General features: G+C 37.2%; 5 protein-coding genes across 12 annotated transcripts; 2 read left to right on the top strand and 3 right to left on the bottom strand.

Moving 5' to 3' along the window:
- Nucleotides 1-46,291: 46,291 nt before the first annotated feature.
- Nucleotides 46,292-49,838, bottom strand: LOC150078805 (transmembrane protein 107-like). The gene is made up of 2 exons (XM_090382362.1): nt 49,586-49,838; nt 46,292-46,455 (listed from the first exon to the last, which is right to left on the bottom strand). The coding sequence occupies exons 1-2, from the start codon at nt 49,836-49,838 to the stop codon at nt 46,292-46,294; spliced, it is 417 nt and encodes a 138-aa protein (XP_090238488.1).
- Nucleotides 49,839-134,025: 84,187 nt separating this feature from the next.
- LOC150078806 (zinc finger TRAF-type-containing protein 1 homolog) lies at nt 134,026-201,094 on the top strand. Of its 2 annotated transcripts, none has more exons than XM_090383736.1 (5): nt 134,026-134,239; nt 141,981-142,219; nt 149,087-149,298; nt 181,350-181,536; nt 200,404-201,094. In XM_090383736.1, the coding sequence occupies exons 1-5, from the start codon at nt 134,033-134,035 to the stop codon at nt 200,606-200,608; spliced, it is 1,050 nt and encodes a 349-aa protein (XP_090239862.1). In that variant the 5' UTR covers nt 134,026-134,032; the 3' UTR covers nt 200,609-201,094. The 2 variants fall into 2 exon arrangements, with proteins under 2 accessions (XP_090239862.1, XP_090239863.1); XM_090383737.1 differs by having other exon boundaries at nt 200,412-200,558.
- A 19,191-nt stretch (nt 201,095-220,285) lies between these two features.
- LOC150078807 (uncharacterized) lies at nt 220,286-238,460 on the bottom strand. Its single transcript, XM_090382366.1, has 3 exons — nt 238,408-238,460; nt 231,514-231,772; nt 220,286-220,701 (listed from the first exon to the last, which is right to left on the bottom strand). Exons 2-3 carry the CDS (start codon nt 231,716-231,718, stop codon nt 220,286-220,288), a joined length of 621 nt encoding a protein of 206 aa, XP_090238492.1. The 5' UTR covers nt 231,719-231,772; nt 238,408-238,460.
- Nucleotides 238,461-238,784: 324 nt separating this feature from the next.
- On the top strand, nt 238,785-406,230 carry LOC150078808 (poly [ADP-ribose] polymerase 2-like). 6 transcript variants are annotated; one of them, XM_090382479.1, is made up of 13 exons: nt 238,785-238,889; nt 269,888-269,940; nt 286,670-287,900; nt 299,790-300,128; nt 309,982-310,078; nt 314,333-314,410; nt 337,683-337,767; nt 344,768-344,906; nt 368,511-368,574; nt 380,730-380,864; nt 386,243-386,566; nt 398,234-398,358; nt 405,999-406,230. In XM_090382479.1, the coding sequence occupies exons 2-13, from the start codon at nt 269,922-269,924 to the stop codon at nt 406,150-406,152; spliced, it is 2,790 nt and encodes a 929-aa protein (XP_090238605.1). In that variant the 5' UTR covers nt 238,785-238,889; nt 269,888-269,921; the 3' UTR covers nt 406,153-406,230. The 6 variants fall into 6 exon arrangements, with proteins under 6 accessions (XP_090238605.1, XP_090238603.1, XP_090238609.1 ...); XM_090382477.1 differs by lacking the exon at nt 238,785-238,889 and adding an exon at nt 260,808-261,156; XM_090382483.1 differs by lacking the exon at nt 238,785-238,889 and adding an exon at nt 260,808-261,105.
- Nucleotides 406,231-413,616: 7,386 nt separating this feature from the next.
- On the bottom strand, nt 413,617-451,516 carry LOC150078809 (protein C10). Of its 2 annotated transcripts, none has more exons than XM_090382397.1 (3): nt 451,452-451,516; nt 423,816-423,992; nt 413,617-414,312 (listed from the first exon to the last, which is right to left on the bottom strand). In XM_090382397.1, exons 1-3 carry the CDS (start codon nt 451,453-451,455, stop codon nt 414,182-414,184), a joined length of 312 nt encoding a protein of 103 aa, XP_090238523.1. In that variant the 5' UTR covers nt 451,456-451,516; the 3' UTR covers nt 413,617-414,181. The 2 variants fall into 2 exon arrangements, with proteins under 2 accessions (XP_090238523.1, XP_090238522.1); XM_090382396.1 differs by lacking the exon at nt 451,452-451,516 and adding an exon at nt 444,459-444,528.
- Nucleotides 451,517-469,510: the final 17,994 nt, after the last annotated feature.

A 469,510-nucleotide genomic window follows, 5' to 3' on the forward strand; every position in this document is an offset into this window, starting at 1 on the left:
CAAAGTGAAGGAGCTCAAAAATGGTTTTATTTTTATTCAGAGTATCAAAGTATCCACCTAGTTACACTTATTACACTGATCGCAAAATTTCTGAAAAGAGTCAGCGAAGGTGTCCAAAGAGATGATGTTCAGTTCAGTGGTTACATTTTTCTTTATATCCTCAACATCTTGAAATCTCTTTCCTTTGAAAGTGGTGTTCACCTTGGGAAAGTGAAAGAAGTCTGCTGGTGCTATATCAAGTTAGTAAAGTAGATGATTGATCTGTATAATGCCATGTTTCATCAGAAATGTTTTCACAAGTGCAGAATGGGTGGAGGCATTGTCATGCAACAAGAACCAACTATCTTTCTCTCAAAATTGTGAACCTCACCTGGGAAATGCACTTCAGTAGTCTTTGAAGTACCTATATGTAGAATGCAGCATTGGCACGCTCTCTCTCTCTCTCTCTCTCTCTCTCTCTCTCTCTCTCTCTCTCTCTCTCTCTCTCCTTCACAAATTCCTTGTGAATCACACTCTGTCGAAAAACATGATCAGCATTGTCTTAATCTTGGACAAACAAACAGTAAACAAATCTTAGTGATGATTTTGAAGTCCACTGTATGCTCTGATGCTTTGTCTCTGGGTCGTGCAGAAACACCCAACACTCATCTCCAGTGAAAAACACAGTCAAGAAAATTAGGATTGTCTTGACAAGTCTGGATGATGTCTTCTCATGATGACACTCTTTGTTGCTTCTGTTCATCCATGAGGCTGTGTGAAACTAATTTTGCACAGACCTTCCATTTCCCTAAATCTTACTGCAGAACTTCACGAATTGTTTCCTTATTCATGTCCAACTCATCAGTCATTGTGCTAAAGGTCAAAGATGATCTCTTGCCATAATTTCCTGAACTTTTGCAACACTGTCCTTATTTTGAGAGGTTTATGGATGCCAATTCTTTGGACATTGCGAACATATTCATGTTCATCTTTGAACCATTTAAACCTGTTTCATACATTTTAATGTGTGCCATATTAAATAGTTTTTAATGTTTCATACATTTCTGTTGTAGATTTTCCCAGTTTAAAGCAAAATTTGATATTCATTCATTGCTCCATTGCAAAATTGTAACATGGAATGTTAATGCTACTAATGAAACTGGTTGTTACTTTCAACTTGTCAACCTACTGGACAATCTTTGTATCACTATGTTGGAGGAAGTTTGAACTACAATATACCACATCCATTTATTTTCAAACATTACATTGAACATGGCTGCAACAGCACCAATCCAGGAAATTCATTGCTACATCTTGTATAATTTATTGTATGTCTTGTAAAATTTTAATTTCTTTAAAATTCAATCATGGTCATTTCAAAAACATTTCACTGAAGGATCCTACTTTTCTGATGTTTTAACACTTTTGCTGCCAACTTTTCCAATGACCGTTTTGACCCAGGGTTGAAAACCACAGGATTGAGTCAATCTGGATTGAAAAGGGCAGGGACATTTTTGGGCTTTCTTCTCACTATGACGGAATTAATCAGGTGAAATTTGCTTGACAATAATATCTGGTTTTACTACTGTCAAACTGGAAGAAAATGTTCGAAAAGTAGGGTGGCTTTCCTTCCAAGTGAATTAAAAATCTGTAGCCTCATATTTGTGTGAGGAAACAGTGAATGTGTTAAACTGAAGTAGTGTATATGTCCACCATTAGTGTTTGGGTAAGCGATAATAATATTAATAATTAATTTTAATTTTTAGTGGTACATTTAAATGCTACATTCAAATAGCTGCACATAATTCTCTTTTACTATAATTAGTGACACCCAGTGTTTAGACATGATTTACTACCTTTTTTTTTTTTTTTTTAATTGTAATTCCCATTAAAATATGCTTTTCAGTCTATCTGGTCTCACGGCCAACTGAAATACTAAACTGAATGCACATGATCTTGTTCAATCACCAAGCTTAAGTATCATTAGGTCCCATTAGTACGTGGGAATACTGACTGTAGTTGGCTCTTATTTTTATGCCTGACACATCTGAGTGATCGATCAAGTTCAGTGTGTTGTGGCATGCACGTTGACTGTAGTTCAAAGCCACTTGTTACGCTTCAGGATTATATTCATTATCAACATAATTAGTTGTAAACTCTTTTCACCTAGTGATCGTGATGGAGTATATATATATATATATATATATATATATTTTTTTTTTTTTTTTTTTTTTGTCTCCCTTGGTGAAAACAGTCTGTGGTTTTCAGTTTGTACAATTGTCAGATATTCACACTGTTTCTTTGATAATCATTGTAAATGTTTCTGGAATTTAGCAAATTTCAGAAACATGTCGTTCCTTTCCATTCTCCACAAAAAAAATGACATTCATTCATTGTTTTTCGTAATGTAGTAAAATTTTTTCCAGTGACTCAGATGGTCGTTCCACAACTTAACTATTCAGAAATCATTAGGCATATAAATACAGTACTTTGCAATAGATTTTCTTTCCCCCCTATATACCCTCCATTTTAATTATATCTGTTAATCATAAAATTTATGAAGTTGGTATAGTGCCCCTTCTAATTCCCATTTTTTATTTCTCACTGTTAGTCTTTTTAATTTATGATTACCATGTATTACATGGCATTACTGCATACCAAAAGACCAATCTTGATGATACCTTGGAAAGGGCAAGTGTTATTGCAATATCCCCTTACAAACTTTATAGACAGTCCTAAAAACAAGACAAGTTAATTCTTGTGAATTAGTAGTAGTAGACTACCACACAGTATTTTGAATACTATTTATATCATTGGAATAATGCTTCTTGACTGAATGTTAATCTTCTGTAATCTGTTCATAATTGTCAAGCTTAACAGCTGATTTAAAAAATATGTCAGCCAGTTAAAAGAATGTGGTACTTTTAATTTTGCATGCAGTAAATGTTGAATTCAAAATTTGGAACCTCCTCAGTACATTTATTTGTAATCAGGTTGAAGTTCTATTACTTCATGCAGCAAAAATAAATTATTAAAAAAATCTATATATAATTTGTCTTGAAATAGTGTGTATTATAAGAAAGATTTATTTATGGGCATTAATTGTAAAAATACATGATTATTGTGAATTAATAGGTATTTTGGCTCTGTTCATAAATAAAATATTAGCCAATAATATAATTATTTGAAAGGGAAAGCATTTTTCACCATTAATGTATATTTTCAAGAGCATTTGTGCTCAAGTAGCATTCCGCACATTTTAAAGTGTTCATGTAAAAATATTCGCTTGTGTCTGTATATTTTAATCTGTAACATAAAATCGGTTTTCTTTTATCTTATCGAAAGCAATTTTCGCATCATGCATGATATCAAAACTGAACTCTGGATTCTGAATATGAAAAACAGTCTAGTTTGTATACTATTGGTTACAGTTATATGTGTAAAAATTAAATAGTTAAATTTCCTTTTCACCTATAAGAATCTTGAAAATTGGTGATCAAATCATATTGTAAATAATCCAGTTATTTTCAAACTGTGTAATTAAAAAGTGTTTTTATAACATTGGTAGTTTCACATTATTTCTACATCAGTGTATATATCACTGTAGCAATAGCTAAAGTATAAATAAAAATACCATGCTACTTTCAATTAAAAATAAATGTTACTCAGTTATAGATTTTCACTTCAATTTTTCGTTGATATTCTTCCAGCAAATATAGCTAGTTGGTGTGGCATCCACACAACACATAAATGATTGAACCTCTGTGACAGCAGGCAGTACCAGGTGATAACGACTCATCAACCAGTGCAATACCACTACTTAATAGGTAGCTTGCAATAACTATTACCAGTCTGCAAAGCTAAGCTCTGTGCAGTATATTTTGGTTATGGTGGGCAACATGGCAAGATCCAATATTCCTTATTTTTTGAAGGTACAGCGTTGCAGTGGTTTTTGCAGGTACAGGATAGTCAGCTACTGGATAGCCCACTAGATTTGAACCTACTGGTAATGCAGGAGGCATGTAGATTAGCTAGTTTATGACCTTGTTACCTCTGCTCTGCCAGATGTGACTGGAGGGAGTCCAAGTATTGTTTTATTTATGGTACAAGGGGGAGCTAAGCCCTTGTGAAGGAGCTGGAGTATCTTGTGTGCATATTTAAAAATTTCGACAATTCTTATGATTCCCCCCTCCCACATTTAGCTCTTCCATCAACAAATCATCAGTATCGTCTTCCAGTGTACTGTCTTGTATATGCTATTTTTGGATTACCGGTAAATTAGAAACACCTGCCTATTTTTATATATATAATTTACATTACTATTTTTCCTATTTCTGTTGTTTAAAAATCATTTTTGTATTTTCCAGCTAAACTGGAATGTAACACATTTTTTCGTTTCACAGATGTACATTACATATATTTGTGTTATTGGGATTCAGTTATAATATACAAAGTCATTTAATGTGTATTATGTACACACGATACAGATGTTAGTATCGTATGCATTAAGTACAAGAAAAATGAGCCTAAATAGTAGATATGAATATAACCTAAATAATATTAAGGTTCAGTTTGATGGAGTAAATTATTTGGAGAAATGTTTTTGCATAAAATAAGACCCAAAGGATAAATATTCATATCCTTCTATAATGCCTATATACAGTACACACAGTAGTGAAAATGAAATGTTTATTAGCCCTGAGCTTGGTGCACTGGGTCAATGATACCTCAGACAATATTTCAGCAATTCTTCCTCTTCATCTACTCCATCCACAGAGCTGAAACTCCTAATAGCTGTTTTTGAAAATATTTTCTCTGATTCTCCACTGAAAATTCCACAGATCTCTGTTAATTATTGCGCAATTACAAAATTTTCAGGAATTAAGATACCTAATTATGTGCACATGTTGAGTGGATCTGTCACATACAATTATTATTACAAACTGGCTTTATTAATGCATGCTTTCCTCCAGTCAGTAAGCTCTCTGGCTTCATGATATTAAAGTGTTGGCTAGAGTCTAAAGTGGTGTCCAATTGCATGCATTTGTTGGAGAATGCAGGTGTTTCAATTATCATTTTGCTTGGCAACAGGTCTAAAGTTTTAATTTCAAAAATTAATTAAAAATATGTTCTTAATATAAAAAACGAGTTTTTCATAATTGTGTTCAAAAAAGATTGAATATAAAGATGCTATCAAAAAAAAAGTGAACAATTTTGAATTGTTTTTTGCTGATTTTTCAAATGCACATGCATGTGGTCAGAGTGATCCCCAAATGCTCAGAGAAAGTTCAATCCTTTGTGCAACTATTGTACAATCAGGGCCTTGCCTTATTTTGTATATAGCAAATAAAAATGTATAATCATGTTTTATAGTTTGTAACATGAAGTGAAAGCCTTGTGCTACAAAAGTTATACTTTACTTGAGGTAATACAACCATGTAATTTTTTTTTTTAATATTTATAATTCACATAATGATATGCCAATTAATTTTACACAGTTAAATTGTGATGTTTATTTTAAGTAATGAAATTTTTGATTTGTTTTCAGGATTTGTTTTCAGTTTTTTGGATTTTGCTTTATAGATTTCTGTTTAGAATTCAATAAATTCATTTATCGATGTAAAGTAGGGTGTCTACTATAAAATGGCTGTGGAAATGGTCAGAGTTAGACAGATGAAGCCCCAATATATGTAGTGACAGATTTTTATCCCCACGAGGCGGGTCATTACTAACAGATTAGAAAGAATACTTCATGAGAATCAACCTAAAGAGCAAGCTGGCTTTAGGACAGGATTCTCAACTTTGGATCACCTTCATGTAATATCACAGCTGATGGAGAAAGCAAATTAATATAAAACACGCCGTTATGCCTGGCACGTTTGTGGGTTATGAAAAGGCATTTGACTCCATAAAGCATAAGGCAATATTTCAGGTGCTGGAAAGACAAGGCATAGACATCCCATACATTAGGATTTTGAAGAAAATATATGAGAATGTTACCTCCTTTATTAGACTAGATATAGACAGCAGGAAATTTAAAATTGAGAAAGGGGTTTGACAGGGAGACACAATATCTCCGAAGCTGTTTACTGCTGCCCTCGAGGAAGCTTTCGGAAGATTAGACTGGTCGCAGAAAGAAGTCAATGTGAATGAAGAGTACCTAAACCATTTACAATTTGCAGATGACATTGTGATCATAATCCTGAAGAATTAGAGGAAAATCTTAATCATTTATTTCGGGCTAAAGATGAATATGGTTAAAACAAAAGCAATGATGATCAAGTATGTCACAGAAAGGGATATAATCATTGAAGGAGCAGAAATTTAAAAAGTTGATTTGTATACTTACCTTGGACAAGTAGCTGTAATGATGGTAAATGGCTGGAAGTCAAGAGAAAAATAAATTTTGGATGAATAGCATTCAGGAAATATAGTCACGTACTGAGGAAGCAATATCCCAATTTGTCTGAAATGTAAAATAATGAACCAATATATATACTCCCCACTATGACTTATGAAAATGAAACTTGGGCAATGGAACTAATTGTATTAGGAATAAGACTGTTTGATAAAAAGAGAAATATGGATTAGGAAGCAAACTCAAGTAAAGGACATTCTTATCGAAACTAAAGAACTGAAATGTTACACAGTTAAATTGTGTCTTTCAGCTCAAAGACATGACAGATGGACTAAGAAAATAAGAGAATGGTACCAAAGAGCTAAAAGAAAATTTGGAAGACAAGAACGGAGATGGACAGATGAAATTCAAGAGTTCGTGGACATTAAATGGATGGCCATTGCACAAAACAGAAGGAACTTGAAAGTTGCTGGAGAGGCCTTCATCCTGCAATGGATCGAAAATGGATGAGATGATCTCCACAAAAGGAAATGGTTAACCCTCCTCAGATAGGGCCACAACTTATTTGGCTTATGAGTAATCTGGCAATGCCTAGTGGAAAGCTACAACCGTTAACCGTAGTCAGACAACTTCTTTGCTAACAATAACAGGAAATCTTGAATACTCACCTGTATATGATTCATAATAAAAATAAACTAATGGTCGGCCATATTAGTTTAATTTGGTACCATACAAGAATAGGAAATTGTGAAATTTTTCCTTGTGATTTTGCAGTGGAATAACCATATTCAGAATGTCCTGACTATAGCGGTTTTTATTACCTGTTTGAAGAGGTCTAGATTTCAGTTCTGTTGACTAAAAGAATAATTTCTAGTCAACAGAACCAACCACTGACCACCAACGGGTCATGTATTGACTCACTCATAAGTGTTTGCTCTTATTGAATTGCATGGGCATACAATTCAATGGAGCCCACTCATTATCGGGGCACCACAATGGATTGCAAGCTAAAATCAAAGAAATAGCCCCTGATCACAGTTGAAATGGGAAAATTTTATGAACTAGAACAATTGTTAGAATATGTGCAGGCTGTTTAATGCATGTACATGGCATTCAAGTGTAGGGTTGGCTGCAATGGCATGGTCCATTCCAAGCCCTGCTCCCAGTGCTGCATAGACATACTGACTTACCAAGGAGTGTTAACATTAAAAGAACTGAGTTCTTCTTCCATTTGTCTTGCAAGCTGTTATAAAATCAGCTAATTTAATCGTAACCTGGCTGGTGAAATCCACTGTAAACCTTGGGAATCTGGGTATGCTGTTCTGCAGTGAGGCCAGATTTGTTGAATATACAAAGAAAGCCCTGTACTTTTTTTTGAAAGAAAGTCATTACTGTGTAAGTCTATTTTGATTTTCATTAAGTCTGATTAAATGATATTTTGGAGAAGTTAAACATCCCAAATGTATACTGTCCAATCAAAACATTGACCATCACTGTTCTTTTTTAGCTCTCTCCTTGGTAGCAACTTGTCATGGTGAGAAGGGGAAATACAATACTGAAGATTCATGTGTGTAAATACAACACAGAAGATTCTTGTTCAACATAGGAAAGGGATGTATTCTGATACTTTGAAAAGGGATGACTGTCAGGCACTGGTTGAAGGGTGGCAGTATTATGGAAACTGAATCTTGTGGACTGTTTGCAGTGCTATAGTTAAGGTGTTCCAGGAGTGGATGGATAGTGGACAGAGCAACAGTCAATACCATTTTGTTTTTTTTTCTTTGTTTTCTTTCTTTGTTTTTTTTTTTTTTTTTTTTGTTAGTTGTTAGTGCATTGGCTTCTGTGGCCATATTGCTCCTCCCAAGGTTTTTGCATTTTCTACTCTGATCCAAGCTCGAGGCAGGATTTGAACCCGCGACCTTTGGGTTGCCAGGCAGGCAATTTACCCACCAGGCTAGGCTGGTTGGCATCGAGACCAATGGTGAACACCCATGCCTCGTTGATGGGCCTGATGAACATAGGCTTTCCTGCATTTCACAAGACAGTGAAATGGCTGACTGAATTTAACTAGAGGAGGACCAGTGGTGTTTCCAAGACCATGATCCAATCAATCCTCCCTATGGGCCTCAGGAGTAGGTGCCTGGTCAAGGTACTCAATGCTTACACTCACATGCAATTTGCATCTGAATGGTGCCATTGGCAAATAGAAATTTTGCCAGACAAAAAAAGCCACTAATTTCCAGGAGCAAAAAAAAACCATGCAATTCTTGTCTGAGACCAACTAACTCATTCATGTGAAAGAGGCCCATAAAAATTCCTTACATCATTAATGGGATTTGAATTCAGGTCTTTTCCACCTGGTATGGGGAGGACGGTATTCCATATATAAATTTTCTGCTTATACTCCAGTTGGCTACATAGGATCAAAGGAATTTTCAAGATCAAGAACCTTGCCATTTTTCGAAGTCATGCAGCCTTCAACCACCGTCAAACCTTAGAAACCTCAAACTCCTAGAGTGCAATCGAAATACTAAAAACTACCTATCATTGTGGCTGATCAGGTATACCCCCTTCGTGGTGACTCTTCCCAGATGACACAGGTGTAGTCCAGTGAAATAGTGTGGCCTATCCCATTGCCAGTATTGTTTGAGAGTGGTTTGCCAAACATGAAAGGTGGATTCATTTTATTCCCCCTTTTTTTGTTTTATTACAGTAATCTAATTTATGATATCATCCAAACAGCATAGTAGAAATGTGATTCATTGGAAAAGGCAACTTTTTTTTCAGTTTTCAATAGGCCTTTTTTCAACTGACAATGACACCATTAAGATACAATGATTCAGGGATCATTGCTGTTAGCAGTGGTCCCTGAATCGAAGCTATGGGCCCACTTCACAAAATTCATGAACAAATGCCAAACCAACCAGCTGCTCCTGCCCACAGTGATGGACCAGATATGGTAGTTTAGCCATTGTCTCTAGGCATGCATCATTCCATATATAAATTTTCTGCTTATACTCCAGTTGGCTACATAGGATCAAAGGAATTTTCAAGATAATACAAGAACCTTGCCATTTTTCGGAGTCATGCAGCCTTCAACCACCACCAACTTAAATTCATGTGCAAATGTATCCCTTACATTTGACTTCGGTTGTGTGGTAATTTGTTTTTAATCTGTGGCCAGTTTCAATTGATCACTGCATTTTTTTTCTTGAAAAGGTTTTAAATCGTTATAATAGGCAAACCAAGCATAGAATACACAATTTCCAGATATCTGAGACTTAGTCATATTGGCACAAAAATAAAACTTGCACTTTATTGTACACTACTGGACAAAACAGAACAAAAATGCTTTTCGTGAATATTTTATTGTGGACAGTCGTGGGAGGAGAATATTGGATATAATAGGCGTCCTGGCATGCAAATTCTGAGTATTAGTATTAGCAATGGCCAAATGGTGCAAGGAAACCTATGGCTTATGCTGCACCAGCCAAAAAAATAAAGAAATAATAATAATAAAAAAATAAATAAAATAAAATAATAATCAATAAATAAGAGAAAAGGAAATGAACAACCTAAGCATTTCTCTCCTCCCGTAGGTAACTTATTCTAGTAATTTATAACTCACTGGCTAAAATAAAACTTTCTACAATCCAGTCTAAACATCTCCCCCCGTAACTTGAAATTATGGCCCCTAGTTCTAGAATCGACTATACCCGTGAAAATTTCGTCCTCATTCATTTTGCTTATGCCTCTCGGAGCCTTAAACACCTCAATCAAGTCTCCTCTAAGGTGCCTAGTTTCCAAGCTCTGCAACCCACATTCAAATTCCTCATATGGACGCCCTTTTGCCGATCTCACCAGGCGAGTTATCCGTCTCTGGACCCTTTCAAGAAGAACAATGTCTTTCTTTAGGTGCGGTCTCTATACCTGAACACAGTATTCCAAGTGTGGTCTAACAATGGGATTATGATGTCCTTATCTCTACTAGCAATTGTTCGATACATCAATAGGACACCATGGGCCTTGCAACCTACCTACAATGCTCAGAGAACTTAGCTCTGACCGTATCATAACACCCAAGTCACTTTCCTCCAATACCGGCTCTAGTTCAATTCCACCAAGTGTATAAGTTACTTTGGGATTACTGTTCCCCAGATGCAATACCTTACACTTTGTTGGATTAAAGCATAGCTGCCATTTTTCTGACCATCCCTGAAGTCTATCTAGGTCATTCTGAAGAAGCTCTGCTTGGCGGCGATCATTAACTATCCTACCAATCTTTACATCATCTGCAAATTTTGACATCACACCCTCTATCCCTTCATCGATGTCATTTATGAAAAACAACAGTGGTCCTAATACTGACCCTTGGGGAACCCCACTTCTTACATCAACCCAATCTGAGGAATAACCATTTATCACAACCCTCTGCCTCCTGCCCTGAAACCATCCAGCTATCCATCTAAGAATTTTCCCTGTGATTCCAACCTGTTCCAGCTTATAAAGTAACCACTCATGTGGGACTGAGTCAAATGCTTTGCTGAAATCCAAATAATGTCAAAATTATTCCTAAAGTCCAGCTCTTGAGTGACCCTGTCAAAATAGCTAACCAGATTAGTTAAACATGATTTTCCCTTTACAAAACCATACTGAGTATCCTTCAGAATTCCATTTCTATCTAAATGATCCTGAATTCCAACTTTGATTATTGTCTCCATGATTTTCCCTACTACTGAAGTTAGACTAACCGGCCGGTAATTTCCCGCTGCACTCTTAGAACCACCCTTATGTATTGGAGATACATTGGCACTTTTCCAACGGAATCACTCCAAAGTCCAGTGATGCTTGCATAATTAGCCTCAATGGTTCAAAGCACTCACTTGCCACCTCCCTTAAGATTATAGGATATATGCCATCAACTCCAGGAGCCTTACTGACCTGTAGGTGCGAAAGTTTTTTATTAAATAAGTGAAATTTCAACATCATTTAATTAAATTTTTTTCAACTTCACTCCCATAATTTCTCATTGACATAAAGGGTTTTTCTTCTGTAAATATCAATGCAAAGTAACTGTTGGGTTCATCTGCAACTTCAGCTGGGGTATCTAATACTATCCCATATCCATTACATAAGGGTCCAATCTGGTTTGTTCTCTTCTTTGTATTTATATATGTGAAGAATTCCATATTCCCCCTCTTTTCCAGTGATTTCTCATAATCTGCCTTTGCCAGCCTAACCTTTTCTGTGGCACTATTACAGATCAATTTCTAGCTGTTATATGCTTCTGTGCTTTTTATTGCTCTAACTTTTCCATGCTGTCTTTTTCTGCTCAAGTAATCTGGCAACTTCGTTATTCAGCCAACTTGGAATCATCCTCGTGTAGTATTTTTTTTTAATGGTATATGCACATTCAAGGCTTCTGTGATTAATCTTTTAAAAGTATACCATAGTTCAATTGTATTCGCTCTCTGTGAGATATCTATCCAGTTAATAGAAGCCATTGTAATTTCCTTTCCTGAAATTATAACCCATTCCTTTGCCTTTAACTACAGCTACCTCTCATCATCATCCACCATAGAACTCAACGATCACTTCCTGCTACTGGTTCCTGTACTGTCAGCCCTATTATGTCATCTGGTTCATGGGTGATGATGAGGTATAGAGTATTCTTTTCCCCTAGTACTTTCCCTGACATGTTGATACAAATAGCAATCATCTAGTTGATTTAAAAATTTTGTCCCCCAATGTGGAGTTTCCCTCCTGTTTGCTCCAATCAGAGGCAAATTAAAATCGCTCATGACATTCATGCTTACTTTTTTTTTTTTTTTTTTTTATGAGAACCCCAAACACGAGAGGTATTAGAACCTATAGTACTTAGTACCGTGCTGGGGTTGGAGGTTGAGAAGACGAAAGAAGATATTTGTTGATATTGGACTTTAACTTCTGTAGATTGTAATTTTCAGGAAATACGTATGAAGGAAGGTTGTTCCAGAAAACGGCAGTTGAATGAATAAATGAGGAAGATGAAAAGTTGGTTCTGTGGGTTTGACGTTGGACAGTAAATGGATGCTGGCTGGTGGCGGCACGTGTTCTGACTGTTTTGAAAGAGAGAGCGGGAATTATAGGAGCCAATTCAGAACACCAGTGCCCATGGAAGTATCTGTAGAAGAGGCATGCAGCAGAAACAGTACGTCTATGAGAAAGCGAGTGGAGAGACTCTGTTAGAGATGAATCAATAATTAACCTAACTGCCCTCTTCTGAATGGAATCAAGAAGCCTGAGAGAGGTTTTGGGGGCACCACCCCAGATGTGGGAACAATATTCCATGGCAGGGCGGATTTGCAATTTATACAGAGTGAGCAGCTGTTTGGAAGAAAAGTAACGCAGACAGCGAAAGAGAAAACCAAGTTTTTTAGATGCAGAGGAAGCAATATTTGTAATGTGCTTGTGCCAAGAGAGATTAGAAGTCAGGGTAATCCCCAAAAGAGATATATCATTTTGCCTAGAAATCGGAGTGTCACTAAAGATAAGCATAGGAGCAGAAGAATCCTTTTTGCGAGATATAAGACAAGATTGAGTTTTAGAAGGGTTGAAATCAACTAAGTTGTCTTTTCCCCACTGGAGAATTACCTGAAGATCGGCATTTAAGGAATTGGCAGAAGATTTTCGAGAACTTGAAGCTGATTGAGTTGGACAAGGTTTCTCAAAATGGAAAGTTGAATGCAATGTGCTATCATCGGCAAAACTATGGATAGGATTTCCAGTCAATGGAAGAAGGTCATTGATATTCAAGAGGAAAAGAGTGGGGGAAAGAACTGAACCTTGGGGGACACCGGCATTAGTGGAGAAGTTAGAAGACAGAGCCATCTACCATCACCCTCAGTGAGCGATCAGAGAGAAAACTGGATACCCAATTACTAAAAACAGTTGGCAAACCATAAGATGGAAGTTTGTTTAGAAGAAACAAACTTTTTGCCAAACACGATCAAAAGCCTTTGAGATGTCAAGAGCAACTACTTGTGTTTCACCGAACCTTTCCATTGAATTAGTCCATAAATGGGTAACATAAGCCAGAATATCACCAGTGGATCGACACTGATGGAATCCATACTGGCGATCGTTGATCAGACGGAAGGTTTCTAGGTAGTTTAAGAGTTGGCGGTTAATTGATTTCTCCATTACTTTAGAAAGAGTAGAAGTAATTGCAATGGGACGATAATTGGATGGGAGGGATTTGTCACCCTTTTTAGGAACTGGCTGGATATGAGCAAATTTCCAAGCAGAAGGAAAAACACCTTTGGAATAAGAAAGTGAAAAAAGGCGGCAAAGAATAGGAGTAAGTTCAGGAGCACAGGTTTTGAGAACAAGTGGAGAAATACCATCAGGACCTGGAGCTTTCTTAGCATCAAGATTCATCAAAATCCTTCTGATATCCTTTTGACGGAAGACCACAGGAGGCATTGAATGGAGCGTGTTAGGAATGGTGGGAGGTGTTTTACCAAGAACATTAATACATGAGCTCGAAGAAAAATGGGATGCTAGCAGGTCAGCTTTATCCTTGGCTGAAGTGACAACAGAACCATCTGGTTTGGACAGAGGTGGGAACAGAGATGGGCAAAAGTTGCGGCCAATAGCTTTGGCAAGAGACCAGAATGCTCGGCTACCATTAGGGCAAGAAGGAAGTTTTCTACTCTTAGCCTGTTCAAACTCTAGTTTGGACTGATTAATAACTGCTTTACAATTGTTGCGAGCTTTGGTGTAGGCAGAAAATGAAACTGAAGAATTGTAAAAAAGCCAATTACGATATGCAACATTCTTCTCTTGGACAGCCTTAGCACATTTATTGGAAAACCAAGGTTTAGATAAAGGACGAGATTTTAAAGTGGAGTGTGGGATAAAGGATTCCATTCCTGCAAGAATAATTTCACTGACACGATCTGAGCAAACGTTGACATCAGAAGTTTTCAAACAGTAATCCGACCAAGGAAAAGAAGAAAAGAAATCTCGCAGGTCATCCCATTTTGCATTCTTGTAATGCCAAACAATACGAGGTTGGGAATAGCCATGAGATAAAGGTTCCATTGGAGAAGAGACAATCACCAAGTTGTGATCTGAAGTGCCTAAAGGACCTCTCACTTCAACCTTGTACTTAGAAGGGTTGTTTGTGAGAAAAAGATCAAGCGTATTGGCTGTATGATTAGGATTGTCCGGTATTCTTGTAGGTAAATGAACAATCTGTGCTAGGTCATTAGTAATTGCAAAAGCCTCAGCATCTCGACCTGCTGGGTCGGTGTGACTAGAAAACGGAAGCCAGCTGGAGTTGTGAACGTTAAAATCACCAAGGAAAATTACCTCACTGTTAGGAAAGTTGGACTGCAGAAAGTCAAGTTGCAAAGAGAGGAAGTCAAAGAGCTCCAAGTGATTAGTGGAGTTGGGAGAACGGTAGAGACAACACATGAATTTTACACAATGAGGTAGAGAGATTTTAAGCCAGAGAAGATCAAAGAGAGGAGATTCCAAATTGCCAAGTCTCTGACAGGGAATATCAGAACGGACATATGCATAAGTACCACCTTTGAGGCGAAAAGAATCATACAGCAAATAATTTGGACATCTGAGATGAGCAGTAGTTGAATCAACTGATAACTGAGATTCAGTCAGAAAAAGTACATGGGGTTTGGAAGACTGCAAGTGGAAATGGACATCGTTGAGATTGGAATTGAGACCACGTATATTTGTGAAATGAATTAGGAAGTCCTTGGGAGGTTTAGGTCTTTTCGCAGATAAGCTTGCTCTATTATTTTGACAATTCATGGTGTATTCAATAGTAAGAAAAAGTGGGTGGGACATGGTGTATGAAGTAATGAAATTTTTGGATATGGCGTACATGTGGTAAGAATATACCCAGATCCTTGACATAACGTGGCCTCGACAATGCTCCCCGCATACACACTACTCGGACTCCCTCCAGTCACTATCTGGCAGAGTAGAGGTAGCAAGATTATACACTAGCTGATCCGGAAGCCTCCTAGAGAGTTACCAATAGGTTTGGTCCGGTGTACTATCTAGCGGCCGGCCTGCAAACACCGTTTTAGAGCTGTACCCTCGAAATGTAAGGAATATTGGATCTCGCCACGACATTCATCATAACCTCAAAAATCATCAATAATACTGCAAGTGGAGTTGGGAGAACGGTAGAGACAACACATGAATTTTACACAATGAGGTAGAGAGATTTTAAGCCAGAGAAGATCATTAGAGGCTCTTATAATCTTCACAATCACCTGGCCTGTAGATTACTCCCACTCTCATTATACCTTTGCTTCCAACTATCTCACATCATATAGATTCTATGTTAGAATGCGAAACGTCTGAATCTGGGAAGGCTTTCGCAGTGCTTGGGCTGATTTTGATAAGAAGCATGACCCCATCACCCCTTCTATCTTCCCTATCCTTCCTAAATACATTATACATACCATACTGAAACTAGTCATCCCCTATCTCCGGCTGGCACCACGTTTCTGTTATTGTTTTGGTTTTTAGGAGCATTGGCAACTAAGGCCATATTGCTCCGGGGATATGCAGTGGTTATTCCCTGACCTTTCCGCATCCTCCATATTTGGTGGTCACGAGCCCGAACCCGGGTCTAATCAAGAAGCGTGTGCTCCGCACTGCTGCTAATGGCTACGGAGGCGCCCCCACGTTTCCATAAGCCCAATTATGTCAGCATTACTTGTCCTAACGAGCAGTTTGAATTCAGTCATTTTATTGACAACACTTCTGACATTACTGTACAAACAATTAAGACAGTGTTCTTGTATAGTTAACTACCCTGACATACCCCTTAAAGTTATTTAAGCTCACTTTCCTGATATTAGCTGCCCACTCATTTGAAACATTTCTGCCCTCAGAACATCTTGCTAATATGTTCTGTTCTGGTAGCAAACAAGAATTCTTGAGGTATATGCAAACGTTAATTTGACCAATATCATAAACGCGTATCTATATTCCCCTTGTGCCCCCCAAACTAGCAGTTTCCCTGAAACTTTAATGTATCCTCAATAACACTGGCAAAAAACTCTTGCACCACCTTTATTCAAATGTATCCCGTCTCTACAAAACATTCCTTCTACCTACAAGTGCGGGCCAAACTGATAGAAATTTCCCCCCAAAAGCTTTGCAGAGTCCTTCAAGTCTTGAGTTAATCCACAGGGCTTTCAGCATATAATCCCTCCTATCATGCCTGGGCAGAATTAACTCGCGGCATTTCTTCAGCATGGTCCTATATTTGTCTAACAAATCGTCAGATCGTGTATGCTTAATGTCATTATCCCCACATGAATAATATTTTCTTTTCCCCTCGTAAAATCTGACAATCTGTTGGTGACATTAATAGTTGCTCCTGGAAGACATACCCTACTTATGTCTCCCAGGAGGAACTGGAAGACATAAGGATAAGTGGACATACCCTGGTATGTCTACCTATCCTTATTCGAGGCGGATCTTGTAATAACCATTATAAAATTTATTAATAATTAGTAAAGGAAACTTTCAAATAATTATACAGTATTTATAATATTAAAAAATCAAACTATTACAGGAAAAGAAAGAAACTTATTAAAATAAACTTTACAATATACTAAATAACCTCTGAAATCCTGCTCTACCTCTGTAGTATCCAGTAGATCATCCAGAGTATCCAATCGAAATTGCGCTATCACCTTACAGGGCCACACATGCAAACTAATCATGCCTATAAAAATGGGTTGCGACCGCATCACTTCAATCCTGTTTTTTGAATTGCTCAGTGAGAACCACATATCCAGTACTCAGGATGGCAAGTCATCGTTTAGATTGTCTGCCAGGAGGAACTAAGGATAGGTGGACATACAAGAGCTGGCCAAGGCCTCCTGAGGGCAAAGTCAACCAGAACAGACCATTCTCACATGTTGCTAATTTGTTTGCAATCCTGACTGTTCACACCTGATGAGAGGCCAGTTTTGTAAGTTGTGTGGCAACATCCTTTATTAAGAGCAGAACAGAACCCTACAATGTACTGTCATCAACTCTCTCTTTGGGTTGCTGCGGCCACAGGTGAAAACATTTCCAACCACTTAAGACTCGATTCAAGTGGAATCTATGCAAGAAAGCCAGTGGTTGGTATCTATTAACCCCAAACCACTACAGAGCTCATCGAAACGAGTGCCATGAGCATGCAAAGAAGCCCTGAGAAATGGGGTATAATTCTGTTCTCTGATAAGATTCCCATTTTTAGCCTACAAACAGATTCTAAACATTAAACCTGGAGACAAGGAATGTGGTACCATCCCTTCAACATTAGAGAAATGGACACTTACAGGGTAGGCGTTCTCACATGGAGCAGAATAATGACCGGCTGCATCCCAGTCATGTTTTTGACTGGGGTGCATACCATAACGGCACAGAGGTACCAAGAACAGCGACACCTTTTGTGCAACTTTTTAGGAGTCTGTTGGCCCAGATTTTCTTTTCATGCATGACAATGTGACTGCACAAAGCTGAAGTGGTGGAGGAATCTCTTGAAACTGAGGATATCCAATGAATGGGATGATCACCAGACAAATCCATTCGAACGTGTGGGATACCTTTGAGTGTTGCATTGTATGCTGATAGCCAATTCCTAGCTCACTTGGTGAGCTAAGGTATTCTATTTTAGGAACATCACCAACTAAGGCCATATTGCCCTAATTCTGTACTGTGGCATCCCCCTCCCCCCCCCATACTTCTCCTTCAACCCATGCACGGTACTAAGTACTATAGGTTTTGATACCTTTCGTGTTTGGGGTTTTCATAAAAAAAAAAAAAAAAAAAATTTCCGTTTTGCTGGATGAAAAACAACAATTTCAGGGAGAGAAAAAAGATACTACCCTCGCTTCACACCGACAGCCACTTAAAAAAAAACCCATAAAATTCAGTCATCGACGGGACTCGAACTCAGGTCTTTTCCAACCAGTGTGGGGAGGATATCAATTCTACCAACCAGTGGCGGATTCGGGGTAGCGGCACGTGCCCTCCTGTCGTTTTTCGGAAAATATACACAAATCGTTTAAATTCCCTTTAGCTACAAAAAAATTTAATTTTTTCATTGTTAACATATCCATTTTTGCATTGTGTCTCGGCTATTTTCAACTGACTACAGTTGTCAACACTGATGCCAATGTGATCGCCATTCTAGTGCACAAAATAATGCCCCTCCTGTCATTTTTTCCTGGATCCGCCACTGTTACCAACTGTGCTACCATGAAGACATGAGCTGTGCTGATGGTAGAAAGTGATTTGTTTCCACAGGATCTTATAAACATTCTTATATTAAACATAGTTCAACGCTATCAGACCTATTTAGCTGTTGAGATCATACACTGTACTGTTATGTGACAATATCTTTGAGAATCTTGTATCGGCTTCTCTGGCCTTTTTTGGTAATTCTTATACTGTCCCTTATACCAGTACGAAGTATCTTGATGTCTCATTTCGTAATTCTACAGGACACCACACCACATTTTGTCCTGCTTCATCGCAAGCTTCCACAAGTTACACCATGTTTTCTACATGTTCTGTTAATTTTGTCAAGCAGTGTATATCACAACATGTGATACATGTCAAACAGCCATTCTCCCCTGAAGTGCTATTGGCTTGCACAGGTTAATAAGGTTAAACCTAAAGAAAAATTATAATTTGGAATTAGCATTAATGGTGTGCATGATGCAAGAAAGCAAGCGTGTACAGCATCAAAAAAAACATTTCACCTATCCATTCCCTTCAATAGTTTCTTCTTATGCAATAGTTATTCCTTAAATTTATTTAAGCTATCGACTTGCACAGCAGATAGAAGTTTCTTCCAGCAATCAACCACCTTCTGGCTAAGACCAAATTTCTGCACATCTCTGTAACTGTATCTTGCCAATTTCAATTTGTTCCCCTCGTGTGTAGTCTACGCAGTAGTTAAAGGCAAAGGAATGGGTTATAACTTCAGGAAAGGAAATTACAACGGCTAAAGGTGCTACATGGCCTCTATTAACTGGATAGATATCTCACAGAGAGCGAATACAATTGAACTATGGTATACTTTTAAAAGATTAATCACAGAAGCCTTGAATGTGCATATTTCATTAAAAATATATTCCACGAGGATGATTCCAAGTCGGCTGAATAATGAAGTTGCCAGATTGAACAATGAGCTGGCTCAATCCAAAGTCTAAACACCTCAATAATATCATTTTATAGGTGCCTAATCAACAGATGATGCAATTTGCAGCATGGAGCCTTTCTTGGTAAGAGCATTTTGTTCCCCTGAGCGATTTCATTCCATTCTCTGTACTCGTTGCAGCATATTTACATCCTAAAATGAAGCCCCCAGACGGGTATACAATTAGCATTAGCATTAGCATTAGCAGAGGCATATGATGCAAGAAAGCAAGCTTATTCAGCATCAGCCAAAAAAAAAAAAAAAAAAAACCGCTCCCATTTCACCCCTCCGTTCGTTCGAAATACCTGTCCAGTTGAGCTTTAAATTTGTTTAGGCTATCAACTTCAACAACAAGTGATGGAAGTCGGTTCCACCAACCAACCACCCGCTGGCCAAAGGCAAATTTCCGCACATCTATCCGACATCCGTCCTTCCTCAATTTGAATTTATGCCCTCTGAGGTGATTATTCTGAGAAAGATGAAGAATCCCATTGGCATTGAGCATGCTCAAACCATTCAAAGCCTTATACACCTCTATCAGATCACCTCGCCGGTGCCTAGTCTCCAGACTCTGTAATTTGCAAAACTTAAGCCTTTCTTCGTAAGAGCAACCCTTTGTTCCATTTACTAATCTTGTTGCCCTTCTCTGTACCCGTTCAAGCAGCTCTACATCCTTCTTGAAATGAGGCCTCCAGACCTGTATACAGTACTCAAGATGTGGCCTTACCATTGCCTTATACAAGGGAATAATCACCTCCTTATCCCTGCTAGAAAAATTCCTGTATATCATTGACAAGACACCATGAGCTACTCTTGCAGCTCGTCTGCACTGCTCAGAGAACTTCATATCTGCCTGCACAATTACCCCCAGGTCCTTTTCATTCTCCACCACTGTCAGTGTAGTACCGCAGAGTTGATACGTTGCTCTGGGGTTACTGTTTCCCATATGCAGCACTTTACATTTGTCGATGTTAAACCTCATTTGCCACCTCTCAGCCCATGTGTTCAACCTTTCCAGATCCTGTTGCAGCAGCATAGCGTCAGTATTGTCCTTAACGACCCTGCCAACCTTTGTATCATCTGCAAACTTGGACATTAAACTTGATATCCCATCATCAATATCATTCATAAACACCGAAAACAACAACGGACCCAACACTGAACCTTGAGGAACTCCACTAATAACATTAGTCCACGTTGAGCAGTGTCCATTGATTACCACTCTCTGTCCTCTGCCACTCAACCATCCCCTTATCCATAGCAGCAATTTGCCTCCAATGCCACACTGCTCCAATTTGTGCAGCTGTCTTCCATGTGCAACAGTATCAAAAGCCTTTCTAAGATCCAAATATATAATATCAAAGTTATTCCCTGCATCCAGTTCTTTTGTGACTACATCATAGTATCCAATCAAATTGGTCAGGCAAGACCTGCCCTTAACAAAACCATGCTGCGTCTGAGCTATAACTGAATTCTTGTCTAGATGATCCTGCAGTGCTTCTTTAACCAGTGCCTCCATTAATTTACCTGGAACAGAAGTTAAACTAACAGGTCTATAATTACTTGTGTCAGCCTTTGATCCTCCTTTGTGAATTGGGGTTACATTTGCACATCTCCAGTCTATGGGTACCTCCCCTGAGTCCAAAGAAGCTCTTATAATTATGGCTAGGGGTTTGCATACTTCCTTTGCTGCCTCCTTTAATATAACTGGATAGATCCCATCCACCCCAGGTGCCTTTTTTATGTTTATCCTCAACAATCTCTCCTCCACTTTCCTCTCAGTTATTACAAAATCATCCAGCTCACTGACAATGTTTACTTTACCTACATCATTCTCCTTCCTGAATAACTCCTCATGCGTGAATGTAGATGCAAAATATTCGTTTAGATTGTTAGCCACCTGAGCAGGATCCTCAACTGTTGAACCATCAATATCCAGTGGACCAATCTGATTCATCCCTTTCCTTTTCGAGTTCAAGTATGTAAAGAACTCTTTTCTGTTTTTCTTTGCATCCTTTGCCAAGGATTTTTCATAGTCTGCCTTTGCCTGCCTAATCTCCTTTGTGACTTGGTTACAGACCAACTTATATCTATCATAGGCTTCCATGTCACCCATTAATTTGTATGTATCCCATGCATTTTTCTTCTCTGCCACATGTCTCATTAGTTCATCTGACAACCATTTAGGCCTAAACCTTGAACAATATTTCTTAGTTGGTATGTAAAGCCTGGTAGCCTCGAAGATTAGTTCCTTGAATGCTTCCCATTTTGAGTTTGCTGTTGGTAACATCATCAGTTGGTCCCACTGTATAGAATTTAAATACTGTCTCAGACCATCATAGTCGCCTTTACGAAAACAAAAACCCTTCCCTTTACCTCTGATGGTAGTTACCTCCTTGAGTAAATCCCACTTCAACACACTGTGATCACTGCCACCTAGTGGTTCATTTATCTGCAGGTTCTTAATGCATGAAGAATCACTACTGATAATCAGATCAAGAGTATTGCTCCCTCTTGTTGCCTCACGAACATGCTGATGTAGAAAACAATCATCCAATAAATCCACAAAAGCCTTGCTAGTGTGCGAGTGACCAACCCACAAATTCCAGTCAATATCTGGGAAATTATAGTCCCCCATTATAAGACTCTCTGATTTACTGGCCCACTCTATTTCCCTGTACAAAATCTTATTATACTCATCAGAGTCATTAGGCCTATAGCACACTCCTACTCTCAATTTTGATTTCCCTATGCTTATGTCACACCAAACTGACTCGACGCTGCCCTGTCCATCGATGTCGACTGGCTTCACTTCCTTGGACTTTATGTGTTTCTTAATTAATAGCATAACCCCTCCTCCCCTCCTGTCCTGTCTATCCTTTCTATACACATTGTATTCCCCAAATTCCAGTTCCGCATTACTTATATCTGTGTGACACCACGTCTCTGATATCCCAACAATATCTGCCTTTGATGTTTTGAGCAATACCTCAAATTCATCAAATTCATATTGATGAATTTGAGGTATTGCTCAAGATGCATTCAAATACTCAAGATGTGGCCTACATTGCCTTATACAAAGGGATAATCACATCCCTGCTAGCAAAATATTTTTGTATGTCATTTAGAAAAAAAATCCAGCTGTCCTTGCAACCCTGCTCAGAGAACTTTATATATGACTGCACAATTTACCCCAAAGTCTTTATCATTTTCCAGCGTAGCCCAGTGGTCAGGAGTGGGAGTGCAGTAGCGCACGCTCCTTGAGTAGACCGGGGGTTCAAGCCCCTGACTGCTAAATACGATCGATCTGCCAACCCGCACTGGACCAGCGTGGCAGATTATGGTCCATTTCCCTCGAGTTGAATTGTTGAGGAGGCTTCCATCCTGCAGTGGGTTGATAATGGCTGCAGTTCACCTTTATCATTTTCCACTACCCTGAGTGTAGTACCACTTGGTAGGTATGTTTCTCTGCGATTAATGCTACTCATAGTACTTCGCATTTGCTCAGCCCACCATGCTAACTTTTGCAGATCGTCAGAGTAGCATACTGTCATTAACAACCCTGCCAACCTTTGTGTCGTCTGTAACCTTCGATTCGAAGCCTTCATCAATATCGATAAATACAGAAAACAATGGGTTCATTACTGAACAACCCTGGGGCCTTCACTAATAAGTCCACAGAGAGCAGCGTCCATTGATTACCACTCTCTGTATTCTTCCACTCAACCATCCCTTTGTCCATAGCAGCAACTTGCCTTTAATGCCACGCAGCTCAAATTTGTACGGCAGTCTTTTATGTACAAGAGTATTAAACAGGAGCGGATTAAGGTCGGTTGAGGCCCCGGGCGCAGAAGAAAATATTGGGCCCCTTAAAAAAAAAAGAGAGAGACAGGGAAAATAAAAATACATGTTAACCAATTTTTTAAATAAAAAAAAAATATTATGTACTATTAATGTTTTATTTCCAATAAAATTTTAATATAATATATGTATAATATAATTAATAATAGCATAATAATAATTACAAAGTTTTGAACTAATATGTTCAACTAATTTGTTGGGGTTTTGCGTGGGCCCTTCAGAAGTCGGGCCGAGGGCGCGCGCCCGGTGCGCCCGCCGTTAAATCCGCCTCTGGTATTAAATGCTTTCCAGAAATTCAAGTTCCAGAACCACTGGAAATGGATGCAAAATTAATTTTCGCATCCAATTTCTTTGTGACCACATCCCATTATCCAATCAAATTGTTCAGACAAGATTTCCCCCTAATAAGCCCATGCTGTGTCTGATCCTGCATTACTTCTTTAACCAGTGACTATTATTTTAACTGGTCTATAATTACTTGTATCACCTTTGATCTCCTTTGTGAATTGGGGATACATTCTCAAATCTCAAGTAAGCGGGGACCTTCACTGAATCCAAGTATGCTCTTATAATTATGGCGAAAGGTTTACTTACTTCGTTTGCTGCCTCCCTTAACATAATTAGATAGTTTCCAATCACCCCAGGTGCCTTTCTTGTATTTAACTTCAGAGTACATAAGTAAAGAAGTCTTGTTTTTCGTTGCATCTTTTGCCAAAGATTTCTCGTAATCTACCTTTGCTTCCCTAACCTCCTTTGTGATTTGATTACAGACTAGTTTATATCTACCATAGGCTTCTGTCTCCTGGTTCCACTGTATAGAATTTAAAGACTGTCTGATACCACTGTAGTCACCCTTACGAAAGCAAAAACCCTTCTCTTTACCCTTGGTAGTTACATCTTTAAGTAAATCCCAAATCAATACAGTGTATCATTGATACCTAATAGTTCCTTTATCTGCAGATTCTTAATGCATGATAATTAGTATTGGTATCAGCAATGGCCACATGGTGCAAGGAAGCCTATGGCTTATGCTGCACCTACTTAATAAAAGAAAAATAGATAACCTATGCATTTCCCTCCAACCGTAGGCAACTATCCAGCTGACCTTTGAATTTCCCCAAACTGTCAGCCTCTATCACCCATGTAGGGAACTTATTCCAGTAATTTAACTCGCTGGCCAAAATTAAAGGAGATTGCAGCATAAAATTCTTAACTTATAAAAACTATCATAAGTGTTAATCGTTATGAGTGCATATTTTTGTGAAACGGAAATATATGAAAATATCTGTCTTGGGAATACCACTGGTGTGCTTTGTGGACGCTAGTGTGTCCTTCCCTCCCGGGTTGCAAAGTGGTTATATTTACTGTAGGCCCACAGCGGATAGCAAAATATCCGATTTCGAATGTCGTCAATTACTTGAGGCCTTATGGCCTTTTTTCACAATGTAGCATGCCCTCGTAGATAGGATGATTGGTAATATCGCCGCCAACCTACACCGGGCGGAAAACACCTGAGTTCGAGTCCTGTCCATGATGGGAGAAATTTGTATGGTTCTTTTTCACAACGTTACTGGGTTTGAGATGAGGATAACATGGTTTGTTCTCCCAGAAATCATTATAGCCTTAGTTGCTAATGAGCCAATAAAATCCAAATCTCCCAGAAACTCGAGTTTTTCGTCCAGCAAACAGAAAATCGACCTCAGAACACGCAATTTACAGACAATATACACTGAGCAACATGATCTTAGTTGCCGATGCTCCTAAAACTAAACAAGAACAATGTAGCAAGTATAGTATCTTATGTGAGGTGGCTCAAGAACGCTACTCCAACTCTGCAGAATATACTTTGATAACAGACCTATAAAACTGCTGGAAATGTGTATGTGCGTTACTATACTGTTGTTTCTGACCATTTTGCCACCAGGAAGGCGATCACCTGGAAAACTTGCCGAGTGTCGCCTACACCACGAAGTGGGCCACAACTCAGGGTGAGTCGTGTTGGATTCGAACTGTCCTATCTGAATTCCCAAGACGAGTTTGAGATCATTAAAAAAAAAAAAAAAAAACAGCGGACACCAGCTAACTCACACCAAGGGCGTTAAATTCCTGCACCAGCAAGATCCTACTTATAACAAAAGGTTAAAGGCCAGAAAAAAGGGTACGTTGCAGGAAGAAGGAACGGGGGGAGAGAAGAGAATATTCACAATGTGGCAGAGTTAGTTGGTCTTCAGGGAAGATCGCATGGTTTTTATCCTGGAACCCTAGTGATGCATATTATAGACACATACTGACTCCCCACATCCTTAGTTGCTTTGGCGTTTAACACACACCTAACATGACTTAAACCCCAAGAGCTGTTTCTGGGGTCCACGATTGACGGAGTTAACTGACTTCCAGTGCAGACAGATAATGGGGTACTCCATAAGCAATCGGTCTGTATGTGACATTATAACGCCACTGACAATCCCTGGGTTGATGATTGGTGATTTTGTCATCAACTGGAAGATTTGTGCGGAAACATGATGAAAAATCTTAGAAACCCTCTATGCTGACAGAACACTGAAAAGGATCGTCTACTAGGAACACAGGTCCACAGAGAGACGATCGAGATATATCAGCTCCAGTGAAGTGCCCACCATTCTTGTATAATAGACCAATGGAAGCTCTGCTTTGGAGTGACGAGTCACGGTACATGGTCAACCAGCCTTACAATTGTGATGCCAGGACGAAGCTGTCGTACTGTCTCATTTCGACAATGAAGATGGGCTGAGGCAGTGATTACCTGGGCAGGTTTTCATGGTTTTGTCTCGTGCCATTGGTTGTTTTGGACAAAACCACGAATGGTGAGGTCTATTCAGACGTTACCAATATTGTGGCAGAATGTCGGGGCCTTCGCCATGCTGCCACATCATGAGGAAAATGTTCCATGTTATACTGTCATAACTTTCATGACGGACTGGTTTGAGGACATGAATGTCAAAAAGTTGGAATGGTCAGTCCAGAGCTCTGAACTCAATCTTATAGAGAACCTCTGGGATGAGTTCGTCGTCGGTGCATGCGAGGAGAGACCGTCAAAAAACAGAGCTGAACTTGACGTCGCTTTGAACGCTGAAAATATCGGGGCCAAATAGATAAATGAACCACTAGGTGGCAGTGATCACAGTGTGCTGAAGTGGGATTTACTCAAAGAGGTAACTACCATTAGGGGTAAAGGGAAGGGTTATTGCTTCCGTAAAGGCGACTACGATGGACTGAGACAGTATTTAAATTCTATACAGTGGGACCAGCTGATGATGTTACCAACAGCAAATTCAGAATGGGAAGCATTCAAAGAACTTATCTTGGAAGCTACTAGGCTTTACATACCAACTAAGAAATATTGTTCAAGGTTTAGGCCAAAATGGATGTCAGATGAACTAATGAGGCATATGGCAGAGAAGAAAAATGCATGGGATACTTACAAATTAACACATGACACAGAAGCCTATGATAGATATAAGTTGATATGCAACCAAGTTACAAAGGAGGTTAGGCAGGCGAAGGCAGATTACGAGAAATCCTTGGCAAGGGATGCAAAGAAAAACAGCAAAGAGTTCTTTACTTATGTAAACTCTAGAAGGAAGGGGATGAATCAGATTGGTCCACTTGATATTGATGGGTCAACTGTTGATGATCCTGCTCAGGTAGCTAACAAACTAAATGAATATTTTGCATCGACATTCACACATGAGGAGTTATTCAGCAAAGGGAATGCCAGAGGTGTATTCAACTCTAGCAGTAAGCTACAGAATCTTGAAATAACTGGGAGTAAAGTGGAGGAGAAACTGTTGAAGATAAACACAAGAAAGGCACCCGGGGTGGATGGGATCTATCCAGTTATATTAAAGGAGGCAGCAAAGGAAGTAAGCAAACCCTTAGCCATAATTATGAGAGCTTCCTTGGACTCAGGGGAGGTACCCATAGACTGTAAATGTGCAAATGTGACCCCAATTCACAAAGGAGGATCAAAGGATGACACAAGTAATTATAGACCTGTGAGCTTAACGTCTGTTCCAGGAAAATTAATGGAGGCACTGGTTAAAGAAGCACTGCAGGATCATTTAGACAAGACTTCAGTTATAGCTCAGACACAGCATGGTTTTGTTAAGGGGAAGTCTTGCCTGACCAACTTGATTGGATACTATGATGCAGTCACAAAAGAACTGGATGCAGGGAATAACTTTGATATTATATACTTGGATCTTAGAAAGGCTTTTGATACTGTTGCACATGGAAGACTGCTACACAAATTGGAGCAGTGTGACATTGGAGGCAAATTGCTGCTATGGATAAAGGGGTGGTTGAGGGGGAGAAGACAGAGAGTGGTAATCAATGGACACTGCTCATCGTGGACTAATGTTATTAGTGGAGTCCCTCAGGGCTCAGTGTTGGGTCCATTGTTGTTTTCTGTATTTATAAATGATATTGATGATGGTATATCAAGCTTAATGTCCAAGTTTGCAGATGATACAAAGGTTGGCAGGGTTGTCAAGGACACTACTGACACTATGCTGCTGCAACAGGATCTGGAAAGGTTGAGTAGATGGGCTGAGAGGTGGCAAATGAAGTTTAACATTGACAAATGTAAAGTACTACACATGGGAAACAGCAACCCCAGAGCAACATATCAACTCTGTGGTACTACACTGACAGTGATAGAGAATGAAAGGGACTTGGGGGTGATTGTGCAGGCAGATATGAAGTTCTCTGAGCAGTGCAGACGGGCTGCAAGAGTAGCTCATGGAGTATTGTCAATGATATACAGGAATTTTTCCAGCAGGGATAAGGAGGTGATTATTCCATTGTATAAGGCAATGGTCAGGCCACACCTAGAGTACTGTATACAGGTCTGGAGGCCTCATTTCAAGAAGGATGTAGAGCTGCTGGAACGAGTACAGAGAAGGGCAACAAAATTAGTGAATGGAACAAAGGGGTGCTCTTACGAAGAAAGGCTTAAGTTTTGCAAATTACAGTGTCTGGAGACTAGGCACCAGCGAGGTGATCTGATAGAGGTGTATAAAGCCTTGAATGGTTTTAGCATGCTCAATGCTGATGGGATTCTTCCTCTAGCTCAGAATAATCACCTGAGAGGGCATAAATTCAAATTGAGGAAAGACAGATGTAGGATAGACGTGCGGAAATTTGCCTTTAGCCAGCGGGTGGTTGGTTGGTGGAACAGACTGCCATCCCTTGTGGTGGAGGTTGATAGCCTGAATAAGTTTAAGGCTCGGCTGGACAGGTATTTTGAACGAACAGAGGGGTGAAGTGGAAGTGGGTTTTTTTTTTTTTTTTTTTTGGCTGATGCTGCATAAGCTTGCTTTCTTGCATCAAATGCCTCTACTAATGCTAATGCTAAAGTACAAAACACTGGTGAAGAGCGTTCCACTGAAACTAAAGGCTGTCGTAAGGGCTAAAAGTTTGACACACGTTGTTTTCCTGTAAATAAAGGTTAATTGTAGATAAGAAGGGGTTCAGATATTAATGGTAGGGCAGTATACGATGTCCTGCCAAACATCGACACATGTGGTTTAACAACATGTATTCAAAGACATTCCATAATCTGTGCTCACCTCTGGTTGTGACGGCTGCTTCAATCGTAGTGAAAGGTGTTCTATTAATTTCTGGTATAAACATAAAGAATTCGTACTAAACAGGGATTGCTTTGCCTTGACTTAATTGTACATTAGTGGAGTTTATGAATACTTAAAATTAGAGCATGTTTAGTAGTATTGGTGTCAGTGCTTTGCTCTGGTCACCAGAGGTGTATTGCTAAAAAAGAAAAAAATATATATATATATATAGTACCGGAACGTTCTTCGATTAACTACAAATAGTTACCTATGCTTTTTTCATTTGCAAAAATAAATAAGTCAAAGATTAGAATATTTGTTCAGTATTTATTTTGGCAACAGCAGAACAACGAGACCGTAACCAATTTCGGACATAAAAATTTGGATTCCATTCTTCTAATGGTGGACCGTGTAGTTTAATTAACAACAAACTTGCCACATGTTCGACAAGAATACGGGATCTTTTCTCAGTTAATTTTAAATTCATACTGCTGAAGCCACGCTCGCATTCAGAACTGCAAGCCACAATTTTGGAATAAGTTTTTAAAGGTTCCAAAACTGTAAGCACGCTACGATCACCATTAGCTAAATAGTCCCTCTAGGCATTCAAACGTTTTGTGAACAATAAATATTAAAACGTTTACAGAGAGAGATTCTACTTCATTTTCTCCAAATCTAAGATCAATTTCAAATGGCCATTCGCTAGGTTCAAGAATTCGCAAATCTTTTGTCTGAAGTTGAAATTCCTTCAGTAAATTCAGCAGAATCTGTACTAACGCTCAGCCGATGCTTCATATTATTAATAATACTGTTTAGAAATTGTTTCTATGAATTAATGATACTTTGTTATTGCCCGTTAATGTTACAGAAAATAATTGCACTTTTTTCAGTAGCATATGAGGCTTCTAACAACTTTTTTTATTCCAAGTAACGAATTGTACGACGAATCAATTTGTCTGCATATACTATTTTCGTATCCCTTTTTTGCTATGGCCCTGAAAGAATCGATAGCTCAAACAATACATCAGGGCTAAATTTAGAACAAACTGTTTGGATGAAATTCGTTTATATAATCCGTTGAACATGGATTGTTCAGTTTTGTTTCGGTTGTCGAACATCGTTTTCAAAATGATGGCATAAAGAGGCAAAATTTTGCTAAATTACTCATACAGTCCTAAAGGAGCTGTCCACGCACCTCAGGTTAAATACCCGTCTAATTCTTTTAATTTCTTCGCCGATTCTGGTAGCGGATGCTCCTGTTTCTATTTTTTTTTTTTTTTTTTTTTTTTGGAGATTGACTGTACAAAGTGTACAGCTGGTCCATAAATATTTGAAAATGGTTAATTCCATGAACTTCTGATATTGCATCTCGAACTGATAACTCCAGCCGATGGTTTTAACAATGCCATATGATCAAATTTGGATATTTTTTTAACAATTTATTTCCAACTCCAGATTTTCTGCCCAACATAACACTTGTCCCATCCTCGTAAAAGAAATTAAATAGTGTTTTAAATAATTGTCGTAAAATCCGTATTTTTCAAGACATTTTAAGAGACACTCTGTTATTGTGAAAGCTGTTTGATCTGGCAATTCGATTAAATCAAGAATCAAGTAAAGTGGATCTTTCATTTTATTGGTTTCACATTTTAACTGAATAATCAGAGCAGATTTCTTGCTTAAGAGTGGTAGACTCATCAATGAGAATTGAAAAGTTTCCACTTATATCTACAATTTGTTGGCACAATTTTAATTTCATGTGCTTTGCGACATGCACTATTATATTAGTAGAACTTAATCTTGAACGCTAACGGTGAGCAATAACAGTGCCATTCAATTCTTGAAGTTGTAACAACTCAAAATGGTCAGAATATGGTCGATCATGTTTCGCAATATAATATGCAGTTCTAAAAACCTTATAGGTGCTAGAAAGTTCGGAGTCATTCATTTGATCAATTACTGCTTCTAAATGTTGCTCATTTGCAGCTTGCAAGATTTATTCAGCCTGTATATGTGAAGTACTTTTTGAATGTTCATAAATTTTCTTACGCAAAGATGTCAATTGTGCACTTCTATCTTTGCCATAAGATGATACCAGTACCAAATTCCATTCCTTTGAAATACTAACTCCCTGCGTTTTAGGCTGCCCTGATTTTTTTACAGCAGCACAAGTCAAACATCCTAATTTTCCGGCGTCGCATGTAAGCCAAGGATATGCTTTATTCTTCTCAGTCCACTTGTCAGCATTCCAAACGTGGGCCAATTAAATTTTAATGCTGTGTCATTGTTTCTCTCATCTTTAGATCTTGATGGAAAAGAGGTCATGTCGTTATCATTTCCATATGTTTGTACATTTTCTTGCACAGTTTTCAGTTTTTTTTATCAAGAAATCTATTTAATGTTGTTTGCTTGCGTTTTTCGTTCATTTTGTATTTAATGAAAATTTCTTCTTTTAATTTTTACATTCTGAAATTAAGTAAATTTAAATTTATATATTTAATCCCTAAAAATTAATTTTTATCTTAGAAGAAACAGTAATAATTAATTAATCTAAATAGTAGAGAACGGTCATAAACTCACATGTACATATTATAGATATTAGATATATGAATGACAAAAAAACTGAATCAGACTTCACTCACGGTTCATAGAACAACCAGTTCTAGTGTTCAGCTCATGGCGAATCAAAATACAGCGTTCGCTTGCATCACAGTATATCTCATTGGATCTCTTTATCTAACACATTGTACTTTAGTAAGAAACGTTCAAGTTTCATTTCGAAATTTATATTTTTAAAGAAATCTATTAATTTTAAAATTTCTATTAATATATATTTTTAGTAGCAATGGGTAAAATAGATATTATTGCTCCCTCCCCTTTGATTATGCCATTGTTTCATAATATTAGGTGTATAAATTTAATTATTTTCTATTATGACATTTAGAAAAAAGTACCAGAATGTCGTTCCAGCCAGAATACACCACTGCTGGCCACTGCAATATGCCAGTTATTCTCTTCAAACCACACATTTACCATCCGTGCTTTGTGATATGGAAAGTTTATTTCCATAAACTTTCTGGAATGTAGGTTATACAGAATACATAAAATTCATTGTAGAATGTAGCACTCATGGTTACATGACTGCAATCAGTAAAACTACTCCATATTATGAAAAATACCCACCTACCACAGTTTTGCAGGACCAATTTCCACTGCCACAGGTGCAGACAAAAATAAAGACAGCACATTCGAAAGCGTGCTGCCTTTGTCTGCACCTATTCACTTGTTTCTATTAAAATTCAGGACATGTAGTGTAGTTTTCTGTCGCAAAAACGCAGTCAAGTTCGCAGCTCCAAATCAGATTCTCTACTGTGATGGCAAAACGAGTTGAAAGGTGCATCAACCTGCTGTAAAACAATATTTTGAACTGAACTGGTCCATGTTTTGGGGTATTTTGCCTCTTTCATTTATTCAGCACGGTGGCAAAGGTGACTTGGGGGTGTTCAATTTCTTTGTGATAATGGCATGCACAAAACATTCCCCATGACTTCCAACTATCATTTCATCTTAAACTCGCTTAGCTCTTTTGAGTGTTCTTTATTCAGTGTTATGTTTGAAACGAACTTCACTCTAAAATCTGATCATTACAGATAAAAACTTTTTACATTATCTTCGTCATCATACAAATTTTCTACAACTACAGAAGTGTCCTATTACTTTCGACAGGATTGTTGCGTACATTCCATTCTAGAATGATACAATGTTCGCACTGGAGCTATCGTTCAGTATTCGGTTCAGTTAGAACCGAATCTACTAGTAATACTTATATGGTGACTGAAACTGCTTGTAATTTTTTTTATCAACGTGATAACGAAGTTCGGCTCCTTGAAGACCTATTACATGTGAATTTTTTGTGCTGCAAATAACTTCTGTTTGAAAACTGCTTTTATTCTACAGTTTGCTTGGCAGAAAATATGAGCTTCAGGAATAGATATTGAAGTGAAGAGTGAAAAGGACTTGGGGCTTCTCCGAGCAATGCATACTGACAGCTAGGACAGAACATTAGGTTTTGACAATGATATACAGAAATTTTGCCAGTAGGGACAAAGAGGCGATTTTCCCCATTATATAATGCAGTGGGTAACCACATATTAATTACTGCATACAGATCTGGAAGAGCTCATTTTAGGATGTGGATCTGTTGGAACGGGTACAGAGAAGAGCAATGCAATTAGTGAGGGGAACGAAGGGGTGCACTTACCAGACTTCAATCCTAAAAATTGCAGTCTGAAAACTAGGCACCTGAGAGATCTAATTGAGGTGTTCAAAGCTTTGAATGGACTGGGTAACTAAATGACGATCTCATCCTCAGACAACACAAAAGTAGCATAAACATAAATTGAAAGACATCTGCAGGATAGATGTGTGAATAAAGGGAAGGCGAACTTTCGCACATCTATCCTGCAGCCATCCTTCAATTTATATTAATTATTGAAACTTATACGTTGCTATGGAAGATCATTTGAATAAATTCAAGGAACTAGACAAACTATTGGGGGGGGGGAAGAACAAGGGTGTGGGCTTTTTTGGCTGCTGTTGTATAAGCTTGCTTTCTTGAATCATTTGCCACTAATACTAAAATTCTTTGCATGAGATTCAAACCCTGGCCTTTTCCACCTGGAGTACGGAAAACAGCCATATCTAGTGTGCAATCCGGGAAAGGAAAGATGATACTCTGCACTTTCATTTCCTCTGGGGATATTGTTCTCTCCAGACATTAATAAGAGCAAGGCCCAATTTCTATGGAAGCTGCTGTTTAACTAAAAATAGACACTGCCATTACAGCTATGTCGACTACTGCTCTTTTAAATGACAGACATCCTCAATGCCAGAGTTAGTAGTAGTAGTAGTAGCATTTGATGCAAGAAAGCAAGTGTATGAGCTTATGCAGCATCAGCCAAAAAAAAAAAAAAAAAAACACACCATTCCCTCCAAATGCCTGTCCAGTTCCTCCTTAAATTTATTCAACCTATCAACTTCCACAACGACAGATGGAAGTTTGTTCCAGCAATTAACCACCCGCTGGCTAAAGGCAAATTTCCGCACATCTATTCTACATCTGTCTTTTCTTAATTTGAATTTATGCCCCCTTAGGTTCGTAATCTGAACAAGTGGAAGGATCCCATCAGAATTCAGCGTGCTCAACCCATTCAAGGCCTTATACACCTCAATCAGATCACCGCGCAGGTGCCTAGTCTCCAGCCACTGCAATTTGCAGAACTTAAGCCTCTCTTGGTAAGAGGATCCCTTCATTCCCCTCACCAATCTTGTTGCCCTTCTCCGTACACGCTCAAGTAAATCTACATCCTTCCTAAAATGAGGCCTCCAGACCTGTATGCAGTACTCAAGGCGTGGCCTGACCATTGCCTTATACAGAGGGTGATTGTCCCTCTGTATAAGGCGTGGCCTGACCATTGCCTTATACAGAGGGACAATCACCTCCTTCTCCCTGCTAGCAAAATTCCTATATATCATTGACAAAACCCCATGACCTGCCCTGGCAGCCTGTCTGCATTGCTCAGAAAACTTCATATCTGACTGCACAATTACTCCCAGGTCTTTTTCATTTTCTACCACCTTAAGTGTAGAACCACACAGTTGGTACGTTTCTCTGGGGTTACCTCTACCCATATGCAGTACTTTGCATTTGTCAAGGTTAAACTTCAGTTGCCACTTCTTAGCCCATCTTCCTAAATTATCTAGATCCTGTTGCAGTAGCACACCGCCATTACTGTCATTAACAACCCTGCCTACCTTTGTATCATCTGCAAACTTCGACATTAAGCCTGATATACCTTCATCAATATCATTGATAAATATACAAAACAACAGTGGACCTAACACCAAACCCTGTGGGACTCCACTAATAACATTAGTCCAAGAAGAGCAGCACCCATTGATTACCACCCTCTGTCTTCTCCCACTTAACCATCCTTTTATCCATTGTAGCAACTTACCCTTAATACCATTCTGCTCCAATTTGTACAGTAGTCTTCCATGCACAACAGTGTCAAAAGCTTTCCTGAAATCCAAGTATATGATATCAAAATTATTTTTTGCATCCAGTTCCTTTGTAACCACATCATAATATCCTATCAAATTTGTCAGACAAGACTTTCCCTTAACAAACCCATGCTGTGTCTGAATTATTGCTGGTCTTGTCTAGATGATCCTGCAATGCATCTTTAACCAGTGACTCCATTATTTTACCAGGAACAGAAGTTAAACTAACTGGTCTGTAATTACTCGTGTCACCCTTCGATCCCCTTTGTGAATTGGGGATACATTTGCACATCTCCAATCCGTGGGAACCTCTCCTGAGTCCAAGGATGCTCTCATAATTATGGCTAAGGGTTTGCTTAGTTGCTTTGCCGCCTCCTTTAATATAAGTGGATAGATCCCATCCACCCCAGGTGCTTTTCTTATGTTTAACTTCAACAATTTCTCCTCCACTTTGCTTTCAGTTATTACAAAATCATTAAGTATCCTGCTACAATATGATAACCTTCTGCCATTTTCAAACCTTAATAATTCCTCATGTGGAAATGTAGATGCAAAATACTCATTCAGTTTGTTTGCTATCTGAGCAGGATCATCAACAGTCGAACAATCGATGTCAAGTGGACCAATCAGATTCATCCCCTTCCTTTCAGAGTTTATATAAGTAAAGAAATCCTTGCTGTTTTTCTTAGCATCTTTTGCCAAGGATTTCTCGTAATCTGCCTTCGCCTGCCTAACCTCCTTTTGTCACCTGATTACAGACTAGCTTATATCTGCCATAGGCTTCTGAGTCGCTTGATAATTTATATGCATCCCATGCATTTTTCTTCTCTATTACGAGTCTCATTAGTTCAGGTAGACCAAATGAATTAATACAAGTAGATATAGTGACACCTCGTCGCTTGTTGCTTTGCCACTTAATGCAAACCTTTGCATTAAGTAGCAAAGCAAATTATGCCCTCGTGGGTAGCACAGTTGGTAGAATTGCTCCTCCCACATGTGGAAAACACACCCGTTCGATCCCATCATGATGGGAGAAATTTTTATGGGCCTTTTTTCACAATGTGGCTGAGTTAGATGGCCTCGGGCGAGGTTAGCATGGTTTTTCTCCCAGAAACTTGGATTTTTCGTCCAGCAAACAGAAAATCAGGACACACGCAATTTATAGACCATATGCACTGAGCAACATGGCCTTAGTCACTGATGCTCCTAAACCCTACTACAACAGCAGCAGCAAATTACAAAAAGTGCAGGGTTTTATTTTACAATAAAGGGCAAAAATAGCATAACAGATACTCCTCTATATTCTATTTTTCTGTCTGGGAATGCATTCCATCCTTTAATAGAAACAGGCTTGGGCTTATTCTCACTTCAGAAACAACATTGTTATCCACGAGGTCAGTAAGGATGTAGAGCTCCTGGAACAGGCACAGAGAAGGCAAGACTGGTGAGGGGAACAAAGGGGTGCTCTTACCAAGAAAGGCTTCAGTTCTGCAAATTGCAGCATCTGCAGACTAGGCTCCTGCAAGGGGATCCAATTGAGCTGTTTAAAGCTTTGAATGGCTTGAACAAACTCAATGTTCATGGGATCCTTCCTCTTGTTCAGACTATGCACATGGGTAGACATAAATTCAAATTGAGTAAGAATGGTTCCAGAACAGATGTAAGTTTGCTTTTTGTCAGCAAGTGGTTGATTGCTGGAACAAACTTCCATTTGTTGTTGTGAAAGTGGATAGTTTAAATAAATTCAAGGGAGAACTAGACAAACTATTGGAGAGATGGATACGTAAAATGGGAATTTTTTTTTCTTTTGGCTGATGCTGTATAAGCTTGCTTTCTTGCATCACTTGTCATTGCTAATACTAATACTAACCTAAAATTACTAATTTCAATAGCACCATCAAAGGGGGAACATCCACAACTTAAATAAAAAAACTGAGACCATGCCCCTACAGCTGTTTCTAGCCTTAATAGTATCTTGAGTTACCAGATTTGATCTGAACACAAAGAAATCTGAGCAGTGCAGATGGTCTGCAAGAGTAGCTCATTGTGTCTTGTCAATGATATACAGGAATTTTTCTAGCAGGGATAAGGAGGTGATTATCCCCTTGTATAAGGCAATGGTCAGGCCACACCTTGAATACTGTATACAGGTCTGGAGGCCTCATTTTAAGAAGGATGTAGAGCTGTTGGAACAAGTACAGAGAAGGGCAACAAGATTAGTGAATGGAACAAAGGGTTGCTCTTATGAAGAAAGGCTTAAGTTTTGCAAATTACAGTGTCTGGAGACTAGGCACCTGCGAGGTGGTCTGATTGAGGTGTATAAAGCCTTGTATGGTTTGAGCATGCTCAATGCGGATGGGATTCTTCCTCTTGCTCAGAATAACTGCCTGAGAGGGCATAAATTCAAATTGAGGATAGACGGTTGTAGGATAGATGTGCGGAAGTTTGCCTTTAGCCAGCGGGTGGTTGATTGCTGGAACAAACTTCCATCTGTTGTTGTAGAAGTTGATAGCTTAAATAGATTCAAGGCAGAACTTGACAAACATTTGGAGTGAGTGGATGGATAAAATGAGGGTTTTTCTTTTTTTTTTTGGCTGATGCTATATATGATGAGAAAGCTTGCTTTCTCGCATCATGTGCCTTTGCTAATGCTAATGCTAAATTAAAATGAAAACAAAAAAAGTAATAAAAATAAACAATATTAGCACTGCAACATATTTTTTTCTGTGCCCAAACATACTGCAGTGAAAGGTGTCCAAATGTACTGCAGTTGTACAGGTAAAAAAACATTTCCTTGCCCCCATATAAGATTTCAATTATCTTAATCTGTTGGTGATGATATTCAAACTAAAAATTAAATTTGTAAATTTCAATCAACTGGTCGATAATGATGTCATTACTAAAGTGAGCCTAAGCCTTTCCAACAGAGGAAAGAATGGTAATCCGAAAAACATCTTAACCTTCTAAACTGAGACAATGCCCCTACAGCTGTTTCTAGCCTTAATAGTATCTCAAGTTACCAGATTTGATCTAAACACAAAGAAATTAAAATGAAAACAAAAAAAGTAATAAAAATAAAGAATTTTAGCACGGCAACATATACATATACCTGCACGCTCAATTTAACAAAGCTTACATGGCATCTGCGAGACACGCCATTTTGTTCTTATTATAAAAAATTAATTTTTAGCTTTTTTAGTGAATTTAAAATGGTGATCTATTTAATTATTATCTGCTAAACTTGATTAAAAAATATCAAATGAAAATAAATGAGAAAAGCCAATAACAAGTTTTTATATTTTCAGAATTTAAGGTCACATCCTCCTGGATTGAAACATACTGGCATGGCATCTGGTAGACTCAATGTGAACATCTGTATTTTTGTCAGCTGTTCACATTTAGCCAGTAAAACCAGAGCTCTATGGCAAGATTAGACATCTGCGCTGCATCTCACAGATGTCACATGGGAATGAGAGTTGCCTAGAAGAAAGATAAATTTGTTCACCAGGCATTTGTTAAATACCAAGCAAAAATTTAATGTTTTGTAATCCATAGTATGTTGAAATTAAAGCAGAAAATACTACACAAACAGTTAGAGAATTAGTGGGCAAAATTACACAGGAAAATTTGATTTCACTTACAAAAAAAAAAAAAAAAAAAAAAAAGGCATCTGTCAGTGGCCATACTAGCAACAGGTTAAACATGTCTAGGTACCTTCCAGGCCCTCCCTTTCATTTGTAAAGGTTTTTATTTATAGCCACTTATTATTATTGGTGGTTATTTAAATAAATAATTAAAGAAACTCAATTTGGCTTATAAATTAAGAACAAAAAATTTATTTGTTTGGATAATTTTGCAGAAATTATCTTGTTTGGATAAATTTTATTTTTTTATCTTAAAATCTGATTTTACATCCAGTAATATATGAAATATGTTAGAGTTGCAATTTTGTAACTGTTTTATGTAATTAGAATATCTAAACTGAGTACACAAAAGTTTAAAAGTACACTAAATCATAACTATTTTTCTCTATGAAGTGTCCCTCCCTTGTGGCAAGATAAAAGACTGCATTACAATTATTCATTATTAAATACATATGACAAAGAATAGTTACTTATCAAAGGAGTACCATAATGTATAAATGCTAGGGGTGCAATGTAGAAGAGAAAGCAATGGCATTAACCACCCAAAACAGTTCTTCTCTTAATATTGTCAAGTTTGTTCCTTAAATTAAACTAGATTCAAATTGTATGTGCAGATCATGTTACTGTTTGTGTGTGTGTTTTGATGCAACAAAGGACTTTACAAAATAAGCACATATACACAAAGTTCTGATATGCAAATAGGATGGGTATTCAGGGGTGGGCAGAGAGGGCATATGCCCCCTTAATGAAAATTCTGAAATTAAAGAGAAAGGAATGCAGGAGGCAGTCTAAAAAAAAAAACTCAAAAGCCTGGTCACAATTCCGCCACTTATGATGATACCTGGACCTGGTCGCCATGCCTCCCCTTACAATGATACTTGGATGCACCAGTGTGATGGGTGGTGTTAAACAAAGCAGCTTATGCATGGATAACAAGTCTCAATAACTTTTTATGAGCAAATGGCATGGAGACACCATGTGAGTTATTCATTCTGGTGGTGGGCAGTCAACAAGATGTGAAAGTAAGCCAAAAACAAGAAAGACAGCAAGGCTCCTAAATGTCCACCCAAATATAATGTACCACTGTGGAGACAGGAGTAATAATTCAAAGAGCAATGCATAGTCAATTGAGGGCTACAACACCAGATGTTTACTGATACGTGGCTCTAACATCCAAACAAGGAATCATCAACAGCACAAACTCTGCCTTTGCAGCAACCCCAGAACAGAGTATCTCCAATCAAATGGTATCCTGCAGAATGTGGATAAAGTGAGAAATCTGTATACAAAACAACCAATGATATTTGTGTCCCTCTCACTTCATTGCAGAGAAGAGTTGGTGGTTTCAATTTGTGTGATGAACATGTCAAGTGAACCCGTGAATTGGATTCACTTGACATGAACTCTGGGGGGGGGTGAGAACCAATACACAAATATCAAGGAAAGAGTCCATTATGGACAATGTAGCCTGATGGTCAAAAGGGTTGGCCATGTACATATACAGTGGTAGATCTAGAAAGAGGAAGTATAAATATTGCAAGCTGCAGAGACAAAACTGATAAACACCATTTCACTTTTTAGGGATACAAGTAGGGGTCCCAGTTTGATAATGTTCTCCCTCAGAGCATAAATGGTAGACCTTCTTCAGAGTGTAGATATTTTCCAAATATCTGCACATGTATGGGTTACGCTGGGAAAACAAATCCAACCCCAGAGTTTTATAAGTTATGAAATGCTCTCCTGAAAGAGTTGGCTTCAATACTACCCCCGATCCTTGAACACTCTTATTAAGTGGCTAACAGCACACTGTGAGTGTTACCTGTCAGCAGTAATCACATCCTTAAGGTCAGCAACCTCTTCTGTTAAGCTAATTTGCATACAATAAGAATCAGATACTTCACCCATAAGTTCACACATGGTATAGTTTGACTGCTTAAAAATGAACTTGCACAATACAAATCATACACATAAACATGAAGGTGTGAAATTGAAATTTTAGGGGTGTTCTGTAGCAGTGGCAGCAACAGTGAAAATGTCAATTTTCAACAGAAATTTTAATATTTCACAGTTTATATACACACAGACACACAACTATTTATTCATCTCCAGCTGACAACTGCAAGAATGACTTCAGAAAAAATAAGTATACTTGCCACACAAAAGTAATTTTTTTTTTTTTCCCAAATGTAGTTCATTTTTCAATTCTTCCCAGTTGATACTAGTATCAGAATCAGTTGGATGACAATTTGGGGCAATAACAATATCAATGCCCTCATCAAGAAGACCATCAATGTTCCAATATGCTTCCTTTATTTTCTTCATATGATCATGAAACTTTTTCAATTATGCTAAGATATATTGTACAAGCTGCATTTTTACCTGCCATTCAGATAATTACTAGCATTATTTTCAGCCATTATTTTCTGTCTTTTATCATAAACCCACTTTAATACAATAGAATTAAAGTTGGCATGGTATGGTAGAATCTATAAAATGTTATGGACATGGGCTGAAATTATCTTATCTACAGTGGCAGACAAAAAACTGCATCATTGTGAATATTGCAAATAATGTAGTTTGTGCTGCATTGTGGGTTGCAGAAATGTTCGAAATGCATTTGTTAGATGGGATATATATCTCTGTGAATGAAATCCAATAAAAAGACTCCACCTGATATACCTAACTGCCATAAATATCTTCCCAAAGGGTAAAATGCATAATTAATGGAAATATGGGAAATCATGCAAATGATTTCTCATATTTGCAAATGATTTCTAATAAAGATGATCATGATAACCAAACATATATTTTATTGTATTTATGTGTACAAACTGAAATGACAAGTTAACGTAATAGTATTATATACTGTAAATCAGCAAAATAAGTCCTCAATATTTTGTTCTTCCTCCTCGAGCTGCAATTACAGCCTTCCAACGATCTGGCATAGAGTTAATCAACTTCTGGTTATACGATTGCCTAATTTTGTGGTACAACACCCTTACAATGTTCTCCTGCAGCTGAATCTTACTTGCTGGCTTCTGAGCAATTTTAGATATTATGTACCAGCAATTTTTAATAGGGTTCAAATCTGCACTATTGCAAGACCAGTCCAACACTGTAATGCCAGCATTTCTGAGGGTATGACTGCTCAATAAGGGAGAAAAATGAGGGAAAACATTGGTGTAAGTATGTTTTAAGCCTTGTGAGACAAGAAGACAAACTCATCATTAAATCTAAATATGCTGAGTCCTGTTGAAAAATGCAGTTTTTGATGTCTGTGTGGTGATTTCTAATAACAGGTTTCGGGCACTCCTCCAAGATATGTGTAGGTTTCTGCATTCACTGTTCCGTTAATAAACTTAATTCGCCCCACCCCTTTGCTTGTTATGCATCCCTAGACCATCTGGCCGGCAGGGAACTTTAGTCAGTGTCATGCAAGGATGGTATGCCTCTGATTTTTGTCTTCTGACATATCGCTTCCCCTCCAAGCCATGCAGGTTGAATTTCGATTCATCAGAAAAGATGGTGTCCCATTGTTCTTTTGTCCATGAAACATGCATTTTAGCCCAAGCAAGTAATTTCTTCCTCATTTGTTGGGTCAACAAAGGCTTCTTCTTGGTCCGATAGGCATGCAGACCACATTCTGAAAGCTGTCTTTGGATAGTTCATAAAATTGTTTCAACACCAGAGACTATCTCAAAGTCCAGTTTTAGATCAGAAGCACTAGAATGGCAATTACGAAGGGATAGCCATTTAAAATATTGATCTTGGGAAGGTGTAGTCACTCACTTACAGCCTGATCCAGGTCTTCTCTTCACATCACCTGTTTCATGCTTTAATTTCAGCACCCGGAATACTGTTGACTGGTGGCAGCATATTTTATCAGTGATAGCACGCGTAGAAAGCCCTTCCTGGGCCAGAGCAATAGCTACACTTTTTTTTTCTTGGTGTCAACTGAACATATGGAACCATGCTTATACCGCCGCAAAACAGGATACTAAAGAGCGTGTATATCCTTCCAACGCCGTATTTATAGAAACGGCTGATGCAATACCTTGCAATTACTGTCTGATGCAAAAGAAGCATTATCTGACACAATACCTTTGCTTTGCGACAAACAAATGACTGTATTCAAACAATATCTTATATGTTTCACTACAAATGTTACTTTTTTTTAAGGTGATGCAGTTTTTTTGTCCACCACTGTATATTCCGTTTAGGTTTAAATGGCTATAACTTCAGAACAATCAAGTGAATGATGTCGAAGAGCTCTTGTTTTCTGAGGTTCCATTCATGCAACACATTATTTCTGATAATCATTGTACGATATCTTTCTTTTCAGAGAAAGAAACTGTAGTGCTTTTAAGATATATACAGTTCTCCAGCTCACAATTTCCTGCCTTTAAATCAGTGCTACCATTTGGATTTTCCATGAAAGGACCATTTGTTTGAGAAGTATTATATACAGGGTGATTCACTACCAGTGCGGCAAACTTGCAGGAGGTTATTGTTTGTTATTTGGTTTTTAGGAGCATTAGCAACTAAGGCCATATTGCTCCGGGGATATGCGGTGGTCATTCCCTGACCTTTTCGCATCCTCCGTATTTGGTGGTCACGGGATCTAACCCCGGTCTAATCAAGAAGCGTGTGCTACGCACTGCTGCTCCTGCCCACCTGGCTACGGAGGGGCCAGCAGGAGGTGTAGGGGGCACAAAGACGAATCGGAATCAAATAGCACTACAGGGTCCGAAATGCCTTCGTCATGCAGTAGAGGACATTGAACGGGAGGTCGGGTGAACAGCAATCCCGCTGGAAGTCAGCATTTGTGAACCGGTTCCTGAGGCAGTAGCATGGACGAGTATTCAAACGTTGAACTGGCCGACATGCACCTCGCGTATGGAGCTGCGGACTGTAATGGGCACGCCGCTCTGCGCTTGTACCAGGAATGTTTCCCGCACAGGCGTGCTCCTCATCATACGATTTTTGCACGTGTGCACAGAAGGTTACGTGAGCCTGGTCGTTTCACGAGAGGTACCACGAATCGAGAGAGAACGACGAGGACGCCAGACAATGAGGAGAATGTCCTACGTCTTGCAGAAGGCAATCCGAGTACGAGTACTCGAGCGATAGGCCAACGATTGGGTATTTACCAATCCACTGTATGGAGGATACTGTCAACAAACCAAATGAGTTCATACCATCTGCAACGCGTCCAATCATTGGAGCCTGCGGATTATCCACTCCGAGGACTTTTGATACTTGGTTTCTTCAACAGAAACGGGTTCGCAAATGCTGACTTCCAGCGGGATCGCTGTTCACGCGACCTCCCGTTCAACGTCCTCTACCACATGACGAAGGCATTTCGGACCCTGCAATGCTATGTGATTCCGATTCGTCTTTGTGCCCCCTACACCTCCTGAAAGTTTGTCGCACTGGTAGTGAATCACCCTGTATATGCATGTCCAAAATTCATTTGACACTGACTAATTTTCTTCACACCTTAAAATTTGTAAACACAGTTAGGGAACAAGTTCTATTAAAAAAAAAAAAAAAAAAAGATTAAAAAAGTATATGCAAACATAGATCTAGAAATTACAGCAATGTTGCTATTCTTGGTAGTGATTAAGAAAGCATTATTATAAATATTCTGAAGGTGTTCAGTGGCTTGTACACAGCAGCAAGTGTTCAAAATGACCTCCTTGAGCAATGATAGTCATCAATGTGTCTTTGCATTAACTCTTGAACACATTCCGAATTACCAGGAGAATTCTGGATTGCGACAATGTATTCATGAAGTCTTCCTTTTTTTGCTAACTGGAAACGAAGACTAGTATCTTTTAGGCATTCTCACACATAATGGTCTGATTGAATCTATCCAATTATATTAAAAGCAGCAAAAGAGGTAAGCAAAACTTTGGACATAATTACAAGAGCATCCTTAGATTCTGGGGAAATACATATAGACTGGAGATGTGCAAAAGTCTCTCCTATTCACAAAGGGAGAGCAAAGGGTGAAGAGAGCAATTACAGACCTGTAAGCATGAATTAAGTTCCAGGTCAGTGGCTAAAGAAGTACTGTAGGATCATCTGAATAGGACTGCATCACAGCATGAATAAGGGAAGATCTTATCTGACCAATCTGATTAGCTATTACAATGCAGTAACAAAGCAGCTGGATGCAAAAAATAATTTTTGAAATCATAGACTTTCATGTGGAACAGTGTCAAAACCAAGCCTCTGACCACATGAAAGACTGCTGTACAAATTGGAGCAGAGTGGCATTAGGGACAAGTTACTGCTATGGATAACAGAATGGTTGAATGGAAGAAGACAGAAGGTGGTTATTAATGGGCACTGCTCTTCTTGATCTATGTTATTAGTAGCACCCTCAGTGTTCAGTGCTAGGCCCTTACCATTTTCAATATTTATTAAATGATACTGATAAGGCATATCAAGCTCAATACAACAGTCATTAATGACATGAATCAAGGCATTCTACTGCAAAAAAATCTAGAAATACTGAAATGAACGGAGAAACAGTAATTAAAGTTGAACACAAATGCAAGGTAGTGTATAGTGGCAGCAGCAGTAATCCCAGAATAACATCCCAACTGTGTGGTACTACACTCAAGGTAATAGAGAATGAAAAGACATGGCAGCAACTGTACAGTCATACAAGTTCTCTGTGCAATACAGAGAGTGCTAGGAATTCATGGGATTCTGTTAATAATATACTGAAATTCTGCCAGCAGGGACAAGGAGGCAATTATTCTTTTGTATAAGGTAATGGTGAGGCTGCACCTTAAGTAGTGTATACATGTCTCGAAGCCTCATTTTAAGTTGAGAAACTGTTGGAATGGGTGCAGAGAATCGCAACAAGATTAGCCAAGGACACAAAAGGATATTCGAATCATGAAACACAAAAAGATATTCCTACCATGACCTCAGTTTTGCAAACTGCAGCACTTGGAAACCAAGCACCTGCTATGACACCTGACCGAAGTGTTTAAGGCTTTAAATGGATTAAGTAAACTAAATGATAATAGCAACCTTACTCTTTCTGAGAGAACACACATAGGGGGACATGAATTGAAAACTGATGTCTGCAATATAGATGTGCTAAAATTTGCTTCTGACTGGAGGGAGAGTAGCTGTTTGTTGGAATAAACTTCCATCTGGTGTTCTAGAAGTGAATAAATTTAAGAATTAGACGAATTATTAGAAGGTATGGGCAGATGAGGTGGGTAGTTTTTTTTTTTTTTTTTTGCTAATGCTGTGTAAGCTCGCTTCCTTTGATTATTTGCTAACACTAATGAAAATGCACAAGATTCCAATCTGGTCAGCACAGAGGCCATCTGCTGCTTTCACATATACAAGATTTGAAACAATTAAAAAATATGATCTGAAAGAATGTGTATAATGAGATATTTCAATAAAATCAATAAGATAAAGAGGGCATTTGCAATTTAATTTTCTGTTTGTCTGAGTAGTTCATGAATTTTAACACTTTTATTATATTTAGGCACCAATTATCACAGGCTAGAATATATTATAATGTTTTTTTCAGTCCAAGAATTCCTATTAATAAAATAATTTCTGTAAAAGCAGGTAAGGCACTACAGAAACCAAACACCCACCAATACAAGTTGCAATCCCAACTGTCAGCAATGAAAAAAGCTAAAGCAACACATGCACTAGAATGAGCTAAAATAGCTGATATATATGTTAAGGAAAGCAATTCTATATGATTTCTAACAAGCACAATACATTAACTTAATAAAAATTAGCAGGAATTTTGAAAAATAAAAATTATTGAATTTTATTTTTAATGAAAAACATGTTAAAAAATTAACTGTTCACCTTCTCCAACAGATGGGTGTGCCAAATCTTTTTAAAGATTCCCTTTATTCTTTAAAAGGATCCACAAAATATCAACTACCAAGTGCACAGAAATGTGATTTTATGTTTCTGTTAGCCATTTTCTAAATAAAAGTTACCAAAAAGTATACAGAAATATATATACAATCAAGAAATTTTTAAATGAATAATCCAAATATTTCGTATTTCCTAGTAATTTCACAAATGGATCGTTTTTAATGCAGCACTATCCAAAATAGTTATACTGTAGTATAAATTCCACATCAAAGAATATTAAGAATCATCAAATAAAGTTTCCTTTATGTGATGATTCTTAATACATGAAGAATCTCTGCTGATAATCAGATCAAGAATATTGCTTTCTCTTGTTGTTTCTATAACATATTGGTGTAGAAAGCAGACATCCAGCAAAATAAGAAATGTTTTGTTCCTGAGCAAGCTGCCTATCTATGAGTTCTAACTCATAAATCTAGGTTAAAAGAGAACAGTAATTCCAGGATAACATTCAACTGTGCAGTAGTTAGCAGACAATGAAAAAGACCTGGGGATAGTTATGAAGTCAGACATGGTCTCTGTGAAGTGCAGATGGGTTGCTATGGCAGCTCATGCCATTTTGTTAATGATATACAGGAATTTTGCCAGCAGAGATATGGAAGTAATGATAAGGCAGCACATTAAATACTATACACAGATTTGGAAACCTCATTTTAGGAAGGATGTGGATAAGTTGGAGTACAGAGAAGAGCACCAGGATTAGTTAAGGGCATAAAAGGGTAATCATCTGCTAGAGCTGATTAAGGAAATCCCAGAAAAAATTTAAAAAAATATCCAAATTTTCTTTTTTCCCCCCTAAGAACTATACATAACCACTTGATCTAACAAAATTTCAAGGGTCATACTGTACATTAAAAGTTACTATCTATATAATGTTGGTGTAGATACACCATAGATAACTCTTAAGAAACTATGATGGTAGTGTGGGAGGCATCATTTTCTCTGTATCTCATATTGTGCTCTTCCTTCACGAGTTGCCATGATATTGCACTACCTTGAATAAGTAACGCTTCACTAATTATTCTCAGTGAGTACTACCACCCAGACGGCACCATTTCAGAGCTATTGGCCTATCATCGGTGGGTGGGCAGGTACCCTGGTATTGCAGACATAACAACCCAGTTGTGAAGATATGTCTGCAATACCAGGGTATCTACCCACCCACCGATGATAGGCCAATAGCTTTGAAATGGTGCCGTCTGGGTGGTAGTACTCACTGAGAATAAGTAGCAATATTCTTCTCTATCAGTGAAGCATTACTTATTCAGGGTAGTGCAATATCATGGCAACTCGTTGTGAAGGAAGAGCAGATATGAGATACAGAGCAAATGATGCCTCCCAAACTACCATTGTAGTTTCTTAAGAGTTATCTATGGTGTATCTACACCGACATTATACAGATATTAAACTCTTACTCTTAACGTATTATGCCTTGTGCATTTAGTTATTTTTAAATATTAAAGGTTACAGACACAATTCTTCGCTTGAATCAGTCCCAAATTAGTGACATAAACTAACCTAACCTTTTTTTTGACTAACCAAATATGAAAGCCGCAAGGAAGGAAAAAGTATTGAAATTGTTTGCTCTAAAAGAAAATCCAAGTTGAAAAAACATACAAACCATTGTTATTAGTGGGTGAAAAAAAAAAAAAAAAAATGTAAAAACTTAATTCAGAATTTTCTCCAAAATTGGTGGTTGCATACCACAAGAAGCAATTAACACAACCTGGCTAAATTTATTAATAATTGGTTGCAGCTTTCGTCTGGGACACGCATGGTTTAAGAAAATACAAAATCTAGAAAAAGCATATAGCAAAAAAAAATACTACTTTTCATCCTAGTACATTTCAAACAAAGACTTAAATAATTTTACATGCAATAGTATATTTAATTTTTTTCTTAACTATAAATACTGAAGTTAAAACCTAGGGCCTGTTTAGTTTCATTACATAATAAAAGGGTATTTTTTTCTTGTTACCGTTTAAAGCTATGAATGGACTGAGTAAGCCAACTGTTGATAATATCCTTACTCTTTCTCAGAGAACACACATAAGATCGAAAAAATTAAATTGGGGAAAATTTGTTGAAAGATAAACATGAAATGTTTATCTTTTTACTGTATGCAATAAAGAGTTCTTAAAGTTGCTTTCAGCAAGTATGACGTTAATGGATTGTTGTAATAAACTTCCATTTGGTGTTATGGAAGTTGGTAGTGTGAATAAATTTAGGAGAAATTATACTAGGGGGTCTGGACAGGTAACGTGGAAATTGTTTTTTTTTTATTATTTATATATATAATTTTTGGTTGATGCTGTAAGTTTGCTTCCTTGCATCAGTTACTAACACAAAGTAGGGTGTGCATTCTAAGGCAACTAGCATTAGTGCCCAGATACAATCCATTCAATTTTTGTAATGAAATGGAATAGGGTTACCAGCTGTAAGTTTTTGATAAACTGTTGAATGCCAACGAACCCTTACAATTAAATAAAAACTAACCTTGAAAACGTTTCACGTTAAAATTTTGCGTGTATCTGTATTATTTCTTTAAATGCCGCTTCATATCAAACAATTTTTGTGAGTGGTTTCACAAGCAGGTGATAATTTAAAAAAAAAATCAGAGTTTTGTGAAAAATATAAATAGATCGCTATAAATTAGGAAGATTGTTAGTAAGGATCACGTAGCGAGTTAGTTAAAAAATTTGTTTGGCTAAGCCCCCCCCCCCATCTAGGTTTGAAATATTTCTCCGCATTTGCATCAACAGTTCTGGCAACTAAATATGACAATCTGGAGGGAAAAAAAATTTAAATAACCCATTCATATTATTTATGAATCGTCATCAAAAAATAACAAATAAACCATGCAGTGTTCGAAAAAATGAACAACGAAGGAAATAAGCAAGCTAAAGGATACATATAAGGGCTTGTACCGGAAAAAACATTGATAGTCCTGAAAAGAATCCTATCAGTTCAAAAATAATCAGGCACAAACCCAAAGAAAGTCCAACAAGCAATTCTCTATCCTTAGCTTTATAATCGCCATCACTATAAGACCATGGTAGGCATGCCAAAACATTTTCTTCTCTTGACCACAGAATTGTAATTAATATAACAAGGTGGGCTACTGTTGTCAAAAATCTAGCAGGTATAAGTCCTGTGATTTCCATTAATTACATTCCCTTTTGTACATAAATAAACTAAAAAAATATTACAAGCAACATTGAATATATTTCAGATACTGTATTAGAAAACAAATTCAATACACACTCTCGACAACAGTATTTCCCGCCAGCCACAGAGTAGTAAGATATTATACTGCTGTGCTGCCAGTCAAAATAAAAATCACATCATTAGAAAGACACTACTCATGTTACTGTTCTGCAATACAGATTACGTTACATATAAAGCCGCTGAAAAGTTACAGAGCTTTGGAAACAAATAAGGCTCGGAATCAAACGAAGACACCGGAACACAGTCTCGATTTGTCAGAAGCATCGGCAATACTGGATTTAGGTAGTCTGGGGCAGAGAGAAGTAAGATACAGAGTGGACTCTTGCTCAATTCATCCCAGCGCCCTCACTTTCAGAACACGAAACTAACGCGGCGATCTGTGGCCATCAAAACTCACTGAGTAATAGCTCGCATGCCCAACGCTAATAAAGTTGCTTCTGTGTCTCGATTTCTAGTGTTCGTTGAACGTAGAAATTTTGTTACTACTCTGTGGTCTAGGGCACAGAGTAATAACATACAGAGCGGGCACTCCCATAGACGACACTGCGAAGAAATTCGGGAATTTTTTTGGCTGGTGCAGCTTAAGCTTCAGGCTTCCTTGCACCATACGGCTAATAATAATAATATCTTACTTCTCTGTGGTCAGGAGTACATATTTTTAGAGGTCTTAAAAGTAATGACGTTTGGGCCTTACTTGAAGTTCCAGAACAATGCAATCGAAACTGCATTATTCCGGAAACCCCAAAACGCAAGTACGGCAGAGAAATTGCACCATTGAACCTCTATAAATCTGGCCTTGAGCATTGGTAATGTCATATACATGCTTCATTATTAAAAATAAGATATTATGTTAAGGAGCGTTCCGGTTTGTAAAATATTCCATTTTTACCCATGGTACAATAAACACTACCTGCAAAAAGGTATGGGGCACCCGCTTTTCATAGTTAATTGGACCTTCTTACAAAAGATGTGACTCGGGCCGGATTTCCAAATAAGTATTACTGCTGGATATCACACTTCTGGTTTCTCGATACACACAATTGCTGAAAGCCTACTTCGTGGGGTAGCACAGTTGGTAGAACCGCGTCCTCTCCAGACCCAGTGGACAAGTCTTAAAATTCCCTAAAAGGCCGTTTTATGGTTCTTTTTTACAACTAGCTGAGCTAGACGATCTCAGGCGAAGGCATTATTATTATTATTATTACTTTAGGGTTTCCCGTAATTAAATACATTAACCTGTATTTGTGTCTGTAAATTGCGTATGTTCTATGGTCGTTTTGCCTGTTTTGCTGGACGAAAAACCCCAGTTATTGGGTAGAAAAACCTTGCTATCTACGCCTGAGACCGACTAACTCAGCCACGGAGTGAAAAAAGCCCATTAAAGTTCCTCGCGTCATCGACGGGATTCGAACCCACGCCTTTTCCACCTGGTGTAAGGCGAAGGCAGTATGGTTTTTTCTCCCGGAAACTCGGGTTTTTCGTCCGTCGAACAGAAAATCGACCACAGAACACATGCCATTTACAGACAGTAACGCGAAGCAATACTGCCTTAGACGCTGATGCTTCTAAAACTCTACATCATTCAAAGCTGGTCAAGTAATCCATAGGAACACAGAAGAATAGTTCCATATAACCATCGGAAAGGTAGTACGACCTCATCAGACAGTGCAGCACCATCAATGTCCTTGTGAAAATACAGGTGGTGTGCAGAGTCTGACCATACAACAACCTTTCAGGGTGCCTTTGACATAATTTTGTGGCCAAGTGTGCTAATAAGCACCAGGGCTTTTGATCCATCCATGAAGATGTACACTGTAGGAGAGAATTCATGGGATACCTGGTTCCCGGGCAACGGGAACCAGGTATCCCATGAACGTCCACTAGCGAGAGGGATGACACTGTCATCCCTCTCGCTAGTGGACGAACCTACCGCTTGGCAGGTACAGGATCACTTGGATAACTCTAGCGTTTTCTGTTGCCCAAATGCAACAGTTGTGCGTATTCACTTGCCCATAACCCCAGGGGCTCACATCTGGTGAGTATCGGCTTGACACACCCAGGGTCCTGAGCTGGATATCATCATTCTTCTCTTTCTTGGTGATTCCCTTTTGACTCTCTCTCTCTCTCTCTCTCAGGGTAACTCAAGAATTTTTTTTTTTTTTTTGGCTGGTGCAGCATAAGTCTCAGGCTTCCTTGCACCATATAGCTAGTAAAAATATAAATAATAATAAAAGCAGAAGTGGGCTTCATCACTCCAAAGGATGTTCCATGGCCAAGTGATATCCACTGTCATTCGCGTCAGAAACTGAAGTGCGTATGTGAAACGAATATCTGCATCACCATGCTTTAGTTGCTGTAGCATGTGTATCTTGTAAGGACAGTACCGCAACACCTGACGCATTACTAGCCCTACAAATTATTATATTAGGACCATCCGTAATTTCTTACATCTACCCATATATTTATTTGTCTGTAAATTGCGTGTGTTCTCTGGTCGATTTTCCTGTTTTGTGGGCGAAAAACCCGAGTTGCTGGGGGGGGGGGGGAGAGGAATGTTGCTATCTTCGCTTGACATTCAGTAACTCAGCCAAGGAGTGAAAAAAGCCCATTAAAGTTCCTAGCGTCATCAACGGGATTCACCGGGTCTTTTCCACCCGGTGTGGGGAGGACGGTGATGATACCGTGCAGACCAGGGCTGTGGACATTTCCATTTTAAGACACCAAATCCTACCACTACCTGTGCCGCAACACATCCGTGGCTAGGGTCTCAATTTAATGGTATCTGAATCTTAGAGTTTTATAATTTAAAAATTTGAACTAAAAAAAAAATATTCAAACTTTAAGCCACTTAGTCTGCTCTGAGGAGGACAAACTTTATTATGTTAACCGGGTTAACTGCCAGCCATAATCAATGCAGTTTCCATCCATGCTTCGTGGAGACGGGCCTCTACTATCTATTAGACTTTGCCGTCTCTTAAAAACTTTAACAAATTCATTAAAATAAGAAAATTGTATTTTATTAGCAAACAGGACACTCAGCTCAGCTTCATCCAAGCAACCCATACATCTTTCAAGTCTAGATCTTATATATCTGTGTAGAGAACACAATCTAACATAATATGGCTGGAAGTTTCTTCACTTCCACATATGCATCGCCCCGATTCTTGAAGACCCAGCTCAAAATGTCTCAGCCTTAATTCATGCCCGGTTATTAAGAAGGTTGCCATTAACCCAAACTGCAGCCAAGGCTTTTTACTGGTGCCCACTATATTTATATTAGGAAGAAACAAATAAGTTTGTCTTCCTTTATTTGAATTAAGTCCTGCCATTTGTTGTGAATCTCACTTATTATTCTCGTCTTTTCTATACGTATGTCATTTCTGGTATATACATGTTCCTCATTCGGGCATGAACCTATATCAAGAACAACTTTACGTATATTGTTTTTGGTAAAGAATAATAGGACTTTTAGCAATATCTCGAAGTAGGCCGGCATCCTTCCTGCAACCAACTGCAAAGCGTCAGAGGAAACCGTCTGCCATGCCCTGGTGACTCCCAATAATGCAAATCTTTGTGCCTGGGTTAAGTACTTATGGACCATCACAGTTATTACTGTACGTACCCAAGCCCCAGAAGCATAGGTCACGATAGGGACAAATAAGCAGTTATAGGGTGATTCACTACCAGTGCGACAAACTTGCAGGAGATGTAGGGGGCACAAAGACGAATCGGAATCACATAGCATTGCAGGGTCCGAAATGCCTTCGTCATGCAGTAGAGGACGTTGAACGGGAGGTCGCGTGAACAGCGATCCCACTGGAAGTCAGCATTTGCGAACCGTTTCTGTTGAAGAAACCAAGTAGCAAAAGTCCTCCGGAGTGGATAATCAGCAGGCTCCAATGATTGGACGCGTTGCAGATGGTATGAACTCATTTGGTTTGTTGACAGTATCCTCCATACAGTGGATTGGGAAATACCCAATTGTTGCCCTATCGCTCGAGTACTCGTACTCGGATTGCCTTCTGCAAGACGTAGGACATTCTCCTCATTGTCTGGCATCCTCGTCGTTCGCTCTCGATTCGTGGTACCTCTCGTGAAACAACCAGTCTCACGTAACCTTCTGTGCACACGTGCGAAAATCGTATGATGAGGAACACACCTGTGCGGGAAACGTTCCTGGTACAAGCGCAGAGCGGCGCGCCCGTTACAGTCCGCAGTTCCATACGCGAGGTGCATGTCGGCCAGTTCAACGTTTGAATACTCGTTCATCCTACTGCCTCGGGAACCGGTTCACAAATGCCGACTTCCAGCGGGATCGCTGTTCACGCGACCTCCCGTTCAACGTCCTCTACCGCATGACGAAGGCATTTCGGACCCTGCAATGCTATGTGATTCCGATTCGTCTTTGTGCCCCCCTACATCTCCTGCAAGTTTGTTGCACTGGTAGTGAATCACCCTGTATAAAAAATTCAGTGAATGTCCTGTTATGCCCCAATCAGCACTAACTACTCTTCGGACACCGGCATACAAGAGCCTTATCTTAATTTTTAAGTATTTTGTATGTTCTGTAAAAAGTCTTTTTTCCAACTGGCGGCCCAAGTACTTAGTCATCCTGACATATCTAACGAGATCCCCATTCAGCCGCAAGGTGGGTGGTGGGTTCATGTTCAGCCTACCCTTTAAGAGCATTTGAACAGTTTTACCAATCGAAATTTCCAATTTGTTTTGGTAGCTCCAATCACTTAGTAAACTTAGAGTACACCCAGCCCTAGCCTCTATCTGAGAGCGAGATACTCCATGTACTAATATAACTGGTCATCGGCATACGCTATGCATTGTACTCCATCAATCTCTTTCTCTAGGAAGGTATCAAACATTATGTTCCAGACAAAAGGGCCCATCACCGAGCCCTGAGGGCAGCCTCACCACATTTCCTTTTCTAACTGCTCGTACTTATTTCTTACCAATATTTTCCTTTGACTAAAGTAGTCTTTTATAACTTTATACATAATCCTAGTACAACCTGTTCTTCGTATTCTAGACAAGATGCTTTCCCACCAGAGTCTGTGAAATGCACCACAGAAGTCCATGAATATGGCCAGTACATACTTAGTATTACTCTCCTCATGTTCTGGTTAGTCTATATACTGCGTCCTCAGTACTTTTACCATTTTTTATAACCAAACTGGTTTTCTGAGGACAGACTTATTTTCATAATTAATCATCAGCCGGTTTACACACAGCTTTTCATAAACCTTTCCCATCACAGAGAGGGGAGCAATGGGTCGGTATGCGCCAGTCTCATTTAGTAATCTATCTGTACCTTTTATCAACAGCTTCACATGTGCAACCTTCCAGCTCCTAGAAAATGCACCCCCTCTCGGGCACTTATATTATAAAGCCACAAAAATCTGCGGAGTCAGCATAAACGCTTTCTTCAATGCAACTACTTCAATTCTATCAAGGCCCAGAGACTTACCATCCTTTGCCAGGTTCACAGCGGACTCAACTTCCTGCGTGTTAAACCAACGTTCCACTTCTTCCTTTTAAGCACTCATCGTATTCTATTAGACTATTTCCAGTCGGCGTATTCTCCTCTTGGTCTAAGCTTGGAAAAAGATCACCAAGTATCCTGTACTGTTTCTTTCCACCCTAACGTTTGATCGCCCTCAGTTCCTAACGTAGTGGTTACATTGCTTAAATTTACATTTTTCTTGGAATTTAAAATTTTATATATGGTACCCCATAGGTCTCGGAATCCTTGCTCCTCGACATACATCTTCCAGTGATTACTCTTGGAATCATTTATTTCCTCAATATACATTCTCCTTTTTTCTTGATATATATACCTCTATAATTTATCACAATATCTAAATTACCTCTTCCCCGATGCTTTTGACATATCCCCCTTAATTTATTTAACTCCTTTCTCATCTTTGTGAGCTCATTAGTCCACCAAAAGACCGACCACAGGGCTGTGGATAAGTGTAAAGTGTAGTGTTCATTGTCTAACGGCCCCAGGGGTTTCCCCCATCTCCGTGTTGGACTTCACAGTGTTCTGTGTTTGTGAAACACAGAACACTGTGAAGGCCAGAGATTTTAAAAAGTGTGAGGTACATGTTTATGTTGTGTTGTTCCTCTGACCTTTTAGCCGTTGGGTCCCTAGCTGTTGCCCACACTTAGCCCCGAGGTGTCAGGTCAGGCATAGAGGGATCGCATTAGAAGTAAGTACTCTGGTAGGCCCTGCCACCTAATTTCCTAAGATTTCAGTGGCAAGGGCCTAAAAAAAAAATTATAAAAAATAAATAAATAAATAAAAATAAAAATTACAAAAAAATAAAATAAATAAAATAAAAAAGTTAAATAAAAAAAATTAAATAAAAAAATAAAAATAATAAAAATAAAATAAAAAAATTAAAAATAAAAATAAAATAAATAATTTAAAAAAAATTGTAATAATAATAATAAAAATAAATAAATAAAGTAAAAAAGGGGGAAAAAATAAAAATAAAATAAATAATTTAAAAAAAATTGTAATAATAATAATAAAAATAAATAAATAAAGTAAAAAAAGGGGGAAAAAATAATAAAAAATAAAAATAAAAAAAATAAAACACATATTTAGTTGGAGTAGGGGTGAAGAATGAGGAAGGGGAAGACATAGAAATGTGGGGATGATAGGGAAGGCAACCCCAGAAAGGTCAGTGGGGACTGGCCCCACCAGGAGAAAAAGGGGGTGGGAGGGGGAGGGGGAGGAGACAGAAACCCGTCCCCTCCCTCTCCATACCAGGGGAGGGGGAATTAAAGTGAACCAAGTTAGAGTACCCGGTTCGGAAAGCTAGTTGGCCAAGAAAAGCAGTTGACATCTAATGGCATGCCGGTGGCATTGTCAGTCTTTATCTAGGAGATTGTCTTATTTATCACATCCGTGAGAATCAAGTCCAGAAGTATACGAACCTTTTGTCTTTCTTAGATTGTCTTAATTTGTGGGTTGTCTCTATTCAAAGGTCAGCATTACCATAATTGGTGTGAACCAATGATGGTAATGCTGTTCAAGTTTAGCTGCCTTGTTCCAGTACCATCTGGGTCCCTGGGTTCATTTAGTAGAGAGTTATCACGTTGCTGCGATTAGTTGTCTTCTCAAGAAAAGCCGCTGTAGGGCTATGGATAAATCAAATTACTATATTAGGGTTACCCGTAAATGATTACATTAACCCGTATTCGTGTCTGTAAATTGCGTGTGTTCTCTGGTCGATTTGCCTGTTTTGCCGGACGAAAAAACCTCAGTTTTTGAGGGAAAAAAACTTTGCTATCTACGCCTGAGACCGACTAAATCAACCACGGAGTGAAAAAAGCCCACTAAAGTTCCTCGCGTCATCGACGGGATTCGAACCCGGGCCTTTTCCACCCGGTGTGGGGAGGACGGTGACGATACCACTGTGCTACCCACGCAGACTAGGGCTGTGAATATTATTATTATTATTATTATTATTTATTGTAAACGAATTCTCTTGATAAATAAAATTGTATTGTATTGTATTGTATTATTATTATTATTATTATTATTATTATTATTATTATTATTATTATTATGTATAAGGTGGCACCTAGACTTCCGTCTATCTCCACCTGATAAAGTTGACTTTGTGCAGAACCTCTGCAAAATAGACCTGTATGGAAGGTCTCTTCGCCACCAGGGAGAAGCTGTCACCTGCACAGCCGGTCCCCGTTGGCGAATAGACCCTAATGGCCACCCATATTCATTTGGTGCTGGGCCTGGTCTTCTATTTTAAGTGCCTCATGCACAAAAATCCCGCACCCACCGGAAGTAGTGCTATACCGGTGGGTGCCACAGGGCTGTGGATATTCATTTAAAGCGCCTGAGCCCACCACTACCTGTGCAGCTGCACATCCGTGGCTTTCGTCTCATCGTAGACTGGCATCAGAATTAGAAGATTAAATTTAGTTAAATTTTAAACTGAAAGTTAAAACTGAACTCAACAATATATTGGCCATTTAGCCCGCTCTTAGGAACAATATGTTTGTTCTTTTACATATCTTGATGAGAGCGGTTTCCATCCCTGGGAGACAGGCCACTACTATCTAGCAGACTTTTTCTTCTCCGAAAAACTGCGCTTATAAATTCATTAAAGAAATTAAAGTTCCTTCTACAAGAAAACAGAACACTGAGACGATCCCATTCCATCGACTCACCAATTGAGCATTCTAATACATTTCTAAAATCACTATACTGAGCACATTCAAACATTATATGTTCAGAAGTCTCCACACCGCCACAGGTGCAGAGATCAGACTCTCTAAGTCCAAGTTCAAACAGCCTTTTAGCTAAGCCATGACCAGTCATCAAAAACATAGCATTTAAGCCAAATTGGAGCCATGGTTTTGTTTTTAAATTAATAGTGTGAACTGATGGTAAGAACATGTAAGACTGCCTGCCCTTTTCAGAATTTTGCCAATTCTGTTGCCAAAGATTTTCTATCTCAAGAATAATCCTTTTCTTTTCTAGCTTTAGATCATTTCTTGAATATATATAATTTTCTTCTAGGCAGGAAGAAACTCCTAATATCGTTTTTCTTATATTATTCTTGGTGTAGTACATCATTCCAGCTAATAAAACATTATATAAAGCTGGAATTCTGCCCGCAACTACCTGTAAGGCATCAGTCGAGGGATAGATAGAGAAATAGATAGAGAGAGGGCTGTGGATAGAGAAAGGTGGTGGATGAACGTGGCCGTCGACATCTGTCTCGCATTGTTTCAGCCGACCGGAGAGCGACAGTGGAACAAATCACAGCCGACTTCAACGAGGGAGGGAGGTGCCAGAAACGTCTCCACCAAGTCTATCAGGCGATCAATAGCCGTAATAAGTTATGGGAGCCGCCGACCCACCAGAGTCCCATAGCTAACACCACGACACAAGAATCTATGCCTCAACTGGGCGAAAGAACATCGGCACTGGATCTTGGATAATTGCAGACGAGTCCCATGGTCCGATGAGTCCCGTTTCCAGTTATTTCGAGCGGACGGGAGGGTGCGTATCTGGCGGAAATCGCCCGAAACTTTGCACCCATCATGTTAACAAGGAACTGTTCAGGCAGGTGGATGGTCGGTAATGGTCTCGGGCATGTTGGGACCTCTGGTACGTCTAGACGCATCTCTAAATGGTCCAGGTTACATATCCATCCTTGCAGACCATCTCCATCCCTTCATGGTCATTGTGCACCCACAGGGCAATGGACTCTTCCAGAAGGACAATGCACCTCCCCACAGAGCCGTGTTCAAAGAGCATTCAGAGTGCATTCAGGTTCAAAGAGCATTCAGCAGATTTTACCACCATGCAATGGCCTCCCCGTTCACCGAATATGAAACCTGTGGAACATCTTTGGGACGCTGTGGAAAGGTCCATTCGAGCTTTGGATCCTCCACCCAAGAATGCGAAGGAATTATGGACAGCGGTGCAGCAAGCGTGGATGAAAATGTCTGTGGAACGCTTTCGTGAACTAGTAGACTCAATGCCTCGCCGTGTGACTGCCCTTATCCGGCGAAAGGTGGGTCTACCCGTTACTAGGTAGGTATCGCATGATTTCTGTCCATTCAGTATACTGTACATTGTTATTTTGCAAGAGGCAAAAGCTGGTGATGTAAAACAATTATCCTTTAAAGACACAAATGTTAATACTATTGTACATGTTAGTACAAATAATGTTAATGGCAGGTATTCTGAAGCTTTACTTTACAAACTAGCTGATGGTCAGTAAAAAAGTGTGAGCTAGGGCTTAATTTTAAAGTGTCTGGAATTTTGTCAAAAATGATAGGGGGAAGTTTATGATGAGAAACTTGCCTATCCATTTGGCCATGGAGATTGTGCATGGTTCAGGGAAAAGAATTTATAGGAGTGTTTTTAAAGAGATTGGGTACAATTGAATAGAAGAGGGGCGAGGATAATTTCTGATAATACCGATAAAATATAAGGGTGGACTGGAAAACTGCCAATTTTGGGGCAAGGTAGGTATACTGGCTATTAATTTAATTCCAGCCATAAGCAGAGGTGGAATTAATTCTATTTTGACATACAATTGCTTAAAAAGCACACATTTACTTACTTGTACACTAATGGAAGGAGTAAAATCAATAAATTTTATGAGTTTGAAATGGACACGGTCAACTCAGCGACCTTTCCCCGCTCCTCTCTGTTTCAATCTCTAGTAGGCCCCCCCTTCTCTGTGGCCTGCTCTTATTTAACTATATTCTGTCCCAGGGGGCGGTTTCTATCCCCTCCCCCTCCCTGCTTCTCTTTTTTCTCCTGGTGGAGCTTATCCCCACTGACCAGTTTGGGGTTGTCCTCCCTATCATCCCCATGTTTCTACCTGTATCCCCCCCCTAGTTCAGACTCTACTCCTACTCTAACTTGTCGCATTTTTTTTTACTTTATCTATTTTATTTATATTCAATTTTTTAAAATTATTATTTCTTTAATACAGTGGTTCCCAACCTGTGCTCCGCAGCGCCCTAAGGGCTCCGCGTACACTTCAGTCGAGATTATCTACCTTTTACCAGACAGCCAACTTAGACTCTCCAAAGCAGTATGGCTTTAAGCCAGGATGCTCCACTGAAGACGCTATGAACAATCTCCTCAAAACAGCAAAGTCAACCACAGAAAAATATCTACTGGCTATCTCCATTCACTTTTCTGGTGCCTTCGATTCCATCTGGTGGCCCAGCACTGTCATGAGATTACGTCAACTCAATATTCCACTCAACTTCTACCGTCTCCATAACTACCTCTTCAATCACTCTGTAACTGTTCAAACAAATTTTCAGAAAACTTCCCGACCAGTTGTTAGAGGGTGTCCACAGGGCTCAGTTCTTGGCCCCTACTTTTGGAACTCAATACTAGATGAATTTCTTCTTATGGATCTAGGCCCTGTGGACTGCATGGCCTACGGAGATGACCTCATCCTCCTTATCAAAGCTCATTCTAGAACTCAGCTTGAGCAAACTGCCTCCCTTGCCTTAACGATCCTCCAAAATTGGGCAAACAACCACATTCTGGAGAAAAAAACGTAGACTATCCTCCTCGAAGGATCCTTGGACATAAGAAGACTGCCCCAAATTAAAATCTCTGGGCAGACATTGCAACTCAAATATCTAGGAGTAACCTTTGACTCCCAGTTAACGTTCTTACCCCATCTTAATTACCTCTCCAACAAAATAAGTCGTTATATCGCCATGATCGTAAGAATTAGCAGGGCAGACTGGGGTTTGAAGAGGACGCTCATGCTACTTTACAAAACCATATTAACAGCTGTGTGCTATGGTGCAGGCATATGGTTCTCTCGTGCCCTCATTGCATGTGTCAAGCAAAGCTACATACAATTCAACGCAATATCTTACTCACTGTGACCAGAGCTTGCCACACAGTCAGTAATCATGCCCTGCAGGTCTTAGCAGATACTCTTCCTCTGGTTTTGGAGGTTATTCGTCGCGGCTTTGCATACCGCATAAAGAGAGGAATTCCCACCACCATTCTGGATATAACACTCGATCTAGCTAATGATCTAAAAAACGAAATGAATCAGATTTCCTCTAAGTTCTTCCAGCATTGGCAACAATCTTGAGAGCAAACAGCCGAAGGTGAAACAACTAAAAGATTTCTTCCACAAGTTACGATTATTGCACAAAAACCTCCGCCGTGGTACTCACCAGGCCTTCACGTCCCGTTCCTCCTCACTGGTCATGGATCGTTCTGGGCTAAGCTGCTTGCCCTGGGTCTCACTGATTCTCCTCTCTGCCCTTGCAAGTGACAACGAAGACTGGATTCACCTCATGTATAATTGCACTCTTTATGATTTATCCAGAAGTCTCCTAATTACCAGAACTGGAAATATACTCCATGGGCAGGAACATCTCTACATAATTGACGAAACCAACTACAAAGCCTTCACTACTTTTGTCCAGACTGTATTTGAAATGTGTCAAATCCACCTACAGCAAACTATTCAGCATACCCCCATCTTATAATGGACCCAAAACTCAATTCACAGAACATCTCCTGAATGGAATCAAAGAAAACACCAACAGGATATTGATCTTTATCCTGACATAACAGGAATCTCTCGACGTTCAAAAGGAAATTCTCTTACAAACCACCAACCCAAAAGAACTTTCTACAATAGATACAAGAACGCTAAGCAATCCTTGAGCTTCATGAATCTTTGTGTCTCCTCTCATCCCCTAACTTGAGTAGATCATCTAAATCCACTGCCCAGCGTGGGACACTGCTCATTACCTACAAGTTACTCTTGGCCGAAAAAGATTTAACTGGTGATACTGGGCCCTTGCCCAATGTGGGATCCACTCACTTGCTGGCACTTCTTCTCTTCGAGGTGTAGGACAATATCTGATTTTCCTACTTGAGTAGGAATTCGCATAAATACTCCTCCGGGAGTGGGAATGAGACCCCTTCTCCTATTTAAAAAAAAATCTTTTTTTTTGGGGGGCACTCCCTAGGAAGCTCAGGCTAACCCCGGGGTGGACCAGCAAGAGTTCTCTTCCTCCTTACCTGGTGCGGTTCCCACTGCCAGTGATGGTAACCAGCGGCCTGTGGTGCTCCACAGACTCTAGGCTAAGTGGCCAGATGAACAACATAACCCACTACGCAAACATGAACATACACTAACATATGCTATCTGGCCTTGACAGTAGTCTTACTTCACAAGAGATCGAAATGGGGAGTTGTGCGAAAGCACCGGTGCCGCTTGTCAAAAAACACTATGTCACTATGACCTCTCTCATCAACAAGCGATTTTCTTCCACAGGAGTGCCGTTGAGAGGAAGTTTTCTGTTCGGTGCACCATCCTCGATACACCCTTGAAACTGTGGTGCATGAAAAGTTCAGGAGAGCTGCCGTTTCAGAGATGCTTTTTCCAGCACGTCTTGCACCTGTTACCATGCCACGTTCGAAGTCCGTTAGATCACTCCTATTCCCCATTCTTGCTACGGTTTGTACGCTAATTTATACTAGAAAGGTTGTTCTGCTGCATTTATATCTACAACTGTGGTCATGTAACTTGCAACATTGTGGGACAAACCATTTGTTTGCACAGCAGGGGTGTACCTAATAAAGTGGCAGCACAGTGTAGCTCACTTCTCTTTTTACTAAAACCTCTCTCTCTTTTATCAGATGATTAATACGGTTTTTCGACCTGGACTTGTTTAATTCCTTTCTCCGGTTCATTCTGAAAACTCTTAGTACGTTCTTGCTATTTTTTGTTGATTTCTCTATTGCCTTTGATCTCTTATTGTGATGTAGTCTAGTTGAGCGCTTACGTGTTGCTGATTGCCTTCTTTCTCTTTATAATCTTTTTTGAAAAATCATACAGTTTCTATTATTTCTTCATCTCCTGCTAGGGCTGCCCTCAGGACTCTGTCCTTGGACCACTCGTTTGGAACATCATTCTTGACGAAAGGCTCATTAAAACTTCCTTTTACCTCCAAATGGATACGTAGAAGGCTTACGCGGATGATCTCACTCTGCTGATCCATTGCAATTCCCGTGTCTCTCTTGGAAGTGCCAATTTATTCATGTCAGATCTTTCTCAATGGTCACCATAAATATATTAACCAAATCCTCCACAAAAACTAGGATGATGTTGGTTAAGGGTTCGCTTAATATTTCACGGCCACCAGTTGTAAAACTTCAAAACAAATCATTGTTCATGGTTTCCCCTCTAAAATTTCTTGTCCTGATCATTGATAGTACGAGCTAACATCCACTAAACACTTGTCAAAAAAAAAAAAATCAAAGTCAAAAAATTTGCTTTCTCACTTCTCTGTCTATCCAAACAGTCTTGGGGTTTTTAACTCTTGCTCCCTACGGTTGTATTATAAATGTTTGCCAATTTGCTCCTATGGTGCAGCAGCCTGGTTCTGGAATGTTAAGAATATTTCAGTCCAGACTAAGCGTTACAGCAGTCGACGTCAAAAACTTTTGGGAATGTGCAGGGCCTGTAGAACTGTGTCTACCCCTGCCTTGCGGTTTCTTAACGGCTGTCTGCCCCTCGATCTATTCCTTTTGTACCGAGGCTTGTACTTCTACCTCAGGCATGCTGTCCCTGTGACCTTCCTAGGTATTACCATCAATATCATTTCAGATCCCAAGGTGGAGAAACACGACACTCTGTCGAAATCTTTTAATGAAGCGTTGGCAAGACAGATGGTCCGTTACCTCTAAGGGTCTTGTTCCTTTAAAGTTTATCCTTAAAGTCATCTTTGCCATGTTAGAGTCCAATCAGAAATGGTTTCCCCCCCCCGCTGGTCTGTACACTCTCAACTTACTCTCTGGTCATAGATCTCTTAATGCCAAACTTGCTACTTTCAACCTTTGCTGAATCATCACTCTGTTCTCATGGTGCCCCAGAAGACTGGGAACGTATTCTCTACTACTGTCATCAACACCTAGATCTTCAACAGAAGTTTCTTCTCTCCATAGTGTCACTATCTCTGGGCCGGCTTCACATGCCTAGGGACAGGCACCAGGAGGCAGCTGCCCAGGTGTTGGCTGCTCCCTGGTGGCAAAGTGGCCTGTCGCTACGCATGAGCACATATTCCCTGTGTTCATGGAATATACTCGGGTTTCGTCCAGCAAAACAGGCAAAATTGACCACAAAACACAAGCAGCTTACAGACATAAGACACATGGAATGGCAGTTGAATTAATATTCGGTGGCCTAATATAACGTATTTTTTTTTTTTTTATCCCTGAAATGGAACCAGACTTCCTGAGCACCAGAGAAAATTTGCAGTCACAGCAAAAATTTCCCCGCCGTGTCTTTGATTGCTGGAGATGCCTTCTCACTCAACTACCAGATACCTCATTGACTTCTTAGCAGAGTCTGCTACTGACACTGCTGGTATTGGCCTTTGGCCAGTAAGGAATTAGACACACACATATATATATATATAATTTTTTTAGTATACAGTTTTTATTTTTATTTTATTTTATTTATTATTATTTTTACTTAATTTGCTGATAATTTTTCCTTTCGCTTCCTCTGGGTACGGGATTTTTTCTATTTTTATTTTATTTTTTAATTTATAATTTCATTTGTCATTTTTATCTTTATTCATTTTGCTGGTATCCCTTGGTCTATCACCTCCTCCAATGGGTACAGGTTTTTTGTTTTTTTTTTGCTCTGTTTTTAGGGCAGTAATAGCTGTAAAACAGGTTTTCGTGAGCAACCAAAGCACATGCTTAGTTGTGGCCCACCTCCTCATGGTGTAAACGGACACTGGGCAGGTTGTTGTAGTAGTACGGTTTTAGGAACATCAGCGACTAAGCCATATTGCTCCGTGTACACTGTAAATTGCTTGTTCTGTGGTCCAGCAAAGAGAAAAAGCAAACAGAAAATCGTTTCTATTTGCTGGACTAAAAACTTGAGTTTCTGTGAGAAAACCATGCTACACTCAGCCACGTTGTAAAAAAGGCTTACAAAAATTCCTCACTTCATCGACGGGACTCGAACTCGTGTCTTTTCCATCCACTGTGGGGAGTACGGCGATTCTACCAACTATGCTACACGTGAAGGTCAAAGTGTAAAGTGTTCGATTTCTAACAGCCAAGAAGGTCAGTGGGTAGGCTTTCCAGGTGATCGCCTTCTTGGTGACAAAGTGGCCAGAAACAACACCATACACACAGCACAAACATAACGCTACACACATTTCTGGCTTTTTAACAACAGGGATCTGTATTCATCACAGTGTACCAAAGCAGAGTTGAACTGACGTTCGGGTGACGCTCTACATAAGGTACTACTAGTACAATGTCTACATTACCAGTGGCCATAATGTCTCAAAATCGTTTGTCCGGACGTGCACTAATTTCAGTCGAAAGCAGGCATTGCAAAAATTTAGCAATGCCTGCTTTCATTCTCAAAATTATTGAAATCCTACTATTTTTCATTACAGAACGTATACACCCTAATTATTTTGTAAATGTGCTTTTGTTAAAATGAAAATAACTACATTAGTAGGAAATGTTTTTATTTCATGAAATACAAATTTTATATTTTCATTTTTTTTTAAATTTTGAAGTAAAAAAAATGCAAAATTCAACAGAAGGGAGAGGGGAAGCTAAAACATTTTTTGCTTGGGGAGGAAAGAAAACTATAGCAGGCGCTGGTTGCAACCAAAGGATGGTTATTGGCTCGTTATAATGATATCCTATCAAAATATACCTCACAATGAACTCTTAGTGTACAGCATAACTGCTAACACTTTCCAGAATATTACTCGACTCTTCCACAAACAGACCAAGGCACTCCATGCACAGATCACGTTAACAGGCTTGAAGAAGGGAAACGGTGAATTTCCAAAAAGTAGCCATACATAGTTTTAAGTATTTGGTATTAAGGTGGCTCAGTTCCTAAAAATTATATCATTTCGATTGGTAGTGTAAGTTGCAAACGCTTTTCAACCGTTTGTTAGATAAAGAGATCCAATGAGATATACTGTGATGCCTGCGAACGCTGCATTTCGATTCGCCATGAGCTGAACGCTAGAACTCGTTGTTCTATGAACCGCGAGTTTGATTCTGTTACTGTACAGTAACAGAATGTAGTAGTAGTAGTAGTAGTAGTAGCAGCAGTAGCAGTGGCATTTGATGCAAGAAAGCAAGTGTATGAGCTTATGCATCATCAGCCAAAAAAAAAAAAAAAAACAACACCATTCCCTCCAAATGCCTGTCCAGTTCCTCCTTAAATTTATTCAACCTATCAACTTCCACAACGACAGATGGAAGTTTGTTCCAGCAATTAACCACCCGCTGGCTAAAGGCAAATTTCCGCACATCAAATCTACATCTGTCTTTTCTTAATTTGAATTTATGCCCCCTTAGGTTCGTAATCTGAACAAGTGGAAGGATCGCATCAGAATTCAGCGTGCTCAACCCATTCAAGGCCTTATATACCTCAATCAGATCACCGCGCAGGTACCTAGTCTCCAGCCACTGCAATTTGCAGAACTTAAGCCTCTCTTGGTAAGAGGATCCCTTCATACCTCTCACCAATCTTGTTGCCCTTCTCTGTACACGCTCAAGTAAATCTACATCCTTCCTAAAATGAGGCCTCCAGACCTGTACGCAGTACTCAAGGCGTGGCCTGACCATTGACTTATATAGAGGGATAATCACCTCCTTTTCCCTGCTAGCAAAATTCCTATATATCATTGACAAAACCCCATGACCTGCCCTGGCAGCCTGTCTGCATTGCTCAGAAAACTTCATATCTGACTGCAAATTTACTCCCAGGTCTTTTTCATTTTCTACAACCTTAAGTGTAGTACCACACAGTTGGTACGTTTCTCTGGGGTTACTTCTACCCATATGCAGTACTTTTCATTTGTCAAGGTTAAACTTCAGTTGCCACTTCTTAGATCTAGATCCTGTTGCAGTAGCACACTGCCATTACTGTCATTATCAACCCTGCCAACCTTTGTATCATCTGCAAACTTCGACATTAAGCCTGATATACCTTCATCAATATCATTGATAAATATACAAAACAACAGTGGACCTAACACCGAACCCTGTGGTACTCCACTAATAACATTAGTCCAAGAAGAGCAGTACTGATTGATTACCACCCTCTGTCTTCTCCCACTTAACCATCCTTTTATCCATTGTAGCAACTTACCCTTAATACCATTCTGCTCCAATTTGTACAATAGTCTTCCATGCGCAACAGTGTCAAAAGCTTTCCTGAAATCCAAATATATGATATCAAAATTATTTTTTGCATCCAGTTCCTTTGTAACCACATCATAATATCCTATCAAATTTGTCAGACAAGACTTTCCCTTAACAAACCCATGCTGTTTCTGAATTATTGCTGCAGTCTTGTCTAGATGATCCTGCAATGCATCTTTAACCAGTGACTCTATTATTTTACCCGCAACAGAAGTTAAACTCACTGGTCTATAGTTACTCGTGTCACCCTTCGATCCCCCTTTGTGAATTGGGGATACATTTGCACATCTCCAGTCCGTGGGAACCTCTCCTGAGTCCAAGGATGCTCTCATAATTATGGCTAAGGGTTTACTTAGTTGCTTTGCCGCCTCCTTTAATATAACTGGATAGATCCCATCCACCCAAGTGCCTTTCTTATGTTTAACTTCAACAATTTCTCCTCCACTTTGCTTTCAGTTATTACAAAATCATTAAGTATCCTGCTATAATTTGATAACCTTCTGCCATTTCCAAACCTTAATAACTCCTCGTGTGTGAATGTAGATGCAAAATACTCATTCAGTTTGTTTGCTATCTGAGCAGGATCATCAACAGTCGAACAATCGATGTCAAGTGGACCAATCAGATTCTTCCCCTTCCTTTTAGAGTTTATATAAGTAAAGAAATCTTTGCTGTTTTTCTTAGCATCTTTTGCCAAGGATTTCTCGTACTCTGCCTTCGCCGGCCGAACCTCCTTTGTGACCTGATTACAGATTAACTTATATCTGCCATAGGCTTCTGAGTCGCTTGATAATTTATATGCATCCCATGCATTTTTCTTCTCTGTTACGAGTCTCATTAGTTCATTTGACAACCATTTAGGCCTAAACCTTGAACAATATTTCTTAATAGGTATGAAATTTTTAGTAGCTTCCACGATTAATTCCTTGAATGCTTCCCCCTTAGAATTTACTGTTGTTAACATCGTCAGTTGATCCCACTGTACAGAATTTAAAAACTGTCGGATACCACTGTACTCACCTTTACGGAAGCAGAAACCCTTTCCTTTACCCCTGATGGTAATTGAATCTTTAAGTAAATCCCACATCAGTACACTGTGATCACTACCACCTAGTGGTTCCTTTATCTGCAAATTTTTAATACACGAATGATCATACAGTCTTCTGGAGAACCACGTACTGTCGAAAAGCGTTGGCAGCTTCAGGAAAGAAAAATCGTTTTGAATATTTTCGTTAGATTCTTTTTAATATTTTTAATTTCATTAAATTGATTTTAATTGCGTTAAAATGATTTTTAATTGTGTTAAATTGAATTTAATTATTTTTTACTCTAATGTAAGTTTTTCGATTTTTTCGTTTTAATTTCTGGAGAGTATCATACGGAAGTGTTCTACGTACTATATTGAGGTAAACTCCTCTTATTATTTTACAAATATTAATATCAACATAGAACGTATTGAACATTACAGCTCTGATTCATACTATGTAATTTCAGCATGTAAAAATTAAAAAAAGAAAGTTTCATTAAATACAAAATGAGCGATAAACGCAATAGAGAGATAGATTTTGATAATAAACTGAAAACTGTGCAAAAAAATGTACAAACGTGTGGAAATGATAACAACATGACCTCTTATTTTCCATCGAGGTCTAAAGATGAGAGAAACAGTGACACAGCATTAAAATTTAATTGGGCCACTTTTGGTACGCTGACAAGCGGGATTGAGAAGAAAAAAACATATCCTTGGCTTACATGCGACGTTTCTCAAAAATTTCTATCACCTGTTAAGGTTTTTAGAACTGCATATTATATTGTGAAACATGATCGACCATATTCTGACCATTTTGAGTTGTTACAACTTCAAGAATTGAAGGGCACTGTTATTGCTCACCGTTTGCGTTCAAGATTAAGTGCTACTAATATAATAGAGCATGTCGCCCAGGGGCTCACATCTGGTGAGTATGGGCTTGGCAAACCCAGGGTCCTGAGCTGGATATCATCATTCTTCTCTTTCTTGGTGATTCCTTTCTACTTCTGACACACTCTCTCTCTCTCTCTCGGTAAATCGGGGATTTTTTTTTTTTTTTTTTTTTTTTTTGGCTGGTGCAGCATAAGCCTCAGGCTTCCTTGCACCATATGGCTAATAATAATAATAAAAAAATAATAATAATGTGAAACCAATAAAATGAAAGATCCACTTTCTTTGATTCTTGATTTAATCGAATTGCCAGATCAAACAGCTTTCACAATAACAGTGTCTCTTAAAATGTCTTGAAAAATACGGATTTTACGACAATTATTTAAAACACTATTTAATTTCTTTTAATGCCATATGATCAAATTTTGGATATTTTACTGAAAAATATCCAAAATTTGATCATATGGCATTGTTAAAACCATCGGCTTGAGTTATCAGTTGGAGATGCAATAACAGAAGTTCATGGAATTAACCATTTTCAAATATTTATGGACCAGCTGTACACTTTGTACAATCAATCTCCAAAAAAACAGAGAGAAATAGAAACATGCGCTACGAGCATCGGCGAAGAAATTAAAAGAATTAGATGAGTATTTAACTTAAGGTGCGTGGCCAGCTCCTTTAGGACCGTATCAGCATTCGGCAAAATTTTGCATCTTTATGCCATCATTTTGAAAATGCGAGTAAAGATAACAACCGAAACAAAACTGAACAATCCATGTTCAACGGATTATATAAACGAATTTCATCCAAACAGTTTGTTCTAAATTTATTGTTTTATCTATCGAATCTTTCAGGGTCATAGCAAAAAAGGGATACGAAAATAGCATATGCAGTCAAATTGATTCGTCGTACAATTCGTTACTTGGAATATTTAAAAGATTCTCAAAAAGGAAAAAAGTTGTTAGAAGCCTCAGATGCTACTGAAAAAAATGCAATTATTTTCAGTAACATTAACGGACAATAACAAAGTATCATTATTTCATAGAAACAATTTCTAAACAATATTATTAATAATATGAAGCATAGGCTGAGCGTTAGAACAGATTCTACTGAAGAAATTTAAACTTCAGACATTATAAAAGTTGCGAATTCTTGAACCAAGCGGATGGCCAATCTTAGATTTGGAGAAAATGAAGCAGAATCTCTCTGTAAACGTTTTAATTTATCTTTCACAAAATGTTTGAATGCCTACAGGGATTATTTAGCCAATGGTGATCGTAGCGTGCCCACAGATTTGGAACATTTAAAAACTTATTCCAGTATTATTAATTGTTAATTCTTCAGCAGTATGAATTTAATATTAACATAATCATGAGCAATCACGTAGATCCAGGGCAGCTGCAACCCTATGTGCCGCCAGTAAGCGAATAAAATTTTCCGCCCCGAAATATTTAGATTAAAAAATAAAATTAGGGGTAAATAATTATTATTCATTTATTTAAAAATAAAAAAATTAAAACATATCTCACATATAATATAATGAAACAACAAACAAAAATAACAAATTCATTCTAAAATTCTGGAAATAAACTTTAAATTCTAAATCTCAGTATTCGTACTCTATCACAATTATAAAAAAAAGGAAAATATAAAGAAAAATCGTATAATGTTAAAAGAATTTATGTTTTCTTGTGAGAGTTATTCAATAAATATATTTGATATATATTGAAACAATCCCTGTCTGGTAGAATCGTGAGCAGGGCAAAAATCCAAGAAAATATTCGCTTATTTCAACTTTCATAGTGCTTCTGTGTCTAAATACAAATCTAAGTATCACAGTCATCTGTTGAACATGACTTACAATGGACGTTATATCCAAAATATTAGCAAAATATCTAGTCATTTCTGGGATTTTATCTATAATATTTTGTGAAATTATTTCAATTTCATTTTCATAACTGAATCAAATAAGCAATAACTGCCAATAACTGAATCAAATTTAGCAATTGTTTCGGTAAGTTTTAAAAAGTTACCATTGTCATTTTAATATAAATCTTTAGAAGTTCCCCCGGAACGCTATACACTGCCTTGCTAAAAATAGTATCATATATATTATGCTTTCAATTACCGAGTACCAATACCTTTTTTCTATATCATATAATCGCTGTTCTCTAGCGTGGATTGTAATGTTTGTCTTTAGTGACTGATCTAACCATTTTTTATAGTTTTTAATAAGTACTGCACTTGTTTCATGCTTACCTGAAATAGCAGATAATTTTCTCCAATTAGTGAATCCAAATTGATTACTTAGTTGGTTTTTACAATCGCCAAATATCTAGCAACAAAAGCAAAATACTGTACAGAATTTCGATAAAGAATAAAGTAACCTTTAACCTTTTTCTCCATTTTTTCTGAATTTTCATATAATAAACATCTGAAAATTTTCTTTAACTTTAATTGGAAGGATATTCTCTATTCTTAATTTGAGTAGGATAATTTTGAATCAAATAATCGCGTTGTTTCATTGTCAGGTTTTCTGACCAATTATCAGGATCAGTTTATAATGATATATTTGAGTCAATATTTATTAAATATAATTACTAAGGGGAAATTTAAAAATTTCGTTATTATGAAGTTCGTTAAACAGAAGTCCAACTTGTATGTGTCAAAAAAAATTTTGGCGCCCTCCTCGCCTACCCACTTGCGGCGGCCCTGCGTAGATCCACCTCCTCTTTCACGTAATAATAATAATTATCGAATAATATAATTCACAAAGTTTGAGTTTTTATATATTAATCATCTTCATTTTTTAAATATATTTTGTCACTGTTAATTTTTTAAAAATTGAGCGTTGCCTTAAAATATTTTAAAGTAATAATTTCAATGTTGCGTATTAATTAAACGTTACTTCTGAAAAAGGAAAAAATATTAATACACAATAAAAGTATCTGCTGGCACGTAAAACTGCATTTCATTGCAACCATAGGATGGTTACTGGCTCATCAACAGTAACAACAGGCTCATCACAGTGTGCAGTGTGGCATTGGAGGCAAATTGCTGCTATGGATAAAGGGGTTGTTGAGGGGGAGAAGACAGAGAGTGGTAATCAATGGACACTGCTCATCGTGGACTAATGTTATTAGTGGAGTCCCTCAGGGTTCAGTATTGGGTCCATTATTGTTTTCTGTATTTATAAATGATATTGATGATGGTATATCAAGCTTAATGTCCAAGTTTGCAGACGATACGAAGGTTGGCAGGGTTGTCAAGGACACTACTGACACTATGCTACTGCAACAGGATCTGGAAAGGTTGAGCAGATGGGCTGAGAGGTGGCAAATGAAGTTTAACATTGACAAATGTAAAGTACTACATATGGGAAACAGCAACCCCAGAACAAATGGATGTTCCCCAGAAACGGGGAACATCCTTTGTAAAAAGGATAGGTGGAACAGGACCAGGGTATGTCTGCCAGGGGCAAAGGTTGATGACGTTGTAGAGCGGATATCATCTTTCAAGGGCACAAAAGGTGATATAGTTGTACACGTTGGCACTAATGATATTAAGAGTAGGAGACCGGCGGAATTACTCAACAAGTACAGGTCACTGTTGAAAAAAAGCCGTGAAATAGGGTTGAATTTGAAAGTGTCTGCAATTCTGCCCAGGCACGATAGGAGGGAGTACATGATGAGAGCCTTGTCGATCAATTCGGCCCTGGAAAGATTGTGCAAGGCTCAAGGGGTAGAATTTTTTTCAGCCTGGACTGTACTTGTTAACAGGAGAGATTGCTTCTACAGGGATGGGATACACTTAAACAGAAAGGGTGCAAGAATATTTGCTGATGCTATCGAGGCAGTGTTAGGTGGGTCGAAAAACTGCTAGTTTGGGGGGATACAAAGACTAATAGTTTAACAGTAACAGCAGGCAGAGGTGAAGGTGATTCTTGCACAACTCCTATTAGAATAAGAAGCGACCTGGAGCGAGGGGTGTTGGGGTTTCAGGGACGGATGGCAGTCATCATGGAATAGTTGGGTATATGGGATGTGTTAGGGTAACAAGAAATAGGCATAGGAGCATGTATGCTTGCATGTATACCAATGCTAGAAGTATAGTAAATAAATTTGATGAATTTGAAGTGTTGGTCAAGACATCAAAGGCGGATATTGTTGGGATAGCAGAGACGTGGTGTCACAAAGATATAAGGAATGCAGAACTGGAATTTGGGGAGTACAATGTGTACAGAAAGGATAGACAGGACAGAAAGGGTGGGGGTGTTATGCTGTTAATTAAGAAAAACATAAAATCAAAGGAAGTGCACCCAGTTAATATAGGTGAACAGTGCTCTGTTGAGTCAGTTTGGTGTGAGATAAGCACTGCGAAAGGAAAAATAAGAGTAGGAGTGTGTTATAGGCCTAATGACTTGAATGAGTACAATGAACAATTGTACAGAGAAATAGAGTGGGCCAGTAAATCAGAATGTCTTATAATGGGGGATTTTAACTTCCCAGATATTGACTGGAACTTGTGGGTTGGTCACTCACACACTAGTCAGACTTTTGTGGATTTATTGGATGATTGTTTTCTGCAGCAGCATGTTCGAGAGGCAACCAGAGAAAGTAACACTCTTGATCTGGTTATCAGCAGTGATCATTCGTGTATTAAGAATTTGCAGATAAAGGAACCACTAGGTGGCAGTGATCACAGTGTGCTGAAGTGGGATTTACTCAAAGAGGTAACTACCGTCAGGGGTAAAGGAAAGGGTTTTTGCTTCCGTAAAGGGGAGTACAGTGGTCTCAGACAGTTTTTAAATTCTGTACAGTGGGATCAACTGACGATGTTACAAACAGTAAATTCTAAGTGGGAAGCATTCAAGGAATTAATCGTGGAAGCTACTAGACTTTATATACGATTAAGAAATATCGTTCAAGGTTTAGGCCTAAATGGTTATCAAATGAACTAATGAGACTCGTGACAGAGAAGAAAAATGCATGGGATGCATATAAATTATCAGGTGACGCAGAAGCCTGTGGCAGATATAAGTTAATCTGTAATCAGGTCACAAAGGAGGTTCGGCCGGCGAAGGCAGAGTACGAGAAATCCTTGGCAAAAGATGCTAAGAAAAACAGCAAGGATTTCTTTACTTATATAAACTCTAAAAGGAAGGGGATGAATATGATTGGTCCACTTGACATCGATGGTTCGACTGTTGATGATCCTGCTCAGATAGCAAACAAACTGAATGAGTATTTTGCATCTACATTCACACGTGAGGAATTATTACAGTTTGAAAATGGAAGAAGGTTATCAAATTGTAGCAGTGTGCTTAATGATTTTGTAATAACTGAGAGCAAAGTGGAGGAGAAATTGTTGAAGTTAAACATAAGAAAGGCACCTGGGGTGGATGGGATCTATCCAGTTATTTTAAAGGAGGCGGCAAAGCAACTAAGCAAACCCTTAGCCATAATTATGAGAGCATCCTTTGACTCAGGAGAGGTTCCCACGGACTGGAGATGTGCAAATGTGTCCCCAATTCACAAAGGTGGATCGAAGGGTGACAGGAGTAATTACAGACCAGTTAGTTTAACTTCTGTTCCGGGTAAAATAATGGAGTCACTGGTTAAAGATGCATTGCAGGATCATCTAGACAAGACTGCAGCAATAATTCAAACACAGCATGGGTTTGTTAAGGGAAAGTCTTGTCTGACAAATTTGATTGGTTATTATGATGTGGTCACAAAGGAACTGGATGCAAAAAATAATTTTGATATCATATACTTGGATTTCAGGAAAGCTTTTGACACTGTTGCACATGGAAGACTACTGTACAAATTGGAGCAGAATGGTATTAAGGGTAAGTTGCTACAATGGATAAAAGGATGGTTAAGTGGGAGAAGACAGAGGGTGGTAATCAATGGGTGCTGCTCTTCGTGGACTAATGTTATTAGTGGAGTCCCACAGGGTTCGGTGTTGGGTCCACTGTTGTTTTGTGTATTTATCAATGATATTGATGAAGGTATATCAGGCTTAATGTCGAAGTTTGCAGATGACACAAAGGTTGGCAGGGTTGTTAATGACAGTAATGGCAGTGTGCTACTGCAACAGGATCTAGATAATTTGGGCAGATGGGCTAAGAAGTGGCAACTGAAGTTCAACCTTGACAAATGCAAAGTACTGCATATCGGTAGAAGTAACCCCAGAGAAACGTACCAACTGTGTGGTACTACACTTAAGGTGGTAGAAAATGAAAAAGACCTGGGAGTAATTGTGCAGTCAGATATGAAGTTTTCTGAGCAATGCAGATAGGCTGCTAGGGCAGGTCATGGGGTTTTGTCAATGATATATAGGAATTTTGCTAGCAGGGAAAAGGAGGTGATTATCCCTCTGTATAAGGCAATGGTCAGGCCACGGCTTGAGTACTGCGTACAGGTCTGGAGGCCTCATTTTAGGAAGGATGTAGATTTACTTGAGCGTGTACAGAGAAGGGCAACAAACTGGTGAGGGGAATGAAGGGATCCTCTTACCAAGAGAGGCTTAAGTTCTGCAAATTGCAGTGGCTGGAGACTAGGCACCTGCGCGGTGATCTGATTGAGGTATATAAGGCCTTGAATGGGTTGAGCACGCTGAATTCTGATGCGATCCTTCCACTTGTTCAGATTACGAACCTAAGGGGGCATAAATTCAAATTAAGAAAAGACAGATGTAGATTTGATGTGAGGAAATTTGCCTTTAGCCAGCGGGTGGTTAATTGCTGGAACAAACTTCCATCTGTCGTTGTGGAAGTTGATAGGTTAAATAAATTTAAGGAGGAACTGGACAGGCATTTGGAGGGAATGGTGTGATTTTTTTTTTTTTTTTTTTTTGGCTGATGCTGCATAAGCTCCTACACTTGCTTTCTTGCATCATGTACTACTACTACTACTACTACAACGTATCAACTCTGTGGTACTACACTGACAGTGGTAGAGAATGAAAGGGAACTGGGGGTGGTTGTGCAGGCAGATATGAAGTTTTCTGAGCAGTGCAGACGGGCTGCAAGAGTAGCTCATGGTGTATTGTTGAAGATATATAGGAATTTTTCTAGCAGGGATAAGGAGGTGATTATTCCCTTGTATAAGGCAATGGTCAGGCCAAGAGTACTGTATACAGGTCTGGAGGCCTCATTTCAAGAAGGATGTAGAGATGCTGGAACGAGTATAGAGAAGGGCAATAAGATTAGTGAATGGAATAAAGGGGTGCTCTTACGAAGAAAGGCTTAAGTTTTGCAAATTACAGTGTCTGGAGACTAGGCACCAGCGAGGTGATCTAATAGAGGTGTATAAAGCCTTGAATGGTTTGAGAATGCTCAATGCTGATGGGAATCTTCCTCTTGCTCAGAATAATCACCTGAGAGGGCATAAATTCAAATTGAGGAAGGACAGATGTAGATAGACGTGAGGAAATTTGCCTTTAGCCAGCGGGTGGTTGGTTGGTGGAACAGACTTCCATCCAGTGTTGCCATTTTAGCGGTTTTCCCGCTAGATTTAGCGGAATTGCTTCAGGTTTAGCGGATAAAAATATGAAATAGCGGATAGCGGATTTTTTAGCGGGAAGAGTATAAATGTTTAGCATTTTATGTATTTTGGCAATGTAACATTTATATTAAGAAATATTAAATTAATTGTTCAATTAATTATTTAATTAACAATAAAAATAATTCATAATTGAAATAGTAGGGATATCATATTTCATAGTTTTTTTTTTTATAAAGCGAAGAATCGGTTTTATATTATTCTGGATTTCCCTGAGGAGAACCCCAACAATTTTACGTAGTTACGCTCGCGGTCAAACGACCTGATCATTGGGTCATGGCTTTAAATTGTTGAATCAAATCTAAAAATGTGGAAAAAATTCTAATGACGCCTTTTTTTGAAACAGCGAAGGAATGGCATTGGATAATTTTTCTTCGTCGTATTTGTTTGGCTTCCGAGAAATGCGATCCGAATTACCGACATCTCTTTCAACGTTTCTAATAACCACAGAGCAATAAGTAATAAGAGTAATAAGTAATAATTATTTCTAATAACCACAGTGTAATAATATCTTAGTATAGTCAGTCCTCGTATAACACGATAGTTGTATTCCTAGAAACCCTCGTGCAATGCAAAATCGTGCGTTTAGTAAATCCACCAGCCGACAAAATCAATTCAAATATTTATACAGTGCCATAAACGATGGTGCAGATCCGAAAAAGATAGTGCATTCGTGTCAAACAAGGTGGTTATCCATTGAAGTTGCTATAACAAGAATTTTAGAACAGTATATTGAATTAAAAGCCCATTTTGAAATAATTCGTTTGACTGACAAATGTTATACTGCAGAACTTCTTTATTCAATGTTCAAAGATGAAAGTAATTTAGCGTATCTTTTATTTTAAAACCTATCTTATCTGAAGTACAAAGAGTAAACAAATCTTTTGAATCAAATACTGCCGATCCTACATTATTACTACATGATTTAAACATGCTATTGTCGATGATTGCCAATAAAATGTTTTTACCAAATACACATATTGAAAGGATAGAAGAGGACATTAATAATTATTTAGACCCTAAGCCATATTTAGGTTACCAATTTGAAAGAAAAATAAATGAATTAATAATGAATAAACTTATCACAACAACAACAGATGAAATGGCAATAACAGAGAGAGATGCCGTAATTTCTTGATTGATTTGTATCCACAATTAAAACAACGCCTTCCGGGCAACATAAAAGAATTAAAAAAAATGTCTCAGTTAACAATATATTAAAGCAACAAAACGAACCACTGATAAATTTATTACAAAATTTAAAATTGTCTGAAGTAGAAATTGAAAAAATTGAGCAACAGTATATAAACATTACTCTCGTTAAATGGGAAAACATCTACAATACAATGAAGTTTTGGTCAGAAGTTTCGAAATATCGAGATGCAAGCGGTAAAAATCCATTTAAAGAAATTAGCGAATTTGCATTGGGTATTTTAATTTTGCCATTATCCAATGCAGATGTGGAAAGAATATTCAGCAACTTAAATCTAGTAAAAAACAAAACACGCAACAGAATGAGTGTTGGCACGGTTAATGCAATCTTATTAGTACGATACGGGCTCAAAAGAGTTGAAAAGTGTTGTAAAAATTATGTTTTACCTGAAGAAGTGCTTCGCAAAATAGGTACACAAGAAGCATATGATGAGGAGGTATTGAATTTCGAAATTAATTTAGATTTTTAGATATTGATTTTATATTAAAAACAGAAAAATAAATAACTATTTATATATACTATTTGTTTGTTTGTTTTTATTCACTACAAAGTACGAACAAATGAAAATTTAAAAAATTTGGCGGGTCAAGTGCTAAAAATAGCGGATTTTGAGTATGCGGCTAGCGGGAAATATTATTAAGAGTTGGCAACACTGCTTCCATCCCTTGTCGTGGAAGTTGATAGCCTAAATAAGTTTAAGGCTCAGCTGGACAGGTATTTCGAACGAAGAGAGGGGTGAAGTTGTTATTTTTCATTTATGTATTTATTTATTTATTTAATTTTATTTTATTTTTTGGCTGATGCTGCATAAGCTTGCTTTCTTGCATCAAATGCCTCTACTAATGCTAATGACCTGTTGAATCCAAGGGGGGTGACCGAGATGAGTTTCACCCCAGGTTAAAAATAGTAATTTTTATTTTATAAAACACGAATTCAATAAATTTATGTCAAATAAACACAACACGAAAAATCACATCAACTAAGTGTTGTACTCGTTAGGTGGTACACGGCAAAAATAAATCACTAAAATTCACAAGACTTGAAATTTTCAAAATAATTAAATGGGAAATATTTCTGGCTGCTATTAAAATAGGGAAACTTGAAATGGTGTCTGCATTTTCATTTTATGGTTTTCAGGTTCCCTTTATTTTCACACCAACGGTCTACTTGCGACTAAACCTTTGTTTCTATATTTCAAACAAGATCGCAGGTCGCGAATAGCATCTGTCATGAACCTGAATTGATTCCTGACAGATGCTATTGTAATTATAAAGTGCCCCGCGGCTTTCAGAGGAGTCTACTGCAACAACTAATTCAATCGTCGGCAATTTCGCTTTATGGTTTTGTAAAATGCCCACATTTTTCATATTAATTTACAGATATTTCTCATGCATTTCCCTCCCCCCTTTGCTGTGCCCCTTCTTGCTAAAGAGTTATTTTGGCTGTTTCAGCAGAAAATATAAATACTAGTCTAGCATGACTAACCACTATCAGTTTCTTGTCAAATATAGAATGGTTAAATTCGACTTGGTTGCTTTCTCAGTTATAAATTCCCTTTGCCATTATTTTCCTAACTGAAGATAACAGTCGCTACGCAGAAGTAAGTTCACAAGTCCACGAAAATACGAGCTTCGCTCTCCCTGACAAATACTGGTCAGTGTGTCTGATGTTGACCGCGTGAGAAAAGTGCCCCACCCTAGTTCAAGCTCGGTGTGAGGCGAAAGTTCATGCGATAAGGAGCATATACCCTGGTGGACGATGAGACTAGAGGGTTTTTGTGGTGGTTTTTGGTAGAAGCAGTGGGTTAGTTAGTCTGTATGAGAGAAAGTGAGAAAATACAGTAAGTTTTTGGGAAGCGGGATTTACGTTACAGAATGACTGTACAGAGAGAAGCTTGAAGGACAGCGCAAGAAGATACAGAATGAGCGAGCGAAGATAGCAGAACCCGAAGGAAGACTGCGAAAGCACGGAATCCCCTCGCCGAGTTCCGCCCCCCGTAGAATGAGTCATCCTTATTTAGGTAAGTTATCCCACAGCTATACATAAACCTTACTCCTCAATAATATAATTAATTATGTTAGCATTGATAAATTGTAAAATGTCCTAATACCGCTATCTTAAATAGCGCATCACTTAGATTGTCAGTTTCACAAATTAACAATAGGTAAATGATGTATCTTAAGCATGCTATCCTAAATAGTGCAGTATTTTTAGTATTGACCCCATCATGTTTGTACAACCATTATGTCATATGCTAGTCCTTGCCTGAGATGAAGTATCCACACGAAGAACACCTATGTGAAGAACCCATTAATTTCCAAAACATCAATAAATGCTAAGAACTCTTAAATACTTCCATAAAGTCAGTTTATATTATTGTAACCAAATGATTTAGGATTTGCTTGTCACTGCCGCTAGGGCAGTAGTTTTCATACATGTATCAATTCTATAGTGGAGTATATTAAACTATATTTTGTTTTAAACATATGCCTCAGGCCTATCCTCTATTCACACGAATGAGTAAGCAAAGAATTATATAATAGAACTGATACCGCGGGTACTCGAATTTCTACCTATAATTGGAAAGAGTTTGAGTATTTTCACAACGCCTGATCGAAGCTGCAGTTCCTATTCCCTTGAATAGGTTACCGAGGGCCGAGATCATTGTCCTAATATGAAAAACCACTAGACAATCACATGAGTATACTGGGGTTATGATTGAACAAATGATTAAGGAAGGAAAACGTCCCGCCATACAGATGTGTTGTCCAGAGAAGTCCGAACGAAAATAATAATAATAAATAGTAAGAAGTATATAACCCCCCACACCCCAGTATAACACTGGTGCCGTGACCAGGATTAAATATTTTGCGGGATGAAAAACTGTCTACACAGAAGAAGAAGTCACAAAGAGAAATAATCTAAAGGGATTACTGATAAGTAGTAAGATTGTTGATTTCGTGCACTAAGAGAATAGGTAGGAGGCATTACTCCTTTGCAACAACACAGGACATCTACACTAATTAATAAATTATTGCTATTTTTATAATTAGATTTAATAAACAAATGACTACATGCTATAACACACTCTTGTTTTAAATAAGTGATTACTAACATCATAATTTTGTTTCAGCAACAGGTAAGTCACATTATTTTGGAAGACAGGGGCCCAAAATTAGCAATTAAATTTCCCAATTCCTAGTAAATTTAAAAAAAAAAAAATGGAGGATCAAATTCCTCAAACAACAGGAATATCATCCCCCCTACCTCAAACACAACAGCCACCACCCACCCCAGAACCAGACAGACCGCATTCAGCGAATATCACAGGATTTTTAAGTCTTGTGCCATTATTCTTTGGCAAAAATGATGAAGGCCCTTCAGTCCAATTGTTTTTCGAAACTTTGGAGTGTTGGAGAATTAGCACTCTGGGGACACAGAGAACTTTTGGCAGTCTCGAAATCTAAACTTCGCGCTTCGGCAGCCGACTTTTTAGCCCAATCCTTTGAATTACGCGGGGAAAAGAATTACAACATATTTAAGAATGCTTTTTTAGCTCAGTTCGAAAAAACGGAACCAATTATCACTTCCCTCCAGCAGTTCGCCAGTGCTGTGCAAGAACCTTCGGAAACCATTGCGAGTTATAGCGCGCGGGTGAGGAATTTGGCAAGGGCAGCTTTCAAAATTCAGGGAGAGACACCTGAAGTATTAAACATTTTAGACCAGGCAATGCTGGCCCAATTCCTTAGGGGCATATCGGGAAAAATTAGAAAAATGGTGCTCACACACAATCCTTTAACTTTTTCACAGGCAATTGAGATTTCGAAAAGAGAGGAAATTAATGACCAACTTACTCACACAAAAACTATCCCTGTACATGTTATTAATAGTCCTGTAAGGGCCGAGAGTGAACGGGAGCGACAGGAAAATAATCCCAAACACATTCTTGAACCCATTCAAGATCAAATACGCGACTTACAACAATCGTTAAGTTTATTATCAGTAAATCACGCAACAATCAACAATTTAGAGACACAGATAGCCGCCCTGAGTCAGCAGATGCAAACTATGAAGGTGGGCAAATTTTCCCCTCCCCACGGTCAGGCAGCATTAGGCGCTACCTACCTCCACTCGGACAGCGCAGTAGATCCGCTAACCGACGCTAACGTGACCTTCAGATCAGAGGTCATTGACCGCCCGGAAAGACGCATAATCTTGCCATACCACGGCCGGCAGCAGGCAGCCAGAAATATGGTAAACAATCGCGAACGAAGGGAAAGACGCATTTTTGACGGCCGTCCCAGCTTCCATCAACCCACCCAACTGTTCCGCAGCCGCCCGTGCACGAATTACGAAACGGATGTGTACACTGCATCCCCAAAAGTTAGGACGTCCTATGCTAACAATCGATATTGTAATTTTAATGAAAATCGAGATCAAGCCGCCAATAGAATGTATTATGCTGATCATAATAGGAGTAATATAGACTCTTATTCTAGGATAAGGAGAGGAACATATAGGAATGAGCATATTCAGGGGCAAATTCGGCCAAAAACATTTCAGGGCAGACAAAATAATTATACAAATACTGGAAGCTACAGGCGAGATAGAGATAGAAATTTATGACTAAAAAGGGGTTCTAAACTTAATAGGAAGGATTCGCGATGTAATAAAACCCTTTTGCCAACCCCTAACTTTAGTAAAGTTAGTAAGCCAGAAGTCAGAGACATCAGAACACAACATGGCATTTACATTCTGGAGGATAATACTAAACTACCTGTGGTATTGGGTTCTGTACAAAACATTAAAACTAGATTTCTTTTAGACACAGGTGCTGGCGTTTCTTTAATGAGTGCAGATTTATTTAATAAAATTAAAAATGATACATCGTTAGATTTCAGACCTCCAGAATTAACTGTAACCGGAGTTTCGGGAAATATTGTGCCAATACACACTACAGTAACTGCTAATATTAAATTAGATAAGGCAACTTTTAGGGAGAAAATTCTGGTTACTTCAAAAAATTTTAGTGGCAAATATGATATCATCCTCGGCTTGAACATATTAAGGAAGTTTTCATTCAGCCTAGACTTAGGTAAAGGGATCATACGATCAGTTCCATTAGGGATTTGCCTGAGGGAAGAGGATATTCGGCAACAATTGGTGGATTCCACACCCACAGTTGCTAAGCTTACATGTAAACATGTGCTCCCAGCAAGCACAGAACAGGTGGTAACAGTATCTTGTGACCAGCTTGCTGCTCCTCCCAAACAACTAGTATTAGCAGGGCCAAATTCAAACTTAAGCCGGGATGATTTAGCAGTGAAATATTCGGTAGACCAGGTAGACGAAAGTGGGAAAATATCTGTGCTCGTCGCCAATTTAACAGCGGAACCGCTGCATCTTCCAAAAGGCATGGGTATTGCGTGTCTGGAGCACCTGAATCCTCAATCAATTAACCCTAAGAGCCAGGAAAGAGGCAAAAGGGAAGTTTCTCCAGTGACCATAGAGGACTTTAAGCTTGACCACCTGACTGCCGATCAAAGACACCAATTATCAGACCTGTTACGCAAATACTGGGATGTGTTTGCCAAATCACCAGCCCAACTAGGCAACTCAAAAGTTATCCAACACAGAATTAAATTGACAGACAACATTCCTGTTAGACAGAATGCTTACAGAACCCCCGTTTTACTAAAGGATGAGATTCGCAACCAGGTCCAAGAACTCCTAGATTCAAACATCATTGAACCCAGCTGTTCTCCGTATGCCGCGCCCATTGTTCTGGTGAAGAAGCGAGGTGGGGGATACAGGTTATGTATTGACTTCAGGAAACTTAACGCCAAGACGATCTCTGACGCATACCCGATCCCTTCCATGAGTGAGATACTTGAACTTCTGGGAGGCGCGCGCTACTTCAGCTCTTTGGACCTCGAAGCCGGATTCCACCAGATTGAAGTGCACCCTGCGGACCGCCACAAGACAGCTTTTACTACAGGGGAATCGCTGCTACAATACCGGCGCATGCCTTTTGGGTTAAAAAACGCGCCATCTAGTTTTGTGAGAGCAATGGGGCTTGTCTTGGATAATTTACAACGAGATTCCATTTTCGCTTACTTAGACGACATAATCATAGTGTCGAAATCTTGGTCCTCACACCTTTCGAAGCTTGAGAAAGTTTTCCAGCGCCTGAGAAAGTACGATCTGAAGCTGAAACCGAAGAAGTGTGAGTTCCTAAAACAGCAAATAAAATACTTAGGTCATCTCATTGATAAGGACGGTGTCCGTCCCGATCCAGCGAACGTGAAGGCCGTTCGAGAGTGTCGAGAGCCAAAAACAATGAAGCAAGTGCGATCGTTTCTTGGGATGACAGGATTTTACAGAAAGTTTGTCCCAGAGTACGCAGAGATAGTCAGGCCGCTAACCCAACTTACAAAAAAGAACACCCCCTTTTTATGGAACAGTGCCGCCCAAGAGGCATTCGACAAGCTGAAGGTCGCTTTGACCACACCACCCCTATTGATTTACCCTGACTTTTCTAAACCATTTTTTGTGTCCTCTGACGCATCTAATTATGCAATCTCGGCTGTGCTAGAGCAACAAGTTGACGAAAATCAAAGACAGCCAATCGCTTACGCCTCCAGACTACTAAAGAAAGCAGAGACTATGTATAGTACCACAGAAAAGGAAGCTTTGGCAATAGTCTTTGCGGTATCACAGTTCAGACCATTCTTAATAGCCTCCAGTTTCACACTAATAACAGACCACCAACCATTAAGCTATCTTCTTCACTTAAAGAATCCATCCCCCAGATTAGCTCGCTGGAGTATGCTTCTACAAGAATACAATTTCAAAATCATATACAGGCCGGGTCGACTTCACTCAAATGCCGATTTCCTTTCAAGGCCAGTGTTAGAGGAAGAGGAAAGACAAAAGGGGCTTAAGAAATCCAAAACTGCTGAATTAGTTGCTCCTATAGCAGCAAATCCCACCATAGAGTCACTGATCATGCCGCAACAACAAACCAGAACTTTGATTAGGAATCTCCAAAGAGAGGACCCTAATTTGCAGGAGTTAATTGAGCAATTAGAAGGAACACTACAGGCAACAAGCAAAGTCCCAGATTCCTTCTATCTGAGTGAGGACAGGATACTGTATCACTACACTTTACCTGACCATGGAGCTACTCGCTCAGAGCCCTGTGAACAGTTAGTAGTTCCAACCAGCTTGAAAGCAGAAGTGTTGAAGTCCTGTCACGACAGTTTTCTCAGCGGGGGCCACCTGGCCCTACACAAGACGTTAGAGAAGGTTAGAAAACACTTTTTCTGGCTAGGCCTTTTTGGCGACGTCAAGAATTATGTGGAGACTTGTCCATCGTGTTTGGAGCGTAGAGGGTATAACCCTAAGGCAAAAGCAGCCCTGATGAGAGTTCCTAATGAGAACTCACCTTGGGTCCGAGTGTCCTTGGACATTTTGGGACCCCTTCCAATGACTTTGAAAGGGCACAAATATTTACTGATGGCAATAGACAATTTTACCCGTTACGCAGAAGTAAGCCCGCTTTATACCCAGAAGGCTGAGGAAGTGGCCACAGCTTTCATAAACAATGTGATCTCGAGACATGGGATTCCTAAATACATCCTAACAGATCAGGGCACTAACTTCATGTCATCACTGTTACGACAGGTGTGTAAAAAGCTAGATATTCATCAGCTTCATACGAGTTCCTTCCACCCCCAAGCCAATGCAAAGGTCGAACGTCTAAACCGCACCTTGGCAAACATCCTGTCTCATGTAGTGAACGAGTCTCAAACGGACTGGGATGTCATGGCCCCACTAGCAATCGCTGCGTACCACGCGGCAACTCATAGTTCCACACAGGAATCGCCAAACTTTTTAATGTATGGCAGAGATTTGGTGTTGCCATCTGACTTATGGCATTCCAAAGAGAGACATTCATATGCGTCTTTGGAAAACTATGCAGAACTATTGTGTGCACGCCTTCGCAGATCCTATGAAATCGTCTCCCAACACTTGGAAGAGGCAGTGCAGAGGCAAGAGGATCGTAGAGCATCCGTTGCAGTAGACAAAAACATCCGTGTAGGAAGCCTTGTTTATCTTTTTACCCCTAAGATAAAACCGGGCACTACAAAGAAATTGGCTCGTTTGAGCACAGGTCCCTACCGTGTGATCAGTCAGCCATCATTAGTGAATTATGAAATACAGCACCTGTATAACCCAAAAGATAAACAAATTGTGCACGTGGACAGATTGACAAAGGTTATTGACAGGAAAGTGTTTCCCGAACTGAGAGTAGAGGAGTCAGGGGAATCAGAGGATAGCAATTCACCAGACCAAACAAGCACTACATCAGTGCCCAAAGAGACATGGATCTTTGATGAACCTTTAGTGGAGGATTGTGATCTTATCCCACCTATAATTCCCCGTCCAACTATGTCCAGGCTGACCAGCTTACCCGTATCAATCCCGTTGTCATCCCTCCCACCAAGAAATCAGGAGGGCCAACCAAGGACAGATCAGTTAGTAAGACCAGAAGGAGCTGTGCAAGCACCTACTCAGACCCACGGATATAATTTACGTAGTCGCGACCGAGTAACTCATGCCCCACCAAAGGAAATTGTGGTGTCCCAGTCACAAACTGAGGAATTAGTACCAGAGACAGCTTCAGTGGAAAGAGCAGATACAGTGGTTGATACTTCCAGCAATGTAGCTGAAGCAGAAAGAGGTGTCACCCCAGATCAGAGTAACAACACTCAAGCAAACACAAGCCAAAGCGAGCCACCAGATAGGATAGAAAGAGCAGTTAAGTGGATATTGGGTCCACATCTTGCTGAGAGATACCTTCGACCAAGCGATGGCAGTAGTTCTGATCTGGCAGGTATTCTGAGAGATGCCTGGAGAGACTAAAGTGAGGATAGTGATGTGTATCGATTTCAAGGAGAAACAAGCCATAATTACAGTTACTAGCAAAGTGAATGCTTTGGCAAGACAGTTGTGTACACCGAACGACCAGTTTCAGAACCAGTACCAGTAAATTAAAAAAATAATAATAATAATAAGATTGGTGACAGAAAGTGGAAGCGGGAAAAAAGGATTGAGAAGTGTAAATGGCACAGGTGGAAACACAGAAGAGAGAAGATATGAAAAAAAAAGAAAAAAAAAAATCTTTTTAGCATTTTTGTAAGGCATTCAATGTACAAAGGTTCGATTCCGAATCTGTATCAAATAGCTAAATCGGAGAAGGAGGAAAGGTGAAGGGATATACACATGTATACACATCCCCTGCATAATAATGCATGAGATGAAAGGGACAGAGAATACTGAGAACTAGAGGAGCAGATGTGAAGAGCAGGCATAAGTCTTTTTTTTGAGGAAAGAGTGAGGAATTATTGGGAATTTAATTTGCATTTCTGCTTAAACTGTGGTAGGACCATTGAGAAAAGGTTTCCTTTTAATTTACATATCACTTTACCAGTACAAAAAAAATTTATGACATCAGGAGATCAAGATTTTAGATAAGAAGATCATCTTCCTGTACTAATGTGAAAAAAAAAGAGAGAGAGAGGAGATAAGCGAAGTTATGGTAAGAAAAGGATCAAAGAACATGAATGACCACAGAGGTGAAGAAATTGATCAGTTTCGTTGGATTCTGGCAGTATGTTTTATCACCAGCCAGATAAATGGTTGGCTAATCAAGTACAGGTTATGAAATGGCACAAGTAGGACAATAGAATTCATTTTATCTTTATAAATCTCACGCAGAAGCACGAATTACTTTAATGAATCTTGAGGAAAAAAAAACCCAGTGATTTAGTATCAGAATTCTACAATCATTGAGCTAATACCATTAAAGGAAATACTTCTCACACAAATATATCTGGAGTTTATAAAATAATGCAGAGAGGAAGGACGCATTTAGTCTAGGGCATGGCCAGTAAGCCCCTAGCCCCTTTGTGTTTTCTCTCTCTGACTGCATATAAAAATTTAAGTTCAAGCAAATGGATTCAAAAAAAAAAAATCATATTTGGTCTGTTTCTTTTGGGGACAAGGTGAAGCAATTGTCCTGGGAACGGCTGGTTCCACCCAGTTACTAGTTGTTTTTATCATTTTCCAGAAGAGAAAAAAAATGTAAGTGAATAGGAGGTAACTTCTGAACTTCAAGGTCTAGACTTGGGATCCTTCTTCTTGTACTACATATCTATATAAATAATATTTAAAAAAAAAAAAAAAAAAAACTTCACTTTGGAAAGAAATCCTCAAAACAATATTAATCAGAATTCTAATTCCATCAATAATTTCTTTTGAATAAAGTTTACCTACTAATGAGAACTTCATCATGTATGAAAGTAGGGTAGTCAGTGATATTGCATTAATGTAAGAAGGTCAATATAGAACAAACACATAGGTAATACTGACTATTTAAAAAAAAAAAAAAAAAACAGAAACAAGATTGCTGAAGTAGTGTACCCATGTTCGTGCCTTCAAAAATCCAGGCTGCTGATAAATAGAACATTGTGCTAATCAGGAAAATCAGGGGCTATTTTCAAAATAAGAGAATGATTTCTAAAGTTTTTTTTTCTGATGAGGATCTTATTATTTTTCCATGCATGGCATGTTTGATTCTGCAAATGAATTGAGTAATTCGTCTTCGGAGAGGTATGCAAGGAAATCAAGAAAGTGACATTTGAGGTTGTGAGTGAGAGCAGGAAGAATGAATGAAAGGTAAATGTGGAGTATGTATGGTACCAAATACTCCCTCACCCGGGATTCGAAAGTATAAGGAGGAAAAGATGTGTAAGTGGGGCAAATCTTTAGTATGGAAGAGAGGATGGATGGAATGCATAAACAGAAGTATTTTCTTCACTAACTAGTCGTGTTTATCCATCCTTGTTTAGTCGCGATGGTGGAGTTTCACAGGTCTGTACGATGCCTCATCGCTAGAATGCTGACCTTCCTCCTAGCACCTTTACGTTGGATACAGAGGGTGACCACCACAGAAAGGGAGATCCCAGCGCCTAATCAATCCATAAGTCCTTGTCAGGAGTCTTCTGGAGCTGAGCTGATTCTAACCCCGCAGCAGCTTTCCCAGCAAGAGCGGAAACAAAAGGAAGTAAGGCGGTCTCAACCCATGAGGAGGAAACTTAAGGCAGCCCTGGAAATGCGTTTTCCCTGCCACTATGAGAACCATGGCACGAGAAGTTTCCTAAATTGGAAAGGTGAGGTGCAGGTTTCAAAACATAGACTTGGGATGGTGGATCGCTTTGTCCGCCCAACCTGGTGCACACCTGCCCTTCCCCGGTCACCAACGACACACCCCCTTGGATCACTTCCTCCTTTCTCGAAGTGGATCGTCATTGATTTTCTATTTGCCAGTAACCAAGAAAGTGCACCCAAAGTAGAGGAGATTGCCCTAGTAAGTTGGGACCATCAGTATATTGCATCAACCCCAAAGGCAGGAGCGTTTGCATCTCAGCATTTCGGATCATGGTTAAGCATCCTTACGAAGCCATACCAAACGATCATAGCTATAGGAGAAAGAAAGGCACGAAGCCTGGAAAAAGTCCTTCCCTTCCGGACTGTGGTGGATGCTAAAGTCTTCTCCTGTCCCGATCCAGAATTCTTGCCTGATGCAAGAAACAATCCCTTTCATTGTCCCTGGAACCACCCGGCGGACCACTGTGCAGTCCGCACAGTGAACCTTTGCACCCAGTGGCTGGAATTCATCGGTCTAGTGAAGGCAAGAAAAGCTCTTCCTGAGAACTGAATAGTGAAAGTGGTTTACCACAAGGCCATGTGTTAACAGCCAAGAAAGACAAGGCCAAACGTGGAGACAGAAGAGATTGTAATTCCATTCATTTCTGTGTATATTTTATAGACCTAACTTTAATATTTTTATCAGCTTTACATATATGATATTTCTTTTATGTATGTTGCAGTGTTCCATTTTAGTTATTAGTTCATGTCTATGTTATTGTGATGTTTAGTTACATGTATACAATTATAATGTACTTGCTTAATTAACTTCAGATGCTTTGTGTCCATGACCTAAGGACAGTTACTAATTGTATGATTGTTTATGTTTTATGTCATGTCTGTGAGCCAAGTGAGGACTATGAACAGAAGCAGTGCCCAGAACATTCCTTGGAGGGATAAGCTCCCTTAGTGTGTCTCCAGCCTGCCAAAGAAAGACTTCGCCGAATCATGAACTACGGAAGAACTTTTCTTTTACTGCCTGACAACCTCAGCCTGGAAGTCCAGATCTGTTTTCGGTTGTGCTTCAAAATGCTCACTTATTTAAACCAGGAAACTGATAACTGAAGCACAGACTTTAATGGTGTGAAAAAAAAAAAAAAAAAAAAACGATCTCTCAACGGATGAGTGCGGACAATGACCTCCATATGGAGAGTGAACAGCGTTGAGATGGATAAATGTAATGAGATCGTACCATGAACTAAGTGCTATATGCTTTGTTTTGTTTTTGTGTGCCTTGTATTTTATTTTATCTAGATGATATGTTAGGAATTAAGTTTTCTTTTACATACTGTAAGAGGAGGAATGTTTATGTTGTCCCCCCCTGACAAAAGTCAAAGCCCCAGTAGGGACGTCGAGAATTTCAGTCTTAGTTGTGTACCCCGACTGAAATCCTCAGCGGTAGTGGCGAGGAGTGTAAAATGCCCACATTTTTCATATTAATTTACAGATATTTCTCATGCATTTCCCTCCCCCCTTTGCTGTGCCCCTTCTTGCTAAAGAGTTATTTTGGCTGTTTCAGCAGAAAATATAAATACTAGTCTAGCATGACTAACCACTATCAGTTTCTTGTCAAATATAGAATGGTTAAATTCGACTTGGTTGCTTTCTCAGTTATAAATTCCCTTTGCCATTATTTTCCTAACTGAAGATAACAGTCGCTACGCAGAAGTAAGTTCACAAGTCCACGAAAATACGAGCTTCGCTCTCCCTGACAAATACTGGTCAGTGTGTCTGATGTTGACCGCGTGAGAAAAGTGCCCCACCCTAGTTCAAGCTCGGTGTGAGGCGAAAGTTCATGCGATAAGGAGCATATACCCTGGTGGACGATGAGACTAGAGGGTTTTTGTGGTGGTTTTTGGTAGAAGCAGTGGGTTAGTTAGTCTGTATGAGAGAAAGTGAGAAAATACAGTAAGTTTTTGGGAAGCGGGATTTACGTTACAGAATGACTGTACAGAGAGAAGCTTGAAGGACAGCGCAAGAAGATACAGAATGAGCGAGCGAAGATAGCAGAACCCGAAGGAAGACTGCGAAAGCACGGAATCCCCTCGCCGAGTTCCGCCCCCCGTAGAATGAGTCATCCTTATTTAGGTAAGTTATCCCACAGCTATACATAAACCTTACTCCTCAATAATATAATTAATTATGTTAGCATTGATAAATTGTAAAATGTCCTAATACCGCTATCTTAAATAGCGCATCACTTAGATTGTCAGTTTCACAAATTAACAATAGGTAAATGATGTATCTTAAGCATGCTATCCTAAATAGTGCAGTATTTTTAGTATTGACCCCATCATGTTTGTACAACCATTATGTCATATGCTAGTCCTTGCCTGAGATGAAGTATCCACACGAAGAACACCTATGTGAAGAACCCATTAATTTCCAAAACATCAATAAATGCTAAGAACTCTTAAATACTTCCATAAAGTCAGTTTATATTATTGTAACCAAATGATTTAGGATTTGCTTGTCACTGCCGCTAGGGCAGTAGTTTTCATACATGTATCAATTCTATAGTGGAGTATATTAAACTATATTTTGTTTTAAACATATGCCTCAGGCCTATCCTCTATTCACACGAATGAGTAAGCAAAGAATTATATAATAGAACTGATACCGCGGGTACTCGAATTTCTACCTATAATTGGAAAGAGTTTGAGTATTTTCACAACGCCTGATCGAAGCTGCAGTTCCTATTCCCTTGAATAGGTTACCGAGGGCCGAGATCATTGTCCTAATATGAAAAACCACTAGACAATCACATGAGTATACTGGGGTTATGATTGAACAAATGATTAAGGAAGGAAAACGTCCCGCCATACAGATGTGTTGTCCAGAGAAGTCCGAACGAAAATAATAATAATAAATAGTAAGAAGTATATAACCCCCCACACCCCAGTATAACACTGGTGCCGTGACCAGGATTAAATATTTTGCGGGATGAAAAACTGTCTACACAGAAGAAGAAGTCACAAAGAGAAATAATCTAAAGGGATTACTGATAAGTAGTAAGATTGTTGATTTCGTGCACTAAGAGAATAGGTAGGAGGCATTACTCCTTTGCAACAACACAGGACATCTACACTAATTAATAAATTATTGCTATTTTTATAATTAGATTTAATAAACAAATGACTACATGCTATAACACACTCTTGTTTTAAATAAGTGATTACTAACATCATAATTTTGTTTCAGCAACAGGTAAGTCACATTATTTTGGAAGACAGGGGCCCAAAATTAGCAATTAAATTTCCCAATTCCTAGTAAATTTAAAAAAAAAAAAATGGAGGATCAAATTCCTCAAACAACAGGAATATCATCCCCCCTACCTCAAACACAACAGCCACCACCCACCCCAGAACCAGACAGACCGCATTCAGCGAATATCACAGGATTTTTAAGTCTTGTGCCATTATTCTTTGGCAAAAATGATGAAGGCCCTTCAGTCCAATTGTTTTTCGAAACTTTGGAGAGTGTTGGAGAATTAGCACTCTGGGGACACAGAGAACTTTTGGCAGTCTCGAAATCTAAACTTCGCGCTTCGGCAGCCGACTTTTTAGCCCAATCCTTTGAATTACGCGGGGAAAAGAATTACAACATATTTAAGAATGCTTTTTTAGCTCAGTTCGAAAAAACGGAACCAATTATCACTTCCCTCCAGCAGTTCGCCAGTGCTGTGCAAGAACCTTCGGAAACCATTGCGAGTTATAGCGCGCGGGTGAGGAATTTGGCAAGGGCAGCTTTCAAAATTCAGGGAGAGACACCTGAAGTATTAAACATTTTAGACCAGGCAATGCTGGCCCAATTCCTTAGGGGCATATCGGGAAAAATTAGAAAAATGGTGCTCACACACAATCCTTTAACTTTTTCACAGGCAATTGAGATTTCGAAAAGAGAGGAAATTAATGACCAACTTACTCACACAAAAACTATCCCTGTACATGTTATTAATAGTCCTGTAAGGGCCGAGAGTGAACGGGAGCGACAGGAAAATAATCCCAAACACATTCTTGAACCCATTCAAGATCAAATACGCGACTTACAACAATCGTTAAGTTTATTATCAGTAAATCACGCAACAATCAACAATTTAGAGACACAGATAGCCGCCCTGAGTCAGCAGATGCAAACTATGAAGGTGGGCAAATTTTCCCCTCCCCACGGTCAGGCAGCATTAGGCGCTACCTACCTCCACTCGGACAGCGCAGTAGATCCGCTAACCGACGCTAACGTGACCTTCAGATCAGAGGTCATTGACCGCCCGGAAAGACGCATAATCTTGCCATACCACGGCCGGCAGCAGGCAGCCAGAAATATGGTAAACAATCGCGAACGAAGGGAAAGACGCATTTTTGACGGCCGTCCCAGCTTCCATCAACCCACCCAACTGTTCCGCAGCCGCCCGTGCACGAATTACGAAACGGATGTGTACACTGCATCCCCAAAAGTTAGGACGTCCTATGCTAACAATCGATATTGTAATTTTAATGAAAATCGAGATCAAGCCGCCAATAGAATGTATTATGCTGATCATAATAGGAGTAATATAGACTCTTATTCTAGGATAAGGAGAGGAACATATAGGAATGAGCATATTCAGGGGCAAATTCGGCCAAAAACATTTCAGGGCAGACAAAATAATTATACAAATACTGGAAGCTACAGGCGAGATAGAGATAGAAATTTATGACTAAAAAGGGGTTCTAAACTTAATAGGAAGGATTCGCGATGTAATAAAACCCTTTTGCCAACCCCTAACTTTAGTAAAGTTAGTAAGCCAGAAGTCAGAGACATCAGAACACAACATGGCATTTACATTCTGGAGGATAATACTAAACTACCTGTGGTATTGGGTTCTGTACAAAACATTAAAACTAGATTTCTTTTAGACACAGGTGCTGGCGTTTCTTTAATGAGTGCAGATTTATTTAATAAAATTAAAAATGATACATCGTTAGATTTCAGACCTCCAGAATTAACTGTAACCGGAGTTTCGGGAAATATTGTGCCAATACACACTACAGTAACTGCTAATATTAAATTAGATAAGGCAACTTTTAGGGAGAAAATTCTGGTTACTTCAAAAAATTTTAGTGGCAAATATGATATCATCCTCGGCTTGAACATATTAAGGAAGTTTTCATTCAGCCTAGACTTAGGTAAAGGGATCATACGATCAGTTCCATTAGGGATTTGCCTGAGGGAAGAGGATATTCGGCAACAATTGGTGGATTCCACACCCACAGTTGCTAAGCTTACATGTAAACATGTGCTCCCAGCAAGCACAGAACAGGTGGTAACAGTATCTTGTGACCAGCTTGCTGCTCCTCCCAAACAACTAGTATTAGCAGGGCCAAATTCAAACTTAAGCCGGGATGATTTAGCAGTGAAATATTCGGTAGACCAGGTAGACGAAAGTGGGAAAATATCTGTGCTCGTCGCCAATTTAACAGCGGAACCGCTGCATCTTCCAAAAGGCATGGGTATTGCGTGTCTGGAGCACCTGAATCCTCAATCAATTAACCCTAAGAGCCAGGAAAGAGGCAAAAGGGAAGTTTCTCCAGTGACCATAGAGGACTTTAAGCTTGACCACCTGACTGCCGATCAAAGACACCAATTATCAGACCTGTTACGCAAATACTGGGATGTGTTTGCCAAATCACCAGCCCAACTAGGCAACTCAAAAGTTATCCAACACAGAATTAAATTGACAGACAACAATCCTGTTAGACAGAATGCTTACAGAACCCCCGTTTTACTAAAGGATGAGATTCGCAACCAGGTCCAAGAACTCCTAGATTCAAACATCATTGAACCCAGCTGTTCTCCGTATGCCGCGCCCATTGTTCTGGTGAAGAAGCGAGGTGGGGGATACAGGTTATGTATTGACTTCAGGAAACTTAACGCCAAGACGATCTCTGACGCATACCCGATCCCTTCCATGAGTGAGATACTTGAACTTCTGGGAGGCGCGCGCTACTTCAGCTCTTTGGACCTCGAAGCCGGATTCCACCAGATTGAAGTGCACCCTGCGGACCGCCACAAGACAGCTTTTACTACAGGGGAATCGCTGCTACAATACCGGCGCATGCCTTTTGGGTTAAAAAACGCGCCATCTAGTTTTGTGAGAGCAATGGGGCTTGTCTTGGATAATTTACAACGAGATTCCATTTTCGCTTACTTAGACGACATAATCATAGTGTCGAAATCTTGGTCCTCACACCTTTCGAAGCTTGAGAAAGTTTTCCAGCGCCTGAGAAAGTACGATCTGAAGCTGAAACCGAAGAAGTGTGAGTTCCTAAAACAGCAAATAAAATACTTAGGTCATCTCATTGATAAGGACGGTGTCCGTCCCGATCCAGCGAACGTGAAGGCCGTTCGAGAGTGTCGAGAGCCAAAAACAATGAAGCAAGTGCGATCGTTTCTTGGGATGACAGGATTTTACAGAAAGTTTGTCCCAGAGTACGCAGAGATAGTCAGGCCGCTAACCCAACTTACAAAAAAGAACACCCCCTTTTTATGGAACAGTGCCGCCCAAGAGGCATTCGACAAGCTGAAGGTCGCTTTGACCACACCACCCCTATTGATTTACCCTGACTTTTCTAAACCATTTTTTGTGTCCTCTGACGCATCTAATTATGCAATCTCGGCTGTGCTAGAGCAACAAGTTGACGAAAATCAAAGACAGCCAATCGCTTACGCCTCCAGACTACTAAAGAAAGCAGAGACTATGTATAGTACCACAGAAAAGGAAGCTTTGGCAATAGTCTTTGCGGTATCACAGTTCAGACCATTCTTAATAGCCTCCAGTTTCACACTAATAACAGACCACCAACCATTAAGCTATCTTCTTCACTTAAAGAATCCATCCCCCAGATTAGCTCGCTGGAGTATGCTTCTACAAGAATACAATTTCAAAATCATATACAGGCCGGGTCGACTTCACTCAAATGCCGATTTCCTTTCAAGGCCAGTGTTAGAGGAAGAGGAAAGACAAAAGGGGCTTAAGAAATCCAAAACTGCTGAATTAGTTGCTCCTATAGCAGCAAATCCCACCATAGAGTCACTGATCATGCCGCAACAACAAACCAGAACTTTGATTAGGAATCTCCAAAGAGAGGACCCTAATTTGCAGGAGTTAATTGAGCAATTAGAAGGAACACTACAGGCAACAAGCAAAGTCCCAGATTCCTTCTATCTGAGTGAGGACAGGATACTGTATCACTACACTTTACCTGACCATGGAGCTACTCGCTCAGAGCCCTGTGAACAGTTAGTAGTTCCAACCAGCTTGAAAGCAGAAGTGTTGAAGTCCTGTCACGACAGTTTTCTCAGCGGGGGCCACCTGGCCCTACACAAGACGTTAGAGAAGGTTAGAAAACACTTTTTCTGGCTAGGCCTTTTTGGCGACGTCAAGAATTATGTGGAGACTTGTCCATCGTGTTTGGAGCGTAGAGGGTATAACCCTAAGGCAAAAGCAGCCCTGATGAGAGTTCCTAATGAGAACTCACCTTGGGTCCGAGTGTCCTTGGACATTTTGGGACCCCTTCCAATGACTTTGAAAGGGCACAAATATTTACTGATGGCAATAGACAATTTTACCCGTTACGCAGAAGTAAGCCCGCTTTATACCCAGAAGGCTGAGGAAGTGGCCACAGCTTTCATAAACAATGTGATCTCGAGACATGGGATTCCTAAATACATCCTAACAGATCAGGGCACTAACTTCATGTCATCACTGTTACGACAGGTGTGTAAAAAGCTAGATATTCATCAGCTTCATACGAGTTCCTTCCACCCCCAAGCCAATGCAAAGGTCGAACGTCTAAACCGCACCTTGGCAAACATCCTGTCTCATGTAGTGAACGAGTCTCAAACGGACTGGGATGTCATGGCCCCACTAGCAATCGCTGCGTACCACGCGGCAACTCATAGTTCCACACAGGAATCGCCAAACTTTTTAATGTATGGCAGAGATTTGGTGTTGCCATCTGACTTATGGCATTCCAAAGAGAGACATTCATATGCGTCTTTGGAAAACTATGCAGAACTATTGTGTGCACGCCTTCGCAGATCCTATGAAATCGTCTCCCAACACTTGGAAGAGGCAGTGCAGAGGCAAGAGGATCGTAGAGCATCCGTTGCAGTAGACAAAAACATCCGTGTAGGAAGCCTTGTTTATCTTTTTACCCCTAAGATAAAACCGGGCACTACAAAGAAATTGGCTCGTTTGAGCACAGGTCCCTACCGTGTGATCAGTCAGCCATCATTAGTGAATTATGAAATACAGCACCTGTATAACCCAAAAGATAAACAAATTGTGCACGTGGACAGATTGACAAAGGTTATTGACAGGAAAGTGTTTCCCGAACTGAGAGTAGAGGAGTCAGGGGAATCAGAGGATAGCAATTCACCAGACCAAACAAGCACTACATCAGTGCCCAAAGAGACATGGATCTTTGATGAACCTTTAGTGGAGGATTGTGATCTTATCCCACCTATAATTCCCCGTCCAACTATGTCCAGGCTGACCAGCTTACCCGTATCAATCCCGTTGTCATCCCTCCCACCAAGAAATCAGGAGGGCCAACCAAGGACAGATCAGTTAGTAAGACCAGAAGGAGCTGTGCAAGCACCTACTCAGACCCACGGATATAATTTACGTAGTCGCGACCGAGTAACTCATGCCCCACCAAAGGAAATTGTGGTGTCCCAGTCACAAACTGAGGAATTAGTACCAGAGACAGCTTCAGTGGAAAGAGCAGATACAGTGGTTGATACTTCCAGCAATGTAGCTGAAGCAGAAAGAGGTGTCACCCCAGATCAGAGTAACAACACTCAAGCAAACACAAGCCAAAGCGAGCCACCAGATAGGATAGAAAGAGCAGTTAAGTGGATATTGGGTCCACATCTTGCTGAGAGATACCTTCGACCAAGCGATGGCAGTAGTTCTGATCTGGCAGGTATTCTGAGAGATGCCTGGAGAGACTAAAGTGAGGATAGTGATGTGTATCGATTTCAAGGAGAAACAAGCCATAATTACAGTTACTAGCAAAGTGAATGCTTTGGCAAGACAGTTGTGTACACCGAACGACCAGTTTCAGAACCAGTACCAGTAAATTAAAAAAATAATAATAATAATAAGATTGGTGACAGAAAGTGGAAGCGGGAAAAAAGGATTGAGAAGTGTAAATGGCACAGGTGGAAACACAGAAGAGAGAAGATATGAAAAAAAAAGAAAAAAAAAAATCTTTTTAGCATTTTTGTAAGGCATTCAATGTACAAAGGTTCGATTCCGAATCTGTATCAAATAGCTAAATCGGAGAAGGAGGAAAGGTGAAGGGATATACACATGTATACACATCCCCTGCATAATAATGCATGAGATGAAAGGGACAGAGAATACTGAGAACTAGAGGAGCAGATGTGAAGAGCAGGCATAAGTCTTTTTTTTGAGGAAAGAGTGAGGAATTATTGGGAATTTAATTTGCATTTCTGCTTAAACTGTGGTAGGACCATTGAGAAAAGGTTTCCTTTTAATTTACATATCACTTTACCAGTACAAAAAAAATTTATGACATCAGGAGATCAAGATTTTAGATAAGAAGATCATCTTCCTGTACTAATGTGAAAAAAAAAGAGAGAGAGAGGAGATAAGCGAAGTTATGGTAAGAAAAGGATCAAAGAACATGAATGACCACAGAGGTGAAGAAATTGATCAGTTTCGTTGGATTCTGGCAGTATGTTTTATCACCAGCCAGATAAATGGTTGGCTAATCAAGTACAGGTTATGAAATGGCACAAGTAGGACAATAGAATTCATTTTATCTTTATAAATCTCACGCAGAAGCACGAATTACTTTAATGAATCTTGAGGAAAAAAAAACCCAGTGATTTAGTATCAGAATTCTACAATCATTGAGCTAATACCATTAAAGGAAATACTTCTCACACAAATATATCTGGAGTTTATAAAATAATGCAGAGAGGAAGGACGCATTTAGTCTAGGGCATGGCCAGTAAGCCCCTAGCCCCTTTGTGTTTTCTCTCTCTGACTGCATATAAAAATTTAAGTTCAAGCAAATGGATTCAAAAAAAAAAAATCATATTTGGTCTGTTTCTTTTGGGGACAAGGTGAAGCAATTGTCCTGGGAACGGCTGGTTCCACCCAGTTACTAGTTGTTTTTATCATTTTCCAGAAGAGAAAAAAAATGTAAGTGAATAGGAGGTAACTTCTGAACTTCAAGGTCTAGACTTGGGATCCTTCTTCTTGTACTACATATCTATATAAATAATATTTAAAAAAAAAAAAAAAAAAAAACTTCACTTTGGAAAGAAATCCTCAAAACAATATTAATCAGAATTCTAATTCCATCAATAATTTCTTTTGAATAAAGTTTACCTACTAATGAGAACTTCATCATGTATGAAAGTAGGGTAGTCAGTGATATTGCATTAATGTAAGAAGGTCAATATAGAACAAACACATAGGTAATACTGACTATTTAAAAAAAAAAAAAAAAAACAGAAACAAGATTGCTGAAGTAGTGTACCCATGTTCGTGCCTTCAAAAATCCAGGCTGCTGATAAATAGAACATTGTGCTAATCAGGAAAATCAGGGGCTATTTTCAAAATAAGAGAATGATTTCTAAAGTTTTTTTTTCTGATGAGGATCTTATTATTTTTCCATGCATGGCATGTTTGATTCTGCAAATGAATTGAGTAATTCGTCTTCGGAGAGGTATGCAAGGAAATCAAGAAAGTGACATTTGAGGTTGTGAGTGAGAGCAGGAAGAATGAATGAAAGGTAAATGTGGAGTATGTATGGTACCAAATACTCCCTCACCCGGGATTCGAAAGTATAAGGAGGAAAAGATGTGTAAGTGGGGCAAATCTTTAGTATGGAAGAGAGGATGGATGGAATGCATAAACAGAAGTATTTTCTTCACTAACTAGTCGTGTTTATCCATCCTTGTTTAGTCGCGATGGTGGAGTTTCACAGGTCTGTACGATGCCTCATCGCTAGAATGCTGACCTTCCTCCTAGCACCTTTACGTTGGATACAGAGGGTGACCACCACAGAAAGGGAGATCCCAGCGCCTAATCAATCCATAAGTCCTTGTCAGGAGTCTTCTGGAGCTGAGCTGATTCTAACCCCGCAGCAGCTTTCCCAGCAAGAGCGGAAACAAAAGGAAGTAAGGCGGTCTCAACCCATGAGGAGGAAACTTAAGGCAGCCCTGGAAATGCGTTTTCCCTGCCACTATGAGAACCATGGCACGAGAAGTTTCCTAAATTGGAAAGGTGAGGTGCAGGTTTCAAAACATAGACTTGGGATGGTGGATCGCTTTGTCCGCCCAACCTGGTGCACACCTGCCCTTCCCCGGTCACCAACGACACACCCCCTTGGATCACTTCCTCCTTTCTCGAAGTGGATCGTCATTGATTTTCTATTTGCCAGTAACCAAGAAAGTGCACCCAAAGTAGAGGAGATTGCCCTAGTAAGTTGGGACCATCAGTATATTGCATCAACCCCAAAGGCAGGAGCGTTTGCATCTCAGCATTTCGGATCATGGTTAAGCATCCTTACGAAGCCATACCAAACGATCATAGCTATAGGAGAAAGAAAGGCACGAAGCCTGGAAAAAGTCCTTCCCTTCCGGACTGTGGTGGATGCTAAAGTCTTCTCCTGTCCCGATCCAGAATTCTTGCCTGATGCAAGAAACAATCCCTTTCATTGTCCCTGGAACCACCCGGCGGACCACTGTGCAGTCCGCACAGTGAACCTTTGCACCCAGTGGCTGGAATTCATCGGTCTAGTGAAGGCAAGAAAAGCTCTTCCTGAGAACTGAATAGTGAAAGTGGTTTACCACAAGGCCATGTGTTAACAGCCAAGAAAGACAAGGCCAAACGTGGAGACAGAAGAGATTGTAATTCCATTCATTTCTGTGTATATTTTATAGACCTAACTTTAATATTTTTATCAGCTTTACATATATGATATTTCTTTTATGTATGTTGCAGTGTTCCATTTTAGTTATTAGTTCATGTCTATGTTATTGTGATGTTTAGTTACATGTATACAATTATAATGTACTTGCTTAATTAACTTCAGATGCTTTGTGTCCATGACCTAAGGACAGTTACTAATTGTATGATTGTTTATGTTTTATGTCATGTCTGTGAGCCAAGTGAGGACTATGAACAGAAGCAGTGCCCAGAACATTCCTTGGAGGGATAAGCTCCCTTAGTGTGTCTCCAGCCTGCCAAAGAAAGACTTCGCCGAATCATGAACTACGGAAGAACTTTTCTTTTACTGCCTGACAACCTCAGCCTGGAAGTCCAGATCTGTTTTCGGTTGTGCTTCAAAATGCTCACTTATTTAAACCAGGAAACTGATAACTGAAGCACAGACTTTAATGGTGTGAAAAAAAAAAAAAAAAAAAAAACGATCTCTCAACGGATGAGTGCGGACAATGACCTCCATATGGAGAGTGAACAGCGTTGAGATGGATAAATGTAATGAGATCGTACCATGAACTAAGTGCTATATGCTTTGTTTTGTTTTTGTGTGCCTTGTATTTTATTTTATCTAGATGATATGTTAGGAATTAAGTTTTCTTTTACATACTGTAAGAGGAGGAATGTTTATGTTGTCCCCCCCTGACAAAAGTCAAAGCCCCAGTAGGGACGTCGAGAATTTCAGTCTTAGTTGTGTACCCCGACTGAAATCCTCAGCGGTAGTGGCGAGGAGTGTAAAATGCCCACATTTTTCATATTAATTTACAGATATTTCTCATGCATTTCCCTCCCCCCTTTGCTGTGCCCCTTCTTGCTAAAGAGTTATTTTGGCTGTTTCAGCAGAAAATATAAATACTAGTCTAGCATGACTAACCACTATCAGTTTCTTGTCAAATATAGAATGGTTAAATTCGACTTGGTTGCTTTCTCAGTTATAAATTCCCTTTGCCATTATTTTCCTAACTGAAGATAACAGTCGCTACGCAGAAGTAAGTTCACAAGTCCACGAAAATACGAGCTTCGCTCTCCCTGACAAATACTGGTCAGTGTGTCTGATGTTGACCGCGTGAGAAAAGTGCCCCACCCTAGTTCAAGCTCGGTGTGAGGCGAAAGTTCATGCGATAAGGAGCATATACCCTGGTGGACGATGAGACTAGAGGGTTTTTGTGGTGGTTTTTGGTAGAAGCAGTGGGTTAGTTAGTCTGTATGAGAGAAAGTGAGAAAATACAGTAAGTTTTTGGGAAGCGGGATTTACGTTACAGAATGACTGTACAGAGAGAAGCTTGAAGGACAGCGCAAGAAGATACAGAATGAGCGAGCGAAGATAGCAGAACCGGAAGGAAGACTGCGAAAGCACGGAATCCCCTCGCCGAGTTCCGCCCCCCGTAGAATGAGTCATCCTTATTTAGGTAAGTTATCCCACAGCTATACATAAACCTTACTCCTCAATAATATAATTAATTATGTTAGCATTGATAAATTGTAAAATGTCCTAATACCGCTATCTTAAATAGCGCATCACTTAGATTGTCAGTTTCACAAATTAACAATAGGTAAATGATGTATCTTAAGCATGCTATCCTAAATAGTGCAGTATTTTTAGTATTGACCCCATCATGTTTGTACAACCATTATGTCATATGCTAGTCCTTGCCTGAGATGAAGTATCCACACGAAGAACACCTATGTGAAGAACCCATTAATTTCCAAAACATCAATAAATGCTAAGAACTCTTAAATACTTCCATAAAGTCAGTTTATATTATTGTAACCAAATGATTTAGGATTTGCTTGTCACTGCCGCTAGGGCAGTAGTTTTCATACATGTATCAATTCTATAGTGGAGTATATTAAACTATATTTTGTTTTAAACATATGCCTCAGGCCTATCCTCTATTCACACGAATGAGTAAGCAAAGAATTATATAATAGAACTGATACCGCGGGTACTCGAATTTCTACCTATAATTGGAAAGAGTTTGAGTATTTTCACAACGCCTGATCGAAGCTGCAGTTCCTATTCCCTTGAATAGGTTACCGAGGGCCGAGATCATTGTCCTAATATGAAAAACCACTAGACAATCACATGAGTATACTGGGGTTATGATTGAACAAATGATTAAGGAAGGAAAACGTCCCGCCATACAGATGTGTTGTCCAGAGAAGTCCGAACGAAAATAATAATAATAAATAGTAAGAAGTATATAACCCCCCACACCCCAGTATAACAGTTTACACATTCCCTTTGTTTTTTTTCACAGCAAGAGTCCACTTGTGACTAATTCTTCTTTTGTACACCGCAAACAAGACGGTTCGGTCGCAATACAATGGTTACAATACATTTTATAACCATTTTATTATACATATGCATCTGTATTGCAAGACTGCATGAAGATAAGCTCAGAGGGCCCGAATGAGTTATGGGAAAAATTAATAAATGAAGTGATTGATACATATGCAAAGGAAAAGGAAAGACGAATAAGATTATTACAATACAGTACTTGCATGTTCGATTATAATTTGTATATTTTTTTTTTTTGTTTTTGTAAATTGTAATCGGCGATTTTCAAATTATTAAACTGTGATTATTGTAATGTGGTTTTTGTGAACTGACTATTAGTATTTAGATGTTAAATAATAAATATTTCCTTTTGTTTCCTATTTTGTTTTCTCATATTCTCTTCATATAAATATGCATAATCTGTATATTTATATTATGCATATTTTGCATAAATTTATATTTATACATAATAATAATAAAAAGATATTACATGAACCCACCGAAGTTTACATTCTTCCTCCCTCCCGGTGCATGTACCCCTGAAGTTTACATCCCCTCCCTCCGTGCAAACGCTCTGGATTCAACACTGCTCATCACAATGACATCCAATATAACTCACAATGTAACTCAGTGTACAATACATCTGCTAACAACACTCTCCAGAGTACAGGTACAAGTACTTGAGATCAATCGCCTTTTACCTTTAGCCGTTTCATACAGCTGTTGCACAACAAAGAGAGAGAGAACGAACAATAAAATCTGTTTGGTGCCTATTGGCTAACAGGAAATATTCTGTTTAAACGAATGCTTTCAAGATATAATTGTTTCTAAGAAATGTATCCTCGACCAAAAGAGTTGTAGTAAAATTGCCTCAAGGTTTTTGTGCTTTGAGCAATGCTGTGTCGTTGAAGTGACTCGAAGTTTAAAGTTAATTTAAAGCTAAGTAGTTTAAAATTGCATTGCTGAGATAAAACGTCATCTCATGAGAGTAGGTTAGCCGGTTTCATTTGTCTTGAAGATAAAGCTTCTTTGCTCTAACATTCCTATTTCAGAAAATATAAATGTTGCGCATTATCTAACAGCGTTCCATTACTTTATTTGAAATATCTGTACAAAAATTTGTGTACATTATCGTAACAATGATAAATGTATGATAATTATGTACAGGTATTTCAAATAAAGTAATGCTGGAATCATGATTTGAAATATGGTTCCAGACACTTCGTAAATGAATTGGTGAAATTGGTTTTTGAAGGATTTTTACGGATTATTTAATTTTTTTTTCCTTGATAAAACATAAAATGAATTCGATGACAAATGAACAAAAGAAAGATGTAAATATCATTTTAATGGCTCTATTAAAAAAATAATTTGTTTTATAACACACTTCCAGCATGGAACGTGTAATATGTCTACATTTACATTTAAGACTATAGCGACACGATAAGCAAAGGTCTTTGGGATCAAGTGGTTAATTCTGGGACCGCTGCATTTTGTTATAACTATGTATTATAAAATATGGTTATAACAAGATGTTGACACAGATGATGATCCGAACAAACGTTTAGTCCTCACCTGTGGCAAGGCCGCTTTACAAAACTATTTTAAACAGCCATGCTTACCCATTTCACAGGCTAATCCCCACCAAATTTGAAACAAAATTGTTTTTTTTTTTTTAATGCAACAACAAAATATCCTAGAAAATGTGCAGATCGGTTATTTTCCAGCATGCTGTTAATAAAACATGCAATTCATTGGTTGTCTCGATATTTTGGCACATGAAAATGTCAAGACATTTCCAGTGTAATTCTGACACTGAGTGTCTGAAATCGTTTAATGCACACAGTGGTTATAAAGTCCTTTCCCACTTTCAAAATTAATTCCACTTGTTTGTAGGATATTTTAAAATATTAAAAAATTGGTTTGAAATTTGACTACCAAGGGAGCAAGCGATTTATTCACTGCAATTAACAAATTAGCTGTTGTGCCTGTTATAAAAAGGAATGATTCTGGGATTGGAAAAGCATTGTTCTCTTTTGATTTTAAATCATTAACAATCAAGGACATTTTTAGATATACACAATTAATTGCGTTTGGTCAACTACTGCAGACCAAAATTATCCCAGAGATTAATGAATTTGGTTTACATAAAACAATAATTTTTATGTAGAATGGTGCCATGCCCCATATTGACATAAATGTTTTGTTAAGGGGAAGTCTTGCCTGACCAACTTGATTGGATACTATGATGCAGTCACAAAAGAACTGGATGCAGGGAATAACTTTGATATTATATACTTGGATCTTAGAAAGGCTTTTGATACTGTTGCACATGGAAGACTGCTACACAAATTGGAGCAGTGTGACATTGGAGGCAAATTGCTGCTATGGATAAAGGGGTGGTTAAGGGGGAGAAGACAGAGAGTGGTAATCAATGGACATTGCTCATCGTGGACTAATGTTATTAGTGGAGTCCCTCAGGGCTCAGTGTTGGGTCCATTATTGTTTTCTGTATTTATAAATGATATTGATGATGGTATATCGGGCTTAATGTCCAAGTTTGCAGACGATACAAAGGTTGGCAGGGTTGTTAAGGACACTACTGACACTATGCTGCTGCAACAGGATCTGGAAAGGTTGAGCAGATAGGCTGAGAGGTGGCAAATGAAGTTTAACATTGATAAATGTAAAGTACTACACATGGGAAACAGCAACCCCAGAGCAACGTATCAACTCTGGGGTACTACACTGACAGTGGTAGAGAATGAAAGGGACTTGGGGGTGGTTGTGCAGGCAGATATGAAGTTCTCTGAGCAGTGCAGACGGGCTGCAAGAGTAGCTCATGGAGTATTGTCAATGATATACAGGAATTTTTCCAGCAGGGATAAGGAGGTGATTATTCCCTTCTATAAGGCGATGGTCAGGCCACACCTAGAGTACTGTATACAGGTCTGGAGACCTCATTTCAAGAAGGATGTAGAGCTGCTGGAACGAGTACAGAGAAGGGCAACAAGATTAGTGAATGGAACAAAGGGGTGCTCTTACGAAGAAAGGCTTAAGTTTTGCAAATTACAGTGTCTGGAGACTAGGCACCAGCGAGGTGATCTGATAGAGGTGTATAAAGCCTTGAATGGTTTAAGCATGCTCAATGCTGATGGGATTCTTCCTCTAGCTCAGAAAAATCACCTGAGAGGGCATAAATTCAAACTGAGGAAAGACAGATGTAGGATAGACGTGCGGAAATTTGCCTTTAGCCAGCGGGTGGTTGGTTGGTGGAACAGACTTCCATCCCTTGTGGTGGAGGTTGATAGCCTAAATAAGTTTAAGGCTCAGCTGGACAGGTATTTTGAACGAACAGAGGGGTGAAGTGGAAGTGGGTTTTTTTTTTTTTTTTTTTTTGGCTGATGCTGCATAAGCTTGCTTTCTTGCATCAAATGCCTCTACTAATGCTAATGCTAATGCTAATGCTAATGTCAAACAACGCTTCAGAGAAACGTTCATGGAAGAGTAAATTATCAGTCACCATTTTACACATCTCTAGCCTGTAACATCGCCCAACTCATTGCAGCAGACTTTTGGTTGTGTGGATGACAACTATGTTTACAGAGATTTCCCTTCAACTCAGGCGGAGAGAGTGGATTCCCCGTCAGTGATTCTGGGTTTTTCAGCTCTCACAGTATACAAATTGGCCTGTGAACACACATTTCCACGTTATGTCCAGCTATCCTTTTCAGTAATAGCTAGGGCCGCCAGTTGGGAATCTAAAACGTTGATTGAGTTGATATATAAAATGTGAGTCAAATTTTAGCAAAGTCCAGTCGTTCTGCAACAACCAGATACTTACACCTTTACGAAGGTGGGATTGTTAGTAACTCCCATGTGCAAGTTCAGTTCATATACACAACACCTAATATATTAAAGGTGACCACCAGGTGTGAAACAATGTAAGCAGGGTTGAGGTGTGGAGTCCCACCAGACGCAGCACTGGTCAACCCTCTGTCACCAGGCAATAATGGGTGGTAGATGACTCTCATCACTCGGTGTAATACAACCACTTTGCTTATTGTAGACTTGGAGTGGTGAAACTCATGTTAGTTCCCATTGCGCGTCTACCAACATCTGTCCTTCTTTTCTATTATGCAGTGTGAATCATACCTTCTGAGACGATGTGGGCATCACAGCGAGATCCAGTATTCTTTACATTTATAGGGAACAGCTTTAAAAACAGTTGCAGAAGGCTGGCCGCTGGATAGTCCACTGGGCCAAACTTATTATTGGTAGCTCTCGGATTAGGCTCTCTTGTGGGTAGCACAGAATAATTCCTCCTCCCCGCACTGGTTGGAAAAGACCTAGAGATATGCTGTCTGAGATTTTAAAATTTATAAATGCACACCAGGGTGCCTAGTTACATTGTGAAAGGTTAGCAATAATTTTTTTTTCAGATTGCTGTGATATAATACCATACAATCCCACTCAGTTAACTAGAATTCAATGAAAAGTCTATAGAGAAATCCTCTAAAAGGTGAATGTCCTCCTGAATCTTCTTAATAATCGTGTTGCATCGCCTTTTTTTTTTTTTTTAAGTAAAGTTACCTAATCTCGGACCAACATGCTTTACCCAATATTTCTTTCCCAGCTGGGAATGCCGATCAAATCTGCCTTAGCACACACGTAATTTTTAACCAACTCAACTATAAAGCCTTCATGGCTGAACTGCTATAACACTAATCTAAAACGAAATTCAACATCGCCTTATAAGAGGACAGAAATTTATTTAATTTTTTTTCAGTTTTTTTAAGCAGTCAGTTTATTTCATCTAACCAGTTATAGAATAACAAATCTAATGCAGTCAACGACACGAAGGCTAAATAATAAAAAATAATAATAGGTATCATTTTATCACATAGCATTCTCAACCAATGGTTTCAACACAGCGTTCTAAACTTAAGCAATAACATATAAACAAAAAGACCAAAAAAGCCAGGGTGATTGAACAAGGAGTGTGATTACAGAGAACGGTCAACCAAGTTCAAGGGATCATCGATTGAAGTTCAAGTTTCTAAGAACATCGAGTTTTTAATGCTAAAATCTCATTTCAACAAATACATTTGTATTGATTTGTTTGAATACAAAATTTGTACACATAAAACCCTCTTTTATTACAAATAAATGAGGTAAATTGTTATTCATGTTTGTACAACCATTGTTCAGGGCCGGAGGAACGCGGTAAGCAGGGTAGAAGGGCATTGGGGCGCCGAAATTCAGAATTTTTATTATTATATTTAATAAAAGTATCTGAAGGACACCAAATACATTTCTGCCGAGGGGCACCAAAAACCCTAGCGCCGCACCTGCCATTGTTAGGAATAGAGGATTAATATAATGATTAATATATACTACCTACTAAAAGTAATGGGATACTTATGAACAACCCGTATTTATTCAAAGAAATTAGTATTAGTAATGATGATGATGATGCAAGGAAACAAGTTTGTACATCAGTAAAAAGTAATTAAAATTACCCACTTCAGACACACTGGATGAAGTTTGTTCCACGGAGTATAAACAGAAAATTTATTCATTTAAATTACAGTACCAGCGTGTTGCCTCACCTTTGATCGTAATGACTGTGTGTCACGAAAGACTTTCACTGATTTCTAGAGAAAGCTGATGGTATATTGCTCCACTCTCTTTTATAGCTCATTAGTACCCTCTTTTATAGCATTCAAGTTATGAAAATGTTTGTTTGCTCATCAGCAGCAGCTCATATACTCAGATTATTTTGTTCTTAAATTGCATGCGTTCTCTAATCGGTTGCCAAAACAGGCAACCCTGTTTACAGCTGGACGGAAAAACACAAGTTTCCAGGGGGAGGAGAACCTTGCTACCCTGGCCAGAAACTAACTCATCTATGGCGCAAAAAAAACCCGTAAAAGTTCCTTGCGCCATTGGCGGAATTAGTATCCAGGCCATTTCCACACAATGCGAGAGGGCGGTGAACGACGATGACCGTCTGTTAACGATGAGACCTGTCTCTTTGTTAACAGATTTTGTCTGCGCGTAGTATCGCCACCGTCCTCCCCACACCGGATGGAAAAGGCCCGGGTTCGAATCCAGTCGATGACGCGAAGAACTTTAGTGCGCTTTTTTCACTCTGTGGCTGAGTTAGTCGGTCTCAGGCGTAATTTCTCACACGCAATTTACAGTCATAATACATATATGGGTATATGTAAGAGATTACGAGTGGCCCTAATATAATAATTTGAATTTGTTAATAGATCTCTCTTCTCCTTGCTTATTCTACGCTCTATTTCTTTCCAAAGATCTTTAGTTGGGTTGAGGTCGGTGCTCTTACTAACCACTGCAATGTACTGATGTTATTCTTCTGAAAACGTGTTTACAATCTTTGCTTTTTGACATGGATTGTTATTATGTTGGAAGGTGTAAGGTCCTCTTCTATAAAATTGCCATAATACAGAACACACAGAATTATTCAGAACATCGGTGAGACGCAGTATTCTTGGTTCCATGCTTTAACCAGTGAATCTAGCGTACCGTGAGACACAACTCCAGGCCACGAACACCTCCTCTATACTTCGCAGTTCCGCCAACACAAGTATAAAACGTTCTCTAGGTATCATCCATTCCTAACATGTCCATGAGACTGGAAGAATATGTTACGTGACTTTTCGCTCCATACCACAAATTTCGATTCGTCTACGGCAACGGTTCCCAACCTTTTTTGATTCGCGAACCCCTTTCAATATAATGTTTTATCAAGAACCCCTTTCAACGAAAATATTTTTAGTGACCTCCTTTCAACTTAATTTTTTAAGGCGAACCACTAAGCCTATAATATTCTCTGAAATCGTATAATATTTCTGAATTTTTATTACAAAATATTTCTAGTACTACGTTTTTATAAGCAACATAGCGTAATAATAATAATTATTATTAAGTATCATTTATACTTTGTAAAGCAGTTATTAATCGGTCCAAAATAGATTTCGAACAGGCTAAGAGTAGAAACTTGCTTCTTGTCCAATGGTAGCCGACCATTCTGGTCTCTTGCCATAACTATTGGCTGCAATTTTTGCCCATCTCTGTTCCCACTCCTGCCAAAACCAGATGGTTCTGTTGCCACATCAACCGAAGATAAAGCTGACCTGCTGGAATCCTATTTTTTTACAACTCATGTATTGATGATCTTTGTAAATCACCACAAACCATTCTCAGTACACTCCATTCAATGCCTCTTGTGGTCTTCCGTCAAACGGATGTCAGAAGGATTTTGATGAATCTGATGCTAAGAAAGCTCCAGGTCCTGATATTATTTCTCCACTAGTTCTGAAAACCTGTGCTCCAGAACTTACTCCTATTCTTTGCAGTCTTTTTTCACTCTCTTATTCCAAAGGTGTTTTTCCTTCTGCTTGGAAATTTGCTCATATCCAGCCAGTTCCTAAAAAGGGTGACAAATCCCTCCAATCCAATTATCGTCCCATTGCAATTACTTCTACTTTTTCTAAAGTAATGGAGAAATCAATTAACCGCCAACTCTTAAACTATCTAGAAACATTCCGTCTGATCAACAATCGCCAGTATGGATTTCGTCAGTGTCGATCCACTGGTGATATTCTGGCTTATGTTACCCATTTATGGACAAATTCAATGGAAAAGTTGGGTGAAACACAAGCAGTTGCTCTTGACATCTCCAAGGCTTTTGTTCGTGTTTGACATAAAGGTCTTCTAAATAAGCTTCCATTCCATGGTTTGCCAGCTGTTTTTTGTAATTGAGTATCCAGTTTTATCTCTGACCGCTCACTAGTTAATGGTAGACAGTTCTCTGTCTTCTAACTTCTCCACTAATGCTGGTGTTCTCCAAAATTCAGTTCTTTCTCCCACTCTTTTCCTCCTGTATATTAATGACCTTCTTCCATTGACCGGAAATCCTATCCATAGTTTTGCTGACGATAGCACATTGCATTCCACCTTCCAGTTTTAAAAACCTTGCCCTGCTCAAACAGCTTCAACTTCTCGAATATCCGCTACTATTTCCTTAAATGCTGATCTCCAGGTAATTTTCCAGTGGGGCAAAGATAACTTATTTTCAATCCTTCTAAAACTCAGTCCTGTCTTATACCTCGCGAAAAGGATTCTTCTGCTCCTCTGTTTATCTTCGATGACACTCCGATTTCTAGGCAAGATCTTGGGGATTATCCTGACTTCTAATCTCTCCTGGCATAAAGCACATTACATATATTGTTTACTCTGCATCTAAAAAAACTTCGTTGTATCTTTTTCTGTTGGCGTTACGTTTCTTCCAAACTGTTGTTGAGTCTGTAGAATTCGCAAACCCGACCTACTAAGGAATATTGTTCGCACATCTGGGGCGGTGTTCGCAAAACCTCTCTCAGGCTTCTAGATTCCATTCAAAAGAGGACAGTTAGGTTAATTAATGTCTCATCTCTAACAAAAAAAAAAAAAAAAAATATATATATATATATATATATTAGCATTAGCATTAGTAGAGGCATTTGATGCAAGAAAGCAAGCTTATGCAGCATCAGCCAAAAAAAAAAAAAAAAAAAAAACCCACTTCCACTTCATCCCTCTGTTCGTTCAAAATACCTGTCCAGCTGAGCCTTAAACTTATTTAGGCTATCAACCTCCACCACAAGGGATGGCAGTCTGTTCCACCAACCAACCACCCGCTGGCTAAAGGCAAATTTCCGCACGTCTATCCTACATCTGTCTTTCCTCAATTTGAATTTATGCCCTCTCAGGTGATTTTTCTGAGCTAGAGGAAGAATCCCATCAGCATTGAGCATGCTTAAACCATTCAAGGCTTTATACACCTCTATCAGATCACCTCGCTGGTGCCTAGTCTCCAGACACTGTAATTTGCAAAACTTAAGCCTTTCTTCGTAAGAGCACCCCTTTGTTCCATTCACTAATCTTGTTGCCCTTCTCTGTACTCGTTCCAGCAGCTCTACATCCTTCTTGAAATGAGGCCTCCAGACCTGTATACAGTACTCTAGGTGTGGCCTGACCATTGCCTTATACAATGGAATAATCACCTCCTTATCCCTGCTGGAAAAATTCCTGTATATCATTGACAATACTCCATGAGCTACTCTTGCAGCCCGTCTGCACTGCTCAGTGACCCTAATATCATATATGATATTAGGGTCACTTAAAATTCCTCGCTTCATCGAAGAGATTCGAACCCGGGCCTTTTCCACCCGGTGTGGGGAGGACAGTGACAATACCATTGTGCTACCGCTCAACAGTATCATCTCTAAGGTGTCTCTCCACTCTCTGTCTAATAGACCTTTCTACAGATGCTTCCATGGGTACTGTTCTTCTGAATTGACTTCAATAATTCCCGCTCACTCTTTCAAAGCAATCCGAACACGTGCCGCAACCAGTCAACATCGTTTTACTGTCCAAGTTCAAACTCACAGAACCAACTTTTCTTCTTCCTCATTTATTCATTCAATTTTCGTTTTCTGGAACAACTTTATGTATTTCCTGAAAATTACAATCAGCAGAAGGTCAAGTCTAATGTCAACAAGCATCTTCTTTCAACTTTTCAACCCATACACGGTACGTACTAAGTACTATAGGTTTAAAAAAAAAAAAAAAAAAGTACCTTACATAACAATGGTCCTTGAGAATAAAAAAAAAATTAGTATAGAAAGCATTTATTTAACATGATATACTGTAAGATAGCAAACTAATTATAAGGAATTGTGGGAGATGTGGTTTCTTTCTTTAGCAATTCTTTACTTTTTATTTAATTTGATTTTACTTTATTGTTTATTATTAGTTATATTTGTAGTTTACAATAATATACCTATGTAAATCTAAGCAGACATCATTATAGTGTTTTTAATGCGAACCCCCTGGAACCACCGGTTGGGAACCGCTGGTCTACCTTGCCCCATGCTAATAAAATTCATGGTTTTCACTCTGCATATCGTGGAAGCACTTACCCATTTTCCTGGAGTAGTTTTTTTCTTTACTCGTGACTCCCTCAAAATTCCTAAAAAATATATAAAAAAGGGCCCAGAAGAAAGGTTGTACAGGAACTCCCCGACTTACGCAATACTCGACTTACGTAAATTCGACTTTACGTAAGTTTTTGTCGGCCAGTGAAAACCTAAAAAAATCGTGGAAACGTAATTACCATCCCGTAAGAATAAATGGAGGTATCGTGAAAATATCGTAATGTGAACTCAATAACACATTGTTTTTTTTTTTTTTTTTGTAATTCGTTCCAAGTCCTTGGAAGTTGAAAATTTCGCTATATAACTAAAAAGAAATCTTTATTGTACAATAAAGATACAATAAGCTATCTATCTCTCTAAAAGGTCATATTTATATTGGAAATTGCACTACCCTTTCATCGTTATCATATGTTCCCGTTATAACAATCAATATTGAACGCCTTTGTGATATTTTTCTGGAGGTTACGACCAAAAAACAATATGCACTTTGAAGTTTATTGGGCATCTGTTAATGCAATCACTGTTAATGCATCTAATTATAAACGGGTAGTAAGCTCGATCTTGTTGCATTTGCGGTAATAATGTGTTCCCCTTCACTGAAATCATCAATCATATAAAAAACAAAATTCCAACAACTTCTATTCATTCCTATTTACGTATTACAATGGTGAAGGAAAAGCGACCAACGGAAAGTGCAAGTGGTGGTATTGCAAGGACACGAAACAAAATTGATTTAGAAATGAAGATAAAATGATTAAAAAGTACGAAGCAGGACAAAGTTTGTCATCTATTGCAAGGGAATTAGGTCTCGCTGCTTCAGAGTGAATACTATTTTAAAGGACAGTGCGCGTATAAAAGAACATGTCAAAGGATCAATTCACTTAAGATGAACAGTGATCACAAAACAGATTCAGGTGCTATGTCAAAGATGGAACAGCTATTAATAATATGATGGAAAATCAGATTCAGAAGCAAGTGCCCCTGATGACCATTCAAGCAAAAGCAACAAGTATTTTTAAAGACATTAAATATAAGTACGGCGAACCCCAACACAAGTTTGTGGTAAGCAACGGGTGGTTTAATAGGTTTAAGCATCGTGCTGTTTTCCACAACGTTAAAGTATGCGGTGAAGTCGCCAGTGCCGATTCTGCAGCTGCAGAGAAATTTTGTGATGTGTTGGAAAAATTATTGATGAAGGCGACTATTCAACGCAGCAAATTTTTAGCGTTGAAGAGACTGCTCCGTATTGGAAAAAAATGCCGGATCGAACATACATTGCCAAAGAGGAAAATACAATGCCAGGTTTCAAGGCACCAAAAGATAGGGCCACGCTCTTGCTTGGGGCTAATACAGCGGGAGATTACAGCTTGTGTACCATTCTGGAAATCCTCGTGCATTTAAGGGCATCAATAAAGCCACCCTACCCGTGAATTTCCGATCGAACCAGAAAACATGGATAACAATATCTCTCTTTGAGGATTGGTTTAAATGCTGCTTCATTCCCGAGGTCGAAAAATATTGTAAAGACAACAACGTTCCTTTCAAGGTTTTGCTTCTATTAGAGGCCTGACGTAGCCGAGTGGTCAGGAGCGAGAATGCATAGTACGCGTTCCTTGATTGGACCGGGGTTCAAGCCCGTGACTACTAAATACGATAAATATTTGTATTGACTTGGTTGTCGTGCCGGAGTATAAACAGAAAAATTTATTTATTTATAATGCTCCTAGACATCCTACGCATCTAGATGTTTTCAATTCGAACCTGAGAGTCATATTTCTACCGGCAAATACGACTTCACTCATGCAACCTATGGATCAGGGTGTTATTTCGAATTTAAAAGCATACTATTTACGCACAACATTTGCTGAGCATTGTCTGCAGTAGACGATGAATACATTTTTAATTTAAGAGACTTTTGGAAATCTTACAATATTCACCACGCCATCTTAAACATTAATAAAGCCTGGGCGGAAATTACTAGAAGTTGTTTAAGTGGCGCATGGAAGAAAATATGCCCACGGCATCTAAAAGGCTTCAAAGTATTTGATAAAGATGAATCATATGAAGATTCATCTTTTTCTGCTGCACCCATAAGACTTGCGCTTATTCCTATGGGTGCTTGAAATATTACATTTAGTTTAGTACGTGTATAGTCAGGCCCGCCTCCTCGTGGCGTGGACGGGCACTGTGAAGCGGCCTTCCTGGTAGCAAAGCGGCCAGAAACAACTAAACAACACCACACACTACGCAAACATAACACTACACTCATTTCTGGCCATTGTATAGAGTCTTGTATATCATCACAGAGCACCATAGCGTTTAGGGATCGCCTTGCGTAAGACACACACATGTCCACATGAATAATATGGAGGTTACAGTTAAGATTGTAAAGGTTGCAGAGCTACTTCAGTTGGAGGTTGATGCAAAGACTTGGACGAGTTAATAGAGAAAGAAGAGAAGGAATTATCTAACGAATTGACTTGCGGGCAGCGATAGTGAAAGAAGAAAATGCTGAAGAAGCTCAAGATGAAGTAAATGAAAAGCAGGGGCGCTTCATCACCAGAGCGATAGCAATGGCATTTCGTGAAATTGCATCGGCAATGGCGACGTTTGAGTAGATGGATCCTGACAGCGAACGATTCTTAAAAGTTAACAGAGAGGTGAATGATATGCTTACCTACTACAAAGAAATCTACGATGAAAAGAAAAACGCCAACATCCAGTCATCCATAAATATGGTTTTTCGTAAGGTTGAGCTCCACAGACTTCAACCTCCACAGCGACGTACTCATCAGCTGAAGACGTCGATTCTGGCAACGATGATCGAGATTTAAAACTTACTGACGTTATGCCCGTCTCTTCTCTTTTTTTTTTTTGTAATTTTATAATTTTGAAATTAATTTAAGTTGCACGCTTTTGTAATTTTTACTGCGCATGACATAAAAAACTGAATAAATACAATAAATAATTCTATTTACATGTTCTTCGAACATTTATTTTTTGATTCAATCAATTCAGCGAGCACAGTTGCGAGTGCTGCACAAACATGGGAGAAATTCGACTTACGTAGAGCTCCGCGGAACGCAACCCTTACGTAAGTCGAGGAGTTCCTGTATACAGGGTGTTTCAGTTAAACGTTTCAGAACTTCTAAGAGGGGTAGGGTACATCCTGACAACTCGAAATCATATAGCAATGTGGGGTCGGAAATGCTTTCCTGAAGCGGTGTTGTACACAGAAGCACCATAAAGAAAAGAGGAAAAGAGACCGTAAGTGAGAAATCGTTTTAATAATACATGAAAAGAAGCAAAAGGTACATGGATTAAAGTAAGTGTTCGAAGTTTCTTCCACGGGCTACAATGCACGCCTCATATCTCCGACGCATGGACATCCGAACATTCTGGAATACTCCAGGCGAATTTCGAATTTCTTGAACAAGAACGCCAAGTTAGTAGGATGGATGATTACACGAACGCAGAGTTAGCCAATATGCATTTGGCGTACGGGGCTGCAAATTGTAGTGGGCCAGCCGCACAGCGTTTGTATGCGGAACGATATCCGACGAGGCGTATTCCCAGTCATAATTTCTTTGCAAGACTGCACCAGAGGTTAGCTGAGAGAGGTTCATTTGAAAGAGCTGACAGGGACAGGGTAAGAACAGCACGGACTCCAGCCGTCGAACAGAATGTGCTGCAGCATGTACAAGGGAATCCAAGAACGAGTACACGAAGTCTAGCAAATGCAGTCGGGGTTTCCCATTGCAGCGTGTGGAGGATTCTCCGAGAACAAGACATGCATCCGTTTCACGTGCAGCGTGTCCAGACACAGCAACCGGAGGATTATGCACCTCGTATTGCTTTCGCACAGTGGTACCTTGGAAAATGTGCTACAAATCCCCTTTTTCCTGCTGAAGTGTTGTTTTCCGATGAGGCATCCTTCACAAGGGAAGGAATTTTCAACACGCATAACGACCATATCTGGGCGATCGAGAACCCGCATGCAATACGACGTCGTGCAGCACAGATTCGATTTTCGGTCAATGTATGGGCCGGTATTATGGGAGATCACCTCATCGGACCTTACCTGTTACCGTGTCGTCTAACCGGACCTATCTACTTGATCTTTCTGCAGCAAGTATTGCCACAACTTTTGAGAGATGAACAGATTTCTGCATCGACGCAACAGACAATGTGGTTCCAACACGAAGGAGCCCCTGCCCATTATAGCGGAGATGTTCGTAACTACCTGGATGTCACATTTGGTCAACAGTGGATCGGACGTGGTGGTCCCGTGCGTTGGCCTGCTCGGTCACCCGACCTATCATGTCTTGATTTTTATTTCTGGGGTCATATGAAATCGCTAGTTTATGACACCCCTGTTGACAATGCTGAGGAGCTGGTTGCAAGAATCGCAGTAGCTGCCGAAGAAATTCGAAATTCGCCTGGAGTATTCCAGAATGTTCGAATGTCCATGCGTCGGAGATGTGAGGCGTGCATTGTAGCCCGTGGAAGAAACTTCGAACACTTACTTTAATCCATGTACCTTTTGCTTCTTTTCATGTATTATTAAAACGATTTCTCACTTACGGTCTCTTTTCTTTTTATGGTGCTTCTGTGTACAACACCGCTTCAGGAAAGCATTTCCGACCCCACATTGCTATATGATTTCGAGTTGTCAGGATGTACCCTACCCCTCTTAGAAGTTCTGAAACGTTTAACTGAAACACCCTGTATATTATCAGGGGCGTATTCAGGGGTGGGCAAGAGGACATATGCCCTCCTTAACCAAAAATTTAAAATGAAAGAAAAGAAACGCAGGAGGCGTTCAAAAAAAAAAGTTTAAAAGCCTGGTCGCCATACGATGATATCTGGATACACCACTGTATATTATAATTGATCAATTTTCTCCTTTGGGGATGAAAAACAAGTTTCAGAAGTGTTAAGTGGCAAAAAAAATTCTCTTCCCTGCATGATCCATTGATTTTCCTCCAAGTTCTTTTCAATAACCATGCCAAATAATTTATGTGTCCCCGACATTTCGGGCACCGTCGCGGTGGTATGGTAGTTTTTCCACGTTTGGAGAGGGGAGGGAGGAACATGTAAGTGCTGCATTTCTTAACTTCAGCCCATGACAGAGTCGAACTCAGGCTTTTTTCATATTGTGGGGATGAGGACAATCGACGTTGGTCTAAGTTAGTAGTAACCTATAATATTGTACAGTACTTCATAAATACAATTTCAGAATTTTAGTATACGAGGTGTGATCAAACAATTCGGGGACTAACTTGGTATTTTGAAATTTCGGAATTGTAGCTAGTTGCGACTTGCCGCAACGTTCAGCAACTCGTCTAGACGTAGTAACCCACAAATCACCCATTTATCTGCAGTCGGTCTACATCAGGGCGCGTCCAACAGGTGTTTTCTGTGTTTTGTCGCAAATTAAAATGAGCGATTTTAATGAGCTGCGAATGTGCATCAAATTTTCTTTCAAATTAGGGGAAAGTGCAAGGGAACCCTAGATTTGTCAAAAACAGCTTTTAGAGAAGATGTTATGTGTCATTTGTTCAGTGGTTTGTAAAGTTTAAAAGAGGGACACTTGTCGTTCGAAGATGATTCTCGCTTTTGACTGCCCTTCAACTTCAGAACCATTGATTCAGTCAGTCACTGGTGTTCATGATCTGATCAGGACTGATCTATATCTTGCATGTTCGAGATTTCGTCAGTGTGCTGCTGTTGACCCACACTTTGTTCCTTTAATCATTACTAGTGGAGGACAGTGGGTGTGTGGCTATGACCCAGAAAGAAAGCACCAGTTCTCTCAATGGGAGACGTCTTCTCCAAAGCTCAAAAGAGCAATCTCGATTAAATGTAAACTCATGCTATCGCACTTTGACCCACACGGCATTGTTCATAATGAATTTGTCATAACGCCCATGGTGTTAAACAACTATGTAGTTGAGAAAAAAATATATAAAAATAAATAAATAAAAAATAAACATGATATCCTCAATGAAAATAAACATGATACCCTCAATAAAAATGCACATAAAACTTTATGTGCATTTTCACATTGTGGCTGAGTTATTACTGTCCACCCATTGTGGCTGAGTTATTACTGTCCACCCATTGTGGCTGAGCTTATGAGCACTGTGAGGCAGTGTACTAGTGATACTACACAACAGTTCTATGGCAATTGCGCTATGCTGTTCGGATAAAACGGTAGGAAAATTAGGCATCAGGGAATTGGCACTTGCATCACGACAACACTCCTGCATAAGGAGCTTTCCGTCCAAGGATTTCTTGAATTGAAAGCACCGTGTGCGCATGGGCTCTGAAACGCTCCATCACTGTTGTCTCCCAATCAACATAGCTGTCCATAAAAATCGTTTACAGCAGTTGGCAATCCTGGAAAGGAGGACGGGGAGAGTTCAAAAAGATTAGTATGTGCTTCTTGAAAGCGTCCAACCCGCTTGGTTAGATCTGCAAAAGAACACCGGCATGAGACCTCAATATGTGCGCTAAAGAGCTTGGCAACCAAACACCTCAGATGAGACCTGATTTAATATCTCTGAGCAGGAGCGGATTAAGGTCGGTTGAGGCCCTGGGCGCAGAAGAAAATATTGGGCCCCTTAAAAAAAGAGAGAGACAGGGAAAATAAAAATACATGTTAACCATTTTTTTAAATAAATAAAAAATATTATGTACTATTAATGTTTTATTTCCAATAAAATTTGAATATATGTATAATATAATTAATAATAGCAGAATAATAATCACAAAGTTTTGAACTAATATGTTCAACTAATTTGTTGGGGTTTTGCGTGGGCCCTTCAGAAGTCGGGGCCCAGGGCGCGCCCGCCGTTAAATCCGCCCCTGTCTCTGAGAGGGGTTAGTGAAATGAATGAAGGCGAAATTTTCGCTATTATTATTATTAGCCATATGGTGCAAGGAAGCCTGAGGCTTATGCTGTACCTGCCAAAAAAAAAAAAAAAAAAAAAAATTCCCATGTTACCCTGAGAGAGAGGGAGACAGAGCGAGAGTAAGAAGGGAATCACCAAGAAGGCAAGAAAGAGAAGAATTGTGATATCCAGCTATTATAAATGATTCCAGAATTAGGATTATAAATTCAAATTACGGTTTAGTCCTGTAATGTAGGAAGTTTTCTTTCAGCCAGCGAGTTATTAATTACGTCAAATTACTTCTGTGAGTAGTTGAGGCTGACAATTGGGATAATTCAAAGGTCAGCTAGGAGATACCCAACTGAGGAGGAAAATCATGGGGTTTTTTATTATATTTTTAAGTTTTTTGTATATTTATTTATTCATATATATTTCTTATTCATCTTTATATATTTATTTGCTAGTTAAATGGCTTCCCTGCACTACACAAAAGGGAGTGCGATTAAGTTCGGGGAAAACCACAGAAAAGTGGACCTCAGGAAATTTGGCGCTTGCATCAAGACAGCGGACTTTTTCAGCGTCTACCGAATACAGTTCTGTTCAAATTCTGGGACCAAAATGTTTTTGAAAATTTGCGTTTGAAACCAATAGGAAGTAATGCGCGAGAAGAACCAGATGACCAAAATGTTTATTTAGACGATGATTCAGCGTGAACATCTTTTTGTCAAGTTTATTGTTTTGTTAAATGTATAAAATCATCTTTATGTACGAACTCGTGGGTAGCAGAATTGGTATAATTATCTTTCTTCCCACAGAGAGTAGAAAAGATCTGAGTTCGAATTCCGTTAATGATGCAAGGAATTTTCATGGGTCTTATTCCCAACCTGGCTGAATTAGTCGATCTCAAATGAGTGCAGCATGCCCCCCCCCCCGAAAATTGGGTTTTTTGGTATAGGAAACAGCAAATAGATCACAGAACACGCACAATTTACAGATATATGACACAATATAGCGTAAATTGCTGATGCGCCGAAGATCCTACAACAAGCAATCTCTCATATATTTTGTCTGTTTATTAAATTTTTTTCATATACAGTATTTTGTGTCAGTTTATTAAATTTTTGTCACTTTCTTTGATAAAGTGATTTGAGCAAATTCCGAGTATCCAATAGAAATCAATCTACTACTTTACAGAAACGCACATTATGCAAATTATTCATACCCATAAAAACACGGGCTGGTAACAACAATGGCCGACCAGATATGCATTTTGTAACAGGTTGTGTGCTTTTGTTTACCGGACTATACAGAAATTGTTTTGTTTCACAAATTGCGAATATTTGGTTCTATTTTTATTTGTGTTTAAAAATGTATTCAGCTCTGATTTATTCCTTAGATTTTGAAGAGCAGTATACATTACCGTACATTGCTTGGGCACTTATTTTCTAAGTACCTCGTCTTTTTATGAGAATTCTAATTATTTATTTTTTCCGATGTGGTGCAATGGCAGTTACGAAACTAAAATGTCATAATCAACCCCAGCCCCCCTTAAAAATAAAACAAATAATAAAGAAAGGTCAGTACATAACTGGTTTCCAAACGTGCCGTTTTAAGTCTTATGGGATAAACCTACCAGCGGTCCAATGCACTCTGCTTCTCCTTCATTCATTTATGAACCAAAGAACTTTACTTCAAGGACAGTATACGATTTCTTTCTCCAATGTCACTTTTATTATTATTATTCAGAGCTGAATTGCGAAATTTGACACGTTTCATTTACCGATATACGTTACGAGTCTTCGCAGACTGCTGGTTACACCTGCATTAACTGATGATTATGTTGACTCACCGCTAGACGTAAAAAATTGTTTGTAATTTGACATCTGGATAAGAAAGAAAGAAAAAAAAAAAAGAAAGAAAGAAATTAAGGTAGTGATTCAGCAATTGTTTTTTTTTATCAAGTTTTGGTTGCAAATATTCTAAAATAACGAAAACATAATATTTAAAAAAATAATAATAAATAAATAAATAAAAATGAATAATTTAGAAATATTTTAAAGGCGTTGAACAGAAAACTTGAGAAAGCGACGTGCTTCTGGACAGTGCTAGACAAATTCTTTGAAAAGTCAGTTTATCGAATGACAAGTTTTTGATTCTAATTGGCTATATATTCTTCTTCAAGTTCTCTGCCCCCAGGCAAGTTCAGGGCTCCCTTGACACCATGCTTCTCTATCTTGTGCTTTCTTTCTAATTCCTGCATAATTTCCTCTTCCCATCCAATCCATCATTCCAATTCTCCTTCTCCCAACAGCTCTCTTCTCACACATCTTTCCCTCAATCACTTTCCTCAATGTGTATTCTCTTCTCAAACATGCCCTATAAAGTTCTTTTGTCTTCTTCTTAGTTCTTTAACTGGCGTTCTCTACGTTCTCTCTTCTCCTACTTCCCTCAATACTTTCTCGTTACTCACTCTGTCCACCCATTTCACCCTTTCCATTCTCCTCCACACCCACATCTCGAAAGCTTCTAGCCGTCTGATCTCTCTTCCCAGTGTCCATGTCTCTGAGCCATATAGTACAACAGTCCATATTAATGTTTCCACCATTTGCTTTCTTAATTCCTACTTTTAATTTCATCTCAATAGTTCTTTTCTATTACTAAATGCCTCTTTGCCCATTGCAATTCTTGTTTTTATTTCCTCCAGGCTTTTCCCATTTCTGTCATGCTTCCCAAGTATCTGTATCTGTCCACCTGTTCCAATCTTATTCCATCTAATGTTACATTAATTCTTCTTCCTGACCACTTTCAAATAAACGTTATTTCTGTTTTCTTGATGTTAATCTTTGTAGTATTGCGCTCCTTTACTTTGCTGTTCAAGATATTCAAGGAGCTCTGAGATTCCACCTCATTAACCCCAGGGGCTCACATCTGGTGAGTATGGACTTGGCACACCCTGGGTCCTGAGCTGGATATCATCATTCTTCACTTTCTTGGTGATTCCCTTCTACTTTTGACTCTCTCTCTCTTAGGATAACTCCGGAATGTTTTTTTTTTTTTTTTTTTGTTGACTGGTGCAGCATAAGCCTCAGCTTCCTTGCACCATACAGCTAATAATAATAATAATAATAATAATAATTATTATTATTATTAGCAATCAGGTCATAGATTATATCAGGTTTCGCAATAGGTATAGCAACCAGATTATTGATTATATTTCAATAATTTTTATCACTAACTCCCAATTCTTTTACATTCTATAAATTTGACAACATTAATGCCATTGTATAAAATAGAAATTCAGGTAAGTTTTATGGATTTTAACTGTCACATTTTATTAACTATAAAGGGCACTTTGCTGCATCTTTTATTACCGAGAATCACTAAGCCTTAATCAATATTTTACAGTGAAAAAAAAAAAAAAAAAATTGTGTGTGACGAGCACACATAGCGGAAGTTAAGTGAAACTCCTTTAGCCGAACATTTATCACTTGACCGAGGATCCATATGAATGCCGCAGGCGACGAATCTGCAAGAATGGAGCCTCGGACATATGAGACATTCCGTTATCAAATCTAGTTTCGGCAAGTGCTGTGGTAACGGATAGTATTTAAAACCATTTGACTTCGATAGAGCCGGAATTACTTTGTTCTTGAGAGAGCCACGACAGCTGTTACAGGCCGACATTTGATTTACATCCTCATTTGGAAATACTGTTCGAAGAAGAGCGTGATCTCGAGCTGTTAAAATCTTCACATTTCTTGAATCAAACACAAGGAACAGACTGAGCCGAAATCATTATCCGGGAATGTACGTTTAAACTGTGCGTGGATCTTCGGTGTTTCTTAAAATCCCATTGCTGCTCCCGCTGTGTATTAAGTGTTCATTGAACACTTATTACATTGCTGCTCCCGCTGTGTATTAAGTGTTCAATGATTTGATGGAGTACTTCTGGCAGTCGGTTTTGGCTTCTTCGCTTTTGGTTTATGAGTAGGCTTCGAGGACTCCATCGTTTTCATTTGCAGTATCAACTTCCATGACTCCTTCCAAATTCACTTCTAACATTTCTGGGGAGATGTAAGGCTCTGAAGATGTGAATGGATCTTCAGATGGTGTTGTCCCATCATTGTCTTGTGTTTTTTTTTCGTACTCTCTGCTTTCTTTTGACAGTTTTGTACTCTACATCCGGTAGAGTAAATTTTGCTTGCTGTTCAATTTCATCAAAATTAGCCCTAGTGATAGCCCTTTGATACGAACTGCAATAGTGAGCTGTAAATATTTGCACATGTGCTCAATGAAATTTTCGAACTTTAGAGTGCCTTGTTAACTTTATGAAATTGATCTAGCAAATGTGTTCAAAGGTGAAGCATGAAAATGAATTCAAATCCTTCTATTTTCTGCAGAAATTTTTCAGCCTGTCTTCTAGTACCTCTTTTTTCAGTTTCATCACCGTAAATATGACTGAGAGCTTCAACAATGTTAGCATAACTTTCGCTAATAGCTGCAGTAGCTTTGGCGTGAGCCTCCCATCTTGTGTCTGATAAATGTTTAGGAACTTTTGACTCAGGAAGCAAAAATTTTTTTAGCACTGCCCATCTTCTTGTAGAAGCTGAGAAAAAACAATAAAGCTCATTTATTGTGCCAAAAAAATTCACTGCATCCAGGCACGAATCAACTGCGGTTCGTCCAACTAGATTTAGGGAATGTCCAGCGCATGGAATAAACTTTGCAAACTTGTTCCTTTCCAGAAATTTTATGTTGTTATACTTTCCAGCCATATTGGCTGCATTATCATATGATTGTCCTCTACATTTGCTGAAATCTGTTTCAAGTTCACTGAAGTAGGTCAGTATTAGCTCAGCGTACTTTCATTGTTGTGATCTTTCAGTTAAAAAAAAAACTCAGAAAGCGTTCAACTGGCAATCTATCACTAGGAGAAATATATCTAACAATGACAGTAAGTTGATCAACATGGGAAACATCAGGGGTTGAATTGACTGATAAACTAAAATGACCTGCTTGTTTGGTATTTTCTTTGTATTGATGTCGCTCAGTTTATTATTATTGTTGTTTGTTATTTGTTTTTTTTTTTAGGAGCATTAGCAACTAAGGCCATATTGCTCCGGGAATATGCGGTGGTCATTCCCTGACCTTTCCGCATCCTCTGTATTTGGTGGGTACGGGCTCGAATCCCGGTCTAATCAAGAAGCATGTGCTACGCACTGCTGCTCCTGCCCGCCTGGCTATGGAAGCGCCATGTCGTTCAATATTGATTCTCGAACTTTATTAGCCATCAACTGGATAACCTCTTCATATATGGTTTTGGATAAGTACTATGGCTGACTAGAGCCTTCCCCCCCCCATACTGATTTATGTGAGCACACAGGAAGGGATCAAATTTGGCAATCAATTCAAGCAATCCAAGAAAGTTACCATTGTTTGGTGAACCAAATGTTTCATCATCTCCCCTAAATGCCAAGCCACGTTCTGCCAAAAGGGATCACTGCAATAACTCGTTGAAGTACGTGCCTCCAGTAATTCTGCTCTGCTTTGATTTGCTATTCGAGTTTTGATGTGAGCATTTGACTACGCTTTCTTGTTAAGTATGTTAGTATGTTAGCATAAAATTCATATGATTTTTAGAGTTTCCGTGAGTTTGACCAAGATAAGCGTGATGCCAATCATCGAATCCAGTAGAAGCTAAAGCTGTAGTTGAGGTAGTTTGGTTAGAGAAAAGTTTGTACAGAAAACAGCAGACTTCCTTTTGTGGGAGAATACACTAGCCATTCTCGAGGGTTGGTTTCTCCATTTACTTTGGTGGAATGGAATAAATTCTTTGAGCAGAACCGAGCTTGGTTTTTATATGTTCGCTTCGAATTGGTAAAAGGTCCATTCCAGTGCTGACATTCCGATGGACCTTTCTAAATCCAGAATGATATTTCCTCATTATTCAATGTGGTCCATAAACCTACATCATTGTAGTAGCATGAACATTTGGTATTTTTGTGTCTGCAATGCTAGGGTTTTTGCGGAGATCGTTTGCTTTGTTTTCCAAGTCTTTAAGATGGTAATGAGCTTGAACTGCTTCTTTTGGTGTAACTATCTCGTGGCATATTCCTTCAGCGCCTTATGTTAATTCTTTGGCTGTAGGTCCTGTCACTTCATTGTCACTTTCTCCAGAAGTTTCTGTACTTGTAGTGGTAGTTACTGACAACAGTTATCCTTGAAGTTCTTGGGAGGCTGTGTTCTGTATATAAACTAGTTGTTCTTCAGTCTGCTCAGTGTAGTCTACTTGATTTTCTTCTGTTTGTAAACACAAATGTTCTGTATCTGAGGGATTATGTAGGACTGTTTCTGCCTGCTATACAAAGCCATATGATGTGATTGGCTTTAAATGCTTGTGTATTTCCTTCTGTTCTTTTTGTCGCTTTCGTTTGCTAGCACCACTTTCATATCGCTACTCGTTATTTTCACACAAAGTCAAAATTAAATATTATTGTGATTCACAATGATATAAAAGAATCCTCACTTGTTCTCAAAACGCACGCTATGATCAACACTTGTATTGTTTCATAGCTGACTTTATCATTTGATTCTGAGTAGCCTTAAAGCCTCCATGAACTTTACTAAACAGTAAGTACGCACCTGTGTAACTGTTAACGTTACTAAGCAACTGGGCCTAAATAGTAAAATCAAGGATTCAAGGGCGGGTGCGTTCGGCACTCCCATCAATGTGTTCCTGGATTTTGGATTTGTGCTTACACATTATTTTGGCCTAGGTACGCCCCTGATTTTTATCGTTACAAATGAAATAAAATTAATGGTAAATTTTTAAATTTTTTTTGGCAGGAGACTGAGGCCCGCCTAGTTATGAGGCCCTGGACTGCAGTCTGCTCAGCCCATATGTAAATCCGGCACTGCTTAGATCTCTCCTTTGTACTCAATGGAGGTGGTTACATTGCACGTATATGTTCTCTATACGCCTTACAGCGCTCACTTATAAACTTCTCACACCAAACAGTATGCATACAAAAGGCCCAGGTCCAACGAGATACCAGGTATTGCACTAGTTTGCATAAATAACGCTTCTCTGGTAGAGGAGATTACTGTTATTTATTTTCAGTGGGTGGCACCACCACCCAGACGCGTTTCGGAGCTTGTTGGCTCACTCATCGGTGGGCAGGAAGGTACCCTAATAATACAGACATGCCATCACGGTTGTGAAGTTAATTCCGCAATATGAGAGATGCCAAATGGTAAAGATAATGATAATACTTTGAAGACTAAATGTACAAGGCATAATAAGTTATGGGTTGAAATTAACTATATAATATCGGTGTAAATACACCATAGTTTGCCCATAAATTTAACTACATAAATAGTGTAAATGCATCGTTTGATTTTCAACTTCGCAACCGTAATGGCATATCTGCATTATCAGGGTACCTGCCCGACCAACGATGAGTGAGCCAACAAGCTCCGAACGCGTCTGGGTGGTGGTGCCCACTGAGAATAAATAACAGTAGTCTCCACTACTAGAGAAGCGTTATTTATTCGAAGTAGTGCAATACCTGGTAACTCGTTGTGAAGGTAGCCACAATATGAGATAAAATCAAACGATGCCATTACACTACATATGTAGTTAGATTTATGGGCAAACTGGTGTATTTACACCGATATTATATAGATAATGCATTTACGAACTTATGGCAACGGTCGCATTTTCGTTGTGTTTTTTGTCAATTCACGAACTCAAGATACTTCCATCTGAAAACTGCCTGGAGCATGCCTAAAGAAGTTTTATTTCAAAATCCACATTATTTTGATCATAGAGGGGATGGGAATCTATAACCTTTTTAACCCCACCTGGGATAGCTTGTGGTAGCAGCCAATGGAAAGGGCTTCCAAATGACCATGAGGAGCAAAAGTCATTTTGGCAATTTAACAAAGCATTATGACAGGATAAAACCTTTATGACAATCTGCATCTGAGTAAATATTTACAAGTTGAAACTATGTAATGAGAAACTTCTCACACCAAACAATATGCATACAAGAAGCCATTGTAAGTATTATACAAGAAGCCATTGTAAGTATTATACAAGAAGCCATTCCTCCTTCCCACTTCAAGGACGGATTTAATAGGAACCAATTGTGGTAGTAACCCGTGATCTCGAAGACTCATTATCATTATTAGCCATATGGTGCAAGGAAGCCTGAGGCTTTTGCTGCACCAAGCAAAAAAAAAAAAAAAAATTCTGCGCTACCCTAAGAGAGAGAGAGAGAGCGAGAGAGAGAGAGAGAGAGAGAGAGAGAGAGAGAGAGAGAGAGAGAGAGAGAGAGAGAGAGAGAGAGAGAGAGCGAAATCACCAAGAAAGAGAAGAATGGTGATATCCAGCTCAGGACCCTGGGTGCACCAAGCCCATACTCACCAGATGTCAGCCTCTGGGGCTCCAGCGAAATCAAAATGCTCATAAGAATAAATATATATTTTGTAATGCTGCTGTTTCTGTTGTTCATAAGTATTAAAAATGTACGCCACTTCTCCCCTCAGTCTGCGCGGGTAGCACAGTGGTATTGTCACCGTCCTCCACACAACGGGTGGAAAAGACCCGGGTTCAAATCCCGTCGATGACGCGAGGAACGTTAATGGGCTTTTTTCACTCCGTGGCTGAGTTAGTCGGTCTCAAGCGTAGATAGCAAGGTTTTTTTCCCCAGAAGCTAGGATTTTTCGTCCAGCAAACAGACAAATCGACCATAGAACACACGCAATTAACAGACATAATACACAGCACGACAGATGAATTTAATTATTCGGGTGGCCTAAATATAATAGTTTTTCTCCCTCCCTCTGTCCTAAATCTAACATTGGAGTTTTGCTCAATCACTTACAAGAAACAAATGTTCAACACCGTTACCCAGCATTATGTATTACGGCAACATATAATCTTCGTGTAATGATTCTTGTCTCCTGACCATCAGGTACTTCATGCTATTAAGTGGCAAGTAGTACGAGAACCTGGAGAAAATATTTCTATTGCTGTGACAGCTGTTCAGGAGAACACACTTCCTCCTTTCTAAATAACTATGTCATATGAATTCATATCATTGTGCTCTTTTCCAGGCTTTTCGTAAAGATAGGTGTTTTGATAACCATATCATGGTCTTACTCTGTAGTATACATCAATCATGGTCTTACTCTGTAGTGTACATTAATCACGGTCTTACTCTGTAGGGTACATCAATCATGTGGCCATGATTGATATAGACTGCTTATCACACCAATGGGGAAACATGATTACATGGCAAATCACATTGTATAGTGGGATATTAAATATGGGCTGAAATTGTCGCTAACACATTACATGGCCCATACCGCTCCCAGAATGCAATTATTATGTAATTCTAAGCACAGCTCTTCAAGATCTACTGGGTTACACTCTCTTTTTTTGGATCAGGATGCACTATAATATATGATGTTCGAGGATCTGTTCTCGATACCTCTGCGCAGTTATGGAACCCCTATCAAAATCGTGAAGAGGGGGGGGGGTGCAGGTATTGATCATTATTCCGCCCCACACGAGAACACCTCCTCCACCGTTAGTGTCCCTTTCTCTGATGTTGGAGGGATGGTACTGCATTTCTCGTTGTCTCCAGCTGAAATAACGTGTAGAAACTATTTGTAGGCTAAAACGGGACTCATCAGAAAACAGAACTGTATCCCATTTGCCAGGGCTCCAGTCACATGTTCATAGCACCAGTTTCGATGAGCTCTGCGATGGTTTTGGGTTAATGGGACACAAACCACTGGCTTCCTTACGTAGAGCCCACTTGAACTGAGCTTTGTTAGCAAAGTCCGGTTGGAAATGTTTCCACTTGTGGCCGATCTCAAGAGACAATTGATGACAGGACATTGTAAGGTTCCGTCTTGTTGTTAGAGTCAGATAGCGCTCTGTTTTGGTTGACGTAGCCCTCGGGCGATCCTGGCCAGGCTCTTCTTGCAATGGTTCCTGTCTCCTGAAACTGCTTTCATAGTGCCGCCACGATACTGCGTGACACATTAAGCCAACATGCCACCTTCGCCTGCGACTACTCGACTTCAAGTCGTCCTACGGCTCGTAATCCCAAAGAATCATCTAAACGGCGATGAATTGCTATCCTGAATAGTGGAGATGTGGCTATCTCCCTGAACAAGCCAAAAAAAAAAAAAAAAAAAAAAGAAAAAAAAAAGAAAACAGGAATGAAGTGATGTCGTTGCAACACATGTTTTTATATGCATGAATAATTTGCAAAATGTGCGGTTCTGTAAGGTGGTAGATCGAATTCTATTGATACTCGGAATTTACATGCCATAATGCCTATAATATCAAATATTCGCCTTCGGCGACACTGTTCACATTAAAATATTCATGGAAAACAATTGGTTCTTTTAATTTTTCGAGCAATGTAGAATTTGGCGCCTAAGCTATTTCTCAAAGTATCTCCAAATGCAACTCCAAATAACAGTAAAAAAAAAAAAAAAAAAAACAGGTGTTTGGCCTTCCAATCGGTAGAATCGGCCTGCTGCCCATTTTTGTATCATTAACAAGTTTAGACATGAAATCTGAAATTTCTACACCGATATCATTAATCATTATTAAAACAGTGAGGTGTCGATCTTTGACTGCTGTGGTACTCTGCTCCACAATAGTCCATGAAGTGCAGTTGCCATTTATAACTACTCCAGCTCTTCTAACACTTAAGCATCTTTTTATCCACAGTAGTAACTTGCTCCTAATTCCACATTGCTCTAATTATACAATAATCGTTTATGTGGCAGGATTAAAGACTTTACTGCAATCAACATATAGAACATTAAAACGACAGTATTCTTTGCATCCAATTATTTTGTGATGATCTGAAAGTTAATCAGGTTAATCAGACATAGCTTTCCTTCAACAAATCTATGTTATGATTGCCTGTGAAGGTGATCTCGTATTATTTTTCCTATTATAGAGGTCAAACTTACAGGTATACATACCTTTCTCTTTAATTTTTCTGTAGTTACTCACTCGCCCTTTGGACAACCCTTGTGAATAGGAGATTTGTATATCTCAAGTTTCTGGGGACTTCTCCGGTAACCAATAATACGTTCAATATTTTTCTAAGTGTTTCTTTACTTCTTTTTTAGTTTACATAGTATGAACCAGAGCTGTAATGGTCAATACGTATATTGTTGGTTGGTGTAGTATTTTGTATCCTATCCTTAGCTTGGACCCTAATTCGGTTTATTGTAGCAAGGGAATAACCCCTGTTTAAGAATCTGCTGGTTAATATTTTTATTTCTGAGCCCAAAGCAGATTCCGTCATTGAATATTTGTAGGCATTTAGAAATTGATTAAAGATAATCGATCTTTTGTAAGTGAACTGTATTGAGGTAAACTTCTCTTATTATTTACAATTTTTTTTTAGTTTACATAATTAATGATCGATTACGTCAGGTCCAGTTGTTCTGTCCACTTTTAATTTCAGCAATTTCTCTTCCACTTTCTTTTCAGTTATTATACAATCATTTAACTTCTGACTTGGAACGGACCAGAGTGCACCGGTATGTCATTCCAGTTCTCCATGCATCAGTATTATCATGTATATACTTGATTATAAAAACTATATATTTTATTAACGAGCGTTCCATTTCATAAAATTCCTTTTTCGATCCCTGTTTAACTCCCAATCAGTGTTAGATAGATGTCTGCTGTCCTCTTCTCTAAAACATTTTCATGCGTGAATGTAGTCAGAGGCGGATTTAACGGCGGGGGCACCGGGCGCGCGCCCTGGGCCCCGACTTCTGAAAGGCCCACGCAAAACCCCAACTTTATACGCAAAACCCCAACAAATTAGTTGATCTAATATGTTCAACTATTAGTTCAAAACTTTGTGATTATTATTATGCTATTATTAATTATATTATACATATATTATATTCAAATTTTATTGGAAATTTTATTTTAAATAAATATATTTTATTTATTTAAAAAAATGGTTAACATGTATTTTTATTTTCCCTGTCTCTCTCTTTTTTTTAAGGGACCCAATATTTTCTTTTGCGCCCGGGACCTCGACCGACCTTAATCCGCTACTGAATGTAGTGCAAATGTATTGACGCTGAAGGTAATTTTTCTCTTTTCTTTTTTGCTCCTCCCCTTTTAACTGAGAATGCAATTAAAAGATAATGAAAATGTAAATATATTCTACAAATATACGTACGTTATAGCAGGAATGGAATGGAATAGCGTAATATTGCAATTACTTTATTCCTGCTTGAGAGTGGCCGTTAGATGTACTAGTTGCTGAGACCCAGCATCTGAACTAGGAGGAAGCGAATGGGACCATTGCTTCAGGCGCCCAGGTCAAGGGGGCGCTATGATCATAATTTGTTAAAGTAAAATATTTATTTAAAAAAAATTAACGAGAATTATTGAATTAATAGGTAGTAATATTTAATATTCATGAGCAGTGTAGGAATACCGCAAAGAAGCGAATTGCAGTTTCAACTGTGGTTACAACAAATATAACGTGACCTCAAATACTCCTTGTTTTTCTGATTCTCACCTATTTATAATGCTTTTTTTCTTTTCTTATCTAATCTTTTTTTTTTTTAAAAGATACAATGCATTTATTCAGGGGAGTGGTTATATTGTTTGCGCTAGTACGAAAATACTTAGTTCCGACCCGGCAATGCTAACCTGCCCCTGGAACGTGTCGTTTAAGATGATACCATAGATTTTCTGAATATTTCCAGCCTTTAGACATTCTAAAAGCGAATTAAATTATAGTTATGACAATATATTGCAATAATATAATGCATGGATCAATTGATCCTTATATGGCAATTAATTAATTTATCTAACAGTGAATGAACGAAACCGATTTCTAAAATTTCGAATGTTACTTTATAGACAAGTTATTTAACTTTGTGTTCTAAAGTACGTTTTTGAATGAACTACTCTCGCTATTTTTGTGTACTTTTACCAACAGTTTTTGGGGCTGTTTTTATGGACAGCTGGTTGACTTGTAGTAAAGAAAGGCTTAAAAAAAGAGGAATGCTTTGTTGCTGTGAGAGATTGGCTGAATTAGTCACGTGGCATATTACAAGAGGTATTAACATAAGCATGTGCGCAGCGGAAGAAGAAAACAAACAAGATGGCTGAAGAGAACATATCGGGTCCAAGTGTTAGCGTTGAAGGGCTTATTCCTACTGAAGAGGAAGTTGATCCTCTTGAACCAGTCAAGAAAAAATTGAAAACTGATGGAGCAAAAGAAAAGAAAGAGGAAAAGCTAGAACATAGGCTTGGAGGAATTCTGTGTTGCGCAGTATGTCTGGATTTACCGAGGACAGCTATCTACCAGGTTTGGTCTGATCAGCTGATTACGCCATTTCTTTTTTTGTTATATAGTATTTTACTTTTGAGTCACTCCCATTGGTTAAGTGTGTGCTTATTTCATGCTTTGTGTAGTATTAGTTTTGTTTATTTGCAAATATAGACAGAAGTGCCTTAAATGTGTGTGTATATTTATTTGTATTAATGAGATGCTTCTTTTTTTATTTTTTTTTTTCTGTGTTACTATGATAATTCAGTCTCTTTCAGGATCTAGGTTTCACCGCAGTGCAGTATCCAAGAGAGGTTCTCCTTGCTCTAGTAAAAGTATGCAATATAGATAAAACCAGTGCTGGAAATATTTACGCTGCACGAAAGAAGCGCGTGTAATTATACTGAGTTTAGTAGGACCATAAATATTTAATTTGATTCTTTCCCCCCCATAAATGGATTAACTACTCGTCATTGATAGAATTTAAAGGTGATGTGGAGTAAACAAGTACATCGGCTAAGTATTTCAAATTGAACCCTTGAGTGAAGGGGAAGACTTTTTTTTTTTTTTTTTAACCGTAAAATGGTGATAGCTAATTGAATTGTATTTGTAGGCTACTAATACTTTAAATAGATATAGCACAGTATATCTATTTAAAGGAGTGGTATAGGGTACTGGTTAACTGTTAATGAACCCGCTATTATCCATTATTTTATTAGCTGCCTGTCATTTCGAACATGTGCAAATATTTCTTTTATTTGCCTGAACCGAAATTTTATATTCTAGAATTTTAAATCCGTCTTGTTTTGTTGCATAAATTATAAGTATATTAAAACTTAAAGGAATATAAATTTATTTTACCTTAAAATTTTAATTGGATGTTGTATTAGATACAATTCTAATGTGGTAAGTTAACGGTAGTATTAGTAAAACTTAATGCAGAGTCCTTTGATTCCACTGACACACACACAAAAAAAAACCTACCAGAAGCTGTGATCATCTTGAACACACAATTGCAACATATTATTATTTTTTAAATTGCAATAGTATTTGTTATAGAAAGAGCTTTTTTTTTTTTTTTTTTTCAAAATGAGATGCCAAACAACATTTGCTGTTACTTTTTCAAGGATTTTTTGCTTCAGTATATTTTTATTTTAATAATGAGTATCATTAGCACATTTTTTGCAAAATCTAAGAGATTGCTTGTTTCACTTGTGTGTGTGTTTGCACACAAATGCATGCATAATACTTAAGAAGACGAATGATATTGTAGTAATAGTGTAATAATATGATTTTCATGTAGTGAAACAACTGTTTCATTTTTATAAAAAAAAAAAAAAAAATAGAACAATAAACTGATAATGAGAATATAAAGAAATGGGAAAAAAAGGACTATTTTTGCACATGAATATTGGACTCATTTATTATCTGTATCATTAAATTCACTTTGCTTCTTGTTTTATTTAATTTCATGAAGATTTTGTTTACAGTAAAATGGTGTTCAGCACTTATATCTGTAAAGAAAAACATAACTTCAATAAAGCTTGTTTATACAGAGATCTGGTGTCTTGTATTTGTTTGTTTAAAACAAACATCTTGCTAATGGGAATGCAAATTAAATTTTGGCTGAAAGAAGATTAATGAAGTCAGTAGTCATAATTTGAGATGTACCCTAATATATTACACTAACAGACATCCCAAAATATTTCTTGCTGTACTGATGTATAATATATTTTTTATTTTTTTTTATAAAGAATCGCTCTGGATCACTCGTTAGTTTCATTATTTTAAAAATTGGCAAATATTTTTGATTTCTTAATATTTGGTACAAATTTTTAACAGGTTTGAGACCATTAGATTATAATGCATAATTTTTCTATCACCGATATACATAATAAGCCAATTATATATATATATATATATATATATATATATATATATATATATATACTTACCCTGTTTGCTCTAATCGTGACAAACAAATACAGGTCATGGAGTAAAGCCCTTGTTGGTCAGTTGCCAAAATATGCAGTGGTATAGCTGACCAATTAATTTCATTTTATGATGTATAGTTGTTTGTGAGGATTAAAGCTAGAGCAAACAGGTGTAGTTTTGTTGTTTTATGGGTCTCTTTCTTCCAACCAAATTGTTTACTGAAGAGGTCATTTAGTGTCTCCTTAATATAATTGAAATCAGTTTTTATTATACAACTGTGAAGGTCTGTGTGAAAGAGTTTTTTGTAATTACCTTTAATTGTAATTATGAATAAACTCTGTACTACTTTTAAGAAATATTGTCTTATTTTTCATTGGATTTAGCAAGTACCAATTTTTTTTTTATATTTTATTTTATTTTTTTTTATTGATTTTGTCCCTTAGGCTTAAAATGCAGAATAACTGTTCCCAGTACAGTTATTTCATAGGCAAGGTAATAGGAGGGAAAAAAATCCTCTGAAGAAATGTGCCATTCTGTTATGTCTATAATGCACTCAGTTTGCAGTTTCACAATAGCTGACCAATATGTTTAGCTATAATTACAGTTAACCAATAGCATTATTACTTATAGCTTTTGCAGTTTTATAATGAAGTGATCCAAAATTAAATTTAGTAATGATATTATTCCTTTCTGGATACAACATTAGTTGGAATTGAGATGTCCATGAAATATTTTCATATAGCGTGAATTGTGACGTTAGGAACTTTACAATTATATCAGTTCTTTCATATATAATTTTCTGTGGAGATAGGAAGACTACTAATGGATGTCACATTAAATGTCTGTCATTAAATACTTAGATTATATGTATGCTAATAATGTGGAGTACCAGAGCTCAGTGATGGGACTAGCATATTACTGATTTCAACAATTTATGTTGGGGATCACCATGAAAAAAATTAAAACTAAATTTTCATTTCATATAAAGAAAATAACTGTTATAATTAGGTTTGACTTTATAGGGTGCTTAAGGTTGGTAACCCATACCTTCTTTCTAGTTGTTGTGCATAACCCTGTCATCAACTATTTAATTTGCTTCCCAACTGTTTGTGGTTTCTCCAATAAGACCACTTAAGTTTCTCGTTTAAAATATCTCATGTAGTGGTTTATTTTAAAACAGTATGTTTAAATTTCTGTGCTAATTTTATCTTATTTAAATGATATTTATCATTGCCGTTTGAAATTGCAATTTCTGTTGATTATTAAAAAGGCAAGACTTCTGCAGCCAGACCAAAAAAATTGTTTAAAAAAAAAATTTTTTTTAAAATTAGTTATCCTGATGAACAGATAGGGATGACTAAAGATAATTATTCAGAAGAAATTAATACTAAATTATAATACAAAATTATAACAAACCCCTGAAATGCAGAGCCCTCACAGTGATGTGTGGTTGCTTGGAGGTAGGTTTAGAAGTTTGGTGATCACGAGTAGCCTATGAGGTTAAACCTTACTGTAGCAGTTAATGGAATAATCAACGCATGTAATTGGCAGCCCATTCATTGAAATAAATGCAACAAAGAATTCACAGTTTTATGACATATACAAATTGGCATTTTTCATAAATTTATCATTTTAGAGTGGCAGTCAAAAATTAGTGTTGGTTTTGTAACCAGTCAGTTATTTATTTATTTATTATTTTTTTTTTTAATTTTAACCATAGAGATAAAGAAATATGGCATTACATATCCTTTTTCATGGTTTATTTTTAGAACAGGTGGGAAGGGGAAACATTTTTTTTCTCTGTGCTACATACATAATACCAATTTTGCATTGTGGATATATTTATACAGAAAATTCAAGAAAACATGATAATTGTTTCTGATGTATATTTTTATAATGACTTAACTTATTTTATTATTATTTTTTTTTTTCAACAAAACATTTTGCCTTTTTTTTTTTTTTTTACTTCTCCTTGCCTTACAACAACATAGTTGATTGACCATTGTATGAATACTTTGACTTTCAATAAAGACTAAGTAGCTAAATAAATAAACAAGGAATGGTCTTAAAATATCTTTGTGGTAGTTTTTTTTTTTTTTTGTACAGCCACATGTGTGAAGTTGTGCTCTTACTCTGCAAGTTAGAAGGGAGTAAAAATTCTCAGTGCATTTTGCTCCCTAGTATAATTTTTCAGAAATTTTATTTAACAGCACTGAGATGTGCACCTAATTTTTTATGCAGCAAAATCAAATGATTAGTTTTTTTTTTTTTTTTCAAAAATATTTAAATTACAAACAAAAGTTTTAAATATGGTTATTAAGTTAAGGTTGTCTACGTGTGTTTCCTTGTTCTAATATGTGCATGATCAATAAAAAAAAAAACCTTTAAAACTGCAGCAATTTCTTCTAAAAAAAGTGATTGAGAAACTTTACTAATTTACAGTGTTAATTACTATAAATCTTGAGTTGAAGAAAAAATACAGTGATTAGTTTTCATATTGTTTATTATATTTCTGAATATTTGTATATTTCTTTGATGTATCTTCTTAAATTTTTTTTTTTTTTTTTTTTGTACTTAATGAGAGAGGGTTTTCATAGACATTTTTTTTTTTTTTTTATATATATCCTAGTAGACAAATTTGACTTCAAGAACATTTAATATTTGTTTTCTGTTTAATTCAGAAAATTGTATATCTATCCATACTTTCTCCAGTGTCAAAACATAATCATCAGAATACTGTATGTCATAACCTGTATTTGATTTGTGGAAGCATAAAAAATGCTAGTGTGTTTCTTTAATGACAAATTACTGAAAAAATTGCCTGATTGATTGATTAATTAAATAGATGTAGATTCAGCAGTCCATTACAATTTTCTGAATTAAAGATTTCAGTTGAACTTCCGTAAAGAGATTTTTAACTGTAATATATAAATCTAGATTCTGATTTAACCTATTAAATTAAGAACAAAATTTCCATTAAAAACAAAAAAAATTATAATGTTTAATGAAGTACTTTCTTTTGTGTGTGTTATCCAATCAGCATTTGGACCTTTTGTTCACTTTAATCATTCAGGATGTTTACTTGATTTCTGTCCAGCAACTTTAGAAAACTATGTTTTTAAAATTCCCCTGAATGAAAGAAAATTATACATGTGCAAACAAAAGCTGTGCTTTTTTGGTTGTCTTTTCCTTAAAGTTTATAGAGAACTTCACTCAGTCACACAGAATTGCCATTCACAGAGAGAGAAACATTTGGAAATTAAAGATAAAAAAAATCAAAAAAATCCACACAATCATACCGGACTATGTATGGAAAATTTCCAAAATTGAGAATTGCAAGAATGTAGGAAAAAAAGCTGACTACAATTTGAGGAACTTTTATTAGTTATGATATGTGACACCTCAAAAAATATTGCTTTTTCAAGTATTTATAACTGTTGATGGTCTTGGTGATGTTGCTAGTTTGATATTAGATTCAAAAATGCATTTCAGTGGTTTATTTCAGTTGTATCATCCACTTTCTTTTATCATTAAAGAATACTAAATTATCTTTGTCACTGCAAGTATTTCCTGGCATGATTGCTTTTATTTATTTTGACATTTGCTACATCTTTCCATTGAACTGTGGGAATGTTAAGAATTTTTAGGTTACTCCTTTTAAAACATGTTAATGACAGTTATCTAGGAATTTAATTGTGTGTATGTTTCACTATCATATTATATTCCTTACCTAATGGTCTTTCATGAATAAAATTCTTGAAATTTGGGTATACTCGTTTCAAAATTTATAATCAATCAATTGTAATTGGATGTATTCAAGGGATTTTCATCTGACATTTTTCATTTCTGAACAGTTTCGAAGCGATCATATGAATAGAAGGTCCTGTAAATGTACCACTTTCAATGATTATTTAAAACAAAAATAAAAATTAATTAAAATAACATGAATAGTGATGATATTTTTAATCATAATTGTTCATTACTTAAATTCATATGTGGCGATTCTTAAGAAGCAGTGCTCATCACTGATGGTCTAAGTGAAACAGCTTCAGTACAGTTTGATTTCAAATGATTGAGCAGTTTTTGCTTGTCTGAGGAAAGGGATGTTCTTCATTCCCCCAAATGGTATGAAGGTTGGTAATTAGTTAAAAACAATTAAAATATAATTGCAAAAATTTATAATCTTCTGTGCAGTATATCTTATATTTATTTTTCATTAGTTTGAGCATTATGTTTCTTCACTAGTATTTCAGGATAATTTAAAGTTAAATCTTAATTTTAAGATAATTTAATCTCGAGTAATTTGTGTTGTAATATTGGGAAATGTATGTTTTTTATTCAACGTGGAGGATTAATGACACTTCATCTCATCCAGAGATAAGTCATTATTAGTTAAGTCATCATTTCTAATGGTTTAATTTTATATTTTAATTAAGGATAGTGGTTTAATTTTAAATGGGAAAAATTCAAATATAAACAGATTGGCTGTATCATTTAACTAATCTTCAATTTTTTTTGTCCATTTCATTGTCTTATGAAGTTATTCTGGTTAGTTTTGTTTTAATAACTTACCAGTATTATCTAGTGGCTCTTGCACTACTAAACAGATAAGTAGGCAAACAGGTACAGTTAAATGTTTCCTGTGTTTGTTATTATAATTTGATATGTAATTAATTTAATTAAATTATTAATTTAATTTCAAATTTAATTAAGGAACAGGAAAAGAATCATTAACTTGCAGCACATATTATTATTAGCACATAGTAAAAAAAAAACTGTAATATAATAAATATAATGAATGCATTTTTTTAATAAAACATAATTAATGAAATAATTTAAGTCACATTATGTGCATATTCATCTTTGTGTCACCCAGAGCAAAGTTAATGTGATATTTTAATTGCTTATTATGCTTCAGTTTTGCAAACAGAACTCCTTAATTTTAATTTAATATTAGTTCAAGTAAGATATGCTTTTTGCTGTCTCTGTTAAATTTTTAGGAGATCTCTAGGCCTCCAGGTGCAAGGTATTCTCATTGGTTGCTGGTAATGAAATTAAAATTTTTTTAGCATAATGTAGTAGTAGTAAATTATTTTATTTATTTTTTCTAAGTTAATAAAGCTGAGGAATATATTAATTTACAGTTATTACTTTAATTATGAATACTTATTTATCAGAGTTAGGTGGTGAAAGCATTTTTAATAAAATGAGTATTATTTTTGGTTTGTTATGTGTAATTAATACCTTTTTTAGGTGTCATTTTTTTTTTATTAGGAGTACATAGATCTTAGTGTAAATTTAGTGGCAGTACATAGGGTGTATATCATTTATAAAGCATGCAGTTGCACAAACATTTACAAACAACATTTATTTATTAATTTGTCTAAAGAAGATGGACATTTTGACATTCTATTTCTTGATATTTCAGGTGCTAGGAGTATGAAGTCTTCCTGATGTGATCATCTGGTCCATTTCCCCAAAGTCCTGAGGTTTTGGACAAGTTTTTTTTTTTTTATTAGATTTGCTAAATAATTTTGGGGAACTTCAGCTTCCCCAATTTGTGATTTTATCATGATATATTTCTTTTGTATTATAGGGAGGTTGGAAAGTAATTCATATTGATATTTTTTTATTTTAGCAGGTTGGAGGTAAGTTTGATGTGTTAAGTATTGATTGTGGTTTTTTAGCCACCCTCTCCCAAATATTTCATTATGTGTGTCTCAGATAACGATTTGTATGTAAATAGTATATTCAACAATTTTTTTTTCCCTTCCCTTCCCCGTTTTTAGGATGCATGTTTAAATATTTATTCCTAATCTAATATTGTTATTGGCTTGTATTTCAGTGTACCAATGGTCACCTAATGTGTGCAGGATGCTTTACGCATCTTTTGGCCGATGCCCGTCTCAGAGATGAGACGGCAACCTGCCCAAACTGTAGAACTGTAATTAGCAAAGATTCCTGTTCTCGCAATTTGGCCGTAGAAAAAGCAGTCTGCGAGTTGCCATCTGAATGCCAGTATTGTTCTAGGGAACTACCACGTTCTCAGTTAGAACATCATGAAGCTGAACTTTGTGAAGAAAGGTAGTTTTCATTATAAGTAGTTTCTCATTAGTAAAGGTTATGCAAGGTACATTCAGAAAGCTCCTAAAGCCATATCATAATAAGTTTATTGGAAATGGGAGGTTAAGGATTATAGTCATGCTATTAATATGTGTAAGTGGAAATGGTGTGCAAGTTCACACTATTTCCACATAGGAGTCTAGAAGTTATAGGTGACTGGTGATTGTTGATCATGTTTGGCGTATAATGTGACATGTCTCATTGTGGTTTTTGTGCATTGTAATATTAAAATGTAGATCATTTGAACAGCTTTATCAATATTTGCATTTGTGTGCTATTAAGAGTTTCCCCATTTATATTATTTGCATTGTTACAGCAATGGTGTATGAGTTGATAAAATACTGTCAAATGTATGAGTGGCATAAGAGTGAATGGAACAAAGCATAGCAATATTTGAAATTTTTTTTAACCTAAATAAATTTATTTCAACCTAAATTAAAAGGCTGTTTTACAGGCTTCAGCTGTTTGAAGTGAAACCTGCTGTAATAAAAATCGATAGTGGCACAAAATGGCTTCCTGGATTGTTTTTAACTTTTTTTTTATTGCTGAGATTATGCACATTGACCAATTTTGGTCAAAAAACCATTCCAGAAACTTTTTGAATGTACTGTGTATATTGACTAGATCAGTGTTCCTTACCCCCATTTTTATTTATTTTATTTTTTTTTATTAGGGGGGGAGGGAGGGAGGGGGAGAGAGAGAGAGAGAGATCATAATAATTTGTTAAGTTCCACTTACAGACAGAATTCACTGTTTTGGCTTTTCAGTTTTCACAACCTAAATATAATTTAACAAAAAAAAAGTACACATCTGTTATTACATTTTATATTTTTAGTTATTAAATTTTGGTATTAATTATTTATTTTTTTTTATTGGTCATGGATAGTAGAATAACAAGAACACTATTGTTATTCTACTATCAGCATTCACCAGCAGTTGAAATGGATGGTGATTATTTTATTGTTATTCTATGAATTAATAATTTTTTAGTTAATTTGAAAATTTTTATTTTTTAACACTTGGGAAGCAAATCAATACTTGGAGAACTGTAGACTGCTAATTTCATAAAGTGATTATGAAATAATTTTTTCAATCAGAATCATTTCTATTATTTTATAATTAATTCTATTAAATTCTATAATTCCATTTTATGGTTAATCTTTGGGTTGCCAATCTTCCCATATATTATTGGGAAATAAAAAAATCACATTAGTGGAAGTTTTTTTTTCTTGCATCTGGAATCTGCCTAGATTTTTGGAGGGCTTTAGGTAAATCCTTTTGTAACTCCTCCACTACCTATATATTTGATGCTGAGTACTCTTTGGGGGGGGGGGTGCAAGTTGCTTACTGCTTTATAAAATATGAAGGTATTGAAATGCCATTTGAAAAAGCCATGCCCTCAGTCATCAAAAGTGAACATAAAGTTGATTGTATTTTCAATTAATATCAACAGATATTGCATGCACAATTTTTCTTGTAGAGTATATTACTGAAAAACAGCAATTTCTACCAAAAGTATTTTGGCATCTATGTGTATCATCCTGAGTTGTGGATCCCAGGAAAGTGGTTCTTCCTTGCATGAAAATGAAATACTGCATACAGTAGTGGCCATCCAAGAGTTTGGCTGGAAAAAAAAAAAAAAAATCATTGTGTTTTTCCTGTGTATCCAGCATCCTTGCTATGTGGCATTTCTTCCCCTCTCCTTTGCCTGGTGGAGCTTATGTTTCACCGTTAACTAGGGGAGGATGCCTTTATCTACAACCCCCCTCACCCTTACTTTCACCCCCCTTCTTGTGTACACCTTGTACTCCCCACACTAACAATTGTTGTTTTTTCCTGTGTTCCATGTTCATGAGATCTGTTTCTGTGGCGACTCCATAAGCAGTGCACTGTCTTTGCAAAATTAATGTATCAAGTCATTCAAATAGCTGTGACAAAGCTGATAAGTATTCCAGAAAGTGCTTTTGAGAGTTGTTTCAGTGCCTTGGTGTTGAAGTTATGTGTGGCAGGAGGTAAAAAAAAGATTTGAATGAAACAAACCATGTGTTTTTCTAGGCTGCACTTTTCCATTTGCACTTGGGGCATATTGCTGCTACACAGTAAAGCTTGTTTTGTTGAAGCAAATCTCCAATTACTAAAAACAGTTTAGTTTTCTGGACTGTTTTTCATTTCTGGAGTTGGCTGGTATACAGAGTGATTTTTTTTTTTTTTTTTTTTTTTCCTTTTAAAAGATTGGTCGATTGAGTGTTTTTTATTTATTTATTTATTTTTTTTTTGCACTTGAGTTGTTGAAACTAACATATTTTCATAAATGTCTGCTTCAATATGTGTTATTTTACATTATACTGTATAGGTCTGGATTACTTGAGATTTTATTATTGCTGTCTATGTACATTGGTATTCAAAAGTTAAATTATAACCTATATTTTATTTTATAAATTTAATTGCATGAGTTTCACAAAATATAATTTCCTGAATAATTTAATGTGATAAATCTGAATAAGCTGTAAGAATATAATTTTAATCTCCAGAATATGCAAATCAGGTGGACCTATAAAAGTCACACTACATCAACCACTAATTTCTAATTCAGTGTGCTACAGGATCAATTTGATTAGGTTCTTTCTTTTTGTGTAATGCATCATTAAGATTTTGGAAGATTCAGAGCAGTGGATCGCCATTTGCAGCATGATGTCAGACTATTTCAGCTTATAAATGCAACTACAAGTGTCCAGAGTGAAATTATCACTTTTGTCCATCAAAAGTGATAATTTCAGAGCTATGGCAATAACGTAAGGATATGGGAGTGGTGCCTTAAAGTTAGGCTCATGGTTAACAAGAGTTGCAGCCGAAGATAGAAAAAAGTAAAAGGACTTCTTATCCTTTTCGTGTGTGTGTGTGTGTGCGTGCACATGCACGTATGCTAACAGAGTTTAAACTGCTTAGTCAATGCAATGATTTTAATGTTCATAGCAGAACAAACTGTTTCCATGGTGTTGTACTAGTTTCCGAGAAATACAAGATGAACTTCTTGGCTGTGCCATTTCCTTGAAAGACTTGACATATGACAGCCTTTTTGAGGACTTTGTGGTTAATCACTGGATAGCAAAATCTCTAGTCTTAAGACTAGAGTTGGGCATATTTGAATATATTTTTATTTGAACAAAAATTTAAAAAAAAATTCCTTATTTAATTATTCAGTATTCAAGTTAATTGTTATTCATTGGAGATGACGTTATTTGTTCATTATTCTTTAATTTATTTTTACTTCAAATAAATAATTACACATTTTTTATAGCCTACTAACTTAATACTATGGCTTGGAAGTCTTTAGTTAATTGTTTATTCTTGTATTACAGAGAAAATCAGAATATCATTTTCTTTCTTTCTTCATTGACTATTTTGTTTAAATTTCATTATGCCTGGAATTAAGTGATCTTGAAAAATATCAAGAAATAAAAAAAAAAAATGCTTCTGTTAAGTAGAATACACCATTGCCATCTTCTGCTGCCATTGAAAGATTTTTCCTTTGCCACTGACCAGTCTGACTGTCATATAAACTTACTGATGAAATTTTTGAGAAAAGAGTTGTGCTGAATGTTGAATTTACAGCAGATGGATTAAATGCAGCAGCAACATACTTGTTATTTATGTATCAAAAAAGAAAAAATATATATATATTTCTTGCTACATTTGATGGCCAAACTCCATGAGTTTGTTTGTCAGAGTTGTAAACAAATGGTTCTGGCTTACAATGTAAAAAAAAAACAGGCATATCCTCCAATTAGAATTTTTTTTTTTTTTTTTTTTAATTTGAAATTTGTTGTGCCCAGTAACAGTTATTTTGTATAACACTGCAAATGAAAATGTATTCATAAGTTACAAATAAAAAATTTTATTTGATTAACAAATAATAGAATAATTTTATTTTTCTTAACAGAATAAATAATTTATTATTTTGAATAATTTTTTATTTGTGATTAAAATAAGCACTTTTTATCGTTGTTATTTTGAATAAATTTTGGCCTACTCTCCTAGAGACCATCATGTGACCTCTCTGAGCCAAGACCAATGTTCTCATCAGATGAGTTAAGATTCGGTCTTAAAAGTTATTTTTTACATGGAATCATTTTCGAGAAAATGTGAAATGTATATCTAATGGCAGGAACAAAGGAATCGTCATTGTTACATTGATCTTGATGGTGTGGGGACATCAGGATTAATGGCCACTGTTAGTCTTCATATCTTTGAGGGAGACACCTAGAGGTATAACAACAATATCTTTAAGCACTCTGTGAGATTTATCAGAGATTCCACATGCCTTGAATTTGTTTTCAGTTGATAATGTTCTTCCATGCAGAGTGTAAATGGTCAACATTTTCCTTGTAAGTGAGAATGTTCTTCAGAATCAAGTGGCAAGCCAGATTTCCAAATTAGAAAAGCTCTGTCCTAAAGTATGTCCATGTTTTAGGACAGAGCTTTTCTAAGTGGGTGTTATATTATGTCCCAAAGTGTGTTGCCAAATTTTGGTATCATGAATTGTTTTCACTCTGATTTCCTTTTGCTGAATATACTGATGTAATCGATTTGTTGAAATAAAATTATTGAGTAATATGTTAAAAACTTTTATATTTATTTCATCACTTGCTTCATATACCAGGTGGCCATTTGAACTCTGGACATCAGGATGAATGGCCACTTCCTTTTCTTTGAAAGCTAATAACTGATGTAATTGAGTTAGACTACCTTGGTTAAGCTTATGCTTAGTATTGCACAACTTCCCTATCTCTTACTTTTGTTTATTTATTTTTGGCTAAAATGAAGGAAACTGCATATAAATTGTATTTACCATCAACTTGTATGAGGAACCAAAAAAGGTTGGGTGTTTCATAATTAAAAAATTCTGGGTGAAGTGTCAAATTATTTTTGGCATGTATTGTATATAATGCATAGCATTAAAAGTTTGGACAACACTACTTTAGGGAAAATAATTTGGGGCATGTTCAGTTGATTTCCTCCCCCATGTGTTAAGATCTGTTCTTGCAGAGGGTCAGTTTTATCACTATAAGTCCATAACATCTACCTGATAAGTAATATTAGAGTTTGTTGTGAAAGTTGTTTGGCTGTCAGATATATATATCTTGATGAGTTGCATTATAAATGCCTGAATTATGCAGGAATAACCCTTCAGTTTTGGATAGTCATGATATATATATATATATATTTTTTTTTTTCTTCTTCTTAAACTCGACATGATTGAGTCTTATAATAATATTCTTCCACGAATGATTTGAAAGAATTACATAGAGTACATATGAGGTGTGGCAATAGTTCCTTCCTGGACTGATCCTGTTGTGGATCAACAGGATTGTGTGGATTGTCCAGTAGGCTGACAGGGTGCAAGTAACAACCAGTTTTGTTAGTAGTGTTAATGTTCCATGTCATGATTTTGAAATAGAGCAACAAACAGATATATCAAATTTTGCTTTAAATTGGGAAAAACAGAAATATGAGATGTTAAGAACAGTTTATGGTGATGAAACATTTAAGTCACACCAGTATGTGTGAATGGTATGAGCAGTTCAAAGACAGATGTGAAGATGTCTGTGATGGCCCAAGAAACGGATGTCAGTTAACTTCTTGAAATGAAGACAGAAATTCAAAAGTTTAGGAAATTGTGGCAAGAGACATTGTTTGACCCTCAGAATGATGGTTGATGAGTTGCATATAAATAAGGAGATGATTTGTCAAATTTTACATAAAGATTTAAGGTCTGTGCAAAATTTGTATAGCACAGGCTTGTAGATGAGCATAAGCAATAGAGTTTCATCATGTGAAGACTTCATCCAGAGTTGTTAAGACAATCCTAATTTCCTCGACTGTATTGTCATTGGAGGTGAGTATTGAGCGTTTCAGTATGACCCAAAATGAAGTGTCAAAGTATAGCAGTCGACTTAACTCACCAAGGTCCAAAATGTTTCATTTATAGAAGTCAACGAGATCAATACTGATTATGTTTTTTGATAAACAGTGCGATTATTAAGGAATTTGTACCGGGGGGGGGGGGAGAGAAGAGTCATTTCTGTTGATTTCTTGGGTGAGACCACAACTTACAGAGAAAGGCAGCTGGTTCTTGTTGCATGACAGTGCTCCAGCCCATTCCACACGTGTTGTGAAGACATTTATGATGAAGCATGGTTTGTACATATGAACCATCTACCTTACTAGCCCAATCTAGCACCAGCAGACTTCTTCCTCTTTCCCAAGGTGAAAACTGCCTTAAAAAAAAAGATTTGAGGACAAAGAAAAATGTAACACCCGAACTGAATATTATCTCTTTGAACACATTTGCTGACTCTTTTCAGAAACTTTGCAAACAGTGTAATAAGTGATCAGGTGGTGATTTACTTCGAATAAAACCATTTTTTTTAGCTGCTCCATGTTATGTTCGTTTTATTACTCCAGTCCAGGAACTTTATTGCCACTCCTCATATTTTTCTTTATCTTTGATTTTATGGTTGTAATTTAATGATATGCTTGTAATGTTTGGACACAAATGTAGTTTTTAAACCTTGAAAATTTTTTGGAAAGAAGGAAGGCAGTTGTAGAATAGAAGCAAACTGGAATGAGCAAAAAAGATTTAAAAATTGATATTTTACAAATTGGTTTTATCATATTTTTGTGAAGGGTGTGTGTGTGTGTGTGTGTACACACACACACACACACACACTAATTTAATTTTACAGTAATTTTTAATGAAGAAATAAGAACTTTTTATTATAAAACCCATATATGAAGAATTTTTGTTAATCAGATAAGTTTTTTAAGGTTAACACGCTGTCGATATGGCCGAATTGGTTGCCAGTGGCTTGGACCATATCATGAGCACCTTTCTCATCAGGAAGTATGTGTGCATCCACATAAATCAGGTAGTGAGGTGATGGAGGCTTTGGAGTTAATAGACAGGCAAATGCAACAGGAGCAGCAGCTTTATAGCCGTGTCTTTGAGTTATTATCATTCGAAAAAATCACCTTCAATGGTAAATACAAAAGTTTATTTTCTTTGTTATCATTAATGTCCATTTCTCAAGTATTCCAAAATCAGGAAGCTCTCCTGATTTTGTAACATGCATTTAATTAACATTTTTATAGACAAGAAGTGGATACAATGTAATAGATCTTGAAGAAGGTCTGAAAATTTATATGATGGAAATTTTTTCCAGGTTTTTTTTCACTTGGTGCTTTTACACTTAGGAGTGGATGCCTTGAGTTTTCCCCTTTTGAATGATGCTGCCTTTTTTGACCAACCTTAGGTAATGCAAAAAGTTGCAAGCATATATACAGAATGGTAAGTAAAGTTTCTAAGAGAAAATCTGAGGAACATGTGATGCTGCAGGTGCATACATGAAAGGTCTGAGAAATTTGATAAGCTAGATGGCATTGCCCTCTGGGGCACACCTTGGAGTTAGCAGCACTGGCTCACTAACTATGGTAGTTAGTGCAAGGTTGCAGTGTTGTAAAGCACTAATGATTTAATAGAAATCTGCAGGCAACTGTGCTTACAATATTAAAGGGGGTTGCTTTTTTTTTTTTTTTTTTTTTTTAACTTCCTGGAAACTGGTTTTTCATCTTGCTAAACAAAAACTAGTCATAGAATATGTGCAGTTTATAAACACAGTATACTGGCTTTGTGGCCTTAAATTGCTTTGGTGCAAAATCCAAGCACAACTTGAACAGAGCCATATACAGCTGCAGGCACAAGCAAACTGAAATACAGGGAACATCAGATGCAAGAGGCTGGGGGTCCCCTTGTACTTTCTCTGACATGTTTCAGTAAGTAGCAATCATTCAGATGGTTCTAAAGGTTGAATACACTTGATGTATTATTGCTTGGCTTATTTGTGTCAGACAGGATGTAAAAAGTCACCCGTAACGAAGTATTCGCCCTTGCTTGCCCATTCAAGTTACCTAAAGAAATTTTCCTAATTTTCCCCATAGTTATTAGTCTGGGAGTCCCTGTAGCACTCCCAGACTATTAACTTTGTTATCACCAGACAAATTGAACCACCCTTATTCTGCATCCATGTGGACTTGCTAGACCTTAATAGGCTGACTGCTTTTGATAGGGCATAATCATCTTTAAATCAGTGTTCACTTTAGAAGACTTGACCAGAAGCTTAAATTCTTTCATGCTGTTTACAATACTCCAGGCATTGCTACATAATTAGGTTAAATTTTTTACTACTCGTATACATTTATCATAACTGCTTAAGTACGTTTTATTGGTTGATGTGTCTTTTCACATGCATGTGTTATATGGAGATGTCTCTAAAATTCTCTTAAGTAGGGTGTAAGTGTAACCTTAATGCATACTACTAATTAAATTTATTACACTTTCTATTGCATGCCACCAGGTAACCTTTGCACTTCCTTTGTTTAGATGAATATCATCTTTATTAAATAATTCTTTTGCCATTTAGGGTAGGCAAAAGGCAAGAAAGATTTTCCTTTTCCTAAGCCATGCAGAGTTCCTCATACCTAGAGTTAATTGACAAGGTTCTCATCGTAATATCCCTCCTTTCTCATGTTAAGACAGAATTGCAGACACAAGAACATTTTGATCTGACTCATGGCAGTTTTTCTTAGCAAATCCTGGTTTGTTTGTGTTTTAAATCATTTATATCCATATGTATAATTGTATGTTACTCCTAAGAACTAACAATTGGTTTTTAACATCCCCAATCTTTTCACTAGGCAGACATGCTCTTGTTTTATTCCATCTGTCCCTTTTTTTTTTACCCATTAATGTGTTGTTTCCCAACAAAGCTACCTTATTTTGGTGCCTGGTGATCTGTTCTTAGGATTTGACAAATTACAAGACAGTTATGAATCTGATAGCTCTCAGTTTTAACTCTCCAATTGTGTGATCTACTTGCTTTTTCAGAGACTGTCTCATTCATTAATATGTCACCCTGTAGTGGTGACAGCAGCCCTATGAGAGCCATCTCAAAAATTACAGGCCTGCATTGATTGTTGGTTGAAGATTAAAATCAGATTTTCCCTACGTTCCTAAATATAGACAAATATTTACTGGTATTATTATTATTTTTTAATCACTGTTTTCCCAGAACCATTGCAAGCGGCCTGATCAGAGACAGTGCCTCATAACACGAAGTGTAAGAACCTGATTTCTACTGATTCTGCAAAGCTTGGAACTATGTATTTGTTTCTAGTTCAGGTTATTTGTAAAACTCCCATGTAATCTGTATATATTAAGTTTCAATGGTCTTACATGAGGTATTTTTTGAAAGATTTGCTATTATTTGAATAATTAATATGAAAACATGGAAGGTGATATTCATTTGGGATAGAGGGTTAGCAACATGCATAATATTCAAATTGCGCACACTTCATGGTGCACCAGATTAGAAATAAATTTTGACTAATAGTTTGAAAAATTTTTTTCAAACTATTTATACATATAATAAACAGAAATGTATGTGCTTGTTTGAAATTTTGTTCATTTAACTTTTTTTTTAAATGGGGAAAATGAAAGCTGCTCATAGCTACATTTTTATATTTTATGCCTGTAATGTTTTTTGTTAATTTCAACAATTAATAAATTTTTTGTGTTTGAAAATAAAGGCATGAAAAATGGCATTTTATATTAAATTTTTTAAAATTAAAAACTAAAAAAAATTACTTAATAAATATTGCAATCCATTAAGAAAAGATGAAATATCTTTATAACTCAAGCAGAATACAAAAAAATGCATTGATTGTTGGAGAATTTGAGTCACTGCAGGGGTTAAATTTTCTGCACATAAAAATATATTGCCATAATTTACACACACACAAACACACACACACACACACACACACACAGAGAGAGAGAGAGAGAGAGAGAGAGAGAGAGAGAGAGAGAGAGAGAGAGAGAGAGAGAGAGAGAGAGAGAGAGAGAGAGAGAGAGAGAGAGAGAGAGAGAGAGAGAGTGTGTGTGTGTGTGTGCACTCAAATTGGCTAGTAGACCACAGTCATAAGAACCACCAGGCCTATTTTCTGTTGTCAATTTGTTTATATCTTAGTTCTAGTGATAATTGTAAAAGGAAACCCAGCCTGTTCTGGTGACTTAATCAGGTGGCAAATGTAGCTTGTTTCCTAGCCCTGTGAAAGAACTGCTCTTCTAATGGTGACTAACTGCCTACTTTGGCAAGATTTGCCAGTTAATTAATCACTTTGATATGTGATTTTATTTGAAGTTATTCCCAGGACTGTTTGGAATATCATAACCTAATTTGATATCATAAATAAAAAAAACTAGCTGTTTCAACATGTTATTTTTTTATAATAACTAATTTTAGTTAAAAAAAAAAGTAACAATGCATGAGTTTCTGATGTATATTTTTGAAGCATAATTTATAAATTCTGAATGAATTTGGAAATTTTCAATAAAACTGATAAAGTAGATTTTGGATAGATTCAGAGGATAAAATAAAAATAAGCTACTTGCTTCACCAATGAATACATTAAAAAATGTGCTGATTTTCTGTAACAGACCTAGTGTAGACTAAACAATGTCTACAGTTAACTGGTCCATATATATTTTCAGATGGATTTTACATATTCGTATTGAGACTAGGATATATGATTTATCTATATTTAGATTTTACTATACGTCTAAGTATTCATCTAATTTTTCTATAATCCATATATGCTTTCTGACTCTATAAGGCTAGACAGGAACTTGTTCCAGTATCTTAAACTTTTTGACTGATATAATTTTCTCGTGCCACTCACACAGTTGGGGAGATGCCCAGTTTTCAGACTGAGAATGGAGTCATTTTATCATCACTATTATTAGGAATATTCTACTTTACAGCAGTTAAGCTTAACAGTGAGTGATATCTTGATAAGCTGCCATCAGTTGTGTGAAGAAACTTGATATTTAGAACTAACACTGAATGAACCAGTGTCTCATCATATTAAATGCAAGAAAATGTATTCTTTCACTCTTCTCTACTTTCCCAATCTTCTCTCAGATCTAGTCATAGCAGCATTCACACCTTCCTACTATGTGCTTCATGCGTCCCTAGCCAGGTGGGAAGGAGCAGCAGTGTGTAACACACGCTTCTTGATTAGAACGGGGTTCAAGCCCGTCACCACCAAATACGGAGGATGCGGAAAGGTCAGGGAATGACCACCGCATATTCCCGGAGCAATATGGCCTTAGTTGCTAATGCTCCTAAAAACCAAATAACTAACAAACAAACAATGTGCTTCTTGGCCTTTCTTGCTTATTCCTCTCCTTATCTCAGTTCTCAAGCCATGGCAGCATTTGTACCTTCTTTCCATGTATTTCTTGGCTTCCTTGTTTTACCCTTCATGAGAAAACGTATTCTTGAACAATCTTCATCATTCATTCTTCATCATCAATTTGTTATTTGTTTCATATGTCTTAAATGATTCTGTTCTCTTCTGTGTGATTCATAATTGTTTTTTCCACTTCCAAGATTTATCTCTTTTACTGTATTTGTTACCCTTTCTATTCTTGGCTCTTGACTAATCTACACTGCCACCCCACCACCTTGCTGCTGAAATTCTGTGATGCAGTATGTAGGGTGGATTGCATGAAGCACTACATTAGTCAGTTGAGAAAGCTCCACATTGAAATATCAAAATAGGAAGTAACTTGCCCATCAGTGATATATTGTGTCACAGAGAAACATTGGTTACACAATTAATAGTTCCTCATCCTATTCATTATACACAATCATTACAGGTAAGAATTTGCAGAGGCATGTTCCATTTGGTCTGACCCAAGGAGGAGCTTCAGTAGGTCTTTCCTGGGTGGGACCAAAATAGTTTTACACTAAAACTAATTCATTTCACCCCCCCACCTCCTTGATTCGTTGTTTGGACATCAGCCAGTGAAGATATATAGTACATTGCTGCACTTGTTCTAGATTCATAGAAGGTTAATTTTTGGAATAATTTTATTTTTATTTTTTATTTTTTTAAAATCGTTTAATATACTAAACTGTAGTTAATATAATTTGAATTCATATAATCACATAGGTTAGTTTATTTTTGTATTTGGTTAAGTATTTATAAAGCAGCAGCTTAATATTCAGAAGGCCTTGTTATCAATATTTTGGCAGGAACTTCATAACTTCCGTTCGGTAGCTTAAATTTTACTTCACTATTGGTTAAAAATTTTGTTAGTAGTTCTGTAATAGTCTGTTTAAGTTTTCTGAAGTATTTGAAAAGCTGCAGCTTAATATTCAGATAACCTTTGTTATTGATATTTTGGTGGGAATTTTCCTTCGGTAGTTCAAATTTGACTTCTCTAGTGGTTAAAGTTTTGTCAACAGTTTCATTTCTGTAATATTTTGGTAATATAAATTCTGTAATATATTGTAAATTTAAATTTTATAATCTTCCTAAAATTTTAATTGTACCACTAATAATGGTTGTTACAAGATCCACTTACAATACAAAGTCCAAGGATATCATGACCCAGACGGAAATGCCTGCAGGCATTTCTGGTGTGAGTTGTGAGTTCATTTGTATAGTCTGTGGCATATATTCTAAGGTTGGTTTAGGGGACAAACCTAGTTCAACTGAATGTTATTTTCTTTGTACCTGGTGTAAGGAGTGTACTGAGGTCAAAATAGAACATGGAACATTACAAGAAGAATTTGAGTCACTGAAGAAATGAGTGCTTGCCTTAGAAACAAATGTAACTGGGAGCTTGTCAGGGACTCAAGTATCTCCCAACATGTCAAGTGATGCACCCCTATTTGGGTCCCAGATAAGAATAGTTAAGTGCATACCGCTCTGTTTTTTTATTATTATTATTATTAGCCATATGGTGCAAGGAAGCCTGAAGCTTATGCTGCACCAGCCAAAAAAAATTCCCAAGCTACCCTGAGAGAGAGGGGTGGGAATTCCCAAGAAAGAGAAGAATAATGATATCCATCTCAGGACCCTGGGTGTGCCAAGCCCATACTCACCAGATGTGAGTCCCTGGGTTTGAAGGCAATCTAGTTTTATTGGGACTCTATTGTTAGGGAAATTGGTAATATTTTTTTTAATGAAGATAGGTGGACCAGAAACAGCATGTGTGTTTGCTAGGAGCAACACTTGATGATGTTACCAATAGATTGTCAGATTTTAAGGGGGGGGGGATAAAGAGAGCATTATTATTCATGTGGGGACTAAATGAACACAACCCAATCATTTGTTGGATAAATCTAGGATCATGCTGAAAAAATGCCAAGAGTTTGGTCAGAATATGTATGCATCTGCAATTCTGCCCAGACATGATAGGTGGAATTATGTGCTGATTGCCATTTCCCTCAAGTCTTGGGGGAATCGGCAAGATTCTAGAGGCCATATTTTTATCAGCATGTTCTACACTTGTAGGTAAATGGTATTCATTTGAACAAAGGCAGTGCAAGGATTTTTGCCATTATCATTGAGGACACTTTAAGGTTCAGGGAAACTGCTAGTTGGGGGGGAAGAAAGGTTTATAGATCAGTGTTTATCTGATTATATGGCTCAAAGTAATACTTGCACTCACCTCAAGAATTCTTGTTTGTTGCCACAACAGTTGGCAAGATGTTCTGAGGATAGCAATGTTTCAGATGAGAAAGATAGGGAAACAAGCCTAAATAACTTCAAGGGATATGTCAGAGTAGTAAACTGTAGAAGAAATTTAGTCTTAGCTGTTCTACAGTAATGTCAGGAGTGTTGTCAATAAAACAGCTGAATTTGAACTCCATGAATTTGGTCACGACAACTATTGTTGACATAATAGGGCTAACAGAAATGTAGTGCCACCCAGAAATTGGGAATGACAAGTTCCTGAGGTATGTATAATGTATTTAAAAAAAAAAAAAATAGGGAAGATGGAAAGGGTAGTGGTGTCATGGTTTTGCACTCGGGCTGCTTTTGATAAGCAGCCTGATTTTGATAAGCTTTCGATAAGCAGCCTGAGTGTGAAAAGAGCTTTTGCTGAGTGTGAAGTTATGTCTGCCAGAATAGAATCTGTGTGGTGTGAATTAGTTGGAAGCAAAGGTATAATTGAGAGTGGGAGTAATCTACAGACTGGAAGACTGTGAAGAATATGACCAGAGTGTTTGCATGCAGATGGAATGGGCAAACAAGCATGAATGTCTTATTATGGGTGACTTCAATCTGTCCCAGATTGATTGGAATAAGTAGGAGGGAAACTTGCTTTGGGAAAAAAACTATTTTCTAAATAAACTAGATTATTATTTGTACCAACGTGTCAGATTAGCATTAGCATTAGTAGAGGCATTTGATGCAAGAAAGCAAGCTTATGCAACATCAGCCAAAAAAAAAAAAAAAAAAAAAACCCACTTCCACTTCACCCCTCTGTTCGTTCAAAATACCTGTCCAGCTGAGCCTTAAACTTATTTAGGCTATCAACCTCCACCACAAAGGATGGAAGTCTGTTCCACCAACCAACCACCCGCTGGCTAAAGGCAAATTTCTGCACATCTATCCTACATCTGTCTTTCCTCAATTTGAATTTATGCCCTCTCAGGTGATTTTTCTGAGCTAGAGGAAGAATCCCATCAGCATTGAGCATGCTTAAACCATTCAAGGCTTTATACACCTCTATCAGATCACCTCGCTGGTGCCTAGTTTCCAGACACTGTAATTTGCAAAACTTAAGCCTTTCTTCGTAAGAGCACCCCTTTGTTCCATTCACTAATCTTGTTGCCCTTCTCTGTACTCGTTCCAGCAGCTCTACATCCTTCTTGAAATGAGGCCTCCAGACCTGTATACAGTACTCTAGGTGTGGCCTGACCATTGCCTTATACAATGGAATAATCACCTCCTTATCCCTGCTGGAAAAATTCCTGTGTATCATTGACAATACTCCATGAGCTACTCTTGCAGCCCGTCTGCACTGCTCAGAGAACTTCATATCTGCCTGCACAACCACCCCCAAGTCCCTTTCATTCTCTACCACTGTCAGTGTAGTACCACAGAGTTGATACGTTGCTCTGGGCTTGCTGTTTCCCACGTGTAGTACTTTACATTTGTCAATGTTAAACTTTATTTGCCACCTCTCAGCCCATCTGCTCAACCTTTCCAGATCCTGTTGCAGCAGCATAGTGTCAGTAGTGTCCTTGACAACCCTGCCAACCTTTGTATCATCTGCAAACTTGGACATTAAGCTTGATATACCATCATCAATATCATTTATAAATACAGAAAACAATAATGGACCCAACACTGAGCCCTGAGGGACTCCACTAAGAACATTAGTCCACGATGAGCAATGTCCATTGATTACCACTCTGTCTTCTCCCCCTTAACCACCCCTTTATCCATAGCAGCAATTTGCCTCCAATGTCACACTGCTCCAATTTGTGTAGCAGTCTTCCATGTGCAACAGTATCAAAAGCCTTTCTAAGATCCAAGTATATAATATCAAAGTTATTCCCTGCATCCAGTTCTTTTGTGACTGCATCATAGTATCCAATCAAATTGGTCAGGCAAGACTTCCCCTTAACAAAACCATGCTGTGTCTGAGCTATAACTGAAGTCTTGTCTAAATGATCCTGCAGTGCTTCTTTAACCAGTGCCTCCATTAATTTTCCTGGAACAGAAGTTAAGCTCACAGGTCTATAATTACTTGTGTCAGCCTTTGATCCTCCTTTGTGAATTGGGGTCACATTTGCACATTTCCAGTCTGTGGGTACCTCCCCTGAGTCCAAGGAAGCTCTCATAATTATGGCTAAGGGTTTGCTTACTTCCTTTGCTGCCTCCTTTAATATAACTGGATAGATCCCATCCACCCCAGGTGCCTTTCTTGTGTTTATCTTCAACAGTTTCTCCTCCACTTTACTCCCAGTTATTTCAAGATTCTGTAGCTTACTGCTAGAGTTGAATACACCTCTGGCATTCCCCTTGCTGAATAACTCCTCATGTGTGAATGTCGATGCAAAATATTCATTTAGTTTGTTAGCTACCTGAGCAGGATCATCAACAGTTGACCCATCAATATCAAGTGGACCAATCTGATTCATCCCCTTCCTTCTAGAGTTTACATAAGTAAAGAACTCTTTGCTGTTTTTCTTTGCATCCCTTGCCAAGGATTTCTCGTAATCTGCCTTCGCCTGCCTAACCTCATTTGTAACTTGGTTCCATATCAACTTGTATCTATCATAGGCTTCTGTGTCATGTGTTAATTTGTAAGTATCCCATGCATTTTTCTTCTCTGCCATATGCCTCATTAGTTCATCTGATATCCATTTTGGCCTAAACCTTGAACAATATTTCTTGGTTGGTATGTAAAGCCTAGTAGCGTCCAAGATAAGTTCTTTGAATGCTTCCCATTTTGAATTTGCTGTTGGTAACATCATCAGTTGGTCCCACTGTATAGAATTTAAATACTGTCTCAGTCCATCGTAGTCGCCTTTACGGAAGCAATAACCCTTCCCTTTACCCCTAATGGTAGTTACCTCTTTGAGTAAATCCCACTTCAGCACACTGTGATCACTGCCACCTAGTGGTTCATTTATCTGCAGATTCTTAATGCATGAAGAATCACTGCTGATAATCAAATTAAGAGTATTACTCCCTCTAGTTGCCTCCCGAACATGCTGATGTAGAAAACAATCATCCAATAAATCCACAAAGGCCCTGCTAGTGTGTGAGTAACCAGCCCCAAAATTCCAGTCAATATCTGGGAAATTAAAATCTCCCATTATAAGACTCTCTGATTTACTGGCCCACTCTATTTTCCTGTACAGTTCCTTATTATACTCATCAGAGTCATTAGGCCTATAGCACACTCCTACTCTCAATTTTGATCTCCCAATGCTTATGTCACACCAAACTGACTCAACACTGCACTGTCTGGCGATGTCGACTGGCTTCACTTCCTTGGTTTTTGTGTTTCTTAACTAATAGCATAACCCCTCCCCCCTTCCTATCCTGTCTATCCTTTCTGTAGACGTTGTACTCCCCAAATTGCAGTTATGCATCCCTTATATCTGTGTGACACCACGTCTCTGATATCCCAACAATATCTGCCTTTGATATTTTGAGCAATACCTCAAATTCATCAAATTTATTTACTAAACTCCTAGCATTGGTGTACACGCAAGTATACCTGCACCTGTTTCTATTCTTAACTACCCTAACACAACCCATGTGTTTACTTGTACCGCAATGGCTCCCAGCAGTCTCTGAAATACCATGCATCTTGTTTTTCAGGCTTCTGCTCATTCTAATAGAAGCAGTGCAAGAATCTCTTTCACCTCTGCCAGTGGCTACTGTCAATCTATTGGTCTTTATAATACAAGATATAATACAAGGGTGAGAATATTCTTGACTTCATCATTACTCACGAAATAGATGACATCACAGGGCTTAAAATACAGGAACCATTGGCAGGTAGTGATTATGCAGTTGTCAGTTGGAAAATGAAGAAAGATGTTGCAGTAGTTAAAGGCATGGGTTTTAATTTCAGAAGGGACTTTTAAGGCACTATATGGCATCTATTAATTGGGCAGGAGCAGCAATATGTAGCACACACTTCGTATTGATTAGACCGGGGTTCGAGCCCGTGACCGTCAAATACGGAGGATGCGGAAAGGTCAGGGACTGACTGCCGCATATCCCCTTAGCAATATGGCCTTAGTTGCTAATGCTCCTAAAAACCAAATAATAACAACATTAATTGGGCAGAGTGAGGGCAAATACGTTTGAATTCTGGAATACCTTTTTTAAAGCAAAAATCACAGAAGCCATGAATGAATACATACCATTAAGAAAATATTGCAGGAGGAGAATGCTGAAATGGATGAATGCGGAGCTGGCTGGTCAGATAGAGCAGAAAAAGATAGCGTGGGACAGTTACAGATTGATGAAAAGTACTGAAGCCTACAACAGCTACAACTTGATTTGTCATAGAATCATTGATAAGGTTAGAGAGGTCAAGGCTGCATATAAGAAAGCTTTGGTTAAGAGAGCAAAGAATGGGAACAAGGAATTTTTCATGTATGTAAATAGAAGGAAGAAAAAAGCAAATCAGATTGGACCCTTCTGTTACTGGGTGTGGGAAAGTCTTAGACAACCCAGCTGATATTGCAGATGAATTTAACAGGTACTTTGCATCTGTCTTTACTGAAGTAAGACCTTTCATGCTGAGAAAAGCATGGACACTGCTCTTCATGGACTAATGTTATTAGTGGTGTCCCCCCAGCAGTTCATGTTGGGCCTATTGTTGTTTTCTGTTTTTATAAATGATATTGAAGGTATATCAGGCTTAGCGTCCAAGTTTGCAATACAAAGGTTGGTAGGGTTGTTAATGATAGTAAGGACAGTACACCACTGCAACAGGATCTGGAAAAGTTGAACAGATGGGCTGAGAGGTGGCAACTGAAGTTTAACATTGACAGATGCTAAGTGCTGCATATGGGTATCAGTAATCCTAGGGTAACATACTAACTGTGCAGTATTACGCTCAGGATAGTGGAGAATGAAAAAGACCTCGGGGTGATTATGCAGTCAGATATGAAGTTTTCAGAGCAGTGCAAACAGGCTGCAAGATTAGCTCATGGGGTCTTGTCAACGATATATAGGAATTTTGCTAGCAGGGCTAAGGAGTTCATTATCCCCTTGTATAAGGCAATGGTCAGGCCACACCTTGAGTACTGCATACAGGTCTGGAGGCTTCATTTTAGGAAAGATGTAGAACTGCTGGAATGAGTACAGAGAAGGGCAATGAGATTAGTGATTAGAACAAAGGATTATTGTTACCAAGAAAGGCTTAACCTCTGAAAATTGCAGTCTGGAGACTAGGCACCTGTGAGGTGATCTGATTGAGGTGTATAAGGCCTTGAATGGTTTGAGAAAGCTCAAACCATTTGATGGGATTCTTCCTCTTGCTTAGATTACATACCTGAGGGGGCATAAATTCAAATTGAGGAAAGACAGCTGTAGAACAGATGTGTGAAAATTCGCCTTTAATCAGCGGGCGGTTGACTGCTGGAACAAACTTCCATCCATCATTGTGGAAGTTGACAGCTTAAATAAATTCAAGGCTGAACTAGACAAACTTTGGAGTGAATGGATCGGTGAAAGAGGAAGGTTTGTTTTTTTTTTTTTTTTTTTGGCTGATGCCTGCTTTCTTGTATCATATACCTCTACTAATGCTAATGAAAATTTTAAAGAGGCTGTGCAAGTGAGGCTGAGTTATATGAAATTAGTGATTTCGAAATTACAGATGACAATTAGAAAAACTTTCAAGCATAAAGGCTCCTAGAGTTGATGGCATATACCCAACAGTTTTGAGGGAGGCTGCCTGGGAGTGTATTGGATCATTGAAGTTAATTATAAGTACATCAAAGGAATCTCTCCTGAGTCCAAAGAATTGGAGAAGTGCCATCGTGTCACCAATACATAAAGATGATTCTAAGAGCAAAGTTGGTAACTACAGACTGGTTAGTCTGACTTCAGTGGTAGGGAAAACTTTAGAGGCAATGATTAAGAGTGCAAACCAGGCACTTTTAGATAGATATGGCAGTCTGAAGGACAGACAACAAGGTTTCGTTAAGGGAAAATTGTTTCACTAACTTAGTGGGATATTTTGACATAGTTACTCATGACCTGGATGTAGGGAACAATTTGAACATAACTATTTAGATTATAGCAGGGCATTTGACAGTTCCTCCCAAGTTGTTATTGTACAAGCTGGAACATGTTGGGATTACTGAAAAAAATCTATGATGGATTGCTGGGTGGCTGCAGGGCAAAAGTCGGAGGGTTGTGATTAATGGATATTCTTCAGATTGATGCAAAGTCAGAATTGGGGGTCCCCCAAGGATTGTTTCTTGGACCACTGTTTTTTCTGATTTTCATAAATGACATTTGATGATGGGATAGAAGGCTTGATGTCAAAATTTGCAGACAAAGTAGAGATTGGTAGAGTAGTTAATGATCAGCATCAAGCAGCACTCTTCAGGATGACTTGAACAGGCTGCAAGAATTGTCAGAAAAGTGGCAGCTATTGTTTTAATGCAGAAAATGCAAGAGCTTACATTTACAGAATATAAACTACAAAATAAATTATACACTTGGTGGGACTGAATTAAGAACAGTAGAGGAAGAAAGGGATCCGGGAGTTATAAAACAGGCAGATATTAAGTTTTCTGAACAGTGTAAACAGGAAGCGAGGAAAGCCTGTCGTGTCCTATCCACAATTTATCTAACATTATACTGTAGAGATATGGAGGTGATGGTCCCACCGTATAATAAATAGCATATAATTTCATAATGTGTGAAACTCGCCATTATTACAATTTTTCACATTGAAGACTGAACAGCAAAAGACAGAGTAAGCTAAAAACATTTCATTAAAAGAAAGTGTACACCTTTGTCACAATTGAAGCATGTGATGTGATATGATATGATAGAATGAAACTAAATCCTAAGAACTTTGAACTGTGGAAAGATCTCATTATCTAGGTCATGAAAGAAAATGCTTGTATTTTCTTACATCATGCATATTCAGCTTTTAATCTAGCTGAGGATTTTCTGCATAGTTGTAAAAGTGTTATTAAATTTTGTAGTTTTACTGTTTCTTGTAACTTCATTCTATTATAAACCATTCTATCATATCATATATAATGGGATGTTTTAAATTTTTAATCTCATTGTCTCTCACACTTCAGTTTGCAGTATGAAAAATTGTAGTAATGGAGGGGAGTTTTATGAAGATTTATGCTATTTATTAGTTTACTAGGTGAAAATGTTAATAGCTATAAAATATTATACTAGAATTAAAGCTTAATTACAATTTATTATTAGATCAAGTGTGTAATTTTGTAACTGTAAGTAATCCCAGTTATTGGTAATCCCAGTAATCCCAGCCCGTAAATTTTAACATCAAACTTGTAATATTGTCATTAGGGTCATAATTAGCTCATGAGAGTATGTTGTGGAAGAATTTGATAGTATGAACCAGAGCTGTAATGCTCAATACGTTCTATGTTGATATCAATATTTGTAAAAGAATAAGAGAAGTTTACCTCAATATGGTACGTAGAACACTTCTGTATGATACTCTCCAGAAATTAAAACGAAAACAATTAAAAAATCGAAAATCTTACCTTTACAGTAAGAATTAATCAAATGAATGTAATTAAAAATCGATTTTATGCGATTAAAAATTAAGTAAAAAATTAATTTAATGAAAAAATTGCACAACTATTTTCCTTCCTGAGAAGCTGACAATGCTTTTCAACTGTATGTCATGATCACAGGAATGAAAATTTGCAATACTTTTGAAAAGAAATATGGTAACTTTGGGCCAAGTATCTTAGTCTTAATCTAATGTAATTTTGCACCAAGGTGTTCAAAAAATCCCCCATAATTGTGTGTATCGATAGGTTATACCTTAAGATTTTCATCCTTGTGATCACAACATAGTAGAAAAGCATTGTCAGCTTCTCAGGAAGGAAAATCGTTTTGAAATTTTTTCATTAAATTAATTTTTTACTTAATTTTTAATTGTGTAAAATTGATTTTTAATTATTTCTTACTGTAATGTAAGATTTTAGATTTTTTTTTAATTATTTTCGTTTTAATTTCTGGAGAGTATCATACAGAGGTGTTCTACGTATCATATTGAGGTAAATTTCTTTTATTCTTTTACAAATGTTGTGGAGGAATGCATCAACTATCCCCCTTCCTTTTGCACTATTGCTAAAACCATTTTATTCAACCAGCAGTAATTCAAAAAAACAATTGCAAGAAAAGTCCCCCCCTCCCTGTTTCTCTGTTAAAAATTCAAGATGTACTCATTGATTAAAGTAAAAATGATCAGGTGCAGTTAGCTCTTGCTGGCATGCATAGTTAAGAGTTAAATAAAATGGGAAATAACAAGGGTCATAGCCAAGGGTCAGAACCTTAAGGGATCCTGCTTATAACAATAAAACTGGTTGGCATTAATTTCCTCCCTGAAATAATTGAACATATTTCCTAAGAGAATCTGTCAAAAACTCAGATGTGCTTAGAAAGTTCTCATCATCCTCAGTTTTCATAGGTTATTGTAGGTTAATGACTGAAAAATCAAAACCTATAGTTGGTTTAATCATCTTTTCCATCTGTTTTATCTATTTATTTATTTTATTTTTTATTTTTGAAACATTTGGGAGATTTCTAGAACATTTGGGAGCTTTCTATAATGTTCTAGAATATTGTGTGGGAAAGAAAGATCAGAATGTTTCTGGTAGGTTCTAGATCTTTTGACGAAGTTCTCTGGAAACATTGTGAGCTTTCTAGAAACTTCTCTACCAGTATATATACAAGTGGGTTCCACATCAAGCAAACATTTTCATATTTCAAAAAGTGTATTTGTTTCACAGAGCTAGTGGTGAACAAGTATTTTAGTTAATTAGTGTTTGTAAACAAGTGTTGTGTGCATAAGTTTAAATCACGAACTGTGTTTAAATTAGAAATAAAAATCTCCAATTTCTTAACTGCGTTCTTATGTGAGTGTACCTCAGCTGTACATGAAATGTGTTGCATCCTTGCCGAAATAAGCCTGATAGCATTTGCTACGTTTGCTGAGAAGTATTAAAATTGCAGTGGAAGCCACTGTCACAACTTGCGAGATAAGCCTATAAACTCTATTTTAATGTAAGGTTGTAGATCAAGATAAAATATGGGCTCCAAAGATTTCCTGTAGCTCATGTTCAAGGACATTAACATGCTGGCTTAGATATACTCATAAATCGATACCTTTTTGCTGTTCCGGTGATATGGCGGGAACCTTGAGACCACATAAATGATTGTTACTTTTGCATGACCAATATTTCTGGTTTTTCTGGGAAATCGAAAAGTTAAGTAGAGTATTCCAACACACCCTGCTCTAAGGTGGTTCCTCTCAATGATACGATGCCAGTGCTAAAGCCACAGAAACTTATGCACTTGACTCTGATTTAGGATCAGAAAAGGAGTCTCCAGAAGATTCAGAACGGGTGCAGATCCAGACTTCTCAACTCTTGATAATGCAAAGACATCTAATCACTCAGGCAGAATTGAATGATTTGGTCAGAGATTTGGACCTCTCCAAACCCAAGGCTCAATTACTAGGATCACAGTTTCAGCAATGGAATCTTCTTGAAAAAGGTGTCAAGGTGTCTCTTTATAGGAAGAGGCAATCTAACATAATGGCCTATTGCTCCATGAATGGTGCTTTGGTTTATCGTAACAGTGTCCAAGAATTAATGAAAGATTTGCATCTGGAGCATGTACCCGAGCAGTGGAGGTTTTTCATTCATTCATCCAAGGTCAATTTGAAAGCAGTCTTACTCCATAATGGAAATAACTATCCATCTGTACCATTGGCCCATGCAGTTCACATGAAGGAAACATATGAGAACCTACAGGTTCTTTTGCAAAAAATATGCTATCAAGAATACAAATGGAATATATGTGCCAACCTAAAAGTAATAGCTTTGCTGACTGGGTTGCAAGGTGGACACACTAAATACTGTTGTTTTTTTTTTTATGTGAGTGGGACAGCCAAGCAAAGGGTTGCCACTCAGTGTAAAAAAATGGCCAGACGGTTAGCATTAGTAGATGCATATGATGCAAGAAAGCAAGCTTATACAGCATCAGCCAAAAAAAAAAACCTCATTTCACCCATCCATTCACTCCCAAAGTTTGTCCAGTTCTTCATTGAATTTATTTAAGCTATCAACTTCCACAATGACAGATGGAAGTTTGTAAAAGTAATCAACCACCTGCTGGCTAAAGGAAAATTTACACACATCTATTGTACAACTGGCTTTCCTCAGTTTGAATTTATGCCCCTTTAGTTGTGTAATCTGAGCAAGAGGAAGAATCCCATCAGCATTGAGCTTGCTTAAACCATTCGGTCTTATACACCTCAATAAGATCACCTCACAGGTGCCTAGTCTCCAGACGCTGCAATTTGCAGAACTTAAGCTCTTTCTTTCTTGGTAAGAACACCTCTTTGTTCCCCTCACCAATCTTGTTGCCCTTCTCTGTACTTGTTTTAGCAGCTCTACATCCTTCCTAAAATGGGGTCCTCCAGACCTGTATGCAGTACTGAAGGTGTGGCCTGACCATTGCCTTATACAAAGGGATGATCACCTCCTTAATCCTGCTAGCAAAATTCCTGTATATCATTGAAAGACCCCATGAGCTTCTCTGGCAGCCTGTCTGCACTGCTCAGAAAACCTCATATCTGACTGCAAAGTTACCCCCAGGTCTTTTTCATTCTCCACTACCCCGAGTGTAGTACCGCACAGTTGGTACTGTGCTCTGGGTTGCTGCTACCTGTTCGGTACTGTCCAGTGTTATAGATTAGATTAAAGAGTTTTATGATTTGACCGATGTTCTCTTCTTCAATGAGTTTTATGACCTCTACTGGTATTTCGTCTGGCCCTGGAGTTCTGTTTTTTTGCCAACAATATGGCATATAGTACTCTTCCTTGAGAATTTCTGGAATCTTCAAACAGTATTCAAAGCCTTCTGTTGTCACTGAATAGCTCCTGTATGTATAGCTCCCATATCCTTCGAGCTTCTTTATAGGCTTATTTGAGGTGTCGAACAGAGTTATTGCATGCTGTTTCTTTGACTTTCCTGTGTATGTTAACCACATCATGTTTTCTTTCAAGTTCTTCCATCTCCACACATTTCTCTGCCATCCATCATTCTTTGGTTATCTTGATTGCTTTCTTTACCTCCTTTTGTATTATTCTGTACTCTTGAGTATTCCTTTTTCCTTTCTACTTTGTTCCATTAGGTTTAGGATATTATCATTCATCCAATGCTTTTTCTTGGTTTTTCCCCTTGCTTTTAAATGGTTGTACATACTTTATTCAAAGTATCTCTCAAGTTGTTCCATAGTGTTTGTACATAGTGGCATAGTGTTTTGTGGAAGGTGCCACCGGTGGTTTCCCACATCTGCGCCATGGTACTTTGTGAAGAATTTACAGAATCTCTGTAAAAGCCAGAAAAAGTGTGGTGTCTGGTTTGTGACAGAGTTGTGCTGTGGTCTGTTGTTCTGTCTCTGGCTGCTTAGCCGCAAGGCCCCTAAGGGAACCCCACGTTGCCCGCCACCACCACTGGGAGGTGAGCCAGGCTGCCCATTATACTCTGGCTGGCCTCCGCCAGGGTTGCCTGAGCTTCCTGACGGAGCCAAAAAAAAAAAAAAAAAATAAAAAAAAAAATAAAATAAAATAAAAAAAATAAATAAATAAAATAATAAAAAATAAATAAAATAAATAAATAAAATAAATAAAAATAAATAAGTAAATAAAAAAATAAATAAAAAATAAAAATAATAATAAAAAAATAAATAAAAAATTAAATAAAATAAAAAATAAATAAATAAATAAAAAAAAAAAAAAAAGGAGAGAGAGAGAGGAGCATAGAAAAAGAGAGGATTTGAGGGAGAATGAATTTGGGTGGGTTGACAGGGGAGAATAAATCCACCCTAATTTAGGCGAAGTATAGGAAAGAGTGTGGGTTTAAAAGTCACAGGGGACAGGTGCCCCTGTGTAATTGTCAATGGCATAGTGCCTGTAGATCCCGCACTGAGGTCAGTGCCAGCAATCCCGCACCTAGATCGGTGCCAGCAGTATATCCTACCCATTTCGGGTTTGTGATGACTTTTAAATCCCGCACTCCGAGGAGTGCCAGCATCCCGCACCTTGGATGGTGCCTGCAGTGGATCCTACCCTATTTGGGTTTGCATAATTATGTCTGCGTTTTTCCGGGGGAATGGAGAGTTATCCCACGCCGGTCTGGTTTAGTTCTTGGGCTCTGAGTTCTGCAATCTTAGCTCGCCTAAGTGCAAATGTTTCTTGCGCATAGGTGGCTAATGCCTTATAGGTATGTTCCTCGAGTAGCAGAGTGGATTCTTGATTTCGAGGGTTTCTCTGTATTGTGGTGAGGAATTTAAGCCTAATGTTGTCGTAGCTGGGGCACTCATACATGAGGTGCCCCCAGGACTCCTCTTCGCCGCAGTGGCAATGTGGGTCATTCTCGATTCCCATGGCGGTCAGTTTTTGTTGGAAGGATCCATGGCCGGTGATGATAAAGGTCACATGGAGGCCAGGCGAAAACCAGGGTGGGGGTTCTGGGTGAGTTGAACTTATGGATGGAAGGAATCGTTTTGTGATGGCCCCTTTTGTTGTAGTGTCCCAGTCATGTTGCCATATCTCTTGTAGATGTTTGGTTATCCGTTGTCTTTCCTGCCTGGTGCCGTTTGTGGTGTCAAGTTGAAAATTTAGCAGTTGGGTTGGAACTCCCTTCCTTAAGTGATAAAAAAGCCCTCTTTTAACCACTTCTAAGTATAGTGGCTGACATCCAGTTAATACCTGCAGAGCAGGGGTGCTGACGGTGCGGCATGCCCTGCAAATTGAAAGGAGCATGAATCTGTGGATTGAATCCAGCTTACGTTTATTTCTTGCTAGGATGGCTTTTCGGTACCAGATGGAGGCACCATAACACACAATTGGCACGTATGCCGCTTGGTATATCAGAGTAAGAGCTTTGTGCTTCAGCCCCCAGTCTGCCCTGCTGACCCGCCTTATCATAGCACTGTACCTTTGAATTTTGTTGGCTAGATACTTTAGGTGGTGGTGGAAGGTAAGCCCCGAGTCTAAGAAGATACCTAGGAGCTTGACTTCAGCGTGCAGCCGTATGGGCATAAAGTTTAATTTTATTGTAGGTGGTCTTGTGATTTGTAGCCTGCCTTTAAGGAGTATGGACTTTGTTTTCTCTCCTGAAATGGTAAGGTTGTGCAGGGCTGCCCAGTTCTGAAGTTTTACCAGTGCTCCATTTGCCATTTTCTCTAAGTTCGTCCTGGTGTTAGCACATACCAAAAGGACAAGATCATCTGCGAAGGCCAAGGGCTCAACACCTCCCAGGTCCATGCCCAGGAACTCATCCAGGACAATAGACCAGAGGAAAGGGCCAAGCACAGAGCCCTGCGGACAGCCTTGATCGATGTACCTAGTCACTGTCTGGAATCTGTTGGTAACTTGGACTTTTCTACCAGTTAAATATGACCTTAAACTGTTGTATAGGTTGTTGGAAACATTTGATTGCCGAAGCCTCCGAAGAACACTGGGCCACCATAGTCGATCAAAGGCTCCAGCGAAGTCTACCATGATTGCAAGGGAGTACTTAAAGCCTGTGTGAGTTGCTTGAGTGATTAAACTGTTAATGGCATCTTCTGTGCTGCTACCTGCTTTGAATCCAAATTGCTTGTCACTTGGAAGTTTTTGTTCTTCATATCTGGCGGTTAAGCGAAATAGGAGCAGGCGTTCTTGTAGCTTGGCCATTACAGAGAGCAAGGCAATCGGGCGGTAGGAGGTTGGAATTTGTGGTGGCTTGTCGGGATTTTTCAATATAAATTTCAAGGTTGCCGTTTTCCAGGATGTTGGAAATGTGCCTTCTGTCAGGCACCTATTTAGAAGGCTTAGGAGAGTAACAGGATAGCATTCTGCAAATTTTTTAACCACATCCACTTCCAGCAGATCAGCACCAGGTGTTTTTCCTACTTTCATTTTGTTTATTGCCAAGTCCATCTCAATGTTAGTGAAGGGGGATTCCACAGAGGCAGGATGATAGTTGTGATTTTCATCTACTATTTCTTGTTGTTGTTGAGTCATAGCTGCAGCTTCAATGGGATAAATGGTGTCTAGAATATTGTTAATGCTATCCTTCCAGGTGTAAGTAGAGGAGCCATCCATCTTTAATGTCGTATCGAGTACCTCTCCTCGCGGCAGCTTGTTTGTTACGATCTTGAAAACTATGCCCCAGGGGTCCTTATTCCCAGAAGTGGATACCAGGGTTTGCCACGTTTGCTTTTTACTTTTACGAATTAGCTTTGTGTATTCATTTCTGACAATGCGATAAGCCTCCCTGGCGGCATCTACCTCATGGGGAGGTAGCCTTGATCGAGCCTGCTGGAACATTTTTCTTGCATGGTGGACTCTTCTTCTGAGATCCTGTAGTTGGGGATTCCACCAGGGAACTGCATATCGGTAGGGCCTTCTGCGTGGGATGGAGAGATCACATGCAGATCTTATGGCAGTGGTAATAATCTGTACACAATCGTCTGAAGGGAGTGCTTCAGGGAGTGGAGTGTCTTCAGGGAGTCTTCTTGTTAGCTCAGTCCGAAAACGTTGCCAGTCTGCCTTTTTTGAATTGTACCGTATCACATCTCGTGGGATTGGAGGGGTCCGTTCCACAGAGCGAACCAGAGAAAATGATATCGCTCTGTGGTCCGACGTGGTCCAGGCTTCTTGTACAGTCCATTTGGCTAGTTTGTTGGCAATGTCTGGGGTGGCTGCTGTAACATCTATAGTGCTCTCCCAAAGGGGGCCGCTGTAAGTTGGAAGTTGATCTGGTCGGTTTATTACTTGGAGGCCTGTGGCTAGGAAGAATTCTTCTAGTTTTGCACCATTTCTTTGTGCAGATCTGTCAGGGGTGCGACTGTGCCAGAGCAGAGATCTGCAGTTTGCATCCATGGCTATTAGTAGTCGTCCCCCCGGGAGAGTCTCAAGAGCCGTCTGAATAGTTGAGATCGCTGGGGTGATGTCTTCACCAGGGTGAGTATATATTGTTAACAGGAACAAAGACCCTAACTGAGTTATGATTTGTGCACAGGCACTGTTTGCAGTGCAGAGTGGTGTAATCTTTGTTGTGCTGATTTCTGGATTTCTGATGATTATTGCTGCCCATGGGGTTTCGGTTTTACAGTAGACCATTTTATAGGATGCAGGGTATCCTGTGACCACACCTGAGCGAACATATGGTTCCTGTAATAAGGCCACATCAATTTGGTTTTCTTCTATTTTCACTTTTAGTTGGTCAGCTACCAGCCTCGCTCTTTGTGCGTTCAGTTGAACTATTTTTATTTCATGGTGGCAGTTTATAGAGGGGCCTCTATCCATAGTTGATTCTCATTTGGTATTGGCTTTTGGCTTTCAGGTATACCATACAGTTCCCATCCCTGATTGAGTGTTGATGAGGAGCTTTCACTGCTTTGCAGTTTGCACAGACTGGGAGCTGGTCTTTTGCTGGGCAGTCACTGTACTTGTGTCCTTTCTGGGCACAGTGGCCACATGTTGAATCACGCTGGTTGCATGTGTGTGATGTGTGGCCAAAGCGAAGGCACTTGTAACATTTCGTAACTGAAATATGCTCCTTAAACCTATGGCTTCCCCAGCCTATGAAAATGCGACTCTGTGTTTCTAAGATTTGCCATGCTCGCGTGGAGAGCTGGATTACCCAATTGACATTTGAATGTGTTTTAGATTTAGTACTGTATTTTGGGCTAACGTCTTCTTCCACAGTGTCCTCAGGTAGGTGCAGACTTAGATATTTGTGGTAAATTTCCTCTTTGAGTTCTTCTGGGGTTACACCTTGCTGTATGTCAAATAAGACAATTGAGGGTCCTTTTTTCTTGGGAGCCTCTGCCTTTAAACCGTACTTAATCATATTTTCATTACTTAAAATTGTTTGTACCTCTTCTCTGGAGTTGGTTTCAATTACAACACCTGGGTGTCTAGTCTTCCACATACTTTTGATCTGGATTGTCTTCATTTGGTCTTTTAGATTTTTGGTTAAGGTTTCCTTTACAGCATCACTTGTGTCAAGCTGCACATCTTCTGTTGGCTTAATCAGGATTATATGTGATTCTGTCTTTCTTGTTAGTGTTTTGGTTTGGGGTCCATTTGGTTTATGGGATGCTACTTTAGCGCCATTTCGCAACGCCTCCGCAAAGGTAGGGGGGGCCTTGTTGCATTTGTTTTCCCCCTTTCTGAGGGCGAACCTCCCATTTCGCTTGCAGTTTTTCGTATTCGACGTAGAGGTTTAAAATCACCGTCTCCATCTTGCTGAATATGGTAATGAGGTCAGTGCGGATAGCAGCAGTAATTTTCGATGATTTTCCCACATACTCCTCAAGCGTCCCTCTGATAGCCATAATTTGGTCAACTGGGGTTCCAATTAGAGGGGGTAGAGTGGGGTTCGGGTTTGCAGCTGGTTCTGGCACTTCGTTTGTTTCTTTATGTGCATCTTTGTTTACCTCTTTGCTGGTCTCTTCAGTCACGTCCGGATGCGAGCGAGTCAATTGTTGTGAATCCTTGGGTTCACAACTGCTTCTCTTTGCCTTTTCTAGGCAGTAGATTTCGCCTAATTGTAGCTCTTCGACAGATAAGTCCGCAGGAGTGGGAGAGATTTGGTCAGTTGTTGTGCTGTCTCTTTCTGCGTTGTTTTTTCCAGCACTTGAAATGCTGCTTTTGCATTGGCTGCAGTAGTATCTAGATCGAGCCGTGGAACTTATCTTTGGAATCGTAGATCTTCCAGAACAGCACTCCCCCAGTCTTCTTTTGCAGGGGCCATTACAGATCAAAAGGACTTTAATATTTTTCCCGCAGCAATCACAAGTTTGTTGGCTTGCGCGACCAGGCATAATGATTATTAAAAGGAGGGAAAATTGGCAAAGAACAAATATTTAGAGTAGCACTACAGTTGGGGCAGAAGGCTTCTGCAATTTTTATTATTATTATTTTTTTTATTTATTAGAAATATTACTGCAAATTCTATTTAGTTTCTCAAGTTCCTTATTTTTAAAGAGTTCAACTGCTAGGCAATAAAAGCACTTCCTACTATGTGAGGAGTGTTTGTGTTCAGTTATATTTAGCGTTAACACGACTTTCCCTTTTTAAGTGCCCCAGAGGGTAGCCGATGTCCGCTGCAGTGAGACAAAGTATACAGACCACCTGCCGGTTGACCTAATTTAGGCGATCTGTAAAATGCTGGTCAACGTGACCTTGTGCTGGAAAGCATTCCGCTGGCTATAATGCTTGGCTGAACAAAATAAGATATGTATTCAAGTTTTTAAATTGAGAATAAAGTTGTTTACCTGATAATTTAGTGGGTACAACTTGCCTCAGGAAAAAGCACACCAAAAACTGATTCGCTGGATATCAGAAACTCGACAAGATGTTGAGCATAGTCCTTTAAACTATTCATTGAACAGGAGCCTGAAAACATGCAACCGCACAGTGAAAAACCTACGGAGTACCCCCATAGTGTTTGTACATTTGTCTTCTCATCATTGACTAAGATGCTCAGTTCACTGTTAAGATCTTGCTGACCTGTTTCTTTAATAGTGGGGTTCTGCAACAGCGATATGTCAAGTTGTTTGGTAGCTCGATTTCTCTTAAGTGCCTTAAGAGAAATTGACAACAGCTATTAATGGGATGTGATCTGAATTAACCGGCCTCCATAGCCAAGATGATACAAAGGTTGGCAGGGTTGTTAAGGACACTACTGACGCTATGCTGCTGCAACAGGATCTGGAAAGGTTGAACAGATGGGCTGAGAGGTGGCAAATGAAGTTTAACATTGACAAATGTAAAGTACTACATATGGGAAACAGTAACCCCAGAGTAACGTATCAACTCTGCAGTACTACACTGACAGTGGTGGAGAATGAAAAGGACCTGGGGGTAATTGTGCAGGCAGATATGAAGTTCTCTGAGCAGTGCAGACGAGCTGCAAGAGTAGCTCATGGTGTCTTGTCAATGATATACAGGAATTTTTCTAGCAGGGATAAGGAGGTGATTATTCCCTTGTATAAGGCAATGGTTAGGCCACATCTTGAGTACTGTATACAGGTCTGGAGGCCTCATTTCAAGAAGGATGTAGAGCTGCTGGAATGGGTACAGAGAAGGGCAACAAGATTAGTGTATGGAACAAAGGGTTGCTCTTACGAAGAAAGGCTTAAGTTTTGCAAATTACAGAGTCTGGAGACTAGGCACCGGCGAGGTGATCTGATAGAGGTGTATAAGGCTTTGAATGGTTTGAGCATGCTCAATGCCAATGGGATTCTTCATCTTGCTCAGAATAATCACCTCAGAGGGCATAAATTCAAATTGAGGAAGGACGGATGTCGGATAGATGTGCGGAAATTTGCCTTTGGCCAGCGGGTGGTTGGTTGGTGGAACCGACTTCCATCACTTGTTGTTGAAGTTGATAGCCTAAACAAATTTAAAGCTCAACTGGACAGGTATTTCGAACGAACGGAGGGGTGAAATGGGAGTGGTGGTTTTTTTTTTTTTTTTTTTTTGGCTGATGCTGAATAAGCTTGCTTTCTTGCATCATATGCCTCTACTAATGCTAAAGTGGTCAGGAGTGGGAGTGCAGTAGTACATGCTCTTTGAGTAGACTGGTGTTCAAGCCCCTGACTGCTAAATACAGTCTATCTGCCAACCCACACTGGACCAGCGTGGCAGATTAGAGTCCATTTCTCTCAACATGAATCGTTGAGGAGGCTTCCTCAACAAATTGACTACATACTGGTGAAGCGTTTGTTCACCAGTATGTAGTCAATTTGATTTCTTACTGGATTCTCATTATTCGATTCCATGGGAGATATCCAGGTATACAGGCACTATATAGGCAATTTGAACCACGTGCTCGTTATCACTATATTGGTTTCCTGGCAGAATTCAAATAGTCTGTGCCCTCAGTGATTGCTTATGCCTAGTCCATATTTGCTAACCAGGTCCATTCTGCACCCTTGCCCAGTTTTGGCATTGACGTCGCCCATCAACAGTGTTATTTCATCCTTCCCTAATTTACTAAAAACTTTATCCAGCAGATCATAAAAGGCTTCAGCTTTGTCGTATTGTTGGTCAGATGTAGGTGCATATATCTGTAGTATGTTAAAAGGTTATCCTTGCAATTTCAATGATACCATTCTATTTGTGATTGGTGTGTAGTTTATAACGAATTTATTGAATTCTGAGAGAACAAAAATGCCTACACCATTGAAGTGTTTGTAATCTTGAAGTTCACTTCCAGAGTAATATAGGGTACCATGTTCATGGAAGTACATTCCCAAGTCTGGCCAACGAAGCTTGCCGATCCCTAATTCTTTCTTTTTCATTCTTTTAATTTCTTGAATGACATTGTCTAGTTTTCCAGCAACGTAATAAGCTCCTGACATTCCCTGTAGCTATGCGAAGTTTTGACTTTATTATGTGTTGAGCCTTGGGATTCTTCGCACCCCTTGCCCAATTAAGGGCTGCTCGGAACTAGGGGTCATAAGACTTTGTTTTCTCTCCATAGTAGTGTCCTGCGAAAATGAGTCACTGGAGTGATTTTTCGTTGCCTTCCCATATATTAGTTCAGCCACCCCCAAACATGGAGAACTGATGCTGTTTGCTGCAGTACCTGTTGGTCCGTGGGAGTATTTCATTTTACTCCTACCACCTGTATCTGGGAGGCATTCCCAAATCCACCACACCCTTTAGGAGTTACAAGTTCCTTTGGGGGAACCTAATAGTTTCTTTATCTGCAGATTCTTAATATGTTGAAGACTAAATGCACAGGGCATAATATATTATTGGTAGAAATTAACTATATAATATCTGTGCAAATACACCATAGTTTACCCATAAATTTAACTACATAAGTAGTGTAACGGCATTGTTTTATTTTATCTCATATTGTGGCTACCTTCACAATGACAGGTATTGCACTACTTCAAATAAATAACACTTCTCTAGTAGAGGAGACTACTGTTATTTATTCTCAGTGGGCACCACCACCCAGACGTGTTTCGGAGCTTGTTGGCTCACTCATCGGTATGCAGTGACATGCCATTACGGTTGCGAGGTTAATTCCACAATATGAGAGGTACCAAATGGTGAAGATAATGATAATATGTTGAAGACTAAATGCACAAGGCATAATATGTTATGGATAGAAATTAACTATATAATATCGATGCAAATACACCATAGTTTACCCATAAGTTTAACTACATTAAGGGCTGCTTGGAACTAGAAACTGTAGTTAAACTTATGGGTAAACTATGGTGTATTTGCACTGATATTATATAGTTAATTTCTACCCATAACATGTTATGCTTTGTTGCATTTGGTCTTCAAGATATTATCATTATCTTCAGCAGTGCTTTTTTTGTAAAAAAAAAAAAAAAAAAAAATAGGTGCTGGTACTCATTCTTTGCTATCAGGAAAAATTGATAATTAAAAGGACATGAAGAGTACAGTACTATAAAAAATTATTTCCTGATATTGTTACTTAGTAGTAATGCTTTTGGAATCAGAACAACAAATTAAGTATGTTAATACAGTTTATTAATCATAAATTTATTATTCAAGTATATAAGTAATAAGTAAAAATTAGTAAAAAAAATAAGTAAAAATAATTTCATAATAGAGTTTTTATAGAATATTCCAAATTTTTATTGAGTTCTCATCCAACACACTATGCTGACTTCTTACTGTTTGTGTCGTGTTGCTGAATGACGTTTCCGAAGTAGTCACAAATCGACATATTTTGCTGGATCGAAGTGGGTCAGTGGTGGGCCACAATTTTAAGAAATAGTAGTGAAGAAACTGTTTTTGTCATCAACGAAGCTCTGGTTGAGCTGACAATCAGATTCATTTGTGAAAATCCACATTCACTTGAGATGAAATTGGTATCGTACTCAGAGCGTTCATCAAATGCTCTTCAATTTTTCCAAAAACAGTCTTTTCGATTAGGTATTTCCGAAATGGATGAATTGTATCTTTTTCATTTAACTTAAGCCTAATTGACAATTTTCTAAACTCATTCTCGCCAAATTCCAACATTTCATGTTTCAGGTTTAATATCTTCAGGTTTAATATCTTCGTTGTCCTCATTTTCCTTCTCTCATCATCGATATTGTCACTAGTTCTTAAATTTGAATTTTTCTTTTTTTTTTTTTTTTTTTTTGAAACTGTCCAAAATGTTGGTGTCATTCGGATATTCAGCTACCCTGACCATGTAAACATAGACAGGGAAAATTTACTGAAAAATGTGGATAACACTTCCACGAAACAACAGATGATTATTTGTTGGGGTAAAAGAAAATCACTCCCTCCTAATTCTCGAATGGGGTGCTTACAGTTGATTCCCAGCAGTGTCCAACCTATGGCCCACGTAGAAAGTGAATTAAAACAACATTTTAAATTTTGCTAATTATCAAAAAATTCTCATTAAGTGAGCATTTAAAGGCAAAAGTAAGGTATTTTTGTGAAAAACAAAAGAAAGTCATGTTTTTATAATTTTAATAAAATCTAAAAAAAAAATTAGTGACATAGATTTGTTACACATAAAAGTATTGGGAATTTGCATTTTTTATATATAGCCTGAAAATAAAAAATGGTAACACGAAAAGAGAAACTTCCTTTTACATGTAACAAGATATGGAAAAAAAATGTAACACTAATTTTTCTCGAATCACTCAGTGCGGCCCCCAAAAGAATTCTAACTTTGAATATGCCCCTTGTACTAGAAATGGTTGGACACCACTGCAGTAGAAGGTGAACCAGATCTCATTGGGAATACCCCTTGATCTACTCGCTGTTGACCAGCGCGACTTCTCCGTATATGGGACAGATGGTCGGATAGGTTTTACTAAGTTACCAGGTACCACTAAGTTGTAGAATGGTAATCCTTTAGCTCTCTCAATTCTTGCTAAGCAGCAGCACTAATTTCCTAAATTGCCCAAAGGCCAAAAGTGCAAACAGTGTGTATGCAGTTAAGTCTCTCCTAAGCAGTTCGTTATATGAAAATTTTCTTCGCTCAACTGAAACTATTTTAAATGTAATATCCAAGGGGATTAAAAAAAAAAAAAAAATCGCTCTAAAAGGAGTTTGTTAAACAGAGGTTTGATTGAGTAATTTAGAATTCTAAAAATGGTCAAAGTTTTATATAGTAGACATCTTAACAATAGACAGTGAGATGCAAATTTAGTTAAATAACTTTAAGCTTATTTGAAAAGTAGGTAAACATGCGAAAAAATTTACGGAATATTACAAATTTCGAAGTGTACTGCATCCAAATGTCACTGTTAATAAAGGTGCCGGTACGCCGTACCGTTGCATACCGTCTCAAAAAAAAGCACTGATCTTCACCATTTGGCATCTTTCATATTATGGAATTAACTTCGCAACTGTGATGGCATGTCTGCATTATCAGGGTACCTGCCCACAGAGGAGTGAGCCAACAAGCTCCAAAAAGTGTCTGGGTGGTGGCACCCACTGAGAATAAATAATAGTAGTCTCATCTACTAGAGAAGCATTATTTATTCAAAGTAGTTCAATACCTGGTATCTCGTTGTGAAGGTAGCCACAATATGAGATAAAATCAAACAATGCTGTTACACTACTTATGGGTAAACTATGGTGTATTTGCACCAATGTTATATAGCAGATTCTTAATGCATGAATAATCGCTGCTCATGCTGCTGTAGAAAACATCATCCAATAAATCCACAAAAGACTTGCTGGTGTGTGAGTAACCAATCCACAAGTTCCAGTCAATATCTGGGAAGTTAAAATCCCTCATTATAAGACATTCTGATAAAGGCCCACTTCATTTCTCTGTACAGTTGTTGTACTCATCAGAGTCATTAGGCCTATAACAGACTCTTATTATTTTTGCTTTCCCAGTTCTTATGTCCCACAAATGACTCAACATTGCACTGTCCACCCATGTTGACTGGAAGCACTGCCTTAGTTTTTGTTTCTTAACTAACAGCATATCCCCTCCTCCTTTCCAATCCTGTCTTTCCTTCCTGTAAGCATTCTACTTCCCAAATTCCAATTTTGCATTCCTTATATCTGTGACACCATGTGTTTGCACCTGGTGTCCCAAAGATACATGCACCCGTTCTTACTCTTAGTTATCCTAACACAGCCCATATATTTACTTGTTCCATGATGACTCCCAGCAGTTCTTGAAATCCGCAGCACCTTGCTTTACAGGCTGCTGCTCTTTCCAATAGAAGCAGTAAAAGAATCATTTGAGAAACTACACTAGGCCAGAAAAATGTAGCTCATTCTCTAGTCCAGCGAAGCAGGCAAATCGATGGCAGCTCATTTTCCTTTGGTGGATAAGTAAAAAATCTATTTACCTCCATTGCACATCAAGCTAGATTTGATAAAAATATTTGTGAAAGCATGGACAAAAAAGTATTTTCCTATTTGAGACAAAAGTTTCTTTGAATCAGTAAGGCAGATAAAAGAGGGAATTTTTGTTATTCGTCAAATGAAACTGCTATTCCAAGATGAATTCACTAAAGTATTAAATGCTATAGAAATAAAAGCCTGGAAGTCATTCGAAAATATCTGCAGGAACTTTTTAGGCAATGAGAAATCACAAATTTAGAGAGAAATTGTAGATGAGTTAATTTTAGCATACAGTGATGAGTTGGGATGCAATGTGTCATTAAAGCTCCATTTACTACATTCCCATTTAGAATTTTTTCTTGAAAACTTGGGAGCAGTCTTGATGAACACGAAAGGTTTCACCAAGATATTTCTCAAATGGAAAAGAGATATACCAGAGAAAATTGAGTCCAAATATGTCAGCAGACTACTGTTGGAATCTCGTTTGGGAGACAGCGGTGGACAATTATAAAAAGGCAAAAAACAACAAAATAAGTGTTTTGTTATCAGATAAACATTTTTGTAAATAGAATAAGGTTAATGGACCCATTGTTCAATATTTAGTACTGTAGTAACATTTTCTTAAAATATATGAAATTTTTTTACTGGAAACTGTTTTTGACTTTAATCCTTTCTCCTTTAAAATTCGTGGGGTGTTTACAGTAGTATGGCAACCATATTGCTGTAAATTCTTGTAATTTACACGAATCTTCCTGAATTTTAACAGGGAGCAAAAAAAAATTGGTTTTTTTTTTTGCTGACCAGTAATCAGTTTGGAGCACTGCCCATTTACGAACACTCTTCTGTATCCAGTTAAGTTAACCTTCTCTTTTCTATCGTAGGTATTTGCCCCAAATGCCAGTCTTCTCCAACCTTTATGTACTGGCATTTGTTGTAATTATGTAGGAGACCTTAACTAAAATCTAAGAAAATTATGTAAAAGCTACTCCTTGCATCCAGTTCTTTTTTTTTTTTTTTTGTGATTACCTCATAAAACGTGACTAGATTGGTCACATCAGATCATCTCTTAACAAAACCATGTTGCGACCCTCTTATAATATCATATCATTTCTGTTGAGGTAACCACAACAGGAATGATATCATGGTATTGCATCTTTAATACTGGATTTTTTTTTTTTTTTTTGCCACAGAAATTAGAATTACTGGCTTGTAGGTGCCATGATCATGTATGGAACCATCTTGATACAATGGGAGAGATATATGCACATTACCAATCTTCTGTACCATCATGTATCTAGAGATGCTCTCATTATTGTAGTTCTCTGTCCAAACAGAAGTTAGGACTGTATAGTCAGTTTGTCTCTTGTTTGGAAAAATCTAGGTTCAAATCCTGTTAATGAACTAGAGGAATTTTTGAAGGAGTCATTAATTTTAGCGGTAGTTAGTTGGTCTCAGTCAAAGGGAATAGGATTGCCTGTGGGTTATTCTGGGTTTTCACCCAAAATAGCATTAGTCCTCCCAAGTACCACTGTTTCCACACAATTTTATCTGAGTGTAGCATTTACACTGCCAAATTATACACCATTCAAATCACCATAAACTCTGTTTGGATCCAAGTTATCTGGGTTATGTAGTAGTGGCAAATGATGCAAGAAAGGAAGCTTATATAGCATCAGCAAAAAAAAAAAAGAAAAAACCAATTATCTGATTTTTCTGTATCCGTATACATACTATTTGTATTTTAAATTGCATATTTTTGTATGAGTTATAACCTGAAGTAGTATATGGAGGAGGAAGTCCTACACCTCTATCTTAGTCAGGCTAACTATGGTCCAGAGTGAAAAGTCCCTGAAGGATTTCCCCAGTTAGTGATGGGATTTAAACCTGGACCCATCCAAGTTTGATGGAAAGGAGGTTTTAACTATAAAAATATAGAAGCCACTCTTGCTTTTGGTAATCAAATTGCATAAGTTCAATTAAAATTTTTTTTTTTTTTTTTTTTTTTTTTTTTTTTGAAGTTAAAGCCGATTTAAAAAAAAAAAAATCACCATTTTGTATCCTGTTTTTCGTTTCAGATCTACAGTTTAAACCATATAGAACAGATGAATTTATCCACAAGTTATACTATGAGACTTCTCGCTTTACTGCTTTCAACAATCAATGGGTTGTAAAGGCAAATGTTAACGATAACCAACGAGATCCAACTCAGTCGTGTGAAAGAACTTTAAGTTATCAGTTAGTATTAAAAAGCAAAATTCAAAAGTAAGTACCATACATGTACATATCTTGTTTAGTTTAATTTTAGTTAATTGTTCGAATGTTCTTTTCCCAAATATTAATCTGTTAAAAAAATTAGTACTAATGTTTGGCACCTTAATTAACCCTCAAATATCAGTCATCACACAAGTCAGTGTACATTGTATCTCATTTATTTTTTTTTTTTTGGAATAAAGGCTAAAAATAGTTTCAAACTGTGCCCTTTGCATTGCTGCCTCCTTATGATTAGCATATTTGGTGATAGGTAAGGAGGTTTCAAGTTCCAATTCATTTACTGCAATGAAAAGTGCAGTCTTTTGTGAACTGTGGTGGCAAAACTAATTTAGCTGCCCATAATTCAGTGTGTATACAGCCCAAGGAATATATAAATTCTGCTAGTCTTGGCTATCTCTAGAATAAATTAAAGTTATTTATTATTTTATTTTAACAACTTTCATCTGAGTGTAGGGATAAAATTATTTAAAAAAAATCTAGGATCAAAAACCTGGACCTTAGGATATAAACTGTGAACCAAGAACTGGTTAATAGCAGCAATTCGCAGATTGACACAAGATACACTGTAAAGCTATGACTGGTGAATCAAATGCAGCCACCGCCATTGAGTGAATTTCAAACTTTGAATCGCATTGTAAGTGGTGTGTGTTTTTTTTTTTTTTTTTATTTATTAGACATTTAGAATGCTGACAAAACAGGTAATCCACTGTTGGATGTTACCTTCCAAGACTGTTTACAAGGTGGCAGATCTAAAGAGGATAAAGCAAGTAGTGTATTATAGTTAATTAATTTTTTTGTATTAATTTTGATTTTTTTTTTAATTAAAAACCCAAACACGAGAGGTATTAGAACCTATAGTACTTAATGCCATGCTTGGGTTGGAGGTTGAAAAGACGAAAGAAGATATTTGTTGACATTAGACTTGAACTTCTGTAGACTGTAATTTTCATAAATTACTGAAATACATATGAAGGAAGGCTGTTCCAGAAAACCACAATTGAATGAATAAACAAGGAAGATGAAAAGTTGGTTCTGTGAATTTGAAGTTGGACAGTAAATGGATGTTGACTGCTGGCGGCATGTGTTCATACTGTTTTTTGAAAGAGAGTGGGAATTTCAGAAGAACGGTGCCCATGGAAGTATCTGTAGAAAGGACATGCAGCAGAAACAGTACGTCTATGAGATAGCAAGTGGAGAGACTGTTAGAGGAGTCATTAATTAACCTAACTGGCATCTTCTGAATGGAATCTAGAAGCCTGAGAGAGGTTTTGGGGGCAATGCTCCATGTGGGAACAATATTTCATGGTGGGGTGGTTTTTGCGATTTGTACAGAGTGAGTTGTTTGGAAGAAAAGTAATGCCGAGAGCGAAAGAGAAAACCAAGTTTTTTAGATGCAGAGGAAGCAATATTTGTAATGTGCTTGTGCCAAGAGAGATTAGATATCAGGGTAATCCCCAAAAGAGATATCATTTTGCCTAGAAATCGGAGTGTCACCAAATATAAGCATAGGAGATCGGCATTTAAGGAATTGGTAGCAGATATTTGAGAAGTTGAAGCTGATTGAGCAGGGCAAGGTTTCTCAAAATGGAAAGTGGAATGCAATGTGCTATCATCGGCAAAACTATGGATAGGAGTTCCAGTCAATGGAAGAGGGTCATTAATATACAAGAGGAAAAGAGTGGGGGAAAGAACTGAACCTTGGGGGACACCAGCATTAGTGGAGAAGTTAGAAGACAGAGAGCCATCTACCATCACCCTCAGTGAGCGATCAGAGAGAAAACTGGATAACTAATTACTAAAAACAGTTGGTAAACCATAAGATGGAAGCTTGTTTAGAAGACCTTCATGCCAAACACGATCGAAAGCCTTTGAGATGTCAAGAGCAACTGCTTGTGTTTCACCGAACTTTTCCACTGAATTTGTCCACAAATGGGTAACATTAGCCAGAATATCACCAGTGGATGGACACTGACGGAATCCATACTGGCAATCATTGATCAGATGGAAGGTTTCTAGGTAGTTTAAGAGTTGGTGGTTAATTGATTTCTCCATTACTTTAGAAAGAGTAGAAGTAATTGCAATGGGATGATAATTGGGTTGGACGGATTTGTCACCCTTTTTAGGAACTGGCTGGATATGAGAAAATTTCCAAGCAGAAGGAAAAACACCTTTGAAATAAGAAAGTGAAAAAATGTGGCAAAGAACAGGAGCACAGGTTTTGAGAACAAGTGGAGAAATACCATCAGGACCTGGAGCTTTCTTTGCATCAAGATTTGTCAAAATCCTTCTGACATCCTTTTGATAGAAGACCACAGAAGGCATTGAATGGAGCGTGTTAGAATGGTGGGAGGTGTTTTACCAAGATCATTAATACATGAGTTGGAAGAAAAATGGGATACTAGCAGGTCAGCTTTAGTCTTGGCTGAAGTGACAGCACAACCATTTGGTTTTAACAGAGGTGGAAGCAGAGATGGGCAAAAGTTGCGGCCAATAGCTTTGGAAAGAGACCAGAATGCTCGGCTACCACTAGGGCAAGAAGCAAGTTTTCTTCTCTTAGCCTGTTCAAAATCTATGGACTGATTAATAACTGCTTTACAATTGTTGCAAGCTTTGGTAGGCAGAAAATGAAACTGAAGAATTGGAAACAAGCCAATTACGATATGCAATGTTCTTCTCTTGAACAGCCTTAGCAAATTTATTGTAAAACCAAGGTTTAGATAAAGGACGAGATTTTAAAGTGGAATACTCCACTTTAAAATCTAGTCTTTAAAAATTAAAAAATCTTTAAAATCTGTGGAATAAAGGACTTCATTCCTACAAGAATAATTTCACTGACACGATCTGAGCAAACGTTGACGTCGGAAGTTTTGAAACAGTAATCCGAACAAGGAAAAGAAGAAAAGAAATCTCGCAGGTCATCCCATTTTGCATTTTTGTAATTCCAAACAACACGAGGTTGGGAATAGCCATGAGATAAAGGCTCCATTGGAGAAGAGACAATCACACAAAAAACACAAGTTGTGATCTGAGGTGCCTAAAGGACCATTCACTTTGACCGTGTACTCAGAAGTGTTGTTTGTGAGAAAAAGATCAAGCGTGTTGGCTGTATGGTTAGGATTGTTCAGTATTCTGGTAGGTAAATGAACAATTTGTGCAAGGTCATTAGTAATTGCAAAAGCCTCAGCATCTCGACCAGCTGTGTCGGTGTGACTAGAAAACGGAAGCCAGCAGTTGTGAACATTAAAATCACCAAGGAAAATTACCTCACTGTTAGGAAAGTTGAACTGGAGAAATTCAAGTTGCAAAGAGAGGAAGTCAAAGAGCTCCAAGTGATTAGTGGAGTTGGGAGAATGGTAGAGACAACAGATGAATTGGACAGAATGAAGTAGAGAGATTTTAAGCCAGAGAAGGTCGAAAAGAGGAGATTCCAAATTACCAAGTCTCTGACAGGGAATATTGGAATGGACAAATGCACAAGGCTTTGAGGCAAAAGGAACCAAAGAGTGAATAATTTGGGCAACTGAGATAATCAGTAGTTGAATCAACCAATAACTGAGATTCTCTCAGAAAAAGTACATGGGATTTGGCAGACTGCAAGTGGAAATGGGCATCGTTGAGATTAGAATTGAGACCACGTATGTTTGTGAAATGAACTAGGAAGTGTTTGTAAGGTTTAGATCTTTTCGCAGATAAGCTTACTCTATTAGTTTGAAAATTCACGGTGTATTCAATAGTAAGAAAAAGTGGGGGGGGGACATGCTGTATGAAGTAATGAAAATTTTTGGATATGGCGTACACGTGGTAAGAATATACCCAGATCCTTGACATCATAATGTGGTCTCCCTCCAGTCACTACTAGGAGACCACCAGACTCCCTCCAGTTCATTATAACCTCAAAAGTCATCAGTCATACTGCATGATGGAAGAGATGGGTAAGGGTTGACTGGAACTTAGCTCTAGGGACTAAACATGGGTTCCACCACTACGTCTCCAATAAGCAAAGTGGTAGTATTGCACCGGTTGATGAGAGTCATCTACCACCTAGTATTGCTTGATAACACAGAGGGCGGCATTCCTCCATGTGGTGTGGGCGCTACACCTCGACCCCTGCTTATGTTGGTTCACACCTGGGTGGTCACCCAACAGTGTGCTTGTGCATTGAGGTTATACTGGTTGATATCCAGAATTACTAACAGTTCCACTATTGTGAAGGTGCAAGCAGAGACCGTCCAGACTTCGCCTAAATTGGGTACACTTGACTCAAATGTCACCCGAATATCAGTTCCATTAGCGTTTTAGACTCCCAGGTAGCAAGTACAGCTTGTCTGGCATATCTGAGAGAATGTCTGTGACAACCTCAAGGATAATAGCTAAAAAGTGAAACCTCTCATCATAAGTACAATTGCAAAGCCTCAGTACTTTCAGGAAGTAGATATGACTGAACTTCACATTATATATCACAACACAATACATGAGTGAATGTCTATTGAATATGATCATGAAATGGTGGCAAAATTAGTAGTTTTGCTAAAGCTTGACAACCGTACAGCATGCTATTTTCTCTACAGTAATCCTCTGTGGCAACTTAAGTCTGCATGAAATGTTTGCCATTTGCTTTTTGTTTGCATGCATTAGAATATATACTGAGTGGTCACTGAATTATGACCACCTACCTAATATGTTGGACCATCATTTGCATGGATAACATCTGCTATTCGCCGAGGCATTGACTCCACTACGTGTCTGTAGGGATCTGCAGCTATGCTGCCTGCAAGGCTCTCCACAGTGTCCAAATAGATCAGGGATTCTTCCTCATAGAGGCCATGTCTGTGAGTGGATGGCAGGCCACATTCATCTCTATAGCTAATAAATGAAGGTAATAATAATAAAACATAATAAACTATGAGTAATGTTTATTTTATTTAAGTAATATGTCTTAAGGACAAGCAATTAGTGTGAGAGTTGATGCTGTTTGTTGCTCGAAAGTCTCTCTCAACATTAGGCGACAGGCTCAATGAGGCCAGATGCAGGACATCATCTAAATGGGCATCAGTCAGTTGGGTTCTTAACTTACTCTTCGTGCATTTCATTTTTGAAAAGAGTTGCTCGCACATATAAGTACTACTAAACATCATGCCATTTTTTTCATGTGATCTACCAAGTTGGTATATTTCCCAGATTCAAGAAGATATTTCCTGTAGAACTCTAGTAGAGATATGCCCTCTGCATGAAATATGAATCTTAATAGATTACTGCACTGTATTTCAATAAATTCCATTTGAACATTTTCTGGTGGTATGGTATCCACTTCCATGTCAAACGGAGACAAACAGCCTGAAATCGCCTGTGTGCAAAAGAATGTCAGCAAAACGGAAAGAAAACTCAGTTCTCAAGTCATGTATCGCAGCCACAAATATGTTGGCATCTGTTGGTTTAGTCTCCTGGAGTTTAGGGAAATGAGCGTAATTTGATATCTCAAGCTGCATTCGTAATTTTGTTTTGAAGGCAACAATGTATCCATACATCTCGCATATCAGCAGATTTTTCTCTGAAGCTGCAGGTCAGGTTGTTTGAATGGGATGCTAAATTCACCAGAAATGGCAGATGTGAATGGCATTAGGGATTGCGAAATTCTGAGGAATTTACATTTTTACTTTCAAGGAATGTAGCTATTTCTTCCCGTAGAGCGTATACTCTTCCTAACATTGCACCTTGACTGAGTCAGCAAATGTCACATAAGTAGAGCAGGTCCCTGAACTGAGTCTCTGCTTCTAACAAAAGTTGTTGAAACTGATGTTGGTTCAATCCCTGAGTCAAGATCAGGTTTATTGCCCTCATAACTATGTTCATCACATCCTTAAAATTTGAAGGCTTAGCACATAATGCTTCCTGGTGGATCATGCTGTGCATTTTACAGACTTTGTGTTTAATTCAGAGGCCTTCCATGTGTCTTTGAAGTGGAGCCACAACACCTTTCTTTTCTCCAACCATTGTGTGCACTCCATCGGTTGTTACACATAATAGCTTTGTTAGATCCAGCTTCATTTCTGCAGTACACTTCAGCAATGTTTCAAGAATGTCTGCCCCTGTGGTCAGTGCCCTTGATAGATACAAATTTAACAAACTCCTCAATGTCGAAAGTTGAATTTACTCCACATACAAATACTGCAAGCTGAGTGGTGTCTTTGGTATCTCTGGTCTCATCAAGCGCTATTGAGAAGAGCTGGAAATTTTTGCAGTAGTCCTTTAAACAATTTTTCACATCTGCTGACATTTTCTTCTATTCGTCGTGTAACTGTTGTAGAGAGACTGACATTTGGAAATAGTCTTTCTTAGGACATAGAATGTCTACAACTGTCATCAAACACTCTTTCACAAAATCTCTGTCAGTGAAAGGCTCTACTTTGACACTGCATAGCTGGCACATGTATTTCTTTCTGATTCTGGACTTCGTTCCTTGAATACCAAAATTTGTTTTTCTAAGCTCAATTTAAGTTTATGAAATTCATCCTTCCTTGCTTGCCCATTAAATTCACTGAATTTTGGTTGTTTTGTCCCATAGTGCCACTTGATGTTGAACTTCTTATTCACAGCAACACTTGCATGGCAAATTAGGCATATGGGCATGCTGAAGTGCTGTGTAAAAAAAGTATTTTTCTGTCCAAGTGTCTTGGAATACTCAGCACTCAGCAACCACCTTCCTGCATTTTGTTGCCATTGGGGTTCGCTGAAGAAAAAAAAAAAAAAATTCAAACATTAGTATTGCTATAACTATTATAATTGTAAGTGAAGAAGATAATGCCTCGCAGTTTAGCTATAAATTACTCCACCATGCGGCAAGTAGAAAATACAAGAAACACATGGACTGTATGACAGACAAAACTCGCCCAATTCCAAGGAATCAAAATTAAGGCACAAAGTAGCAAGAGCAGCAGCAGATGAGCAGAATGACAGACAAAATTAAAGAGAAGGCCAAAACACAGGTGAGAAAATAGCGAGTGACAGACGTGCTTTTGTGCAAGCTCCTCGCATGCCAAGTGTGGCTGATGCAGCACAAGTCATGGTATCATCAGCCACTGTAGCACAGACAGAAAATGGGAGATCTAGGCCAATCATAAAAAAATGTATGAAAGCAACACTGTTCCCTGGATCTTCTAAAATCAAAAATCTAAATGCTTCTTTTTGAAGTGAAACTTCTTTAGGCATGCTCCTGGTGGTTTTCAGATGGGAGTAACTTGCGTTTGTGGATTGACAAAAAATGCAATGAAAATGCGACTGTTGGCATAAGTAAATGCATTACAGGCATTCTGGACAGCCAGCTATCGTACTAGGTTAAATGGCCTGATTCTCATACAATCACCGAAGTTAAGCAGCATTAGGCCTGGTTAGTAATTGGGAGGGTGTCCACTTTGGAATACTTGGTGTATTTGCTTTTCTTTTTTTTTTTTTTTTTTGTTAACCTGTGGAAAATATTGTTCCAATTTTCATGTATCATTTAATTTTGTTAATTGGTAAGGTAGTAAAGTGTAAATTTGTGCTTTATATCTTTAATTTTATAGCCTGTGGATAATATTCCTCCTATTTTCGCTTATTAGAATCACCATTAATAGAATTAAAATTCAATTCCTAAACGTGATCACAATGACCAGCACCTACTATATTTTGTATAGTGAATGCTATTTTGTTATGGAGTGTCCATCGTAAAGTGATTTGATCATACAGTGAACCAATCGCAAAGCGGGGTTCCACTGCAGTGAGCATTGTAAGGCATACAGTGCACAGACATGTGCAATGCGCCCATGGATTGACAAAAATCGCCAAGAAAATGCAGCATGAAATGATTCGTCCTCCCACCATTGTACCACTTCATACCGGGCACGAGTGATGCAAGACTCAATCAGTACCTCTGTGCCCATGCTATTTCTTCTTTCTCCACCATATTTAATAAAAAATTTCGACAGAAAAAATTTATAATGCAACATGTTGAAGACTAATGGTGAGCGTTGTAAGGCACACAGAGCAGGTATACATGCAATGAGACCACTGAACTACCTCCATTGAGTACAAAGGAGAGATCTAAGCTATTTCAACAGAGGAAGAAATTACAGTGTGCGATGGAGTTGAACAAAGAAGCCGGAGAAGGTCCATCCACATCTTCAGAGCCTTACATCTCCCCAGAAATCTTAGAAATGAATTTGGAAGGAGGAGTCATGGAAGCTGATATTGCAAATGAAAACATTGAAGAGTCCTCGAAGCCTAGTCATAAAGCAAAGAAATCAAAACCCACTGCCAGAAATACTCCATCAAATCGTTCAACACGTAGCAGGTGTAATATATAGCAGGAGCAGCAACAGGGTTTTAAGAAACACCGAGGCATCCATGCACAGTTTTAACATGCATTCCTAGATAATGATTTCGGTTCAGTCTGTTCCGTGTGTTTGGTTCAAGAACGATGTGAAGATTGTAGCAGCTCGAGATCATGCTTTTCTTCAAACAGCATTTCCAAATGAGGATGTAAGTGAAATGGCGACCTGTAACAGCTGTTGTGGCTCTCTCAAAAACAAATTGATTCTGGCTCTATCGAAGTCAAATGGTTTTAAATATCATCCAATGCCACAGCACTTTCTGAAACTAGATTTGGTAACAGAACGGCTCATATTTCCCATTCATGCAGATTTGTTGCCTGTGGCATTCATATGGTCATTATGAGATCCTCCGTGAAGTAAAAAATTTTCACCTAAGATGTTTCACTTAACTTTCACTGTGTGCTTGGCATACATTATTTTGACTTGTAAACATATGTATATTTATATACGGGCTCGTAACACCGTCCAAATCATTACAGTTTATTAAAGTACTGCAGTTCTACATCAGGCCTGAAATAGAATTACAAACTTGAATTATTTTTTAGGATCACCGCAGGACATGTGGATATTATATTTTTAGGGACTATGGGCCGGATGATTTCGGGTGGTGGGCCAGATCTGGCTTGCAGACCGTAGGTTGCCAACCCCTGGAATAAATGATGGTTGTGTGTTCATACCTAACTTCCCATTCCAAAACATCCCACAGGTGGGGTTCAATGCATTTAGGACAGGGGAATTTGGAGGCCAATCAAGATGGGTGATATCTTCACTGTGTTCATCGAACCACTTGTGCATAGTGCATATCTGATGACATGGTGCATTATTATCTGGGAAGATCTCGTTTTTGTCCAGGAAAACATGCAACATGGCAGGGTGCATGTGGTCACCTAAGAGCTGCTGGTAGACCTTGCCAATGAAACGATGGTCTATACCCATCAGGGGTCCTAGTTCTTGTCAGCAAAATATGCCCAATACCAGGCAACCACCTCTACCTGCCTGGATAGTGACATGCATGATGGGTCCACAGATTCTTGTTGCTTTTGCCACACACAAAGGCTTCTGTTGGCATGTTGCACCAGGTATTTGGGCTCAACTGACCAGCACACTTGTTTCCAATCAGTGTCCAACCAGCATGTTATTGACACCACAACCATTTGCTGTTGACTAAGATCAGTGGCGAGGAGAGATTGTCTCCATCGGGTTGTCTGCTGTGGAACCCCATACGTCTGAGTGGGCAGAACATCATCATTTGGAATGTTGTTCTTGTATTCCCTATATTGTGCCTCCATAGCCGAGTGGTCAGGAGTGGGAATGCAGTAGCACATGCTCTTTGAGTAGACTGGGGTTCAAGCCCGACTGCTAAATACGGTCGATCTGCCAACCCGCACTGGACCAGCGTGGCAGATTATGGTCCATTTCCCTCAGCATGAATTGTTGAGGAGGCTTCCATCCTGCAGTGGGTTGATAATGGCTGCAGTTTACCTTTTTGTATTGTGATGTCAACTGCTATTGAGCCGTACAGTGTGCTGCATCCTTCACTCACCATGAACGTCTACCTTGAGTAATCCTTTACGGTTCTATTGGCGGGAGGTGGTTTGATCCATTCGACACCATCCTTTGTACACCTTAACTGATAAGAGATAAGTAACTTAGAGATGTTGTTTCTGATATGGAAGCATCCTGTGCACAAGCTTCCACAGTCATATCCTTTTGAAACTCTGTGATATCTTCACTACTTCTAATAACTGCTTTTTTATCACTTTGATTTGCACAACCAGATGCAAATTACCACTGCTTAATGTACAATGCTGTTTGGTTTTTTATACTGTGAGCTATGTGTCATAGTCCATTACAAATGGGGTGGTCATAATTCAGTGATTACCGAGTGTATATTATAACAGTATGCATTGGAATTCCTGTTCTAAACTATTCTGACATTGTCTCTTTTGATGACAGGGGCAGTGATATGATAATATCACTGCCCTTGTCATCAAAATGGGTAACTTGCCTGGTAAGGTCAGCAAAAGGGCATCCATATGAGGAAAGTCTTCAAATATGTGGGTTACAGAGCTTGGAAACTAAGCACTTTAGAAACTTGATTGAGGTGTTTAAGTCTCTGAGAGGCATAAGTAAAATGAATGAGGATAAAATTGTCATGGTTGTAAATGATTCTAGAACTAGGGGCCATAAATTCAAGTTACGGGGGGGGGGGGGGGATGCTTAGACTGGATTGCAGGAAGTTTTATTTTAGTCAGCGAGTTATAAATTACTGGAATAAGTTATCTACACGGGTGGTAGAGGCTAACAGTTTGGGGAAATAAGGTCAGCTGGATAGCTACCTGTGGGAGGAGGGAAACACATAGGTTGTCTATTTCCTTTTCTTTTATTAATTATTTATTTTTTAAAATTTTCCTCTTATTATTTTATTCTTTTTTTTTTTTTGGTTGGTGCAGCTTAAGACATAGGCTTCCTTGCACCATGTGGGCATTGTTAATACTAATATCATACAAAAATACTAAGAAATCCAGAATTTCACTAGAAGAGAAATTTTCTTCAGAAGAAATTATTAATACAGTTGATTCCTCTCTACTTAACCTTAAGAGATTATTCATTAAGGTCACATTAGTCTGTTAACTTGATTGACTTTAATGTATTTTCAAACATACTTGGAGATATATTAAAGAACAATGTGTTATCTGTGAATTTTTCTAGAATTAAATGTGAATTATATAGGCATTTTCCTAGAGTCACAAGATGATTAAGGAGTAGTTAAATTGGTATTTTGAGAATCTCACACCATTTAAATGTTAATGTTAATTCCATCTCTGATCTTGATGTTTAGATTAGATTGGTTAAATTGTTTGTGTTGTAAAGAAAGTAGCACATCCACCACATAATGAAAAGAAAATTTTTGTTCAACTGACCAGTTTCAATACCTTTTTTGGGTTTTTTTTTTTTTTTTTTTATCTTGAAGTGAAGGTAAAAAAAATTTTTTTAAAAACTTGGATTTTTCCTTTTGATTTGTAAGTCATTATGTATATTTTATCTTCTTACTATAGGTTAAAATGGTTCCCTAACAAAAGCCCACACGATTCCGTACAGAAAAATCTCCACTGTCATAAATGCTCACACAGATAAATGCTCACATTATTTTTAGTTTACAAAAAACAAATTATTTCATATTTCAAAATGCAACAAATTGTTGAATTTATATACAGTCGATTCCGGTTATTTGGGACACATCAGGACTAGTGCATTTTGGCCCGATTAAGCGGCTGCTCCAATTATCCGAAGTTTCACATAAATAGTTAAAAATACAATGGACCCCCACTTTACAATTGGTTCACTGTACAATCAAATCATGTTACGATAGACTCATCATAGTAAAGTACCGTTCACTATACGATGTGTAGTAGGCGCTGGTCATTGTGATCACGTTTGTGAATTGAATTTTAATTCTATTAAACAGTGATTCTAATTAGCGAAAATAGGAGGAATATTATCCACAGGCTATAAAAGTAAAGATATATTAAGCACAAATTTACCCTTTATTACCTTACCAATTAAAAATTAAATGATATGTGAAAATCAGAATAATTAATACATACTGTAATATGTACATACTAACTAGTTGGCATTTCTGTTCACTGATATTTGTGGGTGGGGGTTAAAATTAAAAACAGTAAAAAGATAAGCAATTAATAACAAAGAACACAGCACACAAAAATTGCAAGTAACATGATACGCTCAAGTGAGTATCACTTGAGCGTATTTAAAAATAGCAATGAAGAGAAGATTCTGAAAATAAATTTTTTTTATTTAAAGATTTCATGGAAGTGTAAACACATTTCACCGTAATAACCCACAGAATTCCAGCTTTCGGTATTATCGCAAATTCGATAAGATAGAGTTTACTATCTGTTTATGACTGATGATATTTTAAGGAGTCCTTATGTGCTGTGATGTAATGACTAGATCGTGGATATAGCTTAGCTTAATCTGTTTATGATAGATTGCACTGACAGAAAAGCCCAATAAACAGGTGACTGTTTATTGGGCTTTTACCCTAGGACTGTCTCCGACCGAACCACGTGGTTCGGTCGGAGACAATCCTAGGGTAATCTTCGGTGCTGCAGTCTCCTTCCCCGATTAAACCTCATGTTGTCCCAATTAAGCGAAGTAAACCCTGGCTATTTACCTGATTGGGTTCTGTTTTTTAAGATTTGCCCCAAATAAACGGCTGCCCCGATTAACCAGTGGCCCAAATAACCGGAATCCACTGTATTTTATTTCTACTTCTATATGATATATTTTAATATAACTTTTGATATAAAACAGAATTGGATGTAAATGTTTGTAAGGGAAATTACAGGAAATAAAATGCTCTGGTTTTATTGCAACTAATGATTTATTGTTATAAATTTATTTTACTTATAAAAATTATTTTTTCTTTGTCTTACAAAGTTGAACAGTCAACACTTTTTGGTTTTTTATCAACAAACAACTAATTCGGACATATTTCAGTGATTTATTTATTTGTCAAGGATTTGAATAGAATTTTGATTACTGTAAGTTAGCCAATCTCTGCAAGTATTTCAGTTTGTCTTCTACCTGCTCATATTCCTGCACAAAAGTGGCAACCAAGTCATGCAGTGCATTATATCTTCTCTTTTTCACCTCTAGATGGACCTGCCTGTGCATTAGTCATTGTCAATCTGTGGCAAGCCAGGTCCCTCTTCAGTCCATCAAACAAAAACCACACGCTGGGATGACTGCAGTGGAATAGGGATTTAAGTGCATTGTGAAATTCCTCACAGCAGTTTGTAGTTTTAGGCGACCTTTCAAGAGCTGCATCATAATGATTCTTATTGGAAACTGGGGATCTCTACCAGCTGCACCCTCAATTGTCATTCAGTTAGTAAGACAAAACAAAAGATGGCAGCATAGTACAACAACCAATTGAACATTGTCATGATTCCTGTCCTCAAAAAGCAGAAGCCAACGTTGCCAGAAGCAAAATGAGGCAATATGTGAGAGTAGTTAGTTCTACTTCTCGCAATGTGATGGGAAATGTGTTGTCAGAGTTGAGTAAAGATGTACTGGCCCATATGCCCAAACAATCATCCCTTGTGAGAAATCTTCTCAATCACAGAAAAGACTGTCATTTGCCTAATCCAACAACAATAAATTTTGACATTCCTGAGAAGTACTGTCAACTGATACTTCATGATTCAGGTGTGGATGAACCAGACAGAACTCTGGTTTTAGGTGATAAAGAACTCTTGGTTGAATTGAACAAAAATACAATTTATGGAGATGGTACCTTTTTGATAAAGTTCCAAACATGTTTTACCAACTGTATATGTGACATGAGAAGGTGGGCGCTCATCCACCTATATCCGCCATGTATTTACATTTTGTTACAGAAAAAGAAAACTTGGATATTTATAATAGAATGTTTGAAATCATGAAGCTGTTCCAAATCTGGTTCCTCAAAAGGTTTTAGTGGATTTTGAGAAGGCTTGCATGAATGCAGTGAGGATTGCCTTTCCACACACTGAGGTCAAAGGGTGCTATTTCCATCTGTATCAGAGTCTCATCAGGAAACTCAGCAATGATGTTGGCTTGAAAATGATATAAAACTCAAGCTGAAGTCTCTTGTTGCATTAACCTTTGTCCCAGTCCATGATGTGAAGATGAGCTTGTCGCCACATTTCCAGACATAGATGCTATAATGAGGTGCTCGTGTACTTCTTTTCCACATACATTGAGGGTGCAGCAGGTAGAAATCCCCAGTTTCCAATAAGAATATGGAATCATCACGATTCAGCTCTTGAACGGTTGCCTAAAACTACAAACTGCTGTGAGGGATTTTGCAAAGCAAAATAGTATAACTAATGCAGTGGAATAGGGAATTAATTCCCTATTCCACTGCAGTCATCCCAGTGTGTGGTTTTGTTTTATGGACTGAAGAGGGATCTGGCTTGCCACAGATTGACATTGGCTAATGCACAGGTACAGCCATCTAGAGGTGAAAAAGAGAAGATATGATGCACTGCATGACTTGGTTGCCACTTTTGTGCAGGAATATGAGCAGGTAGAAGACAAACTGAAATACTTGCAGAGATTGGTTAACTTACAGTAATCAAAATTCTATTCAAATCCTTGACAAATAAATAAATCACTGAAATATGTCTGAATTAGTTGGTTGTTGATAAAAAAAAAAAAACTAAAAGTGTTGACTGTTCACTTTGTAAGAGAAAAAATAATTTATTTTTATAAATAAAATAAAAGGCTTTAGTTGCAATAAAACCAGAGCATTTTATTTCCTGTAATTTCCCTTACAAACATTTACATCCAAATATTCTTTTTATATCAAAAGTTATGTTAAAATACATCATATAGAAGTAGAAATAAAATACATCAATGCAACATTTTCTTGCGTTTTGAAATATGAAATAATTTGGTTTTTTGTAAACTAAGAATAATGTGAGCAATTTTCTGTGTGGGTATTTTTCATGTAAGCATTTATGACAGTGGGGTTTTTTCATGTGTGCACTGAAATATGTCTGAATTAGGTGTTAAAATAGTGGTAAAGGTGTTGAAACTTTCAATTCATTTAAGTTTTGTTTTCATTGTTGTAGAAGTGTGACTCTTATGTTATCATGGCCCATGTTTTGCTCTGCAAAATTTTTCATGTGTATTTTATATATGTGACCTGGACTACAAAAAAAAGGTGGTTAACATGCGAAAAGAAATTTTTCGAGTAAACAGCCATTAAAGAAAAAAAGATTCCGTGCAAGGTAGATGTCTCTCATAGGCCTCTGCTCGCTGTGGGCAACAACTTACAGAAACCCCAGTGATATCTGCTTTATTTTATGACATTCTCATAGGTCTCTTGTTCTTGCACCTTCTGCACGCAGTTGCCAAGCAAGCAGCTGTTTTCTTGCCGTTCTTTCTCACTCGCGAAGGCAACAGGTGTTTGAAGGTCAGTGGTTGATGTTTGCAGAGTGTAGAATGAAGATAGAAATGCATTTGAATATTTCCGTAGCCAAATCAAGATAATTGCTAAGTTTTTATATTCTGTGAGGAGCTGCAAATTTTTGTTATTTTCATTTTATCAGTTATCATTGATTCTGCATTTTTGAGAATAGACAGATGTAAAGTGACTACTGTTAACTTTACATCTTTATATTTGAAGTGTATAAGGCCTTGAATGGGTTGAGCACGCTGAATTCTGATGGGATCCTACCACTTGTTCGGATTACAAACCTAAGGAGGCATAAATTCAAATTAAGAAAAGACAGATGTAGAATAGATGTGCGGAAATTTGCCTTTAGCTAGTGAGTGGTTAATTGCTGGAACAAACTTCCATCTGTCATTGTGGAAGTTGATAGGTTAAATAAATTTAAGGAGGAACTGGACAGGCATTTGGAAGGGAATGGGGTGTGTTTTTTTTTTTTTTTTTTTTTTGGCTGATGCTGCATAAGCATACACTTGCTTTCTTGCATCACATTCTACTACTATTTATGTTATTTACTGCAGTTTGTTGAATAACTAATTTTTTGATTCTTATCGAAAAATGCCTTTGGAGGAAGAACTGAAGAGTGTGGATGAATTATACTTTGGTGGAGGTGATTCCTCAGATAAAATTCCTTCTGATGATGATGAGTATAGTTCCGGTAGCCGTTCGTGTCACGCTAGGTCATGTAGTGAAGAGGAAGAAAAAAAAGATCCTGTACCAAGTACTTCGAAAGTAGAAGTTGAGTTATCCTATGTAAAGATTTGAAGAGTTTCAAATTATTTTGAAAAACCTTGTTGCAACTGTCAGTGCAGTTCTGTGATTCCACAGCAGCTGATTGACAAACAATGTACAGGATTTGGTCTTTCTCAGAAAGATTGAAGCAGGAAAAACGTGTAAAGAGTTGGAGGATGCATATTCAAAATTTTCAGGAGGGAAGAAATATGGAAAGAGGAAAGAGACAGCAGTGTCGAAGGGTAATGTAGTTTATATGTTTTATAAGCTTCCCATCTGCCGTCAGCTATTTCTATTTATTTATGACTGTGGAAGAAAACGTTTAGAAAATTTGCTAAAGCACTTCAGTTCTAATGGTTTAATTCCAAGGGTACATGGTTTGGCTAACAAACTATGTACAAAACCAACAACACTGCAACCAGCAGTAATCCAACAAGTTATGCAGTTTATTGAAGCTACAGCTGAATGCCTGGGCATTCCACTACCAGGAAGACTGCCCAATTTTATAGATTATCGTGCTACAAAATTGCCATCTTCAGAGAATAAATCATCCATTTACAGGTCTACATTTCTGCACTTGATGCTAACGAACCAAAATTGAGTAACAGGTCTTTTAGAAGAATTTGGACAAAATACATCCCTTATGTGACAGTCATGAAACCAGCTGCTGATCTCTGTGATGTTTGTAGAAGTAATTCTCTATCTATTTTTCAAGCCATGAAGTGCAAGGATGAAGAGAAAGAACTGAAGCTGAACAATGCATTGGACCACCTCCGGAAAGCCAGAAATCAGAAATCGTATTACCAAACCTGGTGTGGCAACTCAGATGATACAACTAAGGTGATATCTTTCAATTTTGCTCAAACAGTACATTATCCAACAAGTCCTCAGCAACCAGGTTCTGCTTATTTCAAGTGCACACAAAAATGTGCAGTATTTGGTATAACTAATGAAAAAGAAAAAATTCAGTTCAACTACTTGATTGATGAGGAGCAAGATGTAGGAAAAGGTCCAAATTGTGTGGCGAGTTTGCTGCAACACTACCTGGAAACTTCTCAAGAAGCCAAGACCCTTGTCCTAGTTGCAGACAACTGTGTGGGACAGAATAAAAATAATACACTGCTTCAATATCTAATGTGGAGAGTGGCAAAGGGAATGCAGCAGTGTATTCTCCTCAATTTTCTCCTAACTGGTCATACTAAGTTTAGCCCTGATCGGATGTTTGGAATCTTTAAAGCCAAGTATGCTGTCAGTAATATTGATACCCACAGTGACTTGATAAATTGTGTTATTACCTCCTGTCCTGGTGGTCATAATAAAGCTGTCTCTGCTAAACAAGTGACTTCGGTGACTTCGTATGAATGGGACGTATACTTGAAGCAATTTTTCAAACAGTTAGCTGGGATTACTAAATACCATCATCTCATGATTTGCCCTAGTGGAGTAGTAAAGGCAAGGAAATTTGCTGATGGTAAGAACATCGATGAGTTCACTCTTCTATTAAAACCATTGGATGGGAAGATGCCAATGGTAATCAAGCCAGGAGGATTGTCACCTGATTGCCAGTGATACTTGTATAACAACATCAGAAGCCTAGTAACAGATTCTTCCAAAACAAATGAAGTGGCCCCACAACTGAATAAAGAATTGAAGAAGAAGAGGAAGAGGGGGGAACATCTAGTGTGAACGTGTGCTATTTGTTCTTAAACTTGATAAATTTGTATGAGTATTTCTGTATGTCTACTTTTTTTTACAGTAAAATTTGCTCAATTTTTCATTTCTTAAGTTTTCCAATTTTTATTCCCCATCATTAGGTGCAAATTGTGAAGCACTGAATTGAGCTAGAGACCCGGAATTGGTTTCATTGGAAAGAGCATACTTTTTTTCTACAAAAATCACCCAAAACCTCATAATCAATATCTTGACACATTAATCACCTTTTCGTATTCCAGGTCACATATTTATTTTTATATTTATAAATATATAATATTTTTAATGTTTTGATTTGTACTCTATTGCAGGTGGTGATGATTTTTATCTGTTTAATTTTGATAATACAGTAAAACCTTGATTTAAATGGACTATAAGAGTAGTGCCTGTCTACTAAATTTGATTTTCTATTAAACTCGAAAGAAAATGCTCTGAACTACAAAATAAAAAAACATTTAAACATTGTAGTACTGTATTTTACTCACTTGTGTGCAGTAGAAGAACAACATTTTTGTCACGTTGCACTCTGAGGCATACTTGAGTCTGAACTCTTTGTTACCTTTGTCAGTACCTTTGGTAGAAGTTCAGATAATATCCAACTGATATTTAACCCCTTGGTTGCCTGATGAATGGCAATGGTGTGAAAAATCCCAACTTCTTGGTAGGGAAAATATTTTAACTGATGGTAAATATGCCATATTGAGGCAGTTACCAAGTTCCCAATAGAGGAAAAGCCTGATTTGTGGTGGACATTTTCCATTATTTCCAAAATCTCTTAAATTGTAGTCCATTAACACAAGAGTTTATTGTACAAGTATATTTTCAAAAAATTTTAGTTAGCTTACCACCTTTCTTGGTCACAGATGTAGTGAAAAATTGTTTTTCAATTTTGGGTGATGCTTGCTACTAATATTTAGATACTAGTTTTAATATGGAAATATAAATTATTTTGCTTTTAGCTTGATAAATACCAGTAGTATGAATATTTTAAATAATTACAAAGGTTGCTTAAATTAATTTTATTAGTCCTTTAGGTATTCACTACATTATCCTTAAAGGACCATTTGGTGATATGAAAGTCCACCCACGCCTGTACAATCATGAATTTAGTGACAGCAGTAGTGAGGGTCCATATGAGCCATTAGCACTGCATGATTCAGCAGAGTGTAATAAGCTTCTTGCTTCTAAAGCCATAAATTTTCGTCTCATTATGTTCCAGCTTGCCAAGTAAATTTTTAATTTAAAATGTGAGCTCTTAACAGCCAAACATCATTTAAGCTTGCTGTCTGTCAAGCCCCATTTCTTGGTTGGATCTTTGGGTGCTTTGTCTTTCAGCAGCCGTTCGTCTCCATATATTTCACATTGTATAAATAGGGTTGTTGTGTTAGTATACAGTTTCATCATGTCAATTGCATAATTTAATGTATATGAACACTTGTTCATAATTTGAATTTTTAAATGATGGAAAAACTAAACCTTTCCAGTTCACATTGAATTGCTTATTGTAATAAAATGTTAAAGATGATTCTGTTCCGGAAGTATGAAATTGCTTAATCTGCAGAATTTCAGTGCATGTTATGTGTAATTATTGTAGAGAAATGAATCTGTTATAAAATGGATAATGCATGTAACCTGTAAATTTTTATATTTAATTATTAGTTATTTGCATTATCGTTTGCTGAAATTAGCTGTTTTCAGATTAGGGTAATGAAAGTGCATTATTTTAAAAGTTATTGAAATAATGGGATTATAAGTTATTTCTTTTATACACTGTTATGTGTTGTGCGCTGTAAAAATCAATCAAGGTAATTAAAAAAAAATCTTGTTGAAATACCTTATATGTTCATTCTTCTTTCGAAAATGCTATTTCATTTTAACTACACTAAAATTACAACAGTAATAACCAAATACGGAGGATGCAGAAAGGTCAGGGAATGACCACCGCATATCCCGGAGCAATATGGCTTTAGTTGCTAATGCTCCTAAAAACCAAAAAAACAACAACAGTAATAAAATTACTAAAGCCATGGAAATATCATTTTTCTTAAATAATGTAAGCCTGAATTTCTCTTTTTATGGGCTGTTTGAATTATTGCTGTTCTCTTGCATTTACAGGAAAAATCCTGTAAATGTAAAAAGATATCAAGTAAGAGCTGGTTTTGTTAATAGCAGATTGCAGTAAAATCATTTAACATTTTTACAAAAAAAAAATTGCATTCCTCCATGTACGGCATTCTTATTTTTAGTTGATATTCACAGTTTAATTCACAGGAAGATAAATACAACTTAACATTTGGTTTTAGTTATTGTGAAATTTTATAGATTTGTAACAAAAAAGTTTTGTAGATCATTTTCTGGAATTGCATAATTATTTTTAACTCTTCATATTTATTATGGAGATGTCATTTTTTTTGGATCCATCTTCACACTCACCATCCCAGCATATTTTTTCTCCAGTTTTTTTCCACATAAAAAGTAGTACACAAAAAAAAAAAAAAAAAAAAAATTGATCAGTGGCTATGGTGAGCAGCTATATGTAAGAGTATAGCTTTTCTTTTAAATTCTAAATTTTAAAACAATTCTGCCAATATTTTTAATAATCTTTGTTAAATTTTGGGTTAATGAATTGGCCATCAGGTGTGTTAGCCTGTTGTGAAAATTGGCGAAATGTGCAAAATAGATTGCATGTTAAACTCTGTGTTAGATGTAATTTTTATCATATTCTCTTTTTATTTGTGGTGTGCAACTACATTCAATTTAAAATCCTTCAATAAGATCACAAAGAAATATGGTGTAGTGTTTAAGAAGTCATATACAAATAAACAATTTTTTTCCATGTATTAAAAAAACTGGATAAGGTAATGTGTTTTTCTGTATTTTTATGTAGATTGCATTTCCTGTCACTTGAAAAACAATGTAATCAGATATTTACCAACAAATAAGTATGAGAATTATATGCAATGCATAGGAGGAAGTGCTAAAATAAGTGTAGCATTTCAAAGTGACAATGATAGTGCCATACATGCTGAATATTTATTTTCATCATTTATCATCGAGCATAAACTTCCTCTGAGCTGTGCTACTTGTGTAGGTATGCTCAGAAATGTTTCCCAATAGTGAAAAAGCAAAAAAAAAAAAAAAAAAAAAAAGTGGAAGAATGGAAACATTCTTCCACGTTTTTCGACCAAGAGTGAAAGAAGTAACAATGGCTTTAAAAAATGTGCCATTTTCAGTTCATACAGATGGCAGTAATTAAAGTGATTTCAAGCTATATTCCATTGCAATAACCTTTCCTTTAATAAAAAAAAAAAAAAAAAAAAAACCACCTTCAAATTGAAAATAGCTTACTCTCAGTGCTACTCTTGGAAGGAAGGTTATGCTATAAAGTACAATATTGTGCATATTCTTTTGACCAGTATAAAATAAAAGCATGTGGGATTTAGAAAATAGAGTAGTAAGATTGAGTGAGCACTTGAAGGTGCAAAATAGACTGTCCTTGTTATCTGATTAGTGTGCTGAAAGGGGACTGTATGCTCTTTTTGAAAGTGGATGAACATTTACTGCCTTTTTAGAAGTGCAAAAAGGTGAAGACAGATTGAAACTGTTTCAATTAATGAAGCGATTTTGTTTTGAACCCTTTGTGGGCATGTGCCTTTGGTAAATGTTTAACTAGATTGGTGAATAATAGCAATCTCTGATAGGCCTATTTAAAGAAGAAAGGAAAAAAAAAAAAAAAAAATTGACAAGTGCAGAAAAAAACTTGAAATATAACAAGCTATCTAAAGTTGTTAGGCATTTGTATGATGCATAGGTAAACTGTGTTGTTTGAAGATAATGAAGCACTCAAAACATACATCGGTTTATGTTTATTTCTGAATTGTAAATATATATTTAATAAGAGCCACAGATAACATTAACTGCAACAAAGGAATTCGGATCGAAAACAGCCACATGCATATCTTTAAGAATAGTCCTAACCCAAATTAAAAATAAGTTTAAACTTCTTAACCACAACTAACCCTCCAACCAAATAACTCTCTTCCAACTAAGAAGTAGACTATGACCTATATCAAGCCAACCACCCAAGAAACAGAAGATCTTAACTGGTAAAGTTTTGTGAAAATATTATTTGGATTATATGATTTAGTTCATTTATTTAATTTTGTCTTATATTCTATTTTAATTTAAACAATTTTTATTTCTATTTATTTAATTTGTATCAACATTTGGCTTTGTATTAGCAACACTTCCTTATGTAGGAATCGATTGGTCTGGGTCGCTTGTGAAGGCACAGAATTAGGAAAAGCTGATATAAGATTGTAGTTCATGCACGTGGTAGTCAGTTTGTGTGTGTTTGCAAGGAAGAATGAATCAGTATTAAGATTTTTCTGACATCTTGTGGGAGCAAGATATGCAGGTGTCAGTATCTCAACAATGATCAACATAGTTAAGTGCTCTTGTTCTGTGGTATCATGAATGGCTCAACAGCGGTCAAACAACCAGTCAAAGGTCACATGTGGGACAGCCATGTGTGGTTGATGCCTGTGGTGAGCATAGTGTCTCTTGTATAACACAGCACAATGTTCCAACTAACTGCCCAGTACAGTGTAGAAACAGCAAGACCAATATCCACATGGGCTATGTGCCGGGTGTCAGCTTGTATAGGCTATGGCAGTTTGATGGCTGTTATGGATACCCATGCTCACTGTGCCTTGCATGGGCACATCAGCACTAATACAGAGCTTCTTCAGAGTGACTTGGATAGACTTCAGGGATGGTCAGAAAAGTGGAAGCCATGCTTTTTAATCCAGCAAAGTGCAAGATCTTACACCTGGGGAACAGTAACCCCAAAATAACTTATACACTTGCTGGAGTTGAACTAAAGTCAATAGTGGAAGAAAGGGACTTGGGAGTTACAATATGGTCAGACATGAAGTTCTCCAAGCATTGTAGACAGGTTGCAAGGAAGGCCCGTGGTGATCTATCGATGATTTATCTAACATTTGCTAGTAGAGATAAGGATGTCATAATCCCTTTATATAAGGCTATTGTTAGACCACACTTGGAATATTGTGTTTAAGTATGGAGACTGCACCTAAAGAAAGACATCAAGCTTCTTGAAAGGGTCCAAAGATGGGCAACTCACCTGATGAGATCGGCAAAAGGGCATCCATATGAGGAAAGACTTCAGATATGTGGATTGCACTGCTTGGAAACTAGGCACCTTAGAGGAGACTTGATTGAGGTGTTTAAAACTCTGAGAGGCATAAGTAAACTGAATGAGGGTGAAATTTTCATGGGTATAAATAATTCTAGAACTAGGGGCCATAAATTCAAGTTACGGGAGGAGATGTTTAGATGGGATTGCAGGAAGTTTATTTTAGCCAGTGAGTTAAAAATTACTGGAATAAGTTACCTACATGGGTGGTAGAGGCTGACTGTTTGGGGAAATTCAAACATCAGCTAGTTACCTACAGGAGGAGAGAAATGTATAGATTATCTATTTCCTTTTCTCTTATTATTTATTTTTTTATTATTATTATTATTTTTTTTTGGCTGATGCAGCAAAAGCCTTTGGCTTCCTTGCATCATATGGCCATTACTAATACTAACACTGGACAATGACATGGAAACCTGTTGCCTGGTGTGATGAATCACATTTCCAACTCTATCATGCTGATGGGCATTTAGAGAAAGTAACATGAGGCCATGCTACCTGAATGTACTGTTGTGGTTTGGGGACTGTTTTGTGGTATGTCGTGGGTCCTCTGCTCACCATTAATCAATGGCTCAATGGGAACATTTACTTTTCTATCACCAACCAAGTACACCCTTTCATGTTGACAGCATATCCAGACAACTCTGGCAGCTATCAACAAAACAGTGCACCATGCCAAAAGAGCCAGCAAGTTGCTAACTGGTTTCAAGAACATAACAATAAATTTTCTGTGCTCCCATGGCTGCCCAGCTTATCTGATCTGAACCCAATTGAGCAGGTTTGGAACCTATTGGAAAAGGACATTCAATGCAATGACCAACCTAACAATGTGTGGCATAACTTGACACACTGATTGTGCAACTCATGGCTAGTGCTACCGCAGGACACCCCGCAACTCCTTCTTGAGTTCATGTCAAGATATGTATTTTAGGCAAAAGGTTGTTCCATAATATATTAGGTAAGTGTTGCTAATGCAAAGCCAACTCAGTATATATACATTAAACAAATATATTATGGGCGTGCTTCTCTAAGCATGTCACCTATAATGCTTATTGGTGGCAAATTTTTCAAAGTTTGTGTTGAGAGCCTGAACTCTGCAGGTATCATTCAGTAGAAACTAATCTGCTTGCTGGAGCTTTGTTTTCATTGTACCAAGTGATGAGTCAGCTCTAAGGGGAATTTGCCAACTACATTTATCCCACATATTTAGCCCTGCATACCTCTTCACTGTGATAATTAGTCTTGTGTATGGCATATTGCTCTCTCAAGTGTGAATGCAAGTTTCAAAGTGATAGTGGGGTGTGACATCGATGTTTATATGCCATTCACCTATGAATTAAATATTAGCATTAGTAGAGGCATTTAATGCAAGAAAGCAAGCTTACATAGCATCAGCCAAAAAAAAAAAAAAAAAAAACCTTCCCATTTCACCCATCCATTCACTCCAAAAGTTTGTCTAGTTCTGCATTAAATTTATTTAATCTGTCAACTTCCCACAACAACAGATGGAAGTTTGTTCCAGCAATGAACCACCCTCTGGCTAAAGGCAAATTTCTGCACATCTATTCTACAACTGTCTTTCCTCAATTTGAATTTATGCCCCCTCAGGTGTGTAATCTGAGCAAGAGGAAGAATCCCATTAGCATTGAGCTTCTCAAGCCATTCAAGGCTTTATACACCTCAATCAGATCACCTGTAAGGTGCCTAGTCTCCAGATGCTTCAATTTACAGAACTTAAGCCTTTCTTGGTAAGAGCAACCCTTTGTTCCACTCCCCAATCTCATTGCCCTTCTCTGTACTGAATCCAGCAGCTCTACACCCTTCCTAAAATGAGGCCTCCAGACCTGTATGCAGTACTCAAAGTGTGGCACGACCATTGCCTTATACAAGGGAATAATCACCACCTTACCCCTGCTAGCAAAATTCCTGTATATATCAATAAGATCCCATGAGCTACTCTTGCAGCCTGTCTGCACTGTTCAGAAAACTTCGTATCTCACTGCACATTACCCCAGGTCTTTTTCATTCTGTACTACCCTGAGTGTAGTACCACACAGTTGGTACCGTTACTCTGGGGTTACTGCTCCCCACATGCAGTACTGCATTTGTAAATGTTAAACTTCAGTTGCCACCTCTCAGCCCATTGGCTCAACTTTTCTAGATACTGCTGCAGTAGTGTACTGTCATTAACAACCCATCCAACCTTCATGTCTGTGAACTAGGACATTAAGCCTGCTATATATATATCTTTATTGTATACAAAAGTGGTATATACAATACACCCTATGTAGCAGCAATGCCAGGGGTTTTACATTGGCTAGTGGACAATAGCCTTGGTGGACTGGGCCCACATCGAGGTTCAGGCTCATTCCCCTGAGCCAACAACAGAATGTTATTATTATTATTGTGGACACAGAGTGAAATGGAGACAGAATAAATAATAAGTTTAATATTAATTGGAAAACATACATATATTAAATTGTCAGTCAAACTGACAGTTAAGAGTGTGGAACATGAGGACGTGTACTGCCAGTCATGTATATGAACTGTGTGATGTGATGGTTAATTGTTGGATGCTGAAGCCTGTGATGCATGTGAACGTTGCCAACGTTTGTCATTCATCAAAATGGTTGCTTCAATGATAGGGTGGACACGACATCCACCGCTCCTGTTGACTGAGGTATTAGAGCATGTGATGTTCAACGACTCTGACCAGGCACGTCATCAGTAGTGGTCGGACCTATCTACAATCACAACATTGCGGTGTGGGTCAACGTTGTGGTGGGTTGACAATATGTGTTCGGCAATGGCCGAGTGTTCTATGTTCGCTAAGCAGATGGCTCTTTCGTGTTCCAAAAGACGTTTTCTGAGCCATCTCCCAGTTTACCCAATGTAGCAGCTAGTGCAGTCATGGCAAAAGATGCAGTGCAGTAGACTAGACCACTTTGTAGTAAGGTGGGAACTGGTGTTTTCACTTTAGAGATGAGGGATCATAACTTTCTGCTTGGGAGTTGTACACATTTTATCCCATGTAATTTTAAGACCCTAGAAACCTGTTGTGATAGGTTTGAGTAGTATGGGATAAAGGCGCTCGTGGTTGAGTCATTACCTTGGATGTTCCTGGCAAAAGCATAATATTCAAAAGAATATTATGCTTTTGACAGTATTTACAATGTATTAATAAAGATATTCATAAATATATTGATATTAGTTAGCATTAGTAAAGGCACGTGATTCAAGAAAGCAAGCTTATATAGCATCAACCAAAAAAAAAAAAAACTCATTTCACCCATCCACTCACTCCAAGTGTTTATCTAGTTCTGCCTTGAATCTATTTAAGCTTTCACTTCTACAACGACAGATGGAAGTTTGTTTCAGCAATCAACCACCCGCTGGCTAAAGGCAAACTTCTGCACATCTACCCTACAACCGTCTTTCCTCAGTTTGAATTTATGCCCTCTCAGGCGATTATTCTAATCAAGAGGAAGAATCCTAACAGCATTGAGCATGCTCAAACCATTCAAGACATTATACACCTCAATCAGATCACCTCGCAGGTGCCTAGTCTCCACTGATCTGTAATTTGCAAAACTTGAGCCTTTCTTCATAAGAGCAACCCTTTGTTCCATTTATATTCATATCTATATTAATATTTATATTCATAAAGCTATTCATATATTCTTGACTTTATTCGCAACATATTCATAAAGACATTGTACTTTGAACATTATTTACAATATATTGGGCATTATTATGCTGCCCATATCAATGTTCAGTTTGCCTGGCCAAGGTCAGGCTCTTAAGGATCTATCTTTGTTACCTCCGATCCTTTGCAAACCTGCAGAGGTCACCGTCAATTGATTGGATTGTGGGGAGAAAATGGTCACTAAGGGCTAGTCTGTTATAGTGGGAGCTGACCTCAGTTGGAGTAGAGGGATGCGTCAGACACGCACACACACACACAGTTCCCAGTTGCTTGACTTCGAGACCATTCCGGTTGTCATTTTGGCAGTGAAAACAAGGCATTTTTCCAATACAAGATCTGGAGTTGGACAAAATTTAGTGAGATCACCATTGCAATTATCCTTTGCTGGGGTAGAACGATGTTTATCTGTGATCCAACGAAGGGGCCAGTATTTGGTGGAGTACACGTGCTTGATGTTGGTAGGGGCTGCGAACGCCCAAATTTCCGAGGCATATAATAAGATGGAGTATACTGAGGTGTATATGTACCAACAAGCTGCATCCAGATCCCTAATGTGGAGCAGTTGTTTGGTGGTCCAGCACATTTGGCAGAATTTTTCTGAGCTTGTCAATGTGGGGGTTGAAGCTCAGTTTATAATCGAAGATGACTCCCAAGTCCGTATGCATCTTGGCCACTGGAAAGGGAATGTCATTTAGAGAAGCTTGGATTTCAGTGGGTTGGCACTTCAGAGAAAAGACAATTCGGGCTGATTTTGCAGGGTTAATCAGGAGGCCAAATTGATGGAGATAGGATCCTAAATCATGTAACTTTTTATTGATGTTTGAGATATGTTCGCCGGAGTTAATCTAAGTATATATCTTAATATCATCGGCATAGCAGAGTATGTCTTCTCTCTGTTGCACAAATGGAATAATAACTGCAGTGAATAATGCTCCAGAGAGGACTCCACCTTGGGGAACTCCCGCAGTGATCTTTCTCCAGAGTGTGTGTTGATCTGCTTTAAGAAGAATGGTTCTGTCAGAGAGCAGGGTCTTGATAAACCACGTCACCTTTTATGTAGAAGTAATTTTCTAGGAGGTGAACAAGTGAGGGGATACTGATTGAGTCGAAGGCAGCTTCCACGTCAATGTATGTAATGGCAGGCTCTGCTTTAGCTTCTAGTGCACTGAGAATGGTGTTGGTTATGGATGTTAAATTGGTGACTGTGGATCTTTCGGGAATAGCATAGTGAATATGTGGGGGTTTGTGAGGTATGATTTGATTGGTGATGGTTGAAAGTAATGTCTTCTCCATGAGCTTCAAGAGGCTGGAAGAATGAGAGATTGGTCTGAACTGTTTAATGAGGGTTGCAGATTGGCATTTAGGATGTGGCCTCACAGCGTATCTGTTCCAGAGAATGTATAGGTTGCCTATTTACTTTTATCTTATTATTATTTATTAATTATTTATTTAATTTTACTATTATTATTTTTATATATATATATATTATTTTTTATTTTTTTTTGGCTGGTGCAGCATAATCCTTAGCACCATATGGCCATTACTAATACTAATCCTAGCATTGCAAGGTAACACAGAGGAGTGGCAATCATCTGTGTGGTGTGGACACCACACCTATACCCCTGCTTAAGTTGGTTTGCACCTGAGTGGTCACCTCCAGTATATTAGGTACTGTATTTCTTATTTGCAAGTGGGGGTTAATACCAGTCTCACCTCCATGAAGGTGAAGCAAAGGATTTGGTTGTCACAGAATGACTGGACTTCACCAAAATTTAGTCCACATGACATGAGGGTCATGAATATCAGTTCCATCAGCTCCTTTAGACTGCCCAGTGGCAAGCTCAGCTTGACATACGTGAGAGAATGTCTGTGACAGCCTCAAGGATAATCTGACTTATAGTGAATGGAAGCAATGTTATGTCTATTACTTATATGAATGGAAAGGATTAAAATTTCTTACTGAAGGATGAGAAACCCAATTTATAAAAAATTGGTCTAAATACTGTGCACACACAATCTATTAAAACTGTGAATTATTCATAGTATAAATGAAACACATTTAAATCTCACTCAAATGAATAAAAACTTTATTAGAATTTAATAACAAACAGAATAAAAAAAAACCAAATGCTGGTACATTTAATACTTTGAGAGAAGGAATTAAACAAAGAAAACTGAATAAAAATAACATGTCTATGAAAACATCAAAATATAATATATTAAAATTTTTTTTTATGTATATGCATAATAATAAAAAAAAAGCTTAACTAAATATGATAATTATATATATTTTTCCATTTCTTTTCAAGAGTGGCCATATTAAGAAAACTAATTGTAATATTTACATTTGTGTGTAAATATATACACATACTGGTACTTAAAATCAAAGTTTTGTTTTCCCTTGCTTACTGTATGCCTTTTTTCCCTTGTTTGTACAAAATTGTCTAAGTGGTTAGTCAAAGTATTTTTCCTTTATAAATTCATGACCGACTACATTTGGTGTCCAAAAGTTAAATTTGCAGTTACCATTACAGCACATAAATATGTATGATTGATGATGGCCACAGCAAGGAATAAAATTACTTAAACCTATTTATTTCATAAGGCCAATAATGTTATTCAACTCAAAAAAAAGTTTGGTGGTGATGATCCAGTAATTATATGAAATATAATTTAATGAAAAACTGATAATTATACTTTACAGTTAAACTGCACTATTTTAACAAATGTTAATTTTTAGTAACTATTATAAAAAATACCTTTGCTATGACTATGAAGAATAGTTTAATTATGGCTTATAAGTGCAGTCATGATGTACAAAAAATGCAGGAAAAACAAGTGGGAAAACAATCAGCACTGATTTCATGAACATTTTGGAAAAGAAACCCATTCAAATCATATTCTTGAACTCAGAGTTAGAAAGACATGCAATATCAATATATTCATTACATATATACAAGGTTGGACAATTAATTCAGGACTATTTTTTTAAATTTCCTGCTGGTAACACTGTTCCAGCTGTATTTGTGACATAGTAGGAGACTACTCAGCCAAGTTTCAACTCACTATGTTTATTAGTAGGTAAATAGCAGCCTTGTGAAGTTGCATATGCCTAAATTTTTTAACCATTAAAAATGGAAAGAATGATCAAGCAAAATACAAATGTGAAGTGACACAAAAGGTTTCACGAAGAGAGAGAAGCAGTGGAAAACAATGAACATTGTAGTGCACTGGTTTCCAAGTCGACTGTCAGTTAATTGCCATGTTGTCTGCCAAACTCAATATGAATAGGTAAATAATTTGTCAAATTTTACACGAAAAACCAAGCATGAGAAAGTTGGGGCACTTGCTGACACTGAAACAAAAACAACAGCAACTGAACTTGTGCAAAGAATTTTGTGAAAGGATCAAAGAAGATAATTTTTTGACTTGTTATTATGAGGGATGAAAGTTGGTGTTATCAGTATGACCCCATAACAAAACACCAATCGATGTAATGGAGAACATTAAACTCGCACAGGCCAAAAAACCCCTGAAAGTCAAAGTCCAAAACAAAGACAATATTGATTTTTTTTTTTTTGATATTTGAGACTGTTCATTATGAATTGGTGCTGGAGGGATGTATGGTCAATTAGAAATTTTACCTGGAAGTACTAATAGGATGCATGCAGCAGTTGAAAGAAAAGACCACACTTGTGGAGATGGATTATGCACCATGACAATGCTCCAGTGCACTAATCGCTCACTGTTTCTGAAATTTTGGTTCAGAAACAAATTATGGCCATGGATCAATCTTCCTATTTGCCAGATCTGGTGCCGTGCGATTTTTGGCCTTTTCCAAAATTAAAAAATTACCTGAAATGGAAGAATTTTATAGACGTGGAGAAAATCAAAATGAATGTAAAAACATATTTTTAAGGACCTCACAGTTGATGACTTTGGCAACTGTTTTAGTCGGTGGCAGATAGGCTGAACAAAGTGCATTGAATTAGGGAGAGAATACTTCAAAACATTTTTAACTGTTTCATGTTTGTATGATTAAAAATACATTTTTAGAATTTTGGCTTCAAAACTTAATTGTCCTACCTTGTATTTTTCCACAAATAAGCAGTTGCTTACCTTTAAAAACTCAATTTGTTCACTGTCTTTATAAGACAAAAATGGTTCATGGAGTTCACTGGGAGTTGTTTATGGATTTACTTTTACAGAGTTCATGAAACGTAAACTTTGGAGATCGTTAATTTCTTATAGTAAATGCAATTCCACACTGATTCACTGTTTAAAGAGAAACCAATTTGCAATACTGTACTATACAGACAAGAAGGAATGGCTCGGTTATGCAATCAAAGTCTCCTCTGTACTTATATAGCATCCATGAGAGTAATGTCATATTATCACCTATGCAGGCAGGGTTTGGTTTTGCTATCTCCTAGATGAGGTTGTACTGTATATGCTGACCACTTTACTTACAGTTTGCCGACCGGGCTAGCCGAGTGGGTAAAGTACCTGCCCGGCAACCCAAAGGTTGCGGGTTCGATTCCCGCCTCGGGCTTGGATCAAAGTACTGCAAAAACCTTGGGAGGTGCAATATGGCCACAGAAGCCGATGTGCCAACAACTACCAAATCAAAAAAAAAAAAAAAAACTTACAGTTTACTGTGCAGTGTAATAAAATATCACAATGTAAAGTTTCAAAGAAAGGGCAGAAAGAATTAAAAAGTAAACAGTGGTTCTTAATGCAGACTTTACTGTATTACACCACTGCACAATATGCAAAAGATTACTGTAAAAGGAGGGGTTGACTTATACAGCAAACATATGATTAAGCATGAATTTCAGGGCAAAAAATAGAAATCAACTTATAATACACAGGAATATACAGTAAATACAGAGGCATTTTAAAGTTTTTATTAAACAATTTATAGTAGCATGTATAAAATGTATATAGTATATGGCTGATTATAAAATAACTGCCAGCTTTGAGATCATTTCTCTCTAAAGTACTTACTGGAAAAGATGAAATTGTTGAATATTTCTATATTAGGCACATGTTTATAAGATATCCAATGTTACATTTGTGTAATTACATAATTTTAGAGTGTACTACCGGTGGCAGGTGATGACGTAGCCAAGTGGTCAGGAGCGAGAGTGCATAGCACGCGTTCCTTGAGTGGACCGGGGTTCAAGCCCGTGACTACTAATTATGATAAATATTTGTATTGACGATTTATTGTAAACTCTACTGACTTGGTTATCATGCCAGAGTATAAACAGAAAATTTATTTATTTTCAGAACAAAGGAACAAACTGACACAAAAAAAAAAACTAACAAAATGACTCTCAGCAAATTTTATCACTATTACAAACTGCAATGTTCTTTCAAGATGACTTCCATTAATGTCTATATCACACTGCACATGGATATCGCTGCTGAAACAGTTGATGAAAGCATTTTCCTGGGATGTCTATTACCTCTTTAATTAAAGGTGTATTCAGTTTTAGTATTGTTCTAAAGACCTATAAACTCTGGCCTGTAAGTATTCCCCATAATGAGAAATTGCATATTATCAAGAGAATGTAGAGGACACAAACAGGGAATTTTATGCTGTGAAGCAGCTGAAGGTAATTGATATGACTAAGCTGTTGAGCAGAACTGTTTATATGGCTGATTGAAGGTTTATGTAAAATGAAAAAAAAAATTCTGATAACAAAATGTAGCTTATGATAATTTACATATTTACTCACTTATTAATTGATAATATGCATACAAGTCAGCATAAAATTAACGTCAAACATCATAACAGTGAATAACATATGTAAATTACTGACTGAGTGAGGTGGAAGTGAGACAAAGTGATGACAGATCATAAGATCACACATTAAAGTCATTGATTGGCATGGTAGTTTAGATCAATCAATGCACAGTGGGAGAGCCAGTTGCCAGTAGGTTCTTTATCAACCATTGCCAGTTTACCAATGGTGTAGAGGAACTTTGCTAACAGAGACAAAGTTGTTTGTTCCATTGTATGAAGTCTTGATTGGGCAACATCTTGAGTATCATACAGATTTGGAATTGCTACAAAAGGTGCAGTGAAGCTAATAAGGTTACTTATTCAACTAAAAGTCTTGAGTAAAATAAATGATGGGGATATTGTTTTTCTTTTGTAGGTGGCACAAATTAGAGGACATGCACTTAAATTATCGAAATATAGTTGTACACTGAATTCAGAATCTTATTTAGTCAAAGGATTATTAATTGTTGGAATTAATTACTATATAATATTGTAGAACTAGGGAGCTTATGGGAATTCAAGAAATGGTTAGACACAGGAGTGAACTAGAAATTTTTTTCAGGGATCCAGCTTCATAAGTTCTTAGTGAAGGTACAGGCACAGATTAACTGAGGAGATATGCAAGTAGTAAGCGATGCATATGCTCTGTCAGAGAGACTAAAACTTTCATCTGTCATTGTGGAAGTTGATAGCTTAAGTAAATTCAAAGAACTGGACAAACTTTTGGAGCGAATGAATAGGTGAAATGGGAAGTTTTTTTTTTTAGATGATGCCATATAAGCTTGCTTTCTTGCATCATATGCCTCTACAGTCAGTTCTACTATAATATGCATTTTTGCAACACAAATTTGCTCCAAAGTGACTGATATATTCGGGAACAATGAGAGTATAATGTGAATTTTTCATTTGGCTCATACATGATTTTGTCTGCAAGTAGCACCAGGTAAATGCAAAACCTGGCACTAAGCTGAACGTAGCGACATGCACAGCAATACGTAGTTAAGTTTATAAAACGTCAAATGTGTAGCTATATTTCCCATTTACTGTAATTGTGTTGGTCGGAGACAGTGTTGTCATTCGCTGTATTCACAAGGTAACACGTGATATTGTAGGCCGACTCATGTTTTGAGGAGCTCACATTTTTTTGTTTGAACAGAAATTTCGTGAGGCGTGAGCACATTTCGGAGGTCACTACCATAAAACAATAAAAACGATTTGCAGTTTCAGGTTTATTTGGCTTTTCTGTTAGAGCAATGTAATTATAAATGTAAACTCGATCTTACTGCATTTGTGATAATACCGATAGCTGGAATTCTGTGGGTTTTTATGTTATTATAGTGAAATGTGTTTCCCCTTCCATGAAATCTTCAATCATATAAAAAACATAAATAAAATTTCAGAATCTTTTCTTCATTCCTATTTTTTAAGCTTTGTAAATTTGTCTCACTTGTGCAATTTGTGTGTCCTGTGTTTGTCATTATTGATGGCTTATCTTTTTTTACTGTTTTAAATTTTACAATACCCCGGCCCTCCAGGTTGGGGGTTGCTGCAACAGGCTAGCTCCTCGTTCAGTGTAAAAAATACACAAATGCTAAACGACCTACAAGTGTAAATGACAATGGACTGCACTTTCGGAAACAACACAGCAAACAGAAAAGGACTATGATTTTAGGATGCTGGAATATTCAAGGCCTTTCAATTAAAAGAAACTTTCTTTCAGATGAACTGCAAAAATTCAAGTTAGACATCGTCGTGTTATCAGAGACAAAGAAAAAGGGATGTGGAGAGGAAATAATGGGAGAATACTACCATTTTTGGAGTGGAGTTGATAAGAGTGAAAGAGCAGGAGTTTCTATTGCTGTTAAAAAGAAATTGAGACACAACATCAAAAACTGGCAATTTATTAATGAAAGAATGATCTCATTGGAACTGAAAATGTACGGGAGAGAAATATGTATTTTGGGAATATATGCCCCGACTAATGACACCGCCGATACCGTGAAGGATGAATTTTGGGAGGATCTGAGAGAATAGAAAACATTCTTAGAACAAAGAGATATTTCTAATGGGAGATTTCAATGCAAGAGTAGGAACTGAACAAAATAGCAAAGTTATTGGAAGATTTGGAGAGAAAGAGAAGAATGACAACGGAGATAGACTATGCAATCTTTGTGAACAGTTGGACTTGAGAATAAACAACACATTTTTCCAACACAAGGATATCCATAAATATACTTGGTCTCAGGAGACAAGACAAATTAGATCAGTTATAGATTACATTATTTCAAAACATTCAGGGACATATGTATTGAAAGATGTCAGAGTTTATAGAGGAGCTGAATGCGGATCTGACCATTTTCTTGTTAAAACAACATTGAGGTGGAACTGGATTAATAAAATATGTGTGGACAACCAACAATGCAGGGAAGGAGAAATGCTACAAGTGGATCAATTTAACATTGACCTACTCCAACACGACAGCATTAGAAACAACTTCACCCAGAGACTGGATGCTGCCATTAACATAGAGATAAAAGGTAATACTGAAGAAATCTATGAATATTTAAAAAATAGCTCATGAAATCCTAGGCAAAAAGAAGAGCCAAAGGACCAAACAAGACCTAGATTACAGAGAAAGTAAGAGCTGCTGTAGAGGAAAAGAAACTTGCATATCAGAAATGGCTGGGTGATAGGAATGATGCATATAGGAACATTTATGTTGAAAAAAAGAAAATAGCCAATCGGTTGGTAGTAGAAGCGAAAAATGAAGAATGGGAAAGGAAATGCGCAACTATTAATAGCAAATTGGGCTTCAAGCAATCAGCGGAATCATGGAAGGTCCTTAAAGACTTGAGAAAACAGAATAAACACAATGCTGGTTTGCAATTAATACCTTTGAAAGACTGGACGGAGTACTACGAAGGACTTTTAAAAGAAGACCGGGAAGAGTTCAAGACGATGGAGGATTTTGGTGTAGAAGACTCGGGCTTAAAAGTTTCTGTTAGGGAAGTGGAACTCCTGCTAAAGGAAGGAAGGAATGGCAAATCACCTGGACCTAGAGGAGTTTACATGGAACTTCTGAAATATGGAGGAAGAGGAGTAGCTGTTCTGATACAATAACTTAAATAGTATACTGAGAGGAGAAGAAATACCAAAAAAAAAGATAACAGGATATATTACATCAATTTATAAGAAGGGCGATCGGAAAAGCTGTTCAAATTACAGAGGAATATGCATCCTGAACCCGCTGTTAAAGATCCTTGGAAAATGGATCTGGAACCATTTAGAAGCCCGAATCGAGGTATCAGAAGAACAAAGTGGTTTTTCAGCTGGGAGGTCATGTATAGATTATATCTCAACAGTATGACAGATCCTTGAAAAATGCCAATCAAAAGGAAAAAAATCTTTATGATTTTCATTGACCTTGAAAAGGCATATGACAGTGTTCCAAGAAAATTCTTATGGGAAGCACTGAAAGAGGCAAATATTGATGGACAACTGATTAACATTATTAAGGCAATTTACAGGAATAATAGATGCAGAATTAAAGTGGGATCAGCTTTGTCACCTGAATTCCACACTTCAAAAAGCTTATTACAAGGCCAACACTTTTCAAAATTTATATCGACATCTGCCTAAGATCCTGGTCAAAAAAATGTAATAAAATGGGATTGCTGATTAATAAGAACACCTATATTCACAATTTACTTTTTGCAGACAATCAGGTGGTGATAGCACAAGACTTAGAAGATGCAAAGTATGCATGTCGCCAATTGTTTGAGGAATATAAACAATGGGGTCTAAAAATCAATTTTAGCAAGACTGAAATGTCTTCAGGGCCAGGACACGTTCTAAATATTGCAGGTTTTAAAATCAAACAAGTCGATAAATTCAAATATTTGGGATCAATCTTACAAAGTGATGGATCATCCCAAGCAGAGATCGATAAGAGAATTACAGACGGCAGAAAGGCTATCGGCATGTTAAACTCTGTTCTGTGGAGCAAAAATATCCTACATAAAACAAAGAAACTTATATTTCAAACGATTGTACAAAGTCTTCTATTATATGGAGCGGAAACCTAGGCATTGAATAGGCGAGCGGAAAACAAATTGCTCTCCACAGAAATGGATTTTTGGAGACGCTCAGCAGGAACTTCAAGAGGAGACAGAAAACGGAATGAAGACATAAGGGAAAAAAATGGAAGTGAAAAAGACTATTATTGACACCATCAGAGAAAAACGTCTAACATGGTATGGACATGTAAAACAGATGCAAGAAAACAGATATCCAAAGGCTATCCTGGAATGGATACCTCCTGGAAGAAGAAGAGGAAGACCTAGGAGGACATGGATGGATGGAGTACGGGAGTGCATGACAGCCCGAGGTTTAACCGACCAAGACACCTTGAACCGCACTTTACGGCCGGAAAGAATTCCTAACAAGAAATAACTTGTAGGCTGAGGAAACCCTCCTCTTGAAGAAGAAATTTTACAATTAAAAAAAAAAAAATGTCAGTGAACAGAAATATCAATTAAGCAAACTTCATATCTTGTCAAGATGAAGTGCTATATTTACTGTAATATTTATTTTTAATTATTAATATGTTTAAACCTGTGTTAGCAATTTTATTGGGTTTCTAACTTTTTTTAGTGTTTTACTTACCAGACTGAACATTTTTTTTTTAGTGCTCTGCCCCCATCCCTATTTTTCCCAATAAGCCTTGTCGTTTTTAATGTGTGAAATAAAATACCATTATACAGAGATTTTTAGGAACAGATGTACCGCATTATAGCAGAACTGACTGTACTAATGCTAATAAAGGGAAACTCTCCCCCTTGTTTAAATGTGATGATTAGCTAAGATTCTCTTTTTTAACAGAAAATGATATTTTACGCTTGTTTATTCTTTAATTGTGTTTATGATCATTAGTTAAGACCCATATCTAAGTTGATTTTCAACAATTTGGAGGGGCCTCAGGCAAGACATTGGAGTGCAGGATTCACACATTAGAATCCAGGGTGCCCATGCTCCTAGCCAGTTTGTGCTTCGTTGGATAGATATGCAATTGCAATGAGGCTATTCTCTCTCGACCTTTTTAAGGCTAATGCTGTACAAACATCCATCAATTAATCTTTATTAATACTAATGCTAATATTTATTGACATAAATAACAGAGATCATTGTAGGTTTCAAAAATTAACTGCAAAATACCTTGTTTTTTGTAAATTTGTCCTTAAAGGTTGCTTTCAGTCTTGCAATCATCATCACAGTGCAACTAGTAGGGTAATGGATAAGACAGTTTCATGTGTATTTTTATTAAGCCTGATGTAGCAGAGTGGTTAGCATGGGAGTGCACAGTAGCATAGTATTTGGGGTTAGGTGCCATCAGTGGCTTCCCACATCTGCACAGCATGGGAGTGTAATAGCACACTCATTCAAGTTGACTGTGGTTCAAGTAGATGTAATTGCTAAATATGGTACTGATTGTATTACTCTCAAAATGATTAGCTGCAAACTGCTTTGATGTAAGTGGCTGTGTCATAGTATAAACAGAATTACAGTATTTTCCTTCTTTACATATGCACCTTCATTTCATGAGTCACTATTGTGAATACCACTGTAATTATCTCACACAAGTTCTGTTAACTATGCATATGTCCACAATCATGGAGTACTTTTCAAGATACTCCATATTTTAACTCAACAAACATAAAGGAGCCTAATGTTCACAGACTATTTTAATGTAATAGCCTTCCAAATTAGCAACAACCAGCAATTACTATAAGTTGCCTATCAAGAATATCATATATATTTTGATTACACACAGAATTAATACCTCTATAATTTTAATAAGAACTCATTATTCATGGTTCATATATTTAATAATACACAAATGAATAATATATTTGTATATTAAGTATATGAACCAGTTTAAATTCTGTTTAAGAATTTAAACAGAATTTCTTTTTTTTTAACATTTATCATGTCCAAACAATCTGAACTTTTTAGGTGGGTCAACATTGCAATCAGGAGCCTCTTAAAAAAGATTTTAAAAGATTTCACTGTATCTTTTGAAATTTCTGTACAAAATGCTGTTCTGTTTGCAGCCTAATAAAATAATTAACTTTTATAACTGGGTCCTTTACTTGATTCTCTGAACAGTTAACAAGTACAAAACCAACCAGATTAATTATGCATGCATTAAAGCTCTGGACAGTAAAAACACACTGCAACCAAGGGTGTAATGGAATGCATCCACTGCAGGGATTCCTAAAAACAAGCCCTCAGTTCCAATAGTAAGGCCAGCAACTGCTATAAGCTGACCACCAAGAACACCATGCCAATTTTGATTATAGAAGCTTAAAACACAAATAGAAATAACAACTGCAGCTTGCTGTAACCGTTCTAAAATGGCAGCCATATTTTCAGATATAAATTGTGGAGCTATAAGAACTATTAATGCATCAAGGAGGTTCAGCCATCCCAAAAAATTTTTTTTGTACATAAAGTTAAACTGGATTGCTAAGCTAGCCATTCCACCACATCCTGCAAACCATGATGCCAACTGATGAATGTAGATTAATTTTTCTGGCGGATCAACTATACCTAAAAAAAAAAAAACCAAAAAATTTATTTAAAATTTCTATAATGTATAAACATACATTATATTGCCAAAGTATCTGGACACCCCTGGTTTGGGAAAAATTAACTGTGCATGTGGCAGAATAGGTATAAAAACAATTGTGTTCATGCTAAAGCAAGCAGATCAAGGAAATACAGTAGATGGGCCAAGGCATCGAGCTGAGCCACTTCTGGTGGAGGGGGAGAGGGGTCATCATAAGATGCCCTATTAGCAATCAATCTGTTCATGGAATCACAGCAAACTGAAACACTCTAGATCAATAGTAGCTGAGATAATCACCAAATGTAAATATCATGGTGCTACAACAGCTAGGAAACGTTTGGGTAGATTACAGAAATTCACAAAAAAAGACCAAAGGGTGCTCAAAAGAGTGGCATGCAATTCCATCAGTCCTGATTCAACTCTACCAGCAGTTCAAGCCACAGGAACTGATATCAGTACAAGGACAATATATAGGAGCTCTACAGTATCAGATTTTACAGACGAGCCTTTGACACACAAACCAAATATCACAGCATCAACTTGTCTGGTGGTGCCTCCGTAGCCAGGTGGGAAGGAGCAGCAGTGCGTAGCCACGCTTCTTGATTAGACCGCGGTTCAAGCCCGTCACCACCAAATACGGAGGATGCGGAAAGGTCAGGGAATGACCACCGCATATCCCGGAGCAATATGGCCTTAGTTGCTAATGCTCCTAAAAACCAAAACAACAACAACTTGTCTGGTACACAACCTATCATATATAGCTGCTACTAGGAACATTGAAAAGCTAAAGCTATGTTATGGAGTGAAGAATCATGGTACACTGTTTTTCTGATGTGATTGGCACGTTTGGGTCTGGCGGATGCTCAGATACCAAAGCATGTCATCTCAACTATGAAGTTTGGCATCAACCTCAAATAGTGCTGTCACCATTTCAGGTGGTTGTTCCTAGAAATGAATGCTATATGGAACACCGACATTCTGGATAAATCCACTCTTCATACGGTATGACATTGTGGAAAGGGCATTTTTTCTATTTCAGCATGACAATGCACTATGTCATAATGCACATCCCATAGTGACTTGGTTAGAGCCTCGCTGGCTTGCCCAAAGCCTTAACCATAATTTCACAGGGAAGAACCAAAATGTGAACTTCAGGCCAGGCCAATAAACTCCGAATTAGTTGCTGTGTTGAAGAAGGAATGAATGAAAGTACTGCTTTCCTGTTATCAAAAATGAGTTCAGAACTTGCTGACAAGGACACTGTGTGTGTGTAGGCAAACCCAAAGGTTACTAAATTTTGTATCAATCAATAAAAGGTTCATTGAAACATGTAGGTGTCTGGTTACTTTTGGCAATACAGTGTATATATTATTCTTTTAAAAATTTCTTGTTTAGACAGAAGAAAAATTTTAAGTATCTAAATTAATAAAAAAAATGGTGGCATTAATTAAAGCTATTTATGTACCCTTTATCCAAACCCTTCAAATCACATTGTGAGCATAATACAAGCTCAGTAAAATCATCCCCAATTATTATAATTTTTAATAGAGGAACTATATGCATTAAAAATTACATTTATGCATGCATCAATGCTGTATAAAGGACTTAATATGCATTAAAAATGCCAAAGTGTGTTTCAATAACTTATACTTTTGCAAGGATTAAAGTAAAATTTCTTACAAAAATAATTAAAACAAACTCACATGTTGGCATTATAATAACACAATTATTTTTCTAAAATGCCAGAAGTGAAGTTGTTCCTTTCATCAGGGAGAATGTCTGTAAGCAGAGAATGATCTTTCAATATTAACAGATGTGATTAGATAATATTTACCATGGCACTGGAGACAAACCAGAAAGAAGAATTGTACTTGCACTATACAAACATTTCCTTATTGATACCACTTTCTGGAAATGACCTCTTCAAACCAATTTAGTCTTGTATTTGCCTGCTACTGATTACAAGTTGTTATGGCGCCTCCGTAGCCAGGTGGGAAGGAGCAGCAGTGCGTAGCACACGCTTCTTGATTAGACCGGGGTTCGAGCCCGTCACCACCAAATACGGATGATGCGGAAAGGTCAGGAAATGGCCACCGCATATCCCGGAGCAATATGGCCTAAGCTGCTAATGCTCCTAAAAACCAAAACAACAACAAACAACAACAACAAGTTGTTATTAACAGTGTCGATATCAACTAGTGGCAGACTATGACCAGATTTCAGGTTTGCACAACCACCAGTTTTTTTAAAATAAATGAATTGGGTTATTATTAAAAGTTATTTTAATTACTTAGCATAATTTGCTATGAAGCAATAATATTGACTTCTACACATTTACTCCAAAATGTGTAGGATCAATAATGTAATTTTGCAATCTAGGGATCTAATACTGCTAGTGGTGACACTGAGCAAATCAAATGTGGAGACCTATGGTATGGTACTAATAGTTATTTTGTTGTTATTTGGATTTTAGGAGCATTAGCAACTAAGGCCATATTGCTCCGGGAATATGTGGTGGTCATTCCCTGACCTTTCTGCATTCTCCGTATTTGGTGGTCACAGGCTCGAACCCCAGTCTAATCAAGACGCGTGTGCTATGCACTGCTGCTCCTGGCTACGGAGGCGCCAGGTACTAATAGTATTTCCATGTATATACAAGACTTAATACATATAACGTTGCCAGAGTCATACATTGGTCAAGTTGTAGAATGCTTGTTTCTCAATAGGCAAGTGAATGCTTTGCTAGAACATGTTATGTCATGCTGTTGCAAGGACAAGTAAACGATTATGTAATTATAACAGTTTTATGAATATAGTTTAGTTTTAAATTAAAAAATATTATCTATAATAACAATTATAGGTAATGATTTTTGGTGGTAGAAAACTTCAAAAATCAAAATGCAAGACCAACCCTTTCACATTATGTAAAGCACCATATCTCAATAAATTTGATAACAATGACTAATCAGGAAAAATAAGCATAAATAATGACTACATTTGACATATATTTAAAATATGAAACTGCATTTGGAGCATCAATGGTACAAACAGCATCACTCATCAAAAATTATCTCCACAACTTTGAATTGTTGATGATGAAATGAAGATGCTCTAAGCCAAGTAATGTATCTGGACAGAAATGATTACACTAGCAGAGTAACATCAGACAAGAGTTAATATGTTTAAATTATATCTCAAATTGTGAATATGTTCACGAATTTCCATGGTATTGCACTACCTCGAATAAGTAATGCCTGTTGTTGCAATAGTGACAACCCAGTTAAGAAGTATAACTCCACAATACGAATGATGCCTGATGGTGTGCAGGGTTTAATCTAAAATATTTTGGCTAAGGTAAAGAAAGCCAACACGAGAACCACAGGAAACTTCGCTTAACTTACCGGGCAAACTCAAATTTCCCGCTACCGCAGTTTCTCCCTGCATTCTCGGGACACAGATGGTGCATGTTATCGGTAATGGAAACGAACTTCTACTGCCACTACCAATAACACGCACCATCTGTAGAAGTCATTTTCCTATTTTAAAACGGAGGGAAGGGGGTAATAAACACCCTGAAATTGAGGCAGTCTGGAGGGTATACTCGTAAATAAATTTCAGCCATGAAGGCATTACACTCATGAACTCCAATAAGCTGCTTTTAATAATTAAAACTAATCAATACATCATTACTGACTTCTACTGCCACTACCAATAACACGCACCATCTGTTTACCGAAATTCAGGGAGAAACTGGTAGCTTTGTTTGTTTTGTTGTTTGTTTGTTATTTAGTTTTTAAGAGCATTAGCAACTAAGGCTATATTGCTCCGGGATATACGGTAGTCATTCCCTGACCTTTCTGCATCCTCTGTATTTGGTGGTGATGGGCTCGAACCCCGGTCTAATTAAGAAGCGTGTGCTATGCACTGCTTCTCCTTCCCACCTGGCTACGGAGACACCTACTGTGGTAGTGGGAAACGAATTTGCCTGGTAAGTTTTCCTGAAGTTTCCAGTGTTAGCTTTCTTTACCTTCACCAATATTTCTTAGTTAAATGCCTAAGAGTATGAAAGAGTTTAATTATGCATAGGTAATGCACACACATCATTTTTACTACCAGACCAACAGGGTACCTGCCCACACACAAATGAGAAGTAGTGCAATAGCAACCTGAGCTGGATATGATCATTCTTCTCTTTCTTGGTGATTCCTTTCTACTTCTCTCTCTCTCTCTCTCTCTCTCTCTCTCTCTCAGGGTAACTCGGAAAATTTTTTTTGGCCAGTGCAGCATAAGCCTCAGGCTTCCTTGCACCCTGTGGATAATAATAATAACTTATTGTGAAGGTATTCACAATATGAGATATAATTAAAACGATGCATTAAAACTACCTTGGTAGTAGAAATGATGTGTGTGTATTACCCATGCATAATTAAACTCCTTCATATTCTTAGGCATTTAGCAAAGAAATATCTTTTAGATTAAACCACACATATCATCAGGCATCTCTCGTATTGTGGAATTATACTTCGTAACTGGGTTGCCACTATTGCAACACCAGGGTATCTGCCCAACCATCACCGATGAGAAGCTAATAAGTTTCAAAAGGTATGGTACTAATAGTATCATACCACACTGTCTGGGTGGTGGTATCCGCCGAGAATAAGTAATATTAGTCTTCTCCATAGGTGAAGTGTTACTTATTCGAGGTAGTGCAATACCATGGCAACTCATGAAGGTATTCATAATATGCAATATAATTAAAACGATGCATTAAAACTACCTTGGTAGTAGAAATGATGTGTGTGTGCGTGGGCTTGGCACACCCAGGGTCCTGAGCTGGATATCATCATTCTTCTCTTTCTTGGTGATTCTCTTCTACTCTCTCTCTCTCTCTCTCTCTCTCTCTCTCTCTCTCTCTCTCTCTCTCTCTCTCTCTCTCTCTCTCTCTCTCTCAGGGTAACTCAAATCTTTTTTTGGATGGTGCAGCATAAGCCTCAGGCTTCCTTGCACCATATGGCTAATAATAATGATAATTAAACTCCTTCAGCTCATATGTTGCTTCATGTAAAGTAGGGGGGATTTCAGGAAAACTTTTTTTGACACACAAAATTAAATCAAAGAGCAGATTACCTAGTACTTTGTTATGTGCTTTTCAAGATCAACAAATCCTAAATACAGGTTCATAAATATAATCTGCATTAGCACAAATATTGTGCTAATGCAAATGAAAATGAAATTCTGGAATTCCCTGTCTGGCCTAAAAATCTAACTGTTAGTCTCCAAGATAGCTGAATAGATTTTACTTACATTAGTGGTGAAATTCCTCTGTAATTCCATACTTGCTTTATTTCACTTTTTATATATTGAAATAAATATGTCCCACTCCTATCAGAGAGACCTACAACTTCTTCCTTTATCAAATCATCAAAGTATTTATTGCATACTTCTAAAATATCCTCCCTTAGCATGTATCATTTATCATTAAGCATATCCTAAATATGCTATGAAAAATATGTGTCATACATCAGGAGCCCAGGGAATAAAAAGGCCACAAGGTCAAGAGGGAAAATATGCCCGTTCATCTCAAACAAGATTTGCAATATGTTAAAGAAAAGAGACAACCTTCCAAGAATTGTTAAAGCAACAGGAATCGAGGCAGATAAAATTAAATACACAACGTACAGAAACAAAGTACTGACTGCATTCGGTCAGAGAAAAGAAAATACTATAGTTCTCAACTTACAGGTATCACAACAAGCAAGAAAAAATGGACAGCTTTGAACAAACTATTACCGGGAAGGAAACTGAAATCACAGAGCTACATTGGAGATGTAGTTAAAAAACGAGGTACTCATTTCAGATGACGAGCTAAAAGCTACTGCCTTCTGTAACTACTTTATTTCAAGTATGAATAATCTCTTTCAAGACGAACTTGACTTCAAAGACAATGAAATGAGAGAATCTGCCAAGTACTCAATCAGAAACTCTTTTTTTCTCGCTCCTCTCTCTGATCAAGAGATTTTAGAGGCAGGGAATCAACTGAAAGAAAAAGGAGCCTCTGGCTTTGATGAAATATCTCCCTCTCTGCTGAAAATACCAGATTTACTCAATCGGGTAAATTCCCTTCTCAATTCAAAAAAGCAATAATCATCCCTGTTCTAAAGGGAAACCGTTGTAATTCCATCAACCACTTTCACCCAATAGCTCTACTCTCAGTTTTTGCAAAGTTATTTGAAAAAATTCTTCATAGCAGACTCATGGGTTTTCTTGAAGAAAATCAGCTCATCCATCAACAACAGTATGCTTATCGCTCTAAAGATCCACTGATCTTGCAATTGTTGACTTCTGCTCAAGGATCATTGATAGTCTTGAAAAGGGTCACTATGCTATAGCACTGTTTCTTGACTTATCTAAAGCTTTTTATTGCATAAACCATACTATTCTACTTAACAAACTCAATAACCTTGGCTTGAGAGGGAAAATTAACCTTCTCCTTGAAGACTACCTTACCGATCGGCCATTTGTCGTAAGAACAAATAAATCATACTCTGACATCTGTTATTTCTCCTGGGGAGTACCTCAAGGCTCACTTTTTGGACCTATCCTATTTGTTCTTAACATTGATGAATTTCTCTCTCTTCTTCCATCTTCTCACCTAGTAGCGTATGCCGATGATATTTCCATCCTAATCACAGATAAAGAGCCTAATGAGTTTCAACTCAAAATCTCTGCCTTGCTTTCTGTGATGCATAATTGGCTTCAAAAGAATCAGCTTATACTGAATCCAGAAAAATCAAAATATATGTGTCATAATGGAAATATCACTAAATATTGATTTAGACGTAACATACAAAGAAAAACAACTTGAAAGGGTGAATGAAACCAAGTTTCTCGGAATCTGGCTAGATGATAAGCTAAGTTGGGCAAAACAAATGATAACCCTATGAAAGAAAACTTCGTCACTAGCGGGAATACTCGCCAGGGCCTCTGCCTGGGTGTCTCCTTCTCTTCTCAGACAAGTATTCCTTTCTTTAATTCAGCCACACCTCACCCATGGAATCATCTCATGGGGTACCACCAGCCAAGAAAACCCTGCGAGAATCAACTCCATTCTCAATCGATGTGTCCGCTCAATTTTAGGCCTTCCCTGGAACACATCGGTTAGTTCGAGATACAAGGAAGTGAGACTCCTAAGCATCTACCAGCTATTGCAGAAAGCCGAGACGATCCTTGTTTACAATGCTACAAAGACAGCAGACTTTCCCCCTCTCTTCAGATCCTTTTTCATAACCACAGACGATGAAGAAATATCATACAATCTAAGAAATGAAGCCAACCTGAAGATTCCGCTTTTCAGAAAAGCCATAGGTCAGAAAAGTATAAAATACAGAGGTACTAAAACCTGGAACAAACTTCCTGCAAAAATCAAAAATGTCACTTCACTAAATAAATTCAAGAAACTACTAATTGAACACATCACCAGGGATGTCTGATTCAAATTACCTTCCACTCAACTCCTGGATTTTAAAAAAACCAACATGGAAATAATGTACAAATGTTAAAGGAAGCAGTTGGCAAATAGTTTGTAAATTTCTGTGCATGTATCTCATCATTTTTCTTTTCTCTCATCATTTAATTGTAAAAATGTTCACAATGATATTATAAGTAGTGATGCTTTTCAAAGTCTTCTGTACAGAAATGTACAAAAAACTCCAATTTATTTATCTTTCCTGTTGAACATTACCTGTACAATTTCAGAACTGTACATTTTTCAATTGTATATTTGTATATTCATCATTTTTAAGGGAACACCCCCTAAAAAGCCACTGGCTTATGTGTTCTCCCTCCCTTTTTGCTTTTATCTCCCAAAAAAGTGTAACATAAAATAGGGATAAATAAATTATTATTATTATTACTTTAGTTATAGTTTTACTCCCCTGTTCCGAGATTTGTTGACTAAAAAACGTTTCTCTACTTTGTGATGTTTGCTTTCCTTATCGTTACCAAAATATTTCCAATATTTTTCTTTATCCACTTGCATACATATCTTAGCCCTCTAGCATTTTTCTTTATGTTTCAATAAGGATTTATTGTCAACAAATTTTTCATATAGAAACTGGGATTAAAACTTTTTTGAAGGGTACTGTAATTTATGGCCATCTGAACAGTCAATTTAGAATACCAAAGAGCTCAAATAAATGTACAGTGAAAGCCTCATACTAAGCAAGTAGGGCATAGCCACATTTTTGTCCTAAATTTATTTGATTATTGTTATTATTTTTTTTTTTTTATCAGATCCATCATCTTGCATATCACATTGTGGAAATATTTCATCACTGGATTCAGGTGATAAGACTCCAAAAAATAGTTGAAACTGCAGTATGGGTCATGGTTCCCTCTAGTCTGTGCACTTGCGTGGCCCTACTGTGGTTTTGGAAGTGCTGCACACTAAATTTTTGAGCACGCATTACATTCTGATTTTCAGATGAATATGGCCATACCTGGGTTCCATCCTGCTAGGGATTCCTTTTCATGAAGGTTTATCATTTTTCTATTACTGGAATACAAACTATGCAGATATAAAATATATCAGCATAGTTTAAAATATAAAAATATGTAAAGCATAATAAATATAAAACCATCTGCTTAAATATATGTTCCTAACAGATATTTTATATTCATTAGGAACCATATGTACAGGAAAGCTTGGAAGAACCACAGCACAAACAATTCAAAGAAATTATTCTTCAGGGAAAATATATGTTTTAATGCTCACTGATAAGAGATTGCATTGTCTTACTGTCATTAAGGGATGTATGGAGGCATATAAGGATTATTTTCTGATTTTTCACTCTAGTTTATGAAGTATAATTAGAGTTATCAAATTATTTATTTTCCACATAAAAATCATGTAATTATTATTAATGTTATAATCATTAATTAATTTTGTATGCTGACCAGCCATGCAACAGTGAAAGGTAAGCATGCAAAGCAATACTCATTCTGTGCACCGAGGAAAAAAAAATTAGATGGAACGATGGTCATGGTGAACGCTTTAAATAAATAGTACTGTACATCTCCATTGGCACAGTGCTTTACATTTAGAATAGTGCAATATTGAGGTAGCTTGTGGTGAAGTGCCTCCACAACATGAGATTAATGCATTAAGTAGGAAATGTGTTTGTTTATTATCAAATACAAAAATGAGCCTAAGTATCAAATGGCATTATTGTAAAATGACACAATCCAATAACAATGGATATGGTGTCATTTTACTCAATCCATTACAATGGATTAAGTTCTAAAGAAAGTATATCTGGAATGGTATAAATGATGTACGTAAATGTCACTTAACTCTTAACCATAGTTCATTTGACGGTGACACAAGTATATAATTTTTTAATGCTCTCGCTCTCGGTGGCTAGTTTTTGTTTGTTTGTTTATCTGGTTTTTAGGAGCATTAGCAATTAAGGCCATATTACTCTAGGGATATGCGGTGATCATTCCCTGACCTTTCCGCATCCTCCGTATTTGGTGGTCACGGGCTTGAACCCCGGTATAATCAAGAAGCACGTGCTATGCACTGCTGCTCCTTCCCACCTGGCTACGGAGGCACCGGCTAGTTTTTGAGTTAAATTTATCTTAGTACTTTCAAATGATATCAGGCTATATTGTTTCTAATCACTTTTTGCAGAATAATGCAGGTTATATGACTGTCAGCTATAAATCAGTTTGTTTATTCATCTGTGAGATGAGTGACTTGTGTTTAAGTGTTTTGTGCCTTTTTTGAAATCTTAATTTTTATCATATTTTCACTGTGATTGGCAGAGAAATGAATTCTCAAGCAGAATCATTGAACTGGAATACAATGCACCCAGACAATCCCAATTAAAACCAAAAGGTTTTCAGGGAATAGTACTAGTTTCATGAATTTCATGTCAGTTTATGCATTTCATTTTACTAAAAAAATGTAATTTTTAAAAATATAATAATAGAATGCTTCATCACTTTTGGCATTAACATAAGTTGTGGTTCATATTTTGATATTTTCACTGTGTTATTGATGGAGAAACGAATTCTCAACCAGATAATCCCAACTAAAACCAAAATGTTTTCAGGGACAATAGTCCTAGTCCTACTGATAGTCTCCATAGCTGAGTGGTCATGAGAAGAAGTGCAATAGCACACACTCTTTGATTAGATTGGGGTTCAAACTTCTGACTGCTCAATACAGTCGATCTGCCAACCAGCATGGTCCAGTGCTGTCCATTATAGTCCATTCCCTCACCATGACTTGTTGAGGAGGCCTCCATCTTGCAGTGGATTGACAATGGTTGCAGATTTATTTAATTTGATATTTTATTAAATAAAAACTGTATTAAAAAATCAATGATATATTTGGTAAATTTTCTATTCAAAAACAGCATTCTATTCAGCAAGTAGATAGTAAACATAGTCCATTAGGTTAGAGGATCCTTAGAGTCAGGGGTTATCCTGACTCCCCTGACTCTAAGGATGTTCTAACCTAATGGACTCCAAGGATCCTCTAAGATCCTTAGAGAATCCTTACAGGCTACCTTAGAGTTCAGGTAGCCTGTAAGATGAGTTGTCTGTATTAGTATCAAAAATCACTACATGTGTAATTAAGGATTAAAACTCTAAAATAATACGAATAGATATGCAACTCGATGATAAAGAACATTGTCATTTTTCATTTTAAAAATATCAAAACAGTTTAAGTAAAAGACATTGTATTTATATCTTCTGCTATGATACAAATGAAAAATTTGTTTTACCAAATCGAAATACTCCCAGAATGGCAGCCACAGCAATACAAAGGAATCCAAATATTCCAAATAATGGGGTATCCCACACAGGAGTAGATGCTGCTATTATGTGAAGATACCAATTAGAAGAAAACTGATGAAGTTGCCATGCTGCTAGTATTGCACTTACAGCTAAGATGGCATCAGATACTGAAGTTGACCACTGCCGAATCATGGTATTAATTTAAAATACTTCCACGATTTATTACGGTTTCCATACCATCAATATCTAAATAAAAGAAATTAATTATAAATATATAAACGGTATTATTAAAGTGGGGTATTATACAATAAAATAAATGTGGAAAATAATCATTTGATATATATTAAATAAATATATGAAATAATGTGATTAATTAACATAACATCATTTTGTTACATGATTAGTTACATAACAATCATTCCAGTAGACTTTCAGAATAACGGCACCTTCCAGGGATTCAAGGTGCATTATTTCGATTTTTCCGTTATCTAGAACGTTTTATTTTTAATGTATTTAATGCAGAAATAACGAGGCCAAATAAGAAATAGAGAGATTAAGAATGCAATTTTATTACGAAAAATCTTTGGCAAAGGATGCAAGGAAAAACAGCAAAGAGTTTTTTACTTATGTAAACTCTAGAAGGAAGGGGATGAATCAGATTGGTCCACTTGATATTGATGGTTCAACTGTTGATGATCCTGCTCAGGTAGCTAACAAATTAAATGAATATTTTGCATCTACATTCACACATAGGAGTTATTCAGGGAGGAGAGTGCCGAAGGTGTATTCAACTCTGGTAGTAAGCTAGATAATCTTGTAATAACTGAGAGTAAAGTGGAGGAGAAATTGTTGAAGATAAACATAAGAAAGGCAACTGGGGTGGATGGAATCTATCCAGTTATATTAAAGGAGGTGGCAAAGGAAGTAAGCAAACCCTTAGCCATAATTATGAGAGCTTCCCTGGACTCAGGGGAAGTTCTCATGGACTGGAGATGTGCAAATGTATTCCCAATTCACAAAGGATCATAGGGAGACGCACGTAATTACAGACCTGTTAACCAGTGCCTCCATTAATTTCCCTGGAACAGAAGTTCCAGGGAAATTAATGGAGGCACTGGTTAAAGAAGCATTGCAGGATCATCTAGACAAGACTTCAGTTATAGCTCGGACACAGCATGGGTTTTTTAAGGGGAAGTCGTGTCTGACAAATTTGATTGGATACTATGATGTAGTCACAAAGGAACTGGATGCAAAGAATAACTTTGATATCATATATTTGGATCTTAGAAAGGCCTTTGATATTCTTGCACATGGAAGACTGCTGCACAAATTGGAGCAGTGTGGTATTGGAGACAAATTGCTGCTATGGATAAAGGGATGGTAGAGTGGGAGAAGACAGAGAGTGGTAATCAATGGACCCTGCTCTTCGTGGACTAATGTTATTAGTGGAGTCCCTCAGGGTTCAGTATTGGGTCCATTGTTGTTTTCTGTATTTATAAATGATACTGATGATGGTATATCAGGCTTAATGTCCAAGTTTGCAGACCGAAGGTTGGCAGGGTTGTTAATGACAGTACACTGCTGCAACAGGATCTAGAAAAGTTGAGCAGATGGGCTGAGAGGTGGCAAATGAAGTTTAACATTGACAAATGTAAAGTACTGCATATGGGAAGCAGTAATCCCAGAGTAACGTATTAACTCTGTGGTACCACACTGACAATGGTAGAGAATGAAAAGGACCTGGGAGTTATTGTGCAGGCAGATATGAAGTTTTCTGAGCAGTGCAGACAGTTTGCAAGAATAGCTCATGGTGTCCTGTCAATGATATTCAGGAATTTTTCTAGAAGGGATAAGGAGGTGATTATCCCCTTGTATAAAGCAATGGTCAGGCCACACCTTGAGTACTGTATACAGGTCTGGAAGCCTCATTTTAAGAAGGATGTAGAACTGTTGGAACGAATACAAGATTAGTGAATGGAACAAAGGGTTGCTTTTACGAAGAAAGGCTTAAGTTTTACAAAATACAGTGTCTGGAGACTAGGCACCTGCGAGGTGATCTGATTGAAGTGTATAAAGCCTTGAATGGTTTGAGCACGTTCAATGCGGATGGGATTCTTCCTCTTGTTCAGAATAATCGCCTGAGAGGGCATAAATTCAAATTGAGGAAAGACGGTTGTAGGATAGATGTGTGGAAGTTTGCCTTTAGCCAGCGGGTGGTCGATTGCTGGAACAAACTTCCATCTGTCATTGTAGAAATTGATAGCTTAAACAGATTCAAGGCAGAACTTAAACATTTGGAGCATGTGGATGGGTGAAATAAGGTTTTTTTTTTTTTTTTTTTTTTTGGCTGATGCTATATAGGCTTGCTTTCTTGCATCATGTGCCTTTGCTAATGCTAATTAACTGCACATAAAAAAACAAACATGTTTACAGTCCAATGTTATATTCTGCTTATGGCCCCGATCTATTTTTTTTATTATATCAAGTTTAGTCTGCATGAGTAGAAAAGTGGTATTGTCACTGTCCTCCCCACTCTGGGTGGAAAAGACAAGGATCGAATCCATTCAATAATGTAAGGAACATTTATGGGCTTAAATGCTCACTGGTATTTAGTATTACCATTAGTAAAGGCAAATTATTATGCAAAAAAGCAAGCTTATATAGCATCAGCCAAAAAAAAAAAAAAAAACCCCCTTCTCATTTCACCCATCCACTCGCTCGAAATGCTTGTCTAGTTCTGCCTTTGAATCTATTTAAGTTATCAACTTCTACAACAGACGGAAGTTTGTTCCAGCAATCAACCACCCGCTGGTTAAAGGCAAACTTTTGCACATACATCCTACAAGGTGCCTCCATAGTCAGGTGGCAGGAGCAGCAGTGCATAGCACATGCTTCTTGATTAGACTGGGGTTCCAGCCCCTGACCACCAAATGTGGAGGATGCGGAAAGGTCAGGGAATGACCACTGCATATCCCCGGAGCAATATGGCCTTAGTTGCTAATGCTCCTAAAAACCAAATAACAAACTATCCTACAACTGTCTTTCAATTTGAATTTATGCCCTCTCAGGTGATTATTCTGAACAAGAGGAAGATTCCCATCAGTATTGAGTATGCTCAATGCTGATGGAATTCTTCCTGGTGCCTAGCATCGCAGATGCCTAGTCTCCAGATGCTGTAATTTGCAAAACTTAAGCCTTTCTTCATAAGAGCAACCCTTTGTTCCATTCACTAATCTTGTAGCAATTCTCTGTACTCATTCCAACAGCTCTACATCTTTCTTAACATGAGGCCGCAGACCTGTATATATTACTCAAGGTTTGGCCTGACCATTGCCTTACAGAAGAAGTTGATCACCTTATCTCTGCTAGAAAATTCTGGTATATCATTGAAAAGACACCATGAGCTACTCTTTTAGGGGCTATTCACAAATTACATAATGCAAGGAGAAAATCAGGTAAAAGTTACATAATGCATTGTAATCATTCCAGTAAGAGTTACATAATAACTAGCAATCATTCCAGTAAAAGGGTTTTTTTTTAAAACAAGTGTGATTTGAATTGCAGCATTCCATTCCATAAGTGGAATGGGGAATCAAATCTGATGTTATGAAGTTTTATGCAGAAACTTTCAGAACTTAAGCCTTTCTTCATAAGAGCACCCTGAGTGTAGTACCACAGAGTTTGTATGTTTCTCTTGGGTTACTGCTACCCACATGCAGTATTTTGCATTTGTCAATGTCAATGTTCAGTTGCCACTTCTCGGCCCATCTGCCTAACTTTTATAGATCCTGTTGCAGTAGCATACTGTCTTTAGTGTCATTAACAACCCTGCCAACCTTTGTAGCATCTGCAAACTTGGACAATAAGCCTTCACCGATAACACTGATAAATACACAAAACAACAATGGGCCCAGCACCGAACCCCAGGGATTTCACTAATAACATTAGTCCATGTAGAACAGTGTCCATTTATTACCACTCTCTGCCATCTCCCACTCAACCATCCCTTTATCCATTGCAGTAACTTGCCCTTAATGCCATACCACTCCAATTTGTACAGCAGTCTTCCATGTGCAACAGTATCAAAAGTTTTCCTGAAATCCAAGTATATGATATCAAAATTATTTTTAGCATCCAGTTCCTTTGTGACCACATCGTAGTATCCAATCAAATTGGTCAGACAAGACCTCTCCTTAACAAACCCATGCTGTATCTGAACTATTGCTGCTGTCTTGTCTAGGCGATCCTGTATCACCTCTTTAACCAGTGACTCCATTATTTTCCCCAGAACATAATGGATCTGTAATTATTTGTGTCACCCTTTGAACCCCGTTTGTGAATTGGGGATACATTTGCACATCTCCAGTTCATGGGGACCTCCCCTGACTCTAAGGATGCTCTCATAATTATGGCTAAGGGTTTGCTTACTTCTCTTGCTACCTCCTTCATTATAACTGGATAGATTCCATCTGCCCCAGGTGCCTTTTTTATGTTTAAATTCAACAATTTCTCCTCCACTTTGCTCTCAGTTATCACAAAATCACTTAGCTCCCTATTAGAGTTTGATAAACGTCTGGCATTCCCCTCCTTGAATAACTCCTCATGTGTGAATGTAGATGCAAAATACTCATTCAGTTTATCAGCTACTTGAGCAGGATCATCAATAGTCAAACAATCTATGTTAAGTGGACCAATCTGATTCATCCCCTTCATTTTAGAATTTACATTTATAAGTAGAGAACTCTTTGCTGTTTTTCTTTGCATCCTTTGCCAAAGATTTCTTGTAATCTACTTTCGCCTGCCTAATCTCTTTTGTGACTTGATTGCATATCAACTTGTATCTGTCGTAGGCTTGAAAATTTATATGCATCCCATGAAGTTTTCTTCTCTGCCACGAGCTTCATTGATTGATCCGACATCCATTTAGGCTTCAACCTTGAACAGTATTTCTTAGTTGGTATGAAAAGCCTAGTAGCCTCCAAGGTTAAGTCCCTGAAGGCTTCCTATTTAGAATTCACCACTGGTAACATCATCAGTTGATCCCACTCTATAGAATTTAAAAACTGTCTGAGACCTCTGTAGTCACCTTTATGAAAACAAAAACCCTTCCCTTTACCCTTGATCGTAGTTACATCTTTAAGTAAATCCCACATCATCAAGCCTTTCTAAGATCCAAATATATGATATCAAAGTTATTCCCTGCATCCAGTTCCTCTGTGACCACATCATAGTATCCAATCAAATTGGTCAGGCAAGACTTTCCCTTAACAAAACCATGCTGTGTCTGTGCTATAACTGAAGTTATAGCTCGGATACAGCATGGTTAAGTCTTGTCTAGATGATCCTGCAGTGCTTCTTTAACCAGTGCCTCCATTAATTTCCCTGGAACAGAAGTTAAACTAACAGGTCTATAATTACTTGTGTCGTCCTTTGATCCTCCTTTGTGAATTGGGATCACATTTGCACATCTCCAGTCCATGAGTACCTCCCTGAGTCCAAGGAAACTCTCATAATTATGGCTTAGGGTTTGCTCACTTCCTCTGCTGCCTCCTTTAATATAACTGGATAGATCCCATCCACCCTGGGTGCCTCTTTTATGTTTATCTTCAACAATTTCTTCTCCACTTTCCACTCGGTTATTACAAAATCATCTCGCCCACTGACAGAGTTTAATTCACCTCTGGCATTCCCTTCCCTGAATAACTCCTCATGTGTGAATGTAGATGCAAAATACTCATTTAGTTTGTTAGCCACCTGAGCAGGATCATCAACAGTTGAACCATCAATATCCAGTGGACCAATCCGATTCATCCCTTTCCTTCTAGAGTTTACATAGGTAAAGAATTCTTTGCTGTTTTTCTTTGCATCCTTTGCCAAAGATTTCTCATAATCTGCCTTTGCCTGCCTAATCTCCTTTGTGACTTGGTTACAGACAGCTTATATCTATCATAGGCTTCCATGTCGCCCGTTAATTTATATGTATCTCATGCATTTTTCTTCTCTGCCATGTCTCATTAGTTCATCTGACATCCATTTAGGCCTAAACCTTGAACAATATTTCTTAGTTGGTATGTAAAGCCTAGTAGCGTCCAAGATTAATTCTTTGAATGCCTCCCATTTTAAATTTGCTGTTGATAACATCATCAGTTAGTCCCACCGTATGGAATTTAAATACTGTCTCAGACCACTGTAGTCGCCTTTACGAAAGCAAAAACCCTTCCCTTTACCCCCGATGGTAGTTACCTCTTTGAGTAAATCCCACTTCAGCACAGTGTGCTGAAGTGGGATTTACTCAAAGAATAAACACTGCCACCTAGTGGTTCCTTTATCTGCAGATTCTTAATGCATGAAGAATCACTAGTGATAATCAGATCAAGAGTATTACTCCCTCTAGTTGCCTCCCGAACATGCTGATGTAGAAAACAATCATCCAATAAATCCACAAAAGCCTTGCTAGTGTGCGAGTGACCAACCCACAAATTCCAGTCAATATCCGGAAAATTAAAATCCTCCATTATAAGACTCTCTCATAAGAATATGGCTAATAATAATATCAATGAGGGCGGAGTCGTGTTAAACATAGAAAGGACAGAATTTGCACGGGCTCTCACGGGGCGCAAAACAAAATATGGTATTACTATGCACCTCTCATTTGATGTGGGTAGATTTTTTTTTTTTTGGATGAAGGCACGACTTGGTCCTGGTTTCAAGGTCGTGTGAGCTTCCTTGGTTGCGCTAATGCATTCTTCTTATTATTTCAATTGTTTAAATAAAATATGGCTAACAAATTTTGCAGTTTAGAGATGTAATATCAGTTCTCAAATAAACTATCGGTATCATAAACGAGTCAAAAAAAAAAAAAAAGTCAACAGGATACTCACCCAAAGACTGAATATGTTAGCAAAATACGGTGTGCGAAAGTTATTTTGGTCAAAATGCATATAGGGAGTTTAACTTAACCTCAGATGAAGCAATAAGGGATAAAACTGTCATAAACCAGTAACGTAGAAAACTTATTCTCTAAAAGATTATTAATTTTCAAAATACATGATTTTGTAATTCCCCATACATATTTCTTTGTAATTCCGTCAAGTCTTACCAGGATGTAAAATAGATAGTATTCAATTGAGCACCGCTGTTGCCGCAATTTATTTATTTAATTATTTTAATTAAATGTATGACCAGTATTTAATTAAATGATATTTGAAATACCGCACATCTAAAAAGCAGGACATCAAAATAATCTTACCACCAGGATCGCCACCAGTGAATATGGCGGGAAATTAGCAAGTGTGAAGTAAATTCCACAATTTAGTTTTCATTTTACAAAAATCCCGTGGTACGTACTGACTTGTTGGATGAAGTGAGTTGCGATTCTTTCTGCATATTTATTATTAAAAAGTATATAAGAAACGTTTATCGTAAATTATGTTTGACGTATGCTATTTACTTGTCTTCATTTTAAAAATTAATATTAGTATTGTGTCAAACGATGCAAGAAAGCAAGCGTATACAATATCAGTCAAAAAAAAATCTAATTTTACTTATCCATCTCCTCTAATAGTTTGTCTAGTTCTTCCCTGAATTTATTTAAACTATCTACTTCCATAACTAATGATATTTAGTTTGTTTCAGCAATCAACCACACGTTGGCTGAAGCCAACTTTCTTACGTCTGTTATGCAACATCCATCCTCAGTTTGAGTTTATGCCCCCTCATGCGTAGTCTGATCAAGAGGAAATATTGGGAAAAAATTCAAATGTTTTCATTTGTTTTCAGTTAGGACAGGGTTGGGGAGGATGAAGGGCTATCGTTCTCAAAAATGTCGCACTGGATCCTTTAAATGCGGTGCGAAATGGACAACGATCCACTCAAACGCAAGTTTGGGTGGAGGTTCAGTCTTGCTGGACTGCTAAATACGTTTAACGATTGTATTCATTGTTGAAATAATTAATTGCAGACTTCTGACCTAGTGTTCGTGCGGGAGGGGTGGGAGAAGAAGTCAGAAGACTGAGTGGTTAGCAGTAGACATTGCTCTTCATGGACTAATATTATTAAAGTTCGGTGCTAGACCCATTGTTATTTTCTGTATTTATTTATGATATTGATGAATGATGAAAGTATATCAGGCATAAAGTTCGCACCTGATATGATGGTTGGTAGGGTAGTTAATGACAGTATGCTACTGCAACAAGATCTAAAAAAATTAGGCAAAAAAAAAAAAAAAATTAGCCAGAAATGGCAATTTAATATTGGAAGTTTAATATTGATGAATGCAAGGTACTGCATATGGGCAGCAGTAATCTCAGCATAACTTACCAACTGTGTAGTACCACACTAAGGGTAGCAGAAGATGAAAAGGATGTGGGGGTAATTGTGCAATGAGATATGAAGTTCTTTGAGCAGTGCAAACAGGCTGACAGGACAGCTCATGGGGATTTTGCTAGTGATATACAGGAATTTTACTAGCAGGGATAAGGAGGTGATTATCCTATTGTATAAAGCAATGGTCAGGTGACATCTTGAGTACTGCATACAGGTCTGGAGTCATCATTTTAGGAAGGATGTCGGCTGCTGGAACAGGTAAGAAGGGCAACAAGACTGATGAGCTATGGGTGCATAAATGAATAAATCTTACCAAGAAAGGCTTAAGTTCTTCAAATTGCAGTATCTGGAGACTAGACACCTGTGAGATGATCTGATTGAGGTGTTTAAGGCTTTGAATGGATTGAGCAAACTCATTGCTGATGAGATTCTTCCTCTTTATGCACATGAGGCATAAATTCAAATTGGGGAAGGATGGTTGTAGAATAGATGTGCAGAAGTTTGCCTTCAGCCAGTGGTGGTTGATTGTTGGAACGAGCCTCCATCTGTTGTGGAAGTGAATAGTTTGAATAAATTCAAGGAAGAACCAAAAGTATTGGAGGGGATGGGTAGGTGAAATGGAATTTTTTAAATTTTATTATTTATTTATTTTTTTTTGTTGGGCTGTGTAAGCTTGCTTTCTCGTATTTCTTATTTTTCATAGTTTGTCACTGGCAGTGTTATTTGGTACTTTTACTCATTTAATTTCATGGTATGAGACATTGTATTCAATTGTCTCCTACTTCTGCAGAAGTTGATGATGATTAATATTTGCTGGTGGTGGAGCATTGGTGAATGGAGCACTTTCCTCAGGCCATTTCTGCTATGGGTGCATAAAAATGAAATAAATTTTAAAAAGGTGGAGCGGATGCAGAATGTACTGTTTGTTAAGATTTGTTTGTTCTAGAAGCTAAATTAGCTAGGCACAGCTATTGGCTTGGGGACTCTATGGATTCCCCAGGGGCTCAAATTTGGTGAGTCCTGAGCTGGATATCATCATTCTCTTTCTTGGTGATTTTCTTCTACTCCCCTCTCTCAGGGTAACTCAGAATTTTTTTTTGGCTGGTGCAGCATAAACCTTAGGCTTCATTACACCATATGGCTAATAATAATAAAGTTATCACAGAATTCAGGTTCACTGGACCATGACATTGCATGTATATAAAAATCACTTTGTTACCCGACATTTCCTACGTTGGACTGCCATTTGTATTAGTAATTGTGCATTTTTTTTATTTGGTAATAAAGTGATTTCATATATATATATATACAAGGTGTCTTAAAAATATTCGTACAGACGTTTAGGAGAGGTAGGTAACATCTAAAGGAATGTGAATCGCATAAGAACCCATGACTGGAACCTTCACGGGAAAGTAGTAGCAGAGGCAGAAATGACAAGACAGTAATTAGTGGCAAACATTTATTTGACATAATATTAACAATGGAGTATGAGATGGATGCGTTTCATGATGTTACAGCAGATGCTCAAAGGTTCCACCATGAGACGTGATGCATGCGTGTCATGTCCGCCAATCCGATGCAGCATGGATTGGCGGACATGGTCGAACACACCTGGAGTTTCTTTGACAGTAGCAGCAGCGCAGACGAGCCTTGCCATGAGATCCATTTCCGTCTCCACAGGTGATTCATACACGATATATTTGAGGCCCCCCCTCCCACAGAAAGAAATCAAGGCTTGATAAATCAGGTGAGCGTGGGGGCCAGGCAACGGGTCCACCATGGCCAATCCATAGTTGCCCAAAATGCTTGTTCAAATGGTCACGAATACACCTTCCATAATGGGCAGGTGCCCCGTCATGTTAAAACCAAATGTTGTGTCTCACATTTACTGGAACATCGTCAAGTAACCCTGGTAGAACTTGTTCAAGAAAGATCCAATATTTAGCGGAGTTCATGCAGTATGGTAACAGGTATGGGCCGACTAAGCAGTCACCGACCATACCTGCCCACACATTTATTGCGAAGCGATGTTGTGCGGCATGGGGGCGTACACCGTGTGGGTTGTCGTGAGCCCACACGTGAGCATTGTGCTGATTGAATAAGCCTTCCCGAGTGAAATAAGCCTCATCCGTGAACAAAACATAGGTTGGAAAATTCAAGTCTTGAACACTTTCTTGGAGAAACCACTGTGTAAAAGCCATCTGTGCAGGATGATCTTGTGGGGAGCAGTAACTGAACCCTTTGGAGATGAAAGGGGTGTAAGGAATCGTCATGCCAGACACACTGTACACTGCAACGAGACACTCCTAAGGCAGAGGCAACGGCATGTGTGCTGGTAGTGGGATTATTCTGGACAGCATTCAACACACTTTTTTCCATGGCTGGAGTTTGCGTTGAATGTGGTCTGCCCGCACTACTCCTGTTACCTATAAATGACCCATAATCGCACAAATTTTGATGCGCATGCACAAACAAACTGTGGTCCAGTACATGTCTGTCTGGGAAGCTTTCTCCATAAATTCGTTGAGCGGCTCGTCCATTGCCCTCTGCTAATCCATACACTAGGTGCATGTCTGCCAGCTCACAGTTCGTATATCGATGCACGTTCTTTGTGCGGCGACTACTGCGCCGTCTACTGACTTACGGTGACATTTCCGGTTATGGGTTCCTATGCGATTCACATTCCTTTAGATGTTACCTACCTCCCCTAAACGTTTATACCAATATTTATTATTATTATTAGCCATAGAGTGCAAGGAAGCCTGAGGCTTCTTTGCACTCTATGGCTAATAAAAAAAAAAAAAAAAAAAAAAAAAATTTCTGAATTACCCCGAGAGAGAGAGAGAGAGAAATAGAAGGGAATCACCAAGGAAAAGAAGAATGATGATATCCAGCTCAGGACCCTGGGTGTGCCAAGCCCATACTCACTAGATGTGAGCCCCTGGGGTTGTTTTTGAGACACCCTGTATAATATGTCATGGACCCGTGGCCCTGAACTGTAACTTTATTTGTGGCAAGCCCCCAATCCCAGGGCTTGCTTAGCTAATTTAACAATTTTTTTTTGATAAAAATATGAGAGTGAGTGAGAGAGAGTCAGAATTCCATAAATTGGTATCTAGATTTGGTGAATTAAAAACAGCCAAAGCAGCATTGTTGGAAAATTGCATGCACTTTCTCAATCTATTCATTAGTGCACCAAACATGGCATTGCTCATAGATGATTCCTTGGGATGTGCGAGGCTATGAAGACCCAGAAGTCAAGAGTATCATCAGTTCCAAACATCAACTTCGTTAAACACTTGAAATGAAGAAAGCAGCATATATTTCTGGAAGAGATAATTTTTTTCAACAACTCAGTTCTTTTTGGTGAATGGCACACCCTGACCTTAATTGTCAACCTGATTTTACTACCAGTGCCACCTTATTGTTATACCACAGAATAGGACTTCCAAGCCTCACTCATAAAATATGGGTATCAAAAATGACATGGCAAAATTATCAACAGCCTTGTTAATCTGCTGGCATTTGTGGATATCAAGAAGTCATTGTAACATATTCATTGGAGATTTTTAATAGAGAGGGAAAGGAAAAACTTCCCAAAATGTGTTGAGTTACAGCCATGATGTCAACCAAATTGGCATTGGCATATTGAACCACCATGGATTTAACAGCTTAGACTTTAATAAACTGGTCAACTTCCAGTTCAATCAAAATTTTGATATTTATTCAGAGGAGTAACAGTGTAAAAGGAAGGGCTTTTGTTTTTGCAAGGTTATTATAATGGGCTAAGGCATTTTTTAACTTTTTAATGGGACCAGGTGATATTAAAAAAATATAAATGCCAAATGAAAAGTATTCAGAGAGTTGATCATTGAGGCCACTAAGCCTTTTATACCAACTAAGAGATATTGTTCAAGATTTAGACCTGGGGTCCACAGAACCTTTGGGAATCTGTGGATAAATTTCAAGGGGTGGGTCCGTTGAACTTGGATGGGAAAAAAATTTACATATTTATTTTCACTAACCTCTAACTGAAATTTAGCATTACCTTCAATTATGAATGTAGGCAACAAAGCACAGTAACATTACCAGTACCTGTGACTTTGCCACCAATAGAAATCACAGATATTTTCATATCACATTACAGTTGTTGCGGATATTGTTTTCACCCATCACTACTTCGAAATTACGACTGATAACTGAATTACCTCCTAAATATTTCAGTTAATCAGAGAGTTAGGCAGGCAAATGCAGATTATGAGAAATCCTTTGCTAAGAATGCAAAGAAAAGCAGCAGTGAAATTTGTGCATGTTAGCAATAGAAGGAAAGGGATGAAACACATTAATGTACTGGATATAAATGTATAACTGTTGATGACTTTGTACAGATTGCTGATAAACTACATAACTATATAGCAAATACATGCACACATGAAGAAGTTTTTAGAGATAGGGTTAGCAGAAGTCTTTCTAATACTGATTAGCACTTAAATGATTTTATAATAAGAGAAAGTGAGGTATAAGAGAAATTTCTGCAGCTAAAGTGCCTGGGACTGATAGAATCTAACTTTGAATTATATTAAAAGAATCTACAGAAGAGGTAGTTGAACTTTAGCCATTCTGAAGAGGTTGAATCCTGCAGAATGGACATGTGCAAATGCATCTCCTGTTCAAATGGTGAAGTTGGTAACTATAGATCTGGAGGTTTAACCTTCTTGCCAGGAAAATTAATAATTAATTTCCCTGGAAAAATTAATACTCAATAATTAATTTTCCTCTGCTAGCATAATATTTGACAGATGCCACTTATTTATTTTTTAATCTGGAAATAAAATCATATCCTTCCATGTACCTTTCTCCATCAATATTCTCTAACTGGTTATATGGTATTTTCTGTTTTCCTTTCGATATACAATGAATTATAAGACATTAAATTTTTGTTTGGTGTTTAACAGAAGTCAAGTGAGGAAAAACATCTACCTTTCTTGACGTACTGATTAAGTCATCAAAGGCAGACATTGTAGGGATAGTGGAGCCATGGTGTCACTCAGACATAACTCATGCTGAATTTGAATATGGTGAGTAAAATGTATACAGGAAGGGTGGAGGGTTATGCTCTTAGTTAAGAAGCATATTAAATCTAAGGCAGTACATCCAATCAATGTGGATGACCAGTGCAATGTTGAGTCAGTCTGGTGTTGATTTACTGGGAAAACAAAATTGAGAGTAGAAGTGACTTAGTGACTTTGAGTATACCAAACAGCTATACAATGAATTAGAAAAGTAAAAAGGTAAACTGCAGCCATTATCAACCAACTGTAGGATGGAAGCCTCCTCAACGATTCATGTTAAGGGAAATGGACCATAATCTGCCCTGCTGGCTGGTCTACTGCAGGCAGATCAACCATAATTAGCATTCAGGGGTTTGAACCCGAGTCTACTTAAAGAGCATGTGCTACTGCACTAAAGCCCCTTGCAACTCTGCTATGGATGCTGCATAGAATGGGCTAGTAAATTAGAATGTCTTATAATGGAGGATTTTAACTTTCCAGACGTTGACTGTAATTTGTTGGTTGGTCACTCACACACTAGCAAGACTTTTGTAGATTTCTTGGATGACTTTTCTATAGCAGCATGTTAGAGAGACAAGAGGAAGCTGTACTCTTGATTTGGTTATCAGCAGTGATTCTACATGCATTAAGAATCATTGGATGGCAGCAATTACAGTGTATATACTAATGTGTAATTTAAATAAAGTCAGCTATGGTCAGCCATATATATATCATATTTATGGTCAAGGAAAAAGAAAAGGCTTTTGTAAGGGTGACTATTATCTCAGACAGTTTTTAAAAATTCTAAGTGGGAAGCATTCAGGGAAGTAATTGAAGATGTTACTAGCTTTTCATACTAATGAAGAAATGCTGTTCAAGGTTTAGGCCTAAATGGATGTTAGATGAACTGTTGAGGCATGTGGCACAGAAGATAAATGCATGGGATGCATATAAACTATCAGGTGATACAGAAGCCTGTGGTACATATAAATTAGCCTGTAATCAAGTCACAAAGGAGGTTAGGCAAGCTAAGGCAGATTATGAGAAGTCTCTGATGAAGAATAAAATGCCAAGAAAAGCAGCAAAAACTTCTATGCTTATATTAACAGTAGAGGGAAGGGATTGAATCACATTTGGCCACTTTGATGTTAATGGGTTAACTGTTGATGACCCTGCTCAGGTTGCTGACAAATTGAATAGATATTTTGCATCTACATTCACACGTGAGGAATTCTTTATGGGAGGGGATGCCAGAAGTTTATCAAACTTCAATGGGGAGCTAAATGACTGTAATAACTGAAAGGAAAGTGGAAGAGAAATTGTTGAAGCTGAATGTAAAAAAGGCACCTGGGGTGGATGCAATCTATCCAATCATATTAATTAAGGGAGGCAGCAAAGGAGGTGAAGAAACTCAGCCATAATTATGATAGCATCTTTGGATTCAGGGGAGGTCCTCTGGACTGCAGTTGTGCAAATGCATCCCCAATTCATAAAGAGGGGATCAAAAGGTGACATGAGTAATTACAGACCTGTTTGCTTAACATCTGTTCCAGGGAAAATAATGGAGTCACTGCATAACCTGATTTGCATCCACTTGGGAAAGAAATAATGCAGGACCATCTAGACAGGAATACAGTTATACCGCAGTCACAGCATGGGTTTGTTAAGGGTCAGTATTGGCTATCCATCTGATAGGTTACTATGATGCAGTCACCAAGGAACTGGATGCAAAAAAATAATTTTGATATCATATATTTGGATTTCAAGAAGGCCTTTGATACTATTGCACATAAAAGACTGCTGTGTAAATTGGAGAATGTGGCATTAAGGGCAAGTTACTGTTATGGATAAAGGGATAGTTAAGTGAAAGAAGACAGAATGGTTATCAATTGGCACTGCACTTCGTGGACTACGTTATCATTGGAGTTCCTCAGGGTTCAGTGTTGGGCCCACTGTTGTTTTCAGTATTTATTAATGCTATTGATGAAGGCATATCAGGCTTAATATCAAAATTTACAGATGATATAAAGGTTGGCAGGGCTATTAATGACAATAATGATGGGATGTGAAATGGCAGTTGAAGTTTAACATTTACAAATGCAAGGTACTGCATATGAGTAGCAGTAATCTCAGAGTAACTTATCAACTGTGCAGAACTACACTCAGGGTAGTAGGAAATGAAAAAGACTTGGGAGTAATTGCGCAGTCAGATATGAAATTCTCTGAGCAGTGCAGACATGCTTCCAGGAGAGCTTATGGGGTTTTGTCAGTAATATACAGAAATTTTGCTAGTAGGGATAATAGTGCAATAGTCTAGATGTGGCCTTTGTACAAGGCCACATTTAGCCTATTATTTACAGGTCTGGATGCCTCACTTTAGGAATGATGTAGATCTGCTGGAATGGATGCAGAGAATGGCAATCAGATTGGTGAAGGCAACATAGGGTGCTCTTACGTAGAACGGCTTCAGTTCTGCAATTTGCAGCATCTGGAGACTAGACACCTTCAGGGTGATCTGATTGAGATGTGTGGAAGTTGATGGTTTGAATAAATTTAGGACAAACTAGACAAATCCTTGGAGGGTAAGGATGGGTGAAGGTGTGTGTGCATTGTGGCTGATGCTATATAAGCTTGCTTTCTTGCATCATTTGGTACTACTACTACTTCTTTCTTCTAGGCAACTCCCATTTTCACATTGTGTCTGTGAGATACCAGCAACAGGTGTCTAATCTTGCTGTGATACTTTGATTTTGCTGGCTAAACACAAACAGCTGACAGAAATATAGATATTCGCATTGTCTGCAAGATGCCATGTGAGCATTTGAGTTTCAGTCTGTTGCGAGTGGCCGTCAGTGACCTTAAATCCTAAAAAATATATGATTGGTTTCTCATTTTTGTTCAGTATATTTTTTATTTGGGTTTAACAAATTATAATTAATAGATCACCATTTTCAATTCAGTAAAAGAACTAAAAAATAATTTTTTTTATAATTGAAACAAAGCAGGGAGGTTAAATAGATGCTAATTCTTGTTAACTGAGAGTACAAGTGAGTGAAGGTTAAAGTAATTCGAAGTCATGTTGATAAGTGAAGCCATAAATCAATCACAGCATGGATTTGTTGAAGGATGATCATACCTCACTAATCTGATTAGTTACTATAAGGCTGTTAAAAAGGATGCAAAGAATAATTTAGACATATATTTTGATACTTTACTTCATGTACAGTTAAATTAATTGGAGAAATGTGGCACTGGGGCAAGTTACTACTATGGATTAATGGATAATTAAGTGACAGGAGGCAAAGGTTGGTTATAAATAGCCACTGCTCTTTATGGACTAATGTGATGAGTGGGAGGTTCCATAGTGATCAATGTTGGTCCCCGTACTGTTAATATTTATTAATGATATTGATGTAGTTGTTTCGTTTGTCAGTGATACAAAGGTGGGCACAGTGGTTAATGACAATAATCAGGATATGCTACTTCAAGAGTATCTGGATAAACTCAGCAGGTGGTATTGAATGGCAGTTAGGTTTAACAGTGAAAAATGCAAGGTACTGCATTTGGGTAGCAGTAATCCTAAAATAAACACATACCACCTGGGTGGTACCCAACTCAAGTAATGGAATGTGAAAAAGATATTGGTATAATTGTACAGACCAATATGAAATTCTCTGTGTAGTGCAAACAAGCTGTTAGAACAGCTCGTGCAGTTCTGTCAGTGATATATACAGGTATTTTTCAGGGGACAAAGAGGTGATTATCCCATTGTGTAAAGCAATGGTTAGGCCACATCAAGCATACTGCATATAAGTTTGGAAACCTCCTTTTAGGAAGGTCATGATCTGTTAGAAAGTGTGCAGAGAAGAGCAACAAGATTAGTTTCTTTTCTTTCCGGTTTTGCTCTGTGTCACATAGTAATAATATATACAAAATTAGTTTGCGGCACAAAAGGATATGCCAGGTGGGCAGGAGCAGCAGTGCATAGCACACACTTCTTGATTTAGACCAGGGTTCGAGCCCGTGACCACCAAATATGGAGGATGCAGAAAGATCAGGGAATGACCACCGCATATCCCCGGAGCAGTATGGCCTTAGTTGCTAATGCTCCTAAAAACCAAATAAACAACAAACAAACAAAAGGATATTCTCACCAAGAAAAGCAGGGGTTCTGTAAATTGCTGTCCCTAGAAATTAGGGACTGCATGGTGACCCAGTTGAAGTAATATTAGGCTTTATAAAATGGTCAGGTAAACTACATGCTGATGGCATCTTTGTTTTCTGAGGTGAAATACACAAGGGGGCATAAATTTAACTTGGAAATAGTTGTAGAGTAGATGTGTGGAAATTTGTATTCAGCCTAAGAGTAATGAATTGTTGGAATAAACTTCCACCTACGTTGTGAAGATGGGAGGACAAATTATTGGAAGGAATGAGGAAATGGAGGTTTTTTTTTTTTTTTTTTTTGTCTGGTGTATAGCTTTGCTTCTGTGTATCATGTTACCAGTATTAATACCAATGCTAAAATTGCCTCCCCCACAGAGACCGTCCCTCAAAACCCAACAACATACTGTTTTATGCAACAATATTATTTCTCTATACATTAAAAAAGTTTTCCTCCTAGTGATATTTATTTGAGTCAATGGGAGAAGAGAGCGAGGCAATTACATCACTACAAATGCAATTAATTATTGACAACTGCCTCCATAACATTCACTAACCTCGTGCACATGCTTCCCTGTCTAACATTTGATGTTCCATTGTAACGTTTTTTGCATATTAATGCAAAATTGTATATTGTATAAAAATACTGTATATTGTATACAGCATTTATAAATATTTTAAATATTTGTATAGTTTGTTAATATTTCAGTTAAATATTTTAGTTCTCTTTGTGATGCAATAATATTCCTCATGCATTGTAGGAACCCGAAGCAAAATGCCTTTTCCTAAGTGACCTGTATGAATGCAGGTAAATAATTACATAATGATATTTATTCAACCTTCAAAATGCCACGAACTACAAATGCACGAGTAAATAATTACATATTTTATTTCCTGATTAGATGTCGATTACAGTGACATATTGTTTTTTTTTGTCTGGCGGCACCGGGGGTCTCCCCCAACTCTGCATTTTTACTCTTTGTAGAATACAGTACTCTGCATAAGGCCAGGGTGTGTGTTTTGTGAAGTATTAGTGTGGGTTGTGTTGTTCCAGTGGCCACTAACAACCCCAGTTTCCATCACCGTGAGGTGCCTCAGTAGCCAGGTGGGCAGGAGCAGCAGTGCGTAGCACACGCTTCTTGATTAAACCGGGGTTCGAGCCTATGAGCACCAAATACGGAGGATGCAGAAAGGTCAGGGAATGACCATCGCATATCCCCGGGGCAATATGGCCTTAGTTGCTAATGCTCCTAAAAACCAAATAACAACAACATTAATTGGGCAGAGTGAGGGCAAATACGTTTGAATTATGGAATACCTTTTAAAGCAAAAATTACAGAACCATGAATGAATACATACGATTAAGAAAATATTGCAGGAGGGGAATGCTGAAATGGATGTATGCGGAGCTGGCTGGTCAGATAGAGCAGAAAAAGAGCTTGGGACAGTTACAGAGGCTTATGCTGCATCAACCGGTGAAATACCACCACTTTGCTTATTGGAGGCTTGAAGTGGTGAAACCCATGTTTAGTCTCTAGAGCAAAGTTTCTGGCATCCCCCTCTCCCCATACTTCTCCTTCAACCCATGCATGGTACTAAGTACTATAGGTTTTGATACCTTTCGTGTTTGGGGTTTTCATAAAAAAAAAAAAAAAAAAAATTTCAATGATGTACAGTAAACTCTAAATTTTATGGACTAGTGGGGAAAGAGGTGTCTGTTATTGCTGAATGTCCGTTAAGTTTAAAAATGTATATTTTTTGAGACCACTGGTACCCATACATAACTGAAGATTTAAACAGTTACTACGTATATGTATGTATTATAAAAACTGAAGTAAAGTTAAGCAATAAAAAACAAGCTTTTATTTACCTTGATTCTGTTGGTTGATACCTAATTCAAAGTAGAAAATAATTTACTGTGAGCCTATATTGGTACTCTGGTGTCAGCCAAATTTTTTTGTGTTAAATCTGAAGTTTGTTAAATCGGTGTCTGTAAAACTGTGGGTTTACTGTACTGTGTGAATTGCAGTGAGTGCCCTGTATTTTAATTCAGTTATATATGCAGTTATAGTTTGCTTAGACTACTTTGTTACAGTGATACCACAGTATGCAAATAGTGTTTGTATTCTAAGCCATTGAACTAACGTTTCTTAAAGTGGGTTTGGTTTAAAATGACACTGATTTGGAAAGTAACTAAACTGCAAACATGAATTCTCATAGTTGAAGAGGAAGGTTAGCAAATGAGCTTTTTTGAATACAGGTAACCCTCTCCAACTGTGGATTTGAGATAATGTGGTTTTACAGTCATACAACAAAATTTTTTAATCTGTGCTTTTTTTTTTTTTTTTTTTTTACTCTGTTTAAGGAGACTGAACTGAACTACATGTTCAGTCCATTATCCTGATTATTGTTTTCACCATTGTAGATCTCATGGGCAGCTCTTGGAGGGACGGCTCTGGATTTGAGTAGTGTGGTACACATAAGGTTGTGTGGCACTGGTTCAAGGGTTCTCTGTGTTACTGGGGACTTGGGTAACCACAACACTGCATCCTTGATAACTCCACCTATCTAGTATATTGTGCAGTGGGAGCAGATTTCTTTGTTGTACACTCATAATGATGCACCGATCAGTGCCACATAACAGAGTACCAAGTAATTTTCTCCATGTTTCTCCGCTTTACATTTATTAGTAAAAATGTAATGCATCATAGACCAGATACTTTTTTGGCATAAGATTAATAAAACATCAAATAACTATTACGATAACATAGTTATTGCTTTTTATGATAGAACAAAAATAAAGGTGCATTCCGTATAATGTATGTTTGATTTTTTTTTTTTTTAAGTGTTACATGTCAGAAATTAAGGGAACTTACAAAAATACAAAACCAAAATACTTAATTTGTGTGTAAATTATTGATTTAGATTCAGATAACTCACAGTCCGTGAAAAATCAATGGTAGTCCGTTTAGATGTGGTCTGCTAATTGGTGACCCTTGATATATCACCAGGGAGGTGACAGTGTGTTTTGTATAGACACAGTCACCTCCCTGCTGATTTTCCTGTTTCTGAATAACATTTGTTTTTCCAGGATGTATTTTGGACTTATTTGTGTAACATTTTACTATGCTTGTTATAACAGTAATGTAAATTAACGTATATTTTACCCTTTATGTCCTCTAAATCAGTGCTTCTCAAACAATCTGTGGTGAAGGACCAGTTTCTTTTATTTCAAATCCATCGGGAACCGGTACTTTTGTAAAATAAATCTGCGCTCGGGGACCGGTAATGTCCTCAATCAGTTTCCAATTCGTCATAGACTGGTAACAAACAATTTGTAGACTGATGCCAGTATGCAGACCACACTTTGAGTAGTGCTGCTCTAAATTATTATTAGCCATATGGTGCAAGGAAGCCTGAGGCTTATGCTGCACCAGCCAAAAAAAATTTCCAAGTTACCCTGAGAGAGAGAGAGATCATCAAGAAAGAGAAGAATGATGATATCCAGCTCAGGACTCTGGGTGTGCCAAGCCCATACTCACCAGATGTGAGCCCTTGGGGCTAAAATGTTCAATAAGTGCTGAAAGTTAATGTGTGTGTATATATAATATATATCTGATTTCCTCACTTTGTTTTTATCAGTTTTTATTACTGTATTGGTAACTTTATCATCATTTTTATATTGTGTAAATGGAAAATGAAATTTACTCCTTTTTTTCATATATATTTTATTGGCATAATTATTGTTTTCCCCGAACTCCCTGTTTTCATAGCATACATGTAGTGAACCAGTGAAAATGCACCTGGGGTTCAACCAGTGGAAGCTCCTAAATGTCCCTGACATTCTTTATCAAACTGATGAAAGAGCATAGGCAGAATGCACTGTTCCCTTTGTTTAAACACCAAAGAGAGGACCTTAATTTAGAGCTGCAAGCTGTTGTACTGACATTGCTATTCATGTTCTTTATAAATTCTCAGAAATTCATCGTGGCCTTTTCCTAAACTACACAGTTGATAAGATACTTTTTTTCTAGAGGACAACAAATTTTCCTTTATTGGCCTAACAAAGAGGTCATGAATCAGAGGTCCCAGAAATGAATTTTGCGCTGTGGCTCACAAGAGTTTGTTACTGCAAATTACAAATCTGCTTTTGGGACCCATTACATGTGAAGTAAATGGCCATGCATATAAAACATTTGTTAATCCTTTAACTTTTCGGTGTTGTTTGTTTACTGTACTTAAGGTAAACAAATTTATATTTCTATCTTTCTATCACTGTGTCATAATTGCCTATGAGGACAATACATTTATATTCCAGAAGTTTTTCTTTGCGTTTTACTCTAGTTGATACTTGTTACTATTATTAATTTATAATTTTTTAGGCATTTTCAAATTTTTGGCTTTATATAATATAAACAACAAACAGCCAGTAAGTTTATTTGGCCACTTTTACTCAAACCATGTCCGTATTATTATTTCAGTAATACTTTATTAGGCTGAAATTTTAAACTTATGAATAAATTTTCTGTTTATATTCTGAAATGAGACTTTACAAGTTAGTAATTGCAATAATATTGCAGTATTTTGTGGTATCGCTTGGATTGATACTGCACTGTGTGTAACCATACTTGAACATTGACACTGCTCTGGCATGACGTTTTGACTTGATTAGTCAAACAATTATAAAAAATAGTTTGTAACAAATAAAATTTTATTTTAATACAGTAGTAAAATTCACTTTCAAAATTAATATTTTTATTTTTGGAGGTTGCTTAAAAATCTTGCCCTTTTACTGAATTCCAAGGCAGGCAGCAAGACAAGAAGATATATACAGGAACTCCCCGACTTACGGAAATTTGATGCAAACTTAAAAAAATCGGGGAAACGTATTTGCATCCCGTAGGAATAAGTGGCGGTATCGTGAAAATATCGTAATGTGAACCCAATAACACTTTTTTTTTCTTTTTTTTTTAATTCGTTCCAAGTCCTTGGAAGTTGAAAATTTCACTATATTACTAAGCTATTTACCTCTCTAAAAGGTCATATTTATAATGGAAAATGCACTACCCTTTCATCGTTATCATGTGTTCCCGTTAAAGAATCAATTTTTGAATGCCTTTGTGATATTTTTTTAAGGCACGTTTCTGGAAGTCACGACCAGAAAACAATAAAAACAATTTGCATTTTTCGGATTATTAGACTTTTCTGTTAGTTTGTGTTTTGTTATTTTTTTAGCATTAGCAACTAAGGCCATATTGCTCCGGGATATGCGGTGGTCATTCCCTGACCTTTCCGTGTCCTCCGTATTTGGTGGTGAAGCATGTACTACGCACTGCTGCTCCTTCCCACCTGGCTACGGAGGCGCCTCTTTTCTGTTAGTGCATCTAATTATAAACGGGTAGTAAACTTGATCTTATTGCATTTGCGATAATACTGATAGCTACAATTGTGTGGGTTTTTATGCTATTATGGTGCAATGTGTTCCCCTTCACTGAAATCTTCAATCCTATAAAAAAACAAATTTGCAGAATCTTCTCTTCATTCCTATTTACTTATTACAATGGTGAAGGGAAGGGACCAATGGAAAGTGCAAGTGCTGGGAAACCAAAGAAAATTGATTTAGAAATGAAGATGAAAATGAAGTACGAAGCAGGACAAAGTTTGTCATCTATTGCAAGGGAATTAGGTCTCGCTGCTTCAACAGTGAATACTATTTTAAAGGATAGTGCATGTATAAAAGAACATGTCAAAGGATCAATGCACTTAAGATCAACAATGGTCACAAAACAGCGTTCAAGTGCTATATCGAAGATGGAACAGCTATTAATAATATGGATACTCTTGAATCTAATGACCATTCAAGCAAAAGCAAGAAGTATTTATGAAGATATTAAGGATAAGTACGGAAAACCCCAACCCAAGTTTGTGGCAAGCAACGGGTGGTTTAATAGGTTCAAGCATCATGCTGGTTTCCACAACGTTAAAGTATGCGGTGAAGTCGCCAGTGCCTTTCAACTCGAATGTGAGAGTCGTATTTCTACCGCCAAACACTGCTTCACTCATCCAACCTGTGGATCAGGGTGTTGTTTCGAATTTAAAAGCATACTATTTACGTACAACAGTTGCTCAGGCATTGTCTGCAGTAGACGATAAGAAAAATTTTACGTTAATAAAATGGTGCATGGAAGAAAATATGCCCACGGTATGTAAAAGGCTTCGCAAGGTTTGAAAAAGACGAATCATATGAAGAGGTTACAGAGAAGATTGTAAAGTTTGCAGAGCTACTTCAGTTGGAGGTTGATGCCAAAGACGTGGAGGAGTTAATAGAGGAAGAAGAGAAGGAATTATCTAACGAAGAACTTATTGACTTGCAGGCAGCGATAGTAAAAGAAGAAAATGCTGACGAAGCTCAAGATGAACCAAATGAGGAGCTGAGACGCTTCGTCATCAGAGAGAGATGGCAGTGGCATTTCATGAATATTGCATTGCCAATGGCGAGGTTTGAGAAGATGGATCCTGACAGCGAACGATTCTTAAAGGTTAACAGAGGGGTGAATGATAGAGGGGTCTATGATGAAAAGAAAAAAGCCACCATCCAGTCATCCATTAATATGTTCTTTCGTAAGGTTGGGCAGCCGACCCCTTCTAAATCTGCATAGCCTTCATCCTCCACAGTGGCGTCTTATCAACTGAAGACGTCAATTCTGGCAACGATGCTCGAGAAGTAAAACTTACTGACGTTATGCCTGTCTCCTCTCTTTTTTTGTAATTTTATAATTTTGAAAATTTTTAAATTGCACACTTTTGTAATTTTTCCTACACATATGATAAAAAATTGGATAAAAACAATAAATAATTCTATTTACATGTTTGTCAAACATTTATTTTTTGATTCAATTAATTCAGCGAGCACAGTTGTGAGTGCTGCACAAGCATGGGAGAAATTCCAACTTACGTAGCGTTCTGCGGAACACAACTCTTATATAAGTCGGGGAGTTCCTGTATAGTGTTTATCTGTGTTTAAGGAAGGGACTGTGCACTTCTAGGAACATAAAAATGAATTGCTCATAAACCAAAATAGGTACTTTTCCCCCTCATTTTTTTTTTTTTTTAATTGTCAGCCTTTGCAAAGTACATTCAGTTATGTGGCAGATTGTTATACATGCTCTGTAACTCTGTTAAATTTTACATTATCCGTGCTGCAAAGCATAAGCTTGCTTTTGCATAATATGAGTTTTTACATGATGTGAGTTTAGCTATATTTGTTTAGTTAATGATCTGAATTTGTTTGTTTGTTTTCATCTGTTCAGTCGCAGCAGCCTTTCGGAGACTTTATGGGCGAGCTGCCTCCATGCTGTCCGGTCTTCAACAGCTTCTTTCAAGTCCTCCATGTTCATGCCAGCGTCGCTCTTGATGGTGTTGAGCCAGCATGTTCTTTGCTGACCTTTCCTAGCATTATTGATTTTTACAATGAATTGGAGGCATTACATGACTAAAATATGTAAATTGTAGCTTGGTGATCTTGGCTTCCAGTGATGTTTCTGGCTTGATGCGATTCAAAACCTCTGTTTGTAACTTCATGGTATGCGAAGCAGCTGTCTCGTCAAATTATTTTCTGTCTGCCTTTTTCATTGTCCAGCTTTCACACCCGTAAGTCATTATGGGAAACACTATAGCATTAACCATTCTGATTTTCATTGTAAGGCTGACATCTTTTCCATGCTCATCATTGTGCTACGTCCAAGTGAAATTCTTCTTTTAATTTCAGGGCCAGATTCTCTGCCTCAATTGATTTTAGATCTGAGAAAGATGAAATCCCAGACAGATTCAACCTCTTCATTATTAATTTTAACTTCTTGTCCCAGCTGTTGTCATAATTTTTGTTTTCTTGATGTTAAGCTGCTGTCCTGCTTTTTCGCTGTCATCTTTAACCATTAAAATCGGTTGTATTAGATCTTCCTCATTTTCTGCAAGCAGAGTTATCTGCTTGCATCAATAATTTAAGATATCTGCATATCTTAAATTATTGATGTTTCTGCTGCCTATTTTCACTCCAATTTCTGACTCATCTGAATACAATTTTCTCATAACTGATTCAATATACAAATTAAATATAAATAGGGATAAGATACAGCCCTGTCGCACACCATTTCTGATTTCAAACCAGTCTGTATCTCCAAATGATGTTCTGGTTGTTGCTTCTTGATTGGTGTACAGTGATCTTATTAGCTCAAGCAAGTGTGTCAGTACCTCCAATTCGATCAAAGAATTCCATAATTTTTCGTGTTCAACACAATCAAATGCTTTGGTATAGTTTATGAAGCAAGTGATATATATTTTTCTGAAATTCATGGGCTTTTTCCAGGATCTATGGATGTTTGTGATGTGATCAAAACTGCTTCTTCCTTTGTGGAAACTAGCTTGAACATCAGGCAGTTCTGTTTCCATAATTTTGTACAATCGTGCTTGAATGATTTTCAATAGAATTTTGCTTGCGCATGATATCAAGACTATTGTACGGAGTTCGAGCAATTTCAGGTGTCTCCCTTCTTCTGGATTGGAATAAACACTGATCTCTTTCAGTTTTTGGGCTGGCACAAAGCCGTGATAACTGTAATTGGGGTTAGGCGCCTCCGTAGCCAGGTGGGAAGGAGCAGCAGTGCGTAGCACAAGCTTCTTGATTAGACCGGGGGTTCGAGCCTGTCACCACCAAATACGGAGCATGCGGAAAGGTCAGGGAATGACCACTCCACCGGAGCAGTATGGCCTTAGTTGCTAATGCTCCTAAAAACAAAACAAAAAAAAAAAAAACTGTAATTGGCAAAAGTGTTAACAATTCTGATGGAATTGATAGAATAATAACAATTATTCTATCAATTCCAGGGGCTTTTTCTCCTTTGTAGTTGTTGCAGCGCCCATATTACCTCTTCCTCTAAAATATCCGGTTCTAGTTCATCCTGCTCTTTCCTTTCAATCTGTTGATGTTTGTTTTTATTTGCATACAAAATGATCTGAATAAACTGTAGCCATTATCAACCCACTGCAGGATGGAAACCTCCTCAACAATTCACGTTGAGGGAAATGGACCATAATCTGCCACGCTGGTCCAGTGCAGGTTGGCAGATCGACCGTATTTATCAGTCAGGGCCTTGAACCCCGGTCTACTCAAGGAGCATGTGCTACTGCACTCCCACTCCTGACCACTGGGCTACGGAAAAAAGTTTTTCGTTATATTTTTCCATCAAGAACTGACTGAACATTTTTTTAAAATTCATTTTGATTAAAAAAGTTGGAGATAAATGAGTGTTAATTAATTTTTTAAAAATATTTACAAAGAGATAGCTTTGTATTAAGAACACTAACGTAATAATACCTGGTTGTACTACCTTTTAGTGCACAGCATAGCCTAAATACATCGTGGCACAGATCCACAAAGTTTTTCTTATCAAAATGGTTCCTACTTTGGGACCATTTTGATAAGAAAAATTGTATACAATGTAGTGACTCCAGTTATTTTTGTATATGAAAATTCATCTGTTCAATTTGAATGCATTAGTTAGGGCAAAAAAAAGTTAAATCTATGATTTAACTTTTAGTAAATCAGTCTTAAAAAAACCCTTTATGACAGTATATACATTAGCTAAAACAATTTGTAACTCACTATGACACACAATTTCAAATTATAATGTCAGTCCCCAAACTTGTTGATCACACTTTGTATAAGGTGGGATGTTTTGGGATTGCATGTAGTATTCTGGAATGGGAGGTGGTTCCTTGGAATGGATAAAGGTTATGAGTGTAGTGCCTTGTTTAACTGCTAGGTCCACTCTTGTTTCTGATCTTGATTGATGTAAATGTAGGAGTAGATGGTATAATGTTTAAATTTGTAATTTTGAAGGTTCGGTAACACAAGTGCGGCTGAGTTCCTTCAGAATGATTTGGACAGGTTTCGTGAGTGGTTGGAAAATAGCAACTTGAAAATAGCTCTTCTGTGCTGGGAAAAGGGAGGGTTGGAGATGAAGTGTATAAATGAGAGGATAGCTTGGACATTATGATACATACATTATATTACAGTATAAGCACTGGCCAGAAAGCCATGTCATATCTTATCAGTGACCTATTGTACCTTTGTGGAGAAATAAGGTTTTAGTCCCAATATACAAATCAGCGATAAGAATGCATTTGGGATATCATGTTCAGGTCTGAAGCCTTTCTCTAAAGAAAGATGCTGAGCTTTTTATGTCCTAATTGCTTGCAGCATGCCAACAGGGCAGACAGTGTTAGTGGTCAGTGATGTGATCTGACATTCCAAAGGTTTGTTAATTTATAGGAAGGAATGTGGATTTTGGAGTAGAGTACATGGAGAGTAGTAACAAAATAAATTTACAAACCTCTGGAATGTTAAGTCACATCACTGGCCACTAGCACTGTCTCATTGTTACTCTTTCTTCCTTAATGTACTAAACAGACATTGAGATTTTATGAATAAGTGGATGAGTGTTAAAAATTTAGGCTGAGCTATTGAGATTGCATGTAGAATCCTGGGATGGGAGGTGGCCTCTCCTTGGAGTGGGCCAGGTGTAAAATTTAATATTATAGCTTGGAAAAAATTGATTTAGTTATATTAATAAGTTTTAACATTTGTATTAGAATGAAAGTCCAAAAATAAATAAGTACACTTAAACATGAGTTGCTTTAGCCAAAACTTTAAAAAATCCATCCTGCTGAATAAATGAACACTTAGTTGAAGCTGATTTATTATTATTATTAGCCATATGGTGTAAGGAAGCCTGAGGCTTATGCTGCACTAGCCAAAAAAAAAAAAAAATTTCCGAATTACCGAGAGAGAGAGAGAGAGAGAGAGAGAGAGAGAGAGAGAGAGAGAGAAGAATGATGATATCCAGCTCAGGATCCTAGGTGTGCTAAGCCCATACTTTTACGATCATTTTTTTTCAACCTTATTTTAGTTATGAAACACTGGAATAGGTAAGAAATTTTCAGAATACAATATTGGTGGAAAATTAAATCTAGCTCCTGAGCCGTGTCATATCTTATCAGTGACCTATGGATATCATCATCCTCTTTCTTGGTGATTCCCTTCTCTCTCACTCTAAGGGGTAACTCAGGAAATTTTTTTTTTTTTGGCTGGTGCAGCATAAGCCTCAGGCTTCCTTGCACCATATAGCTAACAATAATAATAATAATTATTTCTTTTATTCACTTTCATTACATAAACTTTTTATCTTCATGCCTAGAAACAGAATAAATCAAATTAAAATAGTTCAGTCTGTTTTCAGTATAGATATTTTCATTTTATTTTAAAGTGCGTCGGTTTATCTAATTGTAGATAAGTTAACTTTTGGCAAAACATTTTGTGTAACACTTGAACTGGGCTTCCTTAACCTACTTGAAAAACACTGCCACAAGTATGTTCAACCGGTTCTGTCGAATAATCTAAACAGTATTGTTGATTAATGTATTAAATATTATTTGTATTTAAAATTTTTGTTCAGTATAATATAAAATTATTTCTTAGTTGCTGTAAAATTTGAAAAAAAAAATAAAATAAAATAAATCACTATTACAAAAACACTCGTATGAGTTTTGCACAGGACCCTAGGGCGCACTGATTTTGCGACCGGCTCTGACTATGGGTAATTTAGTTTTGTAAAGTTCATTAGTTGTACCAGGAAACGCCTGCAGTCTCTGTAGGCATCTCGCTAAGCAACGATAAAACTGTATACACTGTATATTGATCTCGACCCCGAAAGATTATCGAGCGGCTCGAATGCGTACTTAAACTATACCAAACCAGTGTCTCCCCCCCCCCCCGCTCACGGTAGTTTCGCCACCGTTGTTTATTCCAATATAGTTCTGCCAGTCTTTCTTAGTCCAGCCTGTGCTAAGAATGGTGATCTTTGCCGCCCATTTTGTAACTCTTGATAATAAATTTTAACCGGTGATGATTAATAGGCCATTTCATATGTTTGTGTAACGGAAGAGATGACGTCATTATTTGTGGGCTAACATGAAATCTCTGTTAGTCTGAATTCTCAAGATTCATTTAGTGTTAGGATTATTAGAATCTGTGTACGTCTTATTTTTTTTTTCATAACTGTTAGCATATAGCAGATTACTACTGAAAATAGTAGATGATTTAGAATATATTGGTAAACATTTAATTAAAACAGTTTACATTTATGGTAGTTATAGGCGTTAATTGCGATTTTTGTAAAATTTGAACAGGTACAACTAAGATTTCAAATGTAATGCCGTTTTATGTTTCGTTTTCCTAGTATTACTTTCCTTTTTTTCTTAGTAGTACTTTCGTTTTCTTAGTACTGACCATAATACAGCTTCTGTTTTAATATTTGTATGTATATGCGTATATAGTTGTGTGGTGGTATGTTATATAAGAAGTGGCCGTAAACATAGTACTGTCATGTTTTGTTAGTGTCTCGTTCTTATTATATTGTCATCATTGGCAGTTACAGAATTTTTGATGTTTATTTTTTTAAAAATCAAATATGTAATTATAATGAGATCTTTCTTTATATGTAATGATAACAAAAGTACATTCACTTGATTTCCAGGTTACTAATGTAATACATTGCATACAGCAAAACGTAAAGTATTAATAAGCACTGAAATAAGATACGTACGAAAGCTGTTTCAGTTATATATTGCGAAGTTAACACAATTATTTAAAATTTTAGAGCTAGAAATTGCTAACGGATGCAATAATTTAGTTACAAAACAGTGGTGGGAGTGGAGTAATCAAAGCGACAGCTTTCAGACTAAATAAATAATTTGGCAATTATCGTGGGAATGGCATTATATCCTTAACAAAGGTATTTCTGTAACATTTATACCTAGTTGTAAAAATTAAATTAGATATAAAGCATTAATTTAATTTAGAGCTATCTAAGTAAATATTGGCTCCTCAAATGGCTAACCTACAAGCATAGGTTACCCCCCCCCCATGTTCATACAATGGAAATGGCCCAGGCCCTGGGAATCCCTAGCTGCCCTCTCTCATTGATGAAAAAAAAACTGGAAATCACAGTAAAAATGTTGACTGCTCTGATCACATCTTCATTCTGGGATCTCTGTTGCTGGAGGATTCCACCTGCCCAGCTTAGAGCCACCCCAACTATTTGCCCACTTCGTTCACACCTCCGCTTATCAGATTGTTTCCTTCCATACCAGATGCTTGGACGAATCCAGGACGTTGATGCCTATTTTCAGAAATTTGCTGTCAACTGACAATATAGATGTAGGATACTTGGCCCCACACACCCAAAGATTTAGCAATTCGTGTAATATAATTTAATTTGCAATGTAATTTGTTTAATGCCAGTTCTCGTCACCTTAATGCAGTGGTTTTCAACCGGGGTGTCGCAACAACATTCCAGGGGTGCCACGTAATTTGGGTTTAAGTTACTTAATCTTTTTTTTTTTTTTTTTTAATTTATATATTTATTTAATTATAAAAAGGTGTACAGTATCTTTTTAATTTTGTGTTGATCTGTAATTGATGTTAAATAAGTACCTCTATAATTTGTATTATGAATTGTAATTTTGTTTATAGCTATATTATTGTAATAACTATCATATATATATATATATAATATCAAATATAGTACCAATGAGTTAAAAACAGTGGAAATTTTTATATTATAACATACATATATATAAACACACGCACACACACAGTATATATATCGAGAGAGAATCGGATCTAACGGGAAGAAAATTGAGTAGGGGTGCCACAAAATAAAATAAATTATTTTTACGGGTGCCCCTTATTAAAAAAAAGGTTGAAAACCACTGCCTTATGTAAATCCCCTATATCATTTAATTTCATCTTGTTTTGTTCTTTAATGTCTTATGTTATTTAATACCTCTTATCTGTAAACCTCTGGCACTTTTGACCATGAAGGGAAAGTGCAACATTATTTAACCTTTTATCAAATTAAAATCAAAGATTGTTGCCATAAAGATTTTCTCTCGCTCTAAAGTTAACCATTTAGTTTCTCCCTGTACTAATAGTTTCTTCTTGATAAGTGCATTGTAAGGAGAATGATATGGTTTGATTTTCAGGATGTAAAATATGACTGGACTGGGAAGACTGGACGTGGATTTAGTAGAATGTTATTTCTTTTGCAAAATAAAAAAAAAAAAAAAAGTTTTTAAAACACTATTAAAAACCCATTTTAAAAGACCATTACTGTTTATTCAACCTTTAAGTAGACATCCCTGCAGATAGACTGGTCTTCAGGTAACCCACAGGCAGAATGCTTAATGGGGAAAAGAAGAAATCTGCAATGTTGTCTAGCTGTGTGTGTGTGTGGTCATTACCAGGGGGAGGGGAGAAAATCAGAGCTAAATGTTCAGAATTACCCACACTTGGTTAACATTTTAATTTAGTGAATTTTCTTATGCCCAAACTACCATTCATGATACAGAATTTCTCTCTGTTGCTGATGGACTAAGGTTCATTTGTTGGGCTATGGGAAAACTTTCACCTTTGAACAGATATTCTGGAGGGATCTTGGGGAAACTCAGGCATTTGATAATTTTTAGTTTACAGGTAATCTAAGCAAACTCACGTTATTTGAACTTATCTTCTTTCTTGTGGCTAGTTTTCTATCTTGTTATTCACTGTATGTAATCTTCAAGCTTCTAAGCCAGTGCTGGATACCCCAAGGTTTTTATTTTTCCTGCTCCATTTTTTTCTTTTTTATCAAGAGCTGTTTATCAGTTGACTTAATCTTATATATTGACAAATCTGTAGATGATGATGGTATACTGTACTCATTTTTCTTGTTTGACAAACCTTGTACTGCACAAATACAATCTAAATATCCACTACCTAAAATGTCCATCTCCATATAAACTTCTCAGATTCCAGATTCTGTTTAAAAGTCAGGTTAATCAGTGACCCATCTCTTACAAGTCTCTCCACTCATCTTATGAAAATTCAGTTTTTGCTGCATGCCTTTTCATAAACTGTTTCTGTTTCCTTATGTATGTATATACTGTTCATTCATAATTTGATCATACATTGCGCATCTTCTCTTTCCTTTTATAAACCTTTCTTTGCACCTACTTTTCCAATATCTTAACATACTTTTTAATTTCATAAGTACATGAAATTAAATCCATCAAATGCTTATATTTCAGACTACAGACATTTTAATGAACTTAGAGTTCTGACAACTCACTTGTATTCTTTTTGCTGGTCTTCAGATTCACCCCCCCCCCCAAATCAAAAATCGAGGCAATTTTCCCTAGATCAAAGCAGCCTCTGTAAATAGCCCTTGCGCATTTTATTACTATTTTCTTATATTGTCTTGATCTACTTTCAGTAGATAAAAAAAAAGAAAAGATGTCAGAAATTCTTCAAAAAAAAAAATGTTCGCAATATTTAATTAAATCGGGAGGAATATAATTAATTGGGGGGGGGTATAGGGAGGCTTCATTGACGTATCCAGGTATCATCGTAAGGGAGGACATGGCGACCAGGCTTGTTTTTTTTTTTTTTTTTTTTTTTTTAGAACGCCTCCTGCGTTCTTTTTCTTTTGATTTCAAATTTTTTGGTTAAGGAAGGGCATATGCCCACCCCCGAATACGCTCCTGTTTTAAACTTTTCTCCGATTAAACCCAGGCTGCCAAATGACGTCACCGGTAATTTGAAATTACCGTACAGTTACCGTAGTATGTTGTTTCCGTCGGCGATGTTCACTCGCTGTATCGTCTCACCGAACAGCGTCTTATGTTCTCTGGCAATATGGTTTCATAATTCGTTCATTTTTTCTTTTCTTTCTTTCTTTCTTTTTTTTTTTAATTCTAGAGTTTGTGTTGAGATTTTCTTACAATGGCTGATAAAAGAAAGAGAGCTAATTTTGAAACTCGCGCGTCAAAAAAGAAGAGAAGAACAATAAACTTACAAGTGAAATTAGAGATAATTAAGCGTTTCGAAGATGGTGAACGCGCTGTCGATATTGCAAGGGCCTTTATGCTTCCAGCAACAACAGTAAGAACTATTGTTAAACATTCTGCTAAAATCAAAAAAATATCAAAAATTGTGGCTGCCTCGCGCCGTACTCAGCTAATTAGAAAGAATAGCGGATTAATGGATAATACAAAAAACTTGACTGTTCGTCAGGAGGGTCAACAGCCGCATCAGATGGCAGTAAGTAAAATCAAAACAATGGAGAAAGCAAAGAGTTTATTTGAGGATTTAAAGAAAGATTCCAGGAAAAGTTTAATGAAGCCTTTAGCGAGGAGCTGTATATGGTTTGAAAATTTCGAGAAATCTGCTGCAATGGAAGATGTAGAGGCAGCTAAAGCATATCTTGATTATTTTAGAGCAAAAATTGAGGAAGGAAATTATTCAGTTCAGCAGGTGTTTAATGTTGATGAAACTGGACTGTATTGGAAAAAAATGCCGGAGAGGACAATTATTTCCGAAGAGGAGAAAAATATGCCTGGTTTTAAACCTTCCAAAGACAGGCTTACCCTCCTGCTTGGAGGTAATGCTGCAGGGGATTTTAAGCTCAAGCCTTTGCTTGTTTATCATACTGAGAATCCAAGAGCTTTGAAAGGATTCTCAATAAATTGTTTGCCAGTTATTTGGAAAGCAAACAAAAAAGCTTGTGTAACTGTTACAGTTTTTGAAGATTGGTTTAAAAATTACTTTTGCCCAGCTGTTCAGCTTTATTGTATTCAGAATAATCTAGCAAATAGAGCATTACTTGTTCTTGATAGTTCTGCAGGACATCCATCAACTCTTGATGACTTGTCAGAGAATGTGAAGGTGATTTTCTTGCCGGCAAACATAAGTTCATTGCTGCAGCCCATGGAACAGGGTATAATAGTAAATTTCAAGGCTTGCTATTTACATAGAATTTTTTCCCAAGCCATCAGGGAAACAGGTGGTGGTAGGCCCATTACATTAAAAGAATTTTGGCATGCATTCACTATCCGCAAGGCCATTGACAACATTGTTGATTCATGGAATGGAATCACCTCCTTCAATATGAATAGTGTGTGGAGAAAGCTTTGGCCATATTGTGTTAATGATTTCCAAAATTTTGAGGAGCCCTTGCAAGAAATCCAGAATGAGATTATTGAAATGAGCAAGAGGATAGGATTAGATGACCTAGAAGCAAACGATATTGAGGATTTGCTTGCTTCCCATGGACAGGAACTATCCAGTGATGACTTGATTGAGTTAGATGTACAGAGGGCTCAAGAAGAAGCAGAAGCCAGTGTTGAAACACCTCTGCCAAAAACTTTAGCAACCAAGATTTTGGCAGAGGCACTTAAATATTTTGAAGTTGGAATGGCCTTGTTGGATGATAGTGATCCCAACAGAGAACGCAGCTCTGCAGTAATAACAAAAGTTAGTAATGATATTAACTGCTACAGAGAAATCTATGATGAAAAGAAGAAGGTGTTAGATCAAATATCACTTCACCAATTCTTGAAAGTCGAGTGTTCAGAGAGTAGTCCCATAGTGTCCTCATCACATGAAGGAACTTTATAACTTTTTCATCTCATTGACTGCAACACCATTCTTATTTAAAAATTCACTCATACAGTAAAAGGATATATGCCAGACAAAGTAAGTTATATGTTAACTTTACAATCTTTATCAACTTCACTAGAAACACCTTTGAAGTTGGGGAATGCATCTATAATAGAACTGCAATATGTAGAATTCTGGTGGGATTTTTAATAAATATAAAATATAGAAATAATATATATACAGTATTAAATAAAATAAAAATAATACATGAATAAAAGCAGTAAAAATACAGTGTATATCATTTTATATTTATAATCTTCATTAAAAATTCTGTCAGCTTTTCTGTATATTGTTTGTTTTATGTGATTAGTTTGGTTTGGTTATGGGATCTTCAGTTGTTTTTTTTTAAATGTCTTCATTTGGAAATGTTATTGTTCATAAAATGCTAATGATCTGCTATTTGGGAATGAATGTGACTCTAGTTGATTACATATGTGGGAAAATGTTTTGATTAATGTTTCATTTCCTAGGAACATATCAACAGTGTTAATCAGGGTCTTCTCTTTATTATAAGCAATCCTTGGTGAAGCTAGTGGAATGAGGAAAATCAAATGTTATTAGCTCTTGGAGCTGAACTAGCTACTCTCAATAAACTGTACTGATAAAGCTTTAAATATTTATAGAATTCACTTGGTGCACATTGTAGTTGTATGTTACTGGAAAAGAAGTTAAAAGCAGTTTAAATGGGAAAGGCCAGTTTGATATAGTAGAAATTGCTGGAGAAGTCATAGTAGGTTAATATTAACTCTGAATGCATCATAGCTCTATTATCAATTAGAAACTCAGGAAAATTATAACATGCCTTTAGGATCATTTTAAATTAAACATGCTGTGTTCTTGGCAAGGATTGATATAGTTGTTGCAAATGAACTGTGACCATAATTGGGTAACAAATTATTCACTGCAAAGTCCCACATTTTATTCCAACCAAATAGCAATGCAGTAAGATAATTATTATTTTTTTTTTTGGATTCGTCTTACAGCTGCTCTTTCTCTCTCAGATGTAAAAATTTGTGTTATTTAAAAATAGCAGTATGAGTCACTAATGATGGGGACTTCATTCTCATAATATATAATTAAAATACAGGTTTTTATGTAATTAATGTCTTTCATAAAATTGCAGCATACAGCAAAATGTAATAAGGCAGTTATACCAAGTTTGTATTTTTAATTTGTGTACTTGGTGAGCATAATAAATTAATTCACGGGTTATTCCTGAAGTCTTTCTCTTTATCAACTCTAACATTATCAAATCTTAATGGTAATGCTTAGTCCAATTTTCATATCAAATTCAAAAATTTCAGCCCAAATATGACAAAAAATGATCCAAAAAACAAATAGCCTGAACCTAAAAATATGTGAAATAGACCTTGATGCCTTTTAATTTAACATCCTGTATGCCTTTTTAATAATTGTTTAGTTTTAATAAATTTAAGATGAATACATGCAGCAAAATGTTTTTATTTTATTTGTTATACATCTGTGGCAAACCTTTAAGGATGAAAAACTTGATTTAATATGAAATTGACTCCACAACTGTTGAACATTCTTAAATGCCTCATTCCCAATAAATTAATCTCCATAAACTCGCAAGGCATTTGGAAACTGTGGCCCATTCAGAAAGAAAATGAAGGTTCCAGCCTCTAGATATAGCTCAGTGTTGTTTGCTGACCTCCTCTTAGAGGAAGTCAGAGCTAGCCTGTATAGTTTGTTGATCAGGCTTATTGTACAACGTTCCAGAGAATGGAGGAGCATCGTGTCAGTTGTGCTCCCTCCATTGTGTGTGTGTGGGGGTATACCCACCATCATTAAATGGTAGAAGCATAGCGTTGAAGAAAAGCATCCTTTTCACCTTAAAGAAGGGTAAGTGCTCCCACAGAAAAATCAACCAATTTAGGAGAGAATATAAAAAATTATACATAATTCAGCTCCCCAGCCACACCAAAACTATAAACAGAGACAGAAGAAAAGTGACATCCATAAATTGGTTATCCCTTTTTAAAGAACATTCTGAGTTCTTGCATTTCTAGGGTTTAGTTGAAATTACTGATAATCAAAATGCTGTCAAGTCAATATACGAAAGTTGACAAAACACTGATTATTCAAAATGGCAACTGGCCAAAAAGCCAGTTACTATTTGGTACTAAAGAACTGATTGAATTGTTATTAACAGTTTGGTCAAATTTGTGAATTTCTGACGTTTATCAATGAGTTTTATGAGGTGATGATTCTAAATTTTAATCATTGAAACTTGGATCCTGTCACCAGTGCACATATCATCGCGTATCATTTAAGTACTTATGTAACTAACAGACATGTAATAAAGATAATATTTAGCTTATTATGCATCGACTGCATTGATTCCTAGTCATGACTTTCTACAGAATCTGGGTTGAAGGGGATTTGTCACAAAATTTTTGAATATGAAATGCATTGATTGAATATGAAATAAATGAAAATGCAATCAGTCAACCAATTACTATACATTTAAAGAAGTTACTATACTTGGATAATCATACTTGTAAATATAAATATACTTGAATTTCAAGGAAATTGAGTGCTGAAGCACATTTTCATTTTAATGGTGATGTTTTTTCATTTTCAAAAATGAAAATGGCCAAGCAGTTTCACTAAATGAAGAATGCTACTGTGACATGATTTGGGATTTCCAATCAGTTCGAAAAAAAAATTGACAATGTGGATGATATATGATAGCATGTTAGTGTAATATTAATTGCATTTTGCAGGTGCAAGTTTAAATCTTTATGCAAAATATTTCCATGTTGGCCTATTTTGCTTTTGCAGTGTGACCTCCATGATTCTGTGGTACCTAACTTCTTGTTATGGGGGGATACCTCAAGAACTTAAGATATGTATTTGTGAAGAAATTGCCATAGAAAAGTAATTAAATGAAGATATGTTCTGTCAAGTTATAACAATTTTACTCAAAATGTTCAAAAGTATATAAATTGGAAGGAGTGCATTTATTCTATTCAATTTTCAAGATAAAGCTCATAAGTGTGTAAAATAGATGTGAATAACTTTGTTCTGCATTTTTCAGTACAAAATTGTACTGAAATCAAAATGTATAAGTTTGTTTCTGATGACCCCTGTAGAATATGATTAGTTATTTTTTATGGACTTTTTAAATTTATTGCCTTCTGGAAAATATTGAATTTTTACTTTTAAAGAAACATTGATCTAATTTGTTTTTCCTTCTATCAGATTTAATTGGCATTTCAAGTGAAACATTACAACAATGGGAAAGCAAACAGGAGGTGAGAAATATTAAATTTGTAGCAATATTTAATTTTTTATGAGAATAAATATTCACTTGTAGATTTAAAAATATATATATATATATGAATGGGTTGTAGATTTATTTATTTTTTTTTTTTTTTAAATATATACAGCAGACTTGATTTACTGGGATCGGATTAACCCGGACACTTCAAGACTCCAAAAAAAAAAAAAAAACAACCAGAAATCATAAAATTCAAGTAATAATTAGAATAGGTATAAGCAAATATTTTGTAAGTCGTAATTAAGTGACAAGAAGGAGTGTTATAAGTCGTCATTAGGAGATTAGTGTACCTATTATCTTGCAATCTCCGCTGTCTTCACACCCACTGCTCAAAAAAAAAAAAAAAAAAAAAAAAAACGACCAAATGTTTGGTCAAATTTGTGAACTTCTGACAAGTTTATCAATGAGTTTTATGAGGTGATGATTCTAAATTTTAATCATTGAAACTTGGATTGTCGATTGTTGTGTTCCGTCGCACCGCAAAATGACAAATTTTGTTTATTTATGTCAGAATTTTTTTTTTTTTTTTTTTTTTTTTTTTTTTCATAGTAACTTTTTTTTGTTGTTTAGAAATCGCAAAAACGATGGGCAAGAGTTGTGCTTTCAATTACACAAAAACTTGAAATTATTCAAAATTTTTACATAAAACATAAGTGCGTGGCAAGTTTTTCCGTTTTTTATCTATCGCCATACATTTTACATAGGTTGCTGAACATTTTTTTGATACAGTAAGTCCCCAACTTATGTAGATTCGGACTTATATGGCTGAATATTTCAGTGAAGGGGACACACATTTCACCATAATAACGTAAAAGTCCACAGAATTCCGGCTGTCTGTACTATAGCAAATGCAATAAGATCGAGTTTACTACCTGTTTATAACTGGTTACACTACAGACAAGCCCAATAACCCGGAAAGTGCAAATTGTTTTTATTGTTTTTTGGCAGTGACCTCCAGAAATGTGCTTTAGTAAAATGTGAGCTTGCGTGGGATGATAACCTTGTGAAATTCTTTTCAGAAAATTTAATTTTGATCGTTATCATGGGGGTGACAAGGAGAATAAGTGACAGCAGTACTAGTACATCTACCAACAAAAGGAAAGCGATCAATTTGGATCAGAAAATTAAACTAATAAGAATGTATGAAAATGGTCAAAGATTAACAAGTATCGCACGGAATTCAGATTTGTCAGTGGCAATGGTGAACACAATAAAGGAGAAAGACAGAATATGAGAAGCGATCGGCACCAATGAAGGTCAGCTATAATAACCAAGGCTACGAAATACATATCAGTTTTTACAGTACAGTAACATGCGTTTTTTCTTCCTTTTATGTTTTCTTTTCTTATGTTCCACTCCGGCTACTTCACTGCTGTCCCCAGATAAAGTTTTTAATTGAACTAATTAAAAATATGTAACTATTTTTCTTCATTCTTCTGAGGACATTACGTGAAATTTGACTTACGTAAGAAGTCCTGAAATGTAACTCTTACGTGTGTCAGGGGCTTACTGTATTTTTGGATTAACCGGGAAATCGATTATCCGGGAATTTCTTTTTACCATCCATCCTGGAAAATTGAGAGTCTAATGTATATGGATAATGAATGTGTATATTGTTACATATCTCATTTTAGTTGTATTCTGTTTTTCAAAGTTTTGGAGTTATGGTATTTGAAAATTGATAAAAAATAAAATTTATCATATAAGTTTGAGTTCTTTCTATGTGATAAAGAAAGAACCTAATATTTTACAAATGTGCACTTGAATTAAAGAGTATAATAATGCAGTGGTTTTGGGATTCAGTTAAACTCCTCTTTGTTTTTGAATTAAATAAATCTACAATAGTGATATTGCATTTTTTATAGTTGCAAAGTTGGCAACCTCTAGTAACCCACTTTTTTACACTAAGATTACGAACAGAGAACCTTCAAAGTGTTGTGAATGCACAGAGCGAGGCATTAGTACATAAGTGAACAGCAGATTACTAGAAAGCATCATTCTCTGCAGTTTCAGTTTATACAGATCAATCCAAATAAAATTGTATATTTTTGTTTGTAAGTTTTGTAGTATGACAACTGTTGCATAAATAAAATTGACACATTTTACCATATTTGTAATAACTTTGTGAAAAAGTGAAGGTAAAAAATATAGAATTTGTTTAAAAGGTATGAATGCTCTTGCCATTCATATATGCCGACTGGGCTAGCCAGGTGGGTAAAGTGCCTGCCTGGCAGCCCAAAGGTCGCGGGTTCAAATCCCGCCTCGGGCTTGGATCAAAGTACTGCAAAAACCTTGGGAGGTGCATTATGGCCACAGAAGCCGATGCGCCAACAACTACCAAAAAAAAAAAAAAAAAAAACATTCATATATATATAGAACCAACAAAAGTATAGAATGCATGATTCCCTGCACTTTCAGAGTCTGCTTTTTAAAACATGCTTTAAATAAGATTTTGTGGATTACTGCAAGTGGTTCTCCCAACATTATATTGATGTGAATTATTTTCGGAAATTCATTTGCAACCTTTTTGTGGCCTCCGAAGTTGAAGGTACCTTTCTTGAACAGTAGCTCGGATGGTGTTACAAAGTGTCCTTTAGTGTTCTAACAAAAGGTCATGAATTTTTTAACCCTCACAATTGAATTTTATTATACTTATGAAAAAAGACACTGCTCCTTTGCTGTTCCCATGCTCTGATCCAAACGAAGAAGCCACAGATTTTTAGTATAAAAATATAAAGGACATGTCATCTCTGTATCTGCCATCTGTTATAAAACTCATTGCACATGCACCTAATTGTCTGCACTTTCTCCACTGTCATTGTAGTTTTACTATGAGATTCCGAATTTATTGTATATGACAACGACTATTCCCATTATGAAAATGCATGCGGGCTGCAATAGCTCACTCATAATGAGTAAACAATTTTTGGGAATTATTTTATTATTAAGTACACAAATATCTGTATTCTGTTTCATTGCAAGTTGATAACAGAGACACATTAATAGATTGCATAATGTATTAATATGCCACACTGTTCCTATTCCATAGCTATCACAGTTTTTTTTTTTTTTTTTTGCCAATATAGCAATATAAATTTAAAAATATTTATCAATATTATTTAAAAAATAAATATTCTTATCGCCTGTAATTTTTGATCAGGAGAAATTAAAAAAAAAATGAAGGTAGTTTTGAATGCAGTGCTGTATTTTTTTGTTGGGATAAAAGAAAAAGAAATTGATCATAGGAATGATGTCACTTTTATATAGGGGCAGACATAATGATGGAAAAGAGAACATAATGCTTTTAATTGCAAGGCATGTCAATTCAAGAAGAGCTTAATTTTGAAGAGGATAACTACCACAATATTAATGAGTCAATCTGCTGTGACATAAATGAAAGCAGATGTGAGATGTGGATTTGCTACAGACCAAATGAGTGAACAATAAGAAGACAGTGTATATCAACAATTGGATTGGACAATTAGATATGACTGTATTATCATGGGGACTAATTTTCCAGTGATACATTGGGACTGTGAGTTGATTGCTGAAACAGCAGGAAGTATATTTTTGGATTGTCTAGATATCCAGTCTGCATTCGACAGCATAGACATCCAGTCTCTCTTGCAACTTTGTGAGGAGGGATACCAGATAAAAGGCAATATACTGGAATTCTTGAAGTCGCTACTTACGACTAGGGTCCTTCACCTGACTATGAATAAAAAATCATTCAGAAGGAAAGTTTGTGTAGGTGTTCTCCAGGGCGAAATTGTATCAGGGCTCCTCTTTATGGCTGCCATCCACCCATTCCTGTGCCAGCAAACAGAATTCATCAGTTATGAAGACAATTTCAAGCTCCTCTATTGGATTCATGGGACTAACCGACCTGATTCAGTTTCTGAAACCACAATTAACAGCCTTAAGAATCTGATTACATACTTGTCATAGTTTTCTTTTAAGATAAATACAAACAAATCTGCACAAATATTATTCTAACTCAAATCAAACCCAATACAACTAAACCTGGAAATCCATAGAACCCCCATCACCCCAGTAACCAAGCACAGAGATCTTGGCATTATCTTTGATCCCAAACTCAGTTTCAAACGCCATGTTGCAGATATTCACAACAAGGTCTGCAGATCCAGATGGCTTGCCAAACAACACCTTCATGTCACAGAGCCTGAGTACATGCTCCAATACATATACCGGTTTCTGCAGCCAGTCATCACCTACAGTTCAGAAATCTGGGTATTGGCAACAAAAACCACGCTAAAAACCATTGCATCTGATGAGTGCTGGCTTCTTCTGTGAGTCCTCTTCAAGGAAACATACGGTCCTTGAAATTGTCACAGACATTCTCTCAAATATGCCAGACAAGCTGCACTTGCTACCTGGGAGTCTAAAACGCTGATGGAACTGATATTTGGGTGACACTCAAGTCAAGTGGACCCAATTTTTGCGAAGTCCAGACGGTCTGTGACAGCCAAATCCTTGATGGTGGAACTGTTAGTAATCCAGGGTATAACCTCCATGCACAAGCACACGGTGGGTAACCACACAGGTGTGAACCAACATAAGCAGGGGTTGAGGTGTGGTGCCCACACCACATGGAGGAATGCTGCCCCTCTGTGTTACCAGGCAGTACTAGGTGTGAGATGACTCTCATCAACCGGTGCAATACCACCACTTTGCTTATTGGAGGCTTGAAGTGGTGGAACCCATGTTTAATCTCCAGAGCTAAGTTCCGGTTAACTCTTGACCCATCTTTTCCATTATGCAGTATGACTGAAGACTTTTGAGGTTATGATGAACATCATGGCGAGATTCAATCTTCCTTACATTTCGAGGGTACAGCTCTAAAATGATATTCGCAGGCCGGCCGCTAGTTAGTACACCAGACCGAACATATTGGTAACTCTTTAGAAGGCTTCCGGATCAGCTGGTGTATAATCTTGCTACCTCTACTCTGCCAGATAGTGACTGGAGGGAGTCTGAGTAGTGTGTATGCGGGGGGAATTGTCGAGGCCATGTTATGTCAAGGATCTGGGTATATTCTTACTATGTGTACACCATAGCCAAAAATTTCATTATTTCATACAGCATGTCCCACCCTCTTTTTCTTACTATTGAATACACCATAAATTGTCAAACTAATAGAGCAAGCTTATCTGCGAAAAGATCTAAACCTCCCAAACACTTCCTAATTCATCTCACAAATATACGTGGTCTCAGTTCTAATCTCAACGATGTCCATTTCCACTTTCGGCGCCTCCGTATACAGGTGGGCAGGAGCAGCAGTGCGTAGCACACGCTTCTTGATTAGACCGGGGTTAGAGCCTGTGCCTACCAAATATGGAGGATGCGGAAAGGTAAGGGAATGGCCACACCATATCCCCGGAGCAATATGGCCTTAGTTGCTGATGCTCCTAAAAACCAAAAAAATAACAAAATAAATAAAAAATTTCCACTTGCAATCTGCCAAACCCCATATACTTTTTCTGACAGAATCTTGGTTATCGGTTGATTCAATTACTGCTCAACTCAGTTGCCCAAATTATTCGCTGTATGATTCCTTTCGCCTCAAAGGTGGTACTTGTGTGTGCATATGTCCATTCCAATATTCCCTGTCAGAGACTTGGTAATTTGGAATCTCCTCTTTTCGATCTTCTCTGGCTTAAAATCTCTCTACCTCATTGTGTCAAATTCATCTATTGTATCTTCCATTCTCCCAACTCCATTAATCACTTGCAGCTCTTTGAAACTTGACTTTCTCCAGTCCAACTTTCATAACAGTGAGGTAATATTCCCGTGGTGATTTTAATGTTCACAACTCCAGCTGGCTCCCATTTTCTAGTCACACCGACCCAGCTGGTCGAGATATTCTGGCTTATGTTACCCACTTATGGACTAATTCAATGGAAAGGTTCGGTGAAACACAAGTAGTTGCTCTTGACGTCTCAAAGGCTTTCGATCGTGTTTGGCATAAAGGTCTTCTAAACAAGCTTCCATCTTATGGTGGTATGCCAACTGTTTTTAGTAATTAGTTATCCAGTTTTCTCTCTGATCGCTCACTGAGGGTGATGGTAGATGGCTCTCTGTCTTCTAACTTCTCAACTAATGCTGGTCTCCCCCAAGGTTCAGTTCTTTCCCCCACTCTTTTCCTCTTGCAATATTAATGACCTTCTTCCATTGACTGGAAATCCTATCCATTGTTTTGCTAATGATAGCACATTGCGTTCCACTTTCCATTTTGAGAAACCTTGTCCTGCTCAATCAGCTTCAACTTCTCCAAAATGTGCTACCAATTCCTTAAATGCAGATTTCCAGGCAATTCTCCAGTGGGGCAAAGACAACTTAGTTGATTTCAATCTCACAAAAAGGATTCTTCTGCTCCTATGCTTATCTTTGGTGACACTCTGATTTCTAGGCAAAATGATATCTCTTTTGGGGATTACCCTGATATCTAATCTCTCTTGGCACAAGCACATTACAAATATTGCTTCCGTTGCATCTAAAAAATATGGTTTTCTCTTTCACTCTCGACATTACTTTTCTTCCAAAAAGCTGTTCACTCTATACAAATCGCACCACACTACCATGGAATATTGTACCCACATCTGGGTGGTGCCCCCAAAACCTCTCTCAGGCTTCTTGATTCCATTCAGAAGAGGGCAGTTAGGTTAATTAATGACTTATCTCTAACAGAGTTTCTCCACTCACTGTCTCATAGACGTTCTGTTTCTGCTGCATGCCTCTTCTACAGATACTTCCATGGGCACTGTTCTTCTGAATTGGCTTCTATAATTCCCACTCTCTCTTTGAAAACAGTCGAATACGTGCTGCCACCACCTGACATCCATTTACTGTCCAACTTCAAAATCACAGAACCAACTTTTCATCTTCCTCGTTTATTCATTTAACTGCCGTTTTCTGGAACAACTCTCCTTCATACGTATTTCCTGAAAATTACAGTCCACAGAAGTTCAAGTCTAATGTTAACAAATATCTTCTTTCATCTTCTCAAGCTCTAACCCAATCATGGTACTAAGTAGTATAGGTTCTAATACCTCTCATGTTTGGGGTTTACATAAAAAAAAAATAAAAATAAACTGCCACCACTCACACATACTTCAAATATCACTCAACTTCTAAATTATAGAAAAGTCACCAAATGGATATTCTCCCTCCACTTGCTCATGTAAATTAAAGTGATCGCGGGTGAAGTTAACACGGCAAGTTTTTGGCATGCAATTGGAGGATCCCTCCCGAAACCTTTAAGAGCCTTCCCCTCTCTGCAGTCTGTGGCGTGGAGGTTCAGGATAGGCAGTAGATTCCTGCCCATGGAGATGCTCCACAACGTCCAAAAGATGGATACGAACTACAAAAAGTACCTAATGGACAAATCCTACAGAAGACTCATCATCAGGGAACAGCTTTTGTCTTAAGCCGAGTGACTGCCATTGTCTTTTCATCGCTTTTCATGTTCTTTCATTTCCCATGTTAATATTCATTTTATATGTAATTAATACGTTTTATGTTTTAATATATGTTTTATGTAATTTTTCCTGTATTAGTTGTTTTACATTAAACCCCTAGCATTGTCACTGTTATGGGTATTATTGCATCAGGCAATCATATAACCTTTCACTGCCTGCAATAAAGATAATTTCTTATTTCAACTTATTAAAAGTGCCACATGGCAAAACAATATTGATTTCATTTTTACCAAGGATTCAACTAATATTGAGAACTTTCGCCTCAAGGAACCGTTTTGCAGGTAGTGATTATAAGGTATTAATATGAGACATATCTAAATAGAACTGTTATTTAAGGGTAAATGGAAGAGTTCATTTTTTGTAAGGGAAATTACAGTGGCTTCTTACTTATTAGATTCTCAAATATTCAATTTGAATTCTGGTAACAGTTGGTGAATCTAATGAGTACAGGAGCAAAATGGGAAATGTTTAAAGAAATTACAAATTTTAAAGAAAGCATTTGTTTCCAGGCTTAGAACAACATAATGACCACTCAGCTGATGAATTAACACAAAAGAAAAAAGTTACATGGAACAAAAATTATCAATGGACACTAACAATTAGTTTAATTGTAATAAAATTATACAGGACAGCTAAGGCAGATGTTTCAAGGTTAGTAATAAAAGTTTTTTTGTACATACAGTATAAATATCATGACTCATAAATATTGAAATGAGGTAAATTTCTTGAATTATTTTATTAATATTTTATTTTATTATTAAAATAACAGGTGGTCCATTTGCTCATATATTGTAGCTCATGGCCATTAGGCAGCTCTAAGTCTTATGTCCTTCTCTCTCTCTCTCTCTCTCTCTCTCTCTCTCTCTCTCTCTCTCTCTCTCTCTCTCTCTCTCTCCCCCCCCCAAGCATAAAATTAGTGTGACACGAAATAGTTTCACACTGCCTTTTTAAAATGTTTTTAATAATATTTGATTTTTCTGTCTTGTTTTCTTATGATGTTTGATATATCTTCTTCAGTACAGATCACATTTAATTTCATAATGCTTAATTGCATATAATTCTTATTTGCATAAAAAGTAAAAATTACAGACTATTACTTATTATGTTTCTGTTAAATACTACATTTGTCCAGTTAATTGCATAATGCTTTTTTGCAATTAAATTTTGAATTTTGCATTTTCTAAACATTTTGTAGAAGTTATTTAAATAGTTGTTTTTTTCTAAAAAAATATATTTTTCTTTACTTTTCACTTATACAGCAGTTACATTCAACACAAAATTCATGCAATGTTTTCCAGTCTATACACGTTTACTTTTACAAGCATACTGGCTAATTGTTTCCCTACAGGTCAATAATGTTTTTAATTTTATATTAACCATTAGCTTTTCAACTTGCTGCTTCTTGAAGATGTTTTCCACAAATAGATACAATGTAATACATACAGTGTGCATTCCCACATTATGTAAGTGCACATTGTAACAAGGTTATTCCTTGTGTTGTAAATCAGTTGCACTTTTGAATCAAAAACACAATGCATAAGTTAGAACATTTTATTTTTACTCAGTGATGTTCGCAAAAATGGAAAGAATTAACTCTTAAAGAACAAGTCACTGTTATCAAGGACTTCTCCAGTAAGCTGATCAAAATGAAATAGCAAAGAAGTATGGAATGTCACAATTGCAAGTTTCACAAATCTAAACAAATCAGGAGGCAACTGTGGATCAATTTATAGGAAATGCTAATCTGAGCAAGAAACAACAAAGAAACTCAACCAGAGAAGATGTTGACGAAGCCCTGTTTTGTCGGTACGCCCAAGCTTGTGCTGCTCTGATCACTCCAATTTCTGGCTACTCCTTGAAAAGGCAAAAACTTTAGATAAGCAACTGAATGTGCATGGAACATTTAATTGATAATGGAGTCATCGATCTTGTCAGCACTGAATGATTCAATTAAGAAAATCACATGATGGAAAGCAAAGTCATGACAAGAAGGTAGCATAGTATTGGCTGTACAATGTATGGACTGACAACCTTGAGCACCACAAAACAGAGGCCATCTATAATTGCAAAGAAATGGATCTATTACCATGCCCTCCCAGATGGTGATCTTGTTTGCAAATGAAAATCCATCTGTGAGCAAAGAAAGAATAGCAGCCCTCATTGCATGCAGCCGCAGCAGCCACAATAATTATTGCAGCCCCAGGAACAGATAAGAGAAAACTGCTCATCATTGGTAAATCAGTCCACCCAGTATGCTTGCGTGGAGTGCAGTCAATACCAGTGAACACAAAATTCATGGCACCTGGAATCTCTTCTCTATTTAGAGTGGCTCAGAGAATTCAACAAAGACGTGGCTAGGCAAAAGTGTAAGGTATGTCTTCTACTGGATAATTGTACCTCCCACAAAAGTGATTTTAAGACCCAATCAATGGAAATTGTTTCTTCTCTCAAAGACAACCAACTCCTTCAACCATTAGATCAGAATTATTAAAAATTTTAAATATTATTATTATTATTTTTTTTTTTTTATGTGAACCCCAAACACGAGAGGTATTAGAACCTATAGTACTTCGTACCGTGCTTGCGTTGGAGGTTGAGAAGACAAAAGAAGATATTTGTTGACATTGGACTTGAACTTCTGTAGATTGTAGTTTTCAGGAAATACGTATGAAGGAAGGTTGTTCCAGAAAACGGCAGTTGAATGAATAAATGAGGAAGATGAAAAGTTCGTTCTGTGGGTTTGAAGTTGGACAGTAAATGGATGTTGGCTGGTGGCGGCACGTGTTCAGACTGTTTTGAAAGAGAGAGCGGGAACTATAGAAGCCAATTCAGAAGTACAGTGCCCATGGAAGTATCTGTAGAAGAGTCATGCAGCAGAAACAGTACGTCTATGAGAAAGCGAGTGGAGAGACTCTGTTAGAGATGAATCATTAATTAACCTAACTGCTCTCTTCTGAATGGAATCAAGAAGCCTGAGAGAGGTTTTGGGAGCACCACCCCAGATGTGGGAACAATATTCCATGGCAGGGCGGATTTGCGATTTATACAGAGTGAGCAGCTGTTTGGAAGAAAAGTAACGCCGAGAGCAAAAGAGAAAACCAAGTTTTTTTAGATGCAGAGGAAGCAATATTTGTAATGTGCTTGTGCCAAGAGAGATTAGAAGTCAGGGTAATCCTCAAAAGAGGTATCATTTTGCCTAGAAATCGGAGTGTCACTAAAGATAAGCATAGGAGCAGAAGAATCCTTTTTGTGAGATATAAGACAAGACTGAGTTTTAGAAGGGTTGAAATCAACTAAGTTGTCTTTCCCCCACTGGAGAATTACCTGGAGATCGGCATTTAATGAATTAGTAGCAGATTTTGAGAAGTTGAAGCTGATTGAACAGGACAAGGTTTCTCAATGGAAAGTGGAATGCAACGTTCTATCATCGGCAAAACTATGGATAGGATTTCCAGTCAGTGGAAGAAGGTCATTAATATACAAGAGGAAAAGAGTGGGGGAAAGAACTGAACCTTGGGGGAAACCGGCATTAGTGGAGAAGTTAGAAGACAGAGAGCCATGTACCATCACCCTCAGTGAGCGATCAGAGAGAAAACTGGATAACCAATTACTAAAAGCAGTTGGCAACCCATAAGATGGGAGCTTGTTTAGAAGAACTTTATGCCAAACACGATCAAAAGCCTTTGAGATGTCAAGAGCAGCTACTTGTGTTTCACTGAACCTTTCCATTGAATTAGTCCATAAATGAGTAACATAAGCCAGAATATCACCAGTGGACCGACACTGACAGAATCCATACTGGCGATCGTTGATCAGGCGGAAGGTTTCTAGGTAGTTTAAGAGTTGGCGGTTAATTGATTTCTCCATTGCTTTAGAAATAGTAGAAGTAATTGCAATGGAACGATAATTGGATGGGAGGGATTTGTCACTCTTTTTAGGAATTGGCTGGATAGATATGAGCAAATTTCCAACAGAAGGAAAAACACCTTTGGAATAAGAAAGTGAAAAAAGGCGGCAAAGAATAGGAGTAAGTTCAGGAGCACAGGTTTTGAGAACAAGTGGAAAAATACCATCGGGATCTGGAGCTTTCTTAGCATCGAGATTCATCAAAATCCTTCTGATATCCTTTTGACGGAAGACCACAGAAGGCATTGAATGGAGCGTGTTGGGAATGGTGGGAGGTGTTTTACCAAAATCATTAATACATGAGTTGGAAGAAAAATGGGATGCTAGCAGGTCAGCTTTATCCTTTGCTGAAGTGACAACAGAACCATCTGGTTTGGACAGAGGTGGAAGCAGAGATGGGCAAAAGTGGCAGCCAATAGCTTTGGCAAGAGACCAGAATGCTCGGCTACCATTAGGGCAAGAAGCAAGTTTTCTACTCTTAGCCTGTTCAAACTCTAGTTTGGACTGGTTAATAACTGCTTTACAATTGTTGCGAGCTTTGGTGTAGGGGCAGAAAATGAAACTGAAGAATTAGAAACAAGCCAATTGCGATATGAATATTCTTCTCTTGAACAGCCTTAGCACATTTATTGGAAAACCAAGGTTTAGATAAAGGATGAGATTTTAAAGTGGAGTGTGGGTGGGATAAAGGATTCCATTCCTGCAAGAATAATTTCACTGACACGATCTGAGCAAACGTTGACATCAGAAGTTTTGAAACAGTAATCCGACCAAGGAAAAGAAGAAAAAAGTCTTGCAGGTCATCCCATTTTGCATCCTTGTAATGCCAAACAACACTAGGTTGGGAATAGCCATGAGATAAAGGTTCCATTGGAGAAGAGACAATCACCAAGTTGTGATCTGGAGTGGCTAAAGGACCTCTCACTTCAACCGTGTACTTAGAAGGGTTGTTTGTGAGAAAAAGATCAAGCGTATTGGCTGTATGATTAGGATTGTCCGGTATTCTTGTAGGTAAATGAACAATCTGTGCTAGGTCATTAGTAATTGCAAAAGCCTCAGCATCTCGACCTGCTGGGTCGGTGTGACTAGAAAACGGAAGCCAGCTGGAGTTGTGAACATTAAAATCACCAAGGAAAATTACCTCACTGTTAGGAAAGTTAGACTGGAGAAAGTCAAGTTGCAAAGAGAGGAAGTCAAAGAGCTCCAAGTGATTAGTGGAGTTGGGAGAACAGTAGAGACAACAGATGAATTTGACACAATGAGGTAGAGAGATTTTAAGCTAGAGGAGATTACAAATTGCCAAGTCTCTGACAGGGAATATCAGAACGGACATATGCACAAGTACCACCTTTGAGGCGAAAGGAATCATACAGTGAATAATTTGGGCATCTGAGATGAGCAGTAGTTGAATCAACCGATAACTGAGATTCTGTCAGAAAAAGTACATGGGGTTTGGCAGACTGCAAGTGGAAATGGACATCGTTGAGATTAGAATTGAGACCATGTATATTTGTGAAATGAATTAGGAAGTGCTTGGGAGGTTTAGATCTTTTCACAGATAAGCTTGCTCTATTAGTTTGACAATTCATGGTGTATTCAATAATAAGAAAAGGGTGAAGTAATGAAATTTTTGGATATGGCGTACACGTGGTAAGAATATACCCAGATCCTTGACATAACGTGGCCTTGACAATGCTCCCCGCATACACACTACTCGGACTCCCTCCAGTCACTATCTGGCAGAGTAGAAGTAGCAAGATTATACACTAGCTGATCTGGAAGCCTCCTAGAGAGTTACCAGTAGGTTCGGTCCGGTCCGGTGTACTAACAAGCGGGCGGCTGCGAACACCGTTTTAGAGCTGTTCCCTCGAAATGTAAGGAATATTGGATCTCGCCACGACGTTCATCATAACCTCAAAAGTCATCAGTCATACTGCATGATGGAAGAGATATTACTGTAGTAGCGTGATGAGAAAGATTATTTTTCAGAATGACAGCAAGAGTGTCGATAGTGCACCAAACTTTTAAGGGCCATTACACTGCTTGATACAATTCATCCCCTATCCAATGCATGGACTCTAGTTAAACCCAAAACAATCCAAAATTGTTTTATAATCAGCCTTGCTGCCAATGTGTCCAAAGCTTCCAGGGGATTTTCAAAGGAGGATGTGTCCAAAAACATGGATTAAGAAGTGTACAGAAGATACATGGTGGTAGACGGTGATGCACCAACGTATGGGGAACTCATGGATTAGGAATTATATACTAGTCTTGGAAACAAGGAAAATGAAGCAAGAGAAGAAGCTGTTACTGATCCATCAAATACAGCTTTGATATAAGTACTAGAGACCCTTAGGAATTGCATACATACTACAGGACTGCTACAACTGGGAGAATCTGTCTGCATTATAAAACAGTGTATGAGAAAGCAGAATACTTTAATTTTTTTTAAAAATATGTAAAAGAGATTATCAGCTATTTTTGTCCTGAGAACGTTTTGATTTCAATATTGTGCAAGTTTGTTACGGGTGAAATTGGATGTTAATTTAAAAACTTATTGCATGTCATTTATTTTCTTTGTAGATCATTTCATTTATGTTATTTAGTTTCTTCAATGTATTATCATTCACATTACTAGGTTTCTTGATGGGATAAAGTATTTACATTTTTCCATGTTTTTTCTTCAGTAAATGAAATAGTATGAAAAATTTCTTAATTAATGCTATAAATTTATTAATATATCATTACATGAACAAATCACTATGTATATGCATATGGAAGATTTCTGTACTACAAACGCATGTATCTTTGGTGCCGTGGCCTACTACTTGACCCCCCCCTTGAGGGAACTTGTTCGCTTGTAACCTTTAGAATTTTGTGTTTTGGCTCCTAGCCAAGAAAGGATATTTCTGCTCAAAATGGATAGTTGATGAGCTAAATATCTTTTTTTTTTTTTTTTTTTTTTTTTATGTCCAGATTTATATTGTTGGCTTTGTATTAGCAACACCCCCTTGTGTAGGAATGGACTGGTCTGTGACACTGGTAAAAGTCTTTCCTGTCCAATTACTGAAGCACACTAGTTGTACTATCACGTTTAATCCATGCATCTCCTGATTTCAGTGCTCACTTGTTTCTGATGTTGTGTACATCTCTTAGTAGGCCCCTCCATAGCCAGGTGGGCAGGAGCAGCAGTGCGTAGCACACGCTTCTTGATTAGACCTGGGTTCGAGCCCGTGAGCCATCAAATATGGAGGATGCAGAAAGGTCAGGGAATGACCACCGCATATCCCCTGAGCAATATGGCCTTAGTTGCTAATGCTCCTAAAAACCAAATAACAACAGCAACATCTTTTAGTGGCAGGCCATTCACTGTAACTTGCAGAATATTCAGTTTTAGTTTCAAGTTTTTCCTACCAGTAAAGATAATGCCCAAATGCGGGCATTTTTTAACATGTGAAAATGTTTCTAAAGTGTGATAAAGGGGATTTTATTTTAAAATATGAAATATACAGTAAACTCCCGCTATTCGCTGATTTAATATAAAATGGAACCTAAAAAAAATGTGAATTTTAAAGTGCCATGAACATTTTCCGCCATAACAAAATATGGGTGTGGCTAAAATTATCTTTCCTGGTCAAAACAGTGCTCAGTGGGTGGGGAGAGAGGGGTGACAAAATTGCTAGCGTGGATGTTTCTCGCTAATCCTTGTTCAGTATGTGTTATGCGCTTGTCATGGAAGGTTTCATCGTTTGCTTTTAATTTATATGCTTATGAATTGATATGCTTACAAAAGAGATAAATCTACCATTTTGCAGTGTAAAGCAGATTTTTTCGAGTGTGTTAATGGAAGAAAGTGACTTTATTGTGGACAAGTTCTTTCTAACCCATACAAAAATATGGCTACGAATAATAAGGTAAATGTGAAAAGATCAAAGACGGTGATGACATTAGCGAATAAAATTGAGTTATTAGACACTAATGGTGAAAGTGTGTTCTCGGTGGCAAAACATTATAAAATCAACAAGTCAATGGTACGATCAATCGAGAAATCGAAAGCAAAAATCCGCCGTATTGTCCGTGAAAATGCACTAATTGCTTCAAAAATTTGCTCTGTAACTTGTGATGTTAAATTAGAAAAAGTGGAAAAGGCTTTAAATCTGTGGACAGAAGACTGAACTCAAAATAAAATTCCGTTAAATTCACTCATTTGTGAAAAGGCAAAACTCCTTTATCAACACTTTAGCGAAACAGGTGATAGCACTGGCGAGATAATTTTTTAGCTAGCAAAGGCGCTGGTTTGAAAGATTTGTTTGAAATTTCTAATAAATATTACATTTAATATTAAATTGTTTCTTATTTTCATTTCGATGCCATATGCTTGCATTTCACTATGTACTGTCTACGTACATGGTCATATTATGAAGGTACATATAATACATACATAGACAAAATTTTAGACTAGTTTTTCTAATATATTTCATACTTTAGAATGGAACCCCTTTAATTACTATGGGAGTCATAACTCAGTATTTGCGTTTTCAATATTCGCGGCATTTCTCAGGAACGTAACCCCCGCAAATAGCGGGGGTTTACTGTATATGCTTTTTACATAAAGATTGTTAATCCACGATAGATTGAAAATAAATGATGGCATCAAAAATTGCACAAAAAGTTTTTCATGCTGATTTTAAGGTGTAAATGGCATACCTGATCCTTGTAGATTTCTGACAGTTAGAAAGAAATTTGTGTGCCTTGTCAGAGGATTATTAGCTTTATGTTGACTCACAGATTATCAACCCATTTCTAATGGTTGCAAGCCTATGTTCTGTCACTGAAAGGACAAAAGGAACTATTTCAACACCTGTATTGGAATAATACCTTGGTTCTTTACTAAACTGTGATATTAGTATGTACAGTCAAGTTAGGGTATGTGTTGCCAAAAGAGAGTTGGTATGCAGACAGTAGGCAGATAATCTTCAGTGAACCAGTGGTCATATCTCTTGATGATTAGGAATTAAGTACACAAGAAATGGGCTATGAGCTATTCAGTAAAATCCCATCTGTTGTTGGATTTCACTTATAAGATTATTATCTTTAAACATATTAGTATGCTTATATGGTTGGGTGACTAATAGCAAAATAAAAATTCAGTTATTTTTATTCATAAGTGAAAATTTTGTTTAATGCAGCCCTTTATGCAAATTCTCTCTTTTAATGTTTAAAATTTTTATTTTTTATTTCAGTAATTCAAATGTAAATGATTCTAGTATGCTAAAATTTGTTGATACTTTCTTATAGGTTTAAAAAGGAGAGCGAAAGAAAATGGCTTCGGTGATTCTGCAGAGAACAATGTAAACCATGCTCTACATTGGGAATGTGAGAATGGTAAGGAATGGGTGATGTTTTCTTTGCTACACAATGAAAAAATCAGTAATGCAAATGAGAAAGGTCAAAAAACAGTAACATTGCCATTAGAGAAGAATGATGATTCTTCTTATGTTATTGATTTGAAGAAGATGCTTAAAAAAAATAAAAAAACAGGATCAGAAACACGTATAAGATGTTCTGTTCATGATGAATCAGATGGTAGCTATTACATTTGGCAGCATCAGAATGAGGATGGTAATTGGAGTAGCTATTTTCCTCCTGTGGTTCAGCAGCTAGAAGAAGCTTTCAAGAAAGGAGAAAATAATGTAAATATTAATGTAAATAATATGCAGTATGAGATGAAGATAAAAAGTCTAACAGCACTGGACATTGAATCTAGGATTGAGAGGCCCATAGAACGGACAAAGTCATTAGCTATTTCTCATTCGGGTGTTAGTAATGTTACTACTACTACTACTACTGCTGCTACTGATAAAAAGTCAAAAAGCAAAATGAAAACAAAAGATGAAGTTAATGCTGTATCATCTACCGAGTCCTCTAAAACTAAAGTTTCCAAAGCTTCAAAGTCTAAACAAAAGAAAAATACAGATGATAGTGAATCAGCTGTTAATGATGATAATAACATTAATATGGTTTCTGTTTCAAAATCCAAAAAGACATCTAGGAATAAAAAGAAAATTCAGGATGATGAATTGGGTGTTCCTGATAATAATGCCAATACTGTTTCCTCTTCAAAATCAAGAAAGAAAAATAAGCATCAAAAGAAAATTGAAGAAGAAGAAGCTGATGATGAGGAGTTGGCAGTAGCTGATGATGACATTAATACTGTTCCCTCTCCAAAATCAAAGAAAAAAATTAAAAATAAAAAGAAAATTGAAAATGATGAAGACAGTGATGTCTCTGTTCCTGATAATAATAATATTAACACAATTTCTTCAAAACCTAAAAGAAAAAAGAAATCTAAAGATGAAGATAACATTACATCAAGTTCTGTTAATGGTAACAGTAATGTCATAGCTTCAAAGGCTAAAAATAAAAAAGTTAAAGATGATAGTGAACCAAAAACTGTCACTGTAGTTCCTACAGGCAAAAATAAGAGGAAGGCCAAAGATGAAGATGGAACCTCATCCAAGAAACCCAGGTTAGTAAGGTTGACAAATATTAACCAAATTTATTGATAATTAAGAAAATAAATATAATAAAAAAAATTATAAATTCAAAATAATTTTCACATATACAGTGATCGGTCACTTTATTATGATAATGGCAGTTTGGACAAAATGAAACAGTATATGCAAAAATATGTCATTTGAAGAGGCCACATAGTGTGTGGATGGAACTTGTAGGAAAGTGCTATAAAGCCATGTGAGCTGACCAGCATGATTATTGGTGTACATTTAGCAGGTACTGCAGTATAAATGGTGACTGCACTTTAGTGTTCCTGAATTAGTACATAATGGCCTAAACTGGCAGTGCTTCACTAATACTAAATAGTCAACCAGTCTTGTTGAGTGTTCAAAGACTAATATCATTGAGTCATTAACAAATGGAGAAAAACCTTGAATTTTTATTTTTTATTTCAGTAATTCAAATGTAAACGAAGTGTCTGTGAACAGAGATGCAGCTCTAGCTAAAATGTAAGGTGACTGAGTATAGTGCTTATGTCTGGAGCTGATTATCAAGTGTAATTGTCATCACGTGAGGGAATAGCTAACCTCGGGATTTAATTTTTAGTGTTGGTGTTCATATAGCTCAGTTTGGTATGCAAATACAGCAGTCACTATACACCGATAAGCCAAAACATTATGACCACCTACCTAATATTGATGTTGGTCCTCCATGCGCAACCGAAACAGCTCGTACCTGGCGAGGCATGGACACTACAAGATTTCTAAATATGTCTTGAGGTATCTGGTACCAACATGAAACAATAATGCATATATATATATATATATATATATTTGCATATATGCTTAAAAGATATATGACAGGGTATCTCTCTGTGCATTTATAAGCTTATGAAAGTATCTACTAGTTGTTCTGATGATTAATCTTCACAACAACTAGTAGATACTTTCATATGATGTTTAATGTTAATTTATAAAAAAATAAATTAATTTAAATTATAATTAAAAAATTATATGCAACACAACCTTGATATAAATTGCCTCTTCATACCACAGTTTTGGATATACTGTGGGTATGATCATGTTCCCCCAAAACAAATTATTAAAAAAGTAGTGTTCAAAGAACTAGCAATTTTATATTGAAAACAGGAAAATGAATAATGTGTATACTTGTGTATCTACTGTACGTCCTGCTGCTGTATTTCCAAGAGAGGGAAATTAGTTAAAAATTGGTTGTATATTTGCTTTGATATATTCAGTTGCAAAGTAATTTTTGTAAACTACAGGACTTGTGAGAGTCTACACTTCATGTACCTGTTAATGTTAGATACTGCAGGGTTGTGAACACAAGAATACTATACACTTTCTATAGTATTATTGTACTAAAAAGTACATTCTTAATTAATTAAGAATACCATATGTATTATTAATAAATTAGTTATATCAGGTGGTGCAAAAGTTTTTGCCAGTATTATTGAGGATACCTTAAAGGTTCAGGGAAACTGCTAGTTAGGGGGGATGTGGGTAATACTGACACGCGTTTATCTGATAATATTGGTCAAAGTAACTCTTGCACATACCTCAAGAGTTCTTATCTGTTACCCCAACTGGACGTATTATCTAGATGTTCTGGGGGCACAAACGTTTCACGTGGGCGGGTAGCTAATGCCAGGGAAGAGAGCCTAAAAAACTTCAAGGGTTGTGTTAGGGTTGTTAAATATACAAGAACAGTAAATCTTAATTGTTTATACAGTAACGTTAGAAGTGTCGTCAATAAAATGAGCGAATTCGAACTGCTGGTTAAAACAAGTAACGCGGACATAATAGGGCTTACAGAGACGTGGTGCCACCCGGAAATTGGCGATGATGAGTTTCAGTACGGCTTGTATAATGTATTTAGGAGGGATAGGTTAGATAGAAGGGGTGGTGGGGTAATGCTTCTTATCAGAAGCAGCCTGAGTGCGACGATAGCTTTCCCGGATTCAGACGTTTCACATGCTAGTACAGAGTCTGTATGGTGTGAGATAGTTGGAAACAAAGGTATAATGCGAGTAGGAGTAATCTACAGACCAGGTGATTGTGAAGATTATGACAAAAGCCTCTACATGCAAATGGAATGGGCAAGTAAGCGTCAATGCCTTATTATGGGTGATTTCAATCTGCCTCTAATTGATTGGAGTAAATGGGAAGGAAACTCGACATGGGGAACAAAATTTTTAAATCAACTAGATGACTGTTATTTGTATCAACATGTCAGGGAAAGTACTAGAGAAAAGAATATCCTAGACCTCATCATCACACATGAATCAGATGACATAACAGGGCTGACAGTAGAGGAACCAGTAGCAGGAAGTGATCACGGAGTTCTACGGTGGATGATGACGAGAGAGGAAGCAGAAGTAAAAGGCAAAGGAATGGGTTTTAATTTCAGAAAAGGAAATTACGATGCCTTAAGGTACTACATGGCCTCTATTAACTGGGTAGATATCGCGCAGAGAATGAATACAATTGAACTGTGGTACGCTTTTAAAACATTAATCACAGATGCCTTGAATGCGTATATACCATTAAAAAAATACTCCACGAGAAGGGTTCCAAGTTGGATGAATAGTGAAGTTGCCACATTACTTGAGCAGAAAAAGGTGGCATGGAAAAGTTACAGAGCAATAAAAAGTACTGAAGCCTATAACAGCTACAAGGTGATGTGTAATAGAGCCACAGAAAAGGTTCGACAGGCAAAGGCAGTTTATGAGAAATCACTAGCAAACAGAGCAAAGAGGGGGGATAAAGAATTCTTCACATATATAAATGCCAAGAAGAGCAGGACAAACCAGATCGGACCTTTATGTAAGGGAAAGGGGATAGTAATAAATACACCAGCTGCCGTTGCAGATGAACTCAACAGTTATTTTGCATCGATATTTACAAATGAAAAGCCTTTTGTGGCAAAGGGAAATTGTGGGAGCGAAGTTAAAAAATATGTAATTAATGATATTGAAATTTCGCAAGATTATTTAATGAAAAAACTTTCGAGCCTACAGACCAGTAAGGCTCCTGGAGTTGATGGAATATACCCTATAATCTTAAGAGAGGCGGCAAGCGAGTGCATTGAACCATTGAGGCTAATTATGCGAGCATCATTAGACTCTGGGGAGATTCCCTTGGATTGGAAAAGTGCAAATGTATCTCCCATACATAAGGGTGGCTCTAAAAGTGAAGTTGGAAATTATCGACCTGTCAGTCTGACTTCAGTAGTAGGGAAAATCATGGAGGCAATGATCAAGGGTGGAATTCAGGATCATTTGGATCGAATTGAAATTCTCAAGGATACTCAGCATGGTTTCGTAAAGGGAAAATCATGTTTAACAAATCTGGTTCGCTATTTCGAAAGGGTCACTCACGAGCTGGATTTAGGGAATAATTTCGACATTGTTTATTTAGATTTCAGCAAAGCTTTTGACTCAGTCCCACATGAGCGGTTGCTTTATAAGCTGGAACAGGTTGGAATCACTGGGAAAATCCTTAGATGGATAGAAGGATGGCTTCAGGGCAGGAGGCAGAGGGTTGTGATAAATGGCTATTCCTCAGATTGGGTTGATGTAAGAAGTGGGGTTCCCCAAGGATCAGTATTAGGACCACTGTTGTTTTTAATTTTCATAAACGACATTGATGAAGGGATAGAGAGCGTGATGTCTAAATTTGCAGATGATGTTAAAATTGGTAGAGTAGTTAATGATCACTGTCAAGCTGAGCTTCTTCAGAGAGACCTAGATAGACTTCAGGAATGGTCAGAAAAATGGCAGCTGTGCTTTAATCCAACAAAGTGTAAGGTATTACACCTGGGAAACAGTAATCCCAACATAACTTATTCACTTGGTGGAGTTCAACTAAAGCCAGTACTGGAGGAAAGGGACTTGGGTGTTACAATACGGTCAGACATGAAATTCTCTGAGCATTATAAACAGGTTGCAAGGAAGGCCCATGGTGTCCTATCAATGATCTATCGAACTTTTGCAAGTAGAGATAGGGACGTGATAATCCCATTATATAAGGCTTATGTTAGACCACACTTGGAATACTGTGTTCAAGTATGGAGACCGCACCTGAAGAAAGACATCGAGCTTCTTGAAAGGGTGCAAAGAAGGGTAACTCGCCTGGTGAGATCGGCAAAAGGGCGTCCTTATGAAGAAAGACTTCGAATATGTGGGTTGCAGAGTTTGGAAACTAGACACCTTAGAGGAGATTTGATTGAGGTGTTTAAGGCTCTGAGAGGCATCAGTAAAATGAATGAGGACAAAATTTTCAAGATTACAAATGATGCTAGAACTAGGGGACATAAATTCAAGTTACGGGGGGAAATGTTTAGATTGGATTGCAGGAAGTTCTATTTTAGCCAGCGAGTTATAAATTACTGGAATAAGTTGCCTTCATGGGTGGTAGAGGCCGACAGTTTGGGGAAATTCAAAGGTCATCTGGATAGTACTTTCGGGTAAGGGAAGCACATAGGATGATAGGTTTAATTTCCTTTTTATTTATTTTTTATTTTATTAATTATTATTATTTATTTATTTATTTTTTTTTGTTTTTATCATTGTTTTGTTCGGATTTATATATTTTTTATTTTTTTTTTTTATTATTTTTTTTTTTTTTTTTGGCTGGTGCAGCATAAGCCATAGGCTTTCTTGCACCATGCGGCCGTTACTAATACTAATACTAATACTAATATATAACTTTTACTCCTATTAAATCCTATAAAATGAAAAAATTCAATTAAATAAAAAATCAAATACACAGAATTCAAGGGAGTGTTAGTAATTATAAAGGATTTTCTAAAGCCTGTTTTATTTGTGCATTACTTGTATTTTTAAGCCTTCGAATACTTTTACCATCATTTTCATATAAGAAACCAAGTATTCTTTAGAGATATTTTCATGTGATATGGAAGGAATGAAATACTACAAATTGGGAAGATAAGCACCTAATTAATATCTTGTATTCTAGGATGCATGAAAAAAACTAAAACTTTCATTACATTGTTATCCGGTTTAACTCGTATGGGGTTTTTAAACATTATATAGTAAATCAAAGTGAACTTCGAACATGCTGAACATAACTACTAACCTTAGGAACACCAATGTGTGTGTGACACAAATTATGAAACATTTTCCCCCCACCACCACAACATAGAAAGCTTCTTTGACTAAAATTAAACCAAGAAAGTTCTGTTTTTATTTTATGTTCTATAATAATTAGTTATTTATGGTTTATTCCAAGGTCTGTGAATTTCAAAATCTTTTTTAATGTCTAAGTTACAAATAATCTAAAACTGATATTGTTATTATTAGCAAGAGGTGTGCCACAGGAAAAACAGAAAATTGAAGCCACAATTATCCCATTGCCATGCATGGACAGTGGGAACCCAGTGCCAATATCACTGTTAACAATACAAGTGTGGTGGCACATGTCTAAACTAAAATGCATTAAAAGTTTAAAATATTATTCCAAAATGAGACCAATACTTTTTGGGTTCATTTTAAGGGGACAGTATGAATGATATGATTACCGAGAATGCATGCACATGTGACCATCCAGGACTTAACCATTGTAAACAGGATAGAGTTGATGGGAAGTTGTGGATATCTTCCTTTTGTAATTTAATATACTACCATGTGTTTGAGGTAATAAAAGGTCTGTACACATTGATAGAATTTCAGAATAATTATATGTGTAAGGTTTCAGAAAGAAGTTTTAGCATTAGCATTAGTAGAGGCATATGATGCAAGAAAGCAAGCTTATGCAGCATCAGCCAAAAAAAAAAAAAAAAAAAAAAAAACCACTCCCATTTCACCCCTCCGTTCGTTCCAAGTACCTGTCCAGCTCAGCCTTAAATTTATTTAGGCTACCAACTTCCACAACAAAGGATGGAAGTCTGTTCCACCAACCAACCAACCGCTGCCTAAAGGCAAACTTCCGCAGTTATGAAGTATAACTTCACAATATGAGAGATGCCTGATGGTGCGTAGTGATATAGACTATAAAATATTTAAGGTAGAATGACTAATATGTGCAAATGCATCATTTTAACATAGCTATCTACCAAAGTAGTTAAATTAGTTAATTAAATTGGCATCGTTTTGGTTATATCTCATATTGTGGCTGCCTTCACAACGAGTTGCCGTGGGCCATCTCTCATATTGTGAAGTTATACTTCGTAACTGGGTTGTCACTGTTGCAACACCAGGGTACCTGCCCACCCACCGAAGAGGAGCCAACAAGCTTTGAAACGGTGCCGTCCGGGTGGTAGTATCCGCTGAGAATAAATAACAATAGTCTTCTCCACTGGTGAAGTGTTATTTATTCGAGGTAGTACAATAACATGGCAACTTGTTGTGAAGGCAGTCACAATATGAGATATAACCAAAACGATGCCAATTTCATTAATTAATTTAACTACTTTGGTAGATAGCTATGTTAAAATGATGCATTTGCTCTAACCTACGTATTAGTCATTCTACCTTGTAGCACGAGGCCTTTGCCCTTAAATACGTTATAGTCTATACCACTGTTCACCATCAGGCATCTCATGTTGTGAAGTTATACTTCATAACTGGGTTGTCACTGTTGAAACACCAGGGTACTTGCCCACCCACCGAAGAGGAGCCAACAAACTTTGAAACGGGGCTGTCTGGGTTGTGGTATCCCCTGAGAATAAATAACAATAGTCTTCTCCACTGGTGAAGTGTCATTTATTCGAGGTAGTACAATACCATGGCAACTCGTTGTGAAGGCAGTCACAATATGAGATATAACCAAAATGATGCCAATTTAATTAATTAATTTAACTACTTTGGTAGATAGCTATGCTAAAATGATGCATTTGCACTAACCTACCTATTAGTTTTCTACCACCTTAAGTGTAGTACCACACAGTTGGTACGTTTCTCTGGGGTTACTTCTACCCATATGCAGCACTTTGCATTTGTCAAGGTTAAACTTCAGTTGCCACTTCTTAGCCCATCTGCCCAAATTTTCTAGATCCTGTTGCAGTAGCACACTGCCATTACCTACACCCGGATTGGACAACTAGGATGCAACCAAAGACCTGACTCAAGCAGAGCTGCCAGGTCATACGGCGACCTGTGCCGGCTCCCTTGCCGGGCACACTTTCCTCCCTCCCCTGGCCTGATATACCTTCATCAATGTCATTGATGAATATACAAAACAACAATGGACCCAACACCGAGCACATTATAGCCTTAGTTGCTAATGCACCAATAAAACCCAACCAAGCAATCAACCGAACCCTGTGGGACTCCACTAATAACATTAGTCCACAAAGAGCAGCACCCATTGATTACTACGATCTGTCTTCTCCCACTCAACCATCCTTTTATCCATTGTAGAAACTTACCCTTAATACCATTCTGCTCCAATTTATACAGTAGTCTTCCATGTGCAACAGTATCAAAAGCTTTCCTGAAATCCAAATATATGATATCAAAATTATTTTTTTGCATCCAGTTCCTTTGTAACCACATCATAATATCCTATCAGATTTGTCAGACAAGACTTTTCCTTAACAAACCCATGCTGTGTCTGAATTATTGCTGCAGTCTTGTCTAGATGATCCTGCAATGCATCTTTAACCAGTGGCTCCATTATTTTACCCGGAACAGAAGTTAAACTAACTGGTCTGTAATTACTCGTGTCACCCTTTGATCCCCCTTTGTGAACTGGGAATACATTTGCACATCTCCAGTCCATGGGAAACTCCCCTGAGTCCAAGGATGCTCTCATAATTATGGCTAAGGGTTTGCTTAGTTGCTTTGCCGCCTCCTTTAATATAACTGGATAGATCCCATAATAATAATAGAAGGAAATCAACCCTTTCCTTCTAATAATAGAAGGAAAGGGATGAATTACATTGATCCACTGGATATGAATGATATAACGGCTGATAATCATATACAGATTGCTAATAAACTAAATAAATATTTTTTTTCCATCAATATTCTCATACAGTTCCTAGAGACAGGTTAGCAGATTAAAATCTGGCTAATAAAGATTAGGAGTTAAATGATTTTATAAAAATGGAAAGGAAGGTGGAAGAGAAACAGCTGCAAACAAAATATATGCATGAGCCATAACATTGACCACTTACCTAATAGCATGTTGGCTATTAACCACTTGCATTCCATGTTGCATTGACTCCACAAGGCTATGGAAGATATCCTGGACAGAAGGATGTCCTGGCAATGGAGTGAGGTGCTGGTTTGAACTGGCAAATGCTGCATCTCACAAATGTTCAATGGGATTGATATCAGGAAAGTTTTTAGCAGCTAGGGGAGCACATGAAATGCTTGGATATGATCCTTGAACTGTTCTTGCACGAAGGTTGGCAGGGTTGTTAATGACAGTAATGGCAGTGTGCTACTGCAACAGGATCTAGATAATTTGGGCAGATGGGCTAAGAAGTGGCAACTGAAGTTTAACCTTGACAAATGCAAAGTACTGCATATGGGTAGAAGTAACCCCAGAGAAACTACCAACTGTGTGGTACTACACTTAAGGTGGTAGAAAATGAAAAAGACCTGGGAGTAATTGTGCAGTCAGATATGAAGTTTTCTGAGCAATGTAGACAGGCTGCTAGGGCAGGTCATGGGGTTTTGTCAATGATATATAGGAATTTTGCTAGCAGGGAAAAGGTGATTGTCCCTCTGTATAAGGCAATGGTCAGGCCACGCCTTGAATACTGCGTACAGGTCTGGAGGCCTCATTTTAGGAAGGATGTAGATTTGCTTGAGCGTGTACAGAGAAGAGCAACACGATTGGTGAGGGGAATGAAGGGATCCTCTTACCAAGAGAGGCTTAAGTTCTGCAAATTGCAGTGGCTGGAGACTAGGCACCTGCGCGGTGATCTGATTGAGGTCTATAAGGCCTTGAATGGGTTGAGCACGCTGAATTCTGATGGGATCCTCCCACTTGTTCAGAATACGAACCTACGGGGACATAAGTTCAAATTAAGAAAGGACAGATGTAGAATAGATGTGCGGAAATTTGCCTTTAGCCAGCGGGTGGTTAATTGCTGGAACAAACTTCCATCTGTCGTTGTGGAAGTTGATAGGTTAAATAAATTTAAGGAGGAACTGGACAGGCATTTGGAGGGTATGGTGTGATTTTTTTTTTTTTTTGGCTGATGCTGCATAAGCTCCTACACTTGCTTTCTTGCATCAAGTGCCACTATTACTACTACTACTACTATGTGGGCTTTTGTGACATGGAGGTGTTGTCTTGTTGAAAGAGTCTAGTGCCATCTGGGTGCATGATCACCAGCGAAGGTGTGTTCAGTGTGGATGAGTGGATCTAGTGATGTCCATGAAAACATCCCCCTAAATTATGGTAATGCTGCTGATGGCCTGTTTTCATCCAACTGTGCAGTCTTGTTGCATCTGTTCACCTGCTTGCCATCCATTGGTACGATGGAGCTGAAATCTTGATTCACCAGGCCAGGTGACTCTTTTCCAGTCATCCAATATCTAGCATCTGTGTTCCCCTGCTCACTTCTGATAGAGATGTTGATTATGGTATGTCAATATGTACACTTGAACAGGTTGCTCATTCTGTAGGCCCATCTGCAAAAGCATCTGCCTTTAATTGAAGGACCTTGAGCTGTCTTATTCTGGATAGCACATGCCAACTGTTGTTCCTACCAGTAGGGGCCTTCTCCTCCTTTGTGGTTGTGTGTGTGTGTGTCTCTCTCTCTCTCTCTCTCTCTCTCTCTCTCTCTCTGGCCCATTCCTTCCTCATCATGTGTGGCGCCTCCGTAGCCAGGTGGGAAGGAGCACCAGTGTGTAGCACACGCTTCTTGATTAGACCGGGGTTCGAGCCCGTCACCACCAAATACGGAGGATGCGGAAAGGTCAGGGAATGACCACCGCACATCCCCGGAGCAATATGGCCTTAGTTGCTAATGCTCCTAAAAAAAAAAAACCAAATAAAATAACAACCTTCCTCATCTTCACCACGGCAACCCTCAAACAGCTGACAATGTGTATGGTTGCTGAGAGACAGGGTCTGGCTTCCTAGTGCCACGAATAATTCCTCATTAAAACTCTTTCAGTTCCTTCTCTTTCTCCATTGCATGGACTTAGAACTGACAGGCATTACCTTGCTGGTCATGACATCACTTCTAAGTGCTGTGGGATGCATCCACTTGTGGAGACAGGGGTGGTTATAATGTTTTTGCTCACAAGTATATGGAAGAGAAATACAAATTGGAGATGTGCAACTCCTCTTCACAAGGGTGGTTCAAAGAGTGAACTAGGTAACTACAGATCTCCAAGTTTAATCACTGTTCCTGCTAACGGCGCCTCCGTAGCCAGGTGGGAAGGAGCAGCAGTGCGTAGCACATGCTTCTTGATTAGACCGGGGTTCGAGCCCGTCACCAGCAAATACGAAGGATGCGGAAAGGTCACGAAATGACCACCGCATATCCCGGAGCAATATGGCCTTAGTTGCTAATGCTCCTAAAAATCAAATAACAATAAATGTTCCTGCTAAAATAATGGAGTCAATAGTTAACAAAGTAATGCAACTGTGACATCCTTTCATGGAACTGGATGCAAAGAATTATTGACATTTCAGTAAGGTCTTTGAAACTGTACTACATGTATAATTATATAAATTAGAGCAGTGTGGCATCAGGTGCAAGTTACTTTCATGGAGAAGGGAATAATGGTGAAATTTAAATGGCCACTTCCCTTCATGGACTACATGACCCTTACTTTTTTAAAAATATTTATTAATAATATTGATGTAGGTGTTTCAAGTTTGATATCTATGTTTTTTGCTGATACAAAGGTGGGGGTAGTGGTTAATGACAGTAATGAGAATACTACACTTCAAGATTTAGATAAACTAAACAGATGGGCTGTGAAATGGCAAACGAGGTTTAACATTGTTACACATTTGAGTGATAATAATCCTGGAGTATCATTCGATTTGGGTTGCACCAAACTTGAGATAGTAGTTTATATGGAAAAAAAGATGGGGGGATAATTATATGGTTGGGCGCCTCCGTAGCCAGGTGGGCAGGAGCAGCAGTGCGTAGCACACGCTTCTTGATTAGACCGTGGTTCGAGCCCGTGACCACCAAATACGGAGGATGCGGAAAGGTCAGGGAATGATCCCCAGAGCAATATGGCCTTAGTTGCTAATGCTCCTAAAAACCAAATAACAACAACATGACATTTTCTGAGCAGTGCAGACAGCTCAGAAATTTGCATTCAGCCAAAGAGTAATTGATTGTTGGAATAAACTTCCATCTAGTGGTGTGGAACTTGGTATCCAAAGCTGTTTTAAATTTGAATAAGTTTAAAAGGAGGTCTTGGCAAATCATTGGTAGGAATGGGCAAATTAAGTTTTTTTTTTGGCTTGTGTGTGTGTGTATAAGCTTTGCGTCTCATAGCATGTTGCCAGTACTAATACTAATAAATCAGTTTATAAAGTTCACTTAGAACTTTTTCTGTGTTGCTTACAACACAAAAACAGCCACATCAGTAAAGAACTAGTATATAAAAGTGTGTTCTCTCTTATAGTTGTTGTTGTATATCATTTAATAATAAGGCTGTTTTAGTTTTAGATATATCCATTAGTACCTGTCCAATAATGAAACTTGTTAAGCTAATTTTAAAACAGTTTTTTATTTAAAATAACTGTGGAACATAAGTTTATCAGATATATACCATTTCATTACATTGAATAGGTTTGATGCAAGTGTAATGAAGTAACTAAGCAGCGATAAGGATAATTGCAAAGTTTTATATAGCATAGGAGTGAGTGTTAAAAATAACATTTAGGCCACATAACTGTAACATTGCTTTAGTAACTTGTCTTTAACCTAGGAAGAAACAGAAGTCTGAAGAGCCAGAAGAAAAAAAAGAAGAACCAGTGTTGAAGACTGTTGTCATCAAAGGAAAGGCACCAGTAGATTCTGAATGCAGTGAGAAAGTAGGAGTTGCTCATGTATATACTGAAGATGATGACATTTATGATGCTATGCTAAATCAAACAAACTTGCAGCATAATAATAACAAATATTATATTATGCAGCTTTTAGAAGATGATAACCAGCAGTCCTACAGTGTTTGGTTTCGTTGGGGTAGAGTTGGAAAAAAGGGACAGCATTCTCTAACTCACTTTGGATCAAATTTAGAAGCAGCCAAGAAAGAATTTGAAAAAAAGTAAGTGCTGTTATTATACTATATGTGAATCAGATTTCCATACTTCACAGGTTTTGTGAATATTTTATGAAATTCATGAAAATTTTTTTTTACAATTTATGAAGTTTTCTTTTTTATGTAAACAATATTTTTCTATTTTAAAATTTATAAAAAAAAAAAAACAACCTAATTTCGGTTAAGGTTTAAATTTTTATTTGTTTAAATATAGACTTTCAGAATGCTGAAGTCATGACTAATATAATTATGTTTATAAGGTAATAAATAAAATAAATATATTGATATCTTTCTCAATATTTTTATCAGAGCAATTTTGTATTGATAAAGATAAACAAGATATTAATGTTTGTGATGTTGCAAGTGTTAATTTAATGTGAATGAAAATTGGATAAGTTGCTTTGCAAACATGAAACTTCTGGTTGGAGAAAATTAAAACTGGTAGTTGTATGCTGGGCACATAATTAGTTTTCATTTCCCATCTCGCTCTGTAAATAAATAGTTCTTTATGATACTAGGTGCAAATTTTTTTCTAATTTCTGAAAATTTTCACTTGAATTTGGTTTATGCTCTTATGAAGAGTGAGATTAGTTGGCATTTTTAATTTTAATGCAAACAACAGTTCTAGGCAGCAAAGCAGGAAGCATTATAAAGCTGTAAAAGTATTAGAGGAACCTAATACTGATGGTGTCTTTACTCTTTGAGATCTAAAACTTGAACATTGCCGTATAGATTTAAATTTAAAAGAGACCAGACATCACAATCTTGTTTTGTGATTAATGCCTATAGTAAAATTATCTGAAATAAAAACTGACTTGTATTCTGCCTAAAGTCCTGGTTTAAGTGGTCAGTCAGCATAGATGGATCTAGGTGGGAAATAAACTAGTTTTCAGTGTCTCTAATTATTTTACAACAGACAAAGAGCTTGAAAAGAGATTGTAATATGTGATCTACTAAGTTTTAATCCTGTGATAGGTGTGTATGACTAAAATGTGCTACAGTGGTCATTAAAAATGTAAATAAAAAATTAATTACCAGAGGGACAGCAATGTAAATTAACCTTTTTTTTTTCCAGAAAATGTGCCATAACGGATTGACTTTCTTTATTTTACAGATTAAAAGTATGCATCATGCGAATACTCATTGTTTGGTTTTTTGTATTTTTTATTAATTTTTTCGTAGAAAATATATGGGAGTAATTAACCCATTTGGGCTATCCCGAGTTATCTTGTGTACGCCAAAAAGTGTGCAAATTATATAGATTTTTTAATAAATTAGTGCTTCAGAAAGGCACAGAAAAAGTCTTCATTACTCATTATATAAATAAATTTAAAAAATCAAGTGGAATGCACAAGCAGTAATCACGAACTAACTACACTCTGACATGCACGGCCTCCACAAGTGGACAGGCGAGGTAAACGTCGCTTACGGGCGGCAGTTCAAGAGGGTGCCGAAATATTTTTCGTTATTGTTTTTGTGAATTATTTTCGTGGGTTCAGTGTTCTACATTTAGGATGGCAAATTATATTTTGCTTACTGGCGGCACAGGAACCCGCACTACTGTTCTGACATTGCTGTACAATATAAGTAAAACTAAAGCCAGTCATTTGCTGCCAGGTGTAAGAAAATCCTGAGAAAACTCGTAATTTACCTACCTAATGCAGAATTTGCCAGATAAATGCCAGAGAAAATATGTTTCAGTCCTAAATTTTGAGGTATTATTGTTTGCTTTGGGTATTATTGTATCCCGAGATATTTCACGTAGTTCCAAATAACTTTTAAAACTGAAAACGAGATATCTCGGGATAATCCATGAAGGGGTTAAGGTATTCCTCAATTATTGTTTCCTTTTGATCTGCATCATGAATTGTTTTGTTAATGAAGACGTTTGACCATAAATAAAATAATGCATTTTCATTAAACAATGTATGGTCATTAAAATTATGAATTTAAAATGAGTTGGTCTTGTTATCCATTTCTGACAGCATGCTGCCACTATGTGCTTTAGGAGCAGTTTGAATTGTTGATGTGTGCCTACTTCCATAAACAACTCAAATGCTGCTAGTGAAGAATGCAGGAGTTTCATAGCATGAACAAACTCCACCGCTTTACGAAGAATGTGTTTGTTTCATTTTCGCAAGTACTGCTTACTCTACTCTTAGCAGGCAAGGTTGTTGTTGTTGCAAGATGTTGTTGCTCTTATAGCAACATCTAAGTGTTGCTATAAGAGCTTAATAGCAACATCTAAGTGTTTCTCAGGTTACTTAGAGTTAGTTGATGCATTCTGTGTAGTTTATATGGCTACAAAGGTAGCACACATCACAGGACCTTGTAGACTGTTGCCTATGATAGGTTCAGCTGCATAGCAACTGCTCTGCTACAGAAAAATGTGAGTTATATGCTACACTCTGTCATCAAACAGCAATCCTATCAGTAATTTCCTCAGAAATTAGTTGCCATCCTTTGCCATGTCGTACTGACACTGTCTGTCTCCTCAAACTTCATAATTAGTTGTGTCCCTATTTTGTGCACATAATTCGTAACCCATTTTGTGACACTTACCTGTATCCTGTTGGTGGTATATGTTGAAGAGCAGACAAGGAATTATTATTGCTTTGGTAACAGGTTGATGCATCCTGTGTAGTTTATATGGCTACAAAGGTAGCATGCACACTTTACAAGACCTTGTAGACTGTTGCCTATGATAGGTTCAGCTGCATAGCAACTGCTCTATTACAGAAAAATGTGTTATATGCTACACTCTGTCATCAAACAGCAATTCTATCAGTAATTCCCTCAGAAATGAGTTTGAAGTGCTGATCAAAGCATCAAAGGCAGATATTGTTGGGATATCAGATACATGGTGTCACACAGATATAATCAGTGCAGAATTGGAATTTGGGGAGTATAATGTGTACAGAAAGGATAGACAGGGTAGGAAGGGAGGAGGGGTTATGCTGTTAGTTATGAAACACACAAAATCTAAGGAAGTGCATTCAGTTGACATGGGTGAGCAGTGCAATGTTGAGTCTGTTTTGTGTGACATAAACACTGGGAAGGGGAAAATGAGAGTAGCAGTATATTATAGGCCTAATGACTCTGATGAGTACAATGAACAATTGTGCAGAGAAATAGTGGGCCAGTAAATCAGAATGTCTTGTAATGTTGGAGTTTAACTTTCCAGATATTGATTGGAACTTGTGGGTTGGTTACTCGCACACTAGCAAGATTTTTGTGTATTTATCGGTGGATTGTTTTCTACAGTAACATGTTTGAGGCAACCAGAGGGGGTAATACTCTTGATCTGATTATCAGCAGTGATGACACATGCATTAGGAATTTGCAGATAAAGGAACCACTAGGTGACAGTGAACACAGTGTACTGATGTGGGATTTACTTAAAGATGTAACTACTGTCAAGGGTAAAGGGAAGGGTGTTTGTTTTCATAAAGGTGATTACAGTGATCTCGGGCAGTTTTCGAATTCTATACAATGGGATCAACTAATGGTGTTAAAAACAGTGAATTCTAAATGTGAGGCCTTCAGGGAATTAATCTTGGAAGCTACGAGGCTTTTCATACCAGCTGAGAAATACTGTTCAAGATTTAGGCCTAAATGAATGTTAGATGAACTAATGAGGCTTGTGGCAGAGAAGGAAAATGCTTGGGATGCATATAAATTAGCAGGTGAGACAGAAGCTTACAGAAGTGGCACGCAAACTTATTTTGCTCGCGACCCCCTTTATTAAATATAAAATTGATGTGACTCCTCAGTGTAAACCTCGAGGGAGCATGACTAGATTTTTAGAGAAGAAAAATGGTATTTTATAAATTATGTAGTAGAAACTTTTATTTGAGTACTGAGAAAGGAATAAAAAAAAAATTGTTTCCTTTTTAATTTACACATTAAAATAATTGTTTAATATTTTAATTGAATATTATTAGACTAAGGCATTTAGGGCATAGGCCTCAAGCTATGGGAGAGTCTAGACTATGTATAAATATAGTGCAAGTGCATCAGAAATACATAGCTATATCTGAATAAATCAGAATATCAGTAAAACGGCATCGTTTTAAGTTATATCTCATATTGTGAATATCTTCACAACGAGTTGCCATGATATTGCACTACTTCGAATAAGTTATTTATCCGAAGTAGTGCAATATCATGGCAACTCGTTGTGAAGATATTCACAATATGAGATATAACTTAAAACGATGCCGTTTTACTGATATTCTGATTTATTCAGATATAGCTATGTATTTCTGATGCGCTTGCACTATATTTATACATAGTCTTGAATATTATTATTAGTCATATGGTGCAAGGAAGCCTGAGGCTTATGCTGCACCAGCCAAAAAAATTCCCAAGTTACCTTGAGAGAGAGAGAGAGAGAGAGAGAGAGAGAGAGAGAGAGAGAGAGAGAGAGAGAGAGAGATATGTAGAAAGGAATCACCAAGAAAGAGAAGAATGATGATATCTAGCTCAGGACCGTTGGCACACCCAGTGTCCTTATCTGGATATCACCATTCTTCTCTTTCTTGGTGATTCCTTTCTACATCTCTCTCTCAGGGTAACTCGGGAATTTTTTTGGCTGGTACAGCATAAGCCTCAGGCTTCCTTGCGCCATATGGCTAATAATAATAATAAAACTCCAGAAACTTAACCTCCATCAGAATACAACAAATCAAATTCTTATTCTTCAATTAAGATTACAAAACAATAAAAAATGAACAATTACAAAACAAAACAATTAATGAGAAGAATGAGCTTGGATAACCAATAACATTTGGTCCATATTTGTATGCAATATTTGAAATTTCTTCTGGATCAATTGTGGAATACCATTTTTTTTTTATAGCTGGTAATTTTGAGAAACAAACCTCACATAAATACGTAGACCTGAAAAGTCTACATGCCTTTCTATTGGCATTTTCGATAATTCTGGATACTCATCTCGAAGAGAAAGCCAAAATTTTTTACAAGTTGTAGTCTTGAAACTAGCATGTAATGCTTCGTAAGATGACAGGTCGATAAGATCTTCCTTTTTGCTGAATGGTAATTTCGGAACATGAAGAAATTACAAAAGCAAAGGGATATCACGAATCCAGTACAACTTTTTTTTTTTTTTGGAGATACATTAAATTTCGAAAAATTCCTAATTAGCATTGTTAGGTGGATGGCAATGATATCCCTAAATTGTATAGTGTCAATATTATTACTGTTAACAAAATCAGAAAAACATGGGAACATTTCAGTATTATTACGCTCAAAGTCAGTTTTCCAAATGTCAAGTTTATTTTTGAAAGCTGAGTATTAATGTATTTGTTCCCTGTCCTTGAACACTTAAATTTAAATCATTTAAGTTTTTCAAATATATCAAGGTAGCTAAGTTTCCAAAGCTATTTTTTTTTTTTTTTATTGTAAACAAATGAGCAAGGTTCTGGTCTGTATCTGATAAAAACAAAACTTAATGTTTGAGGCTAAAAAGACGTCGCAACACTTTACTACTGGATAACCACCCCAATTTCATATATAAAAGAAGCATTTCATAAGCGGATCCCATTTCTTTACAAAGTATAGTTAAAAGTCTGCTATTTAAGCTTCTACTTTTAATAAAGTACAAAATTCGTGCAAATCAGTTTGCATTTCCTTCGTTACTAATACTTCCCTATATATAATGCAATGACTAAAAACTATATTTGGAGCAATTTCCTTTATTTTCTCCTGTTAATGCAGCCATCAATACAAATCGCAACACAGTTGTCCCACGTTAGATTATTTGTTTGGAAGAAAATATAACATCAAAAATCTTCTGGCCCGTTGTTCTTCCTTCCAAAACTTTGCAAAATAGAAAATCCTCCAAAATATCCCCCTCGTAGCAGTATCCAACATATACAATAAGTCGAGCAAGGTTTGAAATATCTGTGGATTCATCTAACTGTATTGCAAAAATTGGACTTTCCCTCAATCAATTTAATAATTTGAATTTTATGTTGTCCGACAACTGTAATATGCCACAAGACTGTCTCTGGACAGAGGAATGGTTTTTAAATCATTGATGTACTTTTATAGCAGACACATCGACAGGGAGACCAGGAAAAAAGTTTGCCAAGTCATTCGTTTGGAGTGTGCTGCTGTATGGAAGTGAAACCTGGACATTATGCAAGCAAGATATCAAGAGACTGGAGGCATTGGAGATGTGGGTCTGGAGGAGGATGTTGAGGATTAGCTGGACCGAGCAACGATCCAATGAATCTGTCTTGAACGAGATGCAAGAAAAGCGGCAGCTACTCACGACAGCGGCAAAAAGACAATCTAAATTTTTAGGCCGCACCCTAAGACATAACAAATTTTTAGTGAATATCTCAGAAGGAAAAATATTGGGAAAGAAAGGAAGGGGATGACCAAGGAAGAAAATTTTGGAAAACCTAATGAGGAAAATGAACTTTAGGGTATATGAGGAAATGAAACGTTCAGCAGTAGACAGAGATGTACGGTTGCAGCGACAAGGCGAAGCTTTTAGAGTTTGATGATGTACTTTTCTCCATACATAATTGAAATAATTTTTATTGCAGCAAGGAGAATGCACCGAATTACGAAGCAGAATAAATCATGCGTGCAGCACACTTCTGTGTATATTTACTGCTACCGTACATTCACACCTCTGGCCTTTAAGCAATACAGTACAAGCAATTTAAGAATTTGTGCTGTAGGAAGCATGAATTAAGAGCTAAAGAGATTACTGTAAGGGATTAATTTAGTAGTATTTCTCAGTACTACTCAGCATTTGAGTAGTACTGAAAAATAATAATACATACTGAGAAGTTGCACTAGTCAGCTGCTTTTTGTGTGTCCATAGCCAGTGAGCAAATTAAGGCATATTCCAGAAGTGGTAGGCAGAAGGGTTCATTCATATCTTAGACTTAGTTTGAGTAGCAAGGTCTCTACACCTACGGTATTGAAAAAGTAATTTTAACAACAGGTTTTTAGCTTTTATGTATACAAAAAATAAATTTATTTAAAAATTTCTGCGACCCCTTTAATTTATCACATTACAGTTTATACGCAGATATAAGCTAGTCTGTAATCAAGTCACAAAGGAGGTTAGGCAAGCAAAGGCTGATCATGAGAAATCCTTTGCAAAGAAAAACAACAGACTTTTTTACTTATGTAAACTCTAGAAGGAAGGGGATGAATTAGATTGGTCCACTTAAGCTGGTCGTTTTGATTGTTGATGATCCTGCTCAGGTAACTGACAAACTGAATGAGTACTTTGCATCTACATTCACACATGGGGAATTCTTTAAGGAAGGGGAGAACAGAAGTTTCTAAGGAAGGGAGGACAGAAGTTTACTAAAATTTAACAGGGAGCTAAATGATTTTGTAATAACAGAGAGCAAAGTGGAGGAGAAATTGTTGAAGTTGAACATAAACAAGGCACCTGGAGCAGATGGAATGAATCTATCCAGTTATATTGAAGGAGGCAGCGAGGGAAGTAAGCAAACCCTTAGCAATAATTATGAGAGCATCCTTAGACTCAGGGGAGGTCCCCATGGACTGGAGATACGCAGATGTATCCCCAATTCACAAAGGGGGTTCAAAGGGTGAGGCAAATAATTATAGACCTGTTAGTTTAACTTCAGTTCCGGGGAAAACAATGGAGCCACTGGTTAAAGAAGTGTTGTAGGATCACATAGACAAGACTGCAGTAACAGTTCAGGCGCAGCATGGGTTTGTTAAGGGGAAGTCTTGTCTGACCAATCTGATTGGATACTACGCGTTGGTCACAAATGAACTGGATGCAAAAAATAATTTTGATATCATATACGTGGATTTCAGGAAAGCTTTTGATACTGTTGAACATGGAAGACTGCTGTATAAATTGGAGCAGTATGGCATTAAGGACAAGTTGCTTCAATGAATAAAGGGATGGTTGAGTGGAAGATTGCAGAGTGTGGTAATAAATGGACACTGCTCTATGTGGACTAATGTTATTAATGGCGTCCCCTCTGGGTTCGGTAGCCGACCGGGCTGGCCGAGTGGGTAAAGTACCTGCCCGGCAACCCAAAGGTCGCGGGTTCGATTCCCGCCTCGGGCTTGGATCAAAGTACTGCAAAAACCTTGGGAGGTGCAATATGGCCACAGAAGCCGATGCGCCAACAACTACCAAATCAAAAATCAAAATCAATCTGGGTTCGGTGCTGGGCCCATCGTTGTTTTGTGTATTTATTAGTGCTGTCGATTAAGGTATATCAGGCTTAATGTCCAATTTGCAGATGATACAAAGGTTGGTAGGGTTGTTAATGATAGTAAAGACAGTATGCTACTGCAACAGGATCTAGAAGAGTTAGGTAGATGGGCTGAGAAGTGGCAACTGAAGTTTAATATTGACAAATGCAAAGTACTGCGTATGGGTAGCAGTAACTCAAGAGAAACATACCAACTGTGTTGTTGTACACTTTGGGAGGTGGAGAATGAAAAATACTTGAGGGGGGGCCTAATTGTGTAGTCGGATATGAAGTTCTCTGAGCAGTGCAGACAGGCTGCCAGAGCAGGTCATGGAGTTTTGTCAATGATATATAGGAATTTTGCTAGCAGGGACAAGGAGGTGATTATACCTTTGCATGAGACAATGGTCAGGCCACACCTTGAGTACTGCATACAGGTATGGAGGCCTCATTTCAGGAAGGATGTAGTGTTGCTAGAATGAGTACAAAGAAGGGCAACAAGATTGGTGAGAGGAACAAAGGGGTTCTCTTACCAGGAGAGGCTTAAATTCTGTCAGTTGCCGCATCTGGAGACTAGGCACCTGCAAGGTGATCTGATTGAGGTGTACAAGGCCTTGAATGGTTTGAGCAGGCTCAGTGCTGATGGGATACTTACACTTGCTCACTTGCTAAGATTAAGAACTTGAGGGGGCATAAATTCAAACTGAGGAAACACAGTTGTAGAATAAATGTGCAGAAGTTTGCCTTTAGCCAACGGGTAGTTGATTGCTGGAACACACTTCCATCTGTTGTGGAAGTTTGATAGCCGACTAAACTAGACAAACATTTGGAGTGACCGGATGAGTGAAATGGGAAGATTTTTTTTTTTTTTTTGGCTGATGCTCTATAAGCTTGCTTTCTTGCATCGGATGCCTCAACTAATGCTAATGTTAACAAAGCATAATGCTTTGGTACAAGTGTCATGAATTTTCATGTTTTCTGTTATTACCTATTCTTATAGCTCTTCCACAGACACATTTCTAGGAATAGAAATTGTGTAATTCTTCTGTACAGTACCATCCCCTGGTGGCACTTTGTGAAACTAATTTTGTTTCCTTGTGTCATGCCATCCACATGCCTGTCCATTTTGTTTTATAAATTTCATTCTATGATCAGTCATTTTGTGTGGGTAAGCCTTCAGAGTGAAGTATGTAATTTAATTATAACAACCAATATAAGTGGCCTCTGTTTATTATTATTTTTCACCTGTATTTGTTATGTTTTGTTTATTTTGCTGAATTATTTTGGTATTAACTTTGTTTCTAAAATAAGCTACCCTTGAAAAATTGGGGATTCAGCTTTTTTTTTGTTTTTGACACAATTCACCCACTTGAGCATTTCCACATGCTCATGTTGGTACATATTGAGGGTGAAAAACAAGAAAGTTATATGCTTGTTATTTTTGGTAGAATTTAGGCTATAATTAAATGCAATCCCTTATATTTATTGGTTAGAAATTAAAGCTTCATGTAAAGAACTCTGGTTTTTTTTTTTTTTTTTTTTTCATCTATAAAATTTGAATATCTGTTTTAATCTAGCACTTATGTAGACATTTGTATTTTGTGCAATTTTATTTCATTTTGTTTCAGATTTCAGGACAAAACAAAAAATGACTGGGTTGAGCGAGATTATTTTCAGAAAGTTCAAGGAAAATATGATCTCTTGAAAATGGATTATAATATTGAGGTAATGTTTTCTTAATTTTTTTAAAATAATGATTAAATTTGGATTACCTTCAAGAAGAGAAGGTAGATTTTGACTTTCTGATATAAAATCCATTGCATAATTTTCTTGTTCTTCCTTTTCAACACACCATTGCATGTTATTTGCAATCCTTGGCTGTTGATACTTGACTCAGAACCGTTTTCATTGCCCTATTTTATCTGAGTTTCAAAATTCTATAGGTCTTCTGTGTCTTTAAAACTCCCAATTTGTGCCTGGTTTTGGTCTAAAAGTAATTTAGGAATTGCTTTCTTATCCATCTGCTTCTCCACTTTCTATATTTTGTGATTAACTTTGATTGTCAGTCGGCAACTCAGATCATAAAATCTTCCTATTCTGAGAGTGCAGGATATAACGAGCCTTGTTGAACAGTCTAGAACACAACTGTATGACTTACTTGATGGCTAACTGAACAGTCGTGGCTAATTTTCTACAGATGTTTATACTGCTGTATTTTTACTTTTGCTTTTTAAAATTTAGGAGTGTAGCTGTTTGATATATTTGTGGCAAAAAGCATATGGCATTAGAGATAAACTTATTAAATTGTGGACTTTGGATAGCAGACTTTCTATTGCAAGTGTGTGAGATTACAGTTTGCTGGCCACCAAACATAGAAGAATTCATAGTGGAGAAACAAGCTATCACTGGAATTTCTGGAAGCATTAATTAAGTTAAATCTAAATTTAACTAAAATATGAACATATTTGGACAACCAAATAATCATAGTAGTGCTACTCATAGAATGAGTTTTTGTATCAAACTGAATTGAATGAGTTTTGAAGTGGGGAAAAAAGTATCTTAAAAATTCAGTTTTTGACCTGTTGATTATTATGTAGAAATTTTTGCTCAAATTTAACATAAGAAATAAGTAAGTGAGTTGACCTATGTTTTTACAGAAGGGGGAGTTAATTCTATGCTGCTGTAAGTGTAGCAGGATAGAATTAATGAGAGAGAGAGAGGGGGGGAGTGGGCATCATTAATACTAGCTTCAAGTAACAAATGGTAGCAGGAGGTATGTAAGAAGGGGGGAGATAGAGTAGTGGCCATTGAAAGACATGAGAAAACAATTGCAAATGCCATTTCAGGCTATCCAGAGAATTTTGCATGTATTCACATTTTCCTAGGCCTAGAAATATTTCTGTATTAAGTGGTATTTGTGTAAACAAGTTCACATTAAGTGAATACATTGAAATAGCATGTTAGGTCCATTCCTATAGGTGTAGGAATGGACCTAACGTGCTTTTTGTGTTAACACTGTCCATGGTAACTCAGCAGTAGTGTGCCACCTCTAATTGTAACAAAAATGGTAGTGGATAACCTGACAGTGATGATTTTTATTTATTTATTTTATTTTTATTTATTTTTATTTTTTTTTTTTTTCATTCTACTTGGAAGATGTCAATGTTTGACCATTTACTAATGGATTATAGTAATTTTAAAAGTAATTTTTAGTGAAAAGTTTGAATATTTAAAAAATGTGTAATTGAGAAATTTTCAAAAAGATAAAATTTAATACTGCTGAAAAAAAAAAAAAAAAAACTGTGTTATAGACAAAATATAACATGATTCTATTAGTCTCTTATATTTTCCCATTTTGAGCTGAGTGGCCAAGCACAAAAGCTCAGTAGCACACATATTTAAGTGTACCTTGGTACATTTTAAACAGTCACATCTGTGTGACTGGTAAATATGGTTAACGATTTTGATTTTGGTTTGTGCATATCTGTTCCTGTTGTTCCAATAACAGTTTTATCAATTAAACTACATCTTTGTGCTTTGGTTAGTAAGGCTTTTTTTTTTTTTTTTTTTGGTTGAGCTAAAATTATCATTTGAAAATTAAAATTGGTTAAATTTATTGTTAAAGGAAATAAAAATTGCAGAAAACTGGAATTGGAACTGAAATTTCTATGGGTACGAACAGATAAACAATATTTATACTTACCAAGTAAGTCCAGAGAACTTCACACTTGCAGTAGTAGGCAAGAAAAGATGGAGTTCATAAATGCAGCTGAGTACATGATACATTCAAAAGTGCTGCCTGATGTTATAATAAATCGCAGTTACTGAACAAATGCAATTGAAAATGTAATTAACTAAAATACCACAAATTAAATGTGATAAACAAAAATAATGATTTCTGCTATGTAAGGACTGGTATTACCTTTCTACACCATAACAGCCAACAAATGCCCAGCAAGTTTAATCTATAATATATATATATATATATATATATATATATCCTCCCAACAAAATGAATTTCAGCTTATAATGAACAGAGGCACTTATTATTAATGTGTTGGATGTGGATATTATGGTCAATTACTGTGTGGCAAATTTGTAAAATAAACTAATATTGAAATTAGTTTATTTTACAAATTACTCCCATCCTATTTATAATTCTGCCGACTGTCTCACAACAGTAGCATAACTTTGATTTCATGAATTTTTTTTTAGCATTTCTGCCCTCTTTGGTCAAAAATTTGATTGCTGCTCAGTTTGCTAGATATTCATTCTTCTTCTACCAACATAAAAAATTTAATTTTAAAACATTTTTAGATAATTTAAATAAAAATTTTAGAAAGCATATATGACATTGATACATGATTTTTTCTGTTCTGTTTTGTAAGTCATTAAGCTATCAAAATAACCTATTCTGTAATATATTAATACATTTTTATACCCTGTTTTGTTTTCAGAACTTTTTGACTACCCCTTGTTTTTGTGATGGGGTTATTTGTTTCTTTAGTTATTAAAATGAAAAATGTTCCACTTATGACTCAAGTTCAATTAAAATTACTGTATAATGTAATTATGTGACGATTATTCATGGGATTAAGCATGCAATAAGAAATATTCTTATACCCCATGAATACCATATTTTCTGGATAATAAGATGCTACCTTGGAAAATGCTTAAAATCCTCCTACATCGGTCCAAAGGTATACTTTGTGTGCAGTGATGGCATTATCTTTAGCTATGTCTAGAGAAAGTATGGTCATAACATTGAAGCAGTATAAATTTTTTATGCAAAATGTGCCTTTAAAATCGTGGGTGTGGCTTATAATCCTGGAAATACAGGATTTTTCAAAATTAGTTTATTATATATTCACTAAGTGGCTTTGCCCCCTGCTCGCCTTGCTTGCCAACCCCTGTTCATGCTTTTCTACATAAAATGTAGAGGTATGACAGAGTAAGTCAAATCTTTTCTATGTAAAAGACACACCTGTCGAAGCGCACTGATCGATATATAATCAGGAAATAACCTATGTAATTATTTACTTGTGCATTTGTAGTGATGTAATTGCTCTGCCCGCATGACCAGCATCCCTCTTCTCCCATTGGTTACCCCACCATGCAGCACTCTCAAAGTCGAGTAGATATCACTGTAATTATTTACCTGCGTTTATATAGGTCACATAGGAAAAGACCTTTTGCATCGGGTTTCATAATGCATGAGGAATATTGTTGCAACAGAAAGAGCAGGGCAAAAATATTTACAAACTATACAAATATTCAAAATATTTACAAAATACTAAACTATTTATAAATATACAAACCATATCAGGTCTTTTCATTAGCTGACATTAATATACAAAAAAACATTACAATGGAACCTCAAATGATGCCAGGCGTGGTCGTGTATTAGACAGTGAATTATGTGCACGAGGTTGGTGAACGTTGTGGAGGCAGTTGTCTTTCAGTGTGCGAATGTTGGCATGTGTCCCACGTACACGCTCTACATTGTCAACAGCACGTTTGATTCTGCCCAGTAACTCATTTGTGTCCTTCCATTTAACGTTCCTGATATAGTAGAGGTAAATAATAGGTTAGTATTTTGTAAATATTGTATAGTTTTGTTATTATTTATATAATAATAACATTACACTAACATTATAACGCACTAATTGAAATCTAATCAGGAAATGACCTATGTAATTATTTACCTGCACATTTGTAGTGATGTAATTGCCCCGCCCTCTTCTCCCATTGGCTTGAATAAATATCACTGGAGGAAAACTTTTTTAATGTATAGAGAGATAACATACTACAAGCACCAAATTGCACTAAATAAATTTAGCACAATTTGGTCCTTATAGTGGGCTGTCAGGAACTAATTAATTTTGAAAATTATTCATGTAGCATATTCATGGTTTTTTTTAAACTATATACTTAAATTTTGATTTTTTTTTTTTTTTTTTTTTTTGTTATTTTTGAAAGGATAAAAAAGAAGAGGAAATTAAAGCATCAAAGAAGAAATCAAAGGAAGTTAATTCGAAGTTAGATCAAAGAATTCAGGTATGTTGAAGCAGTATCTGTATGCTGCCTCTTTTCCTCCACTATTCCCTTGCTAGAATGTGGTTATCCAGTTGCTCCTTAAACCTTACCTGACTGTCAACCTCAGCCACCAGAAAGGCAGTATATTTCTCTGGTTGATAATATGTTGGCCAAACAAACTTCCTGAGGTTCAGTCTGTTAGTTTTTCCAATAGATTTCAGTATGAAGATTCCCCTGTCATTCAATTTGTTCCCCCCCCCCCTCTCAGTGCCTTATACACTTCAATTGCATCCCTTCTTAGACATGTTAGTTTAAGTTTTTTCATGTGAAAACATCTATGGTGGCACTGGAGTAAAACCGATTGGTAACAAATTTTCTTATGGAAATAACACGATGTTGCTTTCTAAATGGTGCTAACTCTGTCACTAATGTTGATTTGGTAGAGTAAGCAGCGGGTAGTAATATTATGCAAGAATAAAAGCTTCAAAGCCATCGAAGAAGCCTCTTGTATCAATAAGGAACGAGTTGAAAAACATGGAGAACAAAAAAAATGCAAACTAATAAAATCTGCTTCTCAAGATTTTGGTGAACATCAACCTTCTAAGTAGCATAAGTAAGTTTCGATTAAACCATTTAAAAATTTAAATGGTTTTGATTCAGGAACGCACTGATAAAACAATCACTTCAACAAACAATTGCTTCTTGCAATAGTTTTTGGTTATGATATCATACTAGAGCACAAATGGATTTTGCTAACTATTGAACTGTAAAAATACTGAATCTAATTTCAGTTAACAACCTATATAAGTATTTTGAAGATGGCTAAAACTCCAGCTGAGTGAAATCGAGAAAATTATGCAAGAATAAAAGCTTCAAAACCACTGAAGAAGCCTCCCATGTCGACAAAAGAACGGGTTCAAAAACATAGAGACAAAAAAAAAAAAAAAAATGGAGTTTAATAAAATCTGCTTCTCAAGATTTTGATCAACATCAGTCTTCCATATCAACTTCTCATCAAGAAGCTGGACCGTCGACATCACAATTTTATTCAAGAACTTCCTGAAGATTTTGATCCAGAAGATTTGAGTTTAAATTAATTACCTGAGGATTTTCAATTGATTCCTGAACCAGCTAGACAGAGTATACTGCAACAACGAGCTGCGATTGCATCACCCAAAAAGAAAAATTCATATTTCAGCTTAATCGCCTGTTGTAGACCCTCCACAGGTTTCAACAGTAGTCCAGCCTGAAATCATTTACAAGAACATCAAACATGACCATAATAGTGACCATATAAAGAATTTGAACAACAATTTCTGAAAAATACATATGGAGCTGTTTGTGATATCTGCGATCAGTTATGGTATGAAAATGATGTAAAATTGTGCACTCCAGGAAGTTATCAATTACTTCTCCTAGAATTTCCAACTGCAGATGTAATGACTATGAAGGCTTGTAATACTTGTCGAGCATCTCTCAAAACTGATTTCATTCCGACATATTCGAAGAGCAATGGTTTCATTTATCCTGCTATTCCACTTCATTTGCCTCAATTGGATTTAGTAACCAAGCAACTCATTTCTCCTCGTATACCATTCGTGCACATTAGAAGACTAAGACATGGTTTTGGCCAATATGGAATTTTGGGCCAAATTATAAATGTTCCTGGAAATGTTAATTCGATGGTAAATCATTTGCCTCAGAGAACAGATGATTATTGAGTTCATATCAAAGGTAAAAAAATACACAAATTGAGTTAGATGAATTGTAGGATTCCTTAAGGTACCAATTTAATTGACTTAATAAATGGTAGCAATAGCTTAATTTTTAGTACTCACCTTAATATAAACTGCAGTTGGATTTAGAATAAGTGAATTGGCTAAAAATTTAGAATAAGGGAATTGGTTAAAATTGCGGTTAATATGAGTGAGCTTAATTGTTTTGAACGGAATTAAAATGCGCTCAAGGAAATACAAGCGCACGTCTTCATCCTTGGTTGTCATGAAATAAATTGAAAAAATTGGAACTTGAGAATGTAATCACAGAGACCAATAGCCATAACGATTGGCTTTCGTATTAATGTCTTCGGTTGGTCATAGTGAAGAAGAGGGAGCGTGTGAATATAAAGAACTCTTAAGTTCCCGTGATGCTCTTTGATGCATGCGGGAATCTCAGGTGTGTGAAATTCCAGGCCAAGGAGAGATTATATGGTAGTTTTGCGTTTAATACATTAAATTTAGAATGATGTCGGAACCATTCTATGATTAGGGCTTCGTACTGGTAAATTCTGAAGCTGGATTTTAATTTAATAATGGGAACTGCTGAATCTACTAGAGGAGTGTGGTTATGGATTGTACATGTAACGCGAGTTCTGTATTTGATTGTCCGGTTCTAAAACTATTATAATGGTATTATGCTCGTGTGTTTGATGTTTTTGTAGAGCCGTATTTTTAAGTGGTGTTTCCAATATAATATGCATTACATTTTTGTTGGCATTTTATTAAATATACTATATTGTTCATATCACTGATTTGGTATTTGTAGGTTTCTTTATAAGAGTTGAACATGGATCCTAATTTATTGTATGTAGAAAATGTGAGTGTAATATCAGTATTTTTAAAAATTCGCCTGAACTGTCTAGCAAGGTCACTATGATAAGGAAGAACTACACGTGTGTTGTTGTGTATGTTATATTTGGGTGGTTTATTGATATTATTTTGAACATTATGAATTGTTTTTTGAATCGAACTGTAAGGGGTATTTCCTGGATGTAAATTTTTCTGTGAGATATTTTAATTCATTAAATCAGGCAAATTTAGGAATAATTTAATGAATTACAATATCTCACAGAAAAATTTACATCCAGGAAATATACCTTACAGTTGATTCAAAAAACAATTTCTAATGTTCAAAATAATATCAATAAACCACCCAAATATAACATACACAACAATACACGCGTAGTTCTTCCTTATCATAGTGACCTTGCTAGACAGTTCAGGCGAATTTTTAAAAATACTGATATTACACTCACATTTTCTACATACAATAAATTTAGGATCCATGTTCAACTCTTATAAAGAAACCTACAAATACCAAATCAGTGATATGAACAAAATATAGTATATTTAATAAAATGCCAACAAAAGTGTAATGCATGTTATATCAGAAGCACCACTTCAAAATACGGTACAAAAACATCAAACACACGAGCATAATACCATTATAATAGTTTTAGAACCGGACGATCAAATACAGAACTCACGTTACACGTACAATCCCATAACCACACCCCTCTAGTAGATTCAGCAGTTCCCATTATTAAATTAAAATCCAGCTTCGGAATTTACCAGTATGAAGCCCTAATCGTAGAATGGTTCCGACATCATTCTAAATTTAATGTATTAAACGCAAAACTACCATATAATCTCTCCCTGGCCTGGAATCTCACGCACCTGAGATTCCCGCATGTATCAAAGAGCATCACGGGAACCTAAGAGTTCTTTATATTCACGCGCTCTCTTCTTCACTATTACAAACCGAAGACGTTAATACGAAATCCAATCGTTACGGCTGTTGGTCTCTGTGATTACATTCTCAAGTTCCAATTTTTTCAATTTATTTCATGACAACCGAGGATGAAGACGTGCACTTGTATTTAGATAGAATAGGGTTGAATTTGAAAGTGTCTGCAATTCTGCCCAGACACCATAGGAGGGAGTATATGATGAGAGCCTTGTCGATCAATTCGGCCCTGGAAAGATTGTGCAAGGCTCAAGGGGTAGAATTTTTTTCAGCCTGGACTGTACTTGTTAACAGGAGAGATTACTTCTACAGGGATGGGATACACTTAAATAGAAAGGGTGCAAGAATATTTGCTAATGCTATCGAGGCAGTGTTAGGTGGGTCGGAAAACTGCTAGGTTGGGGGGATACAAAGACGAATAGATTAACAGTAGCCACTGGCAGAGGTGAAAGAGATTCTTGCACTGCTTCTATTGGAATGAGCAGAAGCCTGAAAAACAAGATTCAGGATATTTCAGAGACTGCTGGGAGTCATTGTGGTACAAGTAAACACATGGGTTGTGTTAGGGTAGCTAAGAATAGAAATAGGTGCATGTATACTTGCGTGTACACTAATGCTACGAGTTTAGTAAATAAATTTGAGGTATTGCTCAAAACATCAAAGGCAGATATTGTTGGGATATCAGAGACTTGGTGTCACACAGATATAAGGAATGCAGAACTGGAATTTGGGGAGTACAACGTCTACAGAAAGGATAGACTGGAAGTAGGCTATAGGCCTATAGCCTACATTAGGCTATAGGCCTAATGACTCTGATGAGTATAATAAGAAATTGTACAGGGAAATAGAGTGGGCCAGTAAATCAGAGAGTCTTATAATGGGAGATTTTAATTTCCCAGATATTGATTGGAATTTGGGGGCTGGTCACTCACACACTAGCAAGGCTTTTGTGGATTTATTGGATGATTGTTTTCTACATCAGCATGTTCGGGAGGCAACTAGAGGGAGGAATACTCTTGATTTGATTATCAGCAGTGATTCTTCATGCATTAAGAATCTGCAGATAAAAGAACCACTAGGTGGCAGTGATCACAGTGTGCTGAAGTGGGATTTACTCAAAGAGGTAACTACCATTAGGGGTAAAGGGAAGGGTTACTGCTTTCTTAAAGGCGACTACGATGGACTGAGACAGTATTTCAATTCTATACAGTGGGACCAACTGATGATGTTACCAACAGCAAATGCAAAATGGGAAGCATTCAAAGAACTTATCTTGGAAGCTACTAGGCTTTACATACCAACTAAGAAATATTGTTCAAGGTTTAGGCCTAACTGGATGTCAGATGAACTGATGAGGCATATGGCAGAGAAGAAACATGCATGGGATACATACAAATTAACACATGACACAGAAGCCTATGATAGATACAAGTTGATCTGTAACCAAGTTACAAAGGAGGTTAGGCAGGCGAAGACAGATTACGAGAAATCTTTGGCAAGGGATGCAAAGAAAAACAGCAAAGAGTTCTTTACTTATGTAAACTCTAGAAGGAAGGGGATGAATCAGATTGGTCCACTTGATATCGATGGGTCAACTGTTGATGATCCTGCTCAGGTAGCTAACAAACTAAATGAATATTTTGCATCGACATTCACACATGAGGAGTTATTTAGCGAGGGGAAAGCCAGAGGTGTATTCAACTCTAGCAGTAAGCCTAGAGAATCTTGTAATAACTGAGAGTAAAGTGGAGGAGAAATTGTTGAAGATAAACACAAGAAAGGCACCCGGGGTGGATGGGATCTATCCAGTTATATTAAAGGAGGCAGCAGAGGAAGTAAGCAAACCCTTAGCCATAATTATGAGAGCTTCCTTGGACTCAGGGGAGGTACCCACAGACTGGAGATGTGCAAATGTGACCCCAATTCACAAAGGAGGATCAAAGGCTGACACAAGTAATTATAGACCTGTGAGTTTAACTTCTATTCCAGGAAAATTAATGGAGGCACTAGTTAAAGAAGCACTGCAGGATCAAGACTTCAGTTATAGCTCGGACACAGCATGGTTTTGTTAAGGGGAAGTCTTGCCTGACCAATTTGATTGGATACTATGATGCAGTCACAAAGGAACTGGATGTAGGGAATAACTTTGATATTATATACTTGATTCTTAGAAAGGCTTTTGATACTGTTGCACATGGAAGACTGCTGCACAAATTGGAGCAGTGTGACATTGGAGGCAAATTGCTGCTGTGGATAAAGGGGTGGCTGAGGGGGAGAAGACAGAGAGTGGTAATCAATGGACACTGCTTGTCGTGGACTAATGTTATTAGTGGAGTCCCTCAGGGCTCAGTGTTGGGTCCATTATTGTTTTCTGTATTCATAAATGATATTGATGATGGTATATCAAGCTTAATGTCGAAGTTTGCAGACGATACAAAGGTAGGCAGGGTTGTCAAGGACACTACTGACACTATGCTGCTGCAACAGGATCTGGAAAGGTTGAGCAGATGGGCTGAGAGGTGGCAAATGAAGTTTAACATTGACAAATGTAAAGTACTACACATGGGAAACAGCAACCCCAGAGCAATGTATCAACTCTGTGGTACTACACTGGCAGTGGTAGAGAATGAAAGGGACCTGGGGGTGGTTGTGCAGGCAGATATGAAGTTCTCTGAGCAGTGCAGACGGGCTGCAAGAGTAGCTCATGGTGTATTGTCAATGATATATAGGAATTTTTCCAGCAGGGATAAGGAGGTGATTATTCCCTTGTATAAGGCAATGGTCAGGCCACACCTAGAGTACTGTATACAGGTCTGGAGGCTTCATTTCAAGAAGGATGTAGAGCTGCTGGAACGAGTACAGAGAAGGGCAACAAGATTAGTGAATGGAACAAAGGGGTGCTCTTACGAAGAAAGGCTTAAGTTTTGCAAATTACAGTGTCTGGAGACTAGGCACCAGCGAGGTGATCTGATAGAGGTGTATAAAGCATTGAATGGTTTGAGCATGCTCAATGCTGATGGGATTCTTCCTCTTGCTCAGAATAATCACCTGAGAGGGCATAAATTCAAATTGAGGAAAGACAGATGTAGGATAGACGTGCAGAAATTTGCCTTTAGCCAGCGAGTGGTTGGTTGGTGGAACAGACTTCCATGCCTTGTCGTGGAAGTGGTTTTTTTTTTGGCTGATGCTGCATAAGCTTGCTTTCTTGCATCAAATGCCTCTACTAATGCTAATGCTAATTTCCTTGAGCGCATTTTAATTCCGTTCAAAACAATTACGCTCACCGATATTAACCTTAATTTTAGCCAATTCCCACTCCACTTATTCTAAATCCAACTGCAGTTTATATTAAGGTGAGTACTAAAAATTAAGCTATTGCTACCATTTATTAAACAAATTGAGTTATTAAATAGATTTGGTTCGTAAACGAGATGTAAGGGTTTGGTTAAAGTATCTACTTACGACTCCTTTGTATCGTCTGTATCATATCGAGATTGGCAAAGCTTTCTTCGATGAAAACATGGAACACGATGCTCCTACACATGATGAAATAAATGAATACTTTATATCCATTGAAGAAAGTTTAGTTGCTCAACAACAAAAGTAGACTGATGTCAAATATGTTGTGGAGCGATGACAAATATTTATAAATAGTTCCTTGTGAACAAAATGTTCCACAAAGTTTACTTTTTGATGAACGTGCTGAAGAATTGTCCTTTCCTAGCATTTACCTTAGTCAGTATTGAGAGTTTACAGATAATTTAAAATTTACACTGTTTATATGATGGTGTTGCATGAACTTCAGCATTCACATCGGTGTGGAGTGATGCCTTATCTTCTTATATGATATTATCTTCTTCTTGATGCCTTATATGGTCATGAAAATAATGAGACTTAAGAACTTGAGATTCGTTAAGAGTTGCTTTTAAATGTCAGAAAAGATGTATTTAAAAGTGGCCTTTACTTATTGGCAAACCGTACTTGATAACCACTAATAATATTGGCGTGTTTGATGTCTGGCTAACGGAGCTTTAGGAAACGTGGCATGTATTGGATATGACAAAGACTAATTCTATTAAATGTCTTTGATTGAAATTTCCAGGATCACCTGCTGTGAGTAGACTTGCTAGAACGAAGGCTTGTCTGTTTGCTATGGCTCGAGAAATTGATTTAGAAGCTGCACTGATCACAAGAAGAAGTATGTGTGTTTCATTGAATAACAACAGAATGATCTCACCTAAATGAAACCATTTTCCATTAATACCGGCTTGTGCTATTACTATCCATAAATCTCAGAAAGGTTCTTTCGATTCCATAGTTTATGAATACGAGAAATATCACAAACAACTAGTTTATGTTGCATTATCTCGAGTTACCAATATCAGTGATCTTTACATTATTGCTGCAAATGGAAAAACAAAATTTTATCATGGACTGAGAAACGCTACATCTGCTCTTGCACTTCGAGCTGAAATGACCAGGTCGTCGAGTAATCCTCTACTTATCATGCAAGGTACTTTATACGAGTTTATCGGTAAACGGCAAGGTCTTTCCATTCTAACATTAAATTGTCAATGTTTACATGTTCACAGTGATGCCATAGATGTTTTCACATAAAATAAAACATCTTTCATGTGTACAAGGTACACACGCAGCCTTTTTTTTTTTTTTTAATGTGCATCTTTATAATCTTTTCTCATGTGGATGGCTTCTTTGCTGTTGCGTTGAATAAGTTACCCTTCTTTGGGCTCTTTTAAAAACTCAGTCTTTTCTCAAATGCAGCCTCCAAATCTGAATATGATGTTCCAGATGCAGTCTCACCATTAACTTATATAACAGAACTAAACTTCCTTTTCCCTAGATGCAAAGATATGGTAAAATATCAGTAAAATATTGAGGGTTACAGAACAAATTCAAAAGACTACTGGATAGTTATATACGCAGGGAGGGAAGCACATAATTTGTTTTCTTTGGTTTGGTACAGAAAAAGCCTGTGATTTCCTTGCACTATATGGCAAATACTTAATACTTCACTGGTGAATTACCACCACTTTGCATATTAGAGGCTTGAATTGGTGAAATCCACCCATTTTTAGTCTCCAAGGCAAAGCTCCAGCAACTTCCCTAACTATTTTGTCATGCAGTGTGATTGATGTCTTTTCAGTTTTCTAGAGGAAGTCTGAGTAGAGTGTATGCAGGGAGCATTATCACTGCCACATTATGTCAAGGAGCTGGGTATATTCTTGATGTGTGTATGCCATATCCAGAAATGTCATTACTTCATACAATATATTCCCCTGTACTTTTACTTTATATACTGAATGCATCATAAATAGTCTAGAACAAACTTATCTGCAAAAAGATCCAAGCTTCCCAAACACCGTGCTTGTTGATTTCACGAATATACGTGATCTCAATTCCAGTCTCGTTGATGTCCATTTCCACTTACACTCTGCCAAGCCCTACTTACTTTTTTCTGATAGTATCCCAATTATCTGTTGTTTCAACTATTGCTTATCTCAATTGTCCTAATTATTTGCTGCATGATTCCTTTCTCTTCAAAGGTGGTACTTGAGCATATATGTATATCTTCTTTGATGTTTCTTATGAGAAACTAAGTAATTTGGAATCTTCTCATTTTAATCTTTTGTGGCTTTAAAAATCTCTCTACCCCATTCTGTAAAATTCATCTATAGCCTATAAATTCTGCAAAAATTGTGCATTAAAAACTATCGTCTAGTGATAAAATTAGTTATTTCTACTCTTTCTTTTAAAGATTAACATTGCAAAATTTCATTACACTGCAGAGTAAACTTTAAACAAAGCTGTATGCATATTCTGCACTCTCTCTTATGTAGAGGATCACTATACAATAATTTTCAGGCATACATGAAAATGTGATGTTGCACTTATTCAGGGCCGGCCCAAGGTATATTGGAGCCAAAAAAAAAAAAAAAAAAACACCCCTTCTTATTTCACCCATTCACTCACTCCAAGTGTTTGTCTAGTTTTGCCTCGAATCTGTTTAAGCTACCAACTTCAACAACAACAGATGGAAGTTTGTTCCGGCAATCCACCCACTGGCTAAAGGCAAACTTCCGCACATCTATCCTACAACTGTCTTTCCTCAGTTTGAATCTATGCCCCCTCAGGTGATTATTCCAAGCAAGAGGAAGAATCCCATCAGCATTGAGCATGCTCAAACCATTCAAGGCTTTATACACCTCAATCAGATCACCTCGCAGGTGCTTAGTCTCCAGACACTGTAATTTGCAAAACTTGATTTTCTTCGTAAGAGCAACCCTTTGTTCCATTCACTAATCTTGTTGCCCTTCTCTGTACTCGTTCTAACAGCTCTACATTCTTCTTAAAATGAGGCCTCCAGACCTGTATACAGTACTCAAGGTGTGGCCTGACCATTGCCTTATACAAGGGGATAATCACCTTCTTATCCCTGCTAGAAAAATTCCTGTATATCATTGACAAGACACCACGAGCTACTCTTGCAGACCGTCTGCACTGCTCAGAAAACTTTATATCTGCCTGCACAATTACCCCCAGGTCTTTTTCACTCTCTACCACTGTCAGTGTAGTACCACACAGTTGATACGTTACTCTGGAGTTACTGCTTCCTATATGCAGTACTTTACATTTGTTAATGTTAAACTTCAGTTGCCACCTCTCAGCCCATCTGCTCAACTTTTTAGATCCTGTTGCAGCAGCGTACTGTCATTAACAACCCTGCCGACTTTCATATTGCCTGCAAACTTGGACATTAAGCCTGATATACCATCATCAATATCATTAATGAATACAGAAAACAACAATGGACCCAACACTGAATCCTGGGTGACTCCACTAATAACATTAGTCCATGAAGAGCAGTGTCCGTTGATTACCACTCTGTCTTCTCCCACTCAACTATCCCTTTATCCATAGCAGCAATTTGACTCCAGTTTGTGCAGCAGTATCAAAAGCCTTTCTAAGATCCAAATATATGATATCAAAATTATTGTTTGCATCCAGTTCCTTTGTGAGTACATCATAGTATCCAATCAAATTGTTCAGACAGGTCTTCCCCTTAACAAACCCATGCTGTGTCCGAGCTATAACGGAAGTCTTGTCTAGATGATCCTGCAATGCTTCTTTAACTAGTGCCTTCATTAATTTCCCTGGAACAGAAGTTAAACTAACAGGTCTGTAATTACGTGTGTCCCCCTTTGATCCTCCTCTGTGGATTGGGATCACATTTGCACATTTCCAGTCCATGGGTACTTCCCCTGAGTCCATGGAAGCTCTCATAATTATGGCTAAGGGTTTGATTACTTCCTTTGCTGCAACTTGCTACTGCTATTGGAATTGTCAGTTTAACTCTCAATGCTACCCATAAATTTGACAATGTATTTTGTAATTTATTGTTATTTATGAATTTCAAAATACTTAGACTTTATCAGGTACCTTATCGAGCAGAAGCCTTATCAGCATCTCAGTTTCCTGACAAAAATGTTCACCATTTACATCACACTCACTTTTTATCGCTTAATTTAATTTCAAGTGAGTTACACTTTTTCATTAGATAATCATGGTTTACATTTTTTTTTTTTTTTTTTTTTTTTTTTAATGTACAAAAATCCCCAAATATTATTATATTCTTTTACTTTTATTTGCATGAACCGTTCTGATAGTGACATGATTGCGTGATCTATGATCACATTAAGAACATGATTTTGAAAATATTTTTATTTTTTTTTATTTTTTAATTTGTAGAAATATTCTTTTGGGATTCACTGCTAGCAAACCCCCCCCCCCCCCCACTAAATATGAATATCTTAAACTCAAGGACCATTCCTAGTTTTAAATTGTCAATTCTTTTGCCGATTTCAATGCTGTCATATAACCTGAGTTCCGATATTGCTTTAAAAATTCTGTATGGTTTTCTAATAGTATAACTGTAGTGCTCAGCTCCAGTTCTGAGCTCTACATCGATTTGCTTATCAAATTAACGTTAAATAAAATTGCATTCCAAATACAAAGTGTTACTAAAAAATTAAACACTTCACAACTTTTTCCACTAGATTCTGCTTACTCAATTAAGGCATCTCTCACTCCTAAAACTTCCTTTTTTTATACCCTTAACGCAGTGAATTTTACATTCCCACATGGTATCACATAGTGGTTTAGGAGTTAAATGTTTCATATATTTTTCAGTAAGTGCCATATAACAGCTGAAGCTGAAAACAACACACAAGTTCTTTGAATAACAACAGATAAATTCTTTGAATAACTCCAAAAAACATTTTTGAAAATACTGAACATGAGACACTATCTCCAATTACTAAATTTAGAGAATGGCATCTGCATGCCATGAAAAAGCTCACGGATAGCTACTTAAAATTCTCACTTGTACTCCTTTATTTTTTCCTTTCATGTTGGCATCATTATCATACCCCTGATTTCTGCAGTTAAGTCCAATTGAAAATCTTCCAAAATTTGCATTATAGATTCATAAATTCCCTTTCCAGATGAATCAGTGATTGGTTGGTAAGCAAGAAAATGTTCTTTAATTTTAACATCATCGATGTCAACAAATCTTATTGTCATGGAAAGTTGTTCAATAAGACTAACATCAGGAGTACAATCTACAATTATACTAAAATATTTCCCTTTCTTAGCTCTTTCTAGTATATTTTTAAGAGGAAAATCTCCAAGCATATCAATCAATTCATTTTGGACTGTTTTACCACAGTAATGAACATGGGTTTCAGCGGATGTTATTCGATGTAGATGTTTGCTCATGACCAAATCATATTTGCCTAGCAGTTCAACAAAGCCTAGAAAATTACTGTTATGTGGTGTAAATAAACGATCTGAAAAGCCACGAAAAGCTAAACTGTTTTGGGCCAAATATAAAGTTATACAGGCAACCTCCGTTATAACGTGGTACTTCTACAACATGGTTTCACTCTAACACGATTTATAAACTGCAGCAATCCTCACACAACATGGTACTTTATATAACATGGTTAGAGAATTTTGGTAAACCTTGCATAACAGGGTATTTTTGTGCTGGGGAAATCCTCCTATTATGTTGGATGTAATTCTTCAGCATTTCCATTCTTTTAGAATCCCTGCTGTTGACTCGCTAGTCAAAAAAAAATTATCGAGAAATCCCTGTATTTTATTTTGTTGGAAAATCCCCGTTTTTATGTTCTATGCTATTGAACTTGTGGAAAAATCTAGAATTGGCACAAAAGTGGAACTTGCTACGTCGGTAGGAGGTGAAGGTTTTGATACGACTACTGAAGCCCTCATGGGTAGCACAGTTGATGGAATCGCTCTCCTCCCCACACCGGGTAGAAACCTGAGTTTGAATCCCATCAATGAGGAGAGGAATTTTTATGGGTATTTTTCACAACGTGGCTTAGTTAGTCGTGCTCAGGTGAGGGTAGCATGGTTTTTTCCTTCCAGAATCTGATTTTTCGGCTAGCAAAACAGAAAATTGACCTCAGGACACGCAATTTATAGACAATATACACAGAGTAACATGGTCTTAGTCCCCTGTGCTCCTAAAAAATAAAAGATATTACTGAAGACCTTCAAGAATTAATGGTAGAAAAAGAGATGGCAAAGCGGATTTGGTGGAAATGGCATCGGAGGTGAAACCATATCAATTCAGTGGATGATAGCGCAGATAAAAATTCTAAACTTCCAAATTTTACACTAAAAAGCATAGGGAAAAGCATAAATTTAGCTGAGCAATTAGAATCTTATTTTTTTGAATGCAGATTCTTGAATGAAAGGAGCCCCAAGTTCAAAAGGGAGCTTCAAAAATGTTTAGTTCCATGCGATGAAATTCACAAAGATTTATCAAGCAAAAGCAAACAAACCCAGATTACTGATTTTTTAAAGAGAGTAGTAGAAGATACACGAAATCTAGAATGGTGTACATTAGTTTTGTTAACAAAATAGTGTATTTTTGTTAGCTTTTGGAATGTAACCCCCCCCCCCCCTTTGTACATTTTTTTAGTCCTGTATAACACGGTTTTTCACATCAGAACATTTTATAGGAACCTAACTACAGTGTTATACGAGTGTTACCTGTACTTATTAACCTTTCTAGCACACCTGTCCGATGACTTATTTCATCTTTCCTAGCTATTTGCATATCTTCGTCTATAGTTTTATTTTTGTTAAGCCGCAATTTGGTTTCAAGCTACATTTTATAGCATTTCAAGTGATGGAGTTTTCATGTGATTTTAAGTATTCATTCAGATGTTTCCAATTGCCCATTTCCTTCTTTGCTAAACTACTTCTACTTAAACCATCAAAAAGCTTACAGCAGAAGCAAAGCACTGCATTTATGCTCTCGGAATAAACTAACCATCTTCTTAAATATTTTTCACTATTGCTAATTCTCCTATAGCACGTTGAAACAGAGAAGTTGCGATTAATAGAATCTTTCGGGAAATTAAAATCTTGTCTCACAGTACATGGGCCAAGCATTATAATATGGTCAGATTCAGAAAGTGATCATTTGTCAGGCCAAAGGCTTATGTCGTCATATCACTTGGAAATGTCTATTTCAAGATTGCCTCCTTTATATTAGGCGCCTCCGTAGCCAGGTGGGAAGGAGCAGCAACAGTGCGTAGCACACGCTTCTTGATTAGACTGGGGTTTGAGCCCGTCACCACCAAATACGGAGGATGTGGAAAGGTCAGGGAATGACCACCGCATATCCCGGAGCAATATGGCCTTAGTTGCTAAGGCTCCTAAAAAAACCAAATAACCAATAACCAGCCTCCTTTATTAAAGTTAAAATCCAAATCTCACATTTCATTTTTGATATTTACAACATGTACACATTACAACATTTATCACTGTCAGCTTATTTCCTTATTAAATTCAACCTCAACAATATATTGAACATTTTTATCCCCATGATCGATGGATTGTGCACACATTATTTGCATCTCATTCTCCGTGTTTTCTTCATTTTCAGCGAGCATAATGGAAGAGGATTCAATGTGGGTAGTTTTCAGGTATATCAAGAGTTTGTACTTAGTACCATGCTTGGGTTGGAGGTTGAGAAGATGAAAGAAGATATTTGTTGACGTCGGACTTGAACTTCTGTAGACTGTAATTTTCAGGAAATACGTATGAAGTAAGGTTGTTCCAGAAAACAGCAGCTGAATGAATAAACGAGGAAGATGAAAAGTTGGTTCTGTGAGTTTCGAGTTGGACAGTAAATGGATGTTGGCTGGTGGCGGAACGTGTTTGGACCATTTTGAAACAGAGTGGGAATTATAGAAGCCAATGCAGAATAACAGTGCCCATGGAAATATCTGTAAAAGAAGCATGCAGCAAAAACAGTACGTCTATGAGACAGCGAGTGGAGAGACTGTTAGAGATGAATCATTGATTAACCTAACTGCCCTCTTCTGAATTGAATCAAGAAGACTGAGAGGTTTTGGGGGCACCACCCCAGATGTGGGAACACTATTCCATGGTAGGGTGGATTTGTGATTTGTACAGGGTGAACAGCTGTCTGGAAGAAAAGTAACGCTGAGAGCGAAAGAGAAAACTAAGCTTTTTAGATGCAGAGGAAGCAATATTTATAATGTGCTTGTGCCAAGAGAGATTAGAAGTCAGGGTAATCCCCAAAAGAGATATATCATTTTGCCTAGAAATCAGAGTGTCACCAAAGATAAGCATAGGAGCAGAAGAACCCTTTTTGCGAGATATAAGACAAGGTTGAGTTTTAGAAGGATTGAAATCAACTAAGTTGTCTTTGCCCCACTGGAGAATTACCTGGTGATCGGCATTTAAGGAATTGGTAGCATATTTTCGAGAAGTTGAAGCTGATTGAGCAGGGCAAGGTTTCTGAAAATGGAAATTGGAATGCAATATGTTATCATTGGCAAAACTATGGATAGGATTTCTAGTCAATGGAAGAAGGTCATTAATATATAAGAGGAAAAGAGTGGAGGAAAGAACTGAACCTTGGGAGACACTGGAATTAGTGGAAAAGTTAGAAAACAGAGAGCCATCTACCATCACCCTCAGTGAGCGATTAGAGAGAAAACTGGATAACCAATTATCCAGTTTTCTCTCTGATCGCTCATTACAACAGTTGGCAAACAATAAGATAGAAGCTTGTTTAGAAGACCTTTATGCCAAACACGATCAAAAGCCTTTGAGATGTCAAGAGCAACTACTTGTGTTTCACCAAACTTTTCCATTGAATTAGTCCATAAATGGGTAACATAAGCCAGAATATTACCAGTGGACCGACACTGACGGAATCCATACTGGCGATTGTTGATCAGACGGAAGGTATCAAGGTAGTTTTGAGTTGGCACTTAATTGATTTCTCCATTACTTTAGAAAGAGTAGAAGTAATTGCAATGAGACGATAATTGGATGGGAGGGATTTGTCACCATTTTTAGGAACTGGCTGGATATGAGCAAATTTCCAAGCAGAAGGAAAAAAACACCTTTGGAATATGAAAGTGAAAAAAGGTGGCAAAGAACAGGAGTAAGTTCAGGAGCACTGGTTTTGAGAAAAAGTGGAGAAATACCATTGGGACCTGGAACTTTCTTACCATCAAGATTCGTCAAAATCCTTCTGACATACTTTTGACAGAAGACAACAGGAGGCATTGAATGGATCATGTTGGGAATGGTGGGAGGTGTTTTACCAAGATCATTAATACATGAGTTGGAAGAAAAATGGGATGCTTGTATTTCAACTTTATTCTTGGCTGAAGTGACAACAGAACCATCTGGTTTGGACAGAGGTGGGAGCAGAGATGGGTAAAAGTTGCGGCCAATAGCTTTGGCAAGAAGAGACCAGAATGCTCGACTACCATTAGGGCAAGAAGCAAGTTTTATACTCTTAGCCTGTTCAAACTCTAGTTTGGACTGATTAATAATTGCTTTACAATTGTTGCGAGTTTTGGTGTAGGCAGAAAATAAAACTGAAGAATTAGAAACAAGCCAATTGCGATATGCAATGTTCTTCTCTTGAACAGCCTTGGCATATTTATTGGAAAACCAAGGTTTAGATAAAGGACGAGATTTTAAAGTGGAGTGTGGGATAAAGGATTCCATTCCTGCAAGAATAATTTCACTGGCACGATCTGAGCAAATTGACTTCAGAAGTTTTGAAACAGTAATCCGATCAAGGAAAAGAAGAAAAGAAATCTCGCAGGTCATCCCATTTTGCATTCTTGTAATGCCAAACAACACGAGGTTGGGAATAGCCAAGAGATAAAGGCTCCATTGGAGAAGAGACGATCACCAGGTTGTGATCTGAGGTGCCTAAAGGACCTCTCACTTCGACCGTGTATTTAGAAGGGTTGTTTGTGAGAAAAAGATCAAGCATGTTGGCTGTATGTTTAGGATTATCCGGTATTCTTGTAGGTAAATGAACAATCTGTGCAAGGTCATTAGTAATTGCAAAAGCCTAAGCGTCTCAACCAGCTGAGTCGGTGTGACTAGAAAACGGAAGCTAGCTGAAGTTGTGAACATTAAACTCACCAAAGAAAATTACCTCACTGAAAGTTGGACTGGACGAAGTCAAAGACCTCCAAGTGATTAGTGGAGTTAGGAGAACGGTAGAGACAACAGATGAATTTGACACAATGAGGCAAAGAGATTTTAAGCCAGAGAAGATCGAAAAGAGGAGATTCCAAATTACCAAGCCTCTGACAGGGAATATTGCACAAGTACCACCTTTGAGGTGAAAGGAATCATACAGCGAATAATTTGGGCAACTGAGATGGGCAGTAGTCGAATCAACCGATGACTGTGATTCTGTCAGAAAAAGTATGTGGGGTTTGGCAGACTGCAAGTGGAAATGGACATGGTTGAGATTAGAATTGAGATCACATATATTTGAAATGAATTAAGAAGTGTTTGGGAGGTTTAGATCTTTTCTTAGATAAGCTTACTCTATTAGTTTGACAATTCGTGGTATATTCAATAGTAGGAAAAAGTGGGTGGGACATGCTGTATGAAGTAATGAAATTTTTGGATATGGCGTACACATAGTAAGAATATACCCAGATTCTTGACATAACATGGCTTCGACAATGCCCCCGCATACACACCACTCGGACTCCCTCCAGTCACTATCTGGCAGAGTAGAGGTAGCAAGATCATATATCTGATCCGGAAGCCTCCTAGAGAGTTACCAATAGGTTCGGTCCGGTGTACTATCTAGCGGCCGGCCTGCGAACACAGTTTTAGAGCTGTACTCTCGAAATGTAAGGAAGATTGGATCTCACCACAATGTTCATCATAACCTCAAAAGTCATCGATCATACTGCATGATGGAAGAGATGATGGCGGGTTGACTGGAGCTTAGCTCTGGTGATTAAACATGGGTTCCACCACTTCAAGCCTCCAGTAAGCAAAGTGGTGGTAGTGCACCGGTTGATGAGAGTCATCTACCACCTAGTACTGCCTGGTAACACTGAGGGGCGGCATTGCTTCATGTGGTGTGGGTGGTCACCCACCATGTGCTTGTGCATGGAGGTTATACCCAGGATTACTAAAAGTCCCACCATTGTGAAGGTGCAAGCAGAGGATTTGGCTGTCACAGACCGTCCGGACATTGCCGAAATTTGAGGCCACTTGACTTTGAGTGTCACCTGAATATCAGTTCCAACAGCGTTTTAGACCCTCAGGTAGCAAGTACAGTTTGTCTGGCATATCAGAGAATGTCTGTGACAACTTCAAGGATCAGTTAGCGTGGTAAATAAATTCTATTGCATTACTAGTACACTAATTATTATCATTAAGTCACTAACACAACAATCTGGATTTATTAACAATATAGATTACATAAAACTTAACATAACAGAGAAACAAAAAAAAAATTTTTTTGCGAGCAAAATAGGATTCGTTATTTTTAAATTAATTATTTAAAAGAAATCTAAATCAACTTAATGTGACAGCGAAGCATTACTGGCTCTAGTTCTACATAATTTTTATTCTAAAAGTCGTGTAAATTGTAAACAAATGCTTAGTAACAAAATATTATTTATTCCTTCCACTACAAGTTGTCATTGAGATTTAAATATGATTTTTCTTTCGTAAATTTCATTTTTAACTGTTATAGATATTTACAGGGTCCATGTATGAGAAAATCTCTAATTCAAAGTGAGAATAAAAAAATTGTTTGTTAGTAATTTAAGAAAATAATGGACATGCACGAGAGAAGAAAACGAGATAAATGTTTCCGGCACGAGCAGTGATTAATCACAATATAACACATTCAAAACCCATGTCTAACATCATATTTTAAATATGGAATGGAAATAAAAGCAGAATGTTTTGGAAGTTCACCCGACTTAAATTTAATAAATAAATTGAATTTATAGAAAAATAGAGTACTTACCAGATTACATGTCAATAATGTTCTTAGCAGTGAAAGAATATGATGTTTTCACTGCAGACTCCTAAAGACAAACCAAAAAAGAGCACTTCCTTCTTGCTGACAACCAAAACGCAGTTAGATCTTCTCGAACACATGCACTTTGAATGATCGCTGTTTCAGAAAAAATGTAAATGGAACTGCACGAAGGGACCAAATGGGTGCAATAAACTCTACTCTGCAGTAAGGATACTTTAAAAATAAAATCTTCATGGCTATAAATAGGTTGAGATACAAATGGAAAGGTGGACATATGTTTTTCTCAAGGCTTATACAGTCGGACTTCCATATAAAGAAATTGGTCGTTCACCTGAAAAATTTCGTTATAAAGAAATATGACCTTTTCAACAATGAAAAATACTGTAATTCAACATTCAGAAATACAGTAAAATATGGAAAATAAATCAGAAATATATGTGGGAATGAGTAAATTTTCTAACATTCTAAAACAATTAATTTAATGACTACTTACATGATGGTCACAATTTATTAGTACACTTAAGAATTATGTCGTAAAATATTTGGTTATTTTTTGTTGTACACTGGATTTTACTGTACATCATTTATAAAAATGTTCGCATTTGTTTAAGCACTCAAATATATTTTCTGGCACATTTTATTCACACTGAAGGCAGGGTTGATTTCCCATTAGGCACCATAGGCAGAATGCCTAGGGCCTATGAAGGAAGGGAAAAATTTGAAAAAGCAACAGTTCACTCTTTTCACCATGGCTAGCAAAAAATGAGCTGAAAAAACATGCGCAATTGACTCTAGGAATGGAAATAAAAGCAAAAGGTTTCGGAAGTTCACCCGACTTGAGCTTCAGTTCAATACGCATACGCTATCTAGTGTCTGTTCTGAAAACTAGAAGAATTGACGTGATGGTTGTTCCATCAATTAAGGCATTTTATAATTTATTATAGTTGAAACTTGAGTCATGTTAATTGACGTGATTTGGAGTCAGTGTTAAAATAGAAGAAACATTTTATCCCCTCCCCCTTTTTTTAGCATGTTTCAGAATAAAATTGCCTAGAGCCTACGAACTCCAAAATCCACCCGACTGAAGCCTTGATGCAAAGTTCCAATTGCTGCCAACATTTCATGTTTGGAAGGTTTAATATTGCACTCATTACCTTTGTTGCCCTCATTTTCATCCAACTCATTGTCGATATTGTCACTAGTTTGAATACTCTCCAAAATGTTGGAGTTACTTGGATATTCAGCTACTGTGACATAGTTATCAACTCCTATTTCTACACTGATCAAACCTCTTGCTTGGAGTTATTCCCAAGATTGCTCAATGTCTTGTAGCAGTTCATCTCTCTCATCACTGTTAATTGGCGTTTTAGCAAAACCTGCTTTTGTGAAACAATTCTTAATCGTTGTTTCCGTCACATCTTGAGTCCAAACTTTTGCCAACTCTGATACGCACATCCACAACTCTATAACAGAATCTATAGGTTAGTTGGTTTCTGTTCTCAGTATAATTTTTTTTTTTCAGTATGCGCCTTTGGTAGTGCATTTTCAAATTCATGATAATGCCTTCGTCCACAGTTTAGACGAGGCATTCGGAGGGAAGAAAACTAGCTTCACACTTGTAGGTTTTGAGATTACAGAGTGAAGATGAGCAGGGAAGTTGTCGACAATCAAAGTGATTTTTCTGTGTTCTTTCATCACCTTTCTCATCAAATTTAAAATCCACTGTTCAAAAATTGCAATTGCCATTCAAGCTTTTTTGTTGTAGTCGACTATACTCTTTTGAAACATCAGGGTTGTTTACTTTTGCCTGTTACCAAAAGCTTCAGTTTTTCATTACCAGCCATATTTGCACCAACCAAGACTGTAATTCTCTCCTTTATTTTTACCATCTACACATTTATGACCTTTAAAAGTCAGTGGCTTGTTCGGCAAACATTCAAAAAATAGACCTGAAAAATAATTTCATCAATGTTGAATGTCTTTGGGCTCGTAGTCCTCCATAATTTTTTTTCAAAATGGTTTCTTTTCAATGGGTACAGTCTTTTTCAATTACAACCCCACTTTCAGCAGAAATAACATTTTTGAGTAAGCGATGGCACTAAATTTGTCCAGCCAACCAAAACTGGCTTGGAATGTTTTATGTCCCAGAAAAGATACATACTCCATACCATTTTCTTTTATTAATAGCCCTGTTATCTACATGTTTTGGTCTCAAATCAACTTCACCCACTTAAAAACAGCTTCATCTACATCTTCATACAGGCATGATTTCGCACTCTGCTGACTGGGTCCCGTTTCCTCAAACACTCAAGGCCTTCCTCTTAGATATTGTATAAGGTTACTTGCACAGAAGCAAAAACAAACTGATTTAGGGACCACTTGTAGAAGAAGAAGAAATCTTTATTAATACAGAGACAGGTGAAATTTAGTGAAAGTGTGGATGACTCTTTTCTGCGAAACAGATGAATTTCCAGAATAAAGGAAAATCACTCTCTCCTAATTCTCTAATAGGGTGCTTACAATAGAAAACAGGTTGACCAGATCCAATGTCTGTGTCGGGAATATGCCTTAATCTTTGCCAATAACTGTGGACAACACATAGATAGCAGTTGACCAGCATGACTTCTCACTACAGTAATGGCTTTACAGGATGCTAAATTGTGGATTGCTCTTAAGAATTAAACCCTTTAGCTATTAAAAGCTAAAGTGATTAATCCTTTTAGCTCCCAATTCGTGCTTTCTACACCGTCAACTCTATTGCCTGAAGGCCAGAGGTACAAACAATCTGTACCCAAATCTCTCGAAATCAGTTCATTATATGGAAAAATTTCTTTGTTATACAGAAACTATTTTTAATGTAATGACCAAGGAGAAATCAAAAAAGTTCGCTCTATGGAAGTTCATTAAAGAGAGGTCCGACTATATTAACCAGGCTCTACCCTGATACATCTTTCAGGGTGGAGCCTGGAAGAAGACAATAAAAATGCCCCTTTCAAGGGAGCTGCCATTGTTCCACAAACTCAGTCCATCTCTGAGGGGTGTGAGAGAAAATTTTCGGTTAGTCTGGTATTCCCAGGTTTTCTATCCATTTTCTCTAAAATCTTTGAAAGGCAGAGGGCCTTTGCATTGGACGCATGCCACGTAGCTGTTTTTTGACTGTTTACTGCACTATAGAGAAAGAAAGGGCCTCCATCTTTTCCCAGATCTTTCTTCCCCCCCCTTCCATGAAGCATATGTGCCCTCTCAAACCTTCGCCACCCCGAATGTGCTGCACCCCCAAAGTGTCAGCAACCCGGGCAACCTCCCAGCTTGGCTGTAGCTCAGGCCGGCCCTGCCCTTATTGATGCTATATGCATACATGGAAGCTTTAATTGTGTAACGAAGCAATTCCTTGTTGTTGCTTCTTTAGTATGTACTACAAATTGATTTCTCTGTAAACATACCTCAGTATAGAAGTATGTTTTCTTATGTGAAATTGAAAATCTCAAAAGTTTATTTATATATATTTTTTTTGAGTTCTCAAGAAGTAAACGTGAAATCACAACTGACAAATTCCAGAAACTGTTTTTGTCTGATGATGAAGATGAACAGATGCTTGGGTTTTAAAAGGTGAGCAGTAATAATGTATATTTATATAAAAATATACATGTAATAAATTGTAAATATACTGGTATTTACTCATGTCTTTCTAACCCTGAGCACATACCTTTTATCCAAATTTAGGATGCTATATTTGGCATATAAGTGAAACTTAATTTTAGATGATTTTTATTACTTCAAAAGATCGGATTATATGCTGAATTATGCTTCATGTTTTGGGGAGACTAGGGCAAGAAAACCACTAAGTGATTTTTACCTTGGTCTTCTTCATAGTCATTCTTGTTGTAGAAGAAATTATATAGTGGATTTTCACATGTGCCTTTCATGCAAGAAATAGACACTGGGCAGTTAAAAATGTCTGGGAAATGGAAATTAACATTAAAAGAGTGTCAGTGTATGTGATCATAAGGAGGACAGTGTGAGCAATTTTCTCTTGAACATTCTTTTTTTTTTTTTTTTTTTGTCTATTAGGTATAAGAATAGCACACAATCATGTTTTGGAATCAGTTCAGAAATATGATTGATTTTTAGCTTAGTTATAACTAAACTTCCTTATTTCTTTTTATTATAGTTATAATTTGCTGTTACATTGTCTATAATGTTGTATATGATTTGGTGATTAAGGTTATAGTTTAATAATTCAAAAGAAATAAGTTAATATGATGTTACTTTTTTTCCATGTTTTTATTTATAGTTTTGTAATATTTTAAAAATGATTTTGACATATTTATAGTTTTATTTCTTTTGCAGTCATTGATTGAACTTATCTGCAATATTAAAGCCATGGAAGAAGCTGTAATGGAAATGCAGTATGATGCCAGAAAGGCACCATTAGGTATGTAGTTATTGCTGTTCTTTTGCCAGGCTTTATTTTATATTTTCTTTGTCACGAATCTTGAAGCCTTTTTCAGTACTTAATTATTAACCCATACACAGTATATCTTCATTAATTCAATATTGGATTATTTAAAATGGATGTATTTCGAAATCACTACCATATTATATGGGATTTTGTACGCATTTTAGTACAGATTATTCAATATGTGTCTACAGTGAAATTCAAAGTGTGAATTGTGTCCCATGACTTTTCTAATCCAAAAAGATTGCCAAAACTAACTGCAGGCAAACATTAGTATAATGAAATTGAATAGAGCTATAATGAAAATTTGCTATTTTTTTTTTAATGTCATTTGACAGGCAGGTATACTTATTTGATAAATGGCATTACTACATTCAATAAACATAAATTACCAAGTGAAACTAAATTTTATTTGCTGTGAGAGCTTGTTCTTTTGCTACATCTACAACATCCATGTTTCCATTAATGAACCCAGGTAGCATACTGCTGGGGCTTATTGCACAAATTCCTACTCATGGTTCTTCTTTTGCACATGTTACAGTGGTGTTTCACAGCATATTTTGTAGCCTTGTCAGCAGTAAAGTGTGTCATTTTTAATATAATGTACATAACAGTTAACATTTTTTTTTCACTATGCATGGTTGTTAAAAAATATTCAAATAGTATGTGACTCATTTCAACAAGAGCTGTTTTATGTGTGAAAGACAGTCATACTTTATTCTTGCTGTTGGAGCTGGTTTTCTCACTACATGTATTATGGTTATATTTCATGGCAAATTTCTTGCAGCCCACTGCACTTATTGGTAAAGGAAACTGATGTGTCAAATTTGTCAATTATACAGTCGATTCCGGTTATTTGGGACACATCGGGACTAGTGCATTTTGGCCCGATTAAGTGGCTGCCCCAATCATCCAAAATTTCACGTAAATAGTTAAAAATACAATGTACCCCCCCCCCCCCCCCCCCCCCCCCCGCCTCCCCTTTACAATTGGTTCACTGTTCAATCAAATCACGTTATGATGGAGTCACCATTGTAAAGTACCGCCACTTATTACACTGTACGATGTGTAATAAGTGGCGGTCATTGTGATCACGTTTGTGAATTGAATTTTAATTCTATTAAACAGCAATTCTAATTAGCGAAAATAGGAGGAATATTATCCATATGCTATAAAAGTAAAGATATATTAAGTACAAATTTGCCCTTTATTACCTTACAAATTAAAAAATTAAATGATACGTGAAATTCGGAAGAATATACGTGCTAATCGGAATAATTAATACGTTCTTAATATGTACATACTAACTAAACTAGTTGACATTTCTGTTCAGTGTCATTTGTGGGCGGGGGTTAATATTTAAAGCAGTAAAAAGATAAGCAATCAATAACAAAGAACACCGCACACACACAAATTGCAAGTAACATGATATGCACAAGTGAGAACGGAGTAACAAATTACGAAGCTTTAAAAATAGGAATGAAGAGAAGAGCCTGAAAATTGTTTTTTTTTATATGATTGAAGATTCCATAGAAGTGTAAACACATTTCACCATAATAACCCACAGAATTCCAGCTGTCGGTATTATCGCAAATTCAGTAAGATCCAGTTTACTATCAGTTTATGATAGATTTCACTAACACAAAAGCCCAATAAACAGGTGACTGCTTATTGTTTTATGGTTGTGACCTCCAGAAATTCGACCAAACTACGTGGTATGGTAGGACAATCGTAGGGTAATCTTCAGTGCTGGGGTCTTCTGCCCCGATTAAACGGCATTTTGTCTCAATTAAGCGAAGTAAATCCTGGCTATTTTCTCAATTGGGTTCTGTTTTTTAAGATTTGCCCCAAATAAACGGCTGCCCCGATTAACCGGTGGCCCAAATAACCGGAATCCACTGTATTAGTTAAATATTCACAATAATGCACAAATACAATAGACTCTCAATTTTCCAGGATAGATGGTAAAAAAAATATTCCCGGATAATTGATTTTCCAGTTAATCCAAAGGTACAGTAAGTCCCCGATATATGTAAGAGATACGTTCCAGGACTTCTTACGTAAGTAGAGTTTCACGTAACTCGGGAATGACTAATAAAATGTTGCTACTAATCCTCAATCTGCCAAAATTACAAAAACCACAATGTCCTCAGAAGAATGAAGAAAAATAGTTATATATTTTTAATTAGTTCAATTAAAAACTTGATCTGAAGGACAGCGAAGTAGCCGGAATGGCACATAGAAAAGAAAACATAAAAGGAAGAAAAAATGCATGTTATTGAACTGTAAAAACTGATATGTATTTCGTAGCCTTGGTTATTATTATTGTTGACCTTCATTGATGCAGACCGCTTCTCGTATTCTGTCTTTCTGCTTTATTGTGTTTACCGTTGCCATTGACAAATCTGAATTCCGCACGATTCTTGTTAACGTTTGGCCATTTTCATATATCCTTATTATTTTAATTTTCTGATCCAACTCGATCGCTTTCCTTTTCTTGATAGATTTACTTGTACTGCTGTCACTTATTCTCTTAGTCAGCACCATGATAACAGTCAATGAAATTTTCTGTAAAGAACTTCACAGGGTTAAGGCGAAGACTCCATTATCTCTCCCCGCGAGCTCACATTTTACTAAAGCACATTTTTGGAGGTCACTGCCATAAAACAATAAAAACAATTTGCACTTTCCGGTTTATTGGGCTTTTCTGTTAGTGCAATTAATTGTAAATGGGTAGTAAACTCAATATTATTGCATGTGCAATAATACTGATAGCTGGAATTTTGTGGGTTTTTAAGTTACAGTATTATAGTGAAATGTGTGTCCCCTTCACTTCAGTCATATAAAAAAAAATATATAAATAATGTAATGTAAGTTCGAAGCTTCGTAAGTTGGGGACTTACTGTATCGAAAAACGTTCAACAACAATTGCCATATGTAAAAAGTATGGCAATTGATAAAAAAACAAAAAAAAACTTACCGTGCACTACTCGTGTGTTCAGTACGATGCTTCCGTTTATTTTTTACGATGTCGATTTTAAATCTAATAGCTTCCCTTAATTTTTTACAATGTCGCGTATGGTTTGGTCATCAACATTATAATTCATTAAAGATTTAACAGATACTGTTTTCAAACTTTTGAATAATTTCAAGTTTTTGTTTAATTAAGAGCACAACTCTTGTGTTTGCCCATCATTTTCATGATTTCTAAACAAAAAAAAATAAATAAATAAATAAATAAATAGTTACTATAAAAAAAAAAATTCGGACACCCCTGACATAAATGATGAAACAAAATTTGTCCTTTTGCGATGTGACAGAACACAACAATTGATATCGTGCACTAAAACAAACTAAACATTTGGGTGGTTTTTTTTTTTTTTTTTTATTTTTTTTTTGAGCGGTGGGTGTGAAGACAGTGGAGGTTGCAAGATAATAGGTACACTAATCTCCCAAAGATGACTTATAATGCCACTTCTTGTTGTTTATTTACTTATGACTTGCAAAACGTGTTTATATCTATTCTATTTATTACTTGAATTTTATGATTTCTGGTTGGTTTTTTTTAATTTTATTTATTTGGAATATTGAAGTGTTCTGGTTAATCGGTTTCCCGGTTATCGTACCCCTGACTTCTGCCATTAGTTAACTCCAATTGAAAATCTTCCAAAATTTGCACTATAGATTCATAAATTCCCTTTCCAGATAAATCAGTGATTGGTTTGTAAGCAAGAAAATGTTCATTAATTTTAACATCATCGATGTCAACAAATCTTATTGTCATGAAAAGTTGTTTAATAAAACGAACGTCGGGAGTAAAATCTACAATTATACTAAAATATTTCCCTTTCCTAGCTCTTTCTAGTATATTTTTAAGAGTAAAATCTCCAAGCATATCGATCAATTCATTTTGATTTTGGACTGTTTTACCACAGTAATGAACCCAATATGACAAAATCATATTTGTCTAGCAGTTCAGCAAGGCCTAGAAATTACTGTTATGCGGTGTAAATAAATGATCTGAAGAGCCACGAAAAGCTAAATTGTTTTGGGCCAAATATAAAGTTATACAGGCAACCTCCGTATAACATGGTACTTCTGCAACATGTTTTATTGCAGGGGAAGCCCTGCTATTATGTTGGATGTAATTTTTCAACGTTTCCACTCGTTTTGAATCCCCGCTGTTGACTCACTGGTCAAAAAAAATTATTGAGAAATCCCTGTATTTATTTTGTTGGGAAATCACTGTGTTACGTTCTATGCTATCGAACTTGTGCTTGTTGAACTTGTGGAAAAAATCTAGATTTCAAAGTTTTATTACTATTGGATAGTACACCAGGCCATCCAAAAGATATGTCATCCAAACATTGAAGTTATGTTTCCACCACCACAGGTTAATGCAACTTCTTTCATTCAGCCATTTGTTAAGGCATTATATCCGCCTTTAAAACTCATTACATCAGAAAATCATTACAATGGATTTTGGAAAAAAATAGATTCTGAATCTATTGAAGTAATGGGATGCATGGAAACATTTCTCATTGTGTGGACTGTATCAGAATCATAGTGTTATTGCTCAAAGAAGTAAAACCATCAATGTTAAATGTGTGTGGAAAAATGTATGGCTAGAGTCAGTTCATTCAGGAAATATGGTCGAACTGGCTGAAAATGGTAACTGGTGCGATAGTAGAACTTTGCCATGTCAGTAGGAGGGGAAGGTTTTGATATGACTACTGAAGCCCACGTGGGTAGCACAGTCGATAGAATCGCCCTCCTGCCCACACTGGGTGGAAAAGACCCGAGTTCAAACCCTGTCAATGACAGGAGGAAAATTTTATGGATCTTTCTCTCAACTGGCTGAGTTAGGTGGTCTCAAACGAGTGTAGCATGGTCCCCGCCCCCCTGGAAACTCGGTTTTTTTGTCCAGCAAAACAGAAAATTGACCCCAGGAGACACGCAATTTATAGACCATATACACAGAGTAACATGGCCTTAGCTGCCTATGTTCATAAAAAAAATAAAGAAAGATATGATTTACTGAAGACATTCAAGAATTACTGGTAGAAAAAGAGGCTGGCAAAACGGATTTGGTGGAAATGGCATCAGTGGTAAAACCAAATCAATTCAGAGGAGGATAGCGCAGATGAAATTTTACACTAAACATATGGGAAGGCATAAAGTTAGCTGAGCAATTAGAATCTTATTTTTTGAATGCAGATCCTTGAATGAAAGGAGCCCAAAATTCAAAAGGGAGCTTCAAAAATGCTTAGTTCCATACAACGAAATTCACAAAGATTTAGCAAGCAAAAAGCAAACAAACCAAGCTTACTGATTTTTTAAAGAGAGTAGAAGATGCACGAAATCTAGAATGGTGTATTTTTGTTAGCTTTTGGAACTTAACCCTCCTTTTTCTGCTTTTTCTTAGTCCCATATAACACTGTTTGACACGTCATTTTATAGGAACCTAACTACCGTGTTATACGAGGGCTACCTGTATTTAATTTTTCTTTAATGTCTTAAATTTTATATTTGTGTACACTCTTATTATTATTATTAGCCATATGGTGCAAGGAGGTCTGAGGCTTATGCTACACCAGCCAAAAAAATTTGTGAGTGAGTGAGTGAGAGAGAGAGAGAGAGAGAGAGAGAGAGAGAGAGAGAGAGAGAGAGAGAGAGAGAGAGAGAGAGAGAAGGATGATGATATCCAACTCAAGACTCTGGGTGTCCCAAGCCCATACTCACCAGATGTTAGTCCCTGGAGTTATGTAAGCCATATGCTAAATAAACAATAAATAAATCAGCCTGAGTTTTTATGATTCAGAGACAAAATCTTCAAAGTGTAAGAATTGCAATGGTTTTTTGCAATGGAGCTATAACCTCCTTTAAGAACATTGAATGGTCTTATTTAAAGGAAATTGCTTGGCATTTGTGAACAAAAGCAAATAAGTTTAAAAATGGTTTTATTGCATTTCATAATGATATACGTAATTTTCCCATCCTGTTCTGTGATGTGTGTAAACATTTCATTGCATTCTGGCATGTTCCTGCAGAAAGACTATTTGAAAAGTTTCATGAATTTTGATATTTAAAAGTTGAATGAGGCATGAAATACAAATGAGTCCTCCCCCCAAAAAAACTTATTTCAATGAAAATACATGACAGTTGAGAAGTAGTAATTTGTTTGGCCCATCTTTGTATTATATAATTCAATTATCTTTACATAAGTTCAATGACAGGACTCTAATGCATTAAGGGCTTATACCTCAAGCTGCGAAAGAGTTAGACCATGATGCAAGTGCACTAAAATATACATAGTATAATTCTTTCGCAGCTTTGAGGCATAAGCCCTTAATGCATTAGAGTCCTAACTTATATCATACACCATCAGGCATCTCTCATATTGTGGAGATATAATTCACAACTGTTTTGTCATCATTACATCACTTGGGTTACCTACCCACTCACCGAAGAAGGGTCAAATAGCCCTGAAATGGTGCTCTCTGGGTGGTGGTATCCACTGAGAATAAGTAACAACAGTCTTCTCCTTCGGGTGAAGCGTTACTTATTCGAAGTAGTGCAATGTCATGGCAACTCGTCGTGAAGGTATTCACAATATGAGATGTAACTTAAACAATGCCGCTGTTGCAAATTTGCTAATCTATAATTGGCTGTATATAAATGATGCAAGTGCACTAAAATAGTTCAATGACAGTAAAACAAAATTCTTAAAATCTGTATCCGATATAGTTGTGATAAAATTATCAAAGAGTTGGCCCTGATCTCCTTTAAAAAACATGAAATTAGTTCAGGAAACAGTGTGGTTCACCCTTGGGAATCAGTTGTAATTTAAAACCAGCTGATAATTGATTGCATCTGTTGATGTTTTGCACTTAGAATGGCTTGTCTTTTAGTATTGTATATTAGTAAATGCATGAGTTCTTTCATTTATAATTAGATATATAACAATGTATTTCAGGAAAACTTACAACAGACCAAATAAAAGCAGGCTATGTTGCCTTAAAAAAGATTGAGGACTGTATTAAGGAGCAGCAAATGGGATCTAAGCTAATCCAAGCTTGTAATGAATTCTACACAAGAATACCTCATGATTTTGGGTGAGTGAAAAAATTTGTTATTTACTAATTTTTTACTTGCCGTCTGTTTACTGGTTACAGATTATATGAATAGAAGTGAACACTGAATAACTTACAAAATTATTACTGAAATTTTATAAGTTAGGGATAATTTTGTATTTTTTTTTTTTTTTCTTTCTCACCTTCTTCCTGTTATTAAAAAGAAACAAAAAAATACTTTTTGACTATATATTGGGTGGCTCTCACACATTGAAGTTTACCTTGTCCATCTAAAAATATTGGTTGAATTTGAATACTGAGCAATCTAATTTTAATGAAGGAAAATGAATGAGATAACATCTTTGCAAAGACTTATTGCTGAACATTCTTTATTGCAGAGGTTAGGTGTATACTTAGGAATGCCTTTAGGTTAGGAATACTTCTCTTTATCAAATGGCTTTGTAAAAAGTAATTGCCACAAAAAGAAAAGTGTATAGATACACACATTCAGTGTTCCAGGAGGAATCTGTTAAACTTCAGGGGTATATATTCCTTGAGTGATCTTAAGCAAAAAATAAAAAAAAAAATTCACACATCAACATGGGTGAAATTCTGAATGGTTAGAGGTTTGAATTTTAAAAATGGGTACAGAGTTTTGAATGGTAAAAATTATTTTTAAAAAAAGAGAGAATGCACTACCAAAATGAATATAACTGGCATAGTGCCTAGTGGTCATGTCATTATCAAAAAGATAATGACATTCTGTTAAACTGATACATTCTGTTAATCCCATTGTCTCATGCTCAAAAATTTGGGATGACAGTGAATTGGATCAAGATAATGTATTAATGTGTGTCATGTGAACCATGCAGTATTGAATCTAGATTTAAGTTTAAGACCAAGATTACCCATTTCACAAACTCACAAGGTAAGGGATTACAACGAGATTAGTATTAACAACAGTATTTTTTATGTTCCTTATGCTTGCTTAAGCAAACATAAGACATCGACTTGTTTATTTGTACTTGCTTTTTGATGGTTTGCAAATTAATCCATAAGTTTTTACCTTCTTTTACCTTAAAGTTTTAACAGCTTAAAGAGCTTTTAATTTGTTAATTTTTCTGTTAATTCATCACTGTTAAATGAATCAAAGTCCTATTGCACGCTTTCTATTAGAAGATCAACTATGATCAGAAAATTTGTATATTACCAATCTTTTTGAGAACACTAGAATAAGCTCACAAACATTGGTGATCAACTGATTGAACACTACCCAGATTTAGGTTTAAAATCAGTTTTAATTTGATGAATATAACTCAGTTTTGGATAAGAGATACAATATCCAGCACTTTATAAAAAGCATTTTTTTTTTTTTTTTTTTTTGCATTTTCCATCTTCATACTTATGCATAAAAACTATTTCATCAATAAAACAAAAATTAAGTTAACTAGTTACTTAGTCATGCAAATTACTTTAACTGTAATTACAAAAAAATTGTGAAGGAGAAAGCTTTTAGTACTAGCTATATAGTGCAAGGAAGCCACAGGTTTTCACAACTATCCAGCCCACCTTTGAATTTACCCAAGCTGTTAGCTTCAGATTCCCATGGAAGTAACTTATTTCAGTAATTAACAAATCACTGGCTAAAAGAAAACTCCCTATAAATCCATTGTAAACTTCTTTTGCTGTAATTTGATTTTATGGCTCCTAGTTTTATTTATGAGTAAAAAGTTCACCCTCATTCATATTACTACCTCCTCTCAGTGCCTTACAGACCTCAATCAGTTTCCCCCCTCTAAGCTGCCTCATTGCCAAGCTCTGCAGCCCATATATTTGAAGTCTTTTCTCACACAGGCACTCCTCTGCATATCTCACCAGGTTGCCTGTCTTAACTCTGTCAAGAAATTCTTCTCTCTTTTATGTACCGTCTCCATATATGGACAAAGTATTCCAAGTGCAGGCTTGCAGTACTGTCCATATATATATGATATCGGACTTCTGAAGATGTCTCTTTGTACAAATTATTGTATTATTTGATTTAAAAATATTATTTCTGTTGATTTATATTGTTTTGGAGATAAAAAAAAAAATCAAAGAATATAGGGAAAAAAAATTAATTAAAATTGATCCTAGTTTATTTTTAATTTTGTTGAATGAAGAATTTAAGATATCAATAAAATTAAATTTTTTATAGTTATTTCACTGCTCCATGTTAGAAAAGTTAGAAAATACAATAGTCCATGATACATTTTGGGTTGAGAACCACTGCTTTAGGCTGAAATTTCTATTAGTAGTTGTAAAAAAATGACAAACACTCCTGAATAGTCTGGATGATTTGTGTATCAGATTTTATCAGACTGTATAGTCATTGAGTTGCAGTGTGAGTTTTGAATAAGATTCGTAAGATTTGCAACAGAGTTTTTTGAGTAAGGGGAGAACATTACATTACAAGTGATCTGCAATTGACATAAAGTTTTAAGAGAGCAAAACTGTGTATGGCAGTAAAAAGGCAATTGTTGAGAGAAGCATGAGAGAATGCCAGATTGCTTTGCAGTTGAATGACCCTGATCATTCAGATACAAAGCAATCGAAAAATTCATTTGAAGAATTGTTCCTGCTGTGATTTTCTGCAATTTGAAAAATTTCTGAAATCACAATCATTTTGGAGAGCATCATCACTGAACAAATATTAGGTGCAACTATGGAAAATTTCCTTAGATATCTATAAATGCACTAGAGTGCAAAAAGTTCATGTTCACTGTGTTTTCGCACGAGTTAAACTAAACTCCCATTCTACTTGAGTATTGCGATTTCACAAGCAATGTTGTTAGTTAAATATTTCAGTAAGTAGAAACATTTGAAAATACAGTAAACCATCACTAATCCGGAGTAATTGTGGGGAGATGTCATCCAGATTACACATTAATCCAGATCAGTGAAGAAGCACTTCCTAATTCATTTCACAAATATACGTGATCTCAATTCCAATCTCAACGATGTCCATTTCCACTTGCAGTCTGCCAAACCCCATGTACTTTTTCTGACTGAGATTTTTCTAATCTCAGTTATCGGTTGATTCAACTACTGCTCATCTCAGTTGCCCAAATTATTCACTGTATGGTTCCTTTTGCCTCAAAGCCTTGTGCATTTGTCTGTTCCAATATTCCCTGTCAGAGACTTGGTAATTTGGAATCTCCTCTTTTCGACCTTCTCTGGCTTAAAATCTCTCTACCTCATTGTGTCAAATTCATCTGTTGTCTCTACCATTCTCCCAACTCCACTAATCACGTGGAGCTCTTTGACTTCCTCTCTTTGCTACTTGACTTTCTCCAGACCAACTTTCCTAACACTGAGGTAATGTTCACAATTCCAGCTGGCTTATGTTTTCTAGTCACACCGACCCAACTGGTCGAGATGCTGAGGCTTTTGCAATTACTAATGACCTTGCAGAGATTGTTCATTTACCTACAAGAATACCGGACAATCCTAATACAGCCAACATGCTTGATCTTTTTCTCACAAACAATCCTAAGTACACGGTCGAAGTGAGAGGTCCTTTAGACAACTCAGATCACAACTTGGTGATCGTCTCTACTCCAATGGAGCCTTTATCTCATGGCTATTCCCAACCTTGTGTTCTTTGGCATTAAAAGAATGCAAAATGGGATGACCTGCAAGATTTCTTTTCCTTGGTCGGATTACTGTTTCAGAACTTCTGATGTCAGCATTTGCTCAGATTGTGACAGTGAAATTATTCTTGTAGGAATGGAGTCCTTTATTCCACACTCCACTTTAAAATCTTGTCCTTTATCAAAACCTTGGTTTTCCAGTAAATGTACGAAGGCTGTTCAAGAGAAGAATGTTGCATATCGTAATTGGCTTGATTCTAATTCTTCAGTTTCATTTTCTGCCTACACCAAAGCTCTCAACAATTGTAAAGCAGCTATTAAGACTCTCAACAATTGTAAAGCAGTCCAAACTTAGAGTTTGAACAGGCTAAGAGTATAAAACTTGCTTCTTGCCCTAATGGTAGCCGAGCATTCTGGTCTCTTCTTGCCAAAGCTATTGGCCGCAACTTTTGCCCATCTCTGCTCCCGCCTCTGTCCAAACCAAATGGTTCTGTTGTCACTTCAGCCAAGGATAAAGCTGACCTACTAACATCCCATTTTTCTTCGAACTCATGTATTAATGATCTTGGTAAAATACCTCCCACCATTACCAACACGCTCCATTCAATGCCTCCTGTGATCTTCCGTCAAAAGGATGTCAGAAGGATTTTGACGAATCTTGACGCTAAGAAAGCTCCAGGTCCCAATGGTATTTCTCCACTTGTTCTCAAAACCTGTGCTCCTGGACTTACTCCTGTTCTTTGCCGCCTTTTTTCACTTTCTTTTTCCAAAGGTGTTTTTCCTTCTGCTTGGAAATTTGCTCATATCCAGCCAGTTCCTAAAAAAGGGTGACAAATCCCTCCCATCCAATTATCGTCCCATTGCAATTACTTCTACTCTTTCTAAAGTAATGGAGAAATCAATTAACCGCCAACTCTTAAACTACCTTGAAACCTTCTGTTTGATCAACGATCGCCAGTATGGATTCCGTCAGTGTCGATCCACTGGTGATATTCTGGCTTATGTTACCCATTTATAGACTAATTCAATGGAAAGGTTTGGTGAAACACAAGTAGTTGCTCTTGACATCTCAAAGGCTTTCGATCGTGTTTGGCATAAAGGTCTTCTAAACAAGCTTCCATCTTATGGTTTGCCAACTGTTTTTAGTAATTGATTATCCAGTTTTCTCTTTGATCGCTCACTGAGGGTGATGGTAGATGGCTCTCTGTCTTCTTACTTCTCCACTAATGCTGGTGTCCCCCAAGGTTCAGTTCTTTCCCCCACTCTTTTCCTCTTATATGTTAATGACCTTCTTCCAGTGACTGGAAATGCTATCCATAGTTTTCCCGATGATAGAACGTTGCATTCTACTTTCCATTTTGAGAAACCTTGCCCTGCTCAATCAGTTTCAACTTCTCGAAAATCTGCTACCAATTCTTTAAATGCCGATCTTATGGTAATTCTCCAGTGGGGCAATGACAACTTAGTTGATTTGAACCCTTCTAAAACTCAGTCTTATCTTATATCTCACAAAAAGGATTCTTCTGCTCCTATGCTTATCTTTAGTGACACTTCGATTTCTAGGCAAAATGATATATCTCTTTTGGGGATTACCCTGACTTCTAATCTCTCTTGGCACAAGCACATTACAAATATTGCTTCCTCTGCATCTAAAAAACTTGGTTTTCTCTTTCGCTGTCTGCGTTACTTTTCTTCCAAACAGCTGCTCACTCTGTATAAATCGCAAATCCGCCCTGCCATGGAATATTGTTCCCACATTGGGATGGTGCCCCCAAAACCTCTCTCAGACTTCTTGATTCCATTCAGAAGAGAGCAGTTAGGTTAATTAATGATCCATCTCTAACAGAGTCTCTCCACTCGCTTTCTCATAGACGCACCGTTTCTGCTGCATGACTTTTCTACAGATGCTTCCATGGGCACTGTTCTTCTGAATTGTCTTCTATAATTCCCGCTCTCTCTTTCAAAACTGTCCAAACACGTGCCGCCACCAGCCAACATCCATTTACTGTCCAACTTCAAACCCACGGAACCAACTTTTCATCTTCCTCATTTATTCATTCAACTGCCGTTTTCTGGAACAACCTTCCTTCATACGTATTTCCTGAAAATTACAGTCTACAGAAGTTCAAGTCCAATGTCAACAAATATCTTCTTTCGTCTTCTCGACCTTCAACCCAAGCACGGTACTAAGTACTATAGGTTCTAATACCTCTCGTGTTTGGGGTTTACATAAAAAAAAAGATAGCCCTAAAAGACAATGAACTCAGAACACAAATACTTAAGTGGAAAATTTAATGATATTACCATTAGCATTAGCAAAGGCATATGATGCAAGAAAGTAAGCTTATATAGCATCAGCCAAAAAAAAAAAACCCTTATTTCATCCATCCACTCACTTCAAATGTTTGTCAAGTTCTGCCTTAAATTTATTTAGGCTATCAACTTCCACAAAGACAGATGGAAGTTTGTTCCAGCAATCAACTACCTGCTGGCTAAAGGCAAACGTCCGCACATCTATCCTACAACTGTCTTTCCTCAATTTGAATTTATGCCCCCTCAAGTGATTATTCTGAGCAAGAGGAAGAATCCCATCAGCATTGAGCATGCTCAAACCATTCAGGGCTTTATACTCCTCAATCAGATCACCTCGCATGTGCCTAGTCTCCAGACTGTAATTTGCAAAACTTAAGCCTTTCTTCGTAAGAGCAACCCTTTGTTCCATTCACTAATCTCGTTGCCCTTCTCTGTACTTATTCCAACAGCTCTACATCCTTCTTAAAATGAGGCCTCCATACAGTATTCAAGGTGTGGCCTGACCATTGCTTTATACAAGGGGATAATCACCTCCTTATCTCTACTAGAAAAATTCCTGTATATCATTGAGAAGACACCATGAACTACTCTTGCAAGACCGTCTACACTGCCCAGAAAACTTCATATCTGCCTGCACAATTACCCCCAGGTCCTTTTCATTCTCTACCACTGTCAATGTACCACAGAGTTAATACATTACTCTGGGGTTGCTGCTTCCCATATGTAGTACAGGCGGGCCTCGATTAACGCAATTAATTCATCCCGCGAGCCCATTGCACAAAACGGAAACGCGTTAATCGAATATCATAACCAATTGGAAAATTATAATTGGTCCTTGACCTTCTGGAATGTCCATAATGAATTTTAAAAATACCTTTTAAATAACTTTTTAACTTTATATAATGTAAAAGATAATGAAAATAATTATGGAATTAAATGTTTATTGCATAAAACAGCGATTCTTAAACTGCAGAATATTTTAAATTTTCAAGGGAAACAGCGATGCTTGACATCTGTCGGACACCTCGCGAACTACTAGCTCGCGGTAGTTCACAGTTTCAGCATTTCTTATTAAGTTGTTTGGACCTAACTACTAAAAGAAACTGTTAGGTATTTCTTTTGGTCTGGGTGCACCTTGAAAAAATTACTGAGACATTAAAGGTGCTGTGAACCGAGAAACTTTGGGAACCTCGGACATAAAATACACAATGAAGAAATTACTGTTGCGGAAATATTTGAACAGTGTTGACTTTCTCTTTTTATCAATCAATTTCCGATAGCCGACAACAATCTTCTCTGGGCCCTGGCGAAATAAATATCGCAGAGAACATCAAATCTTTTGTTTGAGGTTCTCTGCGATACGAAAGATTTCATCTAATTCTTTTACCGTTATCTCCTTCGCGGTAATATTTTCATCTGGCTCATTTAAAAATTTGAATTTTTAAATGCAAGTCTGCATTGACTTTATTAGCAGGAAACAAACACGTCTTCTTCCGATGGTTGATGGAACACACCGAGGCGGGCAGCAGGCAAATGTTTGTTTATTGACTGTACGACTCGCGGTAAGCTTAACGCGCAATTCAAATCTTTTTCAACTATCACATAAAAAAAAAAAGATCGCGTTAACTGGAAATTTGCATCGTGTAAAGTGAAAAGTGGTATCATTTTTCAAATCAAATAGCGTTAACTGAATATCGCGTTAATCGAACTCGCGTTATGCAAGGCCTTGCTATACTTTACATTTGTCAATGTTAAACTTCATTTACTACCTCTCAGCCCATCTACTCAACTTTTCTAGATCCTCTTGCAGCAGCATACTGTCATTGGTGTCATTAACAACCCTGCCAACCTTCGTATCGTCTGCAAACTTGGACATTGAGCCTGATATACCATCATCAATATCATTTATATATATACAGAAAACAACAATGGACCTGACACTGAACCCTGAGGGACTCCACTAATAACATTAGTCCATGAAGAGCAGTGTCCATTGATTACCACTCTCTATCTTCTCCCACTCAACCATCCCTTTATCCATAGCAGCAATTTGCCTCCAATGCCACGCTGCTCTAATCTGTGCAGCAGTCTTCCATGTGCAACAGTATCAAAGGTCTTTCTAAGATCCAAATATATGATATCAAAGTTATTCCCTGCATCCAGTTCCTCTGTGACCACATCATAGTATCCAATCAGATTGGTCAGACAAGACTTTCCCTTAACAAAAACATGCTGTGTCCGAGGTATAACTGAAGTCTTGTCTAGATGATCCTGTAGTGCTTCTTTAACCAGTGCCTCCATTAAATTCCCTGGAACAGAAGTTAAACTAACAGGTCTGTAATTACCTGTGTCTACCTTTGATTCTCCTTTGTGGATTGGGGTCACATTTGCACATCTTCAGTCCATGGGTACGTGCCCTGAGTCCAGGAAAGCCCTCATAATTATGGCTAAGGGTTTGCTTACTTCCTTTGCCACCTCCTTTAATATAACTGGATAGATTCCATCCACCCCAGGTGCCTTTCTTATGTTTATCTTCAACAATTTCTCCTCCACTTTACTGTCAGTTATGAAAAGGCAATACATTTATCCATTGAAATATGGATAAATGTTTTGTCATTTTATACATTTATCAGGTGGCGCTGCATACTAACGCTACTTGATCGCTGCTGTGAATACCACTTAAATAGAGCTGCTTTCAGCAACACTTCTTTTGGCTTTTTATATGTCTCACTATTTGATGGACTGCTTTTATCACTTCCCACATCGAATTTTAAAGGAAATGTGTTTATAGATTCTTTTTGTTTTTTAATATCTGACACAGCCTGTTGACCAATACCAAATTTTTTAGCAAATTTTTTTTTTTCTAGGAATGCCATTTTCAAGTTATTCTATCACTTTGAGCTTGTTAATGGTAGTTAAAGTAATGTGTTTTCTCTTTATTCCACTTTTCAATTCTTTGGAACTAATAATTATATTAAATTTGTTTACTTATGTACATATATATGTGTAGCAAGCCCTCGTTATAAAGCGGTTCTCTATAACGCTGTTCTTATATTATAACCTGTATCTGACTATAACGCTGTCACAAATCACTATAACGCTATTTTACAGATTGCATTTTTGCCATATTTACTGAAATTGTTTCATTTGATGGAGTCGATAACTTGAAAATGAATAGCAAAACAGCATTTAAATGTTTCCCACGATGACTTGAGAAATTTTCCTACGCTTAGTGAAATTTTCTCCCATGCTAATTTAATTGCAGTGCAGTGACTTGTTACGTAGCTCCGCGATCAACATTTTAAAAAATGATCACCTATATTGCTTGTGATATTTGCGTTATATGGATTTATCCGGAGTCTAGTTATCACTCAGTACAGCACTAGACATTATGCTTAATAGACAGTTTACTCGAACTTTGTATCATAATTAATGCAACCAATGCAGTTACATTTTCAAAGAGTTAATAATGGCGGATAAGAACGAAAAAGCAACGTCTGGACGCAGTATGAAAACTACAAATGTAAGAAAAAGACTGAGTTTTAAAATTAAATTAGACGTTTCGAAGCGAATTGATTCTGGTTAACGACAAGCGGATGTGTGCCATAATTTAAGATTAGCAAGTTTAACTGTAAGAACAATTATACAAAATAAAGAATTAATTTTAGCAGTGGGAAAGACAGCTGTTCTACTGCAAGCAACTATGGCTAGGCCGGCTATTAGGATTGAAATGGAGAAACTTTAACTAATTTTATTGAAGATAATATCCAATGCAGAATTCAGTTTAGTTAAATATTATAAAAAAAAAAAAAAAAAAAAGAAAGCCAGAGAGAGATTAGCGTATATCTGAAGAAAACTCACCTAAAAAAAATGTGGAACCATTTAAAATTAGTACGGGCTGGTTGAATAGATTTAAAATCCAGGAAGGGACTGCAAGTGCAGATCAAGGAGCCGAGACTTTCAAAAAAGAACTTGTTAAAATTTTTGAAGAGTGGTATTATGTGTTATACTTCTCAACAAGTTTTTAACATAGATGAAGCAGGACTTTTTTGGTAACGAATGCCTAAAAGAAGTTTCATATTGAAGTAAGAAAAAAAAAAACATGCCAGGTTTCAAAGGCTTGTTTCACTGGCAGGTTTCACATGCCAGTGAAGGATCGGTTGACTTTGTTGTTGGGTGGTAATGCTGCAGGCGACTTAAAATTAAAACAAACCCCTTTTAGTTTACCAGGAAGAGGGCCAAAGTATAACCCAAAATCACATATTTTTCATGATTAAATTCATCAATTAAATTCATGATTTTAATTGGAATTTTACGTTTAATTTTGATTCGTAAGTAGTTACCACATAATTATATATGTATGTAATGCAGAATATTTTATATGTGCAAATATTTGAATTAGCATTAGCATTAGCATTAGTAGAGGCATTTGATGCAAGAAAGCAAGCTTATGCAGCATCAGCCAAAAAAAAAAAAAAAAAAACACCCCACTTCCACTTCACCCCTCTGTTCATTCAAAATACCTGTCCAGCTGAGCCTTAAACTTATTTAGGCTATCAACCTCCACCACAAGGGATGGAAGTCTGTTCCACCCACCAACCACCCGCTGGCTAAAGGCAAATTTCCGCACATCTATCCTACATCTGTCTTTCCTCAATTTGAATTTATGCCCTCTCAGGTGATTTTTCTGAGCTAGAGGAAGAATCCCATCAGCATTGAGCATGCTTAAACCATTCAAGGCTTTATACACCTCTATCAGATCACCTCGCTGGTGCCTAGTCTCCAGACACTGTAATTTGCAAAACTTAAGCCTTTCTTCGTAAGAGCACCCCTTTGTTCCATTCACTAATCTTGTTGCCCTTCTCTGTACTCGTTCCAGCAGCTCTACATCCTTCTTGAAATGAGGCCTCCAGACCTGTATACAGTACTCTAGGTGTGGCCTGACCATCGCCTTATACAATGGAATAATCACCTCCTTATCCCTGCTGGAAAAATTCCTGTACATCATTGACAATACTCCATGAGCTACTCTTGCAGCCCGTCTGCACTGCTCAGAGAACTTCATATCTGCCTGCACAACCACCCCCAAGTCCCTTTCATTCTCTACCACTGTCAGTGTTGTACCACAGAATTGATACGTTGCTCTGGGATTGCTGTTTCCCATGTGTAGTACTTTACATTTGTCAATGTTAAACTTCATTTGCCACCTCTCAGCCCATCTGCTCAACCTTTCCAGATCCTGTTGCAGCAGCATAGTGTCAGTAGTGTCCTTGACAACCCTGCCAACCTTTGTATCGTCTCCAAACTTGGACATTAAGCCCGATATACCATCATCAATATCATTTATAAATACAGAAAACAATAATGGACCCAACACTGAGCCCTGAGGGACTCCACTAATAACATCAGTCCGCAATGAGCAGTGTCCATTGATTACCACTCTGTCTTCTCCCCCTCAACCACCCCTTTATCCATAGCAGCAATTTGCCTCTAATGTCACACTGCTCCAATTTGTGTAGCAGTCTTCCATGTGCAACAGTATCAAAAGCCTTTCTAAGATCCAAGTATATAATATCAAAGTTATTCCCTGCATCCAGTTCTTTTGTGACTGCATCATAGTATCCAATCAAGTTGGTCAGGCAAGACTTCCCCTTAACAAAACATGCTGTGTCTGAGCTATAACTGAAGTCTTGTCTAAATGATCCTGCAGTGCTTCTTTAACCAGTGCCTCCATTAATTTTCCTGGAACAGAAGTTAAGCTCACAGGTCTATAATTACTTGTGTCAGCCTTTGATCCTCCTTTGTGAATTGGGGTCACATTTGCACATTTACAGTCTATGGGTACCTCCCCTGAGTCCAAGGAAGCTCTCATAATTATGGCTAAGGGTTTGCTTACTTCCTTTGCTGCCTCCTTTAATATAACTGGATAGATCCCATCCACCCCAGGTGCCTTTCTTGTGTTTATCTTCAACAGTTTCTCCTCCACTTTACTCCCAGTTATTTCAAGATTCTGTAGCTTACTGCTGGAGTTGAATACACCTCTGGCATTCCCCTCGCTGAATAAATCCTCATGTGTGAATGTCGATGCAAAATATTCATTTAGTTTGTTAGCTACCTGAGTAGGATCATCAACAGTTGACCCATCAATATCAAGTGGACCAATCTGATTCATCCCCTTCCTTCTAGAGTTTACATAAGTAAAGAACTCTTTGCTGTTTTTCTTTGCATCCCTTGCCAAGGATTTCTCGTAATCTGCCTTCTCCTGCCTAACCTCCTTTGTAACTTGGTTGCATATCAACTTGTATCTATCATAGGCGTCTGTGTCATGTGTTAATTTGTATGTATCCCATGCATTTTTCTTCTCTGCCATATGCCTCATTAGTTCATCTGACATCCATTTTGGCCTAAACCTTGAACAATATTTCTTAGTTGGTATGTAAAGCCTAGTAGCTTCCAAGATAAGTTCTTTGAATGCTTCCCATTTTGAATTTGCTGTTGGTAACATCATCAGTTGGTCCCACTGTATAGAATTTAAATACTGTCTCAGTCCATCGTAGTCGCCTTTACGGAAGCAATAACCCTTCCATTTACCCCTAATGGTAGTTACCTCTTTGAGTAAATCCCACTTCAGCACACTGTGATCACTGCCACCTAGTGGTTCATTTATCTGCAGATTCTTAATGCATGAAGAATCACTGCTGATAATCAAATCAAGAGTATTACTCCCTCTAGTTGTCTCCCGAACATGCTGATGCAGAAAACAATCATCCAATAAATCCACAAAAGCCCTGCTAGTGTGTGAGTAACCATCCCCCAAATTCCAGTCAATATCTGGGAAATTAAAATCTCCCATTATAAGACACTCTGATTTACTGGCCCACTCTATTTCCCTGTACAGTTCCTTATTATACTCATCAGAGTCATTAGGCCTATAGCACACTCCTACTCTCAATTTTGATCTCCCAATGTTTATGTCACACCAAACTGACTCCACACTGCACTGTCCAGCGATGTCGACTGGCTTCACTTCCTTGGTTTTTATGTGTTTCTTAACTAATAGCATAACCCCTCCCCCCTTCCTATCCTGTCTATCCTTTCTGTAGACGTTGTACTCCCCAAATTGCAGTTCTGCATCCCTTATATCTGTGTGACACCACGTCTCTGATATCCCAACAATATCTGCCTTCGATGTTTTGAGCAATACCTCAAATTCATCAAATTTATTTACTAAACTCCTAGCATTGGTGTACACGCAAGTATACCTGCACCTGTTTCTATTCTTAGCTACCCTAACACAACCCATGTGTTTACTTGTACCGCAATGGCTCCCAGCAGTCTCTGAAATACCATGCATTTTGTTTTTCAGGCTTCTGCTCATTCTAATAGAAGCAGTGCGAGAATCTCTTTCACCTCTGCCAGTGGCTACTGTCAATCTATTGGTCTTTGTCTCCCCCCAAGCTAGCAGTTTTCCGACCCACCTAACACTGCCTCGATAGCATCAGCAAATATTCTTGCACCCTTTCTATTTAAGTGTATCCCATCCCTGTAGAAGCAATCTCTCCTGTTAACAAGTACAGTCCAGGCTGAAAAAAATTCTACCCCTTGAGCCTTGCACAATCTTTCCAGGGCCGAATTGATCGACAAGGCTCTCATCATATACTCCCTCCTATCGTGTCTGGGCATAATTGCAGACACTTTCAAATTCAACCCTAATTCTCGGCTTTTGTTCAACAGTGACCTGTACTTGTTAAGTAATTCTGCCGGTCTCCTACTGTTAATATTATTAGTGCCAACGTGTACAACTATATCACCTTTTGTGCCCTTAAAAGATGATATTCGCTCTACAACATCAGTTGTAGAGCGAATTTTATTAGATATTAGAATATTATTAGAATATTAGGTATTTGTGCATCTTTTCACTACCGTTTATTATTGATTAGGAAATATCCTATGGCACCGACCACAACTCACAAATACATATGTTACCTTATGGGAATGTGGCGCTCGCTTAGTGCGGATTCACTTAGCACTCTTGTTTTTCTGGAATGAATTATCAGCGTTTACAGGGGTCACCTGTATAAAGAAGTATGCAAGTGAAGTGATATAAGCAGTAACATTTGTCACTCACAGTGAACGATACTGAACAAAAGAAAACGTAATGTATGTTCCATCTCTTTCTGTGCACAGTCAATCAGCACACAGTCACAGTGACTCATCTGCCTTCCTAAATCCCGTGTGTCTTTCAAGGTACTCAACTGTGAACAGAATTTTTCATATTTCGATCCGGATTAACTGTAACCGGATTAGCGAGGGTTTACTGTATAAATTTTTTTTGCTGTGGTGACCAGCATCAGCAATAATGGTGTCATCATTAATTTTATGCAAGACAGTACCTTCATTGGCAAAGTTGTGAGTTTTGAATATCTAAATCTGAATGTGCATCTAGTGTCTGACTTGAACCCATCTCTTGTAATTATAATACAACCGGTGATTTGTTTTGGTTATCTGTCGCACTGTAAATTCCTTTATCCATTCTTTCCCCAGCCACTTGCCAACAGTGAAATGAATGTGTCACTACAAGCATTTTATAAAGGCTTTGCTCTACATTTACTCATTGATTTTTATCTCTGGCCACTTTAACAGGCAGTGTTAACAATAACTGTTTCCAGATATGACTTATCACTAACACTACGCATTCCTATTCTAAAAGTGATCATTCTATAGTGTGAAATAATATTTGCTCATCTGTACTCTGTGCACTTTGTTCTTATCACAGACTGTCATGAATTTTTACAGGTTGTTTTGATATTTTTTCTGCTAACTTAACAGTGGACATTATTGCTAGCTACACTATTACTGGTTTTCTCTCTTTCAGAATATTAATAATCACTTCTTTTTACCCCTCTGTCTTGAACCCATAGCATTTTAAATAAATTAATTTTTCTTCATTCAAGGGTATTTCTCACCCTACTGTTCACTGAAAATAAATATTTCATTGCCGCTGAACTGTTGGAAACTATGGAAACAAAATTCCGTGCTATAAAGCTGATTTTATGTGGGAATAACAATGAAAACCACTGGGTGCATTGAGCACTTAGTGGGAACTGAACTTGCCATAGCATTTAAAAACATCATATATTTGTGTTTTTTTCAAAAATTTAATCACATACCTCCACATTGTAATTGAATAGTTTTAATGTCCTCTGAAAAATCATTCCTTTTTGTTATGCATTATTTTAATATATGGTTGCATGTAATATTTTCCTTTCACACTATTCTTCCCTGGTAAAGCATTTTTGTAGATAGACTTATATACAGGCAGTTCCCGCTTTACGAGTTCCTGGGTTTACGAGTTATTTATTTATTTTTTTTCCAAGTATCAACAAAATCGAAAATATGAACATTAATTGCAAAAGATGAGTGTTAAACATTCATAAATACTGCATTTCCTGCATTCATAAATATTGCACTACCACATGCATAGCTATACAATACAGTGTACTTCGCTTTACGATATTAATCCGTTCCAGTTGCACCATCGCATTGTGAAAATATCAATGTGAACCCAATAACACATTGTTATTTGGTAATTCGTTCCAAGACCTCAGAAGTTGAAATATTTGCTATATGACTAAACTGTTTGCTTCTCTAAAAGGTCACTTAATAATAATCACTTAATAATCATTTTATAATGTAAATTATATTAGTTACCAATTCAAATCGTTAAAATGCAATACACGTTCATCATTATCATATGTTCTGTTATAAGAATCAATTTCGAATGCCTTTGTGATAATTTTCTAAAGCACATTTCTGGAGATCACAACCATAAAACAATAAAAACAATTTGCACCTTCCGGTTTATTGAGCTTTTCTGTTAGTGCAAGCAATTATAAATGGGTAGTAACGTGATGTTATTGCATTTGCAAAAATACCGATAGCTGGAATTGTGTGGTTTTTTGCATTATTATGATGAAATGTGTTTCCCCTTTACTGAAATCTTCAGTCCAAAAACAAATTTTCAGAATCTTCTCTTCATTCCTTTTTTTTTTTTTTTTTTTTCTTTTTTTTTCTTCCATGCTTTGTTACTCTGCACGAATCGTGTTAGATGCAATCTCACTTGCACATATCGTTCTAGTTGCAATTTGTGCGTGCCATTAAAAAAAAATGTTTATGCATGCTATCATGAAATTTATAGAGAAAAAGAAAGATCTTGGAAACAAACACCTCTTGAAGCATTTCTGAAGAAGATGACTTGACTACTTGTGTAACAAATCGAGTGCCAAGCCAATAATGAGTGATCAACAAGTGTGCATTTAGTTTATGATGATTGATGAAAAATAAACATTCTTTAACGTTTGTAAGTCATAAATAATTTCTTTATTATTATAATTTGCTTGATTTTACAGGCTACATTTTCGATTCTTTGGATAAATCAATCATGGTTTAAACATAAACAAATTAGCTAACTAATTTCATTGTTGAGAACGTAACCCCTGTTTTTTAACATTATGTCTATGGGTAATAAATTCCCGCTTTACAAGTGCATGCTAGGAACGAATTAACTCGTAAAGTTTCACAAATGTAGGCACTTTTTCTTTTTTTTTTTTTTAAGTTGTACTCGGACAACAGCAGTTTTCTTGCTTAAAACTCGTTTGTTCTAAAATGATATGAAATTGGTCATTGGTTCATGTAGTGTAATTAGCAGCAGTAGTTTATGCTTAGCTATTAAGTTACTGATATACAGGAATTTTTCTAGCAGGGATAAGGAGGTGATTATCCCCTTGTATAAGGCAATGGTCAGGCTACACCTTGAGTACTGTATATGGGTCTGGAGGCCTCATTTTAAGAAGGATGTAGAGCTGTTGGAATGAGTACAGAGAAGGGAAACAAGATTAGTGAATGGAATGAAGGGTTGCTCTTACGAATAAAGACTTAAGTTTTACAGATTACAGTGTCTGGAGACTAGGCACCTGCGAGGTGATCTGATTGAGGTGTATAAAGCCTTGAATGGTTTGAGCATACTCAATGCTGATGGGATTCTTCTTCTTGCTCAGAATAATCACCTGAGGGGGTATAAATTCAAATTGAGGAAAGACAGTTGTGGGATAGATGAGCGGAAGTTTGCCTTTAGCCAGCGGGTAGTTGATTTTTTTTTTTTTTTAATGTGAACCCCAAACAGGAGAGGTATTAGAACCTATAGTACTTAGTACCGTGCTTGGGTTGTAGGTTGAGAAGACGAAAGAAGATATTTGTTGACATTGGACTTAAACTTCTGTAGATTGTAATTTTCAGGAAATACACATGAAGGAAAGTTGTTCCAGAAAACGGCAGTTGAATGAATAAATGAGGAAGATGAAAAGTTGGTTCTGTGGGTTTGAAGTTGAACGGTAAATGGATGTTGGTGGCGGCACGTGTTCGGACTATTTTGAAAGAGAGAGCATTAGCATTGGCATTTGATGCAAGAAAGCAAGCTTATGCAGCATCAGCCAAAAAAAAAAAAAAAAAAAAGAAACCACTTCCAGTTCACCTCTCTGTTCGTTCAAAATACCTGTCCAGCTGAGCCTTAAACTTATTTAGGCTGTCAACTTCCACGACAAGGGATGGAAGTCTGTTCCACCAACCAACCACCCGCTGGCTAAAGGCAAATTTCCGCATGTCTATCCTACATCTGTCTTTCCTCAGTTTGAATTTATGCCCTCTCAGGTGATTATTCTGAGCGAGAGGAAGAATCCCATCAGCATTGAGCATGCTCAAACCATTCAAGGCTTTATACACCTCTATCAGATCACCTTGCTGGTACCTAGTCTCCAGACACTGTAATTTGCAAAACTTAAGCCTTTCTTCATAAGAGCACCCCTTTGTTCCATTCACTAATCTTGTTGCCCTTCTCTGTACTCGTTCCAGCAGCCCTGTATACAGTACTCTAGGTGTGGCCTGACCATTGCCTTATACAAGGGAATAATCACCTCCTTATCCCTGCTAGAAAAATTCCTATATATCATTGACAATACACCATGAGCTACTCTTGCAGCCCATCTGCACTGCTAAGAAAACTTCATATCTGCCTGCACAACCACCCCCAGGTCCCTTTCATTCTCTACCACTGTCAGTGTAGTACCACAGAGTTGATACGTTGCTCTGGGGTTGCTGTTTCCCATATGTAGTACTTTACATTTGTCAATGTTAAATTTCATTTGCCACCTCTCAGCCCATCTGCTCAACCTTTCCAGATCCTGTTGCAGCAGCATAGTCTCAGTAGTGTCCTTGACAACCCTGCCTACCTTTGTATCGTCTGCAAACTTCGACATTAAGCTTGATATACCATCATCAATATAATTTATGAATACAGAAAACAATAATGAACCCAACACTGAGCCCTGGGGACTCCACTAATAACATTAGTCCACGACGAGCAGTGTCCATTGATTACCACTCTGTCTTCTCCCCCTCAGCCACCCCTTTATCCACAGCAGCAATTTGCCTCCAATGTCACACTGCTCCAATTTGTGCAGCAGTCTTCCATGTGCAACAGTATCAAAAGCCTTTCTAAGATCCAAGTATATAATATCAAAGTTATTCCCTGTATCCAGTTCCTTTGTGACTGCATCATAGTATCCAATCAAATTGGTCAGGCAAGACTTCCCCTTAACAAAACCATGCTGTGTCCGAGCTATAACTGAAGTCTTGTCTAAATGATCCTGCAGTGCTTCTTTAACTAGTGCCCCCATTAATTTTCCTGGAACAGAAGTTAAACTCACAGGTCTATAATTACTTGTGTCAGCCTTTGATCCTCCTTTGTGAATTGGGGTCACATTTGCACATCTCCAGTCTGTGGGTACCTCCCCTGAGTCCAAGGAAGCTCTCATAATTATGGCTAAGGGTTTGCTTACTTCCTCTGCTGCCTCCTTTAATATAACTGGATAGATCCCATCCACCCCGGGTGCCTTTCTTGTGTTTATCTTCAACAATTTCTCCTCCACTTTACTCTCAGTGATTACAAGATTCTCTAGCTTACTGCTAGAGTTAAATACACCTCTGGCTTTCCCCTCGCTAAATAACTCCTCATGTGTGAATGTCAATGCAAAATATTCATTTAGTTTGTTAGCGACCTGAGCAGGATCATCAACAGTTGACCCATCGTTATCAAGTGGACCAATCTGATTCATCCCCTTCCTTCTAGAGTTTACATAAGTAAAGAACACTTTGCTGTTTTTCTTTGCATCCCTTGCCAAAGATTTCTCGTAATCTGCCTTCGCCTGCCTAACCTCCTTTGTAACTTGGTTACAGATCAACTTGTATCTATCATAGGCTTCTGTGTCATGTGTTAATTTGTATGTATCCCATGCATGTTTCTTCTCTGCCATATGCCTCATCAGTTCATCCGACATCCATTTAGGCCTAAACCTTGAACAATATTTCTTAGTTGGTATGTAAAGCCTAGTAGCTTCCAAGATAAGTTCTTTGAATGCTTCCCATTTTGCATTTGCTGTTGGTAACATCATCAGTTGGTCCCACTGTATAGAATTTAAATACTGTCTCAGTCCATCGTAGTCGCCTTTACGAAAGCAATACCCCTTCCCTTTACCCCGAATGGTAGTTACCTCTTTGAGTAAATCCCACTTCAGCACACTGTGATCACTGCCACCTAGTGGTTCATTTACCTGCAGATTCTTAATGCATGAAGAATCACTGCTGATAATCAAATCAAGAGTATTCCTCCCTCTAGTTGCCTCCCGAACATGCTGATGTAGAAAACAATCATCCAATAAATCCACAAAAGCCTTGCTAGTGTGTGAGTGACCTGCCCCCAAATTCCAGTCAATATCTGGGAAATTAAAATCTCCCATTATAAGACTCTCTGATTTACTGGCCCACTCTATTTCCCTGTACAGTTTCTTATTATACTCATCAGAGTCATTAGGCTTATAGCACACTCCTACTCTCAATTTTGATCTCCCAATGCTTATATCACACCAAACTGACTCGACACTGCACTGTCCAGCGATGTCCACTGGCTTTGCTTCCTTGGATTTTTAGTATTTCTTAACTAATAGCATAACCCCTCCTCCCTTCCTGTCCAGTCTATCCTTTCTGTAGCTGTTGTACTCCCCAAATTTCAGTTTTGCATTCCTTATATCTGTGTGACACTACGTCTCTGATATCCCAACAATATCTGCCTTTGATGTTTTGAGCAATACCTCAAATTCATCAAATTTATTTACTAAACTCCTAGCATTGGTGTACACGCAAGTATACATGCACCTATTTCTATTCTTAGCTACCCTAACACAACCCATGTGTTTACTTGTACCGCAATGACTCCCAGCAGTCTCTGAAATATCCTGCATCTTGTTTTTCAGGCTTCTGCTTGCTCATTCCAATAGAAGCAGTGCAAGAATCTCTTTCACCTCTGCCAGTGGCTACTGTTAATCTATTCGTCTTTGTCTTCCCCCAAGCTAGCAGTTTTCCGACCCACCTAACACTGCCTCGATAGCATCAGCAAATATTCTTGCACCCTTTCTATTTAAGTGTATCCCATCCCTGTAGAAGCAATCTCTCCTGTTAACAAGTACAGTCCAGGCTGAAAAAAATTCTACCCCTTGAGCCTTGCATAATCTTTCCAGGGCTGAATTGATCGACAAAGCTCTCATCATATACTCCCTCCTATCGTGTCTGGGCAGAATTGCAGACACTTTCAAATTCAACCCTATTTCACGGCTTTTTTTTCAACAGTGACCTGTACTTGTTAATCAATTCTGCCGGTCTACTACTCTTCATATCATTAGAGAATTATAGAAGCCAGTTCAGAAGAACAGTACCCATGGAAGTATCTGTAGAAGAGGCATGCAGCAGAAACGGTGCATCTATGAGAAAGCGAGTGGAGAGACTCTATTAGAGATGAATCATTAATTAACCTAACTGCCCTCTTCTGAATGGAATCAAGAAGTCTGAGAGAGGTTTTGGGGGCACCACCCCAATGTGGGAACAATATTCCATGGCAGGGCGGATTTGCAATTTATACAGAGTGAGCAGCTGTTTGGAAGAAAAGTAACGCAGACAGCGAAAGAGAAAACCAAGTTTTTTAGATGCAGAGGAAGCAATATTTGTAATGTGCTTGTGCCAAGAGAGATTAGAAGTCAGGGTAATCCCCAAAAGAGATATATCGTTTTGCCTAGAAATCGGAGTGTCACTAAAGATAAGCATAGGAGCAGAAGAATCCTTTTTGCGAGATATAAGACAAGACTGAGTTTTAGAAGGGTTGAAATCAACTAAGTTGTCTTTGCCCCACTGGAGAATTATGTGAAGATCGGCATTTAAGGAATTGGCAGCAGATTTTCGAGAACTTGAAGCTGATTGAGCAGGACAAGGTTTCTCAAAATGGAAAGTTGAATGCAATGTGCTATCATCGGCAAAACTATGGATAGGAGTTCCAGTCAACGGAAGGAGGTCATTGATATACAAGAGGAAAAGAGTGGGGGAAAGAACTGAACCTTGGGGGACACTGGCATTAGTGGAGAAGTTAGAAGACAGAGAGCCATCTACCATCACCCTCAGTGAGCCATCAGAGAGAAAACTGGATAACCAATTACTAAAAACAGTTGGCAAACCATAAGATGGAAGCTTGTTTAGAAGACCTTTATGCCAAACACGATCAAAAGCCTTTGAGATGTCAAGAGCAACTACTTGTGTTTCACCGAACCTTTCCATTGAATTAGTCCATAAATGGATAACATAAGCCAGAATATCACCAGTGGATTGACACTGCCAGAATCCATACTGGCGATCGTTGATCAAACGGAAGGTTTCAAGGTAGTTTAAGAGTTGGCGGTTAATTGATTTCTCCATTACTTTAGAAAGAGTAGAAGTAATTGCAATGAGACGATAATTGGATGGGAGGGATTTGTCACCCTTTCTAGGAACTGGCTGAATATGAGCAAATTTCCAAGCAGAAGGAAAAACACCTTTGGAATAAGAAAGTGAAAAAAGGCGGCAAAGAATAGGAGTAAGTTCAGGAGCACAGGTTTTGAGAACAAGTGGAGAAATACCATCAGGACCTGGTGCTTTCTTAGCATCAAGATTCATCAAAATCCTTCTGATATCTTTTTGACGGAAGACCACAGGAGGCATTGAATGGAGTGTGTTAGGAATTGTGGGAGGTGTTTTACCAAGATCATTAATACATGAGCTGGAAGAAAAATGCGATGCTAGCAGGTCAGCTTTATCCTTGGCTGAAGTGACAACAGAACCATCTGGTTTGGACAGAGGTGGGAGCAGAGATGGGCAAAAGTTGCGGCCAATAGCTTTGGCAAGAGACCAGAATGCTCGGCTACCATTAGGGCAACAAGCAAGTTTTCTACTCTTAGCCTGTTCAAACTCTGGTTTGGACTGATTAATAACTGCTTTACAATTGTTGCGAGCTTTGGTGTAGGCAGAAAATGAAACTGAAGAATTAGAAACAAGCCAATTACGATATGCAACATTCTTCTCTTGGACAGCCTTAGCACATTTATTGGGAAACCAAGGTTTAGATAAAGGACGAGATTTTAAAGTGGAGTGTGGGATAAAGGATTCCATTCCTGCAAGAATAATTTCACTGACACGATCTGAGCAAACGTTGATATCAGAAGTTTTGAAACAGTAATCAGACCAAGGAAAAGAAGTCTCGCAGGTCATCCCATTTTGCATTCTTGTAATGCCAAACAAATAGCCATGAGATAAAGGTTCCATTGGAGAAGAGACAATCACCAAGTTGTGATCTGAAGTGCCTAAAGGCCCTCTCACTTTGAACTAGTACTTAGAAGGGTTGTGTGTGAGAAAAAGATCAAGCGTATTGGCTGTATGATTAGGATTGTCTGGTATTCTTGTAGGTAAATGAACAATCTGTGCTAGGTCGTTGGTAATTGCAAAAGCCTCAGCATCTCGACCTGCTAGGTCGGTGTGACTAGAAAACGGAAGCCAGCTGGAGTTGTGAACATTAAAATTACCTCGCTGTTAGGAAAGTTGGACTGGAGAAAGTCAAGTTGCAATGAGAGGAAGTCAAAGAGCTCCAAGTGATTAGTGGAGTTGGGAGAACGGTAGAGACAACAGATGAATTTGACACAATGAGGTAGAGAGATTTTAAGCCAGAGAAGATCAAAGAGAGGAGATTCCAAATTGCCAAGTCTCTGATAGGGAATATCAGAACGGGAATGTCAGAACATTGGTGGAACAGACTTTCATCTTTTGTTGTGGAAGTTGATAGCCTAAATAAATTTAAGGCAGAACTTGACAAACATTTGGAGTGAGTGGATGGATGAAATAAGGGGTTTTTTTTTTTTTTTTTTTTGGCTGATGCTGCATAAGCTTGCTTTCTTGCATCGTATGCCTCTACTAATGCTAAGTTTGCAGAAAGCGTTAATACAAGAAAGAGAGATATATTATCCTTTTTGCTTAGTTACAGATATTAAACAGCGACATCTCTCTCTCTCTCTGTACTGTATCTTATTAAAAGTTTCATCATAAGTTTACATCTGTGAGATAAGTATAAATAATTTCTTGCACAGTTTCCTGTTTGTATCAGAATATAATCAAAATTTAACCTAACAAATGTTAGTTTTTAAATTTATTAAATAAATGAGTTATTAAATTAGAGGCAGAAATATTTTAATATATAATTTTCTGATGAATAATGAATAGTCATTATTTTTGTCTTATTTTTCAGCATGAAGAGGCCACCATTAATAACAAATCAGGTTGAAATAAAAGAGAAAATTCAGCTGCTAGAGGCAAGTTCAGTATTTTGATTTTGAAGAAATCAGTTTGATATGCCATTTCATAATTTGAGAGATTTTGTGCATCTTACACAAACATAATTAGATTAACGTTTTCATTAGAAAAAGAATTTAATCAATTATAATTTGCTGTTTTTTTTTAAGCATACAAGAGTGGTTCAGGGTTGTTCCATGCATCACTTTTTTTTTTTTTTTTTTTTTTTTTTGAAGGAGGCCAGTATCATGTTTGTTGGAGACAACATTGTTCTCTCAAAGTTCTGCATGTTCCCATTTTGTATTGTGCAGCATACACAATATAAGGTGGCAGTGAACCCCCTCACTCTAATTATAGAATGGTGCTATTCTATTTAATTTCTGGTTAAAAGAGGATGTGAAATCTGTTCTTAAATTCTACTCTGATTATGTGAACAATATGAAGAAGAGATTATATCATGTATGTGTGTGCGTGTATGACTAGAGAATCAAGCTTTTAGAAGGTTGCAAAGTAGTCAAGACTACATATTCATGCCGCACTATTAGTTTTTGCCAGCACAAACATTTAGTAAATGGAGGAACTGATTTTGACATGGTTTATGTTAACATACATTATGTACGCTAACTGTGCAGGAATGTGAAAACAGTTTGTGGCCACTTTCTGTACAAGAAAAGTTTGTGCATATTGGGAGCTGAAGATGTTAATGATTGACCAGAAGATGCAGTGCATTGTTGTGTCTGCAGAATATTTATGCCAATTTGAACCAGAGGGAGACTTTTATTCTTGTAGGGAATAAAGACATGGTGTTATACGTTTATGCTGTACTAAGGGTATTAGTTACAGAGAAAATACATCACAAGATTCTAAATATTGTTATCCCATAGTAGAAAGTAAGAGAGTGATATGCTTGTGTGGTGTTAACTCAATTTGGAAAATGGAAGGATGCTGCCCCGTATGGATTATAAATAATTTATTGAACGACAGTTGCTGCTTTTTTTTTTTTGCATACAGGCCCAATAAACAAAAATAAAAATCAGTTAAAAACACCAAAGTAGAAATAGGAAAAGTAACAGGAGGGGGAGATTGGCATGTGTTTTGACCAAAGTGTTATTGCCCCCAACAGCAGATTTTGGGAGTTGTCTTATACTGGGAAAGAACAGTATTGGATATATTCACATCCATGAAGTGACCTGGTAGCACCTACAAAGATAGAGGAAGATTGTGGTTAGTCTGAGTTGAATGTCTGTGGGGCTTTATACTCTTAACAGCCACAGTTTCCTGGAATTGGTCAGACTACAATACTATGATGGCCTTGAAAAAAGGCTGCATTTCGCCAATTGGCTTTGGCTTATTTACAGTTGAACTTCCCTATAACGAATTCGATAAATCCAGCAAAAAAATTCGTTATAGTGAAATTTAATTATACAGAGAATATCTTTTTTATTAGAAATTATCTAATTAGAAAAATGAAAACAAATCTACATTTATTTTTAATGTATTTTATTTCAAAAACATACTTATTTAAATTACGTTTACACAATTTTTGCCGGTAAGTATCACAAATTAAAAAAAAAAAAAAAAAAAAATCTGTAATTTTCGTTTGCACAGTACAATCAAAAAATTGTCTGATTCTCAAAGAAAACCTCACATTTGTTCAGAGCATTAAAAACATCATCAGGAACATTTTCACAAAACTGTAGACCCATACAAACCAGCGCCTCCGTAGCCAGGTGGGAAGGAGCAGCAGTGCGTAGCACACGCTTCTTGATTAGACCAGGGTTCGAGACCATCACCACCAAATACGGAAGATGCGGAAAGGTCAGGGAATGACCACCGCATCCCGGAGCAATATGGCCTTAGTTGTTAATGCTCCTAAAAAAAAAACCAACCAACCCATATGAACCGTTAATCAAGAGTTAATCATTTCTTTGTGATCATGGTCATGTTTAACACTGTTCAGCAGTATTTCATCTTCATTTGGATGTTCTGCTGTGATCTACATAAACTAACTATCCAGTATCCTGAAAGAGGCCTCTGAGGTCAGGAAAACTCATGTCTAAAAATATATATAAATTCATACACCGACCATTGAATAAAATTTAAAATTTAATATGACTACAATCTTTACACAAAAATATTTACAAAAATATTTCCGGTAGCCACCGCATACATCCCCTACTATCCCGGCCTTACTGAACATCTGGCAAGAATTTTACGGGGTTATGGGACACGCTGTGTACAGCTTCCTGGGCGGAGGCTGTGCACAGCTGTGTCTCAGGTCAAAGACCGCATACCAAAAGATCTTAGTAGTGGAGTGGTTTATAGAATAGAATGCCCGGATTGTGGGGAGTGTTATGTGGGGGAAACAAAACGACGGCTCAGGGATCGTCTGGGGGAACATTTAAATGCCATAAGAACCGCTGAATACAACAAGTCTGCTGTGGCCGAACATTTCTGGGAGAAGCAGCATCAAATCTCCCCGGAGGACGCTATTATTTTGGATCATGCACATGGATACTGGGAGCGTAAATGGCTCGAGGGTTTACGGATTAGTTCGTCCAGTAGGAATACCATCAATAGAGATAGAGGTATACGTATTAATCCTATCTTTGAAACAATTATATTAAGGTCGGATGAACGATTTTCTTTGCCACGTTCCCGAGACATTTCCGCTTCCAGTTCTGACCATGTGCCGATTGAACCACGTGGAGAAATACCACGTGTGGAGGTACCATGAGCCTGCTATTTAAGGAGATGTTGCAGGAAGTCATTTCACTGTTGAAGAAGGGAGCTGATGCTCCCGAAAGCTTCAGGTTTTTAGCGCTTTTATGTTTTATATTTTAGCAAATTTTATTGTAAATGATCTTTTATTACAGTTTTTAGCATTCCGCAATAGTTTATTGTAAATATTTTTGTGTAAAGATTGTAGTCATTTTAAATTTTATTCAATGGTTGGTGTATGAATTTATATATATTTTTAGACATAACTATCCAGTGTTATTTCATTTTCGATGTTTCCGAACAATTCTAATAATGTCCAAAAGTTTTTCAGTTGTGAAAGGGGCAGTTCATCTAGTTTGTCCAGTCGTTGTTCGACTTCTGTATTCAATGCAAATCCCGCTTTTGAAAAACAATTTTGAATAGTATATTCAGTGACATCGTTTGTCCAAACTTTTGCCATTCAGAGATGCAATCACTGAGGTTAATTGTAACCTCCAAGTTTCTATTTTCTGATAACACATTAACAATATTTATTATTATTGTCTTTCGATAATGAAATTTAAAATTTTTAATAATGCCTTGGTCCATTGGCTGGAGTTTTGACGTTACGTTTGGTGGTAAAAACAACTTCACACTTTTAAGTTTGGCAGAAATATTGGCAGGATGTGCCGGACAGTTGTCAGTTACCAACACGATTTTCCTTTTTTCTTTTGTTATATGCTTGTCTAGTTTTAATATCCATTCTTCAAAAATATCACTTGTCATCTATGCTTTTTTATTAAAAGGTGTAATCAACTTCCAAAGATTTTGTGCCTCTAAAACATCTTGGGTTTTTTGATATTCCAATGACTAAAAGTCTTAATTTTTCACTTCCTGTCATACTTGCTCCAACTAGCACAGTGATTCTTTCTTTGCTTTGTTTTCTGCCAAAACATTTATCATCCTTAAAAGCAAGTGTTCTATTCGGTAAACATTTAAAGAATAAACCCATTTCGTCGGCATTAAAAACATCCTTATGCTCATATTCTTCCAAAATCTTCTTTAAGGTATTGTTCCTCCAACTGTTGCAATCTTCTTTGCTTACATTAACACTTTCTCCACAAATAACCTTTTCCACAATTCTGTGGCACTTCTTAAATTTATCTAGCCACCCAGTGCTTGCATTAAATTCTGTATGTCCAAAGGACTGTGCAAATTTCAGAGCTTGTTGCTTAATTATTAGGCCCGATATTGGGATATTCTTTTCACGTATCATTTGCACCCATTTTAGAACATCTTTATCAACATCTTCGTATATACACAAGTTAATTTGCTTCTTGTCTGCTCTTCCTTCAATTGCATTTAAAATTGATTCTCGATTTTTTTAAAATCGTAGATAAACTGCTTGCAGATATGCCATATTTCTCCGCAACACCTTTTTTCTTAAAACCCTGGTCAATATCATAACAATCTTTGCTTTATCATTAATACTTAAATGATAAAGCAAAGGTGGGATTCGAACCTGCGACCTTTGGGTTGCCAATCAGACGCTTTACTCACCTGGCTAGCTGGTCGGCTTGGGATAGTTGCACGATATAGCAGTTAGCACATTGACAGTCCACTGGTAGACAGTTGTCTACTTCTGGGGGACTGTGATTAATTATGATAGGCATTTTGTATTATTAAATATTGTATTTGTATGTATAATATTGGCTTTTTGATACTGTGAGCATTTTGAGAATAAAAATGAAGAAATTTACGTGTGTGTGTGTGTGTGTGTGTGTGTGTGTGTGTGTGTGTGTGTGTGTGTGTGTGTGTGTGTGTGTGTGTGTGTGTTCAGGTCTTTAGTGAATTATTACATTTATAAACGTTGAGATCTAAGGAATTAATTCTGTTGTTGTTACTTACCGTTCACTGACACTTAGCACTTCAATTATATAGCAAATAAAAAGGTAACTGTTAGGTGGCACCAGGAAGCAATATAAATCTTTCAATTATAGGTAATTCTGGTATGGTAGCTGAATGCCTAGACTCATAAGAAAACTGAAAATTTGCCTATATATATCCAGGCCAAATTTGAAATGTTTAGTCTGAAGAAAAATGCTACTAATTTGATGATGCTCATAGGACTAAGTGACACATTTTTTTAGTGCTAGAATGTCTTTTTAGTGACAACGAATTCTAGTCTTGAATGAGATCTTCTAACCAGAACATGGTATAATCTCCATTGATACTAGTTACAAAGAAAATACATCAGAAGATTCTAAATATTGTCATCCCATAGTAGAAAGTTAGTAAGAGAGTGATATGCTTGTGTGGTGTTAACTCAAAATTTGGAAAATTTACATAGTTGTGAAATAATTTTATGAGAAAGGAGGACAGTTTTGAAAATGTTTATCCTTTATAAGAAGTAATTTGTGTGGTTTGATAATACAAGACATTGTAAGGCATGATGGAGTGTTCTACCACTGCGCTGTAGTATGTGAAGGTCAGTTAAAATTATTAAGATTATTTTACCACTATTGAACTTTTCTAAATTAATATTCAACTACAGGGTGATTATATTTAACATCTTTTGATATTTTTCTGCCAATTTTTCAATGTGGATTACAATATTCTTCATTGTATCCAGTCTTGTTTAAGATCAAGCATTAAAAAATGGCAGTTAGTCCTCATGGCATCATCAAATTAGTAATTTTTTTAATTCAAGGTAACCATTTTAAATTTGGTTTGGACATGTGTGTGTGTTTTTATACACACACACACACACACACACACACACACACACACACACACACACACACACACACACACACACACACACACACACACACACACACATTTTTGGGTTGCCTGTAAGGATGGATATTCCAGCCCATCTATTAGAAATTTCTTTAGTTTCAGTTGAGGATTAGATCTTAAATGTGGTGGGATGTGCTAATTGTCAAACTGTTATCAGCAAGATGTTAATCTTCAGAAATATAACTCATCACATAATAGGTTGAAATACATCCTTGAACTTAAATTAGTAAAAATATAAATTTTTTAAATATCAGTATTTATAAAGATGAAAATTCACTAAAAGCTCACATTTATAGTAAACAGATATATATATATATATATATATATATATATATATATATAGGTAAATTTCTTAATTTTTATTCTAACCATTCTCACAGTGTAAAATCAGTACAGCACCCTTTTCCACATCATGTGCTGCCAACATTTGTAGGGGTTATGTTCCTAATCTTAAATTTTAGACCTACAAATATTAAAATCAAAGATTTATGAGAAACTAGGGATTAGGTTGGATTCTGTCTTCCAGAAATCGGGGTGAATGCTTATGATCAGTAAGAATTAACATGTAATAAACATGCTTATTACACAAAAATAAATATAAACATTAAGAATATTATTATCATTGTTAGCCATATGGTGCAAGGAAGCATGACTTCACCAGCCAAAAAAAAATTCCTGAATTACCCAGAGAGAGAGAGAGAGAGAGAGAGAGAGAGAGAGAGGAATCACCAAGAAGGAGAAGCATGATGATGTCCAGCTCAGGACCCTGGGTGTGCCAAACCCATACTCACCAGATGTGAACCCCCTGGGATTAATATGTTATATATAAAGAATAAATAAAAAATAATAAATACTTAACTCTCCAATGATGACAGTATTGAAAAGGTAATGGGTTGCTGTGATATAGAAGTATAAATTAGAGATGCATGATTCTCCTGAAGATCTTTCTAGCGAGGTGGTTAAGAAACTATATTAGCTTCCAATCCTTTTAGACTGCTCCATCAAAGGATCTATTTCAAACACCTTGTTTAACCACAACATTGGATACGTGAGGCTTTGAATCACATGACTGTTTTCACCTTTGTGTTGAAATAGGCAATTTCAACACAAACCTCTGCTCCTGCATCAGGTGTCAAACTCACAACTCTTTTACCAGTGAGATGCCTGGCAAGTCTCACATTGCATCAAGAAACAGCTACCTCCAGTACAGACATTCGAGGTTTATGGTCAGATTTCATTTGAGATTTATTTATCATACAGTCAGTAGTATTGTTGGTATCTGCCTTGAACAGTGTCAGCTGGGGGAATGGCATATTTTCCTATTCAGCGTAACCACTTTCCCCTTCCCTGACTGATTCTGTTCAAGGAGATGCTGGCCCTGAACACATGGAAACAATTGCCACTCTTAATATAGCCATTTCAATTCTTATCAAGTTCTCATAGTGAAAAGATAGCTAAAACGTGAAAACCAGATGAACATCCTTATAAATGCTCTGCAAACCATTTCATCTCTGAGTAAATTGCATAATAGAATAAGCACAGAGAGGAAGGAAGACAAATCAAATGCAAAATAACTAAAAGATCAAAAAAATTGCATACCAAACAAAAGAAAACTATCAACTTAAGGGGAAATAACCATTTAAACTTAATTAACTATGGAAACTTTTTTTTTTTTTTAAACTATGGAAACATAAATAATGAACTAAGCATTATGTAAATTAAACAATAAATGCCATGATTAAAAAATAAAAAAAAATAAAAAAATAAAAGATTTATAATGGTATTATATTAGGGATGTGCTACATTAGCAGAAAAATTCATACAGGAAAATAAATTCTTCAAAAGGCAATGAATAAAAAATACGGCAAGTGCTGTTTTCTCAAACTTTATCCAACGAAATATACTTTGGACAAGATAGAGATCAAAACTTGTTAAATTAGGTACACCAAGTAACTAGGTTGTGAATCGCTGACTGTTCACAAAAAAAAAATATATATATATACACCTAATTCTGTTTTTGCACGAACTTTTTTTACACGAATTTGATTTAACACGAATTCAAAATAAATATTTCAATCTCTTTTTACACGAGTCATTTTGATTTAACACGATTTCTATGAATTTTTTTTGCCTAAATTCTAAGAATTTTTTTTTTTATTTGTGGCATATTAGTATCATTTCTATATTACACGCACCAATAGATTAGTGTGATTATCAGCTATTTATTAGTGTGATGGATTAGCTAGTGTGTGCGTTTTGAAATGCGTGCTTTTGGTTACCAATGTGTACGTCTAGGTATCTATGAATCATCAACGTTTTTATTGAATTTGGTGCACATCTACGGTATTCGTGCATTGTATCTTCGAAAGATATTTAGTAATAAGCTCTATTTCAAAGTGAAAGAATCTTTAGTGAAATTTGTGCACATATAAATTTATTAATTTTGCCTATAGTCAATAAATTGTAAGTTTACAAATTTTTCATACTTTTTTTATTAACTATAACTGAGATATTTTTCGGTAGCCCTTATATAATGTCGAATAATTCGCCTATTACCAAAATGAAAAGGAAAGCGAGTTCTTTGGAACTTAAAATTCAAATTTTAGATCGTCTTGCAACTGGACAAGGGGCTACGTCTGTAGGAAAGCATTTTGGTGTACATGAAGCTACCGTAAGAACTATTAAGAAAAATGAAGCTGCAGTTAGGAAGTCGGTATGTTCTGGAACAAAAGTAAGTGTTAATTCATCATCATATACAAGAGATATTGTCAAGGAAAAAATGGAAAGGCTCTGGTAATATGGATAGAAGATCAGTCACAAAAAAGAGTACCAGTAGATGGAAATGCCATCAAGCAAACAGCACTAAGAATTTACAGACAGATTAAAGAAAAGAAGCCAAGCACTTCATCTCAAACAAAAAACAGAAAGTTAAACAGAAAGTATGAATTTTCTGCGAGTACAGGTTGGATGATAGGGTTTCTTAAAAGGAATGCTCTTCCTAATATAAAAATTAAAGGTGAAACTGCATCTGCAGATGAACCGGCCACTAAAGTATTCCCGCAGGAACTTGCAAAAATTATTGAAGACGGAGGATACACTCCTGATCAAGTGTGGAATGCAGATGAAACTGGTTTCTTCTGGAAACGAATGCCGAACAGAACGTATGTAGCCAAATCGCAGAAAACTGCTGGTGGTTTTAAGGTAGCTAAGGATCGTGTGACCTTGTTATTTTCCTCCAACGCTTCAGGAGATCGTATGTTGAAACCACTGCTGGTAAATCGAGCCCTAAACCCACGTTCAATGAAAGGTGTAGATATCAATAAACTGCCTGTTCACTGGATGTCAAACAAGAAGGCCTGGGTGACAACTGCTATCTTTACAGAATGGTTCAACAAATGTTTCACCCCAGAAGTCAGATGTTATATGAATTTGAAAGGTCTCGAATTTAAAGTTCTTCTGATTTCTTGACAATGCACCCGGCCATCCTGTCTTGGAACACTCAAACATACAAATTTTATTTCTGCCACCTAATACTACATCTTTGATACAACCGCTAGACTAAGGTATAATTGCGACAATTAAAACATACTACGTAAAACGAACATTCCAACACGTTTTGGACAAACTGAATGATGAAACACTAACAGTCATTAATGTGTGGAAGAAATTCTCAATTATGGATTGTATCAATCAAGTTGGATTAGCGCTAACTGAATTAAAACCAGCAACTTTAAATGCGTGTTGGAAAGCGGTTTGGCCACAATGTGTAAAAAGCAAAGATCCCATCATCCCTAATACGACCGAATTTCCCAACATCATTACAATGGCACACAAAATTGGTGGAGAAGGATTCGATGATCTATCGTTTGAAGATATTGATGAATTGTTAACCGACAAAGCCCTAAGCGAAGATGAAATATTAGAGGTTGTCCTTGGGACTCCTTATCCCACAGAACGTAGTGATAATGAAGAAAATGATTCTGTTCTAAATGCAGATTTAATAAAAGAAGGTCTGGAACTGGCCAGAAAATTAGGTAATCATTTTGTCAAACATGACCCTAATGAAGAACGCGCTGGGAAGTTTCAACGTGAACTGAAGTTGTTGACAGCCTCTTACAGAGAATTATATAACGGCCTAACCAAAACACGAACACAACGATTAATAACTGAATTCGTTCGTAAAAACTGGTGAAACATCAGCACCAGAGGAGACTCGTGCTGATTTTTCTCAAGAGATCACAGATAGAATTTCATAATAGAGGAAGAAGACCATGTCCACAACATTTCTAGTGATATTCTAGTCGTACGCAAACATATACGTCGTTTATTATCAGAAAGTGAAAATGAATAAAATCTTGTTATGTGTAAAACAGATTTTTTTTGTTCATGAAGAATTTTTTTCATTTCATATGCATACAAATTTACTTTAATACATTTTCATTACATATTATTACATGTGTATTTTGTTGAAATAAAATAATAAGCTTAAAAAGAATATTTTTATGTGTTTTTTTTTTTAATTATTTTTACTGATTTTTTAGATCCGGAACCAATCGTCTTTCCTTCCATAAATACAATGTCTTTTTTTACACGAATTTTTTTTACACGTATTTTTCAGGAACGTATCTATCGTGTAAAAACAGAATTAGGTGTATATGGTATGAAAAAATTTTTTTTTTTTTTTTTTTTGTGGTCTTTTATTTTGCATTTGATTTACCCCCCCCCCCCCCCCAACTTATTCTAGTATGTAGGTTACCCAGAGTTGAAATGATTATTTGTAAGGACATGTAAGAATGCTTGTTCATGTAGTTTTTCTGTTTCTCCTGTCTCTTCACTGGTAAGAACCTAATAAGGTTTGAAATGGCCATATGAAGAATGGCAGTTGGTTTTCATGTTTTAGGTCAATAGTCAGTAATTCATAACCTGCTTGCTGGATATTGGATCTTGATCTCGAGGCTTGTCTAAAGTATGATTAATTTATCTGCAAGGTCAGTTGATGACTTGGAGGATTTTATTTTGCTAATCTGAAATGCCTAAGAGGTGTATTTGAATGAAAGTAACCTGAAAAATGGAAATGGATGCATTGGAAAAGTCACTTAATTCCAGAGGAACCTACTGACAGTAACAAGCCAGTCCAGAGTGAAATCAGTACCCATCTGAATGCACTGAAACTGTGTGCCACTTGACCAAGATTGCTTGGTGGCAGTCATCAACACCATAATTTATTGTAGGGACAGATGTGATAATATTACTAACACTAATGAACAAAAGAAACATGAAACCATGTTACAAAAATAACAAATTCTTGCTGTCGTCTTAAACCCAAAGGTCGCAGGTTTGAATCCTGCCTCGGGCTTGGATCAAAGTACTGCAAAAACCTTGGGAGGTGCAATATGGCGACCGATGCGCCAATAACTACCAAAGAGAAGAAAGAGAGCTGTCGTCTTAAGGTTAGACTTGGTAAAGTGCAATTCAAGCCAACATAAAAATAAAATGAACTGATATAAAATAAGGTCATAAGGAAGACAAACTAAATATTCATCTCCAGCAGTGTGGATGCATGACTCCCAGCCCAAGGAGGTGCACATCCACATTCTCCAAATGAAAGCACCACTTTTTGTAAATGAATAATAAAACAGAGAACTGGGAACTCACAAGCACTTCCTCTTCATGAGGACCTCAGCACTTGTGAACTCCAAAAGGATCATATTTCAGTCATTGGCGACTATCCAGCAGAGCCAGTAAATGACCCTATATGATCTGGATAATAGTTACTGAATAGCTCGCAAATTTAGACATCAGTTGCATCAATGCAAATTTAAACATTGGTGCAGTCATGTGATAGGTCTAAACCAAATGAAAATATGCAAATTAACATTAAACTAATTAACTAATTAATTTAATTAATTGATCATTTGATTTGTGCTCTTCAAATCCTGCTTGAGGGGCACAGAGCAGAACAACTGCATTTATAATGATGTTCTACATATACGGGACAGCTGTTGGTTACCCAGTGGTGTTGTCTCGTGGTAGCTGATGACATATTTTCATAGCAGTCAGTGCCGGAGGCCAGAAATCCCATGTGACTGGGTAATATTCAGTCAATCCATTATTTCACAACAGTAGAGCACTTTTTTATCTCTTGTTTATACTTGTGAGCTGCTGTAAAGCTGTAATCATGCACGCAAAATAATATGAAATAAAATTAAAGTAATTGCACAGAGAAATACATCAGAACAGAAACCTGCATGTACGTGTGGTAAGGATTCCACACACATGCACTAAAGTGAATGTGTATGTCGATGCATGCAAAAAAGAAATATAACATTTGGAGAAATTGGCAAAAAAGTGATAATCATTAGTTGATCAGACCACGTATAGTTTCATACTTTTAATTTATTGTGCTTCTTTCCACTTGGATAACCAGAGTTTACTTATAAACAGCTAGTACAGTTTTTTTTTTTTTTTTTTTTTTTTTTTAAATGCTTTCTCGTCATTTTAATAGAAATTATATTAGGAAAGGTAATATTCATTTTCCCTTTCTGATTTAATGTTGCTTTCAAAGAATGTAGTGCTATGTGTATGTATCTCCTAGTAATTTCTGCTTAAATATTAAGATTTAAAAAATGAATTGTGTATTTATTTTTTATTTATTTATTTTTATGTTTTTTAGGCATTAGGAGATATACAGATTGCTCTCAAAATGTTCAAAGAAGAGATTGAAAATAATGACCATCCTCTTGATCGGCATTATAATTCACTGAATTGTAATTTAAGACCTTTGACAAGTGATGACTCTACTTACCAGGTATGCAGTGGTTATGATATTTGAAAGTTGTATTTCAGTAATAGTAGTAGTACTGGCAACATGATAAAGAAGTATAGCTTATATAGCACTATCCAGGGAGGGGGAATGGAGAAGAGGAAAAAATTACCCACTTCCAATAACACTTGGTGGAAGTTTATTCCAACAATAAATTATTCTTTGGCTGGATGAAAATTTCTGTACATCTATTCTTTAACCATCCTTTTTTGATTTAAATTTATATCCCCTGGTGTGCATCACATTAGAAAGAGTAAAGATGCCATCACTGTTTAGTTTATTTAAACACTGATGGCATTTTTCAATTTACTTTTAAAGCCTTATAGATTTCAATTATGTCACCACACAATGCCCAGTTTTCAGAGATTGCAGTTTAGGGAACCTCACTCATCTCTTTCTTTGAAGAATACCCTTTTGTGCCCCCAACTAATCTTTTTGTATTTCTGGACCCCTTTTTTCTTCCTAAAATGGTTTCCAAATGTGGCCTAACCATTGCTTTATACAGTAGGATAATTACCAATTACCTCTTTGTCCCTGCTGAGAAAGTTCATGTATATCATTGACAGAACCACATGAGCTGTTCTAGTAGCATTTTTGCAGTGTAGAGAGAATTTCTTGTCAGACTGTGCAATTATCCTAGATCTTTTTTCACACTCCACTACATTGAGTTTGGTATCAACAAAATGGTATATGTTATTCTAGGATTACCGCTACCCAAAAGAAGTACTCTGCATTTATCACTGTTAAACCTCAGTTGTCATTTTACAGCCTGTTTACTTAATTTATCTAGATCCCCTTGAAGTAGCATATCTTGATTGCTGTCATTAACCACCTTTGTATTCTGCCAGTATTGATGAAAGTCTAACTAACACAAGAGAAGATCCTGGTTTTTTTTTTTTCCCCTTCAATAAAGTACTTCCTCACTGAGGAAATACTTTATTGAAAATTACTTCTGAAGTGAGGAAGTTCTTTATTGCTTCATGTGATTACATGGAGTCAAAATGGAAAGTGGAATGCAATGTGCTATCATCGGAAAAACTATGAATAGGATTTCCAGTCAGTGGAAGAAGGTCATTAATATACAAGAGGAAAAGAGTGGGGGGGAAAGAACTGAACCTTGGGGGGACACCGGCATTAGTGGAGAAGTTAGTAGACAGAAAGCCATCTTCCATCACCCTCAGTGAGCGATCAGAGAGAAAACTGGATAACCAATTACAAAAAACAGTACTTTTGTTGAAAACTTTCCAGTAATTTTTGATATCATTGAAGATAAAGAAATACAGGGTGTCTCAAAAATATTGGTACAAACGTTTAGGGGAGGTAGGTAACATCTAAAGGAATGTGAACCGCATAGGAACTCATAACCGGAAACGTCACGGGAAAGTAGTAGCAGAGGCACAAGAAGCAGAAATGACACAAGACAGTAATTAGTGGCAAACATTTATTTGACATAATATTAACAATGGAGTATGAGATGGATGCATTTCATGATGTTACAACAGATGCTCAAAGGTTCCACCATGAGATGCGATGCATGCGTGACCCCGACGCAGCATGGATTGGCGGACACGGTCGAACACACCTGGAGTTTCTTTGACAGTAGCAGCAGCGCAGATGAGTCTTGCCACGAGATCCATTTCCGTCTCCACAGGCGATTCATACATGATAGATTTGAGGTCCCCCACAGAAAGAAATCAAGGCTCGATAAACCAGGTGAGCGTGTGGGCCAGGCAACGGGTCCATCGACACCCAAAACGCCTGTTCAAATGGTCATTAACACACCCTCCATAATGGGCAGGCGCCTCATCATGTTGAAACCAAATGTTGCGTCTCACATTTGCTGGAACATCGTCAAGTAACCCTGGTAGAACTTGTTCAAGAAAGATCCAATATTTAGCATAGTTCATGCGGGATGGTAACAGGTATGGGCCGACTAAGCAGTCACCGATCATACCTGCCCACACATTTATTGAAAAGCGATGTTGTGCCGCATGGGGGCACCGCACACCGTGTGGGCCCTCTGCTAATCCATACACTAGGTGCATGTCTGTCAGCTTACAGTTCATATATCTATGCATGCTCTTCGTGTGGCGACTACTGCTTGAATGAGTAAACCAGAAATTTTCCCTCTTGCGAACTGATGAACAGCGCCGTGTACCGACTTACGGTGACGTTTCCGGTTATGGGTTCCTATGCGATTCACATTCCTTTATATGTTACCTACCTCCCCTAAACATTTGTACCAATATTTTTGAGACACCCTGTAGATGTTTTTCAGTATCTGTTCTGTCAATTTTAGTGTGAGAACCTACCAGAACTATTATGCGAAAAGAAATAATTGATATACAGCAGTCCTTGGTTGGGGAATTGACAAAGTGCACAAGGAAGATTGGAATTTTAATAATTCCTTATAGCATTGCTGAGTGTGAGAGGATGAATATTCAGCCAGGTGAGAAAAAGGAAAACTGATTTCAGATTTTCACTTTCTGGTGATGCTTTGGAAGTGCCCTTGAGAGCCAAGTCTAAATAATAATGCCATTGTTAAAAACAAAATTTTGGCTAAACATTTCTAAAGAGGGCAAAACCTTTCTTGAAGCAGTCATAATCAACTAATGGTATTTAACAGACAATCCAAACAGATATCCACAGACAGGGAAAGCCTGGGTAAACTACTGCTTGAAAGAATGCTGTACTAGTAAACAATTCTGCTGTATTTTAATATAAAATGTGTGCGCTTTCAGTGGAATTTAATTTCTAGTGTAGTGTGGACTTTAAGAGACCACTCGTTATTGCCCTGCTTACAGTTATCCAGTCTTCAACTTTTCAAAAGTCAAATGTTGGCAGTTCTAGGTAGCTCTAACTTGTAAACTCTTCTGAACCTGTGTGGCCATCCAAGAGTATAAGCATAAAATTTATTTATTTATAAAGGAGAGAAATTATATTCCTCCATCACTTTCTGGGGATCTGATTAGTTGTGCTATATGAGTTCTTTGGTTAAAATTGCAATAAGTCTGTAATTGGTCGTAAGGAATTGGCCATTCCAAAATCAAAATCAGTACTGTATGATTTATGAATAAAATGAATAGCAGGTAAAAAAATACCATTAGAACATCAGAATGGCAGTGTAATTTATCTAATTTTATTAATTTATAATTTTATATATTAATTAAGCCCAACACTAATGAGTAATCTCATTAGTGTTGGGCTTGCTCAAACCATTCCAAGCCTTATACACCTTAATCAGATGACCTCGCAGGTGTCTAGTTTCCAGATGCTGAAATTTACAGAACTTAGGCCTTTCTTGGTCAAAGCACCCTTGTTCCCCTCACCAATATCATTGCCCTTCTCTGTACTCATTACAGCAGATCTACATCCATCCTAAAATGAAGCCTCCAGACTTATATGCAGTACTCAAGGTGTGGCAGGACCATAGCCTTATACAAGGGGATAATCACCTCCTTATCCCTGCTAGCAAAGTTCCTGTATGTCATTGACAAGACACCATGAGCTGCTCTAGCAACCTGTCGGCACTGCTCTGAAAACTTCATATATGACTGCACAATTATCCCCAGGTCTTTTTCATTCTCCACTAACCTGAGTGTAGAACTGCACAGTTGGTATGTTACTGCTACCCATATGCAGTACTTTACATTTGTTAATGTTAAACTTCAGTTGCCACCTCTCAGCCCATCTGTCCAACTTTTCTAGATTCTGTTGCAGAAGCATACTGTCAATAATAACCCTGCCAACCTTTGTATCATCTGCAAACCTGGACATTAAGCCTGTATACCTTCATCAATATCATTGATAAATATAGAAAACAACAGTGGTTCCAACACCAAACCCTGGGAGACTCCACTATTAACATTAGTCCACGAAGGGCAGTGTCCATTGATTACCACCCTGTCTTCTCACACTCGACCAGCTCTTCATCCATAGCAGCAACTTGCCCTTAATGCCATACTGCTCCAATTTGTACATCAATCTTTTATGTGCAATAGTGTCAAAAGCTTTTTTGAAATCCAAGTATATGATATCAAAATTTTTTTTTTTTTTTTTTTTTTGCATCCAGTTCCTTTGTGACCATATCATAGTATCCAATCAAGTTGATCAGGCAAGATTTTCCCTTAACAAACCCATGCTGTGTAAACTATAACTGCAGTCTTGTCTAGATGAGCCTGCATTTCTTCGTTCAGTGACTCCATTATTTCCTCCGAAACAGAAGTTAAACTAATAGATTTGTAATTACTCATGTCATCCTTTGATCCCCTTTGAATTGGGGATACATTTGCACATATCCAGTACTTGTTCTCATAATTATGGCTACGGGTTTGTTTGCTTCCTTTTCTGGCTCCCTTAATATAACTGGATAGATCCCATCCACTCCATTTGCCTCTCTTATGTTTAACTTCAATGGTTTCTCCTTCACTTTCTTCTCGGTTATTGCAAAATCATTTAGCTCCCTGTTAGTTTGATAAATTTCTGGCTTCCACTTCCCTATGCAATTCCTCATTTGCTGATGTACTAACTCCTTGTCTTCATTGCCTAAGCACAAATTTTAAAATAATCCAACCCGGCTTAAAGTGGACTGGGCTGGATTATTAAAAAAAAAAAAAAAAAAAATCAGTATGCAACAAGAAACCCATGACACCACATGAAAGTAAGACTTTATTCTATTTGTAATATGTGATTGCATTTCTTAAAATTTGAAAGGAAAAGAATATTACCTTCTTTCAAATATATTTTTTTAGTTATATTTGGTATTTTGACAGACTTTGAAATAGAAATTGGTGAAATAACAAGCACTTCAACCTGTGTGGAGTGTAATATGCCTGTAATTTTTTAAAGAGTTACAGGTTAGTCTGAGACATTTCATGGTATTTCCTGTACCACTTCTGCAGTGGATTTCTGTAATGCTGTCCATATGCTACCATCGGTGCTCATTATTTACCAGTTTCCATGTCTTGATATACCTGTGCACCATGCTACTAAAAGAATATTTAAAAAACTTTGTACTGTTGTATTGATAGGGCTGGTTTTGTGTTTAGCATGTAATTATTTAGTGTTCAGACAGAATTGAAAAAAAAATAAATAATAAATAAAAGAGGATGAGAAGTATCTTTAAATGTGTTGTTGGATCCCCCTGTAACTTTATTTCTAGGCTTACTCTTACTAGGATGTCTCACAATTTAAGTACTTTGTTTTAAATTGTGAAATATTCTAGTGAGAGTAAGCTTAGAAATGAAGGTGTGATGGTGGGGTGAGCCAACATTGCCCAGGATAGAACAGATACTTGTCATTCTCTTGTATATATTTTTTCAATTTTTGTTTACAGCTCTTTATTTTGACAATTTTTTTTCCAGCTTCTTGAAGAATACCTGTATAACACTCATGCCAAAACGCATAACCAATATAACCTTGAAATTATTGATATATTTGAGTGTTTTAAAGAAAACGAGGCAGAAAATTTTAAAGATGTTGGAAATAGGGCTCTGCTGTGGCATGGTTCTCGCCTTACTAATTGGGCTGGTATCCTGAAACAAGGCTTAAGGATTGCACCACCTGAGGCACCTGTTACTGGTTACATGTTTGGAAAAGGTGTCTATTTTGCTGATATGTGCAGTAAGAGTGCTAATTACTGTTATCCCACAAGGTCAAAAAATGAAGGATTAATATTACTCTGTGAGGTAAGTTTTATTTTCTGGCATATGTTGTATTGATCAGCATGGTCATAATTTGAGGCAGTTAATTGTTTCTGTAACAAAATTATTAAAAGGGTGGGGGGGGTATATAAATTCTTCACGAAGGTAATGTGATTAATTTACAAACAATATGCCACACCATCACGAAGAACAACTTCTACACTATTTAATTTTCTTTTAGATAGTATAAGGACAATTAAAAGTGAATGAAAGTTACTGATGTTATCTATAAACAATGTTCTAAAAGTTCCAAAAGCATTCACTAAACATAAACATATTATTGACTTGTTAACTCGGTTAAAAATTGAATCCATTGTTTATCAGTGAAATATCAGTTGTTTTCATGTATAGCAGTTAGACAATTTCACGGTCTAAAAAATTCCTTTGTTTTATTGTAATGTGGTAAAAACTTGTAGCTCTGAGGCATTATCTGTTCCCTGCAGATCAGCCATAATGCCCAGCTTTGGTGAATGAACGGCCTGATAACTTTGTTTTCTCAGTTGGTTTGCTGAATTTGACCATTTTTTCTAAATATAGCCTGAAAATGGATTGTCAAATTTCATATATATATAGTCAAAGGGAGATAGCATCTGGAGGATTGCTAGCAGTGAAAATCTGTTCGAAGGATGGTGATAGGTCACCATGGACAGGAAAATTGAAGGCTGTTCACAGGCAACAGTATTGAAAGATTAACAATATTTGCACATCAAATTGTATTGGATCTCTTATTGACTGCAGGTTGTATGCAAAAAGAGAGACATGATAATATCACAGGTTCAGGCTGGCTGCCCAGGATGGAATGGATACTTCTCATCCTCTTTTATTTATTTTTTCTAAATAAAGTACTGTGTCAAGATATGCATTGTCTTGCTGGTCTAACCTCTATGCTGTGAGATCCTGTTTATCATGGAACACACTGTACTTCAATTGGGACACTGAATGCTAGAGTCAAATAATGTTCTGAGACAAGAATCAGCCTGGACAGTGTGTTATATGTGATGTGTGATATCATCTTTCTAATATATGAGAAAAGGACGGTATTAGTGTTGGTGGAATAATTGTAGCATGGGATATTTTAAAAAAGAATACCATTGCACTATAATTAATATTATTTAGAATATTGTGATGTTTTTTATTTGATGGATTCTATTGGTGAAAAACTTTAATGTGCAGTTTATTTAAAATTTTAGGGTTTTTTAAGAATACATCATACATTAAAATTAGTATTTTATTGACTACTTTGTTATATTTTTCAATTATGCAGTAATTTCAAATTAATTGTATCTGCAGAGTGTCTCAAAAAGATGTGCATACATTTTATGAAACTAATTAAAATTGATTACAAACCCCAGAAATCATAATTATTGGGTATGTAGCAAAGCAATAATTTGTACATGTGGTGAACTAGTGCAGATTTTCAGATTATCCATGTTTCGCCTCTAGCACTGCTCAGAGGGCAAACAACTGAATGGCTTATTCCAGTCTCACAAGCAGCTTACTTTAGGTTTTCATGGTGGTCGTACAAATCTCTGTAACACCATATCAGAATTTTCCTCACCCATTGATGAATGGGATCTTGCAGATCTTTGCTTGCATGATACCATATATCTCAAATTTATCATGAATTCTTGTTCTTTGTGATGGTGTTTTTGTGGCAAATTGTCTCCAATGTCTTTGAACTTTACAGTCATTCTTAGATTTCCAGTACCACTTTAAATTGCTTTGTGTTATTTAAATGCCAAATATCCAGCTGCCATGTTGTTTGCACTTTGCATTGTGGGTATCATTTTGCTTTTGTTCTAACAACTGATGATATCTTTTATTGGCAAAACATACTAATCGAAATGAAAAAAAATTTAAGTTCAACTATAAATATGTGATTGATGATGATTGATTGATGATTCATGATGAAATTGTGTGTAGTGTAGAAGTTGTAAATATAGCATGCTCAAGATGGCATGAGTGGAAAACTCCTGCTGGTGGTTCACCTGTGCGTCATGGTTTTACTGTTTTAAATTCTGGCTGTGGCATGTAGAATTATCTCTAGCTAATGGTGGTGCATTTCTGTGTGCTTGATGTAAGGAATGCATTGACAAAAAGTAAAAACTTAGCATACAAGAAACTGGATAGTAGGGGAGAATCCTCTACTACCCAGTTTCTTGTATGCTAAGTTTTTACTTGATAAAAATCCTCTAGTGTCTTCCTTGGGAGTGAGGGGCCAGTGAGTGAGGGGGTCTTGGTTTCTGAAGCTTTTTACAGTTTTGTCATTATGGCTATTCATCTATGACTGGAATTTCCAATAGTTCTGTTTCTTAGGAAAAGGGAAGGATTTACCATATTGTTCTTGGTATTTGAAATATGATTTATTATTGGTGTGTGGGGTCTGTTCAAGAAATTACATTGCTATAGGTGTAAGGTGACCTGTATTAATGTGGCAGTTTGTTTTATTAGCTGTGAAAGTTCCCGGATTGTTCCAGGGAAAAGGTAGTAAACATTGAAAATATGTAAACTGTCTAGAATGCTATTATTGCTGATTGAAATTTATTTTAGCTTTTCTAGTTTTATTTACTTGGTTTACCTTGCTTGACTAGCATTCCCTAAAAAAGTGCAAAAGAGCCTTTTAGGGAATGCTTGTTCCTAGTCATTGGGTTATTTTGGAATATTCACTAGCCCTTTGCTAAGCTCCCGCTGTTGACACTAGGTCTTGTTTGCATGCTTTTGGCTTCCAAAGATCATAGGTGCTTTAGAGTTATTTGGATTTTTATGTTGCTGGATTGTACCAATTATTTTATTTGCCTGCAACAGTTCCTAGAGTAGCTGTTTTAGCCAATGTATCAAAGTGTTTCTTTGATAGCTGTATAACACTTCTGTGCATTGAAACAGAAAGAAATTATTTTTGGAATCTTACAAAAATATATGTAGTGCTTGCTGAGACAATCTTGTCTTCTTTGTGGTGCGTTTTTTTTTTTTTTTTTAATGAGCTAAAATGCCAAAAGATAAATGATTGAATACTTAAAATATGATGGGGAAAGAATTTCATCTTTTGGGGGCCCCCATCTTGTAAAGAACCAAAAGGCACTGACTCTGAAACAACCAAGGGGCATATCATTTCAGTAACGTCTAAACCTGCCGAAGAGATGGATTGAAAGGCTGATCTTGTGTAATATAAAAATTAACTAAGAAATAAAGTACTTACAAGGTTTGACTATTAAGTATGAGACTGTTGCAATAAAATAAATATAACGAAATATTTTGTACCTTACAGTTTTTCCCTTCAAAATAATTACCTTGGCCTTTCACTGTTTCATGTTTCTTCCAAGCATAGAAACATTTCTGAAGGTCATATTCTGTAAGCCCTTTTAACACTTGTGAATACATTTGAAAACATTCAGAAAAAAACAGCCATTTTTTTCTGAATGTCTTCAGTGGACTGAAAATGGGTTCCTTTAAGTTCACTTTTCAGTTTAGGGAAGAGAAAAAAGTCAAGGGACTAGGTTTGGTGAGTTGGGTGCATGTTCACACACAGTGATTTGTTTTTTGGCCAGAAACTGGTGAACAGAGAGCTGATGTGCTGGAGCTGAAGCCCTCTTCCTTCTTTATTCCTTTTTTCTCAGCCTTGTCATAACTTCAATGTAGTATGCTTGATTGGCAGTTTGATTTGGTTGCCGACCGGGCTAGCCGGGTGGGTAAAGTGCCTGCCTGGCAATCCAAAGGTCGCGGGTTCGATTCCCGCCTCGGGCTTGGATCAAAGTACTGCAAAAAAAACCTTGGGAGGTGCATTATGGCCACAGAAGCCTATGCGCCAACAACTACCAAAAAAAAAAAAAAAAAAAAAAAGTTTGATTTGGTGGGACATATTTAGTCAATACTGTAATTATTTTAATATCAAAGGAAACAAGAAGCAAGATTTTCATTTTTAATTTTGACATTTGCTTTTTTTTTCTTTTTTTTTTTTTTTTCTTTTTGGTCTGTGGGGTTGGTTGTCTTCCATTGCATTGACTGTCTTTTAGTTTCTGGGTTGTGCTGGAACAGCTAACTTCCATTTCAAATAATTACAGTGCTCAGAAAGTCTAGATCTTCATTCAGAATTTTTGGCACCATCTTGGCACACACTTTTATTATGCCTGAATTTTCAGTTAAAATTTATCTGTCATTTTTGTCCATGTTGAGTTCTGATGCAACCATTCTAATGCTTAAACAATGATCATTTCTAATCATTGTTCTTACTCAGTCCCCATTTTCATGGATACCAGACGGCCTGGTTGTTCATTGTCTTCCTTCTAAAATGTTTTATGCCATTCAAACACACAAGCTCTTGATATACTATCTTCTCCATAAACTTGACTTAACAACTCATAATTTTCAGTTGGTGTTTTTTTTTTTAGTTTTGTTAAAAATTTGAGGTTGATTTGTTTGATTCTTTTGTCTGTCATTTTCTGGCAAACTGCAGAAACACAAGGTAATGGAAACCTGTCTCACTGCAAAATGAATGAGTATGCTGGAATGTGACTTGGCAAATATTTAGGGAAAGGTTTAAAGTGAGCTGCTGTGCCTTTGTTTCATAGGTGGTGCTTAGTGTGTAGTGGCTGTGCACCACTACAAAACAAGCACCAAAGATCATTTTTTTTTTTTTAATTACTGGAGTACCCTCCAAATGAAAAATCACTTAGAAATGGCACTAGCAGATGAAGTTTATGGAAAAATATAATAATTTAGTTTATGAAATAAAATAACCTAATGGATATTTGTATGTGGGAAGGCTGCAGTTATCAAGAGGAAAGTTAGAGAAGAAACCTAATGGATATTCATATGTGGGAAAGCTTCAGTTATTGAGAGTAAGGTAAGAGAAGAAGCAGAACTCGTTTCTGTCTCAAAGACAGGAACAAGTTCTGTTTCTTCAGTTTTGTTATTCACCATTTGAATATAACAAGCTTGGAAATGGTGTAATCAACATTGAGACAAACACAATAAGAGAAGAAAACAGTGTATTATCCTTAAAATTACAACTTTTTTTTTATGATGGTAAGATAACTTTCAGTTCTACAACATTTGCTCATTGAATGTATTTTCTGTTTGGCTGCATGAATAGACTAAACCTATCCTTATTTCAGGAGCATGACTTTCATTAACATTTGAAATTCTTATAGTTTTAAGCATGCATTATCTATTATTATAAGTAGTAGGATTATTAAAGCATTTTTCTACAATGTTCTTTTTATGCAGTCAAGCTTTTTATATATATATATATATAATAATAATAATAATAGATAATGCGTTATCAATTATTATAAGTAGTAGGATTATTAAAGCATTTTACTACAATGTTCTTTTTATCCAGTCAAGCTTTTATATATATAAACTATATAATATCGGTGTAAATACACCATAGTTAACCCATAAATTTGAACTACACATGTAGTGTAATAGGCATCGTTTTAATTGTATCTCATATTGTAGTTGCCTTCGCAACGAGATAGCTGTTATTTATTTTCAGCGGATACCACCACCCACACTATCGTTTCGAAGCTAGTGGGCTTCATCATCAGTGTGCGGGCAGGTACCCTGGTGATGCAACATGCCATCACATTTGCGAAGTTATTTCCACAATGAGAGATGCCAAAGGGTGTTGTTAATAATGTATTAGAAAAATAAATGCACAAAGGCATAATTCCTTATGGGTTTAAGTAATTAATTATATAATATCAGTGTAAATACCCATAGTTAACCCATAAATTTGAACTACGTATGTAGTGTAAGAGGCATCGTTTTAATCGTATCTCATATTGTGGTTGCCTTTGCAATGAGATAGCTGCTATTGCATTACTTCAAATAAATAATGCTTCTCTAGTAGAGAAGGCTACTGTTACTTATTTTCATTGGATAGAACCACCCAGACGATTGTTTCGAAGCTAGTGGGCTTCATCATCAGTGGCATGTTGCATTACCAGGGTACCTGCCTGCCCACTAGCTTCGAAACGGTCGTCTGGGTGGTGGTTTCTGCTGAAAATAAATAACAGCAGTCTTCTCTACTAGAGAAGCATTACAGTCAGTCCTCGTATAGCACGATAGTTGTGTTCCTAGAAACCATCGTGCAATATAAACAACAGGCCCTATGGGAAAAATAGGATTCGGTGCCGACCACCCAAGATTGAACACACATTTATTACCAAACATAATAAATAATCGTAATAAAATATTGCTAATGCTTTTGCTACTATTGTAAACAAACTTGTTTTTTGTTTGATTTTTCTATCCAAACAGATGACAGCCGTTCCATCTCTTCCAATTATTTGTGTCTTAATCTAATGGATTTTAATTACACTTTGAGTTGTTCCTGCTATGGAAGTTGTTTTTATTTTCTATGCATTCTTTGTAATTCTCGACGTTGCCTCATTTAGGTCTGTAGCACATGCAATATCACATGGTCTTTCATTTCGCTCAAAGCATTTCACAATTTCATATTTTTTCTCTATCAAAAGAGGCGAACTGGCCATAAGCCTTACCGGGGAAACCCCGGTAGGCCAGAGGCCGGTGTGATTTTGGCCATAAAACATAGTATGAGGCCACTATAAATTTTCCCGGGTAAGAATTTTTGACCCAGTGCAGATTCAGAGAGAATTCAGAGCAGATTCAGATTCAGACACTGCAGATTCAGAGAGAATTTTTTCTCTCTGAATCTGCAGTGTCTTCATCAGGACGCTTCCTTTTCACACCTTTTAAGTATTTTACTCATTTTTAGGGAATAAAGCACAATTACAAAACGAGGAGGCACGCTTGATACACGTAAACAAAGCTGCGCGGGTGTAGCAACTGAATAAACAACACCGTAAAGGCAGAGATATACTATTAATGCCTCACATTTTACTAAAGCACATTTCTAGGGATTACTACCATAAAACAATAAAAACAATTTCTAGTTGCGTTTCTGCTAGTGGAATCTGTTATAAAGTGGTAGTAAACTTGAACTAATTGCATTTGCGATTATACCGATAGCTGGAATTGTGTTGGTTTTTACGTTATGGTGAAATGTGTTTCCCCTTCACTGATATAAAAAACAAATACATTTTCAGAATCTTCTCTTCATTCCTATCGTGTTGCGTTCGGTTTGGGTGATTCTGCATTCGACTGCCATTTCTTGTAAACACAAAGGCGAATCATGCATAAGCGAATTTGGTTCGTGTTATATAAGATATCGTTCCCCTATTTATAAATCGTGTATGATCGAATTCGTATAGTGTAAACACGTGTTATACGAGGACTGACTGTATTTATTTGAAGTAATGCAGTCGCAGCTATCTCATTGCAAAGGCAACCAAATATGAGATACAATTAAAACGATGCCTATTACACTACATACGTAGTTCAAATTTATGGGTTAACATGGTGTATTTACACCGATATTATATAGTTAATTACTTAAACCCATAAGGAATTATGCCTTTGTGCATTTATTTTTCTAATATTTTTCTAATTTTATATATATATATATATATATATATATATATATATATATATAAAACTGTATATGAAGTTATGTAGAAGAATATAAAAAATAGAAAGAGAGACAGAACAGATTAATGCCATCAAATTTATGATTGTACATTACATCTGTCTGTATATAACAATTTTTTAGTTAATGATAATACCAACTAGATAAATTGGAGAATTTAGCATAGAAGTATTAGGGGTGAAAACTATACTCATTAGTTCAAAGGGCCAAGTATTTAGGTAACCTAAGTTGGACTTCTTTGTTGTACCCTATAAATAAACACATAAAATAAAATTAAATTAAAATGATAATATAGCTAATTATAGATATATGGATACATTGAATGGAACGTTAACTAGGGCTAGCTCCACTCAGTATTGAGTGGAGCTAGCCCTAGTTAAATAAGTTCATGCCAATAGAATCATGTGGAAAAAGAATGAAATAAAAATCAAAGAAATCTAAGAGAGGGGGCAAAACAAGAGAAATTACTGTCTGTATGGACCAGAGGAGAGAGCCGAATGTTCATGTGCAGTGTATTTATGTCCTTTGGTCCCCATTGGCTTTCAACATCTTCTGGTCCATACAGACAGTAAGTTCTCTTGTTTTGCCCCCTCTCTTAGATTTCTTTGATTTTTATTTCATTCTTTTTCCACATGATTCTATCGGCATAAACTTATTTATTATATATATTTTTTTAAGTTTACTTATTCTTTTATTCTTCCTTCTGGTCTCTGTCGGGTCAGCTATGATGTAAACGTATACTTTTTTACTTTGAAAACGAAATGCACAAGGCATAATCCTTATGGGTTTTGGTAATTAACTATATAACATCGGCGTAGATACACCATAGTTAACCCATAAATTTGAACTACGTATGTAGTGTAAAAGGCATCGTTTTAATAGTATCTCATATTGTGGGGTACATACATAGTTCAAATTTATGGGTTAACTATGGTGTATATACACTGATATTATATAGTTAATTACCAAAACCCATAAGGATTATGCCTTGTGCATTTCGTTTTCAAAAAACATTATCACCAACACCCTTTGGCATGTTGCACTACCAGGGTGCCTGCCCACCCACTGATGATGAAGCCCACTAGCTTCGAAACGATCGTCTGGGTGGTGGTATACTCTGAAAATAAATAACAGTAGTCTTCTCTACTAGAGAAGCGTTATTTATTTGAAGTAGTGCAATACCAGCTGTCTCGTTGTGAAGGCACCCACAATATGAGATACTATTAAAATGTTGCCTTTTACACTACATACGTAGTTCAAATTTATGGGTTAACTATGGTGTATCTACACCGATATTATATAGTATACTTTTTACGTGTACATCATAACAGAAATAGAGACCTGACTTATTGCGGTGGCTCCTATGATTTTCGCTGCTGACCCCCAGACGAAGTAGTTAAAGTCTTAGGACCCACAGCTTTAGGTATTTATAATTATGCTTATATTAATTGCATTTTTTTTTTCAGGTAATTTGTTTTTTTGCATACAGGTTCTCTCAATTCTTCCATGGTTATTACACCTGATAGCTCAACTTCCCTACCAAATACACTGATAATTACCTTTTTGTCTATTTTTCATTGTGGTTGCTGTTTTTTTTTTTTTTTCCTACGTTTACCGTAGCACCCCGGATCCATAACCGAGTCTTATATATTTTTTATATATTTCAATTTCTCATTCTCATTTACTAAGACTTTCAGTAATTTCATTGCATCTTGATCATTTTATATATAAAATTCATAAGTTTAGGCCTACAGGATAGCTAACAAATTATTTTAAGCTTAACTACAGCTTTGCTGTTTTTTATATTTCTTCATGTATCCTTAATTCATTTTGTGTACTATTTTAACTTAGCAATACTTTGCTTGACCTTTTTAGAGTTTACTGGTATTTTGCACAATATATAAAATATTTATTACAAACATTTGTTATTGCTCTTCTCCTTTTTGGTATATGCCATGTTATGTTATCCAGTGCATGACAACACGTAAATGTCTGTCTTCAGTATCACACTAATTGTTATCACATGCTATAAACAAAAAATACAGAGAGAAATTGTTTACAATAATGGACAATGCCTACCTAAAGGTTAGATATATAAGTTACCATAAATTCAAATTACAGGAAAGAGATTAACTGGAAAAAGTTGCCTCTGTAGGTAGTTGAGGCTTGAGAGGTTTAAGAAATTCAAAGGTCAACTGGATAGTTATCTATGTGAGGAGGGAAGTGCATAATTTGTATTTTCGGCTAAGGTAAAGAAAGCCTGCACGAGAAGCATGCAAAAGTTTGATGGAATTTACTGGTAAAAGTACTTTGGCGCAATGGCATTTGTATTGTTGCTCGCTCGGTAAACAGGCAGTGGGTGTTATCGGTCTGGAGTAGAAGTTGAATCCCACGGGAGCTTGAAACCCTTCCGAAGTGGAGGGGGGGGGGTAACCTGACCTTTTTCTTTAGAATCACTAATTGAATCGCGAACAGAGTCATATTGGAAGTTCTGGTGTCGTAAAAAATGTTCGTAATGTAGTTTCCTTGCTAAACGTTTTTGAAGTTTGCCGTGCTTCTCGTGTGGGCCTCCTTTGCCTTTTTTTTTTTTTTTTTTTCTCTCCTCTCTCTTAATAAACAATTTATCCACTAGTCCACCAGGTGATTCTAAAGAAAAAAGGTCAGGATTACCCCCTCCACTTCAGGAGTGTTTCAATCTTCCATAGGATTCAATTTCTATTTCTGACTAATAACACCCACTGTATATTTACTGAGCGAGCAACAATACAAATGCCATTGCAGCAAAGTACTTTTACCAGTAAATTTCATCGAACTTTTGCATGCTTCTCGTGCAAGCTTTCTTTACCTTCGCCGTATTTTCTTATCCTTTCTTCTTTTTGGTCAGTGCAGCAGCAAAAGTCTGTGGCTCTTTGCACTACATGGCTAATACTCAACTCCTTTATCAAGCCAGTTGCTTTGTTTTTATTTTTTAAACAAAGCTTAATTTATAATAAAGTCTTAACTTTGCTTACCCTGGCTTCTGCTTCTAAAAGTCCATTGCCGCTTAAACATACATTATTACATAAGTTAAAAACCAAAACGGTTATATAATTTACCTAAGTCAGTAACACATGCACACATAGAAGGAAAAATAAAACTGCGCACGTAACCAACAGTAGAGAAGGTATTACTCAACATCAAGTTTCTTGGAGAAAACCAAGATTTTCCTATGGGGATGAAGGGGATCGTTGGAAAAGAAAAATTAGTTGGTGCTAGTCTCAAACCTATTGATGCTGGCAGCTGCCTGCTTGAAGATTGAACTAAAGATAAAAATGAAAATTTTCTCTAGAAGTTTACTGTAAAAATTTTCAGATATGAATAACAAACACACCTGAGGTTGTTATACCAGTGAGTTCTAGGTGACTTCAAATTCATGATATGCTCTATGTCATGAACTTGAAGTGTGCAGACTATGTATACAAATGGACACAGAATGAAAGACTCCACTTACTTGTTGAAACAATTTTATTCTTCCAGGACTAGGGACCCATAAAGTGAGGGGGCAGGGGAGAATGAAATAAAAATTCCTACATAGAAAAGTGAGAACTAGCAAAAGATGACAAAATACATGGCAAAAAAAAATAACCATAACATATATTTCTAATCAAACCCCAACAAATATAATATAATGCTAATCTGGAGCGGATGATTTTACAAAATTGCCAGTGAACTATCAATATTTATAATAATGATTGGAGAAAAAGGCAACAGATAGCTTGAATTACAATTTATGGATAGTTTCTTTCTGTTTCAGAGCACTGTTCATGTGAATAATTGCAATATTTGTTTCCTTCACTTACTTTTGAGTTTGATTGCAAAAAATATGAGCCAAAGTACCCTCAAAAGAGGAATGGGATTTATTACTGATCACCTGAATAACTTGGTTGGCATCATAAATAAGGCTTGATGTTGAGGGTATTAGTAGTGAGGAAAGATCATACCCCCATCCTTCATAAAACATCCTATTTAACTTCACTGATTTTTAACATGAGTATAGTTATGACAGTAAGTAATAATTATTCATATATAATTATTTTTTTTGAACAGGCTTTTAAAATAGTCTTTATTATTTTATTAAATATTCATGAAAGTTATTTTTGCAGGTGTCATTAGGCAATATTAATGAATTAGTTGATTCAAATTATGATGCAGCTAACCTGCCTCCAGGCAAACATAGTGTTAAGGGATTAGGCCGTGTAATACCAGATCCAGAGTTAACTAAAACATTGTAAGTATCGATTTAAGATTTATAACAATGTAGCATATAAATCTTGATGTCCCATAATTTTTTAATAACATTAATAGTTTTGTTTATAGCAATTGGAAATACCAGGAAATTAAAAAAAAAAAAAAAAAATCCAAATTTGATTTTTTAAAATTATTTTGTTTCTTGGTAATAAATGCTCTTTGAAGTTATCTTGTAACTTTTTTTTTTATCGCATTTGGTGCCACATTTGGATAATTGGTGACAGTGCAATCTGCTCTACCATGCTCAATTGGACTTGTTTTGAGAATAATACTTTTTTGACCAAAGAATGGCAATAACTGTACTAGTTGCTGAGACCCTTTTTTTTTTTTTTTTGAAGGGAAATTATACTCCTGAAAATGGGCTTCAAAAAAAATTTCCACACATGCTTTTTAATCTGCCAGTGATGACATAGGGTGGAATTTCCATTCTATCCCTTAAAAAATGTATTTCATATACAGTAAACCCCCGCTATTTGCAAGGGTTACATTCCTGAGAAATGTGCGAATACTGAGTTATGGCTCCCATAGTAATAAAGGGGTTCCGTTCCAAAGTATGAAATATATAAGAAAAACTAGTCTAAAATTTTTTTCTATGTATGTATTATATGTATCCATAGACAGTACATAGTGAAATGCAAGCATAAGGCATCGAAATGAAAATAAGAAACAATTTAATATTAAATGTAATATTTATTATAAATTTCAAACAAACCTTTCAATCCAGTGCCTTTGCTATAGCTAAAAAACTTATCCCGCCAGTACTATCACCAGTTTCGCTAAAGTGTTGATAAAGGAGTTTTGCCTTTTTACGAATGATGAGTGAACTTAACGGAATTTTATTTTGAGTTCGGTGTTCTATCCACAGATTTAAAGCTCTTTCCATTTTTTCTAATTTAACATCACGAGTTACAGAGCAAATTTTTGAAGCAATTAGCGCGTCTTCACGGACACTACGGCGGATTTTTTTCTTCCGATTTTTTGATTGATCGTACCGTTGACTCATTGATTTTACAATGTTTTGCCACTGAGAAGACACTTTCACCATTGGAAATTTTGTCTAATAACTCAATTTTATTCACTAATGTCATCATCTTTGATCTTTTCACATTTCCCTTGTTATTTGTAGCAATATATCTGTACGGGTTAGAAAGAACTCCCCCCACCCACTCAGCGCTGTTTTGAATGATGGGTGAATAGCAATAAACTGTTTAAGTTCAGTAGCTGTGCACAGAGGAATGGTTGCAGAATGCACTCTGAGTTGATGTCATTCCTGCCCCAGCCCTTGCAACTTTTCTAAAAAAGCAGTTATGCTTCCCAATATACAGGGTGATTCACTACCAATGCGACAAATTTGCAGGAGGTGTAGGGGGCACAAAGACGAATCGGAATCACATAGCATTGCAGGGTCCGAAATGCCTTCGTCATGCGGTAGAGGACGTTGAACAGGAGGTCGCGTGAACCGCGATCCCGCTGGAAATCAGCATTTGCGAATCGTTTCTGTTGAAGAAACCAAGTAGCAAAAGTCCTCCAGAGTGGATAATCCGCAGGCTCCAATGATTGGATGCATTGCAGATGGTATGAACTCATTTGGTTTGTTGACAGTATCCTCCATACAGTGGATTGGGAAATACCCAATCGTTGGCCTATTTCTGGAGTACTCGTACTCTGATTGCCTTCTGCAAGACGTAGGACATTCTTCTCATTGTCTGGCGTCCTCGTTGTTCGCTCTCGATTCATGGTACCTCTCGTGAAACAACCAGTCTCACGTAACCTTCTGTGCAGACGTGCAAAAATCGTATGCTGAGGAGCACGCCTGTGCGGGAAACGTTCCTGGTACAAGCGCAGAGCGGCACGCACGTTACAGTCCGCAGCTCCACACGCGAGGTGCATGTCGGCCAGTTCAACGTTTGAATACTTGTCCATCCTACTGCCTCGGGAACCGGTTCACAAATGCTGACTTCCAGCGGGATCGCTGTTCACGCGACCTCCCATTCAACGTCCTCTACAGCATGATGAAGGCATTTCGGACTCTGCAATGCTATGTGATTCCGATTCGTCTTTGTGCCCACTACACCTCCTGCAAGTTTGTCACACTGGTAGTGAATCACCCTGTATAATATATCATTTTCAGTGGTAGTGTCCACTGCTTACTGTAGAAGTGGAGATATTTTGTTGTGGTGAGGGGGACATGACCAATTAGCTTTCATGTGTTTTAAGGTAGTGAAATACTAATAGCAAAGTTAAATTTTTTTTTTTTTTTTTTTTTTTCTTGGGGAAAGTTGTTTGCTGGTATTGTTCATTTCATTTGAGTTAGTGCTTTAAGAAAATGACAGATGCACATGTTTGTAGAAAAGGAAGTCAGAACATTGCAACCAGAAAGAAAAATTTAATTCACAAACATTCATGCCCGGCATCTGAAAGGTACTACGTAAAAATGCATTTTCAGCCACCTATTAATTTTAAATTGAAAAAAAAATAATAATAAAATAAATAAATAAGCTACTACCATTATGAACATATTTTAGTTGCAAAGAAAAATGTAGAGACCAATTTAAAAAAAAAAAAAAAAAAAAAAAAAACCGGCCCTTGCTATAAGCGTGGAAATTATCTCTTATCATCAGTGCTTCACTATTATGCACCATAACTGATGGATTATTTAGTGGTTAATTTATTAGGTATACTTCACCATTCAAGAATTCGACCTCTCCATTAGAGACAGTCAGGTGTCTGTTTATTTGCACTGGCAGGTATCTACTAGACTGTGCAAAGCAGGTAGTCAGGTATTGAAGGATAGTGCATTCATACAGTTCAGCAAGAGAATAGTCCAAAAGTGTGACCAAAGTGACATTTTGAGTGTAATGTGATAATGAACACCAGACATGCCAGTAATAGGTATCCCAGATTGCCACTGTACCATCTTCCTGACGAATTATAACCCTTGTATTTTTTGCGGCATTAAAAACAAAATCCAACAACTTTGCTGAGGAGGTTACATGCAGCAGTGCCTCAAGTGTACCAAGAATGGTCCTACAACATAACAGATAAAAACAGCCAGCTGAACAACTTCCTCCAACCATAAACAGTGCACTTTACATCAATGACTTCAACATGTTTTCTGTCATGCAAAATGAGGATTATGAGAGAGAGATAACTGCAACAAAGCCATTGATCACTTTAACTCCTGGGCAGTGGCCAATGGTTTCAGGTTTTCAATGGGGAAGAACTGGATTAAGTTTGTAACCAAACTATGGCAGTCTAGTCTGTGCAGGAATCATAAAGAGGAAGTTGTTCTTGCTGAGGGCTGATGACCCTCTTATGTCCGTGCAATGTAACTATCGCTTTTCTGGCGCTCCGTAGCCAGGTGGGAAGGAGCAGCAGTGCGTAGCACACGCTTCTTGATTAGACCGGGGTTCGAGTCCGTGACCACCAAATACGGAGGATTGCGGAAAGGTCAGGGAATGACCACCGCATATCCCGGAGCAATATGGCCTTAGTTGCTAATGCTCCTTAAAAAAAAAAAAAAAACCATCGCTTTTCTGTGAAGCATATTTTATGCAATGATGAGCTAAAGCCAGTTTGTATCGGTTTGTGCAAACTGGTTAAAAATTACTCAAACAAATGTTATAACATGATCTCAAAACTCAATCTTAATCTTATAAAATGGTGTAGAAAATAAAATAGAGTACAAAAACTTCAAATACAAAGGAATGCAAATTTCTAGTAGTTAAAGAGCTATTTCTATAACAGATAGTTCAAGAGTTTTTACTATGTGCATGCACTTATTTGTCGCAGGCTGTGGTACACATTCAAGTTCATCCTGACGCGAGAAAGAGATTGGGCACCTCTGTAGTCAGGTGGGCAGGAGCAGCAGTGTGTAGCACGCGCTTCTTGATTAGACCGGGGTTCGAGCCCATGACCACCAAATACGGATAATGCGGAAAAGTCAGGGAATGACCACAGCATATCCCCGGGGCAATATGGCCTTAGTTGCTAATGCTCTTAAAAACCAAATAACAAACAAACCTGACGCGAGAAAAGCATCTTTATTATTATTTTACTAACAGGAGTCACCAATATTCGTTTAAGATATTGGTGTGTAATATAATCATAAGTGTAAGGTTTAAGTGTAATATAATCATAAATTACACTTAAATATGATTATATTATGATTATATTACACTTTATTTTTAATACCCTAAACGGCTCACATGTAATATTCATAATACAAGAATGATAGGCATTTCTTTCGTAAACATTATTATGTTGCTTAACTTAGACATCTCTTCTTTATATCTTCTTTTCAAATGTACCTATATTTTAAATTCATTTAATTAAGCAGTACTTTTTTGTTCTATTGTAATAAATGTAAAAATCTTTTTTATATTGTTTATTAGGTTCTGTTAAGTATGGTTCCAAATGGCCCAATGCAATTCTTTGTAAAGGCACAAAAAATACATGCTGTGTTACATCCCTTAAATCAGAACTTATTATAGGGAACTGGTTGTTAAGATTTTGGCATCTCATCACTGGGGTACAAATTCCTGTTTTACCACTTTTAAACATCTTATCGAGCCTTGTACATGTAATCACATTTTATCACACAATGATCATGTGTCAGCAGTTTAAGTTTTTACATGATATTAATATATATACACACATAAAATAGGCAACCCATTTTTACTATTATATTGCATTTTATTTATTGATAAACCTTTGAGTTAACCTTTTTAAAAAGATTGCCCATGTCCCGATCTTTTTTTTTTTTTTTTTTTTTTTTAATTCTTAATGTTGTCCAGGCACGTACATTTCAGCTCTAATTAAATTATAGTAACGATTTTATTTGGGTTTTAATGGAGCAAAAACAATTGGTTTATAATTTTTGAAAATATTCTTTCACAATTCCCTTTGGTTCTGAACGTCAGTAAATATTTGTAAACAATACATAAATTATGAAAGAATATTTTCAAAATTAAAATCAAAATTTATTATGAAAAATCAGTTACAATTGACTACAACTCAAGAAGTGTTGAAATATCTTTCAATCATGTCAGCAGAAGAGGACAAATTGCTACCTGTGGAGGACATTAGACAAATGTTATAGGAGCAATAACATTAGTAGAGGCATACAATGCAAGAAAGCAAGCTTATGCAGCATAAAGCTCCAAGGTACTGGAAAAGAAACTGTTTTAAGTGGTAGCTGCAATCTTAAAGTAATATTTTTCAACATAGTTTTAGTTGTTTTTTATCAACCCCACATATAGTGCAGTAAGTATGACTACCGTCCTCCCAGGTAGCATGGAAAAGTTCAGTTCTAATCCCATCAAGACATGAGGAATTTTTATACATTGGATTGAAACTTTGGTTTGTATAGGGCAGTAGTGTCCAACCTATGGCCCATGAATAATTTTTATATGGCCAGTGCAGAAAGTGAACTAAAACAGCATTTTAGAGAGTTGCACCACTGCGTGTACAGGGCTTTGACTGCAACAATTTCTCAATGGGCATTTTCCAGGCCGACAGACTGGATGTGGAGGACCAATTCCCTGTCTCCCCTTGTTCAATGGATATAACCCTACTGAACATTTTCCTCTAGGGTTATGGTAAGGATCGGGTGTATTGTACATCCATTGCAAATCAGGATGAACCTCACGAGCGAATCACTGATGCAATTGCTTCTGTAATGTCTCAAATGCTAAAGCACTTGGTGCCCATGTGGAAATTTAACTTTTTGAGTTGTCCTTTCCCTTGAAAAACACTTTGCCAATATTTATTGTAGTTCCTGTTATACACTGGTGTGCAAAACTTAAGGACCAACACTATTTATAAAGGTTAGTTACAACAAAATCAAATGAAACAGCCTGTGGCGATTTGCATAACTGTGGGTGTTCAGTAGAAAGCTGGTGCACATGCAAAAATTTTAATCATGATGAGAGGGCTCACATAAACAGATAAAAGCAGCAGTTATGTGCAAATTACAGAATGGTGAGTACGATTGCTACAGACGTTGGTTCATTGGTTTCATATAGACGTTCAGTTGGTTTTATACAGTGCTACAGACAACGAAATGGCCAGTAGACAATATCTGGATGACTTTACCCAGGTTCGAATAATTGGTTCGAATTATCGCCCATAGCATCGTCTCGTGTGTGTGGTTGGCCTTCAGAAGGACCAGTGGTGGTTGTCCACGAAAAACAACATCCAGGGATGACCGCTACATACTCCTACAGAATCTTCAAATAGGCCTCTGGGGTTGGGAATATTCATATTCATAATAACTGCACAATCCTACACCAACCGTTATTAAATAAAATAAATAAATAGTGTTGTATTATATTAAAATAATAATGATGCATATAAATGAAATAAATGGAATTCCACCAGATAAAACTGATAAAAAGGTAACTGTCTGTACAATAAAATGTGAAATTTTAAACGCAATGAATAAATTACAATAAACAATGTAGATAAAACACAGGATGATAAAAGTGCGAAAACAGTGTTTTACTGTGGCTAGGCGACTACACAAAGGTGGACTGTTTGCCCAACAGCCAGTATGCTGTATCCCTTTAACACCTGCCCATTGGAGACACCGCTTACAGTGGTGCATCGAACACAAGGACTGGACAGCAGTGCAGTGTGGTAAGGTACTCTTTACTGATGAGAGTAGATTCAGTCTCAGCAGTGATTCTGGACGTCATCTAATCTGGCGAGAGGTTGGCACATGGTATCACCCTGCAAACATCACTGAAAGGGATCGAGATACTGGAAGGCAGTACTGTAACCAGTGCATGCTACTGTACTGAGGTAATCCTTCCTTTCTTTATATATTTTTCCTTGAACTTCACTTTGTGAGCTTAGCCATCAATTTTTCTCCTTTATTAATCCTTAATTTCCATGTTCAGCCAATCATTTTGTTTCATCTTTTGAGATTTTCCTATTGCCTCTCCAGCAATTTTCTTAACTGTTTCCTTTAGGTATTCATATATATCTTTTGCACTCTCCCCATAGGTTTCTTCTAATTCTTGGTCTAATCTTCATTGATACAAGCCCCTAGTGCTCTCATCTTTTAGTGAGTCCACATTGAATCTTTCGGAGTCAAGTTGTTCATCCTCTCGAGGTCTTTCTTCCTTTTTTTGACACATCCATGGGAATGACCACATAGCCTTCGCCAAAAAGTGATCAGAGCCACAATAGTCTCCTCTGGGTCCTAACATCACAGACAAAAATTGTGCTTTGTTGCAACAAAGCATAATGTGAATACCTAAAATTTAGATAAAAAACTAGTCCACCTTGCTGGAGCTCAAAAAAAGATGGGTTTACTACTGCAGTGTTGGTGTATGTATGTGTACTCCTCATTTTTAAAATGTTTATAACTCTTCAGCTAGTGCACAATCTTTCAGAAACCTGTTTGATGAATGTGAGCCATTGTGTGAGTAGGTACATTCTGTGATATCTTCAAATAAAAAATCCTTGAATTAATGTTTTTTGTTTAAAATTTACATTGATATGAAGGTAAATTGTAGTCTTTTTAAAACAGCAGTGTCATTTTATCCAAAATATTTTAAATAATAAACTGATTTCATGGTTATTTTACTCTAATTAAGAATAACTTATTTACAGGGAAGGTGATGTTCGTGTTCCTATAGGAAAGCCTGTGGAAACTGATGTGAAAAGTCCAATGGGATACACTCTCAACTATAATGAATACATTGTTTATGACACTCGACAGATTAAAATGAGATACCTCATTCGTTTAAGATTTAAATTCAAGTAGAAAGCTGTTATAACTGAGTTAAAAATTTGCTTTCCTGTAAAGTGTGTAAATTTTTTTATAAATTTTAAAAATACACACCACCACATTCTCAGAATAAGTTTTCATTTCTGTTTGTTATTATTTTTAAATATCTAGAATAATGGAAACATTCCCTATTTTATATGCACAAATTTCAGTAATTTGACTTTGTTTTAAAACACTGTTTACTTTTATCATTGAAGCTTGGATATTAAACTCAAATAAAAGTTGTTTGTTACTTGTATTGGAATTTTTCATTGAATCTGCCACCTTGAAGTTGGTCATACAGTAAGTCCCCTGACATACACAACAGATACGTTCCAGGACTTTTTACGTAACTCGGGAATGACTAATAAAATATTGCTACTACATCCCTGATATGCCAAAATTACAAAAAAGCACATCTCGCAAGAATGAAGAAAAATAGTTTTATATTTTTCAATTAATTAGTTATATATTTAATTAGGCAATTAAAAACTTTATCTGGGGATAGTAGTGAAGTAGCCGGAGTGGCATATAAGAAAAGAAAACATAAAAGGAAGGGAAAATGCATGTTATTGTGCTGTAAAAATTGATACGTATTTCACAGCCTTGGTTATTATAGTTTACTTCATTGGTGCCCATCCCTTCACCACTTCTTGTATTCTGCCTTTTATTATTGTGTTCACTGTTGATACTGACAAATCTAAATTCGGTGTAATACTTGTTAATGTTTAACCATTTTCACACATCCTTATTTTAATTTTCCGATCCAAATCTATCACTTCCCTTTTTTTGGTAGATGTACTAGTACCACTGTTACTTGTTATATTATATAACAGTCAAAATGAAATTTTCTGTAACAAACTTTACAGGGTTAAGGCGAAAACTCACTATTATTATCCCACAAGCTCACATTTTACTAAAGCACATTTCCATGTACTTTAGTCACAACCATAAAACAAAAACAATTTGCACTTCCTGGTTTATTCTGTTGAAAATTAGTGCAGTCTATTATAAATTGGTAGTAAACTCGAGCTATCGGTATTATTGCATTTGCGATAATACCGATAGCTGGAATTCTGTGGGTTTTTACGTTATTATGGTGAAATGTGTGTCCCCCTTCACCGAAATCTGTAGTCATATAAAAAGAAATGTTTTCAGAATATTATCTTCATTCCTATTTTTTAAGCTTGTTATTTTGTATCTCACTTGTGCAATTTGTGTGTGCCGTGTTCGTCATTATTGATTGCTTATGGTTGTTATTTTTTACTGTTTTAAATTTTACAATCCTAAAAAAAAAAAAAATTGTAAGTCGGAAGTTACATAACTCGAGCTTACATAAGTCGGTGACTTACTGTATATGCTATCATGACAATGTAAGTAACAATTAAAGTGAATGTACTGATTTATTTGTATAAACTGGAGATTTTTGTATTAGCTAAACTTTTTAATAGTAAAGAATAGATGATTATTACAGATGACCATCATTAATAATTCAGAGTAAGCTACAGTTCTTCAAATTTATTAACCATGAGCAGCAGCAGCAGGGTTACATGTGAGGTCATACAAAAATGTCATAATTAGATTGACAGAGAATTTGCTGTTACAAGCACTAGTGAAATTATTTAAATAGGAATAACAACCATAATTGTATTGAAAATAAAGACACCAAACAAGAAACATCTGAATTAATCTAATATTAAATATATATTCAGTAATGAGACAGAACTAGAGTAAAACTTGCATTACTATTTTGTTGTATTCTTTCTTCTGTATGCAGTTTTCAGTGATGGATCATTGACTACTGAAGAGTGTGATAGTGCTTAGTGGCTAATAACAATAAAACATTTTGCACACTGAAACTTGGCCCTTCCAAACTTTCAGTAATATAATAAAAAAAAAAAATCACACGACCTAGATTGAAGGAAATGTTTGGTTCAGTCAACCAGCAGCATTTATACATTACTTATGTTTACAATATCCTATGCAAGTCATTCATAAAATTAGTGATGTTCTGAGTGTGTTTGGAATATTGTGATTATGCACACTTAAAATGATTTGAGATTTGGAAAGAATGGATTTACACAAACTAACTACTTTCTATATGGGAGGAATTATTTTTATAAAAGCAAGTGACAATTTGGAGGCATCTACAAGCTGTACAGAGTTAATTGAAAATAACTATCTAGACATTTCAGTACAAGAAATATAAAAAACCAGATATAAACTAGACAGAGTTTATAATTGGTGCCTTTTGTGAGTATATCACAGAGTTTGGATAGGAACTGACAGATTAGCTTTGGGGGGGGGGGGTTTCCAGGGATTTTTGCTATGAAGGAACACAGAAGCCTTGATTCTTCATTCAGAAATTTTTTTGTAGGAGAGTGATTTGGGCATTTCTCCTTCAGGATGACCTGGATAAGTTTAGGGGATAGTGATATTTGGCAGTTCTGTTTTATTGCTACAAAACACACTTTGAAAACAACTTCAGAATAACTTGGAAGATATTTGGGGGGGGGAGAGAGTTAGGACAGACAAGTGAGTTTGTGGTGTCCTATGATGTATCAAACAGTTGTAGAGATGGAGAGATAATTACACTGTATAAGGCAAGTGTTAGACTTCAGGTGGAATATATTCTGATGCACCTAAAGAGACAATGAGCTTAAGAAAAGGTCTGAAGTACTTGGTGAGAATGGCCAAGGAATGCCCACATAAGGAGAGTGAATATATTGGTTGAAGAACTTGGTAATTAGTTACAGGGATGGAGAATGGGAAAATAAAGCATTTAACCTGTGTAGAGTATAATTTGTTTTCAATTTCTTAAAGGACTTGCACATTATTCTGAGATGTGGTACTTCTGTACCATTGCTTGACTAAATTGCTGTTTTTATTATACCATCAGCCTCTCATACCAAGACAGCTTATTAAATCAGCTGTATTATCAATGATTATGCATTATCAGACTAAGGTTACTACAACCTGTCATGTGTGAAGTTTGTATAATAAGGAGCAAGTCTGAAGAAGTGATACAGGAAGTACCTCAAAATGTCTGAGAATGAACTGGTCCTTTAAGACATTAAAGACAGATTACACTCTTATGCAGGTTAACGTGCTTATTTTCTCACTGTTACTGTGTTTTCTATATAGACTTGTGCATGATGCCACTAAAAGAACTTAGGTACAGGATACCTTGCACTAGGGTTAGGTTCCTTGAAAACGATTAAGAAGGAAATTTTAAATATAACAGTTAGTATATAATACAGTAATATGGGCAAGAAATACTTACCTGTTCTGTATTATATGCTAACAACTGTTATAACTGAGATGACAAATTTTGTAAATAATTGGTTTATTTAACATGGAACCATCAGTTTCCATTATATACAGTATGCTGGTTCTCCAAACCCAATTTAATTTTGAATACAACTGGGCTGCAGTTTTCACCAAGCTCCAGTCATATTTTGATGTCTTAACTTCTTTTTTATGCTGCTTCATCCTTTCATGGATGGTTTGGATCCATTTTTAAAAGGGACTACTGGAGGAAACATCACAGAAGTAAAAACAGCACCTAGAGGTACTGGCTACTTATTAAATGAATCTTGATGAAAAATGTTGTAGCAATGATTTGTTTTTGATTGACTTTGGAAGCATACTTTGGAAATTATTTTTAAGGTGTCATTATAATGATATAAGGAATGGTGCAAACTAAAATCTTCAAGCATAGTTACAATGATGATGCTAAGCAAGGTATAACTGTACTTTAGAGAGGATCTGATTGAGATGTATAACTTAAAATGTTGAAAGATTTCAATTGTCCATAATTAGAGATGTGTATTTTATTGATTCTAACAATGCATGCAGCACTAAAAAGAGGAAACTAGAATGTAGTTGTGCACGTAGAGAGAAGATTGAATTAATTTAGAACTAAAATGGCAACCTAAAACATTGGTGCCAAAGGCTGGCAACCAAGTGGCACTACAAGACAACCTTATTAAATTACCAATAAGGCACTTCCACCAAGAAACAGTGTTTGTATTTCTATATAGTTTCAAAGTGAAGCTACCTAAATGCATTTCAAAAATTTGCAGTTCATTCTGTACATACCCATTTTACAAAATAACAGGTGACCTCTTTTAATAAATCCACTTGTGGCACCCAAAACTCCACTAGAGTAAAGCTGGCACATCATTCCAGAAAGATTATTGACCATGGTCTAGAATAAATTCTCATCACCTTAGGAGAGCATAACAGGAGAGGATGGATAAAGAAGCTATGTGCAATTTAAAACTTAATATTCTCTGGTAGGAGCAGATTAAAAGCTCATGAAGAGAAATGTTTTAAGTTAGCCTGATTGAGAACAAAGAGTTGATTACATTTACTGATGTAGGTAGAGATCAATCAAGGATTTGATCACGCCTGATGAAGGCTGTAGCAATCTCTTCCAGGTCATTAAAGTTTGGCATTACAATCATTAAGATGGCTACAAGATGAAAGAGGACTCTAAAGTCATCTAATTTCATCCATGAAATTAGATGACTTTAGAGTCATCTAATTTCATGGATCACCCAGGCAAAGTTACTGTATTGTGGGTGAGCGGAAATTAAATGTCTATAATATACAATTCTTGAGATTGTTTTTATAGCATGCAAGTTTCATAGGTGCTGATATGTCAAGAGTTTGGTGAACACCTGTAATGTGCTATCCTTGATGTACAAAGATACAGCATTTGTAATTTTTATGGACATCGATGTTAATTTTAGTTTTCCTTCATTATTGGTTTGACTTATCTGTATTGTTAACTTTTGTTATTGAAGTTGGCCATAAATCGGCATTTTTAAGCCTCTTCTTACATATTAATTATTGAAGTGCTATAAAATTTAAGATTAGCAGTTTTTTATTGTCCAGATGAGTGCATTCACTACTTTTTTTGATTATAGCATCTCAAAATGCTGACACTGCTTGCATCTCATGTTTTTTTACATTTGCTGTCATTATCCAATCACCAAAGCATGTGGGTTTTTGATTCTTGTTTATTTTAAGTTTTGCTCACTGACGGAAGATAACTGAAAATAAGTCTGCTTCAAAAAATGAACAACTTTGCGCATTCCCCATCTTGTGAGTATGGGCTTGGCACATCCAGGGTTCTGAGCTGGATATCATCATTCTTCTCTTTTTTGGGGGATTCCCTCCTACTTCTCTCTCTCTCTGGGTACTTATTTATTTTTTTTTTTCTTTTGGCTGGTGCAGAATAAGCCTCAAGCTTCCTTGCCACTTTTATTACAACATAATAATGATAGAAAAATCCACCAATGTTATATTTTTATCGTGTCCAGTGAAAGGAAATTGCACTGCTAACTTTATCTGCCAGAGCTTTGTAAAGGTCATTTTGACTTGTACCTTTTGTGCTCTAAAAACTACTGATTTTAGTTAGATTTAATAATCTTAGGTTTATTAATTTTATTACACAGAATCATTAAGTAGTTTAACAATTTTGTATGCTGTAGCAATGTTGTAGATAAAATGAATGGGTATATGGCAGTACAGAAAGATAGCTATAATAGTGGGTTTTTTTTTTTAACTATTAGCAGTTTTGTCTACATTGCAAAACTAATGATACTTTTTCAATGAAAGCTTTTTTCTTCAATTTCTCAAAAAATCCAAGGAATTATTGAAATAAGGGTTAAAATATACACAAGTTTTGCATATTCAAAAACAGTTAAGGGAGAAGTAAATACAATAACTATTTCTCATAGATCTTAAGCTGAGAATTTATTTATAAACAACACCAATGATATTCAGTCATATGCAAAGGAAGTGACAAGGCACATTTTCAGATATCATTGCAATGCTACAGCCAAATTATGAGAATGTAATTTGTATAGCTTCTTGCATTGCAATTGATTCAACCTGCATTAATATTGCACTGCCTAAAATATAAAATGTATTGGATGTGAAATTATCAAGAGATCTGTTTTAGAAACAGGATTTCAGTTCACTGACTTCTATTGTTTAGCAAACAAGAAAAAATTAAGACAACAGTAACATTCTTAAAAAATAGAATTTTTTGCTTTGTAGATATTACATTCAAGGCTATGGTCAGCTTAGATTAAAACAAATATGGAATGTTATATAACCATAAAAAAAATATATATACTACAGATGCATAATAGATTCTTTCATCTATCATAGTGTTATCACACAAGTAGAACACAAATCAGAAAAACTTCAAAGTACAGGTAGCCCTTGTTTTGCGCCGATCACTAACCACAACGCTATTTTTATTTATTTTTGCAATTTTTTTATAAATTGAAAGTTTAAAATCATCAGACAAAATTTATCAGCATCATACTGTGCTAAGTATCGTGCACTGTTCATGTGATTTAGGACATTCTGAGCCAACCATCAATTACCACATTCATATCAGACGAGAAAGATTCCCACCCTCAAAGTAACCACTTGTGGATGCGGGTAGTAAAGGTTCATGCAGTGAAGCATTCAGTTGGTTGTTGTGTACGCTATTTACACGTGTTGGAAATTTATTACGCTAACATTTTTTTTTTTTATAAATTGTGTTATAAAGTTTTTAATTTAATAGAATAAAGACGTCATGTCTGTAAAAGTAGTTAATTGAATCCTAGTGCAATATTCGGAGGATAGAATCTGATGAAAGCCGCCCTAATGCTTCCATCGACTATTACTACAACTATGAAGAATTCTAATAAAATAAAACAATTGATGCAAAGTGGTAGGTAAAAATTTTGGTGCCCGGAACCTAACCCTGGGATTTCTGATTGACTCCATTATATAAAGGGTTCCATTTGCGCCTAACCCCGACGTAAATCAAGGACTACCTGTACATCATATTTAGTACTGCAAAGCCAAAGCTAGTAAATACTATGTGAATTAATTAACAACTATACAGTACCTATTTCCTATGCATTTGTAAAATCATATCACATACAATGAATTTAAGTATGTTTATTTCATTAAGCCAGTAACTATTTAAAGCTCTGCTAATTAGATATTTTACAAGGTAATGCATTATGATAAAAAGAATACCTACATTGTTGTGTACTGGTGAACATAAAAAAAATCATAAGATTGTTTTTATATTTAAAAATGGTTAGCTATACTAAAAATAAAATTAAGAACAGATGAACAATTCAGTAGCAAAAAACTTGTCTTCATAAAGATGCCTTTAATGTGGGGGGAGAGGAAGTAGTGCAGACAAGACAACCTTGGTACAATCAATGTTTGATGTGAGGTCCACCTTATTATCTTTTTGTGGACTTCAACTCTTTCTAGAACCTCTATAGTTAGGCTGACTAGTCCCATTTTCAAAGGGACAGTGCCCCTTTTTTGCTGTCCCAGCCATCCCGTCGTTTTAATAAAAATATAATTTTTGTCCCGTTTTTTAAAACATTTTTTTAAAAAAATGCTTAAATATTGCCGCAATATAACCTATAATCATGATTATATCATAGGATGGCTAAAAACATTTTGCCGAATATTTTTTTTTCTGCTCTTTCCGGACAAGATTTTCTCCCTGTCCTGTTTTAGCCTCAAGGAATTATGGTCAGCCTGTCTATAGTTGTCTAGGACTATAGCAAAGTCCTGCCCTCTTTATCAATGATGGCAAGATGTAACAATCATGACAAAACCAGTGCAATGTTCAGTTTTTACTATTTAAATTGTTACTGGATCTTAGAACTGGACAGAGATGACTTTTTTTTTTTGTGGAGGAGGAAAGGATATTTTTTTCATGTCAAAGACATGCAGTGTACTGTTTTGTAGCTTAAATTTTCAGAAATCACTCCACTTCCTTTAACTTCCAGCGCTTAGAAGTAGTTCATCTGTTATTAAAAGTTAGAAATATTGTGAACTAATGTACACATGGGCAACAATAAAAATATCAATACCATAATTTTTATTTTAACAAGTGAAACAGAGAACATTATGCTTTAAACACTGCATATAAAGCTATATACAAAACATCTTAAAATGCACATTATAGTGATAAATAAAATGTTCACGAGTTTTGAGGAGCACTAGGAGGTACAATGGGTGGTATTAGGAAAGCACGGACTTCTGATGACAGCTGGGCAATTTCCGGGTTGTCTCGTTCTAGTGTTTTAACTGCTTGGGCAAACTGGATTAAGCCTATATATCATGAAATTAAAGGGGAGGGAAAAGTCAAGGTCCTGTTAGTGTATTATTTTCCTTCATGCTATACATATTAAATGTCCAAAGATTAGTTTATCATCTCCTTTTCCATTTGAAAATGACTATTTCAATTAATTTTTTAAAAAATCCAGCCAGTCCCAGATAGGGAGGGCTACAGTCTACCCCTTTATGATCAACAATGTGGATTTTTTTTTTTTTAACTGCTATATCAGCAAACTGTTTTAGCCTTTCCCTTTACAAAATCTGGGGACCACTGCTTATCATGAACAAAACAGTATTTATTCAGAGAAACTAACAATGTGTTGACCAATACACTAATATGTTTTAGCATGTTATAAAAGAATTCTATACAAATTTTTGGTAGAGCATGTGGTATTTTGTTCCACTCCTTTAAAGCATTAACAAAACATCTTGGCCTTATCCTAATTTTGTGTTCAAATTCATCCCCAGGATATTCTTTTGAGGTTGGGGGTCTGTGCTTGTCAGTCCGACTGAGTTGCTGTGATGGTGGAAAGTGTAATGGCCTTTTCAAATAAAACTGCCATGATACAGGGCACAGAATTGTCCACAATATTGTAGGATGCAACATTCGTGGTTCCACTGCACTGCACTGCAGCAGGCAAACATAGACCATACCATGAGAAACATACCTAGACAATTACTCTTCCCCTCAACTTCACAGTTAGGATCAATGCACTGATTACAAGTGCACAGGACCAATTTCCATTGATCTATGGTCTAGATTCGCTGTGCCTTGAATCATACCAATCAACAATGTGCATTTGTTTTCAAAGGCTTGTTCTTGTTTGCTGCTCCAGAATTGGATTCTCTAGGGTCTGATAGCAAATTTTAGAACTAATTGTGTTTCATGCAGTCCTCTTCTGTATCCTCTGAAGAACAAATCTACCAAAATGGGTTGTATTTCCTCCTTTAGATTGTCCTCCAGACAATTCTAAATAGAGATTTTAATTTGCCACTGGTAACTGAGGAATTGCACATGCACAAAAAAAAAAAAAAAGTGCTATCCAGTTATAAATTGTGAACTAAAGTGGTCTACTGCAACAACAGGAAGAATAAAGAATTTAAATTTTTATTAGTATTCTATGCTGACCTGTGATATTTTACAAATTGACTTTCTTGTTTATATTACCCTTGCAGAAAAATGTAATTCGCAAAATTATACCTTTGTTGTCGATTTTAGCAGCATTATCCGTGGTCAGTTTGCCTCATTGCCAGACAAAAATTCAGTTTCTTGGAGAAAAAACCATGCTATCCTCGCATGTGGCTGACTAACTCAGCCATGTGAAAAAGGCCCATAAAAATTTCTTGTCATGAATGGAATTTGAACTAACTAGTCTTTTCCACCCAATGTGGGGAGGACAGTGATTATATTAACTGTGCTACCCAGAAGGGCATATTTTTGTGCAAAAATACAATTTTAAGGTATTTGAAAAAAAGTGTATTGAAATGTGCAGTTTACACTGTTCTTAGGTTCTAGAAGAACAGTGTAAACTGCACATTTCAATCCTTTCTGGGTAGCAAATTAGTGAAAGATATGCTGGCACAGTTTCAGTTGAGAATAAAATGGCCTGCTGCACCAAATAGTAGTTGGAATATAGAGGATTTGGGATTGGAAGTGACCATGCTACCTTGTGTTGAGAAAATTAAAAATACCTTTTCTTTTATTTTTTGCAGTACTTATCATTTTTAATATATTTAAAAAAAAGTAAGAAATTACCCCAGTTTTTTCACTAATTATCATTTTTAAGTATTAAAATGAAAAATGATCATTTTCAGACAATCATTAAATATAGAAACCTTGCTCAAAAGTTAGATGTCATTCCTGATGCTAATACAATTTTAGTGAAGAATGGCTGAAGTTTAAGAGAATTTCATGGGAGCTGCAAAAGAGGTGTGTAGGTTTTTTTTTTTAACAGCAGGAAATTAAGAACGTCATGATGATCCAAAGAAGTTAAAGAGGCAGTCAGAAAAAAAAGACATTTTTAGTGATTGGTTTGGTTTGGATTTTATTGGCGCATTAGCAACTAAGGCTATAATGCGCCAAGTCCACATTTTTAGTGAATAAATCCTTATTGGAATAAGGATTTATTCCAGTTACCAAATTATCCAGTCTGTTTCTTTTATCTTCAACAAAAACAGACCTTCCTCATTCATTTACCAACACCTCTGCCAGCAGAGGTGTCGATAAGTCAGTAAATATGGATACGTGAATAGGTTGCCAACTCCTTGGGCCTATCCACAAGAACATCCGCTGGATGGTGTGCTGAGAAAAGTTTCTCTGTGCACCCTGCTTGTAGTCTACCATTAACTGAGGGATTGTAAGCCATCTGTTGTCCCCAACAGCATGTGCCAACCTTGACTGTCAAACCAGTGATGCTTTGCTGGTCCTGGCATGTTAGGTCATTGTGTGTTCTTGGCCCATTTCTGTCACTCCACTACTGCAGTTGCTAAGATTCTGGCAGTCACCTTCCTAGTACAGCAGGAAAGTGGGGGGCATCATTCCCTGTTCAAACTCCATCAGGTTATTTTTTTCCCCTATTGCATGGACTTGGAGCCGACAGGCATTACCCATGCCATGACTACATATGCTGTGCCATTCAATGACATGATCCCTAGATGCTGTGGTATGCATCCACTTGTGCAGATGGTGGTCTGACTTAGAGGTTAAATCTCTTAAATATTTCCTATAGCATATTTGTATCCAACAGCATATAGTAGTCTCTCAAATTAATTGAGCCCAAGAAATATTTCATTCCATTGTAATCCCCTCTTAAAACTGAAGTACTTGCTTACCTTTGGCTACATTTCTTTAGATAAAACCCATTTTATGGTATTGTGGTTACTGCCTATTGGTCTCTCCAGTATAAGCAAAGAAGAGAAGCTGAAAGTGGTTCAAGATGAAAAAGATTTAGGTGTTATGACCCAATCTTACAAGAAATTTTGCTAGTGGCAGATGCCAAACAGCCAGTTAACAAATACTAGAATATGCTTCCCTAATGTGGAAGAGGAAGTGAATGGCTAAATTCAAAGTGGAATTGGATGGTTACTGGATGAATACAGTGGGGCCCCAACATCCCGATGGTAATTTGTTCCACAAAACCCATTGTATGTTGAAAATATTGTAAGTTGAAACCAATAACACATTGATTTCCTGTAATTCGTTCCCCAACAACACATGAAATTTCTTACATGTGTTGTAAAATTTCTTCATTTTTACATTAAAAATTTGTGTTTTATAAAGGTTATTTAATAAATAGTCATAAAACACTTTAAAATAAAAAACAAACAATAAATTAGCATTTACCTTAGACTTGAAGTGCAGAGCTGATGAAATCAATGGTGGCATAGTGGTGGTTGGACTATATCAAGTGTCAGATCTTTTGTTGCTACTGGCAAAGAAACTGTCCAAAGTGGACTGTTTTTTACAACTTTTTTGTAGCTTCCCGAAGTAAGAAATGACTTAGTCTTCCATTTTGCACATCATAAGTTCACTGTTTTCAATGTTTTTTTTTACCACTTCTCTTAAACACTCCCATCAAGAAATGACAGTCTTCAGCTGACAATTTTTGGGTGTCTTTTTCTTCCTCTTCCATTCCAGTGTCATTCTGTAATTTTCTCCAACTCTTGTAGCTCCTTTGTTAGTTCACACCCATTAGGTTCAATAAGGTAAGGTCCTCCACATCCTCTACACTAACCTCCAGCCATTGATTTACCAAGAGTGACAATATCATTTGTCAAAGCACCATCTTCAAATTCATCAATGTTATAGATAATTAAAGGCCAGATGTTTTTCAAGGCTGAATTTAAGCACCTGGTGGAAACATTCCAAGAACTTACAATCAGCGCCTCACACAATCCAGCATGTTGAACTTCGACCTTCAAAAATCTTTGCAAAGCTATAGCATTTTCATGGTATAGATTGGTTGAAGAAGAGGAGTGGTGTTGGGTGGCAAAAATTAGACTTGAACAAAGTCAAATTGTGCCCCAAGAGATCGAACAAGGTTGGGATCATGGCCTGGTGCATTATCCAGCAGGAGCAGTGCCTTCACAGGAAGCTTATTTTTTTCAAGATAACTCTTCACTGAAGGACAGAAAACTTCAAGCTCCCATTCACTGAAAACATATCCTATAACCCAAGCCTTCTTATTGTACCAAAACACAAGCAGCATGCCTTTGTCGACCTTTTGTTGTTTAAATACTCTGGGGGTGTTGGAGTGATACACAAGCAAAGGCTTCAAGCTTAAAATCTCAAGAGGCATTGACACCCAACAGGAGAGCGAGTCTATCTTTCATAGGCTTATGCCAAGGTAAACTAGCCTCATCTTTAGCGATGTGCGTTCTCCTGGGCATTCACTTCCAGAAGAGGCTGGTTTCGTCAATGTTAAAAACCTGCTGGGGAAGATAACCCTCTTGATCAACAAACTCTTGGAATTCAATTTTAAAGGTCTGAGCTGCTTTTTTTAAATTTCTTTTTTTATCAGCATTGGATGCCTCCCCCATGCCCTTCAACACTTTTGATATTCGCCCTTTTTTTGAAGCACTTGAACCAGTCTCTGCTGGCTTTAAAGTCTTCAAAACATACAATACTGCCACTAGTTGATGAAGCTTTAAAGTTTCAGATCGTCATAGATCTGAAACAGTCATACGAGTGCTGTTCCTCGTGCCACAACAATAAAAAATACGCTAATTGGTGGAGAACAATTGTACGAGTGATGTTCCATGATCCACTCGTCTGAAAATTTCCACCCATGCATTGTTCCAGCTATATCAGAAAGCCATCGGTACCTGCAAATATCATTGGTCCTTAAAATAAACTGTATGGAAGGTATATCGGTTCCTGAGAATATCGGATGTCAATGTCATCGTAAGTTGAGGCCCCACTATATTGTTTTATTTTTTGTTGGCTGATGCAGATAAAGTTAGTTCCTTGCATCATTTGTCCTTATTAATACTGATTATTTGGAAATTCCTTGAGGAATAAACTAGATATGATCGGGAACACAACCAACAATGGGATCTTCATGTTATTTACACTGCCAAAAAGTATCTGATGCTTTGACATGTACGGTAAGCTTCTGGCTATTTTTCCTGGACAAATATGATCAATTTTCACAATGTGTTGGAAATCAACATGCAAACTATTTTAGGATGTGGTACCCTAGAATGTGCTGATGTAGCAGTCAGTTTCTTCTTGGTGTAGTACCTATCTCTGTTTTAAACATTTTATTTCTGAACACTAGCACACTGTAGAACAAACTAACAATTCATAAATTTCTTATCTGACCTCAGGGCAGTTTTACAATACCAGTAGGGTTCCAACAATAGAATACAACAGTTATTATTTATTATTGTTCTGTTTACTTTTAAATTTTTTTCAGTTAAATCACAACTTAAAAACAACTGAATGAAACAAACATTATTATTGTATACTAAATTAGACAAATAACATGCCCAAAAACTTGTGTATAAATATGCTTTTAAAATAGTGAATAATTAAGATGACAGCTGTTTTCTGATACTTTTGCTTTAACTAGTATAACTCTGGTTGTGAACAACTGCAAAACAAAGTCTGTTGCAATTTTTTATATTTCCCATTTGCTGCTTGCTGTAGATGTTTCATCCGAATCTAATTCTAAACTGTTGCAATTTTCCCATGTTAGACCAAAAAGTTGATATTCATTTATTACTGTCATTGCCACATAGTTATTGAACTATGTATAATTTGTAGGATAAAGTTCATGTATTTAGCATTTTGTACACAAATCCATAATTAGTTCCAGCCTTTGGAGTGATCCTTCAAGGAGATCTTTGGGTGCTGCTGATACATTTAGTTAAACAGATAGATGCATTCACATTTTTTGTAAATGTCAAGAGCAAGGCTTGACCTGCTTACCCTTAAAATATTGTACACTTTGATGTTGAATTTGCAGCACCCTGAGGAACAGGAATACAGAAAGGATATTTAGAGTAACAATAGCCAAGGAGTTAACACACATAAAAGTTACAGGTGTTCCTGTGTATACGAACACATTTAATGATACAAAATGATGCTTACAGTGGACAATTCAATATGAAGTAAATCCAACACAGTTCAGGATACATTGAGCTAAGCATCTCAGCACTGAGTCATACAGGTGTCGAAAAGCCTCCTATGGTATTTCTCACCAAGCCTCTTGTACTGGTTCCACAGAACATCCGTGGTCTGTGCTGGCTGCAGATGGCATCCAACTGTCCCACATGCTTAATGGGGAGAAATTGGAGCACTTGGCTGGCATCCATCCACACAAGAGACTACATCCAGCCATAAAGACACTCGGAAGAAAACCCTGTGGTATGAGTTTGAATGTTGTTCTGCCGAAAAATGGTATCAGGCATCTCAGTGAGAAAGGGGAGGGCAAGGGGTTTCAGAATCTCAGTGATACAGCGGCAAGCAGACTGTCATTGAGAAACACCAACAACCAACTATCAAAAATGATTGCTCCTACATCACAACACCAATAAGGTGTGTAAGTACAGCATTCAACAATGGCTCGAGGATCATTGCATTCACCACATCATTGCCACAATTGTTTGTGGTGATAATCGAGCCCCAAGCAGAAGCGGGATTCATTGTTGCCATTCTGTATCCCAAGTGGCCCACGAGCAGTACTATTCCAGACACTTGATGATGGGCAGTGGTCAGGGAAAATTGAAGCAATAACATGTATTCATGACTCATGAGTGGTAGCAAACATGGCACTAGGTGCAGCAGAAACCTGTTGATGGATAATACTATACATTCTGTAGTCCTCTTGTCATGCTCCACTACCAATTTGGCAAGCAGTCATACCATTCTGCAGCCATTTTTGCCATCTGTGCACAGTGGTACTGTCACAACCCACATGTTCCTGTACAGACAAAGCAACCATCCAGCCTATCAAAGGCCAATAATCAACCCTCAGTCAGTCGCTGAGTTGCCGGTATTGTTATTGAGTGTGACGTCTTGACATTCTTTACAATCTCCTTGCATTCTGAAGTTGGTTCCTGCAAGAAACAAGCCTGTTAACTGCTTTTCATGTTGCTTTGAACTCCACAATCTCTATGTTCATTTTTATATCAGTTGAAGCTTCCACTCAAGCTCCCATATCTTAATAATTTATATATCTTGGTGGTGCAACTCATCTGCCTGCTGATGTGCATGCACTTCCATTCATTCCTTCTGGTTGCAGCAACTTCACTATTACAGAGTGTAATAAGTTAATAACATATGTGTTCCTTGGTTTTTGCTGGATGTTTTTGTGCAAGGCTTTTGTAATATTTGTAACACTTATACAGACATAAATATGCTTCACAGGCCAATTTTCAAGCTGTACAGACTGAAAAAACAAACAGATTACAGGGGAAACTATAAATATACAAGACACACTGGAATAGATCATAGGAGGAATCCTATGTTTAATAAATATTCTGCCCAAAATTGGCAATTACATCCTTAACTGGAAGAGGCCTTTAAGAATATTCGTCATGTGGAGAAACCTGGATTGAAATACATTTGATAAACAGATTTGGATTCCAATAGTTCAGTATAAAATCCATTATATCATCATGGAGCAGCTTGGATTTGGTTTTTGTGATAGAGCTTATGGACATCATCACAGGTCTCACTGATTTCCAGCAACAGTGTGCAGTAATAGTAGTTATGTTGTTTCTTGCATTATGTAGACCAGTGGTTGTCAAATGGTTGGGTATATCTCACTGGTGGAGGAGAAAGGCATTTCAAGTGGGGTGCAGAATGATGAAAATCATAATCGCCATTAGCAGAAATATCTGAGTGGCATACCCATTAATAGTAATATCAAGCGGGATATGAGTTAAAAGTTTGAGAAACAGTAAACTGACATTTTTAGTATTGAATAATATGTGCCATTGACAATAGTGAATAATCGGATCATGACAGTTACCACAACAGAACTAGACAACAGTTCTCAACATACCAATTTTTAATTTCAAGATCTGCTTCCATCTCAATCATCCTGCTGGTGGTTCTTACGAGAGTTGTTCAATAAAGAATGATCATCATTTTTCATGAACAACCATATTGCTTGCTATTTCTAGATGAGCTGCGGAATTTAAGACCAAACCAAGCTGCATCACATAGCAATGGTGCAGTTGACTTGTGTGCACAGTGTGATCTTGGAGGTCAGTTACATTTATGCCTGTTCAGTTTTACCTATGTAACAATGGATGTGACAAGCGAGGAACACTATGCTGCTCTCAAATTTTGTTTCCATCTCAAAAAAAACATCAGCTGAAGGGTACAAAATGTTAAAAGAGGCTTACAGCAAATCTACACTTCCACATAGCACAGCTCACAGGTGGTTTACAATGTTTAAAGATTGATGTGATTCAATCACAAAAATTGAGGGTCCTGGAGCTCCAACCGCTGCTGTCACCACAGAAACAAAAACCCCACTTCTGTAATCATGAGAGAAAAGCATCATATAACAGTAAGGCAACTGGCAGTGATGTTGAGAATATTAGTAGGAAGCATGCACAATATTCTCCACGACCATGCATATGACACACATTTGTGCACACTGGGTTCCAACAATACTCACACTTGAGCAACAGCAAGTTCGCATGGAGGGTTGTAGGAAGCCCCAATGGATGGTTACTGAAGATGGTGAGATTCTGCACAAAGTGATAACAGTGAATGAGATATGGCTTTATCTTTTCGACCAAGAGAGTAAGCAACAAAGTTCTGTTTTGGAAATGTCTACATCATCGCCAACACCAAAAAAAAAAGCAAAAGTTCTAGCTTCTGCAGGAAAGATTACAATCATCTCTTTTTTTTTGATGTTCATGGAATAGTTTACCAGAATGTTGTGCTGCTTCATATAACCGTTACAGGACCTTACTACAGAGCTGCACTGTACACTGGGATCACATTTGTTGCAAACAACTGCAACTGCATGCAAGTGAGTGGATCCTACATCATGAAAATGTGAGTCCTTACACTGCTAATACTATCATACTGTATTGTACTTAGCCAGCATTAATGTCAAATGTGTTCCTCATCTATCCTACAACCTCGACCTTGCACCCTGCGATTTTTTTTCTTTTTATTTCCAAAGTTAAAGAAGCTGTGAGGAAAACATTTGCAGTCATCAGAAGTTGTAAAAACATTGCAGGCGATTCTCAAACACATGTCAAAAAATGGCTTCCACCATGTTTTTGAAGAATGTCAGAAACATTGGAGTAAATGCATTTCATCAAATGGGATCTACTTTGAAAAGGAGCATCAAGATATGGATAATTAATAAAGGTATGTTGTGAAAAAAAAAATTTATGATCATTCTTTATTGAACAGCCCTTCCTATAATAATATTGTTAAATTTTCCTATAGCAGCAGATTTTGTAATAGTCTATATACACTGTTTATTATTAAATTTTGACTGAAAAGAAAAAATAAGAGGTACCTTCTCCATCTCCTGAGTAACCATGATTTTGAACTACTTCCATTTGAATCTGAGTTGCAACTGGAAATACTAACTGCATATGCTTCAGCATGTCATTCCCAGCATTATCTTTTGCCTCCTCTAATCGTGTAGCATTTTCTTGTTGGGTGAATGCAGCCAGTATATCCTTTAATATCACTAAAGAGAGATAGGGATTTATAAATTACCTTTTAAAATTGCTAAACTTTATTTTATATAAAGAATATTCATTTAAACAAAAATTTAAATGACACAATTCTCTATTTAAGTGAAGCAAGTCATTTCTTGTTCCATTTAAGAAAAACGAGTTAAATATAAGCATAATCCAGGTAAACATTTCTGTGACTGCACAGGCTGCATTTCTGTCACATTATGTTTTCTCTACAATGGTGAAGAGGCTTATTGCTAACATGTAGTAGCTCCATGATTATGTTATGCAAGCATGTTATCACAAACAGGATGATTCAGAATTGCATTCATAAATTCTATCGCAGGTTCATGACAACAAAAGTTTTGCAATGTTGTATCTGATATCAGAGAATGCATGCAAAATGAAATGATTACATTAAAATACAGTGAATAATGAAAAATAAACTTATAGCACAATCGATGTAATTTAGGAAATATAGTTTATAAAAAAAAAAAAAAAAAAAAACATTAACCTGTTAATTCATAGGGTAATGTTTCCCTGCATTTAATCCATGGGATAATGGGGCAGACCTCAGAAAAACCTCATGCTATACAATAATGCAATTATTATTCACATTGGAATGCAGTATGGGAAGCATTCACAAAGCATTATTCAAATTAGTTTTAAAAAATTTGAGGGTCTTGTTTTAATTCCTCTTATTTAGGAAAAGAAAAAAAAATTCAAACTATATAAATTAAGACAACAACAATCTTTATACCTTAATTCCAATTTTTTTTTCTCCCTATTTTTATTTTGTGTTGCTATCATCCCACGTAATAAAATGCAACAGAGGTCTGACCTTTAAGGAGATTTATACCATCTTTTCAAATATTAAATGTGGGAAGCAGCCCTCTGTAAATCAATAGGTAGTTCATATTTTTTAAAAATTTATTTACTGAATTCACCCTGTGTCATGTATGTTTTACATTATTTGCCCTATCATATCACTTTGCATTAATTTCTCTGATACTAGGATGCTATCATGAAACTTGGACACTTTTCTTAAATACTCTTAAAAACATTTTCAATTCCTTCTGTTATCAGGTAGAATTTGTCAGGCATATCTGAATAACAGCCTGTATAAATATACATAATATATATTTTAAACTGAAACCTGAAAATAAAAGAACATAACCCACTTTTACGGAAGGGGGTTGTGTTCAAATAAAGAGATCAAGGCAAGTCACAAGTACCACATCCTGTATGCAAGGCATATCAAACTAACAGAAGCTATAAAACTAATTAGCCAAACTAATAGAAAACCTCTTTAGGAAAAGAACTAAAATTCTCAAATGCTTCCTTGTTCATTTTGCAAATATATATGGTCTCAGTTCCAATCTCAACAACATCCTTTGCCACTTACTTTTTCTGATAGAATTCCAATTATTGGTTGCCTCAACCACTTGCTCATCCCAGTTGTCCTAATTATTTGCAGTATGATTCCTTTCACTTCAAAAGTGGTATTTGGGCATATGTCCACTCTTATTCCATATCAAAGACTTAGTAATTTGGAATCTCATCTTTCAATGGCTTAAAATCTCTCCACTCCATTCTGACAAATTTATCTGCTACCTCTATCAGTCTCCCAATTCTAACAATCACTTGAAATTATTTGACTTCCTTTTTCTGAAACTATTTTCTCCAGTTCAACCTTCCTAACAGAGAGATAACTTTCCTTGGTTTTTAACATTTGCAACTCCAATAACGGAAAAATCCATTAACCACCAATTCCTAAACTCTCTCCAAACCCTCCATCTGACCATGATTGCTAGTACAAATTTGGTCAGTGTTGATCCACTGGTGATATACTGGCTTCTATTACTCATCTATGGACATATTCAATGGAAAAGTCTGGCAAACCTCAAGCAGTTGCTCTTAACATTTCTAAGGCTTCTGATCATGTTTGGCATAAATGTTTCTAAACAAGCTTCCATCTTATGGATTGCCAACTGCTTTTTTGCAACTGGGTATCCAGTTTTCTCTCCGGCTGTTCACTACAGGCAATAGATTACTCTGTCTTCTAACTTGTATCTGGTGTTTTTTCTCCCACCCTTTTCCTCATATATTAATGATCTTCTTCCACTGACTGTAAGTCCTATCCATAATTTTGCAGATGACAGCATGTTGCATTCCGCTTTCCAGTCCAAGAAACCTTGCCATGCACGCATACACAATTTCATCGTCTTAAATATCCACCACTAATTTCTTAAATGCTGATCTCCTAGTAATTCTCCAATGGGGCAAAGACGACTTAGTTAATTTCAATCCTTCTAAAACTCAGTCCTGTCTTATATTTCGCAAAGAGGATTATTCCGTTCCTATACAGTACTCATCTTTGATGATACTGATTTCTAAACAAGATCACATATCTCCATTAGGGATTAGCTTTTTTTTTTTTTAAACAAGAATTACCTTTATTAATTTCCAATATTTTCCTGAAATTTCTGCAACCATATGTAAGCCATTGGCTTAGAAAGTAATGTGGATCAAGTTTGTATAGAAAGGCAGAAGTTGCTTTTATCACATCCAGTTTTCTCTCTATATGGAGAACTTTTATCACATATGGGTCAATTCTCAGTCTGGTCACAACAACTGCAAAGAATCATTTACAGATCATGCAGTGATTCACATTTTTGAGAACCTTACAAGAAGTAAATATATTATGAGGTCTCCATCTAATTTCTCACATATGAAATGCACAATATAACAGCCATAAGCATCTGCTGTTTCATAGGAAGACATCTACATGCACTTTTCTCCAATATCTTAATGAATTTATTGAATTATACATCATAAATAACATTAAGATAATTTTTTTCAAGGTTGATTCATCTGGAATGTTTGATTTATTTCAAAAATTGTCTGAAAACTGGTCTGCTTAACTTAGTGAAAACGGATATTACAGCTTACCAAGGAAACAAACACACAGATCCTCTGAAAAGTAACTTCCTTTCTCCCAAGATATGTGGCTTGGTTAAAAGAATCTGATCTGACTATTTCCTTTTTCTTTGTTTGGTCATAATGTGTGCTGTTGCTTTCATACATTGATTGATTTGGAATTTTTTTCTTCGTGGAATGTTTTTTTTTTCTACCCACAAACACAAAAGACAATACTGCTACCACAGCAAAATATTTTCTGCAATCAGCAATAAATAATTCCATAATTTCAGCAGCATATTTCATTTTTGACACTAAATGTAAGCTCCAACTGCCTATTTTGTAAATATTTTTAGAGCAAAACTGAGAGTTGAAATGACGTTCTTTTGCTACCTTTCAAGAGACACATATATATATAGTAAAACATATTACACATTCAAATAGTATGCTTTTACTGAACTTAACTGATGACACAAGAATTAAAACATCATTGGCATGTTATTCCATGCTAAATGAAATTTTTTTCTCACATTAATGCTATAGTGTGTATGCTATATTGCAATATGTAATATTGTGGTGTTTTCAATGGAAATCACAGTCCCAAGTTTAATGTCTAAAAAACTGATAAAATAAATTAATACATACTGTTGCTAGTAATATTCTTATGTGCAATAAAAAATTATAATGGCTACAATATGCATTCACATATGCAAATACATATAATCCAACATCCAGTTATCAGCAATTATCTTATAGGAAATTTTTTAATGAACTGAAATATGTCATTAATATTAATAAAAATTTAACTAAACAGGGCCAGCATCTGTTCTCTGGGGATATTTCTTCACTCTTATTTTGTTACAACAGGGTGTAACATTCATTTGGAACCATAGGGTAATGTGGATTTCTTTATTTCGAAGGTGTAATGTGAACTGAGGATGCATTTGACAAAAGAAGAAAGTCAAGATCATATTAGTGGTTGGATTAAGATCAGTAAGGGAGACTGCAGAGGAATTTAATGCTAGGCATCGTGACTGTGAACCCATAACCCACATTTACTACAGATATTCAAAGAGATAGGGTCAGTGTTGGAGAAAACCCATGAGAGAAAGTGCACTGTGACCAATGAGAAAACAAGCACCTTCATTTTGGGAAAGTGTGGCAAGTTCCAATAAGTAACTGCATGTCAAATGTGACTGGGGTTTCGACAACAGGCATCAGCAGAATTCTGTGTAAAAACAAGTGGCATCTGTATAAGATGCAAAAATTGAATGAAGGCAATTCTGATAGAAGGGTTGAGGTCTGGGAATGGGCCATCGAGAGGTTAACAAAGACCCAGACTTTCTGTCAAGGATTTTGTTTTCTGACAAAGGTAAATTTTACATCTCCAGTGCAGTAAGCAAACAAAATTTCCATTATCACCAAATAATTCCAAATGGAGTGGCTCCTGCAAGGAACAAGGATGTCCTTGAGTAATGGTGTAGTGTGAGATATGGAATGATTCAATCATGGGACCTAATTTCTTTGATGATGATAGTCAACAGTGAAGATTATCTGGCAATGGTGAAAGAAATCATGTTCAGCATTTTGAATGAACAGAGTACAATTAGAGAATGGTTCCAGCAAGATAGTGCACCTGCCTATTATGCTTTGATTGTTTGTGAATAGTTAGATCGACGTTTCTCAGGTCACTGAATAGGTCGAAGGAGATCATAGGAATGATCACCAAGATCCCTAGACTTGTTCCCCTTGGACTTTTTTTCTGTGGGGCTATTTGAAAAGCAAGGTATACTTGGAGAAGATGTGTGGTCTAGACCACTTGAAACTCTGGATCACAGATACCTGCATGGATGTGGAAAGTGACAATGAGAGCGAGGTTGGATTAAACGAGATTAATACTACTGCTAAACCACTGCTAGCTGAAAGCAAATTCAGCCTATTTCTACTCTGCAACAATCCTTCAATTTAAATTTTTGCCCTCCCTTATGTGTGCTGTCTGAGTAGCTAGAGTAAAGGATACCACCATTTAGCTTACTGAATCCATTCAGTAAGTGAAACTTAAGCACTTCAATCAGATCTCCTAGCAGGTACCAAGTTTTCAAACACTGCAACTTGCAGAACTAAAGTCTTTCATAGTAAGATTGCCTTTTCTTTTGTCCCCCCTCATCAATTTCACTGCTCTTCTCTGCACTCTTTCCAACAGATTCACAATCATCCTAAAATGAGGCTTCTGGAATTGTATGCAATATGAAGATGTTGCCTTACCACCACCTTCTACAGTGAAATAATTACCTACTTAACCCTTCAGGCAAAATTCATGTATATCATTGACAATACCAACAAACCCCATGAGCTATCAGCAGCCTATATGCACTGCTCAAAGAACTTCATGTCTGACTGCACAATTACCCCAGGCCATTTTCGTTCTCTACCTTAAGTGTGGTATCATACAGCTGGTATGTTTATCTTGGATTAGTGATAACTATATGCAGTGCCTTGCATCTTTCAATATTAAACTTAACTTTTAACTTCTCAGTTCACCACCTAATTTTTCTAGATCTTGTAGTAGTATAACCTGATTAATGTCATTAACTAACTTGCCAACCTTTGTATCATCTTCAAACTCAGATATTAAACCTGACATATCTTCATCAATAACATTAGTCCAAGAAGAGCAGTGCCCATTTGTACAGTAGTTCTTCAAGCAAAACAGTATTAGTAGTGGAAAATGATATCAGAAAGCAAGCATATAAAGCACCAACAAGAAGAAAAAACCCTCCCCACCACATGTGTCCATCACTTACAAAAAAAATTTGTCTAGTTCTTCCTTGAACTTATCAAACCACCTACTCCCACAACAACAGATGGAAGTTTGTTCCAACAATCACCCTCAGATCACAAGTTGGTGATGGTCTATTCTACAATGGAACCTTTCTCTTGTTGCCCTTTTCAACCTTGTGTTGTTTGGCATTACAAGTATGCAAAATGGGATGATCTGCAAAATTTCCATTCCTCTTTACCTTGGTTAGATTACTGTTTTAAATCTTCTGATGTCAATGTTTGCTGAGATCATGTCAGTGAAATTATTCTTGTAGGGATGTAATCCTTTATTCAACACTCCACCTTATCTTCTCCTTTATCTAAACCTTGGTTTTCCAATAAATGCAATAAGGCTGTTCAAGATAAGAATGCTCTATATATTGCAATTGGCTTGTATCCAAATCTCCAGGTTCATTTTCTGAAAATACACCAAAGTTCACAACAATTGCAAAGCAGTTATCAATTAGTCAAAAAATAGATTCTGAACAAGCTAAGAGTAAAAAACTTGCTTCTTGTCCAAATGGTAGCCAAGCATTCTGAACCCTTACCAAAGTTATTGGCTGCAACTTTTGACTATCTCTATTCTCACCTCCATTAAAATCCAATGATTCTATGGCCACCTCAGCTAAAAATAAAGCCAACCTGCTAGCATCCTACTTTTCTTCTAACATTTGTATTCATGATCTTAGTAAACCACCTCCATTCCATTCAATGCCTCTCGTGGTTTTCTGTCAAAAGGATGTCCAGAAGAATTTTGATGTCTTGATGCCAAGAAAGCACCAAGTCCTGATGGTATTTCTCAACTTGTTCTCAAAACTTGTGCTCCTGAGCTTACTCCTGTTCTGTGTTGCCTTTTTACACTTTCTTATTCTGCTGGTATATTTCTTTCCTTCTGCTTAGCAATTTCCTGATATCTAGCAAGTGCCTAAAAAGGATGACAAATCCCCATCCAATTATCATCCTACTGCATTTATATTTCTATTCTTTCTAAAGTAATGATTGAATCCATTAAATGCCAACTCTTAAACTATCTAGCAACCTCCCATCTGATCAATGATTGCCAGTATGGATTCTGTCAGTATTGATCCACTGGCATGTACTGGCTTATGCCCCTCTATGGACAAATTCAATTAGTAAAATAATAAGAGGAGTTTACCTCAATACAGTATGTAGAACACTTCCGTATGATATCCTCCAGAAATTAAAATGGAAAAAAAGAAAAGAAACCGACAACTTACCAGTACATTAGAGTAAAATATAAATAATTAAATAATCAATTTAACACAATTCAAATCAATTTAAAACAATTAAAAATCAAATTAACGCAATTAAAAGAATCTAACAAAAATATTCAAAACGATTTTCATATATCTCTATTGGGGACAAATTCAATGGAAAAGCTTGATGAAAGCAGTTGCACTTGACATTTTAAAGGCTTTTGATCGTGTGTGGCATAAAGGTCTTCTAAAAAAGCTTCCATCTAATGGTTTGCCAAATATATTCTGTAACTGGGTATCCAGTTTTCTTTCCGATTTCCCACTGTGGGTGATGGTAGATGGCTCTCTAAATTCTCCACTAATGTTGGTGTTCCTCAAGGTTTAATTCTTTCTTCCACTCTTTTCCTCTTGTATATTAATGACCTTCTTCCAGCAACTGGAAATCCATAGTTTTGCTGATGAGACCACACTGGATTTCACCTTTCAGTTTAAGAAACCTTGCTCTGCACAAACAGCTTCAACTTCTTGAAAATCCACTACCAATTCCTTAAATGCTGATCTCCAGGTAATTCTCCAGTGGGGCAAAGATAATTGATTTCAATCCTAAACCTCAGTCCTGTCTTATATCTCGCAAGAAGGAGTTTTCTACTCCTATGCTTATCCTCAATTACACTCCAATTTCTAGGCAAGATCATATCTCTATTGGGGATTACACTGACTTCTAATCTCTCTCTCTTGGCATAAGCACATTACAAATATTGCTTCCTCTGTATCTAAAAAACTGGGTTTCTCTTTTGCTCTTGGTGTTACTTTTCTTCTAAACAGTTACTCACTCTGTACAAATCTCAAATCCATCCTACAATGGAATACCGTTTCCACATCTGGAGTGGTGGTCAGTCTTCCAAGATTCCATTCAAAAGAGGGCAGTTAGGTTAATTGATTGGTACAAAGTCTCTCCACTCTCTATATCATAGAAATTCTGTTTCTGCCACATTCATATTTTATAGATACTTTCATGTGCACTGTTCTTCTGAATTTGGTTCCATAATTTGCCCTCTCTCTCTTTCAAACCAGTCTGAACACATGCCTCAACCAGTCAGCGTCCTTTTACTGTCCAACTTCAAATTCAGAGAAACTCCTTCTTCCTCATTTATTCCTTCAACTTTTGTTTCTTGAAAAAAAAAACCTCCCTTCACATGTACTTCCTGAAAATTACAATCTACAGAAATTCAAGTCTAATGTTAACAAGTATCTTCTTTCATCTTTTCAAAATTCAACCCATGCACAATACTAAGAACTAGAGGTTCTGATACCTTTTGTGTTTGGGGTTTGCATTAAAAAAAGAAAAACCTATTAACTGCTGCTGAAGGTAAACTTGAACCCATGTATCCTGCAATCATCCTTCCTCAATTTGAATTTATGCTCCCTCGTGTGTAGCCTAAGCAAGAGGAAGAATGCCATCAACACTGAGCTTACTTAATCCATTTCACCTCTTTCAGAATCACTTTCACCTCTGCCTGTGACTATTATTAATCTATTAGTCTGTCTCCCCCCTCAAGATAGCAGTTTTGAAACACCTAACACTGCCTCAATAGCATCAGCAAATATTCTTGCACCCTTTCTACAGGAGTCTCCCATCTCTGTAGAAGCAGTCTCTCCTGTTAATAAGCACATACCACACTGCAACAAATTCTACCCCATGAGCTTTGCACAATCTCTGCAAGGGCAAACTGATTGGCAAGGCTCTCATATATTTCCTCCTACTGTGTCTGTGCATAATTGCAGACACTTTCAAATTTAAGCCTAAGTGTCAACTTTTTTTTCACCTGCTCTGTACTTGCTAAGTAGGCCTGTAGACCTTCTACTCTTAATGTCATTAGTGTCAAAGTGTATAACAATATCACCTTTTGTGCCCTTAGGAGATATCGTTAACTTCTGACTCTGGCAGACATACCCTGGTCCTATTCCACCTATGCTTTTTACACAAAAATATATTTCCCATTTCCCTGACAAAGTCATCAACTACAACTAGCTCCTGTGGGACCAGCGCATTCTGCCTTAGGGATTGCTGCTGTGTTGCCCAATGATGATTACGTGCAAGCTCTGGCATTGATCTGGGCAGTTGAGAGCTTGATGGGTCCCCACAATTTAATTTCTTCGAGGGTATCCACCATGTTCAAGCTCTCAAAGGCCCCCAACAATGCTGAGTTGATGCCTAATATCCTCACACTCCTTACATTGAGCACATATAAAGACATCCCCTCGGCAATATCATGTCCTGTTCCTCACATATCTGCAAACAAGCTGTACATTTCATAATGTCCATGATTTGAAGGGCAACTGCTTTCATCAGTTCTCTCCAGAACCATGGCACTCCCACTAGCTTCATCCCTTTGTTCTGCTGCTCTGAGGCATTATTTTTGGTCGAATTTAATAAACAAATATACCTAATGTAATAATAACACTATGCATTGGTTATGCCATGAAGTTTGCATTATTAATTATATGTAATTAAAGTCCGAACGTTCTTATCGATACAAAACAATGGCAGCAGAAGCAGGTGTGGTTCTAATATGGTTCCTTAAGCAATTAAAAATAAGTAACAAACAAATTCACCAATGTAATCAGAGAATCCCAAATAATAACTACACTTCTAATTTTAAATGCAATAACAATCCTACTCCAATTCACCAGTTACACAGCAATTAATACTACCATGCTATCAAGTTTTTTTTTTTTTTTTTTTATGAGAACCCCAAACACGAGAGGTATTAGAACCTATAGTACTTAGTACCGTGCTTGGGTTGGAGGTTGAGAAGACGAAAGAAGATATTTGTTGATATTGGACTTGAACTTCTGTAGATTGTAATTTTCAGGAAATACGTATGAAGGAAGGTTGTTCCAGAAAACGGCAGTTGAATGAATAAATGAGGAAGATGAAAAGTTGGTTCTGTGGGTTTGAAGTTGGACAGTAAATGGATGTTGGCAGCACGTGTTCGGACTGTTTTGAAAGAGAGCAGGCATTATAGAAGCCAATTCAGAAGAACAGTGCCCATGGAAGTATCTGTAGAAGAGGCATGCGGCAGAAACAGTACGTCTATGAGAAAGCGAGTGTAGAGACTCTGTTAGAGATGAATCATTAATTAACCTAACTGCCCTCTTCTGAATGGAATCAAGAAGCCTGAGAGCGGTTTTGGGGGCACCACCCCAGATGTGGGAACAATATTCCATGGCAGGGAGGATTTGTGATTTATACAGAGTGAGCAGCTGTTTGGAAGAAAAGTAACGCCGAGAGCAAAAGAGAAAACCAAGTTTTTTAGATGCAGAGGAAGAAATATTTGTAATGTGCTTGTGCCAAGAGAGATTAGAAGTCAGGGTAATCCCCAAAAGAGATATATCATTTTGCCTAGAAATCGGAGTGTCACTAAAGATAAGCATAGGAGCAGAAGAATCCTTTTTGCGAGATATAAGACAAGATTGAGTTTTAGAAGGGTTGAAATCAACTAAGTTGTCTTTGTCCCACTGGAGAATTACCTGAAGATCGGCATTTAAGGAATTGGCAGCAGATTTTAGAGAACTTGAAGCTGACTGAGCTGGACAAGGTTTCTCAAAATGGAAAGTTGAATGCAATGTGCTATCATCGGCAAAACTATGGATAGGATTTCCAGTCAATGGAAGAAGGTCATTGATATACAAGAGGAAAAGAGTGGGGGAAAGAACTGAACCTTGGGGGACACCGGCATTAGTGGAGAAGTTAGAAGACAGAGAGCCATCTACCATCACCCTCAGTGAGCAATCAGAGAGAAAACTGGATAACCAATTACTAAAAACAGTTGGCAAACCATAAGATGGAACCTTGTTTAGAAGACCTTTATGCCAAACACGATCAAAAGCCTTTGAGATGTCAAGAGCAACTACTTGTGTTTCACCGAACCTTTCCATTGAATTAGTCCATAAATGGGTAACATAAGCCAGAATATCACCAGTGGATCGACACTGACGGAATCCATACTGGCGATTGTTGATCAGATGGAAGGTTTCTAGGTAGTTTAAGAGTTGGCGGTTAATTGATTTCTCCATTACTTTAGAAAGAGTAGAAGTAATTGCAATGGGACGATAAATGGATGGGAGGGATTTGTCACCCTTTTTAGGAACTGGCTGGATATGAGCAAATTTCCAAGCAGAAGGAAAAACACCTTTGGAATAAGAAAGTGAAAAAAGGCGGCAAAGAATAGGAGTAAGTTCAGGAGCACAGGTTTTGAGAACAAGTGGAGAAATACCATCAGGACCTGGAGCTTTCTTAGCATCAAGATTCATCAAAATCCTTCTGATATCCTTTTGACGGAAGACCACAGGTGGCATTGAATGGAGCGTGTTAGGAATGGTGGGAGGTGTTTTACCAAGATCATTAATACATGAGTTGGAAGGAAAATGGGATGCTAGCAGGTCAGCTTTATCCTTGGCTGAAGTGACAACAGAACCATCTGGTTTGGACAGAGGTGGGAGCAGAGATGGGCAAAAGTTGCGGCCAATAGCTTTGGCAAGAGACCAGAATGCTCGGCTACCATTAGGGCAACAAGCAAGTTTTCTACTCTTAGCCTGTTCAAACTCTAGTTTGGACTGATTAATAACTGCTTTACAATTGTTGCGAGCTTTGGCGTAGGCAGAAAATGAAACTGAAGAATTAGCAAGAAGCCAATTACGATATGCAACATTCTTCTCTTGGACAGCCTTAGCACATTTATTGGAAAACCAAGGTTTAGATAAAGGACGAGATTTTAAAGTGGAGTGTGGGATAAAGGATTCCATTCCTGCAAGAATAATTTTACTGACACGATCTGAGCAAACGTTGACATCAGAAGTTTTGAAACAGTAATCAGACCAAGGAAAAGAAGAAAAGAAGTCTCGCAGGTCATCCCATTTTGCATTCTTGTAATGCCAAACAATACGAGGTTGGGAATAGCCATGAGATAAAGGTTCCATTGGAGAAGAGACAATCACCAAGTTGTGATCTGAAGTGCCTAAAGGACCTCTCACTTCAACCTTGTACTTAGAAGGGTTGTTTGTGAGAAAAAGATCAAGCGTATTGGCTGTATGATTAGGATTGTCCGGTATTCTTGTAGGTAAATGAACAATCTGTGCTAGGTCATTAGTAATTGCAAAAGCCTCAGCATCTCGACCTGCTAGGTTGGTGTGACTAGAAAACGGAAGCCAGCTGGAGTTGTGAACGTTAAAATCACCAAGGAAAATTACCTCACTGTTAGGAAAGTTGGACTGGAGAAAGTCAACTTGCAAAGAGAGGAAGTCAAAGAGCTCCAAGTGATTAGTGGAGTTGGGAGAACGGTAGAAACAACAGATGAATTTTACACAATGAGGTAGAGAGATTTTAAGCCAGAGGAGATTACAAATTGCCAAGTCTCTGACAGGGAATATCAGAACGGACATATGCACAAGTACCACCTTTGAGGCGAAAGGAATCATACAGCAAATAATTTGGACATCTGAGATGAGCAGTAGTTGAATCAACTGATAACTGAGATTCAGTCAGAAAAAGTACATGGGGTTTGGAAGACTGCAAGTGGAAATGGACATCTTTGAGATTGGAATTGAGACCACGTATATTTGTGAAATGAATTAGGAAGTCCTTGGGAGGTTTAGATCTTTTCGCAGATAAGCTTGCTCTATTATTTTGACAATTCATGGTGTATTCAATAGTAACAAAAAGTGGGTGCGACATGCTGTATGAAGTAATGAAATTTTTGGATATGGCGTACATGTGTAAGAATATACCCAGATCCATGACATAACGTGGCCTCGACAATGCTCCCCGCATACACACTACTCGGACTCCCTCCAGTCACTATCTGGCAGAGTAGAGGTAGCAAGATTATACACTAGCTGATCCGGAAGCCTCCTAGAGAGTTACCAATAGGTTTGGTCCGGTCTACTATCTAGCGGCCGGCCTGCGAACACCGTTTTAGAGCTGTACCCTCGAAATGTAAGGAATATTGGATCTCGCCACGACATTCATCATAACCTCAAAAATCATCAATCATACTGCATGATGGAAGAGATAGGGAAGGGTTGGCCGGAACTTAGCTCTAGAGACTAAACATGGGTTCCACCACTTCAAGCCTCCAATAAGCAAAGTGGTGGTATTTCACCGGTTGATTGTTTGTTATTTAGGAGCATTAGCAACTAAGACCATATTGCGCCAGGAAATGCGGTGGTCATTCCCTGACCAATCCGCATCCTCCGTATTTGGTGGTGACGGGCTCGAACCCCGGTCTAATCAAGAAGCGTGTGCTACGCACTGCTGCTCCTTCCCACCTGGCTACGGAGGCGCCTTCACCGGTTGATGAGAGTCCTACCACCTAGTACTGCCTGGTAACATAGAGGGGCGGCGTTCCTCCATGTGGTGTGGGCGCCACACCTCGACCCCTGCTTACGTTGGTTCACACCTGGGTGGTCACCCACCGTGTACTTGTGCATGAAGGTTATACCCAGGATTACTAACAGTCCCACCATCGTGAAGGTGCAAGCAGAGGATTTGGCTGTCGTAGACCGTCCGGACTTTGCCGAAATTGGGTCCACTTGACTTGGGTGTCACCCGAATATCAGTTCCATCAGCGTTTTAGACTCCCAGGTAGCAAGAACAGCTTGTCTGGCATATCTGAGATAATGTCTGAGACAACCTCAAGGACCATAGTTTGCATTCTGTATTATGCTTGAAAGTTATAATTATAATATATAACAAAATTATCCAACTAAGGTAAAGGTAAACTGCAGCCATTGTCAACCTACTGCAGAATGGAAGCCTCCTCAGCAATTCATGTTGAGGGAAATGGACCATAATCTGCCATGCTGGTCCTGTGCAGGTTGGCAGATCGACTGTATTTAGCAGTCAGAGGCTTGAACTCCAGTCTACTTGAACTACAGTTTACCATTAAAAAATATACTCCACGAGGAGGGTTACAAGGTGGATGAATAGTGAAGTTGCCACATTACTTGAGCAGAAAAAGGTGGCATGGATAGGTTATAGAGCAATAAAAAGTACTGAAGCCTATAACAGTTACAAGATGATCTGTAACAGAGCCACAGAAAAGGTTCGACAGGCAAAGGCAGTTTATGAGAAATCACTAGCAAACAGAGCAAAGAGGGGGGATAAGGAATTCTTCACATATGTAAATGCCCAGAAGAGCAGGACAAACCAGATCGGACCTTTACGTAAGGGAAAGGGGATAGTATTAAATACACCAGCTGCCATTGCAGATGAACTCAACAGTTATTTTGCATTGATATTTACAAATGAAAAACCTTTTGTGGCAATGGGAAATTGTGGGAGCGAAGTTGAAAAATATGTAATTAATGATATTGAAATTTCACAAAATTATTTAATGAAAAAACTTTCAAGCCTACAGGCCAGTAAGGCTCCTGGAGTTGATGGAATATACCCTATAATCTTAAGGGATGCAGCAAGTGAGTGCATTGAACCATTGAGGCTAATTATGCAAGCATCACTAGACTCTGGGGAGATTCCCTTGGATTGGAAAAGTGCCAATGTATATCTCCCATACATAAGGGTGGTGCTAACAGTGAAGTGGGAAATTATGGACCTATCAGTCTGACTTCAGTGGTAGGGAAAATCATGGAGGCAATAGATCAAGGGTGGAATTCAGGATTATTTGGATCGAATTGAAATTCTCAAGGATACTCAGCATGGTTTTGTAAAGGGAAAATCATGTTTAACAAATCTGGTTCGCTATTTTGAAAGGGTCACTCACAAGCTGGATTTACGGAATAATTTCGACATTGTTTATTTAGATTTCAGCAAAGCTTTTGACTCAGTCTCACATAAGCGGTTGCTTTATAAGCTGGAACAGGTTGGAATCACTGGGAAAATTCTTAGATGGATAGCAGGATGGCTTCAGGGCTGGAGGCAGAGGGTTGTGATAAATGGCTATTCCTCAGATTGGGTTGATGTAAGAAGTGGGGTTCCCCAAGGATCAGTATTAGGACCACTGTTGTTTTTAATTTTCATAAACGACATCGATGAAGAGATAGAGGGTGTGATGTCTAAATTTGCAGATGATGTTAAAATTGGTAGAGTAGTTAATGATCACTGTCAAGCTGAGCTTCTTCAGAGAGACCTAGATAGACTTCAGGAATGGTCAGAAAAATGGCAGCTATGCTTTAATCCAACAAAGTGTAAGGTATTACACCTGGGAAACAGTAATCCCAAAATAACTTATTCACTTGGAGTTCAACTAAACCCAGTACTGGACGAAAGGGACTTGGGTGTTACGATACGGTCAGACATGAAATTCTCTGAGCATTGTAAACAGGTTCCAATGAAGGCCCATGGTGTCCTATTGATGATCTATTGAACTTTTGTAAGTAGAGACAGGGACATGATAATCCCATTATATAAGGCTTTTGTTAGACCACACTTGGAATACTGTGTTCAAGTATGGAGGCCACCTAAAGAAAGACATCGAGCTTCTTGAAAGGGTGCAAAGACGAGTAACTCACCTGGCGAGATTGGCAAAAGGGCATCCTTATGAAGAAAGACTTCAAATATGTGGGTTGCTCAAATCTCTCATCTTCAAATCTGTCCACTCCATTCTGACAGCACTACTGGATGAAGAATCAGTTCTCCAAATATGATTATATTGAAATTAAGGTTAAGTAATATTTAACTTAATGCTTACAAAATATCAGTTGGAAACTATTTATGAATTATATTTGGAGCCAACAGACTCAGCTGCCACAAGGTCTTGTTTGGATCTTCGGAACAGTTTATAGCTGACCACTAAACTCTCCACAATTTACCAAATTTATTAATAAAGTAGTTGTTTTTGGTTTCAGGAACATCAGCTACTTGGACTATATTGCACTATTGTGCTTTGCATATTGTGCAGACTGAAAAATGAGGAACAGCTCATGGGGAACCTTACTCCTGCCTGAGATCAGCTAACTATTAGCTCGAACAAAGGGGACCTTAGAAATTCCTTGAGTCACAGATGGGAACTGAACGTAGATCAAACAAGTTACAAGTATCACTAAGGGTATCTAACCCTTTGTCCCATAAGACACACACAGCCCACTCCATTGTTGGGTGGCCTGTGGCCACATAAGCATTGGATCCTCCAAGTTTAAAACTAGTGTGTCAAAATATCGGTTCACATGACTTTTGAAAATATCCATTTTTAATAACATTCAAATTTTCTATATTGCTTTCTCATGTTTTTCTTATCTTCCCTCATAACTTAGCACTACTATTATAACCATATGATAGGAACGCTATTACTATTGAATAATAATTGGTGGATTTAATGGTAAGGAGCTGGTCTTGTAGCCCATTACTTTTGGCAATTTATCTCTTTTGGTCCATAGCCTAATGGTTTTGGATGCCACTTTGTGTCCAAAACCATTTTAGGATAAGGACCATGGTGCAATGGAGGACTATTTGTAAAGTCACAGTTTTCACTACGAGTGTACAAAATATTTGAACTTGTAACACTTCACTGAATCACATCAGCATACAACAAATTTCCCTGACAAAAAAATGGTGGTAGAACTGCTCAAATGCTTTTTTAACATGAGTATGAAGCATGGTAAAATTTGCTACAAATGTTGAGGTATTACTGATCAGTTTGACATTCTTCAACTTGTTTTGACATTCATGATATATTGTCTCTACTTGTCTTTCATTGGTCTTTTATCTTTGTGACTGACAAGGCGACATTTTTTAATTTATTGACAGGAGAAGGCAGTGTTTTGGCTCTTATTTCTAGTCTATAAGCAACATGAGTTAGAGGAAATACTATTACATACATTTATTTTATTTGAAAACTCTTTAATGATATTAGCTATTTTATATACAGTACTTTAAATTCCTTTACTAATCTTTATTGCTTTCTTAATTGTTTGTTTGGTTTTAGTCACATCAGCAACTTAGGCCATACTGCACCTTTCTGTATTATGTCACTGGCTAATTTCCATATTGTGAAAGATGAAAAACCTGGATTATCTCATGGGAGAACTATTTCCTCTGCCCAATATTGGAAAAGTACAGCCTTGATAGAAGACCTTAGAAATTCCTCCAATCACAGATGGGAACTGAAGCTAGACCTCTCCACATAAGTGACAATGGGGTGAAATTACTATATTGTCACAGAAGATACTTTCTAAATTGAGAGAGGGTACTGTCCCTTATATCATATGCATTATATTGGAAATGAAAAACCTGCAAAATGGTTTGCCCTTTTTTATGGTTAATTGAACAAACTATTCTCAGGTCTGGAAGTTTACCCTCAGCCAGCAGGTGTTGATTGCTGGAATAAATTTCTATCTGTTTTATTCAAACTACATGAGTAAGTTGAATAAATTAAAAGAACTAGATAAACTATTTGGGGGGATGGGCAAGTGATGTGGGGAGTTTGTTTTTTTTGGCTGCTGCTTTATAACTTACTTTCTTACATCCTTTTCCATTACTAATACTTTAACAAGAGACTGTTGGAATCTGGATTGTTGGAATCAGTAATATTAAAAGCAGCCAAAAGGGTAAGCAAACTTTTAGCAAAACTTTTGAGAGCATCCTTAAATTAAAAGGTAGTTCATACAGATGTGGAGATGTGCATATGTCACTCCTATTCATAATGGGAGATCATCCAAACATGAAATAAGTAATTACACCTGACTTCTGTGCCAAGTAAAAGAATGGAATCTGTGATTAAAGAAATAATGTAGGATCACTTTGACAGAAATGCAGTTATATGGTAACCATGGCACAGACTTTGTTAACTCAAAGGAATGCACACAAAGTCTTCAAGGCCCTGCACAGATTTCAATGATGTGAAATTTATACAAGGCAAGTGCTCTAACTACCCATTCACACAGCTGAAACTGCCACCACTCATCAACAAAAGTGTTTTCTTTTGGTTTCTTGATTGAAAATTCCAGAAATCTGTTAGTTATTATGCAAATAGGAAAAATGCAGATCAAATATGAAATGCCAGTATGCCTCTTTAGTTTATTCCTGATGTAAACAAACAGGAGTTGACATTGCTAAGGCTTGCTTTGGAAGGTGCATTTCTCATTTTCTGGATTTTTCAAGTATGTAAGATAGGGTATGTGCAAGTACACGATAGCTGATTTGCTCAGCTAAAGCAGCAGAATTTTTTGCATTTACAAATCAGGAAAAAAAAACCAAATAGATTATAACTGTATTTGCACACAAAGAAATACATGTGTGCTCCTCATAAAGAATTTTTTTAAACCAAATTATTATATATTCTTTCTGCAGTATATATTGCATCAACTAACAAAATTAAGGAAATTCATCTACTGACAGCTGCCTTATAAATTGCAGGAACTAGTGTCAAACAGAAAACACCATTTTGCAAAGCAGATAAAAAAAAAGTTCATATTAGTCTCATAGAATTGTTTTTCAAAAACAATACTGCTGTAGCCTAGTGGCCAAAATCAGAATTGGAATTTTTTTTTATATGAAATATATATTTATATGCAGGGTTGTTCATAAGTAAGGAAGCATGTTTCACTGTAAATAACAACACTATTTTAAATATATATTTTTATTAATGAAAGTATAACAGGAAGGGCATACATAAATTTAAAACAAATTTTACATCTGTTCGATATGGCCACCAATTTTTTTTTTTTTTTACAAAGTTGTAGTATAAGCTGTAGAGCATATACTCTGAAACACAGCAAGGGTATTTTATTATTATTAGCCATATGGTACAAGGAAGCCTGAGGCTTATGCTGCACCAGCCAAAAAAAAAAAAATCCCGAGTTACCCCGAGAGAGAGAGGGAGAGAGAAGTACAAAGGAATCACCAAGAAAGAGAAGAATGATGATATCCAGCTCAGGACCCTGGGTTTTCCAAGCCCATACTCACCAGATGTGAGCCCCCCCGTGGATACTCGGAAATGTTCTCCAATTCTTTAAAATATTAACTGCTGAAGCTTCAGCAGACATACAGTGCTTATTACTGAATACTTTATTCTTTAAGAATCCCATAAAAAGTAATCACAGAGCATGGTGGCCATTCAATGGAACCTCTGTCATCTGATCCATCGATCTGAGAACTTTTCATCTAATAATTCACAAATAATTTTTTACATGGGGAGTTGTTGCTTCAGTGTACATAAAAAAAGCAATGCTGAAAATTGATTTTGGACTTCATCAATGAAGTGATTTTCTTTTAGCAGTCTACTTTTACATAAAAAAAAAAAAAGTCTTAGGTAGCTTTCTCCTGTCACAGTTTCCTCAAAGAAAAAGGGGCTGAGAACAACTATCCAAATTCCAGCAGAATGTCAAGGGAGGATCATTTAAATCCTTGTTAAAGGATAAATAGGTGCTTTCAAGAAATTAAACACAGTTATAGCAATTAACAGCTCCATTTAGTTTAAATGTGGCTTTGTCAAACCACAAAACAGTCACTGAAATCTTGGTTTGTAAGTCACAGCCAATAACCATTCAGCAAATCCAATCTTCTATCTGGGCAATTATCATTAAAAACTTTATAGCAACATGGGATGATAAACCTTGTAAAAAATTTCTGTGTGATTCTATTTATGCTTGTTATACCAAGATTTGGTAGATTGTACACTGATTCCACTTCAATCAACTTCTTCCCAATTTGCTTTATGGTTGTTATTGTGGATGGTTTATATCCAAAAAACTTCCTGAACTGGCATGCAATTTCTACAGCATTTTCATGTTTTTCATGCAACTTTGCAACTTAAATCCTCTAGTTCATTGCAAGGCTCACAGTACTTTTCTATCTTTGAATTATTCTGAAACAATAAGAAAAAAAGATTATAAACTATTTTTCAAATAATATGCATATTTGCATCAGCATTTATTCAAAATAGTTTCCTTACTTATGGCCCACCCTATATATCTGTTCATCTGGGGGATCACATGTGAACATTCTATCTAATAACGCCTTTGGTGCTACAAAATCTCATTACATAGCTATACGTTACATGTTCACATGATGAAGTTATGTTAAGCTAAATTTGCAACTCCTAAGATATATATTTTTTTAATTCAATGCGTCTGAAACTTAATGCATCGAACATATTAGGTAATGCGTCTTAAGGCATGCATTACCTAATATGTTCGATGTTCACATTAAAATGGAAGCTTGAAAATTTTTTTTTAGTTAAAAGTGATGCCGCTCTGAGAGTGGCAAAATATATAGTATTAGTATTAATGCAAACTTTCCATAGAGGAAGGGCAGTGATAAAATCAACACAGTATTACTAGGGGAAAAACCGTTCCATGTAGTGAAGCGGTGTGGTATATTTTTGTTTGCATCCGGGTGCTTTTATGTCTTGCCAAGACGCTGTCATCATTCAAGTACGACATACACTAGTATCTTGTGTAGATACAATAATTAGCAAATTTCATATAAATAAATGAAAATGCAATTATTATAAACAACACATTTTGTTCGATCAAGCTACAAAGAATGACTTCATATCAAACCTTTGGCTTTATCGGCTGTCAAAGTTCCATGCTGACTCACAGGACACGCCATGGTATTTCAACAGTTATCACAACCCTCTAGTGGCATTAAAATCTACACATTTTATTACAATGATAATTTTTACAATTTCAATTATAATTTATAATTTTCAGTATTATTTTTAATTAAAATATAATCTACGAGTTTAATTTTTAACTTAATAGTATTATAATATAATTTTAAACTTTCATCAAATTGTCTCAATCCAACCAGCGGCTGAATTATAGTATTTTTCGGATTATAAGGCGTAATTTTTTTTTTTTTTTTAGAAAATATTGCCTAAAATTCCCCTGAGTCTTAGGGTTCGATGATATACTAGGCATATGTAGTGAGTGACCTTATCTGTAGCCGCGGCTAGGAACAGTATGGTCAAAACAGCTAGGTAGTCCTCTTAAAAAAGAAGATGGACCAGAAATCACACAATATAAGAAGCCATCTTATATTGCGTGTCGCGACGCGTACGCGATATTTTTATTTTTTTTTTTAAGGTCCTAGCCACTGAAATCTTAGGAAATTAGGTGGCAGGACCTGCCAGAGTGAACTATATACTAGTGAGTACCTGGTCTGCCTCCACGGGGCGAAAGTGGGACAACGGCGGGCCTCAGTAGGGGTCTGGCGGCTAAATGACCAGATGAACAACGGTACAAGGCATCACACATATACAAAGTCCATACACTTTTGAATCTCTGGCTTTTCCAGTCAACTGGTTCATCCACAATGTAAACTACGCGGAGATGGGGGAAACCCCTGGTGCCGCTTGACCCTAAACACACTTTACACTTTATATTGCGTGTCTATTCAGATCATACGTAACAGGGGCAACAAAAAGGATGACTGATAACCTAAACACTGAGTTCGCTGTTGTTTCAGGAAGTTTTAGCCAATAACTGGTCATTAGATATCTCAATTTACAAACTTTAAAAGTATTCGTGTGAGCAGTCAACCAGATGGATGGAGGCACCATTCATTGAGATCAAAAAAGCCTTCCAAAAATTGTGGGAATGTCTTTTGTCATCTTAGGCTGACAGATCATCCAAATGTCAGAATCAGATAAAGCGCATAAAATTAAAGGTATATCAAGTATTGTTGAGCCATTAAGTAATACACTTGAATAAAAAATCTGAGAAATGCGATAAAATAAACCGTGTATAATCTATCTCAACAGAACTTTTAATTTTTATTATAAAAAGCTATTGCTAATTACATGCCGTATTAGTAATAATTTAAAGATAGGGTCAATACCTATCCCTTTTTAAATTAAATTGAGTGGCTTGTATGTACAGTGATTCAAACGCTTTGCTGTATTGACCAGAATAAGAGTAATCTAGTTAAATCTTGTTGTTTTACTATTACAATATGCAAGGAAAGATCCTACCAAATCTAGACCAGACAAGATCCCAGCAGAGCTGCAGTACGAACGGCTGCTGTGGCTAAATGTTTTGTCTTCCCGACGTAACTAGTCTTATGACCATGTTATTCCAATTTGCAAGACAAGTTCTTTCCTGAATTGGTCTAAAAATTGGGCTATTACTGATTAGAATTTGGAAACCGATAAATATTTCATTATTATCTTTGTCCCTAGGGACACAGTAAAAAGTGATTCTAGATGTATAATTTCTTCTAACACTTTTTAATTTTCTAATAGCAAGCAAAATCTAAAACCATCCCGATTACTAAGCAATAATAACCTACTTATATATGTAGAGCATACTGGATCCTTTAGGAATATTATTATGTATAGGATGCACAACAGGGGAAACAATGAATTGGCCACTCCTCTTTACTCCCTTCTGAATCATGATCCACATCTACTGAACCTTCCTGCATCTATTGATGAGTTTCTTTTAAAAACGGTAGTGGAAAAAAATTGAGGATATCCATGTGAGAATTTTTCTAGATCTTCATAAGTGTAAGTAGCGTGCTTGTTTGCAAATTGTTAAAAAATTCTTCGTATCAGACACTTGAATAATGTCACCGCATTCATCATTTTAAAGAGGCCAATATTAAGAAAGATGTAACTATGCAGACCTAATTAACAACAAGATATCTAAATGCTCTGTCCCATGAAGGCTTACCGTGCGTTACCATTAACAGCGAACCACGAGAAAAGCTGCATTAAGTATACATTTTTTCAGGGTATGCTGTTAATGATTCCACCGAGGTATTAACTGTTCATATAGGTCTGTGGTGCCCCAAGAACTGTGTTTTTTTAATTCAATTTAGGTATTGAAGCGTTCCATTCTTTAATTTGGTAGGCAGTCTATTTTAAATTTAAGTTTATCATGTAACGTTGTTGTTGTTTGATGGCGCATTGGCATCTATGATGCGCCAAGTCGAGTTCATGTGGACTGCATTCTCATATTGGATTATTGTAACCGAATACTGTATTGTTAAATTTAAAAAAATAACTCCGTGCCTAAAAAGAGTAAAAACCAAAGATGGAAAAAAAAGGACATTAATATAACACAAATACCTCTTTATAGTAGTGATTAGGGGAGCTGCCAATCTAAGTAAAGAATATTTCTTTGAATATTGCGAAACTCATAAATCTGATTTTTCCTTCAATTCAGAGAAGAGTATGACCATCTTGCCTAATCCATACGCAGGTCGTTCATCAAAAGGATGGTCATATTCACAAGTAAATTATTAATCTTTCAAATTCTACACAACACAGGAATCATCTTGGCTACCACTGTAAGCTCTGCCATAGGAATTCTCCACGCTACAGACGGCCGAAGAGAAATCCAACTGGATTGGCTTCAATCAGTCAGTCAATCAATCAATGCATAATATCATGTATTGTATTGATTTTCCTTTTTCTGACACTGGTTTAATTTTCAACTACATATATGATTCATGCCTGGAAAATGCAGAATGAAACTTCAATTTAAAATGTAATCACTTCAGATAAAAAAAAATTGCTAAAGACATAGGCTTAGTCGTAGAAATAACAACAAAGCAGACGAAGGATCACCTCAGAAGAATTGCATCCTCATTTTTTAGGTTGTTTGTCCTTACATTGACAGCAATTTTTTTTAGAAATAGCTGAAAGAACATAAATAAAAACAATACGCATATGAAACTATTATTTATAATAAGATTTACTTTTATGCCTTATGGGTAAATATACAATGAAATAAATACTTTTCTCCAAAGTAACACATGTTACTTATAATTTTTCTGTTTATACTACTGGACAATCACATGGTCAGAGGAGTTTACAAGATAGGGAAAATACAAGAACCAAAAATGCTATGAAAGCAGTGATTTTTTTCGTTACTTTGCTAATATTAGGACGACAGGCAGATACCTATCCACAAAATACAAGGAGCACACTAGCATTTTGTTGGCCACCCCCTCTTGCTTTGATGACTGCTGCATAATATCGTCGTGGAATCGACTAGATAAGATTCTGAATGTATTCTTGGAAATTTTATGGTACCAAACACGGATATCCACTGCAGCTCTAAGTGTTTTTGGTGAATTTTTCATTACTGAAACACCCATTTTGTTCCAACAATTTTCAATTTTAGTTTCCTGGGCCATGTTATTGTGCGCATTCATTTATTCTTCAACTATCCTTGCACTTGCGTTCAGTAAAAACATCGAAATAAATTACATTTATTTAAGCAAGAGTGCAGCGTTTCATAAATTTAAAACTTTTGTTAATTTTATGAAGTAGTACTTACGGTTTTGGCTCTGTGACATGGAATAGAGTCGTCATGAAAAAGACAACTGGCAACATCCCCATAATAATCTAATTGTGGGAAGCAATTTTGTTTCAAGAACATCCTTGTACACCGTATCCTTCAAGACGATCAACTTCTCTATGTGAAATGCGGCCCCACATCATATGAAATGCAGAATGTTTCACCGTGGAGACGATACAGTCAGGATGAAATTCATTCTTCTCTTCTTCGTCCAACGGTCTGTTGGCCGTCCAAACCATGCAAGATGAATTTTGATTCATCAGAGAAAATAACGCTTTTCTACCGTTCCTCATAGACGCTGGGGTTTTTCATTTGTGTGTGTGTGTGAAAAGTGTTTTTTTTTTTTTCACCGTGGGTGACGTGCTACTAACACCGACGAGAAAAGCCAGGATTAGTAGCACGTATTTGCAAATGAAAGTTTGTTCCAGCAATCAACCACCCTCTGGCTAAATGCAAACTTTGGCATATCTATCCTACAACTGTCTTTCTCAATTTGAATTTATGCCCTCTCAAGCGATTATTCTCAGCAAGAGGAAGAATCCCATCAGCTTTGAGGATGCCGAAACTATTCAAGGCCTTATACACCTCAATCAGATGACCTCGCAGGTGCCTAGTCTCCAGACACTGTATTTTGCAAAACTACAAGCCTTTCTTCATAAGGGCAACCCTTTGTTCCATTCAACAATTTCGTTGCCCTTCTCCGTACTCGTTCCAGCAACTCTACATCCTTCCTAAAATGAGGCCTCCAGACCCGTATACAGTACTCAAGGTGTGGCCTGACCATTGCCTTATACAAGGGGATAATCGCCTCCTTATCCCTGCTAGAAAAATTCCTGTATATAATTGACAAGACACCATGAGCTACTCTTGCAGACCGTCTGCACTGCTCAGAAAACTTCATATCTGACAGCACAATTACCCCAGATCCTTTTCGTTCTCTACTACTGTCAGTGTAGTACCACAGAGTTGATACGTTACTCTGGTGTTACCATATGCAGTACTTTTCATTTGTCAAACTTAGCCCATCTGCTCAACTTTCCTAGATCCTGTTGCAGCAGCGTACTGTCATCAGTGTCATTAACAACCCTGCCAATCTTTGTATCGTCTGCAAACTTAGACATTAAGCCTGATATACCATCAGAAATATCATCAATCAGTTTCTTATAACTTTTAATAAACGTGTGACTGCTGACGGATTAGAATGAAGCCTTTTAGCTTATTTTATGCGTAGTGTCCTTCTGCAGTCAACGCTGTAGCAGCAACACTTTTCCTAAGTGGTGTTAGTCGTGAAAACTTAGCACAGAATACTGGGATCGTGGCGTATGTACTGCATTTATACTGCCACCCGGGTAATGCAATCATGTATGGCACATGACATCATCTAAGAGAGCTTGCTGGAGATGGATAATACTATTACAAAACTCGGTGAATTTAGCAAGTAACGCAATTTTTCTGAGCACCACTGTAAATATTTTACTTCGAATATAAAAGTACTGGAATAACAAACTTAATGAAAAGTTAATGGTCATATCAAAGTGCAGAAGATATGTGGCTCACATCTGATGAGTATGGACTTGGCACACCCAGGGTCTTGAGCTGGATGTCATTATTCTTCTCTTTCTTGGTGATTCCCTTCTCTCTCTCTCAGGGTAACTCGGGCATCTTTTTTTTTTTTTTTTTTTTGGCTGGTGCAGCATAAACCTTAGGCTTCCTTGCACCGTATAGCTGGTAATAATAATAATAACAATATACATAGAAAACATCTAATTCCAATTTTTATGTGTTAATGAAGTCAAATATTAAAGAGATTATTTTAAATAGTTGAACCCGATGGCAGATTATAATGTAAAGATTGTAATGTAACGCGTTGGGGAATTAATACCTACAAAAGATTCTTTCCCAGTATCTCTAATTAAGAAAGATGGCAAAGCGATAGGCCTAAGGTATTCCTAAAATCATTAACAGATGCAGGAGAAGCACATTTAGGAACAGTTACGATCCGATATTTCGTCAATTGCTGAAGAAAATATGCTGCTCCTAGCGAAGAACTCTCATAAAACAAAAACAAAAACAAAATGAAGTGAAACTGGAAATAACTAAATGTCTTCACAGCAAAGTGTGGAATCCAGTCTAAATGAATTAACCACCTGTTTAAATTTATCTTCGAAACCTCCACAATAGAAAGGTAACAGTCAAACAAGCACATTACCATAACTGTCAAAGTGACTTTCAGACAGACCAGAAGCAGATTTCACAACCTTATCCATCTAATCCAAATCAAAAGCATTCAGTCCATTATCATAAAATCTCCGTTTACCCTTAGCAGAGCAGCCTTTTTAATTATCTCTTGAATTGCAGATTTCTATATAATATTAAAGTTAGCAAGAACTGAGTGGAAACCGACCAACCATTCAGCAGCGTTCTGAAGGTTCTCCTGTTTAATTTCAAATAAAACATATAGTTTTATTACACCAAGATTTACTCTGCGATGAAAAAACACAAAACTTTTGACATTGCAACCAGGGAGATAATGGTAACCGCCTTAACACCCAAATCACGCATACGATAATGGAATCACAAAACAAATATCGCAATGGAGGGAGGGAGAGAGGTTAAATAGCCACTTCAGTAGAACAGATGCGTCTGCTTACGATAGATGTCCTTAAATCTTCATCATTGAGTTGACTGGGCAGAGAAAAACGAGTGTAGTTCATACTACCTCTAGCAGAATGGTCTGGCTGAAAAAAAATTGCATGAGCTAGCTTGACACCAACCTGTAATAGATTGGAATAAGCACTGTCCAACCTGATGGGGTTGGCATTTCAATAATTGGTAAAATGGTAAGCTGCAGCGAAAGCAATATTTTCGATGGTATACATATCTATATTAAAAAATTATAACCTCATCCTCACCAGTAAGTATTGTATGAACCCATTGAATTAAATATTTTATGCCAAATTCACAAGTGGTAGACAATAAAACGCAATTATCAACAAATTAGATATATCAAATCTACATCTAATTGCGATCGCTTCAAAGGACGAAGAATTAGAATATGCTGATTAATAACATTAAAATTCTTTCGAAAAGAGATTAAAACTCCTCCAAAACTCCTATCCAAGCTGCCATATTGGAATACCTGAGAAAAAATTCCCCGTAAGAACAGAGATCTCGTTATTTGCAAAAAGCCAAGTTGCTGCAAATACCTAAAAGTAAAATCAAACTTAGAAGCCAATAACATACCCATGAAAGTCTTAACTTTTTTACCAAACTTTTAATATTCTGTAGATCAAGCAGAACATTAAAATACAGACGTGAGAATTATTGAACGTAAAGACACAGGCCTATGCTACAGAAAACTAGCCTTCTTATTAACCCTACGTCCTCTATTACTGCTTTATAACAGTGTTACAAGTATAAATGTTTCAGCTAAGAAAAGGCCTCTGAAGGTAACTGCTTTGGTACAGCATGATAGTTACCAAAGCAGGTGTAGAGTATACCATCATAATTTCAACGACGAAAGACTCTGTGTGAAAAATGTCAATGCACATCGTGGACTTCCTTCTATCGCGCTACCTGTCATCGATATATGTTCAGTGATCACTGAATTATGAACATCCCCCCCCTATGCCGCATAGCTCGCACTATAAAAGGCCGAACAGCTTGGTACGCTGGAACCGCAGTTGAAGTCATAAAGTAGTAATTATGGGGTGCAGTGAAGATATCACGGAGTTTCAAAACTGCACGAATGTGGTTCGTGTGCTTCCATATCAGAAACTTCGGTTGCTCAAGGCTCACTGTGGTTAAGGTATACAGAGAATGGTGTCGAATGGATTAAACAACCTCCTGGTGAAAGAACTGTAAGGGATTGCTCAAGGCAGGTGGATGTTCGTGATAAGCGAAATGTGCAGCGCGTTATACAGACTCAACGGCAGGTCACCGTGCGATAGCTGGAATCGCAATACAATACGGGGAATGTGAGGTTTAACAGCAGACGACCCAAGAGCCACCCTCTCTTCTCTCTGTTGATCATTGTGGACGGTGAATGCTATGGTGTCAAAAACACCTTGGTTGGACAGTTGAGGACTGGAAACGAGTGTGCTCGTTAGATGAGTGGGCACCATTGCGCATGGTGCCCGCTATCCAGACAGGTGGGTGGTTGCTTAATATGGAGCTTGTTTTGCTGGCAATAATCAAGATGCCTAGCGCATATGGACCAACGTTTCACTGGTGAGTTGTTTTTTTTTTTTTTTTCGTGTGTGCGGTTCTGGTTTGTGGTCTCCATGGTTTTCCCCATACACCACTGTATCGGCTGTACTTGGAATATGCCAAATTATATGTTAGTGTGGTGTAGGTCTTTAAGTGTTATGTTTGTTTTTTTTTCTTAGTGTTTTTATATAGTCTGACAGCACCTGAGGTTTAGCTCAACTCTGCGTTGTTACTCTGTGTAGAATACAGTACTCTGTATAAGGTTAGGTTAAAGTAAAATGTGTTTGGGGTCAAACGGCACAGGGGCTTCCTCCATCTCCACGTAGTTTACATTGTCATGTGATACAGTACGCTGTAAAGGCCAGAGATTTAAAAGTGTGTGGATCTTGGGGTGTCTGATATGTACCGTTGTTATTCTGGCCATTTAGCCACCAGGCCTGTGCTGAGGGTCGATGTTGCCTGCACTTCCTCCCATGGAGGCAGACCAGGTACACAAATATTTTAAATAAGTACTCTGGCGGGTCCTGTCACCTAGTTTCCTGAGATTTCAGTGGCTAGCACCTAAAAAAAAATCGAGAAGTGATCGCGTGGGGGTAGCGCTAGAACTGAGAGGCCGAAAATTGTGGGTGAATCTAATTTGGCTGTAATTAAATTTGGATGTGTGGGGCTTTCGCTTACATGCAGGTAGAGTGAGGGAGAGACAGAAGGAAGGAGTCGATAGGGGGTAACTCCAAGATTTGGTGGGGCATGGGCATGCCCCACCAGAAGGGAAAGTGTGGGTGGCAATGGGGGCAGAAGGACCATCGCCTACCCCACGCCAGGGAAAGGGAAGAAAAAGGGCGCCGGCTCAGATCGTCAATAAGGCTAGTGTGCAGAGAGGCTCTGCAGTTTCTTCAGTCGGTGGAATGTCATTTCTGGGACATTGTCCCGTCCGAGGTTTTCAAAAGTCCAATTTATTTTGTAGCCATTCATGTGTTAAGGTCCCGTCCGAGGTTATTTAGTCCAGTCAGTTTGGGTGTGCATTTGTGATTTTAGTTCGGTTCTGTTATGAGGCCGGATCCCAGCAGGTTTGATTTGTTCTGGGGGTCCTTAGTGGTGGCAAATTGTTTTTCAGATTATGGGCAGCTTTGATGGGTAATTGCATTTTCTTCATTGCGTTGGTTGCGGCTGGGGGAGGGCCCTTCTACTGCTGAAGAGGTCCTGAGCGAATTTTGTTAGCGCTTTGTAGCTGTCTTCTTCCAGGGTGAGGTATTAATAGAATTTCAGTGATGAGCTGGCAGCGTAGATCTTCATACAGGTGGCAGTGTTACACGAGCCATTCCCATGTTTCTGTTTGGCTGCAGTGGCAGAAAGGAGTGTCACTGAGTCGGAAGCCTGATAGCCTGAATGTCTGAATGCACCGTGCCAGGTGAGCAGGTATGTGACTAGGAGTCCTGGAGAGAGCCAGTGCGGGTGTTTTGGGTATACTGTCTGAATTGTTGGCAGGAATTTCCGGATGATTTCACCTTTGACTGAGTTTTCCCAGCAGGTTTGCCAGGTCTGTTGGAGATGCAGTGTGAGTTGCTTCTTTTCCATTTTAGGGTCATTGGCTAAGTCAATCGTGCAGTTCAGGCAGGTGGACGTTTTTCCTTTGGTAAGGTGATGGAGTATTCTGCGGCGAACGATCTCCAGGTCCAGAGGAAGGGCACCCATAAGGACCTGCAGCGCGTGAGTACCGACCGTCCTGCAGGCTCTGGGGATCGTTAGCAGGGTATATCTTTGTATAGTCTCGGGTTTTCTTCTGTTGACCGCGGTGGTCGCTTTGTGGTACCAGACTCCGGAGGCGTATGAAATGGCTGGCAGGAATACTGTCATGTAGAAGAGGGCGAGGGTCCTTTTCCTCAAGTCCCAGTCCTTACGAGTGACTCTTGTAAAGAGTGCAGAATAGTTTCTGATTTTATTCCTGATGTATGTCAGATGTGGTGTGAAGGATTGATTCCCATCGAGCATGACTCCCAGATGTTTTAATTCCGTTGCGAGTTTGACCGTTTTTCCCTGGACTTTGATTTCGGGAGGCCTCTTTATATCTAGGGTCCCCCTGAGTAGGATTGAACACGTCTTGGTTGGAGAAATTGAGTTTGTCGTTGTCAGCCCAGTCTTGCAGGACAGTGACTGCTCTATTTGCGGAGTTCTCTAATTGTGCTCGGGTGTCCTCAGCAAGCATCAGAATAAGATCGTCTGCATATGCCTCGGATTTGACGTTTCCATTTAGGAAGCCGTCTAAGACGACATTCCAAAGAAGAGGGCCCAGAACGGAACCGTGTGGGCATCCTCTGTGTATCGACCGTGATACGGAGCAGTATGGAGTAGTGACTGTGACTGACCTGTGTGAGAGGTATGTACTGATACATTTGTATAGATTCGCTGGCAGGTTAGCCTGCTGAGGACTCTTTGCCACCAAAGGGTGTCAAACGCCCCAGCAAAATCTATGGTGATGACGAGGAAGTACTTTTGGTTGGTTGTGGTTGAGGCTTAACAATATTTTCTAATGCATCTACGCACTGATTTCGGGATTGAAGTCTACATTGCGACTACTTTATGGAAGTAGTAGTCCTTACAACTCTCAACGTTACAATGCTCCATATTAGTTCAAGTTTAACATTGACAAACAACTGAAAGGTACTGCATATGGGTAGGAATAATCCCAGATTCACGTACCAATTTTGTAGCACGTCACTGGGCGTAATGAAAAATGAAAAGCACTTGGAGTAATTGTGCAGTCAAATATGTTCCTTGAGCAGTGTACAGCTTCCAGGAAAGCCCATGGAGATTTGTCTATAATTTAGAAGAATTTTACTAGCAAGACAAGGAAGTGATTATCCTGTTGTATAATTCAATAATTAGGCCTCATCTTGAATACTGCATACAGGTCTGGAGCCTCATTTTAGGAAGGATATAGATCTGCTGGAACAGGTGCAGAGATGAGCAAGAAGATTGGTGTAGGCAGACTAGGCACCTGCGAGGTGATCGAATAGAGGTGCTTAAGGATATAAATGGATTGGGTAAGCTAAATGCTGTTGGAATTCTTTTTGCTCAGCTACACACACACGAGGGAACATAACTTAACTTAAAATTGGATAGATGTGCAGAAGTTTGCCTTGAGCCAGCTGGTGGTTGATTGTTGGGAGAAATTTTCATCTGTTGTTGTGGAAGTGAATGGTTTGAATAAATTCAAGGAAAAACTAGGCGAATTACTGGATGTATGGACAGGTGATATTGAAATTTGATTTTATTTATTTATTTTTTGTTTAATGCTATGTAGGCTTGCATTCTTGCATCATTTTCCACTATTAATACAGTACTACTATTAGGAAGCAAGGGTTCTGACCGCATGATTTGAAGAGAATTAGATCAGAATAAGGAAGTGGTCAGCACAAAGCTCCAGGATGAATAGGAATGTACAATCCGGGCAAGGATATTGTGGACATTACGTATCTGTAAGCGGTCCCACTGATTCCCCACAAAACCACAAGAAGTGTCACTATAAAGAAGAAAAATCTGTTAAGGCCAGATGTGGGTGTGATTAATGTGGGTATTGTGAATATAATGTTGTTCGTGTTGTTTATCTGTTCACGTAGTTACTGGAAGGCCCATCACCATGAAAGGGCATTCCAGCATCCGTCAACGACACAAAGAGCTAGGCCAGGAAAGTAGATGAATGCCTGTTGGAGACCTTCCCCACCCCCCAAGAAGAGAAATGAGGGAGTGGACACATGAAAAGAAATGGGGAAAAGGATGGGAACTGAAAAATATGACACGTTCGAGATCACAGAGGGTGGGGTCCCAAAGACTAGCAGTAGGTCAAGGAACCACTAGTGGAGAACATCCCTAATAGAAGGATGACGCGATGACAAACTGAAAGTCAATAAGGCAGAGAAGGAGAGGGGTCGCCGTAGGGTCGGCAGAGAGAAACATTTTGTCTCACAAAAGGTAATAGCAGGCCTCAGGAAAAGATATGGACTCTGTAATCCCATGCCAGAGTGGAGGCGTCAGCAGATGCAATGTCCTACCCTGAAGGGCTTTCCTAGCTATTGAGTCAGGAGATAAAAGGGTGAAGTCCCGCGCTTGAATGCAGGTGGAAGAAAAAATATGAGATGCTAACCCCAATGCTGTTAGCAAAAAGAGACTGGCAGATTCATGCCAGAATCCGGGGTAAGCCATGATAGGTGGAAGAAAAAATATGAGATGCTAACCCCAATGCTGTTAGCAAAAAGAGACTGGCAGATTCATGCCAGAATCCGGGGTAAGCCATGATATTCTAAATCGTTAATGGACTACATGAATATTTTAAATAAGCAGAGAGACGAATTTATCCAAACGGCGAGTGGCGATCGCCACTGGTGCCAATAACAAACTTCCGTCCTCGACTAATAGCCATGACATGTTGAGTTAGTCAGATGGATGAAAAAAATGTTAGGATCCGCCAGAGCCCAAATGTGCCAGTCCGTTCCCAGTGGAGCGCAATGCATGTATGGATGCAATCTGCTATAGCATCCTTCATTGTTTAAACAGGCCTTGGAGGGTTTGTACCATGTCATGCTTCATAATCTATATATTCTTGGAAGCAGTCTAATAGGCAATTGTATACTCTTTATTCAAAACATTTGGCGTTGTTTTTCAGGGTATTGATTAATACTGCATCAGAAATGACATTAGTTCGACAGAGTTCAAAGCTTACTTTAGAACCAACAAAGACAAACTTGCTTTAGAATCGACAAAGTCAGGCCTGGCTGACACCCGAAGCTAATTATATATATGACGTTGAGAGGACTAAGCTGCAAAACGATATTTAAGGAATTATACCTGAAAAATGTAGAGGAGATGGGAGTATCTTTGGAAAAACGAGATCACGACAACTTTCCACTCAACTATAAATTTCAAACTAACTCTAAACTGGAGCATAGAGTTGTATGGTGGAATCAGGTAACCCATCCTCCTGTAATACGTAGGTGAGCTTCTTTTCATCACGAAAGAATATTACATCTTCTTAGGGTGGCCATTCCGCAGATTCAGGGACTTTGTGCTGATCTAAAAGCAGGATAGCCATGATAGCCATACTACTGTTTCTAGTTTCTCAAGAGAGACTGGAAAGACTCTTAAGAGTCCCTCCAGATGTATAAAAAATAATGGATTTAGTATATTGGGCACTACTTTCATTTATCACTTGTGAAGCGAACTGTGCACAAATCTCCAAGCACACAACTATTACAACTTCAATGCATTTGTATTAAATAAGTTCATGTCTTCCTTCTTTTCAGGCTGCACCATTTACACTGTTTCTTCAATTAAAGAGCATGCTGTTATTTGAACTGCTGTTTAAATTCGAAATCTCTGAAAGTTTCTTTGATCATAAGTTTATTGGCAAATGATGGGAGGTGTACCCATGGTAGTCATGTGTATAGGTCCCATCTGTACCCACGACCAGCATTGAAAAACAGTGCGTGTGCTCCTAATATCCGATTTGGTGCTCGAGATGCACTTGTTCCATTCATTTAATTTCAACGCATAAATTTATATTAATAGTTTGTGACAATCTCATTTTCAAGGCAAATCTCATCAGCAATCAATTCCTTTCGTTTTCTAATTTTATTTCAGTGTCCTCTAAACAAGAATTTCACTTATGAAGAAGTTAATGAATTTGGATATGGATATAACGAAACCATTTCCGAGTGCCAGATATTCGGAAAACGAAAGAATCAGGAAAATTGCAGGTATTTCTCGATTTATTAAAATAAATTTGATTAAAAGTTAAATTTTGTATTTTTTTGGGCTTAAACTAACATTTTCTAACTTCTACAAATACCAACATTAGCTGATGACTTCAGTGAAGTTTTTACGAAGGGAAATCGTCCACTAAATATCGTCCACCATAAGCAAAACAAGAATCAAACGCATGACATCACTGCAGCCAACATTGGCAAGAATTTCGTCTTTGGGATTTGAAGTTCTTTCCTATCCTCCCTACAATTAGGTTTGCCTCAAGCGAATTTTGCGTTACAGAGGCCTAATGAATATCTTCGAGCCAACAGACAGGACTCTGATGGGAAACAGAAAGCAGCACAGAAGGGATGGTTGTCCTCAAGGGAAAAAATGAAAATAAATTGATTTATCTCTGTTACTTCAGACGTTATGCAGGGACATTACTTTTTAGTCCATCCGACTGTTTTACTGTATCTGTGGGCTGTTTATATACTCATTGGCATACATGCATAATGCGATTATTGTCTTCATTTCAGTCCATCTGTTTGTCTGTCCGCATGACGCAAACAAACTCCTAATAGACAGATTTTTATGAAATTTTATATTTAAGCCCTTTTTAAAAATATTTGTCCAGTCATTCAAAACTTTATTAAAATCGGATCGATAGAAATTCGGCAATTATTATTTGGATGGATTTTGATGAAATTTTATAGTTGGGCCTTTTGGAAAGATTGGTAAAATCTTTTAAAACTAAATTAAAATAGGACTAATAGAGATCTGACAATTTTGTTTGTCCCTCCGCATGTAATAATTCGACTTCCAGTGGGTTGATATTCATGAAACTATAATAAGATCTTTCAGAAATATTTATTAAGCCTTTCCAAATTTCATTAAAAATCAGGCCAACGGTAATTATTATTTATTTCATACTGTTACACAGCTATTATATATCGTATATTGCAATTGAAAATCACTGGATAGCATCTTTGTTACTGTGCGCTGGTTGGCGGACTGAATGGGCAATGTAGCAGTGCACAGAAACGAAATATTCTCGGATCATGAATAAAAGTTGGTTTTGCTAAATTAATTTTTTGTTAAGAACCATGATTTATTACTGCTTTCTAACTGGGCTGAAATGTAAAGCCATTAATTAACTCGTTTTCCACTTATCCCAAATCTGAATGTTCCTTGTCGAGAAAAATATACATTTGTAATATCCAAATATTATTTGCAGTTAAAAAGCCTTCACAAATTTCTTTAAAAAAATTGAGAAATCTTCATGCAGTTGTGGTCGAAAACAACCACATGCAGGTCGGCAGATGCTGCATCATTTCATTTTTTATACTCTCATTGAGTACTTAGCTGGCATTAATGTCAAATGTGTTCCTCATCCGCCCTACAGCCCTGACCTTGATCCTGCATTTTTTTTTTATTTCCAAATTTAAAGAAGGAACTGCGAGGAAAACATTTCAGTCCTCAGAAGAAGTTGGTTGTAAAGACATTGGAGGCGATTCTCAAATGCATGTCAAAAATGGCTTCCACCATATTTTTGAAGAATGGCAGAAAAGTTGGAGTAAGTGCATTTCATCAAATGGGGACTACTTTGAAAAGGACCATCAAAATATGAATAATTAGTAATAGTATAGTGTGGAAAAAAAATAAGATCATTCTTTATCGAATAGCCGTCGTAATTAGCAGCGGATATGTATCCAAATACGTTCACTTGACTTCTGGGTAACCTGACAGGCAGCACCTCTTAAATAGTTTAAAGATTCAAAACAAATTAGAAGTTGGTAAGTCTAAATGAAGATATGTGTGAAACCGTCTTACAAATGAAATCATGCTAAGAAATTCAGTAACACAACCACTTGCTATACGTAGCAGCGATTAACTGAATCTAAGATGTATTCCACAATTCTAATCTAAAGGGAACAGTGTGATCCCCAGTTTGGGTGTCTGAATAAATGGCCATTCCTCACTTTCGCAAAGATTTTTTTAAAATTATTATTTTCAATCCTGTTGTAATTTTCTTTTAAAACTTTTGTGCTGTCAGTTCTTAAATATGTCAAACTCTAATGCGACTGTTTCTTTTTAGCCAGTTGAATTGTTTAGCTACAACTGGGGATTTATTGGATTATGGCTAGGAGTGGTTGCAGTTTTCAACAAAGTTGAAAGTTTGTGCATGACGTCATATTTCTTATATTATCAACGTCGTAAAGCACTCTCGCTTGGATTACATAAACAAAAATCGACCAACCAGCTATAGTTTTCAGAATCTCTTAGTAACTAAAGATTTTTTCAGCAACCATACTAATGGAACTTGAAATAGATTCAGTTCCAAAATCGCAATTAAGAGAATACACGTGCTATATATTCGATTGATTCACTGTAGTCCTTTTTGGTCCATTGTGGTTATGTTAGTACTCTCTACTTTTGAGATCAGCTATATTTAGGTGGAACAGGCTGTGCGTGCAGAGACCTACTCCATATTATGATCATGTTTACTTAACATTTCTTCTTTCAGCTCGTCAGAGAAAAGTAAAATGTTGCTTGTCCCAGCCGTTGCTCTTATGCAGCAGAGGAAAGCTCTGTATTCTATTTTATTAAATTGTTTGTAAAAGGTATTCCCATTGCAAACAAACGAAATGTTATAAGATTTTATATTTAGCGAGTTATTTCGGTTTTTCATCCCGTATGGGTAAGCACTCTGAGTGTTAGCATTAGCATTAATAGAGGCATAGGCGCCTCCGTAGCCAGGAGCAGCAGTGTAGCACACGCTTCTTGATTAGACCGGGGTTCGAGTCTGTGACCACTAAATACGGAGAATGCGGAGTGGTCAGGGAATGACCACTGCATATCCCCGGAGCAATATGGCCTTCAATGAACAGCAATATGGCCTTCGTTGCATTTGGGGAACACTGCTTTGATGAAGTCGTATATTGTGCTGATCTTATTTAACCAGTCATTACTATGGGCATTTCACCTTCTCCTCCTAAAAACGGGTTAATATTTCCAATGTGCACGAAACTAGCCTAAGATATTCTATCTAATTACAGGCCAATAATTGTGTTGAATTTTGGGAAAGCTAACTATTGCAGAGCATAACACACTATTGCAGCTCTTTATAGAATTCAGTCCGCCCTTTTTCGGTTTGAAATTTGCGTGTCTCTGGGTTCGGCCTGAGGTCGTTTATTCCTGTTTTTTTATATATGTATGTATAAGAAGAAGAATTCTTTATTGCATACCAAAGGCACACGCCGTACACAATAACTTTCACGGCTACAAGCCAGGGGTATATATATTTATATATAAATATATTGTATGTAGAAAGTGTGAAGAAGATTTTTGTTTAAACCTATTGAATCTAGGGTATACACCAGAAGTGAACTCGACTAAATGGATAAGGAATATAGCGATATATGGTATGAAAAAGAAAGAGACAGATAGTTGAGAATAAATTAAAAATAAGAAATGAAAAGGCGACCAAAATAAGATTACTTTGCAGTGTTTTTCACAATTTCAGTGTCTTCATCAGAGGCCATCCACCGAAATTATGAGAAAGACGGCAATGTTCTTGCTTCTGTTTCCGACATGCTCTGTATGCTATGGTACACGTGTGCTGTAGCCACTTGTTGAGAACGAAAATTTGCGGCAAGAATAAGGTCTAATAAATTGTTTCAAGAAATGTAATTATATTACGAAGGGCATAATGGATGACCTTACAGATCATGGATGACCTTACAGAAGCAAGTAAAAAGGAATTGAAAAAACTAAAGTAATGAATATCGAAATGTAGGAATAGGCAAGAAGAAAGGGACTTACCGTTACCTTGTGCGACTGAAAATGACCAAGTGGCGGCATGCCAGTATATTTATGTGTAGGTTTGCTAGCGGCTCCTAGCGTTAGAAAATGGTGTGGAAAAAATAATTATGGCATGGTGTCTGTATAAATTGAAATGAAATATGTGGTGATGAACGCTGTTAAACACACGGTGCCCAAACTGCCCAGGATAGTTGAGAGATAACAGCATTCAAAGTAGCAGTGAAAAGCAGCTAAACTTTGTTAAGGCAAAAAATAGATTGGGTAAAGTAAGAAGGTAGTATCCCGCATATTGCGTTCGGTAAAGTAATGGCTCACAGGACATAAGAAGTAGGGGCAAGTAAAGCAGAAAGATGACTGAAGTACAGATAAGTAGTTGGGCTCGGGTAGTTCGGGGTTGCAAACCCATTCCTATAGTTAGGACCCTGAACAAAAGTCTGGGAGTGAGTACATCATGTATTTAAGGTCAGTGGTGTGAGTGAGAAAAATGTATGGTAGGTAGATAATGAAATAAAAATAAAATTTAATTAAATTATATTCATGGTTAACACATAAATATCTATACCCCCCCCCTTCTCGAAATAATCAGCCCACTCTATTTGCCTATCGAGAACAACTAACCTGTATCCTTGTATCGCCGTCTGAGTCACTTGTTTATATGGGATTCTAGTGATCTATGAAAAAAGGGAGCCCGGGTACGTTTTGGAAAGTAGAGTACATGAAATGCATAGCGTTGTTATTTAATTTTATTTGTACATGTGGCCCGACTTAACCGAGTAGTCAAGCGCGATAGTGCTGTAACACATCCACTTGAATGGACCTTCAAGACACGTGACTACTAAATACGATTAACGATTGTATTTACAATTTATTGTGAATTCCTCTGAACTATCGTGCTGGAGTATAAATAAGAAATTACAAGAAACAAGATTTTCTACTGCCACTGTTTAGTGCAGCCATGTATGGAGGGAGCATCATACTAACAACTTGTGTTCCTTAGAAATACCAAATATAAAGTAATGATCTTAAGTATAACCTAAAAATATTTTAATTCTGTTAAAAGTAGTTTAGTTGATAACAGAACCATTCTAAAGTAATTAATGGGTCGGTAATCAGTGATTAGCTCTTTGTTTTGTAATCTTTTGTAAATATGATTAAATAATTTAATGAGTTAACAATAAGTATGGAGACACTGTCCAACATGACAAATTAAATGAGGAAAATTTTATTGTCAGGTGAACTAGACACGATATGTTAATTTAAAACACCACTTTACATGAAAGAGAATGAAAAATAAACTGAAGCGAAGCTGTGACGCTTTGTGGAATTATTTAAGGATTACTCGGTAACTTCATCTTCATCAAAATCTTTTGTTTCGGCATCACGGGAGGGAATTTCGCTCTCTGTGAAGGTGGAAGTTGAGTCGAGTTCGAGCATATTCAAAGAAGAAGCAGACTCTATTGCAGCTGGTTGTAATTCCTAAAATGGCCAGAATAGGGACATTAAAAAACTCGAATTTCATATTAATACTGCTGCTTATAAAAAAATATCTCAAGAAGACCATCCTGGATTTGTGAAGTTTTATTCAAATGCTAATTTCAATTGAAATGGTCTCTTTTTTATAATTTTCTGTTTTATTAAAATTTAACTTAAATGCCTTCCATTTCTTTAATAATTTCATTTTTCGTTAGTAAAAAAAAAAAACAACTGATAACAGTGTCTCCCTAAGGAACTTGTTCAAATTCTTTAGGGAGATGATTTATCCACTTGGGGACATTTCGCTAATCAACAAGTTAAAAGTGAATCAATGAATCGACATAAGCGTCCTCTGTACGAAGAAAGCGTAACTTAACAAAGAATCAGTAATTCACGCAGTGCTTACCCACAGTTCCAGCGGGGGACCTTTGATCAAGAACTTGCGAGGTTGCCCAGCGAATTCTTTAAAATGGTCACCGAGCTCATACTTCAAAGATGTCACGTAACTATTAAAAGTAAAAAAAAATATATAAGCACGCATGGTACAATAACCAGTGAAATGAATAAAAGGTCTATCATTACAAAAAGCTTATGTACCATAATGAAGACAGGAGCATCACTCGTATTTCCGCATTTTCCACCACACTTGGAGTAATGGGAGGATGGAAACAAAGAAGAATTTCTCGTTCTGTCATCATAGTGAATCTGACACAGCTCATTACGCGTGTGGCGTATCTTTCTCTTAGTAAATACTTATGATTTATCCACTTGAGGGCTGCCAGATATACCACAACTTCACTGAAAGAAAAAACCAAGTTTGTAAGAGTTTCTAACTGCATGACAATGTGTAGGAACAATCTTTATGAGAATATACTAAATGCTCTAACCAAAATAATTACTAGTACTCCTTAATATGGACCTGGAGACGGCTTGCTTTGTGCAATGCTATAGCTTCATCCAGTAGCTTCAAATTGTTCCAGCCATTAAGAATTAGCAGTTTACAAGGCTAGATCAAAACTTTCGATGAATGATCTTATAATTCTTGAACGCATAGGGTAGCTTGAAGATTATTAGTGGAGTTTACAACGACATCTTTTGAGCAGTGAAGAAAATGTCCCGGATGTAAGGATATGACCCAGAGGCCGAGGTTTAAAGCTCCCAACGATAAACAAGGTACGACAATCAAAATCACTGCTCCTTGGGAACCTTAATGGAGTTACAAAAAAGAACAAGCTGGATATAAGCGGATCAATTTAAACCATCTATATAAAGTCATATTTAAGTTTCCCAGTCGTGATTTATCTAGCATACGTGATTTTTTCCAATGTCTTTTAAGTATTGGAGGCAGCAGCAAGCTTGATTGTGTTAGTTCTGTGCTCTATCACGTAATGTACAGAACCGACATTATATTCATTCACAGGAATTATTTTCCTGTTATATCCCTTTTCTAGCTTACTTATTCCGGGATCTTTTTGGGTTACGGTCACCAGGGGCGTGATTATAAATTTACAGGTCCTCAACAAAATAGCCGTATAAAGGTTACACTAGAAACATTCAGAAAAAAAAATATTACATTGAGATCTGTGGGAGCCATTGCAGGAAGCTGAATTCGCTCTTATGTTCTTGGAACCAGTTCTGTACAGGCAGTTCTGGCCTTGTGACGTGAAGCATTATCCTGCTGGAATAACTCAATCCTCACCCACACCATTGCACTAGGATGAGTCCATGGATAGATGCTGTTTTCGCCACATTCTGCACTTCAACTAGAGAGAAACAGCAGGATCTAGGATTCATCAGACCAAGCAATGTTTTCTGGTCCTCTACTGTCCAGTATTGTTGATGTGCTTGAGTGGTGTCAACTTCCATGCACGGTACGAACTTGTGATTCTGTTACTCTAAGCTCTAAGAAGTACCGTTAGCAATTAGGTAATGCACTTGAGGGTTTTAGAGGACGTATTCCGTTGCTACATGGCCACCTTACTCCTCAGATTGAACTCAATCCACTTCTGCGTGCGTATCCTTTTGATGGTGCTGTTTCTACGGTTTCTTTTAGCTCTCCTCCACAATTCCTGTTGCCATTATATATGCTGTAGTAACTGTGGAAATCAAAGATCTTTTGAAGGCACTACGACAGAAGTAAACTGTCAACAGTAACTTTGAAAGATAGACTGATTAAAAATAAAAAACAACATCGTTCCCGTATTAAATAATAAAGGGTATCAATATTTAATTTCTTTATTGCCCTCGTGGGTAGCACAGCTGGGAGAATAGCCGTCCTCTCCACACCGGGTGAAAAGACGAGTTCGAGTCCCGTCAATGAAGTGAGGAATTTTTATGGGCCTTTTTCACAACGTGGCTGAGTTAGTCGGTCTCAGTCGAGGGTAGTATGGTTTTTTCTCCCGGAAACTTGGATTTTTCGTCCAGTAAAACAGAAAATCTACCTCAGAACACATGCAATTTAAAGACAATATACACGGAGCAATATGGCCTTGGTCGCTGATGCTCCTAAAATCCTATCACAACAACTAACTTTTGTAAACTGTTGTCGCTGCATCGACCACCCTTATTAAGTATTAAAAAAATAAAGCAAGAAAAATACCTTCTAGCAGCAATAATATCTCCCGACAGAATCTCGCACACCTGGTCCACTTCAAGTTCTAAGAATTCCTTATTGCACACACTCTCTTCAAAATGATCCAGAATAAGTTTATAAGACTGCATCCATTTCTCAGGCATTCCCAATCTCTTTGCCGCCACATACAAATACAGGTAAGTTTCGATACCTTTGTCTTTCCCTCGAAGTTTCTGTAATTACAAATATCTCGTGATAAGTAGTTGCTTTAACAGGGATGAGTAGGCATTTATAATAGCTGAAATTACATACAGAGATAGCTGTATGTGATGAATAATATATAAACATCAGCAATGTGAATTCCAACTTACGTCTATGCATTTCCTGATGGCGTCTCTGACCTCCAACTTCCTGGCAGCAAAGAAGACATCTGGTAGCGACTGACAACTGACTTTCAGTTCTCCACTATACATATAATTCAACAGCACTTTAAACACATCCGGTCCGATGCCCACCAACTGCACCTGTAATGTTTAAATGTTTGAATTTTTCTATTCCCTTTAATCTTCATTCTGGCAATTATTTTATAATTTTTGAAATTAGAAAGACATGCAAAAATTAACCAATAATTAAAACACCAATAAAAAAGAATATCCACAACTGTGTACTGAAAAAAAATAACTAGAGCGAGGAATTTAAATCCCCTCCTCAGATATGAGTCCTTTCTAGACTATCTTTCGGGCCCCAGCTGATGTTCATTTAAAGACTGGACATGCCACATTACCAATCGGAAGTCGTATTTGCAACCGTAGATGGAACATTTGTTTCAGATAAGAAATGCAACTACGATGGAGCTGATAGTGAGCTCATACCTATCAGTCAATTTCGGCGAAGTGCAATTCGTTCTGTGGTTGCCAAAGAATCTGTTTCCACCTTCACGCTTGTGACCTTAGCAACCTAGAATATATTTCCAATGGTGCAACACTCTAAATTTCTACCATACTGGAGGTGACCATCGACGTAATCAGAGATCGAATTGTAACGTCCTCAACTTACAGAGGAATAGCTATGGCTCTTGACACCAGATAATACTAGGTAGTACATGACTCTTATAATCCGCTGCAATACAAACAATTCTGCTTCATAGAGGTTTCAAGTGGTTAGTACTATGTTTGCTTATCACAACAAAGCTTCAGAATCTATCCCTTTTGAGGTTATAGCAGCATCACATAAGTCTTAACATTCCTTTCTTATAGATATTTTCATGAATATTGTCCACAGGCGTTCTTCTGAATTCGCAGTCCGAATTCAGAAGAACGCCTGTGTCCGAATTCAGAAGAACGCGTTCTGAAACCAGTCCCAACACACCTGTATCAGACAGCCAACATCCCTTTCCAGTTCAACTGAGAACCCACATAGTTAACTTTTTCTTCCTGATTTATCGATTGCACTTCTGTCCTTTGTAACAATCCTCTTTGAAGCAATCATATTCGTCCTCTGCTCCTACAGCACATTTCAACAATTTCTTGGGTACTAGTTCCTGAAATGGTGCAGCAGGCAAACTGGCAACGAGTACACGATTTCTAGAACCCAAGTCTAGATCAACATTGAAGCACTCCATAGAAACAACAAATCATCACAGGACGCCTAGAAGCTATTGATATCACAGAACTGGTTGAAATTCCCAGGATTGCTGGAAGAAGCCAGCTTCTACTAAAACTATAAACAACCTCAAAGGCCTGAGATTTCCTGGGAACACGGCAGATTTGATTAACAATCTGGCTATTAATCTACACAAATTCTGCCAACAGAGAGCATACCGAAATTTGAAACTAATGAAAACATACATAATTTTATCATCATATCTTCAAGGATGTCAGGGGAATGGAAAAAAGAGACAGTGGAAGCAGGAGCTATCAATATCGGCTAAAAATATTATTCTCTCACCCAGCTTACCACTCTCCAAGGAGTGGCTCATGAACTAGCAATAAACGAATAATAATAATTCCTGAAAATTACAATCTACAGAAGTTAAAGTCCAAATGTTCAACAAACACCTGTCTTTCCAACCTCAAACTCCTACACACTGCCAGAATAAAATAGGTAGGGCCAGTTACGATGTAAGGGAACATGTTACAGAAATTCAAAAAATAATATAAAATCATTATTATTAATTAAATTAAAACTGCGCCACCTCAACAAAATCGATAAATAAATCGTGATTCTGAAATAAAATAAAATTTCATTAGTTCCCATAAATCCTAAAAGAAGCTAATATTATTGGTCTCAAAGAGAGACAGTGGAAGATACACACCACTATATTTAGCAAACAACTCACCAACTTAGACTGCAACAAATAAATTTCCCAATAAATTGTACAACATTGAAACTATGAACTAAAATCAAGGAAAAATTCTTATTAGTATATTGACCTTGTCGGCGTTGTGCTCTCTAAACTTCCTCTTGAAGTAATTGCTGAAACAAGAAAGAACAGCTTTGTGAGCGCTGAAGGTGAACTCGCCAACTTTTATGGTAACATCGGTTATAAGATTCTTACTCCACAGTGCTTCTGCGTATTGACCAAGGCGAGCAAAATGGGCAGTCTTTGGTCCGGCAACCCTCCCAATCGGAGGATGAATGTCCAAAAGATCAGTGTTTTGATCGCCGTCTGCGAGCAATTGGTTACCATCAGGGTCTTCTTTAGCAAACACCGGAAGGGATTGCTAGAAATAAAACAAAACAGTTGAAACACATAAAAGGGCATCATGGTTGAAGGAGGGTTTCGAAGCACACTGAGAGAAGCCGAAGGGTTAAATGAAAAGTTTGAATTGCGTTAAGAAAAGGAATAATACCAACCGGAAAGCAGGAGTCATGTTCTTTTGGTCCAACTGTGCTCATCAAGTTCTCCAAATGAGCTCTACCTTCCCCTTCTGCTGGGGGCGAATCAACCTCACCAGACGAAGGACCGCAACACTTGGAAGCATATTTCGACAAAATGGAGTCTATTGATAAAATCGGAGAGTCGGCATTGGCGTTTTCATTCTCTTCCTCCATCCTCCCTAACACAACAAAAAACTCGGTGTCTGCAGACTCAATGTTGGCTGATACAAAACCACAACTGCTGTTTATTACGGAAATTTGAAAATGAATATCATTATTTCGTGAGATGTACACTCTGTAGTACCTTTTGTGGCCGTTAAAACTTCAAGCAGCTGATCGAAAGAAAAAAAAAACTCCTCAAGAGGAGACTCACCGCTTGAAAGGCCCAGTGTGTTGTCGATCTACGCTCCTGTGAACCAGCCTTCGCAACACTGTCAGGTATTGTCGATAACAATATGGACATAAAATTATGGATGGACATCTATTAATTTCAAACAATATATACAAAATTTGGACATCCATGAATTATAACCATAACGGTTAACTGGTTTCATTGTTGAAAGGCCACTTGTTTAACCTTAGGATTCAATGATACATTGGCGAATCT

Source organism: Mastigoproctus giganteus, chromosome 10, assembly GCF_048544385.1.
Source record: "Mastigoproctus giganteus isolate SK-2022 chromosome 10, ASM4854438v1, whole genome shotgun sequence".
Classification (NCBI taxonomy): Eukaryota; Metazoa; Arthropoda; class Arachnida; order Uropygi; family Thelyphonidae; genus Mastigoproctus; species Mastigoproctus giganteus.

Excerpts from the sequence above, each read along its gene's own strand:
- LOC150078805 (XM_090382362.1), bottom strand. The coding sequence starts at position 49,838 with ATGGAAATCACAGGACTTATACCTGCTAGATTTTTGACAACAGTAGCC. Across the intron at positions 46,456-49,585 it reads TCCGGTACAAGCCCTTATAT|CTATTTTAGCTCATTCTAGT; the intron begins GTATCCTTTAGC and ends CATATATATCAG.
- LOC150078806 (XM_090383736.1), top strand. The coding sequence starts at position 134,033 with ATGGCTGAAGAGAACATATCGGGTCCAAGTGTTAGCGTTGAAGGGCTT. Across the intron at positions 134,240-141,980 it reads CGAGGACAGCTATCTACCAG|TGTACCAATGGTCACCTAAT; the intron begins GTTTGGTCTGAT and ends CTTGTATTTCAG. Across the intron at positions 181,537-200,403 it reads TTAAAAAGCAAAATTCAAAA|TCCTTTAGGTATTCACTACA; the intron begins GTAAGTACCATA and ends TAATTTTATTAG.
- LOC150078807 (XM_090382366.1), bottom strand. The coding sequence starts at position 231,718 with ATGATTCGGCAGTGGTCAACTTCAGTATCTGATGCCATCTTAGCTGTA. Across the intron at positions 220,702-231,513 it reads TCTGGGAGTATTTCGATTTG|GTATAGTTGATCCGCCAGAA; the intron begins GTAAAACAAATT and ends TTTTTTTTTTAG.
- LOC150078808 (XM_090382479.1), top strand. Across the intron at positions 287,901-299,789 it reads ACCTCATCCAAGAAACCCAG|GAAGAAACAGAAGTCTGAAG; the intron begins GTTAGTAAGGTT and ends TCTTTAACCTAG. Across the intron at positions 386,567-398,233 it reads GATTAATATTACTCTGTGAG|GTGTCATTAGGCAATATTAA; the intron begins GTAAGTTTTATT and ends TTATTTTTGCAG.
- LOC150078809 (XM_090382396.1), bottom strand. The coding sequence starts at position 444,510 with ATGGCGTGTCCTGTGAGTCAGCATGGAACTTTGACAGCCGATAAAGCC. Across the intron at positions 423,993-444,458 it reads GACAGCCGATAAAGCCAAAG|TGATATTAAAGGATATACTG; the intron begins GTTTGATATGAA and ends ATCTCTCTTTAG. Across the intron at positions 414,313-423,815 it reads TTACTCAGGAGATGGAGAAG|GCTTAATCCAGTTTGCCCAA; the intron begins GTACCTCTTATT and ends CATGATATATAG.